This window comes from Tamandua tetradactyla, chromosome 15 (genome assembly GCF_023851605.1).
Source record: "Tamandua tetradactyla isolate mTamTet1 chromosome 15, mTamTet1.pri, whole genome shotgun sequence".
NCBI lineage: Eukaryota > Metazoa > Chordata > Mammalia > Pilosa > Myrmecophagidae > Tamandua > Tamandua tetradactyla.
Genome location: NC_135341.1, coordinates 21030862 through 21607577, shown reverse-complemented (window position 1 = coordinate 21607577; position 576716 = coordinate 21030862). Strand labels below are relative to the sequence as shown.

Sequence of the window (576716 nt, the reverse complement as noted above, 5' to 3'; positions counted from 1 at the left end):
TTTTCTCTACCAATCTTTTGGTTGACCTGTCATCCCTGGAAATCATTCCCAGTTCTTAGACTCCATCAAAATTTTTTAGTGACCAATTTTTCCTCATTTAATCTTTGCATTACCTACAGGTAGTACTTAAAGTTTCAACAATGCAAAAAAATGTAGATAACTTGATCTATCAATTCACATTCCCCACTGTCAAGTCAAAGGACTGAGATCTTCTTTAACCTCTATGATTGAGACATAAAAATCCAGAGAAACCCTAACATCATTTAGATAGGCTACCAACGACTTCAGGGTGAAATGTGGCGTGGTATTCATCTATTTAAAAGTGTAAGTCCAATATTTATATTGTTATTTTACTTATATTTTAAACTTTATTTTATTATGTCATACTTATAATAGTAATGCCTGGTTATGGTAGATGAACTAAATATCCAACTTACACAATACATCCCTATATCATTGCTTTAGCAATTTTGTTTATATCTCTCCAGACACTTTTTCCCATTTAAATATGCATACAAACGATTTGCATTTAGGAACCAACCCCATCAAGGTGGCAGAATGAGACCCTTCAGGGTCCATCCCCTCACAGAAGCTTTGAACAATCAACAAGAAAAGGCAGAAATGATTTCCTAAAAGCTCCACAAAACAATGAAAGGAATGCAGTAATAGGTTAGCACTAAATCAAGAAAAAGGATATTTAAAACTGGTAGGATCTCATATGCCCTAGTTGGTCCTTTCCACATGCCTTCACTGGCTTGGTGTGGAGCCAGTTTGCACTCCCAGGGCACATCCCCAGTCCCAGTTCTAGAGGGAACAGAGTAACCCTTGTGCATATACTGGGAGCATGCATGTCTGGCCCAGTCTACCTGGGGGTGGCCTAAGGGACTCGCTGTCCCACAACTTGCCCTGCATGTAGAAGGTGACTCACTGAACACTGTGGGAGAGCAGTCAGGTTGTGCTGCCTAGGGCAAGGGATTGCTGACTGTAGGACATATTAGTGCAGTGCCCTGAACCAGGAGGAAATTGTTTCCTATGGAAGAGGGGACAGTCATATCAATGCAAATGGGGGAATTGATTCCTAGGGCCACACATATCCATGCCCAAGACTTGAAGCGTGTGCAGAAAGGATCCTTTACTTTGACCTGGAGTTGTTCTCTAAGTTCATTGTATGGCTAAGTCCTGATAGAGAGCACTTGCACAGGTCAGTTTGCAAAGCCTGGGGAACATGTTTTCTTTTTTCTCTTTCTCTTCTTTTTTTTTTTTTATTATTAGCTCCTGACATTGAAAGAAAGCTCTATCATAACATTAGCTGGATATAAACTAAAGGAACATATTGATAAACTTAAGGAACATATGCCTCTGAGTCTAAATTCCAGTGATAATACCTTAAAATGTCAAAATTTCTAGGTTTCCACAAAAAGTTATGAGGCATATAAAGAAACAGGAAGTGATGGCCCAGGCAAAGGAGAAGAATAAAGCATTAGAAGCCATCAAAAAGGAGGATCAGACCTGAGACATGACAGAGACTTTTCAAAAATGGCCCTATATGTATATATATTCAAAGAGCTCAAGGAAAATATTGACAAAGAACTAAAGGAAATAAGGAAAACAATGGTTGAATGCCAAGAGAAGATCAATGTGGAGATGGAAATTATGAGAAGGAATTAAACAGAGCTGAAGACCACAGTAACAGAAATAAAAATTCCCTAGAGGGGTTCAACAGAAGATTGGAGTTATCAAAAGAAAAATCAGTGAATTGAAGATTTAGATCATCCAGTCTGAAGAGCAGAAAGAGGAAAGAATGAAGAAAAGTGAAGAGAGCCTGAGGAGTCTGTGGGACACCATCAAATGTACCGATGTATCAGAAAGAAAGGAGCAAAGAGAAGATTCAAAGAAATCTGAAAACTTCCCAAGTTAAGATGACTTGAATATACACACCCAAGATGTGCAATGAATTCCAGACAGGTTATACTCAAATAGACCCATACCATGATATAATCACACCAGCCAACCACAGTGACAGAATTCTAAAAGCTGCAAGAGAGAAGCAACATGTCACATAAAAGGGAGACTCAATAAGAGTAAGCGCCCATTTCTCAATAGAAACCATGGAGGCAAGAAAGCAGTGTGAAGACACATTTAAATTGCTGAAAGAAAAAAATCGCTAGCCAGTAATTCTGGATTGGGAAAAGTGTCTATCAAAAATGAGGGGAGGAATTAAGTCATTCCCAGATAAGCAAAACTGTGGGACTTTGTCACCACTAGACTGGCCTTACAAGAAATGCTAATGAGAGCCTTGAAAGTTGAAAGGAAATGACACTAGACAATTAAGTGAAGCTACATGAAGAAATAAAGATCTCCAGTAAAGATAATTACATGGATAAATGTAAATACCAGTACTATTGTATTTTTAAAAAACTCTACATTTTACGTTCTACAGGATCTAAAAGGCAAATGCATGAAATGTAAGGATAAACCAGTGCTTTGGACTGATATGTATAAACATGAAATTTGTGACAAGAACTACAAAAATGAGGACAGAGAAATATAGAAACATAGTTAATGTATGCTATTAAAGTTAAGTTAGTATCAAAACAAACGAAACTGAGTTTTGGCAATTAAAAATTGTGTTTGTGGCTATATCTATGGAAATTTTTATCCCAGGAGATAGACTTATGCTTCATTGGATTTGCCAGGGCTCACAAATCTGACTACTTTCCTACCTTTGGTTGGTCAAAATGGACATTTGCAATGAATCATCAAAGATGGTATGTCAAATGGAAGTCAATAAAAAGTGATTTTAATGACAATGAACATCCCTTGCATTGGCTTAGAGATGCTTATAGAGAGTAAAAGTGATTTCACTGATAAAGTGTGTTTTCACTGTTATTTCACATTTTAGAATGCCAACTGAACAGGATGGAAACTTTGTGGTAAAAAATATACATATTAACCAGCTTTTCCATTTACTTTAATATGTCAGATAGCAATGAGTAAAGTGATCTTAGTGGGTTCTCAGTAAATATGGTTATCCACCCACCAGGACCTAGAGACCACAGAGCCCTCACAAAATATTACTGTTACACTGATGTAAACACTTACCCTGAGCCCTGTGTCTTTGCCCATTTCTCATTCTCTAGCTGAGACAAAGGTTTAAGAGTGTGACTAAGGAGTTGTCAGACAACTTCAATACCTGATGACTCATATCCATTCTTGAAAGCCAGAGATGGGTATCATGGCTAATCCAGTCCCACAGTACACTATTTCAGGTTAATCTCTGAGGACAAAGTCGTCTCTGGAGAAGCAGCTGAGACACTGGGTTTTTCAAAATGTCCAAAGGGACTAAGGAGATTTATGGACGAGGAATTGAATCTAGATGGCACCTAAATTCTTGTTAAGTACTATAGTTTTATTATTTGCCATTTTCGCCAGGTCCCACTAGGACACGGATTGGCTTGAGAGCTTACTCTTGGATCAATACTTTGCACTGCAGCATTTTAGTCTATATTGCACAGGTGAAAGGAGGTTCTGAGTGTTTGTTAAGTTCCAGTTGAGGGGGGGAGACCTGGAGAAGGAGGTTGTAATTTGTAGAGCCAGGAAGCCTTCTGCTCTCAGAAATGCTTGACAAAAACTTTGTCTACCTTCACAGAAAGATGTTCTCTATGAGTTATATAATTATGAGAGAATGAATGAAGTACTTATCCAAATTTGCCTTCTGTTTCTCTACAGTTAGGTAGTCCTGCCTTCAGAAAATGCAATGAAAGAAAGCTTCAACTGGATTAGTGTTGCTTTATTTCTTAAACTGGGGGATGAGTATATAGATTTCTTTTTATTATATACTTTGCACTTAAATATTGCACAACATTTTTAAAAAGAAGAATAAAATAACCTGATACATGGCTTTATATAGATGGCTGGTAAATGGTTGATTATTGATGCTACAATAGTTTTCCTTTACACAGAAATTTCCTTTCTGGTGATATACACTCATCATATGATGAGGGTAGGGGAAGTGAAATTTGTGAAGGGAAAGTCATTGGTCCTGGGTTTCACATTCATGACCTACAATACAAAAAAATTCATGGCCTACAATGTAATCATTTGAGATTATATCTAAATAAGTTCATCATGTGGTCACAGACGTACAGCGACAAGATTGCGAGAACAAGAGGCCTGTCTTTCAACCTTGCATTAGTATTTCATTACTGGACCATGTTGCCTTAAGTACACAATGAATTGTCAATTTAAAAAGTGTATATTCATATGCATGCCACTATTTTAAAGATCATGTTTTGCTATTTTTTTGTAGTTCTACGTAATAAGAGCCTCTAAACAACAAAGGAGTCTGGGCCTTTCCCTGATCACAAAGGAGACTTGCTGATGAGCTGCTCCAGAACAGAAAAAGGACAATGAACTTTGAGTACGGAGAAGGCTGCAGTCTCAGATTCACAGCAAACCAGCCATGGAAGTAGGTTCTTAGAGCCTTCCTATCTCTTCTAAAGAATCAAAGCAATGAAACATGTGACTGATGAATTAGGACTCTTTGAAGGCTTTAAGCCTTAGTTATGCATCTTAATAACAGCTAATGTTTTGAGCCCTTCCTGTGTTCCTTAACTTTTTCCCTTTATTATCTCATTTAATAGTCCCAGCAATACTATGTGATAGGACTATGAATGTACTCATTTGCTGATGAGGACATTAATGTTCATTTACTTACATGATTCCTAAACTGTTTGCCAGAAATCAAGCTCTTTTAAAATATTTGGTCAGAAGTAATAGGAGACAATGGAAGATCTCACTGTAGTATAATGCGGAATACTATTTTATAATGTTTCTCTTCTTAAGATTTTTCAAATGTACATGGACTTAGTGATAAACCAATAAGGAGAAAGGAAGGGAAGATATTTCAATCATCTGACAAATATTGTTAAAAGAATTCATTGGGTATGTAATCTCTAACCAAGTGTCATCTTTTTTTAAATGTAATTTGGTTGAAATCTATTCACACACTATACAGTCTATCCAGAGTGTACAATCAGTGGTTCACAGTATCATCACATAATTGTGCATTCAACACCATGATCATTTTTCAAATATTTGCATAACTCCAGAAGAGAAATAAGGAGAAAAAGAGAAAACCCCAGACATCCCATACTCTTTTCCCCACCCTGTTATTGACTACTAGATTTGGGCTCTTCCCAACTTTAAGACTTACAATAGAGATAGTTAACTGAGACAGTATTGTCAGAAATATATGAATCAGTGGAGCAGAACACAACATCCATAAGTAGATTCACAAATATCATTTTTTAAAATTCAAATATCCTTGGGTGGGACGTCATACAAAGGTAACCTGATGGGAATTCAACTCTAACAGGATGGTTTCATATCTGGACTGTAGAATCATGCAGTTCTGTGTATGAATTCAAATATCATAAATAGTGATTGGCATACTAAGAGGATGGATAAAAGAATTCAAGCAATCCTGTGACCCAAAGCACTTGCCCAAGCAATGATTAGATATGTTTAATTTGAATACATCATAATCTCTCAATCACAAGTAACAAAACTCAATTCAAAAATTAAAAAAAATTAAAAGTAAAAAAGAAAAATAAATAAAAAAATAAAAAAAAATTGATTGGTTCCACTTTCGGCATGGTGATCTGAAAGCTGCAAATTATTTCAACAATGTCCAGGTTATCTCTCTCCTTCTCTTGCCTATTCTTTGCTCTTTGCTGGAGCCATTCTTAGATGGACTCTCCAAATGGGGTTGACAACATGGCGACAAGCAGGTCCAGACTTATATCCAGTTTTAAGTTCAGAAATGGAATCCTGTATTTCTTGGTTATTTAAGGTAAACCTGGGATTAGCTCTGATTGAACATATGGAATTGTACTATATAAAGTCCCCATTTCTCAACCAGTCACTTGGGTGAAGAGGATGGGATGTTCCAGGAGCTAGCCTGTGTCCTGCTCCCACCAAAATCACATCATGTCAGCATAGAGGTTTAATTTGGGGCTGATTTCCTAGGGGCGATTGAAGTACTGTTAATAAAGATGGAAACTGATGCATTGTTGGCAGGCAAAAGCAACAGAATTACACACATATACCTTTTCTTTTCAAAGATCTGTGCACTACTGGATACAAATAAGTCTCATTCCGTCACTGGGGAAGAATATATATTCTTCCAAAAGGGAGATTTGCCAATACACATGATGGATGGATCTGTTGCTTTCCAGGTTGTTCTGAGTAGTGCTTTAGCTTCTGATTTGAAAAGTTCCTTCTTGCATAACAATTACACCTGGTACACTCACATGAGAGCACAAGGGGGAGTTTTCTTCATTCGTTCTTAAAAATGCAATTGTTTCTGACAGCTAGTGTCATCTGTGGTGACAGATGTCACTTCTGACTCTCATTCACAGCAGACAGCTTAGCTCAAGGAGACTGCTGGGTTTTGATGGTGGCTTTAACTCTTACTAGAAAATCCAGAGCAGTGAAATGTTTGGGTTTGTGGGATTATTTGGGTAATACATATAGTAGAGCGAGGGCTCCTGCTGCGATCTCATACAGCCCGTGTGCTTCTCCTGTCAGCAGCCATCACATGGGCGTCAATTTGTTCAAATATACTACAGTGTAAACTCCAAGAGGGCAGACATGGGGCCTTGTTTGCTTTGTTCATTGTGGCTAGCACAGTGATAAACATGAGGCAGAAGTAAACATTGAATGGTTGAGCGAATGACTCAATATGGACACTTTTAATGAAATTTAGCACTCATGATTATATTGTAAAAAAATGGAAATGTATATATAAATATACAGAAATAAAACCTGTGATTGGGGTTTTACATTTTTAATCTATTGCTCATTGGGAAACTGAGGTGCAGAATGGTTAAGGAACTTATATAAATCCCAACAGCAAATTAATATCATGGCTGAAATATAAAAACTTTAGCACTATTTTTGAGGCCTCTTATGGAAATTAATCAGCTCTTTCAAATCTCTTCCCTTTTTATAGTGTTTTCCAAATTCATCTATATCTGAGTTCAGTCACTGTAAACTCACAACATAATTACTGTTTTCCAGACAAGTTTGTGTTCTTATTTTGAGTTTGAACCTTACAACAAAGTAGGTACGGTCCCTCAATTTATAGATGAGGGATGGAAGCTCAGCAGGTATTGGGGACATATCCATAACTGAGAACAGCAAGGAATCAAACTGAGTTCTTCCGACCCCAGGTATGATGCTTATCCCCAGTAGGACTTGGTAACTTCTAGTCTAGTGAATATGGGGCATTGATGGCTATCTTTGAACCTCAGTACCTTTTCTTCTATCTAGTTATCCTTGTGCCTGGTATGCCCCTTTCCTGAACTGTGTAGATGCATGACTATTAAACAATAACAATCAGGCACATTTTTTCCACAGTTATGACTGTTGCTGGAACTAAGTCCAGACTTTGCTGTCGTTTTATCTTTCATTCTTTTCAGATACAAGTAAATGAAATGGGATATAAGGGTAAAGATCACCATAAGCACAATTTGCTTTGGGTCTTGAGATTTCTGAGGCACCATTTTTCAACGACTGATATGGCAGACATACAAACTTTGATTTTGATCAGCTCGTCAAAAATAAGGACAAGAAGACAACACATTTTGAGTAAGGGGATCAGATTTCCTTTGGCCACATACCTAACCTGAACTGTTTCTTCTGATGTGTCCATCCTTGTGTGTCTGGTTTGTTAATCAAGGGTCTTAAAAAATTTTCTTAAATAGCATTTTTGGTCTTTAAACTCCCATCTTTATGTTGCACAAATCTCAAATATGTATGCTTTGCAGTTGTTAATCATGAACAGTAGAACACTGATCGTGCTACAGAAAAATAACTATATTGCCTTCATTCTCCCTAATATTTTTCTTCTAATGAGGTCAAAAGAGGTCCCTATGGCCACTTTTATTTTCATTTACACTACTCATTTCCCAGGTGAGCAAATTGGGGTATGGAGAATTTGAGAAAACTGCCAATAGGAGACATTTTAGGTCCAGAGATGTGTACCTGGATTCTTAATCTTCTGCTTTCTACCAGGCTGCTACTTTTGGTTATGCATTTTTGGATACAAGGAACAAAGTCTTAATTAAGACAACTCAAGTAAGGCAAGTGAGCAGTGAACTATTGTAAAGACATTTGTGGGGTTAATAAATAAGATAGGGAATATATCATGTAACCTCTTTAGGAACAAGGGTTTTTGTTTTCATGCAGCACTGTATCCTCAGTGTGAATAAGACCTGCTTGTCAATACAATAAGACCTGCCTATCAATATTTAATACTATTTATAGTTCAACATATAGTCAAATAATAAAAACGATACTATGAACGAAAATATCTACTATTTACTTTGTGTTCACCATGTGCCAATCACTAAGGTAAGATCCTTTTATAGATTAGCTTGCATTCACAACATCCAATGAAGCTAGTACTATCTTTATCCCATTTTACAGATGAGGAAATTATGTTAGTGAATTAAATTAAATTACTAGTTTAAGATTACAAATCTAGTAGGCAGAGGAGATTGAAATGAGAATAAAGGTCTACAGATATGAGAGCCAATGCCCTTATCCACTATGAGAAAAACAAGAACTGTTGCAGACAAGCTGGGTCTAAAAAGAAATTCAATTTGAAAGATACTTAGTATTGTCTTAGAGCTTATTTTGCTCTCTTTGTCATTCTCATGGATCATGTGGTATTCTATCATATATATATATATATATATTTTTTTTTTTTTTTAATAATTTTCTGCTCTTCTCTCATTCTTGACTTGCCTATTTCTTCCTCTTCTCTGAACATATTTTCTACTCCTGGTGGTTTCTACTTCCTTATGGATGCTACTTCTTTGTAATTTGGGGGTGCTATGTCCTCTTGGATCCTAATTATACCTCAAGGGACTTTAGTCTACCTCATGTTGGTATCTTCTTCTATTTAATACTTCAAGCTTCAGTTCCTCTTCCCAATCACTTCATTTAGTTTTGAGTTTTCTAATTTGAATTCTTGAGAATAATAATCCAGTTAGCCTAGCTCATCTTTTTGAGCCCAGGCTATTTTACTAGAAAGTCCACATATTGGCTCTTCTATATCCAGTGTCTAACCCAGGTCCACTCCACCGTGGTTTGGGCAGAACACTCAATATACATGGCACAGAGGCGGTTCCAGGCCTCTCCTGTGGTCATATATTTTACTTCTAGTATGTTATAAACCCCACAGAATATTATTCTTTAAACAGTCAGAACTTGTTTAAAGAATGTATCAAAATGGATACATAAAGGATGTATCCTTTTAATAAAATCCTTTTAATAGAAATGATTTTTTTCATATTTACTTACAAATTTATCCTTTCTGGTGATCTTCTTTCCTTCCTGAAGATGCAGGCTTTCTATCTAGTATTTCTTTTAGCATTCATATAATGCAGGTCTGTTCAAAATGAATTATCTCCACTTTCGTTTTATTTTCCCTTCAGTTTTGAAGGATATTTTCACTGAAAATCATGCTCTAGTTTGACTGTTTTTTTTTTCTTTCAGTATCTTAAAGATGATAATTCATCTTTATTTCACTGGTCTCCATTGTTTCTGACAGGAAATGAACTACAATTCATATAATTTTTCTGTGAACTGTAATGTATCTTTTGACCTTCTGGCTGCTTTAAAACCATTTTCCCTTTTTCTTTTCTTTTTTTTGTAGCTAGACTATGCTATGTCTAGTAATGATTTCATTTTTATTTATCCAGCTTACTAAATCTGTGGATTTAAGTTGCTCATCAGTCTTTAAATATTTCTTCTGACCTAGTCTCTCTCTCTCTCTCTTTTTCTGGGACCCCAATTATACGTATAGTAGACCATTTGATATTGATTCACAGATCACTGATGCTCTGTTATGTGTTTTGCACTCTTTTTCTCTTTGGGTTTCATTTTGGGTCATTTCTATTGGCCTATCTTTAAAGTCACTGATCACTTCATCTGTTGTGTCCAGTCTGCTGTTAAACCCATTAAATGAATTTTCTATTTCTGATATTTATTTTATTTCTAACACTTCAATTTGGTTCTTTTTATAGTTTCTATTTCTCGGCTGAAATTCCCCATTTGTTCACATGTTGCCCATCATTTCCTCTCTATCTTTAACTGTTTATAATTGATATTTTAAACTCCTTGTCCCATACTGGCCATTTGAAACTTGTCTCATCACCTGGGCCATTTCTGAGCCTGTCTCTATTGATTATTTCTTCTCTTGACCATGCATAATATGTCCTTGCTTCTTCATGTGTCAACTTTTTTATGGTAGCCCAAATACTGTGTATAAACATTAAATAAACATTATTTGCCTCCAATAAATGACATGGTTCCTTATTCTGTGAGATTGATTATGTTGTGGGCTGAGTCAATATAATCTACATTTAGCTTTGATGAGGCTTTAGTTAGATTCAGTTCACTTGAAAATTTTCCCTTCAGAAGGACTTCTGATCTGAGCACGGGTGAGCATTCTGGCATCTTTCTCAGCTTTACAGCCTCTCCTAGTATTTTGAGTCTCTGGGCAGTTCTCTTTACTCTCTAACACTCTGTACCATGGGAAATTTATCTTAGCCCATCTGTCTCCCCCTCAGTCTCTGGATAGCCACCGAAGTATAACTCAAAGTCTGAGACCCTTTAGACCAGTCTGCCTTGAATGGTTCCCAGTTGTCAGCATATCAAACTCAAGCACTTAGTGAAAACCTGTGGGAAAGAGTTGGGGAATGAATGCAGAGTTTCTCTGTGGTTGTGGCTCTTTGGGATTCTAATCTCTCAAACCACTTTAAATGTAACCTTTTAAAGCTTGTTAAAGTTTAGTTTAACCTCATCTATGTTTTAACTGCTTCCTTTTCCTCTTGCAGTTCCACCAGGGATGAGACAACTGTTCTCTTCTTTTTAGGGAAGGTCTTATCACTTCCTAGAATTTAGTTCATTAGGTTCCCTTATGTTCCCAGCTCTCCATAACTTATCCAACTTGTTCTTGTTAGGGTGGGAGAGATGATGTGTATCCTAATCAGAAGAAGAAATCCCATCCAAGCTATTTTAAATGAAGTTTTGTTTTTTTTAACTTCTGAAGGTGCTGAAAATTTGTATAAACTGTTAGTGACAAGACAGGGGCTAAAATGTAAAAAAGAACCTTCCTCATAACTCTCCTTTTTGGCTCCCTTTTTTTTTTTTTTTAAAGGAAAGACAGAGAGAAGGAAGGAAGGATAGAAGGAAGGAAGGAAGGAAGAAAGGGAAACATTTTTAAACATTTTCTTGTTTTATTGTATTTTGTTTCTTTGTTTTTGTTACATGGGCTGGGGCCGGGAATCGAACCGAGGTCCTCCGGCATAGCAGGCAAGCACTTTGCCCGCTGAGCCACCGCGGCCCGCCCTTGGCTCCCTTTTTAATAGTTGAATAATGAGCTCAGATAAAAACACAGGGTCCAAAGGCAAATAGAGGGCGATGGAATATGGAATATCAACAGCCTCTTGGGTGTTGGAACCCAGTACTATTGAAGCATATCTTGTTTTTGCTGTTTTATTTTTGTTGTTGTTTTCTGTGATAAGTACTGTTTTGTTTCAGAAAAAAAAAAGTCTTGCTTATATGACAGATGTTGAGGTGGTTACGTTTGCCTTCAGCAAATACATAGGAGGAAAATCTAAACTACATTTTGTGGAGAGTAGGTAGTTGGCCAAATATCAAGCAGTTAGGTCAGAAATGGAAGGCAGTGGTGCTACTGGGTTTCTTCACTAAGGATCTTGTTATTTTGGATCTTTTGCTGCAATGTTGCATATGGAAGACAGAAAAACTACTTTATTTCCTAGAGAATGTGAAGACAGAAACTTGACTGGATCACAGCCTTTCAGTAAGGCTTTTGCTTACTAAAGAGCTTGTGCCCCTCAGTATCCTAGGTCCAAAATAAGTCCCTAATTCCCCTGCCTATTTATTAAACTACCCAGTACATGCAGAAATAAAGAGATTCTGCTAACTTTCAAAGGGGTCAGGCTTCCTAGCACTTTCTCACATCTTTCAGTGTTGTCCTTTTATAGTATGAACATTTACAGCCCCAGAAAGTATATTCAATCATCTAGAAGGGCAAATGAATGACATTAAGTGCAAGGTGAGTTTGCAGCAGAATTGATTATTTCTTCAGCTGATATCAGTGGAAATCTACTGAGTCTCTACTGCATTCATGAAAAACATATCATGTCTGACAAATGTGGCTGGATATTTCTGTACGTTTCCTCTATTGCCTGGTAAGTAGGAGGGAGCGAGGTGAAATTTATCTGAATATTTGTAAAGTGCATGACACTGAATCCACAGAGGGAATGATTTATGAAACTGCCAGTAATTCTTTTCTTGGGAGAGTAGAGGACATCTAGCACAGTGCTTAGGTATATGGGCTTTGGAGTCAGACTTACCTGGCTTTGAATCTTGTCTGTAACATTTATTTGGGCAGATTGCCATGCATCATTTTCCTCAGGATAACAGAGGCATCTATTATCTATCTCTTGTTATTCTTTTGATTAAACAGAGTAATATTTATATAGAATTTTGTGCAGTACCTTGGCATTCAGTGGGTGCTTACTATGATAAAAATTATAATAGATGGAAACTACATGCACTGTAGAAGACTTTAAAACAACCCCAATAAGCAGCTGTGGCAGTAAGCCCCCAAGGACTTTCTCAGGTTGTGCTTGTATACTCATTTTATCCAGCCTGGAAGTCTGATTGCATATGTTCTGCCAGTGAGGTTGACTAGCAGAGAATCAGTTGCTCAAAACCTGTTTGTTCAATTTTTCAATCTATGATTAGATTTAGCAGGAGTGTATTGTTCAATATTCTATTTAGATTTTGCACAGTTCAATATTAAATAGAGTATGGGCCCTGATAGGAAAGGAAGAAGAGAGAAATTCAGCTCCAAATTTCCCTGGGTGTTGGGGTGAAACTATGCTGGAATTCAAAACATTAGTATTGAAAACTGAGAGCTGTAAGTATTTAGGTGCAGAAAATGGGAAACAAGGGCAAAAACATATTACTTCTCGGGGAATCCACATCAAGATCTCATCTACCAAATCTAATATTTCTCCCTGTACTCAGGTGAGAATGCTGCCAGGCATCATTAGTAATGGGTTCTATATAAGGATGCCAAACAGAGCACACAAGCACAACGATCAATCCTTTCTTGGGTTACTTGGCTAATTTTTCCCGCTTCCCATTACCAAAGGGAGAGGGAAGAGGCAGAACAGTGTAGTGGTTAAGACAAAACCAGGAGATTGTTGTCAGATAGCCTGAGATCAAATTCTGACTCTACAGATGCTAAGCCTCTCCTTCCCCAATTGAAAAACTGGGGTTACAGTGCTTACCGCACTGGGCTCTTGTGAAGTTAAAAGAAGGTAAGACTTGTAAAACCTGGTCCTCAATAAATCTTTACTCATCTCATTAATTCAGAACAAGGAACCTTAAGCTTACACATTCTCCCTCTTGAGGCTGAAGATGTATGAAGGTCCAGATGCGGGGTAGGAAATCACATTTTCAATGAAGGTTTTGCCCATTTTATTACTCCCAGACATACACTTATAAAGTCTATTGCTTGGAGTCGTTTACAGAAGGGGGATAGAAAAGACCAATTTGGAGACAGGGTATGAAGTGGTATTTCTGACTATCTTGCTTTCCCGAGTTCAAGCTGTGGATCACATTGTATGTAACAGCTTCAAAACCTGCAAAGTAGCATCCATATGGATGTGAGGAATAAGGCTGTGCCAAACCACTGACAGCTGCCCTGGCTGAGCCAGGCATTGGTCCGTCCAGGCTCCAGTCTTTGAGGCTCATGGTGGAAATTGCCCTGGAGCAAGAGAATCACTCCAGCTGCAGAGGCAGCAAGCCAGCCACAGTGAGCCTATCCTCCTGAGGGGCATCAGGGGCACCAATAGGGAATACAGGGCTGCTCACAGCAAATATTCACATTCAAAGCATCTCTCTCTATGAGCGTTTTTATTGTCCTTCACAACTTCTGTCTAAAGGTAGAGTAAAATTACTTACTCCAATAGGGAAAGTTTGGAAATACTGACTCTTCTATGCTAAATAAAAACTGTTGTATGCCTAGAATGGTGGAATAGAGTCTTGACATTCATATTTACCTTTTTATGAGTGTCTTATTTACCTTTTTAATCTGATGGCCTTAGCACAAAGCCCAAATTAGTCTTTTTAAAAGATTTATTCACCCTCTTATTCATACCCTCTTATCTGTTCATGTGTAAAGACCATGCAATTCATCATGCTTATTATCATATGGAGAAGAATATGGAAGCCCAGAGAAGGGAAGGAACTTACTCTGGGTCACATCCCCACATAGTAATTGGAAAAAAAGTAGAGGTCCTTGATTATAATCATCAGCTAGCCATTATATTACTTAAGTGAAAGATAGATAAATAGACATGTAGGAATAATACTGGACAACTCGTGGAAACGAAGGAAGAACTGAAGACCTCGGTACTGGGAAAGACAGGAATACTTATCCTCATTGGCTGTCAGTGGCAGAACTCATGAGCATCTCTCCAGGATCCTGCCTTTGGATCATTCTGCCTCTGCCACTTCATGTATATGGCTGCCCAAGATCCAAATTCCTAGACTGAGATTCTGATCAGCATCAAGTCAAAACTTGAGTCCTCACCTAAGCTGTGGTCAGGGATGCTAAACTCCATGATGGATGTCCCTGCCATAACCATAGGAAATCAGAGCTGGAACCAAATTACTGAAGGATGCTGAGAAAACAGTCAAACAAAAATATGTTTAAAATTAGTGTATACTGCATGTTTAAAGCAAGATAATTTTTCCAAGTACAAAGACTTTAGCCAACATAACTCAACTTTCTAGAAAGTTCAAAAACAGGTACCTTCTTGGTCTCTGTAGCATAACTTGAAACTGATGGATGATAATCAAGGCTCTTGGGGACCTCCCCCATCTTTCCTTTCTGGGATGTGGTCACATTCCTGTGTTGGAAGTAAAGAAACTTGTTCTAGGACTTAAACTACAAACAGAGAATGACTCAGACATGACAAAGAAGATGCCCAGTGTATATCTCTTACCCTGAATGAGCATTTCAATTAGTTGGAAAATTCTATTTGCAGAATTTTTTAAAAGTATATTAAAATGGATACAGAGTTTTAGTTTACAGTGATGAAAAAGTTTTGGTAATGGATGGTAGTGACAGTAGGCAAAATTGAAAATGCAATTAGTACCCCTGAATTGTACACTTAAAAGTGGTTAATATGGAAAACTGTGGGTTTTTTTTCAATAAGCAAAGCAATGGAAACTGTATTTATCACATCTTGGAGGGTCAGGGTCAGCCTGAAGTATAACTATATCTAGGGAGAAAGCGCAGTGCCCTAGGCATATGAAGGCTGGGATTGAGTCCCCCTGCCATCTGCTAGTTTAGACAGGCTGCATTACCTCCCTTAACCTCAGTTGTCTATCCATGTAATAAGGATGTTGAATGAGATAATTCATAATGAAACAGTAGAACAAGAGAATGTGAGAATGAATAAATATTTTAGAACTTAATAAAACTAAACTCCATTCCACAGAGGAGACTTACTTGAATTCTTTTAAATATAATGAGATGGAAATTTCAAGACATACCAAAATAGACAGGATAGACATCAATGAAATATTTTTAATTACTTTTAATTGCATCTTTGTTCTGTCTCTAAGACAAGGAAAATTATAAATGAGATATTATGAATACTACCTTCTAATCTCTGCTGTTTTGAATGAGCATTTCTGGATGCTCTTTCCCTTTGCCACTCCATCCCCAATCAATAAGTCATTTGGACAAATTGGTGGACACAGGGGATTGGCAGTCCCCCGACCTCTGACTCCCCACCCCACCCCTAACACACACAGATACACACACACAGACACACACACACACTTTTTTTTTACTTCCTAAAAAGCAGAAAATGTAGGCAATGTTGACATGTAATCACAAGATTTCACAATCTTTTATCTCTTTTGAGGCCCATAGGTGCTAGTTCCCCTCTTAATAGAAACATTAAACAGCAAGTGAGCATAATTACTGGACAAAGAATATTCTTAAAGGGATTTTTAAACAATTCCATATTTTCTTTCCTTTTATAATTTAATTCCTTTGGTGGTGACTATAGAGCTTTATAGTCATATTTTGTATATTTTATTCCCACCCCCGACATGGGAAATAGAAAATTAACTATATTGGGATGCCAGAAGGTCTATGGAGGGTCTCCTTGAAAACTCCAGGTAATCTTCTGGAATCTAAAGATAGAGCCTTAATGTTCCCAATTACACCTTGAAAGCATGATAAATAGGCGTAACTTGTAAGTCTTCTAAACAGCCAAATTCTACACAAGTGCTCTTTTTTGGTGAGCTGACAATCAGATTAGGGAGGGGATGAAGCAAATTTAGAAGATAGATTCACTGTGAATACTTTTTACATCTCTAACTGATCTGTAGCATTAAGAAAAATTTCTTTTTTTCCTGGCACTAGCAAGTAAACTCATCAAGAGTTAGCCTAATGATCTAACTCAACTGCCACTCTGATATTATTGGACGCATGGGGTAAATGTCTCTCATTATTGTAAGAGGGAGTTATAGGCTATTTCTCTGTGAGCTATAGACAACCTCATTTCCCTCTTCATTCTTCCAGGCAGCTATGTTGAACATGTAAATCTTCCCTTCCCTGCGATTATTAGTACAGCTGGCCGAAGATGCTCTATTTTAAAGATGCTGATGTAAGGAGATGGGAGCACCAGGAAGGCTGCAGTGGGTCACCCTCCCAGCTGCCAGGATGCTGGTTCAGACAGTAGAAGCAATGGGCCTTTTTTTTTCTTTTTTTACATGGGCAGGCACCGGAATCGAACCCGGGTCCTTTGGCGTGGCAGGCGAGTATTCTTGCCTGCTGAGCCACCGTGGCCTGCCTTTTGAGGGGCAATGCTAGAGTTGTACTTTGCCTTAGTCAAGGTTTGTTTTTCTTATAATTAAAATCTATCCCCTTAATTTAACTGAAATATGAAGAGGGTTACATATAAGGGTGCAGGAATATTTTATGGAACTCACTGTTAGTAACTATATTCAGATCTCTGGAGACACTAGATTGAGGAATTAATCACCTACTCTTCATCTCTCTCCTTCTCTCTCTCTTGGGCCACAGGATCTCCCATTTCCCCTTGTTTCTGCACATCAGCCTCATTTTTCTCTTTGCTGACACTACTGTTGCATATTATTTCTGTGAATATGGGTGTTGATGGTTGCCTCCTGGCTTCTCCTTTCGCATGCCCTTGTATCAAGCGGTAAATGAAGGCTAAACTCTCAAATTTTTGTTTCTCAAGTCCCTTCCCAGAAAAAAGTCTCCGATCAACTCAGTTCGGCTTAGTTTTCTACTCTAGTCCAATGGAAGGATTTCATGGAAGTCCTAAAGTCTAAATATGGATCCCCAAGGAAATACAGCTCTCATGTTGAGAAACCCATTGTGGTGAGTGCTTCATGTACATTTTCTGTGTCTGAATTTACAGAGACTCTGTGATTATCACCGTACACACAAGGAAGCATAGTCTCAAAGAGGTTAAGTACTTTGCCCGGGATCACACATTTGTAAATGACAGAAGTGGAATTTGTACCTAGCTTTCTGCAACTTCAGAATCCATGCCCATATTCCTGAAACTTATCCCCAGATAATTCTGTAGGTCTAGGATGGGACTCAAGAATTTGCATTTCTTAAAGTGCAAAAACAAATTGATTTATTCTAACAAGCTCTAGAGTGAGGCTGATATTGCTGATCCAAGCAGGGGCACTGCTCTAAATGATAGGAAGAAATTAACCTTCTCTTAAATTAACAAATCCATCTGAGTCATAAACATGCCCAAGAAATAACCAGAATAAAATAAATTCTTGTAAGTTCATTTACTTGCTTCATTAATCCCAATGTTTTGTGCAATCTGCTTTGAACACACCTTCTTTTCTAAGAAAGAAAACCTTTCCTGGCTTAGACAACTTCTATTCTGAGGGGCTCTGAGAGGAGTCCTGGATATATACCCAATCTTTGTATGTCACCAGGGAAGTCTTCTACCATACTTTATCCCCTCAGCCCTCGGCTCAAAAATATCACTGTTTTTGTTTCAGATAAATAATTCTTAAAAAAAAAAAAAAAAATTTCACTGGGAGATGGCAAAGATCAGTTTCCTGGTCTGGGATATACAGAACCTCACTCTTCTTACCCCATGTATTTTTAAAAGGTTGTGAATAAACCAACTGCAACTACCCAAAATGTTGTGGATTAATCTCATAATAAAGTGTTAAGTAAAAAAAAAAAAAAAAAAAAAAAAAAAATCAGACACTAAAGAGTAAATACATTATGGTTCTATTTACATAAAAGCAGGGAAAACTCTTCTGTGGGACTAGAAGCCAGTCCTGGACAGGGTAGGGGGGTTCAAGACATGGAACAAGGGGGCACTTCCAAGATGCTGTTGATATTTCTGGTTCTGAATGCCATGGGCATGATCAGTTTGTGTCAATCCATCATCTTGTACACTTGTGATTCAAACACTCTTTTCTCTGTATGTTATTTTCCAATGGAAAGGTTCAGAGGCAAAAGACACAAAAAAAATCACTGTTAGAAAACCATTATATGAAATAAAATTGAGAGCTTTATCACAAATGTGCTAAACTTTGACATCCAGAAAAAAACAAGCCTGAAAGGAAACAACCCAAAATATTAACTGTGGTGGTCTCTGGATAATGAAAAGGTGGTCAATTTTTTATACTTTTCTGTATTGACTAAATTGTCTGAAATGTGTGTGTGTTACATTTATAAATTTTAACCTATGTTTATTTAGAAGTTTTTATTTAAAAACAAATTGATTTCTTTTTAGTAGAAAATAGAAGAAAGAGGACCTAGTTCCACCAAACTCAGAAACAGAAATCTAGGGCCCATAATGCCTATCTTATAAAAATATTAAAACAAAATAGTGGCTGTGGGAATTAAGTGACCTTGGCATTCACCGTCATTGATATATCCCCAGGGCCACTTTCTGCTTCTATTGGAATCTATAAAGCAAAGTTTATGAGGGAAAGGTGTTTAGCAAGTGAGGAAATGATCATTTTATGAGGTTTACAGAACAGGATACCAGTATCTGAGGACTAAGTTAAAAATAGAGTGGTAAATGAGATTTTAGACCAAAGTTCAGAGACGCTAAAAACTCTAGAAAACCCATCTCAGGTTCTCTAGTATTTGCGATATTCATGGTAGTGATAAAATTGAATAAAAAGATAGATGTATCTGTGACCAGAATTTTTAAAGTGTTCTTTTTCATCATACCCCCTTGAAGCTCTAGGAGGGAAAAGCTTTTCAAAGGGCTTATGCATTTTATGTTAAGGATCTCAAAGTTTTTAACTAAAGGAACAATCCAGGAAAGTTACTTGAGAGCCAAAGAGAAAAAAAGAACGATGACATGATCCTCCACTGTGGTTTCTGTATCTTTCCTGGAGTTTCACCAGCTATGTAATCACCAGACACCCAAAGGAGGAGGAGCGGCCATTGGGAAAGCCAGGTGCACTGTATTTTGCTGCATTTTGGAAACAGTTTGTAAAGTTTTCATGGCCATAACTAACCAAACAAACAAACAAAAAAGAGGTAGAGGCAACTCTTCAATTGACAATGAGTTAACCAACAAAACGGATATAACACACACACACACATACACAAAACAATAGATGTGCATAAATATATGTGGGGTGGCAAGTGCACCACTAAGAAAACAGACCCTGGAGCCAGTCTCCTTGAGTTTGAATCCTGGTTTCCCCAATCACTATCAGTATTAAAGTTGGATAAATTACTTAACCTTTCTGAATTTCAGCTTCCTCAGCTATGAAATGTGACTAATTTCATTCCTTCCTCATCAGGTTATTATATAGACTATTAAAAATCACGTGTGCCAATTATTAGTTTATTACCGCTCAGCTCCAAATTCACCCTTCAGTAATGCATGCTGTAGAATAATGGACAGAAGAAGCCTTTGGCAATGAGCACGATGTTAAGCTTTCTCAGAAGAGGGAGTTGGAAGGACACTGGAGGAAGAGTGGTGCTCTCCTGCTGGTTAGGAAACTGCCATGACAGTGAGTGGTGTGGGTGGGAGGACATCTGCTGAGGGTCCATCAGGGTTAGTACCCAACAGCCCAGTCAGCCTGGAGAGCACGTTCCTGCGGCCCTTTTGCCAGGGATGCTACACATTCCAGGCTTCCCATCTATGCCTCCCCAGCTCCTTCAGCAGGCCCACACACCTGGCCACCAGCTGCACCCTACCTGTACCTTGAGGATTGTTTCTGCTTGCCCACCAATTGTATAACAGCTCTGGCTCAGCAAATCCGTGGATTTCTCTACCATCTAGTATACTACAATTACACCTTGTCCAATATAGTCTGAATCCCAGTCTTGGCAAGGGGGCCTCCTTCCAAGTTTGTCCTTCCTTGTTTATTCTCCCCCAGCTCACTTACTGTATAGAATTCTCCCTATGTCTTATAGTTGTTCTTTTATCACGGGAATCTGCAAACTTTTCCTGGAAATCACATAGTGATTTGAAGAGAGAAAGTTCAGGCCCATAAAAAATGCAGCCTGTGGGCCAAATCTGGAAAGTGTACAACTTATAATTACTTAACGACTAAGAATAGTTTTTATATTTTTAAAGAGCTAGAAAAAGAAATAAAGGAGAAAGAGAGAAAAGGGAAGAAGGAAGAGGTGGAAGATAAGTAAAAACAGAGACCATGTGTAACTTGCAAAGCTTAAAATATTTACTACCTCCCCCTTTAAAAGAAAAAAAAAGACCTACCTCAGACCTACCTTCTACTTTCTACTAAAAATACAGATTACCAGCAATCTGTTTTAACAAACCCTCCTCGTGCTTCCGATGCAATCTAAAGTTTGGGAACCCATCATTTAAACCAATCAGAGTAGCCAATCTAGCAGTCACAGTGATTGGTTCTTTAACCTATTGTGCAAATGCCCAAAAGTAATTCAGGATTTGTGTGGGAGCTACCAGAAAAAAGTTCTCTTCGCTTGAGTAGCCTGCTTGAAAGTTCTGCAGCCATTTTGGTGCCACAAGGGAAGCATCTGGAACTGGTAGAGCCTCAGGATTAAACCAACACCTCAGAAAGCAGGATAAAAAGGCAAAGAAAACTCAGATCCTTTGTGACTTCATTTGAGCTGCTGGATCAAACTCACCTGCCTCTGAATTTTCCAGGTGTAGATGTCCTGGTAAATCCACTCTGTAGCAGTGTTTTTCCAATCTTAGCATTGTTGACATTTTAAACCAGACAATTTCTATTTAGGGGTAGGAGTAGGGGCTATCCTGTTTATTATAGGATGTTTGGCAACAGCCCTGCCCTCTACCCACTAGATGCAAGTCACACATCCCAGTTGTGACAACCAGGAATGTTTCTAGACGTTGTCAAGTGTCCTCTTGGGGGCAAAAATCCCCCTCCTCCCCCACTGAGAACCACTGCACTAGCGTTCCAAACACCTTGAGCTGTTTTTGGACATTCGCAACATAATCATTCTGAATGTATACTCTATGCGTATTAGTATATATTACTAAAATGGTTACATTTGAATGGTTTCTCTTAGCCACTGATATCCATCTATTCTAAGAGGATATCATCCTTGAGATATTGCTTTTTGAGAAAACAGGCTTCTTGATTTTTGCATGGAGAATGCTGTAGCATCAATGTCATCTCAAAACCCACCTCCCATGTTCTTCTTAGAACTAGGCATTGTTGCTCATAACCCTATGCTCAAAGATCCTCCTCCCCGTGGATGTTTAACCCTCCTAGAGTGTGGCTGTCTCTGTGTTCTGTGACCCACATAGATATTCAGTTTTCTTCATTTCTATGAAATCACTTTGGGGGGCTCAGTGGACATTCCCATGGAGGATGTGCCCAGACTATGAACCCTACAACCGAAGTCAGTAAAAGGGAGAAATAAGCTATGTGTGCTGCCCTGTATTCAGTCACTGTTGAATAAATCCTGGTAGTTGATTTGGCTCAGGTGACAATGAAACAGTTCAACGGCATTAGAAAATATCTCCACAGCTGGAAGGGTGGGCAAAAATGGAGCCGTGTCAATTGGGTGATTGCCAAGTTTAGCTGGCAATGCTCCCATTTTGTTATCTTGGTAGATTCATCTTCACAGACTTGGAAGAACCTATAGTTTGTTGGATACCTTCTCCATGTTGTCTTGCTATATCTTTAATCCACATCCTTAATGTTAAATATATTGTGTTTATGTAAGCTAATAGAAGTAGAGCTTGACTATTCTATTGTACTCCAAGTAACTAAACAGATACAGAAATGAAGCATATTTTTACCAAAAGAGCAGAGCAACAGACAACGAGTGTGAGAAAAGATGCTGCAAACAACTTAATATTAGAAATCTGTCTCTTAGGGGTTAAACGCTTTTAACTATTTCTGCCAATCAGTCTTCAGCCCAATTTCTTGTTGCTCTCTGTTTTCATCCATTCTTTATGCCAGCAAATTAAAAAGAAAAATCTTCCTAACATTATAAAGAGCACTTCATTTCTCTCCGGTTCAACACCTAAGCTCAGTTTTCGGCTCTCTTTGCACATCCAGAGATTCATTAACATGCTCTGCTAAGACAGCCTTCTTTCCCATGTCTCACCCTTTGTCTCACCTCTATCATGGAGAAAAACAACGTACAGACTGTAGTATGTGCAAAGATGCACCACCTAGTTGCCCCTTCTTGGAGAACTTGCTTCCCATTTGCAGAGGAAGGGTTTAGTAGTCTCCAGCTGTCAGATTTTTCAAGGTTGCCCTCAGCTGCAGAGAGTCCCCACTCCTTGCCTGAGGTCATACCCTTTCTAGGGAAGCCTGTATCTGGTGACTGAACAAGGTAGAGCTATAAAGGTTCACCACTGTGGCAAAGTGAGGCACTCTAATAGGCAAGTCCACTCCAAAGCTTCCCTTCCAGATTGGCCAAGCCTTTGTTAGTCCTCCATTGCAGCTGGCTTGTTCCTCTGCCCAATCCTGGTACCCTTCCTTTTTTTCAGAGGTATTGATCCCTACATCCCAAACTCTGACTCACCTTCTTCCTTCAGAGAACCCAACCTACAACAGACTTATGTTCCCTTAACATGAAATAATCCATGTTTATTGAATACGTTTCAGATTGCCTACTTATGCCAGACACAGAGCTGAGACGCTTTGCACAGCCCAGCTTTTAAGGTCTTATGAAGGATGCAGACAAAAACATACAAGTAAACAAAACAAATAAACAGATGACTATGGACAGGTACATGAACTAGAAGGGCTTCAGTTTGTTGTGGTGTACTGCTTAAAATGTTCTAGACCAGCAGTAAGTTGACTCAGGACAATTTACTCTGGAACTTTGAAGAGAACTTGCTTATAGAATATTGGACAGCCAGTTACCTTTGGACTTTCTGTCGGTTCAGTTTTGGAGACTCAATTGAAAAGACAAGAATGCACAGAAGACTTTTTTGGCTGACAGATGGTAAAAAAAAAGCAAAAATAGTTTGGTCAAGATTTCTGGAGTATCAGAGTTGCTAATCGCAAAGGGATGGAATTGCTTTTCTGCTGACCCAAACAGTGGCAAGGTTTTAGTCAAGGTGATTTAAAGGAGGTAGGAAAGAGAGAGGGATGCTTTGCCCATATTGAAGGGAGAAAATTGGTTATTCTGCCTATTTGCTTTAACTCTGCAATGTTTTGAGCTTCCAAAACACTATCATATTGAGTTGGGCTTTTTGTCACTTGGGAATTGAGCAGGCTTTAGAAAGAACACATGCATATTGGTTGTACATTTTCTCATTAAGTGCTCTCTTTTAAGCTCCCTAGTGGTAAATTAGCCAGGTTTGAAGAGTTATTATTTCATCTGAGCCATCATGGATGCTTTGGGATTATGATGTAACTTAGAAATATTAACCCCCTCATGTGGGGGTCTGGAGTTTTGGAAAAATTTTCCTTAGCTATCCAATGTTTGAAATAAATACAGAAATGATGATAGTTAATTATTGAGCACTCACTATATGCTAAGCATTGTGTCCAATACTTTATAAGTTCCATTTAATTCTTGTAAGTACTTGTGATGTAGATATTATCATCTCCATTTTACAGATAGGGGAACTGAGGTTTGGATGGGTTAAGTAATTTGCCTGGAGACATAGAGCTCACACATGGCAAAGCCAATATCAAACCTCGGTGTACTTGACTTCGAAACCACCACTGCATTCATAACAAAGAATGATCCCATTCACTGGGTGCCACTAAATCAGTTTATGTTAATGTAATTGTTTCTTTTGTTTTTGTAATTGTTTCTTATTCAGCAACTTATGGCAGCTTGTTTATACATTGCTTTCAGTACTGTTCTAATCATCCTCTGTGTCTAGAATGAAAAATGGTCCAGTTCAGTCAGTTTAAATTCAGACTACTAGAAGATTCACATAGTGCATGAAATCTTGCAGTTTCTGGGGAGGGAAAGGAAGACAAAGATAAAAAAGAAAAAAGACACATAATCTTCCTTCAGTGAAGTCAAAGTGCCTCAGGAGATGGTAGTTTCTGTCTTCTTGGGATCTGTGACCCCCCATTACTCATTTCTTTTTTATAAGTTATGGAAGTGGGGCCAAGAAAGGAATGGAGGGACACTCTCAACCAAAACATTATTGAGAGGACCATCCAGGGTTCACTGTGATATTTGGCATAGGACCAAACAAAACTCTCTAAAGTGTTAGAATAGAACCCATGGCCTCTGGCACATTAGTGCTCTGTAGGCAGAGCCGATCTCTTATGTAAGTACACAGTTTAATGGGCACCACTTGGCATATGGGTACAATTGCCAGTTGATGAACCACTTCTTTAAGGGGTCACTGCCATCCACATAACCACAGAAATATGCCCATGGCAGTCAGACTTGAACTGCATAGGCCACAGCTCAATGGGTCAATGCTGACCCAAGCCTAGCCAATCAGATTTTTGCCCCTGTAGTATTGGATTCTCTCACTCTGTCCTGGTGAGTGGCTGGATTAGTAATATGTAAACTTGTGGGTGCAATGGATGGCTGTAAAATTCTATGTATAAGGAGAAAAAAAAATGTCTGTGTCTAGAAAGCAATAATACTTATGTGCAAAGGCTAACAGACATGAGAAATAGAGAAGTCATGAAGGTATTCGAATTCTTTATTCCAGCCTGGTTTCATGGGTTCTAATTATAATTCCCAGGTCATTCCTTGGTTCTTACAATCAAATCCAGCTTCTTGCATAAGCTACCTTGAATTGATTTCTGTCACTTGTCCTGACTGAAGCTGAACTAATACAGAGACCACACTTAACCTTTACTAGAGCTGCCACACACAGTTACACACTACACAACACTAGAGGCTCTAGTCACACCAAGGTTTGTATTATATAACCTCATGTGGTGACCAAGACAGCTTTACTTTCCCTTTAGCTTGACTGCAGTTTAGACTTTCCTGCCTCCATGCCCTGACTCCGTGCCCCTGACCTCCTTCCCGGACCCTGACACTATCCAGGTACCTGAGAGGCTCCTAACCAGGTAGTTCCTGATCTCCCTCTCCCCCCCCTTCCTGCCCCTACAGACTTCAGGTGGCCTAATGACTGCACAGAAAAACTACAAACCCAGTGGTCCTAATTGCAACCTCATTAAATCCCTCACCCATCCCAATGATCAACCTTCCTCGCTATCTTCCAGTGCTTTTCCTCCACCAACTCAGCCCTTAAAAAGCTACAGTCCTTTGTTTTGACGGAGTTAAGTTCTTTCTATCCTCTCTCCCTTTCTCTAGCAGCCACTAAATAAAGTCACCCTTGTCATTTCACATTGGCCAGGGCAGTTTTTTCTTTGATGATGATGATCACTGAATTCTTGAGTGACATATTTCGTAAATATTCAATTCAACTCATCAAATGTTGATTGAGTACCTATCCTATGCAGGAGAGTGCACTAGGTAATAGGAGACAAAGATTAAAAATGGAAATGGACCCTGCTGTCCGCATGGTCACAATCTAGGAAAGCAAACCAACAAAAAACAATCACAAGACAATGTGATATAGATGAGAAAAGACTCAGAAGAATTTCAGAGGCGAGAATAAATAACTCTCTCTAGTGAAGGGTCAGGGAAAGCTTCATAAAGGAGGGGGATGCCCAAGTTTTGAAGGATGAATAGGTGTTGATGACAGTTGAAAGTGTTCCAGGCAGTAGTAATAGCATGTGCAAAAGTGTGAGTAAGTGGAATCGCAGCATGTATTTGCAGAACTATAGATAGTTTGTAGTTGCTGCAGGTGTAAGGAAAGTAAAGTTTGGGGCAGATCTAGACAGGGAGCATGAACCAGAAGCTTTGTGTGAAGGTTAAATAGCTTGTACATTTTGCTGTAGACCATGGCTTCTTACTCTGTAATGCCATATCCACATCACTTGGGATCTTGCTAAAATGCAGATTCTGATTCAGTATGTCTGTTATGGGATCAGAAAGTCTGCATTTCTAACAAGTTCTCAGGTGATGCCAGTGCTGCCACATTTTAATTAACAAGGCTTTAAGCACTGGAGCTTTGGAGGTTACAAAGGGTAAATGGTGTTCCAGAAAGATCACCCTGGCTATAATGGGATGGTCAGATTAGGAACAGGAGAAGACTGAAGACAGCAAACCGGTCAGGAAGTTATTTCTAGATCTGTGTGAGAAATAATGGAGGCAGGAATTAGATGTATAGCATCATCTTGACTGTGCGGTGCGAGGGAGCAGTAAGAAGCATTATTCTTTCACTTATCTGCTTCTGCCTGGATTTGTGCTACATTACAAAGAAGAATTTTAGATTTATGTTCCTAAATAGCACAATATATTTGCTTAGTGTTTATTTTTGTACGTACTGCAGTCTTAAAACCCACTTTAAAATTAGTTTCATTTCGATGTGCAAAATCTCTTTATCGAAGAGTTTATAATCAAGTGGCCCTTTAAGTGGGCTCAAATAGGTTTGTGATGAAATGAATGTTATGCGGGGAAATGGAGGGCATTACCACCTTAACCTGGGATAAACCTTGGCCCTATGCCCACCAGAGGTGAGGTGGAAGCTTGGTTTGCCTAATCACCTGATGGTGATTATTAAAAATACAGACTTTTGTCATCCAACATGCCTTCTCTGGAGCCCAGATAGCTGCATTTTTAACCTGAAGATTCTGATGCAAGTGAAATACCCACAAGAAATTGAGATGTACCAATCTAGTTCTTTTTGGCAAAAACGAACAGCTTTCCTAGAATGAGTTGTCATTATCTGTTACTAATACCACCAAGCACATGGAGCAAACTCCCTCCTATCAGTTTGTATTCTCAGGGAGTTGAGTGACCAGGAAGTTTTTTTATGTCTCTGTACCCAAGATCCTTACTACCTCATCATGCCTGTCAAGACTCTTGCCCCTGGCCAGGTCCACATTGCATAACCATCCTTAATAATACAAAAGTAATATCAAAGTGCATTAACATTCCTTGTTTCATCTGATTCTGTGAAATAGATCGTGAAACCCCTGTTTTCAGATCTAGATGGAAAACCTCAGAGATAGCCTGGGCCTTCCTGGCTAGTGGCAGAAACACTGAAGCAGAATTTTGTAATATCTTCAAAACAAGTAAGGCCCAGAATTAGAGATTTTTCTGAAGGTCAGCCACCCCTCCAGGCATCCACGAGGCACTTCAGCTCCCAACCCCTCCGGTAATATCAGAATCACCCTGGGAGTTTTTGAAATGCTTGATGCCCAGATGGGACTCAGGAAGCAGTAGATTTTAAAGCTCTTCAGGTGAGTCCAAAACATAGCCAAGGTCATGAAGCTTTGATGTGAGCTCTGCCAGAGAAGGATTTCTGTAGTGCTCATGAAACTTAAAGCCTCAAGGATCTTCACTTTCACATGGACCCCTTACATGGACCTGAATCTAAATTCATACCTCAATGGTGCGATTGGTTTTTCTTCAAGGAGGCCCCTTATGTCAATTTGGGTCCCCCGAGAAAGGGACACCAAGGAGCTATTGGATGTGCAAAAGAAATCTTGAGGGGTGGGGATAGGGAATGGGAAGTTAAGGCCTAAAATATACAGGATTCCTATTTGGAATGATAGAAATCTTTGATAATGGATGTGATGATGGTGGCACAATATTGTGAATGTAATTAACAGCACTGAGATGTATATCCAAAGGTGGTTAAAAGGGGAAATGTTAGATTGTATATATGGTAACTGTCATGGTTAGAGACAGGTGTCAACTTGGCCAAGTTGTGGTACCTGTTCATCTGATTGGGCAAGCACTGGCCTGTCTGTTGCAATGAGGACATTTCATAGGATTAGGTCATGATCACATCAGCTACATCCACAGCTGATTCCATTTGTAATCAGCCAAAGGGGAGTGTCTTCTGCAATTAGTGATGCTAAATGCAATCATGGGAAGCCTTTTAAGGAGGACTCAGAGGAGACAGGTTCCATTCCTGCTTTGACTGGTGAGCCTGTCCTGTGGAGTTCATCCAGGCCATCCGAGTCATCAGCTTCACAGCCTGCCCTGTGGATTTTGGACTCTGCGTTCCTACAGCCACATGAGATACTTTCATAAATTTTATATTTGCAAGTGTTCCCTGTTGATTCTGTTTCTCTAGAGAACCCTAACTAATATAGTAACAAAATAAAAATTTAAAAAAATCATGGAGCTAAGTACATAAACAGTCACCCCTACATTAAACCATGGATTTTAATACTCTAATTATAAATATGTTTCATCATAAATTGTAACAAATATTCCACACCAATGCAAGGTGTCGGTGTTAGGTGGTGCATGGGAATCCTTTATGCATGACTGTTTGTAAACCCACAACTTCTCTAACAAAGGAAAAAATATCCACATGGATACTCTGTTCACATGACTTGATTTAATTTTTAATTGTGTACCTTGTCATTGTGTTTAACAATGCTGAGCTATTTAGAAGCAGTAGGTGAATGATAGATCCTTTAAGCTCAGAAAATAAAAAGATATATTGAGGGGTATAGTAGGGAAAGCCTTTAAATGCAGCCCAAGCCTGACAACTGAGAAAGAAGAGCAAGAAGGAAGAACAGAGGGAGAGTTGGACAGGAAGAACTTGAGGCCATAGTGGAGTTAGGAGAAAGTTGTGTCCAGATCAATGAGGAGTCCCTGAACAAAAGTTACTGTTGGGAGACTGCTGTATCAAGCAGAAATCATATGGATTTAAAAGCCCTCTTGTGCTCAGTTATTGGCTGGAGCAGCCAAGGAAAAGCATGACTTCAGCTAAGATGTCACAGAGGATCTGAAGGGGCTGCAGCTGGAGACTGTCAGCAGATCCCCGCAGCAACTTCCCTTGAAGGAAGATATGGTGATACACCTCCATGGCCATCATGTCCCACATCTCCAAAGCTTCATACCCTGAAGCCTAGATCCACCCTTCCTCTCGGTTTGTGGCTGAGTTGGAGAGAGAGGGAATTAATATGACAGCACTAGGGTTAACTCTGAGGATTTCCAGGAAAAAATTGTGGGCCACATGTACTGCATGGGTTTTCTAAACATAATTTACTGAGAAAGCTTGGCTGTAACATTCAAATAATTTCTCTGGAGCAAAAACACTGAGTGAATAAACACCACCAAGGCCATAATCAATCTGCAAGCCTCTAGTCTTCAGGGACCCACCATTAAGGAAAACAGGTGAAACTTGGAGTTATTCATTCCGCCATGCAACTATTTTCATTTTGTACTTCTGTATGTGCCAAGTGCTCTGAGAATTTCCATGGTCAGGATGCAAAATCTGGTTCCTCTTCTCATGGAGCTTATACTTTAGTGAGGGAAGATAGATCAAAATCCAGAGAGGGCATAGATAAATCAGATGATTGCAACTTGTAATAAGTGTTTAAAAAACACAAAAATAAAGTATCATGATAGAGAGTAATGGGGTTGGGACTGTTTTCAAAAGTATTGTCAGGGAGGGGGCATTTAGATAGATACCTGAATTTTGTGATTTGAGGTGAGGTGTGGAGTGGGGAAAAGGAAGTGTTCCAGGCCATGGGGAGCTCTTGGTTTGTTGTAGGTGTTCATTCAAACCCTGTGTGACTGAAGCACATTGAGCAAAGAGAACACTGCCACAAAATGGTTAGGAGGAGATGGAAAGGGGACAGATCACTCAGAGCTTGTGGGCCATGGCAAGGAGCTTCAGTTGATTTTAAAAGCAAAGGAAAGCCATGGCAGGATTTTAAGCGATATGGTGGTGTCAGTGGGAGAGGGGGCAACATAATTTAATTTACGTTTTAAGAAATCCACTTTGGCTGCTGTGTGGAGAGTGGAAAGGAGGGGAGATGGGGGGAAGTAGGGAGATGAGTGAGCAGATTGAATCATAGTTTGAGCTAAAAGGCCCAGAGGGAATGGGGCCACATTAAATGCTTCTAACATCATTTTTCTGTAGAGTAGCGCAGTGACTTCAAGAACACAGCTAAGGCTAAAATCTAATAACACAGCTCATTCCAGAGTGTATTTGAGTGCAGCTTTAATAAATAACATTGTGCTCATATTGTAGATTAAAAATGTTTTCCATCATTATGTTTTAAAACTCATTGTTCTATCTTGATTCTTTTACAAGTATAACTTGAGTTAGGTATTTGTGGTAAATACCATTTCACATTTCAGCATTTGTAGTTGCTTGTGATGTTTCCTTGCTCACAAATAAACAGTAAACGGCTAATGTATTGAGCTCTTACTATGTGCCAGCACTCTGTGAAGATTATATGTGTATGTATATGTACATATATAATATTTCTAGATGAGGAAAATAGGCTTAAACAACTGAGGGCATGCCAAGGTCAATCAGCTTCTCAGTCAGAGTGAGGACCAGAACTCTTGTCTGCCTGATTTCAAAAGCTTGTTTTAAACCTCTAGGATGAAATGCCTGGAGATCATTTTGCATATGTTTCTTTTCTTGAACTACAGAAATGTAAGCCTTCCATGTCAACATGGAAATAGCACCCCTCTTTAAAGAAACCCCTCCTTTTGCCAAATTGGATTCTGTGCACATTAAGAGAAGCCACATTTTCTGGGCATGAGGCATCAGCCTCCCTAAACTGAAATTCATCATCCAAGGATCTGCCTTGCTTATCTTATCACAGACTGGCTGTCTTCTGAAACCTTGATAAAAAAATGGAACCCACTATTCCTTGCAGTCTCCAGTTCCCACTTATGAACTGTGATTTGTTTAGAGTTTATATTATATCCAGAGATATATTTCATGGTTTACTTCACACATGACCCATTTTATCTTCTAAATAAAACCATTTCTCCAGAATGTACATTGTCTCTGTATAGTGCTTTGCAGCTTGCAAGGCACCTTTGCTTCATATCATTTGATCTTGAGGGGAAAAGGAAGCAGAAGTAAAATCTGAGATCTAAGAAGGATATGGTAAGGAGGAGGGCCTGGATACTATGATTTAAGCATTTTACAAATACTAAAAATGAAGAGGATAGAAATAACTCTCCCCATGTCAGGATGACCTTTGGGCCCCCTGGGAAATGGGCTAGCTGGTAAAATGTCCATAGGCACTATTAAGAATGGCATAAATTATGTAAATTCGGGTCTTTTCTATACATAGCTGTTCCTGGCAGTATCACTACATTGATTTCCTGCCATTGTTTCCACTCTTTGCTCGTTTCATTCACAACTGACCTCTTTCAAAGATTCTTTCCTTCCATGCATTAATTTCCATTCTGTTCACAATCAACTTGAATCAAATATTGTAGCAAGCAATTGCAACAGGTGGGCCCCTCACCCATCTTTGCACATTTAAACTACCTTCTCTTCGCAAATTCCTCTGAGCAGTCAGAATTACACATAAATAGGATGCTTGCCCCGAGAATGGGTAAAACTGCACATGGGCAAAATAAGACAAATTCCTGTGAAGAAACCCCTCCCCAAACCGCCCATCCACTTCTGTAAACCCAGCTTCGTACCCTTCCTGATTTAAACCAGCCAATCATTTACCTTGTCTTTAACGTGCCATTCTGTCTACAAAAACTGATGTTAACCTTTTTTGGGGGACTCAGACTTTCAGAGCCTACTCGGCTGAGCCCTAAGGCTATGGATGAACAAAAACCTACTTCCTGAAACTTTGAAGCCTTGGCCCCAGTTTGTTCTGTTTCTGCATAATATTCCGGGAGGCTTGCAGCCTTGTTCCTGTTTCATGCAAGACTATAACTACAGTTATAAAGTGCACTTTAGATAATATAAAGGCCTTGCAATGCTTTGGATTGAGATGGAACACAAATGCAACTAACGATAGTTAGACTAGAAAAGAGCGAATCAAGGCATAAACTCATTGTGCAAACAACAAAAGGGATCTTATAAAGAAGAGAAACCAAGTTTGTTTGGTGGACCCTAAAAGGTGGAATCAAAAGCAATGAGTAATAATCAGTTTACCCATTCCATTTATCCATCCATCCTTCCCTCCATTCAGTCATCCTCAAAAAACTCTGAAAGGAAAACAGAATATCAAGAAAATGAATAAATTGATCCAATTTTAGGGTTCATTAAAGACTTCCCTGAGGAAATGACATTTAAAGTGAGACCTGCCAGGTACCTCTGGAATAGCCAGATAAACAGAGAGGACATGCATTCCAAGCAGAGGGAACAGGAAAGATGGGAAAGAACTTGGCACAGTCAAGGACCTTAAAGGAAGTCAATAGCTCAAGAAGCAAGGGAATAAATAGAAGACAAAATGGAATGTAGCAGGAACCTGACCATAAATCGAAGTCAATAAGACAAATAGATTTTAGCTAGGTGAATAATCAATTCTATCACTCAGATCTGTCCAAAAATGGATTGGGTTGCTAATGAGTAAGGGCATGCAAACAGAAGCTGAGTGACCCTTGTTGAGAAATTTGGTTAAGGAAATGAAGCATGAAGATAATGTGGAAGGAGAGAGAGAGGACTGGATCACATGGTTTGTCAGGTCTCTTCCAATGCTGATTGTTCTATAATTCCATTCCAACAATGTAGTCACTTTAATGTCTCAGAAATTCCAAGCTTGCCTTTCTTTCTAAAGGGAATTTTAGATGCCATAAACCTCAGGTCGCTAGATATTGTAAACAACAAAAAATAAAATGACCAAATGGTAGAGGATGTATTATAGGAGGGAGAGAATTGTAGATGGTGCAATGTGATGCTCATGAGCATGGGCTTGGGGTCAATCAAGTCTGGATTGAAATTCCATTTGCTGAAGATGTGACCTATGTATTATAGTCTAGTGGCTAAGAACATGGGCTCCAGGGACAGGCTGCATGAGTTAGAATTCTAGATCCCCACCTTCCAGTTTTGTGACCTTGGGCCAATCATTTGACCTCTTTGTGCCTCAGTTTCCTGATTGTGAAATGAAAATAATGATGGCACCTATTTCACAGGTTTATTGTCACATGGTCCACATGGAGGAATGTCTTTACTATGCTAACCAAGGAAGTTGGGCATGTAGAAAGCTTTATTTTTCCTTCTGTTTAATTTATTAGCTCACTACTGACTATTCTAGTGGGAGAGTACAATCCCTAGCTTGTAAAGAAGATGAAGGGGTATACTGGGAAGAACTGAAGCTTTGTCTCTCAGTATACTTCCCTCTGTTCAAGGACAACAGTGAACTGATAGAGTGGTGAACAAGCTTTGGGGAGTGTTCCAGACTCATTGCTCATGTCCTAGCGTCTCACTTTGGTCATGGAGGTTCCCAGCCCTCAGCCTCTGGCATCTGATAGCTTTTGAGTGTGGATGCTGGATAAGGGACAGACAGTATTTCCCTCTCATGAAGTCCTGGCCTTGACATTGGTCACTATCCTGATGTTTGCTCCAGGGTTCTTAATGATTCAAGTGTGCCAATATGAGTCAGTCAGGAAGGCCTGAGACGGGCCTCTGAGAGTTCCCACCCTGCCCTCTGACATTGCTCAGGACCAACCCTTCATGCAATGTCCAGTTTGCCCCTTGACACATTTCCCCATCTCCTTCATGTCTTTGCTCAACCATCATGTTCTCATTAAGGATTTCCCTGACCACCCAATTTAAAAATGCAAACCACTACCTGCCTCTATACCCTTTATACTCATAACTACTTTATTTTCTTATTAGCATTTTTTATCACCCGAAATACTGTATGTGTTACATTTACAAATTTGTTTATTGACTGTCTTCCTCTACTAGAATGTGAGTTCCATGGAGTCAGGGATGTTATTTGTTTACTGTTGTATACTCCAGCATAGAATAGTACCTGGCACTGTTAATATTTACTGAATGAAAGAAGGAAAGAATAAATAAATGAAAGTAGCTGCTATAGTGGAATGCCCAGAGCTGCCCTTAAGCTGCTGCAAAATGATGATTGCCCAAGTTCTATCCATAAATTTCTGCAATGTCTGAGAAAGGCAAAGAAAAATAGGACAAAAGAGTAATCAGCTTATAAATCCTTCTTTCTTAGAGAAAGGAAATCAGTCTATCCTCTCTTCATGACTCCCTAAAGCTGAGCTCTGGTCATTTCTTTTTTCCTTCAAGGCTGCTGTGATATTCATTTGACCTGATTTCTCTGGAACAGTGTTGTGAGTGATGATGAGTAGGTTTACCCTTGTCTGCATTTGAAATGATGGCCGAGAATTTCCCTATGGAGAGCCACACCTCCAGCATGGACATTAACCCAATTTTTCAGGTCAGAGTTTAGAGAGTTGCACTGTCAAGGGTGATGTCAGATGCAACCAGTACAAGAATTTTGTGCTAAAAATGAAAATGAAGGGGGAAAAACTGTGTGAGGAAGCATAGTACAGAACAGCAAACCCTTTGTCTGGGTGCTTCTTGTCCTGCGCCAGATTGCAGACATTTTTTTTTCTTCTGCATCATCTAGAGCTCCTGGAAATGACCCATTAAGGATAAAGGAAATTTGGATGCAGTCAGACAGTAGAATCTAAAGGAAATCAGAGGAGCAGCCACAAGGAGGGAGAGAGAGAAGGAGAAAGAGAGAGACATAGAAAGACAGAGAGAAAGAGAGAAAGAGAGAGAGATCACCATGTGATGGAGGATTGTTGGAAAGCTATGGATCCTGAAAGAAGGCAAGCCCTGCTAATACCTTGATGTTGGACTTCTAACCTCCAACACTCCAAGAAATTCCTGTTCTTTAAGCCAAACCACTGTGTGATATTTGTTATAGCAGCCCTGGCAAACTAAGACAACAACCCTGTTTCCTTCCTCTCCTTCCAAAGGTTAAACTTTTTTTCAGATTGTATGTCTAGAAGAATCCAACCAGTGATAGTGACTGCATTACCCTTGTCTGCATTTGAAATGATGGCTGAGAATTTCCCTATGGAGAGCCATACCTCCAGCACGGACGTTAACTCAATTTTTCAGGTCAGAGTTTAGAGAGTTGCACTGTCAAGGGTGATGTCAGATGCAACCAGTACAAGAATTCTGTGCTAGAAATTAAAATGAAGGAGGAAAAACTGTAAATTTTGTGTAAATATGATTAACATGTGGACTTTCCCTGCTTTGCTTCCTGTCTGCTCACAAAAAGGATTCTGGACTTGCTCCCTCAGTTTCTTCTCTTACTTCACCCTCTGCCATAAAACTATAAAAGGAAAAAGCAGTAGAAAAGAAAAACAGATAAGAGGATTTGGAGCATGGCAGGCCTAGTGTTAGGTCACTGCAGACGGCTGAAGAATATGCAGGAAAGAGGTTGTTTTCTCCACATGGATTTCTACAGTGAATGAAAATACAAGTGAATGACTTGATATTTTGAAGTTACTTTTCAATTTCTGGACTGTGTTCTTTGGCCATAACACAACTCTTCATAAGGACGATGTCAACTGTAACTTTAATAGGGTTTACAGTTACAAAAGCCTTCTGAGATATGTGCAATTCCCATTTTACAGATGAAGAAAATGAGGCTCAGCAAGGTAGCATCCTATGTTTCACTTTGCATCTATATGACCCTGAACTATTCACTTAAATTTTTTTGAAACTTGTGACCTACAGACAAATCTTAAATGCCAAAAATGCCACTAAATGTTGAAGTCCATTCTAATTCTAAGATCCCCAATTCTATGTACAATTGATAATTTTAAAAGTATTTTCCCATATTAATTGTGACATGATGATGTGAAGTTAATAAGGTAATAATAAGACTAGTTCCACTACTTTAAGCCATACTTGCATTATATAGTTTGATCATCAGTAGTACTTTGTGACATATGAAGGGTGTCATGGCCCAGGGCCCAACCCCCTCCTAAATGGGAATGAAACCCTAAGCAGTAACAGCCTGTTTAGCCAGGACAAAAGTCAAGAAATAAAACAATCTCCCCAGAAGAAGAATATAATCATGAATGTAAAATGGCACTGGCACTGATTGTATCTTAGTCTTAAACATTAATCATAGTAAAACATCAGGTTTTAAGCCTGTTTAATGATTATACTAGAGGCCTGATGTCCTAATACTATATGAAATATCTTTGGTTCAAAATCATATACATATTTCCCCTTGCACTCCTGCCCTTCTGTGGAGTGCTACTCCTCTGGAACACCACTACCAGAGATGCGCTCCTGTTTGTAAGTGCTATGAAATTTATGTCTGCTTCTGTGCCTGGCATGTTTTTGGTCTTGCAGCAGCACCCACTTGTGCTCTCCATGACTCTAATCTGGGCCCAAACAATTGGTGAGCCAGCCAGGAGACCAAGATACTGCTGGCAACAGTAGGCATAGGTCTAGGGAAGGCTCAGTGGGGAAAATCCTGTGTTGATTTGCATCATCCATGTGGGGAGGGGTGGCTGCCCTTCTGGATGAATGGGAGCCACCACAAGAATATGGGGACACCCTAAGAACTCTGGAGGGGTTGCCAACTGTTTTGCAACAGATAGCAGAGCAACTAAATCTTAGCAAAAACAAAGGAGAATCCCAAGTAGTGAAGCTATAACCTGGCCCATTTTAAGAGCCTTATTTATGGCCACAGAGGGATAACAGGCAGCAAAAACAACAGCCTAGTGTCTAGAGGGGGAATTTAAATTAGGAAGGGACATACAACTTGCCCAAGTGAACATGAAAGATGCCTTAACCAAGCACTTGCATCATGAGGATGATCAATCAGAAACTTTGGCTTATCGATATGCTTGAGCTCGTGGTTAAAAATTACCCCAAGTCCAAGTCTGGAGAATACTAACTAATCTGGGGTAGGACCCAAAAGCTTGGGATGTCATGGATTCTTCATCTGAGGATGAAGAGAAGGAAAAGGAGCCACCCTGGCAGGTATGCTCAGTGCTGCAGCAAAAATTAGAAACAACATAAGATCGATTCTAATAGGGTGAACCTCCAAAATTTACAATCTCCTGAGCAGAAACTCTACATTATGGTGAGAGATTATACTGCTACAGAATTAGGTGATCTTGGGCAGCATTATAGGCAGAAAGCCAGGGAGTCATTATCTGATTGACTTTTATGATTATGGGACACAGGAGCCAAGGGCATAATATTAACTGAGACAGAAATGAGTAAGCTAGCATCTATTGCTACTCACCATCCTGATGCCAGGGCCTATATGCCACCCTAAATCATGAAGAAATGGTATCTTTGTTAGTCTGGCTAGTAGCTGCATGCCAGGCTGCGTGGCCCAGTGAGGACAATATCTCACACACTACTCCCCATTGGTAATCTATGGAAGAAACTGCAAGATGTTTTGGAGGGTCTTGGGATGAAAGCTGCAATATATTCTATAATTTTGCAGGTCCCAACAATAAAACTTTTGTAGCAGGAATGAAACACCATCCTGCACACTGTTCCTAATCATTCTTATGGACCCCTCATGTCTATTTTGTGTCCTCTAGTGGGACAGCCCATTTGAAGAGCTGCTCAAGCCATAGTAGATCTTGGGAAATCCAAGTGGTTCTGGAAAAGAGGAGTGAAAATGGCAGGAATGACTTCCCAAGAATATGATGGCCCTATTTGGGTCTCACATAAACAAATATGGGCTGATCTAATTGCCACAGGTACAGAACTAGAAGCCATAGATAAACCACCAAGTGCTTTTTTAGTTAATTTATGGAGCAAATTACCCAAAGACAAGAGATTTACTAAAATGAATCCCCCAACAGCTGAAGGGGAAGATAAACTAACTAAGAAACCCCCTTCCAAAGCACGAGAACCCTCTGCATCCCCAGATGAGAATTGTAATGCTCCATTTCCTCTCCATAGGGGAGATGTCAAGACCCCCAGGTATGAGCAATAACTAGGGCCCCAGGGATCAGGACCACATGTAGAATTAACTATTTATTGGTTCACTACTAACGAACAGATTTCGTTCGTTATTTCCTGATTGCTCCCATGGTATTTCACAGTCTTCAAATCATATGCAAGAGAACATACAACTTATTGATCAATTATCTGCTGACCCTCTTTCTACTTGGTTTAATTCTCTTATTTAGCCTTGACAGCATTTCTTTGTAGGATTATCTGCCGTATGTGTAGGATTGTTAGTATTCTGTTGTCTTTTATGTTGTTTTCGTGGTATATGGATGCAATGCCTGTCTTATGGCCAAAGCAATCTGTTTTGTGGGGGTCCATTGTCACTGCCCAGTGCCTGCCCCTCCCCCCAAATGTGAATGAAACTCTGAGCACATAACAACCTGCTTTACCAGGACAAAGATTAAGAAAGAAAACAAATCTCCCCAGAGGGAGGAGAATGTAATCACAGATGTAATATGGCACTGATTATATCTTAGTCTTAAACATTAATCTTAATAGAACATCAGATCTTAAGCCCCTTTAATGATTATACTAGAGGCCTGATACTATATAGGAATGTCTTTGTTCTAAGATCATATACATATTGCCCTTTGCACTACTACCCACCTGCAGAGTGCTACCCCTCCGGACAGCTGCCACAGGAGACTCCCTCCTGTTCATAAGTCCGAATAAATCTATGTCTGCTTCTGTGCCTGGTATGTTTTTTGGTCCCCCAACAGTACTCTTCATGAACTTGGTGTGAACCCAAACACAGAGAATGTACTGTTTCCCTAACTTACATTTGGAGAAAGTGAGGTACAGAGAAATTATTGGTCCAGAGATTTTGCTACTTTAGCTACATTTTAGATCCAGGACATAGATTCAGATTTTCTGGCACCTCTTCTGTTGTTTATCCCATATAATTACAGTGATGCCCTTTAGCCTGGAGATCTTGCATTAGTTATCTATTATTGCATAATAAATTTCTCTCTAACTTAGTGGCTTACCATAATGAACATATGTAATTTTACAGTTTCTGAGAAGCAGCAAGAAGCCTAGCTGGACAGTTCTGGTTTCTGGTCTCTCAGGAGGTTGCTGTCAAAATGTTGGCCAGGCCTGTGGTCATGAAGGCTTGACTGGGGCTTGGGGGATCCTCTTCAAGATGCTCCCTCACATGGCTGTTGACCATAGTACTTCATTTCTCATTGGCTATTGACAGGAAGCCTCAAGTGCTCTCCACATGGATCTTTCCATAAGGCTGCTCCAGTGTCCTCACAACATAAAAACTGACTTTCCCCAAAATGAACAACCTAAGAGGAAGAGTGAGGAAGAATCTGCAGTGTCTTTTATGACCTAGTCTCAAATGTCACACACCATCTTTTCTGCTATATTCTATTTGTTGGGAATGACTCACTAAGTCTAGACTTTTTTCAACAGGAGGGGTATTAGGCCCCAGATTTGGAAAGAGGGAGTATCATAGAATTTATGGGCATGTTTTTAAATCATCACAGTCCTGCTTTTTGGTAGCTTCAAAATTCCGTAGTAAGTATAGCAATGTTGCTTCCCCAGGAAATTCAAGTCAGAAGAATGAGCCATGTTGTCAAAACTTTATTGTGTGAGAAGTTTGTTCAGCTGGCACCTTAGAAGGCAGTTTAAATGCTCTTTTTCCTTGCCCAGGGTTGACCTCTAAATAATGCAGATATACCATTATAATACTGCAAATGTTGGGATTTCTGTAGTTTTTGCCTGCACAGGATCCATTCTCCTTTCTTCCAGCTTTCCTTTGGGAAACCCTCATTCATCTCTCAGTCCATGTGAAACTGGTGAATTATGCTTTTTTCTTTCAACTCTAGACATGTCATGTACACAGACCTGGCCAATCAGTGTATGGCAGATTGAGTCATGTCCCCCACAAAAAAACATCTTCATGTCTTAATTTGCATTCCTGTGGGTGTGAACCCTTTTGTGAACAGGGCTTTTAGAAGATGTTATTATTAATTAAGGTGTGGTCCAACCAAATCAGGGTGGGCCTTAATCTGTTTTATTGGAGAGATTATAAAGAAAGTCATGGGAAGGAGCCAGAGGCAGGAAGTCAGTGGAAACCAGAAGAGCAGACACAAGGAGAGAGAGATTGCCATAGATGCAAACTGAGGAAGCCCAAGGATTGCCTGCAAGCCAGCACCAGAATGCTACTGACTTTTGGGAGAAAGCACAGCCTCATTGACACCTTAATTTTGGACTTCTAGCCTCTCAAATTGTGAGCCAATAAATGTCTAATATTATACCTACCCAATATGTGGTATCTGTCATAGCAGTCTGGCAAAATAAGCATATTTCATTACACTGGCCACAGGGTTTGGTTCTGGGACAGACAAAAAAATCACCTGGATTCAATGAGAACCAATCCCCAAATTTTGTTGGAACTATTGAGAATGGTTTTCTAAACAGATTCCTTCATATGGAAAGAGTTTGCCAGAATGAAGCAGCACCAAGGAAAAATAGTGTTAAGAGATGAAGTAAAACAGATTCTTGGTGGCACCATTATCAGCATCTAGATAACTCAGCTGAGATTTAGCTAGCTCTACCCTTGGACTTTTCAAGTAGTAAGTCAATAAAATACTTATTTATTTTAGTTGCATCCAAAGAAGTTCTAATATATTATTTCAAATAATATGTACGTACCAGTTACTGAGTATTTACTATATGCTAAGATGCGCTAAGAGTTTAATATCTCTCATTTATTTCTTAATAAATGACATTTTGAGGAAGATACTATTATTCGCCTTTACAGATAAGGCTAAGTGAAGGTGAGAAACTTGTCATCAGACATTCTTCTTAAGAATAGAGAATTTGGGATTTGAAGCAAGTTCCATGTGAGTAGATAGCCACACCTGGCCCTGTGTCACCTGCCCACCTTTACTGGGGAAAAGTTTTCAAACTGCTGATTCCCAAGCCAATTACTTAAGTAAGTGTGGCAATTATCACCAATGACTTCAGAGCCTGGTTCTGTTCTGAACATTCATACATTGTCTCATTCAATCTTTACATTGACTTTAGGATGGAAATGCTATCATGCTTATTTTATAGATGGGGAAACTGAGGCCAAGAATAGTTAAGCAATTTGTCTAAGTTTACCCAGCTAATGAGTGGCAGAGCTGGGTTTTACTCCCAATATATCTGATCAGAGTCCACACATGACTGCCTTAATTCCAGTGAATACTTAGTAATTAATAGAGTCTAGGGGTATTTTGGAAAGAATACTAGAATCGAACCCAGGGTCTGTTTTTTAAATATGTCCTCTTCTTTTATTAAGGAGACCAATAGGACTTTTTCAGTTGTAAAACAGAAAGGTAGACTGATCACCCTACCTTCCACAGGTTGCAGCAAATGGGAGGAGGAGGGCATTTTTCCTCGACTGAGATAGAAGTGGGAATTGGAGCCTGGGACCTCCTTGCTATCCAATCCCCAGAGAAAAACAGAACTTCAAAATAGGGATTCCCAGCTACCCTAGAAGGGGCTTGCTAACTCAAATGGGATGAGGTTGAAAGGTTGAACTTGGGAAAGTTCTAGGCATTTGATGATGTCCTAAACATCTGTCCCCCATATGCCCTGTATTTAGAAGACATGCTTTAGCGAATCAGCACTTTCAGTCCCGGCAGTTGGTAGCCTTTGTCAATAAACACATCCTAAGAGGTAGAAACCTTTTTCTGGAGAAGCCATGGGTGCTAGACAGAGTGCAGGCTACAGAGTCAGAAGTCTTAGATTTTCATCCTATTTTGCCACTAACTTCTGTGTGACCTTGGGCATGGAACCTCACCACCCTGAGATTTGGTTTCCCTCACTCATAAAATGGAGTGGATCATGAACTCCTTAGAGTATGGCACTGCAGATCAGTGAGTTATCAAGCAACACTGCTTTGCATCCTGAAATGTTCCTAAATAAGGTGAATGCTGCTTTGATGATTTTTTTTGTCATATCTCCTAGAAATCATTATCTTTCTAGCCTAGGTTCTCATTTCTGTGTTTAATTTTGCACTTCTGAAGGATTTCATCCAGAGATTGAAAATTTATAACTAGCTCTGTAACCAAAATAATCTAGCAGGAAATAAATGTAGGGTTGCCACCGAAGGAGCTGGGACAAGAGTGTTTACTCATGTCTCTTAGGGCAGTCTGGCAGTAACTTAAGCCTTTTAGTAACTTAAAACATGATGTTTGATGGATTCAACTCCAGCATTTCTCCCAAGCTACTGTCATCCTCAGAAAGATACAGAGGTGGAGTCTTTGGGTATAAAAGTTGGTGAAAACATCCTCAAAGTTCAATTCCAGTATATGCTTCCAAAGTAATCTAAAGTGCTCTTGGCAGCCTCCTCTAGGCTTTCTGGCATCAGTGTTTGAGGATAAATAAGGCTGGTGTTTCATGTGAGGGTTTTTTGGTGTCGTATTTTTCCATTCTCTCTACAAAAAGAAGCGGTCTAGGAATATGGCAAAAGGGCTGTGATTTGGAATTTCATAAGGGTTAAATTGTGCCAGCAGAACTTATGAGTTGTGTGACCTCTTGCAAGTTACCAGGACAGATTTCTCATTGACAAAATTGGTGTGATAAAGATACCTCCATGAATGCTTAGGAAATTTTTTTTTAAATGAAAATAAAGGGTTTTTCATGGTGCCTGTTTTGTAAATTCTAAGGAAATCGTTGTTTTGTTATTGACTATTTCTGATCTAAAAGAAAGGAAGAGTAAAAGAAATGAAGGACTGAAGAATCAGAGCACCCCAGCGTGCCGAGTGTTCTGAGCGGATGGTGGACACAATGGGATAATCACGGCTGAGTGTGAAACCCAGGACATGGATGGGTCTAGGCAAATACTGACTCTGCTGTTGGCAGATCTTTACAATGTGCCTGGCTCAGTCCTGATGAAAGGCTTGTTCACTCTGCTTGTCTTTCCAGACATCTCAAAACCTGTGTTTAAAGAACAGATGACAAAAAAAAAAAAAGAACAGATGACGAGGTGTTTGTGCACAGTGAGTATTCATTAGCAACATTTGCAGCCCCAGATGCTAGTTTATTGGGGCACCTCTTATTGAAGGACTTTATGATGTTAAGGAGATCCAAGGGTTATATAAGGAGTTCACATAGTTTGGGGACAAGGTGAGGGCTTCAGAGTCACACAGACCTCAATTCAAATCCTGAATTTACCAGGTTCCAGCTGTACCTGTTACTTCAATGGGAGGGAGATAACGCTACCTACTTCCTAGGGTTTGAGGATTAAATGAGATATGCAGGTGAGGAACTTTACAGTGCCCAGAGGTCCTTCTCATGGTAGTTGTTATGTGTTACTTAGGTTCAAAAGGTTTCATTCTAGTCCTGGCTCCACTATACAATATGACCTTAGGGAAAACCTGAAGTTATTCCTTCTATAAGAAGAAGATAATAAAATATGATAAATCTGCTTTACAAGGCTGTTTTAAGCATCAGATGAGACAAAGCTTGGATATAAATGCTTTATGTTTTGAGCCAATTTGAATATAAATTTTTCTGGTCATGTCATAAACTCCTTACACCCCCATCTCTCTCCCCTATTGGCTTGCCTTGGTGCGCGGTAATCCTGCTTTGAGTTGTATAAAGGTGGTGAAATCTTTGGATCTTGAGGATAATGCCCCATAGAGCACAGGGTTGGCAGGTAACAGGAAGGCCAGGAGAAGGATGAAGTAATCCACAATTGATGTCCTCCTGGGTAATAGGCAGAACCAAGTTTATGGATAAATGGCATAAAATCCTAATTATACCTGGAACTAACCAAGGACTGACCTGTATATGCAGGCACTAGGCCTCTCACTTTCCCCAAATGATCCCAGTTTAACTTCCCACTGACCTTGTAAACTGGAAATCATTTTCCTTACTTTCTAGTTGAGAAAATTGAGGCCGAAAGAGGTTAAGTAAATGATCCACAATCACACAGACAGCAAAGAGTAGACTAGGATCTGGGCCAAGATGTGTACCTGGCTCCAAAATCAGTGCTTTTCCCACTCACCCCCACTGCACCCCTGGCGTTCCAGTCCGACGATTTCACGACTCTTCTGGGATCCCAGCTAGGTTGGACACTTATAGGACCAATAGAAGCAATAATACGGTTTAAACCACTAGAGTAGACAATGGAACACGACATACTGAAACTTTTTATCCAGTGGGAGTCTTGTGATTGTCTCAGAATTGCTCATTTACTAGGTTTCATTGATTTGTGGTTGTGTAAACATTGACATACTTGTAATAAAACACTTACCAAGGTATATCCCCGTTAGATATTTTGTATTATATTATACTGTGTTATCTTCTATTGTATTTTGATTTTTGTTATTATCAACAAACCACAACTACCACAATTAAACTACAATTAAATAAATACACTATTAAATTAAAATTTAGAGGACTCATAATAAGCCGGGCACTGGTTAAATGGATTATCCCTTTAAACACGTAAAATGTTCTCCTGAAGTAGATACTATTATCTTTATTTTACAGAAGAAGAAACCAAGTCTTGGAGAGGCTAATTATTAATATGAGAAAAATAAGCTGTATTCTCAAATACCTTTTGCAACCATAGAATTAAACCAAGTTCAGCTGGTTTCTTTGCTGCAGAACATCTCAGAGCATTTAATATGCTAATTGATCCTGTGAATCTCCCAGAAGGAAACACTTAACTCAGTGATTGTCTAATGTATTTGACATGGAATACATTCTTTGTTAGGCATCTCACATTCTTTGGGAAATTCTGCTAGTTTGTCTGCTCTCCCTGGTAAAACAGAGTTCATGACATATCCGCATGTCACTCTCTATCTGATCATCTTAAAAGGCTATGGAGTCTTTTCTCTTTCCCAGAATCTCTTTATATTTGTTGGTTCTGAGAAGAGCGGAAGGAAAGTGAATTGCTTTTTATAGAGAGTTGAATCATTGATAGTTTGTACTTAATGTGTGAGGCAGTGGTTGACTTGTTTCTTTAGGAGATGCAGAGATTAAATCTGAAACGTGGAGGTGAATTAGGCGCTCCATATTGCAATTTGTGAAGGTTCTCATGGGTAAGAATGAAATGGGAAATCTGGGTTTGCAAAGGTTGAGAATGTGAATAGTGATCTGGGAATATTTAAACCTGGAGGAAAGTGGAAGGCAGGTGTGGTTTATTTTATTCATTCTCAATTTACTTTGTATGATAGTTATCAAACATTTCTTGTACCTAGCATTGTGCTAGGGGTGGTGTGGAAAGTAAAAGGAGAGTATTTGTTTCCTCCATTCGAAAACCTTAAGTTTAAAACAGTGGAGATAAGACAATAAGATAGGGGCGGGCCACAGTGGTCCGTAGGCAGAGTGCTCGCCTGTCATCTGTCATGCCAGAGGACCTGGGTTCAATTCCCGGTGCCTGCCCATGTTAAAAAAAAAAAAAAAAAAAAAAAAAACAATAAGATAGGAATAAGATGTATTTTAAAAGAACTATTTTTGGTTTAGATGTCGTTAAGTAAGAATTATTGGATCAAAAATAAATTGCCTACTAGAAATATGAATTCTTGCAAGAATTACTTCAAAGATATGATTTGTGTACAAAGAGTGTTTAAGCCTAGGGTACAGGGAGAAAATTGCTATTGCATGCTATGAGTTATGTTCAAAAGGAAACCATCAGCACTACCACAGCAACAGCAGAGGTAAATAATGGGGGGAGGGCAAGATTTAAGAGGAGGTTTAGATTTCCTGTTTGACAAGGGTGCATTTATTGGTTTTCCCTTCTCTTGGGAACAATGAAATTATCTAAAATTGAGAATGTTGATGGACTGTGGACTTGGGGCACTATAATGATGCCTGATGAATGTAGGTGGCTGAAGGATGCACTGACTGAGAAGTAGATTGGCGGATGATGGTATATACTTAAGAATGAAGGTTGTACTGCCACAAAAAGGAACAAAGTTGTGAGGCAAGCAATGATGTGAATGAACATGTATTGAGACAAATAAGCCAGAAACAAAAAGACAACAATGCTGTAGCCTCCTTTAGAAAATGCTTATAAGAAATCAGGGGCCTAGACTGTAAGCTTTTATAGCAGACACAGCAAGTCCAGAGTGTTGATTATTATTTCTGGATTTCAAGAGGCTGTTTCACATATATAACTTGATATTTAGAGATTAAAACAAAGCCTATCAGGTTGGGATTAAAGTAATTCAGAACACAGGGGTAAGGAAGACAGTATCTAAATTTTAGAAAGCACACATGCTCTTTGAGACCAAAGGAAAAAAGGTTTATTTGACTTGGAACTGAAATTTTCTATAGTGCATAATTTAACTCAACCTATGCGTATAGCTCATTTGAACAACAGAAACATAGGGAGCCCAGAATAAGAAAGAGATCCCTTAATCCTGTATAGATTATTGTAATGACTGAATACATCCTAGAGTACATTAACCAGTTAATCAAAAAGTATTGGCAAAGTCCCTTGAGGGATGGGAGAAAGAATATGGAACTATTAAGGTTTACCATCAGGGGGAAGTGCGATGGTAGCTCAGTGGTAGAATTCTCTCCTACCATGCCAGAGACCTAGGTTCAATTCCCGGTGCCTGCCCATGCAAAAACAAAAGCAAAGAAACACTTTACCATCAGGGAGTCCCCTGATACTGTGTCAAACTTTAGGGGCACCAAAATCAATAGGCTATGTCCTCAATCCTGAGGCTTATCTTTGTGAAGCTTACATAGGTAGTGGAGAAGGTTAGACTACCTGTAGGCATGCCTAAGAGTTACTTCTGGAGGACCTCTTTTGTTGCTCAGATGTGGCCTCAGTCTCTCTAAGCCCAACCCTGCAAGTGAAATCATTGCCTTCCCCCTTACATGGGACATGACATCCAAGGGTGAAAGCCTCCCTGGCGATGTGAGAGATGATTCCTAGGGATGAATCCAGCCCTGGCACCATGGAATCAACAATTCCATCCTAACTGAAAAGGGGGAAAGAAGTGTAACTAATAAAATATCAGTGGCAGAGAGAGTTCAAATAGAGTTGAGAGGCTACTCGAGAGGTTGCTCTTACGCAAGCTTCAGTGAGAAGCCAAACCTCAACCAGGACCATTCCAACCAATCCTAAAGAACATCTAGTGCAATATATAAGATTCCACAAGGGTTCCATGCACTAGAGTAACTTTTAGAACCTACAACCTCCAAATGGGTCCCTGGTCCAGATAAGTCCTGAAACCTAGAGGGCCCACCTTTCCAGAACACCAGATAGTTTCATCTTCCTACCCCATATTACTGATAGACTCTTCCAATATGAAAAATTTAGAATGGCCATAGTCCAAACACCCCTAAAGAGAAGGATGGAAAGATCAAAGGTGATGGTGGAATTATGCAATGAAGATAAGACTTAACAAATGAATATGAATGCTGAGTCATTAAACTGATAGCTCTTTTAGTCTCCAATATATTACAGCAGCTAGAAGTAAAAACCTAAAATTGTAGAATTATAACCCATGTCAAACTCTGAAATATGTTCTACAACTAATTGTGGTGCTGTGCTTTGAAATTTATTGCTTTTTTGTATATATGTTATTTTTCTCAAAAGAAGAAGGGAAAAAAAGTTGATTGTGATAATAAAAAGAATATTTAAGCTTTCTAGCTTCCTATATTCTGGAGCAGCTAGAAGGAAAAATCTGAGAGGATCCTATGGTAGTCCAGGACAAACTCTGGGATCTGTCCTGTAACTACTTGTTGAACAGTGCTTTGAAAACTACTGCTTTCTTATTTCTTTGCTTTGTATGTATGGTATACTATAGAATAAAAAAGTTTTTTAAAAATGAGAAAAAAATTAGTTACCTTTGTTACTTAAAAGCTATTTCCTGGACTTCCAGTTCTAAGATAATTATATAAAATCAATCTCCCCTTTTTGAAAATAGCCCCCAGAATATCAAGGAGAAGGAGAATCAGAAATGCAAACTCTGTCTTGAATTAAATATCCTCAATTAAATTAAATATGTAACTCCAAATCCTTAATAAATAAACAGAGAAGGCAGGTTTAGGAATGATAAATGACAAAAGCAGTATTGTCATTTACTCAGGTGTCAGATTGTCTGAAGGGCCTCATAAAAGCTAAGGAATTGAAATCACCTGGTATTTCAGGTGGTGGCTGAAAATGGAGATTTTTTTTGGGGGGGGGAGATGTATGAGTGATTATACCTACTGTTCCCTAGTGTGCCCTGATCCATTACCCTTCACAGAATAGAAGGAATGGTCCCTGATGGAACTGAACCAAAGAGGCTTCAGATTTGGGACTCAGGGCATAGAAGAGACAGAAAGAGAGGTGGGAATGGAAAATAGAGAACTAAGTGAACGTTCACTTGCCAAAATAAGAGCCACAGCCCTACACCTCTGTCCAATCTAAAACTCTTATAAGTGGGCTCATATTTCTCAGCCTTAGCCCACACATAAGACTGAGAGGATTATGATGATGAATATGCAACTATGTGATGATATTGTGAATTACTGATTATATATGTAGAACGGAATGATCAAAATGGGAATGTTTGCATTTGCTTTGTGTTTTTTGGTATTTAAAAAAATAAAATTAAAAAAAAACTTTTTAAAAAATAATTCGTTAAAACATCATTTTAGATATGTCTTCATTTCCTAGGTTGCTAAGACAAATACTGTGTAATGAGTTGATCTCACAACTGAAATTTAGTTTCAGCTCAGTTTCAGAGGCTAGAAAGCTTGCTTCCTCTTAGGAGTAGTACCATTCTGGCTGGCTGGCATACTTGGATTTCTTGTCACATGAGATCCTCTTTTCTCTTTTGGTTCAAACTCCTCTCTGTGGCTTCCTCTTTATCAGACCTCCAGTGAAAGGATTAAGACCTATTCTGAGTCAGTTGGTCATACCTTAAACAAAAACAACATCTTCAGAAGGTCTTATTTACAGTGGGTTCACACAGGAATGGGGTCAAGAATATGTTTCTTTCTGAAGTACATAACTCCTAAAGGATATATCATTCTTTAATTATTTTGTTTTGGACTATTATTTGTTTTGAATTTTAAGTAATGATATATCTTTGTACATAAATGCCTTTGTAAATAAATGCCTGTATTTCTGAGATAAAGTTGAATGATTGTGGTTCAAAGAACAGAACATAATATTTGAAGCTTATTGTTAAGCTATCCTCCAGAAATAAGCCAATTTATAATACCAAGTGCTTTTGTCTCATCCTTATCAACACAGAATTTTTTTTTTAATTAGGTAAAAAGTGTTTCCGGGTTTTAATATATTTTAAATAACTAATGAAAAGAGTAGTATTTTTCATGCTTTTTGTTTTATTTTCTTTGTACTGTTTATGTCACTTCCTCATTTTCTATTAGTCTATTTTTAAGTACTTATAAAAACCTTTATATATTTGTGGCAAAAAAAAAAAAGATTGAGGGAACTTTCACTCAAAAAACTGAACTTCCTGGGGAGGAGAAAATGAGGCAAAGTGAAGTGACGATGGATTTTGGGCAGAGCTGAAGGGTTGTCCTGGAGGTTATTCTTATGCATTATAGAGATATCCCCTTTTTAGTTTATGGCGTATTGGAGTGGCTGGAGAGAAGTACCAGGACTGTAGAGCTCTGTTCCAGTAGCCTCGTTTCTTGAAGATGGTATAATGATACAGCTTTTACAGTGTGACTGTGTGATTGTGAGAGTCTAGTGTCTGATGCCCCTTTTGACTAGGGTACGGACAGATGAGTAAAAAATGTGGATGGGGAATGGACAAATCATGGGAACAGAGGTTAAAATAAGCTGGGTAGATGGAAATGCTGGTGATCGGTGGGAGGGAGAGTCAACAGTGTAGAGCGTGTCTTTTTTGGTTTTTACTTCTTTTTCTGGAGTGATGCAAATTTTCAAGAAGATGATCATGGAGATGAATGTGCAACTCTGTGATGATACTGTGGGCTGCTGATTGTATACCATGCATGGAATGTTTGTAAGTTTATATGTTATTTTATTAATAAAAGTATTTGAAAAAATTAAAAAAACAAAAACAAAAACTGAACTTCCCCCAATCCCCCTCATAGGATCCGCAGATCCTAATTTTGGGAATCCCAAATAAAATATCCACCAGGCAATGAAATATAAAATGAGCCTCCCAGCTAACAAACTACAATCATGCCCACAGAATTTCCAATTGCCTCATCAGTACCTAGCTCAAAGAATGGACCACCAAATATCACCAAATATTTTAGATAAGCCATTAATTTGTAAGCGAAAGAGCAAAATAAACTAATAAATGGATGTTAGAATAAAAAGAGATAATAGAGAGAGAGAGGAAGGAAACTTAAAAAAATTATCAACAAATGGATAAGGGAAGATAGTGTATCCATGAACAATAGGAGGTGCAAAAAAAAAGGAACAACAAAAATAAACAAAGAGTTCTTGGTAATGAAATCTATAATAGCAGAAAAAAAAAAGGATTGGAATATTTGTACAAGGAAATATGCTCCCCAAAAAGTAAAACAACAACAATGGCGACAAAGAAAAGGGGATGGACAACTGGAGGTAAGAAACAAGGAAACTAGAAGCTCTATCAGGCAGACCATTGGTTAATTAATTAGAATTACAGAGAAAGAGATTTTAGAAAATGGTACAGAGGAAACATTTTGGTTTTGATTCCACAGAAGAAGGCTTTTAGACTTGAATTTGAGTTCAAGTTATTTATTGGGAAGTGATCCCAGAAAATAACAAAAGGGTTTGAGATCAGTGAACCAAGGAAGGAAAAAGAAGATAAAGCAAGTGTTATCAAGCCAATACTATGGTGGGCAACTGGAGCTCAGGTCCACTAGGGGAGGCTGGGAGATAGTGTAGGATACACACACACCTGATCAGAAACAAATGATGAGGAGAATGGAGTACTAATCCACCACTCCTTTTATTTCATTTTTTGAAAGCTACTTCCAGGGATCATTTTCTTTGTTCATGTGTAGGCCAAATGTGCTCCTATAGCCAGAAAAAAAAATCCCTCATTCAGTGACTCCCAGATATTCACAATATGTAGCCTTTTGCATGAAGAGGTCAATGCTGAGGGCAAATCGACAGGAAAACATCAATATCTGTGACAAAAATTATTAAAGAGTAATTAAAGGAAAATTTCAAGGACTTGAGAATATGAGTCTCCAGATTCAGCCTCTAGATATACAATACAATGGAGATAAAATATAAAATAGATTCACACTAAAGTACTTCATTGTGAAATTTCAGAAGGCTGGATATAGAGAAGAGCTCAAAATCCTTCAAGGGGTGGTAAGGGAGACATTTCATGTGAAAAGGATTAGGAATCAAAAAGGCATCAGGGTTCTCAATAACAATATTAAAAGCTAGGAGACAGGCAAGATGGCAACATAGTAAGATGTGAAATTTAATTTGTCCTCCAGACAAGTTAGTAAATAGACAGGAATGGTACAGAACAACTGCTAAAGGAACATCGGTGACTGGACACCCAGCGTACACCCCAGCCTGGACCAACTGGAACAACTGAGACCACTCAGAGAATTGCAAGTCCCCCAAGCTGCGGCAGCCAGGGCCCCTCCCTCATGGATACAGCAGGCTGGTTCCCTGAGGGGAAAGGAAACAGACTTTACTAGCAGCAAGGACTAAACTCAACCAAGCTCAAATCATGTAATTAATAAATTCTGACTACTGAAAATAGGCCCCCAGCATAGAGAAACCTCAAATAAGCACTAAAGGCACTAAGAGTTTTTGCCCCAGCAGAGATGAGGCAGAGCTGACCAAAACAAAACAAAACCAGAGTCTTTTTGAATTGGACAGCACAAAACACTGGAAAAGGGCTGAGCTCCAAGAAAAGGGAGTACATAGAGCATGGAGATAAATAGAGCCATGGATCAACTTAAGCTCTTGATTGATAAACCTGAGAAGGGATCTGGCTTTGAAATGACTCTTTTTTTTTTTTTTTTTTTTGCTTTTTTTCTACACCTTAACAGTTCATTAGAGGGCAGTGTGAAGGTGGCTCAGTGGCAAAATTCTTGCCTGCCATGCCAGAGACCGAGTTCCATTCCCGGTGTCTGCCCATGCAAAAAAAAAAAAAAAAAACAAACACAAAAAACAGTTCATTAGATAGAACTGGAAGCATTCTCAGACTCTAGTACTGCCCCAGGGAAGTGTTGGATTAAGTTTGTCTGAGAGACAAAGTAACTAGTCAGGTGAAAGGAGTTAATTCCCTACAGGGTGCATCTTTCTCAAGAGTAAGGTAGGGCCCAGCTCAAGCGGAATCCCTTCATCGAGGAATTCAGGCCCCAGGGGAAAACTGAAACAATTAAAGCCACCCTGCAATCTCACCTGTATCTCAACCATGTCCCTGACAGGAGGAGTCTACTGAAATTAAAGGCACCACATCATTTTACCCTAGTGGGAAGCTACAAGCAGACAAACACCACATGCAGGCAGATAGGAAAAATGTAAAGTCTGGTGGCTTCATAGGAAAGTCTGACCACCATTCTTTCTATGGCCAGGAAACTCATAGAAAACTGATGCTGCTACTCTTTCCTCCTGTGATGTGGGCCTGTCTGGCCTGAGGTCTATTATATCTGAAGAGACCCTCCTCAAAAAGAAAAAAAAGCCTCCATATAGGCAGGGTAAGAAACAGAAAGACATGAACTGACAAATTCTGATGAGTTAAACAGAACCTATGGTAGAGTCTAGAATAAGTTGAACTGAATGTCAAAGAACAGATAGAGACCAAAACCATCCAGCAACAAAAACCAAAAGAATGAAAACAACTTCCAGAATAAACTAAGAAGGAAATCAAATGTCTAAATATGAGCAAAAATAGCAAGTCATATTAGGAATATCCAAGATATTGGCCCAGTCAAAGGAACAAATCAATACTTCAAATGAGATACAGGAGTTGAAACAACTAATTCAGGATTTTAGAAGAGACATGGAAAAATCTCATCAAAAATCTAATCAGTGAGTTGAGGAGAATGTAAAGAAGACATTGGGTGAACAAAAAAAAAAGAACTCAAAAGTTTGAAAAACTAAGTTCCACAGAACTTATGGAAATGAAAGTCACAATAGAAGAGATAAAAAAAAATGAAAAACTATGTGGATTTCAGGAGGCAGAAAAAGGATTAGTGAACTAGAGGATTGGACATCTGAAGTCCAACACACAAAAGAAAATATAGGGAAAAGAATGGAAAAATATGATCAGGTCTCAGGATGTTGAATGAAAACATGAAATACATGAACATATAAGTTGTGGGTGACCCAGAAGGAAAAGAGAAAGGAAAAGGAGAGAAAGACTAGTGGAGAAAATAATCACTGAAAATTTCCAATCTTTTATAAAAGACATAAAATTGGGCAGGCCACGGTGGCTCAGCAGGTAAGAGTGCTTGCCTGCCATGCCCAAGGAGCCAGGTTTGGTTCCTGGTGCCTGCCCATGAAAAAAAAAAAAAAAAAGACATAAAATTACAATTCCAAGAAGTACAGCTTACCCCCCAAATAGAATAGATCCAAATAGACATACTCCAAGACACTTACTAAACAGACTGTCAGATGTCAAAGAGTAAGAGAGAATTTTGAAAGCATCAAGAGAAAAGCAATCCATCTTGCTTAGCTGGTGACTAAGAGACGGGCTCTGCAAGACATACTAAAGGGAGCACTACAGACAGATAGGAAAAGGCAGGAAAGAGGGGTATAGAGAAAAGTGTAGAAATGAAGAATATCAGTAAAAGTAAAAAGAGAAAAAAAAATTAGATATGACATATAAAATCCAAAAGACAGAATGGTAGAAAAAAGTATTACCTTTACAACAATAACATTAAATGTTAATGGATTAAACTCCCCAATCAGAAAACACATACTGGCAGAATGGATTTAAAAGTAGGACCCATCTATATGCTGTCTAAAGGAAAATCATTCTAGATCCAAGGACAAAAATAGGTTGAAAGTGAAAGGTTGAGAAAATATATTTCATGCAAACAACAATCAGTAAAGAGCAGGAGTAGCTATACTAATGTCTGATAAATTAGACTTCAAATGTGAAACAATTAAAAGAGACAGAGAAGAATACTATGTATTAATAAAAGGAACAATTCAGCAAGAAGACATAAAAGTCATAAGTATTTATGTACTGAACCAGAGTGCTCCAAAGTAAATGAGGCAAGAACTGACACCACTGAAGGGAGAAATAGACACCTCTACCATAATAGTTGGAGACTTCAATTCCCCTCTTATCAGTGGTAGACCATCTAGACAGAACAATAAACAAACAGAGAATTTGAATAATATGGTAAATGAGCAACACTTAACAGACATTTATAGAACATTATACCCCAGAACAGCAGGATATACATTTTTCTCAAGTGCTCATGGATCATTCTCAAAGATAGATCATATGCTGGGTCATAAAGCAAGTCTAAATAAATTTAACAAGATTGAAATCATACAAACCAGTTTCTTGGATAATAATGGAATGAAGTTGGAAATCAATAACAGGCAGAGGGTCAGAAAATTCATGAATATATGGAGGCTAAACAACATACTCTTAATCAATCAGTGAGTCAAAGAAGAAATCACAAGAGAAATCAGTAAATATCCTGAGGCAAATGAAAATGAAAACACAACATATCAAAATTTATGGAATGCAGCAAAGGCAGTGCTAAGAGGGAAACTTATTGCCTTAAATGCCTATACTAAAAAAGAAAGAGGGCGGGCCATAGTAGCTCAGCAGGCATAGTTCTCACTTGCCATGCCGGAGACTGAGGTTCAATTTCCGGTGCCTGCCCATGCAAAAAGAAAAAAAGAAAGAAAGAAAGAGGAAAAATCGAGAAATTAACTGCTCACTTTGAAGAGTTCAAGAACAGCAAACTAATCCCAAAGCAAACAAAAGGAAAGAAATAATGAAGATTAGAGCAGAAATAAATGAAATGGTGACCATGAAAACAATCAAGAAAATCAACAAAACCAGAAGTTGATTCTTTGAGAGAATCAATAAAATCAAGGGACCCTTATATTAGATAGGTTGACAAAAAGAAAGGAGAGAGGATGCAAATAAATAAAACCAGAAATGGAGGAAGAGACATAACCACTGACCCCACAGAAATAAAGGAAGTAATAAGAGGATTCTATAAGCAACTATATGCTAATAAACTAGACAATATAGATGAAATGGAAAACAAAGGCATGAACAACCAACACTGACTTGAGAAGAAATGGATGACCTCAACAAACCAATCACCAGTAACGAGATTGAATCAGTCATCAAGAAGCTCTCCAAAAAGAAAAGTCCAGGACCAGATGGCTTCACATGTGAATTCTACCAAGCATTCAAGAAAGAATTGATACCAATCCTGCTCAAACTCTTCAAAAAACCTGAAGTGGGGGGAAAGCTACGTAACTCATCCCATGAAGCAACATCACCCTAATACCAAAGCCAGACAAAGATACTACAAAAAAAGAAAATTACAGACCAATCTCTCTAATAAATATAGATGCAAAAATCCTCAACAAAATTCTTGCAAATCAAATCCATCAGCACATTAAAAGAATTATACAACATGACCAAGTAGGATTCAACCCAGGTATGCAAGAATGGTTCAACATAAGAAAATCAGTTAATGAAATATACCATATCAATAAATCAAAGCAGAAAAGCCACATGATCATCTCAGTTGATGCCAAAAAGGCATTTGATAATATTCAACATCTTTTCTTGATGAATACATTTCAAAGGATAGGAATAGACGGGAACTTCCTCAACATGATAAAGGGAATATATGAAAAACCCACAGCTAATATCATGCTCAATGGGAAAAAACTGAAAGCTTTCCATCTAAGATCAGGACCAACACAAGGATGTTCACAGTCACCACATTATTCAACATTGTGCTGGAAGTTTTAGCCATAGCAATTAGATAAGAAAAAGAAATACAAGGCATCCAAAATGGAAAGAAAGAAGTAAAACTCTCACTCTTTGCAGATGATATGATACTATATGTTAAAAATCCTTCAAAAATCTTCAGCAAAGCTGCTAGAACTAATAAATGAATACAGCAAAGTGTCAGGGTACAAGATCAACATGAAGAAAAGAAAAAACTCCATTTACAATAGCATCCAAAATAATCAAATACTTAGGAATAAATTTAACTAAGGATACAAAAGACCTATACAAAGAAAACTACAAGAAATTGCTAAAAGAAATCATGGAAGATCTAAATAAATGGAAGAGCACACCATTTCATGGATTGGAAGACTAAGTATAGTTAAGATGTCAATTCTACCCAAATTGATTTATAGATTCAATGCAATACGAATTAAAATCCCAACAACTTACTTTGCAGAAATAGAAAACAATAACGATATTTATTTGGAAGGGAAGGGTGTCCTGAATAGCCAAAAATATCTTGAGAAAGAAAAGTGACGTGGGCGGTCTCACACTACCTGACTTTAAAGCATGTTATGAAGCTACAGCGTGCAAAACAGCACAGTACTGGAATGAAGATAGATATACTGATCAATGGAATCAAATAGAGTATTCAGAGATAGACCCTTTCACCTATAGACAATTGATCTTTGATAAGGCGGTCAAACCAACCCACCTGGGACAGAGCAGCCTCTTCAATAAATGGTGTATGGAGAACTGGATATACATATGCAAAAGAATGAAAGAGGATCCATATCTTACACCCTACACAAAAGTTAACTCAAAATGGATCAAAGGCCTAAACATTAGAGCTAAGACCATAAAACTTCTAGAAGAAAATGTAATGGAAATATCTTATAAATCTTGTAATATGTGGCAATTTTCCAGACCTTACACCTTATGAGCATTGAAAAAAGAAATATATAAATGGGAATACCTCAAAATTAAACACTTTTGCACATCAAAAAACACTGTCAAGAAAGTAAAAGGCAGCCTATGCAATGGGAGACAATATTTGGAAACCACATATCAGATAAGCGTTTAGTATCCAAAATATATAAATAGATTCTTCAACTCAACAACAAAAAGGCAAATGACCCAATTAAAAAATGGGCAAAAGACATTAACAGACACTTCTCAGAAGAGGAAATATAAATGGTTAAAAGGCACATGAAAAGATGCTCAACTTCGCTGGCTATTAGCTAAATGGGAAATCAAAACCACAATGAGATATCTGACACCCACTAGAATGTCCATTATCTCAAAAACAAAAAAATGAAAAGTACTGGAGAGGATGTGGAGAAAAAGGCACACTTATTCAGTGTTAGTGGAAATGTAAAATGGTACAACCACTCTGGAAGGCATTTTAATATCTTGAGTAGAGATATAAATGATAGATACCACTTTATACCAGTACCTCAGGAAGCTAAGTATAGTTTTGACATATGATCCAGCAATCCCATTACTAGGTATATATTCAGAGGACCTGAGGACAAGGACACAGACATATGCACACCAATGTTTATAGAAGCATTATTTATGATTGCCAAGAGATGGAAACAGCCATCCATCAACAGATGAGTGGCTAAACAAGCTGTGGTATATACATATGATGGAATATTATGCAGCTATAAGGCAGAATAAAGTTTTGAAGCATGAAACAATGTGGATGAACCTTGAGGATATTATTCTGAGTGAAATTAGCCAGAAACAAAAGGATGAATACTGCATGATCTCACTAACATGAACTAACATTAATGAGTGAACTTTGAGAATTGAAGTTAAGAATACAGGTTACCAGGAGATAGAAAAAGGGTAGAGATTGGTCAATTGTTGCTAAAGAAATATATATTGTGCAACAGGACTGATTATAAAAATTCAGAAATGGATAGCACAGTACTACCTTATTATAGTGCAATAATATAATACACCGAATGAAGCTGAATGTGACTATGATAGAAGGAGATGGGCCGGGGACATGTATGAAACCAGAAGTAAAGATAGAGGACAAAAACTAACACAGTATAATTTATGAATGTCTGGAGTGGACAATGATGGTGATTAATTGTACAGATAAAAAAATGTTTTCACATGAGGGAGAACAAACGATTGTCAACATTGCAAAGTGTTGAAAATGGATAGTATATATGAAAAAAGTAGAATAAATGCAAGCTAGGGTCTATAGTCAACAATACTATTGCAATACCCTTCCACTGAATGTAACAAAGGCATTAGGCCAAAACTAAATGTAAACAGGTGGGGGACATGGGGGAGGGACATGGAGTCTTTGTGGAAGAAAAGGAAATGTCTTCATATAGATTATAAATGATGGTGGTAAAGGCAGGTCTATACAGTTAGGTTGGATTGTAAGATGTGTGAATAAAATTGTTTAAAAATGAACAGAAACAAGTGCTAGAGAAACTGTGGAGAAAGAGATGTGCCTATTCATGGTAAGGAAATGAGAGAAGCAGCCTCTTGGAGGGCAGTGTGGTGGTTTCATAGGAGGCTAGGGGTGGGGTTGCCACATGATCCTGAAATCCTGTTGCACAGTATATACCTGGAGGAACTGAGTGTGGGGACATGAATGGACATTTGCACACTCGCATTTTTGGTGGCAGTGTTCGAGATTCACAATTAATGGTGGTGGCTTAAGGGTACAACAACTGAGGAATGTAAGGGAAAACCGTGGTATATACATACTGAGCAGCCACAGGAAGGAATGAAGTTGTGAGGCATGCAACTAGTGCATGAACCTTAAGGACTGTATGTTGAATGAAATGTCAGGAACAAAAAGGCAAATATTATCATGCCACAAACATATGAACGAACTATAATATAAAAACTCGGTGAACTGACATCGAGAGCATGGGTTATCAAGTTGAGGCCTATTGTAAAAGGTCCTAGGTTATAAGCTCTTACAGCAGTGACACATATTTAGGAGTTGTAACTTATTTCTAAATTCTGAGAAACTAAGCTGTTGTATATAACTTAGTTGTTCCCAGAAACCTCAGGTATTTATGTGACACCTGAGACTCAAAGTTAGAGCTCTGAAGCTATGAAAGTCAGCAGTACCCCATGTAGAAATGGTTTAAACAGTTGAAACAGATCAGACTTCAAGTAGAGATATGAATGAAGCTGATCTGGATAGAACTAGGGTAGCTCAGAATGCGGGTAAAGGATGATATCATCCATATTTTAAAACTTCAACTTCTGTATAAGACCAAAAGGAGAGATGGTTATTTGTTGCAAAATTTGTATTTTGGGTAATGCGTTAGCTAATTTAACTTACATGGTCAGTTTAGTTGAACTACATAAGTACAGAGATTCTTGAATAGGGCATGAGATTTTTGTTGGTTTGTCCAAGTTAGTTTGATACCCCAATAAATCTCAGAGTTATTTGGACAATGAATAGAGAAGTATTTGCAAAGCCCCCTTGGGGGACTGGGGAGAAAGGAGGAAATATTCAACTTCCACATTTGGAGAATTTCTGATATTCTCACAAGCAGTGGAGACAACCAAATCAATAAGCTGAGCCCTCAATCTTGGAGTTTGCCCCTATGAAATGTATTTCTGCAAAGGACAGGCTAACCTTACTTAAAATTAGGCCTAAGGGTCATCCCCAGAGAACCTCTTGTTGCTCATATGTGGTCTCTCTCTCTAAGCCAACCCAGCAGGTGAAATCACTGCCCTCCCCACTATATGGAACATGACTCCCAGGGGATTAAATCTCACTGGCAATGTGGGGCAGAACTCCTGGGATGAACCAGGACCCAGCATCAAGGGATTGAGAAAACCTTCTTGCCCAAAGGGGAAAGAGAGAAATGAGACATCATAAAGTTTCAGTGGCTGAGAGATTTCAAACACAATCAAGAGTTTATCCTGGAGGTTATTCTTATACATTAAATAGATACCCCTTTTTAGTTTATGGTATATTGGAGTGGCTGGAGGGAAGTACCTGAAACTGCTGAGCTGTGTTCCAGTAGTCTTGATTCTTGAAGACAATTGTATAAAGATAGAGCTTTTATAATGTGATTGTGTGCTTGTGAAAGCCTTGTGTCTGATGCTCCTTTTATCCAGGGTATGGACAGATGAGTAAAAAAATATGGATAAAAATAAAAAAATAATAGCAGGGCAAGATTAAATAAATATGGTAGATGGAAATACTAGTGGTCAATGAGAGGGAAGGGTAAGGGGTATATATATGAGTTTAGAAAAAAAAAAGCTAGGAGACAATGAAAGAGTGGTTTCAAAATTCTGGAGGAAAAATAATTTCCAAACTAGAATTTTATGCCTTCCAAATTACCAATCAAGCATGAAGGTATTTTTCAACCTTTTGTTATCTCAAAATATTTTCCTTAATGCATCTTTTTCCTATGTTCCATCAAAATGCAAAAATATACTAAGATATAAGTGTGGAACCCAGAAAAAGTGGGGATCCACCAAGGTGAAGGGAATTTCCAAAATGGTAGCTAATAGGAGATCCAAGTTCAAGTTATATTAGGGAGAATGTGGTTGGAATTGGAGCAGGAGGACAGTGAACCCAAGGAGAAATGTCTTCAGGGAAATATTGAAATCAAGAGATTACAGGTTTGACATTGGAAAAATTGAGAACTGCTCTAAAAAGTTGTAGGAAATTGTGGAAAGAGTTCATTTATTTATATAGAGCTAAGCAAATAAAAAAGGACTCAATTTTAACTCCAGGTGAAACAAAAGTGATGGGACACTATTTGACTGAGCAGTGAGCAATATTTACATAGTCATGACAATAAAAGCACTGATGTGTAGTTAATAAAAAATATGACATGATTATATTGAAAAAAAAAGAGGTAAGGGAAATGGAGTATAACAAAACTAATATCTTCATATCTCTAAAGAGGAAATCAGTAGACAATGTCTGAATATGAGAATTCAAGAAAAAGTAACGTAGGCATTTTTCTTTAAAAATGTATGGTACTACTTCCGGAGAAGATGGCGGCTTAGTAAGACGCACGGGTCTTAGTTCCTCCTCCAGAAAAGCAACTAAAGAAACAGAAACAATACGAAACAGCTCCCGGAGTCACGACAGAGACCAAAAAGACAGCGTACCCCATTCTGGAACAGCTGAACGGGCAGGGAGAATCTGCTGCGGTGAGATACCCGAGGGGCGCGCGTTTTCCTGGCCGGGGCGGCTGGCGACTGGGGTCCCCTCCACGCACGTGGCTCCCCGGTCTGACTGGGAACGTTGGATAGCGGGGCCCTCCCGTCATGCTTGGCATTTCGGGCCAGCTGGGCAATTAGGACCGGCACTCTCCCAAGCCGCGGCGGCCAGTGACCCCCGCCTCCACGCGCGGTTTCCCGGGCCGACTGCCGTGCAGACAGACGAGCGCCACGAGCGCCACCTACTGGGCAGGAAAAGAAAAACAGAGCCCAGAGATTTCACAGAAAAAGCTTTCAACCAGCTGGGTCCCACACCCAGGGAAATCTGATCAAATGCCCAGACACCAGCAGAAAATAATGGATGACACTCGGAAAATTGAAGATATGGCCCAGTCAAAGGAACAAACCAATAGTTCAAATGAGATACAGGAGCTGAGACAACTAATGCTGAATATACGAACAGAAATGGAAAAACTCTTCAAAAACCAAATCAATAAATTGAGGGAGGACATGAAGAAGACATGGGCTGAACAAAAAGAAGAAATAGAAAATCTGAAAAAACAAATCACAGAACTTATGGGAGTGAAGGACAAAGAAGAAAAAATGGAAAAAACAATGGATACCTACAATGGTAGATCTAAAGAGACAGAAGCTACAATTAGTGAACTGGAGGATGGAACATCTGAATTCCAAAAAGAAACAGAAACTATAGGGAAAAGAATGGAAAAACTTGAGCAGGGGATCAGGGAACTGAATGACAACATGAAGCGCACAAATATGCGTGTTGTGGGTGTCCCAGAAGGAGAAGAGAAGGGAAAAGGAGGAGAAAAACTAATGGAAGAAATTATCACTGAAAATTTCCCAACTCTTATGAAAGACCTAAATTTGCAGATCCAATAAGTGCAGCGCACCCCAAAGAGAAGAGACCCAAATAGGCGTTCTCCAAGACACTTACTAGTTAGAATGTCAGAGGTCAAAGAGAAAGAGAGGATCTTGAAAGCAGCAAGAGAAAAACAATCTGTCTTTTCAAGGGAAAAGGGAAACCCAATAAGACTATGTGTAGATTTCTCAGCAGAAACCATGGAAGCTAGAAGACAGTGGGATGATATATTTAAATTACTAAAAGAGAAAAACTGCCACCCAAGACTCCTATATCCAGCAAAATTGTCCTTCAAAAATGAAGGAGAAATTAAAACATTTATAGACAAAAAGTCACTGAGAGAATTTGTGACCAAGAGACCAGCTCTGCAAGAAATACTAAAGGGAGCACTAGAGTCAGATACGAAAAGACAGAAGAGAGAGGTATGGAGTAAAGTGTAGAAAGAAGGAAAATCAGATATGATATATATAATACAAAAGCCAAAATGGTAGAGGAAAATATTATCCAAACAGTAATAATACTAAAAGTTAATGGACTGAATTTCCCAATCAAGAGACATAGAATGGCAGAATGGATTACGACCCAGCAATACCACTGCTAGGTATCTACTCAAAGGACTTAAGGGCAAAGACACAGACGGACATTTGCACACCAGTGTTTATAGCAGCATTATCTATAATTGCAAAGAGATGGAAGCAGCCAAAATGTTCATCAACAGACGAGTGGCTAAACAATCTGTGGCGTATACCTACGATGGAATATTATGCAGCTTTAAGACAGACTAAACTTATGAAGCATGTAATAACATGGATGGACCTAGAGAACATTATGCTGAGTGAGTCTAGCCAAAAACTAAAGAACAAATACTGTAAGTTCCCACTGATGTGAACCGACATTCGAGAATCAGCTTGGAATATACCATTGGTAATAGAGACCAGCAGGAGTTAGAAACAGGGTAAGATAATGGGTAATTGGAGCTGAAGGGATACAGACTGTGCAACAGGACTAGATACAAAAACTCAAAAATGGACAGCACAATAACACCTAAGTGTAATGTAACTAGGTTGGAACACTGAATGAAGCTGCACCTGAAATATGGTTTTTTGTTTGTTTGTTTGTGTGTTTGTATCTTTTGTTTTTGTTTTTTTCTTTTTCCTTTATATATATATATATATATATATATATATATATATTATTAGTATTATTATTTTAATTCTCTTCTCTATATTAACATTCTATATCTTTTTCTGCTGTTTTGCTGGTTCTTTTCCTAAATCGATGCAAATGTACTAAGAAATGATGATCATACATCTATGTGATGATACTAAGAATTACTGAGTGCATTTGTAGAATGGAATGATTTCTAAATGTTGTCTTAATTTCTTTTCTTTTTTTTGATTAATAAAAAAAATTAAAAAAAAAAATGTATGGTACTAACCATAAAAAATTTAAAGGGAAAGTAGCTGCTTCTGGGGAGATAAGAGATAATGAGAAAACAGTGAATGTGTCTTGGTGGCATTGAACGTGTCTTGATGGTTTTAGGTATATGGTTCTGTCAATAGAAATTTCCAATCTAAGGCATCCAGGGAAAGATATCTTGGTTCAAGAAGGCTGATGAACTTCAGAGTTTCTCTCTCAAGTGAGAGCTTTCTCTCCTGGCTCCCCCTCATGAAACTCCTGGGAGGTGTTTTTCTTCTTCATCTCCAAATGTTGCTGGCTGGTTGTTCTAGTTTGCTAGCTGCCAGAATGCAATATACCAGAAACGGAATGCCTTTTAACAAGAGGAATTTAATAAGTTGCTCGTTTACAGTTCTATGGCTGAGAAAATGTCCCAATGAAACAAGTCTACAGAAAGGTCCAATCTAAGGCATCCAGGGAATGATACCTTGGTTCAAGAAGGCCGATGAAGTTCAGGGTTTCTCTCTCATGTGAGAAGGCACATAGTGAACAGGGTGAGGGCTTCTCTCTCAGCTGGAAGGGCACATGACGAGCACAGTGTCATCTATTAGCTTTCTCTCCTGGCTTCCGGTTTCATGAAGCTCCCCAGGAGGCATTTTCCTTCTTCATCTCCAAAGATCACTGGCTAGTGGACTCTCTGTTTCATGGTGCTGCAGCATTCTCTGCTCTCTCCGAATCTCTTTCATTCTCCAAAATGTATCCTCTTTTATAGGACTCCAGAAACTTATCAAGACCCACCCAAATGGGTGGAGACATGGTGTCACCTAATCCAGTTTAACAACCACTCTTGATTAAATCACACATCTAATTACAGCTTCAAACACAATAGGGATTATTCTGAATGGGATTTTGATTAAAACATGGTTTTCCTAGGGGACATGCATCCTTTCAAACCAGCACACTGGTGGACTCTGCTTCTCGTGGCTATGCCGTTCTGCTCTCCCCAAATCTCTCTCATTCTCTAAAATGTTTCCTGTTGTATAGGATTCCAGTAAACTAATCAAGACCCACCCAAATGGGTGGAGACACATCTCCACCTAATCCAGTTTAGCAATCACTCTTGATTGAGTCACATCTCCAGGGAGATGATCTAATTACAGTTTCAAACACACAGTACCGAATAGGGATTAGAAGAAATGGCTGCCTTTGCAAAACAGGATTAGGATTAAAATATGGCTTTTCTAGGGTACATACATCCTTTCAAACCAGCACAGCAGTGAATAAAAGACTCATGAAAGCTCTGCATACAGAAGTTTGAACATCAGTATCTAAATCTAATCACTAAAGCTAGAACAACAAGACATACTTGAGACAGCACAAGAGAGTATGCCTTCCTCACAAAGATCCAGCATCATTGTAACATGACAAGAATGAACCATGCAGCCATTACTTAGTTTTTGACCCTTACCCCCATTCCTTTACCTATAAAAACCCTACCTCACTTTGAACTGGTTTTAAGAAAATTCCTCCAGTTCCTTGTTGTGCCCTTGCAATACAATCACTTTCTCACTGAGAGACATTTCTCCTTTGTAGCACCGGATCAGGTGGGTCCTCCTATTGGAAAGAGCCGTCCTGGTGGTCTCAATATCTAAGGTTAACTATATTCTGGAATCTCCCCCAGACTTATCTCCCATCATTCCTGGGCTCATGTCATACTCTAGTCATACCAAACTTCTTTGATGTTCCCCTACTTTGCCCCCTTCCCCACCCGCTGACACCCCCTCCCTTGTGTACCAGGCTTTTTAATCACCTTTGTGTTTTATACATTGGGTAGTTCTTACTTATTCTTCAAGATTCAGCTCAATTGTCCTCTCCCCCAGCCTTCTCTGAGTTAGTAGGTTGGCCTCATTATTAATCAGTGCAGTCCTGTGTTACCACTTAAAATATTGTATTGTAATTCTATGTTCCTTTTTCTTTATCTTCCTTTAAATTAGAACTTCCTTAGTCTAGAACTTTGTATCATTTTTCTTTACATCTCCAGTACTCACAGAAAATGCTCAATAAATACATATTGAACTGACCAAGTTAGCTTTTGTCTACATAGAGCAAAGATAAAATGTGATTATCTTGGCGTTTCAGTTATTTATTTGCATAAAAACCACCCCTAAAAATAGTAGCTTAAAACAGGAGCCATTTATCTTCTTATGATTCTGAGATTTGGGCAGGGCTTAGTGGGCACAGCTTGTCACCGCATTATGTGAAGTTGGCTGAGGTCACTCGTGTGGCTTCATTGGGCTGATGATTCAGTTCAAGTTGGAACATTTAAGATGGTTTCACTTATATGTGCAATGCCTCCACTGGGATGGCAGGAATGGCTGGGGCTCACTGGCCTTCTTTCTCCAGGTCATTGCTCACCACTTAGTAGTATCAACTGATCGTTTTACCTTGGGAACTGGATCCCAAAAGGACAAAAACAAAAGCTGCTAAGAATCTTAAGGCTTCGTATCAAAATTAATAGGGTGTCTCCTATCACATTTTATTGGCCCAAAGCAACTCACAGGGCCAACCCAATTTCAAAGGAAGGAGGATAGATTCCATCTCTTGGTGAGAAGTGACATGTGCACATAAGGATGGGAAAAATTGTTGTGGGCCATCTTTGCAGACAATCTACCTCATTTGATACGTCAGTCATTACAGATAGCTAAGCCAGATAATTCCAGTATTACATTTTGAACTGAAATATTTATTTTTTGTGGTTTAATTATCCTTGGATAAATCAGGAAGGGTGAGTTAGGATTAGAGGGAGGAGGGCTTATTTTGCATACATTATTTAATTGCTAAGATAAAAATGAATAAATCAATCAATCACAGTATTTGAATAACTATGCTTAGACATGGTGCGTATGTACTTTTCTACAAATTGTAAAGGGGTAAGTTGCTTTACAGAAGGGACTGACGTAGCTCTATGATAGCAGAAACTTTTCATGAAAATTACTTAGATAGTATTTCAAAAAATATGAATTGTCCTCAGCCAAAATTTAAAATAATATCCATGAGTAAAACAATCCATTTAATGTGGATTGTATCCACATTTTCTGCACATTAATGCTTTAGAAAATATGGAACTTTAACAGAATAATGAATATACCTGCATTTTACATTAATTAAAATTTAGTGTGGCCACAGCTTTTTAATTACTTTCCATCATTAGTGCAGTCAATGAAGCTAGCTTTATTACTCATTATAATGCCTCACTTGTAATAAATCTTCATAAAACCCGAAAAGAGTTTTCAATTCTGAAATTCAGTGACAGGCTTGCACCTAGCTTTTCTTGGAATAGGGTGCGTAGATGAGCTTTACTTGCTTGTTACCTAAAATGACAAATATTGCAAATAAGATCAAACTAAATAGGACTCAGACCTCTTCAGAGCTCTATTTGAAAATTATTTTCCTATATTTCACTGTGTTTTTAATTCTTTGTTAATAGCAATTATTCTTCTAGGAGAAAAGAGTCAAGGCATTGACTGAGACTTAAGAAAACTAAGTTAAGAAAAAGTTTGAAATATTGGACTTACTCTTGGTTCTGCCACTTACTAGATGCCTTTAAGCCTTTTAGGCAGATCCCTTAACTCCCAGCACCTTGTTTTCTTGAGTTCTTTGAAAGGGTGATTTCAGCTTCTCTGCTTTCTTCACAGATGAGAGAAGGACTATGAAAGGGCTTTGCAAATTAAAAGTCTCTAACCAGATGGGAGGAAATGAATTGGTGAAACAAACGAGACAGTAGGAGTTGTAAAGAATCAAAGGTAGGTTTGGACATCCATTCATTTGATATTTATTGAGGGTCTCGTATATATTAGGCACTGTGCTCAGGGCTGGAAATTAATGGTGAGGAGGGCAGGTGAGGTTCCCTCTACTTCGTGACGCTTGTGGCAATGTCAGGGGAGACATGGATTAAACGAGTAAGCAACCAGCTAATATCCCTGAAATAAATGCTATGAAGGAAAGGAACAGGACACTGGGAGTGAGAGAAAAAGAAAGAGCAGACTTGGTAAACCTTTGTGATATGGAAATAAGCTTGATGATGGGATGGGGTCAGACCAGCAGATAAAGGTACATACAATGAGTCATGCAGCCATTACTTAGTTTTTGACCCTTACCCCCATTCCTTTACCTATAAAAACCCTAACTCACTTTGAACTGGTTTTAAGAAAATTCCTCCAGCTCCTTGTTGTGCCCTTGCAATACAATCACTTTCTCACTGAGAGACATTTCTCCTTTGTAGCACCGGATCAGGTGGGTCCTTCTATTGGAAAGAGCCGTCCTGGTGGTCTCAATATCTGAGGTTAACTATATTCTGGAATCTTCCCCAGACTTATCTCCCATCATTCCTGGGCTCATGTCATACTCTAGTCATACCAAACTTCTTTGATGTTCCCCTACTTTGGAAAGTCCAAAGCAAAGAGCAACCCAAGGAAGGCAAGTGTGAGTAGAGAATCATAAGGGAGAAAGAGGGCAGGCATGTGAAATAAGAAACATGCAAGCCATGGGAGGGGGTTGCATTTGATTGTAAGTGCCATGGAAAGTGATGAAAGACTTTTAAGCAGGAGAATGACAAGATCTGATATTGTGCTTTAAAGAAGTGGTCTTCGCTGCTGGATTGTCAGAATCAGGAACTGAAATAGAAAGCTATTGCAGAGATGATGATGGCTTAGATTAGATTAGTAGCAATAGAAGTAGTGGGGATTAGATGGATTCAAGGTATGTTTTGGAAATAGAACTGATAGGATGTGCTGATAGAATAATTATTATTGTTCAGATTCCTTCCTTGAACAACTAGGAGAGTGATTCTGCTACTTACAGAAATGGGAAAGCTGGAATAAGTTTTAAGGAAAATAAAATATACCACTGTAGCATGTTGTATTTGACATTCAACTAGCACTGTTGAGAGGCAGATAGAAGGATGAACCCAGAGCTGGGCTAGAGAAATTTGAGAGTGCTAATGTACAAATCTATGATTGTGAATGCCCACTGATGTAGTTCAGTGAGCAACCAGGAGGCATCACTGTGCTGCTGACCATGGTCAGGCCACGCCTGCAATTGTCTGGAGAAGTGGCATTCTTTTCAGTCCAGAGCCAAGCCTTGTCCATTTTCTCCCAAATATTCCTATCCACGTTGCCAGCTCTATCCAGATATCACTGGCTGAACCAGGCATAGTTTTCAGATAGATGCAGTGCTTATGAGAAGTATTTATGCCCTATTTATCAGAAGGCAAATGGTGGATTTTTTCCTTCCTTCCCCTCTTTGTTAGTATTATTTTTTCAGAAGGCAAGATACTGTGTTGAGAAGTGCTAAAATTGATGGCTGGTTGCACAGGCCTAGGATAAATTCTACTAAACACCCAGCTTAAAGGACAGAGCAGGCTGTACAGATTTCGATTATGTTTCAGCCATTTAATGCTGGGTCAACATTTCTGTGTGGTAAATATTTAGAACTTTCTGTGTTTCTGGTGATAGTATTCCTTCATCTGATCTCATTTTATGATTGAGTTAGAGAATAGTGATTTGTGGAACACTTCATTATTTTCTGTATTTTCTCTTTCCTGATCTGGGTAACACTGGTGCTCTCCTCTTACTTGACCCTGCTGAGGACTTAGATGACCAGTCATAATCCCTGAAAGGAATCTTCTATGAGCCAGTCTGTGTTTGAAGCCAAGCTCCAGCCCTTACAAGCCCTTAAGCCCATTTTATAATATCTCTTGGTCTTACTTTCCCCATCTGTGAAATGGTACTAAGGATCTTGTGCCAAGTACATTGTTGGGGATTTGTGATTGTTATTATCATTAGAGGGAGACCAAAGCACTGAATAGTCTTGGAGTTGCATCCCCAGGTATAAGGAGTTCTGGTGAGGAATACAAAATCATCAGGGTAACAGCCATCACTGAATAATATGATGAGGAAGGATGCTAACCTGGGAGAGTGACATGAAAGAGGTGGTGATATTCAGGAGAGTCTAGCCTGTTTAAAGTTTTATGAAAACTTCTTCCTATGAACAGAACTTGAGTCATTATCTACTCCCAAGAAGAAATTGGGCATCTTGAAATAAGGATTATTTTCCTAAGATCCTACAGTTTGGTCTGCTATCAATTTTACCACGTTACACTAGTGACCACAGGGGGCCTGTGAGGTCATGAGGAGATGAGGATGGGATTAGAGGGAGGGAGAAAGAGAACAGTTCCAGTCCTTGTAGTCTGTGGAAGGAAATGATAGATGAAGAGCTCCTTGAGGACTGTAGCACAGAGCATCTAGAGACAGACAAGACCTGCTGAAAAAGATTGTACATGGCTCTGATAGCAGTCACAGTTAGTCTGGAGTGGTAATTGTTATTTCTGGATTTTGAGAGGCTGTTTTATATATGTATAACCTGGTATTTAGAGATAAGAATGAAGCCAGTCAGGTTGTGATTAAGGAAATTCAGAACACGGGGTAAGGAAGACATTGTTTGTATTTTAGAACTCATCTACTCTTTGAGATCAAAGGAAGAAAGTTTTATTTTGTCCAGAATCTAAATTTTCTGTAGCACATATTCTGACTCAACCTGTCTGGATAGCTCATTTGAACAATTGAAACACAGGAAGCCTTGAATAAGAATGAGGGCCTTTAATCCTGTATCACTTAATGTAATACCTGGATACATCCTAGAATATATTAATCAGATAATCAAAAGTATTGGCAAAGTCCCTTGAGGGTTGAGAGAAAAAATATGGAACTATTAAACTTTACCACCAGGGAAATGCCTGTTACTCTGTCAAACATTAGAGACACCCTAATCAGTAGGCCAAGCCCTTGATCTTGAGGTTTGCTCTTGGGAAGCTTATGTAGGTAATAGAAAAGCTTAGCCTACCTATACGTATGACTAAGAGTTACTTCTGGAGGACCTCTTTTGTTGCTCAGATGTGGCCTCACTCTCTCTAAGCCCAACTCTGCAAGTGAAATCATTGGCCTCCCCACTATGTGAGACATGATATCCAGGGCTGAAAGTCTACCTGGCGATGTGGGAGATGACTCCCAGGAATGAGCCTGGTCCTGGTACTGTGAGATCAACAACTCCAGCCTGACCCAAAGGGGAAAAAGAACTGTAACAAATTCAGGTATCAGTGGTTGAGAGAGTTCAAATAGAGTTGAGAGGTTACTCTGAACCCACTCTTAGGCAAGCTTCAGTTAGATATTCCTACCTATCATAACTTGCCAAACCCCAACCTAAACCATTCCAACCCATTCTAAAGAACAACTAGGACATTATATAAGATTCTCCAAAAGCTCCATGCACTAAGGTAACTTTTTGGAATCCTACAACCTCCAGGTGGGTCCCTGGACCAAATAAGTCCTGAACTCTAGAGGGCCCAGCCACTCCAGAACATCAGCTAGTTCAATCCCTCCACCACTTATTAACAACAGCTCCTTCCAACCTGAAAAAGTTAAAATGGGCATGGTCCAAATGCCCCTAAAGAATGGGAGAAAGTCAAAGGTGATGGTAGAATTATACAGAGAAGATGGGGTTTAATAATGAGTATGACTGCTGAATCATTATATTGTTATTTCTTTTAGTCTCCAGTATTTTAGAGCAGCTAGAAGTCAAAATCTAAAATTGTGGAATTGTAACCCATACCAAACTCTGCAATCTTTGTACAACTAATTGTTGCAATGTGCTCTGAAATTTATTGCTTTTTTGTATATATATTATCTTTTCATGAAAAGGGAAACAAAACAAAACAGAAAAAGGAAAAACCCCAGAGGTGGAGGAACTACATTCTGAGGCTGCGTACACCTGTGCCATGAGTGGGTGGGTGGACACATTTGGTCAGACTGCCAGAGTTCTAACCCTGCCACTCACTACAGTGTGACCTTGAATAAGTGACCCTGGAGTCTTAGTTTCTTTATTTGAAAAAAGTGATTGCATACTTGATAAAGTTGTGTGATGCTAAAATGAAATTAGAGGTGCTTCGAATGTAAGAAGTCCTCAGCTAATTTGTTTTTTTATTTTTGTTTATTATTATATATTATTAATTTTATTATATTTGTTATTTAAAAAAAGACTGTACTCCAGTTTTTAATCATGCCTTATGGTTGCTTAATAATTTTCCATAATAATGCCTTTTATTCATGAGGGATTCTCATTCATTTTTAAAATATTTAACCTACTCCAAATCTGCCCATGTGTCTTGCCACAGCTCTGTGAGATAAATAGGGCAGGGTGGGGAAACTGAGTCTTAGGGAAGTGACACGATTTACTCATCAGTGGCAGGACTAGAAGTCCAGTGCTCTTGCTTTGTTTTTACCCTCAGTGCTATTTCTAGTGCATTTGAAACTAGGGGAAGTAGAATGCAGTAGAGCCTTGGAATTTAAAAGTTGTTTGTGTTTTTGACTAGTTGTGAACAACCTGAAGCTCTGGGATCTTATAGCGTGTGTGTATTTTAATTTAGTTGAAGCACGAATCTGAATTGCTGCAAACACACTGTGTGGGAGTGTGTATACTGAACATCTGTTGCTTTTGCCTGCCTGGCACCTATTCTCCATTCTTTGATAACAGCTCCGTGGGTTTGCCTTGGGGTACTATACCTTGCCCACTGGATACTGCCTTAGTGGACGTGTATCAAGGAAGCCAGCCCTCCCCTGAAGAGGGCCAGACTCTCTCTCCAAGGAATTTGAATATTCAAGTAAGAGACATGAGGACAAATATCAGCCCTGCCATGGTATCTTGAAAATATTGTCAATTCATTCCCATCATCTAGAGTAGGGGTCACCAAACTTTTTCTGTAAAAGGCCAGGTAGTCAATATTTTAAACTTTGTGGGCATTAGTTCTCTGTCTCAACTACTTGACTCTGTGGTCATAGATGATATGTAAAGAAATGGTTGTGGCCACATTCCAATAAAACTTTATTTACAAAAACAGGTGGCTGGTGAATTTGGCCCAGGGGCAATTCTGGCAATCTAGTAACTCAGAGATGCTCAGTTCCTTTTCTTTCCTAAGTCGAGTTTCTCAGCTTTTCTTTTTTATTCTGTGAGTTCCCCCTTTATCCTTCTAAGTAAATTCCCCCTTTTCTATTTACTGTTATCAGAGGTAGTTTTTGGTACTTACCACCGAAGAACTCTAACCAATGTAAACGAATCTCTGGGTCATGTGTGAGCCTAGCTGACTACCCAACATCCACCTGTCAATGAGGTCACATTTCCTACCAGCATATGGAATAAAACTGGGAGAGCAATTTACAATTCAGTGTCTTATGGGAGGTGGTGAGGCCTGGTGATCTAAGCAAAGAGGATGTGAAAAATCTACAAAAAAAAAAAAAAAGATGGTGTTCAATCAGATATTTAGGATAATAGGAATATAGAATTTGGCAGTGGCTCAATTCTATGACTTGAAGTAGCTTTTTGTAATGAAATCTGAAATAGTGGGTTTATGAAATTGTTTTACTAAGTGTTTCAAAAAGATTGGTTATAATATCAAGAGAGCGATTAGAAATGGTTTTTAAAATGTTAAAACATTAAAAAATGTGAAATGTGAAAATGATGTTAGGCTTAGGAAACCTGAGCTTTCCACGTTGATCCTAAATTTCCACATTTTCATATTATGAACCTGAGATTAAGTGAAGATCTCCAGGTACATTCTTCCAGAGTAACACAGTTTCACTTTCCATGGATGCTGTCCCTTTCCTTTCTATCTCCCATTGTTTTAAAAGAAAAGTAAATATTGTTGAACTTCCAATTCAAATCAAATATATAAAATCAGTAAGTCTGTTTACACAGTCTGGCACAAGTGAGAATATCCTGCCCGTGAGATATTTTCCATCTGGCTGAGAGGAGGACCTTTCCCTTCCAGGGACATTAGAGAAGCCCACAGTGGTCAGAGCAACCCAACAGAAACAGAATTGAATGCTCAAGCATTCTCTGATGTTGCTAGGCAGTGGTTTAAGATAAAACTAGCCTTGTCTCAAGAAGCATCTGGATCCTTGTATCCCAGAGATTGAAAGGATCTTAGAACCCAGTTTCTTCATTTTACACAGGAAAAACTGAGACCCAAGGAGATTAAGTCATTTTGTCCAAGGTCCTACCATTGACGAGTGGTGTCCCTGCGACTAGAGGCTGGTGTTCCTTGTGCAATCTCTCCAGTGTTTCCCTAAGCGTGGGGTGCTTACATCTAGGGGTGAGAGAGCTACTTTTAGGAAGTAAATCAACATAAGGTTGAATCATATAGCAAGATCATCTTTCTGATTCTACAGAGAAAGTCTCAGTTTAGTATTAAATTGCCTTTAATCCTTCTCTAGGACTTACAAAATTCCTTTTGAACCAAGAGAATGCAGATCTTCGTCTCAAAATCCCCAGTAGGCAAGAGTGATTAGCAGGACTTTCATAATATTGTTTAGATTTTATTGTGTTCATTTTTAATGATTATTGTTTCCCCATTTACTGACATGTTATAAAGTATCTGTTTAAAATTAATGCATTTAAATTTAAAAAAATCAGTCATTTAAAGAAAAATGATAAACAATAACACATACTGTGCCAGAATGATAAACAATAACACATACTGTTTTGTTATTTACAAAAACAGGTGGCTGGTGAATTTGGCCCAGGGGCAATTCTGGCAACCTAGTATCTCAGAGATGCTCAGGTTCCTTCTCTTTCCTAAGTCGAGTTTTTCAGTTTTTCTTTTTTATTCTGTGAGTTCCCCCTTTTCTATTTACTGTTATCAAAGGTAGTTTCTGTTACTTGCCACCAAAGAACTCTAACCAATTAACTTGCATATATTCACCCGATTAAGCTCACAACCAACCTATGAAGTAGGCACTATTATTGCCCCCATTTTACAGATAAGGAGTCATCACTGCAAGGTTAAGAAACCTGTCCAAGGCCATACAACTCTCAGAAGTGAAGCAGAGATTCAAAGCAGGCCATCTGGTCCACTGTCGTGATCTTGAAAAAAATATATCTATTGTGATGCCAAGAATATGGGGAGCATACTGTCATTGCCAGACACAGTCCTGGTCTAGTGAGAAAGAGTCTACCGAATATAAATTTTATTCTAATAATATTGACCACCTTGTTCAAGGTCTATTATTAATTATTATTTTGTGAGTACCTACAAGGTGCGAGATATAGTTAGCTCGGTGTTTTATATACACATTGATTATTGTAGCAATATACTACCAAATAGGCTTCGCTTTCCTCATTTTCAGAGGAGGACTCCAGTTTGTCCAAGAACACTTCAATAATTAACTGCAGGATAGAAATTCAAACCAATCTCTAGCTCATGCCAAAGCCTATGTCCTATGCTGCTTTCCAAATCCAAGACCCTAGCTTCTTTGATTCTATGCTCCAACTTATTCCCTCTCGTTCCTGTAATCAGAAATAAGTTCATTATTCTTGTTTAACAAAATGCAACCTATTCTAGCCAAGTAGCTCAGCCCCTCAAGATTCCCCATGGCCAAATTAGCCAGGATTTGGATTGGAAATCAGAAAACAAACCCTAGTGCACTGGCTTGAAAATTACAACCTTGCTGTGAAAAATAATGTGAGACACAGACAATAAACAGGGGACTTTGGATGGCAGAGCATGATGATAAATAATTGAACCCAGTGAAAGTAGAATCTAGGTCCAAGTCTACACAGCTATTTATGAAACTGAGAAATGAAATATTGATGTTTGGTAACAGTATGGAGAGCTTTCTGGTTAATTACATTCCCAGTGAAGTCAGAAAAAATACGATACATTTTTTCAAGGAACAAAATCATTTTTAGTCATTCCCTGGAAAATTGTTTAACTCTCTAACTCACCCGCTTTCTCTAAAAGTGAAACAAGATTTCTTTTGACTGTGCAACCCTGAATTTATGATCCTGATCTTTAGTACTTTTATTATGAATTTATTGAGCACTTGCTATGTGCCAGCCAAAGATTCTTCTCAGAGCTCATAGGCTAGTGGAGTGAACCGACGTAGAAACTAGATCTAATGTGAAAACTGCTATAATTAGATCCAATTCCCTTTCCCATCAATCAACTACCTTACATGGCATAATTTTTTTTCATCATACTCATCCGTACTGAAAATTATGTATTTATTTGCCTACTGTCTCTCTCCCAAAGTTGAATGTAAGCACCAATGAAACAACTGTTCTGCTCATTGCCCTGTAAACAGCACCTAGAAATAAACTCAGCATTAAGAGGCATCAATGCCAACCGCAGTGCAATAATCAGGTGAAATGATAAGATTTGTCTGCGGTGGACTGGATGTGGCACTAGAGGGGCAAAGTTTCGTGCAGGGTCTTGGAAGGTCCACAAGAGTTTATCTGTGGAGAATAAAGGCAAGGGCATGGCAGGAAAAGGGAAAAGTAGAAACAGAGGCCAGGATACTAAACAATGAGTGATGAGTCTAGGAAGTGGTGACACCAACAGTGAGTCCAGAGGAGTATCTGCTTGAAACAATATATAGCATGGCAAGGTGATGCCTCTGCAATAACATACGACTAGGAGCCTGTATGTTACTCTCCATACATCTGCTTCCACCTTCCAGACCCTGCCTACTCTTCCTACTTCCATCTTGTTTTCCAAAGTCACTTTCTCAAGAAAGTGTTCGGAGATTTTCACTGAGTTTATTAACTCAGCATGCAGTTCTCTTTGGCACTTTCCATTCTATTCCCTTCAAATACGGATACATTAACTTGCTTTAGCTATCGTTTTGTTATATTAAAAAAAATTAGTTGATTTTCCCAGTTGCAGGGCTAAATTGTACAGCTTTTAACGGTGAAGGTTTTACTAACCTAAGGTAATTACACAGAGTTTGAATGGCTATAGGGAGGTATGGGTAGTCTCCAATATGTAGAAATCCAAAATGTGTCGTTTTTTGGCTTGTACTTTTTCTGTTTTTTGCCTTTTCAGTAGCACTGCTTTTTGAATGAGTGCTAAGCTGTTTATAGTTAAAAACCCTTGGCTGCAATTATCAGAAAACAACAAAAGCTCAAACTACAAAAGAGAGAATTATTGAAAGGACACTGTGTTATCCATGGAACCCCAAAGCAGCTGGGCCTTTCAGATGCCTGAAAACAGAAACTTGAAAGTCAGGCAGTTTTCCGTTTTTCTCTGTTCTCTCCTTTGTTGCTTATCCTCTCTCTCTTTTTCTCTCACCCCTCTGTAGCTGTGCCTATGGCTCTCTGTTCCCTTCTGTCCTCTGTCTCCTTCTCTGTTCCTCTCATTTCCTCCCCTCTCTCTCGGTTCCTCTTTCTGCTGATCTGTCTGTCTCTCATTCTCTTTAACATCTTTCCTTTTCCCTCGTTATTCGTTTCCCTTCACCTGGCTTCATTCACTTTTCCATATGCATGGCAAAGCCCTCCTCATAAGTCTCTAGGTTGTATTTCCTCCACTGAAGGAAACCAGCTCAGAGACTGGCTAATTCCCTAAGTCTCTCTGATTTCAAAGTCCGTAGAAAGAGGATCTGATTGATCCAGTTTGAGCTACATATATCCCTGGCCCAATCAACTGTGAATAGGGATCAGAGTACTTCTCAGAGAAAGGGTATCACTGTGATTTGGGCAGATAAACTAGACGGTGTCTGCTACCTCCAAGGTCAGAGTCTAGGTGAGTATTAATGGACGAGTTAATTCTTTTAAAACTGTTGATCAAGAAAGCTTAATTGAAGAACTATATTAAGAAATTCATCTCTTCATGTGGAATGATTCTTCCTTCAAAAAGTTGATCAAACTTTTTGAAAGCCAGGCCGTTTTGTAGATTTGTCGAGTTCCTGGTTCAACAGTCTTTGACATCATCAAAGGCCAAAGAAGCAGAGTTGTGCAATCCCATGCCATTTCAGGAGAAACAAAAGAGCCCATTTGCTGATAGACAGACGTTGGTAGCAGGCAGTGTATCTTTTTCTTTTAATACAATGTTATTGAGATTATAGTTATAGTCACATACCATATAATCATTCAAAGTGTACAATCAGTGGTTCACAGTATCATCATATAGTTGTGCATTCATCACCACAATGAAATGTTGAACATTTTTATTATTCAAAAAAAATTCATATAACAATAAAAATAAAAGTAAAAATGTGAAAGAGCACCCAAAATATTCCATGCACCTTATCCTCCCCATTACTTATTTATTTATGGCCCTTATTTTTTTGCTCATCTGTCCATATACTGGATTAAGGAAGTGTCAGTCGCAAGGTTTTCACAATCACATGCACACACTGCAAAACTTATATAGCTATGCAATTGTCTTCAAAAATCAAGGCTATTGGATTACAGTCTAACAGTTTCAGGTATTTCCTTCTAGCTATTCCAATACACTAACATTTTAATCTATAAAATGCATAATATTAACCTCCAGAATGACCTTTCAACCGTATTTGAAATCTCTTAGCCACTGAAACTTTTTGTTTCATTTCTCTTCTTTTTGATGATGAAGTTTTTCTCAATTCCCTTTTGCTAGGTCCAGGCTTTCCCTTGGAGTCATGTCCCACACAATGGGGGTGGGGTGGGGGTGGCAGTGAGTTCACCTGCCAAGTTGGCTTGGGCCACATCTGAGCAACAAAAGAGGTCCTCTGAGGATGACTTTTAGGATAATTATGAGTAGGCTTAGTTTCTCCTCCTTCATAAAGCAAGCCCCAAGATTAAATTAGTAGTCCCCAGTGCTTGTGAGAATATCTGTAATTCCTCATGTGGGTAAGTTTAACATTTCCACATTTTCTCCGAGTCCCTCAAGGGAGGTTTGCAAATATTTCTTTACTCTCTGCCCATATTACTCTGGCATGTATCAGGGCATCACACTAACTTGTACAAACCAACAAGAGCTCACTTCCTAGTCAAGTTTCCATGTAATTATAATGTTCAAATAAACTGACCATGCAAGTTAAATTAGAGAGTGTGTTACAGAAAATATAAATTTTGCACCTAATAAACATCTCTTCCTATGGTCTCACATAGAAGTGGAAGTTTTAAAGCACAGTCAATATCATCCTTTACCAATTAGTGATTGTACATGTAGAATGGAATGATTTCTAATTGTTTTGTTAATTCTTTTTTTAATTAATAAAAAATATATATATATCATCCTTTACCCTTAAGTCTGATTTACCTTGGTCCTAACCAGATCTACTTCATTCATATCTGTAATCGAAATCTTGTCTCTTTTTCAACCTTTTAAACAGTTGCTGTATGGGGTAATGCTGACTTTCAGAGCAGAGAACTCTAGCTCTGAGTCAGGAATCATACAGATACCCGAAGTTCCAGGGAATGACCAGGTTATTCAGAAAGGCTCAGCATCTCAGAATATAGAAGAAAACATTAAGCTGTGGAATAGATGTGATGGCTGTGAAGAGCTTACAATTTAGAAACTTTTACAATAAGCCTTCCTCTGATAACCTTTGCTCTAGAATTCAATTCTCAGAGTTTGCATATTATAGTTAGTCCAAATTAATGAGGTATAATAATATTTGTCTTTTTGGATCTGGCTTACTTCACTCTACATACTGTCCTCAAGTTTCAGTCTAGTTTCATGCCTCACACCTTCATTCCTTCTCGCAGCCACTCAATATTTCATTGTATTTATATGTTAGGCAGAACCCCTTCCCCCATGATGTGACCAACCCCTAGCAAATATTCCAAGAAACTTTCCCCATCCATGATTTCCAGGAAACCCACTGAGCCCACTCTTGCCCACACAACAGTCACATGACCCCTCTTGCCCTCCAGCAGCTGCAATCTCTTGATAACCTCTCCTTACCCAACAACCACCCTTCAGCAGTTACAACCCTGCATGACTATGTCTGTGCTGTAAAATTTAAATCCCGCCAATGAAGAGCTATTAACTCCCCACTTAGTCCTCACTTCTAAACCGACCAATGAGAACCTGCCAATTTCCCACACCCAAGCTAGACAATGAAAACCCACCACCTTCCTTTCCCTACTTCCCACCAACCATCCTAAATAATCTGTAACCCTTCCCCTGCTTGCAACTCTTGCCATCGTAGGTTTCAGCTTGCCTACGCTTGGCCACACGACAAAATTCCTTTGAACAGTTCAAGTTTTCGTCTCTTCTCTAAAAAGAAAAAAAAAAACCTATCAGTGTAGACTGGACCACAGTTTGCCCTATGTTCATCAGTCATAGTTCCCTTAGGCCATCTCTATCCATTGCAAATTGTGAATACTGCCACCATAAACAACAGTGTGCAAATGTCCATTCCTGTCCCTGCTTTCAGTTCTTTCAAGCATATACCTAACTATGGAGTTTCAGGATCATATTGAAGTCCTATACTTAGCCTCCAGTGGAACCACCGCATTGCCCTCCAGAGGAGCTCACTGATCTACTTCCCTACCAACGGTGAATAGGAAACAGTATATCCCTCTCTCCAAATTTTCTCAAGCACTTGTGTCTTTCTGTTATTTTTTAAACACTTTTATTCACACACCATATAGTCCATCCTAAGTAAACAATCAATGGTCCATTGTATAATCACTTAGTTATGCATTCCCCTCACAATCTTTATAAGGACATTTCCATTTCTTCTGCAAAGAAAGAGGAAGAGGAAGAAAAAGAAAAATGAAGAATGAAAAATAAGAACGATAAAATAAAAAGGAGAAATGCCACCACCACCAAGAACCTCAAACACCTCCCTAATATCCTTCCCTTATTGACATTTAGCTTTGGTATATTCCCTTTGTTACATTTACTGGAGGCGTGTTGCAAAGCTACTGTTATAAAGGCTAGTTGCATTGATTGTATTTTTTCCATATACCATCCCATTTTCAACACCTCATTGACATTCATTTGTTCTTCCTCATGTAAAAACATTCTTATATTTGTACATTTAATCACCATCATTGTCCACTCTAGGTTTTGCTAAGTTATACAGTCCCAGTCTTTATCTTCTCTCTTTCCTCCTGGTGTCATACATGCCCTTAGCCTCCCTCTTTCAACTGTACTTACACTCAGCTCTGTTCAGTGTACTTACAATATTGTGCTACCATCAGATAGTATTATGCTATATTTCTGGATCTTTACAATCAATCCTGTTGAACATTCTGTACTCCTTCAGCATCAAATGCCCAATATCTATCCTCTTTCTATCTCCTGAAAACCTGTGCTCTCAACTTCAACTCTCGAAGTTCACTCATTAATGTTAGATCATATTAGTGAGACCATACAGTACTTGTCCTCTTGTTTCTGGCTAATTTCACTTAACATAATGTCCTCAAGTTTCATCTATGTTGTTGTACACTTCATGACTTTATTCTATCTTACAGCTGTGTGATATTCCATCATATGTATATACCACAGTTTGTTTATCCACTCATCCACTGATGGACATTAGAGCTGTTTCCATCTCTTGGCAACAAGAGAACGATGCCACTATAAACATCAGTGTGCAAATGTCCACTCGTGTCCCTGGCAGTGTATCTTTGCTGTGTCTTTTTGGCAAGTGACTCCTCTCCTGTTCTCATAAAATGAGAAGGTTAGATGTGTCAATCTAAGTTCCCTTTAGCTCTGACATGCTGTGGTTCTTGGTGGAAGTAAAAGAAGCCCCTCAAGATCTGGGCAGCTTTGGGAAGGAGCAGCCTGACCAATCACTTAGGCTAGCCCAGCCCCCTGAATTCTCCTCAAAGCCATTCCACATGAACTTGGAGATCCTATTTTTATTTTCTGAGTAACCTAAGATTAGATTGACCAACTTTGCTGCTGCTGTCAGATGTCTGGTCTGTAAGAAGAGATTTTTCAGAGTTTCAGCAAAACACTCTCAGCAATCAGGAACTATGGTTACTGTTTTCGTCACTCAAGGTAGAACTCTGAGCCATACTTGGAGCTCTGAGAAGGGCATCTGGGACCTTTTTCCCAGCTGTTAAACCTGTAGGTGCTGCGTACACTATACAGTCTTATCCTATGGGCCATCAGAATGAGAACCTTAGAGGGCGAGTTGTGGACAAAATCTGATGTGATGAGAGGGGGATGAGGGATCAATGGTTTATCTGGAAATGACGAAATTGTTTCATCAGTGAGGGTGTGATTATCAAATCAGATAGGTCTGGAGATTGGGTAGAGTATGGAGAATGTAAAAATAAAGATGGAAAAAGAATGGAGATGCTGTCAGTGAGGAGACATGTCTTTAATTCTTGTCCATCCCTACAAATGATATATTCATTCATTCAACAAATGCTGGAGAAGCAGGAATGCACACATGGTTCATCCTCTAGAAAGGGGAGACAGGCTGGCAAGGACATGAGCATGCGTCTGGGGTGGGTATAGGAATGTCTTTCTTCTCTCCTGATCTTCCTTCAACTTTTAACTTCCATTTAACCCTGGAATCCAAATGGGACTGGTTTGAGAGTGATAATGGTGATGGCTATGGCAGAGAGCTGGTGTGCATTTCTGGATTCAGGGTTCATGGAAGTTTTTAGGGGCTGGACTAAGAAGGTGGTAGATGTAGGAGGTTGAAATTGTGTTCCCCAAAATAATATGTTGCATTCCTCATCCCCAGAACCTATGAACGTGACCCTATTTGGAAACAGAGTGTTTGTAAATGGAATCAAGCTAAAATGAAGTTATACTGGATTAGCGTGGGCCCTAAATCCAATGATAGGTTTCCTTATAAGAGAAAGGAAAGGGAAATTTGGACACAAAGATACATCGGAGACAAATAGGAAGTGAGCCATGTGATGATGGGTGCAGAAATTGGAGTGATGCAGCTACAAGTTAAGGAATGCTAAGGATTGTAGGCAGCCACCAGAACCTAGGAGAGAGATGTGGAACAGATTCTCCTCCAGAGCCTCCAGATGGAACCAACCCTACCAATATCTTAATTCTCACTTCTGGCCTCCTGAACTGTGAGAGAATAAATTTTGTTGTTTTAAGCCAACATTTTATGGTAATTTGTTACAGCAGCCCTAGGAAATTAATACAGTAGGATTGACATAGATGGAAAACAGGTGGAGGAACTAACATAGGCAAAAGTGTAGGATATGCTTGGAAGAGCAAATGGGTAGGTTAAGAACCATTTGTTGCAGTATTATACTCCATATTCTCCTCCCCTTGATTATCCTTTATTTGAATACCAAATCCAAATTTCATATAAATAGATGTTAAAAATGTAAATACTGCAGAGGTATAAAAATATAAAATTGAGATAGTAAGAGACACTCCTCACTACTTTCTACAAATACCCCCAACCCCAACATATCCATCAGGGTTCTCTATTGTAAATAGCTTTAAGCAATTCTGACTGATTTAAGCTGAATTGAAATTTATTAAATGATATTGAAAAGAGCAGATGGTCTCTGGGAGAACCATGCTTGTATGCTAACAGACAGGAACAATGCTCAAAATCAGGCCACAGAACTGACCCTATGAAGAGGCTGTGGTTGCTTTTACTAGGCACAAAAGCAAGAGCTCTACCTGGGTGCTGCAAAACTTCTACTATTGAACATGGCCTCTCCCACTGTTACTGATGCCTCCATGCTGCCATAATTGTCCCACTTTCTCCAATAAGGAGCCAGAACAGTTCTATTTCTGGGTATCAATATTTTCCAATTTGAGTCTGGGACCGCTCATCTGATTAGTAAAGTCTAAGTCACATGCCTGTGTCCCACTGCAAGCAAGGCTTAGAAAGCCAGAATCTGATGTTTTCAGATACTAGTGGGAGAAGACTATAACATGAGTGGGTGACCCCCCAGCCAAGGGAATGTATTTCTGGTACTGGGTTGCACCCCAAAATGACAAATGTTTAGTGTGTTCGTATTTCAGTGGTAACGGCTATTATGTAGTTATTCCCCCAGATTTATTCTATTTATATATATATTTTATAATACCAATTGGATCATACTCACAGAAGACACAAACCTGTCACAATGTGAAGCTCACAGAATGATACCAGCACACGCATGTTTTTCTTGACTTGCATGGTTTTTTTGTTTGCTTTAGGGAATTTGCTGCAAACATTTTTTAAAAAGTAAAATTTTTACATAAAGACTGAAATTTGCTTGTGCAGTAACCCTTTCGTTTTGATCTGGCAACAATTAACTGGAAGCAACTGCTGTGGCTTGAGTTTTCCATGCTCCTTACCCCCACTCTATCATAATCCATGCACTCCACTCAATCATTCACATTTACTACTGCCCTGTAGGCATTTGAGCTGAAACTCTACTACTATTTATACCATTTTGCTACTTGGTGTTTTTATTTAACAATGTACAATTGCTCTTTACAAGTCAATTCATACTATGCTATTAACTGGATTTGGTAACTGTAAAATGTTCTGCTGTGATTCATTAAAGTTACTTTTTTTCTCTTTACTATAAAAGCTATGGGTTTACAGAACAATCGTGCATCAAATACAGGATTCCCAAATGCCACTACACCAGCAACACCTTGCACTAGCGTGGAACATTTGTTACAACTGATGACAGCACATTTTTATAATTGTAAACTATTAATTAAAGTTCATTGTATAACCTTGGGTTCATTGTGTGGTGCACTTCCATGGATTTTTTTTTTAATTCATATTCTGTTACCATATATACAATCTAACATTTCCCCCTTTTAAACATACTCAGATATATATTTAATGCTGTTAATTGCATTCACAGTGTTGTATTATCATCACCACCACCTATTACCAGAGCATTTCCATCATTCCAAATAGGCACATTTTAGGCCTTAACTTTCCATTTCCTAGCCCCATCCTGTCCCCTGGTAACCTGCATTCTAGAGCCTGACTCAGTTTTGCTTATACTAATTGTTTCAAAACAGTGAGATCATGCAATATTTGTCATTATTTCTTTGACTCTTCCTTCTGCGACTTCCATAACACTTATATTGGTGTGCTTGATGGCATCCCATAGTTGTCTTAGGCTATTTTCATCATATATATATTGTTCCTCATCAAGTGTCTCGTCTTCAGGTTCACTGATTCTTTTGTCTGCCATCTCCAATCTGTTCTTGGAATCCTCCTGGACAATTTTTATTTCAGTCATTATGGTCTTCAACTCTATTAGTTCTGTTTAGTTCTTTTCTAAAACTTCTATCACTTTATTTAGACTCTCATAGTGTTCATCCAGTGTTTTCTTCATTTCCTTTAGTTATTACTCTGTACTTTCTTTCATCTCTTTGAGCATTTTAAAGATAATTTTTAAAGGTTTTGTTTGGTAAGTCCACATTCTCCTTCATTGGTCTTTTCTGTACTTTAATCATCTTCCTTTGGATGGGTCATCATTTCCTATTTCTTTATTTATATTGTACTCTTTTGCTGAACACTGTACATTTTATTATTAGTAAATGTTAACTTTAGGATTTAGCCCCAAGATGTCTGTTTCTTGCTTTTGTCATCAGCTGGCAATTATGGATCTTCTTGAGATTCAGCCCTTCTATCGGGAAGGTCTGCCCAAGGCCAACGCAGGGTGCGGGATTTTCTCTGTCTTTCTGGGCTTCTGTCTTGTCCTGGACTGTTGCTTGCCAGTTGTTTCGGAGCCCTCTGCTCACAGGAGGTTATTTTGTTTTGTTTTGTTTTTGTCCCCCCTGTTTCCCAGGGGACAAACCTCCTTCTCCCTGGCATTTGAAGCCAGGAGCCTGAGGAAGCCCTGCATCTTTAAATCCCCACTGCCTCCGCCCCTGCCCGGGACAGGTGGGAACAATGACTGCCCTCAGAACTTGGACCCAGTGATCAGAATTCACTAATCAAAAGCCCTGATCATCATTTCCAGGCCAAGATGGCGGCTTAACAATGTGTGCATTTTAGTTCGTCCTCCAGAACAACTACTAAATAACCAGACACAGTACAGAACAGCTCCTGGGGCCACATCAGTGACCGGACACACAGCGTACCCCAATCTGGATCAGTAGGACTGGCTGCAAGCCCCCCAGAACTGTGAGTTCCCCAAGCCGTGGCGGCCACCCTTCCCCCACAGGCTGCTTCCCAGAGGGGAAAGGAAAGAGACTTTATCAGCAGCAGGGGCTGAGCCCAACCAAATGCCAATTGTGGAATTCACAAAGTCTGACTACCAAAAATAGGCCCCCAGTTTAGGTGAACCTAGTCAAAGCGGAGGTCACTCATTTTTGCCCCAGTGCCAAGTGGGCAGGGCTGACAGAAAAAGGGAAAAAAAAAAAAAAGAAGGAAACAGAGGTTTTTGTGGCTGTGTTTCTACAAAGGCTTGACTGCCTTTGGATACAGTGGCAGGGCTCCTCAGGCTGCAACTGCCCCAGACATAGGCAGAAACAAACTTGTTTGAGGGCTTGTCTGGAGATTGTGCCTTCCCCAGGGGAGGGGTGAAGCCCAACTCAGGTGGAATCCCTCTCTAAAGGAATTCAGACACCAGGGCTTGGTAATTTGAAGCCATTAAAACCAGCCTACAACCTCTCCTCTGTCTCCACAACACCCCCAGCCAAAGTTAAAGGTACCACATCATCTTATGCTGGTGGGACTTGCAGGCAGACAAGCACCACATACTGGGCAGGATAAGAAAAACATAGTCCAGAGACTTCACAGGAAAGTATTTCAATCTGCTGGGTCTCACCCTTGGGGAAAACTGACACAGGTGACTCTTTCCTCCTGATAGGAGGCCAGTTTGGTCTGGGAAAATCCGGCTGCAGTCTATAATACCTAAGTAGACCCTCCTAAGTGTGTGGTGGGGGGGAAGCACCATACAAGCAGGGCAAGAAACAAGAAAACAAGAACTGAAAAATTCTCCTCTGTTAAACAAAACTTAAGCTAGAGGTTCAGATAAAGTTGAATTGAATGTCAAAGAACAGATAGACAACAAATTCATCCAGCAAGAAAACCCTAGGTAAAAGAAGTGCAAGCAATCTCCAGAATAAACTAATTAAGGTAATTAAATGCCTAGACACTAGCAAAAAATAATAAATCACACTAGGAAAATTGAAGCTATGGCCCAGTCAAAGGAACAAACCAACAATCCAAATGACATACAGGAGCTGAAACAATTAATTTAGAATATACGAACAGACATGGAAAATCTCATCAAAAACCAAATCAATGAATTGAGGGAGGATATAAAGAAGGCAAGGAATGAACAAAAAGAAGAAATTGAAACTCTGAAAAAATAAATCATAGAACTTATGAGAATGAAAGGCATGGTAGAAGAGACAAAAACAAAACAAAACAAAAAAACAATGGAAACCTACAATGTTAGATTCCGAGAGGGAGAAAATAGGATAAGTGAACTGGAGGACGGAGCATCTGAAATCTGTCCAGCAAAAGAAAATATGGGGAAAAAATGGAAAAATATGAGCAGGGACTCGGGGAATTGAAAGACAATATGAAGTGCATGAATATACATGTTGTGGGTGTCCCAGAAGGAGAAGAGAAGGGAAAAGGAGGAGAAAAACTAATGGAGGAAATTATCACTGAAAATTTCCCAATTCTTATGAAAGACTTAAAATTACAGATCCAAGAAGTACAGCATACCCCATAGAGAATAGATGAAAAATAGACATACTCCAAGACATTTACTAATCAGAATGTCAGAGGTCAAAGAGAAAGAGAGAATCTTGAAAGCAGCAAGAGAAAAGCAAACCATCATGTACAAGGGAAGCCCAATAAGACTATGTGTAGATCTCTCAGCAGAAACCATGGAGGTGAAAAGATGGTGGGATGATATATTTAAATTATTGAAAGAGAAAAACTGCCAACCAAGAATTCTATATCCAGAAAAACTGTCCTTCAAAAATGAGGGAGAAGTTAAAACATTTTCAGACAAAAAATCACTGAGAGAATTTGTGACCAAGAGACCAGCTCTGCAAGAAATACTAAAGGGAGCACTAGAGACAGATATAAAAAGACAGAAGAGAGAGGTGTGGAGAAGAATGTAGAAAGGAAGACTATGAGTAAAGGTAAAAAGAAGGAAAATTAGATATGACATATAAAATCCAGAAGACAAAATAGTAGAAGAAAGTACTACCCATGCAGTAATAACACTAAATGTTAATGGATTAAACTCCCCAATCAAAAGACATAGACTGGCAGAATGGATTAAAAAACAAGACCCATCTATATACTGTCTCTACTCAAAGGATACGAGAGCAAGGACACAAATGGACATTTGCACACCAATGTTTATAGCAGCATTATTTACAATTATCAAGAGATGGAAACAGCCAAAATGTCCATCAATGGACGGGTGGCTAAACAAACTGTGGCATGTACATACGATGGAATATTATGCAGCTGTAAGACAGAATAAAGTTATGAAGTATGTAACAACATGGATGGACCTTAAGGACATTATGCTGAGTGTGATTAGCCAAAAACAAAAGGACAAACACTGTATGATCTCACTGATATGAACTGACATTAGTGAATAAATTGGAATATTTTGTTGGTAACAGAGACCATCAGGACATAGAAATAGGGTAAGATATTGGGTAACTAGAGCTGAAAGAATACAGATTGTGCAACAGGACTGAATATAAAAATTCAGAAATGGACAGCACAACACTACCTCACTGGAATACAAATATGTTAAAACACTGAATGAAGCTGAATGTGAGAATGATAGAGGGAGGAGGGCTGGGGGCATAAATGAAATCACAAAGAAAGATAGATGATAAAGATTGAGATGATATAATCTAGGAATGCCTAGAGTGTATAATGATAATGACTAAATGTACAAATTTAAAAATGTTTTTTCATGAGGAAGAACAAAGAAATGTCATTACTGCAGGGTGCTGAACATAGATGGTAATTAATATTTTAAAATTTCAACTTATGTGTGAGACTAAATCAAAAAATGTTTATTTGGTACAAAATTTGTATTTTGACTAGTGCATCTCCTAATATAACTTATGTAGATAGTTGGTTGAACAACATAAGTACATGAACCTTGGGTAGGACATTAGATTTTATTGGTTTGTCCAGAGTGATGCGCCGATGAATCCGAGTGATTTGATCAGTGAGTGGAAAAGTATTTGCAAAGTCCCCTTCAGGGAACGGTGCGAACGGAGGAAAATTCAACCTCCCCAAGTTGAATTATTGATATTCTCACAAGCAGTGCAGACAACCAAAGCTATAGGCTGAGCCCCAGTCTTGGGGTTTGCTCACATGAAACTTAACCCCACAAAGGATAGGTCAAGCCTACTTAAAATTAGGCCTAAGAGTCACCCCCAAGAGAACCTCTTTTGTTGCTCAGGTGTGGCCTCTGTCTCCAGCTAATACAACAAGCAAACTCACCATTCCTCCCCTGTCTATGTGGGACATGACTCCCAGGGTGTGGGCCTTCCTGGCAACGTGGGACAGAAATCCTAGAATGAGTGAGACTCAGCATCAAGGGATTGAGAAAACCTTCTCGACCAAAAGGGGGAGAGTGACATGAGACAAAGGGTAAATGGCTGACAGATTCCAAACAGAGTCAAGAGGTTATCCTGGAGGTTATTCTTATGCATTGAGTAGATATCACCTTGTTATCTAAGAGGAAATGGAGAGGCTGGAGGGAACTGCCTGAAAATGTAGAGCTGTGTTCCAGTAGCCATGTTTCTTGATGATGATTGTATAATGATAAAGCTTTCACAGTGTGACTGTGTGATTGTGAAAACCTTGTGTCTGGTGCTCCTTTTATCTACCTTGTCAACAGACAAGTAGAACATATGGAATAAAAATAAATAATAGGGGGAACAAGTGTTGAAATAAATTCAGTTTGAAATGCTAGTGATCAATGAAAGGGAGGAGTAAGGGGTATGGTATGCAAATTTTTTTTCTTTTTCTGTTTTTGTTTTATTTTTCTATTGTCTTTTTATTTCTTTTTCTAAATTAATGCAAATGTTCTAAGAAATGATCATGATGATGAATATGCAACTATGTGATGATATTGTGAATTACTGATTATATATGTAGAACAGAATGAGCATGTATTAAGGATGTTTGCATTTCTTTCTTGTAATTTTTTTTAATTAATAAAAATTATAATAATAATTTTTAAAAAAGCCCTCATCAGTGATTGGTGGTGCCCACCCCTGTTCTTGGGGAAGAGGACTTTTATGTCCCTTCCTATCACCAGCAGCCAGCCAGACCCCATGGTGGCTTGCTGTGAGAGTAGGGCATGGCCACCAGTAGCCACCATGCAGAGAGAACAATTGACAGTTCTTTGCCATAACTTGTCAATCTCTTCCTCCTGCTCTTCCCCTGCTGTACACTATTTTTCTGGCCTCTGGAGTTTCAAAATAGTTGTTTCAGACAGTTCCTGCCTGTTTAGTAGTGGTTTGGTGAAAGGATTAAGTCCTGGAGCTCTCTACTCTGTTATCTTTCCCAGAAGTTCTCCCCTAAACTTATTTTTTGACCTCGTAAGAGATGCCACACTAAGACCTGAGTGTCTAGAGGCCAAGGTTCTAGGTGAGGCTTTCCCATTCACCTGTTCTCTGGCCCTGAACAAAGCACTTCAACTTTCTGGGCCTTAATTTCCCCTTCTATAAGATGGTATATATAATTACTAGGAACTTTTCTGCATTTATCAATTTAGATCAATGTCTGCAATGATAAGTTTTTCAGGTCCCTGTGGCCTTATTCAAAGGAAATTTGCTAGAGAATTGGTTAAATTAATCAAGGTTTTATCATGAAAAATTAGGTAGTCATTAACAATGATATGGTGTGACAATGTTTATTGATGGAAGGATATTCAGAATATTTTAAAAGTTATTTTTAACTTTTAGTTTTGAGAAAACTGTATATTCACATGCAATTGTACAAAATAGTACAGAGATGTCCAGAATACCCTTCACCCAATTTCTCCCGCTGGGAACCTCTTGCATTACTACAGTACAACCTAGAAATTGACATTGATTGACAAAAAAACACAGATCATATTCAGATGTCACCATTTTTACATGCACTTATTTGTGTGTGTATGTATTTAGGTGCAACTTTAACACACGTAAATTTGACCATCACAAGGTATTCATAATATTTTAGTCAAGATACAGAACAGTTTCATCATAAGGTGTTCATAATATTTTAAGTTTTAAAAAAATCAAGTAAGAAAATAGTATAATATGTATTTTATTTTTAACTGGAAAAATAAACTCTGAGAAATTAACTGTGGCTAATTCTGAGTGATGGAATGGTAGTGGATTTAAATGTTCTTATTTGTGTTGTCTGTGTTTTCTCTTTGGATGGGTAGGTCATTTTTAATCAGAAAACTGCAACAACTATTTTTTCTTAAAAGAAGGAGGTATTGCTGTAGAACACTAAATTTCAAACTGTATATACACATCAACATGTATTTTACATTACTTTATTAGTTTATTTAAATACATTTTCCCCAAGGCTAAATAAAAAAGGGATTTTTGTGAATTTCTACCACTCTAAAGACTTCTTAGAGGCCATGGGCTTCTTAGCATTACAAACACTATTCTTCTAAGAAGTGGAGATATTCCTCGGGAGCACTTGAAATACATCTTTTTAAATATTCTATAGTTTTTAAAAGCCTGTGAAGAAACAAAGAAGAGCTGGGCTGGGTCTCCTGAGAGATATGCTGTTCATCTTTGAACACTGGTCCAGGCCCCTTATCCTTTGCTCTGGTTGTCGTGGAGGCCAGCCAGAATTTACAACCTTCCTGTAGCCCTCCTGAGAGTCTGAGAGCTGTGCAGGATGCTCCTTGGCTGTTCTTCTGGCTATTATCCCAAATGACCGTGTCTTAAAGATATGCTCAGACCGTTTCAAAGGCCTTTTCTAGAAGGAGCTGCTAGCACTGCTTTGCAGAAATTCCATCAATCCCTCAGGCTAGTCCTGAGTGCAAATGTTTTTAGCAATGAAGAGGCAGTCGGTGAGCATGGAAGAAGCCCCTGGAGTCAGGAGACAGAAGTTTGGTCCCAGCCCTGCTAGTGTAACCCCTGCTAAGTCACCAAGACAACACTGGTTTCAGTCACTTCCCTTGCCTACCTGGGAAGTAGGATGATCAGTTTTAGAATTGTTGGGCTTCAGTTTCAAACAGACCTTAGTTTAAATCCCTTCTCCAACATGCATGTGGCTTTTGGGCAGACTTCTTTACCTCTGTGACCTTGAGATTTTAAATCCATAAAATAAAATTCATTGTACTTAAGTCATATTACTTTTTTTATTGTTTATTTCACAGCACTTTTATAAGAGAAAATTCTATATAAACAAAATTGTTTATGTCCTTAGTATTTCAGGATAATGCAGTTGCTGGGATTTTTCACAAATTTGAATCTTAAGTTAGTTGGACAGTGTGCTGGTTTGAAAGTGGTGTGTTCCCCAGAAAAGCTATGTCCTTTAATGCTGATTCAAAATTGTAAGGTGGAAACCCTTTTGGATATTTTGATTAGATTATCTCCACAGAGATGTGGTGCTCCCATTGTGGCTATGGCCTATTAGTCAGATGGAGATGTGACTCTACCCATTCAAGGTAGGTCCTGATTAGTTAACTGAAGTCCTTTAAAGGGGGAAACATTTTGAAGAAACCTTTGATGCACAGGCTTGGAGAAGAGTTGCTTCAGAGCTGACAGAGACATGGATGTTTGGAGATGCTTTAAGTGCCAACAGAGAGAGCAGATGCCTAAACATGGGTATAGCTCAGCAGATGACACCATGTCCCTTCCCATGAGATGCTAAGCAAGCCAGAACCTAGAGCTGTGTCCTGGAGAAACTAAGTAAAGGCCCACAGATGCTTAGAGAGGAAACCACTGGCATCAGAGACAGGAAGCAACGAACCAAGAACAAGGACCAGCAGGTGCCAGTCATGTGCCTTCACAGATCAACCTTCCTTGAGCCAAGTTTGGACATATTTATGGCTTTAGAGCTATAAATTTGTAGCTTATCAAATTCCCCTTTTTAAAAGCCATTCTATTTCTTTTTTTTTTTTAATTTTTTAAATTTATTTCATTTTTTTACATGGGCAGGCACTGGGGATTGAACCTGGGTCCTCTGGCATTGCAGGGCCATTTCATTTCTGATATCTTGCATTAGCAAACCAATACAGATGGTCTGACATAAATTAAGCTATATACTATATGCAATAGTCATTTTAGGAGATGTTAAGAGACAATTCAGAGAGAAAAGTTTCACTCAACTGGAAAGGCATATGGAAAACATGGCATCATCTGCTAGCTTCCTCTCCAGGCCTCCTGCTTTGTGAAGCTCCCTGGGAGGTGTTCTCCTTCTTCAGCTCCAAAGTTTGCTGGCTGGTGGACTCTCTGCTTCTTGTACCTATGTCCTTCCCTGCTCTCTCAGAATCTCCAATTTTCTCCAAAATGTTTTCTCTTTTATAGGATTCTAGTAAACTAATCACGACCCACATAGAATGGATGAGACATATCTCTACCTAACCAAGTTTAATACCCACATTGATTGAGTCACATCTCCATGGAGATAACCCAATCAAGTTTCCAACCTATAGTGCTGAATAGGGATTAACAGAAATGGTTGCTCCCACAAGATTGCTTAGGATTAAATCATGGCTTTTCTAGGGCACATAAATCCTTTCAAACCAGCACATTCCACCCTCTGGACCCTCAAAAGGACATGTGTTATCCATATACAAAATACATTCATTCCATGACAATATCAGAAAATTTTAAAGCATTTCAGTAACAATCAAATGCAACACAAGATTAAAACCAGTACAAAGTCTCATCAAAGTTAGTTACAGGTATGGTCTGTCCTCAGGCAAAAGTTCTCCTCTGGCTCTGGACCTATGAAACTCAAACAAGTTATTTGCTGCCAACATACGAAGGAGGAACAGTCATGGGGTACATATACCCATTTCCACAGGGAGGAAGGAACACAGGGGTCACCAGACCCATACAGTTACGAAAACCTTCAGGGCAAACGCCATCAAATTTCAAAGTCTGAGAGTCATTTATCTTCAGGGCCTTAGAAAGTTTTCTTCCTAAGCACCTGATATTGAGGAATGAGAAGTACTTGTGACTGCCCAATTTGGGAACATGCCTTGTTAGTTAAGATGATACAAAAAGGAAATGTAAGATGGTGCAGCCATTTTGAAAAAGCTTAGCAATTCCTCAAAATGTTAAACGTGGAGACTTCCAGAGAAGATGGTGGCTTAGTAAGACATGCGGGTCTTAGTTCCTCCTCCAGAACAGCTACTAAAGAAATAGAAACAGTACAGAACAGCTCCCAGAGCCATGACAGAGAACAGAAACACAGCGTATCCCATTCTGGAACGGCTGAACCGGCTAAGAGAATCCGCTGCGGTGAGGTCCCCAAGAGGCGCGCGCTTCCCCAGGCCATGGTGGCCGGAGCCCCTCCCTCCCTCCCTCCTTCCTGGGCCAGCTGGGAGATTTGGATCGGCGGTCCCTCAAGCTGCAGTGGCCGGCACCCCCCCCCCCCATGCACGGCTTCCCGGGCCGGGTGGGAGATTTGGATCGGCACTCCCCCAAGCCGTGGCGGCCGGCGCCCCCCAACGCGCGGCTTCCCGGGCCGGCTGGGAGATTTGGATTGGCACTCCCCCAAGCCACGTCGGCTGGTGACCCTCCCCCACAGTGAGAGTCTTCCAAAGTTACAGGAGCCACAGCATCTTTTACTGGTGGGACCTGCAGACAGACAAGCACCACGTACTGGACAGGATAAGAAAAACAGAGCCCAGAGACTTCACAGGAAAGTCTTTCAAACTGCTGGGTCCCACACCCAGGGAAATCTGATTAAATGCCCAGATGCCAGCAAAAAATAATGGATCACACCAGGAAAATTGAAGATATGGCCCAGTCAAAGGAACAAACCAATAGCTCAAATGAGATACAGCACCTGAGACAACTAATTCTGAATATACAAACAGAAATGGAAAACCTCTTCAAAAACCAAATCAATAAATTGAGGGAGGACATGAAGAAGACATGGGCTGAACAAAAAGAAGAAATGGAAAGTCTGAAAAAACAAATCACAGAACTTATGGGATTGAAGGACAAAGTAGAAAAGATGGAAAAAACAATGGAAACCTACAATGGTAGATTTCAAGAGACAGAGGCTAGAATTGGTGAATTGGAAGATGGAACATCTGAATTCCAAAAAGAAACAGAAACTATAGGGAAAAGAATGGAAAAATTTGAGCAGGGGCTCAGGGAATTGAATGATAATATGAAGCGCACAAATATACGTGTTGTGGGTGTCCCAGAAGGAGAAGAGAAGGGAAAAGGAGGAGAAAAACTAATGGAAGAAATTATCACTGAAAATTTCCCAACTCTTATGAAAGACCTAAAATTACAGATCCAAGAAGTGCAGCGCACCCCAAAGAGATTAGACCCAAATAGGCGTTCCGCAAGACACTTATTAGTTAGAATGTCAGAGGTCAAAGAGAAAGAGAGGATCTTGAAAGCAGCAAGAGAAAAACAATCCATCACATACAAGGGAAACCCAATAAGACTATGTGTAGATTTCTCAGCAGAAACCATGGAAGCTAGAAGACAGTGGGATGATATATTTAAATTACTAAAAGAGAAAAACTGCCAACCAAGACTTCTATATCCAGCAAAATTGTCCTTCAAAAATGAGGGAGAAATTAAAACATTTTCAGACAAAAAGTCACTGAGAGAATTTGTGACCAAGAGACCAGCTCTGCAAGAAATACTAAAGGGAGCACTAGAGACAGATACGAAAAGACAGAAGAGAGAGGTATGGAGAAGAGTGTAGACAGAAGGAAAATCAGATATGATATATATATAATATATCATATATCATATGATATATTATATATATATATATCATATATGATATATATAATATAGATATATATAATATATCATATATGATATATATATAATATATCATAAAAGGCAAAATGGTAGAGGAAAATATTATCCAAACAGTAATAACTAAATGTTAATGGACTGAATTCCCCAATCAAAAGACATAGACTGGCAGAATGGATTAAAAAACAGGATCCTTCTATATGCTGTCTACAGGAAACACATCTTAGACCCAAAGATAAACATAGGTTGAAAGTGAAAGGTTGGGAAAATATATCTCATGCAAATAACAACCAGAAAAGAGCAGGAGTAGGTATACTAATATCCAACAAATTAGACTTCAAATGTAAAACAGTTAAAAGAGACAAAGAAGGATACTATCTACTAATAAAAGGAACAATTAAACAAGAAGACATAACAATCATAAATATTTATGCACCGAACAAGAATACCCCAAAATACATGAGGAATGCACTGCAATCACTGAAAAGGGAAATAGACACATCTACCATAATAGTTGGAGACTTTAATTCACCACTCTCATCAATGGACAGAACATCTAGACAGAGGATCAATAAAGAAATAGAGAATTTGAATATTACAATAAATGAGCTAGACTTAATAGACATTTATAGGACATTACACCCCACAACAGCAGGATACACCTTTTTCTCAAGTGCTCATGGATCATTCTCAAAGATAGACCATATGCTGGGTCACAAGCAAGTCTTAACAAATTTAAAAAGATTGAAATCATACACAACACTTTCTCGGATCATAAAGGAATGAAGTTGGAAATCAATAATAGGCGGAGTGCCAGAAAATTCACAAATACGTGGAGGCTCAACAACACACTCCTAAACAACGAGTGGGTCAAGGAAGAAATTGCAAGAGAAATTAGTAAATATCTCGAGGCGAATGAAAACAAAAACACAACATATCAAAATCTATGGGACGCAGCAAAGGCAGTGCTAAGAGGGAATTTTATTGCCCTAAATGCCTATATCAGAAAAGAAAAAAAGGCAAAAATTCAGGAATTAACTGTCCACTTGGAAGAACTGGAGAAAGAACAGCAAACTAACCCCAAAGCAAGCAAAAGGAAAGAAATAACAAAGATTAGAGCAGAAATAAATGAAATTGAAAACATGAAAACAATAGAGAAAATCAATAAGACCAGGAGTTGGTTCTATGAGAAAATCAATAAGATTGATGGGGCCTTAGCAAGATTGACAAAAAGAAGAAGAGAGAGGACACAAATAAATAAGATCAGAAATGGAAGAGGAAACATAACCACTGACCTCACAGAAATAAAGGAGGTAATAACAGGATACTATGAACAACTTTACACTAATAAATACAACAATTTAGAGGAAATGGACGGGTTCCTGGAAAGACATGAACAACCAACTTTGACTCAAGAAGAAATAGATGACCTCAACAAACCAATCACAAGTAAAGATTGAATCAGTCATTCAAAAGCTTCCCAAAAAGAAAAGTCCAGGACCAGACGGCTTCACATGTGAATTCTACCAAACATTCCAGAAAGAATTAGTACCAACTCTCCTCAAACTCTTCAAAAAAATTGAAGTGGAGGGAAAGCTACCTAATTCATTCTATGAAGCCAACATCACCGTCATACCAAAATCAGGCAAAGATATTACAAAAAAAGAAAACTACAGACCAATCTCTCTAATGAATATAGATGCAAAAATCCTCAACAAAATTCTAGCAAATAATATCCAACAACACATTAAAAGAATTATACATCATGACCAAGTAGGATTCATCCCAGGTATGCAAGGATGGTTCAACATAAGAAAATCAATTAATGTAATACACCATATCAACAAATCAAAGCAGAAAAATCACATGATCATCTCAATTGATGCAGAGAAGGCATTTGACAAGATTCAGCAACCTTTCCTGTGGAAAACACTTCAAAAGATAGGAATACAAGGGAACTTCCTTAAAATGATAGAGGGAATATATGAAAAACCCACAGCTAATATCATCCTCAATGGGGAAAAATTGAAAACTTTCCCCCTAAGATCAGGAACAAGACAAGGATGTCCATTATCACCACTATTATTCAACATCATGTTGGAGGTTCTAGCCAGAGCAATTAGACAAGAAAAAGAAATACAAGGCATCAAAACTGGAAAGGAAGAAATAAAACTATCACTGTTTGCAGACGATATGGTACTATACGTCGAAAACCCGGAAAACTCCACAACAAAACTGCTAGAGCTAATAAATGAGTACAGCAAAGTAGCAGGTTACAAGATCAACATTCAAAAATCTGTAGCATTTCTATACACTAGCAATGAACAAGCTGAGGGACAAATCAAGAAACAAATTCCATTTACAACTGCAACTAAAAGAATAAAATGCCTAGGAATAAATTTAACTAAAGAGACAAAAACCTATACAAAGAAACTACAAAAAACTGTTAAAAGAAATCACAGAAGACCTAAATAGATGGAAGGGCATACCGTGTTCATGGATTGGAAGACTAAATATAGTTAAGATGTCAATCCTACCTAAATTGATTTACAGATTCAATGCAATACCAATCAAATCCCAACAACTTATTTTTCAGAAATAGAAAAACCAATAAGCAAATTTATCTGGAAGGGCAGGGTGCCCTGAATTGCTAAAAACATCTTGAGGAAAAAAACGAAGCTGGAGGTCTCACGCTGCCAGACTTTAAGGCATATTATGAAGCCATAGTGGTCAAAACAGCATGGTATTGGCATAAAGATAGATATATCGACCAATGGAATCGAATAGAGTGCTCAGATATAGACCCTCTCATCTATGGACATTTGATCTTTGATAAGGCAGTCAAGCCAACTCACCTAGGACAGAACAGTCTCTTCAATAAATGGTGCCTACAGAACTGGATATCCATATGCAAAAGAATGAAGGAGGACCCGTATCTCACACCCTATACAAAAGTTAACTCAAAATGGATCAAAGATCTAAACATTAGGTCTAAGACCTTAAAAGTTAGAGGAAAATGTAGGGAGATATCTTATGAAACTTACAATTGGAGGCGGTTTTATGGACCTTAAACCTAAAGCAAGAGCACTGAAGAAAGAAATAAATAAATGGGAGCTCCTCAAAATTAAACACTTTTGTGCATCAAAGAACTTCATCAAGAAAGTAGAAAGACAGCCTATACAATGGGAAACAATATTTGGAAACGACATATCGGATAAAGGTCTAGTATCCAGAATTTATAAAGAGATTGTTCAACTCAACAACAAAAAGACAGCCAACCCAATTACAAAATGGGAAAAAGACTTGAACAGACACCTCTCAGAAGAGGAAATACAAATGGCCAAAAGGCACATGAAGAGATGCTCAATGTCCCTGGCCATTAGAGAAATGCAAATCAAAACCACAATGAGATATCATCTCACACCCACCAGAATGGCCATTATCAACAAAACAAAAAATGACAAGTGCTAGAGAGGATGCAGAGAAAGAGGCACACTTATCCACTGTTGGTGGGAATGTCAAATGGTGCAACCACTGTGGAAGGCAGTTTGGTGGTTCCTCAAAAAACTGAATATAGAATTGCCATATGACCCAGCAATACCATTGCTAGGTATCTACTCAAAGGACTTAAGGGCAAAGACACAAACGGACATTTGCACACCAATGTTTATAGCAGCATTATTTACAATTGCAAAGAGATGGAAACAGCCAAAATCTCCATCAACAGACGAGTGGCTAAACAAACTGTGGTATATACATACGATGGAATATTATGCAGCTTTAAGACAGAATAAACTTATGAAGCATGTAATAACATGGATGGACCTAGAGAACATTATGCTGAGTGAGACTAGCCAAAAACTAAAGGACAAATACTGTATGGTCCCTCTGATGTGAACCGACATTAGAGAATAAACTTGGAATATGTCATTGGTAACAGAGACCATCAGGATTTAGAAACAGGGTAAGATAATGGGTAATTGGAGCTGAAGGATTACAGACTGTGCAACAGAACTAGATACAAAAACTCAAAAATGGACAGCACAATACTATCTAATTGTAATATAATTATGTTAAAACACTGAATGAAGCTGCATCTGAGCTATAGTTTTTGTTTGTTTGTGTTTTTTGTTTTTTTCCTTTTTTATATATTTTTTATTTTTTATTTTTATTATTATTTTTATTTTTTTCTCTATATTATCATTCTATATCTTTTTCTGTTGTTTTGCTAGTTCTTTTCCTAAATCGATGCAAATGTACTAAGAAATGATGATCACACATCTATGTGATGATATTAAGAATTACTGATTGCATATGTAGAATGGAATGATTTCTAAATGTTGTGTTAGTTAATTTTTTTAATTAATAAAAAAAAGATGAAAAAAAATGTTAAACGTGGAACTACCATATGACCCAACAATTCCATATTACCTACCATTATATCCCAAATAATTAAAAATATGAAAATGAACAAATATTTGTACCCTAATATTCATAACAGCATTATTCCCAACAGCCAAAAGTTGCAAACAACCAAGTGTCCATTGACAGATGAATGTATAAACAAAATGTGATATATCCATACAATGGAATATTTTCAGCCACAAAAAAACAATGAAGTTCTCATACATGCTGCAACATGGAGGAAAACAAAAGTGAAAGAAGTCCGATACAAAAGGACAAATATTATATGATTCCATGTATATGAAATATCTAGAATATGCAAATTCATAGAGACAGAAAGTAGTTTAGAGGGTATCATGGGCTGAGGGGTGGGGGAGTGGGAAGTTACTGCTTAAGGGGTGCAGAATTTGTCTGGGATGATGAAAAGTTTTTGGAGATAGTGGTGACAGCTAAACAACATTGTGAATGTACTTAAAGCCACTGAATTGTATGCTTAAGGTATGTATATGTTTTAAGTTATGTATATTTTACCATAATAAATAAGGGAAAAAATTATGATGCCTAAAGAGAAAAGAAAAACATCAAACATGAGCCCCTAAATAAAACTCTCTTGGAATGGCTCTACTAATGTAAGGTATTGATTTGAAATTGCTTTGTTTCATATATGGAGACCTCTACACAGCATATTCTAGGGTAATGACAATGAGGGCAAACATTTATTGAGCACTTACTGTGTGCCTGACCCTGTGCTTTACATGCAGTATCTCTTTTACTCTTCATATCCAGGAGGTAATTACTAGTATTACTGTCCTTCACAGAGAAGGAAGTAGCAGCTAGAATTTAGTTATTTAATCCTGGGGAGAACTGGTAGTAAGCTATGTGTCTTCTAGTGTAGTTAGCTACATAAGTCACCCAGCACAGCACTTAGAGACTAGCAATAGTTATTTCTAAAGCTAGTTGATAGACCACTTACTTCAATACCATGTGAAAAATAATATAGAAGCTCTATGTGCAAAAGGTTTTGTTAGTCTTTTGATACTGTGGAGATTTAGAGAAGATTTTGTAGATGAGAAGGCATCTGAACTGAGCTTTGAAGAATAAATAGGAATTTCCTATGAAGACAAGGAGGTTTAAGCATGTATAGAAGCAATGAAAATGACAAAAGCAAAGTCAGAAGGGCACAAGAGGGAACTAGAAAGCAGTTCCTTTACTTAAAAATATGTCATTTTCACCCAAGTGTCTAAATTTCTAGCTTTTCTTGGAAAATGGGAATATTTGGTCATATCAATTCCCCTCCAACATGGCAACATCATCTGCGGCTAAAAACCTACTGCCCCCCCTTTAGACAGTTTGCCACAGCACCCATCCTTCCCTATCATTATACTCGGTCAACTTCTTTAATTTAAATTGCTTGTCTATTTCCTGTAGACACATGGATTGGCAATCACAGCTTTGGGCAATGTGGAGTAATTAAAGGTCATCTGCAAATGATTTATTATCTACTTAGTGCCTCCCCCTCTGATTTATTCATCATGACTGTTTTCTTAAAGAATCGGCACTCGAGTGCTAGCTGACAAAATGATAGCCACTCACCACAGGTGGCTAGTGAAATTTAAATTAAATTAAATTAAAAAATTCAGTTCCTTGCAGTCACTAGTCACATTTCAGGTGCTCAGTGGCCACATGTGACTGGTGACAACCATAGAGCTATCACACCCATCACTGCCCACAGTTCTACTGGGCAGCCTCGCCTGTGTGAGCACCCAAGGCTGGCACGCATGAAGCAGTCAGAGGAAAATGCAACATAAAGTACCAAATGATTGGCCCTGATGGTTCTGGAGGGCTGTGGAGGAGAGCACCAAGATCTAAAACAGTGAAGAAGTTTCATGAAAGAGGTAGCTAAGGATGGATAGGATTAGATCGAAGAGAGAAAGGCAATAAGGGATGAATAAAGATGGAAGGGGGATTCTATCTGCTAGGAGTGCTTTTGACTGCAAATTATAGAATAAATAACTCACAGTAGCTTCAATAAGTAGAAGTTTATTTTTCCCACAAAACAAGAAGTCTGGCATTGAATTCAGTGGTCAGGTTCAACATCTCTGACATTCTCTTGGTCTCCTCCTGACTGTTGGAATTTGGCTGCTGGAGGTCCAGCCTTCATGTCCTCAGTACAGGCAGGAAAAAGAGAGGAGAGGGAGACCAGCAGATTGTCCCTAACCGACCAGAACTATATCAATGTCACATCATATGCAGGGAGAAGTGAGGTATTTATAGCCTCTACTAAAGAAAGGAAAGGAACAAAGGGAACTGTTATTAGCAGTTCTCTGAACCCATCTACATTCTGTCAAAGCTGGGCACTGGGAAGATAGGATAGGAGAAAAAGCAACAGGTTGAGACCCAAAGATTTGGATTACTATTATCACAAGTAATTTAGGGGACAAATACAGCCAGTTCTTTATTATACAATACCATGGAATGATGGAATTAAGATTGCTAATCAGTTGACCTTAACATAGGGAAATTATCGTGAATTAGCAGGAGGGTTCATCCTTTCACCTTAATGTGGAGCTTAAAATCAAAACCAGTGAAGAACCTATGCTGACTTTGCTATATAAATCTGGGAGTGGACTGTGTTTGTTTTCTATTGTTTCTGTAAGAAATAACCACAAATTTAGGGGCTTAAAATAATGTAAATGAATTATTTTATAGTTCTGTAGGATAGAAGTCCAAAATGGGTCTCACTGAGCAAAACTCAATATGCTGGCAGGTTGCATTACTTTCTGGAGACTCCAGGGAAGACTCTGTTCCCTGTTCTTCTCCTGCCTCTAAATGTCACCTGATGGCCCCTATCTCCCCCTTCAAAGCCAGCAGTGTTGCATCTCTCTGTGCCTTCCTTCCATAGTCACATCTTCCTCTTACTGACTCCTCTTCAAACTTCCTCTTCCACATTTAAGTACTCATGTGATATCTTGGGCCCACCAGAATAATCCGTATAATCTTCCTATTTCAAGGTCACCTGGTTAGCAACCTTAATTCCATCTGCAACCTTAAATCCCCTTTGCCATCTAACCTATTATTTTTACAGGTTCTAGAAATTAGCAGGGAGGAGTGGTTCTGCCTACAACTCCACAGACATTGGCATAAACTGATTGGAGAGAAATCCAGAAATTCCATGTTTAGGAATAATCTGTGCACATAATGAAATATGTGTGATACATTGGAATTTATTGCACAGATATTTATAATAGCAAAAATTTAGAATGAAAACCAATGACTGTGAAAAAGTTGATGGTCAAACAAATCACACTTCATCCATATGATGGACAATTCTGCAGCCAATTTATGTGTTGATATGAAGTGTCAAAATATATCAGATGAGAAAAGCAGGTTGTAGAAAACTATATGTATTGTCCCATCCATATCAAATTTGTATAAATATAGAAGGGTATGTAATTAGTGAACTATGTACATACACTTGTTATTTCTGGGTACCGTGAATATGGGATGTGAAAACTTTTTACTGGGTATTGGCATATTTATAATTTTCACTTATTATCAGAGAAAAACTTCAGTGCTGTAAAGAAATATTTTATCACACGTGAATTATTCGCCAGTGGGTACCTTTACTGCCAGAAGTCTCCTTCTCCACTTAGAATCCAAACAATCAAATCTAAAAGAAAAACAGGGTGCACTGCCAGGAGGTGTTGTGCATGTGTGTGTACCTGCCTATAAAAATCACATCGAAGTCAATGTGGCTTTTCTGCCAATTTAATTATCTGACTTTTCTGGGTGCTTGGTAATCCTCCATATGCTGCTCTGATTATTAACCTAATACATGGGAGCTCAACGCCCCAAGGGCCTTGGAATTTATTTGCTCCTTTCTCACCTGTAAGATAAATTGTAATTTGAAGTCTCAGGCAGCTTGGCCTTTGGAACTCCAGGTGTCTGTAGACACTGCTTCTCAACAACCAAGCTTGACAAGGGCCTACGAGGTGCCCGCGGTGACGCAGGATATAGGGCAGGCACTATCCCCGAGGTGACTTGTTGAAAGAGCTGTGAAATGAGCAAATTGCTGGAATTCAAGTTAAGCAGAAGGCTGGAATATATTTGCAAAATGAGTGGAGACTAGAGACCAGGCATGTGGGGAGATGGTCACTGTCAGGCCTGAGAAAGCCTGGCGGTCATTTCTGCATGTGATTTATGGAAGATGTTCTTGTATCCTTTCCTTAAACCTCTTTTTTGCATGACATAGTTTGAATATATTTTTCCTTGTGACAGTATATGTCCTAATTATGGTAGCCAACATTCACAGCACTTACTGTAGTGTTTATGGGAATTCTATAAAAGATATCAACATTGATCTCTGCCCCCAAGTTTTCCTAACATGTACACACATACACACACATGCATAAATGCAGCATAATAAACAGAGCTGTGTGGCTTAAAAAATGGTGTGCCGTTCCCAAGAGCAAAGTCTGTACTAATTCATAAAGCCAAATATTAACCTGTAAATTGGTGCTTGAGACATATTTACCAGCTCCCCCTAGAGGGGTATACCATCCTATTAATGATCACTGGTTTCTGCTGTGTGTCTGATGCCTTATAATTTTAATCTATTTGTAATATTATTTCATCTCTATTATATATTAAACAGATTAATCAAATGATAATTTCCTATTACAATTACTTCATCTGCAAGAACATTTTACTTTTATCCTATTGTAAATTTTAGTTCATCAGCATTCGATACTGCATCAATCAATTGTAATTTCAGAAAGAGTACCATGGTCGAATAATTCTTGAATTGCTGCCTTCAAATAAGAGGTGTAAAGTTTAAGGAGGACTGTGATATGTATTGTCTGAGGGTCATAAATATATTTTCACTGTAACACATTGCAGTTGTATCCAAACCTGACCACAGACTGGAATCACCTGTGCAGCCTCTATCAAAATACAGATCCTCAAACTCTCAATCAAACCTAATAAATGTGGATCTCCTATGAGAGGAATCCAGCACTCTGTGTTGCCTAAAAGCACCCTAGAGGATTCTGCTGCAGCCCCTATCTTATGATTCACGGACATATTCTATTTTGTTACAATTATAAGGGAAATTACTCAGGATGAAAATAACTTAAGGCCTTTTTATTGATTTGAAGTGTAGGTACAGTGTATTAATGAAGTCACGCAAGTAGACAAATAAAATGCCATTCTATTTGGAGTCTGTAATAAATACTTACTAGTATTCCCTCTTGTTTAATACCTGTTATTGTATAGTACAGCCAGCAACACAGGCCTTAAATGAATTCTGTTTAGATTATGCCAGATGATTGGAATGTATCCATCTCAGCAACAAAGGAAGAATTAATCATGGAATACCATCCTGGATGGTTTTCTCCATGAGGGCAGCCCCTTTGAAAAGTGGCTTGGCAATATGTATCAAAAGCCTTAAAAATGTTCATCTTTGCACCAGTGATTTCCAAAGCTAGGTATCTCACCCAAGGAAATAATCAGAGCAAATATTTATATTTAAATACTGTGACATCATTTACAATGTCACAAAATGGAAAATAACCAAAATGTATTGCCATAGGGGACTGTTTTAGTAAATGATCACATATACCCATGATGACATTTTATACAGTCATTAAAACTATGTTTATAACAACTACTTAGTGACAAGGGAAAAATGTTATACAATCTAATAAAGAGTTGAGAGCTCTTATAGTTAGGGCATGCTTAAGACTGGAAAATTTTCTAGAAATAAAAAAAGATAAAGGAGGCTGGATTTCATTTATCTACATAGATTGGGAGGATATGAACTAGAAAGGGAAAGCAAAGCTATTAAAGACGACAGGGCAGGGGGAAATGAGGAAGGGAAGGAAGCCAGGTGATACAGGAACTCTAATACAGACCACTTACCGTCCCTTCCCAGTCCCATCAAACACGCGCGTCTAAAGGTCTAGGCTAGTGGTTCTCAACCTTGGCTGCCTGTCAGAGTCACCTTAAATATCCTACTGCCCGGGTTCTCTCAAGCTATTAAATCAAACTCTCTGGCAGATAGGACCGGCATTAAAAAAAAAACTCCCTATGTGTTTTCAATGTAAAAAAAAGCCAAGGTTGAGAAGCTGCTTCAAGTCTGATCCCATGGAGAGCTCACCACTCATGCAGAAAAGGGGGAATAATTAGGTCACATGCCCCAATATTTCTTTTCTCCCTTCATTCTCCTGTACCTTCAGTAGAGCTTTGAAACAGCCTCCAGGACCCTGTAATGAAGAAGTGCTTAAACTTTCATCAAACTTTAGTTCTGGGAAAGATAGGACTGGAGGTTTCCTGGGGCCTCTCCCCTCAGAAGCCCCTCATCAGGGTTGGGCTGTATGACCCAGGTGAAGCCTCTTGAGAGTGTCACCCCAGAGGCAGCTACAGAAATGCTCTGGGGGTTCAGCCCAGGAAGGCACCTGCCATCAGGGCTAGAGCAGCACCGATCAGCCATCTATAAATTCCTTATCACCTTAGGTTTACAAGAATCAGTTTGTAGTCCCAAGGCTGGTGCCAAGGATATGCACAAGTTTGGAATTCAATATTAAGAACTCTTTGTCCTTTGCTTTAACAGAAGAGCTGGATCTTGCCAGGAGGGAAATGGCCCTGGAATCAGTACAAAGAGATATTAGAAAGAAGCTTCAGCAAAAAAAATAAATTAACAAATGAATGGATGATTGAATAAAATTAAAAATGGAGATTTATTGTTCTCATAAATTAGGATTTACAAACTGGCATTCCTGGGCCACATCACACCCAAAATTCTATTATGTTTGGGAGACACAACATTTACAAAAAGATTTGAATTTTAAGGCTGTGATAGATTGAATTATGTACCTCAAAGAAGACATGTTATGACTTAATCTTGATCTGTATGCCAGTGGGTGTGACTCATTTAGAACTAGGACCCTTTTGAAGATGTTATTTTTAGTTAAGGTGGTACAAACTGAAGGCGAGCAGGCCTTTCTCCATATGACCAGGCCATATTAAGAGAGGAAATTCAGACGCAATGAGAAAGGAGTTAGAAGCTGGAAGTCAGCAGAACCAGAATAGCAGACACGAGGAAAGAGAGACTTCCCGCCACCTGACAAGGGGCAGAGATGCAAATCAAGGAACCCCAAAGACTGCCACAAGCCAGCACCAGAACACCACAGACCTCAGAGAGAAAGCACAGCTTTGATCATGTCTGGATTTTAGGACTTGTGGCTTCTAAAATGGTGACCCGATAATTCCTGTTGTGGAAGCCGACCCATTGTGTTGCGTTTGTCGTAGAAGCCTCCAGCTCATCACATCAGGGTCGTCGCTAGTACCCTGAGGCCACTGGGTAGTACTGGAGGGAACACTGGTGTCACGCCCTTGCTCTCAGCAGTCACTGGGTGGTTGATTCGTGACCTCTAAACTCTTTGTTTCTTGGCAATTTTAAATTCTGGTTTCTCTGCAAATGTTGACATGTAACAATAGTGGGTATTGCAAAGCTTCCAGCCAATAGCCTCATTCTTTATCCTCTCCTTGAAGGAGAAATTGTATCACAGGCTTGGCCCAACATGGAAATTACTGGCCAATGTTGCTCTGAGATGCAGCTTTCAAATCTTCAACAACTATCTAACTGACCCAAATAAGGTGTGGGGTCACTGGAGGTGGGACCTACAGATCCACCCAACACCATCCCATCTATTACCAAGGCAATGTGCACTTTTTGGCCCACAGCAACTGGGTGGCAGATTGTGAACAACTGGGAAGCAGGGTAAGAGAAAAGGGCGCAGTGTGGGGCCCCACCAGTGTGTTGAGACCCTGCAAAGGAGAGCAGTCATCTTCCATGTGAAAACTATCCTTTTGAACACAGGCCCACAGTGGAAAGTAATCAACTTCCCCTTGTTTAAGTGAACATGGAAGTTGTAATTGTCACTTTCACTTTGGGAAAGCCCCTAAAAAGGAAACATGAATCTGTTTTCTTGTTTGCTTTTTGTTCAAAAAATAGAATTCAATATAGACGTGGTTTACAGAAAAATCATTGTTTCCCCACTGACCCCAGAGCACTGATTCATACATAAGGAGTTCAACAAATATTAGCTGAATGAATGAGAACTAAATATAACCTGCCCTCAGTCTAGCCTATAAGCTGAAACATCCAGACCTCAAAGGCAGCATCTGAAATATTCCACTGTCTCTACATGCAAAATGTGCTGGGAGTTTGGAGGAGAAAGATTCCTTTTAACTAGGGGAAATCGGAAAGGATTTTTGGAGGAAGAGGTATTTGAGCTGCACCTGGAAGGATAAGGAGACCTGCAACAGAAAGATGTGCAAAACAGCAGGAATAGAAAAGTTTAGAATATTTTGTGTTATGAGTAAGGAGCAATGCAATTGGTACCCCATTAAAAGGAATCCACTTAAAGTGGGGACCAAAATTTCATAGTAAACAGTGGGGGAAGTTTGATTGGAAATTTATGTCAGAAATAAAACAAAAACTTACAAAAAGAAGTGCAAATCTACAAATTGTTCATTATGATTACAGATATCTGCTAAGTCTAATGAATCAAAGATGTGTGTGTGTGTGTGTGTGACACTTCTGACACAACTGTATGGTAACAAGACAGGACCTCTTTCACTTTATATTTGACTTTCACAAATTAGCAATGAAGACTTTCATGCTTGCAAAAATATATTTGAGAGCTCTATTGATTTCTTCTCTATGATTTTAATCAACCTCATAACATGTTGCATCTTTTGTAATAAGTTCACTTTGTATTTATATTGTATTTAGGGTAAATATTGAAGTTTACAGCTTTGACAATTTTTAAGAAACCAAGAGATTGACCCAAAGGGTAGAGATGTAAGAGGCAGTCCCAAATTTTATAAATGCTCTATTCACTAGTAAGCTTTTTCCTGAAGTTTCCTGAAGGGTTGACTTCCTTTTGCAATGTCATCACTGCATGGGCTCTGGTAATAAATACTGAGGTAATAGGTATCCCTTGTAGTTGAGTTTAGCTGGAATATAGGATATATTCATCATAGGAAATAAGGATGGTGTGGCGACTCAGGGCCCAAGCCCCTCCTCCATATTGAGAATAAATTACTGCACATAGCCACCTCCAATGACAGGGACAGAAATTAAAGCATCAGATCTCCTCGGGGGGGGGGGGGGTGATGGTGTTGTTTGTGTGTGTCTCTGTGTGTGTGTGTAAAAATGTATAGATTGTATTGTAGACAAAGCATTTAAACTTCCCTCCCTTGATCACTATTGATAACAAAACTTCAAACCCCTGTGTCACAAGACCCTGCTGAAACTCTGTCCTAAGACTCTTATCCTAAACCCTTATAAACCCTTGCACTCTCCCTGCAGCCTTTTAGGAGCATTAACTTCCATTTTCCACAGCCAGCTGCCACCATGGAAGAGCCTCTCCTGTTCATAAGTATTAATTAAAATTCATGACTAACTTCATACCTGACATGTCCTTTGGTCTTTGGGATGCCCTGACCTAAGCCCTCCAAACAGCTGGGTTGGAACAATTGGTGAGCCAGCCAGGAGACCCAAGAGCCACTGGCCATAAAAGGCATGAATACTGGGACAGGAGACTCCCCAGGTAATCCCTGGATTGCCTGCAACATTGGTGGGAGGGGTGGTTACCCTCCTAGACAAATAGAGAAAACTGAGGGAATATGGGGAGGCCCAGAACTCCCTGGCTGGACTATCAGTACTACTGCTGCAGGCCACAGGACAATTAGGATTTTGTAAGAAAAAGGACAGCCATCAGGTCACCGTGGCCATTGCAAGGCCCCTGTTAGGAGCTGAGCATTCTGCCAAGGAAGAGGCCCTAACTGCTAAAGCTGTAGTTCGTCACCTGAAAGAAGAACATAAGTTAGAAAGGGACTTGTGTATAGTCCAAGTGAATTTGAAGGATGCGTTGAATGAGAGGTTATGAGATGAGAGTTTAGAAATATTGGCATGCCAGTATGCTAGAGTAAGAGGGCATAGACAGTCCAAGGGGCTAGTGAGGCATATCCTGACTTCCCTGGACTGGGACTCTAAACTATGGGATCCTACTGATTTCTTTTCAGATGATGATGAGTCTTAGCCTGATTGGGATGAGGAAAGGAAGCTTGTTCATCCTCTGATTCAATAAAAAGGTTGATACTGAGGGTATCACTGGCACTGTGGCTACCCCAAAACCCCCTCCTTCTCAAAAGATTTTAGTTACACATGTGGGACTTTATCGCCACTAAATTATGTGAAATTGGAATTAATACAAACAAAAGCCTAAAGAAGTCCTGCCAAATTGGCTGCTATGTCCCTGGGACACTGGTGTGGAGGGAATGTTACTTTCAGGAAAAGAAATAAGCAAATTAGCACTCAATTATGCCATTATCACTTTGCTTCAAATTTAACTAATGTTTTCTTTAGTATTCCCTTACACAGGGCAAGTCAGCCTGCTTTCCCCTTCACCTGGGAAAAAAGAAGGAAGGACTTTCACCATGCTTTCACATGCCTATCTACACAGCCTCCTGGAAAAGAATTTGGCTACGTGGAAAAGTCCATTTTACTATATTGATGATGTCATGTTAGCCAGTTACTCTCTTTCATAACTAAAAGAAGCTCATCGTTATCTCACCTTGAGAATCAGGGATGGGCAATTAATTGTGACGAACTGCAATTCCTTGGCTGCCCTGCCAAATTCTTGTTGTATGGTTGGGTAAGAAAAATTATTCCTTCTGCAGTAATTAATAAGGTAAAATGTTTTCCTAGGCCACATATGCCAAAACAGCTAATGGCTTTCTTGGGACTGATGGGGCATTGGAAACCTTTTGTTCCTTACTGAGCCCAAATGTTAAGACCTTTGTATATGCTAGCTACAAACGGCAATACTTGAAAATGGAAGAACTTTTCCAGCAGGCTTTTTTTGAAAGGCAAGCAGTCGTGATAGCACAGATATAAGCACTTGGTGGGGTTGGGGGTGCGGGAGGGGTCAGATCCAGACCTGCCCTGTGAATTGGATGTAGCCAGCACTAATATTGGTTTTGGGTGGGGTCTATAGCAGAGATAACATCTAGATGAATGTCCCTTGGCTTTTAGTCACAATTATGGAAAGGGGCAGAAGTAAAACACAGCTGCCTGGAAAAATGATTGTGCTGCATGTAATGCCTTATTGCAAGCAGAGGGACCATTGCAAAAATGCTCAGTCACCTTAAAAATGGCAATCTCTATTCAGGGGTGGAGAGCTGACATAGCTTCTAAGATACTCTCTGGAAGTACCCAACTGAGCCCACACTGACCAAATGAAAATCCTACCTGCTACAGCACAGCATTTTCAATATCAGCTCCCTGAGTGCAGAAATGCACAAGATTCTCGGACCAGAGCCCTATATAGAAGATTCAACAGTTAAATCTGTTTTGCTGCACCCGAAATAGCTGTTGAAATACCCACCATAGAAGGCACTGGTACCATTCCTGAGTCTGCTTCATGCACCGATGGGTCTGTTAGTGGGCAGCTTCCCACATGGACAGCTTGGCAGCACAATCCAGTACTGACACTATATGGTGGGAGACTGGCACTTTACAAAGCGGTCAATGGGCTGAGTTAAGAGCAGTATGGACAGTAATAGCGCATGAATCAGGACATGCGCTAATTATCTGTACGGACAACTGGGCTCTTTACAAAGGCCTTATGACCAGGAAGCAACCTGGAAGCAGAAACAATGGACAGTCATGAGTTGTCCCCTCTGGGGACAGGAATTGTGGAAAGACATCTGGGATGCCTTCCAGCAATGAAAAGTCCAGCTGCCAATCACACACCAGCAGTCAATGGCTATTACTAGAGAGTGCCCTTCGTGCTACCTGCGTCAATCACATGGGCTACCACACCAGATAAAACACATCAGCCAGTCACAGATCCTGGTGACCTGGTGGCAAATGGATTACATCTGTCCCCTTCCACTGTAAGAGGGGGCAAAGTATACCTTTACTATTGTGGGTATGGCTGCAGGACTCTTGTTAGCTTCCCCAGTGGGGAAGGCGAACCACAGGGCCACCATGGGATGTTTGGAGAAAGTGAGTGCTCTGTATGGAGAACCTACACAGACGGACAGTGATGGGGTCCCCTTTTATTAGGCACAGAGCCAAGTCCTGGGCATGGATCAGGACATCATGTGGACGTTTGGTGGCCCTGTGATCCCACAGGTGCAGGGCTTACTGAAAGAATGAATAATTTGAACAGCTAAAAGATAGTAAGAGGTCCTTGCAATAGTGGACCAAGAAACTTTATCAAGCACTTTTTTAAAATGCTAACTGCAGGACTGATGCAGTCTTTGAGGATACAAATTAAAAAGTCAGCCACTTTGTAGTTTAAAAATATAGTTTAAAACAATAATTAGTTGTCGCCTATGCCTTAGACCATACAAACTGGGGGAAATGAGGTCCTTGGCCTTAATGCTGGTCTATGCAGAGGCACTCATTGGGAATTTTAAGCCAAGGGGAAATAAGAGTCACCCAAAATACTATAATGCAAAACACACACAAAATGCCTGTTAAAATTTTTATCACCAATCCAGGGTCTCCTATTCCCATAGGAACCTTATGTATAATTATGTGGACCCTTCTTATGCCTCAACTAGTGATTAATGGCAAGGTAGAGAACTCCCCAAATTTTCCGGGTGAGAATAGCTGGTATTTAAAATCTCTCCATAATGTTCTTCTGTCTGGTACCTTGATGTATTGTTAAATCAACAGGAATTATCCCTTATTGTTCCCCATAAACATCTTTCTTTTCTCCCATAGCACTCTAGCAAACATCTTCTTATGAGTAGTTCAACAATTGAACCTAATGTTGAGTTTGCACAGACTTGTGTCTTCAGGCATGTATTAGTTAGGGTTCTCTAGAGAAACAGAATGAACAGGAAACACTCGCAAATATAAAATTTATAAAAGTGTCTCATGTAACTGTGGGAACACAGATTCCAAAATCTGCAGGGCAGGATGTGAAGCTGATGATTCCGATGGAAGGTTTGGATGAACTCCAAAGGAGAGGCTCACCAGCCAAAGCAGGAAGACAGCCTGTCTCTTCTGAATCTTCCTTAAAAGGCTTCCAGTGATTAAATTAAGCATCACTCATTGCAGAAGACACTCCCCTTTGGCTGATTACAAATGGAGTCAGCTGTGGATGCAGCTGATGTGATCATGATTTAACTCTACGAAATGTCCTCATCACAACAGACAGGCCAGCACTTGCTCAACCAGACAAACAGGTACCACCACTTGGCCAAGTTGACACATGAACCTGACCATAACAGTCCAACCCTTGTCAACTTGGCAGCTATACATATCACCTTAAACCATACCTATTTTCTAAATAAAAAATGATAAAACACACATTTTTTCTTTCACCTAACAATACTAACTGTCCTGCATATAACTGGAAACATATTAAATCTCTCCAGAATAGGGTGTCAAGTCCTTGGGTAATATTCATCCTTAAATTTGATATCTTACAACTTAAATAGTTCAACAGGAACAAAACAGTATTACAATCCTTGTTTCTGTAACTGATTACATGGTCATAGTTCATATTTATCACTACCTTCTTCCACTACCCATTCCATGTTCCTTTTACCCTCAGCAAGCACTTCAGCTGGCTGTGGCCCTTTGCCTGGTGGGGTGACCCAAACCTTCATTCCTGAAGTTTCAGAGCCATTGGTAGTCCTGCCTTGATTGGGTTGTTGCAATTTTCCATTGATTTTAATCACAGGGCATGGTAATACTAAAAGACACCCTACGGGATCCCCTATATTCCAAGAAAACTCTTCTTTACCTCCATTGTGTAGTTGCAATCCCATTTCCCCCCGATAGTTAGGGTCAATCATCCCAATCAATAATGTAATCCCCTTCTTGGCTTGTTAATCCAGGGGCATGAGCAGCCCAAAGTGACCAGGTGGCAGTCTTAGATTCCAGTTCAATGGAATCATTGTTATTTCTCCTGGTGGAAGCATTCCCCCTTTTGGAACTAAAACCTGTAGACCAGCAGAGCTCATTGTCGCAAGGACAGGAAGCAAAATTTTCCCTAGTGGATCATTAGGGGTAATAGTAAGTGGTACCATTCCCATTTCCACCCCTTGGTTCCTGGACACATGGATCCTAGCTCGGGGAGAAACAGCACCATACAGTGGACACTGATTCAGAGCATATACAGCTTCCTAGAGAACACTACCCCAACCCTTCAAGGCATTGCCACCTAGTTGGCACTGTAATTGAGTTTTCAAAATGCCATTCAACTGTTCTATCAATTCAGCAGCTTCTGGATGATGGGGAACATGGTAAGACCAGAGAATTCCATGAGCATGTGCCCATTCCTGCACTTCATTTGCTGTGAAATATGTTCCTTGATCAGAAGCAATGCTGTGTGGAGTACCATGATGATGGATAAGGCATTCTGTAAGCCCACAGATGATAGTTTTGGCAGAAGCATTGCATGCAGGGAAACCAAACCCATACCCAGAGTATATGTCTATTCTAGTTAGGTCAAATTGCTGCCCCTTCCATGAAGGGAGTGGTTCAATGTAAGCAACCTGCCATCATGTAGCTGGCTGTTCACCTCAGGGAATGGTGCCATATCAGGGGCTGAGTGTGGGTCTCTGCTGCTGGTAGATTGGGCACTCAGTGGTGGCTGTAGCCAAGTCAGCCTTGGTGAATGGAAGTCCATGTTGCTGAGCCCATGTACAACCTCCATCCCTACCACCATGACCACTTTGTTCATGAGCCCATTGGGCAACGATAGGAGTTGCTGGGGAAAGAGGCTGACTGGTAATCACAGAATGGGTCATCTTATCCACTTGATTATTAAAATCTTCCTCTGCTGAAGTCACCCTCTGGTGCACATTCACATGGGACACAAATATGTTCATATTTTTAGCCCACTCAGAAAGGTCTATCCACATACTTCTTCCTCAGACCTCTTTGTCACCAATTTTCCAATTATGGTCTTTCCAAGTCCCTGACCATCCAGCCAAATCATTAGCAACAGCCCATGAGTCAGTATACAAATGCACCTCTGACCAGTTCTCCTTTCAAGCAAAATGAACAAGTAGGTGCACTGCTTGAAGTTCTGCCCACTGGGAGGATTTCCCCTCACCACTGTCCTTCAGGACACCCTAGAGAGGGGTTATAGTGCTGTAGATGTCCACTTTCAGGTGGTACCTGCATATCATGCCGAACCATCTGTAAACCAGGCCCTAGTTTTCTCTTCCTCAGTCAATTCACTGTAAGGAACTCCCCAAGAGGCCATAGCTTTGGTCTGGGAAAGAGAAGGTAATGTGGCAGGAGTGGAGACCATGGGCATTTGGGCCACTTCTTCATGTAACTTACTTATGCCTTCAGGACCTGCTCCGGCCCTATCTCATAGGTACCATTTCCATTTTACAATAGAGGGCTGCTGCACATAGCCAACTTTATGACTTGGTGGGTCCTTAAAAGGCTTCCGGTGATCAGATTAAGCATTACTCATTGCAGAAGACACTTCCCTTGGCTGATTACAAATGGAATAAGCTGTGGATGTAGCTGATGTGATCATGATTTAATTCTATGAAATGTCCTCATCACAACAGACAGGCCAGCAGTTGCTCAACCAGACAAACAGGTACCACCACTTGGCCAAGTTGACACATGAAACTGACCATGACAAGGCACTATCCACCTTTCTTAGACTGTGACCCTGTAAATTGACCTGCGTGGGATACCCCTGCTGGCCTGGCAGAATTCAACACATCAGAAAATCTGAGAAAGAATCTTCTCATTTACAGGATGTTGTACATGGGGACAGCCCTGTGTCCCCACTACCTTGTACCCTACACCCCTAGTAATTGGGAAATGGTTTAATTCCCTTTCTTGGCCATGGCAGCATCTCTTTGTGGGGTTATCTTTATGTGGGGACTCCTAGTGTTCTGTTGCCCTTTAGACTGTTGTGGAATATGGATGCAATGTCTATCCTATGGTCAACGTCATCTGCTGCGTGGGGGTGGACTGTGGGGACCCAGGGCCCAAGCCCCCCATATTGATAATAAGTTACTGCACATAGCCACCTACAATGACTGGGACAGAAGTTAAAGCATCACATAACCTGGTGGGGTGTGTGTGTGTAAGAATGTATAGATGGCATTGTAAACAAAGCATTAAAACTCCCCTTCCTTGATCACTGTTGATAACAAAACTCCAAACCACTGTGCCACTAGACTCTGTTGAAAACTCTGTTCTCACACTCTTTCAACCTTTTCCTAAACCCTTATAAGCTCTTGCCCTCCCCACCCCATCCCCTTTGCAGAGCATTAAATTCCATTTTCCATGGCCAACCACCACCATGGAAGATCCTCTTCTGTTCATAAGTCCTAATTAAAATTTACGGCTAACTTCATGCATGGCATGTCCTTTGGTCTTCAGACTGCCCTAGTCCAAGTCCTCCAAGAGCTGGGATGGAATGGATGGCGAGGTTGATAGGGGCCTTGAACAGCAGGGTGAAAATGTAGGGCTTTTGTCATTTACTTAACAGTCAATGGGGAGCCATTGAAGATTTTTGAGCTTGAGAGTGAAGTAAACAGAACTATCCTTAAGAAAGATTTTTGAGCTTGGGAGTGAAGCAAACAGAGCTATCCTTAAGGAAGATTTGTGTGGCGGTGGTTGGGAGGACACTGTAGTGGAGGTTATAGGTGTATCTATAGTCAGGAGGCTGATGTAATCCATCAACTTTCCTGTTTCCTTCAGGATGTTTGTCTGTGAGGAAGCAAAGTTTTCTCGTTTATCAACACTTTCTGTCCTCCTTTGACTTCCAGTGCAATTGATGATGATGTGCACCCTCATTTATCTCTGTAGAATGGGAGACATTTTTCTGAGCTATTTGCATGTTTTAAGCAGCCCACACAGAGACTAATGTGATTGGCAATTTGGAACATATTGTCTTTATTCAGTTGCAGAATCATGCCTGAGGAAAGAAGGGTTAAGTAAGACCTCTTTTCCTATCTCTGAAAACTTGAAATTAATTTTTCATCATGTGATGTTTCTCTAGAAGTTTAAATAAATGAAAAGACTGGACATATTTTAGGCTAAAGCTCAGCAAAGTTGCTGAGATTAAGAAGAACTGAAGTTATTTTTCAATTCATTTATTTGACACAACTAACTACACACTATCATTTTGATGCATCAGATAATGTAAGTCATGTACTTTTCCCAGAATATTACACAAAAATACTTTTAATATCATTTGTAGTACTTAAAAAATCTGAATACATCCATGTTTTACTTTGTTCTCCCTTTCCCCAGTCCTCAAATACAAACATACACACGCACACAAAACAGAGGATGGGAGGAGGTTAAATGGAGGTTCAATAAAAGAAAATTGATGCCACCCAATTTAGATGTTTGGAAATTTGTCTTTCATTCTCAGTTGAAGGTTTTGAAAATCTTTTCTTAGCCAGCCATCAGTCAGTAAAAACTCTCTATTTCTTAAACAATATTAACAATAACAGATAAGGGAGAACAGGCTAATTGTCTCTTTTATATTTCAAAGGGTGTTGCTAGCAGGTAGAAGTGGCCTCAAGATTATTTGGTCCATCTCTCACTTTCCAAAGTTTCTGAGGCTAGAGATTTTCCAATGATTTTTGTAACTCTTGGCTTCTATCCAGCATGTCTCTCCAACAATCAATCCTGAATCCTAGAAAAAACAGAAAAATCTCAAATTGAAGATGATTATTTTTAATAAAGGTACTTTATCTGAAAGGCTTCATGACTCTTCTTGGCAAGATGAGGATGGCAGAAACACATTTTCTAGCCCCCGTCAGGCAGGCAGTGAATGCATTGAGCTCCTTCCTGTACGCTGGCAGTGCTCTAGCAAAGAACAAGGCAGTGTGGTCCTTGTTCTCAAAAAATGAACTATTGTGAGAGAAGAAACAGGAAAGAAATCAGTGAATACAGTAAATTCCAGCACTGCTAAGTTCAATGTGGAGATTAAGCAGATTCATGGGCTATGGGTACACGAGGCCAGCTCTTCACCCAGGTTGTCAGGATAGGCCACCCCGAGCAGACAACAACTGAGCAGGACCCATACGTGTGCTTTGGGACTTGAATTCTTCTATGAACCCAAAGTTAGATGAGAGCATTGACCTATGTTTATCCTCCCAAGACTAAATCCCCATATCCCAAACTGGCATTTAAGTTCATCCTCACTTTTCACAAAGGCCCTGCTTTTCCACATACATAGAATGAAGAAAATTGAAAGCTTGCAAATAGAATAATTAGTTGCATTTACAATCACTTCATGGAGTGAGAAGTACATATTCAAGTTTTACAGTAAAGATTAAATAAATGGTCAATTTTGTGAGGTTTATTATCCTATTTTATGGGTAAGGGAATGGAAGTCAGAGGTTGAATTAATTATCAAAACTTGCATGCACCATAGGTATAGCAACTTTGGCCACTTAATACAGTGTTTACTGAATGCTCTATAAGAACTCAAATTTTGCTGATATATTAGTTATCTATTGTTGTATATTACTCTAAAATTTAGTCGTTTAAAACAATAAACTCTTATTTCACAGTTTCTGTGGATTAGGAATCTAGGCACAGCCGCTAAGGAGTCTCTTACGAGGCTGTAATCAAGATACCAGCTAGGGGGCTGTCTTGAGAATCCACTAGGGCAGGATCAGTTTCCAAGGCTGCTGGCAGGCCTCAGGCCCTGGCTGGCTGTTGGCCAGAGATATCAGTTCTTTGCCATTTGAACCTCCCTATAGGGCTACTGATAATATGCAACTTGCTTCACCCAGAGCAAGGAATTCAAGAGAGGCTGAAAGAGCAGAAGGAAAACAAGAGAAATGCCAGGGTCTTTGTAATTTAATCATGATGTGACATCCCATCACTTTTGCCATATCTTACTCATTAAAAGTAGAGTCACTGGGTTCAGCCCACACTCAAGGGGAGAGGATTACACAAGAGCACGAGTATAAAGAGGGCTGACTGGGAACCATCTTAGAAGCTGCTATCACAAATGATAATTTTAAAAATGTATGCAAGGCAAAATAAAAAATGAAAAAAAAATGCTTTCATTAGATAGCTATTTAAAAATTCAAGATTGTATTTTGGCATACATGTTTAAATCGAATAGCTCCTCAAAATAGTAATTAGAATTTAAAAATGACTTCATTATTAAAAAGGGAAAAAAATAAAAGAATTGATAATAATGCTAAACTAAAATTGGAAGATTCAAACTAAATGAAACTCAAAATATGCAGATGTCTTTTTTTTTGTATGCTGTATGCCGGGGGTCACATTTCATTCTTTTTCCATATGAGTATTCCCTTATTGCGTCACCATTTTGCTGAATTTTTGTTTATTTGGTTTTTTTGTTTGTTTATTTGCTTATTTGTTTGCTTGTTTGGGAAGTGCATGAGCCGGGAATCGAACCCAGGTCTCCTGCATGCAGGCAAGAATTCTACCACTGAACTACCCTTGTACCCCCAGATGTCTTTTTTATTTTATTATACTCAACATCACCACTTTAGTTCCTGGAAAACAATGTCATCCATCCATCAATGCCAATTTGAATCTTATTGGTTGGTAGTTTTCGTTGCCTTTATTAGTGATACACACAGCAGTCCTCAAGGGTATGTTCTATGATTGGCCTTACTCTATAGCTGAGACACAGGGGAGTGGGCCTACTTGCCCAAGGATAACAGCAAGTAATTGGAAGAGCTACAATTTTAACGTGGAAATCTGACCCCAGAGCCCACACTCTTTAATATTTTGCTGAGATCACAAGAAAAATAAGTTTTTACATTAATCGTAGGTTGCCAGCTCACCTGTGAAGGCACTGTCACAGGTGAGGATGTTGAGACTCAGGACTCGTTTCCACTTCTATTATCCACAAACTATCTAACGTTCCCGGATCATCCACCCATCCGTTGGCCAACATTCATCAAACCATCCATACACCTACCATTTTACTAAGTACTACCTCTAGTCCAAACTACTATGCCCTACATCTGTGCTTCTCAAACTTTAGCCATTAGCCCTCTAGCTTCAATATTTATAGTCATATCTATATATCTACATATAAAGTACATGTCTATTTTTAAAAATATAAATGCTTCCTTTGGCTTTTTTGCTTCATTATCTGTGAAATCAAGGGCTTTATTTTCAGGTTTATTTTTCTCTAAACACTCCTTAAAATGAATATACAACGGTTATTTTTTTTAAGTATTTTACCTAAAAAAAAAATTTTTTAAGTATTTTACCTATTATAGCCATCAAGCCTCAATTTGGCCCTATCCTGAAGTGTTTAGGGAGGAAAGGAAAGAGATGTGCTTCATTGTCTTTATTTACTTCAGGCAAATAGGAAAAAAAATCTGAACTCAAAGATTCACCTTAGCCTGAGGATCTGGAGAGAGGTATCTGGAGAGGTAAAGGAGTAAGTCCCTTCCCCCACCCACTCACCCTCCAGGCCATGTGCAATTGACTGGTTTGAAATGAGATGGCTTTTCTGAACACCTGTGGGGCCACCCTTGTGTCAATATTTCATATTCATTAACTAATGAACAGCTGGAGCCTGGCAAACCTTTTCAGTGAAGGCCTATTTCAGAGCTTGCTAAGTCAATATCCCTCCCTTGACTGGGGCCATAACTAGTAGCTGCATTTGGTCCCTGGTAAACATTAACTTCTAGATGTGGATATTGTAACCTACGCTGACATTGTTTGATACCATTATGGGGCCTCTGAAATATATATGCTTGGACTGGTTCTGTGTATGAAAATAAAGGAAATGTTGGAGACTCAGTTCCATAAAGGCTTTTTAAATAAATTAGGCTTTAATAGCAGCTTTTTTTCAGCTTTCAATTTCAATTGCTTTCAATTTCCCTCTCCTTTTGTCTGCTCTCCACATTCTTTCTCCCCATTCCTTCTTTCCTCCCTCTTTTCCTCCTCTCCTCCTCATTCTTTTTCTCCCCATCTCTTTCTCCTTCCTTCCTTCTCTCCATGTTTTCTTCCCCTTATCCTTCCATCTTCTCTTTTTCTTCATTTCCTACCTTACTCTTTCTTTCTTCCATCTGCTTGGTTCAACAGTTCAATGAAGATTTCTTGAATAACCTACCTATTTATTTCAGTTCTATCATTATTGAGATGACTATTTGGATCAAAATGATACCAAACAAAAGTGGGGGACTATCGGGGTGGTGATTCTTTGCCTGATGCATGAAACATGCAATCTCTGACACTGGAGTTTCAAAGAAACAGTTTATTGTTATATGTGAAGCAGGGGATCAGAGCACCTATGAGCCCAAAAATTTGTCTCCCTGAATCTAAGGAGTTCAGGGATTTTATGGATTCAAGCAAGGGGAGATTTAGGACTAAGGTAAATCAGACTAAAGGGCAAAGGATGATATAGACAGTGTTTTAAAACTTCAACTTCTGTGTGAGACCAAGGGAAGAGTTATTTATTTAATGCAAAATTTATATTTTCTGTAGCACACACTCTAATTTAACTTGTATGGCCAGTTTATTCAGATACCATAATTTTATGCAACCTCAAATAGGGAGTGAGATCTTGTTGGTTTGTACAGATTAGTGTGATGCCTGGATACATCCCAGAGTAATTTGGGCAGGGAATGAAAAAGTATTTGCAAAGCGCCCTCGAGGAATTGAGGGAAAATGTGGAAATATTAAACTTCCCCACCTCGGGAATTCCTGATATTCTTACAAGCAGTGGGGACAACCAATTTCATAGGCTGAGCCCTCAGTCCTCAGATTTGCCCTTTTGAAACTTATTCCTGCAAAGGAGAAGTTAAACCTACTTATAATTATGCCTAAGAGTCATCCCCAGAGAAACTCTCTTATTGCTCAGATGTGGCCTCTCTCTCTAAGCCAACTTAGCAGGTGGACTCACTGTCCTCCCCTCTATGTGGGACATGACTCCCAGGGGTGTAAACCTCCCTGGCAGCATGGGGCATGACTCCCATGGATGAACCTGGACCTACCACGTGGGATTGAAAAAGCCTTCTCGATCAAAAGGGGGGAGGGAGAAATTAGACAAAATGAAGTTTCAGTAGCTGAGAAATTTCAAACAGAGTCGAGACATCATTCTGGAGGTTATTCTTATGCATTATGTAGATATCCCTTTTTAGTTTTTAGTGGACTAGAATAGCTAGATGAAAATATCCAAAACCATTGGGCTAGATTCCAGTAGCCTTAGATTCTTGAAGATGGTTGTATAACTACACAGCTTTTACAGTGTGACCATGTGATTGTGAAAATCTTGTGGCTGATACTCCCTTTATCCATTGTGTGGACAGATGAGTAAAAAACTAAGGACAAAAAATAAGCAATGGTGGGGGTGGGATAAGGGGTATGGGATGTTTTGGGTATTCTTTTTCATTTTTATTTTTATTCTTATATGTCCTTTTTTGGAGTGATGAAAATGTTAAAAAAATTGGTTGTGGTGATGGCTGCACAACTATATGATGATATTGTGAACCACTGATTGTACACTTTAGATGATTATATGGTATGTGAATATATCTCAATAAAATTGCACTTAAAAAAATCGTGGCACATGGTTGCATAGTCACTATGTAAATCACACAAAGACCAAACTAATAATTAATGCTTGTTGAGTTGGAAAGGTAAAATACATTCTGTACATTCTATAAGGTTTGCATTGTTTTTGTAATGTGAAAACAACTTAAATAATATCAAGTATAAACAGGGCTGAGACTAGGCTAAAATGACCATTATAACGGCAGATATAAACAAGGCTGAAACTAATTGAGTTTCAGTAATTTCTATTATTAACTTTTGCTATTCTACAATATTGAAAGAAAAAGCATCTATATGATTCAGTAATCATAATAATTTATTAATTCCTAATTTCTTGGTTACAATCATGCTAGTTAAAAGTGATAGGGACATAGAATCACTTAGTGAATTATTGAGTACCTATATCCTAGGAATGTTGTAGAGTATTAACTAAAATAATGTTAATAAAACATATGTTTGGCACATCAAAATTGCTCCGTAACAGTTTTATTATTTTCTCTTAATCTCTATCCACACTTATTAAATAGAAAAATATACATTTCAAACACTCTCGCAAAATTGTAACAATCAAATTAGATTATTATTTGAGAGTATAACATGCTAAACAGATATTACGTCTTTTTAATCCTTGCTTTTTGGTCTTGGGTTCTGTAGAATAATTTTAGTTGAAAAACTGGTCATTCTTTACTTTCATATGCTTGAGAGAATGCATTCATTATAGCAGTGTGTTGGAGTAGGGGATTGCCATTTCTTAACTATTATTACGGCGCCCCCTTCTGTCCACTGATAAAAGCATTGTAGATTATTTTTATCATCTCTTTAGCTGAAAAGGCTAATGCAATTATTCTGTGTAAGACATGTACGAAGGTGGGATACTGTAGGATCAGCTTGAATAGGCAAGTGGAGCTAAAGGATTCTGTGGGTGGACTGGATTGTCTTTACAGGGATGTCATAACATCCTAACAACCATACCATTCTTTGAAATTTTCTGGCAAATTCTTGGTTTTTTCTATAAAGTCACAATGTTAGCAGGGAAGAAAGGTATTATTATCCCTTCATGACATATGAGAAGGCTGGGACTTATTTTTCCAACTATTTTGGACTCTCCTAAATAAGAATTCTTCCTCATTTATTTTAGCTCTGAATAGATGGACACTTCACTGACATTCCTTAAGACACTTTGATAGGAAGCAACTGGATCCAGCTTGAGCAAAAGAAGGGAAATTATTACCAGGTTACCAGGTCTTAAAGACAAGGGGGCCTCAGGCAGAAACTGGAAGTTGGCACAGCTGATACCCAGACTGACATCTTTCTCTATTTCTCACTCAGCTCCCCTTGCCCAGCTGTTTTCTTCTCCTCTTTTTGCAAGCTAGTTTTTCCTCTACTGCTTCAATATTAGAAGTCTGCACATCACATACCTGTTAACCTCTGGGACCAACACTTCTTTCATCTCCACTGCAAAGTTTCTTGAGAAAGAATCAGATTAATTCTCTTGAACCAAACAACCATGCCTGGAGTCACAGGAAAACACAGGAGAAACAGGGACATTTCTCCAGGGGCACAGCAGCTAGTTTCTGGAAAGAGTTCCTGGGCGGATGACCCAGCAATTAACCCCTGAGTTACCTGAGCAACTGATCAGGAATGACCCAACTGACCGCTGGGACTAAAGTGTACTTTATGACTTGAGGAGAAGCTCATGAAGTCCACTGCCCAGGCCCTCCCATTCCAGGCCAGCTCAAAGGATCAGTGAACCACTCGGGGTGAATGGAGGGTAAGGAGGTCTCTTTAGTCAGTAACTACAGAGCAGAGACCTGGGAACGTAACCCTAAACCTTTCACTAGGGTGACGAACAAGCTCTTATCCAATTCTAAGGTGGTTGAAGCGCTATTGACAACTCTAAAGGGAAGAACTTTTCTATGGGCTTATCATTTTTCTCCAAATGAGAATATATAATTATTATTTTAAAAGAAACACATGTTACTAACTTTCAATCTCAAATCGTATGGAAAAGCAATAGTAAGTAAAACCTGCTCAAATTTCTACCACTCCAAGAGATGACAAATGATAATGCTTGAAGGTATTATCATTCCAACATAATTTTCCACAAGCATATACAATTCTCTGTGGGAATCCAGCATAAATTTGTAATATAGAACTTGAGGTACAAGAAATATCATGTTCCTTTCTTTTATTAAACCAATTCAGTTACCTTAACCAGGTTGGCATGTCATCCCATCCCAAGCAATTCAATGTAATGTGCATGTGTACTCAGAAGAGCTCTATCCTTTTCTCCCTTGGGATCACACATAAATGTGTGGATTTATTTAGCTTAGGACAATGGATAGGATCTCCGGTACTCAGTCCCCCATGGCGCCACTCTTTGTGTTTGGTTTGACGCCACATGTTCTGTGCCAAGCTTGAGGTCGTGGTTCCCAGGGAGTATAAGCTCCGTGCCAGGCCTGGCTCCCGGGACCTGGGCTTCTGCAGGCCCTCTCCAGGGTCTGGACCTGCGTGTGGTACACAGGAGTGGGGTGCAGGCCCCTATGGACCTGCGTGTGGTACACAGGAGTGGGGCGCAGGCCCCTACCGTTCCCAGAACCACCCACCATTCCACATTCTTCCAAACTCCAGGGAATTGACTCTCTTCCTCAGATAGAACCATTCCATATTTCCATATCAGTTACGCCCCCCACCCCCACCTTTGGGTTGATAACTCCAACTTGTCCACAACACTTTTTGTAGGAATTTATTTTTTAATAAAGTTATAAGAACAGGCAATTAACCTCTTTCATCTGACTCTATGTCAACTTATTTCTCTATGGTATGGTCATTTGATAATCTGACATTTCTTAAATGGCCAGTGTAGTAGATACTGTACAAATAATTATTTATATCTATTGTTTTGTGTTAATTACAGCAACCATCTTTGAAAATACAGACACTATGCTAAGCTTTTACTCTTCATTAGCTTTGACTCTGACAATAATTTACAGATGAGAAATTGAACATCAGCCATTTACCGAGGCTAAAGATCTGTACTGCCCAACAGAAATATAATGTGTCATGTTTGCTATTTTAAATTTCTAGCCACATCATAAAGAGCAAAAAGAAGCAAGTGAAATTAATTTCAAAAATACATTTTAATTTGACCTATTACACCCATAAAAATATCATTTCAACATACAAATCACTATAAAAATTATAGAAATATTTACACTATTTCTTATAATGTCTTCAAAATGCAATGTGTATTTTACACTAATAGAGCATCTCAACTGAAGATGAAAACATGCCTCCAAACAATTCTGCCTTTCTCCTATGCCAATGGTATTTTTCAGTCTTTAATTTTATTTGTGTATAGAGTAGGAGAAGGGAGATACTGACCATGGCATTCTAGTGAGGAAAGGAAATATGTAAAAAGTACAGATTAGTACATCGAGATTTAATATTACCTCTCCCACAGGTTGCTTTCTGTTACTTAACACTGAGTCCTAATTAACACACTTTTCATTGGGAGGCCTTGGGGATTCGTCTTTCTCGTACACCTGATCCCTAATTCCAGTCTTGTATTTTTCCTTCGATTTGCTGTGGAAGAGTTCCAGCAGAGGCTGATTTTTTAAAACAGTTTTCTCTGTCAAACACAGGACATTTGAAAGGTGTCAGGCCTAGCAGGGTCCTAGAAATGTGGACAGTTCTGTGACATTGGTTCCTCCTGCCAGTAGTTTTGATTTGTAGAGAAAAAAGAGAAGCCTCAGAGCAGCAAAATGCTCATGAGGCTGAGCATCTGACCTGAATCTCTAATGTGAGAAGCTGGAAGAAGCCATGGGATAGAGACCAGAAGCCCCCATATGGGGCATGTAGGGCAGAGAGAGAATTGGAAAGTGGGACGAAGTGCGGGTCTCAGGTGGGCAGTTGTCACTGCTTTCTGTAGGGCCTGTGGCTGAGTGTCCAGGCCAAGCAGAAGTGATTTAGGACCTTGTCAGCAAACAGGTAATTATGACTCAATATGGCCTCACTTATCGATCTGAGGTTGTCTCAGAGGGCGTTTAGATATTTTAAGCTATGTCTGAGACGCTCTCCTCCTTGCAATATTCTGTTAAGTTCAGAGACATGTTTATTTCTTTTTTGTTTTTATAGAGGTATAATTTACACACAGTAAAATTCACCCTTTTTCATGTACACAGCTATACGTTTTTGTATCCACCATCACAATAAAGGCAGTTGACTGTCCCATCTCCTCCAAACAATCTTTCATGATTCTTTGTGGAGAATCCCTTTCTCTACCAGACCCTGGCAATCCTGATCTGTTTCCTGTCCCTTCAGTTTTGTCTATTCTTGAATGTTACATGAATGGAATCATAGGGTGTAGCCTTTTGACAGTGGCTTCTTCCACTCAGCATAATACTTTTGAGGTCTATCCATGCTGTTGGGTGTATTATTAATTTGTCCCTTCTTTGGTGTATCCCACTGTATACGGTATATGCATTCCACTGTATACAGTATATGTATTCCATTGTACTGATGTGCCACACCTTGTTTATCCATTTACCGACAGAAAGATATTTGAGTTGTTTTCACATTTGGGCAACTATGAATAAATCCACTGTTTACAGTGGTTACAGAAAATCCAGATGCATTCAAATACGAATTTTATCAGTTGCATCATCTCATAATACTTCAGTACTATTTTGGCCTCCCTGATATGTCAAATTACATAGATAGATAGATAGATAGATAGATAGATAGATAGATAGATAGATAGATAGATAGATAGATAGAATATTTAAATAAATGTCTCTTCATAAAAGATAACATTTTACACAGTGTAAAATTATGAAAGTGTTTTCACCTTGTCTAAGATGAGAAGCAGCTATCCATTTTCGGTTTTGCCCAATTCATTGGATTTTCCCCTCAACTGCCATTTCTCAATTGTTTTTTATACAAAGCAACAATATAACAACTATTTCCCTTCGGATTCACTCCATATTACACTGCTCTTATTTACTAAATGCATGTGCTACTCTCGAGAGGGGCTCAGATATTTAATGTTTGTTAAAATCATGATTTACAGCTTCTTGTTAATATACCTATGAAGTTAAGGAAAACCCAGGATCCTCTCTGAAAAAAAAGTACTATAATTTTACCCAAGAAACACTTGGCATAGCTACTGGATTTTGCTTTGAGTTCTTGTCATTTGAAAGAAGTCCAGGATCCTTATTTTTTCTAGATATCTAAAAATAATGGCATTTAAAAGTGCTATTATTTCAGTTTTCGGGTCAACCAGTTGACCAAGATGAAGACTTTCCCATTGGTTCCCTGACTGAGTATCTTAGCTTTGTTCTAAGAAAAACTGGCGATAGAGCTGAAAGGAAAATGCTTTACAAGTCACACATCATGTGTGCGGGTTGAAAAGCATGGACTCCACATAACTGTAGCGTTTCCTGATGGCTAGAAATAGTTCTTTCAGATTTGCACTGTCCTACTGGAACCCACTGTTTTTCCCTGACTGTTTAATGGAGGAGGAGGAGTCATCAGAGACACACATTTTCTTCTTCTTTTGTTTGTTTCTGTACCCAAGCACTGGGTTCCTAGTGTACATTTTGGAGCATTGGAAGGCAGAAGCCCTGTGATTACAGTGAATCAGACTTGACCTTAAGTGCCTGGGGAAAGAAAAAACAACATGGGCAGCTGTAATAATCAATATCATTTGTTGAACATTTGCTACTTGTCAGGTGGTGTGCAAAGCACTTTGCCTCCATTCCAGTATTTATTACAACAACCCCATAAATGAGATACTATTATAATACCTCCTCCTTACAGGTGAGAAAATTGACGCTCACAGAGGTTAAATAGTTGCTCACTTAAGAGGATTCAGCTGATAAGTGGCAGAGCCAGTGATAGAAGTATAGTTTCATTTGTCTCCAAATTCATATGCTAAATATGATATTTAATTGCCTCCCAGGTTTGTTCACTATTATACTTTTTAAGTAATGGGACAGTTGATATGATCTAGATGCTGGAATAAATATTTTATTTCATTTTTATGTCTCATCCATGGACACAGTTTCCACATGATATTATGTGAAGAAAATTGTCTATTCTTGAATTTTTTTCACCAATGCTTTGCTTGTATGGCATTTTACCCACCCCTAGACGTGAGACAGACTCCAGATGACAGATTCTATTAGGTTAAACTTTCTAAAATAACTTTATTTTAGATATATAGCTGACTTTGATTCCTGAAGCTAACTTTGAATATCAAAGTTGAAAAGGGGCCAGAAAGAGGAAGGTGGAGTGTAGAGGCTGAGTGCTTCAATGTGGAGAGCCGCCTCCCGGGTCGGGCCTAGTGGACACGCCGCAGCCTGCCCTAGAGTTCCCCCCGCCCATCGAGTGAGCCAAGATGGCGCCCGCATCCTGCCTCCGCGTATGACGTACGCGCCCGCCAACCCTGTCTACCAATCACCCTTGTATACGTGGCGTTAGCCCATTGGGTTTGGATTTTGTATATAAAGGCGTTACCCGGACGGGGAGAGGAGACGACCTGCAGGGAGCCGTACCTGACGGCCGCATAGAGGTTGCTCCCCCGTGGGGTATTTTAGCCCGCGCGGAACCTGTTACAAAGAATGCAAGCTTAGCTCCAGTAAAAGTCTGTGCTCACAACCGCCGCGTGTTACGGATTCGTGTCTGCCATTCAAGTCGGTTTGTCTGCGTCTGTCTCTCTCTCCTCTGTCCCCTTCGCCGGCCGGGGGCTTGACGCTGAGCGAGAAGTCCCGGACAAGTGGTGGCCCGTACGGGGAACCTTCTTCTGCTGCCTCTCCCCGAGCTGGTGAGGACGTGCTTCTCGGGTTCACGGCGGAACCTCCGCGCCTGATCAACGTGAGAGGGTAAGTGCTTTCTGCTACGTGAGAGTTAAGGGCTGTGGGCGTTCAGGTAGCCCCAGTGAGTCGGGAGAGCTCCCCGATTGGTTAAGGTTCAGTGCCGACTGCAAGCATGGGGCAGTCAGGAAGTTCACCTTTGTTAGCTCCCTTAAAGACCCTTTTAGCGGACGGCTCCTGTGAAAGTGAGCCGCCCACTTGTAAGCCGCCAGAGTCAAGCACTAGTTCAGACACCTCTGACTCAGAGTCAGATGGTGATGAGACCGAGGGTGCAGACGCGCCTCCGCTGATCGATTGGGGGAGGCCCCCTGTCTCGCCCACGCAGCCCTCCGCCCCGCCAGTGGTCACTGTAGGGGCGCGGCAGCTTCCCAGTGATCCCGGCAAGAAACCTTACCGAGAGCTCCCCCTAGTGTCCGAATCCGGTAATTACGCTGGTCCGCCTTTGCGGAACCCGGAACCCCTTGCAGGCGGGCCGGGGGAGGGGCATCTACAGCTGTATCCCCCACCTGAATACTCAGGCCCTCAAGACCCCATATCATCAACAAGTGGAAGGAGGCATTTCTGGAAATGGGTCCCCTCTTTAACCTTTAGACCTTTCAGTATACTAGGTGGGTACCAACCGCTTAAGCCAGAGCCAACCCCAGAAATGTACCCGGTTATCATTAATCCCCAGGGTAACAATCAGTATGAAGCATATGATTACAAAGTATTAAAGGAGTTGAGGCAAGCCGTCCATCAGTATGGCCCCAATGCCCCTTTCACATTGAATTTGGTTGAGAATCTTTCTGCCCTGTGCCATACTCCTGCAGATATATACCAGCTGGCCCGTGCTTGTCTGCCACCGGGCCGATATATAGATTGGAAAGCATGGTTTGAGGAGTTAGCTGAAGAGCAAGCCGCAAAAAACGCGGCGGGGAGACGCGGCGGTTGGAGTGCAGATATGCTACTAGGGAAAGGTGCCCACTCACAAAACCAAACAGGGTTCCCTACAGAAGTCTATGGACAGATCTTTCGTTGCTTCATAGGCGCCTGGAAAAAGTTAGCAGGTCAGGGAGAAGCTCAAGCTTCACTTAGCAGCATACACCAGGGCCCCACTGAACCATTCGTAGACTTTGTAGCCAGGATGCAAACTGCAGCTGAGAGAATTTTCACAGACCCAGGAATAGCAGAGACTGTAGTTAAACAAATGATATTTGAGCAGTGCAATAAAGAGTGCAAAGTAATTCTAGTACAAAATAAGGGAAAGAGCTTGACGGACTGGGTTCGGCTGTGCAGGGACGCTGGCAGCCCGTTAACTAGTGCAGGCCTAGCTGCCATGCTGGCCAGCTCCTTACGAATAAATGCAGTGCAAACCGAAAACCCAGGAGCAAAGCCTAAAGGATGCTACCAATGTGGCCGATCGGGACACATAAAAAGAAATTGCCCTAATAAGGACCAACCAACCACCGCCCAACAATCTAATAAGCCTCATGCGACAGCCAGACTCTGTGGCCGTTGCCATAAGGGACCCCATCGCGCAGAAGACTGTAGATCAGCCTTCGATGCGCAAGGTAAGCGCCTTTCTGGCCGTCCTGAGCAAATTCCAAAAAACGGGCAGAGGGGGTCCGCCTTTCCGGTGGGCCCCCTTACTGGCAGTGTGGCGACGCAGTACCCATCCAGCTCCGCGCCTCCCATGGATCAGCAGGACTGGACCTCTGTGCCACCTCCAGGCTCGTACTGACCCCATCTATGGGAGTCCAATCAGTGAGAACCTCCTTTAAAGGGCCCTTACCGCCAGGTACAGTGGGGCTCCTTTTAGGGAGAGCATCTACAGCCCTGAAGGGACTAACAGTGATACCAGGTATTGTGGACCCAGAGTCCACAGATGACACCCGGATTATGATACAATCTCAGCAAGGCACCTTAGTTATTGAAGAGGGTGATAGGATAGCACAGCTTCTACTCCTACCCAGCTTGCATGCACTCCTTCCAAGCAGAAACAAGCAGAGAAAAGATAAGGGAGTTAGGTTTACTGAAGGAGTTTTTGAGGGCCTTCATATGTCCTTAGAGAATCGACCCATGTTGACTCTTAAAGTGCAAGGCCGACCCTTCTTAGGCCTGCTAGATACCGGGGCTGATCGGTCGATTATAAGACAGCAAGAATGGCCCCCTGCCTGGCCGACGTGCAAGGCGGAAGAAACCATTAGAGGAATAGGCCATGTCTCAGCACCCATGCTGAGTGCCACTGCCCTCCACTGGGCAGATGAAGAGGGACATCAAGGTAATTTTCAACCCTATGTACTAGCCTTGCCCGTGTCCCTATGGGGAAGAGACATTCTAGCCCAGATGGACGTTACTCTGACCAGTAACTGTTCTCCAACTTCTAAGCATCTGTTAAAAGGAATGGGATATGTCCCTGGCAAAGGCTTAGGAGCCTCATTGCAGGGGCGCACAACACCTATACAGGCTGTCTCCAATTCTGATAAACGAGGCCTGGGTTTTTCCTAGGGGCCACTGAGGGGAGATTCCCATCCACACCTATAAGACTAAGGTGGAAAACCGAAACCCCGGTTTGGGTGCCTCAGTGGCCCTTACCAAAGGAAAAACTCTCAGCGTTACACACTCTTGTGTCAGTGGATACTTGTTCTCAAGTTTTATTTGCCTCTGCCGAATCAGGAGAAAGAGTCCACCAAGTAATTGCACACTGCCTTGCCGCTTGGGCAGCTTGGGGTAAGCCGAAAATATTAAAAACAGACAACGGACCCGCTTACACCAGCAAAGCCTTCCAAAGATTTTGTGCAAATATGGAAGTGCAATTAAAACATGGTATCCCCTACAACCCTCAAGGGCAAGGAATCATTGAAAGAGCACACAGGTCTCTTAAAGACTTGCTCAAAAAACAGAAAGGGGGAATAGGCCACGGCCTGTCCCCGAAGGCTCAACTGTCTGTAGCCTTATTTACATATAATTTTTTAAATGAAAATTCACTAGGAATGACACCTGCTCTTCAGCACACTACTCCGAGTCCTCCACATAGAGGTCTAGTCCGTTGGAAGGATGTCCTGTCAGGACAATGGCAAGGCCCTGACCCAGTGCTCAGCTGGGCCAGAGGCTCTGTTTGTGTTTTTCCCCAGGAACCAGGACGTCAACCTGTGTGGGTTTCAGAAAGACTGGTGAGAACCGTGACGTCGCCCGAGGACGCCAAGGAACTGTTGCCCAGAAAATTGATAAGCCTCCAACCAGAGCCACCAGATCCGGTCTCCAACTCTGCTGATGATGGCGACGAACGACAAGATGACAACAGGAGCGCTAGTCACCCTTCTATCGTATAGAAAGGGGACCAGCTTTAAAACCTCCCTACCTTTACTAACCTCTCCCAACAGGTGGATTCAGACCTTCGAGTGCTTGGGGATATCAAGTTGACCCCCGTTGATTTCGACCTTTCCAAACTGGGCGAGACTGTACAAAGTCTATGGAACCGAGTCACCTCATGGTTCTCTTGGCCCAATTTGACTACTTGGATCCTCGTGGCAGTGGGACTATTAGTGGGTTTAGTCACTGTTAAATGTTTGTTAGAACGCTTGCTCCAGACACAGCAGCAATTACGTGTCACTACCATGTTGGCTATGTCGCTCGCCCCTGATGCTCCTGGCAACGACCGTCCCGTTACCCAGTCCTTCCCCTCACTGTATGACCCGTCCTGGCCACTCAGGGCGGGGCGCTCGAAAACAGGATCTGCTGCAAAGCCCATGGCCGTGTCCCGGGTGTAAAAGGCGGCACCAGAAGTCATAATTTTTGTCTAAAGGATGATCTCTACGGCGGAGTCACGGTCCTGGCCAGACTAGACTCCGGCCATTGCACAGAGACACCTAATGACGCTCTCGGCTCTGGTTGCCGCTCTCCTGCCCCCCTACATAACCCATTTGCGAGGCGAAGCACTGCAGGGAGAGTCACGTTGTTTCCAGTTCACGGGCTCTCCAGTCTCTATATGAGGAGGCATTCTGGTTGGTGCCTAGCAAGCCTAGTCCAGACTCCCCAAAGCACCAAAACATGTAGTGGGCCTGAGTGGCCCACGGGAGCTCACTCATCAATGGAGACACTGGGTCAAAATGAATAAAAAAGGGGGAGATGTGGAGAGCCGCCTCCCGGGTCGGGCCTAGTGGACACGCCGCAGCCTGCCCTAGAGTTCCCCCCGCCCATCGAGTGAGCCAAGATGGCGCCCGCATCCTGCCTCCGCGTATGACGTACGCGCCCGCCAACCCTGTCTACCAATCACCCTTGTATACGTGGCGTTAGCCCATTGGGTTTGGATTTTGTATATAAAGGCGTTACCCGGACGGGGAGAGGAGACGACCCGCAGGGAGCCGTACCTGACGGCCGCATAGAGGTTGCTCCCCCGTGGGGTATTTTAGCCCGCACGGAACCTGTTACAAAGAATGCAAGCTTAGCTCCAGTAAAAGTCTGTGCTCACAACCGCCGCGTGTTACGGATTCGTGTCTGCCATTCAAGTCGGTTTGTCTGCGTCTGTCTCTCTCTCCTCTGTCCCCTTCGCCGGCCGGGGGCTTGACGCTGAGCGAGAAGTCCCGGACACTTCAATGTACTGGGAACCATGAAGGACACTATAAAATCTCAGTTGCTTTTAACAATATTTTGTTTAAAAATGATCTCTTCTATTTTACAGAGGAGCAAAGTGTACACTCAGGAAGATGAAAACCTTGTTGAAGGCCACTTAGCAAATAAGTGGTGCGATCGTGATTTAGATCCTTGTCTCTCTTTTTTATTCTTTAGTCTTTCTCTACAACAAACTTCTCCCTGAATTAAAGTATATCGACTGTACCTTGTTTTGAAGTATTTATTGTCAGGGGACTGGGGGCATTTTGAAGGCAGCCCTCTGAGCATTCTGAAAGATGTTTCTGCTTCCTGAGATGAGAATGTTGGGAATTGGATGTGCTTTCAGTTTGACCTAAATGGGATCAGATCAATGCACCATCTCAAGAGAAACAGGTCAGAGCAGGGTATGGACAGATTGTCCAGGCAGCAGCACTCTTGTTTAATCCTGATGAAGTTATACCTGGAAGAATGCATTTTTATGTGTAGATTAGGTTCCAAACTTAGCCAGTAAGGAGAAAATTGCACAGAGTCAATTATCCTTAAAAGTTCCTTAGGAAGGAGAAACGGAAATGAAAAATCACTCCCAAGGGTTTCATCAGCCTATTTATGCTCCAATATAAGCACAGAACATTCTTTCTTCAGTTGAGTACAGGATGAAGAAGCTGGATTTGGTGAAGGGGCCAGGCTACATGAACACTACTTTTGGTTAAATGCCAGAAATATATTCAATCTTGTAGGATGTGCATGAAAAGGAGAAGCACCATATTTATGTCTCCTAGAGTAATCTACACAAATGCCATTTTCCTCTTGCTGTGCCCCATCCGCCTTGTCAGAAAGACTATTCCTTAGGCACAGAATCACGTCTGCTTTGTTACCAACAGACTGCAAAACATGTGTTTGTGTGGGGTAGCAATGATAGAGCAAGTGGAAATCTATATCCATCAGTGTACCAAAAAGTATCTTTAACAACTTAGATGATATAAAAAGCAGAGATAACAAAAGATGACATTCCTTTCTAAAATGTTTGGTTTACTGATTTAGAGTCCTGCCACACAGATACTTGATGGAAGAGAAGGGGAGAGAATAAAAAGGAACAGCCAACGAAGACTCTTCTTCAGGGTCATTTCCTTAACACTTTATTGTTTACAGGAAAAATAAATATATTCTGCCACCAAGAATGGAGAACTGATAACAAATATATAAAATTTTCAAAAGGGACTATTCTTTGGTAACTTAAAGGTAATCATTTATGTAGTATATGGATAACGAGAACATAAAGCTTTCACTATAGTGCATTTTTTTTGCTATTTATAATTTAGCTCTCCCCTTCCACCTTTTTATTGAATTGGTTCATTTCACTCAAAATAAGGTATATGCTGTTGAGATTCTTGAATTACATTACCTTTTTGTGTGTGTGTGTGTGGTCCTCTTTCTATTAGATTTTAATGTCTGGAGTAAAGTAAAGTCAGGACTTTATATAAGCTTTTAAATGCCCCAGCAGATTTTTTCAAAAAAATTTGGAGATGCAAATGAACATCTCTGCTCTTCTTCTGATTGTTTGAGCCCATCAGCTGTGTAGCCTTGATCCAGTCTACTTGACCATCTGGCTGTTGGTTTATTTATGAACAAAAGTGGAATTTTGTACCAGATGACTCCTAAGTTCATTTTCCAGGTACAGCGCTCTCTGTCCTAGTGATAATGGCCAACAATTTGAAGTATGGAGCAATACATTTCAAATCACATTTGAACATGCCGTTTAAAAAAGAATTACAATGTCTTTTGTTCAGAAATATTTTTTCCTTGCTCTGATTGTCGAATTGCTTTAGGGCAGATCTCTCAAATGAGTTTCATATGGGAGAAGAGAAGGGAGGTTGAAGCTTCAAAATGATAATCACTTCAGAGATTATAAGAAGCTATCCTCCGGCAGGCCGTGAACACAGGAAAACCAAAGATTGTAGAACAAAATTTAAACTAAATATTGGGTAGCATTTCATGGTTTCAAAAGTGGGGTGAGTTTGAAAAAATTATTTTTAAAAATCCCTCCAAATTTTCTCAAGTGAATTACTTAGAATGTTATCAGGGGTTCCCACCTATCTCTGTTTTTAATTTGGCCAAAAGTTATTTCATATAGGCAAATACATTTGAGCATTGTGGTTAACCTTTACTGCAAGACTTCCAAGAGACTTCAATATGCTAATGTCTATCAAGACTCACCAAGAAAGGAGAAGCTCCCGCAAGAAACTTAGAATTTCCAAAACTTCCTTGACTGTGGAATGACCTCTAAAATATATTTCTTAGATCTGATTTTCCATGGAACACAGTTCAGAAAAGTGTGTTTCAGTTGCCCAAGAATATTGAGTCCAGAGAGTTTTGATTTCCATAATCTACAGTAGTCAGAAAGAGCAATCTGGTCTAAGTGAGGGGCTGTTTTGTAAGGGCAATGATACGGAATGTTTGTTAACTATAATGTGTGCCAAATTCCAATTCATTTCATGAGAAAAGAACAGGTAAACATTAAAAAAGAAAAAAAAAAAAACTGATCTTCTCACACACTATCCAGACACCTTTGCCTCATTGCTTTAAAAAGTTATTTAGCCTTGATTGTTGAAGACTGTTGAATAAAGATAAAACCTTTACAACGTGGCTGTGTGATTGTGAAAACCTTGTGTCTGATGCTCCTTTTATCCAGGGTATGGACAGATGAGTAAAACAATATGGATAAAAAATAAATAATAGGGGGGATAAGGGGTAAAATAAATTCGGTAGATGGAAATACTAGTGATCAATGAGAGGGAGGGGTAAGGGGTATGGGATGTACAAGCTTTTTCTTTTTCCTTTTTATTTATTTTTCTGGAGTGATGCACATGTTGTAGAAAAAATGATCATGGTGATGAATACACAACTATGTGATGAGCCATTGATTGTACACCATGTATGGAAAGTATTTGTCTGAAAATTTGTCAATAAAAATATTTAAAAAAAAAATTATTTGGCTCCACATTGCTCCTTAGAGAAAGATCCAAACCTTTAACAAGATCTTCTAGGCCCTGTGTGATCTGAACTGCTCTACTCCCTAGCCTGGGAGAGTACCCTCTCCTCTCTGTCAGGAGGCTTCACCAATATTTTGACTTACCTAGATCCTTTTCATTCCATAGCCTTTGAAGATACTTCTTCTGGCTATTCTTCAACTCTTTACTTTATGAACCCACCTCTATTTCTTGATCCTTTTCTGGCCTCTCTGACCAGGTCATTTTTCCATTTTATTCATTTCCTAGCACCCCCAATTTTATCCCATAGTATATACCTCACTTGTAATTTTGCACAAGGTATATTTCTACCATCTTTATGTCTGTCTTTCTCCCAGGTTTGGACTCACTCAGATTTTGTACCTAACAGCATAGTTTCTGGCACAGTTTAATAAAAAAAAAAAGTGTCTTACTATTTTTGCAATAACGTTTTAATAAGCAAATGAATCAATGAATTTGAGAATTTCTCTGAGGGGATTTTCCCCCAAAATGTCACTTCTACCATTTCACATAGTATGAAAAGATATTTGGCCTATTGCTTCAAGTGTGGGAAATAAAGACTCCCTCTATGTGGCATGTTCCTCATTCATGGGGCATGTGTCTCTGAAATCCTGGAGTTTTTGATAAACTCCTGCCACTGTTAAACTTGGTTCTTGCAAAAGAGAAAGAAATGATGATCACACTGCTCTGTCACTGAGTGCAAACTGAATTGTGACGCCCCTTTGTGGGGTGTCCATGTTCTCCCCTTGACAGATGCCTGAAAGAAGACTCTGTATCATTTTCATTCAGTTGATCTCTGGGGATAACAGAGCTCTGTCTGTCTGGGAAACTGGCTTTATATCCATAACCTGTATGAGTAATAGCCAGCTATCTTATACTAGACTGGAAAGATGATAAAATTTGTTATCTATCTCAGTTAGAAAATACTCTTGTATGAAATGAGATATTGCACACTCTGTTCTGGGAATAATGGGCATTTCTGGTCACACATTTCAGAGGCATTTTAGATATAGTGGTGCAAAATCACTGAGAAAATTCGGTTCAGGAATGAGAGTTTAGCAGTTCTCCTGTTGATTGAGAAAATTTACAGGAAAGAAAGGATTCCCCCAGATACAATAAACGACTTATTTTCTTCTGTTTCCCCCTCTACAGAAGACCCTTTTCTCAATTTCTGAGTTCCGGCTTGCTTTTCCCTTCTATTTAATCTAGACTCATCTTTCTCAAACTATGGACCCTTTTATAACTAAATCACCTGGAGACTTTGTAAAAATATTTACTCCTAGAATTTTCCCCAGACTTAATTAGACTTCCTGAGGTAGGGCAGAGAAGTCCTAATTTTTAACAAGATGTGGGGAGATTCAATGTGCCCTAATTTTTGAGAATTACGTATTTAGAATTAGCAATTCAGGGAAAAGTCCAGGGTAAGACTTTTCCAGTGGACATTTATAAACACATCCCACTGGAAAATCATGCAATATTTGGATTTTATTTAATTTTTTTAATCATTTAAATTTTTGCATTGTTTGACATTAAATTTTTTTAATACAACATAGAGTTGTATTTAAATTTCTATTCACAGAAGCATGAAAAGCCATGCCCTGATCAAGATGGTAGAGTGAGAAACTTCAGGACTATATCCTCCCACAATGCTTTGAATGATCAGCAAGAACTAGTGGAAGCAGCTTTCTCAAAGCTCCATAAAACAGTTAGAGGATTGCAGGACCAAATCAAGAAAAAGGCATTTTTAAAAGAGCAGAATCTCATGGTGCCCTGGCTAGGTCCTCCCCAAACGCCTCACTGACTTGGCATGTAGCTATTACCCTCCCAATGCAGGCCCTTTGTCCCATTTCTGGAGGAAGCAGAGTAACTGTTGTGCACATACTGGAATTATATATGCCTGGCCTAGTCTCTCCAGTGGTGGCCTGAGGCACTAAACCAGCACACTCATTGCAGGGTTGTCACTCAAGAACTTACATTGCATGTGAAAGGTAAGGCATGTCCTGGTTGCCTGGGGCAAGGGATTGCTGGCTGCAGGACACACAGTGCAATACCTGGGACCATGAGGAAACTGTTTCCTAGGGAAGAGGGGGCATCCTTATCCATGTAAACAGGAAAATTCCTAGGACCACAGTTGCATGCCCAAAATAAGACATGCACAGAAAGGATAAGGAAGGTCACCATGCTTTGACCTCAAGCTGTTCTTTAAACTTGTATGGATAATCTCTGAAGGAGAGTACTTGTACAGGTCAATTTGCAAAGATTAGGAAAAGTGTTTGTTTGTTTGTTTTTTCCTTCTTTTTATTTTGTTAACTCTTGGCATTCAAAGAAAGCCCTGTCATAATAGTAGCTAGACACAAGGTTAAGGAACAAAGATCCCAGAGTCTAAAGTCCAATGATGACATATTAAAACACCAACTATCCATGTTCTGACAAAAGATTACGAAACATGACATGATGGCCTAGGCAAAGGAGAAGCATTAGAAATCATCAAGGAGGAGGATCAGACCTGGGACACACCAGACAAAGACCTTAAAAAATACTCCCAAATATGCTCAAAAAGCTAAGAGAAAACAAGGACAAAGAATGAAAAAAAAATCAAGAAAACGATAGATGAACACAGAGAATATCAATAAAGAGATAGAAATTGTGAAAAATTAATATGAAGACTACTGTAACAGAAATTTAAAATTTCCTTAAGAAGTTCAGTAACACATTGGAGTTGTCAGAACAAAGAATGAGTGAACTTGAAGATAACACAGTTAAAATTGTCCAGTCTTAAGAGAAGAAAGAAAAAAAGAATGAAGAAAAGTAAATAGAGTCTGAAAAACCTGTGGGACACCACCAAGCATACCAATATATGAACTGTGACTGAAAACTTCACAAATATAATTTTAAAAAACATGAATGTATACATCCAATACCTTCTAAATCCAAATAGACCCTGACCACTACATATTATAGCCAAATTGTTGAATGCCAAGACATAGAGACAGAAAATAGAGTATAGATTGTCAGGGGTGGGGGGCAAGAGGAATGGGGAGTTAATGCATAATGGGTATGGGGTTTCTGTTTGGGGAGATGGGATAGTTTTAGTAATGGAAGGTCATGAGGTTACTACACATTGTGAATGTGATTAATCCCACTGAATGGTGTGCATGGGAGTGGTTGAGATGGGAAAGTTCATGTTGTATATATATTTCCATAATTAAAAGGAAAGTAAGAGTAATTAAAGAGACAACAACAATGAAATGCATATCAATATGTGATATGGACAGGACCTAGCAGGGAGCAAGAAAAGGCTCTACAGGACATTATTGGGACTTGAAAATATTGGAACTTAGACTGTAAGCTTTATATCAGTGTTAAATTACTTGAATTGATAACTGCACTTAAGATAGGCATATAAGAACATCCTTGTTATTAGGAAATGTACATGGTAGTATTAAGTGTTCAAGGAGCATGGTGTATACTACATATATACAGAAAATGGACTGATTAAAATAGACAGATAGATGGATGATAGAATTTAAGTCCATGGTAATTACAAAGAAAATATTGGAGAGTATGCAAGGTCATAGAGACAAATGGCAAATGTGGCAAAATGTTAAAATTGGTTTATCTGGGTATCTTTGGGGGGTATTTAAATGTTCTGACACAATATTAATTCTTCTGTATAGTGTGTTCTGGTCTGACATCTCCAGTCATATCTTAAATGCTAACTCCTTTAAAAGTAGATTTGAAATCAGGAACCAAGGCAGGTGGATTTAACCTTCGACTTGCTCATGACAGCACAGTCACTAAAAGGAAAATGACTCAAAGGAAATATTTGTCACCAAGAAGATTGAACAATTTAATAAGCATTCTTGAGTACTTTTTATGTACCAAGCCATCTTGTTTTAATGGATTTATCTGAAAAAAAGTCCTTTTTAGTCCTTCTAAATAATATCCCAACACAATACCCATAACTCAATATAGTGAATCATAAGGATCCACAAAGAGTAGAACTCTTGAAAGTAAAGTAATTCATCAGAAAAAAAAGCCGAGTTCTTAGAATTGATAAAGAAGTCATCTCCCAGGCTTTCTTAGTTCCAACATCAGCAAATCTCCTGTCTAATTACCGTCCACAGTAATTCAGAAAGAAAATGAAAGACAGAATTTCCATTTGAATCCTAGCATCAAGCATGATGAACTTTAATGAACCTAAAATATTATGAAACCCCAGAGGCCTCTTCCATTGCTCTATCACAGGAAGATGCCCATTGCCCTTAATTATTTGGGTAATGCTCATTTAGGATTTGTTCTCCTGGAAGAGAAGGTGTTGGTTTAAAGACGGTCAAAGGATAAAAGGAGTTTTTTGTTAGTTCTACACACACACACAGAGAGAGAGAGAGAGAGAGAGACTCATAGGGTCAACAACTTCTAGAATATGCATTTGTTTTCATAGTAAAGAGAAGAGGGGTGTCTTAATTAGCCTCCCACCTACAGTGACACCCTTCTTTGAATTAAAATTGCATTAAAATAGAAAACACAATGAAACCCTATTAGTATATAATTGGCCTGAGGTTTAAATTGTTTGGAAAAGAGTAAATGATCTTTCCCTGGAGTTACCATGAGGAAAGATGTGGGTTTCTGATGCTCATCATTAGAATTCCCTGATGCAGCTGTCTAATCCAGCACAGAATGACTTAGCATTTCTCCCTCTGGGGAACATATGGTCTTCTAATGGTGACTTCTTCATTATTTTAAAAGGCTGTCCTACCACATGTCATCTGATTTGTCATCCAGGAAACAAAGTCTGATCTGGTATTTTTAAAAGTACTTTTTCATATAATTCTATGGAAGTGTTCTTAGGATGCCGAGAATTGTTGATTGTTCTAGACAGAACCAGCAAGCATTCCTCAAAAATTGTTCTAGGAGAGATGTTCTGATGAAAAAGAATTCTGAACTCAAATAACTCTGGGCAGTCCTACAAACTCCATATCCCCCTTGGAGGGTCACAATCCATGTTGCACAGACTCTACACTCCATAAGGTCAGGGGACCATGCCCTTCATAGTCACTTCCATGTCCCTGCACTCAGCACGGGGACCGGCATATAGAGGTTAGCAAGAAACATTGTCAATTGACTCACTAGAATTGTAAACTGAGAAATCCCTCAAAAAGGAAATCTGTTTACCTTTGTCTAACCTACTGTTTCTACCAACACTTTGACCACAGAGTTCTTTTCTTATTTCATGTAATACCATCCAACATCTAGAGAACACAATTTGGCAAATGGTGGCATAGATCATTGCCATTCCATTCTCTTCTAAAGTTTACCTTATCCTTTAATAAAAGAAAAAAAAACACTTAAACTCAACCATCATTAAAAAATATACTTCTGGTCTAGAAAACTAAGCATCATTTTCTATTTTAAAAGCCAGGAAAGTGTTAAGAGTGGTAGAAAAAAATCAGAATGGATAAAGCCTTACAGCCCAGAATCAGCCATGTCATATGTTTAAGAATTTGACAATTTTCATGAACAATCCAGGACTTAATACAGGAGCTTTCTTGAGTAATTTGGGAGCCTAGTAGAAAAATAAAATGCAACCATGGACATCTCACAATCCTATAGGCCTCTGCCATCCTTGTGTTACCTCTTCCTTGCTATCTGGGTTTAGCTACCCTGTCTTCCTTTCGTTCTGCCAACATGTTCTGCTCTTTCTCACTTTAGGGTCTTTAAACAAGTTACCCGAAGCACTGTTGTACCTCTCTCCAGTCACTTAATTAATCTTTCTTTAGCCTCCATATTTGGATTCAAGTATAATTTTTCAGGAAAGAATTGCTGAATCTCTGATCTATACACCTTCAGAGCATCCTAACATCCCCACTGTAGCCTTCAGTACCATTTCAATCAAATAAGCAAATAGTTAGAATTAGATAATTAGTTGCTTAATGTCAGTCTCCTGTACAGATTGTAAGCTCCATGAGACCTAGAGAAGTCTTGCTCAGTGTTGCCGAAAGTGGCATGATTGATGGGTGCTTAATAAATATTTATTGCATGAATTTAGATTTTATTTTGCAATTTAAATGCGGGTTTAGAAAATCTCAAAGAATTCATATTAGATAAATTTTTCCCCTAATATGACATTGAGAAGAACAATTAAATAGATATAATTGTGGAAACCATTTGAGTGTTTAAATTAAGAGAGTTAATTTTGCGTAATTAAGATAGAGAATTTTAGTTCACTGAATGAGTACTCATTAATGAAATGATTATTTCCTTTCCTTAGATCTCTCTCTGAGCTTTGCTTAGTAACTATGTTTATTTAATTCAGCTGCAGGGCCTACTAATCAGGTGTTGAGAATCATAAGGCTTATTTTGGTGATCCCCTTCCTTAAGGAGTAGGTAATCTGGCAGAAAGTTGAAAGAGTCCTGTCATGGAAATTAGAACTGATCAGGGCCTACAGGAAATTTTATTCAATCTGAATTTGATTGTGGGCAAAGGCAGTGATACACAGGACCTTTTCTTTTACAAACCTGTTTTTCACTTCATCTTGGGTTCATCAGAGCTTGCAAGTTTGCTCTACATTCTATTTGCTCTGATAAAAATTGATTTGGTTGGTCCAGTTCCCCACAAATCTTTATTTTCCAGTCTTCTCCCCTTCCCTTTTCAGTCATCTACACAATCACCATTGCTGCCGTATGGTGCCCCTGCCCAGAAAACTGAGCAGCAGGAGATTGGCTGGAGAACAGGAATGATGGAGAGAGGAAGGCAAAACCATTTGCAGATGTTGTCAAAAAACAAACAAACAAACAAAAGGTTATGCTGTCCACATTGATTTGCTATAAGCTGTTTCTTTCCCTTCCCTTTCCTTCTCTATCCTTCCTCCTTTTTCTTTCTTTCTCTTTCTCTCTTTCTTTCTTCCTTTCTTTTTCTTTTTTTTTTTACTTACCTCCCTTTCTCCCTCCCTCCCTCCCTTCCTTTCTTTTGATCCTCTTGGTAGATATGTAATGTGTACTTTAACTGGTGACTCTCTTACCAACAATTTGAATATTGTTTTATGGGTTTTCAAATGCTTGTTTACCCAAGATATGATCCTACCAAAATTGAATGCTAAATGGAGGCAATTAACAAACTTATTAATTGGGGTTTCATTACTATTACTCTTGTCAAATCACGTGTTAAAATTGCCTTTGTTCAGCAATACTGTCTTTTTAATGCAAAAATCTTGGCCATTTCAGCAGCCGACCCACCCGCCCTCCTTCTCCCCTCTCTTTCTCCCCTCTTCCCCCTCCTGCTCCGGCTGCTCTCCAACCACCACGGTGCCCTCTTCCCCCGCCTTCACCGGCTCCTCCGCCACCAGCCTCGACAGCCTTGCCGCCCTCACCTTTCCTCCTCCAGAACAGCTACTGGGGGAGTGGAGACAATACAGAGCAGCTCCCGGAGCCACGATGGAGATCAAAGGGACAGCGTACCCCATCCTGGAACGGCTGACTGTCTGGGAGAACCAGCTCCGGTGAGAACACCGAGGGACGCGGGCTTTCCTGGGCGGGACGGCAAGCGGCCGGAGTCCCTCCCTTCCTCCTTCCCAGGCCAGCTGGCAGAATTGGGCAGGCGGTCTCCTCAGGCAGCGGCGGCTGGCGTCCCCACCACGCGAGGCCCCCCGGACCAACTGAAAGAGTTGGGTCAGAAATCCCCAGACTGCAGAGAACGGTAACCAGGGGGTCCCTTCCAAACACGTGACTCCCCGGTCCGCCTGGGAACAGTGCACTCTCCCGGGCTGCGACAGCTGGCGCCCTCCCGCCACGCTTGGCGCCCTGGGCCGACTAGGAAATTTGGTCGGACGCTCTCACGTGCTGCGGTGGCTGGCAACCCTCCCCGCGTTCGGACCCCCAGGCCGGCTGGCACTCTTCCAAGATGCTTCGGCTGCCAAACCTCCCCTGCGACGAGAGTTTTCCAGAGTTAAAGGACCCACAGCAACTTTTACTGGTGGATCCCGTAGACAAACATGTGCCACGAGCGCCACCTACTGGGCAGGATAAGAAAAACAGAACCCAGAGATTTCACAGAAAAATCTTACAACCTGTGGGGTCCAACACTCAGGGAAATCTGACTAAATGCCCAGACGCCAGCAGAAGATAATGGATCACGCTCAGAAAATTGAAAATATGGCCCAGTCAAAGGAACAAACCAATAGTTCAAATGAGATACAGGAGCTGAAACAACTAATGATGAATATACGAACAGAAATGGAAAACCTCTTCAAAAACGAAATCGATAAATTGAGGGAGGACATAAAGAAGACATGGGCTGAACATAAAGAAGAAATAGAAAAACTGAAAAAACAAATCACAGAGCTTATGGAAGTGAAGGATAAAGTAGAAAAGATGGAAAAAACAATGGATACCTACAATGATAGATTTAAAGAGAAAGAAGATAGAATTAATGATTTGGAGGATACAACATCTGAATTCCAAAAAGAAACAGAAACTATCGGGAAAAGAATGGAAAAATTCGAACAGGGTATCAGGGAACTCAAGGACAATATGAACCGCACAAATATACGTGTTGTGGGTGTCCCAGAAGGAGAAGAGAAGGGAAAAGGAGGAGAAAAACTAATGGAAGAAATTATCACTGAAAATTTCCCAACTCTTATGAAGACCTAAAATTACAGATCCAAGAAGTGCAGCGCACCCCAAAGAGATTAGACCCAAATAGGCGTTCCGCAAGACACTTATTAGTTAGAATGTCAGAGGTCAAAGAGAAAGAGAGGATCTTGAAAGCAGCAAGAGAAAAACAATCCATCACATACAAGGGAAACCCAATAAGACTATGTGTAGATTTCTCAGCAGAAACCATGGAAGCTAGAAGACAGTGGGATGATATATTTAAGTTACTAAAAGAGAAAAACTGCCAACCAAGACTCCTATATCCAGCAAAATTGTCCTTCAAAAATGAGGGAGAAATTAAAACATTCTCAGACAAAAAGTCACTGAGAGAATTTGTGACCAAGAGACCAGCTCTGCAAGAAATACTAAACAGAGCACTAGAGTCAGATACAAAAAGACAGAAGAGAAAGGTATGGAGAAGAGTGTAGAAAGAAGGAAAGTCAGACATGATATATATAATACAAAAGACAAAATGGTAGAGGAAAATATTATCCAAACAGTAATAACTCTAAATGTTAATGGACTGAATTCCCCAATCAAAAGACATAGACTGGCAGAATGGATTAAAAAACAGGATCCTTCTATATGCTGCCTACAGGAAACGCATCTTAGACCCAAAGATAAATATAGGTTGAAAGTGAGAAGTTGGGAAAAGATATTTCATGCAAATAACAACCAGAAAAGAGCAGGAGTGGCTATACTAATATCCAACAAATTAGACTTCAAATGTAAAGCAGTTAAAAGAGACAAAGAAGGACACTATATACTAATAAAAGGAACAATTAAACAAGAAGACATAACAATCATAAATATTTATGCACCGAACCAGAATGCCCCAAAATACGTGAGGAATACACTGCAAACACTGAAAAGGGAAATAGACACATATGCCATAATAGTTGGAGACTTCAATTCACCACTCTCATCAATGGACAGAACATCTAGACAGAGGATCAATAAAGAAATAGAGAATCTGAATATTACTATAAATGAGCTAGACTTAACAGACATCTATAGGACATTACATCCCACAACAGCAGGATACACCTTTTTTTCAAGTGCTCATGGATCATTCTCAAAGATAGACCATATGCTGGGTCACAAAGCAAGTCTTAACAAATTTAAAAAGATTGAAATCATACACAACACTTTCTCAGATCATAAAGGAATGAAGTTGGAAATCAATAATAGGCTGAGTGCCAGAAAATTCACAAATACATGGAGGCTCAACAACACACTCTTAAACAACAAGTGGGTCAAAGAAGAAATCGCAAGAGAAATTAGTAAATACCTAGAGGCAAATGAAAAAGAAAACACAACATATCAAAACTTATGGGATGCAGCAAAGGCAGTGCTAACAGGGAAATTTATTGCCCTAAATGCCTTTATCAGAAAAGAAGAAAAGGCAAAAATGCAGGAATTAACTGTCCACTTGGAAGAACTGGAGAAAGAACAGCAAACAAATCCCAAAGCAAGCAAAAGGAAAGAAATAACAAAGATTAGAGCAGAAATAAATGAAATTGAAAACATGAAAACAATAGAGAAAATCAATAAGACCAGAAGTTGGTTCTATGAGAAAATCAATAAGATTGATGGGCCCTTAGCAAGATTGACAAAAAGAAGAAGAGAGAGAATGCAAATAAATAAGATCAGAAATGGAAGAGGAGACATAACTACTGACCTCGCAGAAATAAAGGAGGTAATAACAGGATACTATGAACAACTTTACGCTAATAAATACAACAATTTAGAAGAAATGGACAGGTTCCTGGAAAGACATGAACAACCAACTTTGACTCAAGAAGAAATAGATGACCTCAACAAACCAATCACAAGTAAAGAGATTGAATTAGTCATTCAAAAGCTCCCTAAAAAGAAAAGTCCAGGACCAGATGGCTTCACATGTGAATTCTATCAAACATTCCAGAAGGAAGTAGTACCAACTCTCCTCAAACTCTTCAAAATAATCGAAGTGGAGGGAAAACTACCTAATTCATTCTATGAAGCCAACATCACCCTCATACCAAAACCAGGCAAAGATATTACAAAAAAAGAAAACTACAGGCCAATCTCTCTAATGAATATAGATGCAAAAATCCTCAATAAAATTCTAGCAAATCATATCCAACAACACATTAAAAGAATTATACATCATGACCAAGTAGGATTCATCCCAGGTATGCAAGGATGGTTCAACATAAGAAAATCAATTAATGTAATACACCACATCAACAAATCAAAGCAGAAAAATCACATGATCATCTCGATTGATGCAGAGAAGGCATTTGACAAGATTCAGCATCCTTTCCTGTTGAAAACACTTCAAAAAATAGGAATACAAGGGAACTTCCTTAAAATGATAGAGGGAATATATGAAAAACCCACAGCTAATATCATCCTCAATGGGGAAAAATTGAAAACTTTCCCCCTAAGATCAGGAACAAGACAAGGATGTCCACTATCACCACTATTATTCAACATTGTGTTAGAAGTTCTAGCCAAAGCAATTAGACAAGAAAAAGAAATACAAGGCATCAAAATTGGAAAGGAAGTAAAACTATCACTGTTTGCAGACGATATGATACTATACGTCGAAAATCCAGAAAAATCCACAACAAAACTACTAGAGCTAATAAATGAGTACAGCAAAGTAGCAGGCTACAAGATCAACATTCAAAAATCTGTAGCTTTTCTATACACTAGTAATGAACAAGCTGAGGCGGAAATCAAGAAACGAATCCCATTTACAATCACAACTAAAAGAATAAAATACCTAGGAATAAATTTAACCAAAGAGACAAAAAACCTATATAAAGAAAACTACAAAAAACTGCTAAAAGAAATCACAGAAGACCTAAATAGATGGAAGGGCATACCGTGTTCATGGACTGGAAGACTAAATATAGTTAAGATGTCAATCCTACCTAAACTCATCTACAGATTCAATGCAATACCAATCAAAATCCCAACAACTTATTTTTAAGAATTAGAAAAACCAATAAGCAAATTTATCTGGAAGGGCAGGGTGCCCCGAATTGCTAAAAACATCTTGAGGGAAAAAAACGAAGCTGGAGGTCTTGCACTGCCTGACTTTAAGGCATATTATGAAGCCACAGTGGTCAAAACAGCATGGTATTGGCATAAAGATAGATATATTGACCAATGGAATCGAATAGAGTGCTCAGATACAGACCCTCTCATCTATGGACATTTGATCTTTGATAAGGCAGTCAAGCCAACTCACCTGGGACAGAACAGTCTCTTCAATAAATGGTGCCTAGAGAACTGGATATCCATATGTAAAAGAATGAAAGAAGACCCGCATCTCACACCTTATACAAAAGTTAACTCAAAATGGATCAAAGATCTAAACATTAGGTCTAAGACCATAAAACGTTAGAGGAAAATGTAGGGAGATATCTTATGAATCTTACAACTGGAGGTGGTTTGATGGACCTTAAACCTAAAGCAAGAGCACTGAAGAAAGAAAGAAATAAATGGGAGCTCCTCAAAATTTAACACTTTTGTGCATCAAAGAACTTCATCAAGAAAGTAGAAAGACAGCCTACACAATGGGAGATAATATTTGGAAATGACATATCAGATAAAGGTCTAGTATCCAGAATTTATAAAGAGATTGTTCAACTCAACAACAAAAAGACAGCCAACCCAATTACAAAATGGGAAAAAGACTTGAACAGACACCTACCAGAAGAGGAAATACGGATGGCCAAGAGGCACATGAAGAAATGCTCAATGTCCCTGGCCATTAGAGAAATGCAAATCAAAACCACAATGAGATATCATCTCACACCCACCAGAATGGTCATTATCAACAAAACAGAAAATGACAAGTGCTGGAGAGGATGCGGAGAAAGAGGCACACTTATCCACTGTTGGTGGGAATGTCAGATGGTGCAACCACTGTGGAAGGCAGTTTGGCGGTTCCTCAAAAAGCTGAATATAGAATTGCCATACGACCCAGCAATACCATTGCTAGGTATCTACTCAAAGGACTTAAGGACAAAGACACAAACGGACATTTGCACACCAATGTTTATAGCAGCGTTATTTACAATTGCAAAGAGATGGAAACAGCCAAAATCTCCATCAACAGAAGAGTGGCTAAACAAACTGTGGTATATACATACGATGGAATATTATGCAGCTTTAAGACAAGATAAACTTATGAACCATGTAATAACATGGATGGACCTAGAGAATATTATGCTGAGTGAATCCAGCCAAAAACTAAAGGACAAATACTGTATGGTCCCACTGATGTGAACAGACATTCAAGAATAAACTTGAAATATGTCATTGGTAACAGAGTCCAGCAGGATTTAGAAACAGGGTAAGATAATGGGTAATTGGAGCTGAAGGGATACAGACTGTGCAACAGGACTAGATACAAAAACTCAAAAATGGACAGCACAATAATACCTAATTGTAAAGTAATCATGTTAAAACACTGAATGAAGCTGCATCTGAGCTATAGGGTTTTTTTGTTGTTGTTTTTTACTATCATTACTACTTTTATTTCTTTTCTCTATATTAACATTTTATATCTTTTTCTGTTGTGTTGCTAGTTCCTCTAAACCGATGCAAATGTACTAAGAAACGATGATCATGCATCTATGTGATGATGTTAAGAATTACTGAGTGCATATGTAGAACGGTATGATTTCTAAATGTTGTGTTAATTTCTTTTTCTTTTTTTTCTTTCTTTCCATTAATAAAAAAATAAAAAATAAAATAAATAAATAAATAAATAAATAAATCTTGGCCATTTTAATGCTGAAAGTGATAATCAAGTCAAGGTCAGAGGGAAGTTAACAAATGCAGTGGGGGAAATCCCACCTCACAGAAGAAGACTCCTGCATCCAGACAGTAACATTCTTTGGAGGGATATTAGGCATGGTTTGATTTGTATTTATAACTCTCCCAATTCACACTTAGATTTGGAAGAATCCTGATAAATGACACTATTTCATGACTTTCAGTCTTTTTTTTTTTTTTAAAGCAGGAGAACCTGTTTTTCAGGAACAAAATTAAAACATTAAAATGACCAATTGGAACTGCTTGGACTGACTGGGGTGGAGGACATAAGATCTGCCCACCATCCTTCCCCCTTGCTCCCTCGGTAAATTATAAGGTTAAGCATATTCCATTTTTAAAAGCGCTGGTTTTATTTTATACCAATTAAAGATGAATATCAGCTTTTATAATCAACTTTTTGACAGCTTCATGTGTGCTTCACCAGGACCTTAAATTCAATACGTAACAAAAGGAGCTCTTATTTCCCCAATTCAGACTCTCCCACCCCACCCCACCCCCACCCCCACCCCACCCCACCCCTCCCCCACCCCTCCCCCACCCCCAACTACTAATCTAACTGGATTTGCTTTCATGATTCATGCTGGTGGAAAGGGTTACCGCAACGCCTTCTTTTACTTGGTCTTTTTTTTCCTCCTTTAGAATGATGTGATGGTCCCACAGCAAGGAGACTCAAGGTTACTGTGTTTCACAGAATAGTCCTGTTGGATCCCTTCAAGCCCTCACTCTCCATAGGTTAATCCTGCTGCTATTTTGTTATAAGGTTGTTCTCTTCTTAAGTTTCCATCTGCCTTGGTAGATGACAAGGACTTTAGAGAGCTCAAGCTGTTTTCAATTTTGGTGAAGAAGAAAAATTAGCCTGCCATTTGAGCTTCCCAGGGTCTATAATGAAGCACTGTCAGGTTTTAGAGAGTAGCTTGGATCTTTCTTTAGTTGGGGATTTATAAGAACAGACTCCTTAAAATGTGCTGTGGTTTTAGAATGGCACAGTGGTTAATTTTGAATTTTATTTTATTTGGGGTGGATTTGCCCAAATCCACCCAAAAGCATTTGTTGAATGGTTCAGGATGAGAGGTTATATATGAGTAGCTGCATTTCCATGCTCCCTACTATACTTTATTGAGAGAAACCTTAGATACTTCAATTTTCATGCATCCTTTCTCAGAACTCTTATTGCCTATTAGCATTTTATTTCTCTCTTGTCATTTCCTTTAGATTGGTTGATTTTCCAAAATTAGTTTAAAAATTCTCAAGGGAATGACCATCTCTAATATTTACTGTGGAGCTGAGTACATCCTGGAAATGAAAAATTATAGATGATACACTTGTTGATGACTCTGCCCACTAGTCATTAATATAATCCATGCCAGGGTTAGGCAGTCTGTTTCTCCTTCATTCTCTGCAGAACGTGAGCAATTTATTTCTCCTGTAGATGGGAAGATGGAGTTAAGTACAAGTGTGGTAGCTAACATTTGTTGAGAGACTCCTAGGGGCTAGACATTGGCCAGATGTTTTCTATGTTTTATTTCATCACACCGTCTCTACACTTGTGAAATACCAGAATTGCAATCCTCATTTTACAGATGAGGACACCACTAACATTAGGGAGAAGTCAACATCCAAGGAAGTTAAGTAATAGCTAGTAGGGAACAGACCCAGGATTGGAGTCCATCCCTTCAAAACTCAACAACCATTGCTTTGCTTCTATATTAAGTACCACTCTGGGATCTAATAAAAAACATCTGTAAATCCTTTGCTCTTTGCCTGTTGAGGGAGTAAAACTGACTCTGTATGTACCATCTTCTTGGATAGTGGTTTTTTCACTCTAGTGATACAAAGGGCCAGTGAGGGTCCCGACTGAAAGCCGTGCTGCCCAACATGTGTTAACAGAAAACAAGTTCTTCAGGGAGGTTAAAAGTTATTATGGTCTGTGACCAAGTAAGTTCAGGTATTGCAGGGTAAACAATATTAAGCTGACTTCTTGGAGCTTTTAATTGATTAACTCTTTCTAAAAATATTTATGGAGCACCAGACCCTATGCTAGAGGATAGAATGTAGGCATGATCTCTGCCCTCATGGAACTTACAGTCCGGGGTGGGGACAGAGACGTGTATGTAACAGGTAAATAAATAAAATATTTACCTAAATTATAAATTGTGACAAGTTTTATGAAGGAAATGAGAAGAAAGCAGTGATAGGGACCAATGAGGGAGGAAGCTTGCTTCATACACACACACACACACACACACATATGAATATTCATAAAATATAATGAATATTCACACACACAAATATATATATATATATACATAAATATATAATCAGAAAGAGGTATTGGTATTTTAGCAGATACCTGAATGGTGGGATGGAGATATACAAAGCATGAGTTGAAGCTCTTTCTAGCCAGAGGAGAAAGAATGTGGGAAGGCCATGAGCAGGAAAAGCCTTTGATATGTCCAAGAAACTGAAAATTGACCTGTGTGTTTGGGACAAAAGGAGAAGAGAGTGGCACCGCTGAGTCTGGAGAGGCAGGAATTCATCACATCATACTGGGCTTTATAGAGGAATTGGCTTTTATCTGATTTGGAACAGAAAGTCTTTGAAGGGTTGTACGCAGGCACACAATTTAAAATATATTTTTTAAAAAGCCACCTTGCTGCTCGGGGTGGATGTGAATGTCTAAATTAATGCTCCCCAAGCACAGGACTCCATCCCTTGTGTTCACTGCTGTAATCCAAGTGCTTGGATCGGTAGCTGGCACTGGTAGGTATTCAACAAACACTTGTTGAACGAATGTATAATGTGGAGGGAGCAAGAGTGAAAATAAGAAGTTTTAATAAGACAGACATTGCAGTGGCCTAGGGTAGGGATGACAGAGCATTGGACCACCTTTAAAGTGGAAAAGTCAACAAATTTAAGAACTGTTTTGAAAAGAGCAGTAATAGGACAATATTAGGACTATCTGTTGGATTTGATGCTGGAAGACGCAAAAAGAAAGAACCAAGGATAATTCATTGTAAGTAGTTAACAACTCATAAGCTGTTACCTTATTGTGCCAGTTTGAAGTCTGCCCTTCTACACTCTGCTTTATAATACTGAGGCTGGGACCCAGCAAATCGCCTTTCAGCTTTACCAACTGTTCCCTGTTAAGCCTTCCTAATAGAAGGCACTGAAAGGAGACTGGGAAGCAAGAGGAGGGAAAAGGGCCTTATTCCTTCTTGTTCACTATCTATGGGCTTTTCCTTCCTGCAAGTCACTCTAGCCTGGTTTCTTCACCAATCAGAGTGTTTAAATCCAGTTTGCAGTTTTTCTCATACTCACAGAACCAGCCTCGGTTCCTCTCAGCAACAACAGCCCAGCTGGTACCCCTCCCCAGATGTCTGAGTTTCAGCCTCACTGGCTCCATCCCTTTAAGCTTCTAATTTTGATAAACTCCAACATTTTCTTTTGGGTCCTCCATGCCTGGAGGTGGTGCCTGCTTCTTTCAAGTGCTGCTTCTGAAATAACTTGGTGCTCTTTTGTTTTGTTTTTTTTCAGTTATCTATTTAACAACTTTACACCTAGATAATAATTCTTTATATTAAATTCTCTCTGTTTAAATAACTGGTATTATTTACTAGGGTTCAGGTTTGATCAACAGAACATACAGGAAAGACTGGTGGAGAAACAGGAGGAAAAAAAAGTGAAGAATTTAGGTTTGAATACCTTAATTCTGATATGTTTATGAGAACTACAAGTGGAGATGTCAAGCACACATATGGAGCAATAAGTTTGGTGTTCCAAGGAGAGTTAAACTTGAAGTATAATTTGGGAATGCAAACACTTAGATGGTGTTTAAAATTACAGGCTGAATGATTTCACCTGGGGAAAGAACATAAAGAGAAGAGCAAGGGGCTCTAAGATTGAATAGCTATGAAATAAGCTTATATTCATTAGGAATCAAACAGTTGGTATGGGAAGACATCTAATACACTCTGGGAAACAATGGTCTAATCTTCGAGTGCAAAGAGCAGAAGTGTGCAATCCAGCATACTAGTGCTGAAAACAGAAATGGGAAACCATATATTGGATAAAGCGTCTCCTGTGTTGTACTTTTTTTTTTTTTTTTGTAAATATGTCCCTTTATTTTTATTTTTTTTTTTGAGTTCTTTTTTTTTTTTTATTAATTAAAAAAAGAATTAACAAAACAATTAGAAATCATTCCAACCTACATGTACAATCAGTAATTCTTAATAACATCACATAGTTGCATATTCATCATTTCTTAGTACATTTGCATCGATTTAGAAAAAGAAATAAAAAGACAACAGAATAAGAATTAAAACAATAATAGAAAGAAAAAAAAACAAAAACAAAAAACCTATACCTCACATGCAGCTTCATTCAGTGTTTTAACATAATTGCATTACAATTGGGTAGTATTGTGCTGTCCATTTCTGAGTTTTTATATCCAGTCCCGTTGTACAGTCTGTATCCCTTCATCTCCAATTATCCCTTCTCTTTTTTCTTTTTTTTTTTTAATTAACGGAAAAAAAGAAATTAACCCAACATTTAGAGATCATACCATTCTACACATGCAATCATTAATTCTTAACATCATCACATAGATGCATGATCATCATTTCTTAGTACATTTGCATTGGTTTAGAAGAACTAGCAACATAACCGAAAAAGATATAGAATGTTAATATAGAGAAAAAAATAAAAGTAATAATAGTAAAATCAAAACAAAACAAAACAAAACAAAACAAAAACCTATAGCTCAGATGCAGCTTCATTCAGTGTTTTAACATGATTACTTTACAATTAGGTATTATTGTGCTGTCCATTTTTGAGTTTTTGTATCTAGTCCTGTTGCACAGTCTGTATCCCTTCAGCTTCAATTACCCATTGTCTTACCCTGTTTCTAACTCCTGCTGAACTCTGTTACCAATGACATATTTCAAGTTTATTCTCGAATGACCGTTCACATCAGTGGGACCATACAGTATTTGTCCTTTAGTTTTTGGCTGGATTCACTCAGCATAATATTCTCTAGGTTCATCCATGTTATTACATGGTTCATAAGTTTATCTTGTCTTAAAGCTGCATAATATTCCATCGTATGTATATACCACAGTTTGTTTAGCCACTCTTCTGTTGATGGAGATTTTGGCTGTTTCCATCTCTTTGCAATTGTAAATAATGCTGCTATAAACATTGGTGTGCAAATGTCCGTTTGTGTCTTTGCCCTTAAGTCCTTTGAGTAGATACCTAGCAATGGTATTGCTCGGTCGTATGGCAATTCTATATTCAGCTTTTTGAGGAACCGCCAAACTGCCTTCCACAGTGGTTGCACCCTTTGACATTCCCACCAACAGTGGATAAGTGTGCCTCTTTCTCCGCATCCTCTCCAGCACTTGTCATTTTCTGTTTTGTTGATAATGGCCATTCTGGTGGGTGTGAGATGATATCTCATTGTGGTTTTGATTTGCATTTCTCTAATGGCCAGGGACATTGAGCATCTCTTCATGTGCCTCTTGGCTATCCGTATTTCCTCTTCTGAGAGGTGTCTGTTCAAGTCTTTTTCCCATTTTGTAATTGGGTTGGCTGTCTTTTTGTTGTTGAGATGAACAATCTCTTTATAAATTCTGGATACTAGACCTTTATCTGATATATCATTTCCAAATATTGTCTCCCATTGTGAAGGCTGTCTTTCTACTTTCTTGATGAAGTTCTTTGATGCACAAAAGTGTTTAATTTTGAGGAGTTCCCATTTATTTATTTCCTTCTTCAGTGCTCTTGCTTTAGGTTTAAGGTCCATAAAACCGCCTCCAGTTGTAAGATCCACCTGTGTTGTACTTTTTATGACAAGGTGCTAAGCAGCCAAAAGATATACAGACCTGGCTCAGGAGAAATAGTTCAGCACTGTATTTCTGACTGTCCTACTTCCCCCAGTGGGGGTCAGCAGAGTTCCGTGGTTAAATGCATAGGTTTTTGTTTGCTTGTTTGTTTGGCATAGGCAAGCTCTGGGAATCGAACCCAGGTCTCCAGCATGGCAGACGAGAATTCTACCACTGAGCCACCATTGCCTGCCCAATGCATGGGTTCTTGAATAAGCAAAACCAGGCTTGCATCCTGGCAGGAACACTGTCTAGTTATATAACTTGGGGAAATTTTTGCCTTTCCTGAGCCTCAGTTTTCTCGCTTGTAAAATAGGTACGAGAATTTGTATCACAGAGTGCTCTAGAGACGATTAAATTAAATAATACCTCTCAAGGGTTGAGCACAGGGCCAAGCACATTATTGGTGATCAATAAATTATACTAGAAGTAGTAGTACTCAAATCAGTATTAAACGCATATCTGATACGCCCTTGTGAAAGAGATCATGCCTAATTGTTTCTTGCAAAGTGATGAGCAGAGAGTGGCTACTTCATATAAGTTTCCTATTTAATGCCCCTGCCATTTTAGAGAAGACCCTTTATGCAATATATTCTTCCTGATTGAGAAAACAGCAATGAGCAGCTGTGAGCATGGCCCTGGCTACCTAAGGGAAAAAGGTCAACACATGATGAAGTGTTTTGCAAAGTTTCCAAATGATTCGTGGCTCAGCCAAACCCCAAAAGGAAGGTGACAAATGACAGAAGATAAGAATAGAGTGATACTGTGAAATTTTAGAAAGACTGATCCAGAGGAGGTAAGGATTGGTGCTACACTTGAGTCTTAGTAAAGACTTCTATTTAAAATTTTAAAATGATTTTCAACTTTTACAAAATTTCTCCTGATTTCTGTTCCGTGATTTGTAAGTCATAGTGTCACAGTGAGTGTATACATGTCTTAGAGATCAGTCATATTATTTTTGTCTTGATGATCAAAAGGAATTTCCAAATAATCGTCTGAAAGTTTTTGACGTATTTGTGAAGCCAGGACTCTGTATTAGTCAGGATAGGCTTTGGCTAGGCATAGGCTTTGGTCACAGCACCCCAAATCTCAGTGGTTTTTAAAATATACTTTGTTGATCACTCAACAACTGTGGGAGACCCGGCACTCTCCCAGGCTACTGTCCTCCTGCACTGACTTAGGGATTTTGTGTACTCACTGTCTCATCACCTGGCGTCCACACTCCTCACACAAAGGGAAAAGAGACTACAAAATTGTGCAGGTGGCTTTTTACTGCGTCAGCCTGGAGGGCAAACAGGTCCCTTCTACTCTCATTTCTTGAGCCAGAATTGATCACATCACCCTGCCTAACTGCCTGGCAAGGTAAGGAAGTGTTCTCTTTCGTGGGCCTAAGAAGGAAAGGTGGTCAGGAATGTCTGAGCCCTAGGAACGTCTGCCAGACACCCTAAGATGATTTCAAACACCCACTGTTTCCAGTTCATAAAACATAATCATTTATTGATTGACTGAACATTTATTGAAAAACTACTCTGTGCTGTGCCCTGGTAGTGGTGTTATTTTGATTGCTTAACATTCTGAACTCTTCCCCAGGAGTTTTCCTACCTATGAGCCTTGGTGGGAGTCCTACAAGCCATGGCATCTCATGATAAGTGGTAGCCAGAACCAGTGTTCTCACCACACTAGCACCATGATTTTGGCTGAGGTTCTTACCTCCTTTGTTCCTACCTATTTTCCAAGCCATGTTTTCCAGTCTTCCTGGCCAAGGACCTGACTAGCACAGCTCTAAATAGGTACTGTGCAGAAAGGACTATCCAACTAAAATGACTATCTCCTCTCTATATTGCCATAGAAATGTGTTTTCTCTCACTTATGTTATTTAACTTTTTCTGTTTCCATTGTGGTGTTTTATGTCTACAGTGACTTTTTTCCAGCACACTGTAGATTAGTTCCTTCAGGGCAGAAATTGTGTCTGAATTGCTAATTTTTGCATGCTTCATCATATCTATCCTATGTCTTACCTGTGGCACTCAATATATTTTTGTTGAATGAGCAGATTTTCTTTGCTTCAAAAAATAAGAAAGACATACTCATTGCCCCCAATTGTTCCCAGTCTGCTAGAGAAACTAAACATGGAAATTAGTATGATCCAAAAATGAAAGAAATCAGTCCCCTGATTCTCACACTCCCATTGTAGAAGTAGGGTAGAATATGTGCCTAAATTTACCTGAAAGAGGGAGGTTAGGAAAAGTTTAATAGAAGAGTTAATAGTTAAACTGAGTAATAGTTTGTTAGGCAGAAAAAGATTAAATAAAAGAACAGCTTGAATTTTTAAAAGAAGTCATGAACATTCTTGGCTAGATTAAGAAACTTTGGGTTGTCCAGTGTGGCCTTACCATCAGGTTCAGAGCACTGTGGTAGAGTATATACTGCCTGAGACATATTCAGAGGCAAAACTGAGAAGCTCCTTGAAAATTGTGCCAAGGAATTTGGTTTTTTTCTATAAGCAATGCAGAGCATCAAAGAAATTGAGGAGGGAAGGATGACGTGGTGGCCATGCCTGCTGTGCTTGCCCTTGACCTCAGATAGAGTAAGGAAGTATTGAAAAGCCCTCATTGTGGGTCACTTTGACACCAAACATATCCTTCTCCCATTGTGTAAAAAGATTCCTACTTTTTCCTGATGAGCAGAGTTTATTGCCCCTGCCAGGACAGTGATACCCGTTCTTTTCTATCGGTCCTTTAACATGAGGATTCCAAAGTTCCCGGATGGCAGCCATAACTTTTGTTCAGTAAGACCTTCTCTGTGTCCCTTGGCAAAAGAATCCCACCTTTGGGAACCAGGACCACAAAACATGCAAAAGCCAGAGTGGTGGGGACAGGAGGCACAAATTTCCCAAGTGAGTCACTGGGAGTGATAGAAGCAGGGGGACCCATATATTCTACCTGCTACTGACATAGCACCAACACGTGTTGCTGATTTAAAGCATATGCTCTGCCATCTACAGACCATGTCATTGTTCTGTCAAGCTAGCAGCCTCAGGGTGGTGCAGTATGTGAAGTGACCAATGGGCTATCCAGACTCCATTTACTGATAGTGATGAGATTCTCATAGCCATTTGGCTAGCAAATTATCCAGCTCTAGAAGCCCATCGTAATATCTGTTTTACATATGATTCATGGCACCTACTTTGCAGGTTGAGTTCTCTGAGAAGAAAACACTGAGATAAAAATTAGCATGAAGGGTAGAATTATAAATAAGTTCTTGCAAGAACTACTTCAAAGGTATGATTCATTTACAAAGAATGTTTAAGTCCAGGGTACAGGGAGAAAACTGCTATTGCATGCTATGGGCTATGTTTAACAGGAAAACATCAGCAGTGTCACAGCAGCAGCAGGGGTAAATAATGGGGGGACTGACAAGAGTTAAGTGGAGGTTTAATTTCCTATTTGGTGAGGGTGTGTTTATTGGTTATCTTTCTCTTGGGAACAACGAAATTATTTAAAATTGAGGGTGTTGATGGACTGTGAACTCTGGGCATTATACATGATGCCTAACGAATGCAGGTAGCTGAAGGACTGAGAAGTAGATTGGCAAATGATGGTGTATACATATGATCAAATATTGTGCTGCTACAAAAAGGAACAAAATCATGAGGCATGCGATGATGTGAATAAATCTGTGGGGCATTTGGTGGGCAAAATAAACCAGAAAAGAAAGAACAATTATTGTGTAGTCTCCTTTAGAAAATGCTTATAAGAAAACAGGGGTCTAGATTGTAAGCTCTTATAGCAGACACATTTAGTCCGGAGTGATAATTATTATTTATGGATTTCAATAAGCTGTTTTATATATCTATAACCTGATATTTAGAGATATGAATAAAGCCGATCAGGTCGGGGATTAAGGTAATTCAGAACACAGGGGTAAGAAAGACATTGTCTATATTTTACAACTGCACTTACTCTTTGAGACTAAAGGAAGAAAGGTTAATTTTGTCCGGAATCTAAATTTTCTGTAACACATAATCTACAACCTGTCAATTGAAACCCAGGAAACCCAGAATAGGAATGAGGGCCTTTAATCCTGTATAGCTTAATGTAATGCCTGGATATATCCTAGAATATATTAAGCAGATAATCAAAAAGTATTGGCAAAGTCTCCTGAGAGATGGGAGAAAAAACATTGAACTATTAAATTTACCATCAGGGAATCCCCTGATACTGTGTCAAGCATTAGTGGCACCCAAATCAATAGGCCAAGCCCTTAATCTTGAAGATTACTCTTGGGAAACTTATGTAAGTAGCAGAGAAGCTTAGCTTACCTATAGGTATGCCTAAGAGTTACTTCTGGAGGACCTCTTTTGTTGCTCAGATGTGGCCTTACTCTCTCTAAGCCCAACTCTACAAGTAAAATCATTGCCCTCCCCACTACATGGGACATGACATTCGGGGTGTAAGTCTCCCTGGCAGCGTGAGAAATGACTCCCAGGGATGAGTCCAGCCCTGGCACCATGGAATCAACAATTCCATCCTGACCAAAAGGGGGAAAACTGTAACTAATAACGTATCAGTGGCAGAGAAAGTTCAAATAGGATCAAGAGGCTACTCTGGAGGTCACTCTTAGGCAAGCTTCAGTTACACATTGCTACCTATCATAACTTGCCAAGCCCCAACCAAAACCATTTCAGCAAATCCTAAAGAAAATCTAGGGCAAAAAATAGGATTCTACAAAACTTCCGTGCACTAGGGTAACTTTCCAGAAATTTACAACCTCAAAATGGTTTTAGGTTGTAGGATGGGTCCCTGGACTAGATAAGTCCTGAAACCTAGATGACCCAGCCTCTAGAGAACATCAGCTAGTTCCATCTCCTTACCCCACAATACTGACAGCCCTGTCCAACATGAAAAGGTTAGAATGGCCATAGCTCAAATATCCCTAAAGAATGGGATAGAAAGATCAAAGGTGATGGTGGAGTTATACAGAAAAGGTAGGGTTTAACAAACAAATATAACTGCTGAATCATTAAATTGATATTTCTTTTAGTCACCAGTGTCTTAGAGCAGCTAGAAGTAAAAACCTAAAATCATGGAATTGCAACCTATACCAAACTCTGTTCTACAACTAAATTGTTGTGCTGTGCTTTGAAATTTATTGCTTTTTACTATATATATATATGTTATTTTTCACAAAAAAGAAAATAAAAGTCAATTGTGCTGATGAAAAAGTATTTATTCCTTCCAGTCTCCTATATTCTGGAGCAGCTAGAAGGAAAAATCTGAGATGATGGTATGGTAGCCCATGACAAACTCTGGGATCTGTCCTGTAATTACTTGTTGAAGAGTGCTTTGAAAACTATTGCTTTTTTCTTTCTTTGCTTTGTGTATACGTTATATTGTACAATTAAAAAGTTTAAAAAAATAGTATGTAGGAAGTTTATAGAAGGTGTTTTTATGATCAATATCTTTGAAAAGGAAGGGAAGGGGAGGAATAGAAGCCAGATTGGGAAGAGAGAGTAGTTGGGCTATGACAGTGCCTCACCCAACCTTACAGGTTGTGTGAAATTAGAATAGTGCCTTATAGTTGTCCCAATTTGGGAGAGTTTGGGGCCAGGCTTTTATACCCCAGAGTCTCTTACTCCTCGGGTGTGGGCTGTCCTGGAAAGAGGGTGTTATTTTGGGAACGATGGTCTGTATTCAAGTGAGGCAATTCCCCAAAACAACTGAGAACAAAGAGTTGTCAGTAGGCTGGGGAAACAGATCTTTTAGTTTTGAAGGTAGGTAAGGAATTATTATCTTCAGTTTACATATGAAACTGTTGAGGCTGTAAGCAACCATGCTAAATACTCAACTCATAACTAAAGATAATTAATTGAATTCATTTCTGAATCTGATCATACCAGTTTCACATTTGTGAAACTTTGCTGGTATTACATTTGTGTCCTTTCTCATATAAATAGTCTTTACCCTTTCCTTAGTTTCATTTCTCCTTTATTTATTTTCTCGCCAGTTTACTTATCATATCTTCAAGGTTTCCAGACTCTCCCTAATACCTTTTTTTTTTAACATGAGCAGGCACCGGGAATCGAACCCGGGTCCTCGGGCATGGCAGGCAAGCACTCTTACCTGCTGAGCCACCGTGGCCCACCCTCCCTAATACCTTTTTAAGGGTTAGGGTATTAGCCCATAATATATATATAACTATACAAAATAACAAAGAGGAACCCTTGTATAGAGTAAATCTTCACTTTTCAGTTTTCTGCACTTAAACAAAAATAGACTTAACCCTCTAGCACTACCAAGTGGCTACTCCAGAAATTGCTTGGGAAAAGAAACCAGAGTTTTACTTCATAGTCTGCTAAGACTCGGGTAGAAAATCAGATAATTTGATCACTACCATCTTAAAGAGATACTATTTCATGGGTTTCTCTGAATCCTGGGATCCTCTCAAGATGATATGAAGGAAGGGAGGTGATATTTTTACAATGCTTTGGATCTTTAGTTTAATTTGGTAAAATTATCCCCAAATATCAGATAGTTTCCAACTTAGCCAAGGTCTTACTGCTAATAAGCAGGAAAATTGAGATTTGATTTCTTCCTCTGGACAATTTGTCCAGTATTCTGACAACTATGTTGTGATAAATCACTGTTTTCTATAGATAACGCCGACCGGCAGAATACATGTACTTTTAAGCACAAAGTCAGGCTTATGACCCTTATGATCCAGATTCCAAATCAATTTACAGACATTCCCCAGCAATTAGTAACTTCTACATGACAGGACTTCATCAAATGCTTTTTGAACGTATGGATTTACGAGTGACCTTTCTTTTGCATTCATAGCAGCTGGAGTAAAATTAAATCATGTCCCAAGTCACTCTATCTAATAGGTGTTGATAGTAGGATAGTTAGGGGGAAAAATTCAATACAACCCTTTATCTGGAAAATGCGTAGTATAGTCTTCAATAGCTAGAAAAAAAGTTTATTATGACCACTACATTTAAGCAGCCTTGAGTTATTTTTAAGCCTAAAAGCCCCTGTTAAATTAGTTTGCTGTTGACCTAATCCCAAAAGTTTTACTCTCTGTTCCTAGAGACCTTCCAAGAAACACCATGTAGTCTGATAATCAGCATCTTCCTCTCTTTGAAAAATAAAATCAAAGCTTGAATGAGGGAAGGACCTCTCAGATAACAGGATACAGTGACAAAACGGCTTTTCCTCTTCTATTTTTCTTTCTTCTGCCTTCTTCTGGATCTTCACCATTTCTTTATCTGTTCTGAGGCTGTAAAAGCCCAAATCACCCTTCTCACTCCAAACCGGTCTCGGGAAATATCTCTTCCAGTTCCATACTTATGTAATACATACATATGTAATAAAACTCACCTTCTCACCAACACAAAGAGATTTGTTTCTCTATTTGAGGTGGGATCAGACGGGCCTGACTATTGAAGAACATGTTTTCCGATGGCAGCAGTGTCACCCACATCTGAGAGCCATACAGATGATCATGTACCCAGAGCATTATTTCACTCCTTTTCTTTCACGGGCATGTCTTTGACATAGATGAAGAACTCGAGTAATACTATGAGTATAAGCTTGGATTCAAACAACCAGTCATAGGCTTTCTATATCAGCTAAGTTCATCAAATTGTCACGTTGTTCAATGACAGCCAGTGAGGCTGCAGAAAATATAAGTCTGAACAGTATGGGAACAGCCACAAGACCCTGTAATTATCTCATAGCTTAACTTTTTGAGAAAACCTTTTCAGTAAAGGCAGGAGAGACAGTGATGAGACCTTCGCTATGAAAATGTAATATTCTCTCTTAATTCTGTCCTAATCCAAACAGTGATTACCAAGAGGTCTCACATTGACCATGTTATCATTTATCTTAACCTAAGTGCCTTTATTCTCATTAAAGAAAATTTTCTTGAACCTGCACCTTACAACTCTTTCTCTTATGCCTAAGTCATTTTTTTTTTTAATTCTTCACATCTATTATATCAGAAAACAGTTTAACAGTGAAATCGTTGGCATTTTGGAACCAGAAGATTCTGGATTTGAATTCTGGTACTGCCATTTATAGAATTGTGACCTTGGGCAAGTCACTTAACATCCCTGATTTTTAATGACAAATTAGGGATATTAATGCTTAATTTTCAGAGACATTGAAGGATTGGAGATATGTATGTAAAGTACTAAGCACAGCATCTGTGTGTGCATATATATATATATAGAGAGAGAGAGAGAGAGGATGTGCTAAATAAATGGGAGAAATTCACGTAATTATTACTGTCATTATTATTAATGTAATTTCAGTCTAAGAAGCCTTTGTCTAAAAATCTACTTTTTTGGGAGGGCCGCGGTGGCTCAGCGGGCAAAGTGCTTGCCTGCTATGCCGGAGGACCTCGGTTCGATTCCCGGCCCCAGCCCATGTAACAAAAAACGGAAAAACAAAATACAATAAAACAAGAAAATGTTTAAAGATGTTTCCCTTTCTTCCTTCCTTCCTTCCTTCTCTCTGTCTTTCCTTTAAAAAAAAAAAAAAAAAAAAAAAAAAAAAATCTACTTTTTTGAAATTGGCCTGGTTATGTGAGCTCATCAGGATGAATGTGGCATTCCTATGTGGACCTATTCTAGATGAGGAAAAGACCAAATGTTGGTGACTAAAGTGTATTTTCCCCTTATTACTATCATGTAACAGGGGAATTAATTAGCTTCTACTCATGACCCCTTGGGCCACCCTTCTGTGAAGTGCACAGTTGACGTTTTTCCATGGCGTAGAAAGTTAAACTATGTTCATAGGGAAAACTGGTATTATGAATGATTGCCAAGATTAAATGCATCAATGTAATTGTGCTTTTATTATATGTAATATACAAAATGTACATTCAGGAAAACCATCTGTGCCTTCATTAGAGCTGTCACATGAATTTGGACGGAATTAATCATGACAGCATCCATGTGCTTTTGTACAGTAGTTACACATTGACAGTAAGACATTATTTCACCCTTTAGTGATTAGCAAGTGTATGGATCCTCAGATCCTTTGGGATAACACTAAGGCCTTCTAGGGGCCTGCTGCCCTGAAAGAGAACCTGTGACATGGTCTAATCAGCTCATTTTACAGACAAGGTTACTTCTTCCAGATTAGAGGTATAAATGACTTGTCCAAGGTCATAGGGCTAGCCCCTTCCAGACCAGAAACAGGATCTAAGTGTTAGGAGGCTTTATCATATACTGATTCTGCCATAATGAAGTATATACCCTTATGTATAATACCTTCAAAAGGTTTTCCATATATATTTATCATCAATAATATTGTTTAATACTTTAATTCAAATCAAATTTAGACCTGCTCACTTCTTAAAACTTAGACTTGTCCTAAGAAATAATATCCAGGAAATCACTGGTTTTGTATGCTATTTTTTCCCCTAATACCCATTAAATTAATATGCAACTATTAACACTTTTTAAAAATGTATTCATGTACTACTAGAATCATTTTAGATACCATTAGTGGTACACAAAAAACTATGCAGTGTACAACTCAGCCTATAAATTGCTGCCTCCCTGGAGTAGGAATTTCAATGTTTCTCTTTCTCTCCAGTGTTTTTTTTCATTCCGGTAAGTTTCAATGGGTGCTCACGATAATCTTGTAAATATGGAGCTTTAAACTACTGTGAATTGAGGTATATACCTTGATGCCTCAGAAATGTAATATATATCAGAAATAACACTATTTGTCCCTAACATGAATGTGCATGGCATGTTTGGGTTCTGCTTTTTAATATATTTGTTATTTAGTCTGTCTGTGTCCAGAGATTCTTAAGGAAAGATCCTTGTCTGCTACAGTTAATAGAGCATGAAAATCAGGTCTGGTGTGAATTTTCTCCAGGCATTAACCCTATCTCAGCTTTTAAAGGCTTATTCTCACTAGCTAGAGTGTGGCTAGTAATTAGTTTTTGCTCCCCTCTAAGAATATCTTAACCTTAAAGAAGAGATACACATCTCTTCTTTACCCAGAAGATCTCATTTACTCCTTACAACAACGCTGTGAGGTTGTTGCTATTATTATCTCCATTTTACCGAGGATGAAATTGGTGGTTAAGGAGCTAAAATTAAAAACCAAGCTAGAAGTCTTCACTCAAATCCAGTCAAACTCCCAGGGCCCTCTGTCATACTATGCTCAATCTATTGCAGCTCCCTTCCAGGGCAACACAGAAAGAAATGCATTGTTTAATATTTTAATTCAAATCAAATTTAGACCTGCTCACTTCTTAAAACTTAGACTTGTCCTAAGAAATAATATCCAGGAAATCGCTGGTTTTGTATGTTATTTTTCCCCCTAATACCCATTAAATTGGTATTTATTACAGAGGAATTGGTGCGAATAGTACAGAGGAATTGGTTTCTACGAATAAGCATTCTCTGGGTGCATTTCTTCCTGGTTTCCTACATAACTCCCTTGTTTTTCCATTAAAAAAAAGGAAAATGTTAGATTACTACCTTAATTATTTTCTGAAGTCTTCCATCATAGAAAATCACTTCCATCAAGATAAAAAACTAACATTATAGCTACCTCCTAAAAGGGACCTTACCATTGCTGGGCCTGCCAAACTCAAGGCCTCGGGTCAAAAATGGTCAGCATCCTTCTAAGAAAAGACCATTTGTTTCTCAACCACTCTTGGGTGAAATAATCATGTCAAAAAAGCACATGGCTTCAACCAGACAATAAGCCAATCAGTAAAGCAAATGTCGTGTGTGAGGGAAAAAAAGAGAGAAAGAAGGAAAGTTCAATCCTTTGGTACAGATTTCTTTACCAAAGTCCAGACTGCTTAAAATATAAATTGGCTGTTTGCCTAAGAATTTACACCTGCTTCCCTTATTTTATTAAGAGGAACAAATTAGGCTCACCCTGCTGTTGTTCTGTTTAATCCTGATTCTTTTGTTTTTACTTAAAAGCCATATTTCCACCATTTAAAAACAAAAACTAAACAACAACAAAATCACATGCACAGATTGAAAGCATAGAAATAAGAAAGTTGTTCATTCAAAACTGATAAGAATCCAATGGAAAAAAATTTAAAAAGAGAAATAGGGTACTTCATATGCAGGAGGATACACCAGATTTATAAAGTAATTAAATAGGGTTATTACTTCACACAGCTCTCAGGGGCTATTACAAATGAATATTTCAGATTCTGGCTTTTATTGAAACTACATCTAAAGGAATTAAAATTTGATAATGCAGTCTTCCTTTCACTATCCTTAGCATTTCCCCAAGTTATCTAACCTTTGAATAAGATGGTTTATAGGAAATGATAATGAATTTGCGGTCAGCCCAACTGGGATCTCTTCCCTACCCTGCTACTAAATGTAGAGACCTGAAGCAAGTTACATTCTGTAAAATGGGTTCAAAGTGGGTCAGTTGTCTCGAACATCCTGTAGTTGCATTGTCTAGAATATCAATACATCAGCAATCGAGGAAACAATTTAATCTAAGACAGTCATTTGATTTAAAACAAAGGGGAAAAGTCAGTTTTCCTATTTGGGAATACTGCATTATCAATTTTAATCCCTGTAGGTATAGTTTTTGTTTTAACATTTTCACGCGGAAAAAAAAAGACACATTAAAAGAAAAAGTTTTAAAACCTCTGATACTCAGAAATCATACAATTAAAACAAGTTTTGTTCAAAACGCAAAACTGTGATACGTTACCCTCTAGTGGATGCTAGAACTGCTAACTCCATCTATGAAAAGAAGGTGCATTCAGAGCTTTTGTTCATCGTGAGGAAAAAGGGGAGTTTTGTGTAAATTTTATTTACAGTCCTCTTCAAAGCATGGTGCAAAGGCCCAGGGCATGAAAATTATGTGGTGTGAGAACCTGGCTGACTTTTCAGCCACTGGAGTTTGACAACCACTGATGGAGCCCTCCGGGAGGCGGGGCATGGATGCAAACATTATCATAAACCTATTATGTACTTCAGAAGCAGGTCTCTAAACCTTGTAGAGAGATATAAATTCAATTCTATTTTCCATATAAATTTTAGAATAATTTTGTCTGTGTCTATAAAACACCTTGTTGGGATTTTGATAGGAATGGAATTATACCTTAGATAAATTTAGGAAGAATTAAAATCTTTATTATGTACAATCTTTATTATGTACAATCTTCCAATCCATGAAAACAGTGTGTCTTTCTATGTATTTGATTTTGATTTCTTTCCTCAGCATTTTGTAATTTTTTCAGCATCCTGATCCTGTAAATGTTCTGTTAACTATATACCTAACCATTCTATTTTATTTGGAGTGATTTTACTGGTATCATGTTTTAAATTTTGGTTTCCCCACGTTCATTGTTACCATATGGGAATGTGGTTCATTTTTGCATGTTGATCTTGTATCCTGCAAGCTTGCTAAACTCACTTTTCAGTTCCAAGAGTCTTTTTGTAGATTACTTGGAATTCCATTTGTAGACCATCATGTTTACAAACTAACTGATAGTTGTTTTCCATTCCCATTTGTATGCTTTCTTTTGCTTCCTTTACTCACCTTATTTCAGTGGCTAGAATTTATGATACCATGTAATAAGAGTGATGAGAGTAGATATCCTTTCCTTGTTTCTGAAACTAGGAGGAAAATATTCAATCTTTTTTTAATTTTTTTATTAATTAAAAAAAAGAAATTAACACAGCATTTAGAAATCATTCCATTCTATATATGCAATCAGTAATTCTTAATATCATCACATAGATGTATGATCATCATTTCTTAGTACATTTGCATCGATTTAGGAAAAGAACTAGCAAAACAACAGAAAAAGATATAGAATGTTAATATAGAGAAAAAAATAAAAATAATAATAATAAAAAATAAAAAATATATATATAAAAAAAGGAAAAAGAAAAAAACAAGAGACACAAACAAACAAACAAACAAAAACTATAGCTCAGATGCAGCTTCATAAGGATGTCCATTATCACCACTATTATTCAACATCGTGTTGGAGGTTCTAGCCAGAGCAATTAGACAAGAAAAAGAAATACAAGGCATCAAAATTGGAAAGGAAGAAGTAAAACTATCACTGTTTGCAGACGATATGATACTATACGTCGAAAACCTGGAAAAATCCACAACAAAACTACTAGAGCTAATAAATGAGTACAGCAAAGTAGCAGGTTACAAGATCAACATTCAAAAATCTGTAGCATTTCTATACACAAGCAATGAACAAGCTGAGGGGGAAATCAAGAAATATTCAATCTTTTATAATTAAGTATGATGTTAGATGTAGATGCACATAATCAAGGTAATTCCCCTCTATTCCTAACCTGCTGAGATTTTTATCTGGAATGGGTACTGGATTTGTCAAATGCTTTTTCAATATCAATTGATTTTTCAATATCAAAAGCAATTGTCAAATGCTTTTTCAATATCAATTGATTTTTCAATATCAAAAGCAATTGTCAAATGCTTTTTCAATATCAATTGATAGGATTTTATTCTTTAACTTGTCGGTATGATGATATCATGTATGCTGGAATTTTTTGTGTGTTATTGCCCCACAGGTCCTTGATGTTCTGTTCATTTGTTTTCCAATCTAATTATCTCTGTTGTTCAGATTTAGGTGAATTCTGAATACTATTTCTCCTTCCTCAAGTTCACTGATTCTCTCTGCCGTCAACTCTACTTGCTATTTAGCCCATCCAGTGAATACTTTACAAGCATGGTTGTATTTTTTACTACTGCAATTTCCTTTTTATTTCTTTATTGTTATTTTCTAAGCTTTTCTTTGTTCAAGAAAATTCATAATTGATTGTTGAAGCATTCTTATGACAGCTGCTTTACGTCCTTGTCAGATAATTCCAACATGTGATCTATCTCAGTGTTGCATCAGCTGATTGCCTTCTCTCGTTCAAGTTAAGAGTTTCTCGGTTCTTGGTATGACAGGCGATTTTCAGTTGTATCCTGGACATTTTGTGTGTTAGGTCAGGACAAATGGAGTCCTACTGAAATATTTTATTTAGCAGGCCATCACCTGTTTACATTTAGCACATAAGTCTTCATCTACTTTGGCGGGCTCTGGTTCCTCCGGCAGTTTAATTTTCAGAGACTTTGCAGTGGTCTTTATTACGCTTAGTTTATATACTGTCATTGGGGCTCCATTGTTCCATCCTGATGCTGCCAAGGGGCTTGTGCAGGTTTTCCCCAGGTCAGGCCACTGAGTGTCTCTCAGTAAACGAGCGTGTGGTGGAGTGCCCCTACTGGCACGCTCACTGCCCTGGTGTCTCTGTGAGGGGAAAGAATCTCAGGTGTGCACGCACAAAGAGCCTCCCAGATCAGGCCCGCAGCTGGCACAGCGTTCCTCTGGCCCAGTTCTGCCTGCCTGCCCCAGTGTCTCCAGACAGAGGAAGAGACTGTCAGTCTGGCAGGGAAGGCGAGCATTTCACCACTCATTTTTGGCTGATTTCCCATTGGATCCTCCTGGACAGTGGTGCTGCGCTGACCTGATGTTGTCAGTGCGGTTCCCATTCTTTCCTTCTTCCATGGAGGAAGGAATGACCCTCGCTGGGCTGCCTTCTCCTGGTAGGTCATGGGTTGGGAAACACTCGGTCTGGGTTGAGTGAGGGGATATAACACACCCTGCCAGGGTGGTTGTGCTGGTTTGAAACTGTTATGAACCCCCCAAAAGCCAATTTCTCTTAATCCTAATTCAATCTTGCAAGGCAAAACTACTGTTGGTGGGGGGGGGGGGGGTAGGTCATGTTGATTAGATTATTTCCATGGAAATGTGGCCCTGCCCATTCAAGGTGGGTCATAATTAGTTAACTGGAGACCTTAAAAGAGCTCATGGAGAAAAACAAGCTCAGAGTCAATACAGGGAGCACATGCCTACAGACAGATGTCTGAGATGCTTGCAGACAGACAGAAGCTCAGAGAGGAGGCCACTGGAACGAGGAGTTGAAGGCAATAGCACCCAGGAGCAAAGGGCCAGCAGGTGTCGCCATGTGCCTTCCCATGTGACAGAGAAGCCCCAAATGGAATTGGCTTTCCAGAGTGGAGGTATCCTCTTGCTGATGCCTCAGTTTGGACATTTTCATTTTAGAATTGTAACTTGTAACTTAATAAATCCCTTTTGTAAACGCCAATCCATTTCTGGTATATTGCATTCTGGCCTCACTAGCAAACCAAAAGAGTGGTGTTCCTCAATCCTGAGGTCTGAAACCAGTTCACTACTCTTACCACCTTTAGAGCCTCCTTTGGTTGTCTCTTGCACCATTTCCAGGGTTATGGCTGTGATTTGTAGAGAGGAGCAGAGAGAAATGGGTCTGCGCTACCATAACCGGACCAGATGCTGACCTGAACTATTTTATTTTAAAGAAATAAACCCCATTAAAACATTATTCAAAAAAAATTTTCTGTCCTTCAGTTTCTAACTGCACTAGAGATGGAAACAAGATTTGTCTTCCTAATGAGACCTTCTTTTCTCCCAGCTTTTCTTTTCCCTCACTCATCGGCCCCTCTACCCCTTTTCCTCCCTCATCCTTCTCCCCATCTGCTGGGTTATAATTTTAGGGTGATTTTTAAACATATGAAAAACTAGTGGCAGGGAATGCAGGAACATAAAATAGGATAGATAGCCTTTGTGTTAGCTTAAACACAAAAGAAGCTATAAAATAGAGAGTTTTTAAATTTTCAGAGTTTTGGTAGTGCTCTTTAATTAAAACCGCAATTTCAAGTAAGAGATGTGACGTTCATTCACTTAATTGCAATGACCAATGCAGCTTATATGTTTCAACAATCTTAGAGGTTATTTGTATTTGATATGGATCAAAGCTAAACAGAATAGAGCCCTAAAGGCATAATTTCAGATAGCTAGTAAGTGAGAAAGTTATTTTTTGGCAGTGATTTTTGGAGCGTGGTTGGGAGGTAATTCAGTATAGTTATAACCCGGAGGAGGCAGTATTATCTTTAAAGAATGGATGCTAAAATTATCATTATTTTCTTATGCTATTTTGAATAGTGAAATTTATTTCCAGAACAGTTTTAGGTTATAGAAAAACTGTACCGAAAGTAGAGAGTTCCCATATAACTCCCAAATAGAGTTTCCCCTATTATTAACATCTTGCATAAATGAGGTACAATCGGTGAACCAATATTGATACAATATTAGTAACTAAGGTCCCTAGTTTACATTAGGGTTCATTCTTTGTACATATACTTCCATGGGTTTTGACAAATGTAGAATGTCATGTATCCATCACTACAGAATAGTTCCCCTGCCCTAGAAATGGTCTGTGTTCCACCTACTCATCCCTCTCCCCCATCCCACCCCAACCCATGACAACGACTGAATGTTTTACTATCTCTATGGTTTTGCCTTTTCCTGAATTTCATGTCGTTGGAGTCACACAGTACATAGGTTTTTCAGAGTAGCTTTTTTCAATTAGCAATATATATTTAAGTTTCCTCTATTTTTTTCACTGCTTCTTAACTCATTTATTTTTATTTCTGAATAATGTTTCATAGTATGGATGTACCACAGTTTGTTTATTCATTTACCTATGGAAGGGCCTCTTATTGCTTCCAATTTTGGGTAAATCCCTCAGAGCACAATAGTTGGATCATCTGGACAGTCAAACTGTCTTCCAAAGTGGTTGTACCACTTCGTATTCCCACCATCAATGAGTGAGAGTTTCCTTTGCCCCTCATACTCACCAGCATTTAGTCATGGTGGTGTTTTGGATTTTAGTCACTTTAATAGGTGAGTAGTTGGGATTTTGTTATTTTAATTTGAAATTCCCTAATAATATATGGGGTTGAGCATATTTTCAGATGAGTTTTGCCACCTGTATATCTTTTTTGATGAGGTGTCTGTTTAGCTCTTTTAATTATAATATTTATTTTGAAATTTCCAAAAAAAAAATGGAAGGGGTTAATAAGAATTTTAGGTTTGATCAAAACCAGGATTAAGAACTGTTAAAGAGAATGAAATAATATGTACTTCATTTTCCTATGGGGGCTGACCATTAATTAGTTTTATATTAATTATCTGTTGAATTCAAATTGTGGTATCATTTTATAGTTCTCTTGATAGATGTGGCCTCAGTATGAATCTTTGATGACATTCTCATCTAACACCCTGGTACCCTTGCTTCAAAATCCACCTTCCCTACCTCTTAACTGGGAAAGTGTGATTGGTGTCGCTCACCTATTCAACCATTGTCAGGCAACTGCTTAATGCTTACAATACTTATACGATGGACTTAGGTCCTACATTAGCTTATTAATTTCTCTGTACTCCTATGGGCTCAAAAAATTCAGTTGAATTAGGCTGGGATCATATGTGAGGTGGGACAGGGTTCTGGAACTTTCTTACCCCTTTATTCTTTTCATTCCTTTTATGCCTTGTCATCCACACCCCTCCTGGTTTTGGTTTGCTAGCTTTGTTAGTTGTTTTTTTTTTTTTTTAAGTAAAGTCTACCCTCTAGGAAAAAAAGCTAATGCTTTCTTTCACTATCTGGAAAATGTTAAAGACAGTGTTCCCTGCACTCATGGGAAGGGAAACAACTTTTCCAGTGAACGACAATTTGTGCTCTGGATTTACAGTTCTCTGAAGTACAGAAAGAAATAAAAGGTGAGACAGAGCTTTTGTATGGTGAGATAAAGTAGATGGGGAGGGGTTCCTGAAAGTTTGAGAAATAAGTGAGGCAATTGCTGTCAATGGCCTCACTTCAGGGGCTTGTCCAAGAAGTCATTGCCCCATAACCCAAGGCATGCCCGGTAAGTAAACAGAGAGGAAGAGCCACTGCAAAGGCACTGTTGGAAGACCCATAACCCACAATGTCTTGGAGTCCTTGCCAATCACACACACAGACTTGAAGTACTTCCCATTATCCATAATACAAACTATGGAGAATGTGCCAGTTAGGATTTCAGTCTGCACCAGAAAGAAACTATCTGCCATTCATACTAGCATGCCACCAGCTTTATTTTGTAAGGGTAGTATCTCAGGATGCCATGAGACTGCACTGTTCTCATCCAATGACCCCATGCATGCATGTCCACACATGCCATGTGTTCTAGTTTGAAAGCTGATGGTATGTGGTATACCGGAAACAGCAGTTTTTAAAAGAGGGAATTTATTAAGTTGCAAGTTTATGGTTCTAAAACTAGAAAATGTCCACATTAAGGCAAGGCTATGGAAATTTCCAAATTAAGGCATCCATGGAAAGATCAAGGTATCCTGATGATATTCAGGGTTTCTCTCTCAGCTGGAAAAGCACATAGTGACATCTGCTAACTTTCTCTCAGGAATCTTCAGCAGCTTCCACGGGGCTCTTTCTGTTCTGGTGGCTCTGCTGGTTCTGGTGGCTCTCGTGGCTCTAAAGCTTTTCCCAAATGGTTCCCTCTTAAAGGGTTCCAGTAAGCAAACCCACCTTGAATGAGTGGAGACACATCTCCATGGAAACCATCTAATCAAAAGTTACCACCTCCAAGTGGGTGGGTCACATCTCCATGGAAACAATAAAAAAACATACCACCTAGCAATACTGAACGAGGATTAAAGAACATGACTTTTCTGGTATACACAACAGATTCAAACCAGCACACCATGGGATTTTTGAAAGACCAAAATTCTAAACAAGGCCAATGATGAATATCACTCTTAATTATTTTAGAGATGGTCCAATCTGAAGATGCTAAAAGATCTAGGTTTTGCACAGGCAGTAAGGAGAGGCCATCTATCAAGTATCTTCCAGGATAGAAAACAGAAACAATAGCAATTCCCAAGATAGCTCTAGGGTCCTGATGCAGGTTGGGGTGAGGAAAGGAAAGACGTTTAGGAAATGGGGGAGGAAAACATACCTGAGAATGACTTCCAGATTCTTTCCTAAGGCTTGAATGAACTGAAAGGTGAAAACAGTGCACCATTGAATATTTACCCCATATCTATTCCCTGTTCTTTAAACTAAAAGACTCCTGATATTGTTCAGTTGTGAATCTTGTGCTTCAGGGATGCTTGGTGCCATTACTAACCCCAGGATGCATCTAAATTCATTTTTGCCACTTATGGTAATTCCAATTCCCTTGCCAGTGATTGGCTTGGAAATGGATGACTCTAATCCATGATATTTAAGGGTCACTTCACCAATACTTAGGAAACTCTTCCTTGTTCTTCAAAAGAGAGTCTTAAGGAAGAAATATATTATCTTTCCTCCTTTCCTACATCTGAATAAATATTAAGGATGCAATGTCTTCAACTGCTGCAGATATCTCATAACTATGAAAAGAAAGCTAAGAGATCCACAAAGAATTTGAACTCGAGCAATGATGAGGTTGAGTCGCTAAGCTAACCAACTCCAGAATGGCCTTATTTTTAGGCTTTTGGTTAAATAAAATAATTTTTTAAGCTGATTTTTGTTGGGTTTCTGTTGTCTCTAGCCAAAAGCATGCTAAGTGAATCAATAATCTGAAGAAAAATGAAGAACTATTTTTGCATCACTTCATGGACTCATTGTGGATTAATAAATAGCTAAGAGTAATATTATTTCTTTCTGGTAATAAATTGTAACTATATTCCTGCCCAGAAGTTACTGGACTGTAAGACTACACTCTGTAAGCTAGGTCACTAAGTCCTTTCCAAATATTCGTATAGAACAAAAGATGTTCCCCTGTATTAGTAAACAAAAGAATGTTTCAAAGGTGGAATTTAACACAGAAAATTGATTACATTGGTGATGAGTAGCTAAGGAGCCAAATGACACTCTGAGGCAATCCTGACCTTAGCAAAAACAAGGAAGCCACTACCAACATAGGGCTGGAGTGAGAAAAGCAGGAGGTGATCATATCAGAGATTAGAAGTCAAGGTCACATGGTATGCATGTCTGGTGAGAGCAGAGAATGTGGAGGTAGGGGCTATCCTACAGGAACTGAATCCACAGAGGTGATGCAGCTTCTGCAAGAGATGCCACCTGAAACAGAGCAGGGAGGGAATGGGACATTGGTGGCGGCAGTGATGGTATCTCAGTTTTTTCTTTCTCATGCCCTCCAGGCTCCGCGGAAACCTGGGAAAGGCAATTTCCTGCAGTACAGTACAGGGCATGGAAGAGCCGAGAATGGATCTGAGAACAAATAGGAAGTGAAGGTCACAACTTGCTCCCAGCTAATGGATTTATGACCATCACTGCAATGGCTCTTAGCATGAGGACAGAAATTTTAACTGTCAGTGGCCTGTTTAATGTATGCTCTGTTCTCTAACTGCCTGCTCCCTGAGTTCTACTCAGCTTGTTAGTGAGGGCTGGCTTGAAATTGATATAAGCATTTTTGTGTGTGATTGCCTAAACTGACTCCTCTTTCATGCAAAAGCATTGCTTCTTTCCAATGAAAGTCCTGTTCTACAAATGGGAACTTCATTTAAAACCATTCATCTATTGAGCCTTTTGGAATACAGATGTCCTCTCAAAACTGCTATGCCTAGAAGCTAATAGAGGAGTATAAAAATAGCTTTTGCTGTCTGCATGCCTTTTCTTATTTATATTCTAAGTCGCATCACTTAGGCAGAAACAGAAAGCTCTTCTTACTTGAATTTTATTTGCCCATAGGAAATGTATAGTTCACATGACTGCTTTGCTTCAGAGAGATGATCAGAATACAAATAGCTTGAACTATTAAGACAGGAGTCCAGAAAACCTAGGAAAAGGAGGAGAAATTGAGGTATATTTTAAATATCAGTGGAGAGAGGGACTATGGAAGGATGGTAGAGTAGGAAGCTCCAGGAATCAGACCATCCACAAGAACAGCTATTGAAGAAGCAGGAACTATCTCAAACAACTATTTCAAAACTCTGGAGATTGGTAAAACATGCTACAGCATCCAGGGAGGAGGAAGAGGCTAATAAAATACAGTAAAGATTAGTAAATTACTTTCTACAGCAATGGCTACCAGCACACATCCCCCCTCTTGCAGCAATCCCCTGTTGGACCCAGGCCCTGGCTAGTCTGCCAATGACTGAAAGGAACATAAAAATCTCTTCCCTTCGGTTTACTCGAACACCATAACTACATGGAACCTTGACTAGGGAGTGAGAGCTTGATGATTTGTACAGGTTCGTATGATGCCCCAATACATCCCAGAGTAATCTGGGCAGAGAATAGAAAGTGTTTGCAAAGCCCACTTGAGGGGCTAGGGAAAATGTGGAAATATTAAATTTCCCTACCTGAGGAATTCCTGATATTCTCACAAGCACTGGGGATTACGAGTTTAATAGGCTGAGACCTCAATCTTGGGGCTTGCCCTTATGAAACTTATTCCTGCAAAGAAACAGCTAAGCCTAGTTATAATTACGCCTCAGAGTCACTCCCAGAGAACCTCTTTTGTTGCTCCGATGTGGCCTCTCTAAGCCAACTCCTCAGGTGAACTCACTGCCCCCGGCCACCACGTGGGACATGACTCCCAGGGGAATAAGTCTCCCTGACAACGTGGGACATGACTTCCTGGGGATGGTCCAAGATCTGGCATTGTGGGATTGAGAAAGACTTCTTGACCAAAAGGGGGAAGAGAAATAAAAGAAAATAAAGTCTCCGTGGCTAAGAGATTTCAAATAGAGTTAAGACATTATTCTGGAGGTCATTCTTATGCATTATATTGATATCCCTTTTCAGTTTTTAGTGGATTAGAATAGCTAGAAGGAAATACTGAAACTGTTGAACTGTAATCCAGTAGCTTTGATTCTTGAAGATGATTATATAACTATATAACTTTTACAGTGTGACCATGTGATTATGAAAACTTAGTGGCTGACACAACCTTTATCCAGTGTATTGACAGATGAGTAAGAAAATAAAGACAATAAATAAATAAATAATGGGGGAGAGGGAGGGGGCATGGGATGTTTTTGGTGTTCTTTTTTATTTTTATTTTGGGAGGGAGTAATGAAAATTTTCACAAATTGACTGTGGTTATTAAGGCACAACTATATGGTGATAGTGTGAGCCACTGATTGTACAGTTTGGATGATGATATGTATGTGAATATATCTCAGTAAAATTCCATTGGAAAAAATGAATGAAACAAAGAGAAAGAATTCTGCAATAATAAATTTTAAAAAGAATAGCTTTTTGCAAAATTCATCACAGTTATTAATCTTTTCTTGAAAAATATAAGACAGCAGAGTTTTTTTTACCTGCTTCTAACACTAAAAGAATCCAGACTCCAATCAAAGAACTATTAGAGGAAAGCAACCTTACATAACACGACTAGGATATGCAATCTTATGAGAATGTTAAACTACAAAATAGTCACTGATAACATTAACATAAGTATAGCCATGTTTGCAATGTTTTTCAAATTTTTCTTAAGAAAATATAAAAGCAAGAAAATGGAGGACATTCTAGATTGGAGAGCCTCAGAGACATGGCACCAGCCTCTTTTCTTCCTAGCCCAAAATGTCCGTGAATTCCCTTTTAGCGTATATTTATTTTATATTTAAAATGTCCCTAAAAATTATACTTTACTCCATAATATTTGTAGTTGTCTTAATAAAACAAAAACTGAGGCTTCAAATAAATGGGCAAACCCATGCGTTCCTCCCAACGTGAGCCCTAGAGTGGAGGCCACTATATGCCTATATTAACATCCTACTCACCTTTCAGCCCCAGGGAGACAAGGGTCTCCCAAGACAGTTGGCCCCAGTCAGCACCTCCTTCCCACATCCCCTCCACTTCTTCCTCCCCTCTCCCTCTCTCCTGCCCTGTAGGAGGTATGTGGTGATACTATAATAAAGGAGTCTTTGGACTCAGATCAGAAAACAAGACACGAAATTTCTCAAGAAAAACACAGGTTCTGGAAAATACACTTCAATCAGTTACAAGCATAAAAGGCTCATTATTACAATGAAGCATGTGCATCCCTCTACTTACAACGTAACACCAAAGTTCAAAGATAAAACCATTAATCTTCCATGTCAAAGGCATGACTAACAAGTCATGACTAATCAGTGGCTTCCTGATTGAACATTCCCAGTGCTACTTCCAGTGGCTATTAGTATTGAAAAATCCATTACAATCATTCTTCAAAAGGTTATTTCTCTTTAATACAAAACTGAAGGAAATAACACATTTTCTTTACTATTGGTTGTGTTGCCATTAACAACAAAATTTATTCAGTTATTTAAAAAAAAAAAACTAGTGACAAACATGATATCAAGCCTTTGTTCTGGTAAACAGATTCATTTAATAGAAACCATCTTTCTCAAAATCCCTAATATTAAAATACAACAATCCACTAAAACAAAAATAGATCATGCCTCTGGAAAGGTAAATCAAAGCTGGTTTCCACTTATCTCCCACTGATAAAATGAACCTATAATTGGCAAAACAATAACTTATATGGGAAAAGAAATATGAGTATATAAGCAAATCACATTCTCCTTTAAAAAGTCCTGGAAAATTAAATGCAAAATAAAATGTTTCTTCATCTCCATGAAAAAAAAAATCTTCTTCCCCAGGACAAGGGGTGGGCATGGCTGATCAATGACCATGGCTTTTGATAAGCAACTTCAGATCACTGGGGAACCATGGCACTTTGGAGACGGTATGTGCCCCCTTTGTGGGTCCCTGTCACTGTTTGGACTGGGAAAGACAGACTTGGGAAACCCCTTTCCCATGTTCCCTGCCTCCTAGAATTCCCCCTCCAGGTGAAAGCAGCTTGAGACAATAAAAGGATTATAAGAAACTATAGAGGTGAACAGCTTGGGGCAAAGACATTCTTGCTTTAAGCAGCCAGGAGAGGAAGTCTAGTCTGCTGGGAAATAGAGGGGACATTCAAACTCCTGTGAATAGGGGAACTCCCAAACAACTAACAAAACAACTGAGCCTAGGATAAGACACAGGCCCCAAATGTCACAGAGGAGCTGGCACAAAGCATTTGCCTTGTGTGGACCTGCCTGATAGGAAGGCTGACACCCAAGAAAATCTGTCTTCTCACCATCTGGATAGAACATCAGAAATGGACATCTCAAGGAATAAATCCAGAGTTAACATTTTAAAATATTAAAATGTGTAGTGTACAATGAAAGAGTACAGACAAAAAAAAAAGAAGCAGGAAAGATGGCCCATCCATAGGAAGAGGACTAAATTACAGGAAAAAAATGAAGAAGACCAGAAGATGGATATACAGAACAAAGACTTTAAAAACTGATCTCGGGTGCACAGATAGTTCAGTGGTTAGAATGCCCGCCTTTCATGCAGGAGACCCAGGTTCGATTCCCGGACCATGCACTCAAAAAACAAACAAACAAACAAAAAACTGATCATAAAAATATTCAAGAAGGTGAAGGAAAATACAGAAAAAGAACCAAAGGATATCAGGAAAACATGAATGAGCAACATGAGAATCTTAGTAAAGAGATAGAAATTTTAAAAAGGAACCAAAAAGAACTCCTGGAGTTGAAGAGCATGATACCTGAAATGAAAAATTCCCAGGAGGGTTTCAACAGCTGATTGGAGCTGGCAGGAGAAAGATTCAGTGACCTCAAAGACAAGGCAATAGAAATGAGTCAGGCTGAGGAGAGGAAAGAAAAAAGAATTATAAAAAGCAAAAATAGCCTAAGACACCTCTGGGATACCATCAAGCATATCAATATATGCATTATGAGAGTTCCAGAAGGAGAAGAGAGAAAGGGGCAGAAGTAATAGTCAAGAAAATAATGACAGAGCACTTCCCAAACTTAGCTAAAGATGTGAATGTGCACATCCAAGAATCCCAGAGAATACTAAACAAGATAAACATGAAGAAAAATATACCCTATCATATAATGAGCACATCATAGAATGCAAAGAACAAGGAAGAGTTCTTAAATTTTCAAGAGAAAGCAATGTATTATGTACAAGGCAGTCTCAATTAGATTGAGTGCTGATTTATCAACAACAAGAAACCAATGGATTGAAACACTTAAAGTGCTGAAATAAAACAAATGCCAACCAAGAATTTTATATTTGGTGAGACTTTCTTTAAAATATATATATAAGACTAAGACATTCTCAATTAAACCATAGCTGAGGGAGTCCATCCCCACTAGACCTACTCTATAAGCAATGGTAAAGTGAGTCCTTCAGTCTGAAAGGAAAGGACACTAGATAGTGGTTCAAAACAGTATAAAAAAATAAAGACCTCCTGTACAGGTAACCATTTGGGTAATTACAGTGCCAGTACTACTGTATTTTTTGATATGTAAGTCCACTTCTTACTTCCTTCTGGTGCTAAAATGCAAATACAGAAAAGGTAACGATAAATCCATAGTTTTTGAAATACAATGTACAAAAATATAAGTGGTTACAAGTACCAAAAAAGTGGAGGGATGGAAGGGTATAGGAAAAGCATATGTATCAAATCAAATATGATTGCTATATACTTAGGATGTTAAATTTTAACCCCATGGTAGCCATAAGGAAAATATATGAAAAAAAAGCTAGAAATGAGAAAGCACTCAATATGGTACACCACAAAAAACTAAATAAATATAAAAGAAGAGTTAAGGGACATAAACATATATATGTAATTCTCACCAAGACCAAATAACAAAATGGCAGAAGAAAGTTCTAAATTATCAGTAGTGACTTTAAACGTAAATGGATTAAACTTTCCAGTCAAAAGCAGAGATTGGCAGAATGGATTTTTTTAAAGTATGGCCCAAATATCAATATATTGATATTTCTTTTAGTGTCCAGTACCTTAGAGCAGCTAGAAATAAAAACCTAAAATTGTGAAATTGTAACCCATACCAAACTCTGAAATCTGTTCTACAACCAATTGTTGCAATGTACTTTGAAATTTATTGCTTTTTATACATATATTATTTTTACAATAAAAAAAAGTTTAAAAGAAAGCATGGCTCTCAGTCTCTCTAAACCCACCTCTGCAAGTGATATCATTGCCTCCCCCCCCCCCACCCCATGGGTCATGACTTCCAGGGGTGAAAGTCTCCCTGGCAATATGGGAGATAACTTCCAGGGATGAATCCAGACCTGGCACTGTGGGACAAAAAGGGGGAAAAGAAGTGTAATTAATAAAGTGTCAGTGGCAGAGAGAGTTTAAATAGAGTCAAGAGGCTATCTGGAGGTTGCTCTTATGCCAGCTTCAGGCAGACCTTGCTACATATCATAACCTGTCAATCCCCAACCGGGACCGTTCCAGCCAATCCTAAAGAACACCTAGGGCAACATATAAGATTCCACAAGGGTTCCATGCACTAGAGTAACTTTCCAGAAACCTACAACTTCCAGATGGGTCCCTGGTCCAGATAAGTCCTGAAACCTAGCCCAGCCTCTCCAGAACATCAGAGTTTCATCTCCTACCCAATATTCGTAACAGACCCTTCCAATATCAACAATTTAGAATTGCCACAGCCCAAACAACCCTAAAGAAAGGTATGGAAAGATCAAAGGTGATGATGTAGTTATATATAGAAGATAGGATTTAACAAATGAATATGAATGCTGAATTATTAAACTGGTATCTCTTTTTAGTCTCCAGTATTTTAGAGCAGCTAGAAGTAAAAATCTAAAGTTGTGAAATTTTAACCCATATCAAACTCTGAAGTATGTTCTACAACTAATTGTGGTACTGTGCTTTGAAATTTATAGCTTTTTGGTATATATGTTACTTCTCACAAAAAAAGAAGGAAAAAAAGTCAATTGTGATGATAAAAAAAATATTTAAGCCCTCTAGTCTCCTATATTCTGGAGCAGCTAGAAGGAAAAATCTGAGAGGCTCGTAAGGCAGCCCATGACAAACTCTGGGATCTGTCCTGTAACTACCTGTTGAAGAGTGCTTTGAAAACTATTGTGTTTTTTTTTTAATTTCTTTGCTTTGCATATATATTATACTATACAATAAAAAAGTTTTTTTTTTAAAAAGGCATGACCCAACTACATGCTGTCTGCAAGAGATTTACCTTAGATTCAAAGACACAAGTAGGTTGAAAGTGAAAGAGTGGAAAAAATGTATCATGCAAGTAGTAACCTAAAAGAGCTGGCATAGCTATATTACTACTAGATAAAATACACTTTCAGGCAAAAGCAGTTTCGAGGGACAAAGGCAGTCATTATATACTGATAAGGAGGGAATTCAAAAAGGAGACATAACAATTATAAATATATAGGGACCAAGCATGAGAGCTCCAAAATACCTGAAGCAAATACTGAAAAACTTGGACACAGAAATTGACGGTTCTACATTAATAGCAGGAGATTCCAATACACCACTTTCAATAATGGATAGAGCAGCTAGAAAGAAGATCAATAAGGAAATACAATACTTGAATGATATTCTAAACTCACTAGAGCTAATAGATATATATAGAACGTGTCACCCAAGAGCAGTAGAATGCAGATTGATCTGCAATGCACATGGATCATTCTCTACAAACAGAACATATCTTAGGTCATAAAAAAATCTCAACAGATTAAAAAATTTTGAAATAATACAATGTATCTTCTCTAATCATAAAAGAATGAAACTGGAAATAAATAACAGGAAGAAAAGGAAAATTCACATATATGATAATTTAAAAGCATACTCTTAAACAATCAAGCCGTTAAAGAGGAAATCAGAAGTGAAATTAGAAAATGTATTGCAGTGAATGAAAATGAAAATGCAACATATCAAAAATTATGTGATGCAGAAAAGCCAGTGCCTTAGAACTATAAACTAGTAACTTATTAAATTCCCTTTTTAAAAAGCTGTTCCATTTCTGGTACATTGCTTTCTGGCAGCATTAGCAAACTAATACAATGATAACGGGCATAGATGAAAAACCCACAGCTAACATCCTACATCCTACTTAATGGCCTAAGACTGGAAGTTGTCCCTCTAAGATCCAGAACAAGACAAGGATGCCCAGTCACCACTGTCAGTCAGCACTGTACTGAAAGTTCTTGCCAGATCAAATAGGCAAGAAAAATATAAAGAAAAGAATAAAAACGCATCCAAATTGGAAAGGAAGAAATAAAACTCTCACTATTTGCAGATGCCATGATCCTATATATGGAAAATACACAAGAAAGCTTCTAGAGCTAATAAATGAATTCAGCAAAGTGGCAGAGTACAAGATCATCACCCCAAAATTAGTAGAGTTTCTGTATACAAGCAATGACTAATTGGAAGAAGAAATCAAGAAAAAAATTCCAAATACAATAGCAACTGAAAAATAGAATATTCAGGAATAAATCTAACAAGGTATGTAAAGGATTTGTACGTGAAAAACTACAAAACACTGCTAAAAGAAATATAAAATATCTAAATAAATGGAAGGGCATTCAGTGTTAAAGAACTGGAAGACTAAATATTGTTAAGATGTCAATTCTACCCAAAGCAATTTACAGATTCAACCAATCCAACAGCCTTCTTTGCTGAAATGGAAGAACCAATCATCAAATTTATATGGAAGGGTTAGGAGCCCCTTTGAACAGAATAATGAAGTTGGAGGATGAACAGAAGAATGAAGTTGGAGGACTTACACTTCTCAATTTTAAAATTACAAAGCCACAGTAATCAAAACAGGGACAGACACATACAACAATGAAGCAAATTGATAGTGCAGAAATCAACCCTCACATTAATGGCCAATTGATTTCTGACAAGGGGGCAAAGACCACTCAATTGGGAAAGAATAATCTCTTCAACAAATGGTACTGGGAAAACTGGATCTCCATTTGCAAAGGAAAGGAGGAGGATCCCTACTTCACTTCTTCTACAAAATTCAATTCAAAATGGATCAAAGGCCTAAATATAAGAGACAGAATTCCTAGAAGAAAACATATGGAAACATCTTGTGTTAGGAAATGGTTTATTAGACTTTATACCCAAAGCAAAAGCATCAAAAGAAAAAATAGGTAAATGGCACCTCATCAAAATTAAAAACCTTTGCACCTCAAAGGACTTTATCATGAAAGCAAGATGATAACCTACACAATGGGAGAAAGTATTTGGAAATTCACGTATCCAGTTTAAGACTTAGAGTATATAAAGAAATCCTTCAATTTATATATACATATTTTGTTGTTGTTGTTGTTGTTGTTTTTGTTTTGTTTTTGTTTTGTTTTCCCTGGGCACACACTGAGAATCGTACCCGGGTCTCCTGCATGGCAGGCGAGCACTCTGAGCCACCAGGGCCTGCCCAGAACTCCTTCAATTTAACAACAAAAAGACAACCCAATTTTAAAATGGACAAAAGACTTGAACATACATTTCTCCAAAGAAGATGTACAAATGACCAAGAAGTACATGAAAAGATTATCAGTATCAAAAGCCATAAGGGAAATTCAAATCAAAACCACAATGTGATACAACTCTGCACCCTCCTGAATGACTATTATTAAAAAAAAGAAGATGTGGAAAAATGGGAATACTCATTCATTACTGATATAAAATGGTGCAGCAACTGTGGAAGACAGTTTGGCAGACACTCAAACAGGTATTTGTACACTTATGTCCATAGCAGGATTTACAATTGCCAAAAAATGGAAGAAACCCAACTGCCCATCAACTGATGATGGATAAATACAATACATATATACGTACAATGGAAAATTATTCAGCTGTAAAAATGGAATGAACTCCTGCCACATGCAACAACATAGACGAACCCTGAAGACATCATGTTGAGTGGAATAAGATAAGCACAAAAGGATGAATCTTGTATGATCTCACTGATTTGAAACAATTAGAATAAGCAAATTTATAGAGCTAGAATATAGGTTATTAGGGAACAGGGTAAAGACACGTAATGGGAAATCAAGGCTTAAAATATACAGGGTTCCTATTTGGAAGGTTGGAAATGTTTAGGCAATTTATGGTGGTAATGGTAGCACATCATTGTGAACATAATTAACAACAGTGAAATATATATCTGATATGATTAAAATAGGAAATATTAGATTATATTTATGGTATCAGAATAAAAATGTTTTAAAAATCCATGGAACTACACTAAACAAACAGGGGACCCTAAGTTAAATAGTGGACTTTAAATGATAGTACAATTTTAAAAATGTGCTATCATCTATCGTAACAGACATTCCACACCAGTGCAAGGTATTGATGGTCAGGTGGTATATAGGAATCTTGTATGATTGTTCTGTAGACCCACAAATTCTCTAATTAGGAAAAAAAATTAAAATTCAAAAAACTTGCAAAAAAATTCTAAGGGGGTAAACGTTGGCATGGCTGAAAAGAAATTAAAGGTTTTATTACCTTCTTTAAAAAAATTGTTTTGAATTTATGAACTTCCAGTGTTTATGAATATTCTATTTAATGTCCAGTTCCTACAATTAGTTTATGTTGATTAGTTATTTAAGAAAGCTTTGTGGAGTGTGTGTAGATGAGAGAGAAATTCATAAAGAACAATAGCGCCCTCTTCTGGATGATTTTTTTTTGAGGCTGTAATGAAAATATTCTGACAATCTTCTCCCATTTCCTAACAATGAACACCTGAACATTCATTAAATTTGCCACTGATTAAAGCACAACGTGAGTAATTTAATTATACCATACATTTCAGAAACGCTGGTAAGTGCTGCAGTCAAAAATACTTCCCTGCTAAATGTTACCCACTGGGAATATGTATTTGGCCTATGAAAAGGGAAGCAACTACTTCTACATTTCAAAGAATGACTGTCCCCAATGACTCTTAGGTATACAGAGCAATGAAAGGAGGAAAAGAAAGCAAGGACAGACAGGAGAGAAGACTTCCGTATTTTTCCCCTAGCTGTCAGTCCTTGAAGAAAAATTTTTTCTTGTATACTTTATTAATCAGCCACTGACATAATTAAATATTCTTTTATTAAACTGGATTCCTCTAAAAAATCAGGCACATTTTAACTCTCTTCAGATACTCCCATGGTAGACATCTTATGAGGCTGATCATAGAGATGTGATGACACTTGTTTGATTGGTTCATTCATTCATTCTGTAAATATTTAGTGAGCATCGATTGTGTTCCAGGCACTCTTCTCTGTGCTGAAGATACAGGGGACAGATTCAAGTCCCTGACCTCATGGAGACTGCATTCCTAGCAAGGGAGATAGACAATAAACAACACAGAAGTAAACATAAAATATGTTGGATGATGATCAATCCTATGTAGAAAAATGAGACAGTGAAGTGGATAAGAAATACGGGTGTGCAGAGGGGAGAGGACATTTTATGTAAAGGGGTCAGGAAACGTCCTCACTATAAGGTGACACTTGAGTAGAGATCTGAAGTAAATGAAAGTAAGCTCTGTGGACTTTTAGGAAAAGTGTAATCCGTAGAAGGAACAGCATGTGCAAGCTTTCTGAGGTGGGGCCCTTGATTCACTTTAAATATTTAAAATGTATATATAGGTTCAGTAAGTCACAGTAGTTGAGAAAAGCCTGTTTGATTTTGGAATTTGAAAATTTGGATAAGACCTATATACTAGCTATTGAGAAGGGATTTGAAATCTCTGGGCCTATTTTCTCACCTATAAAATGGGGACTGTGTAATTTACTTCTTCCCGATGTTTCTGTAAAGATTAACTGACATATTGGGGGCAAAGAGTTTAGCAGACTATCTGGTACTGTGTTAAATTCAATAAATGTTAACTAATATAAGGGGAAAATGCTTTTAAGGGACATTTAAATTTCCTGCAACAATAACAAATAATGAGGATCATGAGTGTTGAACTGGAACTCTTTTCTAATACTAATAAAAATTATAACATGGGCAAAAATGTTTCTTTTTCTGAGTGGTGCTGGGAAAGTGGCTTTCCCTCTTAGATTTTGTAAAATGAGGAAATTAAATTTAATCTGGAGTTTTTAGCCTAAGGCTTCCAGGTACTGTGAGTTACCATCCCTGTTTTAAAATCCTTGAACAAAATGCTACATTTACTTCTGATAAAGATAATGAAGGACTTGACTCTCAGATTTGCTTTGAAGTATGGAGCTCAGCACTCTCTAGCTCTGGAGTGTGACAGGACAAGATGCTATTGAGAAAATTCATCCATTTTTCAACTCCTCAAGAGTTGCTTTTCCCAAATTCCCGGCTTCTTGAGAAATTTCCATCATCTAAGTCTAACTGCAACTACTACTGGTCTCTAACACAGGATTAATTCTTCTTCAAAACTTCCCTTCCCAAATCTCACTTCTTCCCCTTCGACCTCTTAAGAAAAAGGCACTTTCTGAGCTCTCTGAGTGAGTCAGCCTGAATAAGGAGAGGTGAAGTGTGAGAAGATGGGGTGGTGGACAGCTCCTGGCCAAGAAGGAGCAGGTGGCGGAGGAAGGGAGCCACCTGGGGCCAGTCCCATTATGGGGAAAATGTGGCCAAAGGATGGAGCAGGGAATCAGGAACCCAGGCTATTCCTCACGTGGCCTCTTTCTCAATGTCTGAAAAATGGTCCAAGAGTTATGCAACACAGGCTGCCTTATCCATACTTGTAACCTCTAAACAGGATTAGACAGAAATACTCAAAGCATTGAAGAGACAACCAACTGCCTAGACAGAAGGACAGATACAGAGAGGACTTTGTATTGATAGCTATTAAGTAGCTGTTCCAGCAAAGCCTTTTCTGAGAAATATCACAATTTGTATTTTAAAATCTCTTTCCTTTTTCCTTTCAGAATATATCAGACCCCCAGAACCTGTTAATGCTGATTCTGACTACATCTACTAGATGTTGACTGTCCTAGTTTTCTAGCTGCCAGAATGCAATATACCAAAAATGGAATGGCTTATAAAAAGGGGAATTTAATAAGTTGCAAGTTAACAGTTTTTTGGCCATGGAAATGTCCCAATTAAAGCAAGTCCTTAGAAATGTCCAATCTAAGGCATCCAGGGAAGGATACCTTGATTCAAGAAGAGGGATGAAGTTCAGGGTTTCTCTCTCAAGTGGAAAGGCACATGGCAAGCACAGTCAGGGTTTCTTTCTCTCTCTCTTTCATCTGGAAAGGCACACGGCAAACATGGCATCCTCTGCTAGCTTCCTCTCCAGCAACCTGGGAGACGTTTTTATCCTTCAACTCCAAAATTCACTGGCTGGTGGACTCTCTGCTTTGTGTTTCTGCAGAGTTCTGAAGCAATCTCCAAAATACTTCTTCTTTTATAAGATTCCAGTAAACTAATCAAGACCCACATAGAATGGATGGAGTTTTGTCTCCATGTGATCAAGTTTAATTCCCACACTTGATTGAGTCACGTCTCTGTGAAAGATAACCTAATCAAGTTTCCAGCCTATAGTACTGAATAGGGATTAGAAGAAACCGCTGCTCTCACAAGATTAATTAGGATTAAAAATTAGGTTTTTCTAGGGTACATAAATCCTTTCAAACCAGCACATTGACTTTGGGCAAGTTTTTCAATCTCTCTCAGCATCAGGCTCCATTATAAACTAGGGGTAGTGGTGATCACCCCAAAGCGTTGCCTGGCAAATAGGACCACAATTCTGATCAAGAAAAAGGCAAAGTTTGATGGAAGTAGCCTAGGACTTACTCAGAATTTAAAATGCTTTTTAGCTGAAAGACAGCATATCAATTCCATTAAGATACAAGGGAGTGTAAAATAGAAAATATAAGAAACGAACACGGAGAAATTTACGGAATGAGAAGTCAGATATTTTAGATGTTATATAATCAAGTTGTTTAAAAAATTAATCCAACAGGTGGCAATCAGTCCTTTTTTGTTCCTCCTAAAATTTTATGTTTTCTTTCTCTTTGGGGAATTGTTACTGGGAACAAATCCACTATGGTGGAAACTTTTTGACTTAGTGATAACATAGCACATGTGAAATAGATGCTGTGCAACACTCGAATTGAGACCAAAATCCATTGTGCTAATTAGTTATTGGAATCTTTGCATAATTATACATACTCAAGGGACATTTACTGACTGTGTTAGCTGTCTCTTCTGGCTCCCTAGTGTGTGAAGATTGATGCGAATGTCATTTTGACAAGAACTAACTCTGTATTTGGAATGTGGAGATGTTATGACATTGTGGAAATATAATCATTAAAGCTTTGTTTTGGTGACTCTGTTTTTCAACCTCATTTTTGTTTTGCTCTTATCCCTATATAATGGTTATTCTGATCAAAGGAAGTAGAGACTAAGAAGTAGGTGCCTTAAATTCTGCATAATCCACTCCTTAAAACTAAATAAATAAATACATAATTTTTTAAATCTAATCCACTTTAGGATTATTTCACATATTATTTTATGTTAAGAAATCAAGATAAGCAAAAGACTAAAATGTCTGTGAGAATATGTTCAATTTCTCTTATAAAGACATGGAAAATCAGAAAACCAGGAGATAGTATTTCTAGTTATCAGGTTGAAAAAAATAAAGATGTGACAAAGCCCTGTGTGGATTAGGCTACTTAGACAAATTTGCTGGTGGTGCAAGCATTTTGTGGTTACCCTTTGCACCTGCAATTCCAATACTAGGGTTTTCATTCTATCAAATTCTTATATAAATCTTCAAGCCATATGGTTAAGGTTGTTTATTGTAACTTGTCACTACAACCACAAAAAAAATGGAAACAATATAAATGGTGACCTATAAAGGATCATAAAAAAAACACATTTATGTGGTGAAATGACAGATAATATTTTTGTAATATTAGTATTTTATTTATTTATTTTTGCTTGAAGTTTTTTTTCAATTAGTGTAGTGCATGTCTTGCTTCAGAAGACAAATGGCACAGCAGAAAGCAAATAACAAATAAGGAGTGAATGTTTGGCTTTTGAATTTCAAAAGCCTAGATGCTGGCATAAACTAAAGATTTGGAAACATGTGCAGTGAATAAAAGAATGCTTATTTATCTGCTCCCAAAGATAAAACTTCTCTGGGTTGGAAGAAGAGAAAGAGTTAGAAGGGAAGCATGAATGTACCAGAAAGGAGCCTCCTATATAAGGCTGAATCCAGGGGTGAGCAGTGATAAGAATTTCAGATAATTTTTCATAGTTTGAGAGAAAAGAAAACTTGCTCTTTTTTAAAGAAGGCTCCTGGAAAATAGTAAAACCCATGATTTTACTAGTATTCTGGCACACTGCTGAAAGAGTAGAGTAGAAATAGCTTTGCTGTATAACTAAAAGATAGGTCTGAGATAGCTTACCAGATTTTCCCCCAATTCTACCATGTCTTAGGAATCCCCTGTATCTCAGAGCAACAGACAAATCAAGGAGGGACCCAAGATCTAAAGGATCTAGAATGGGAGCCAGAGATGATCAGCAGAGAACTTACATGTTTCAGTGACTGAGGACCAAATGGTGTAATTTACATCTCAGTGTATGCCAGCGTGGTAGATGGCAATCAAAGACAAGGTGCCACCTCCCTGCTTCATGATTGTTGTGCAACATGAACCTCCTGGAACACAGATAAATGCCAAGGAAAAGCAGGAAGACTCAGAATCGACAGGGATTAAGTTTCAACCACCCAGGGAAATAGAATAGTGAGCTAAAATTAAGTTGAGTTAAAGAAAAATAAAGGCAATTAAATGTCTTCCATATCTGAGTTAGTGGAATGAGATGGTCTCTCACTTCATATTCCATGGAATTTTATGTACCTATTAAAAATAATGAGGCAAATAAGTATGCTTTAATATGAAAGATCTGTAAGCTCAATTTTACATTTAAAAAAGCAAGGTGAAGAAAAATTTGAATAGTATGTACCATTTGCATAAAAATGTTATAGGTTCTAATTGTTCAAAGAATGTGGAAGAAACAATGACGTCTGATTTCCTCTAGAGATTGAGATTTATCATTTTATGATTTCTTTAAAAGCAAAGCATATTATTTTTATAAAGCATAATAAAATAGCTCTTTTAATCCATATGCCATGTCTTGTGATCTGTTACATTGATTTAGAATAACATTTAGGTAGCATTTACTTCTATAATTTGAGACTAGAGAATGGAATCATGTCTTGCATATATATGGGGTATAGCATAAAAGCCATCCACAAGAATCCACTCGAATTTTCTTTCAGTTACAATGGGAGTTGCAGTGTGCATTTACTAACCTTAAAGAGCCAGCTTTCCCTGGGGAATTCAAACTCAACTTCACCATCAGCTTTGTGGTAGCTTTCAGCTTGTGGCCAGCCCTGCAGAGTTTGGACTTGTCCCTACCATTGCATAAGCCAATTCCACATAATAAAATCTTTTGATATATAAACATAAATATAAAAAATATATTTGCACATTAAAAAGAGCCTTAGAGGAAGGAAAACTTCTCATTATTTCTCTGCAAAAGTGGGCAGGCTAATTTTCTCAGCACAAGCTACAGAAGACTTCCCTAAAAAATGTATTTGCTTTCCAGAGCAACAACAAAGGATCTGAAGAACTAGACAAGGTCATGCACTTCCATGTGCCCTGGCATATGTAACATATGCAGGTAACGGACACTGAGCATATCCCCAGAATTTACACGTGCAGGTATAATGGCTCTCTCCAAAGTCACCTTATAGTCATTCCAAGTCTCTGAAAATATTTAGTAAGTCCTTTATGGAATTGCCTTCAGAGCTTATGGCACATTCTTTTGAATGTCCAAATGAATACCAAATACCCATTTGTTAGTGGACTTAAATTCTGAAAGCAGCCAAAGACCATTTAGAGTCAAGCATGGTGAATGAGGCAGTATTTCGAATCAGATAATAAATGTAAAGTAAGAAATGTAATGTAACTATAAAACAGCTGGATTGTTCTTCAGCCTCTGAAGGAATTTATGTTGCATCCCCCAAAAGAAACTCTTCAACGTTTTAAATGACTGCAACGCCATTTACACGACTGCACTGCCTTCCTTACAGACTGCCTTAAAATAATAATCTCGATGGGTAAATTCTAGTTTCTCTGTTTAAAAAAATAGCCCAAATGACTCATAGTAGCATTCTATAGATCATATTTTCTTTTGAATATGTTTTTAAAAGCTGGGCAATGCTTCATATTAGCGTTTTTCAAACTGTGGGTTGAGAGGGTCATGAAATCAATTTAGTGGTTGCAAACAATACTAAAAAACATAGAAGGAAAAGTGCATCATATGTAGCTGGGGTAAGAATTACTTCATTAAACACTTGTTTAATTTTTCTAGTCATGCATTCATTTATCCAGTAAAAACGTATTGAGCAACCACTATGTGCAATATAGTATTCCAGACCAGGGTTTCTCAACCTCAGCATTACTGAAACGTTGGGCTGGATATTTCTTAATTGTATGTTTTTGGGAGGGGTGGAGGTAGGGGACTGGGAGACTTTCCTGTGAACTATAGGATATTTAGTAGCATCCCTGGTTTCTACCCACCAGAGGTCAGTAGCACCCCCTCTTTAGTTAGTACAACAAAAATGTCTCCAGATATTGCCAAATGTTCCCTAAGGAGTAAAATCACCCGCACAAACATAAAAACCCATCATACTACCCCCATTTCCATGGAGAACCACTGCTAATATAAAATAAATTTCTTATTGCAAGTGTGTATTGCTGTCAAAAAGTTTGCAAATCCCTTTCTTTGAACCATGCCATAGCACACTGTCGCAACTGAGTTACAGGTATGCAAAGACATTGATTCTTCAGTCAGGTAAAGCCTGGAGACAGGACCTTGGGCCAATCACCACTGGCCATGAACCTGTTATGCCCTAGTACTACATGAATACAATTTTTATGTACGCTGTGAAGTGAAAAAGGTTGGATAACACTAATTTACAATAGTTCCTTCTACTTTTTAGATGGGCAAACTGAAGTCCAATTTAATTTAATGATCATTTAGTTTAATGATTCGTTGCGTTTGGGGCAGAGTTGGGTTTAAGAATTCAGGACTTCTGTTCCCAGTATTGGGCTAAACCATTATAATTTTTATATTTTAAAGTCATTTCTGGAGAAAAAAAAAAACAATGAATGTTGCAAAAATGATGGTGCTTTATCCTGAATTGTCCAGATAACGGTTAAGGCAAAATTTACGTGCTAATGTTGTATTGAGGTATACAATTCAAAGGCAGAAAGGGTGGGCTAAGGAAAGTGAGGAAGGAACAGGCAGGAAAGCAAACACAAAATGATTCGTGATGGAACTGGCTACAGCTTCACTAGAAAACACAGCTGGTTGCTTGGTCATGCAAGACCTTTCTTAAGAGACACAGGCAAATACTGATCTTAGGAAAGTGTGATAGAGGATAGAAGGGAGGGGAAAAATGAGGAAGAGGCCTCTTCCATTCTCTCTCTCATTGGTCAAAGTTTGCTCCACAGGGCATTAAATCCCCCTGTACATCCACGTTGTGGTACTTGACCCTTGTGGAAGCTGATAGGGAAGCCAGGTTCCAATCCCACAAAATAGAGTGTCACCTGGGCTCAACAGTGGTGGGAATGGGAGTTGACTCAGGTTGGACCTGTTGTGGTTCTCACTATGAAAAGTATGATGGAGGTCATGCAAAGCTCAGTACTAGCTCCATGGAAGACAGAGGCAGTCAATAATGCATGGAGGCAGTGGCCAAGCATCAGGCGGAGTCAAGTACATGGAGGGAAGTGCAGACACTGGTCTGATACAAATAATATACATTTCCTTGCTGAATTAGAGATCACAGCCACCAGTGATAACATCTACATTGAACTCAAAATCAGGAAATTGGATCTAAGGCATGTTATTCTGTGACAAATCTACTCATTTCCCTGAGTATCCTTTTGTTGATTTACATGAGGAAGCTGGATTAGATCAAGAGAATGGAAACTCAAATGCTTATAGTGGCCAGGCAAGAAATACAAATGGGAAAATTGGGCCAGCTCTGGATGTGCTGGGTGAACATACAATGAATTTGAGTGCATGTGTCCTATCTAAAAAGCTGCAGCTATTTGTGGCAAAGTGGGAATGTGGACTCAGCATTACCTGAAATAAAGAGTTTTTGAGAGGATAAATTGGAAAACTGAATTTCCATAAGAAGTCATCCTATTTTTTAAATGTTTTTTCAGTTTTTTTGAAAGCAATGTATGAGCAAAAGAAAATATGTCATCTCTCATCTAGGTGACCTCTTAGATTCTTTCAGCCCTAACATTTTCTGGGATGTTGAAGTCAAAGTACAATGCCCTTTCCAAGTTTTCTTTTGTTTTGTTTTCCCCAAGAGTTTAAGTGCTTACTGGATGCTGGACCCATGTAGCCCACCACCTATACTATGCTATTTTATCTTTATTCCAACTAAAATTGCTGCATAACAAGCCATTCTAAAGCTTAATGGCTTAAAACTACAGCAATCTTCAGTTAGCTCATGAATTTGAGGAGAATTCTACAGGGAGGATTTGTAACTGTTCCATGTGGCCTCAGTTGAGGCAGCTCGACTGGGCACTAGAATCTACTTCCAAGATGTCTCATTTGTATGGCTGGCAAGTAGGTGCTGTCATCCAGCTGGGAGCTTAGCCATGGCTGAGGGAAACTGGTCTCAGTTCCTTTCCATGTACTTCTTGGGCTCCTTACCATGGTGGCCATGAGATAGGAAGTAGAAGCTATCATTTTCCTTAGGGTTCAGAAACCGACAGTGTATTCTAGTGGTGAAGCAGTCACGGTCCGGATTAAATAGTAGAGACGTTGGCTACACTTCTTAATGGGAGAACTATCAAAGAATTGGGGGTCCATGTTTTAACATCACCACATCTTCAAACCACCATATGAGATAAACTTGCTTTTAATATATCTCAATGTTATGGACAGGGACACTGAAGCAAAGAGATTAAGTAATTCACTCATATACATACAGTTAATACATGTCATCTAAGACCTGAACCAGGGTCTTTCCACCTCCAAAGCCCAGGCGTTTAGTCGTGATGCTGGACTCTCTCTTGTGATTAGCATGCATAAAAACATAGTTCATAATTTTTAGCCTGGATTGGCTACTTGAGGTCAAACGTCCAGAGGGTCCATAAATTGAGAAACATATGGGTAAGGATTTTACCTGATATTGAGTAATTGAAAAGAAAAAGGGGCTCAGTAATTTGTGGGGAAAAAAAAAGATTAGAAGTGATCAATATGATGCTTGGTTTAAGCAAAATGATAGTTGATCAGAAGGTCATTCTTGCTTTATAAACCTTTTTAGAAATAATATTTGATATAGAGGGGTATGTGAAGAAACTCTTTTAGCTTTTAAGGAGAAAAGTGCTCCAAACAAAAAGTAATTTTATTATAAGCCAAACGACTCCTGTCAGCCCGTAGCAGGAGTATGTGTGGTGTTTCTTTTAATTGTTCCTCCAAAACTGAATGCTAAATAGTGTCTATTTTGTACATTTGTGATAGAAATGGTACTTAGACATTCAACATGAAACCCTAGGAGGATAGCAAGTTTCAATTGCTCTCAGACCAAAAACATAAAAATGTTTGAAAATTTTGTACAGTGCAAGGCACATAGCTGGCTTTTTTATTAATCAAAATTTGTTCCTAGAAAGAAGACATTGGAGTCATTCAAAACCATAGAAACAATGTATGTGCTTTAATGGTAGTTTGAGTTCCAAAAACATTAACTTTGAAACATATGGGGGTTTATTGTTAAAAAAATTAAATAAAAAAAAACAACTCTTGTTCCTCACAAATCCCACAACCAATTTAAGGATTATTTTTATTTTCTATTCAGTAATAAAAAATTTTTGCTTCCATAATATTTAATGCACTAGGATGTAGCAAACAGGGCAATTTATTGGCTCAGTAGGTTTTTATAGTCCATGTGGTCTGGAAACACGTCTGCTGCATTCACTATTGCAACCCCGATGCATGGCACATTCATATGGCGATGTTTGAAGATGTGGGGAGTAGACATTTAGTTGCTGAATAAATGCATGAATGCAATGCCTTATTTGTTTCAAGAAATAATATTTAGTCATAGTCCATTTATATCTATGTGCTGGTTTGAAAGGAAGTATGCCCTCTAGAAAAGCCATGTTTTAATCAAAATAACATTTCATAAAGGTAGAATAATCTCTATTCAATACTGTATGTTTGAAACTGTAATCAGATCATCTCCCTGGATGATGTGATTTAGTCAAGGATGGTTGTTAAACTGGATTAGGGGACGACATGTCTCCACCCATTTGGGTGGGTCTTGATTGGTTTACTGGAGTCCTATAAAAGGGGAAATGTTTTGGAGAAAGAGATTCAGAGACAGTAGCACCACGAAGGAGAGTTCATCAGCCAGCGACCTTTGGAGATGAAGAAGGAAAACGCCTCCCGGGGAGCTTCATGAAACAGGAAGCCAGGAGGGAAAGCTAATAGATGACACTGTGCTCGCCATGTGCCCTTCCAGCTGGGAGAGAAGCCCTGACTGTGTTCGCCATGTGCCTTCTTACTTGAGAGAGAAACCCTGAACTTCATCGGCCTTCTTGAACCAAGGTATCTTACCCTGGATGGATGCCTTAAATTGGACATTTCTATAGACTTGTTTTAATTGGGACATTTTCTCGGCCTTAGAACTGTAAACTAGCAACTCATTAAATTCCCGCTGTTAAAAGCCATTCCGTTTCTGATATATTGCATTTTGGCAGCTAGCAAACTAGAACAATTTACTTAATGAATTTAAGTTAGATTCATCAGTATTTATAAATATGCTTTACCTCACTTCCTTTCATTGCTACAGAGCTGCAGTGAACATTAAAGATCATCTCTTTTAAATATTTGTTTTAAATTTTTATTAGAGAAATTATGGGCTTACAGAAAAATTATATAAGCCTTCTAAATATTTTTTACAAATGAAGAAATTGAATCTAGAAACCCATACTCTAGCAAATCTGACCAAACTTCCTGGATGCTACAGAAATCCACATCAGATAAGAAATAGAGACTTCAACTTGCTCACCCACCCAGTGGACAAGGACTTTGCAATACTCATTATTAACGTGAAAGTGAAACATGGTTGTCCTTACCAAACCAACATCTGCCAACATCACCGCAAATGGCCCAGGACATAGAAGAATTTATAACACAAACCAGTTCAATAATAATCTACTTGATTAGAGATATTCAATGTTGACAGCATCAGGTATCTGTTGTATTTATCACTATAGTGTCTTGCATACCTTGGTAGATATTCGATAAACTGTTAATAGGAAGAAGACAAAATTAAACTTGTGTTGTTATAGCATAGCCATGAGTCTCACTTGTTCAACACACAGGCTATGTTTGTGGAGGCTCACCCAGGGCTGGCTTCTCCACTATGCACAGGAGGTACAATGCCGAGGGCCCATGGCACTTTGGGGGGCCCACGATGATGTTTTTATGCCTTTTAAAATCAAAAGGAAAAAAATGAACATAATCCAGCCTGCATTATAGCCATCTTTATAAGAATACAGTTGTAAAAATACAATTTTTAATTTTATTATGGGGAAATGAGCCCATGAAAGCAAAAGTGCTAAGACCCACAAAAAATCATAATGTTTATGAATGTTTAAGAACTGATGTACAGAACAGAGATCAAGATGGCAGAATGAGATAATCTAGCAATCTAGATAATCCAACAAAAAGCTTTAAACAACAAATGAGAACTGGCAAAACCATCTTTCTCAAAGTTCCAAAAAATAGTTAAAAGGGTTTCATTAAGAGGGTGAGTGCCAATCAAGGAAAAGGTCAATTTAAAAATGGTAAGATCTTATGGTGCTCTTGCTGTCTTCTCCCCCAGCCCCTCCCCGGGGCTTGAAATAGAGATGTTGCGCTCCCACTGCAGCTGTAGGGAGCAAAGTTACCCTCATGAATACGCCAGATGCATATATGCCTGTGTTACTCTGACTGCTGTATAAAGGACACACATCACAAGCTCACTGCCCCAGAATTTTCCCTGTGCATTGAGATGCTCATAGAGTTCTACAGAATGCTGTAGGAGAACAGTCAAATTACAGTAGCCCAGGACAAAGGATTGCTAACTATGGGCCATACACTGTGTCCTAGGACTATGGGGAAATGCTGTTTCCTATAGACAGAGACATTCAGATCTGTTTAAACAGGGGAATTCCTGGGGCCATACATCATACTCATGATAAGACACAAGCATAGAAAAGACCAAGGAGGACTCTATGTTTTTGCTTTTGATTGTTTGCTAAACCTATGGTTAGGAAGGCTAAGCTCTGCAGGAAAGCACTCACACAGACTAATCTGCAAGACTGAGGAAGGTATTTTCTTCTTTTTTCTATTTCTCTATATGTTGTTGTTATTTGCATCTTAGCTACTGGCATTCAAGGAAATCTTTGTCATAACACTAGCTGGATATAAGCTTACAGAACAGACATCTCACGTTTAGGTTCCAGGTATATCATTAAAATATCAAAATGTTTAATAGGTTTCAACCAAAGATTATAAAATATACAAAAAGACAGGAAATGATGGCTAAAGTAAAAAGGCAGAATAACACATGAGAAACCATCAATGAGGAAGACCAGATCTTAGATATACAAAGACTTTTAAAAATGGTCGTAAATAAAAACACTATAAGAAAATTGGGGCCTAAATTTTAAGCTCATATAGCAGCACATTTAGTCCAGAGTCACAAGTATTATTTATAGATTCTGAGATGCTGTGCTATATGCATATAATCAGGTATTTCCCTGGAACTTTGGGTACCTGTGTGACACCTAAGACTCAGCTCTGAAGTCACTGCTACAATAGTTCTGAAGTCATTGCTACATACAACAACTGTTAAAGAAGCTGAAAAAGAGATCAGGCTTCAGTTAGAGGTAAGAACAAAGCCGAGCTGGTTAGGACTAAGGTAAATCAGAATATAGGGTAAAGGAAGATTTAGTCTGTATTTTAGAGCTTCACTATACAAGACCAAAGGAAGAGAGGTTCATTTTCTACAAAACCTAAATTTTCCGTGGCACATAATCTAATTCAACCTGCCTGGATAGCTCATCTAAACAACCAAAACATATGGAGCCCAGAATGGGAATGAGGGCTTGTAATTTTGTATAGCTTAATATAATACCGGATACATTCCACATTCCAGAAAATGTTGGGGCAGATAATTAAAAAGTATTGGCAAAGTCCTTTGAGGAAATAGAGGAAAAAAATGGAACTATTAACCTTACCACCTAAGAAACCCCTGATAAAGTCTCTCAAACATTTGGGACTCCCAACTTAATAGACCAAGCCCTTGTTCTTGAGGCTTTCTCTTATAAAACTTATTTCTGTAGTGGAGAAGCTAAGCCTACCTATAATTATGCATAAGAATTACCCCCAGGAAACCTCATTTGTTGCTCAAATGTGTCTTCTCTGTCTCTCTAAGCACAACTCTGCAAGGAAAATCATTACTCTTCCCCCAACATGGGACATGATATCCAGGGGTGAAAGTCTCCCTAGCAATGTGGGACATGACTCCCAGGGATGAGCCTGGCCCTGTCACCATGGGATCAACAAGGCCTTCTTAACCAAAATGGGAAAAGAAATGTAATAAAATAAGGTATCAGTGTTAAGAAAACAGAGTCAAGAAGCTATTCTGCAGGCTAATTTTATGCAAGGTTCAGGTAGATATGGTTAATTGCAATGTTTGCCAAACCACAACCAAGCCTAAAGAACACCTAGGGCCCTATCTGAGATTCTACAGATGTTTCACACCCTAAGTTTACTTTCCAGAAACCTATAACCTCCAGATGGTTCCTCTGAAACCCAGAGGGCCAGACTAGTTCCATTCCTCTATTCTATATTGTTGGCACCCCTTTTTAACATGAAAAAGTTAGAATGGGCCTAGCCCAAATATCTCTAAATATTTGGAGAAGGATCAAAGGAAAGGGAGGGGTTATAATGGAGATGATAGGATTCAACCATGAGTATGACTGTTGAATCATTATATTGATATTTCTTTTAGCTCCAGTGTTTTGGAGCAGCTAGAAGGAAAAACCTGAAATTGTGGAACTGTAACCCATGTCAAATTTAGAAATCTCTTCTATAACTACTTATTAAAATGTACTGCTTTTTTTTGCTATACATGTTATATTTCATAATAAAAATGTAAAAAACAAAAATGTGACCTTATAACCAAAAAAAAAAAATTTTGTCCTAAATATGCTCAAAGAATGAAAGGAAAACAAAGACAAATAACTGAAGAAAATCAGAAAAAATGACAGATGAGCACAAAGAGAATAGCAATAAAGAGATAGAATTCATGAAAAGGAACTCTTCTAGTTTGCTAGCTGCCAGAACACAATATACCAGAAATGGAATGGCTTTTTAAAAGGGGGAATTTAATAAATTGCTAGTTTACAGTTCCAAGGTCAAGAAAATGTTCCAATTAAAGCAAATATAGAAATGTCCAATCTCAGGCATCCAGAGAGAAATAGCTTGGTTCAAGGAGGCCTATGAACTTCAGGGTTTCTCTCTCAACTGGAAAGGCACATGGTGAACATGGTGATGTTTGCTAACTTTCTCTCCAGGCTTCTTGTTTAATGAACTCTCCCAGGGGTATGTTCCCTCTTCATCTCCAAAGGTCTCTCTGGTAGCGTGGGTTCTCTGCTTTGTAATCCTCTTGTTGCTCTCAAAAGGAACTATCTCCAAAATGCTTTCTCTTTTAAAGGATTCCAGTAAACTAATCAAGACCCACGTAAAATGGGTAGAATCACATCTCCCTCTATCAAAAGTTCATACCCACAATTGGGTGAGTCACATCTCCATGGGACCAATCAAAAAACTCCCAGCCAGCAATACTGAATGAGGATTAAAGGATATGGCTTTTTTGGGGTCCACCACAGAATCAAACTGGCACAGAAACCAAACATATGACAAGAACAGAAATAAAAAATTCCCAGAGGAGTTCAACAGCAGACTGGAGGTTGGAGAAGAAAGAATCAATTAATTTGATGACAAAGTCAGTGAGATTATTCAAGCATGTAAAAGAAAGAAAAAAGAATGAAGTAAATTGAACAGAGCCTGAGAGATATGTGGGATACCATCAAGCATACCTTATATGCCTTGTTGGTATTCCACAAGGAGAAGGAGAGAAAGGAACAGAGACAATATACAAATAATGGCTGAAAAGTTCCCAAATATAACAAAATATATGAATATACACATCTAAGACACACAATGAACTCCATACAGGATAAACCCAAATAACCCCCCACTAGGACATAGCATAGCCAAACACTTATATATCAAAGATAGAGAAATCTGAAAGCCACAAAAGAGAAGTAATATGTCATGCACAAGGGAGTCTTAGTAAGATAAAATGCTGATTTTTCATTGGAAACTATGGAGGCAGGATAGCAATGAGACGGCATATTTAAAGTGCCTGCAAAAAAAACTGTCAACGAAGAATTCCATATATGGAAAAAGAATTTTTCAAATATGAGGCAGAATTAATACATTCAACAAAAGCTGAGGGAGTTTGACACCACTAGACCATCCTACAGGAAATGCTAAAGTGAGTTCTTCAAGTTGAAATGAAAAGAAACTGGACAATAGATCAAAGCTACATGATGAAAAAAAGGATCTCTGATAAAGGCAATGATGTAGGTAAATATAAATACCAGTACTATCATGTTTTTTATTTGTAACTCCACTTTTTACTGCCTATAGGATCCAAAATGCTGTGATGCTTATATTAATAGCAGATAAAATATACTTTAAGTCAAATATTTTTAAAAGCTACTGAAAAAAAGGATATCTATTGATGACTGAGACAATTCACAGAAGATATAACAATTCTAGACATATATAAACCTAACAATAGACCCCAAAATATATTAAACAAACATTGACAGAACTCAGGGAGAAATCAATGGTTCTACATTAATAATATGAGACTTCATTACAACACTTTCAATAATGGATAGAACATCTAGCAGATAATCAGTAGGGAAAAAGAGTACTTGAACAATATTATAAACTAACAATATAATAAACCAACCAAGTTCTTGAACAATATTATAAACCAAAAGAATACTTTACCCAACAAGAACAGAATACACAATCTTCTCAACTGCACACAGAACATTCCTCAGGAGAGATCATATGTAAGTTGGAAAGCAAGTCTCAATTAGTTTAAAAAGACTGAAATAATATAGAGGATTTTCTTTAACCACAAGGTAGTAAAGCTAGACATCAATGACAGAGAGAGAACTGTGTAATTCACAAATATGTTGCAATTATTCAACATACTCTTAAAAAAACAATGGGTCAAATCACAAGGGTAATTAGAAAATACCTTGAGACTAATAAAAATGAGAAAACAACATACCTAAACTTATGGGATGCAGCAAAGGCAGGGCTGGCAGGTAAATTTATAGCTCTTAAATGTTTACATTTAAAAAAGAAGACAGATCTCAAATTGGTAACCTAGCCTCACAGCTGGAGGAATGAGAAAAAGAAGAACAAACCAAACTCAAAGCAAGCAGAAGAGGAAAATAATAAGGATTAGAGCAGAGATAAGTGAAATAGAGACTAGAAAAACGATAGAATCAATGAAACAAAAATTGGTTCTGTGAAAAGCCCAACAAAACTGACAAAACTTTAGCTAGAATGATAAAGAGAAAGAATGCAAATTAAAATCAGCAATGAAAGGGGAACATCACTACTGACCTTACAGAAATAAAGTCATTTTGGATCCTATAGGAAGTAAAAAGTAGAGTTACAAATAAAAAACACAGTAATACTGATAGTACTGGTATTTACATTTACCCACTGATCATTATCTTTATCAGAGATCTTCGTTTCATCATGTCACTTTGATCTGTTATCTAGCTTCTCTGATCGATTGTCTAGATTATAAGAGGAAATCATGAACAAGTATATACCAACAAATTAGATAGCCTAGACAAAATGGACAAATACCCTGAAACACACAATTTATCTAAACTGACTCAAGAAGAAATGTAAGATTTTAAAAGACCAATAATAAGTAAAGAAATTGAAACAGTAATTTAAAAATCTCCCAACCAAGATAAATCCAGGATCAGATGTTTCACTGGTATATTTTACCAAACATTCAAAGAAGAGATAACACCAATCCTTCTCAAATTCTTCCAAAAAATTGAAGAAATTAGAACACTTCCAAATTCGTTTTATGAGGACAGCATCTCCCTGATATCAAAGCCACAGAGAGATAGCAGAAGAAAAGAAAATTACAGTCCAATATTCCTTATGAATACAGAAGCAAAAATCCTCAAAAAAAAAAAAAACTAGCAAATCAAGTCCAACTGCTAATTAAAAGATCTATACACTATGAACAAGTAGGATTTATTCCAAGAATGCAAGGGTGGTTCAACATAAGAAAATAGATTAATGTAATATATCATATTAATAGAATGAAAGAAAAAAAAACACACATGATCATCTCAATCGACACAAAAAAGACATTTGGAAAAACCCAGAAAACTTTCTTGATGACAGCATTCAGAAAACTAAAAATAAAAGGGATAATCCTCAATATGATAAAAAGCATATTTGAAAAACTCACAGCCATCATCATACTCAATGGTGAAAGACTGAAAGTTTTCCCTCTAAGATCAGGAATCAGACAAGGATGTCTGCATCACCACTGATATTCGACCTTGCCTCAGAAATGCTAGCCACAGCAATTAGCACAGGAATGGTATAACAGGCATTCAAATTTGAAATGAAGAAGTAGAGCTTTCCCTATTCACAGATGACATGATACCATATTTATAAAATCCAGATGAATCTATAAGAAAGCTACTAGAGCTAATAAATGAAAAGTGATGAGGTACATTATCAGTACACAAAAAACAGTGATGTTTCTATATTCTAGCAAGAGATAAATAGAAAAGGAAATCAAGAACATAATTCCATTTACAATACTAACTAAAAGAATAAAAGATCCAAGAATAAATTTAATCAAAGATGTAATGGACTTGTACACAGAAAACTACAAATCATTACTGAAAGCCAGTAAAGAAGACTGTGTTAGTTAGATTCAGTTGTCAGCTTGGCCAGGTGAGCATACCTAGTTCTGTTGCTGCGGACACAAGCCAATGGTACATGAACCTCATCTGTTGCTAATTACATCTGCAGTCGGCTAGGAGGCGTGTCTGCTGCAATGAGTGACGTTTGACTTAATTGGCTGGTGCTTAAATGAGAGAACGCAATGTAGCACAGCTAAGCAGCTCGGCATTCCTCATCTCAGCACTAGCAGCTCAGCCCAGGCCTTTGGAGATGGAGAAAGAAATCACCCAGGGGAAAGTTGTTGGAACCCAAGGGCCTGGAGAGAAGACCAGCAGAGACCATCCTGTGCCTTCCACATAAGAAAGAACCTCAGTGGAAAGTTAGCTGCCTTTCCTCTGAAGAACCAACAAAATAAATGCCCTTTTATTAAAAGCCAGTCCGTCTCTGGTGTGTTGCATTCTGGCAGCTAGCAAACTAGAACAAAGACCTAAATGAATGGAAAGATATTTTGCACTCATGGATTAGAAGAATTAATACCATTAAGATGTCAATACCATCTAAAGTGATTTAAAGATTTAATGCAATCCCAGTCAAAATTCCAACTGCCCTCTTCACAGAAATGAAAAGATAATAATTGATTTCATATGGAAGGGGCAAGGGACTCCGAATAGCCAAACGTACCTTGAAAAAAAATGAATGGGCCTCTTGCCTCCATAGTGTTAAGTTTGCTTTCACTTTCTAAAATCTGCTCTACAAAGGACAGAAGGGGCCTCATTCCCCCTACCCTATAATGTGTTCATACCAAGACCCTGGGATTGCTTTAAAAAGTGTACTAAGCCACGTTTTATTGTGTGACATGTCTTTCCGAGGACATTTCCTCTTAAGGGGAATATAATTTCTCTGTTACATGTTCCTTTCCTCTAGCCTAATTCTGGCAACTTCCAGGAAAATTCCCTCCCTAGAGTTTCTTTGTTTGTGGCAAATCCTTTCCATTATCTTAGGCAGTAGGTAAGTCCGGCAGTAAATTAAGCCCACCACAGAGCTAAAAAAAAGAAAGGCTTCTTTTTTACTGCTATACTGGTTGGCCATAATATCTCCTGGAGGACAGCCAGTGTTGGCCCACAAATGGACAACCCTATTCTACAGTTAAATTTCTTTTTTAAAAAGAAGGGGAAGTGGCAAGAAAGTGGCAAGAAATTATGTACAGCTTTTTTTTACCTTATATCAGGATAAATCTATAAGGGGCTCTTGCAAATTATGTTATGCCCAGGAGGAACCCTCAAAACTTATGGAAGAATTTAAAAGCCTGGTATGAATCTGTGAATTTACCTGGGGGAATGTGTAAGTCATTCTTTCCTCTTGCTGCACTCCTGAGGAAAAGCACTGAATTTGGACTGAAGCACACGGGCCATGCAGACCAACTTGTGGGCCAGCAGCCTGCCCAATAGGCAGTAGGGAGAGTAGCAGTTTCAAATGCTTACCCACAGAGGAACTATCAGAGGGGTCAGGCAGACTTGAAAGCCAGAGATCACATGGTAACTTGTCTAATGGAAGAAATAAAAAAGTGTACCATCCCTCTGCCTCTCTAAGTTCAACTCTGCAAGTGAAATCATCACCCTTCCACTATGTGAGACATGACATCAGGGGTGAAAGTCTTCCTGGCTACATGGGACATGCCTCCCAGGGATGAGCCTGGCCTTGGCACCATGGACTCAACGATGCCTTCCTGACCAAAAGAGGAAAAAGAATTGTAACAAGAAAGGTAGCAGTGGCTGAGAGAGTTCAGATAGAGTCGAGAGGCTATTCTGGAGGCTACAAGCTTCAGTTAGACATTGCCACTTATCATGATTTGCCAAACCCCAGTCAAAACCATTCCTGCCAACCCTAAAGAACACTTAGGGCTTTATCTGAGATTCTACAAGTCATGCACTATGATTTCTTTCCAGAAACCTACAACCTCCAGATGGTTTCCTAGGCCAGATAAGTCATGAAATCCAGAAAGGCCAGCCTCTCCAGAACATCAACCAGTTCCATCCCCCATCTTATATTATCCACAGCCCCTTCCAACATGAAAAAGTTAGAATGGGCATAGCCCAAATACTCCTAAAGCTTGGGAGAAAGAGCAAAGGAATAGGTAGCATTATAATACAGAAGATAAGATTTAACAAATGTGTATGACTTCTGAATCATTATGTTAATATTTCTTTTAATCTACTGTGTCTTGGAACAGTTAGCAGTAAAAACCTAAAATTGTAGAATGTGGAAATACCAAACTCTGAAATCTGTTCTACAACTAATTGTTGCAGTGTGCTTTGAAATGTATTACTTTTGTTGTATAAATGTTATTTTTCACATTAAAAAATAAGTATACCATCAAACCTGTAAATTATAATATGTTACAGAGCATAACTCAGGAGGATAAGGAACGCCTGCTCTATTTCAGGGAAGGCTGGTGGAGACTATGAAAAAGTATACCCAGAGCCAGTACACCTGACTCCCCAGAGGGGCAAATAATGCTAAGAACCTATTTTCTTAGTCAGTGAGCTCCCAATCTAAGGAAGAAACTCCGGACACTGACCTCTGGGCCACAATCCCCTATGAATGATCTCAAGAACACTGCTCTTTCTGTTTTAATAACCGGGACAGGGTTGTGGAGGAGGAAAAGGTAAGGAGAACCAGGAAAAAGCTCGGCTCATAGCACCTGCCATGAATGGCAAACAGCCATTGGGACCACTCAGGGCAGAAGCCAGCTGGATCTTGCTATAAGTGTAGAAAAATATGGCACTGAAAATACAAGTGTCTTCAGAGACACCGCGAGCTCCTAGGGCCTTGGAAAAGATCGAGTCCTGAAGCTTGATTCTGGGGAATCAAGGCCCTCCTGAAGGCCTTAGTGACCACTCCTGAGCAAGACTGAGGAGGCCTAGGCTGCTAGTGGCTCCCTAGACGTCCCCGAGGAACATCGATTTTGACAAGCTCCAGGTGACCTTCGACATGGCAGGTAAGATAATTTTTTAAATTAATACTAGAGCAACTTATTCTGTTTTTACCTGTTACTCAGGCCCATTATCCCCACGAACCTGTTCCACGGTGGGAGTAAAGAGAAAGTCTAAAGCCAGGACCATCAACCAGTCCATCTTTTGTTGAATTGGCAGTTTATTTTTAAATCACTTTAGTCCTTGGTAGTACCAGACTATCCCACCCATTCTAGAAAGATCATTTTCACACCCTGGGGGCCACCTTAAGACTAATAAACCCAGCTACTGTTTCCCTCCTTGGTTACCCTAAGGCTCCCTACTAAACCAGGCTTCTTGGCATCCCAGAGAAAATCCTTCAGAAAATAAACCTGTCTGCATGGGATGAAAGCATCCCAGAGCTAGTTCATGAATAATCCTGACTGCATGCATGTTTTCAGTCCTAAATCTTAAAAATGCATTTTTGTATCCCTCTTCACCCAAGCTCTCAATAACTATTTGCTGTCAAATGGGAGGGACTTAAAAATAAGATTTCCACCCTACTCACTTAGTACTGCCCCAAAGGTTTCAAAATAATCCCTTTATCTTTAAAATTACCTTAGCAGCAGATCTGACTGGCCTCCAATTGTCTCAAAGTAAAGTCTTACAATATGTAAACTTTGTAAACTAACATATTCCTAATTTAAAAGTAAGCTTTGTAATCATTGCTAACTGAATGAATATGGAAAGCCCCAGAAAGATTTAAGAAAGTGAATTTTGTAGTCATTACTGACTACAAGTCTTGAATGGATATAGAAAGTTGCAGAAAGTTTGAAAAGTGAATTTTGTAGTAATTACTGATTACAAGTCCTGAATGGGTGTGGAAAGTTGTGGAAAATTTTAAAAAGTAAGTTTTGTTTGAGGTCACTGCTGACCTCAAGAAGTTATCATTTCTAAAAATAAATTCTGTCTGTCCTAGTCAATCCTGCTCAATGTTAAACTGCTCTTAATGAAAAGTTATAAAAAGTTTTTCTTAACCATTTGAGTACTCTGTCTAAAAGATAAAAATTTATAGAGGAATAATACCCTTGTTAATGTTTATGTTACCCTTTTCACACTTTATTTCAGAAGACAAATCTCACTCTTAAAGGAAAACTGTCACAAAAAGATTTGTTCACCTTGTAATACTAAAATGCTAAAACAGTTGAATGTATTATCTAAAAAAGGTGTTTAGGAAATATTACAATAATTAAGATAATTTTTTTATCCTCCTGTTAGCTAAATTTCCGTGGTTAAAATGTCATTCATGTATTTAGAAACATTTTCTATTCTAATACTAATCTGAATAATGTTTAAAAAAATTACAAATCACAGTAATAACCAAATTTGCATGTCAATTACACTAAGGCTTCTCTGACAGGTGGTTAAAACCTCATAATCAACAAAAAAGTCACAACTTCATCATAAACATAAAGAACTTTAAAAGAGAAGCAAGGCAGGTATTAAAACTATGTTCTACCTGTTAATTAACCTAACCCTAGAAGATGTGTAAAGATAACACAAGACAAAACTTCTGCTGTGGTTTGACATTAATAAAAACAAAAAAACTGTCAAATGTTTTTATTTCTAAAAGTAAATTTATTTTTAAATGCTCATAAAAAATTAAACCTTAAAGTGTAAGCTCCTACAAAAACCACATTTACTCCTAAGCTTAAACTGTTATTTCTAAATTCTGAAATGCTTTGCTCTTTGTATAACCTAGCAGTTCCCTAGAATTTTAAGTATTTGTGTAACACCCAAGACTCAGAGTTAAAGATCTCCAGCTCTGAAATTCAGCATTACTCCATACAGCGACATGTAAATAATGCTGATCAAGTTAGGACTAACATAAGTATATTATTGTCTATAATCAAAACTTTAACTTCTGTGTGAGACCAAAAAAGAGCTAGAAAATTATAAGCAAAAATTAATAATAACAATGTGTATATATTTGCAAAGGCCCTTTAAAAAAACCCATAGAACTATTAAACTTTCACACCTGAGGAATTCCTTCTAGTCTCTTAAGGAATAAAGGCTCCCAATTTAATAAGCCAAAACCCTGTCCCCGGGGATTTAAGCTCAAAAAGCAAAATTAATTGCCCTCACCTGAGCTCTAGAACTAGGTAAAAGGGAAAAACTGTGCCTTCCTAGTCCTGCCTGCTAAGGCAGCAGTGTAGAAAGAGTGAACTTTCAATTAAACACCCCCAAGAGACACTCAATTTCTTAAATGCCACACTCTTACAAAAAAAAAAGCAAGTAGTAATTCACTGTGCTGGCTATCAAAAACAACAACAAAAAACTAACCTCTCTTGAGGGAATAGCCAGGCTGACATGACGACTTAAGTTGCAGCTGAATCAATCAAGCCACTTCTAAGGCTCATTCCTGCACCCCTTCACTTAGCAGAAGTGCTCACTTATTCCCCAATTAAGCAAAAATGTGTCACCCGGCTAAGATTCACTCTTGGACCATAAAGTTGGCCATTCCCTTCCTTCTTCCCCAGTCTCACTTGGCTAATGTGTCCCCTAAGCCCACTCAGTTCTATCCTCTCCTTGTTATTAATTGGTCATTGCACTTTTAAACTTCTTACCAAGTTTATTTCTTCCAGACTAGAAGTCTTTCACACCAAACCAATGCTGATGCAAGGATTTTCAGCCATTCTAACTACCCTCCTAGAAGCCTTCCCTCTCAACTGAAATAAGATAGCCAGAAATTTCTATGCCCCATGAGGCAGGGCATACACCTCTCTCAGCACCTCTCAAGAGTAAGGGATGAGAACTCTCTAAGGGGGAATTTGAGGCAGGCTAGAACAGGAAGAGAGGGGAGAGGGAAAAGCCGAGAAGGATGCCTTAAGCAAGGATGGTTAATCAAGTTCAGGAGGGCCCATGTCCTGGCACAGAAACCGTACCCCAGGGCCTTCCCACTTACGAGAAACAGCAAGCAACAGCTGATCCATCTGGAACCAAATGACCCTCACCTGAATGAGTCACCTATGGAAACGGGTAGAGCCAACTGACCCAACCAACTGCACTATCCACCACCAGGCCCCACCCTGGAGAAAAGGGAGACTAGAAGGAAAAAACCTACAAGGAAGGGGGAGGGGGAATAAATAAAGCTACTCTATAAAAGCCAATGGCCCCACATTGCCTATGGGCCCTCGCCTCTATCCACTTACAGGAGTGCCCATATGCTCCTTCGCTGCATGTGTACTCAGTTTTCTGCCTACTTGCTCTAAAAAAAAAAAAGAAAGAAAGAAAGAACAAAATTGGAGGACTCACATTTCCTGATTTGAAAACTTATTACAAATCTACAGTAATCAAAACAGTGTGGTACAGGAACAAGGACAGATATATATATATATATAAATGCAGTAGGATCGAAAGCACAGAAATAAACACACACATCTATGGTCAAATGAGTCTGACAAGGGGCCAAGTCTGATCAATGGGGAATGAATAGTCTCTTCAGCCAAAAGGTGCAGGAAAACTGGATATTCACATGGAAAAGAATGAATTCACCCTTACCTCAAATCATATACAAAAATTAACACAAACATATCAATAACCTCAATATAGAACTAAAACTATAAAATTCTTTTTTAAGAAAAATTAGGAAAATGCCTTCAGGACTTTGTTTTAAGAAATGGATTTTTAGACACTACAACAAGAGAAAAGAAAAGATTAGACTTACCAACATTCAAAATGTGTGTGCCTCAAAGAACATTTCCCAGGAAGTGAAAAGACAACCAACAGAATGGAAGAAAATATTTGGAATTGTATGTCTAATAAGGATTTAATACTCATAATATATAAAGAATGCCTACAATTCAATAAAAAGATAACCCAATTTAAAATGGGCAAAGGCTTTGATTAGTTATTTCTCAAAGATATACAAATGGCCAAAAATGCATGAAAGATGTTTAATATCATTAGCTATTATGGAAATCCAAATCAAAGCCATAACAAGACACCACTTCACACTCACTAGAATGGCTATTATTAAAAAAAAAAACAGAAAATAACAAATGCTGGGGAGGATGTGAAGAAATAGGAACTTTAGTAATTGTTGGTGGGAATGTAAAATTGTAAAGCCACTGTGGAAAACAGTTTGATGGTTCATCAAAAAGTTAAACATGGGACTACTATATGACCCAGGAATGCCAAAAAATTTAAAGCAGGGTACTGTACAGATATATGCATGCCTACATGTATGGCAGCATTATTCATGATAACCAAAAGGGGAAGCAATCCATACGTCCATCAGCAGAGAAATGGAAAAGCAAAAGTGGTATATACATACAACATAATATCATTTAGCCCCTAAAAGGAATGATGTTCTGATACATGCTACTACATGGATGAAACTTGAGACATCAAGCTGATATAAATAAGATACAAAGGGACAGCTCTTGTATGTTTTTACTTATATGAAATAGCTAGAATATGGAAATTCATAGAGACAGAAAGTAGGGTACAAGTTACAGGGTGGAATGGGGGGATATGGGGATTTAAAGCAAAATGGGTACAAGCTTTCTGTTTGGGCCGATAGCAAGGTTCTGGTCATGGATAGTGGTGCAGGTAACACAACATTGTGAAAGTGATTGATTCTATTGACTTGCATCTTGGTAGTCACTGAGTGATAAAGTTCATGTTGCACAGATGTTTCCACAATTAAAAGAAGAGAGAAACAAGAGGGACTAAAGAGACAACGACAGTATTTTTTTTATCCTGCAAGATGGCAGCTTAGCAATGTGTGCGTTTTAGTTCATCCTCCAGAACAACTACTAAATAACCAGAAACAGTACAGAACAGCTCCTGGAGCCACGTCAGTGACCAGACACACAGCGTACCCCAGTCTGGACCAGCTGGACCGGCTGCGAGCCTCACCAGAACCATGAGTTCCCCAAGCCGCAGTGGCGGCCAGCACCCCTCCCGCACAGGCTGCTTCCCAGAGGGAAAGGAAAGAGACTTTTACAGCAGCAGGGGCTGAGTCCAACCAAACACCAATTGTGGCATTAACTAACAAATTCTGACTACCCAAAGTAGGCCCCCAGCTCAGGTGAACCTGGTCAAAGCAGAGGTGGCTCATTGGGCTAACAGAAAAAGTAAAAAAAAAAAAGGAAAGAAACAGAGGTTTTTGTGGCTGCATTTCTACAAAGGCTTGACTGCCTCTGAATTCAGCAGCAGGACTTTTCAGGCTGCACCTGCCCCAGACATAGGCAGAAACAAGCTGCTTTCAGGCAGGGCTTGTCTCAAGCCTGTGCCTTCACCAGGGAAGGGGTGAAGCCCAACTCAGGTGGAATCCCTCCCTCAAGGAATTGAGACCCCAGGGCTTAGTAATTTGAAGCCATTAAAACCGGCCTACAACCTCTCCTCTGCATCTACCCCGCCCAGAGCTGGGAGAATCTTCCAAAGTTAAAGGTGCCTCATCATCTTATGCTGGTGTGACCTGCAGGCAGACAAGCACCACATACTGGGCAGGATAAGAAAAACAGAATCCAGAGACTTCAGAGGAAAGTCTTTTAACCTGCTGGGTCTCACCCTCAGGGAAAACTAGTGCAGGAGACTCCTTCCCCCTGATGGGAGGTCAGTTTAGCCTGGCAAAACTCGGCTGGAGTCTATAATATCTATGTAGACCCTCCTAAGGGTGGGGGGGGGGGGAAAGGCACCATAAAAGCAGGGCAAGAAACAAGAAAACAAGAACCAAAAAACTCTCCTCTGTTAAACAAAACCTAAGCTAGAGGTCCAGAAAAAGCTGATTTGAATGTCAAAGAACAGATAGACAACAAATTCATCCAGCAAGAAAACCCTAGGTAAGAGAAGGGAAAGCAATCTCCAGAATAAACTAATTAAGGTAATTAAATGTCTAGATGCCAGCAAAAAATAACAAATCACACCAGGAAAATTGAAGATATGGCCCAGTCAAAGGACAAACCAATAGTCCAAATGAGATACAAGAGCTGAAACAATTAATTCAGAATATATGAACAGACATGGAAAATCTCATCAAAAACCAAATCAATGAATTAGGGAGGATATGAAGAAGGCAAGGAATGAACAAAAGGAAGAAATGGAAAGTCTGAAAAAACAAATCACAGAACTCATGGGAATGAAAGGCACAGTAGAAGAGATGAAAAAAACAATGGAAACCTACAATGGTAGATTTCGAGAGACAGAGGATAGGATTAGTGAACTGGAGGACAGAACATCTGAAATCCGACAAGAAACAGAAAAAATAGGGAAAAATATGAGCAGGGACTCAGGGAATTGAGTGATAATATGAAGCGCATGAATATATGTGTTGTGGGTGTCCCAGAAGGAGAACAGAAAGGAAAAGGAGGAGAAAAACTAATGGAGGAAATTATCACTGAAAATTTCCCAACTCTTACAAAAGATTCAAAATTACAGATCCAAGAAGTGCAGCGTACCCCAAAGAGAATAGATCCAAATAGACGTACTCCAAGACACTTACTAATCAGAATGTCAGAGGTCAAAGAGAAAAAGAGGATCTTGAAAGCAGCAAGAGAAAAGCAGTCCATCACATACAAGGGAAACCCAATAAGACTATGCGCAGATATCTCAGCAGAAACCATGGAGACAAGAAGACAGTGGGATGATACTATATGTCGAAAACCCTGAAAAATCCACAGCAAAACTACTAGCACTAATAAACAAGTACAGCAAAGTGGCAGGCTACAAGATCAACATTCAAAAATCTGTAGTGTTTCTATACATTAGTAATGAACAATCTGAGGGGGAAATCAAGAAACAAATTCCATTTACAATTGCAACCAAAAGAATGAAATATTTAGGAATAAATTTAACTAAAGAGACAAAAGACCTATATAAAGAAAACTACAAGAAATTGTTAAAAGAAATCACAAAAGACCTAAATAGATGGAAAGGCATACCATGTTCATGGATTGGAAGACTAAATATAGTTAAGATGTCAATTCTACCTAAATTGATTTACAGATTTAATGCAATACCAATCAAAATTCCAACAACTTACTTTTCAGAAATAGAAAAACCAATAAGCAAATTTATCTGGAAGGGCAGGGTGCCCCGAATTGCTAAAAACATCTTGAGGAAAAAAAACGAAGCTGGAGGTCTCGCGCTGCCTGACTTTAAGGCATATTATGAAGCCACGGTGGTCAAAAAAGCATGGTATTGGCATAAAGATAGATATATCGACCAATGGAATCGAATAGAGTGCTCAGATATAGACCCTCTCATCTATGGACATTTGATCTTTGATAAGGCAGTCAAGCCAACTCACCTGGGACAGAACAGTCTCTTCAATAAATGGTGCCTAGAGAACTGGATATCCATATGCAAAAGAATGAAAGAAGACCCATGTCTCACACCCTATACAAAAGTTAACTCAAAATGGATCAAAGATCTAAACATTAGGTCTAAGACCATAAAACAGTTAGAGGAAAATGTATGGAAATATCTTACAAATCTTATAATTGGAGGCGGTCTTATAGACCTTACACCCAAAGCAAGAGCACTGAAGAAAGAAAGAAAGAAATGGGAACTCCTCAAAATTTAACACTTTTGCGTATCAAAGAACTTCATCAAGAAAGTAAAAAGACAGCCTACACAATGGGAGACAATATTTGGAAACAACATATCTGATAAAGGTCTAGTATCCAGAATTTATAAAGAGATTGTTCAACTCAACAACAAAAAGACAGCCAATCCAATTACAAAATGGGAAAAAGACTTGAACAGAAGAGGAAATACAAATGGCCAAAAGGCACATGAAGAGATGCTCAACATCCCTGGCCATTAGAGAAATGCAAATCAAAACCACAATGAGATATCATCTCACACCCACCAGAATGGCCATTATCAACAAAACAGAAAATGACAAGTGCTGGAGAGGATGTGGAGAAAGAGGCACACTTATCCACTGTTGGTGGGAATGTCAAACAGTGCAACTGCTGTGGAAGACAGTTTGGCAGTTCCTCAAAAAGTTGAATATAAAATTGCCATATGACCTGGCAATACCATTGCTAGGTATCTACTCAAAGGACATAAGGGCAAAGACACAAACGGACATTTGCACACCAGTGTTTATAGCAGCATTATTTACAATTGCAAAGAGATGGAAACAGCCAAAATGTCCATCAACAGAAGAGTGGCTAAACAAACTGTGGCATATACATATGATGGAATATTATTCATCTTTAAGACAGAATAAAGTTATGAAGTATGTAACAACATGGATGGACCTTGAGAACATTATGCTGAGTGAGACCAGCCAAAAACAAAAGGACAAATATTGTATGGTCTCACTGATATGAACTGACATTAGTGAATAAATTGGAATATTTTGTTGGTAACAGAGACCATCAGGAGATAGAAATAAGGTAAGATATTGGGTAACTGGAGCTGAAGGGATACAGACTGTGCAACAGGACTGAATACAAAAACTCAGAAATGGACAACACAATACTTACTAACTGTAATACAATTATGTTAAAATACTGAATGAAGCTGCATGTAAGAATGATAGAGGGAGGAGGGCTGGGGGCATAAATGAAATTAGAAAGAAAGATAGATGTTAAAGATTGAGATGGTATAATCTAGGAATGTCTAGAGTGTATAATAATAGTGACTAAATGTACAAATTTTAAAAATGATTTTGCATGAGGAAGAACAAAGGAATGTCATTATTGCAGGGTGCTGAAAATAGACGGTAATTAATACTTTAAAATGTCACCTTATGTGTGAGACTAAAGCAAAAAATGTTTATGTGGTACAAAATTCATATTTTGACTAGTGCATTTCCTAATATAACTTATGTAGATAGTTTGATTGAACACCATAAGTACTTGGAAATCAGGTAGGACATGGGATTTTGTTGGTTTGTCCAGAGTGATGCCCCGATGAATCCCTAGTGATTTGATCGGTGAGTGGAAAAGTATTTACAAAGCCCCCTTAGGGGAATGGTGAAAACGGGGAGAAATTCAACTTCCCCAAGTTGAATTCTCAATATTCTCACAAGCAGTGTGGACAACCAAAGCTATAGGCTGAGCCCCCAGTCTTGGGCTTTGTCCATAGGAAACTTAACCCCACAAAGGATAGGTCAAGTCTACTTAAAATTTAGGCCTAAGAGTCACCCCCCAAGAGAGCCTCTTTTGTTGCTCAGATGTGGCCTCTCTCTCCAGCCAACACAAGCATACTCACCACCCTCCCTGTCTATGTGGGATATGACTCCCAGGAGTGTGGACCTTCCTGGCAACATGGGACAGAAATCCTGGAATGAGATGAGACTCAGCATCAAGGGACTGTGAAAACCTTCTCGACCAAAAGGGTGAAGAGTGAAATGAGACAAAGTGTCAAGGGCTGAGAGATTCCAAACAGAGTTGAGAGGTTATCCTGGAGGTTATTCTTATGCATTAAGTAGATATCACCCTGTTATTCAAGATGTAATGGAGAGGCTGGAGGGAACTGCCTGAAAATGTAGAGCTGTGATCCAGTAGCCATGTTTCTTGATGATGACTGAATAATGATATAGCTTTCACAATGTGACTACGTGATTATGAAAACCTTGTGTCTAACGCTCCTTTTCTCTACCATGTCAATAGATGAGTAGAATATATGGAATAAAAATAAATAATGGGGGAACAAATGTTAAAATAAATTTAGTTTGAAATGCTAGTGATAAATGAAAGCGAGGGGTAAGGGGTACCGTATGTATATATTTTTTCTCTGTTATCGTTTTATTTCTTTTTCTGTTGTCTTTTTATTTCCTTTTCTGAATTGATGCAAATGTTCTAAGAAATGATGACTATGCAACTATGTGATGATATTGAGAATTACTGATTATATATGTAGAATGGAATGATATGTTAATGTTTGCTTGTTTGTTCTTAATTTTTTTAATTAATAAATAAATTAATTTTTTAAAAAAAGAGACAATGACAACTAACTGCATGCAACACATGATCCTGGACTAAATTTAATATGGGAGGAGAAAATGCTCAAAAGGAAATTATTGGGACATATGAAAAACATGGAATATAGAATGTAAGCTTTATATCAATGTCAATTTCTTAAACTTCATAACCGTACTTAAGATAAGTGAATATCCTCATTCTTAGTAAAGGTACATGGAAACATTAAGTGCTCAAATAGCATGGTGCACACATAACCTATTCTCAAATGGTTTGCAGACAGACATAGATAGGTAGGTACGTAGGTAGGTAGGTAGGAAGGCAGGGAGGGAGGGAGGAAGAAATGAAGGAAGGAAGAAATGAATGATACGGCAAATGTGGCAAAATGTTGAAAGTTGGCTGATCTGGATATCAGGGTGGGGACTACATTGGAGTTCTTTGTATGGGTTTTGTATTTTTTTGCAAATATGTTGTAAGTTGAAATTGTTTCAAAATTAAAAGTTCATTTAAAAAAGAATTGAATTACAAAGCTACAGAGTGCACTGAACTCATTAAAACCCATATATGAAAATAGAGTGCAATGTGTGTCCCCTCCCATTGGAAAAAGTGAGCTGATGTCATGCTGCCTTCTGAGAAATGCACTGGGCTAGCTAATGGTGGACAAGAGAAAGGGAAGGTAGAAACTTTGTGTAACCTACTCTCTCAGAGTTTGTTGGGAAAGGGATAGATGAGTTTTCCCTGTGGATCACCTGTGGGCCACATGTAAGGGAGCTGTGAAAGTGCCCTTTTGGTTCCTGCTCTAATGGGCTTTCCTGCAATGTCATAGGACCTCAACAGAAGGGAGCCTGAGAGGTCGCCTGGGTTTCTTCACAGCTGCAGGAGACAGTGACCAGCTGAAGCAGGAGTACAGGTGCTCAGGTTAAGGAGGTACAGGTGAGTGGTTTCCCATAGTCAGGGTTGGGAAAGTCTTTCTGAAGAAGGAAAAATCTTCCAGAGTTTTCAACATTAACAGTGCTGATCAAGTAAGGTCTTTCCTAGTCTAGTGACTCCTCTTCTTTCCTCTCAGAAAGCTGCTAGCAAGGGAGAGAGGAGGCGCACGGAAAGAAAAGAAGCAAAACCACACCATACTCCATCATGGATAGGCAGTGTGACAGGGGAATGAGGTATTTAACTTTAAATCAGTTTCATAATTTTGATTGTGACTGGAAATTACACATTTCCAATTTGAGAGTGTGTTAGAAAACCTATAGGACCTTGAAACTTTTTTATTTATTTTTTTAAATACGGAACGCTTCACGAATTTGCGCGTCATCCCTGCGCAGGGGCCATGCCAATCTTATCTGTATCGTTCCAATTTTAGTATATGTGCTGCCGAAGCGAGCACATCCCTTGAAACTTTTTATTAAAAGAATGATCCAAAAAGTTAGATCTGAGATTTCATTCATGGGCTTGGGAGAACTTCCCCCACTGCGTAACTTTAAAGGCGACCAAAGAAGACCAAAGCAAACAAAATAGCAATTTGTTCTCATCAATTCATTAATTTCGGGAAAAATATTCTGAAACATTTAATCATTTCAGAGATGGTTTCACGAGTTTCCCATTAGTTGATATTCATCATTTCATACTGTGGACTAATTGCTTTTCATGTGAATAAGCAAATAGAATGAGAAGACAATTTAATTCATGATTCTACAGGCAAAGTCACAAATGAGCCCCCTGAGGATGGCCTTTATAAAAGAACAAGCTGCAAGTCCACGATAGCATGGCATCCAGACAACCAAAGGAGAGCCGTGGGTGATACTGAGGAAATCATCATTTCTTATTGTGGACTGATGGTCAAATCAATCAATTCATTCTTGAAATGTGGAGTATATGTGTTTGATTGTGATATTATGTAAAACATTTGGAAAAGAGATGGAATATTTTTAAAATTCAGAGAACTTAATCTTGCACTCATTATATAGCAAGGGGGAATTGAATGGAATTGTTTAGCACTCGAAGTGAATGTCCCAAATGTACTCTTTTTGAAATTTTTGGCACTGTGTCAATCCTAGAAATTTCTCTCAATTTCTAAGCAATTTTACTCCGTGAAATGTTTGTGGAAAGGCCTTTCAATAACTTTAACAATAATATAAGAATAATAATAAATGACTAAAATGGCATTTATATATTTAAGTATCCCATGTATATGTATATATTTTCCAATTTATAAGTATAGATTCTAATTTCCTAATGATAGAAGGACACAATTTGATTTGGGATTAGGAAATTAACTAATGCTGGACTTTTCTTACAAAAGCTTGACTAGGAAAAACTGGGGTTGGGAGTTCAAGCTGAAACTAAAATGCATATGATTGCTTTAAGATAAGGAAGGCCCATCTAAGAATTTATGTAATAGTTATTCATTTCTGGCTGATATTTTATTACCAACAACCATTTCTCAGATATAAAGGATCTTAAAATATTTGTTAATGGAAACACTGCCAGATAAGCCTTTTGTAAGGACATTCTTGAGCAAAACCATTCATTTACTGCCCTGCACAGAACTGATAATCCAAACATCACATCTCATCCCATCCCATTCAAACTCAATCTGCTCCACCGTACAAACACTGGCTGCCTAATAGGGGCCAAACACAGAATCTAGTACCGAACAGGCTACAAATATGAGTAATCCATATTTTCTTCTGTAGGGAGATTGTTTATTCATACAACAAATGATTTCTCGGTGCTTTACTATGGTCCAGGTCTTTTATGGGAATTGAAGACACAGGTACCAAAAAAGGAGCTAAAGTTCTGCTTATGTGGAACTTATGCAGCAAGTAGGAAGATAAATATTGCAAAAGTAATCATAAGCCCAGTTGTTATGCAGAAGTACAAGGTGCTATGGGAGTACATGAATAAGGGCACCTAACTTAGTCTGGAGCACTAGATAAGGCTTCTAGGGTGAGAAGTAGAAATTAAATTAAGACAGCTTAAAAAAAATCAAAGGATTATAAGTGCTAAAAGAGATATTTTCAAAGTACAAACAGCAATAATTTAAGAGCAACCAGTTTTGATTGCATATGACTGAGGGAGATGGAAATCAAGAAGTCTTCCCAGAATAGATACCATTTGAGTTGGGCATTGAGTGGCAGTGTATTAGGGTACAGTCTAACAAACATGTAAAAAATCCAAACAAACCCCAAAGCACATTGGCATGAACAAGATACTACCTTGTAACAGACTGATTCTATTATCCTCTAGGCATGACTTTCATCTTTACCTCCAAAGTGGCTGCTTCTGTTCCTTTCATTATACGTGGATCCAAGCCAGCAAGAAGAGAGGCAAAGGCAGCACAGGGGCATAGCCAGACACTTCCCATTGATCAGAATCTAATTCTGTGGTGATGCCTAGCTGCAAGGGAGATTAGAAATTGCGGTCTTTGTCTAAGAAGTCACAATGTGCCTGGCTAAAACTCAGCAATTGATTATTAAAGAAAGAGGAGAGTGACTACAAAGAGACAAGTATCAGTTTTTGCTAAAAATATCATAACTTAAAGAATCTATACACCAAAAAAAATGAACTTCCTTCCACGGAAAAACATGACGTTGAATATATGCACCTCTTTGCACCCATAAATTGTTTGTGAAATTTGATGGGAATGAAGGTAGCTGAAGGCTACCTATTAAAACACATTCTTTAACTCAATCAAGCAATTCCACTTCTGGGGAATTTTGTCAGTATACAATACCTCATGATGTTCATTGCAACATGCAAATAGGTACAATCTCAAAGTTCAACAACATAGAATTGGTTAATTATGGCACATCTAAATGCAATACAAAGCAGCAACTGAAGATAATGGAGATGTGTATTAATGACAGGGAAAAGTAACTATGATATAATGTAAAGTTTTAAAAAGATGGTTGAATAATAATATGTATAGCAGTATTTCATCTGGAAAGAATAGCACAATATGCTGTTAGAAATATAGCTGATATATTTATTTGATGTATATGTATATGTGTGTGTGTCTATACACAGATACACATGCTTAATTATAGGAAATTGGTTACCTCTGGGTAATGGAAGAAGGAGGTGGGGAAAAAGGATTTCTACTTTACACAGTTCAGTATTATTTGGCATTTTACATGTGTTACCCTCATAAGTATTTTTTAAATAAATAGAGCAGAGAGGGGTGCAAGGGTAGTTCAGTGGTAGAATTCTCGCCCACCATGCAGAAGGAGACCCAGGTTCGATTCCTGGCCCATGCACTTTCCAAAAAACAGACAAACAAGAAAAACAAAAAGTTCAACAAATGGTGCTGCAATAAAGGGATACTCACATGGAAAAAAATAATGAAATGTGACCCCCCCCACCATACAGCATACAATAAATAGATAAGCAGAAAGGATACCAAAAAATGCTAGTATGCTCATATTTTCTCCCCGTAAACATAAATACACACTCAGTAAACCAAAAGCCATTACCTTTAATTGATCTTAATATCATTTAAATAGAGATAAAAGTCATGCAGAAGAAAATCACTTTTTTCTCTTGGTTAATTTATAGGTCAGTATAAGTAAAAAATTAATCAATATTCATATTGCTAGATAAAGAATTTCATCAACATGTTCCATTTCTTAATCTACCTTAATCGGTCTCTGACTAAAGAAATAATAGAGCTAAGCAGTGATTAACATTTTCAAAAATCATTTCTCTTTCACTTCATGAGTATTTAATGTCATATAGAACTAAGGTAAAAAAATAAATATTTTAGATGATGATATTTGTTGACCATGGTTTAGAGAAAGGAATTTCTTTCATTCATTCTCGTCCCTTCTCTCCTTTTCTTCCGCCCCTCTTTCCTTCCTTCTGTTTCTGTTTTTTTTTTTTTAACCTGTATTCTATTTATGGCAAAGAATCTACGTAATTGTACCTTTCTTCTGGGTATTATTTGCCAAGCAGGTGGAAAAGTGCAGTGCAATATAATTTAGGAAAATACTAATTTTAGGTATTGGACTTGTATACTCTCCATGTGCAGCATCCTTGCACAGTCTCCGAGCTGTGTGAAAGAACACAGGCAGACAGAGAACATGACAATGGAGTGCCAAAGGGTCCAATTTTTAGTATTCAATATCTGAATGAATTTGAAAGGTTTTCTTCAATTTAAATGTTGTGATTAGGAATGAATAAGTAAATAAGTACTTATAATTGCTGAACAGGGTCAGATTTTCACTTGTCTTTATTCAGAACAGATGCAAAAGCCATTTAGTCATATTGAAGCACAAGGTCTAAAGACCATCTGGAGAATTTAATAAAGTGAAAAGCATGCAGTAAACTTTGGATTACATACCTTTATTAAAGATATGGTAGAGTCCATCTGATTGCTCCTATCTTGATTGCCTGTAAGTTTTTTCATCCATAAATATTTCTGCCCTAATACAAGAATAAAAGTATTAGGGTTTGTAAATGTTGCCAAGTGTATTAATCATGGTTCTCTATAGAAACAGAACCAACAGGAGATGTCTGTAAAAATGAGATTTTATAAATATGTCTCATGCAATTGTGGGGATGCACAAGTCCAAATTCCGGGGGGCAGGCCACAAACTGGCAACTCCGATGAAGGGGGTCAATGAACTCTGCAGGAGAGGCTGGCTAGCTGAAGAAAAAGTGAAAGTTCTCTCTTCTCCATTAAAAAATCTTCAATTGATTGGAGTAAATCTAGTTGATTGGATTCTCTCATTGCAGAAGACATACCTGTAGTTGATCTGTTGATCATAGATTGTAATAAGCCCCAGATGCAATCAAGTGACTGATGATTTAATAAACCAGCCTTCTGGTTTATCAACCAGCCATGAAATGTCCTTGCAGTAACCGTTAGGCCAGTTGGGAACCAACACCTGGCCAAGTTGACACATAAATCTAACCATCACACCAAGTAAAACTCTCTTTAAGAAAATCATAAAAATCTTTGCCAAAGCACTACTTACAATCATCAGAAAAAGAAGATTCATTTTATTTTGTATCATGTTATCCTAGGAAATGTATGTGTATCTGAAAACTCTGAAAAGAATGTTTTAAATGAATCCTCGAGTCTTGTAGTATTCTTTCTAATCTCCAAGGAAAATATCCAAGACCAACAGACAGGCTAGGGGTTTAAGAACAAAGGAAGAAGAGAGAAGAATTGGGGTTGGTGTGGGGGAATAAATGAAGATTTTGAAATGAAGTGGTAAAGGAAACAGAAGGAAATAATTTATAAAAATGTGCTTATTTTGAATAGTGGTTGTGTGAGAACCACTTAGAGTGCCAACATCGACTATCTTCTTACTGCTATTGTAGGTCAAATTTCTTGGCCTTTTAATATATATCTATATTAGCTTATCTGCTGCCAGATACTCTTCTGGGTGCTTTACTTATATTAACTTATTTATTCTTTCTTCCAAACTGGTGGGGGTGTACAGTTTTATCCCCATCTTATAGATAAGGCAGCAGAGTGATCAGAGTTTAAATGACTAGTTCAAGGCCCACACACCTAGAAGTGACAGAAGCAAGATATGATGAACTCAGCCATCTGATCCCAGAGCTTGTGCCACCACCTAGAATGCTAGACCTCTCCCAGGGAAGACTGTTGGCAAGATGCCACCACTCTCTCCTTCACCTCACTCAAAAATTGGAGTGGGTGGGGTGATATTAACTCAAAGCTGTTCTGCTCCACAAGTCTATGAAAACATGGGCATGATCCAAGAACATCAAAAATGATGAGCATTTTGGAAAACACAGCTAATGAGGAGAGACAAAAATTATTAGAATGATTGAGCCTTTTGAGAAAGGGAGGGCTTTTTCCAAATGTGCTCTAGTACATTCAGGAATAGTAGCAGCAGCAGTAGTATTAATAGTAGTAGAAAATGGCACCATCTTTACTTCATTTCTCCAGTGAAATTTTGTTTATGTTTCAGCAGGAAAAATATTTTGCCTAAAGCCTGTGACATTTACAAATTTGCAATTGAAATTGTATATCATCTTTCCCTTCGAAAGTTATGCGAGTAGGAGGGAAATCCTGATTCTGCTATTTACTATCCATAAAACTTAATCCATACGAAGGTGGCCATGGTAGGACAAAGCCAACCCCTGTGGGGGAGGCCATATGTAGACACCCCAATCTGCTGTCCTTGTCTCTGAGTCATCCAGCTCAGCCACCAGAGTGGAGACGTCTAGGGACCTCTAGCTGCACTCATTCAGAGCTCTGAACACCTCTGGGTGACCTCAGCCATTAAACACAGGAAGCAAAAGAATCCCTTCAGCTGAGCTCAGATAGAATTCCTGACCCACAGATCTGTGGGCGCAGTAAAATGGTTGTTTTAAACCAAAAATAAATCGCCTTATTCACGATTTTTAATTTCTTTGAGCCTATGTTTTCTCATCTGTACAATGGGATTAAGTGTATACTTATAATGTTGATGGAGAATTAAACAAATTATGCCGATAAAGGCACTTAGCATTCTATGCAGCATCTACTTAATACTTAATCGATTGTCAGAGTCATAATTATGATCACTGTTACTATCGTTCTTCTGTGGGGTCATTGGTGACTCCTTTGACATTATTTTTGGTCCTCTAATTTGCATGCATACAAGTATGGCCATATTTACACAGTTGTCTTGGTTTCAAATAAAGATAGAAATAGAATTAGCACGTTAGGATTAGCATTTTGTAATGAGAAATCACATTGGCCATCCATGTTTGAATTTTTTATCAGTTATGATTGTTAATTAAGAACGATCCTATACGAAACCGAGGAATTTCCATATGAAGCCTATGAAATCTTATTTTCTGATAAAGTTTTAAACCAAACACACGTCTACATACAGACACACACACACACGCACATGTTCACACATTTTATTGCAGCCTCCCACAATAAGAGATGAGAAAGTTAAGGTCACTTTATTTGACCTTTGGGTTGAGAGTTAATGCCATATTTGTTGTAAAATTTGAGTTCTTGAAAATATGTCCAAACACCTCCTCTCCTGTGTATCAGTAGCCTTTGCAAACTAAACATAAAAACAAATAATTACACAACACATTACTGGCCTTTGCTTTACCACTCACTCTCTCAAGATTTGAACAACTCAGGTGAGCAGCAAGTTAAACATATAATATTTTGACTCCCACTCATTTCTTATTCGCAGTATTTTAGATTTCCGAACATATGGGCAGTGTTTCCTCCTCTGTTAGGTTGCTATGGATAATATTTTAAATTACTTTTTCCTCTTTACCACAAGAGACAAAGGAAGATGAAAGCCAGGTGTCTATTTCATTGAGAACGGGATTTCATTTGCCTGGATAACGCAACCCCTTCTATTGCAGCCCTACTACCTGGGCTTTTGCAGTTTTTGATTCAAGATGAACTCTCTTGGAGGTACAAAATTGTTGGTTTTATGAAACTTGACTTTTGTTTTTATTTGCTTTATTTTAGAAAATATTGAGCTTTAAGAAATTGGGCTTAAGGTATTTCGTACTACAATATAAGCTCTGTGAAGGCAGGAATCTTAAGCCATTTATAGCCCATCACTAGTACGTATGCCATGCTAGCATATCCTAGCACTCCATTCTTACTTCCTGAATAAGTTAGGGTTTTCCAACTTTGGCACTATTGACATTTTCCAGATAACTCTTTGCTGTGGGGGGACCATTCCTCTGGATCATAGGAAATTGAATGGTACCCTGAACACCCCCCCCCCATTAGTGCCAGGTATCCTCCATTCGTAAGAATCACAAATGTCTACAGACGTTGTCAAATGTCCCTGGGGTGGGTGGAAGGGAAGGGGACAAATCCCCCTCTAATGAGAGTCAGTACAGTAAATGAATTTATCCTGCTGTGCCAAAATTAGTGTGCATACCTGTGAGCCCCCGGCCCAAAGGGAAAGAAAATTCAGAAATTTTTTTAGTTCCAAAATCAAGGAAGGACACTAAAATGGGTCCATTTATGCTCCCAACAAAGTCAACACGATCTTTAAGCCATTATGATAGATTTTTTATGGTAACAGGGAAATCATTTTTCATCATCTCAGGGCAGAAGAGAAGGGGGTTACCCTCAGCTTCTGATAGTAATCTTGGGGTGGTATCTGCACCATTCCCCTACCTCTCCCAACCTAGTTCTTCAGGAAACCAAAGTTATTTCCAAGCCTGAATGCAGAGGTTCTAACCCCAAAGTCTACAAAATATTTAACATTGCAAGTGTGATATGGAACTCTGGGTTATTTTGGTGATGCAGCTGTTGGAAGCTCACATATTTCTGGAACGTGAAAAGCATCCTCTGACAATGTACAATTGTTGTCTAAGCTATTACGTCGCCATTTGCCACAATTCTGGCTTCCTTCACATGGTGTTTGGAGAATTGGGGAAAAAATGCTATGATATTAGGAAGGAGGAATGGTGCATGTGAACAGGGACGTAGGAAATAGGCTCAGTAATCATACTTCATCTGTGCCAAGTTTGCAGCTTAAATGATATGCAAATGAGGAATATTTTAAATAAATCACTATCCCTGACTAAAGAGATACAAATGTTTAAATGACCTTGGGCAATTTACTTAGCCTTTCTAAGCCTGGATAAGCTATCCATTGAATAAGTATGTTGAAATGATATATGCAAAGTACTTAGCTCGGTCCCTGGCAGGTAGCAGGCAATCAGTAGATATTATTATGATCATTATTATCATTATTAAAATATGCAGAAGATGTTATAACCCATGATCTAGTTGACTGTGATAGAAGGAGCAAGGATAGTGAGGTCATGTAGACTCAGGTTGGAATCTTGGTTCAGTCACTTACTAGCTATGCAAACTCCTGTATCAATCAGTTTAGGTTTTGTTGTAATGTATAATAAGAGAGCCCAAATCTCAGTAACTCATAACTCAAAATGAATTTCTTGCTCAACTCCAAGTTCATCAAGGTCTGGCTGTAGCTCTGCTCCACACTATCCTCATGCCAAGACCCAGGTTGAAAGAGAAGCCTCTGGGTAGAACATTATATTTTTCACAGTAGAAGAAAACAAAGGAGATGGCAAATTAGGTACTTATTCTTAAAACTTGCACCCAGAAACAAATAGATTAAATCTGCCCACATTTCATTGGTTACAGCAAGTTATAGGGCAACTCCTGGGTTCAAAACGGCAAGCATGTAAAAGGAGGGTGGGCACTGCAGGGAGTGATGGGACAACGATTCTATCTACCATGCCTCTGATGTGGACCTCTAAGTCTTCGTCTTTGCTTCTACAGAAGTCTGAGAGTTGATAAATGAACTAATGCATGCAGAAAGACTATGACGAGTCAGGCTCTGCCCTAGATATTTAAAATATCTACAGAATCTCGAGTCCTCATAACCAGCTAAGGTAGCTATTATTTGCTCCATTTTGGCTTAGTTAAAAAAAATTTAAACAAAAAACCAGAAGGCTTGAAGAGGTTAAGCAATGTCAGCCATGAGATCATACATGCCAACTGCAGGGCACATACTAAGTGCTTGATAATGTTAGTTCTCTCACCCTCCCCTAGTAGTTGGAAAATGCCATATTTTTTAAACAACTGTTTCTAATTGTTTTTGACACTCTCTATATGTAGAAAGAGCAGTAGGAGCAAAACTGGTTGACTGCAGATGGTGCAACTGGAAGCACTTTAGTGATTTACCTACTCCCGAAATTTCTAGTTTTTCTCTAACAAATTCCATGGGCAGGGACATTCCTCACTGGAAGCACTCCTTCTTATCCAATTTTGGTGGACTTCCTACCCCATTTAGACTGTACATTGTTCCTTTCCATCTTTCTCTCCCATTCCTAAATATTATACACACATACACACAACCCCACATACCCACAAACTCCAAACCTTGTTGGCGAACCTTTGTAGTAAACAGATGGACTATCTGTGTTGCTGGGAGACCACTTCATGCATGGAATCCAGTCCAAAGGGAGTGAGAATGAAGGCAACACATGAGCTATATGGTGTAGTGGCTAAGGCTGCTGATTTTTTTTTCCCCCTGGCTCTTTTTTAAATTTGATTTTGGCTTCATTGCCTTCTAGCTGTGGGACTTTGAGCAGAACACCTCCCAGAGCTTCCACTCCTTTATCTCCTAACCAGGAATAATAATGTTACCATTCTCTGGGGATTTTGTGATGGTTTAATGAAGTAATGTTTGTAAAACTCTTAGCACAGTTTCTGACTCATAAAAAGAACTCAGCTGTTTTGTTGCTGTTATTATTTGCTGAAGGTTAGCAGACTAACAGAAAAAAACATTCTTTGCTAGAATAAAGGAAGAGTCTGAGTTAACTGAGCAAAAGAGGTGGGGCGCGGGAGTCAGAGCCCTGTTTATGAATCCAAATTTAATTTTGTGAGGCTTAAATTATAGGTATAATTTAATTGGATAGGCCCGGATTATAGAGGATCTTAGAGAGAGCATGAGTTTTACAGGTACCTACAGTGCAATCTCTGTTTAGTCCCTCAGCAGCTGTTTTTCAGCTAATTCAGGTTGACCACGCCTGTTTTCCACTTTAAAATGAACATAATAATGTGCACCTGGCCGTACACAGTGGTCGTGAAGATTATCTGCCTGGCACATGCACCCATATTCAAGATTAATTTGTCTCCCCCTTTCTCCCTTTCTGTCTTTATCCTCACCCGAATAGGATGGATGTCCCTGCTACGTGCCCTGCAACACCTGTGCTCACCCTCTGACACCACTGTCCACTCCCAACCCTGTTTGCCCCTGGAAGAAAAGGCAGCGCTTATCCCACTCTTTGCTGTTTCCCCAGCACCTGGCACTGCCTGGCCACGTGGAGGACGTTCCATAAACGCTTGAGGAGTGAACAAGTCAACAAATAATTTTCCCTTAGTGTTCAGAAGCCACCAGAACTTATACACCTGTCCCATATACCGTGCGGGTGCTTTTCCTGTATCTGCAACCCCCTTCTTCAGGGGAGCGCTGCCAACCGACCTTGCCAAAGTCCGCTTTCCCCCAGGCGACAGCCCCGAAGTTTCCCGGGAGCCCGAGGGCAACCGGGCGCGCGAGGCTGAGCGTGCACCAATGCCTGCCAGTTCTGCCTCGCCCACCCTCTCGCCCTTCCCTCTGGAGCTCGCGGTTGGCCAATTACAGCCTTTCTCTGGCTGCTTGGGTTTCTCTCCTCCCAGATTGCCTCTCCCCTACCCCAATTCTTCCCTCCCCACCCCTGGCTGGCTGGGTTCGCCTCGCCGGCGCGCTAGGTTTTCCCGAGCCCAGAGCGAGCTAGCGCCGGGGAGCTGGGTGTCGCCGGCCCCCTGCTCTCGCAGCCCTGCTCCTGGGCCCTCACTCCTCGGGCTGTTCCCGAGGGGAGTTCTGGCCCTGAGGACGAAGACGGGTCAATAGAACTACATTTTTTAAAGGGAACGTGTGGGAGAAGAGACGGAGCGAGGAAGAGCTATGGACCCTGTGAGTCAGGTAGGACAGAACTGGGCAAGGCGGCTGATGCTGGGGGACCCTGTGGCTCTGGAGATGCGCCCCCAGCCCCCTTCCTCACGCTTTTTTCTCTCTCTCTCTCTTGTCTTGTTCGTCCGAAGCTGGCCTCAGTGGGCACATTCCGGGCGCTGAAGGAGCCCCTCGCCTTCCTGCGAGCCCTGGAATTGGTGAGTAGCCCTGTATGTGAGGGGAGGGGTGTCGAGGCAGCGAACGAGCAGGTGTGGAGAGGTCGGGTGGGGTGCTCTCTGTTCAGTTGTCCTCAGAGCCGGGGATCCAACCCCCTTACTTCAGTCCTCCCCACTTCCAGAGCCAACATGCCATTCCAGGGTGGCGGAGAAAGGACCCGGGATCCCGCTTGGAGGCGGGAGTGTGCAGGGCTTTTTTGCAGGCGCGTAGACGAAGTGTTATCTCACCTCACCGCTTGCGAATGCGCAGGGGCAGTTGAAAGAAGCGTCCTCGGCAGATGGGGAGGGGAGCTGTAGCTGGGCTGGGGCCCCTCACCTGGGCCTTTGCAGGGGTGAAATGATGAGAGAAGAGACCTAGGACTGAGCAGAGGCGCTGGAAGCATGGGGCCAGGCTCGGAGAGTTGGTGAGCACTGGGGCAGCTCCTCGCGGGGACTGGGATGCTGGAAGCACTTTAGTCAACCGTTCTGCGGAGCTGGAGCGAGGGATACACTGGGAGCACCGTTACAGATGTTGAGGGAGAGAGAACATCCTTCTCTGCTACAGTTTCTCTCCTCTGACCACTCCTGTGAAGCTCTTCCAGTTCTTCCCAGAAGAACCCACCAGGCTTTTTTGCAAAGCTTTCTTCAACGACTGAGATTTAGGCAGTTGTATCATGCTTCTTTTTTATCCCTTTTTAAAAACCGCCCTGACAGGCCTATGCTAACTTGTCTATGGGCAGAGAAATGAGGCATAGAAATGATTATCTCATGGTGCCAGCAGAGCAATGCCAGGGTTGTTGGCTTGAATGATGGTTATTCCGAGTGAAATCTGCAGGTCACACATTCCCTCTTGCTAGGAGCTCTGAAAGACAAATGAACGTATCTGAACAGAAAGTTCAAAGCCCGTCATGTAGCATTAATCACTGGCCCTAACCCCTGGTAGCTGGGAAATTATGTAAGAGCATGTTCTGTGCTTCCAAATCTTAGCTCCTAGGGATTGTGTCACTTTTTTGCTATACAACAATGGCACATGTTTATATGTTTATATGGATGATCTACAGTATAATCACATTTGCCTTATTTGTAAACCTGGATAAAAATGCATGAATGTATTGATTTGACATACATTAAGGTGATATTTGGAAGACTTGAACTAGAGGCTCTGAGCAGGCTTTTCTGTAACTGTTTTCCTTACAGCCAAATTAAATAGAACGAGAAGTACAGTTCAGAAAACTTTCATTTGGTTTTCTCAGAATTCTGCCCACTTTCAGTCATTCAGTCCGTATTTGCTGTCAAAGAGTGGTTTATTGATCAAAATTATAGCTCCATTGCCAAGCCATTTTCTCTCAAAACAAAGTTCAAAGATCTGATATCCTTTTCTGGCATAATCTCTTATTGTTTCACATTATTGCTTACCTGAAATATTAATATATGTTCTCCTCAATCCTGTCGCAGGCATTATTTCTTGTCACTGCACAGCCTCTATGGATATATTTCAAAGTGTGGTCAGCCTGGACCCACTTAAGTGTGGGCACCACCTAAGATTCCCAAACGAAAACACTGAGAGGGTTGGTGCCTATGAATCTCTAATGCGCATTAAAGTTTGAGAACCACCATCCTGAGCTCTGCCAAGTCTCCTCAAACCCAAAAGCATATTTTACCTTAATGCCATTACTATGTTTGTTCACACAGCATGAAATAGCCTCACACCCCAAATCTAGAAAAAAAAAAAAAGTTTGTCTTTTAAACTCAGTTTCAATGTTATTTACTCAGTGCTGACATTGCTCATATTTACTCCTTCCCCTTTCCTCTACCTAAACTTGATTCATCCAATTCTTTGGGATTCCATTACATTTTGTTCATTCTATAAGAATAGAATTTGTTACATTGTGGTATAGTTACGTTTTTCTTGGTGTGTCTGGTTGGGGCGGGTGGGGGGAGACGGAGAGATAAGTAGTATGTTTATAATCTTTCCTCCTTTTCTTCTAGGCCTCTAAGGAGGAAGGGCTTGTACTTGTAAAGCAGTTATCAGACTCTCATTTGGGAACAAAGGCTGAATAATGGACAAAAATAACTTTAAAAATAGACAAATTAAGCTGATCTAAATTTTTTTAAAAGTAAAGGAATGGAGCAGGGAGAAAGAAGTCTAATTGTTTAGAAAGTTTTAACTACTGGAGAAAAAAGGGAAAGAAAATCTATTTTGTATGCATGTGGTGGGGTGGGGAGCCACTCTCAGGTGTCTTTCTCTGTAGAAGAGATTGACAGAGTGAGAGAGGATTTTTAAAAAGGATTTTAAAGTAGTTTTGTGGTATATATATATTTTTAGACATTTTCATGAAACACTGGAGAAATGTTTTAATTCCTTTCTATCATTTTTGTTGTGGTTGGGCTATTTCTTATGTAATTCTATGCTGGGATATTGGGCCACATGGGAAGGCATATTTATATAGTTTGCACTTGTGCAGTGTCTGTATCACTTACTCCTTGAGTTTGGAGATCATATTTTTATCATTGTATCTGTAGCTCCTAGAAGATTTCCTAGCACACCTATTTACTCATGAATGTTACATGCCCTGAACACAGTTCTGTTCTTTAACATTGCCACTAACGAAATTTTTAAGGTTTCAAAACTGGGAGAAAACTATACTAATGTCACTTGGTCCTTGCCATGCTTTGGGCATAAACGTTCCTCAAGTGTTAAAGTTTAACTCAGTTTATATAATTTTTAGTATATGTATAATACAAATAAAGAATTGAATAAGTATGTACGGATTGTTATTCGCATATAGCATATAATGAGGGAATATTGTCATTATCATAATATTATCCAGGTTTCCCCTCTTTAGTCTTTGATATTCTGTAGGTGTATATCTACCTACACATAATAAAATAGAATATTCACTCATTCAAAAAGCGTACATAAGCACACAGGACCTTCCAGGCCTGACCTGTACACTGTGTATTCTATGTTGCCCCAAAGTGACACAGTTCTTGCCCTATGGAGCTTGCAAACAAGTGTGTGAAGGAGAACATCTCATGGAAGCTCACCAAAAGGATTCTTTAGATCAAAGATCAGGTTAGGTATTTGAAAATGATATTTTCAGTGTAGATTTTTTGGATAATGGCCTCAGATAATAGCTCTGTTTTCTTATTTTCTAATATAAAACAAGGGCAAAGAAGCATTTTACTTTGTTGACTTAAAATTGCTATAGAATAGATGAATGCATGTTTTTTAAAACTTCAGTACATACAGATAATAGTTTCATAGAGGAAAAATTGAAGAACAAGTTATATGTTAAATCCCATCAGTAGATCCATTGGGTAGATGAGGTAATGGCCAAGTCCAAGGTTTATATTATTCAATATCCACCTCTCAAGTTAGATTGAGTTTGATCTTATAAGATCATGTCTTTAAACATGCAAATTTATATGGAAATGCGTGCTAGAAGTGGAACAAAGAAATATGTTTTACAAAAACACAATTTTAAAGCCAGGGGGAAATATTAGATTCAAACTGAACAAACATACTGAGCAGCTACCATCCATGAGACCCAGTAAGGCCCCTCTACAGTCAACCCTTTCGTCATCCTGGGATGTGGGAATGGTCAGTCCCATCTTACGATTGAGAAAAATGCAGACCCAGGGAGAAGTTCCAGGTCACATGGCCAGCAAATGGTAGAATTTTATAAATGTGTTTCTTGGGGCCATCCCTTAGTCTATCTTCCAATATAGTAGAGTTCACTTAGCCCAAGAGTCTCCTTTGATAGATGACAAAAATGCAGCTTAAAGGGATTAAATAGTTAAATTGAGTAGTCATTTTTTTGACTGCTCCACTTTTGCTTCCTTTTCCTAACTTTGTCTCTAGACAACTTTCTGGATGTTTTTCTAAGAAATTATAGAAACTTATTAAGTGTGGTTTTTTATGGATATTCATTGGTTCTGGCTGTTAGCTGTATATCCACTTAAAATTAAGAATTCATCTGACACTCAAAGGTAAGAATAAAAATTCATATACCAGGTATTCCAGAATGTTCTTTGAAGCCAGTAGATGCTCTCTTGATTTCAACTGCTGTTTCACTCCCTGTATTAAAATGCATGTGATCATGGTTCACTGTTGAATTATGACTGAATCTGAGTTTTTCTATAATTGCATGACGCATAATTCATTTCTGTGACTGAAGGTGCCGTGATTCTGGGGTTTGGAATATAAATCAAAGTGGTTCTCTGCTTTAATTTATTCCAAATTTATCTACCCTCTCAATTTTGGAATAATCACAGAATGGTGAATGTTGAGTTTTTAGAAAGCGATAATGCTTTTGACCATTCTCTGCAGGGGTAATGGGGTTGACATGATTTTGTATTTAGGGGAAAAATAGATTGACCTTAGAGGTGTACAGTATATAACTGTATAAGAAGCTGTATGAACAGTTCGAAATAGTCAATCTGATTCACAAAGACTGGAGTACTTGACTGCATATTCTATCTGTATCTCCTTTAAGAGTGCGCTCCCTTAGATGGCGAAACATTGGTACTGTTTATTTCTGTGTTCTCCACCAGTGTCTGTCATAGTGCTGGGTAAACAGTAGTTAATCAGCAGAAATTTTCAATTGAGAGTGACAGAGTCCTAAAAATACCCTGGTTTCTAACGTTTCTGGGGAAGCTTTTCAGAGGAATGGAGAGCAGCTTTACAGTTGGTATGGGTAAGGCCTTTAAGCTACAATTCTTCTTTTCTGTATTTATGCTGCAGAAATAAAAGTGTATGTTTGAATATATGTTCAAGGATATTTATTGCAGCATCATTTGTAGAGGGAAGACTGGAAATAATAAGTCTATTAGTAGAAAAATTGTTAAAGTGTGATTCCTTCATATCGTGAAATAGTATCATGCAATTAAAAAGAATGAATTAAATTAATATACATTGACCTGGAATACCAATACATGTGATTGTATTTAATGAAATTATTAAGTGGGAAAAACTGATTTTATTATTTTAATCAGCACGTCAAAACAAATTTATTCAATCAAATTTCTAATCAAATACTCTAAATATAGAGTATTATACTCTGTATTTCTAATATATAGAGTATAATACTGTTTTTGTAAAAAGAAAAAAGTTGCTTTGCATGTGTTGTGAATTTGTATAAGCATAAAGTAAAATATAGATTTATGTCACTGAAATGTTAAAATTGCTTTTTCAGAAGAGTACAATTTGAGATGTGGTGGGGAAGGAAGGGGAGAGACTGAAGGAAAGTCATGGCATACATAAGGAATCATAGGTATATCACTCATCCATAGTGTACACATGAGGAATTCTTCAAAGGAACTCATATTTTAAATTATTTCGTATGAACTGACCATGTGAAATGACATTATCTGTAAAGTCATCTTCCACTTTTGGATTTTATAGCCTTAAGGAAAAAATGCACTTTATTAATGAGTTCTTTCCTTTGGAAGAGCTCAGGGACACAGTAGATTTAAAGTCTGAGTAACAAAAGTAAAAATCAAGACTTAACGGAAAAGCTTTAGCCAATTTCAAAGACTTTCAGGCAAAACCCCAAATTCCTAAGCTCTACTTAAATGCATCAAGGTACTTTTCAGTATCTTTCAGGTCAAAACAGAAATTCAGGGTGTAGCACTGACTGGTGGTACATTCCATTTATTCCATGATGATTAATAAAGTACATTCAGCAAAATTCTTAAACCATCATTTGGAAATGGTGAAAAATACTGAATTTACTACATTTCTCAGACTTTTTCTGGAGTACTAAGTTATGACAGTTCTCTATTCCATTGAGCATTGATTGTTTCCTTCTCATATATTACTTCAGAACTTTGCCAGTAGGCCTTTGATTTCCTTCTTTTCTTTTATATATATATAAATATATATGTGATATATACTTTTTAGTACATCCTTTCCATCCTTTCTTTTCTCCATTATTTACAAGGCTCTGGATTTACAGCTGTATGTGTATTTATGTGTAATGGATTATGGCGAAACAGGACAAGAATTGCTACAGGTGTAAGACATCAAATGGACTTAAACTCCCCCAAGTAATGTTTGCTTGGCTCATATAGTCTCCTAACATAAAGCTGCAGGTACAGATACCATCCCTAGGAAATTAACTGCTTGATCAGCTTGCCTGCTTCCTCTAATTCTATTTCTTTGACATCTACTCCCCTCCGTCCCACTCAGTTTTGCCATACCATTTCTGCTCTAATCCCAGGACTTCATATTTCCATCTGCCTTTCCTTTCTGCTTATCTGCCTTCCCAAAGATAGCCAGCCATAGACATGGTCTCTAAAATGAGTATAGGTCTTCTTGATTTAAATGGAGGTTCTAGCATTTATATAATCTTCACTCCTGAATCTAAATTCTGAGCTGTGTTTCCCAAGCAAACATCATACTGCATACTTGACATGCATGTTGTTGATAACAAAGCATTTCAATATAATATAAATTAATAATAGCTACCATGTTCAACTCTTGAGAGAACTAACAATAGCTACGATTGTCATGCAGGTTTCAGATGAGGCATTATATTAAAATGTTTTCCATACATAATTGTGTTCAATCTGTTTGGCTCCAACTTCCCCATTTTACCATGAAGATCAGAGATGTTTACTCACCCATCCAGGACACACTTGTAGGAAATGGCAAAGTCATTCTTTTAAATGATGCCCTCTTCTGCTTCATCCAATATGGTAAGCACTTGTCATATCTTATCCCTAATCTGCAAACAAACTTTAAAAGGCAGATATTATCCTATTTTACCATTTTTATTTCACCTAATAGGTATATATTCTAGGCTTTTTCTGAAAATGCCAAAGAATGTTTGTATTTAGAAATGAATTAAATAGTCATCAATTGTCATCCAGTATTCAGCTTTAGTTTCTGTTGGTTATTAATTAACCAAAGTAGGTAGGTGCCAATTAAAAAACAGTATTTTTTTCATTTAAAATATGTGAAAAAGTTTGATTATAAAGCCAGTTATTTAATTTAATCTCATTTTATGATACTTTTTCTCTTTTTTTGTTAAAAAAGAACACAATTCTCTTTTTTCTTAAGTGTAAACAAGCCAGGGAATTCTAGCATAAAATTTATTTAAATCATGAGTAGCAATCTTACATAGAGGGTCTGATGTAATTTCAAAGCTGCCTTAATGCGGGTTTAATTATAACTTTCTCGCCTCTCAATTAGTGACAAAAATCATGTGCAATTGGAATATGAATCGATAAATACACTTTTTGGAAAAGAGCAACTCCCCTGCGTGCTAATGGATTCATCGCTTAATGCTTTTCTGGATTTATTAAGCCAATTGGTGCTTGGTTCCAAAAATATAGGAAAGAGAGAAGTGTCTGGAATATTTCTTCTGGAATCAAATCCAGATTTTGTCCTTTACCACCTTGGTGACCTTGGGCAATCTCACTAGACTTCATCTTTCTCATCTATAAAATGGAGATAATGGGCGGGCCACAGTGGCTCAGCAGGTAAGAGTGCTTTCCTGCCATGCCCAAGGACTCAGGTTTGATTCCCAGTGCCTGCCCATGTTAAAAAAAATGGAGATAACGAGAGTTCCTATTCATATGATTGCCATAATGATTAAATGAGATAATCCATGCAAAATTTCTGGCAAAGTGCCTGGGCTCAATAAACAATTATAAAGGTCATGATGATGATGATGATATTGTAGCAGGTGATTCTGGTGACGATGCAAAAGGAGAAAGTAGCAATCCTTCAGAAAATAATTTAGAAAATTATGGTTGACTTCTTTCAAGTTAGAATTTTGGTGAAATAGTGAAGCAAAAGATCTACATTTGTACTTGCTCAGACTTCAGCCCCTCTGTCTCTACACCCTAATGAAGAGGGCTTTTAGGCTATCATGGCTGTTTTTACCATAGATGAGTGACTCTCCAGGGCCTTGCTTCTTGGAATCTTTGCATTTCAAAGAACATCTCAAAGAGAGCAATGCTGAACCTAAAGGAGATCTAATGGAAGAATTGCATGCTCTTGATCCTCGGGATTTTTTATTAAGGCATGAGGAAAGAATTCTCCTGTCTTTCTCAAATTATAATCCATAGACAATTGCTTATCCTTGAAAGGATTACAGCATGTCTAAGTAAATTCCCCAGGGTGTAGGTGATGGTTTTTATAGGGCCAACCAAAGACATTTGCATACCCCACCCTAACACCAGATGCCCCTAGGAGTCTCCCAGCTAGGAATACGGAAGGAACACTGGACTCATGTTAGGGTAGAGGCAACATCCTTAGTTCTCTGATCACAGAGGATTTACACACACACAAACACACACATATCTCTCCCTCTCCCTCTCCCCCTCCCCCTTCTCCCCCCCTCCACCTCCACCTCCCCCCCTCCCCCCACCTCACCTGGGTATAGGAGTAGAAAGAGCATCTTACTTTAGTGGAAAAATAATAGAAAGTCTTTAAGAAATGTATGTGCAGAACCATAACATTCCTTCAAGTCATCATCTTCTGCAGGCATGTGTTTGATCTTGCCAGTGTTTTCATTCTTGTTCATTCTAGGAGTTTCACCTTTCTTTGAGAACCTCAGTTTCTTGATCCAAGTACTGATGACAATACCCCTTGCCTACTATTTTAGTTTGTTAAAGCTGCCAGAATGCAATATACCAAAAACAGAAGGGCTTTTTAAAAGGGAATCTATTAAGTTGCAAATTTAAAGTTCTGAGGCCATAGAAATGTCTAAACTAAGACATCCGGAGAAAGATACCTGAACTCCAAAGAAAGGGCTGATGCCTTCGATGTTTCTTTCTCAGCTGGGAAAGCACATGGTGACTTCTGCTGGTTTTCTCTCTTCATTTCATAAGGCTTCGGGGGGGGGGGGGGCATTTTCCTTCTGCATCTCCAGAGATGTCTGGCTACGTGGGCTCTGTAAGCACTGAAGTTTTTTTCCAAATGATTCTCTTTTAAAGAACTCTAGTAAGCAACCTCACCTTGAATGGGTGAAAGCACATCTTCATAGAAACGATCTAATCGAAAGTTACTACCTAAAACTGGGTGGGTCACATCTCCATGGAGACAGTCAAAAAGATCTCACCCAGCAATACTGAATGGCTTTTCAGGAGTACATGACAGTTTCAAACCAGCACACCTACCTTTCCATAGTGTTGGAAATCTTACGTGAGATCAAACAAGTGAAAGCACTTTGTAAATTACTAAGTGTCCTCCAAAAGGATAAACTAATTGCAATCATGATGACGATCTAACTGGCTCAGGAAACATAAATAATCTCTCTTGTCTAGGAGAGTACAGGGTGGGGCGTGAAGTATATGTGCCTGAGCTCTTCAAGGGGCTGAATCCTCCTTCCCTACTCTCCAGTCTCAGCCCCCGTCTCTTTGGTTTCTTTAGAACCTATGAGAAAAAAGATTCTCTACAGCTTTATGTGATGAATCATGAAAAAGATGGGGGGGGGTCCAACTTTACTCCTGTTAGCTCTCATACTGAAAACCAATTTCTTGCTCTATACATGTTCACATTTTCTTGGATGCTTTTGTAATCTCGGTAGTAATTTCTTTCTAGTCTGCTAGACCTTTGCACTGGCTGCCTCCTCTGCTTGGAACGCTTTCCCTCTCTCCTCTCCCCTAACCTCATTTGACTGGTGAAGTCCTCTTCTTTCTTCAGGTGTCAGCTTAGATGTCACTTGTTCTGGGAGGATGTCCCTGAGTAGGAAGGTCCCACTCAATGAGGTCAGCCTCCTCATGGCCCCTAGAGTTCACCCTGGAATAACGTGTTCACATTCTAGCACCTCGGCCAGACTAAAACTCCATGGGGGCAGGGCTCTTGTTTGTCGTATTCATAGGCATTCTATGCATCTAATACAGTAATTGGAACATAAAAGGGCCAACCCGAGACATTCACAAATCCCCCCAATTCCATGCCGTAGGGGCTTAGTAAGTATTTGTTGGAAGTGAGGGTGAGGGAAAAAGGGAGAATAGGGAGAGAATGCAAGAAATGAATCCTAGAGAACACACTGGATGGAGAGTGCATTCCCCTTCTCCTGATCCCCATTGCAAAGGGGCCTTGGAAGGACTCCAAAAAGACAACTCTTTACCTGTTAGTCCTAGTTACTGGGGAAAGCAATTCACTTCAGGTGTTGAAGAAGAGGGCTTTTGTAGGGATGTCCATGGCACAATAGGGGAGGTGAACTCTTACAGAAATAAAGGTGTAAGGACTGAAACAGGTCCACGCTCAGGTCTTGGGATCCAGGCAGTGTTTAGAATGACAGCAAGAATGTCGCCATTATTGTTTCTTGGCCGCTGTCTTACCTGCTCTCTTTGTGTCTTTCTCCCTTCTGCTTCCCATGCGGTTTCTTCTTTCCATGATTCTAATCTGACATCCTCAGAGAAGGAACGTGACTGGCTCACCTAATGATTGTTTTAGTTTGGGCACAACAATCAGCCCCAGCTATGTCATATGTCTATACTCAAGCCATGGACTGGCCAATGTGTCAGATGCCCACTAATATCACACGTGGCCTGAAGTAAAAGGACCTTGAGATTCAAAACCAGCCCTCTACTCTGTTATTCACCTGAAGCAGTGGGAGGGAGAACCCTTCAAGTCATAGGATTTGTAATCCAGGCACTGTCAGAGGTAAATAGACCAGATATAATAAAAATGATTTTTTTCACCAGTACTTCTTTGATGAAGGTAGTACTAGTTATCGTCTCAAAGAGAATATGTTGCACATTTGAGATTTTAGGATCAGAACTCCTAGAATTCTTTCTGATTTGAGGATTATTTGGTGGATTTGCAACTAAATTTATCTGAGGGGTGTAGTGTTTGTTCCTCGGCCCACGAGGCCCCTTGTACTTTTGCTATCTTGCCCATCAGCTAAAAAGCCTCTTCCTGAAGGAATAAAGGGATTTTGCTGAATGCTGAAATAGGCCATTTGCAAATGAAGATGTATTGCCTCAAAGCTGAATGCACTTAATGTGACTGTGTGACTGTGAAAACCTTGTATCTGATGCTCCTTTTATCTACGGTATGGACAGATGAGTAAAACATATGGATTAAAAACAAATAAATAATAGGGGGAACGAATGTTAAATTGAGTAGATTGAAATACTAATGATCACTGAAAGGGAACAAAAAATAGGGGAATAAAGGTTTAACTATATTGGATAGATGGAAATACTAGCAGTCAGTGAGAGGGAGGGGTAAGGGGTATGGCATGTGTGAGTTTTTTCTTTTTATTTCTTTTTCTGAAGTGATGCAAATGTTCTAAGAAATGATCATGGTAATGAAGACACAACTATGTGATGATATTGTGATTCATTGATTATACACCAAGAATGGGTTGTTCATATGTTCATAATGTTTGTGTTTGTATGTTGTTATGTTTTGTCCATTAAAAATAAAACTGAATGCACTTTACCCTTGGTCATATATTGGTAAGCTAATTCAGCTCTCACTTTTAATGTTAGAAGACTACATTAATTACTACATTTATTTTTTGTGTGTATTACTGTGGTTGGAAATTGAAAAGCACAAACATTGTGGGGTTTTTTTGCTTTTAACTTAAGATCACTGTCCAAATTAAATTTTTGTACCAAATGTTTATTTACAGAAGAGTCATTGGCTTGCCTGGTGGCATAGGTGCTGTTTGCATGAGAAGGGGAGGGGAGGAATTGGTTGACAAGAACCGCTGTGATAAAAACTGGAAGGCGGCCTGGGGCTTGCAGAAGCATGGGCTGTGCAGTCAGCTCTTCGTTCCAGCCAGGGCGCAGGGCTCGTTAAGCAAATTGCACAGTCCTGATCCTCAGGGTCCACAGCCATAATAACCACATCTTTGGGTTGCTGTAAGGATTAATTATGATAATGTTTGTAACATCCCCAGGATAGTGTCTTGTCCATATTAAGGTTTCCTAGCTGTAAATGAGGAAAGGGTTGTTAAAGATGATATCCATAGATACAATTATGCATTCATAAAATCTCTACCACAGTTTGGACATGAAGTTTGCTCAATATTGTCATTGTTATATTGCTTTTTGCTTCTATTATTATCTTCTCATTTGGGAGAAAATTGATTGTGCGATTATCTTAAGTATATACAAGTAGTGTTAATACTAATACCTAGAGACAATCACTTTACTGAAAGCTAAACTTAGATTTTTTCACTTCATATCATAATTACCTTATGAAAGACTAGTCAACAGTCCTTTGCTACAGATATGGAAATTGTAGCCTGGAGAAATCAAACTATTTGCTCTAGTTCATGTAGCTAGTATGTAACAGAGCCATGGTTGAGCTTAGGCAATTGGATGCCAGACTCCATGCACTCATCATTTTCTGCAGTGCTTCTTGTTATATTAATTACTCCTTACCCTAGGTCTTGGAGTTAAATGGCTTCTTAAATGGAAACAGCAGGGATGATATATAATTTCCTCTTAAAATCATGTCTTCTCATTCCTAATTCAGTTCACTTTCTACTATCTCAGGCTGCTGAAGCACAAAGCAAAATTCAAATAGAGATGTCAGAACCTTCTCAGGGATCCTCTAAATTCTCTTTTTATTACTTCATATAATTTTACTGACCTTGAGTATCTTTTCTAACAAAATTTTCATTCACTGATCCATTGTGTAAAGAAATGCAAGTCTAGGAATGTGCATTTGAAACATATCTATAAATAGATCTGTAGAGATCAGGAAGGACCTGATTATTTAACAAGATCATAAACACTTAAATTCCTTTTGGATGCCTGGTAAGTTATTTAAGACATTCAGTTTCCATCAGGGATGCGGGAGAAGCAAATAAAATTTTGTCGGCTCACTGTGTGAGTGTATGTATGTATGTATGTGTAGCTGTCCTTGGGTTTGTATTTGTTTTTTAATTTGATAGATTCATTTGCCAAATAAGTAGATATATCCCCTGTGGTTTTAACAGGAAGGGCTCACTCATCCATCTGGTCTACCATGAGACTGCCTGCCTGTGCTTTCATGCCCTGACTTCACCTGGTAGTTTTGCCTTCACCTGACAGATAGTTAGATTCCTGCCTGGATTCTTCTTGAAACTGAAATCGAGAAGAACTGAGAAAGTAGAAGGTTAAAATGAATTAAGGAATTACACCAGGAAATTATTAGGCATCAACCCCTGCTCTGAAGGAAGATGGAAAATCCTGGGAGACATTTGCTGGAAGGACTGGGTGAGAAATGGATCATGCCTGTGATTTAGAGCATGCTGGCTTTGGAACCATAGACATTTGGGCACCTACCAACCTTGGGTATGTTCTTGGGCAAATCCACCTCACGGAGTCTCAAATTCCTCAGAGATTTCACCTATATCAAAGATGTGTTTAAATGATAAAAAAATGAATCAGTGTCTGATAAATCTTGGACAAATCCCTTTCTCTCTTCTGTTCTCAGTTTCATAAACTATAAAATGATGGTAATATTATCTACAAAACAGAATTGTGGAATACAATGAGCTAAATAAGTTCCTACCAGAAGGCTCAGTAAATGTTGGTGCTCCCTGAATCTAGAAAACTAAATCTCAAGAATCTAGGGAATCTTTCCTAGAAGAGTAAAACCTTATGTGCTACCTTTAATATTCATCTACAGCTGAAGACTATTTTCATTTGTTTGGGGAAAGAGAGAAGGTATGTTTTCACTTTTCATAATCATCTACTAGAGTTTATTTAAGAACTTTTTGTCGGAGGCACAGATGATTTTTATGAAGCAGTCGAAAGCAAAGCATGATTTTTATATGAACAACAAAATCACCCTCATTATTATTTGAAACTTAATTTAAAAGATGTGCTTTTTGGTTAATAAAAAAAAAGAAAGAATTTGTGTGAAAATGTTAATGACAGTGAACTCTAGCTATTCTGAGAGAAAGGCTATGGTTACCAACAACAGTAGGTAAATTCAAAACGTAAACATTGTAGTTTCTGTATTTTTAAAATTTAGATTATTAAATGCTCTTTTTAAAAGGTCTAGCTTTATTCACTATATTCCAACCATTTGCTAATAGGAAGAATATTTAGGTTTGACTATCAGCATTATTACCGACAAGCTGTGTGACCTTGAACACATTACTTAACCTCTCTGGGCGTTTCACATTTATAAAATGGAGATAATGCTAACTAGCACACAGGGCTATTGTTTTCATTAAATGAGGTAACATTTGCACATAGAGTGATGACACATAAAATGTATTTATATTTAATAGATGCTTATTTCCTTGTTCCCCCCCACACACACACCAATATTTTTTACTTTAAATAGAAAAGAATATACCGGAAAATTCAGGCTTTTATTTCTCTAGATGGTCTCTTTGTCTCCTCTCTCTCTCTCCTTCCTTCCCTACCTTTCCTCATTCTCACTCTCTTTCTGTCTGAACTGCACACATGCGAGTGCAGACACACATGCATTCTTTGTACTAGGGGTCATGAAGAGCAAGTCCACTTAACCCAAATGAATTTCAGAGGGACAGCAAATTTAGGCAGGTCGTGTTGACAAGGAAAGAATTATTAGACTGGCATGTCAAGTGCTAGATCAATATCCCCGACACATTGGAGCCCCAGGCTGTCTGTAGGATTTGGCAAGGTGACTACAAATTTGTGAAGCTATTTTCTGGAGGGACTAATATATTTATTTATTTTAGAAAAGACAAAACCCCCATAAATAGTGGGAGTTTACTATAATGGCTGTAATTTAAGAGAGCTTGCTGTGTACCAGACTACCATGCCAGTGCTACAAAGTTATATGCATGGTTTTATTCAAATCTTACAATGACCCTTTGAGGTACACTCATCCAAAGTTACACAGCTGGTGAGTGAGAAAGGCAAGGATTTCCCACCTGTATTACCCCAAAGTCTCTGGTCTCAGCCTCCACAACCTCCTTCCTTTTGAGGCCATGCTGACAAACATACCAAGCATATTTGTATTTGAGGGTGAGTTTTTGGTCATGCTATTTAGTACCATTTTTATAAGTAATATGTGCTTTATCATAAAAAATGACAATAAAATAAGCAAAAATTATAAATTAAAAATTATCCAATGTCCTTTTACTGGGAGATAACTAACACTGATATTTTGATATATTGATGATTTGATATGTAATTCTTTTATATGTGCACGTACTTTCTTGCAAAATTGGGTTTTTAGAATATAAACTATTTTTGTCACCTGCTTGGTTCTCATTATACTGTGCATGATATTTCTATGCCACTGCACCTTTCTCCATAATTTCAGTGGCTGCCTATTATTATATTATATGTCTGTCCTATAAATTATTTATCTAACTCCCTAATTTTGGTAGTTTTCAAATGTATATTACAATATTTTTCAAAACCTACAAGAAATGCCTCCCAGAAGATAATGGTGACTGTACCCCTATGTCTTACCTAGATAAGTTTCTAGAGGCAGCACTGCTGACTCAAAAGTTTTTTATCTTTTTACGGTAATTGAAACAATTGCCAAATTACCCTCCAAAGAAGTGGTTCCACAATGGGTGGCACCAGTTAAATGTTTTTCCAATTTAATCTGTGAAAATGAAATCTTTATTGAGTTTGTACTTCTTTAGTTTTGTAATGAGTTTGCACTGCTACAAAGCCGAGGCTGCCAAACTCCTGATGCCGTCACACAGCCTGTTGATATAAGCTGCTGCGTTAATCTTTCTACATCATTGTATTATTCCACTGTTTGGAAATTATTTAGATTGCTGTTCCTGACTTGGGTAGAAAGGTAAATACTGAGTCTCCCTTCCTCTGGATCAGTATATAAGACTAGATTTGTGTAAATTTTAGTATGCCAAAGATAATTACTATTGTTATAAATCTTGACTGAATCATCATAATTTTACCACTCCATTTGCATTTTATTTCTATATATATATTAAATTTATTTAACACAAGCAGCTTCTTATTATATTACTTTAAATGACATTCATATGTCTTGGTCCATATTCATTGCCTCCTGAAATGTGAAGCTCATATATATGTATAGAGAGAGAGAGAGAGAGCTTCCATACTTCTGGAATGGACTTAAGACATTTAAAACTTTAATAATTCTCTTGAGGGAAAGGAAGAGTGGATGGAGTGTTGTTGGATTATCTAAAGAATCCTGAGGCATATTTGGCTTTTGATTATAAAACACTCTATCAAGAAAATAAAATCAGCAACCATCTGGTGCCAAGGGCATTTCCTCTCTTTCTCCTGACTATGCTTGGTATTAACAGAGATAAATTAGGGATGTCACTCTGCCTCTGTCTCACAAATTGCTATTTTGGGCTACCTTTGCCTCTTAGTGAATTAAAATAAGAGCTGTGAACATTCGTTTAGAGGTACTGTGCTCTAGGTTCTTTGCTAAGTGTATTCTTCATTTTATGCATTTAATTCTAAGGATTTTATTAGAATGTATGCATCATATCCTCCCCCACCCTCTTATGAGCCAAGGAATCTGAGGCTTAGAACAATAACTAATGTTTGTTTGTACAGTTGATAATGGCAGTACTGAGACTGGAACTAGGTCTACTGGGCTTAGAAACCCTATGTGCCTCACCCTAGCAGTTGTTAGGAAAAGAATCCCGACTCACTCCCAGGGATCTGATCTCTGTATGACAAAGCATCTTAGCCATCAGGACTGCCATCCGTGATCATCATGCAACCAAAACTGACCCCAAGAGACACAGTGCCTGACCGTTCAGCCAAACAACTGGTACTTGGCAGGGAAAAAATCAACTGAGATGGTGGTTTGGCCGAGCCTATTTATTATTTGTTTCAATAAGCTGGTGAATTCTGTCAAAATGATCTGGCCTGTGGTATACAGATATATACTGATGCCTAGAGTGGACAGTGATGGTGATTAAATGTACAAATATAAGAACGTTTTTACATGAGGGAAAACGAATATCAACATTGCAGAGTGTTGAAAATGGGATGGTGTGCAGGAAAAAATAGAATCAATGCAATCTGGAGCAGCAGCAGCATTGTAATATGCCTTCACTGAATGTTACAAAGGCAATATGCCAAACTAAAGGTCAATAAGGGGATATGGTGGGGGGGAGAGGGGTGTGGGATTTTTTGTGGAAGAAAAGGAAATGTCCTCATATAAACTGTGATGATGAAGGCATGGCTTTGTGAATATACTGGGAACCACGGAGTTTTTACTTAGGTTGGATTGTGTGATGTTAGAATAAAACTCTTTAAAAATGAATAGAGAGAGGGTGATGCAAAGGTGGCTCAGCGGCAGAATTCTTACCTGCCATGCCGGACACCCGGGTTCGATTCCCAGAGCCTGACCATGCCAAAAAATAATAAGAAGAATAAGAATAGAGAGAGACAAGTGCTGGAGAAAATGTGGAGAGAAAAATGTACTTGTTCAGTTCCTTACTGTTGGTAAGGAAGCAGAGTGGTGCAACCCCTTTGGAGGGCAGTGTGGTGGTTCTGCAGGAGTCTAGGTGTATAATTGGAGCCACTGAGAGTAGGGATGCAAATGGGTGTTTATGGTGGCAGTGCTCACAATTTGCATTGGATGGAGGTGGCCTGAGGATACACTGACTAAGGAATGGAAGGGGAAATGGTGTATACATACGATAGACTACTGAGCAGCTGCAAGAAGGAATGAAGTTGTGAGGCATGCAACTAGGTGAATGAACCTAAGAACAGCATACTGAATGAAATAAGTCAGAAACAAAATGACAAATATTTTCATACCTCACTCATATTGACTAACTATGCTATATAAACTCGGATAATTGAAATTAGGGGCATAGGTTATCAGGTTTAGGCCTATTGTAAAGGTTCCTAGATTGTAAGCTCTTAGGACAGACACATCTATTCTGGAGTTGTAATTTTTATTTCTAAATTCTGAAATGCTGTTATTTGTTTATAACCTGGTCATTCCCTGGAACTTCCAGTATTTGTGTGATATCTGAGACTCAGAGGTATAGCTCTAAAGCTATGAAAGTCAGCATTACCCTATAGAGTAACTATTTAAAAAGTTGAGAAAGTGATCAGACTTCAACTAGAGATATGAATGGAGTTGATCTGGATAGGACTAAGGTAAATCAGAATACAGAGTAAAGGATGATATGGTCTAGATTTTATAACTTCAACTTCTGTGTGAGAACAAAGGAAGACAGTTTATTCGGTGCAAAGTTAATTTTTTAGTAGTACAATATCTAATTTAACTTGTCAGTTTGTTCACATACCATAATTACATGTAATCTTGAATAGGGCATGAGATCTTGTTGGTTTATACAGGTTAGTGTGATACCCCAATATACCTCAGAGTAATTTTGGCAGAAAATAAAAAAGTGTTTTCAAAGTACCATTGAGGGACTGGGGAGAAAGAAGAAAATAGTAAACTTCTCCACCTGGGGAATTCCTGATATTCTTGTAAGCATTGGGGATTGCCAATTTAATAAGCTGAGCACTTGATCTTGGGGTTCACCCCTATGAAACTTATTCCTGCAAAGGAGAAGCTAAGCCTACTTATAATTATGCCTAAGAGTCAACCCCAGAGAACCTCTTTTGTTGCTCAGATGTGGTTTCTCTCTCTAAGGCAACTCAGCAGGTGAAACCATTGCACTTCCCTCCAGTGTGGGACATGACTCCCAGGGATATAATCTCCCTGACAATGTGGGACAGAACTCCCAGAGATTCCCCATGATTCAGCGTCATGGAATTGAGAATGCCTTCTTGGCCATAATGGGGAAGAGAGAAATGAGACAAAATAAAATTTCAATAGCTGAGAGATTTCAAATATAGTCAAGAGGTTATTCTACAGGTTATTCTTATGTATTATATGATATTTCTTCTTTTTTTTTTCAGTGTATTAGAATAGCTAGAAGGAAATACCTAAACTGTTGAGCTGTGTTCCAGTAACCTTGATTCTTGAAGATGATTTTTTGACTATATAGCTTTTATAGTATGACCATGTGATTGTGAAAACCTTGTGTCTGATGCTTCCTTTATCCAGGGTATGGACAGATGAGTAAAAAATTAGGACAAAAAAGTAAATAATAAGGTGGGTAAGGGGTAAAAAAAAAAAATGGGTAGATTGTAATACTAGTTGTCGATGAAAGGGAGGGTAAGGGGTAAGGAATGTATGGGGTTTTTCTTTTTTTCTTTTGTTTCTTTTTCTGGAGTGATGCAAATACTATTAAAAAATGATCATGGTGATGAATATACAACTATGCGATGATATTGTGAGCCATTGATTGTGCACTTTGGATGGACTATATGGTATGTGAAGATAGCTCAATAAAAATATTTTTAAAGCAACAAAAACAAACAAAAAATTATCTGTCCTGAGCAAGCCAAGCAAATATCTTGTTTTCTTTGCAGTTTGAAGCCAAATCTTTCTTTCAAAATTTTTTCTTATGAGTACACTTGGAAAAGCAAAAAACGAAAGGATAGTTTTTATTTTATTTGAATTGATAGTTTTTATTTGTATAAATTACAACCACGGTTGTCTCTGCAAGTGATGGAAAATTCTTAGAGCCATGGGATTGGATGTTCCCTACCTTTTCTATTTCAACAAATGCTCTCACATCCTTCACCTACCCCTCTCCATCTATACTTGTGAAAATGCAAAACCTTTGAGCATGTAAAATTTTTCTTGTATTATTTTGTTTGGGGAGACATTTAGTTTCCTCCCCCATGTTGGTTTCCTGGCCTTGAAGATGGCATTTGTGCCCAAGGACGCTGCCTGAGTACAGGGAGTGACTACAATGCAAAGCCAGGTGTGCTGGGTCCAGACAGGTAGAGTGTGAGGAGGTAGGCCACTGAAAGAGGAAGTACTAGTGATGAGATGTGACACCTTGGAGTGTTTATTTCTGCCTACAGGAGGAGCTGCTGCTTGCTCCAGCCAGTTGTTATTGAGCAGCAACAGAGGCCTGATGGGACCAGGTGCTTCCACTTTTCTTCAGAAACAGGAATAAGGATTTTGGTGTTCATCTTGGGAGGTTTTTGTGTTAGAAGTGTTTTTAGTTTTTCACACATTGTAAGGGCCCACCTTTGCAGAATAAGCAAAGCATGGCTGAATTCTGGATATGGCCCACAGTCTCCAGCTTCATCCTGCTGCGTTACAGCATCCTAGCTCTCAGGGAAATTTGTCTCATATCCCCAGGGACCTAGCTCAGTTTCCATGCACAGGAGGTCCTCGGCAGCCATTTGTCCGATGGATGAATGAGAAATTTGGTGTTTGGGAGATGAACTTAGCTTGATTTTTGAAAAGATGCCTTCCTTCTGATAAAGTACCTTTCTTGTCACTAGACATCTGGAAAGCATAAAAACATAGGGCTCTATCTTCAGTCAAGGCCTTCAATGGAAATGGAGGCCGTGGCTCATACCGGTGATGTGGAGTAAGTTAGAACCCAGCTCCAGGTACCAGTTAATACAATGAGAAAAATTGAATTTCTTATCAACCAGTGTAATCTCAAGTAATTAATTCTAGTTTTTAAAAAAGCAACTTGGTGTAAAGAATCAATGAATAAATGAATACTAAGGTGGGAGAGAGGGGAGGAATCCTGAACATCTAGAGTAGCACTACCCAATAAAACATGCTACAATAATAGAATTTTCTCTTTCTGCCCCACCCAATAGAGTTGACATAAACCATATGTGGCTGTTGAGCACTTGAAATGCAGCTAAAGTGACTAAGGAACTGAATTTTTTATTTACCTATTTTTAATTAATTTAAGTTTAAATAACTAGTGGTTACCATATTGAACAATGCAACTAGAGAGAATTACCTCATCCATCTGACTTGCAGGGGTAATATGCTAACTTTCAGCAAACGACTTAGATTGGACTGTCCACCATGTGGTAAAAAATATTCATTGTAGAGTTTCCCTGTTCTTTAGAACATTCAGTTTTACAGCTTTGAAGTTGATGACTGTCAAGAATGAATAAAATGACTCAAACAGTTTCTGCCTTCCTCATTTATTTGTTCAATACACACCACACGGTGTTGGTGACAAAGAATTTTTCAAGGCAACTACTAGAAATTTATTAGACCCTGAATTTTCAAAAATTTACCATATTTTTAATTTACATTTTCATTGTATACATGGAGGAAAAAATAAAGATAAAACAACCTTTCCTATTTGCCCCTGGTATGAGGAAACATGTTACTTGTCAAAATTAGCATTAATTTGTTAGCACAGGAATACCCCATAATAAAAGATTTTATTTTTTAATGATGATATGCACTTCATTTGGGAAGCACCCACAAAAAGCAACAAACATTGCTCGATATTATGTGGTACAGAGAAATTCGTTTCCTCAAGGTTTAGTTAGCAACAAATCATATTGAGACATTTATTCTATGATTAGCAAAGTAGTCTGGTAATGTTTTGACAGTGGCCACATGAGCAGCGCCATTAGCATGCAAATGCATAGTCAAGGGGAGTAAGAGAGTGTAATCAGATTAAAGAGAGCAACCTCAATACGATGTGTCAGAATTGTGCTGCCAGCCATATGAACGAGACCTGGGAATGTGCAGTTCTTTGTGTATTCTCCATGTTTCAGACACTCATAGGTATTATGGAATTTTAGACATGGTCATGTGTCCTAGTTAAGCAGTACCTTAGTCTGGGTTCCCCTGAGAGCAAAACCTAAGTCAAAAGCCTGTATTTTATAATTTATTGGGAAGTGATCTTAGAAAGCAAGAGTGAGGAATCGAGAAGTGAAATGGGAAAGGAGGCAAAACCAATACAAAGGTGTTGTCATAGGTTGAATTCTGTACTCCGATTTAGGTATGTTCTTAATCTTAATCCGTGTCCCTCTGGGTGTGAACCCATTGTAAATAGGGTTGGCATACCTATTTGCAATACCTGAAGATGTATTTTTTTTCATTAAGGAGCAGCCCAACTGAGTGAGGGTGGGTCTGAATCTGGATTACTGGAGGCTTTCTAAAGAGGAGGAGGAAGGACTTTGAAGTCAGCAGGAATCCAGAAGAGAACATCAGTAAAGAGACCCAAAGATTGCCAGCAAGCCAGTACCAGAATGTAACAGACTTAGTGAAGAAAGCATTGGCTTACTGTTCCTCAATTCTGGACTTCTCCTACCCTCAAAACTATGATGCAATAAATTCCCTTTGATTAAGCCAACCCATTGTGTGGTATTTGTCATAGCAGCCTGGCAAACTAAGATTGGTGCCATATGCGTTGTTCACTATTATGGGAGATGGGTGCTGAAAATGCAGGAGATGGGTGCTGAAAATGTGGGAGATGGGTGCTGAAAATGCAGGAGATGGGTGCTGAAAATGTGGGAGATGGGTGCTGAAGCTCATGGGGCCTCCTGAGCGGCTTTATGCAATGCATCTCAGATCTGTAGCACAAATGAGGTGTCTCTGTGAGCGGTGATAGTCATTTATATGTTGGGAATACTAATCTTCAGACTATCTCCTGTACATCAGGATGAGGCTTTTCCATATTTTGAATGCAGTATCATTGAATTCATTAATCATTAGAGGCGCTTGGTATTAAAATCAGCTGGAAATGATGAGTGTCCTTGATTGCACAATCAGGATATGTTTTTAACTTGTGGTGCTCAAGAATGATTTGGATAGGTTTTTGATAACTGTTCTAAGTGGCCCTGCCGGTTTCAGAAGAGCTCTTCACAGACTGGTGGTGGTACAGATATGGGGAGGGGGAATAGGAAGTGACTATGGCTTGCCTCCAAATGATGCCTTGCAAATTGTCCTTTGGCTATTGACATTTTATAAAATGTTTCTCAGATCCCTTTTTCCAAATGCTACTTATGCTATGAGTTATTTGTGTGAATTCTGGAAGACACATTTTATCCATCACTGTTGGAGATTGAATCATGCCCCCCCCCCCCCAAAGTCATGTTCAGGTCCAACCTCTGGTCCTGTGGGTGTGGACCCATTTGAAAATAGGACCTTTGAAAATATTACTTCGGTTACGGTGTGGCCTGACTGAATTGGGTTGGGCTTTAATCTGGATTGCTTGAGTCCTTTATAAGCAGAATGAAATTCAGACAGAGAGAGGCCAGGGGGACAACCAGAAACTGGAAATCAACAGAACTTGGAAGAGAAAGGAGAAGATACCACCATGAACATTGCCATGCAATAGAAAAAAGCCAAGAAACCCAAAAGATTGTCAGCCATCCAGAAGATATTGACCCAGATAATGAAGCAAGCCTTCTAGCCTCTGAAACTGTGAGCCAACGAATTCCTCTTGTTAAGCCAATCCATTGTATGGTATTCGTTTTAGCAGCCAGGAAACTAAAACACCGTCTATCTGTCTGTCTGTCTATCTGTCTAGCTATCATTTTAAGTATGGTAGTGTCTTCATGGACCTGTTGGCCTAAATGCTTTTGTAATTAAAAAAATAAAGTGGCATGGCTTTGGTATTCACCAGCTTGATATCGAACTTTAGGTATGCTTTAAGGATGAAATAATAGTGGTTTACTCTGTTGATGCCCTGCCCAGGTCCCCTTTCCCAAGCTTGCGTGCCACCCCATAACTATTGTGGGGTTGGCAGCCATAATATTGGCTACCAACATGCCAGAGCTGCCCAATCTCTAGAAACTTGCCTTTGGTTGAATAATCTCATACAGGAGTTTATGTCCTGCTCCAGGGGCTAGCACCAGCCTTACAATTACTTCACTACTGGGATACAGAAGGCCAGCTCCCTTGCCTCAAGTAGGGTCACATCTGTGGGACCTGGTAGGATCAGGCTGAAGCTAGACTCCAGATGAATCCATATTCTTACTTAGCTTCTTCTCGTGATCCATCCATCTTCCCTTACTGCCTTTTCCTGGAGATCATTCCCCCACTAAATTAGGAGCACTCAAATCCCTGTCTCAGACTCTGCTACCAGAAACCTGACCAAAAATAGGAATGCTACTGTAGTTTAGAGTCTTTTTAACAAAAGCGTATTGGCGAATGTTTCCAATTCCTTGACTGAGAGAAAGCTGTGGCATGTTGGGAATAGTTCTATTAAATGTAATGAAGTATGATTTAGTGAAAAGAGCTCTGGATTTGAAAATCCAAGTTTGAGTGTTGGTTCCACTACTTTTGTCATGGGACCTCAAACAAGTCACTTTATGAGCCTCAGACATATCAGTAAAATGGGAATGCTAATACTTCTGATGACAGGCAGTCCCAGGAGTTCTTGAAGAAATTGAAACGTCAACCAAGGGCTGGCAGCATGATGGTTCTGGACTCCGATGCAGGAAAGAATTCAAGGACTAGTCAGTGTGTACCGTCAAATAGTTTAATAAGCTCAATGCCACAGAGCCCTGGGAATTCTTAGCTAGATGCAGGAGAGCCCTGGGAGTACTAGGCTGGGTACCACAGAGCTCCGGGAATTCTCTGCTGGATGCTAGAGAGCCCCAGAAATTCACAGAGAAGTTGAGACATCGACCAGGCACACAAAACCACGAAGGTTCTTGACTCAGATGTAGGAAAGAACTTGACGATTAGTCACAGTGTGTACCACCAAAGAATCCCAAGACTAGCCAGTGTGTATAACTCAGAACTTTAATGTGTAGTGAAAGTACTCAGAAGGGGAAGGAAGCCTTCAGAGGTCAGGATCCTTGCATTATAAGGACTTGGGGGGGCTTTCCCCAACTAGCTATGCCAATATGGATTTGATGAGCTGCACTTTTCATTGGTTCTTTTCAGGTACCGACCTGAGTGAGGGCTAGGTTTGTGAGTGGGCTGGGGTTAGGTGTGTGAGCACCAAAAGGAACTTTTTGTTATGGGTTTTAGGGTCACTTCCCCCTCCCTCCTTCCCTGTTCAACCTGCCTCACTTCCTTCATCATCTCTTACAAATCTGCTGTTTTGTAGACATGGTCTTTCTTTTTCACAGTATTGCTGTGTTAAATTGGAGATATAAATCTGTTAGTTAATATTTTGAACTATCATTAGGTATATACAATATATGTTTTGGATTATCTTTAAATAGCACAATACCCAGTATAATGTAGGTACTTAGAAAGTGTTGTGAATTTTGAGCAGTTATTTTGAAATACATATATGTAAAAACACATGCTTGTTAACTGTTGGCTAAAGTAAAAGTCAATTTATACCATAGGACATCACCTAGACAAGGCTCCATTACAAGGATGTAGTTATTTTTAAAAGTTGGCTCAGTAAGGAAGAAATGAATAGAGGGCATTCTTTGCAATCTCACGTTGAGTTTGATGCACATACGAACACTATTTTGAGATATTTATTTTGTACCAAGGTATATAAACAAAATGTCCTACAATATTCCTTCACCAAAGTAAATGATTTTCTGTCATGAGGTTATAGTATGAATCCTCTGTAAATGGCATAGTGTAATTTATACGTGTCTTCCAAATTTATTGTAGCAAGCTTGTGCTTAAGTATATAAGACTTGATTAAGTGAGTTGAACTGTTTTAGTACCATCTCTGTAGAAGCTTGGAAGCAATTAACAGGTGGATGCTTATGGCACTAATTTGTATCATTAACTGACCTTTCTGTATTTGCATGGTTCCCATTGTGTCTCCTCCAGCCCAAAAGATTCAAGGACTTACCTATTGTCTAATGAATTAATTTCACTCTTACTATTGAATTTCCAAAAGCCTCCCTGGGATGTATGTCCCATGATGGCAATGACCTTGTCTGTCTGCTATTCCAGCACATACAACTGAGCCTGGTTCAAGATGGGCACTCACATGTTTCTAGAACTAATGGATGTATGAATAAATGAGTCATTTTCTCACCTAAAATGCCACTCCTCCTCAACAGCCTTTCTTTTGCATTTTAAAATTTTTTCTACTCTATTGAAACTTTACCAGTGCTTCTAGGACCATCTCAACTTCCCAGATTATTTCTTTACTTATTTGAATTTTCATAAAATAAATTTCTCTCCCTACTTTGGTAGAGTCATGATTTCTTTGTCCGCACTCACAAATTGGTGTTTCCCAACATAACTAAGCTTTTAGTAGAAAACTATTCCCATTCTCTATAAAACAAATAACTGGGAAGGAAATGACTTTTTAGAGCATTCTCTTCATGCCTGGCAGTATATAAGAGATTTTATGTCTACTAGATCATGTTGTTGCTGGACAAAGGTCATAGATTCTTTTACCTAATGTGTTCAATAACCAATTCCTGAGACACCCCTAATGTGTTCAATAACCAATTCCTGAGACACCAGGGTTTCAAAGAGAGAAAGAGTTTATTACTAGGAGTGTAGTAGGAGAGCAGATGGCCCATCAGCCCAAAATCTGCTTCCCCAAACTGCAGTAATTCTGATAATTTTATTAGAGAAAAAAATGGGCAGGGCTTAGATAATGAGCACAGTGGCCCCAGATGATGTAATTAGAAGTGATCTAATTATTTCATATGTGCAGACTGATTACATGCTTAGAAAACGTATGTAGGAAAATAGCAGAATGAGGTATAAATGATTTGTAGGTTAAAGTCTAAGCTACTGCGCATGTCAGCAGGGCCCATTTGGTTAGATCCTGTCTCAGTTCTCAAGATAACTTTGAACTTGGGGTGGGTTATCTAGGCTGACCCAAGACCCTTCATTAATAAACCCTAGGGGCTGTCTTTAGTGATTACAAGCTCTAAAATTGAAAAACTGGATAACTGGGGACAAATGAAGGTCAGTCACAAAGTTTTAACAATCACAGGGGCAGGAGATAAGGGCTATACAGTCATCAGAGATCAAAGCAGCTGGGTTGCAATTTAGAGATTTCAGGTATTTTCCTCTATCAACTCCAATATATCGGAAAGCAAAAAAGAATGTGTACATAATGATTCAGTAATCAAAAACATCCCTAAATCCTGATTTCTTGGTTACAGTGTCTGTGAGATTGCAATTATTTTATAGATTATGAAACTGAGTTTTAGAAATACTGTTTTTGTGGAGTAAATTGTTACAATGGTGCAGCATGAGAAGACAGGTCCATGGCACAGCAGAGACTTTCAGCAAATGATCCCTTTATCGCACAGAATGAAGAATCCAGAAAGGCCAAATCTCCTTGTCATTTGCATAGCTCAGAATCCAAACGAGCAGAGGAAGAAATCCCATCTCAGCCAGTCTCCTTGGGTGGCTGAGAACTGCTCCCAGTCAGGTTAGCTTCAGTAGATAACAGCTTCGCATGCCCCACTTGGAGTTGGAGAAGGAAGAGAAGTCTATACTCTTTTAAGTGTGGTTTTTAGCCACCTTGTGGCTAAGGGGCCCTGCCACTGAATTCCTGTTCTGATAAGTATCTGGGAGTGCTTGTTCCAGGTTTCTGGGTTTAAGGTCTGGCCAGGCCTTTTCATTAGATTTAACATCCCCCCCCCATGTTGTGAATGGCACATAATAGGAAAGGAGGTGGGAGTAGCAGAAGGTTGGAGGATGGATGCTTAGTATGTGTTTATGATTTCCCCAGAGAAGGAGGTGGGGCTGGGTGAAGGCTGAGCCATGACCGCTTAGCAGGTGTCTGTGATTTCCCTAACAATGTTGTCCAGAGCCACCTGGCTAATAAATTAGAGATCCAGGATTCATATCTTTGTGACTCCAAATTTAGTATGCTCTTCTCTACAGCATTTCATTTCTATGGTCCTCAAATAATTTAGGAATATATTATTTTTCAATAAAAGAGAAAAAAATTTTTTTAAAAATTTATGTATTTATTTTCATTATTTATTTTCATTATTGTATTTGAATACAAATCATATTGACTACACTGAATAAGTATGCATTATTTATTATGTTTCCTTTTAATATTTTTAAAATTTTTTAAATGTTTTCTGGATACAAATTAGCAATATGCATAATCAAAAAGTCATTTTCAAAAAGTCTATTCGAAAAGGTGAAGATCATTTGTGATAATTGACAAACCTTCATGTAGAAATACCAGCTTTGAAAATATCCCACTCTGTAATTCTGAACTCGGAAAAATATCTGATAATAAAGTGCTGTACAATCTTATCACTTCTAAACATCACTGCTATTTCCATAGCGCCTGTTTGTAAAGATCCCTTTCAGACAGGGTAGTTGTGATTATTAGATTCAGTTGTCAACTTGGCCAGGTGAAGGTACCTAGTTCTATTGCTGTGGACATGAGCCAATGGTACGTGATTCTCATCTGTTACTGATTTACATCTGGGTCAGCTAAGAGGCATGCCTGCTGCAATGAATGACGTTTGACTTAATTGACTGGTCCTTAAATGAAAGAGCGCAACGCAGCACAGCCCAAGCAGCTCAGCATACCTCATCTCAGCACTCGCAGCTCAGCCCAGGCCTTTGGAGATGCAGAAAGGAATCACCCTGGGGAAAGCTGTTGGAATCCAGAGGCCTGGAGAGAAGGCCCGCAGAGATTACCCTGTGCCTTCCCAAGTAAGAAAGAACCTCAGATAAAAGTTAGCTGCCTTTCCTCAGAAGAACTAACAAAATAAATCCCCTTTTATTAAAAACCAATCCATCTCTGGTGTGTTGTATGCCGGCAGCTAGCAAACTAGAACAGTAGTATAGAGGGAAGGACCTGAATCTGCTTTGCAGAAGACCTAAATCTGGTTCCTACCTCTGCTACTGAGCTGTTGAGATCCTGGGCAAACTACTTCCCAGGCCTGAGCATCAGTTTCGTCTATAAAATGAGCACATTCATGCCTGCTTAGTCCACTTCCCAGGTTTTGGAGATCTAATAGTGCAATGTGTGTGAGCATGCTTAGAAGTTCTAACTCATCAAATGCACTGAAGGTGATATGGGGTCAATCAGACTCATGCTCAAGTTTGAGCTCATTACTTTTGTTGTGGGCAAGTTTTTAATCTCATCTGTGAAATTGGGAAAAAATGCTTACCTCATAAATTTATCGTGATCATGAAATTTTAAAACATTTGTAAAATATTTAGGATAAGCCTGACTCTCAGGCAGCACTCAGCAAAGGAAAGTTCTTCCTACTATGAGAGTTATGAGAAGCACCAAATGCAGACTTTAGTTTCTTCTATTCCTTTCTGTTTTTCCTTTTGAAATTCATTATCATTTTGTTTTGTTTTGTATTAAATTCATTATCATTTATTTCTCATAATCTCTCAGACTCTATCAGCAATTTGTGGTGAGATTTTTTAACAAGCCACTTCACTGATTTTCTCCCATTAAAGCAGAGTGGTCCTTTTGAATTTTACCAAGAGAGAGCTGGGTCATTCAGAAACATTGGCCATCATGATCCACTGTGGTATTAAAAACCACAGGGTTCATGGCCTCATTGCAGTACTGTGTCTTTATTTTATTTTTGCTTGGGCAGGCACTGGGAATCGAACCCGGGTCTCTGGCATGGCAGGTGAGAGCTCTGCCTGCTGAGCCACCGTGGCCCACCTGGTACTGTGTTTTTAATGAAACATTTGCAGTGGGTTATTTTGGACAATTGAGGACCAAAAAACCATACTATCTCCAAAGGCTGTAGAATTAATACCCTCTGGCAGGTAGAAGTGAGGATGGATGAGGGAACTGTCTCTTTCCCTGGTTGGCACAATGACAGTAGAATGAATACAAATTTTCCCGGTTTTATAGAAAAAGTACTTGGTAATGAATCAAATGGCATGGATTCTTGCAACCACTTGGATTTTGTTTTTTAATTGAACAGGTTATATAACTTAAGTCTCAGTTTCCTCCTTTAAGAAAGGAATGTGAATGATTAAACCAGCACTGCTCATTTGCTCAATGATAAAAATTCCCTGGAGTGCTTGTTTTAAGCCAGAAATGACAAGCCCTCTCTCTGGGAAAGATCCATTAGGTCTTAAAACCAGTGGGAGAGGGGACATGGGAGAAGGGGAGTTTTAATAAGACTTACAAGGGTTTCTTATCTTCAGGTATGTTTGGAAAACACCTTCTAGGGTCTTGAGATGTCCCCACCCCCAGTTTTCAGAATCCAACTTTACAGAGGCACATCATTTGAATTTTTCAAGCAGTGCTTAGGGATTTCCTTACCTCCTTTTACTATTCTAGAGCTATTCAAATTAGTATTCATTCCCCAGTTAGTGGTTTAACATTTAAATGGCAAATTCTCTGGAAGAAATAACCTTTGGATTAATTTTATGTTGGGTTGCAAATGACTACTAGCTGTTACTTTTCTGCAAGTGGTTCTATTACAGGGGAAAATATTTGATAACTAAAGAGAGAGAGAAAGGCATCACTGAATGGAAAAAGAGATTCCTAAACCAGTCCAAAAAAAGTAAGACCCTAATCACCTTGAGAACCAAGTGAGTAAGAAAAAAAGAGTATGTATGCAAAAGAAATTTAAATTACTGGACAATTGGATGTAGCTTTCCTCTTTTTTTTAACAATGTCTGAATTGTTGTGAACAAATTTACGACTAGGCCAGGAAAGTGTCATAACCTAGAAGGAATTGATCCTTTAAATTAAAGGGCATGCTATAACCTTTCATTTCTTATGAAAAGATTTGTCTTTCTCTTCCAGGTTCTGAGTTGAAATTTTATGATATAAAAATATCACAAGTGAGAATATCAATGACTCATGCAAAATACTCAATGTTTCTTTCTCTTGAGACTATAAGTATTACATTATTTCCTTTAAAAAAAATCAAGTGTCTCCCTGGAAGAAAAGGAGAGAATTATAATAAAGAGTGGCCTTTCTGGAAGTTAAATTTATATTATTTAACTTTATTAATTTATTTAATATTAAAATTAAATGTATAAATTGTATTGTTAAGTGATTAGATAAATCAGTGTCTTCATAAATAAACACTTAATATAATAAGTTGTATTTAATGCATTTTGTGAAGGAAACTAGTGTAGTGGTTTAAAGTTTTAGCACAAGTTAGGATAGGGCCTCTGTTTCATGGTTCTTGTGACCCTGCCAGGAGTTGCATATAGAACAATGGGAAAGTTACCTTCTTTCTGAGCCTCCATTTCCAAATCTAAATAGTGAGCGCCACTTAGGAAGGATATTATGTGGAGAATAGCCTCCAGTGACCCCCATCTCCTGCTATTTATACCCTTGTGTAGTCCCCTCTCACATTTTACCAGAGGGAGTTGGTCAGCCGAATGGAGACTCCCATGAGGCAGGAAACTAAAGCCTCTGGCAAACGGTTAGCGAGACTGAGGCCTGCTAACAATCATGTAAGTGAGCTTGAACTTGGATTCTTCAACCCCAAGGGAGCCTGGAGATGACAGTAGCCCCCGCCAGCAGTTTAGCTGCAACCTCCTGAGAGACCCTGAGCCAGAACCACTCAGCTAAACTGTTTTTGGATTCTTGGCTCTTAGAAATTGTCTGAGATGATAAATATTTGGTTTTTTGGTGCATCGGTGGGGAATTGAACCCAATCTCCTGCATGGCAGGCAAGTATTCTACCACTGAACCACCCATGCACTTAGAAGTTTTTGTTCTAAGTATCTAAGTTTTGGGCTAATTTGTTACACAGCAGTTCATAATTAATATACATTATATTAAAGAAAAAGTTCATTCTTCATATTCTAAACAATTGAAGGTTTGTTGAATATTTAAGTGATGAAGTTTATCAGGTTTGCCTTTTGGGGGCTTTTTCTTCTCTTCTGCAACCCATGTATTTTTTTGCCAGTTTTCGAACCGTCTAATCATGAATAATCACTTGATGAACTTGTTTAAAAAAACAGATATCTGGGTCCTACTACCAGAAATCTGATTTAGCAAATCAGGGATAGAGTGCAGACATTTTTATTTTTGACAGGTATCTTAGAGTTTGAGATGCAGGTATCCACACAACACCCCTCAGAAACTCTGCCCTTCGCAAACTGAGCTATTAGATACTCTCAGGACCAGTTCCAACTCTTCTTGCCTTGACAGCTCATCCCAATTTGCCCTATACTTTTCCAGTTTTTAACTCTGAAAGTCCTGTAGCACAGGAAATCCCTCAGTCCTGGGAACACTGGGATGGTGGTCATTCTAGCATCTCCACATTCTAGCCTTTGCCACCTCAATGCCCCACTCACCCCAATCTCTGCTTCTCCACTTCTAATGTCTGAAGCACCCTTGAAGGTGGTTCAGATGCCATTCCTTCATCCATGACAACTTTTCAGATTCTCATCATTATGCTAAGAGCCTTTATGCAAGATTCTCAAAGCACCTTGTCTTTTACAGTATCTTATTAGAGTAACATTTGTAACTTCCTTATCCCTTCTAAGTCCCTAGGGGGCAAGGACGGCTGTTTTAAGCCTTAATTGTCTCATAATTGAATGCCAGTCTCTTTGATTTGAAGTGTCAATTCAAGTTCAGGTGCCAGCTTACTGCAACCCTGAGGAACAAGCCTTTGGGGGAAGGAAGAAAGCATCTGTCTTTAAGTTCTCAATACGCTCCCTTTCAGCATGCGTGAATAGAAAGAAATCTTGTACTCCTTGCTCTGGAAACATTAAAGAGGGTAACTTCACTAAAGCTGGTGACTTCCTTTCTGACAGCTGACAGTTCCTCACTGCAGAGTAGGCTGACAGGTTTCTAGGGACTTTCACCTTACCTCTATCAGATTTACCAGTGATGAAAAACAATGCAAAATTTGTTTGTAGATGGCCCATTAAAATTTGCCCAAAAGTTCATTGTAATAATAAAGATCAAAGTAGCAGGGAACCCAATATGCTTAATTATGACTTCAAAATGCAAAATTAGTCAAAGCTCTCTCTCCCTCCTCTCTGAAAAGGATTAAGTTTTCTTTGCCCAATTTCAGATAGATTCCATGCAAATGAAAGGCTTTGCACTTAGAGAGACATGTGATTTTAATCACAGGGCTGACAGCAGTTTGGTTTAGACTCGAGAAAGGCAAATGCATTCAGTTGTTCTAGGGAAGAGAGGGAAGGAGAGTTTTTTCCAAATTTCATCATTAAAAAAATATATATATATCCTAGGACCATATATACCACCTAACATTTCCCTTTTTAAACCACATTCAAATATATAATTCAGTGCTGATAATCACATTCACAAGTTTGTGCTACCATCACCACCATCCGTCATTTTTATTACGCTTATTCTTCTAAATTTTAAAGTTTATATTCTTCATGGTGAAGGCAAAGGGAGGACATTTCTGGGGTAATAATATTTGTTATACATGGGATACTTCGTCTGTGTTAGGCCTTGTGCTAAGTGATTTACATTTGTTATCCAACTTAATTTTTAAAATAATCAAAGAAGGAGATGTTATTATTTTTTTCCTTTTTCCAGTGAAGAAGTGGAAGCTCAAACAGGTTGACTTACCCAGGGTCGCATACAAGTTAAATGAATGAGCCAGAGTTCAAACCCAGAAAACCTGATTTCAGGTCCCAAGTTCTTCATTACTGTAATATGTTCCCCACCGTCTTTAATAAGAGGCTTCTATTCAATCCCTAGTTCCTCTTGAAAAATCACTTTAAAAAATGATTACTAATATATTAACAAAGTGCCAAGTTTACTGTAATTCTTTGTTCCTTAATAGATGTTTGTTTCCCCAGCAGAAGTATTCCCCAAAAGTGGTGTACTAATATGTTAATAGTCTGGCATTGACTGACATTATAACTTCAGAAATGTTTTTATCCTCCTCTCTCTTTGCCCTTTAATTAGCAGCTTCTTCAGCCTCCAGCTGACAGTTTTACAGTCTCTCCTTTTCCTGCCATCCCCTAGACTGAGACTTTCTGTCAAATAGTTTTTTGTTTGTTTAAGTTGAAGGAGCTCTTCATGAAAATCTTTTCTAATGCAATCAGCCTTTAATTTACAAGTTCTGTAAATTTTGATTTTCATATATTAAGTTTTCTTAAAAGACGTCACACATTGAGATGAAGTGAGAAAACCTGTGTTAATGAGAATCCTAGGAGGAAGCTGATTTAGAAAGTTCACTTACAGAAAAAAATAAACGTTGATTCTGGTCTCATTGCAGTCAGTGATCTGATCTCATACCTGAGAGGGACAGAATTCATAGCTTTTAATCTTGCTGGCTTTAGGAAAAAATAATGAATAAGGAATTTTACCAACGTAAAGGACTTTGAAGGATAAAATGAAAAGGAGGATTATCTTCAGTACTGTTAGAAAATATTAAAGTATAGGAAAAAAAAAAAAGAGTTCTGACTATGCATTAAATGCAAGAAATAGTAGAACCAAATCCTTCATTTTGCTTTGACATTTAAGTTGACAGATAAGGAGGAACGTGACTATTTTTTGTTAGTTTGTTTTATTAATATTAAAACTTTTCATTATGCTCTCATTTCGTTGTGGTCTGCAAGACATCTTGGAGGAGGGATATATCTAATTAATGTTGATATCCTCAGCATAGAAAATGTCAAGCATATCATTGATATTCAATGAATATTTCCTTAAGCAAATTTTATTTAATTATATATATATTATTTTTAACAACTTTTTTGAGGTATCATTGATGTATAATAAGCCATGTAGTTATCATTTCAAATGATCTTCATTGCTGTGCATAGATCCAAATTTCAGTCTGATATCGTTTTCCTTCTGTGTAAAGAACCTTCTTTAACAGTCCCTATAGTGCATGTCTGCTGGTAATGAATTATTTCAGCATTTCTGTCTGAAAAAATCGTTGTATCACATTCATTTTTTTTCATTGTATCACATTCATTTTTTTAAATGAACAGTCACTAGGGTGGGCCACGGTGGCTCAGCAGCAGAGTTCTCACCTGCCATGCCAGCGACATGGATTCGATTCCCGGTGCCTGCCCATGCGGAAAAAAAAGATCAATCACCAGATAGGATTTATTTCAGAATTCAAAGAGAATGTAATAAACGGTTTAAAAAATATTTATTTAATAGGAGAAATTTTCGGTGTACAGAAGAATCATGTAAAAGATACAGCATTCGGTGGGTAACAGTGGCTCAGTGGCACAATTCTCCCTTGCCATGCCGGAGACCCGGGTTCGATTCCTGAAGCCTGCCCATGCCAAAACAAACAAACAAATAAATAAATACAGCATTCCCATACACTTCTCCCACATTAATGTAATTTTGCATTAGTGTGGAACCTTTGATACAGTTGAGGAAAGAATATTATAATTTTACCACCAACTATATGCCATAATTTACTTCAGGGTCTATTTTTTCTCCATATACCACCCTACTATTAATACCTTGCATTGATGTGGTACATTTGTTATAATTCATGAAAGAACATTTTTATAATTGTGCTGTTAACTACAATCCATTGTTTATAATACAGTTCAGTGTATTGTACAGTCCTCTGTTTTATCTTTTAATTTTTTTCTAGTAGCATATGTGTGACTTAAAATTTCTCCTTTTAACCATATTCTCATTAATACTTCAGTGCTGTTAATTATATTCAGAATGCAGTACTGCCATCACCACCCATCCATTACCCAAACTTTACAATCAACCACAATAGAAATTCTGTACAGATTAGGAATTAACTCCCCATTCCCTAACCTCAGCCCAGAATCGATAATCTAGATTCTAGATTCTAACTCTGTGTTTGCTTATTCTAATTATTATTTCATGTTAGTGACATCATACAATGTTTGTCCTTTTTCTGTCTGGTTTATTTCACTCAACATAATGTCTTCAAGGTTTATCCCTCTTGTTCCATGAACCAAAACATTCGTTTTTAATGCTGAAGAATATTCCATTGGATGTTTTTCTACCACATTTTGTTTGTCCATGTATTGTTGGTAGATACTTTGCTTCTGTCTTTTGGCAATTGTGAAAAATGTTGCTATGAATATCGATGTGCAAATATCTGAGTTCCTGTTTTCAGTTCTTTGGGGTGTATACCTACTAAAGGGATTGCTAGGTCCATATGGTAATTCTTTACTTAGCTTTCTGAGGAAGTACCAAACTTCTCCCACAGCAGTTGCACCATTTTACATTCTCATCAGTAATGAACAAGTGTTCCTATTTCTACATATCCTAACACTTGCAATTTTCTGTTTATTTAAATATTATCCATTCTAGTCAATGTGAAATGGTGTCTCATAGTGGTTTTGATTGGTATCATCATAATAGCTAATGATGTTGTCATCTTTTTATGTGTTTTTCAGCCATTTATATACCATCTTTGGAGAAATGTCAGTTCAGGTCTTTTGCCCATTTTTAAAATTGTTTTTTTATTGCTGAATTGTAGAATTTCTTTATATTTTTTGCATATCAAACCCTTATCAGATATGTGGTTTCCAAATATTTTCTTCTATCCTGTGGGTTGTCTTCTCACTTTCATGACAAAGTTCTTTGATGCACAAAAGTTTTTTTTTTTTTTATTTTGATGAAGTCCCATTTACCTATATTTTCTTTCGTTCCTTTTGCTTTGAGTGTAAAGTATAAGAAACCGTTGCCTAACATAAGATGTTTCCCTATGTTTTCTTCTAGACATTCTGGCTGTTATATTTTACATCTTTGATCCATTTTGAATTAATTTTTATACAGGATGTGAGACAGGGCACCATTCATTGAGGAGACTATTCTTTCCTGATTGAGTAGACTTGGGATCCTTGTCAGAATCAATTGATTGTAGATATGAGGGTCTATTTCTGAACTTTCAGTTCAATTCCGTTGGCATGTATGTCCATATTTGTGTCAGTACCATGCTGTTTTGACTACTGTAACTTTAAAGTCAGGACATGTGAATCCTCCAACTTCATTCTTTTTCAAAATAATTTTGGTTATTTGGGGTCCCTGACTTTTCCAAATAAATTGGACAATTGGCCTTCCCAATTCTGCAAAGTAGGTATTGCATTGAATCTGTAATCATTTGGGGTAGAATTGGCATCTTCACAATAGTTCCAATTGTGAAGCATTGGAATCCCTTCTATTTATTTGGGTCTGCTTTGATTTCTTTTAGCAAAGTTTTGTAGTTTTCCATGTACAAGTCCTTTACATCCTTGGTTAAATTTATTCCTAGATATTTGGTTCTCTCAGTTACTATTGTAAATGGACTTGTTTTCTTGACTTCCTCCTTGGAGTTCACATTACAAGTTTTTAGAAACATTACTGATTTTTTTTTTTTGCATGTTGATCTTATATCCCACCACTTTGCTGAAATTGTTTATTAGTTCTAGGAGCTTTGTTGTGGATTTTCCAGGATTTTCTGAATATAGGACCATGTCATCTGCAAATAGAGAAAGTTTTACTTCATCCTTTATGATTTGGATACCTTTTATTTCTTTTCTTGCCTAATTGCTCTGGCTAGAAGTTCCAGTACAATATTGAATAACAGTGGTAACAGTCGGCTTCTTTTTCTTATTCCAGATTTTAGAGGGAAAGCTTTCAGTCTTTCACCATTGATTATGATGTCATCGTAGATTTTTCAATTGTGTCTTTATCATGTTGGAGAAATTTCCTTCTATTTCTAGTTTTCTAATTGTTTTAATCAAGAAAGGATGCTGGATTTTGTCATAGGGTTTTTCTGCATCAATCAAAATAATCGTGTTTTTTCCCTTTATTTCGTTAATGTTTTGTACTACATTGATTGTTTTATGTTGAACCACCCTTGCATACCTGGGATAAAACACACCTGATCATGTGTTTTATTCTTTCACTGTGCTGTTAGATTTGATGTGCAAATATTTTGTTGATGATTTTTGCATTTATAGCCACAAGAGAAATTGGACTGTAATTTTCTTTTCTTGCAATATCTTTATCTGGCTTTGGTATTAGGGTGATGTTGGCTTCATAGAATGAGTTAGGTAGGGTTCCTCATCTTCAATCTCTGGAGGAGTTTGAGTGGGATTGGTATTAAATCTTCCTGGAATCTTCGGTATAATTTCCCTGAGAAGCCATCTGATGCTGAGTTTTTCTTTGTCGGGAGGTTTTTGATGACTGATTCAATCCCTTTGCTTGTAATTGGTATATTGAGATCTTCTATTTTTTTCTAGAGTCAGTTTATGTGTTTCTAGGAATTTATCCATTTCATCTAAATTATCTAATTTGTAAATATACAGTTTTAATAGTTTCCTCTTTGATTTTTTTATTTCTGTGGGGTCGGTAATAATGCCCTTCGTCTCATTTCTGATTTTATGTACTTCCATCTTCTCTCTTTTTAAATTTGTCAGTCTAGTAAAAGGTTTTTCAATCTTATTGACTTTTTCAGAAAACTAACTTTTGGTTTTGTTAATACTCTTTTGTTTTTTGTTTGGTCTCCATTTTCTTTATTACTGCTTGATCTCTGTTATTTCTTTGATTTTATTAATGCTCTCTATTGTTTTTTGTTCTCCATTTCATTGATTTCTGCTCAAATCTTTGTTATTTCTTTCCTTCTGCTTGCTTTGGGTTTACTTTGCTATTCTTTTTCTAGTTCCTTCAGGGTTGCAGTTAGGTCTTTGATTTTAGCTCTTTCTTCTTTTTAAATATAAGCATTTAGGGCTCTAAATCTTCCTCTCAGCACTGTCTTTAGTGCATCCCATAAGTTTAGATATGTAGTGTTTTTGTTTTCATTTGTCTCGAGATATTTACTGATTTCCATTTTAATTTCTTCTTAGACCTACTCATTGTTTAAGAGTCTGTTTTTAACTTCCATATACTTGTGCATTTTCCAGTTTTTTGCCTGTTATTGATTTCCAGCTTTATTCCATTATGGTCAGAGAAGATGCTTTGTATAATTTCAATCCTTATAAATTTATTGAGGCTTGTTTAGTGACACTGCATGTAGTCTATCTGCCTGAACAATCCATGTGTGCTTGAGAAGGATGTGAATCCTGCTGTTTTGGAGTGCAATGTTCTATATAAATCTGTTAAGTCGAGTTCATTAATCATATTATTCAAGTTCTCTGTTTCCTTATCAATCTTCTGTGTAAATGTTTATATATTGATGGTAGTGGTATATTAAGTCTCCAACTATTATTGTAGATCTGTCTGTTTCTCCCTTCAGTTTTGCCAGTGTTTGCCTCCTGTATTTTGGGACACTGTGATTAGGTGCAAAAATATTTAAGATTGTTATTTCCTCTTGGTGGGTTGCTCCTTTTGTTGGTATATTGTGTCCTTCCTTGTCTCTAATGATGTTTGCATTTAAAGTCTATTTTGTCTGGTATTAGTATAGCGCCCCCAGCTTTGTTTTGGTTATGACTTGTATGAAACATCTTTTTCCATCCTTTCACTTTCAACCTATTTGTATCTTCATCTAAGATGAGTCTCTTGTAAACAGCATATGGGTGGATCATATTTTTTAATCTGTTCTGCCAAAATGGGTCTTTTGATTGGGAAGTTTAATCCACTAATATTCAGAGTTATTACTGTAAAGACAATTCTAGATTCAACCATTTGTCTTTTGGTTTTTATTTATCAGAACGATTTTTCTCTCTTTTTATCCTTTAAGTTATCCTCTTTAATTCTGTACTTCTCCAGTGTCTGTTTTTTTCAGCCAACAGAACTCCCTTTAGTATTTCTTGCATAGTAAGTCTGTTATTAACAAATTCTCTCAACATGTGTTTATCTGTTAAAATTGTAAACTCTCACTCACTTTGTGTGTGCGTGTGTGTGTGTGCATGGTCTGGGAATCAAACCTAGGTCTCCTGCATGAAAGGCAAGCATTCTACCTCTGAACCACCCGTGCACCCAACTCTCCCTCACTTTTGAGGGACAGCTTTTCTGGATAAGTTTTTCTTGGCTGGCAATTTTTCTCTTTCAGAATCTTTTTTTTTTTTAACTTTTTTTATTAATTAAAAAAAATTAACAAACAAAACATTTAGAAATCATTCCATTCTACATATATAATCAGTAATTCTTAATATCATCACATAGTGCATAGTCATCATTTCTTAGTACATTTGCATCGATTTAGAAAAAGAAATAAAAAGACAACAGAAAAAGAAATAAAATGATAATAGAGAAAAAAAACTATACGTACCATACCCCTTACCCCTCGCTTTCATTTACCACTATTTCAAACTGAATTTATTTTAACATTTGTTCCCCTATTATTTATTTTTATTCCATATGTTCTACTCTTCTGTTGATATAATAGCTAAAAGGAGCATCAGACATAAGGTTTTCACATTCACAGAGTCTCATTGTGAAAGCTATATCATTGTTCAATCATCATCAAGAAACATGGCTACTGGAACACAGCACTACATTTTCAGGCAATTCCCTCCAGCCTCTCTACTACATCTTGAACATCTTTCAGAATCTTAAATACATATACCATTGTCTTCTTCCCTCTATGCTTCCTGATGAGTAGTCATTGCTTAGTCTTATGTGACTTCCCCTGTATGTAATAAATCACTTTTCTCTTGCTGCTCTCAGAACTCTCCCCTTCTCTTTAGCATTTGACGTTCTGATTAGTATGTGTCGTGGGGTGGGTCTATTTGGATTTATTCTATTTGGAGTTCTTGGGCTTTTTTATTTGCATATTTATGTCTTTTATAAGGGTTGGGAGGTTTCTCCCAATTATCTCCTCAAATTATCTTCCAAGCCCTTCACTCTTCTCTTTTCCTCCTGGGACACTGATGAGTCTTATATTTGTGTGCTTAGTGTTGTCCATGATTTCCCTAAGACCCAATTCAAATTTTTGTCTTTTTCATCATTTATTCCCTTGTGCATTCAAATTCAAGTTGCTTTGTCCTCTAGTTTTCTTATTCTTTCTTTTGCCTCTTCAAATCCGCTGCTCTGTCTCTAGTATATTTTTAATTTGATCTAGATTATCTTTAATATCTGTAAGATCTATTCTTTTTCTACTTATTATTTCAAATTCTTCTTTATGCTCTTCTAGTGTCTTCTTGATATCTTTTCTCTCTTTGGCCATTGCAATGAAGTTATTTATAAGATTTGTTTGAATATCTTTTATTAGTTGTTCCAAATTCTGTTTCCCCTCTGGTGTTTTAATATGGGCATTTGGCTTGACCATATCTTCTTGCTTCTTCATGTGTTTTGTGATTTTTTGCTGGTTTCTGGCCATTTGGTTATCTTGATAAGGTTACTTTGAAAGTTAATTTCCCTCACTCATCTAAGATTTTGTAGTTGCTTGGGTTCGCCTTGAATGTCTCCTTTAGCACTTCATTTATTAGTAAGTCCCAGCCAAACAGGGTTGGAACTGCACACAGGAAGGCAACCCCTTTCTGAAGTCTGTTAGAGGCTGGGTAGAAAAGCAGCTTGTCCGATTGTACTTTCCCGGTCTTTCAAGAAGATGGTTGTTCTAGTTTGCAAGCTGCCAGAATGTGATATACCAGAAACAGAATGAGGTTTAAAAAGGGGAATTTATTAAGTTGCAAGTTTACATGTTCTAAGACTGTGAAGATGTCCAAATTAAAGCAAGGCTATAGAAATGTCCAATCTAAGGCATCCAGGGAAAAATATCTTAGTTCAGGAAGGCCGATGAAGTTCAGGGTTTCTATCTCAGCTGGAAAGGCACTTGACAAAATCTGCTAGCTTTCTCTCCAGGCTTCTTCCATGACTTGCCTGGGGCTCTGTTCATTCTGTTGGCTCTACTGGTTCTGGTGGCTCTTCTAGCTCTCAAGCTTTTTCCAAAATGGTTCCCTCTTAAAGGGCTCCTATAAGCAACCCCACCTTGAATGGGTGGAGACACATCCCCATGGAAACCATCTAATCAAAAGTTACCACCCACAATTGGGTGGACCACATCTCTATGAAAACAAAAAAGCTCCCACCCAGCAATATTGAATGAGGATTAAAGGGCTTGGCTTTTCTGGAGTACACAACAGATTCAAAATGGCACAGTAGTGCTCTTAGGCCACCTCTTCCCCACACCCCCACCTCTCCCCAACTGTGTTAGCCAGCTGGATCAGGACCCAGCCAGGCATCAATCCAGTAAAGGCCAACAGGCCTCCGTGCATGCTGGAAGCCACCAGCTCCAGGGATAGGGGGTGGGCAGTGTGCACCTTGGTGGAGACCTTGCTTTGAGGCACAGTGGGTCTGGTAAGTATGAGACTCCTGTGTGGAGACCCAGAGGGTGGGACTGGGCAGCAACCCAACATCAACAATCCCAGCCAGCAACCAACCCAGGAGTACTCTGCTTTTTTCTGGCCAGCAAGACACAGGCTGGTATGTACCATGGGCCTCAAGGGTAAGGGAAGGGCACCTAGCATTGCAATGCAGCTCCCTCACCACTGCGTCTCTGCTTATGTATGCAGTGAACACCCCTGACCTCTGTGGGGACCCAGTGTCTCTCTTGGGACCAGTTGTTAGATTGGCTGTCCTCTGCATCCCCCCTCTCCTCAAAGGAAGGGCTTCCCAGTCTCCCCTAAAACCAGGTACATGCAGTGGCCTGCCTCAGTGATGGGGGCTGGGCACCGGCCACCACAGTGGCATATCTGTGTGGATAAAATGAGTCTGTTGGCTCCTGGGTTACCAAGTGGGAACTCTAGGCTTTGGGACAGTGTGTTGACTCCCCTAGTTGGCAGCCAAAGTAGGGGTGTCATAGTTTCTCTGCCTTTTCATCTAGCTCTTCCCAATATAATGCAGAAGTCCTTCTCTGGTCACCTGAACCCTGGAACTGCTCTCCCCCTCACTTTCTGCCTTTTCCCCAGTGGTTCCATGGTGGAAGAGCTCTGTCGCTCATTCTACCATCTTCCATGCTCTGTTTGTTTTTGTGCAGAATTTTCTCCTTACCTCCTGCTATTTAATTCTCTCCCATACTCAATGTCCCCCTTTCCTTACAACTTTCAGTTCTGAGACCCCTTGTGTCTTAATGCAGTTCAGTTTTTCCCCCATCTTTCTTTTTAAAATTTTCTGAGGCTTTTCTGTCTCCAGTTTCTTCCCTGTTAGGGTGCTCTGCCAGGGACCCAGATGGGGTCAATCCAGAAAAATCCATTTTGAGTTTAAGTGGTTCTGCCAACAGATATTGATTGAGTGTGCACACCTCTTGCCAAGAGTTCTGCTGTGGTGTGTCTTTTTAAAATTTCCCTCCTGGGACCCCGCTTGTATGTAGCACTCCTCAGTGACTTTAGCTCTGCTCTGGTTCTCTGTGGGTTTGGCCCCTGTGCCCGGATATGTGTGGGGTTCTGACTTGCTGCTGTGAGTGGCTGTATGGTTGAGATAAGCATCGGGGGAACTTGGGGCACTCTGTCTTTATGTGTTCTAGTTTGCTACCTGTCAGAATGCAATATACCAGAAACAGATGGCTTTTAAAAAGGGGAATTTAATAAGTTGCTAATTTACAGTTCTAAGGCTGAGAAAATGTCCCAATTAAAACAAGTCTATAGAAATGTCCAATTTAAGGCATCTAGGGAAAGATACCTTGGTTTAAGAAGGCCGATGAAGTTCAGGGTTTCTCTCTCAAGTGGAAAGGCACATGGTGAACATGGTCAGGGTTCCTCTCTCATCTGGAAGGGCACATGGCAAACACGGCGTCATCTGCTAGCTTCTTCTCCTGGCTTCCTGTTTCATGAAGCTCCCTGGGAGGCATTTTCCTTCTTCATCTAAGGGTCGCTGGCTGGTGGACTCTGTTTCTCGTGGCGATGTCGTTCTGTTCTGCTTTCTCTGACTCTCTCATTCTCCAAAATGTTTCCTCTTTTATAGGGCTTCAGAAACTAATCAGGACCCACCCGAATGGGTGGAGACATGTCATCACCTAATCCAGTTTAACAACCACTCTCGATTACATCACATCTCCAGGGAGATGATCTAATTACAGTTTCAAACATACACTGCTGAATAGGGATTAGAAGAAACAGCTGCCTTTACAAAATGGGATTAGGATTAATACATGGCTTTTCTAGGGTACATACATCATTTCAAACCAGCACATTGTACATCTCCCAAACTGTGTGTCTGGGGCAAAGGCAGATCTGGATTGGCAGGCCAGAAAAGAAACCCCCTACCAGATCTTGGAGATTTCCTCTTTTTCTTCATTTCAGCATTTGTGGAACCTCTGTTCAGTGTTTATCATCTTCCAGAGTTGTTGGAGCAAGTAGAATTTGTCCTTTTATGATAATGAAGGGTAACTTTTCCAGGGGATGTCCTGTGCCCCATTTTCATTTTTGAAAGACATTTTTACTGGGTAGAATTCTTGGTTATGAGGGTATTTTTCTCTCAATATTTTAAAGATATTCCTCCACTGTCTTAATACGTACATAGTTTTTGATGAGAATTCTTCTATAATCTTTATCTTTGTTTCTCTGTACATAATGAATCGTTTTTCTCTGGCTGAGTTTAAGGTTTTCTCTTCATCGTATGTTTTGAGCAATCTGATTATGATGTACTTTAGTGTTGTTTCCTTCATGTTTATTGTGTGTAGAGGTTCATTGAGCTCCTTGGATCAGAATTTGTAGTTGTCATCAAATTTGAAATATTTTCAACCATTATTCTTCCACCACCTTTTTAGCCCTCATCCCTCCAACCGTTCTCTCCTTTGGGGACCCCAATTTATCATATTCGGCCTCTTGAAGTGATCCCACGGAACACTGATGCTCTGTCATTATTTTAATTCTTTTTTCCATCTGTGTTCCATTTTGGACAGTTTTTATTGCTATGTTTTCAAATTCACTAGTTTTTACCTCTGTAATTTTAACCTGCCATTAATGCTATCAAGTTTATTTCACATTTCAGGCTTTGTATTATATTGTTCATTCTGAGAAGTTCAATTTGGGTCTTTTTTTGTTTGTTTTAATTTTACATACCTCTATTCAACTGTTTGAATATCTGGAATAGTTATAACTGTTTTAATGTCCATCACTGTTAATTCTAATATTTGTGTTGCTTTTGGGTCAGGTTTAACCGATTGATGTTTCTCTTTGATTTTGGTTGTATTTTCCTGCTTCTTTGCAAATAAAACAAATACGACCACCTTCTCTTGGCTTGTGTTCATTCATGCACATTTAATTTTACACATTTGATTTTTTTAAAAGTTTTATAGCCCTTGGTTGGATATCAGTTATTGTAAATTTTACCTTTTTTGGTTGATGTTTTTATATGTCTAGAATAAATACAGTAGCTTTATTCTGAGAAATCAGTTATTTGGAAGCAGTTTGATTCTTTTGGGTTTTGCCTTTAAAATTCCCCCAACTCCAGTGGAAAAGAATGTCTGCTGTTGTTTCAAGGTCTTAGCAAAAGATTCAGCTGCCCGTTTGACTCTGATGGACTCATGTGCCTATTGCTGATCCAATCCTGAGGCCAGTGTGCAGTACTTGTTGGCTTAGACTAATCCTAATGTCCAGCCCTGGATCCAGGAGCAAAACCATGCATGGACCACATGACATGAAAGGAGGGAATGCTGGCTTCTCAAATGTAAATCAGAAAGAAGGGCACACATATGCTCAGAGCATGGGAGTATTTCACTCTGTATGCCTTGGTTAAAAACGCTCATGCCAGTGTCTTAGAGGATTATTGATGAACTCTGCCTTCAGTACCTCCAGCTAGGTGAAGGTTATCTAGAATACACACTGATGTCATTTAATGCAGATGTTCTTACCATCTTCTTTTTAAAAACTCAAATGTGTAAAATTAAATGTGCATGAATGAACACAAGCCAAGAGAAGGTGGTCGTATTTGTTTCATTTGCATTATGTTTAAAAATCTCTTAGCTTTTTTGTGTTTTTAATTAATTCTATTCTTACCTTAACATCTCATTATACAAAAAAAATGTGATACAGTTTTATTTTATGAATCTCAATTGTCGGTTTGATAAATTTGTTGTGCCCCTGACAGTCACCACCTGACAGTGGGGATAATGGTGGTAAAGAAATCACCTGACTGACTTCTCCATGGAAATGCTATCTATAAGACAAAAGTAGATACTATAGGTAATGCAATCTTGACTTAAAGTTGCAATTGTATATGTGTATATGCATGTGTATGTGGACACACACGTTTATTTGCATATACATATATATACACATATATACCTTGAAGTATAGTCATCATACAGGATATATTCTCATTTTTAAAGTACCTTCAACAGCCATCATTTTAAAGATTGTCATCTAAGCATTATTTTAAAATTAATATTCAATCTGAACTCCACATGGCATTGAGAAAAGAAAATTGGATAGGAATTAGGACATAACCTTTCTCAGCAGTTAAATCTTCATTAGACTTGCAAAAATGAATTTCCCCTTTCTGGACCCCAGTTTCTTTATCTATAAATGGAAAAGATAAGACAAGACATTCTCTTCCAACTCTTAGAATTCTCTAATTCTCTAAATCTCCCCATTGGTAATATGATAAATTCCAGTGCTGTGCAAATATAAAAATAAGAATGAAATATCATAATAAAAAAGTTCAAGTAATGCAGAAAAATTATATATAAAAAATTGATAAACCCAGAAGTAACTACTCTAAGACATGTTGCTGAACTTTCTTCTAGACAGCTCTCTATGCCTATGTGCCCAAATGTTACCAGGCAAAGACCATGAATTCTTTTGCCTGGCATACTCAGTAGCCAATTCCTGACACATCAGGGTTTAAAAGGAGAAACAGTTTATTACTAGGCGCATAGTAGGAGAGCAAATGGCCTATTGGCCCAAAATCTGTCTCCCTGAACTACAATAATTCTGACAGTTTTATTAGAGAAAAAGATGGTCAGGGTTTAGGATAATGAGCACAGTGGCCCCACATAATGTAATTGGATGCGATCTAATTATTGAGCATGCACAGACTGATTACATGCTTAGTCACAGGTAAGAAAATGGCAGAATGTTGCAACGAGGCTTAGTTGACTTGTAGGTTAAAGTCGAAGCTACTGTGCATGTCAGGTGGGCCCATTTTGGTTAGATCCAGTCTTGGTTATCAAGATAATTTTGGACTTGGAGTGGGTTAGTTCTGGGCTGTCCCAAGACCCTTCATTAATAAACACTAGGGTCTGACTTTAGTAATTACAAAAGTCTAAATTTAACTGGGTATAAGTGAAGGTTAGTCATAAGGTTTTTACAATCATAGGGACAGAAGATAAAGGTTTTACAGTCATTATCAAAGATCAAGACAGCTGAATTACAATTTAGAGATTTCATGAATTTCCCTCTGTCTATTCCAATATAGCAGAAAGCAAAAAGGAATATTTGTATAATGATTCAGCAATCAAAATCATCCCTTAAATCATGATTTCTTAGTTACTCAAAGATATATGCACATGATTTTAAATAATTAGGAATCATTGTATTGCTGTTTTGTAACCTACTGGGTAAAGACTTATTTTCTATTATTAAAACTATAAATTTATAGCCTCCTACCAGCTGGGATGTAGGTACTGGCCAGCAATCTCTCTGTCATTTTAGTCAGCTCTTTTACTGCTATTCTTGAGAGAGGCTATTTCAAATTGTCCCTCATTTCCTTAATCTACAGCCACATCCATCCTCCCTTCCCTGTGAGCAGATGCACTTCCAGAGGAAAGAGAAGGCAGCTCCTCGACTTCCTGAGGCCAGACCAGTTTTCGTGATTTACCTGCTTTCCTGACATGATGTCTGTGTTCTGGATCCCTGCCTCCCTCTCCCACTGTGGCATGGCTCCATCCAGCTCTTTTGTATTGAGCTCACCAAAGCTCTCTGACTCTAGCCCACTAGCCTCACCCCAGTTCTTTGAACAGACCAATATCTTTCCTGCCTCAGGGTTTGTTCTAGTTTGCTAGCTGCCAGAATGCAATATACCAGAAATGAATGGCTTTTAAAAAGGGGGATTTAATAAGCTACTAGCATGCAGTTCTAAGGCCAAGAAAATGTCCCAAATGAACAAGTCTACAGAAATGTGCAATCAAAGGCATCCAGGGAAAGACATTTTGGTTCAAGAAGGCTGATGAAGTTCAGGTTTCTCTTATGTGAGAAGTCAGGAAGACTTCAGGGCTTCTCTCTCATATGGAAGGGCACATGGCAAACACGGTGTCATCTGCTAGCTTCTTCTCCTGGCTTCCTGTTTCATAAAGCTTCCTGGGAGGCATTTTCCTTCTTCATCTCCAAAGGACATTGGCTGGTGGACTCTCTGCTTCATGGCTGTGTCATTCTGCTCTGCTCTCTCTAAATCTCTTATTCTCCAAATGTTTCCTCTTTTATAGGACTTCAGAAACTAATCAAGACCCACCCAAATGGTGGAGACATGTTGTCACCTAATCCAGTTTAACAACCACTCTCAATTACATCACATCTCCAGAGAGATGATCTAATCACAGTTTCAAACATACAATGCTGAATAGGGATTAGAAGAAACAGCTGCCTTTACAAAATGGGATTAGGATTAAAACATGGCTTTTCTAGAGGGCATAAATCCTTTCAAACCAGCACAGGGTTCTTGCTTTTGTTCATGTTCCTCAAATGCTGTTTCCTCCATGCTTCCCAGGGCTGGCTCCTTCTAATCTTCCATATCTTTGTTTGAATATCCTCTGAGGGGCTTCTCTAACAGTCTCCATAGATGTTTCTTCACCTTGTTAGATTTTTCTTCAGCACCGCATTTATTTTTTCATACCATTTATCACAACAGGTTGTAGATGATTCTTTGTTCCTTCATTTGTTGTCTCTCTTCCTTGTACACTTGAAAACTTTCTAAGAGCAGAAATTGTTTTAATCACCAATGTATACTCAGTGCCTAGTAGTAGCTCACCAAATGCTGTTACTATTTGTTGAGTGAATGAATGAATAAATGAATGAACAAATATCTTTCTAGCTTGGATGGTCATTTCAGTTGAAGAAAAGCTGACCAGATGTTTTATCTGGGCCAACCTTTTAAATATCTATGAATTAGGGGATGCAAGAGTACTTCAGTGGTAGAATATCCACCTGCCATGTGGGAGGGAGACCCAAGTTCGATTCCCGGCCTGTGCACTTCCCAAAAAACAAACAAAAAAGCAAAGAAAGAAAGAAAAAACAAAGATTCAACAGATGGTACTGCATTAATGGGATAGTCACACGGGAAAAGAATGAAATGTGTCCCCTGCCATACAGCATACCAAAAAAAAAAAATATCTATGAATTAAACTTTGTGGTTTTGTCTCAAGGACTTCACAATTCTAATCTGGTTCTTCTTGCACCGCATGCACTGAATTCTCATAGCCAGACAAACCATCAGTTTCAAGTTCATATGATCATTTTAAATGAATTTATTTCTTTCCTTTATTTATGGTGAGTAGAAAAGTAATATTCAAGAATTCCCTTATGGAAAGGTCCTTATCTCAAGGACCCAATATAATACTGGAAAGTCATGGCACCAGAATAAAGCTCCATAGACTCAAGACTTGTCACAGTCTGATATACATGAACATAAATTTATTTTTCACAGGAATTTGAATTTGGGGTTTAGAAAAATTTAAACTTGTAAGGCATGGTATTCCTGTCATCACAACTGAGGAGTTATTATTTCTATTCTATTAAGGTCAATAATGCATTTGAAAAACCCTTAATATTAACCAAATTCAGTGTTTGCCAAATAAATACTATTGCATAATTCATCCACTGAATAAGGAAGAAGTATGTCTGTTTGTAATTTATATTTTATACAACAGTCTAACTAGCACATGGTAATGTAGTCATGACTATCAGTCACCAATGGGGTATTGTCAAGAATTCAGCTGAAAAATTATAAAAAAGGTAAATGGTTAAGTCATCTATGTCGGGTTAAGTCATCTATGTCGGTTGTTACAGAAATTTAGCCTTTACTGAAATAATTGTACTCATAGCAAGCAAATGAGCAGTTCTTTATTTAAATAAATGCTTTTTTTTTTTCAGATTACCAAAATGATACGTTTGTTAAAATTTGGAAAATGCATAAAAATAAAAAGTAGAAAATAAATGTCGCCCATAACTACGGCACCCAAAGATAATGAATGTTGTATAAAATATCAATTACTAGCAAAGACACTTCTTCCTTTTTCAGTGGCTGAATTATGTGTCAGTATTTATTTGGTAAACACCAAATTTGATTAATAATCATTGTTTTTCAGATGCATTTTTCCTTATTGTCCTTTTGAAAACACACTCTGCATATAGGTTCTATATAATTAGAATTTTGCTATAAAGACTGTTTTATTATCTTCTCTTTTCCCACAATATACTGTGAAAACTTTCCTATATTGAGAATTTTTCTAAAACATGTTTTTTTATTAATTGCATAGTTCTATGGCATAGTCCTGTATCATAGTTTATTTAATCAATCCCTAAGTATAAAGAAGTTACGTTGTTTCCCGTTTTTGCTATCTTATAAATATGCTATAGAGAACATCTTTGGAGATACATCTTTATGTGCATTTTAAAATTATTATTTCCTGATTGTAAATTCTTAAAGTGGAGTTGCATGTCAGTGAGAAGTCGACAAAACTAGACTTTGTTCTTTTAAAAGAATGTCAAAGAAGAAAAAGAATAACTGGATGGCCACATATCTTTTTAAAACATTCCTATTCCGTCTAGTAGATATTTACAGACTAAGCTGAGGGGAAACAGCATTCAGTTTTCTAGTGAGCTTTGTAATAAAGGCATACCTTGTTCGTAGTAAAATAACTCAGTATAGAGAACTTTGAGATCCAATAACTTATTCTATAGTATTCCAATGGACCAGGAAGGTAGGGACCAGGAAGGCAACTCTTTCTTGTGTCTGCAGAATTTAGGGAATTTCCTAGCACACCGCAGTAACTTAGGAGATATTTAGTGAATGAATGAACTGTTATTAAATGACTGGTGTTACAGAACTTTTAGACCCTAACAGATCATCCATACATTTCAGGAGCTGTGCGTCCTAATTTGTTGACTGACTTTCTGCATGGGAACAGCACCATTTTGAGAAGCAGATGAAAATTTTAATCTTAGTTTTGATATTTACTATTGGACTTCTGGTTCTCAGTCTCCCCTTTCATTAAATGAGACTGTAGTACTCAGTTTTTCTGAAATTCCTGCAGTTTCAAAGAAATTATAATCCAAAATATGTTCTCTTTCCTCCTCCTTTCATTACATTAATCTTTTAATCTTGAAAACCAAAAGCATTGGCAATGCTAGAAAACATGTATTTCAGAATAATTGGGGAGAACCAAGAGCATTGCTTGAATAAACATTATAGATGTGGATTGGATTTTAACCCATGACTACCCAATTTTGAAGTTTTTACCCCCAAGATATTACTTTCAAATACATAGGAAAAACATCTCATGTATTTTGGCATTTACTTTTAGAAAATATCAATATTTTATTGGATTATTTTTTGTCAAAATATGATTTCATGGGGCTTAGTCCACTTCTGACCTTTAAATTCAATAGCACTTGTTGTTTAGTATAAAAATAAATCGTTTTTAATTATAGAAAATGTGGATGTTGCAGAAAAGTCCAAAGAGGAAAATATGTTTTATTCTTTCCCCAATCATGCTCTGTTGAGATTATGGGAATCAAATATTTTCAAAAGAATCCATTTCTGTTCCTTAAAGAGTATTTAATGTGATCACTGTCTGAAAGGTTATTTCGGCCAAGTTATGTATGAGCACAGAAGAAGGAGTAATTAAGTTCGAGTCCCTGAAGGATGAGTAGTAAATGTGTCAGTATTCCCTGAGAGCTGCCCCTTGTGAAAGGGGACCGTGTTTCATTTTTCTCTGTAGTCCGAATGCCCTCTTAATTGCTTAGCACATAGTAGATATTTATTCTTCAATAACAGAGAAGGACAAAACTCTCCCTACTTGCTTTTAGGGAGAAGAGTCTAAATTTCTAGCCTCATGTATATATACAGAAGTTCTCTGTGTGTTTATAAATAACTCTCCACGTGAATAGCTAGTCTGAACACAAGGAAAATTCCTTGGAATAAAATCAGCCCATCCATTCCTTGTACCCCGCATTGGAAAGCTCTTGGTGGGTGTCAGTTAGAAAGTAGCCAGCTCAGCCTGGCTGGGAGAGAATTAGCAGTTGTCAGCTCTGAGGAGATTGAAACTGTGGCTGTTTCTCTTTGCTGTTTACAGCCCTTCCTGTCACCAAGGGAGCCCAGTGTTTTTACCAAGCCAATTAGGTTTGTTACAACAGCCAGTGAGAAAGGGAGTATTTTGCAATGTCCCTGCTTGGCAAAAATGTTAGGAAAGTGAGAGACCCTACACTGTGGTTGGAGCAATATGCAGCATTTCTCTGCCTCTAATGCTGAGAGGAGTCATATAGGGCTTTCATAATATTGCCACGATCGTTCATTGTGAGTATACTATTTATAAAATTCAAAATAGATGCTGGAGATATCAACACACATAAACAGAGAAAGTGAGCTCCCTCTTCCCAGTGGCACATATGGACTGGGTACTGTGCTGGGCAGTTGACTGTCTCAAACTCATTGATTTCCCATAAGTTTTTCAGATAATTAATATCATTTCCACTTTACAGATGCAGACACTAAGGCTCAGAGAGGTGAGGTAGTCTTCTGAGGTCATAGTTTTTGGCCTGATACCAAAAATCTGTGCTGGACCCCTAGTCTCTACTGCCTCCACAAATATAATTTCATTTAAAAGTAGTTCATATATATAGAGGCTTTTATGCAGAGATATTTAGGTCTTTTACCCTCACAGGTGGACCTGTCTTCATTTTACAAATGAAAGAACTCAAGTGCCAAGAGACAAAGTCACTTGGCCAGGACCACTCAGCTTTCTAATGTTAGTTTAGTTGTGCCTGGGCCCAAAAACCATTCCTGTCACCCTCAATCCCATTAGAACCTTATTTATGAGATGAATGTAGACCAGTGAAAAAAGATTTAGAAGTCCCCTTCTAAGACTTACATGCTCATTAAGAGGCATTTTCTGGAAGAGACTACAGAATCAACCAGGGAACAGCCTCCTGGATATCTGTGCCATACAGCATTCCTTGCATATATGAATCCCCTTTAGGCACAGGGCGAGGCTTTTCATTGGAAATTGCCCAGGTAGGCCAAGATGGAAGAGGAAGACAAGACTTTAAGCCCCAAGGAGGCCTCTTTTTCAAGAACCAGGAAAGGTTCTCAGCAGAAAGACTTGATTGAGCACATCAGTAGAATTAAAAGTAGTAGGGCTCTGACTGTGACATTTGTCAGGGATCAGCTACTGACATTTGCTTCTGGCCTAACTGAAAGCTTCTGAAGCATCAACAATGTTTTCTCTTAATGGCAAAATACTCAAAACTGGTCCCAGAGGGGGAAAAAAAAGGCTCAGATGTAATCCTGGAAATGGATCCATGCTCACTTTTCAATGGACAGTCCAGCTTCCCTCTCTATTTCATAGCTTCAGTTTCCAAACTTGTGGGTCCTTTGGTAGAAGAGGAACTGGATGAAACTTAGTTGGTTACATGAGCATTTACTGAGTTCCTTACTATGGAGGTGATCCAAAGAAGAGATAGACTGAGTCCCTGTCCTCAAACTTAATAATTAATGACCTCAGACATATGCAGGCTAGAATGTCTTCACACTATTGGAAAGGTACTTCTGTATACTCCTAGAATAATTTATTTCTGAGAAATTGTTTCCTGCCAAGACATCAGGGAAGACTTCCTGAAAGATGGAACATTTGAGTATTTGAGCTGGCTTTAAGCGTTATAGGGTTTGGAAAGTTGCAAATAGGTAAGGTGTGTATGTAGTCCTGGAATAGGAAGAAAAAATGCAAAAGCAAAAGATGCAAATAAAACAGTGCTCAAAGAATAGGGCTCATTATATTAAAGTAAGCTTCAAGAGGACAGGAAATAATGCCTAGCTTTACCTGAGCATTTTCTTCGTTCCAATGGTTATGCTAAATTTTTCACAGGCATTCTCTAATTTAATATACACAACATCTCTATGAGGCAGGTATCATTATCTCCATTTTATTAAGACGCACAGTGAGGCCTGGATCCATTAATAACTTAATAACTTCCTCAAGTCTCTCAACAGTGGCAGAGTCAGAATTTAATCCCAATGTTTAACCAGTTACACTATTCTACATCAAAGTAGTCCATTGAGCCTGGAGCATTAGCCAATAGTGGGAAATAAAGCTAAAAAATTGATGATTATTGTAACTATTACCCACTCCAATGAATATTTTCATTGCAAAAGTACTAGGCAAATTGCTTTCATCTAACTTAATTCCTACAACACTTGTAGATATTATTCTTCTAATTTTAAGATGAGGAAACTGAGAGAGTAGATAAGTTGATAAAAGGATATTAAGTGGTAGAACTGAACTTTGAATTAGTATGGTGACCTCAGTCTGAACCTCTAACCATTACTTTATATTGCTTTCTAAGCCTGGGACCCAATAAAAAAAAAAAAAAAAAAAAAAAAAAACCTTGAATGCCAAGCCAGAACGTTGGCATTTATCCTATAGCCAGCAGGAATATTAAGGGTTTATGAGCTGGTGGGTGACGTGTCTTGATCTGGGCTCTAGGAGAATTTATCTGGAATTGGTATTGATTTATTGCAAAGTTGAAAATAGGATCAAAGAGAACAGTTCTAAGACTGCTGCAATAGCCTGTATAAGACATCCTGTTCAGGTGAGATGTGCAATCCAGGTAAGTAGTCCTGAAAACCAGATATTGATATGATGAGAGAAAGAAAATATATGGTATTAGGTTTATGAGTTATGAGTACACTATGGTGCTTTGAAATCTAGATCCCTTTCTAGAGGGGGAGGCTATCTGTAGTGGAATCTGCTGGCCAGGCAGCAAGTTGAGCTAGCTATTTAGTATGGAGAGAACCTGGAACTGTGATTACTTAACACTGGGCTGCAGCTGCAGACACCAGAATTAGCCTGGCCAGATGGTGATGGGTGACTGGCTGTACTCCATGGACCTCAAGAGAGAGCACAACAAATATCACAAGTGAGAGGCACGTGGTTTTCCATGAACACATCAGACAACTTGCTTTGTGAGTTCCTGATTCTCACAAAGCATTTTCCTCTCATACTGCTTTAGTTATATTAGCTTAAATTGATAATGAAGAATGCTTTATGAAAGCTAGATTTCTTTGGGGATTAGGCCATTGATGGGTTACTTATATGCCCATATCTAAAAAGTCCTCTCAGCATGTTAGAAGCTGAAAAGTTCTCTGTTACAGTACAGTATTAGTCGAAACTATTTATAGCCTGGCAGAAGAGCCATCACAAATAAATTCTCAGCTGACAAGAGACAGGATGCTAATTAGATCTTCCAGATACTGATAATGACCATTTACTTGTACCAGGCATTTTCCCACATGTAATGTTATGAATTCTCAGCATCCCACTCTCGGGATATACAAGAAACATATTCTTAATAATTTTCCTTAATATAGTAATTTGGCTTTGATCCCATACTTTACCTTTCCTTGTGACCAGAATGACGTCTATATACTTCCAAGAAATGTCCAATTTAGAAATTCCTTTATTTTTACTTAAGGCTTAGAATTCATGCCCAGAGATATCCCTTTCCAATTTATTTCTCTTTTCCACCCAAGGAGGATGCTAAGCCCAGGAAATCTTACTTGGGTACCAACCTAGTAACAACAGGGATGGGTGGCCACTTTTCTGTCTGCACCTATCTGGGCCCTCTGCTGGCTTCCTACGCTCGATATAAATTCATCTAAGAACTTGACACACCTCCAAATTGGCACTACCCAGTCTACCAGTTTGGGTCCTATTAAATTCCTGGCTCAGGTAATCCAGGAAGGGGAATTTCAATCCTCCTCTCATTCATAGCGGGATCTGTCCACACAGCTGACGTGACACATACCTCCTTGTCCCCACTTCAGGCGCCTCGGCAGGCCCAATGTCTGTCTGTCTCAGCTAACTTTTACTTCCCACTCAAGACTCATGTGATGTTTTGGATAGTCCTCTGTATAACACTCCAGGGCTCTGGGAGACTTGGGGTTATAAAAAGTCATTCACTTTGTCTCCAAACCCTGGGCGCCTGAGACAAAACCAGAAGCTAAGAAATTGTCATTTTTATTCATTGGTCCATTTCTGAGGAATCCCACTCCCAGGGCGAATGGTGACCCCATGTCTGTCCACCTAAATGTGGGTAAGATGGAGGAGAATAAAAGAAGAAATTAGTAAATACTTCTAACTAGGATTCTGCTATACATATGTCATTTCATTGAATCTTCACAGCACCTCTTGACAGTAGCAATGATTCAGTGAGAGAAATGAGTTTTAGAAATGTCAAATGATATGTTAAAGATCCACTGAAGCCAATGGCGACCCAGGGATTTGACTACATCTGTTTGACCACAGGGCGTTGCTCTATAGGTAGCAGAAGCTGAAGCAGGCTTAGAGAACCTCACTCAGAATTTGCTTCTTGGCTTACATATTTGGAGCTGGTTGTGAATCAAAATTCCTTATAATTGATCTATTTATTCTTCCATTAGTAGCTATGAAGGGCAATCATTAAGCCATGTCTGCCTCGTGAAGTTCTCCTTCATACTAAATACAATTATACCACGATTCCAATGGGCAGCCCCATTTTTTATGGATTAAAAGGAATTCCAGGGGGCCACTGGCTGGATTCCCACTTGGTTTCTTACAGAAACCTAGGCCAGTCTTGTCCTGGAGACAATAACCTATCACGATAAGACTAGAAAGCTGGAGGCCTCAGTTCTGGTCCTCAGTCTTTTACCTTCTCTTAGCCATGCCCTGAAGTCAGTCTCTTCACCATCATATTTTGATTTCACCATCTGGTAAGTAGCATCAAGAAAGGGAGTTACAGTTGAACTAACTTTGAAGGCTTCAAAAGAACATTGAAGTTGCTGACAAAAATTTGATTCAGTAGCTCATAGAAGTAATTGGAAAACTGTTTGTATTCTTTCTAATTAAGTTTATGCTGAGCTAGTTTAGGCACTATAATGAGGACATGTCTTGGCTTTAAATGACCATCAGATTCATTTCCCTGCTCTTAAATTTTACCAGGAAAGTCAATAGTAGTGTTTCCTCAATAAATGAGGAGATTAAATTAATTATAGAAATTAGATGAATGACTGACATTTTATTTTTAGATTTTTGTTTTAGTTTTTCCATTGACTAGATAGATATTTATTAATTACTATCCATGTTAAAGCTGCAATCCTTAGTGCACACTGGAAAGAAAAATATGATCTCTGGCTATGAAGAACACATAAGTTAGAATGAAGATAATAATACGCACTAAAAAAGGAAACGTGCCCCCACCAGAATGACTAAAATGAAAAGGATAATGCCAGTGATATCAAGAGTACAAAACCACCACAACTTATGTACACTGCTGGTGGGAGTATAAATTGATACAATTTTGGACAACTGCTTAGTAATACCTACTGAGGTGAATATATGTATATGTTCACATTGAAGATAATATATAATATGTGTAATATATAATTATGTATATATATAACATGCAAATGTTTGAATATATATATCTACAATGTATGTATGTATACATATGCCTGAGCCATTCCACTCTTAACATATATGTTTCTCAAAAGACACGAATATGTATATTCTTATCAGACTATTTATAAAATCAAAATGCCTTTCAATAGTAGAATGGATAAATCCACTATGGTGTATTTATACAACAGACTGCTATGTTGCAGTGAGACTAAACACACTGTGAGTTCACCCAACATGGATGGATTTCACAAAAAAATATGTTGAACAAGAGAAACCAGATTCAAAAAAGAATATAATGTATAAGTCCATTTATTTAAAAGTAGATTTAAAAAATAACTATGGTACTAGGAATCAGGATAGTAGTTAAGCTTTGGTGGAAAGAAGGTAAGAAGGGATATTTGAGTTCTGATAATGGTGTTTTTTTGTCTAGTTGTTGAGTCAATAGGTAGTTTCATTCTGACAACTCTGTCTTCCAATTTTCTGTACATATATCTAATCTCAAAATACTCACTTTAAAAATGGCAATATGTGAAAGGATCAGGAGAGGCACAGATGGAAAAAACAGGACAAACTAGATATTGTTAACAAATTAATTGGGCATAAATTGCAAAATAATATTCAAGTGAAAGATGCCACGTGTTGAATCTACAATAGAATTTAGTGTCTCCTCATATCTGTCACAAGGCCAGCTGTATCATCCAGGATGCCCAATGCTAAAAATAAAGCACATATACACATACACACATTTACTGGATAACCTCAGAAAAACTATGATATAAGCACAAGAAGAGTTCCTTCTCCCTTTTACCTTTATCCCTTGGTTTTAGAAGCTCAGAGTCATTATCTCATCTCCCTCTTGGGGCTGTCCAGAATCTTTTCTTCAGGCTGCACATTTCACTACAATTAGGTGACCTCTTTGGCATTATGAGCCTGAGTCGGCCCATTTCATACCAAATGGAACTGGTCTATATTTAAAAGAAGGAAATCATAATGTACCAGCATGATCCTGGAGTTTAATCACTGGGTTGAGAGCTCCAGGCCTCCAGTTCCCCTAACATGCTTGTTCTCCCTGGCTTTGACTCACAATCATGTGTTTTTACAATGGACAAGGGAATGAGCATAAAAGCAAAATTGCTGGTGACTAAGAATAGTAGCCAGCAGTCTGGGGAGAATGCAGTGCTCCAGGGCTTAGCAGGAAAACCCTGGATGCCTCCGTCCTGTGGTCATGTGAAATAAGCAATGGGTCACAGGACTGATATGACCTTCAAAAACTCGATGGATGCAGCACTGAGCTCCCCAGAGCTGGTCTCTGAATCCGCTATGATTAAATGGACTTGACACATTTGTTGGTGGTTTTTGTTTAAACACGAGTATTATACGGCTTAGCAGTAGTGGTGATTTTAGTTTTTTCTATCTTTTATTTATTTATAATGTCCATGAGAGACCAGGACCTAGTTTCTTAAGTTTATTTCCACATCTCCAGCTTCTATGGCCGTAGCAACTACGCAATATATACTTTTTATTTGAATGATTTAATAACTGTCTATAAGTTACAGACAAACTGAAATGTCTTTCATTTCTCCCAGTTCTGAAAATAGGGGCAGTCCTCAGTTCCCAGAGAGTGCACAAAGCATTAATTATTATCAGTGAGCCCAGAAAAGCATATGCCTTCACAAGGAAACAGTGAAGGACTTGGACTCTTCGGCAGACTGGCTCCAGAGCTCTCAATTCACCACCAGAGATTATTTAAATATTATAAATAATAGCCGACAATAATTGAGAGCATACTTTGTGTCAGTCACTATGCTGCTCACTTAACCTACATTGTAATTTAATTATCACAATAACCCAATGAAGTGGCTACTCTTCTTAGCCCCATTTTACAGGTGAGAAAACTGAGGTACCGAGAGGTAAGTAACTTGCCCAAAGTAGCACAATTGTTTTTTGGGGTTTGAATCAGGATTTCAACCATGCCTCACAAGGCAGTCCTTTTACCTACCTGCTCGCCCTCCTGTACCCAAGTCCTCATAGCGTAGTGATTATTGATGGATAAAATGGAACAGTTTATTCTTAATCCATATAATTTCCTGAAAAATTAAATCTCCACGATGTAATGTGATTTACTTCTTGAGGCTCGTGCTCCCTGTTGCCCTAGGACTGTCCTGGTTTACACTCAGTCTGGAGTAATTGCTAGTGCCCCCTTTTCAATCACTAAAGTGTCTTTGTTTGGACAATAAATCCTTTGGTCACCCTATGAATGTATTTAACTTTGCTGAAAATGTCCAAACTTTATGAAGTAAAACCAGGGTGTCTACCATAGATCAAGGGTAAGACTGATTTATTCATCTGACCCAAGACTTTCAGCGTCAAGGCCAGGCTGCTGCTTGATTAGAAATGAGCTATCAGGGCACCTCTGGGTTTTACCCACAAATGTGGTCCTTGCCTGGCTGAGCAGCTACCTCGGTTGCCTGCCCCTCATTGGGGGAGGGAAGGAAGTGTCACAGCATGGCCTTCTGGAGTCAGACGGCATGCAGGAGTTCCCAGGGCTGTGGGTATCCCTACAGATATTTTAACATCAACTTGGGCTTGGGTATGAGGGCATCCTCTGATCTGGTGTGTGTAAACTTAGTTGTGCCTGGTGTTATCAGGAAGTACAGTGACCTTTTCTGGGCTGAGGAGTGCTCCTTAGCACTCAGGAACCATTTGCTCCATGAAAAAGCAGTACTGTGGCCAAATTAGTTCTGTGCTACTTGACGTCATTCTCTAGATCCTTAGGGAACACTCTTTTGGAACGTATGATTTCAAGGACAGGAATTGTATGGAAGTTAAAATTCTGGGTGGAATATTCAGGACTCTTCCAGTCGTGACTATCAAAATGTTAACTCAAACTGGCTTGGGCAAAAAAAACAAAACCCTTAAAATCTAGGTTCAGGTATGTTTGGGCAAAAAAACAAAACTCTTAAAATCTAGGTTCACGTATGTTTTTACTTGCTTCCATTATGGCTGGATCGAGGAATTCAAATCATGTCATTGGGATCAATCCTTCTACCTCCGTCTTTCGGGTCTTCTTTCCTCTTCTATCTGTAGAGAGAGCATCTCTACATGACAGCCACACTGATCACAATCAGGTGCAAATTTAGGCAACTTTCTCAAAACCTCAGAGAGGGACTCTTCTAGTTTGCTAGCTGCCAGAATGCAATATACCAGAAACAGAATGGCTTTTAAAAAGGGGAATTTAATAAGTTGCTCATTTACAGTTCTAAGGCTGAGAAAATGTCCCAATTAAAACAAGTCTATAGAAATGTCCACTCTAAGGCATCCAGGGAAAGATAAAGATACCTTGGTTCAAGAAGGCTGATGAAGTTCAGGACTTCTCTCTCAAGTGAGAAGGTACATGGCGAACACAGTCAGGGCTTCTCTCTCAACTGGAAGGGCACATGACAAACACGGTGTCATCTGCTAGCTTTCTCTCCTAGCTTCCGGTTTCATGAAGCTCCCCAGGAGACGTTTTCCTTCTTCATCTCCAAAGCTCTGGCTTGTGGACTCTCTGCTTTGTGGTGCTGCAGCATTCTCTGCTCTCTCTGAATCTCTCATTCTCTAAAGCATTTCCTCTTTTTAGGACTCCAATAAACCAATCAAGACCTACCCAAATGGGTGGAGACATGCCATCACCTAATCCAGCTTAACAACCACTCTTGACTAAATCACATCATCCAGGGAGATGATACAGTATTGAATAGGGATTATTCTACTTTTATGAAATGAGATTTTGATTAAAACATGGCTTTTCTAGGGGGCATACTTCCTTTCAAACCAGCAAATTCCGCCCTCTGGCCCCTAAAAAAGACATATTTTTCCCATATACAAAATACATTAATTTCATAACAATATCAGAAATCCTTAAACCATTTCAGAAGCAATACAAATGAAATACAAAGTTCGAAACAGTACAAACTCCTATCAAAGTTAGTTACAGGCATGTTCTGTTCTAAGGCAAAGTTCTCTGGCTCTGGACCTTTGAAAACTTATAACAAGTTATTTGCTGCCAACATACAAAGGAGGACCAGTCATGGGATACATATACACATTTCCATAGGGAAGAAGGAACACAGGGGTTACCAGACCCACACAGTTTCGAAAACCCGCAGGGCAAAGTCCATTCGATTTCAAAGTCTGAGGATCATTTATCCTTAGGGCTTCTGAAAGCGGTAGTCCCACCCTTTCCAAGGGCCTAAGCAGAGCTCTGCCTCTCTTCGAATGCAACCTTGGGGCACACTGGGGAGACCACCTTTTTCTAGGCTCCACCCTTTCCAAGCATCGGGGCTGCACCTGGGCTCTCTGCCATCTCCAGGGCACACACTCAACCCCACCATGTGGTGGCAGCCAGGCTTTCCCCAAACCCCAAGGAATGTGCTTCACCCTCTCCAAGGCCTGAGGCGACATGACTCTTCCACTGCAATGAGGTGGAAAGCCCATCCTCTGCCTTTGGGGCAAACTCACCCTCTCCTCGGGCTTAGGTGGGTCCACTCTCCTGGTTTGAGGCTTCTTGACTTCAGACCTCAGTCTCCATGGCTTTGTCTCTGAAGTTATTTTTCCTCCAATATGTCCCTTCTCTGAACCCCCCAGTCCAGACTGGCATCATCTTTGTTTATACAGGGTGTTTATACAGGTTTATACAGCACTCTCGTTGGCTTTCTATGCAGTAACCTCGGATCATGCCCATCAGACATAAGGAGTTTCCACAGATCCTTCCTGTATAACTCCATGTTCAATCCTGGCTTTCTCTGAAATGGCTGACTGGTTCCACATCTGGCCAAATCCTCACATGGAGCACTATTCTCTGGGGTCTCCCTTCCTGGAAGCCCAGAATTTTCCAGGACATCAATTTGTGATTTCTTTGTACACCAGAATTCAGTTTTCAGCTTATCTCTCTCCTGTTGCATTTCACTATAAGCTGTGAGGAGAAACCAGGTTGCACTTTCCACATTTCATTTGGAGATCTCTTCTGCTAAATATCTAAGTTCATGGCTTTTAAAATCTGTTTTCCAGCCAAAACCACTAGTCAATTTTGCCAGATTATCTGTCATTTTAAAACAAGGATCACCTTCCTTCCAGTTTGCAATAACATGTGCCTCTTTTCTGTCTAAGAGCTCGTCAGAGATATCTTTAGAGCCCACACTTTACCAACAGTCTCTTCAAAGCATTTTAGGCCTTCTCTATCAGGCTCTTCACAACTCCTCCCAAACTTCCCCCTTATCCATTTAAAAAGCCATTCCAACATGTTTGGTATTTGCAAACCACAGCAGCAGCACCCCACTCTCCAGTACCAAAATCTGTTCTAGTTTGCTAGCTGCCAGAATGCAATATACCAGAAACAGAATGGCTTTTAAAAAGGGGAATTTAATAAGTTGCTCATTTACAGTTCTAAGGCCGAGAAAATGTCCCAATTAAAACAAGTCTATAGAAATGTCCACTCTAAGGCATCCAGGGAAAGATAAAGATACCTTGGTTCAAGGCTGATGAAGTTCAGGACTTCTCTCTCAAGTGAGAAGGTACATGGCGAACACAGTCAGGGCTTCTCTCTCAACTGGAAGGGCACACGGCAAACACGGCGTCATCTGCTAGCTTTCTCTCCTAGCTTCCAGTTTCATGAAGCTCCCCGGGAGGCATTTTCCTTCTTCATCTCCAAAGCTCTGGCTTGTGGACTCTCTGCTTCGTGGTGCTGCAGCATTCTGTACTCTCTCTGAATCTCTCAGTCTCCAAAACATTTCCTCTTTTTAGGACTCCAATAAACCAATCAAGACCCACCCAAATGGGTGGAGACATGCCATCACCTAATCCAGTTTAACAATCACTCTTGACTAAATCACATCATCCAGGGAAATGATCTGATTACAGTTTCAAACATACAGTATTGAAGAGGGATTATTCTACCTTTATGAAATGAGATTTTGATTAAAACATCCCTTTTCTAGGGGGCATACTTCCTTTCAAACCAGCACAGGGACCTTTCTCTCCAGTCTACATTATTGTCCTTAAACAAGGGTTCTAACCAGACTAAGGATAAGATATTTACCCCTGGGACAGGAAGTTCTGAGCACTTATAAAGTGCTTTCTGTGTGCCTTTAATAGTTTAATTCTTTACATGTATTAATACCTTTAATATCCTCATGATCCCTCTGAAAGAAGTATTATTATTATCCCCACTTTACAAATCAAGAAACTTAGAGAGATTAACTTGTTCAAACTCATGTAACTAACTAATGAGCTGCTGTTTGAACCCAAAGAGTCTAGCTATGCTCTTAACCTCTCCACTGTACCACAGAGTCATGTAACTGATAGCCCCTCCAGATGGGGAAAAAACAATTCTTTAAATAAAACTTCTCATCAGATAAAAAAAATAATAACAGTAATAGAGCTCCACTAAATCTGCTCTCTAGTTCTAGATCAAACTTGGACTAATCACTGGCCTCTGATTCTTCAACAAGGAAGTTGGCCTGGGTGGGGTTCACTAAATATTCAACACACACGTCACTGTGTGTGCTTGTAGCAGACATTGTTAATCAGTCATCACATCATTCCTTCCCTAAGTCTAGATGAAGCCTCAGGATCCTTCTTAACACAGCAATTCAGGCAACCATACTAATTGATCAGAGTTCACAGGTGAAAATGAAACCTTTTGCCATTTGAGGATTAAAAGATCTCTAAAGATATCTCCAGGGGTAATATTTCAGGATCTTGCTAAGACATACAAAATAAAACAGTTTTTTAGACAAAGTATAATTGCATGAGTTTATTAGATGCCCAAGAGCAAGTACAGTTGTAAGACTTCTTCAAGAATTCTCTCCTCTATGCTCCAATTCATCCTTCTGTACTGTTTGGTTATTCTCTCCTTTTCCTCCTCCTCCTCCACTAATAGCAACAATAGAAACAGTGATAATACACCACAAATCTCTCTCCTCACCTGCTCACATATGTTTATACCAACTCTCCAAAGCCAATTCCATGAGGGCCACTGAAACAGTTCAGTAGGTTATGAAGACCTGAGGCTCAAATATGAACCCATGCAAATTTTTTATCTGGTGAGCTTGAAAAAATTCTTTATAGGAAATGAATCTGCTCTCACCAGCCCTGGGTACCACACTCTCCTGCTTGCCCTATGGGGAAATTGAAACTCAGTCGTTAAGAGACTTCTAAGGTCACAACACTAGGAAGTAATAGAATTGAGTATTGACCTCAGTCTCCTAGCAAGAAATATCTACTGAGCTTTTGTGCATCAGAAGCTGAGAGTTTGGAAGAGACATAAGCAGTGTATCTATCCTGGTATGTACATTGCAGTTGGCAAGACAGGACAAATATAAAACATTTTTAGATAGAAAGCAGTTGCCCCATGAATTCACAAGTTACCTTTGGCAGGTGGGCAACTTTTGAGGGTCATGCTTCCATTTTCTCTAGGATGTGTTCCCTTTCAACACATGCCTAGCTTATCAACCTAGAATTAAAAGTTTCAAAATAAGCTAGGGAGGAAGTGTGAGTTTTGTGATTGGACATCATGAGATCTCATGCTTCTTCCTACCTCAGAAAGCTCAGGCTTGAGGTTTCCTGGGGTTGACTTTCTCTTCCTTACCCCTCTTTAAACAGTAACTCTGAATCATCCTTTACATTCAGCTCCAACCTCCCTTCTACAAGAAACAGTTCCCTGATTGCTCCCTCCCTGGGCTAGCCTTCAGGCTGGTTCTCCTGTGCTTGCAGGGTTCCACAGCCCACCCATGCTACACCAGTAACAGAGCCCTTCATTCCAGTGTCTCACACTGGAATGTAGACTCCATGAGGATCAAAACGTATCTATCCCTTCTGTTGCATCCCCAGCCCTTAGTTTAGTACTTTGCGCAGAGTTCCTGTTCAATGTATATACTAGAAGATGGAAGGGAGGCAAGGAGAAAGAGAGGAAAAGGGGAAGAGAAGTGAGAAAGCATGAATAAGTCTTAACCTTAATAATAATTAGGAAAATGAGACCAACTAACATTTATTGACTCTTTGTGATGACTCAGATTTCTTATTCTTATTTGATCTTCACCATGACCTTGGGAATATATGTTTAATCATCCCTATTTTATACATGAGAGACCGAAGCTTGGGAAGGTTCGGTGGCTTGCCCCAGGTCACACAGCTGGTAGGTGATACATCAAGGATTTGAACTCAGTCTGTCTGGCTTCAAAGTTCTTTCCACAGTCTACACTTCCCAAGACATGTTGGGCTGCACAATCCTGTTGTAGGGGTCTGCCCTGTGCATTGAAGGATGTTTAACAGAACCCCCTGGCTTATACCCACCAGATGCCAGTAGCACCCTCTCCCTCAGTATGATAACCAAAAATGTCTCCAGACATTGCCAAATGTTCCTTGGACTGCAAAATCATCCGTGGTTGAGAACCACTGCCTTAGAGAACTAAGCCACAGCCTACAAACGCATATTGAAACTCATCCCATCTGAAAAACAGGTTTTTTCTAATCCTTGAGTTTGTTTTAGCCTTCTTTTGCTGAATTCAAATTAAGACAACTTTCTAATCAGATGCACTCTTCCTTGGTTATACTCAATCTCTGGTTAGACTTTTCAGAAACATGATAATTAGTGACTTCCAGCTAGGCCACACTGTGCCTCCCACCAAGCCTGGTGTGGTCTCCAAATGATCCATTCACTCAAACTTTGAATCTGAAAAGCAAAGAGAATAGCCTTGATTTCAAGGGAAGGCAAGCAGCAAAATTGATGTCTCAGACTTAGAAGGGGAATTTCTTCTTTGACATCAGGTTTTTCCCTAGCAGTCACCAGCCCAAAGACAGTTATAGAATTAAATCTCCAATTAAATTTTGTCTTTTTGATCAGATTCATTTTTTCTCCATTTTTATTAAGGCAGGAAGTAGCTTCTGCGCCTATTATTAAATGGAAAGGGGCGTTTTAAAAGCTGAAACATTTTACTGAGATTTTCTAAACAAACTATGCTAAGAATAAAAAGATGGTCTAGAGTAATAAAGAAATTGGTGACACCTGGTGGCGGACTGCATAATGCTTGTTAGAGTTAAAACAGGGTCATTCTTCCATTTTTTTAGAATAATCTGTGCTATTTCAGTTAAGTACCATAAAGTATTTTTGGCTCACAGCTGTTTTAATGAGCAGGGCAGGAGTGTATAATTGCATATGGTTTAGCCGTGGAATTCAGAACAGCTAATACATTTTTTTTCAGGGTGTAAAAGTCTTGTTGCAGGCAGGAGAAGGGAACAGAGGCAAATCCATATGCTTATAGGACCTCCATTAAGAATTGGCTTTGGCTCAAGACTTAAAATAAGAAATTACCCTTGGGTGGCTTTTACAGTGTGGCCCACCTGGAGAGGGTAAGTCTGGGATGTGAGCTGCTACGAGGGAGATATCTGGTGAGGTGGGATGTGAATGCTGCTTGCCTCGTGTGGCAAAGGAGTTAGCCAAGAGAGACAGGTGCATATAATAACAGCCATTGTTATAGCTGCCTTCTGCTAGTCCCTCTGTTTAAGTTCAGCCTGAAATTTGCAACAGTTGTCTCAATCGTGGGGGGTGGGGAGGGGATGGGGAGTGTAGATTATGGTGGCTAGGGACAACATGGCCAGTCGTGGGCATTCGGAATGCAAGCCAGCTGCCTCAGAGGAAAATGTTTCCCTTGCTTTTCAAAGCCTGTCACTCATATTTTGGTTCTTGGGCAGACTGACAACTGATATTTCCCTACTTCTTGCTGATGAGGTTTTCTTTTAACTTTCCTGTAGCTGTTGAAATGAGTTCTGTGAGGATGTTTGTCAACTCTGCTTCTGAAAAATGGCTTAACTCAAAAACAGGAAATGAACCCCTAATATATGCCTTATGTTCTCTAAGCTCTGGGATACAAAGATAACCAAGGAACAGTCTCCGGGGTATGAAGTCCAGGGGAGGGACAATATGTGATATAAGTGTTGGTCTTGGTGCTGTGGAGATACAGTGCACAATAGGGTAGGGCCAGAAGATCCCACCAAACCTGAATGTCCAGGAGATTTCCATTTACCTTGGTGTATTAGTCAGGGTTCTTGAGAGAAACAGAATCAGCAGGAAATATCTGTAGATATAAAGTTTATCAAAGTGTCTCATATAACTGTAGGAACATAGAGTCCAAAATCCATAGGGCAGGCCATGAAGCTGATGACTCCGATGGAGGGTCTGGATGAACGCTGCAGGAGGGGCTCACCAGCCGAAGCAGGAAGAGAGCCTGTCTCTTCTGAATCCTCCTTAAAAGGCTTCCAGTGATTCGATTAAGCATCACTCATTGCAGAAGACACTCCCCTTGGCTGATTACAAATGGAATCAGCTGTGGATGCAGCTGACATGATCATGATTTAATTCTATGAAATGTCTTCATAGCAACAGACAGGCCAGCACTTACCCAACCAGACAAACGGGTATCACTACCTGACCAAGTTGACACATGAACCTGACCATGACAGTCCACCCCTTGTCAACTTGGCAGCTGTATACATCACCTTAAACCACACCTAATTTCTAAATAGAAAACAATAAAAGACACATTTTTTTCCTCACCTAACAATGCTCAACTGTCTTGCATATAACTGGAAACACATTAAATCTCCCCAGAATAGGATACAACTACATGGGTAATATTCATTCTTAAACTTGCTATCTTACAACTTTAATACAATAACAGGAATAAAGCAGCATTACCGTCCTTATTTCTGTAACTGATCACATGGTCATAGTTCATATTGATCACTACCTTCTTCCACTACCCATTCCATGTTCCCTTTACCCTCAGCAAGCACTTCAGCTGGCCATGGTTCTTTGCCTGGTGGGGTGATCCAAACTTTCATTCCTGAAGTTTCAGAGCCATTGGTAGTCCTGCCTGAACCATCTGCAAACCAGGCCCAAGTTTTCTCTTACTCAGTCAAGTCACTGTAAGGAATTCCCCAAGAGGCCATAGTTCTGGTCTGGGAATGAGAAGATAATATGGCAGGAGTGGAGACTATGGGCATTTGGGCCACTTCTTCATATAAATTACTTGTGCCTTCAGGACCTGCTCTGGCCCTACCTCATATATACCATTTTCACTTTATGAGTGCTGCTGCGCATGCCCAACTTTATGGCTTGGTAGGTCAGACAACACCCAGCTCATGATAGGCAACTTAGGTCTCATGGTAACTTGGTGGCCCATGGTTAAGCGTTCAGTCTCTACTAAGGCCCAGTAGCAGGCCAAAAGCTGTTTCTCAAAAGGAAATATCTGCAGCAAATGGTAAGGCTTTGCTCCAAAATCCTAAGGGTCTGCCTTGTGATTCTCCTATAGGGGACTGCCAAAGGCTCCAAACAGTATCTCTGTTTGCCACCGACACTTCCAACACCATAGAATCTGCTGGATCATATGGTCCAAGTGGCAGAGCAGCTTGTACGGCAGTCTGGACCTGTTGCAGAGTTTCCTCTTGTTCAGGTCCCCACTCAAAATTAGCAGCTTTTCTGGCCGCTCGATAAATGGGCCAGAGTAGCACACCCAAATGAGGACTATGTTGTCGCCCAAATCCAAAAAGACCAACTAGGCATTATGCTTCTTTTTTGGTCATAGGCAGGGCCAGATGCAGCAACTTATCCTTTAGCTTAGAAGGGATATCTCGACATGCCCCATACCACTGGACACCTAGAAATTTCAGTGAGGTGGAAGTCCCCTCTATTTTTGTTGGATTTTTCTCCCATCATCTGATTCACAAATGCCCTACCAATAAGTCTAGAGGAGTTGCTACTTTTTGCTCACTGTCCAATCAACATGATATCATCAATATAATGAACCAATGTGATGTCTTGTGGGAGGAAGAAATGATCAGGGTTCCTGAGAACAAGATTATGACATAGGGCTAATTATGACAGGGATATATGACATATATCCCTGAGGTAGGATGGTGAAAGTATATTGCTGAGCTTGCCAGCTGAAAGCAAACTGTTTCTGGTGGTACTTACTAACATCTATTGAGAAAAAAAGCATTTTTCAGATCAATAGCTGCATACCAGGTACCAGGGGATGTATTAATTTGCTCTAGCAATAATGCCACATCCCGAACAGCAACTGCAATTGGAGTTACCACCTGGTTGAGCTTACGATAATCAACTTTCATCCTCCAAGACCCATCTGTTTTCTGCACGGGCCAAATAGGTGAATTGAATGGGGGATGTGGTGGGAATCATCATCCCTGCATCCTTCAAGATCTTAAGAGTGGCAGTAATTCCCCTCCAGGAATCCGGTATTGCTTCTGATTTACTATTTTGCTAGATAGAGGGCAGTTTTAGTGGCTTCCACTTGACCTTTCCCACCATAATAGCCCTCACTCCATGAGATAGAGAGCCAATGTGGGGATTCTGCCAGTTGCTCGGTATGTCTATTCCAGTTATGCATTCTAGAACTGGGGAAATAACTATGGAATGTGTCTGGGGGCCCACTGGACCCACTGTGAGATGGACCTGAGCTAAAACTACATCAATCACCTGACCTCCATAAACTCCGACTCTGCCCTGGTGGACCAGAGTGCATTTTGGGTCCCCTGGAATTAATGTCACTTCTGAACCGTGTCTAATAATCCCCAAAACATCTGATCATTTCCTTTTCCCCAATGCACAGTTACCCTGGTAAAAGGCACTCAGTCTCCTTGGGGAAGGTTTGGAGGAAGATAAACAGTATAAATTTGTGATAGTATAGCAGGGTTCTTTCCCAAAGGGAAAGAAACTTCCCCTCTTTCAAGGGGCTTTGGGTCTGTAAACTGTCTGAAGTCTGGAAATCAGTTAAGGGGCCATGACTCTCTGTTTTTGTAATTCAAGTTAGACTTTTGTCCACTTGACCTAGAACTCTTTTGTTTATACAGCTCAAACAAGAATTTAGTAGACTGCCCATCTATTTTACTTATAGGTACCCCATGATTTACTAGCCAATGCCACAGGTCTTTGCAAGACAGATTATTTTGATTCCTGATTTGAGTCTGCTGTCTATTGTGTAGCCACATCCACCTTACCTTTGGCAATTAAGTGCTGCCACCTGGCTTCTGCCAACTTGGGATCCAGTCATTTCCATTGTATTTAAGGATTCTAGCTCAGTGACAGCAGTTCCCACAGAAAATATCTAACCTACAGAAAAGTGCAACTACAGAGCTCTTCAGGGATGATGGCACTAGTCTTACAAATTTATTTCTCACTGTTCTGGTAAAAGGTGCATCCTCTGGACATTCCTGGGGTGTAAGAGCAGGCTTTGCATGATAAATCCACTCTAACATTGCAGTCTCTCTAAGACCCTGAATCCCCTCATCTACATTATGCCAGGGCAGTTCTGGCATTTCAATCTCAGGTAATGTCGGCCACCTTTTGATCCGTGTTTCAACCAACCATCCAAACAAACTGGCAATGCTTTTTCTAACCCCTTGAGCTATAACATTGAATGCAGAATATTTGCTTAGTGGGCCCATATCAATAAATTCAGCCTGATCCAGCCTTATATTCCTCCCACCATTATCCCACACCCTTAAAATTCATTGCCACACATATTCCCCTGATTTCTGTCTATATAAATTGGAAAACTCACACAGTTATTTTGGAATATAACGTGTGATACTTTGTACCTCACCTTTAGGGGCCTGTTGGGACTTTAGTCTAGTTATAGGTCTGGAAGAAATGAGGGGTGGTGGGGTTGGGTCATGAAAAGAATTAGAAGCCATTTGCTTCAGGGTATTCATTTGCAGTTTCATCTGGTGAAACAGGATTAATCATTCTAGGGCTAACCCCTTCAGGTGGAGGTTGGGTGGCCAACTTCTCAGGGCAAGCTGGAGGTGGGGTGGCTATGTCCTCAGGGAAGACTATTACAGGGTTATCTAGAGAAGACTCAGCATGGTCTAGGGTTTCAACCTGTCCACCAACATCATTATCAATCCATATGTTGCCATCCCATTTTTCAGGGTCCCACTCCTTTCCGATCAATGCCCTCACTTTAACAGCAGACACCATACAACAGTGAGATTTCAGTTTATGTTGTAAATTTGCTACTCTAATAATAAGATTGTGAGTCTGATTTTCAGAGATCTCAAGTCTACAGCTATAGGAAATAAGATTTTCCCTCAGGACACTCATAGAAATGTTTACATCTGTCAGACAGCGCTTAAGCTTCTCATTTGAAGCCTTAAGCCCATCCCTTTCACTCTTTAATGTATACAGTGTATCTAACAACAACCAACCAACATCTCTATACCTCCTATTTCCACAAAGCTCTGTAAATGTGTGAAAAACATTATCCCCCAGAGCCTGGCTTCATACAAGCGAAGCATTAGAAGAATTGAATGGTGATATTTTGACTATCTCTTTTGCCACCTCACCCCCATGGATTGGCACTATCATTCTGATTATGGGAATCAGAGTCCTTAGTGCCTTTGAGTTCAGTGAGAGTAGAAAACCAATCGTAAAAACCCATTCTTAAGATTCTGTTTCTTAAGAACCAGTCCTGGGGCCAAGCTTTATTAGTCAAGGTTCTCTAGAGAAACAGAATCAGCAGGAAATATCTGTAGATAAAAAATTTATAAAAGTGTCTCATGTAACTGTGGGAATGTAGAGTCCAAAATCTGTAGGGCAGGCTGTGAAGCTGACAATTCTGATGGAGGGTCTGGATGAATTCCACAGGAGAAGCTCGTCAGCTAAAGCAGGAAGAGAGACTGTCTCTTCTGAATCCTCTTAAAAAGGCTTCCAGTGATTAGATTAAGCATTGCTCATTGCAGAAGACACTCTCCTTGGCTGATTACAAATGGAATCAGCTGTGGATGCAGCTGATGTGATCATGATTTAATTCTATGAAATGTCTTCATAGCAACAGATAGGCTAGCACTTGCCCAACCAGACAAACGGGTATCACCACCTGGCCAAGTTGACATGTGAACATAACCATGACATCTGGGCTTGGTTTAAATAGTGTCTTAGTAATGTCCATGCCTTTGGGAAATTGTCAGTCTGAGAGCTTCTTAACTAAGACATCTTGACACCCAAAGTTTCCTCAGCCCTCCTTAGCTTGTACGTTTTGTCTGGACCATTTCTCTCTATACCCATTGTCTGTTTTGCTGGCCTGTCTTCTAGTCATCTTTAGAGGTCATGTTCCTGACCACACTCAAGTCCCCAATAGCTTCTTTTCTTATGCTTCATTTGGTAACTAATAAAAATATTTGAAATAACCTTAATGTCTGTCCACTGGAATCTGGTCAATGATACCATGCAAAAATAAAAACAATGGCATAGAAAATTATATTGGGAATTATCTTGAAAAAAATATCTATAATATTTAGTTAAAGCCAAAAATTAAATTATAAAACAGTATATATATTATTTCCTAGAGACCACAACTGTGAGTTGCTGTTTCAGGATGAAACTAGGAATTGCTCTAGAGTACTGCAACACGTTGGGGTGGGGTGGGGTAGAGAAAATGCACAGTAATATCTTCAACACTACATGTTCTGGTTTGCTAGCTGCCGGAATGCAATATACCAGAAACAGAATGGCTTTTAAAAAGGGGAATTTAGTAAGTTGCTAGTTTACAGTTCTATGGCTGAGAAAATGTCCCAATTACAACAAAACTATAGAAATGTCTAATCAAAGGCATCCAGGGAAAGAAACCTTGGTTCAAGAAGGCCAGTGAAGTTCAGGGTTTCTCTCTCAAATGAAAAGGCACATGGCGAACACAGTCAGAGTTTCTCTCTCAGCTGGAAAGGCACAGTAGTTACTTCTTGCTGATGTGGTGCAGGTGTCATTTATTCAACACATATCTATTGAGTACCTACTGCATTCCAGGCAGTATGATGGGGATTCAGCAGGGAACAAGTCAGGCAAGCCTCCTGCTCACGTGGTGTTTGCATGGTAGTGGGAGAAGATGGTAAGAAAATTAACAAATTATGTACTGTATCTACTTTTTTATTTATTGAAATTGTTATTGAGTTAACTGGAGTCACATGTAGTTGTAAGAAATAATACAGAGAGCTCCCATGTACCCTTTACCAGTTTCCCTAATGGTAGTATCTTATAAAACTTTAGTACAAATCCCAGTCAGAATAGTGACATTGATAAATCTGCCAATTTTATTTAGGTTTCCCTGGTTTTACCTGTACTTATTAGTGTGTTTAGTACTATACAATAGTATCACTTGTGTAAGATAGTGTGTCTATCACCAAAATTGAGAGACTAAACAGTTCCATCACCATAAAGGCCCCTTGTGCTGCCCTTTTATAATGATATCCCCCTTTCTCCTGCCAGCCCCCACCCCTGTCCCCCAATTACTAATTACTAATCTGTCCTCCACTTCTATAATTTTGTGATTTCAAGAATATTGTATAAATAGAATCATATAGAATGTAAACTTTGGGGATTGGCCTTTTATCATTCAGCATAATTCCTTTGAGATTCATCCAAGTTATTGTATCAATAGTCATTCCTTTTACTGCTGAGCAGTACCCCTAGTGTGAACACACCACAGTTTCTCCATCACCTACTGAAGGACATCAAGGCTGTTTCAGTCTATAGCTCTTACAGTAAAGCTGCCATGAACATTCATGTGGAGGGTTTATGTGAGCATAAATTTTATTTCGCCGAAATAAATGTCCAAGAGTAAAATTGCTGGGTCATATATAATTGCATATGTACTTTTATAAGAAATGGTCAAACTGTTTGCCCAAATGGCTTCTCTGCTTTGCATTCTCACCCACAATGTATGCGTATTGAGTTTCTCCACATCTTTTCCAGCATAGTTGTCACTATTTGGGGTTTTTTCCCAGTCATTTTGTTAGGTATATAGAGAGATTTCATAGTGATTTGAATTTGCATTTCCCTAATAACAAATGATGTTGCTTTTTTTTTCATGTGCTTATATGCTATCTGTAAATCTTTGGTGAAATATCCATTCATATCTTTTGCCCATTTTCTAATTAGATTGTTTGATTTTTAATGGTGAGTTTTGAAAATTCTTTATATAATCTAGATACTAGTCTTTTGTTGTCTGTGTGGTTTGCAAACATTTTTGCCTTCTGTAGTTGTCTTTTCATCCTCTTCACACCTCTTCATATTCTGCTTTGCAGAGCAAAGGTTTTTAATTGTGATGTGATCCAGTTTGTATGTTTTTCCTTTTATGGATTATAATTTTGGTGTCAAATCTAATAAATCTTTATCTAGCTCTAGATCTTGAAAATTTTCTCCTATGTTTTTTTCTACAAGTTTTACAATTTTACATTTAAGTCCATGTTTCATTTTGAGTTAACTTTTTGATAAGGCATGAGGCTTAATTCGATTCATTTTTTTGCCTATGGATGGCTAATTGTTTCACCACCATTTGTTGAAAATCTGTTCTCATAAAATGAGTTGGTAAATGTTCCCACCTCTTTTATTTTCTGGATAAAATTATATAAAATTTGTGGTGATTGTTATTTAACTGTTTGGTTGAGTTTTTCAGTAAAGCCATTTGAGACTGGAGACTTCTTCATCAGGAGCTTTTTAATTATAAATTCCATTTTCCTTAATAATTATAGGGCTATTGACATTGTCTATTTCATCTTGACTGAATTTTGGTAGTTTGTTGTTTTTAGAGAATTGGTGCATTTCTTAACTATAGAATTCATTATTATAAAATTGTTCATAATAGTTCTTTATGATTCTTTTGCATGCATCTTAAAATAGTGATAAATGCTATGAGTAAAATAAAAACAAGGTGATGTGGTAGAAAGTGGCTGGGAGACCACTTTAGAGTGGGTGATAGGAAAAGCTTCTCAGAGGAGATGATGTATGAACTAAGAGCTGAAGGAGACAGTCATGAGAAAAATTAGAGAAAGAGCATTCTAAACAGAGGGAGAAGTTAGTGGAAAGGCCTGGAGAAAGGGGCAAGCTTGGCATGTTTGAGGAAGCAAAAAAGGCTAGAGTAGAAAGAGGAATAAGAAGAGTGGTTGAAACTGAAGCTGGAGAGGGTGCAGGGACCAGAGAATGGTCCTTGGGCCTGGGAAGGAGCTTGGATATTATTGTAAGCAGTGGGGCTGCCCTCCCACAGCCCTGCTCTGGACCCTCCACATTATCCCTGGTTGGCTACAGAGATAGTCTGCAAACTACTGTAACCACAGGTCCACGACTGGTTCCCAGCACATGTGAGACACTGGATCTACTCAGTGAATAAGTGGACTGAATCCTAGCTCACCTCCCGTCCTCCAGCCTTTTTCTACTTTAGTCTGCCACTGGACTGCCTTTCCCTAAAATACTAACTTAGTCTGTACTCCCTTGCTCAGAAATCACAGTGGCTCTCCGGTCAAATGCAACACCTCAGTTGGCTTTCAGCCTCCTTCATTCAAGCCATCATTGGATGGCTTAAACCAAGAAAGAACCACTCCTGGATTTATATTTATAAAAGATTATTGTGTGTTTACCTATGTTCATAGCAGCCTTATTTGCTATAATTAAAAGATAGACACAACCCAAATGTCCATTATGGTGGTTTGGAGCTATATGTACCTCAGAAAACATGTTCTTAAACTTAACACATTCCTGTGGGTGTAAACCCATTTTAGTAACTAGGGCCTTTTGATAAGATTACTTCAGTCAAGGTATGGCCCACCTCAGTCAAGATGCGTCTTAATCCTATTATTGGAATCCTTTAGAAGCAGGATGAAATTCAGACAGAAGGAAAGTCACAGAGGGAACAGATACATGCTAAAATTCAGCAGAACCCATAAGAGAAGGGAGAGTCCAGGTGCATTGCCATGTGACCAAGGACCAAGGACCAAGGATCTCTGGCAATCAGCCCCACGACTCCAGGCTTCAGGAAGAGAGCGTCACCTTGACGAAGTCTTGGCGACTAACCTTTGTTTAGTCTCAAAATATTGAGCTAATAAATTCCCATTTTTTAAGCTGACTTATTGAATGATATTTGCTTGAGTAGCTAAGGAAACTAAAGCATCCTTCAACAGAAGAATAGATAAACAAAATGTGGTATATCCATAGAATAGAATGTTATTCAACCATAAAAAAGGAATAAAGTTGTGATACATGCTACATCATAGATGGGCCTTGAAAACATTATGCTGAATAAATAAGCTAGACACAAAAGGAAAATTATTGTATGATTCCACCTGTTTGAAGTATATAGAATAAGCAAATTCATAGAGACACAAAGTAGATTAGAGATTAGCAGGGGGAAGAGGAAAGAGGGAATGAAGAGTTCTTTCTTAATGGGTGCAGAGTTTCTGTTTGAGGATGTTTTGGTTTGCTAAAGCTGCTGGGATGCAATATACCAGACATGGAAAGGCTTTTGAAAAAGGAATGTATTAAGTTGAAAGTTTACAGTTCTAAGGCTATAAAAATGTCCCAACTAAGGCATCCATGGAAAGATACTTTGAGTCAAGAAGAGCCAGTGGATCCAGACACCTCTGTCAACTGGAAAGGCACATGGCTGGCATGTGCTGGGGTCTTTGGCTTCTGGTTTTCAAACAGCTTCCCGCAGGGCTTTTACTTTCCGTGTCTCCGGACATCTGGATCTCATGTTGGCTCTGTTCCTCTTAAAGGACCCCAGTAAGTGACCCAGCCTGAATAGGTGGAGACACATCTCCATTAAAACCATCTAATCTAAAGGTCCCAACCATAACTGGGTGAGTCACATCTCCATGGAAGCAACTTAATCAAAAAGATCCCACCCAGTAATATTGAGTGAGGATTAAAGAACATGGCTTTTCTGGGGTACACACCAGTTTCAAACCAGCATAGGTGAGATGGAAAAGTTGTGATAATGATGGGGGGGGTGGCACACGATAAATGGTAATTTATATTATCTGTACGTTACCATAATGAATGAAAATAAGATCACTGTGGCTGCTGTGTGGAGGATGGATGGTAGAACAGTGAAGAATCAGGAGGACTCTTATGGCACACTTGCGGTCCTCTCTGGGGGATGCTGGTAGCTTGGGTCCAAGTGGCAGTGGGGCAGAGGGAGAGAACTTGGCAGAGCCATGACATGTCCTGGAGGTTCTGCTTCTGGTCCTATTTTCCAAACTAGACCAAAGTCCTATTAAGAACTGAGAACCCCCATTCTTTTTTGTTGGGCTCCTGGTACCATCACTTTTTTCCCAGACCGTCTATGTTGCTGAAGTTTAAATGATGTTCAGACTATCCAAAAACCACCCTACCTCTATTTTGGCTTTTCTTCTATGTTATAAATTTCCCTAGACATTGTTTTGTGAGCACTGTTGATTCGCTGCCCAACTTTAGAGGATTTTTGGAAAAGGCTTCGGCCATTAGTTTTGTCAAAGGTTTAGGCCATTGTTCAAAGTGTAGAGAGGTAACAAGGGTACAATTTAATGTGCTACAGATGTCTGGGATGGTGACTCAGGCTTCTGGCAGAAACCCAAGGCAGGAAACCTTGCTGTTGCAATTCGTTTTCTCTCTGTCTATGCCGGATACGGCTGGAGCTGTAATTGCAGCATTTATAGTGATGTAAATGCAGCCAAACCCCAAGTGAAACCGTGCAGATGTACATCATTAGGAGAGCTCTCAGCTTCTTTCTATGCTGTTCAGAGGCGATTCATTTGTAATCAGTTTCAGACTCTGAGGATGGAGAGAATGTTCTCTCGTATTATCTAGCTCAGTTTAAACTCTGCCTTCTGAACTTTTAATAAAAGGTGATAACCAAACCTTTTGTGTTCAACAGAAGGTACTTGTAATAAAAATCCTGGTATCAATAAAAAAAGAAGAAAAAGAAAAGAAAAAAGACCAAAGGATCAACATCCCTTTACAACTGTCAAACACCATTTTTACTTTAACCCAATCGTCCATCTAGCTACTTTCTCCTTACATATTTTATGAATTGTAGGAAGGTGGGCACTTGAGTACAGATGTCAGAAAGCCTTGGGCACAAGTTTCAGAAGTGCAGCTTTTCCCTAATGCAAAGGTCAAAAAAAGTTTTTGGCCTACTTAAATGTATTAATTTTTAGGGATGTAGACAAAAGAGTTAAACGTCTACTTCTAATATTTAATTTAATTCTTTAATGCATTAGAATCCCACCTGGAAACAGATAAACACTCAAACGAGGAGGATTTCTTACAAAGGGATTATTAATAAAAGTGTAGGGTGGGTGTAGGCAAGCCACAAGGTTGGTACAGTAAGCTGAAGTTAGAAGCAGCAGAGGATGCTGGGAGGAGGCACCCGGAGGAACCTGGAAGGAGGGGGCTGCTACAGAAGGAGTGTCGGCCACCAGTAAGGGTGACCTTGCAGGGAGTGAGCCTGGGGAAGCAGAACCCTGACCGCACTCTACCCTTTCCCCCCATTCTCTGATCTGCTTGGCTCCCAGTGGCTGAATCCAACCCAAACCAGAACCCAAGGGAGCCCATTGGTGTGGTCCATTGAGGTCACCCTCTGGAGAAGGCGAGATAGCTAAAGATGGAAAGTGAATCTACAGAGACAAATTCGTATAATAAATGATATATGCTAAAGTAGTATATCAAATTTTGAAATATTGCCTTTGCTTAGCATCTGGTGAAACTATTTTATTTGAGCTCTTTTTGTATCATCAATTTTGTTTTCCTTATTAGAACCACTTATTAGACCCAGAAATCGAACCTGGGTCTCCAGCATGGCAGACAAGAATTCTGCCTGTGGAGCCACTGTGGGCCGCCCTAGAACCACTTCTAAGTTATCTGGCACAGTTTATCTGGCAAATGGGGAATTCAGAGTATATCATGACGGAGGAAGAACGAAAAGGCCTATTGCTAAAGCTGTGTGTGCATGTGTGTGTGTGTGTGTGTGAAAAGGAGGGAGAGAGACTGCATCATGATGCAAACATCCGAAAGGGAGTTGACAAGAGTATAAAGCAAAGTAAGTGCATGAAGCAGGCTGGCTGTTCTGTCATCAGTGTACTTAATTTTTTAAATAGAGACGTTTAAAAAGTCTTTCTATCATCCCATTACTGCAATTGTCACCCAAGGCACAAACAAATGTTCATACATCATTTGACAATTTTCGTTCTCTCGTAGATAGGTAGGTGTATATACTTCACTGTATAACATCTTATGGTTTTACTTTTAAAAATTATTTTTAAAGATTATTTATATTTGTAATATTTGCAAATGAGAAGTACTCAATAAAATGTACTTAATAATCATCTTTGCAAATAAAAGTACTCAATAAAAATGTACTTAATTTTGTACATGCTTCATGGTACTTTTTATGAAGTACCATGAAGCATGTGCAAAATTTCTTTGCCTCTCTTTTTACCAATCCTATTAGTTTAAACAACAAAAAATAGCATTGATTGAGGTAGCCTCAGAATTGTTTTTGTCTTCCCCAAATGGCACATTATCACATCATTTGAAAGTCTGTATAATAGCACGAATATTAAACTATTCCTTTCTATTATTTCAGGGATAATTTTTGTGGGGGGAAATATTTTTTGTTTAGGTGTGTATTATGCTAAAAATATAGACCTCAGTTTCCTCATCTGTAGAATAAGAATAATACTAGTTCGTACCTCACAGAATTATTAAGAAAAATTAATTAAGATAATGTAATGAGCACCATTTGGGGACATAATAGCTATTTGACTTTATTTGGTGTTGACTACTTACAACGTTTCTAATTGGGCCTAAATATTCTGTTTTGTTAAAGAACTATCTTCTTAACTGATGAGTACTCTTTTCTTATTCAGACTAGCCTATAATAGAGTAATGGTGTTATTCAGCAATAGTGAAATAAAAATGTAGTGATTGAAAGGCATTTTTGTCTGGTTGCTATGACTAAATTCCAGTATTTCCAGTTTGAATTTCATCAGGAAGCAGGCTAACTTCTGAACCATTAGAGACTGTTTATGACGGCTTATTTATCTTTTGCCTGAATTCTACACTTAACCTTTTCCTTTTGTAAGCACAATCTTGCTGAATCTATTCAGATCTTTTTTTGTTGGTCCAAGGACTAAAGGAGTGTCTGCATCATTTTGAACATCGATTTTTTTTTTTTGTCCAGTAGATGGCGAGAGTGTAGAAGTTTCCGCTGTACCTTTTCCCGAGTACCAAACAGTGCCAATTAGTCTTCATATCGATTTTTGGTTTTGGTTTCATTTTGCTTTCTTTTCCTTTTTTTCTTTCTTATGAAGGTAAAACACAAAAATTTAGATAACTCACTGAGTTTGTCCAATTACATCTAAGTTACTCAAAGCTTGAATGTAAGCTGTCTTAATACTCTGGCATTACATTTCTAAAACCCAGGTCTTTTGTACTCAGTTTATATTAAAACTGATGAAAGCCTAGCATGCCATGATTTTACTTTTTAGTGTCCTGTCCACCACAGCTTAGGAAAGGCATCTCAGTCATTGGAAGATACCTTCTGCATTTATAATTATACTTAGTATGTGGATAAATCCTTTTTTCTTTCTCTCTCACACACACCTACACACACAAATACACATATACAATTATTAACTTCTGAGTAATGGGGGAAACTTTTTCTTGTATATACAATATATGTTGAAACAATAAGTCATAGAGACCCAGACAACCACAAATCCTTGCTTCTCACATCTGCTAGGTCCTTTACAAGGCCTGTGCTGGGGATGGGGGAAAGGAATGAGGGAGCTCCAACTTGTTCATGTAGTTTCTTGACAAGTGGGAACTTCAGAGTATATCATGATGGAGGGAGAACGAAAAGGCCTATTATTGCTAAAGCTGTGTGTGCATGTGTGTGTGTGAAAGGAGGGAGAGAGACTGCATCATGATGCAGAAGCATCCCAAAGGAAGTTGACAGGAGTGTAAAGTAAGTGCATGAAGCAGGCTGGCTGTTCTGTCATCAGTGTGCTAAATGGAAATGACACTTGCACTCAGTGTCGACACCCCTCCCAGAAGTGTGCATGTGTGTGCATGAGAGATAGACATCATGCCAGTAACGTGACTCTGCCCCAGAGGCCATCAGTTAGTGAATTTTTTTTACCTCTTGTTAAGATGCAGCTCCTTCATTGTCACTTCTTTTAAATCCACCCCCTCATTTTACCTATAGGGAATTTATGCCACAAAGCGGTTGCCTTTAGGCCACATCCTCACTCTCTTAAGCTATGCCTCCTTTGAGATATACTGCTACCTTCCTGTATATTTCTCCTATACATAATCCTATTTGTTGCCTAGACTGTCCTAAACTGACCAGTTACCTTGATCTTTTTTGGTCTTATAAGAAGAAATGTGTTCCATGTCTCAAGACCAGAATTCTGAGTTATCTGCCCAGTTGATCTTCGTGAATTTAACCCTGAGAACAGATAAGAACCATGATCACTGCTCATTTATTTGTTGCAGGTCTTGCTCTTTTCATCTGCTTACTTCATCTGGTTTCAGAGGTAACAGGATACCGTGCCTAATGTGTTTGACAGTTTTAGTTCAAGTTGCACTATTCCAAGATTCCGGTAGAGGGCATGTGTGCCTCTCAAATCGTCTGAGTGTGCTGGAGGAAACCATTCCAGTAGGCTTTCCCCTGGTACTGGAAGAAGCAAGAATTCTTGGTTGTTTTCCTTATTTTGCTCTAAGAAAATTTAGACCCGGTTTTCCTTCGTTGAAGGAATTTAAAGTAGAAATGATAGGTATTTTGTTTTGTTTTGTTTTATCCTTCCAGGCATCTAAAGTCAAATTGAGGGGGGCAATGGGGGGACTACAGTAAGGAAGATGTTATCTGAGAAGACACATTTCTAAAAGTAAATGTGGCATTTGGATTTATTAATCCCAGATGGTTTTTAGACATTTTTAAATATAGTGCTCAATGAGTATCTAGTATTCATTCATTCATTCATTTATTCAACATTACTCAATAAGAATCTACTATGTGAAAAAGTCCGACAGGTCACCTGTGGAACTGAATTTCTAAGTTTGAAAAGTAAAACAAGTGAACAAACAAACAAATGTTGGCTTATTGATTTAGATAGTAATAACTTCTAGGATGTAATGATAGACAGTTGGGCTTTGAGGGTCAATGAGGGACAGCTAATATGAAATGTACTCTCTCTGAAAGTGGCATTGGAGCTGACCTGAGAGAGGGGAAGGGGCCAGCCAGGTTAAGGCTTATGGGAGGGAGTTCCAGGTAGAGGGGACAGCAGGCATGAAGGTCTTGGGGTGAAAACAGACCAGCTACCAGTAAAGAAGTGTGGTGGGCTGAGGGGCGAGAGGGAATGAGATATGATGAAAGAGGCAGCCAGGGGCATGGTTATCAAGACCGGTAGGCTTTGCAAGGATCTCCTGTTTTTGTCTCATAAAATTATAAAATTTTAATGTTGGAAGGGATGTTGGAAACCATCACCATCCAGAGGATCTCAAAGCAAAAGAATCTCTTGAGGAGCTAAAGATGCAAAATCAGCTGGAAGTTCTAGTTTAGGGTGAGGCTTACTATCTGCATCTTCAAGTTGATGATTCAGATGCAGGTTGTCTATGGTTTACATTTTGGGAAAATATTGATTTATGATTTAGGGTTCTATGGTTGCAAAAAACAGAAGTCAACTCCAGCTAACTTAACTGATTATTAATTTGTTGAAAAGTAATTAGGAAGCTAATAGAAGCAAAGGGAAAGCTTAACAACAAAAAACAATTCCAGATCCAGGTTTCTAGATTTACAGAAAATAATGGAGCCTCTTTTCAAGGCCCAGCAATCTAGAGATCAACTCCCTGACTCCTGGGGTAGATCATTCACTCATTCCTCAACGCATCATTTCTGGGCATGTGAGAAGTGTCAGGTAGTGTGAGGCAGCACAGAGATTAAGAAGAGAGGACTGATGGATTCATTGTGCCTTTATTAAAAATATATATATCATCCTTTCTCTAAATCCATTTATTTGTTTATTGAGGAAACATTTATTAGGCACCCACTGTGTACAACATATGCTGTATACAAATAGAGGTGCACAAAACCTCTGCATCCTCAGGAAACTGGTAGGAAAAGTTTATGAATGGAAAGTTACAGGAATTCAGAGGATTAAGAGTCTGCTGTTAACCCACAGGAGTGGGATGGGTCATCCTTAATCATTCCCCATGGCTAGGGAGCCTGTCTACAGTTAGAGATGCTGTCGGCCACCTGCTGAAATGGAACCTCTGACTTTGGTTTTACACCTGCTGTGTTCGAAGCAGCACACTCTAGCTTATTCAGCATCCGTGAGAGATTATAAAGGCTTTGCCCACGCAGCCCTGAAGTGGAGATTTGGTAATTAGCCGGGTAGTTAGATCACAATGTAGACAGATCAGCTGGATGATTCAGGGTCTCAGCAGTCACAGTCCTTCCTGACTCCAAGGATGACTCCAGTCCCTCTTGCCTAAGCTCCACTTTAAGTGAACCATCCCCACTACTTATAAAACTGCAAGTTTTACACCACTCTGAGCAGCTAATGCTTCCAGCTGAATGAGTAAGGCAGGCTACTTAATCTGGGGGTGGTGATGTGATAACAATCTATGTATCTTCTTAGCTTGAAGTTATCTCATTTTTTGTGGGTGGGGTTTTAATACCAAAAAAAAAATCGTTCAAATCCTTGTTTTTTCAATTGTATGCTCCTTGTGCTTTGTATACATTTAGAAAGACAAACTGACACTTCAAATGTGAAGTTTGGTTTTTTATATAAGACCGTGTGTTAAAAGGTAAGAACACAGATTCTGGAGCCAGACTATGTGAGTTCAAATCCCGGCTCTGACATTTGTTAACAGTGAGACCCCATGCAAGTTGCTGGACCTCACTATGCATCAGTTTCCCCTTCTGTAAAATGAGGACTAATAATGGTAAGTATCTTATGAATGCATTAGCTATTTTCACAAAAAGTGCTGCTTAATAAGGACTCCCGAAAACTCACAAATTTAAACAATAATCATTTGCTGCTGTTATAATACCTATGAGTGAACTGAGAGTCAGTGGATCCAAGCTGGGCTGGGCTGTGATGTCTCTTCAGGTTGGAGTTTGTTCCACATGCCCCTCACCCTCCTTGGGCTAGCAGACCAGTGCGGATGCTCTTCTCATGGTGATAGCAAAGGCACAACAAAGGGCAAGCACGTGAGACCTGGTAAGACCCAGGCTCAGAATTGGCACACCATCATTTCTGTCTCATTAACCAAAGCAAGTCCCATGACCAAACCAAAGTCAAATGGCAGAGAAATATACCCTGCCTGTTTAGTGAAAGAAAGAAACAAACAAACAAAAAATCACATGGCAAAGTGTTGGGGATTGAGCCATTTCAATCCTGCAAAAGACAGGATTGTCTTTTGACAATGTTCAAGTCTTACTTCCCGTTCGGGTGGGTGTGAACCCATTTGTAAGTAGGACTTTAGAAGATGTTATCATAAACAAGGTGTAGACTCATTTGTGAATAGGATCATCAAAGACCCTGTTTAGATGAAGCCAGATTGAATCAGGGTGAGCTTATCCCACATGACTGGAGTCCTTATAAGGCAGAGGAAATTCTGACACAGTCAGTGGAAGCCAGAAGTAGGAGAAGCCAGAAAGAGAGAGAGATGACCACGTGATGGAGGAAGGCTGCCCAGAACACTGCAGACTTTGTAGAGAGCAGACCTTACTGACACTTTGATTTTGAATTTCTAGCCTACAAGAGTGTGAGCCAATAAATTCCTGTTACTGAAGCCCACCAGTGTGTGGTATTTGTCATAGCAAATCTGGCAAAACTGAGATACAAAGGGAGGAGATACAGGGAGCAGTACAGAATCAAGACAACTAATGCCATGTACCACACAGGGTTATTGTGAGAGTTGAATATATTAATGTATGCAGCAGTGCCTAAGAAAGGTGCCTAGCATATAGTAAACATTCTATCATTGTGTTGCTATTATTATCATTATTCTTTTTCAAATGTCTTCTCAGTCTAGAAAATGTTGCAGGAGCAATCATTAGCATTAGCACCTTGAGACAGAATGGAGCCTACTTTATAAGCCACTAACATGAATGTTTATAATAACCACCATCAATATTTGTTGAGTGCTTTCATAGCCATTATCTAATTTGTTTCTCACAACAAAGCTGGGGAGCTGGGATGACTTTGCCACTTTGCAGATGAGGAAATAGAAACTCACACATGCAGAGTGACTCACCCAAAGCCACGAGGCAATAGATCCTGGGACTTCACCCAATGTTTGTCATATCCTGCTGCAGGTAGACCAGCATCTACTGTGAGCTCCAGCTCCTGCCTCCCAGTTCTTTTGAAGTTCAGTCCTAGGATTACTGCCACTGGCAGTGGCTTTCCTGCTGGTTGTCCCACATCTTCACTTGCCCTACTTCCCCATCCATTCAGCCCTTGTCAGTTAGTGCAATATCGAACATACCACTCACTTGTATAAAACCCAGAATAGCTCACAAATGCTTTCAGAAATCTGAAAAGTTCTTGACATGTCCTACAAGACTGTGATGCTCCAGGCATGCTCTCCCTTCCAGTCTGCATCACACACACACTTCCCCTTTCACCTGTTTCTCCATATTTTGGCCTCCCCTGCACCCACTCATGCCCATCTCTGACAGAGAGACTTTGTAAATACTCTTCCTCATGCCTGGCCCCTCTTTTCCTCTTCCCCCCACCTTTCTGCATTGTGAACTTTGACTCATCCACCATGTCTAAGCTGGAAGGTGACTTCCTCAGGAAACGTTGCCCTGACCTCCCTGAAGGTCAGTCCCTCGTGGCAGATGTCTCTTTGCACTGTCCACCGATTGTAACACTGCAGTGCTCTTTGTATTCCTAGCAGGTAGCACAGTGCCCAGTGTGAAAATGTGGTTGGAGCTTGTTTAACCAAATGAGACTGAGATTACAAGGCAGCAAGAGTGGGTTAATTACCCTGGACTATTTGAGTAACTTCTTTGCTGTTCTTTGGAGGTCTTTGAGGATTCCAGTGATAACATGGCATTTATCTTACTCCATTCTTTACAGACATGATCTTATCCATCTGCACAATAACCCTGTTAGGGTTCAGTTATCATGATCTTTACTACTGATGAGGGAATACAGCTCAGAGGGGCAGGCTAAGGTCATCCAAGGTCAGTACGTGGTGGTGTCTCCCTGAATCTCCAGACTGGGCCAGTGCCCTCCTTGGCACTCCCAAGGAGTCCATCACATTTGTCGTCATCATCATTGCTCTCTGCATGTGGTCTCACTCACCTTTCCAGCTTCCATGTCTATGTTCCTGGCACATTCTAGTTACTCACCTGATGTCTATTAATATGAGATATATTTGCCTTGTTACAAACCCACAAGCAGCTTTAGAAATTTTCCTGACAGACCAATCTAAATAAGAAACGCAATGAAATCATAGATGTGAGCAAAGGTAGAATCAAGTGTTATAATGTAGAGGTTAAGCAGGCAGGCTCTAGAGCCAAAATATATCTGAGTTCCAAATCTCGCCTCTCTCTCCTATCCATGTGAATTTGGGTGAGATATTTAACCTCTCTGTTCCTCTGATTCTCCATCCTAAAAATGAGAATACTAATAGTATCTCTATGACTACACAGGGTTGTTGTGACATTAAAATCAGTAGACATTGGAAAAAATGTTTAGAAACAGTGCTTTTACATTAAAAGTGCTCTACAAATGTTAGCTAGCATTTTTGCAAATCTTTGTGACTTGGTCCAAAAGCTCAGCATTAGTGTCCTAGTTTGTCATGTCTTTGGAATTGGTTTTCCTGACTTTGGCAGAGTCCCAGAACACATGCCCTGCACTGTCCCTGTCTGCCTGGGGCTGAGTTGCCCCACATGCTCCCTGGCCCCCTGGTGAGGGTGTTTCTTAGGGACCCAAACATCCCTTCTGCTTTACATTGCCTCTGACCAACCTCTCAGGAGTCTCCATTTGTACTCTGGAACCTGGCCTCTTTTTCTGAACTTGTCTACTCTATTTAAGAGTCTTTAATGTTGGGCGGGCCGCGGTGGTTCAGCGGGCAAGAGTGCTTGCCTGCCATGCCGGAGGACCCCGGTTCGATTCCCGGCCCCAGCCCATGTAAAAAACAAACAAACAAACAAAATATAATAAAACAAGAAAATGTTTAAAAATGTTTCCCTTTCTTCCTTCCATCCTTCCTTCTTTCTCTGTCTTTCCTTCCCTTCCTCCCTCTCTCTTTAAAAAAAAAAAAAAAAAGAGTCTTTAATGTCCAGACACCAGGCTGGTTTTTTACTTGTAATGACGCTATTTTTCTTCCCTTAGCATTCTTGGCTAACCATGGGGCTTTTGTTTCTCTCTCCCCATGTAGCTTTTCTCCATCTCACCAGATTTTTTTAAAAACCAGATAAAGCATTTCCCCACTGATCTCCTTCTCACCCAAAAGCCCATGTTCCCTTTTAGCCACCCACCAACTCACTGGAGCACCGTTCCCTACCTGTCAGCCTCTCATTTGTAGAGCACAGGGGGCGGGGGGAGGGGGCTCATAGGCTCCAAGACTGAGGTTGTTTAAGAATGTGTAAGAATCACTTGGGAACTTCCTAAAATGCAGTTCCTAGGCCTTTCTCCCTGAGATTCTGATCACTAACTCTAGAATGGGGACAGGAATCTGCATTTTTATTAGCATTTTAGGAGATTATGGTTAAATTAAGCTTGTTAAACTTCAGATGTGACTAAATTTATTGGCTCAGCCTGACATCTTCACTCACTTCCCCAACCTCCTTATTCCAGGGAAGGAGCACCATTTCACTGCAGTCATACAGTAAAAGAAGTTTTCACCTAAGGCACAAGATCTTTCTCTAACAAAGTAATTAGAATTAAGGTTTGAGGGGAGATTCATTTTCATAAAACCTCTGCTGTGACAACTTCACTGGGGTGGAGGGAACCAGAGTCAATGGGAGCTTCTTGAGAGTGGGGACTTGGCGCTACTCATCTTAACATTTAGGAAATAATCAGCAAATGGTTACTGAATAATGTATTGGTTTTGTATGGCTGCTGTAACAAATCGCCGCAAATTTAGTAGCTTAAACAGCGCATTTATTATCTTTAAGTTCTGAGAGATCAGAAATCCTAATATCAGGGATCTCTAGGGCAGCATTCCTTCTGGAGGTTCTAGGGGAGACTTTGGTTCCTTGCCCTTCCAGCATTTAGAGGCCACCCACAGCCTTGACTCCTGGCTCCTTCTTTGCATCACTCCAACCTCTGCTTCCATCATCACATCTCCCTCTATAGCTCTGACCCTTCTTCGTCCCTCTTTTAAGGATTCTTGTGATTATATTGGGCCCACCCAGATAATCCAGGATGATCTCTCCATCTAAAGATCCCTAATTTAATCACGTTTGTAAAGCCTCTTTTGCCATATAATATAAAAATTCACAGGTTTCAGGGTTTAGGATATGCACATCTTTGGAGAGCCATTATTCTGTCTACCACTAATAATAAATTGGAAAGTAAGACCCTGGGAATGAGAACAGTGTTCAATCACAGGGACTGTAAGATTAATTACAAATAAGATTTAATGGGTACTATCATGTGTTATGCACCATTCTAGACTTTTTACATGTATTATCCCATTTAATCCTTAAAAATCGAACACCAGGGATCTTCTGTTATTATCCCCATCTTCTAGATGAGGGATCCAAATCCTGGTTGGGTTAAAGAATTCTCCTAACCTGAAATAGCTAGTTTGTGGCTGAGCTAACTAACGTGTTAGTTAGTTATTTGGGTGTCAAATAACCCAGGTCATTTGACACCCAAAACCATTAAACATAAGTCCTTTCCCAGGTCTCTAAAATAAAATTTCCTTTAACTATTTAACATTCTTCCATTAATTTTCAATGACACTAGTCATTTTTAAAGCCTTCTAATTTTTTAATAAATTCAAATAATTTTAATGCATTTATTCATTTATTAAGTTTCTACTGTGCACAGGTGCTACACTAGGCCCTGGGGAGTACATGAGGGAGCAGGAGAAGGGCCTCCTTCTCTGGGAAATAAGCTAATAGGAGATTGATCTTAACCAAGGAATCTTCAGACATATTTTCAACTTCATGTAGATAAATCTGATCAGATTTTCCAAACAAGACATTTTATCAGCCTCTGAGAATTTGGATAAGAATTAAATTTTTATACCTGGACATAGGTAGAAGCTTTCTACCTCCTTATCAACCTAAGCACTCAACTGTTAGGAGAACTCAACCAAGAGTTGAGTTGTATGCACATTGCAACAGAGACTCGATATGAAATTAGCTTTGCTGCTATAAAAGAAAAAACTTCCTGTTGCTGTGAGATGCCTCCTGAAATTTCACAATAGCTAACTGCTGGCTCTCCCAGGGAGATGCCCTTTTCTACTTGAAGTTTATGCCTCTCTCCTGACTTTCCTCACCACAGTGAGGTCACTTTGAACAGCACCCTGTGACCCCAGGCCTTTGAAAACTTCTTACCAAGGAGACAAGACAGGCAGGAGCTCTATAATTTCCTGACTTCAGAGAGGTGGTATCTTAAAAACAGACCTGGCTTCAAGTTCACCTCTGCTTCTTATCATCTTTTTTATTTTAGTCAAATTTCTTAATCTCTGTAAGCCTCAGTCTCCACATTTGTAGAATCGGAATAATAATACGTATCACGGTCTTTAATTGCCAGCAACAGAAACTTACTTAGGCAAATTTAAGGGGGTAAAAGGTGGGAAATTTGTTGGAAAGTTATGGAAATAGCTCACAGATTCAATGACAATCTACAGAACCAGACTCTGGGAATATATATATAGTGGGAATTACTAACTAGTCTCTTCAGATTATTTATTTTTTAATTTTTAATTTTTTAATTGTTTGCATGGGCAGGTACTAGGAATCGAACCTGGGTCTCTGGCATGGCAGGCCACTGAGCCATCATTGCACCACCCTCCCATCAGATTCTCAAATATATATCCCAGCCCCTTCCCTACCCCGAAATCCAAATTCATGTATCTAATTTTCTCATGACATCTCCACCTAGTTGTTATAATAGGCATCTTAGACTTAATCATCTCTCCATACACCAGCAGTCCCTATCTTTATAAATGTACTCCCTTTCACCCAGTTACTCTGGCCAAAAGTCTGGGATCTATCTTTGTTCCCTTTTCCTTACATCCATACCCTATCAACAAATTCTTTCAGTTGTACTTTTGACCCATATCCTGCTTCTGACTACGTCTCACCTCCCACACATCACCCATAGACCAAGAAGCCCCCTTGTCCTAACTTGACCACTGTGATAAACTTTCCTCCTTTATCACTGCTTCAGTTCTTGCCCCTACCCCTATTATGTCCTCCATCCAACTTCCAACTTAATTATTTTAAAAACGAAAACAAAACATGGCAATTGTCCTCAAACCCTCTATTGACTTTCCATTACATTAAATCAATGTCTTGATCTTGGGCTACAAACACTACACTGTCTGGATACTAGCTACATGTCAAAACTCACAATTTAGCATTATCCTCCTTGCTTTCCACACTAGCCTCCTTGATATTTCTTGAATGGATAAGGACACCCATCTTAATGTCTTGGTTTAAAATGCTGTTCCCCTGATTTTTGCATGCGTAACTCCCTTACTTTGTTCATGTCTCTGACCAGACTTACCCTTTGGAGAAGGCATTGCTGACTGTCCCATGTAAAGGAGGCCTCCTACCTCTACTGTATACTCTAACCCCTTACCTGTTTCTTCATAGCAATTATTGCACATGATACATGTGTGTGTTTGTGTTTATTGTATATTCACTCAGTAGAATGTAAATTCCATGATGGCAGAAGCTATGTCTATCTGGTACACTGCTGAAATGCCAGAAGTTTTCTGGCACATAATGGAAAATCAATAAATATTAGAATAAATTAATGAGTGCCTCCACTGGGGTATAGAGTTCCAACCATATTCCATCCTCTTCTACTCCACTCAAGTTTCGAATCTCCAATACAGTTCCTACATGTCCATCCTGTGGTCAGCCTCTGTCCCCTGTTATAATCACACTCACAAAGCAGTGTGCCACTAAGGAATTGTGGTTCCATGAAGGTCGGTTGGAGTGGTCTTATCAGGAGAAGGCAGAAAGAATAACAGACAGGGAAGAAGATGTTCTGTTCTTAGCACCTCCTCAAAGGATTATTGTTATTGTGAAGGTTATCTGAAATATTGCATGTACACCCTGAATCTTAGTACATATGGATGGTAGCTATGGTTACAGTTATGCTTATTAGAGGGTGCTAATTAGCTTTAAACTTTAGCTCTATCTTACAATATGCATACATATATGAGTATTCACAAACGTAATACACAGACATCGTAAAATAAGAAATCAGCGCCTTTACAGGGTATGTGTATGTGAAGCAGAGCCACGTGAGAGACATATAACATGGGTGGAGAGTAAACTGTTTGCTGTTTTAAAACCAGTAAGATTTGAGAGTTGTTTGTTACTGCGATGCAGCTGAGCCTATCCTGGCCTAAACAGAGAACTTTAATTATCTTTTGCTCACATCAGCTGAGCAGCCACCAAGTAATTGGCTCCATGTCCAAAAGCAAGTTTCCTAAGATGAATAGTACAGGACTCTCTCTATTCTGCTTCATGAATGGGTTCATTTTTAAAAAATTTAGGAGCCTACCATGTTAACAAACCTGATGCTGAGCCCTGGGAAAACAATAGAGAACGAGTGAACTTGCCTTTACCCTCAAGGACCTCAGTCTGGTAGGACATGCATTGGGGCAATGACACAAAAATCACTTTATATATCACCGCGGTGATGGGTGCCACAGGGAAAATGTATTGGATGCTGAGAGGGGAAGAGGGCAGCCTGATTTAGCTGTGTTAAATAGGAGATGTCAGGAAAGGCTTCTGTGAGGAGGTGACATTCATGCTGAGTCCCAAAGGATGATCAGAGATTCTGCAGCCTCTACCAGAGATGTTAGTGTAATGCTCCTACTTTCTGAAATCTGTCCCTTTCAGTCCCTTGATTCCAAAATTACTCTCTACCTTCAGCTTCTTACTAGACAGGTAATAAGACAAAATTCAGTGGAAGAGCAAAACCATTATTGGAATGATTCCCAAGGAAAAAGACCACCAATAGAAACAGCTCCCCTAATATGGAGACTGGATAGTAGTAAGTCTAACACATTAATTTCTATGATAGTAATATATAATAAATAATCTGCCTAGTAGAAAATACAACTTTTGTTTCTTATGGCTTACAGAGTGTTTTCTTGTATGCATAACTATTGGAGGCAGCATTTTCCCTGTGGTTAATACTTGTCTTACTGCTATCTGATGGAGCAATTTTGTAAATTTACTTTTCATAGGTATCTATGTTTCAGTAGAAAATTTCAGCCCTTTAACCTTTAGATATTTAACCATTTTCTCCTAGGAACTATTTGAGAAATATTAATAATATTAATAATACCTCATGTTTGGGAGTTTCTGAGATTTTTTCTAAGGTAAGTAACTAAATGGGGAAGAAAATTCAATTCTCCAGATAGCTTGGTTTAGCAGCAGATGAGGCGCATTCATGATATAGCAGCTGGAATTTGTGGGCTTGGCTTTCAGCTTTGACACTGACTCTGTGATCTTAAGCAGGTCACTAAACCTCTCTGAGCCTCATTCCCTTATCTATAAGGTAGGGTGATACTTCATGGGGTGTGTTATAGGGATTGGGAGTTCCTCTGAATTCACACGATCATTTACTTATTCACTTAAATATATTTGAAGCCCCCTCAATGACAAATACTGTCTAGTATCTGAGACAGTATTTACTGCTGCATATACTCTGACATATACTAAGAATAAGGCCTGAATAAGATAGTCTTTGACTTTATGGAATGTCCTGACAAGCAGTTAACAGTGAAAATATTATAAGGCTCACGTAATAATATTTCTTCCTTCCAGCCTCTTTTTATAACACCCTCCACAGACTCATTGCCTGCTTCAGTTAGGAAAACTGGGTGTGAGAATCAGGAAGAGTATTAAATAATATACTATTGCCACTACTATTCCCAAAGATGTAGAGCCCTTGACTGGGAAGGATTAGAAAAAATAATTTGGACTAACAATAATATTGGAGCTAGCATCAGCCCCTATTTTCCATTTTCTCTGTCAACAGCAGTAATCATTGGTCTGGATAGGTAAAACGCAAAACAGATAGCGATATTGAAGCTACATTTAGGTGAGGTGTCAGAAATCTAAAATGAGTCCATTTTGTCTTAGATGAACGGCCCATTTGTACAGGGTATGGAGAGAGCTTCCCAATCTGATTAGCTAGTGGGATGCTTTAAAAAGTGAGCTGAAGGAATAGAAGGGAAGTGGAAAGTGCAAATCATAGCTTCAAAACTGTGAATTCAATCCAATGTCACACTCTAGGACAGGCCATAAAATAGACAGATGGCTGTTTTAGTTTCTTATGCTGCTAGAATGCAATCTGCCAGAAATGGAATGGCTTTTATAAAGGGAATTTATTAAGCTGCAAGTTTATAGTTCTGAGGCCATAGAAATGTCCAAACTAAGGTATCCAGATAAAGATATCTTAATTCCAAAGAAAGAAACCAGTGATGTTTGAGGTTTCTCTCTCAGCTGGGAGGGCACATGGTGATGTCTGCTAGTTTTCTCTCCTCATTTTATAAGGCTTCCCTGGGGACATTTTCCTTCTGCATCTCCAAAGATCTCTCTGGCTGTGTGGGCTTTGCTTTTTCCAAAATGGTTGCCTCTTAAAGGGCTCCAATAAGCAACCCCTCCCTGAATGGGTGGAGACACGTCTCCATGGAAACTATCTAATCAAAAGTTACCACCACAATTGGGTGGGTCACATCTCCATGGAAACAACAAAAAAGATCCCACCCAGCAATATTGAATGAGGATTAAAGAACATGGCTTTTCTGGGGTATACGACAGTTTCAAACCAACACCACAGTATGTGGCCAACTAGAGTAAAGGGAGAAGACTCACTACAAGCATCAGTTTCACTGCCTGTTTTTAAAAAAACTAGTTAGATCAGGAAAACATCTTAAACAGATATGTCTGTAAGGCATTTTGGAAAGTTACTCAAGAAATCCTGATAGGCAAAATGGAGAAAAATAAGTTTGAGGAGGATGGAGTCAACTGAATTCTTAATTGATTGAACCAAATCAAACATAAATGGTTAATTATGACTTAACATCAACCAGGGTTCAGATGGCCTCTGTCTTTGGTCCTGACACATTCATTTTACCAGTGACTTGGAATAAGACATTAAGGAGCTGTCCCTAAACATTCAAGTCACCTGGGGAGCTCAGGAAAAATAGATATGTTTGGATCTACCACAGGCAATTATGATTCAGTAGGTGTGAGATGGGGCCTGGGATGCTTTATTTTAAGGAAATTATGCTCATCAGATTTGCAAATGACACCAGTTGCAGAGAAATGGATATGTGATGTGGCTGAATCGTATCTCAAGTGGCCTGAATAAACTGAAACAGGGGCCAAGTTTAATGAAATAATGTTTTTGGTAGGGATAAATTCACAGATTTACTTTGGAAGGTCTGAAAACCATCTCTCCAGGTACAAAGTAAGGGGAGTGGTAGCTTAAGATTCGTAATTACAGAAATATTTAAAGGAGGTTAACTGAGGGCAAAGTAAGCATGTGCCAGCAGAGGGCTGTGGCTTCCAACAGTTAATATGAGTTGTAGCAGCGGATATTGGCAAAGAGGTAAGAGTTTAATTGTATAACATATAGGTCACCTTGCAGATTCCACCTATGACACCGTATCTTTCAGGGTTATGTTCAACAACCAGAATGTCAAAGAAATATGGAATTGAGAGTTAAAAGTACCTAGGAGATAATCTAGTCCAGAGATGTCCAGTCAGGCTCCATGAAACCCCGTGGTTCACAGAAAGTCTTCCTGACTGAGAGAGGAGAGAATTGGGGTCAGGGGATGGGAAGAAGTGGAGCTCAGCACTCCTACCCCTAAGGAAGCTTTGATCCAAGCTTCTCTACTATTACTTATTTTAAAGTGTCTACATAGAGATTCATTTGGGAAATTTTGTTTTTAATTTGGACGATTAAAACTTAACATGGGAAATGAAGCTAAGAATTACTGATAGTGTGTCCATCTTACAATTTACTGTCAAATCTATCACCTGTGTATATTTCCTCAAAAAGATGCAGAAATAGGAAGTAAACATATACAGTGTTCTTTTCATTAATTTGATGGAAAACGTTATCCAGGCAAAAAGAGCATGTGCAAGTTGTATGTGTGTACATATATTCAGAAAACCATTCTTTTATTATATTTTCTATTCAGCTGAAAAGCAATGTAAACATTTTGCCCCCTTGGTACCACTTAAGAGTGATGAGTCTATTCATAGAAATACACCTCATATTCTGATTATTTTTCACATAAACATAGTGGGTAAATGATCGTGGGAAGCTTTTGATGTTCCGCCCCCTGGTTTCCTTTGTTGCGGGAATGGCTGCTTGCTTTTTTTTTTTTTTTTTTTTTTTGGCTGCTTGCTATCTTAAATGATACTGAACATTGTGCAATCATAAATATTTGCATTTAGTAATTATATCAGTAAAAGCTTTGGAAGACTGGATTATGCTGAATCCATTTTATTTTCTGCAAAAGAGGCAGAATCTTAATTAGCTTTACTTCTGGTACTCATTAACCCATATTTAATCTGTGATTATGCACTGCATTCAAATAGAATCTAAATCTTTTCAAGCCTTTCTTGGGACAAAACTGAGGTGTTTTGATGCCTTATAGATTTCTTTTCCTTCTAAAATACTACTTTTCTCAGGGGGCAGGAAGAGGAGAAAAGGAATATTTATGATCATAGATAAATTTAGAGAATCTATGTCACTACAATTATAGGGCTACAAGGAATAACTTCAATATGCTATCAAAGGAAAAAGGCCAAGTAAGGTTTAAACCAAGGAAGTAAAGCCACTGTCAGACACCTGGATCCCAGCTCCAAGTAAAGGGTGTACACTTTTATAGATTACAGTGTTGCCTGGTAATTCATTCATCAGTATTTATTGAGCAAGCCAATACACAATAGTGCATTTTTAAATTTTTCTCTATATGCAATTTGCTCATGTTATCAAAGCAAAGGGAATGTAAGACAGTTCCTTCTTGCTAGCAGCTCTTTAGTTTAGGAAATAGATGTGAACACTTCATTTAGCACACTTATATAATGGAGCATTACAATCTATATCAAAGAATCAGTACCATTGTTGAGAACTTACTCTTACTGGTGGCATACTTTGCAGACATTATCACAGTAAAACCTTATAAAATCCCATTTTGAAAATAGAAACACTCAAGAAACAGAGTGGTTGAGAAACTTCCCCTAGGTCGCACAGCTAATACATAGCGTGAGAATGAAATGAGCTACTGAATAGTAAGTGATAATCATAGTGTCTGGCATAACAAGTGCTTTGTAAACATTAGCTAGTAGATCTAGTTGTGGTGGTGGCAGTAGTAGTAGTGTATGCACATATCCTTCATAATAACCCCCTGAATACTTGTCAATTTTTAATTCTACTATTCTAATTGAAGATTCATTCTCAGAGAGGATAGTTGACTTAACCTAGGGATGCCAAGCATTTAAGTGACAAAGCAGGACTTCAAATCTACACTTTTGTTATAGCTTCCCTAGCTCTGGAGTTTGGACTCCAGTGAAATGAACTCAGTGAAATGTTTCTGAAAGGGAGTGACAGTGATAAAATGGTATTTAAAGGCTAGTGTAGCAGTATTTGGAAAAGACTGGATGGTGGGAGTCAAGTAAGGTGGCAATTAGAGGCATGGAATCAGTCTGTAGGCTATTACATCAATCCAAGTGTGATGTAATTGATATGATGGGCAACAAGATTTTGGTTTGAAAGCAAAGACTTTTAGAAAAGAAGAGATAGGCTGAGAGATATTTAGAAGAGAGAGTGTGGAATTAGTGATGGGCCATGGGGTATAAAAGAAAGAGTTCTTCTAGATCCAGAGTAATTGCAAGGTTAAAAACTGTTTTATTTACTTAGTCTCTGCATTACTAGCAGTGTCTGGTTCCCAGCAGGGGCTCAGTAAATATTTGTATAATAAATTAATGAATAACTAGAGATAACTCCAGGCTTTGAGTCTGGGTGTCCTGCACTAAAGCAAAGGGCGAAAGCAGGAAAGGACATTAGCTTGAGGCAAAAATGAATGTGATTTTGTATTCATTCAGTTTGAGGTAAGAATGTTGAAGGTGAAGAACCAAGAGTTGGATGCAAGAGACCCAAGTTCCAAAGCAGTTCAGGTCTGGAAACAGTCACTTCAGGACTACCTGTGTAAGAGGTTATAGGGGAATTAGTTAGAAGGACAGAGTTTCTTAAGGAAAGTGATAACAGAGCAGACCAGCAGAGTGAGCCTGGACCTCCAAGAATACCCTGAGATGAGGAGCAAAAATAGGAGAGGCCAGGAAGGGATACTGTTCTAGTCTGCTAGCTGCCAGAAAGCAATATACCAGAAACAGAATGGCTTTTAAAAAGGGGGATTTAATGAGTTGCTAGTTTACAGTTCTAAGGCCAGGAAAATGTCCCAATTAAAACAAGTCTATAGAAATGTCCAATCTAAGGCATCCAGGGAAAGATACCTTGGTTCAAGAAGGCCAATGAAGTTCAGGGTTTCTCTCTCAAATGAGAAGGCACATGGCAGACACAGTCAGGGCTTCTCTCTCAGCTAGAAGGGCACATGGCGAACACAGCATCATCTGCTAGCTTTCTCTCCTGGCTTCCGGTTTCGTGAAGCTCCCCGGGAGGCGTTTTCCTTCTTCATCTCCAAAGGTCGCTGGCTGATGGACTCTCTGCTTCGTGGTGCTGCAGCATTCTCTGCTCTCTCTGAATCTCCCATTCTCCAAAACATTTCCTCTTTTTCAGGACTCCAATAAACCAATCAAGACCCACCCAAATGGGTGGAGACATGTCATCACCTAATCCATCTTAACAACCACTCTTGACTAAATCACATCATCCAGGCAGATGATCTGATTACAGTTTCAAACATACAGTATTGAATAGGGATTATTCTGCCTTCATGAAATGGGATTTTGATTAAAACATGGCTTTTCTAGGGGACATACATCCTTTCAAACCAGCACAGATACCAAAAAGGAGCTCTATCAAGTGTAAAGTCAAGGTCACTAAGGAAGAAGCATGTTTCCAAAAGGAGGCATTAGTAAGTGTCTAGTGCTTCATACTGAACCAGGAGAAATAGAATGAAGAATAGTCCTTGAATTTGGCCAAAGGAGCTTATTGACAAGTTTGGAAAGAGTTATTTTATTTATATGCTGTAGCTTCAAGTCAGATTGCAAACACTTGATGAGACAATTGTAGGTAAAAAAAAAAAAAAAAAAAAAAAAACGAAGACCATCTGTTGATAGATGTTCAAACATGACCCTAGACAGAGGGTTCCTCAGAGTTGGGAAGTACGTCTTATGTGAAGATGCTGTTATTTTCAAGATTAGGGAAAAGAAATCATCCAAGCTTATGGGCTGCAAAGTGGGGGTGGGGATAAGGGTGGGAAGAGGATTCACCAATAGAGGGAGAAAATAAATGTTTATATGAAAACGATAAAGTCAGTTAAGAAGTTAAAATAATGAAATGCTTACTGCCAGACAACCCAACCCCAGTGACATTTTGTTATCTTTATTTTCCTCAAAAATGTTCAATATTTGTCTCTCTATTCACTGAACAAAATCAAATACTTGTCCTGGAATTTTATGATGGTAATTAAAATCCAGTCCTTTGGAATTTGGAGACTAGGTGTTCAAGATCCGTGGAATCTAATTTTTTTTTCCACTTGTCTGACTTATGTCATAGTTGTTATTTAATACATTTCTACTAAGTGGTGTGAAGGTAAAGAAGAGAGGGGTTGTTACTCTCCAGGCCTTCCATGTTGGTAACTTTATTTGATGATATTTGGTATAATCAATCTAATTCCATATTTTCCTTATCTTATTTAAAAACATTTTTTAACATCTTTCCTGTTGCCGTATGGATTCTGGGATTTATTAGGGCTAGAGAATACTAGGAAGAATTTCCTTCCACACCTATGGAATGCAGAGATTCAGAAACTCCAAGTCATTTTTTTTGTCTTTTGACCATTTTATTGAAAGGATTTTGGATGAACCCCTCAAATTAGCTAACTTGCATCTTAATATCTAATGCAAGGAATAAACTTTTTAAAAAGTTTATGTGGCTCTGAACCTGTGGATTATCCACATTGTTTTTGATGTTTGAAAGTGCAAATAATCAGGAAGTAGCTAAACAGGAAGAGATATGTAAATGAGTGATAAATCTGCAAATGTCCATAAACAGATGTGTTAATCCCCCTTTATCCTCTAAAAGCTTTCTGGAGTTCTCTGTCGTATAGGAGAAACTTCATCCAAATCTAGCCCAAGATGGAAACAATGATATTTTAAAAGACATGGCAAGATTTCGTTTAGAAAACCAGCCCCTTGAGAGCATTCTAAAAAGATTGACTCTGCCTCTAACTGGGATTTCTTTAATCCTTTGATAGTCATTTAGGTGAGTTTTTTAAAAACATATTGACAAGCTGTCTAGTGTGCCAATAAAGAATTATTGGATACTTTCTTTCAAAAGAACTTCATAATCCCTCTTCTATGGAAGTCTGAAGAGTGGAATTTATCCTTATCCAGAAAATTATACTGGAACTTACCTGTGGTAATTTCACACTCTGGTGTTTAAAATGTGCCAAATTATCATGGCCTTTTGTATATGATTTCTGGGCAAAGCTAGAATTTTTAGGGCCACGGCAAAAATTTCAAGATGGAACTTTTAGCGCTTTGTGGGATTCAAAATAAGCATATTTCCTACTCTCCAGTAGTTTAGAAATTGTTTGGATATTATTTAGGCCTACTGTGGAAAGTAAGGAGAAGTTCTATGTTTTTCCTAACAGTTTGAACTTTGTATTAATGAGTGAGAACCTTGTCAACATTTAGAATGTTGATTTGGAGAAAGTATCTTATACAAACATAGTACAACCAGAAGCTCAAAAAATATCCTCTAAGCCCCAATGTTTTAATTAGATCAAAGCAGCTTTCGACTTAGTCTTTAAGTCTTTCAAATACTTTTTTTTGTATTTTGATTATAATTTGTGAAAATGAAATACCTCACCATCAGTTTTGCTGAGGCCTTAGGTTTACAGTTGAATTCTATTCCACACAGCTTCCTGAAATGATATTTAAAATCAGTCTAGTGATTTCAGTTAGTCCCAATTTACAAAATACTATCTGTATGACAGTACCTCCAAAATTCCTATCTCCAGTCTGGACCTGTCCTCTATACTCCAGACTTGAGCATGCAGCGGTCTGCCAGACCAGTCCACTTGAACGTCTAGAAATTAACATGTCCAAAAAAGGAACTCTTGATCTCCACTCTAAAACCTGCTCCACCAGGCATTTTTCCCCCTCAGGGAGTGGCACCACCAACCACCCAACTAACAAGTCCAAAACCTAGGAATCCATAGTGGTTTCTCGCCTTTCCTCTCCCCTTCCATTCCAATTCACTAAGTGCTGTCAAAACCAATTTTTTTTTTTTTACCTATCTCAAACATGTCTGCTTTGCTCCATTTTCATGACTCCCACCCTAGTCAGTCCAAGCCATCATTGTCTCTCAAGAGGAGACCTGCCACAGTATCCCAACATGTAGCCTTGCCCCTCTAAAATCCATTCTCCACATAATTGCAAGAAAGTTCTTGTTATAATTTTAACCAGTTCACATCACTCCCTTTCTCCTCATTCAGGCTTTAGCTCAGATGCCAAATTATCATTCATCTTGCTTGATCACCTTATCTAAAGGAGCAACATATATTACCTTCTCTCTCTAGCACTTCACTCCCTGTCCTTTTTTTTTTTTTAATTCATGGCACAAGTTACCGTCTGAAATTATTTCTTTAATTGCTTGTTTTTTGACTATCTCTTCCACTGCAATGTAAGATTTACAAAACAAGGACCATATATATAATGTTCTTATTGTATTCCTAATGCATAAAACAGCTCCTGATAAATAGTAAATGGTTAAATGAGGAATCATGTCAGTTTTGTGTTCTCATCATAGTTTTTCACTAAATTTCACTCAGACTAATCTCTCTTATTATCAAGCATGGTAGATTAAATTAAGTACCCCAATGGAGACATGTTCTTAATTCACGTCCCTGTGGGTATGAACCCATTATAATTAGGACTTTTAGAGAGTGCTATTTTTAGTTAGGGTGTGAACTGGACTGGGTGGGTCTTAATCTGGATTATTAGAGGCCTTATAAAGAGAAAGCCATGGGGAGGAGGCTGGAAGCTGGAAATCAGTCGAACCAGAAAGAGAAAAGAGGACATCACCACATGAGGCAAGGCAGTGATACAAGCCAAGGGACCCCAAGTATCACCAGGAACCAGCATCAGAATGTTGTATACTTTGGGGAGAAAGCATCACCTAGGTGATGCCTCAATTTTAGAATTCCCCTAGCCTCCAAACCATGAACCAATAAATTCCTATTGTTTAAACCAAACCCACTCTGTGGTATCAGCAGCCAAGAAAACTAAGATGCCAGGTACGACTGATTCAGTGGTATAGCAGTTGAAGTGATGGTTTTGATATTTAAATTGTCAACTAAATCTTAAAGGAAAATCTAAAACGAAAATGATGTTGATAGAGTCTGATGTCAGATAATAGAGATAGTGTTTAGGAAACACATCTGATGTTAAATGAGTTGAACATTTATTTAACCAACAGCACAAAAAATAAATATTCAATTTACTTAAAAGCAGCAAGAAAAGAAAGTTTTCTATCAAAATCGTACCAACGAGATGTGGTATTTTATTACCAGCTTTTTCATCAGTGGTTCTCAAGTTTCCTGAGACTTAACTAGAATAAAGTTTACAATTCTAGATTAATAAAGCTTCTTGCTCCTCAATTAGAAGTCACTTTCAGGTAAGAAAAGAAGCATCTTTTTAACCAGTATAATTATCTGGGTTAAGTGAAACTGACAAGACAGGAAACCTACAACAAATTGCTTGGGGACAATAGTGGAGTTAGGGAAGGTGATGCCAATCTATCATCTTTAAGGAAATCACTTACTTTGTGATAAAGTCTTCATTTTAATATACTATACAATAAAAGGTAAAAAAAAAAAAAATTTACAGAGAATTAAACAACAAGGATGAAACAAACCGAGTGAGATTCATTTTAGATGCTTTAAAAACCTGCCTCATGAAGACACAGTGCTCCAGAAAATTAGAGTCTGTGTTATTAAACAAAAACATTAATTACATGGTTTTACACTTAGCAGAGCACTGTAGAGTTATTATATAGAATGTCTATGTTTCTTGATTTTTTTCCTTCCTGCCAAGTTAAATCGCTAATAAAACAAGTATAATTAAAATTAGAGCAATATAAGAAACTTCAATTGTCAGAAAACATGGGCACAAAATATTTTTATCACTAGGATATGAAATAGATTATTTTCACTAAAACATGCATTTGTATGGGTTCAGAAAGTAAAAAATGAAAATTAAGGTCTTGATTCTTTAGAGTTAATCTATGGATCTATATTGCGTTTATTCTAAGAGCATAAAATTAACACTTTGGAATGAAGAATTGTACAATAAAGTGGATTTTTTTCTATGAGAATAAATCCATATGTGTTTTTAGTATATAAATTACAACTATCTAATATATTAGTATTGTAACTGCATGGATGCTTTCAGTTTATCTGATATAGTGTTTCACGATGTGACTTAAGTGGTCCAAGGTCACAGCATTAATAACATTAAATCATTCAGTTCACATTATTTTTCTCTTTAAAACTCTTTATTATGGAATTTTGCAAGAATACACAACATTGGAGAGAATAGAATAACAAACCACCATATGCTAATCATCTATTTGAGGTTTAGGTTGAGGTTCATGTTTTTTCTATAGATATCTAATTGCTCTGACACCATTGGTTAAAAAGTGTATTCTTCCTCCATTGAACTGTTTTTGTACTTTTGTCAAATTTCAGTTGATCATATCTGTTTGGGTCTACATTTGGGTTTTCTATTTCATTGATTGATGTAGCTATCTCTCCACCAATATTATAATACAGTCTTTTATTGTAGCTATATAATAAGTCTTGAAAACAGGTAGACTGATTCCTCCCATTTTATCCTTCCTTTTCAAAATGGTTTGCAAATCTAGTTCATTTGTCTTTCCATATACAAACTTTCTCGGAATTTCATAGGAATTGCATTAAACCTATAGACCAATATGGGGAAAAATGATATCTTCACTATGTTGTGTTTTCCAATCCATGAGCACAATGTGTCTCTCCATTAACTTAGATTCTTTCCTCTGTATTTTGTAGTTTTCAGTGCAAAGGACCCATATAGGCTTTGATTGATAAAACCTAAGCATTTATTTTCACAGCAACTGTAAATAAAACTGTATTTTAAATTTTCAGACCATGTATTCATTGCTAGTATATGGAAATACAAATGAATTTTGTATGTTGACCTTGTATCCTGCAATCATGCTGAACTCACTTATTGGTTCTTGGAATTTTCTTGTAGAATCCTTGATATTTTCTTAATAGAAAATAATTTCAAGTGCAAATAGAGACATTTGTATTTCTTCTTTTCTGATCTGTGTGTCTTTTATTTCCTTTTCTTTCTTCATTGCACTGGCTAGGACTTCCAGTAGTGTATAGCATAAGAGTGGTGATAGTGGGTATCCTTGCCTTGTTCTTTATCATAAGAGAAAGCAATTCAGACTTTCACCATTAAGTATAATGTTACTTGCAGTTTTTTGTGGAAGTTCTTTATCAAGTTGAGGAAGTGGCCCTCTAATCCTATTTTTCTCAAAGCTTTACCATGAATGGGGTTTGAATTTTGTCAAATACTTTTATTGCATCAATTGACATGATCGTGTGATATTTCTTGTTTAGCTTCTTAATATGGTGGATTGCCTTAATTGATTTTCTAATAATTGAAACAGCCTTGCATCCCTGGAATAAATCTTACTTGCTTATGGGATATAATTCATATTATTTACTACTGGAACATTTACTAATATTTTGTCAAGGATTTTTGAGTCTACATTCATGAGGAATATTAGTCTGTAATTTTGGGGTTTTTTTGACTGTCTTTTTCTGGTTTTGGTATCAGGGTAATATTAGCTTTATAAAATTAATTGGGAGGTGTTCCTTCCTTTTCTATTTTCTGGTAAAGATTGTGTAGAATTTGTATTAATTATTCTTTAAGCATTTGGTAGAATTCCCCAGTGAAACCATCTCAGCCTGGAAATTCTTTGGGGCAAGCTATTTAATTATGAATTTAATTTCCTTAATGGTTATAAAACTATTCAAATGATCTATTTCACATTCACTGAGTTGTGGTAGTTTGTGCTTTTTAAGAAATTGGTCCTTTTCACCTTTGTTGTCAAATTTATATGTGTGTAGTTCACAGTATACTCTCCTATCCTTCTGGTGTTGGCAGAGTCTGTAATGATAGACCCTGCTTGTTCCTAATGCTAGTAATGTGTCTCTTCTTTCTTTCTTTTCTTTGTCATCTTGGTAGACATGTAATTTTATCTTTTCAAAGCAATAGATTTTTGTTTCATTAATTTTCTTTATTATTTTCTGATGTTGTTTTTTTTTTTTTATTTTCTTCCTTCCGTTTGCTTTGGGTTTATTTTGCTCTTCTTTTTCTGGTTCTTGAGGTATGAGAAGTTAGATTATTGATTTGAGATTTTTAATCTTTTCTAAAGTAAGCATTTAGTTCTATTAATTTTCCTCTCAACACTGCTATTTCTGTGTTCCCATATTTTTTATTTTGTATTTTTCATTTTCATTCAATTCATTTTCTTTTCTCTTGAAACCTCCTTTTTCATAACCGCCCCCTTCTTTTACTCAGAGGTTAGCAAGTGTTTTAGAGGTATAAAAGACATGCTAGCAATAAACTGAGATGTCTTCCTTAATGAAATAAGAAATATTGGGAAACAATTGAAAAGGAAGTCATTCTGATGGTATGATTCAATGTTATTTAGTATTGTGTGTCACATAAAATCACCTCTCATTTTAATTATGTGTCCTACAATTTCAGAAACAGTGACTTCAATTCTTTGAAATTCAAATTACTAATTTATAGTATTGCTTATAACGACTAGAATGCAGAATTTTTGTGGAAATCTATTGGGGGAATGGACAAGAAATCGTTCAGTAAAATGCGAAGTTCTCTTTCTCCTCTCCGCTCTTGACTGAAGAAGCATACTCATAGCTTGGCTGTAACTTAACTAGCACCTCTAGCTCTTCTCCCTGCTACCGCTAATTTAACATTTTTCAAAATCATCTAGAAAATGTTTTAAAATAATGTAGTGGCTAAGGACTGGGGATATGTGGTTAGACATAAATGAGGCCAGTAGAGGAAAAATCCTCCATTGCATGCTTTGGGAATACATACGATTTGCCTTTTACTCTTTCAATGATGGAGTCAGTCAATATATTTCAAGCAGATATACCATATGTAGGGCACTCTGTAGAGAATAAAACAGATATAGTTCCTAACCTCATGGAGCTAAATGTCAAAGCCAAGAGACTCAAGACCAAGTGTTAGCCCTGTGAAGACCTTGCTGGGTGGGTGCTCAGTTGTATTTTGTTGGTAGGCAGATGTCCATTCACCTTTACTTCATCTAGGCCAACTCTCACTGTGCCCCTGTAATGCATCAGGTACTGCCGTCAGTATTAATTACAGCACACAGCTAACGCATACAGAGTGCCTACTACAAATGAGGCTCTGTGATGATGGCTTTACACACTGCTCACCAATTAAAGTAATCGATTCCTACTTTACAGATGGGAAATGGAGGCACAGTGGGAACAGTGTACCCCAACCTAGACTTTTCTTAATCTTAATCCACATTCTTATAGGTGTGAACCATTGTAAATGGGACCTCTCAAAGATGTTATTTTTAGTTAAGGTATGTCCCTAGTGAATGGGGGTGGGCCTTTAATCCATATTACTGAAGGCTTCATAAGGAGGAGAAATCGGAAGCCAGAAGTCAGAGAAGGCCACAGGGATGGACTTCCAGGAAGAAGCTGGAAGTCAGCAGAAATTGGAAGGCAGACATAAAGGAAAGAGAGGTAACCATGGATGGGAGGCAGAGATATAAGCCAAAAATCTCCAAGAATTTTCAGTGGCTAGTACCAGAAGCTATGGTCTCTGGGAGAAAGCAAGCTGTGTAGATGTCTTGATTTTGCACTTCTAGCTTCAGAAACTTGAGCCAATAAATTCCTATTGTTTTGTTCAAGTCTTTGTATGGTATCTGATAGCAGCTCTGGTGATCTAAAATGGCATGGTGGAGTGAGATTTGAATCTGTTCCTCATTACTCCAAAGCCTGTTCCTTAACAACTAGGATTTATGGCCTCACTCCAGAAATAAATAAAAGAAATAAATTTCTCCTACCGTGTAAGGAGTCCATGTGTTCCAATGCTGCCTGCCATCTTAGAAAGCATCGGGCAGCCTCGAGTTGTGGAGTAATGACAAGGTGTCTGCCTTCCTTGTTAACAAGCTTTGTTTGAGTCGTTTAGATGGCATTCTTAATGTTCTTGAAACCTGCTTTGTGTTTGTTTAATTATAATATAGTCTGGCACTTTGACATTTAATTTTCTTGTTTGGTTGTAATTATCTTCTATGGGAGTAAGAGCAGAGTTAAATTATATTTACTTCCTTTCTTCCTTTCTTTTTACTTTTTATTTTTTTCTTAACATGCAAATTGACCGTGACTCACTGTATTCCAATGAGCATCAGTTCTGTGTGTGTGACCTCAGATTGGCCTCAGGGGATGTGGCTCTGTCCCTCATGGGGGCCAACCTGGTGGGAGTGGATGCTGGTCATTGCCTGGCAGAGTAGAACGCATGTTGTCCTGCTAGTGGTCAGCACATCAGGCTGTGCCAGGGAGTAGGCTGTCCCCTTAATGCACTGCCAGTGTGCTGCAGGCCAGCAGAGAGCATCACTAAGCCAGCAAGGACCCTGCTAAGGGGCAGCTGCTGTTCTTCTCAGATAATTAAGATTTTTCAAAACAAATGGCTGTAGGCCCTCAAGACTCAGGTTATATTTGGCCTGGAAGTCCTCTTAAGAAAACTGTCATCTCTTTAAATTGGGACTATCCTTTAATAGATTGTGCAATGCTTCAAAGAGCATGACAAATGTCTCCCACCCACACAGAGCTTTTATGCTTGCATAATGATCTGATTTGATCCCCACAGCAGTCCTTTAAGAAAGTGTTTCTGTACTTTAATTATCAGTACAGCACCTTTGCAACGTTCACATCCATGTACTACTACCTTATATCCAAGTATATGACATTTCTTCTCTAAATAACTATTTATTTAAATAAATGTAAAATTTATCATACATTTATGTTAGAACTCCACAGTCTTTAGAGGAGGGGAGCACAAATCTGTTATTGTTTCACAGATGAACTTTACATCTCTTAATATTTAGAATTTTCTGCTTATTAAGTTCAAATTAATCAGTCTGTTTTGCCCACCTCTTTCAATACTTTAGTTCACTACTTTATAAAGAGAACTTTAGCATCTTTATGGTCCTAGGTGATTGGAATAATTTGAATACTCCTCCTTTATGTCTTCCTCATCCCTCTAGCCAACCAAAGAATCCTATTTGCTAGGCCAGTTTCAGAGTTTGGATGATGGGTAGAGAAAAGCAAAGTGTGAGAAAAGATGAAAACACATAAGCAGGAAGCAAAGTTGGACCACACAGCAAAGAGCTGGGACAGAATGAGGAGTTGGGAAAATAGGAAAAATGTCTATATTGTGCTGGGGCTATTGAGAATGTTTGAGGGTTTAATTAAGAGGTTCTGAAGTAGCTCTGGGGTATGAGAGAATCAGGGAAGGGAAAAGGCATTTGGGACACTTGCTGTGGGTCCCAGGCTGGGTTCCCATGAAGCAGGTACTGAATCAGTCTAGTTCAGGAGGTTTATCAGGAAGTGCTGGTGTCAATTCTTGAGGGGAGGAAGGGAAGGAAATCAGACTGGGCAAAGGGAGAAGATGAGCTGTAGTGTCCTCACAATAAAGACCTCAAGCATCCCGTAAGAAATTCTGAATATGGGATGATCCTTTAAAGGTATCCCATGTTCTGATAAGGGGGCTGCACCTTTGTATCCCATCATCAGTCATTGAATGCAGGTTGCCCCAGGAAGAGGGCAGGACTTTGGGTAAGGCAGCTTTCTTCAGCTGAGGCAACCTGAAAAAGCTGACAACCAAGGGCATGAGCAGAAGCTGGGTTAATATGGCCCTTATTCCTGATGGGGTATCTGGATGAGATATTACAGCATCCACCATACTATGGGTTATGAACTGACCTCCAGTTAATATTATTACTCATGAGCCCAAGAAAATTTTGGAGTTACTTTTTAAACTACATGTGTATGTTTTTAAGGGCAGCTGAGCATTTAAAATCTGACTGTGCAAAGACTGAGATCCCAGGAATTATTAGGTCTACATGCAGAAATTTAATAATTTCAAAGTCTATTTATTGGTAGCTGTTCATACAAAGCAAATTACCATAAATATAAAAAGTGGAAAGTAAAAGTACCATTTATTATATTTTAAGAAAACATATTTAATTAAACCTCTAAAATTAGATCTTACTGCCCTTTGCATGTGGAGATTTAGAATCTTGGCTACATCTGGGCTTTTATTTTCATCAGACTATAAACAGCAAGAGTAATAGAAGTGGTCCTTTTGGAGTTGCTGTCAGGGAAATTAGGAATAACAGAATATTCACTATTGATCCCTCCCTTGTGCACTGTGCATTGTGAAACCCGTGTTAAAATGGACAGAGTGTGAATTTAGCCTCCATTTTTAGATAAGTATTTTTGTTCCAAATAACCAAAACCTACCTTAAGTGGAAAAAGGAGGGGGAGAGGAGAATTGCTAGGGTCAACATGACTGGGATACAGTCCAAACATGTTATCATGTATGTTTCTCTGGGTTGTCTTTATTTTTAGGCAGACTCTGGAAAAGATGGCTGTGGGCAGCCCTGGGTTTACATCATCCCAGTTTAACTACTGAGCAGAAAGGCAGCTTCTTCTACCAGTAGTTCCCAACAATGCTGGGAGCCTGAGGTTCTTTGGCTCTGATTGGCTCACTTGGATCATGTACCAATTCCTGAGCCAATCACTGGCCAGGTGTCCATTCTGAAGCCAGGACGTCTCATCAGCCCCTCGGGGATGGTGTGGGTTGAAAGTGGGGAAAAGGTGATTCCCTAAAGCAAAAGCAGGATGCTGTCACCATAAAAGAGGATAAATGAATGCCAGTCAGACAAAACACCTGACACCTACTATCCACTTAGGCCAAAGCAAAAATTTTGTGTCTGCCACTTTTTTTGGCAAGTCTCTTATATCTGCTTTCCCTCATTGTCCTCATATATAAAATGGTGCTGATAAATCTGACTTTGCAGGATTGTTGTAAGGATTGTTGTTGGTGTGTACATGAAAGCTCTTAGGTATATAGGAGGTGCTCACTAATTAAGAGCTATCGTGACCATTAATAGCGAGCACACAGGAGTTCAATCTCACTTTCAATTAGGAACCTTTTGGATGAAATACTTCTGATTTCCATTTTTTTCATAGGATATTTAATATTCCTCTCCATGAAGAGAAAAACCTGATATCTCAGCACTTCCTACCCTGCAAACAAATTGGAAACGGGGAAATGGCTCTCCCTCTGAAGATCAGGATAAATAAATGTATTTTACAGTCTAATTTTGAATCTTAATCAAAAGATTGAGCTGAAGTAGACAGTATTCCAGTCAGGTCTTTCTTTTGAGGGTGCATTTAGCAAATCGGAGTAGCAAGAATACCCCCTCTAAATGTCACCCTGATGGCGGTTAAATACATCAAAGACAGAAAACACATGAAAGGATGAATGGAGCTGTTTGATGAATGTGGAGCAGAGTTTGGACTCCTGAAATTGAAGTGTGATGGGTTTTGATGTGAGCAACTGCCGGGTTAGAGATAAATGAGATTGTATACCTAAAAGAAAGGGATCTGGACTGACCCTTAAAAAAGAATATGGTGTCATCACAGTTCCTTCCTTGGGACAGGTGCCTCATTTGTCTTTGTGGGAATACAATGCCAAGCACCATGTGAGAGGCAATAGGACACATGTTCTTGAAACACAGGAGTCTTATGGCCAGAGAGGCCAGAGAGTGCATCTTGTGTGAATTTAGGCAAATGTTTTGATGTCCTAGATGTCAGGTTCCTCATTCCATCAAATATTCCCACTCTGGTTCCAGATTGATTTTTTTTTTTCACTCTCTTGAAAATGCACTCCTTCCCAAGGCCTTCTCCAAAGTTGCTCCTTCTGCCTTTACTACTCATCTCTACCTTGTCCTGGCTATTCAGCCAAGACCCCTTCCTTCTTGGAAATGTTTTCTGCTCTCCCACATTTCATCATGCTCCTGTCGTTTGCTATAGTTCTCCAGAGCCTTCAGCTGTCTCTATAGTGTTTCCTCTTAGACTGTAAGCCCCACGATGCCAGGAATCATATCTTATATGCTCCCAGTTGTATGTCCAATACCAATGATAGGACCTAGTCTTAGTAAGTTCTCAACAACTATTTGTTGAATGAATGAATCATTAAAATGGATACTAGATTTCACCACAACCCAACATTTCCTAATAATAAGCTTTTGGTCCTGTTCATGGAAGAAGACATTCAAGAATGGTTCTTCCTAGAATTATCTTCCTCTCTATTTAGTGCTCTAGGCAGTCTTGAGAAAGAATGGCTTAATAGAGCTTCTGTCTCTCACTTATCCTCTCCAACCCATCCTTGGATAAGTCAGTAAAACTTGCACCAGTTTGTCCTTTGTGACTCTCAGTTTAAACAGGCATTTATTTTTACTTCCTGAGGACATTTGTATTTGTTAGTCAAGCTAGTAATAGGCATTCACTGAATCTCTACTTTGTGCCCCTCCTGGCTGGAGGAATCTGACCTCTACCTTTGTCCAAATCCAGACAATCATTTTTCTGAAAGACAATAATATCAGCAGCACCATCAAAGTCCACTGTCATTTATTAGCACTTAATAGGTGCCACATACTATTCTAAGAGCATTAGTAATAATGCTAGCACTCATGAGAGTTTATGTGCCAGACACATGTATATAATACGTAGATATTAACTTACTTAATTCTCACAGCAACCCTATAATATGGCCGCAATTATGACCTTTCAGGCAGATGAGAAAACTGAGGCAAAGAAAGATGAAATAGCTCGTTCACCAACACACAGGCAGATAGTGGTAGGGCTGAGGTATGAACCCAGAATCTGCTTTCTTAATTTCTATGCTAATCACATTTTACAAATGAAGAAAATGAAAAGCGTATAGAGGTAATTTTACTTACCCAAAGGTCACATGGTTAGTAAATAGCAGAGGCAAATTCTATTTCAGGTGTGCCTGATGCTAGAGCTTCAGTTGTTAATGACATGCTCACTGGCCCTGCCAAAGCTATGCAGCCTCTTCTCACATTAGGATGAATGGAGCCATCTAAATATGAGCTCATATTCCAAGTAGTCTGCTACGCTGTTAGTATTAACGACTTTATTGTCTAACTGAAATGCACAATCAATAATTAATATTTGTGAAGTGATAAATTGTGAAGTGATAAAATGGAGAAGACATAGGTGTCAGTCTCAGAAATTGTACCATGCATCCCTTTTTCAAGTCTAGCATTAGTATATTCATCATGGGAAATTAGATTGCCTGATTCCAGGCAGTCAGATTTGAGTTTTCAGAGACAATACTGATCTCAGGTTTCAGAGACAAAAAGTTAAATACATTCTTAGGTTACACCATTTTACACAAACTCTCCAAATTGCCATTTTCTGTCTCACACCTTTGCCCAAGCAGAGGGATTATCATATACACAAAGGGACCCTTAAAGTAAGGCTACTCACGGTCCTTGAGGAAATGGCATTGTGTGTATCTCATGTCTGTTATACAATCTTAGGAATCTTTTCTCTTTGTCATCCTCTTGGGCATCATCTGGGGAGTAGAGATGCATTCTCATAAAGCTGTTTTGAGAATCCAGTGAGATAATGTATGGGGAAAGTACTTCGAAAACTGCAGAGTGCTGAACAAATGGAAAGCGTTATTATCCTTATCGCCCTAGGAATTCAGTTATGCTCCAGCTGCTTGATGGTTCAGCCATAACATCCAGCTCAAGGAGACTCTGACTTCTTTTCTGGAAGGTATTGATGAGATAGGCATCCATTTTCATATTGGGAATTCTGTCACTCAGTAAGCAACATTTTCATTTTCTTTTTAATAACCAAAGTAACTTATGATCGGATTATTCTTGGGAAAAAGTACCAAAATATCATAGGTAAATCTCCAGCTTATCTTGACATACATCTCAATTCCCATTTGCCCCTTTCTTCAAAGGTAAGCACTGTAGGGAGTATATTGTGTATTCATCCTTACATTTTTATACTTTACCATATACTTCATTTGCCACATGGCCCATGAAAACATGTCCCATGTGTGGTTGGGAGTCTTTCACATAAATTATATCATTGTTCTGAAACTTAGGCTCTATTATTAACCACTGCAAAAATGTGTCTTGCATGCTTATTTATTTATTACATATAGATCTGAATTGCTTGTTTGAAGAGTTGCATGCTATTGCACAGAATCAAATACAACAAAATTTATTTTACTCCTTTATTACTCAAACTTGTCTCCTTGTCCACATACCTGAGGATTATTCTAGGATAAATACTAAGTGAAATTAGTGGATCACAAGTGTGCAGGCTCACTCTTAGTAGGTGCTGATAACATTGATTACCAAAATACCTGCACATTTTATATTAACTCCTTTTAGAGTGTTAGAGAGTGCCTGTTTCCTCATAAAACTATTAGCAAACTTCTTCATATTTGCTAATTAACCAATAATAAGGGGCATTCTCATCATCAGTGAAAACACTTGTCTGTTCATATCCCTTGTTCATTTGTCTACTGCATAGTTTCTTTTTCTTATTGATTTTTAAGAATTCTTTGTATATCATGGCTCTAATTTTTTTTATCTGTTTTATGTATTGCACATATTTTCTTAACAGGTATGATTTTAGCATTATCTTAAGTAAAAATAGAATTTTGGCACTACAATAGAGTGGAGATACCTCTTCTACATCCTTCATGTCCCAGATCAGGTCAGGCCCCTTGTTATACCCTTTCCTAATACTCATAAACCACATAATAATATGGTTTTCCTTTACTGCATCGAGTATAATACTAATTTTTATTTACCTGATCATTAATTTTTTATCTACTTCTCCTATCAACTTGCAATCTCACAAGGGTAGGATTTAGTTATCGTACCCACTACTTTATTCCCAGATCATAGCACTAACACACAGTCGGGATGAAATAATATTTGCTCAGTAATTGAATGGGCTTTGAAATAAGACAGGCCTGAATTCAAATCTTATTCTTCCCCTTTCCCAGCTGTGTGACCTTGAACAAGTCTCTTACCCACTCTTAGCCTAAGGTTCCTTACCTATGCCACATTTTTAAATTCTATTTTCTGTTTGCTCTTTTTGTTTGGTTGGTTGGTTAGTGTGATTTTGGTGTCTAATTTTAACCCTATCTGTTCTCATCTAGAATTTGTGTGAATTAAATCTGGTTTTGACTCTGTCCAAAGGATATTACTAGAAAAACTACAAATCCCCACTCACAATGAGATCTGTTGGTTTGGTCCCTAAAGGCAGTATCAAATGAAATTGTAAGTGTACTTAACTTTTTGGGTTTTACTTTCTTAACAATTGCGTCTGTGTTGTTTTTTGTTTGTTTGTTTGTTTGTTTGTTTTTTGCTTCAACATAGCAGTATCTTACCTTTCAAACAAATCACCCCCAATCTTTCTATGGCAGAGGAACCATTCTGCTTTTTTCTAAAGAGAAAATGCTCCCAAGTTTCCTTCTGCAGGAAAGTATGTAAAATTGCTATAGACCACACTGGTAAGATATAATTAATAGTGTCTCATTCTGTTCAGAGTCATTTCTCCAGAATTTTAACTCTGAGAGGTTAGGAATACGTTCAAAGAAGTATAAGTGCCTTATGTAACCATTCTTAAAAAAATAAGAAAAGAAAAAATTACCAAAAGTAAATATTTACCTTAAACCAATACAGATCAAGGTTGCTTTTATGGGGCAAAATATATCTAATAATAATATCCAGTATAAATAAACACATCCATCAAGACTTATTTATTAAGCATCTACTACTCTCTATCCACCAAATGAAAAGCAGTACAGTATTGAGACCCACATGTGGTAGGTACTAATAGGTTTAAATATTTTAAAAACAGCCTTGCTTTAGTGCCTGGCAACCAATTATCAAATAACTCTGATGCCTGCAGAGACAGAACATACTTTTTGCTAGTTTCTGTCTACAGTTTCCATGTGGGGAGAGAGGTGTTGGATGGCCAGGAACACATCCTTCGGTGTCTAAACCATAGGATTACTGGAGATAATGCTACCAAAGGCAATATGAAATTTGCTTCTTGCCTCTATTAGATTAATTCCTTATAATAAATTTCCAAAAGTAGATATAAGCCTTTTTATGACTCTTGCTATCTAAATTTATCCTAGTGGTTTTTTCCAAAAAGTTTACACACATTTTCATTGCTGCTGGCAAAATATGTGCAGTAATAATAACAATAGTAACACAAATGCTGGCTTCTATTTATTGTTTGCTGTGTGTCAAGTACTGGCCTAAACACTTCACACGTTGTCTTATATCTGAACCTCACAACAACCCTGTGAGGTAGGTACCATGTTTATGGTTGTTTTCAGATGGAAGTGGTAAGATTGAGAAATCAGAGAGGTTGAATAAGTTACTTAAGGTCACACAGCTAATGAGCATTGTCTCCTCATTACATGTGAAGTAATATAATAACTAGCAATAACAGATAACAAGCATTAAATGTTTAATATAAACTAAATATTGTACTGAGATACATCATCTCTTGTAACGTATGCTGCTTTATCACTATCTGCATTGGATGTTGTATGTTAAATTTTTTTGCTCTTTTTTCTTATGATTAGATGAAAAATCATCTCTTAGGATTTAAAAAACTATTCGTTTTTGATAACCGTGAAAATGAGAAATATTCTATTTTATAGCATCAACTATTAAAATCCTAGAAGTATAGTGAATGTATCTAAAGCCCAGATCTCTTGTTTTAGTTAATCTCTCAGTGCCTCAATTTCTTCATTAGGATTAAATGAGTAAAAACATGTAAAGCGGGCGGGCCGCGGTGGCTCAGCGGGCAAGAGTGCTTGCCTGCCATGCCGGAGGACCTCGGTTCGATTCCCGGCCCCAGCCCATGTAACAAACAAACAAACAAACAAAATATAATAAAAAATAAGAAAATGTTTAAAGATGTTTCCCTTTCTTCCTCCCTTCCTTCCTTCCATCCTTCCTTCCTTCTCTGTCAAAAAAAAAAAAAAAAAAAAAACATGTAAAGCATTCAGAATAGTGCCCAGTCCATAGCAAGTAGTTATGCTGTCATCTGATAATAACTAGATAGGCATAACCAACAATAGTTAAACTCTTCCCCATACAGGCATACCTACCTCCTTGGGGCAATTACACCTACACATAGGAGAGTCCCTTGTATGGCATCAACTCCACAATTAATTAATTCTGGAGTTGGTATGCCTTCTCCATGAAATAAATCTCTAGCTGCTGTTGAATCAGCGATGCATCCCTATCACAAGGCTTCCAAAGATCTTTCTTCTAGGGAATGTTGTTAGCCTAAAATAAAACTTTGAGAATACTTTTTTCTGATGAAACAAGTTTTTCAGAACTGAAACCTGAGGATGGAAATTATAAAGCCAACTAACTCTATGAGCAAGTCAATATCCCAAGTCTAAGAGGAGAGAGGGAAGGAGAAATTTTCAGTCACCCCTTTCTGAGACATTCTAAATCAGTATCCCTATCAGAAACAGTACTAGTTCATCTGTTGCCTCATTTTCGGCCAACATCTTCAGTTCCCAGACTGACAACATCCTTCTTCTTAGCACGTCAAGAACTCTCCTAGGTAAAACTTGCTGTCATGTCTTCAGTTTGAAAGGATGTGTGATGAAGGGACAAGTCCTCCCTCCAGCTCAGAGACCAGCAGTGCTCCAAATTTGACAGTGAGATAAACAGTAACATTTGAATATTTCACACTTGCTTTTTATTTAAAATTTATTTTTATTTCCTGTGAGACTCCTCTGCCTATGACTTCAGGCGTCTCTAGTACTAGATTATGGGGGGAACAGCTGAAACCTTATAGACACTGATTTTGTTCTAGGAAACTTTAAGGGTCACACACATTTTCAGTGCTGCTGGCAAAATATGTGCAGTAATAATGACAACAGTAACAAAATAGTAGCTTCTGTTTATTGAGGTCTTGTGTGCCAGGCACTGTGCATGACACTTAACACACATTATCTTATCTGAACCTCACAACAGCCCTAAAGGAGAGAAAGTATGCTTTGGGGCCACAAGGAACTGTATTAGCTACTATTTACTGATACCTGGAGTCAAAAACCTAACCTCTCTCCAGAACCACAGAGATGGAAAATGACAGAGTTGATCCAAATGGGTAGTTTTCAAACTTTTTTAATGCAAGGGAACCCTTAAGAACTCTCACTTGGGACTCTGGTATATAAAACAAATAGAAATTGAGCTGCTCTGGTTAAAATAAAACTGAAGGGGCCTAGAGTGCTATCTCCTCATCTGTTTCACTTATTCTTTCCCTTCCGTTTTCCTCTCCAATCTCTCACCTAACCTCCTCTTACTCTCAGCTTCTGAAGCACCTTTGAGAAACTCTTGGGCCTAGAGGACCATGGTTTACAAACCACAGTGTGCCTGTTGTGAATTCATCATGTACCCCACAAAATCCGTGTTTTAATCCTGATCCAATCTTGTGGGAGCAGCTGTTTCTTTTAATCCTGATTCAATACCGTAGGATGGAAACTTTTGTTCAATTATCTCCATGGAGATGTGACACGCCCAATTGTGAGTGCAACCTATTGATTAGATGGAGATGTGACTCTGCCCGTCCTGGAGAAGCTAAGCAAAGCCCCACAGATGCCAAATGAGGGGCTCCCACAGAAAGCAGAGGCTGAAAGCAGCAAAGCCCAGGAGCAAGGGACCCGAGATGCCAGCCATGTGCTTTCCCAGCTGACAGAGGTATTCTGGATGGCATCAGCCTTTCTCAAGTGAAGGTAACCTCTTGTTGGTGCCTTAGTTTGGACATTTTCTCAGCACTAGAACTGTAAACTTGTAACTTATTAAATTCCCTTTTGAAAAGCCATTCTGTTTCTGGTATATTGCATTCCAGCAGCTTAGCAAACTAATGTGCGGTATTTAGTAACCCCTAAGATCCTACTAGCTCCAAAGTTCTGTAATATCAGAAGCTAGGTTAATACAAGGCCACCTAGCATGGTATACGAGAAAGACTATCAGCTTTGGAATTAGGCACACTTAATTTCAATCCATGTTCAGCCTTTAACTATCTGCGTTTTAGCATGGAGTTTCAGTCCATGCTCAGCTATTAATTAACTGCGGTTTTTTTCTCTATAAAAACCATTTGCTCATGTGAAACATTGAGTTAGCATCCTCAAAAAATATGAGATTGGCTCATGAACAACATTCATGTAATATTAATTTTCTTCTGTGTCTCAAGAATTGCCTTTGAAAAAAAATAAAAAGTGGCACTGAGACTGGCATTCAAATAGCATCAGTAAATACATTGTTTTGGGGTATATAATATTAAAAAATGCAATCTCCAATTGTCTCTTGTAGATGGATGCAGGAAGGAGGAGATAGTCATTTTTCAAGGGAGTGGAGGGAGGAAAGGGGATGAAAATTTTCTTAGACAAACCAGGGATATGAAATGAGCAAGTGACCAGCTTCCTTTTGGGAACATGACTCATCCCAAGTTTTTTTGTTTTCTTGGTCTTCTATAGAAGAAGTCATCACCCCCTTCAAGAAAGACTTTCCAGTACAAAAGTGGCTGCATATACCATGGAGAAGTATCTTAGTGACATTTAATTTTAAATTTTTAGTGCTTAAAAATTTTGTTTTAGATTTGAGTTGGTAGTAAACTAAATAAAATCTTAAGCTTCCTTAACAAAAGCATTCTTTATTCTCAGATACTTCAGACCTGTATAGAGAACTATATTTGAATTTGACCACTTTAGAGTATACTTTCATGGAAATATATCCAGGTGAGAACAAATAAATTGATAAAGGACTCAAATCCACATACCATGAAAAAATGGTTGAAGGTACTGGTGATGTTTAACTGGGTGAAGAGGGTAAAATCTAAGTTATAACTGGCTTTAGATATCTGTGCTGGTTTCAAAAGATGTATGTCCCCTAGAAAAGCCATGTTTTAATCTAAATCCCATTTCATAAAGGCAGAATAATCCCTATTCAATACTGTATGTTTGAAACTGTAATCAGATCATCTCCCTGGAGATGCGATTTAATCAAGAGTGATTGTTAAACAGGATTAGGTGATGACATGTCTCCACCCATTTGGGTGGGTCTTGATAAGTTTCTAGAGTCCTATAAAAGAGGGAACATTTTGGAGAATGAGGAGATTCAGAGAGAGCAGAGCAGAACGACATAGCCACAAGAAACAGAGTCCACCAGTCCACGACCCTTGGAGATGAAGAAGGAAAATGTCTCCTGGGGAGCTTCATGAAACAGGAAGCCAGGAGAAGAAGCTAGCAGATGATGCCATGTTCGCCATGTGCCCTTCCAGATGAGAGAGGAACCCTGACTTTGTTCACGATGTGCCTCTCCAGATGAGAGAGAAACTCGGACTGTGTTTGCCATGTGCCTTCTCATTGAGAGAGAAACCCTGAACTTCATCAGACTTCTTGAACCGTGGTATCTTTACCTGGATGCCTTTGATTGGACATTTCTATAGACTTGTAATTGGGACATTTTCTTGGCCTTAGAACTGTAAACTAGAAACTTATTCAATTCTCTTTAAAAGCCATTCTGTTTCTGATATGTTGAACAGTAGAACAGTATCTAAAGAAAAGCTGTATCAGTTAGGATTTTCTTGATGCAAGCAACAGAACTGACTCTGACTTAAACAGAAGGACATTTATTGGAAAGGTACCTCAAGCTCACAAGCTTAATAGGCAGAAATGATAGCACTTTTTTGGATTAGGAGGCAAGAATGCATGCCTACTCTCATAAAAGGAAAAGCTTTATCAGGACCTACAAATGGGATGAATGAATTTCAAATGTTGGAGGAGAAGATTTCTCCGACTTTGCTACCATACACTTCAAGATTCAGATCCTTGAAAGAGTATATCTGAGTAGGTCATCTTAGGCCAGATGCCTGCTGCATTGAAGGTTAAGAAGCCTCTGACTTTGGTAGATTACTGTGCCAACTCTTCATCCTCTTCTCCCAAGTAACAAAATTATGCATCAACAGTGTTTGCCGTGTGACTTTTCAGTTCCTCCCATTAAAGCATATTTTCTTGCATTTTGATTTTTTTATTCAGCTATGTAACTTGTTCTAGACTTTTGAATGAAATAGAAACGAAAGTCTGTCCATTCCTAACTTAGGCCTTAAAAAGGCTCATATATCTCTGCTTGTTCTTTTGTACCTCTGTCATTTCCATGAAAATAAAATGCCCAAACCAGCCTTATGTTCAATGGAAATGAGAGTCATATGAAGTACAGCCACATAGCTGAACCCAATCTACATCTATAACCAACCCTCAACCAATTCTATAGATGAATAAGCAACCTCCGCAGAACCACCGCAGCTTCACCTGTAGATGTGAAAGGAAAAAATGCTAATATTTTTATGCCAATAAAAGTTTGTGGATCTTACACAGCAATAGCTAACCAAGGCATGACATTTTCTGCTTTTGATTTTCATGGTGAGATACAGTGTATTAGTTATCTATTATTGCCCAAATTACCCCCAGTCTTAAAGCTTAAAACAGTAATAAGTGTTTGTTACCTCACAGAATTTCTGTGAGTCAGGAATGTAGCAGGAGCTTAGCTGGGAAGACCTCACAGCATTAGGCTATAGTCAACAGATAGCGAGGTTACAGTCCCCTGATGGTCTGGATGACCCACTTCCAACTTAACTTATTCACAAGGATGGCAGAGCAGAACTGTCTGTGGGCAGAATCCCTCATTTCCTTGCCACGTGGACTTTTCCATAAGGCTTCTGTGTTTCCTCACAACATGGCAGTTGGTTTTCCCTAAAACAAGAGATCCCTAAGAGAGAAAGAGAGAGAGAGATCAAAGAGGAAGCCCAATGCTGTTTCTGAGATAGTCTAGGAAGTCATTCACCATCACCATTGTAACATTCTGTTCGTTTGGAGAGAGTCACTAAGTGATATCCACACTGAAAGGAAGAGGAATTTGGCAATTAGTCTCCACCATTCAAATGCAGGAGTGTCAAAGAGTTTATAGAAATATTTTAAACCAACACAGGCAGTGACTTGATATATTGATCATTGAGTTGAAAAAAGTGGAGGAGAGGTCATTCCTCAAAATAAAATAAGATGTTGTAGGAAGAAGAAGTAAAAAAAAGAGCAATACAAAATTTAAGATAAGTAAGCACAAATGGGGGAAATGTCCACTTGAAATGTGATGTAAAGTGGGCTTAGATTCACTTGGTACAACCAAAGAAGATGGTGAATGTAAGAGCTATAGCAAGACAGAGTGGCTTGATAAATGGGATGGATGATCCTCTGAGAGTGTCCAGAGGGAAAGCAAAATTGGCAGTAGAGCAACCAATTGCAGAGGTAAAGGTAAGGAACTAGATACAATGCACACAAAAATGATTTAATTATGATGCTGAGAAGAGGCCCCATTGAAAGAGAGAAAGAGAGAGGGGTTATAAAACCTATAGTGCTTCAAGACCAATAATGCAGGTGGTGAAAGAAAGAGAGATAGAAGGGTGGCATTCATGCACTCATAAAAGTGTTACAAGAAAATCTATGAGGGGAGTTATAAGTGAAATGGCAAAGCAAACACCTGAGGAGATAATTGGATTTTTTCTTACAAAGGGGCTGCAGGTGTGCATTCAGTAATTGGCCAGATGCAAATGATGCTTGATGATAACCATTCATTAAGAGAGTGTGATTGTTGTTATGGTCAATTGGAAGTAAGAAGGAAAGGATGATGATGGTCATTATGTTTATCTCCAAGTAGAATCATATTGAGATGAGGCAAGGAAAGTGGTATTTGCTTCAGGTGCCAACCATCAGTGATTAGGCCCCACTGCCTCTTACCATATTGTAGGTGAACTGACCTGAAGATAAAGAGCAAAGGGATAAAGACAAAATGCAGTTAAGTGCCATCATCTGTGCACTGACTTACCTGGTGGTCAAAGTTTTAAATAGAATCGACTGTGAACTTTTTAGAAAATCAAACATGCAGCCCAGAGTAGAAAACAAACTGTAGAGCCAGGTTACTGACTGAAGAAAAGACATAGCTATTCTATCAAGAAGGTAATGGCAAATACCTGGCATTGAGCCTGTGTTCATGGTGGACATCACTAGTTGATTGCATTCATTTTTGCAGAGCCTGAATGTGGCTTTTGGAGTCCTTATCAAAATGGTGCCTTATCAAAATGGTGCTCTAAGCAGCCATCATGAATCCATCAGAGCTCGAGTACAAAGTGAATCCGATCTGCCATCCTTGGGTTCAGCCTGAGAGTTGAGGAATTCTTGGCCACTAGGAGATGAAGAAAACAGTGTTCTTGGCCAGACAGACATCTAGAGAACAAAGCGTTCACCAGTCTGGTCATCCTCAGAGATACACAATGCTCCTTTGAGACAAAGTGGTCCCTGCTGTTCATCCTTAACTTCATATCTTCAAGTTTGTATACTATAAATGAAGAATACTCTTGCAAAGGAAGGCACTCCTGCTGTCTTAGTAAAAGATGGAGTCAGATGCAGGGAGGGGTTTGAAGAAGACTGCTCTCTGGTTCAGTCACTATTGACATTTTGGACCAGATAATTCTTTGTCATGGGGAGTTGTCTTCTGCAATGTAGAATGGTCAACAGCACCCTGGTTATGGTGATTTGGAACTGCATGTACCCCAGAAAATCATTCACATTCCTGTGGATGTGAACTCTTTGTAAGTAGGATCTTTTTTTTTTTCATGGGCAGGCTCCGGGAAATAAGTAGGATCTTTTGATGAGTTTACTTCAGTTAAGGTATGTCCCAGGGTGGGTCTTGTTCCTCTTATAAGAGTCTTTTATAAGAGAATGAAATTTAGATGAAGAGAGAGAAAGCCTTGGATGCAAGAAACTGAAAGCAATGAAATGCGAAGAGAAGGGAGAAAGCAGCAGAGACTGCCATATATCTTGCCATGTGACAGAGGAATACAGGATTGCTGGCAGCGGGTCTTCTGGAAGAAGGGATTACCTAATGATGTCTTGATTTGGACAATTTTTTCAGCTTAAAAACTGTAAACTTGTAAGCCAATTAATTCCCATTGAAAGTCAACGTATGACATGGTAACTGCTATGAGTAGCTTACTAAACTAAAACACTAGGCTTCTACTCACTAGATGCCAGTAGCTCCCTCTCTCCAATCACAGTAAAAAAATATCTCTTAACCTTGTTAAATGTCCCTCAGGGGAAGGAGGCCACCCTTGGTTGATAACATCAGAGGGCAGAAATCCAGTATGAATTCCAGTCCCCATCTCAAAAACAGTAAGATTTTTATAACCTAGGGTCCATGTTGATAAGAACCATGAAGGATTTTGGAAATATTGTCCCTTCTCCATTTTATCTGTAATAACCCTTCTTTGTGTTAAAATCTTAAAGGAAAAGTTCTAGCCTGTTTGTGACTGTGGGCATAGATGAGGAGATTGCTTTCCATTTTGATAACTCTGTGATCAAATAAGTGGTTAGGAGTGTGGATTGTGGCATCCACAATCCCTCTTGAAGGGGAGGGAGACAAGTTGAGCCATAAGCTTAGGTCAAGCCTTTTCTAATTGTTCCCTGTGCCTGGAGTTCTCTTTTCTCAGATTTATGTGTGGCCACATATAGGGCTCAGCTCGAATGTCACTGTTTCAGAAACACTACCAACCTAAGGTACTGCATCCTCTTAGTATTCCTAATCCCATTATACTATTATATTATCTTCATAGTATTTATTCTCTGAATTTTTCTTAGTTTGATAGTTTACTAACGTGTTTCCAGACATTCACCTGAATATGAGTCTGACTGGGGCAGCAACTTTATCATTTTCATTCATTGCTGCATTCTGAGAGTAGCAGCTCAAGAAATATTTGTTGCACAAATGAATAAACCATGGTGCATTTGAATCAACCAATACAAGTATGATGGGCAATACAATGCAGAAGTCAAAGGACTATCAGAACACACAGCATGGAGACCTAAACTGACCTGGAATGTAAAGAAAGACTCTTAAGAAAAAAATGGCCTTAATATGAGACCAGAGAACCCTTGGCTAGAAGAGACTGTAACAGTAAACATTTATTTCTTGATATATTTTCTTAATATATGCAGGACACCAATATGAGTGTTATAATCCATTTAATTCTCACAATAGCCCAATGAGGTGGGTACATTTGATACTTTTCCCATTTAACAAATGAGTGAACATGGGTACCCAGAGGCTAATTCGCTTTAGGTCATACTGCTTGTTACACCGAGAGCTGAGATATGAAATTTGGCATTCTAGTGTCAGAGCCTATAGCTCTCACCATCACATTAATGGAGGAAGACAAAAGAATAGAATGTTTTCTGCCCCAGAGGTGAGAGAGAACATGATGTTAAGAAGCATGATGTGGAGAGAACAAGAAGAGGGTGGCAAGAAATGAAGTAAACAAGATGGAAAGGAGCCACATCAATAGGCAGGTCATAAAAAGAGTATGCATTGGCAATTTTGGGAGTGTCCTTGACTTACCGCAACTCCTACAGAGACCATCAGTAATCCTGCATGGTATTGCATAAGTTTAATTTCTTAGGACCAAGTCCAGTTTCTCAGTGGGTAATATTTAGAATGGTATTCGCCTTTCCTTCCTCCAACCACCATTTACAGGGAGAACCAAAGGGAAAAAAAATTGAGCCCAGGTGTTTATTATCCTGGTTTGCTTTATTTTTTGAAGAAAAGACAACAGAGTATTAGTTCTTATCCTGGAATAGATGGTTTGTCCAGCTGTAGATGCTGTAGAAAGGAAGCTGAATGTTAATTAGATGTCAACATTAATTATGGTGATTATGTTTTTTGAATAGCTATTGGGAATAGCTGGATCCACATCTAGAATGTGATGTGAATGACATCTTAATAGTTTTTAAAAGAAAGAGAAAGCTAAGCTTGTTACTAAGGAAATTACATTGAATAGAATTATAGTAAAATAGATCTCTTAACAAAGAACTGTAACAATGATAATATTCCCACATGAAGTATGTAGTGTTTATTGAGGAAAATCATGAAAAAATTTTTGAGACAGCATCCCTTATTTAAAATAATGCCTGATTATTTTAAATCTTTGCCTTAAAATTTTACTGGAATGTTTTAGGCTATGAGTATATTTTTAATTTACATTAGAACTGGGTCAGACACAGTTTTTATAAAACTATCATTTCAAGGATGTTTTAATTACATGCTTTTTATCTACTACAAGGAAGCTGTCCCTGCAATAACCTGTATGATCATTCATTTCAAAGACAATTTTATTGGATTAATTTATTTAAAAAAATAATTTTTATATTGAAGGATCTTTCCTTTTATTAAAAAAAGTTACTTGGTTCTTTTTAAATAAAGCATCTGCCTCATGTATTTAACATATTTCATATAAATCTCGTGAATGAAGCAAGATTAATTTACTCTCTCAAGCCAGAATTTAAAATTATATTGAAGTGAAAAGCATTGCACTAACTCTTTGTAATCAGAGATTACAAGCCAGCAATATAGGTGAACATACATTGATTTAATTATTCATTCAACAGCTATATGTTGAGCACCTACCCCGTGTCAGATATCGCGAGAATCGAGTGAGTGCAGTAATCCATATTCTTATGTTATTTTCTTAAAGAAAAGGACATGGTTCATCAGTGTTAGTGGGTCTTGACCTTAGCCACTCAGCTAAGGGGATTCCTCTTCTTTTCTCCCCCAGTTGAGAAATATGGTTGATATGCAGTGACATACCAGACAGGTTCGTTCCTGTCCATAACCATCTAATGGGGGGTTGAAGAATTCAATGGGCAGTGAGTTCACAATGTGAAGAGTGGTCAAATACAGAAATAAATGAAGCTATGAAAACACATGGAAAGCATGCAACACAAGTTAGGGAAACCTTCTCAGAAGAAATGTTTCTAAGACATAAGCAAGAAAATGATGGAAAGCTTTGTGCAGTAGAGTTTGGAGCTGGGCAATATTATAAACAGGTCTCAGAGTAACAGAAAGTGATTTTTGTCTTCATACTGTTGCGAAGTTCCTTGATAGCATAAATATGTTCTATTAACATAAATGCCCCAAATTGAATTCCACTAGAATTAGAAGTCAGGAACAGAGCATAAGTTCCAGTGTAGAAACTTTTAATGCTGGTAGAAGTGAATTGGTGCCCTTTGGAGTGACGGTCCATATTAAATAATCAAGACTTCAAGGAATGTTAGCTCTCCTTTGAACTCTCTTGGAGTAAATGGCAGCTTGGATTCATCTTGCCCCTGTCGTACTACCAGGACCTTATTATTGAAGGATTGAAATTATCTAACAGGTACTTTTGGTACTTTGCTACCTGTTAGATAAATAATGGCAGTAATGAGCCATTGCAGCATAGCTAGGAGTGACTTGAGGGGAATAAGGCTATGAAATCACTTGGATTTCATGTGGAGTCATTTTGATACTCTGTGATTATGTCATTAATACAGAGCCTGATTTATAGAAAACTCGCAAAAAAATGTTTGAATGAATGAGAAAAATTATGGACAACTTATTCTTGTAGAATAAGGGAATAGTGTAGCATAGTAGTAAAGCTGTAAATGTTGAGCTCGGACTGAGTTCTAATCATCTTAACTACAGGTTTGACTTTTAGCTCTCTCAACTTCAATTTTCTCATCTATAAAGTAGAGCTCATACTGTTGTAAAATATTCCATTTAATGTGCTTAATGTGGCCTTACACATAGTAAATGTTCAGTAAGTATTAGCTTTTACTTATTTATCAACATTAATAGCCTGCAAGTGAAATGCCTTACTGTATAACCTTCTATTATTTCCCAGAGGTACTTTTACTGAAGAAAAAAAGGAATGCCCCATGTAGAAATCATTTGAGAGGTAGACTTAGGGGTGCAATCTACTCTTGTGGATCAAATGGTAGAGTGAGTAGAAAGGATACTCTGATGTTAGACTGTAATCCAGGGTGAACATCTCCATTGCCCTACCCAAGTATAGATGCTAGAACTTTCACTTCAACATCACCATGGATTTCAACACCTGTCTTTCAGAAGGTTAGAGTACCTGGGGCCATTTGAAGGAGTGATTTTGCCCAATTGTGTTGGGGCTCCACAAATATACTAGATATATTTAGGAGATCTTTCTGTTGAATGATTCACAGGTATATTGAGAAAGCTAGTAACATGGCTTTTCAGTATGGTGACACACAGTACTCTCATAAATGGCAATGAAACTCTACAAGCTTTGGCTTGGCAGCCCCTTGGCTGCCTACCAAGCAATTTCATGCTAACTCTGCCCTCCGCTTCTCTTCAGATCTCTCTTCCCTGACCCCATCAACCTCCCTCAGCCTTTGAACCCTCCTACTCTCTTCCTCTCATAACCTACCCTACCCGGCCAGGTGACTCTTGCCTTGTCTTCCTATAGATGAGTCATTCTGTAACTTTCTTTCTTCTTTTTCCAGTATATGTCATAGCATAAACCCTGTGTCCCTCATTCATTCCCCAGGGCCTTCCATTTTGATTCTCAAAAGTCCTTTCTTTTCTCAGCAAAACACTTCATATATCAAAATTCATGGCTTTCAAATCTATTGTTTCTGATGTAGGATTCAAGAACAAATTTTAGAATTCAGAAAAGCTAGAGCAATATTTTTCATTCTCTTATATTCCTGCTATAATAACACTAGTTTTCCTTGAGGCAGTGTGAAGCCTCTGTTTGGCAGGAGGAAGGATCATAATCAAGGACAGGAAGAAAAACCCAAAGATTGATGCTTTAAGATCATATCTTGTTATACAACATCCAAGCACCTTGAGTCCACTGTCTGCTCTCAGCAAATTGACTCATGTCTTTGGCTTCTTGCCGACACTGACCCCTGGGCTCTGCTGCCTTGCTCTATAAAATGTAGAATGCAAGCTGTGGTGGTAAAGTTCCCCTGAAATTCATTCTTTCCTCATATCACAATACTCCTTATTTTCCAAAGTTGAAATATTGTTCCCTAGATATTTATTGTTTACTATACGTGTCTCATTTAATCTTCATAACAGCCCCATGAAATATGTGCTTCTAATATACTCCTCTAATTCTCCTGTTTTTAGTTTCACCTCTGACTGGTATTCCTCATCTTGCTCATTGGAAGGCAGAGATGATGTGATGTTTTCCTCTATTATTTTCCTCTCAGCTTCTCGCTCCAATTCTTCTATTTCCTGTAGGCGTTTTTCCAATAACTCAGCCTGCCTCTTCTGTTTCTTTTTCAGTTTTTTCTTTTTGTTTTTAGATATTTTTCCTATAGGTTTCTGCTGTGGCGCCGTACTCACTGCAGACCCAGATGGAGGAGGAGCACCTGCTTTCTGCCACTCAGTGGCCTCTGCTGCCATCCTTCTCACATACGCATCGTCCACACACATCAGGATGTTTTCAGGCTTTATGTCGGTGTGAATGATCTTACATTTACTGTGTAGATAATCTCAACCTTGAAGAACCTGTCCTTATTTTACAGCTAAGGAAACTAAGATTCAGAAAACTTGAGACCATCACTGCAAGTTTTGATCACATCTATCCAGCTCTCCTTCTGAGCACTGCTCTATCTCCTTGCAGTTAGATAAAAGTAGATAGCCTGCTTTGAAAAATGAAATAAGAGTAGAAGTGGCACGTGTCATTTCTGAGTGGAAGCACTAAGAACCGATGCATAATTCGCCACACTTTTTTTTCCCTCAGCCCCAGCCATGTTTCAATTAGTGGAAGTTCCGCTAGCTTGCATCCTGGAATGAGGTAACATGGAACAGAATCCCATTCATCCCTTGATGGACAGTTAGCAATGTGCAAAAACAGAAAACTTTGTTGTTTTAAACATTGTTTAACCTAGCTCATCTGACTGATACAGAGGTCATCATTAATTTTATCATTTGTCCATTTATTCATTTAACAAATAAATATTAAGTATCTACTTTGCTCTAAGTCTGAGCTAGATACTACAAATAAAGTCATGATACTTGACTTTCTAGCCTCTGGTAACTAGCCCCATTAGTCCATGTGCTTAAATGATGGAATCAGAATTTAAACTCAGCCCATTGGATTCCAGAGTTTGTTGTATTCTAAATGCTATATTCTACTATGTCAAATGAAGATTTTTATAATATTTTACGATTGGTTTTAAAAATGTTCCAAGTTCTAGGTCTGGTCTGACTCAGACAGCATAGACAAAATCCCTTATGAGTTGTCAGTTCAGTTTGATAAGCAGAGGTTTACTACTAATAGGCTGACGTTTACTACCAAAGACAGATCAAACCCAAATACCAAAAATTTTGCTGTTATTTATGTTTTCTGACTGTCTGGCATCTTTTACATGCCCTTTTATGTTTGGGGAATTTTCTACTTGATGGGTCCTACCGTCTCAAAGTGGGAACCTGATGGGTCCTACCTCCGCAAAGTGGGAACCTGAAAACTCACTTCTGGTCTTTTTATTTGCAGCTAGGTTGCAGACATGACCATTTTTCACCAATTAGATTCACCCTAGCTAGACTTCAGAAATTAGCAATACAAAGAAAAAAGCTTAATATGGAATGCATTTGTCTGGTGAGGGGCAGCAAAGGTCCCTGGTTTGAGGAGGTTGGTGGTGGCAGGTTTGAGTCCCTGGCATATGAGTAACATCAGTGTTGGTACTGTGGCATTTACAGTAGCCCATTCAGTAGTGCCAGTAGTATCTTCTCAGCAGGTTGGTTTGGGAACATGACTAGGTGCATTATTTCTAGAAATTTGGAATTAAGCTCAGTTCTCTAAACCTTCCAATAATTCTGAGAGATACTCACCGTCCTTTAATGTACCTTTTTTCTGCTTAGTCAGCCATAATCAAATTCTGCTTCTTACAAATAAGAATTCTGACTGATGCAATGTGGAAGCTGAGTCAGAGGCAGTTTGTGCCTGATCTTGGGGAAAGAGAATAGCAAGTGGCTAATCTAAAGGGCTGGTGGGGACAATAAAGTTGGAGAAAATCTGAGATTGAAGGTGGTAAGAGTTAAAAAGGAGTTGAGTTTCATATCCACCTTGAACAAACTGGTGTCGGCATCATCCTTGTGCAGTCCCATCTCCTCTTAAATCTGTTCATTCAGTCATTCACAAATATTTATAAAGCATATATTGCATGTCTGGCCCCAGGCTAGGCAATGGGGTGTTAATGATGGATAAATCAAGCTTAATCCTAGCCCTCATGCTGCTGAAAATTGCATGTGATTGGAAGATGATCATAATCAAATGATCACATTAGTGGACAAATATATAATTATAAATTACAGTGAGCACAATAAAAGAAAGCTACCTCATATTCTAAGTCATATAACAGGAGGAGTTGACCAAATGCAGGAGATCAAGGAAACCTTCCTAAGGGAGTTATTCTGCAGCTGAGATCTGAAGGGTAAAGAAAAGTAGTGGGTAGGGAGAGAGCGAAAGAACATACCAGGAGGTGTTTGCAAAGACCCTGGAAACAGAACACAGCACATTTGAACTACTGTAAGGCTGGGAAGACTGAACTGCAGAAAAAAGGTGAAAATGTAATAACATAAGACTGTGTGGTGGTACAGGGAAGAGGTGAAGGAGAGGAGCAGATCATGGAGTCTTGAAGCTCTATTAAGGATTTTGGTCTTTTTCCTAAAGTCAATAGGAGACTATTGAAGAGTTTTAAGCAATGTGATAACACCATCAGATTCGCCTTCTGAAATGCCATTCTACTATGGTAAGGACAGGGGATGGGCAGGGGAGTAGAATAAATACGAGGAAGCAAATTAGGAGGCTATAGCAATAATCTAGGCAAGGTGGGTATTAGATCACAGTAGTGTCTGCAGGAGACATAGAGAGGAGTAGAAGGATTTGAGAGATATTTAAGAAGGAAAATCAATGGACTTCACAATGAATTAGATAAGGACTGTGTAGTGACTTCAGCTTTTCAGAGTTGGGCCACTTATTCAAGAATCAGTGGAAATGCATCAGGTTGGCCAGCAAAAGTATAGAGATAATGTCTTTTGTTTTGTATATGTTGAGATTGGGGTGTTTTTGCAATATTCAAGAGAAGATGTTAAGTGGGTAGCTGACGATGATGGTCTGGGGCTGCGTGTACAGGATTGGATTGGTGATGTCTCTTTCTCAAACTCAAAAGCAGGATCTTCTGAAAGTAGGATCTCAACAAATCCAGACTGAAAAACTCAAGTTTGATTCATTCATCCATTCATTTAGTGCAGTTTTATTGGACATATATCTTGCACTAGCCACTGGTGATACAGAGTCAAAAAAGGGATACTGATTCTGAGGAACTTACAGCTATCTGAGAAGTGGAAATGTCAATATGCAAACAAATAAAATGTAAGTAATGGAATTATGTATGAGAGTCTTCTAAAAAGACAGATTTTAACTATTTTTATAGTTGGGTCTTCCTACATTATTTTCTTTCATCAGAGCAGTTGTAGGTCTACAGAAAAATCATGCAAAAAGTACCTTTTTCCTATATACCTGCCCCCAGCCCACCCACAGTTTTCCCTACTAACACTTTGCATTAGTTGTTACCTTTGTTAAAACTGATGAAACAATATTATTATGATTATATATTTAAAAAATAGATTTTATAGGGTAGATTTTAAGGTTCAGGTGCAGGAATGGGGTGTGTCCTAATAAAAGGAGGAAGTATTCAAAGGCTCAGAGGCGTGGAAAAGTACCCTGTTCTTAGGAAATCACCAATATTAAATATGGCCAAAGCAAGAGAGTTGGGGCCTGGAGGTGGTATGAAGTAAGCTTAGAGATTTAGACAGAAAGAAGAAATCAGCAATCTATATACAGTTTGAGCTTTAACCTGAAAATTGCCAGGGATCACTGAAGCATTTCATACAATGGAAGATTGGAACCAGATTTGTGTTTTATATAGATTACTCTGCCGGAGCCATGATAGATGACATTTGTAAGAGAGCTGGGAAGTATCACTCAACATCCAAACTTGCTATCTACCTTTTTAGTAGGTAGACTTTATATTTATTAGTGCCTTCAGCGTTCCAAGTGTTCATGTTATTATCTTATCTCATTTGTGGCACAGAAATTGGAAAATGCTACAAATCAGTGACTATTATACTTTATGCTTTTCATGGTTAAATTAGATAATGATCATAAAATGGCATTGGCTTGCTCACTTGTTAGACGCCGTAAAATAGCCTTCTCATTAAATAGCCATTTTCCTGTCACAAAGCAAATTTAGAACAAGGTACAATGTGTCTTTAAACTCTCTTTAATTGACGCACGTTATCTTCCATCTTATGTCATGACTCACCATGTTTTGAATATGGGTGACCTGAACTTATAATGTCTCTTACCTTTTTGACAGAGTAGACCCAATGGCCCAGAGGCCAGCAGTCAAGGAGAATGTTAAGGTAAAAGGTTTTCATTTTGTGTGTGTCTTAATTTAAATAATGATGAGTAATTGAGAAAGAATTCTAAGAAGGAGTCCCTGAGGCTTATGCAATGATTTATTTGGTCCACAAATAAAGCAAGACGAGAAATTAAGTTTTGCTGGTTAGATTAAAGTTATTTTATATTCTTTCATTAATGTGGGTGATGAGGACAAAAATAAAGAAAGAGACCCTTGGAACAAATAGGCCCTCAAATACCATTTCAGTAGAGAACAGCTATGCTAAGCTAAAATTTCAAATCCCAATACTATGGATGCTTTTCAAATCACTACGAGGTATTGTTCCATCGTCTGTTGTTACTTGTACAGTTGTTGGCAGCCACTACAGATTGTGATTGCTGCTTAGGGAAGAGAAACTAGTAAGAAGACTCCCCCACCAACTGTGTTTTCCATTTAGCCCAGATGCTAAAAACCTCCACTGCCCTAGAAGAAAAAGGGGGAAATTGAGCATCAGCAAAAGAAACAATCTTTTAAAAGTGAGGGGCTGCAATATCATCAAGTAAGATGACTTTCTTCATTGATTTCCTTAGTAAGGACTGGAGATGAGAATAAGAATGTCCACGAGAAAAAACTTCCATATCACTGCAGTAAAAGTAAAGACCTTTGGTTGTTTCTTTTTAGGCCGTGGCTTAGTATCTTGATAGACAACCTCTGTTATGAAGTCAATATTGTGAATAAAATAATGATTCTTATGTGGGAAGAAAAGCAAAGAAAGGATTACAGTGGTTTAATGGCAGCTTTCTTCTAGCTAGATATCTGAAAACATAAGAAATGGTTGACAGTAATTAATTCCGTGTTTTTTTATTCTTAACATACAATGTTAAATTTCTATTTTAAAAAAACCCCACATACAATAGAGAAACAACAGATGAATTCCTTGCTCTTTGGAGAATTATTAGACTGTGAATATTTCATCTCAGCCTGGGTTCTAAGTCTATTCAATTTGAAGAAATGTAAAAAGGGGACTTTGAGCAACAAATGGGCAAAGCTCCTTCTTGACATGGAAACAATGATAGTGAAATATCAATAGTGCTGCTTCAAAACCCTGTTCCTTTTATCACTGCAATTCAGAAATATTGTGAACATTCAAATCATCATTAAAATTTTCAAAACCAGTCCCACTAATGAAAAGACTAGGAGATTTATCCATTAAATATTTTGAATCACTCAAGATAAATCAACCAGCTACAGACTTTATTTTTCTTCAAGTTAAAAGAAAATTTATTTGAGGGTAGACAATATGTGAGTCTGATAATCAGCTATATAAACTGCAGCCTTTTCAGCTTACATAGACCCAACCAATACATTTACACACATGATGAAGATAGTGGGTCAGAATTTTCATGCTCAAGTCTTCCCCTCATGTATATAGGCATAGTTTTTGAAGCTTACCACTTTGTAACTTGTAGTATGGTGGTCTTTGTACTTTCCTTCTATCTCTAAGCAGTGCAGTTTCCTAAATTAGTCATGTAGCAGGCTTGTACTGGCTCGCAAGAGCCAATTGCTGAATTTTCAAGGATTTTGAGAGCAGTCATTAAACATAGATGTTATTAAAAATTAAATTATATAACTTATAATTGAATAAGTAATATTAAAACCAAGAATAACAAATTCTCAAAACTCATCACTTTCTAATTATTTTACTACATTTTACAGTTATCTTTGGTCTTAAGATTATTTACGTCTATTTTATCTGTGTGGTAAAAATAAATATAATAGTGTGTTCCTGCAGATCTCTTCCCAGCATTGAGTTCAATGTAGTTTGAAATTTGTCATAGTGGGAGTATTTACATCATAGAAATGGGCAAACACTACGAAATAATTTGATGTGTTGTTTTTTTAAATCTCTAGACATCCCAGAGATTGGCAATATCGCCTGAAGACTAAATCCTGTCCCAGCAAGCTAAGAATGCTTTTTAACATTTTTAAATGGTTGCAAAAACAAACACCAAAAAAAAAAGTAATAGAGACCATATGTGGCAAAATTAAAATAAATAGCTAGCGGGGGTGCAAGGATAGTTCAGTCGTAGAATTCTCACCTGCCATGTAGAAAACCCAGGTTCGATTCCCAGCCCATGCACCTCCCCCCACCAAAAAAAAATAATAATAACTCAACAAATGGTGCAGCAATAACAGGATACTTACATGGAAAAAAAATGAATGTGACCCCCATCATACAGCATACAAAAAATTAAAAAATGATGGGCTGGTAATAAATATTGGGCATTGTGGGATATAAGATCTTTGCCACAACTACTCAGTTCCACAATGGAAACCCAGAAGTAGGCATAGATAATATGTAAACAAATGGACATGACTGTGTTCCAATAAAACTTTATTTACAAATAAATATTTGTATTAGGCCTAATTTGGCTCACAGAGGGATGGTAGTTTGACAACCTTGGGTGTAAGTTTTAAATAGGAAGAGCTAAGTCTATATTCCTTCAGTGTCCTAATTAACAAATAATAACTCTAATAAAATACTTTAGATCTAGGTAGTGCCCTTGTTTCAGTTTGCTAATGCTGCTGGAATGCAATATACCAGAAATGGTTGGCATTTATAAAGGGGATTTATTAAGTTACAAGTTGCAAGTCTAAGGCAGTAAAAATTTCACATTAAAGCACTAGCAAGAGTTAACTTCTCAGAGGAAAGTTTCTCTGTCACATGGGAAGGCATATGTAACTTCTGCTGGTCCTCTTGGGTTCATTTCAAAATGGCTCTCTCAGCTCCTATGGGTCCTTCTAGGTTCTGCTGGTGGCTTTCCTTCTGTATCTCCAAACATCTGTGAATGGTTTCGTCTTTCTGCTCTCTGTGTGGGCTCTTATAAGGACTCCAGTAAACTAATCAAGACCCACCTTAAATGAGGGGGGGGTCACATCTCCATCTAATCAAAAGGTCACACCCACAATTGAGTGGGTCACATCTCCAAAGAAACAACCAAATCAAAAATCCCACCCTGACAATAGGTCTGCCCCCACAAAATTGGATTAGGATTAAAAGAACATGGCATTTCTCAGGTACACAACATTTTCAAACCAACACAGCCCTTATGAAATTAAAAGAAGCAATGACATTTTCCTACAGCAAATGAATTACATTTCAGTTCCATTAAATGGAAGATTCCACCTCTGAAGTTTCTTTGACCAATCATGTGATGAAAGTGATGAAATGGAGCTTTGTGGTTTTTAAGCCCTTTAAAATCACCTAATTCACTAAGTCACACAGATAATCCTCAAAAAAAATTTTTACAAACTAGACATATCTACAATTCAACCCACTGATTTCTATTAAAAATGATCAAAAGTCATATATTTGGGATAAATCACTTAACTTTTCTAAGATTCCTTTGTGTTTAATCATTAAATATTACATTTCACGTGGCTATTTATAATAAAAGGGTTGTCATTATATCATTTTTCTCTCTTTTTATATGAATGTGTTTATGTGCAGGCACATCGACAGACCCTTGACCAAAATACAGACCCATGTAGTAAGGACGCATAAGGAGGGTGCATGTGTAGTTTATTGGTAGAATTCTTGCTTGCCATGGGGAAGACCCGGGCTTGATTCCTAGCCCATGCATTCAAAAAAAAAATTCAACAAATGGTGCTGCAATAATGGAATTTTGACATGAAAAGAATAAAATGTCACCCCTACTGCACAGTATACAAAGAAAAAAAGTGCTTAATGAACAAATGTTTTCTCTATGCTCAAGTTTTCCTTTCCTTCCAATATGTCCATATTTGGTCACATGGCCCAGATGGTATGCCCAAGAATTAATAGGATATATAGTTTAATAGAGCCTTAACAGTATGTATGCATTTTTAATTTCCTCTTGGGAAGCAACATTTTATGTAACTGTACACGCTCACTGCTTTGTGTAGAATTTCTCTAATGCATCCTCAAAATGAATAGTATCTCAATAGTATATCACCTGCCAAATAAACCCTTATTTATTTGAGGCCTTGTGGGAAGGGTCCTAACCTGTCCCTCAAATGTTTTGCAAATTAGACAGTATAATAATGGTAAACCTGCTGGATATGGACTCAGTCCACCAGAGTTCCAGGCCTCGCCTGGCCTTTAGCTTGCTTTGTGAACCTGGGCTAGTTGCTTCCCAGCCTAAGCCTCAAAATTGCTATAACCATCAAAAAGGAAAATGGACTAGACAAACTCAGATATCCCTTCTAGCTCATACCCTGTGGCACCAGATACTTAGAAAGTATGTCCCAGACACAGTGCTGCTGCTCTTCCCAACCTCACAGGTTATAGGTGCATGGCCTTAGGGAGAGAAGCCAGCCCAGAGACTTTGGTGACAGGCGTGCCTCAGAGGTTGAAATTGGAAGTTCTCATCTTATGCCTTATCAGATCTAAGTCCTGCTTTGTTTGGCCCACAGAAAATTTCCCATACAAATTTGATTGTCAGCTTTTCTTGAAAAATGGAAAGATCTAGCAACCTTGTTAACATCCCCCTCTCCCCTCTGAAATTTTCCTGTTGCAAAGTTTTCTAGAGCTGAATAGCAGCTTCTCCCATTAAGTGGGTCAGGGCAATTCTAGACTATCCATATGTTGAATACTAATTATAGTATTTTATTTCCATGAAAGGATGTGAAACCTCCATGCAAAGGATGTCATGATCACACTGAGGTCCACTTTCTAAACACAGATGGAAAAGAAAATATATCATTTTAAATATCCTCTCATAAACAGTACTAGGAGTAGGTTCATTTTACTTGTTGAAACTCATCCATTTGGTGAGATTCCAAATTCTAATTTTCATAAGGAAATAGTTATGATGGTTTGCACAAAATTTTAAGACCAACTCTACCTAGGAATAAATCTAACAAAGGAAGTACAAGATCTTTATGGAAAAAATTGCATAATGTTATTAAGTCATATAAAAGAAGACAAGAAAAATGATTAGATATAATATGCTCATGAAGGAGGACTCAGTATTGTAAAGATGTAAATTTCCCCAATTAATCTATAAATTCAAAGCAATTCTATTAAAAAGTGTATCAGAATATTTCTGGAATCTTGGCAAATTTACTCTCAACTTTATCTAAAAGAGAAAAATCCAGGAATGGACAAGATAATTCTGGAAGAGAGGAAAAAAAGAAGGTGAAATATAATAGCACATATGACATTTATTGCAAGGATATTTATATATCCTTTATATATAAATTTATATATCCTTTAATATAATATTAAATTATAATTTAATATCATAATTAAAACATGATATTGGTTTGGTAATTATTGACTATGTCAGTAGATCAGAATAGGGCATGAACAAATCTATCTATGCATATATGAGAATTGTTGTTCCACTTTGAAATCAGTGGAGTATGGATGAACTATTTGATATATAGAGTTGAGAAAATCGGTTTTATTTATCGAAAAAGTAATAATATTGCTACTTGCCTCATACAAAAATAAGCTCCAAAAAGGATTAAAGACCTAAATGTGAAAAACCAAACTCTATAACAATTTAAAAAAAAAAAAAAAAAAAGAAAAGATCTTTATGATCTCACATCTGGGAGGAGTTTCTTAAAATCAGTAACATAATTAAACATTTTTACAAAAGATAAATAATTAAATTATATTAAAATTTAATTTATATGACAGAATATCATAAGGTTAAAAGGAGAGTATCTGGGAAAAGACATTATCAACAGGCAAAGGATTCATATTCAAAGTATATAAAGAACATCTATGAATCAGTGAAAAAAATACAAATAGGCAATAGAAAAATGAGCAAATGATACTGAGGTAATTCACAAGAGAGGAAAGGCAAGTAGGCAATAACATATGAAAAGATAATCTTACTAGTAATTAGGAAAATCCAAAATAATAGAAATGAAGATATATGTTTACACAAAAATTTGCAGTTTTATTTGTAAAGCAAAAAAAAAAAAAACTGGAAACTTTTCAAATGTTCATTCAGGCAAATGGATAGACAAAATGTGGTATATCCATACTCTGGATTAAAAGGAACTAAGTTCTGATGTAGACAAAAACATGGATGAATCTCAAATTTCTTAATGCTAAGTGTTAAAAGCCAGAGAAGAAAGAGTATATAATGTATGATTCCATTTATTTTAAAAATCCAGAAAATGCAAACTATTCTATAGTGAAAGAAAGCAGGTGAGTGGTCACCTGATGTATTAGTTTTCTATTGCTGTATGATTAATTACCGCAAATTTAGAGCTTAAAGCAATGCGAATTTATTAACCCTGTTTCCATGGCACAAGTTAGCTTGTTCCACCACTCAGGTTCACCAGGCAGAAATCAAGATGGCTGCCAGAGCCTGGGTCTTATCTAAACCTTGAGTCCTCTTCTGCCCTCACTGATAGTTAGCAGAATTCAGTCTCCAAAGCCAAGGCATTTTGGTTCTTCAGGGCCAATGGCAGAGGGTTTCTGCTTTATCAAAACTTTGTGACTTCTGTCTCTGACCTCTAGAACCTCTTTTAAAGGTCCCACCTGATTAGGTATGGCATGGCCAGGAAAATCTTCCTTTGATGAACTTAAAATCAAATGATTAGGGGCCTTAATTACATTTTCAAAATCCCCCTACCCGTATCATAACATAATCACAAGAGTGATAGCCCATCAGATTCACAAGTCCATCCACACTCAAGGTGAGGTGGTTATGCAAGGTGTGTACACCAGGAGGTGGGGATCCTGGAGCCCATCCTAGAATTCTGCCCATCACGCCTGGAACTGGAGCTCGAGGGAGAGATGGATTGCAAAGAAGTCATGGGAATATTCAGTATCTTCACTTTGTTGTTGGTTTCACAGGTATATACACCTAACAAAACAACTGGATTATACACTTTAAATGTATGCAGTTTATTGTAGAGTATATAATTGTACTTCAATAAAATAAAATTAGTAAATTGTATTATATTCATCCATCAAATTGGCAAATTATTAAAAGACTAAAAAATATCTAGTGTAAGAAATGTTCTGGAACAACAAAAACACATACACTGCTTGGACAAGGAGGTAAACTGGAGGGAAACCTGGTCTTATCTAGAGAGGTAGAATATGGCCATACTCTAATGATCTGTCGAGTCCATTGCTGGATATTTGTTGTAGAGAAACTCACCCATCTGTGCAAAGAATAAACACAAGGATATCCATTGTACATCGGTTCAATAGCAAAAATTGAAAATAACTTAGATATCCATCATCAGAAAAATGGATAAGCATGGCATATTCATAAAATGGAACACCATACAAGAGTTACTATCTAGAGCTAGATTTTCATGTAGAAGGTTAGATTTCAAAAATCTCATGTCTAAAGAAAGCAAGTTGAGGAATGATTGTTCAGTATGATAACATTTGTATAAGTGTAAAGTATTACTGCATACTATTTATTGACAAATATATTCAGTAAATGTATGTAGATACATGGATGGGGAGGCTATATACCAAATTGGTGAACTGGAGAAGAAAAGGAATGAAACTGGGGAAGGATATAAAGGGAACCTCAGTTTCATCATTTCTGTTTTTGCTTTTAAAAACTGTGACGTATCACTTTTCCGCCTTTTGGCTAAGATCAAGTGTAGTATCTGTTCTTATCAGTTTAGTATCTGATAGGTCCTCTATCCGAGGACAATATATTAAATAGGAGCTTGTTCCGTCCACTCCACACATCGACCTGGTATTGCAGTACTTCCAGGAACAGTACACCCCCCTCGGGGGAATAATGAATGTATAAAAAGCTAGAAAAAAAATTTTTTGAAGTAAATATGACAAGATTTTAAGGTTTGTTCATTCTAAGTGGCGGGTGTGAGTGAAGTTTTTATTTTAACATTTTTTATTGTGAAATACAACATATATGCAGAAAACTGATAATTTTCAAAGTACAGTTTTACAAGTGCTTATAGAGCAAATTTCAACAATATGGGTTATAGTTCTACAATTTCACGTATTTCCTACTCACTGTTTTAAAACACTACAGACTAACAAGAAATATCAATACGGTGATTCAGTAGTCACAATAATTTGTTAAATCCTATGTTTCTCTGTTACACCCCCTCCCTCTCATTTGATCTTCTCCCAGACTTCAGGGGTATTTGGGCAATGACAGTTCTAACATCTTCATATTGAAAAGGGGTGTCAACATTATGGGGTACGCGGATGTAACTACCCCATAATTATATTCTTGTAGATACTGGTTTCAGGATTAATCTGGCGTATGAATAATCTGGAAGATGAGTGAAGTTTTGATTTGTTTTATTTTTAAAGCATGATCCTATCTATCCATGGGGAAAAGGTAAGACAAACCCAAACTGAAGGACATTCTTCCGGTCCCTGACCAGCACTTCTCAAGGTCGTCAAAACAAGGAAGGTCAGAGTCTAGAGGAGCCTAAGAAAACGTGAGAACTAAATGCAATGTGGTGGGATGAGATCCTAAAACAATTAAAGGACATTTTGTAATAAGTAAGGAAATCTGAATCAACTATGAACTTTCATTAGCAATAATATATCGATGTTGGCTCATTTGTTGTGACAAATATACCATAGTAATGCTGATAATGGGTGCTGGGAACGCAGAAACTCTCCAATATTCTGGCAACTTTTCCATAACTCAAAAACTATTCTACAATAAAAAGTTGATTAAAAAAAAATCACCAGGGTGGGCCAAGTTGGCTCAGCAGGCAGAGTTCTTTCCTGCCATGCCAGGGACCCGGGTTCCATTCCCGGTGTCTGCCCATGCAAAGAAAAAAAATCACCGGTAGCCCCAGGGAAGCAGCTGTGGCAGGGTGTAACAGTGCTGATCTGAAGGCAACAGATCTGTGCTGAAATCCTGGCTCTACCACCACTGGCTTTGTCACCTTTGATAAAGCTATAACTACCTCCAGTTTCCAGTTTCTCTTTTGCAAAATGTGGACAATCCCCAGTTTTTAGAATCATCGAAATATTAAATGAGACAACATAAAGAGCATCTTGCCAGTCTTCAGGAAGGACGTGCAGCCTTGATGATGCCTTCATTTGGACTTTTCTCTTAGCCTCAAAACTGTGAGCTAATAGCATCAAGGGATTGAGAAAACCTTCTCCACCAAAAGGGGGAAGAGTGAAATGAGACAAAGTGTCAATGGCTGAGAGATTCCAAACAGAGTCGAGAGGTTATTCTGGAGGTTATTCTTATGCATTGAATAGATATCACCTTTTTAGTTAAGGTGTAATGGAGAGGCTGGAGGGAACTGCCTGAAAATGTACAGCTGTGTTCCAGTAGCCATGTTTCTTAATGATGATTGTATAATGATACAGCTTTCCCAATGTGACTGTGAAAACCTTGTGTCTGAGGCTCCTTTTATCTACCTTGTCCACAAACAAGTAGAACATGTGGAATAAAAATAAATAATAGGGGGAACAAATGCTAAAATAAATATAGTTTGAAATGCCAGTGATCAACGAAAGCGAGGGGTAAGGGGTGTGGTAGGTATAATCTTTTTTTTTTCTTTTCAGTTTTCATTTTATTTCTTTTTCTATTGTCTTTTTATTTCTTTTTCTGAATTGATGCAAATGTTCTAAGAAATGAATATGCAACTAAGTGATGATATTGTGAATTACTGATTATGTATGTTACTGTTTTATTTGGTTTGTTAATTTTAATTAATAAATAAATTAAAAAACAAACAAAAAAACTCTGAGCTAATAAATTCCCATTGTTTGAACCATTCCTTTGCATGGTATTTGCTTGAGTAATCTAGGAAATTAAAGCAGCAAATAATGGTGCACAGGATGAAATTCATCTTCCTCCTTCAGCCGAATTAAAGAGAGGGCCATAGAGAAAGCAAGACCCTTACGGTAAGTTTCTAACACAATGACCCTTTCTACTGGTGTATATGGCCTATGACAATCACATTAGCTCCATCCTCTAAGGAAATAGGAATGGAGAAAAGGGCAGATTCTTCCTACCTCTGTTCACCGTTCATCTATAAAATGAAATATTGTGCTATTTTGGAAAAATCATGTTTTCAGAAAGTACTATGTAAAATGGGAAAAATCGTTGGGAGAGGAGTGCAGAATAAGACAGGGTTAAATCCTATTTATAGAGTAATCCTCATTTTGAAAAAAAAAAGTGGGCAGATATTCATTTGCCTAGAGAAAGATAGGAAGGCATAGTCTTTATCAAAAGGGTGGTTGTCTCAACCGTGGGATTCAGTTAACTTGATTCTTTATGCCTTTTGTATTTTCCAAATAATAATACACATTATTTAAAGGAGATCAGAAGGAGATAAGGTTGAGATGGGTACATTCACTATTATGGTTATACATGCTATAAATCTTTAAAAGCAAGCCCTGTTCTGAAGGTCACCTAGAGGTGTAGCAGAGGATTCCTCATGCACATAGATGCCAAAGGGCGCTCCTCTGCCAGGAACAGTATCAGAGCTTCCATTTTTGAGCTGTTCTTATCAGCCAGGCACACTTCCATTCTCTTGGCAGAGAGTATTTTATCTAGTCCTTACAGCAACCTCATGAAGACCCTAGTTACGACAAGTTGAGGCTCTGGGATTAGCCTGTCTAGGTTCATTCAGGCTTTTACACTTATTACCTGTGTGGCCTTAGGCAAGTTACTTAACTTCTCTGAGCCTCAGTAGGCACATCTGTAACATAGGGAAAATATTAGCACCTATGTCATAGAGTTATTATTAGTACTAAATGAAATAATGGAAATAGAGTGCTTTTTGCCAAAATCATTTGGCATACAGTGTTTGTTATAATTATCCCCATGACATATATAAAGACGTTAAGACTTAAAGAAGCTGACTTTTTTCCCAAGGTCACATGCTATAAGTCGGAAGCATTCACTCTTTTTCTTTTAATCACTATACCAGAAATTGCTTTCATTGCTAAAGAACATATAGTTTAAGACTTTAAGATTGACTAAGGCTAGATTTTTTTCTTTTGGTCTCAGTAAATAATGTAAGTTGCTTCAGGCTTGAATTCAACTTCAAAATAAATTTAAAATCATTTTTAAATAACTCTAAATTTCAAGCTTTTTAGGCCTATCAAAGTAAATATGTTTATTGGGAATATCCATTTTAATGGCAATGTTTCTCAAAGAAATCTCATAACAAAGGGGTGTCTTCCCAAACTTCGAACTCAGAAGAAAAAAAAAGTCTCGTGACATTTTTTTGAACAGATGAGTTATATAAAGTGGCAAGTTCTTTATGTAAAAAAAAAAAAATGTATTACAAAGCCCCAAGGAGACAATAAAAAGTAAAAGAGTCTGTTACCTTGATTTTATTTACTGCCTCTTTTGAAAGCTAACATTGAACTGTATATTGATATGTAAGATAAACCATTTCTTGGAGTATTTCAGCTGCCTGAAAGTCAGTTACTTTGGTTACAGTTCAGAGGATGGGTTTACACAGAGGTATAAAAGATATATTTCACATAAATCATTTTATCAGCATATAAAGTATATATCAGCTAGGCTGAGGTAGAAGCTGGCCTTGGAAAGAAAAGTAAGTACTTATAACAAGGGTCTCAGCAGATTTGTGTTCCTTGATGAATTCAGGATAATTCTCCTAGTGGTTAATCCACATGGAATATTGGCTTAGAAATCAGGACTGCATATCAGCCCAAGCTCAGCTCTTGACTCCCTGAGGAGCTTTGAGAGTTTTATTTAATCCTTCTTATTCTTGGCCTCCCATTTGTAAAGTGAGGAAGGGGTAGATAATAATGCAATGGTTTCCTAAACTGGCTGTGCATCAGAATCTCCTGGGGGAAATCTAGAAACATACAGATTCTTGGTCCCAATTCCTGTTGTACTGAATTCGAATTTCTGGATATGTGGCTTGAGAATCAGTGTTTTTTAGCTGGTTCGTATAAAGCTCTCTTAGTGCTTATCTGGTGTTTGGAAAACAGCAGAGTGATGATTTCTGATTTCCAAGGTCTAGCCCAATTCTGTTGAGGAAAATTATTGTTTAGTGTCTCCCACCTTTAGAAATGGAAGCTGACTAAATCCATAATTACCTCTAAGCACTGTTTTCTTCGGCTCTTTTTTTGTTTGTCTATGCTTATTTATATTTAACTTCATTCTGAAAATTATTGGTAGCACATATAGACCACATGGCATATTTTTAGAATGCAGTGTAGCCCTATTTGTCCTTGTCTTTGAGCCAACAATTTCATATTTGGAAATTAAGACATAAGTTTCACCATTATTTTTTATTTAAATGATTTCCTCCATTAATTAATCAGCTACAATATATCAGACACTGTACTATTTGCCATATATTATCTTGAATATTCACAACAAAACTCAAAGGGAAGTATTATTATTCCCATGTCACAGATGAGAAAGCTGAGGTTCATTGAGGCTAATTTGGCTAATGCCACAAAATTCTTTAGAAGAGCCAGGATTTGAGATCATTAATAGGAGATCAATTACCTGTGCTCACTGCACTGCATTATTGTCTCTCCTAAGTAACTATGGATGGCTTAAATATCCAACACTAGAGGGAACATTAAAAAAAATATTATTGTATAGCCACTGCGTGACAAATTGGATAGACATTAAAAAACATGATTTGTAACAACATGATTACCACTATGTCAGCTATATTCATACATATTATATTAGCTGTTGCTCTGTAACAGACCACATAAAACTCAGTGCTTATCATTCATTGGTCTATGGGTCAACAGATAGTTCAGCTTATCACCACCAGGCTTGGCTGTTTTGAGCTGGGCTTGCTCATGTGCCTGTAGACAACTGTTGGGTCAATATGCTGACTGGTCTAGGATGGTCTCATGCACGTGTTTAGGAGTTGGCTGGCTGTTGGCTGGGGCTGTGGGAATGACTAGACCATGCGTCTTTTCAGTGTCATCTAGCAAGTTAGTCCAGGATTATTCACATGATAGCTTGGAAAATTTCCAAGAGAGAGCGCGGAAGCTGTAAGGCAGCCCCAGGCCTAGACTTAGGACAGCACAACTTTACTTTCACCACATTCTATTGGCCAGAGCTAGTTAGGAGGTGGGCCCAGATTCAAGGAGTGCTGGAATAGATTCCATCTCTTACATAAGAAGATCTGCAAAGTCACATTGCAACGAATATGTTACAGGAAAATAGGTTCATTTTTTTTTTTGCAATTAGTATGCCACAATATTAACAAGAACTGGAAGGCATATAAAAAATGCAAAGAGCTGATATATTAGTAAGGGCTGTGGGTGGTTTTTTTCTTTTCTCTTCATATCTTTATTGTTTCATGGTTATAACATTGTTGGTGTAATAAACAACAATTGAGAGCAAAAAGCTGTAAGGCAAGCCATAGTGAGAATATCTTTATTGTTTCATGTAGATAGTTATAACACTGTTGGTGCAATAAACAACAATTGAGAGCAAAAAGCTGCAAGGCAAGCCACAGTGAGAATAAGATCAACAACTTCATTATTCACTATCTTAAGAGGACTGTATCAATAAATTGCATATCCTAAGCCAATATAGCCTTCTGCTCTGTAGTGCGTGGTGGTGGGTAAAATGGCAAGAATCTCAAATAGCCAGAGCTAAGTAGATCTCTGAGATGCATCTGATAGCCTTGGGTCTCAAGTAGAATTTAGCCTTGACATAAGCAATTATTCTTAGCACTTTGGCAACTCTGCATATTACCAGGGCTATCACCATCTCAGGGCTGTAACACTTTAGCAAAATCCTAGGGAACAATTTTTTCATAGCAGTCGTGATTTCCAGCAGTTGAAGTTTTGCCCATTTAAGAACCAAATTTTATTTCTTTGTTAAAAGATTGTGACTATTTTGAATAGAAATTGTTCTTTAAAAGCGTTGTTCATGTCCTTGTGTTTTAAAATAGAGTTGATAGAAAACATTTGAACAGTTCTTGAAAATATTGTTCTTTGTCATAAAGTAATGGCAGTCTCTGAGTCCATGGAGCAAGGCAGTGTTTCTTTGCCCTTATGCAAAATATTCTGAGAATGCTGTGCTTTTAAGATCTCACGCATCCCCTCATATGGTTTCTGTGCTTTCTCTTGCTCCCACAAGACTCTAAGTGTGCCTGTCTCAAACAGACTATTCCATATTACTTAGTTTCTTCTAATATGCTGCCATCATCAGAAAACCCCAACCTTGATAGGATTATTTGAAAAGAGTAATTATGCTCTGAGTAAGAGTCGGAGGGGGGGAGCTCTACTAGAAGTAAGGATCATGACCTTTAGTGTACAGAACTTAGGTAACGTTTCTTTTGGCCAATTATTTCCTGGTTCTTTCCTATATTTGGAGATGGGCAACAGCCAGATTTTTGAGAATTCAAAGCCTCGACAAATTATTGGGGAGTGGGGGAGGCGTGAGTACAGATGTGAGTGACCTGAGTAAAGAAAGTATATTATAGCTGAACTACTGTGCTCACGGCATTGAGCATTCCATGCCCTTACTGGTTATGGTTAGGTTTTTAAATTATAATGGACTTCTCAAAGCGTTAATTTTTTTTGGTTTTTTTGTTGTTATTGTTGATTTTTTTTACAATTTATTTTAGGGATGGGGGAAATTTGTTCACTCCCACACATTCATTAGTTCACTCCCACACTGAGGGTGCATACACATATATTTACACACATACTTGTGTGTACATTCTACATATTCCCACACAAATATTTAGAAACCCTGGCACCATAGAATAGATTCTTGTTTAAAAACCAGAACTATAATCATGTAGTTGTGAAATGTTATGGCAAATACTATAACTGAGACAGGTTAGCCACTATGGAAACTCAGAAAATGGGGGCAGAAACGGACACTCCAGATCTCCGAGTCCCTGTAAAATGTGGATGATAATATCCAATTCAGACTAAATTGTGAGGATTTATTAAGACACTGGGTATGGCCGTCTATACTCAAAAAAGTTAAGTATATAAAAGACATGGGAGCAATATGGACTGAAAGAATTGTGAGATTTGGTATCTGAGAGAACTGGATCCAAATTTTGATTTTACCACTTACTAATCATGTGTGCTTGGCTAGACTTTAGCTTAGCCTCAATTTTATTTTCTGGAAAATGGGACTAATTCCTGTCTTGTACTGTTATTGGGAGAATAAAATATAAGAGAATAAATAAAATATCTCACATGGTGCCTGGTAAAGAGAAAGTGCTCCAAAACCATCAACTTCTTTTCCCTTTTCCTCTTCACTGAGGCAGTAACAGGAGAGCAGGGATCTGAAGGGTGAGTAGAAGTTCACAAACCAAATTACAAATTCCCACCATGGAAAGAGCCTTTTCAACAAAGGCTCAATGTGGAGAATTGCTTCTGAAAATGCAGAATGATTGTGAAGCTGCTGCCCCTGCCCAGCAGAGCCAACAATGATTCCCTATTTCTTTACTGTCTCCAGTAATGTTAGCTTGCTAACCTAGTAAATTTGTAGACTCATCTGCACAACCTCACTAAAAAAATTTATTTGAGCCCTCATTTCAGTCAAGCAGTGATGTGGCGTTTAGTATGATATGAAGATCAGAGAGAAAGACACTAGGAATCAATAACATTGAATGAACTAACTGGATTTTGAAATTGTACAAAGAAGAAGAAAATATCCTTTCCACAGCCGTGGCCCCAGGGTCTGAAGTTAAATCATATGGAACTAATAAGAAGCTTGAAATCTCTTTATGTAGAAGAGGTATAGCCACCTATTCAATAGGCATATATTAAGCATCTACCATTGGCAAAATATTGGTTTCAGAGGGGGCAGCAAACAAGAAGGTGGCTAATTATGACAGAATGAAATAGAGGCTGTAAGTGAGAAGAAAATAAAAGGGTTGGCAGTGGCACTTGACATCATCTTTTAAGGGCAAGCAGAGTTGTAGTAGGCTGAGAAGTGAAGACATTCCATGTGGAGGGAATGTCATAAGCAAAGGTGCAGAGGCAGGAAAGTACATAACTGGAAAAAGAAGCCTTGACACTGTACATAAATCATCAAGTTCATTAAAATCGAAACAAACAAAATCAAAGAAAAAAAGCTTTTGGGAGAAGTAGAGCCAGAACCCACATAATCTTTCCTTGGAACCCTCATAAAAAGTCTGTTTCCTTCTTCCCTTTTTTACCTCCCCTGCTTGTGACTTAGGCTTTTCAAACGTACTTGGAGGCTTTTATAGCAATCACTCCCAAGGCCAAGCCCATCTCTTCACAGCACTCACTGCTCTAGAACAGGCCTTCAGCCTCCTCCAGCAGGTACCTGAGTGTCTCTGCCTGAGGGCTTTAAGCTGTCAAATGGGGTAAGCAAGAAAGGCAGGTGATTTAATAGTTGTGGGAGCCAATAAAGGGAAGGGAGTTGGAGGACAAATGCACTAGCTTCCTGCATTTCCTGTATAAAAGCCTTGAAATGCATTCTACACTGTCTCCCAGAGCTCCCCGGCGAGATCAAACCCCAATTGCCCACAGTAGTAACCTGCTCATTAATGCATTCTTTATTGCCTTCCTTCTCTTCCCTCCCTCAATTTCCCACTCCCTTTCCTGGAATCAACTTCCAAAGAAACTACTTGCATTTTTATCTTTGTCTCAGGAGGAAACTTGGGGGTGGGGGTGGAGGGGCAGAGTTGGTGAGAGAGTGGCATCCTAAGACAGATTGCTTTAAGCCTGCTGGGCAGCCGAGTGGGTGAACCGACATGGAACAGGTTGGGTATGGTTTGAGGGAAGAGGGCAGAATCTAGGCAGATTATAGGAAATGACTGAAGGATTGCTTCTGTTGGTCTTTGGGCTTTGATTTTTATTTAGCTGTATTTAAGGAGAATTGAATTAGCTAATTCATATGAAATGCTCAAATAAAAGGGGGGGGGGTCCTGCTACATAAATATCAACCATTGTCGCTCTTATTATTTTTCTGTTAGCTCTTCCCCTTGTCTGTGTGAGTAGAGTGCGCTCACTGGAAGAGGAAGACCAAAGACATGGTTGAGAGTGAGCAGGACAGGCGAGCATGAGGCTCATTGAGTAGCCTCTCAACCCCATGGCCAAGATTCAAGCAGGCAACCTTTCCCCCTTCAGATGAGACACCTCTCTTTTCAGAGCCTTTGTCGAGGCTCCCCTCACAAGAGGGGGCTCCCCTTTTGTGACAAGCTGTGGTGCCCCTGCTGATATAACTTGATCCAAGAACCAGCCTCTGCACCCAGCAGTTTCCCTGAAACCCACGCCCTGCCAAATTTCACATTGGAAAGAGGCAGCAGAGAGAGTTGGTAAATTATAGATTTCTAAACTCCCCACCTTCCTGGCTTCTGATTCAAGAAATCTGGGTTTGGAACTGGCAATCCACATTTTTTATAATCTGCCCAGGTGATTACGATGTGTAGCGAGGTTGGAGAACAATGGTGCACTTGGCTTTCTTCTCCAAAATCTATATCACAGGATATTGTGGCATCATAACAGAAAAGGTGGGAATTGTATATATATACATATATATATATTTTTTTTCCCCTGAACAGATTTTAAGGCTTCTTATATTACAACTAATGTCAGAACAAGCAGGGAGCTTCTGTCTCACATTTCACAGAGATGAGGGGAAAAGTTTGCTTTTAGTATTGCGATAAGTGACATTCTGGAAATATCAGAATGTCCTGTTCTTCAGATCTACTCTTAATTTGTGTCATTTAAAGACTTGTGAATGGTTTAAGAAGGAGCTAACATTTTAAGGAAGACATTGGTAAAACATTCTATGTTAAAAATAGACACACAGCTGAAGAAGAGAACTGGTTTTACTCTGTGTACGTGCACATGGCATTTGAACTGTTCTAAACAGGGTTGCAGTAATAATCAACTATCAAATGGAGAATAATTTCAGTTTATGTTTAGGGAGCAAGACACAGGTGCAGAAGCTAACAGTAACTCTATAGAATTGTACATTTCAGTTCTCAAAGTACTTTAACACGCACTGTCTCATTTTAGCTCTACAGTCGCCCTGTGACATAGGTGGACTGTAGCATATATCCTTGTAGCCCTGAATTCAAGGGTTTGGGGGAAAATGTAAATTAAGAATGCAAGAGGCACATATCACATAAGAGACATTTTTTGTTAGTAAAATTGAAGGAGATTTTATTGCCTGAATGAAATACCTGTATTCAGGAATCTAGAAACACCTCCTGTGTCAGTCTTAATCACTGAGCAAAAGAGAGAAGTTTTTACAAAGATTCTATGAAGAAGAACTCAAGTTAAAATAATGTCTTAATGTCATTACTGCAGGGTGGTGAAAATAGATGGTATTTAATATTTTTTAATTTTACCTTATGTGTGAGACTAAAGCAAAAAATGTTTATTTGATACAAAATTTATATTTTGACTAGTGCATTTCCTAATATAACTGTTCTAGTTTGCTAGCTGCTGGAATGCAATATACCAGAAACAGAATGGCTTTTAAAATGGGGAATTTAATGAGTTGCTAGTTTACAGATCTAAGGCCAAGAAAATGTCCCAATTAAAACAAGTCTATAGAAATGTCCAATCAAAGGCATCTAGGGAAAGATACCTTGGTTCAAGAAGGCTGATGAAGTTCAGGGTTTCTCTCTCAAGTGAGAAGGCACATGGTGAACACAGTCAGAGCTTCTCTCTCAGCTGGAAGGGCACATGGTGAACACAGCATCATCTGCTAGCTTTCTCTCCTGGCTTCCTATTTCATGAAGCTCCCTGGGAGGTGTCTTCCTTCTTCATCTCCAAAGGTCGCTGGCTGGTGGACTCTCTGCTTTGTAGTGTTGCTCTCTCTGAATGTCTCTTTTATAGGACATCAGAAACTAATCAAGACCCACCCAAATGGGTGGAGACATGTCATCCCCTAATCCAGTTTAACAACCACTCTTGACTAAATCACATCGTCCAGGGAGATAATCTCATTACAGTTTCAAACATACAGTATTGAATAGAGATTATTCTACCTTTATGAAATTGGATTTATATTAAAACATGGCTTTTCTTAGGGGGCATACTTCCTTTCAAACCAGCATATAACTTATATAGACAGCTTAACTGAACACCATAAGTATGTGGAACTTTGAGTAGGACATGAGATTTTGTTGGTCTGTCCAGAGTGATGCCCGGATAAATCCCAGAGTGATTTGAACAGTGAATAAAAAAGTATTTGCAAAGTCCCCTTTGGGGAATGATGAGAATGGGGGAAAATTCAACTTCCCCAAGTTGAATCCTTGATAGTCTCACAAGCAGTGTGGACAATCAAAGCTATAGGCTGAGCCCCCAATCTTGGGGTTTGTTCATATGAAACTTAACCCCACAAAGGATAGGCCAAGCCTACTTAAAATTAGGCCTAAGAGTCGCCCCCAAGAGAATCTCTTTTGTTGCTCAGATGTGGCCTCTCTCTCCAGCCAACACAACAAGCAAACTCACCATCCTCCCCTTGTCTACGTGGGACATGACTCCCAGGGGTATGGACCTTCCTGGCAACGTGGGACAGAAATCCTAGAATGAGCTGAGACTCAGCATCAAGGGATTGAGAAAACCGTCTCGACCAAAAGGGGGAAGAGGGAAATGAGACAAATTAAGTGTCAATGGCTGAGAGATTCCAAACAGAGTCGAGAGGTTATCCTGGAGGTTGTTCTTACGCATTAAGTAGATATCACCTTGTTATTCAAGTTGTAATGGAAAGGCTGGAGGGAACTGCCTGAAAATGTGGAGCTGTGTTCCAGTCGCCATGTATCTTGAAGATGATTGTATAATGATATAACTTTCACAATGTGACTGCGTGATTGTGAAAACCTTGTGTCTGAGGCTCCTTTTATCTACCTTGTCAACAGATGAGTAGAACATATGGAATAACGATGAATAATAGGGGGAAAAAATAAAATAGTGTCCTAGGCGTCCTCCTACCAGTTCATTCCCTTCCTGCACAGTATCATAGCCACCTACACACCTAAGACTGGGTTTGGGATGGTAGCTGGGGGGAGAGTGTGGAGAGTGACTTTAGTTGGAATCATAATCAAGTAGGCCACACATAGGCTTTTTGGAGCTCCACGGTAAAACTCAGATGCTATAAGTTCCAGGTTTTGTAAAATGCATGAGCGAAACAGAATGTCACCCTCTTGCCTACCTAGGCTGTGTTTTATTAAAAGCTGTAATTGGGTCTTGATTCTAGAGACATGTTTGCTTAACCAAGAGATTCTAACTCAATTTGCTGGGAAAGAAAGGAAAATAGCAAAGCCTTTTTGCAAGCATTTGATTCTCAAATATATCTTGCCGAAGTGTTAACAGTCAAAGAGAATGCACTTATACCATCAAAAGTATCACCAGGCTTCTGTATGTTATTTAAATTATAATTCACCATTATCATTTCCATTTCACAGGCAAAGAGACCAAAGCTTAGAAAGGTACTGTCTACAAGTGTACGCAGTTGGATATGATACCTCCTTCCTCCTTCCTTTCATGGGAAATTATCAGTGAAAAAATCATGTGATTCTTGATCTCATTTACTGTTCATTTCTCAGTGTTCTGGGCAAGATTATTGAAAGTGGTCTCCATGTTTTTCTTTTCTCACTCTTATTATAGTACTAACATGATTCATATAAAAACTGGACCTCAGGGAGTCTTTCTGATAGAAAGTCTTAATCCTTAAGCACAGCAACAACTATTCATCTTCTGGTTCCACACCAGGCTTTCAAAAATATATGTCAGGAACCTCCAAACTTGTAAGCCATCAATTTGCTGATAAAGCTCTTCCTATTGTAAACAAACAAACAAAAAAAGGTAGAGAACAAGAGGTATGTCTTTGCTATTTCTGACTAAAATTATGAATGTGGGCCTAAGAAAGGTCATTTTTCTCTCTTCATCACAAGTGACTTAGTAAAGACTTACTTAGTACCCATATGTGCAAAGCAATATTGGCTGCTATGAAAGTTAGCAGGAAATATCAATCTACTCTCCAGCGGTCTATGCTGGGATGGTGGGACCAATTTTAATTATCTTCACCAGAAAAGTAGATGTAATCACCAGAAAGTGTGCCCTTGAAAATATAGCATCACTTTTGCTTCCCAGTAAAAGTTCTAAAACGATGGTCAGAGAGGCAGTGTTCAGCTGCCTACCTTGTATACGCAAAGCCTGCACACATTAATAAGGCTGGGTAGTGTGGAGATTTACAATCAACTGGGCTTTGGAGTCAGACAGTTCAGCTCCTAATGCTAACTCTTACTCCCTGGGTAGACTTGGGCATATTACTTAATTGCCCTAAACCTCAGCTTCCTTATTTATAAAATGAAGATAATAATAGATTCTAGTTCATAGGATTTGAATGATAATCAAATGAGATAATGCATGAACAATGCTTAGGGTAATACCCAAGAATAAATATTAGCATCATTGCTGGTATTGGACAGGACCACTGCAGGAGATCACAATTGTCAACTTGCTCTGTTAATGGAAACCTTTTGTTCAAATATAGTCATAAAGTAGAAAACAGTGGCATGGGCTGGTTGAAGCACGGAAGGTGTGTGGAGCCCTGGTCTCCTTATCTGCCCCTTGCACCATCTTCTCCCCTCTACTGTGTGCCATGGACATATCCGTGGGATTTCTGGTGTTCAGTTTAAAGGCTATGATGTAACTATATTGTGAGTTAGGATGATTTGGGCATTTGAATCCGCATCTCCTTCTCTATAAACTATATTCTAGGACTTATAAGAATTCCACCAAAATATTCAATGGTCACGTTTTAAATTTTGTAGATTGTAAGGTTAGGCCAATATGTTCACATGCTTACCTTTATAATTAAGAAATACATCATAGTGATTCAGCATTATTTATCACTCATTCAACAAATATGCATTGACCATTATTTATACACCAAGCCCTGGTAAGTTCCTGGCATATGTAGAAAACTCAGAAAGATTCCAAGTCCCTTTTGAGCAGGGACCATGTCTTTTTCACTACTGTAGCCACAGATTTTATATGTTCTTGGCATACAGCACACACTCCATAAATACCCATTAATCTGGAACTTTTAGGCTAATGAATGAGTGCCCCTTCTCTTTAGTTGATTAACAAAGCACTTATGGATTGGAGATTATTCTGCCTTATTGGGGACATGAGCCCCCAAGTAGACTTCAGTAAAACCTGAGTCTCTCCAAGGTCAAAGTCTTTCTGGGATACTGAGAGAGTTTCTAAAGGGATTTGAATTCCTCTTACCTGAAATATTTCATTAGAGCAGGAATGAAAGCAGAAGGGTAACCACCACTTTAAGAACTGGAGTCATTGCCTGAGGTCCAGGAGCCCAAGGATGGACATCAGGGAATCCACAAACTGCCCCCCACCAACGTCAGAAAGAAGTAACTTTCCATGGACACGTAACCGCAATATAGGCTGAGGGGATCCACCAGTGTACCTTGCATATTCAGAAATGCCAATATTCAAAAACATTTTCAACAGATATTTATTTGCCTTAAGCCATATGACCTAGTGTCTTTCTATACTCCTTGACACTCACATGAAGGAAAAACTACTAAATCTTTTTTAATAGGGCATGGATTTTTCTTTCCTTTCCCCAAACAACCAGCTCTTCCCTGTAGAGAAGGAATGAAAGATCACATGCATTATCTCTGTGAAGCAAACAGAAGCTGGCAAAGATATCATTACCAAGATTATAACTATCATCAGTATTGCTTCATTTTGAATGCTTGCTGTTTTAGTTTGTAAACTGCCAGAATGCAGTATAACAGAAAAGAAACGACTTTTAAAAAGGGAATTTATTAAGTTGCAAGTTTACAGTTCTAAGACATCCAGAGAAAGATACTATAACTCCAAAGAAAGGGCCAATAAAGTTCGGAGTTTCTCTCTCATCTGGGATGGCACATGGTGAGGTCTGTGAGCTTTCTCTCCTCATTTCATAAGCCTTCCCCAGGGGCATTTCCTTCTGCATCTCCAGTGCTCTCTGGCTGTGTGGGCTCTGTTGGCTCTGAGATTTTTCCAAAATGGTTCCCTCTTAAAGGACTCCGCTAGCTAACTTGAATGGGTAGAGACACATCTCCATGGAAATCATCAAATCAAAAGTTACCACCCACAATTGGGTAGGTCACATTTCCCTTGAAACAACTAAAAAGATCCCATCCAGCAATACTGAACGGGGATTAAATAACATGGCTTTCCTGGGGTAAACAGCAGATTTAGACTGGCACACTTATATATATACTTAGCACTTTGTATGCATTATCTTACATGTACCTAATTTTATAGGTGAGGGCATGTGGCAAAACTCCTTAAGTTGTAAGGGGCAGAACTGGAACTCAAATCCACCTGTTTGTATGCCAGGTTCCATGTGGGAAACGGCTGGCACACTCTAATTGAATAACTGAGGGGAGTTTAATGATGGGATGTATTAAAAAGGGGTTGCCAGGGATGGTGCAGGTGAATGCCTTGAGAATAGTGACAGAGAAACAGTCACCACTACCCCAGGCCTGAAGAGTAAAACAGAGAGAGGGAAAGGGAAAGAAGGAGAAAATGTATGGAGAAGGCAACTTCGCAGTATCTGTGGCCTTTGCTAGAGGGACATAGCCAAAATAGGGACCCAGCAGGAGGGAACAAGGAGAATAAATACCCTGATCAGTCTCCTGTTGCCCTCTAGTTTCTTGATATTATTCCCATTGGCAGCATCTCCCATTGGGAAGCCTCAGGGAAAGAAAACACTTCAATATGTTGATGTCCATTTAGGTTTGCCAGCTGGGACACCGAGTCCACAGGAAAGTGGATCTAGAGGGACATACAGAAGACATCCAGTAATTACATGTCAGATTAAAGGGGAATACACTTAACTACACATGTTCTGACCCCCAATTATTCTATCAGTTCCTCATTCAGCAAACAGTTGCTGGGGATAAAGATGAACAAAATATCACCCTGCCCTTGAAGAACTTAGCCTTATATCTAGAGGATGTGCTTGCACATTTTTTACCTGTTTGTTAAACTACCATTTTGACTCTTTTTCCCTCCCAAATGTGGCTGCATTTCAACTCAAGTATCCTAACTTTCCTCAAATCTTGTTTAGCTATAATTCTTAGCTTCTCTTAGTTCCACAAACTTCTCTACATTCAGCCTCAGGATGGAGTTATTTTAGCCAGCCGTGAACTCTTTTGAGAAAAATTAATGATCTAATAAATGTTCTAATGCTATTGATATTATTTTATCTCATTAGGCATTTGGAAAGGAAAAAAGGCATTGGAGGTAAACACTTTCACTTAAGAGGGACTTAAAAGACAAGACACCGAGAAAGTTCTTCTGTGACTCTATATACCTGCCCACATCAGAATAAATTTCAAATTACATTTCATCATGCTAGAAGCTGTACTCAGAATAAAGAAGGCACCATTAAAGATTGCAAAATTGTTCCATAAGTGGATTGAATATAAGTGCTCTCATTGCTATAGCTTGAAACATATGAAATTGTTCTTGGAGCAAAATGGAATACCTTAGCTCACTCCCTTGTCATTTATTAGTATGGCCAAAATAGTAACTATTGTCTTTGATTGCCTCCCTTCCCTCACAACAATGGGTTGATCTGCAGGACTCTGGAATTTTCCTCTCAGTGTTTGCTAAATGCTTAGAAAGCTAAGCCTCCCACAATTCATCCGAAGCAGACAGACCTGAAAAGATCCCTTATACGAGACCAGATGTTTAGAAATGGAAGCTGTAAGGCAAGGGAACAGTTGCCTTTACAGGAGGTATATCCACAGAAGGGAAGACAAACTTCTCAGTTCAGAGGAAAAAAAAAAGCTGAGTTCCTTCTTCATTTGAAGTTGTCTGAAGGCTATGCTTAGTTGAAAGATCAGAGTTGAAGACCTGACCATATTGAGAATTAGCATTGCTAATGAGGTTTTCAGAGAAATCACAGATAATTTTAGTCTGCTTAAACCGCTCTATAAATACCCAAGTCAGAAAACACTGTACTTCTATTTTTAATAGCATAATAATGGATAAATGTTATCTTTAAGACAGTAGAAACAATGCTAATATTATCGTTCAAACAAGAGCCATCAAATACTGACACATTGCTTTATTTTTATCTGTTTCAATGGCATTCTAGCAAATGGTTGCAAACTGACAAATGGAAAGGTGAGAGGAGTCAGTGATTGGCTGACAGGACCATTTGACATGCACTCTAAATCACGTATCCAAATACTAGCTGCTCTATGTGTGCCTAAGCAAACTAGTCCTGGACCCCAAGCCTCTAATAAACACCAGATCAATATGGTTTATAAAAGGAGTTCTCCACCATTTTGGCATGGCCAAGACTTAAATCAATGTGATGCTGAAATCTGCAGTCTCTCAAGAATGTTCCCTGAATGTCTGTATCCACTAATATAGATGGATCAATCACCCTTGTTCATCTGCCCTGTATTATGAGGATGGGCTCCTTTGATAAACATAGGTTCTTTTACCTTTGCCTCAAACCTAACTTGTTCTTGACTGATTGATTCATTCATTCATATATTCATCAAATATCTATTGAGCACCTATTATGGGTCAGGTACTATCCTAAACACTAAGGACACTATTTTGATAGGGTTACCTCCTAGAGAAGGGAGATAACAAAAAATTAAACAAACAAATAAATAAACAAGAACATAAGAGGCAATGATAAGTGCAAAACACACACACACAGAAACAGGATAATGTGAAAGAGTGACAGGGGAAAGAAGTTTTTTTAAGATTGGGTCATCATCAGGGAAGAAGGACCCTCCAAAGAGCTGACAGGAGAAATTAGAATGGAATGACAATGACAGAGCAGGCAAAGAACTGAGAGAAGAATGTCAACAGAAAGTGCAAAGTCATAGGCGGCCAGCGTGACTTAAAAGTAGGAAGGGAGGGTTGAAATGAGAAAAAAATCAAAAAGGTAAGTGAACGCCAAACCACATGAGACTTTGAAGAGCTAGGATAGACTGGTGTTTTATTTTAAGGCCACTGGGCAGCTATTGAAATATTTTTCTCCGATGAGTGATATGGCCTACTTTATATTTTAATCATCTCATGCTGGGTACTATAGGACAAGGAGTTATAAGGATAATAGTGGGAGCAGGGAGACAAGCTGGGAGTTCAATGCAGTGGTCAGTCAGGTGAGAGATGATAGTGCTAAGGTGGTAGCAGGGGAGACACACAGAATGTTAATGCTTTATCTGGAACAAAAGATGAGGGAGGAAAACCTAACCCAACCAGCATATTAGAACTTGCTATATATCTTAGAACTTTATATAGTCAAAGTTGACCCAGAAAGCCATTTAGAGCTCATTCAGTGGAAACCCTTCAATTGAAACATGAGAATAACTGAAGCATGGAAAAATTAAGGCACATACCCTCAGTCATAGATTACACCACTAGCAAACACAAGATTGAGCCTCACAATCTTCTTCTGGGGTATTGAGTAAGTTACCCAAGCCTTGGACCTGGTCTGCTTGGTAGACCCTTGGTATAAACCAGGGGTTCCCTGTGCATATAGCGTGACTTTGTGTAGTGTACAGAGCTGTGGAGTGACTGCAGGAGTCAATGTATCCATTTGTGAATTAGTCATTCTTGTCTAAGCGACATGGTGTTGGCATTTAGAGCAGAATGGTTAAGAGATGAGGTCCTGGCATGAGATTAGATTCAAATCTTGGCTTTACCAATTATTAACTAGTGCCTTTAGATAAGTTACTTAACTCTTTGGGCCTTGATTTTCTCATCTGTAAAATGGAATAAAAATTGTAACTCCTCAAAGTTTTGTAAAGTCCAAGTAAGGTAATATATTAAAAACCACTTAGAATGGACCCTGGAGTAATTGAAGACTTAGTAAGTACCAGAAGGCTAATGCATAAACAACAAGCACACCCATGGGAGGGGAGAAAGGGAGCTGCAGGATGGTGATCGCAGTTTGCAGTAATATAGATTCAAAAGCATCGTTGCAACCATTTTCCATTTGTTTCCCACACCCGCCCACAAACAGTTCTATGACGTGTTATTAAGCCCATTTTACAGAGGGCAAATCAAGGCATAGAGGCCTTCAGGGGCCTCCCCAAGTCACATAGCTAGTAAATAGAGAGCTAGCATGATGGATCTCAGGTCATCTGATTCCTCTCCATGTTTTATTTTGTTTGTTTAGTTCCCCATCCTTCTCTACCTGCCCCCCACCCCCACCCTGCCACGGAGAGATGTTGCTGAGTATATCGGGGAAAGGAGAAAGGGAGTAAGAGAAATGGTGGTGTGATCTGTGTCTTTGTGTACTACAGTGCGGTGGTGGTTGCAGAGGTATACGTGAGTGTGAGGAATGTGATTGCATGTGTGTGGGGGCGGGGAGGTGGGAGAGAGAGACCAGCCCAAGGAAAAACTCAGGACAGATTCTAAGTTAATAACCACCTATAAACAGCATGGCCACCCAAGTTGAGTATCAGCTGGGCCATATATCATTTGGGTTTTCACCATAGGCACAAAAGATAAAGCAGAGATCCCCTGGGGCAATCTAAGGCCCGTTGTTACTGTACTTAGTGGGGCCTGAAGTGGGGAAAGTGAAGAATACAGTTTTCTTCACTTTCCTGCAGGTCAAATATTGGGAAAAATTGTCCTCAGGAAAACAATACTGCAGTGGGTGGGTGGGGTGGGGGGATCTAACCTGTGGACAGCCTTTCGTGAATTCAGTGCCAACTGAAACAAACTAAGTTGCAGGTGTGCAAGGGTAGTTCAGTGGTAGAATTCTCACCTGCCATGCAGGAGACCCGGGTTCGATTCCTGGCCCATACACTTCCCAAACAAACAATTGAAAAAACAAACAATGAAAATTCAGCAAATGGTGCTGCAATAAGGGATTACTCACATGGAAAAAGAATGAAATGTGATTCCAGCCATACAGCATAATAAATAAACACACAAAATTGCTCCAGATAGCCCTGATTTTGCCCCCTTAAACTAGTTAGTCAAGCTCAACTCCTTCCTGGCAGAGGCCCATTTGTTGACAAAGCCAATCCAGGTGACATTTAAACCTCTGAAACATTTTCAGTTTTGAGGTTTTCTAATAGTAAAGCTTTAAGGAACACTCCTGTAATGAATGAGTTGTAATTTGTCCCGTCTATAGTTGCCAGAATCCATAACGCCTGTCTTCCAGTATTGTTACCTTAATTATTTATGGGCAGTGTATGAATTTCTCAGATAGGAATCGTGTATCACATCCTGGCATCTCCATAAAAATGAGGACAATTTTTTTAGCAGAATATGAAATTTATCTAATCTATGCAAACATATGAATAAGGATTTCGTAAAATCATCACTTTCCACCTGCACCCCCTACACACAAAATCCTGCCTACTTTTTATTTCCCAGCTTGTTTTAAGTACCGTGTTTGAAAGAGGAGGGGGCTCGTGGAGAGACAATGCTCTCTTGATGCCGCCTGCCCGTGAAAAGCTGTTCTGCACTTACAGTTGTGAGAAAAGATCCAAATGGGAGAGCAGACGATGCTGGGAACTCTCTCCCTACAAAGCCAGCTCCGAGAGGGAAGTATCAGATTCCTGTACTTCAGCTGTGGGCTGTCACCATCTAACAATATGAGCATTTTGCCTTGTCTCTGCAAATAAGGCAGAAGCTGCTACCTGATTGGTATAACATCTCACTTTCCCTCTGCATTGATTTCCTTGTTCTCCTCCTTTGCTTCATAAAAAGAGGGACAAGTGGCTGGTGCTGTGGACACAGAAGCTTTATTTTTAGTATGAGACAACCTCTATTTTCTTTCAGGAGAGGGAAGTTGGATTATCAATTCTTTTGTAAATGTGTATGGTGATATTTGCTCCGGTAAGTTTCTATCTTGCTTTACAACTGTAGGGTTTTGTGTGTGCATGTGTGTGTGTGTATAGGTTGGGCTGTACTATCACTTTTGTTTCCAAATATCATTTTTTAAATTTTCAGTGATAGTAACATTTTTCTTTTTTTACTTTGCTTTCTTCTATTCTTATGTTTTAACTGAAGAGGTTGTGTTGCATGATAGTGTAATGCTTACCTTAGCTGTTGAAGTACATGCCAGGTTTCTTTTAACATAGTAAGGAAACTGTTTAAGCAAGCTTATATTTGACTTTATAAAAATGAAACGTCGTTCTATCGCACCCTCTTTTGGTGTGTCTATTGTCTAAGTACGTTCATTGTGCTACAAACTGCTCATCATTTTAATTAAAGTTTTCTTCGTGTCAGAGAATTTTTTTAAACTCCATCAATAACTACCAAATATTCTGTACTGCACTGAATGGAGTGTGGTGATTTCATAAGGTCTTATGCTAAGGGAGAATGAATGAGCTGACTCTCCTCTAAAATCAGATACAAGAACCTTTTTTTAAAAAAAAAAAACTATATTTATGAAGAGTATTCAGATGTTTAATGTAATTCTCTAGCGAGTGATCTCTCTGTTCCGTGAAAAGCTGTAATCACAAGCGACTGTTGCTTCTCCTCTTTCTTTGCACTGTTTGTGCCACCATCTGTCAGATGCCCAGCCCCAGCTCTCATGTTTCTCTATATGAAGCCGATCAAGAGAAAAGTTGCTGTTATTAAATTCAAACCAGTGCGAAAGGACTGTTTAGCCACCCTGCTAGTAATGTTTTTAAAATGCATTACCTGGTAACTGCTTTTCTTTCAGAGAGTAAAATGATCTGAATTCTTTGTTGTTAATTTGCACGTCTGGGAAAAAGGCTATTAATATAATTATCCTAGCCAGAGATGATAAAATAATTAAGTAATTGCTCTAATGGAAACAAACTAATAGTTTAATCTTCTTTTTTAGTTACACAATCACGAATAAATCTGCATTGTCTTTCTGTAGGTGAACCAAGCTAGGGAATATATTATACTGAAAGTTAAAGGCACAGTTTAATGAGAAGCAAGAGGAAGTCTGACTATATATTTTCAGAGATTTTGAAAGTAAAGTTGGGAATCTCATGTATGCCTAGACCTCGAAAGCATAGACTCTCTTTTCAGAATAGCAATTTTTCAGATCCTAAAGTGGTCTTGGGGCAGCTCATGGAAATAGTAATGAATTTCTGCAAATGCAATGAATTTCTGCAAATGCACTGTAGACTCATGTCTACTCCTTTTCGGGTATTCACCCCTTCACATGCCCCTTGCATGGTGGAATCTAACCACTTATTCTGACAAGCAGAGTGAATGTTGATTAATCTAGCTCGGCCTCAAAAATAAACAAATTCACCAAACCCTGAACTTATATTGCCTCATTAGTGATCACAATAAGCATGTTCCGAACAGCCTTAGGATGTCATAAACTCTGCCGGAACTGAGTGCTCCTCAACAGACCGTAGGTTTTTTAACAAAGCTTAATAATAATAAAATTTTTTAAAAAAACAGCACTTTTATCATCGTACTTTGGGCTCTCAAGAATTACTGAGAAGTGAGCTCAACAGCCATGAGCATCCCTCCCCGGACACATACCCGAACCCCAGCGGCGCACCGTTTTCTGTTATCATTCTCTTTTCACGGCTGTTGAAACAGGTTATATATTAAGTCATTAGCTGTAAATGAAGTTTATCATCATCTTAAGTTATTCGATAATGTAAAGTAATGCAGATGTGATGGGACGACATCCTGCTGGTTAAGGCACCCATATCTTTTCCTCCAGGTTGCTTAGAGGTTGCAAGAATGTTAAGGCTCCCAGCTCCCTCGAACCCAGTGGCGTGGAAAGAACAACAGGGCATAGGAATAACTGAGAGGCCAGGATCCTTAGTTTAAATTAGGGCTGGTGTGCACGGTCTTCCAAAATATCACTTCTAAAAGTATTTCAGGAGTATTTACTTCTGACAAGTTCAGATTGCCATAGCCAGAAAAACTGCCGTGATCTAGTGTGAGAAATAAAAATCAATGCCATGTTGGGGAAAATTATAAAGGGAATTTTTTTTTCTTATTTCATAATGAAATCATTTATTCTTTTTAGCAAACGAAGAATTGTAATTTCTTCTGAATTTTTAACTCCTTTAACAAAATTCTCTTTGAATGCAAGAGCAGTTTCCATTTAGTAAGTACGTACTGTGGGCCTCACTGAGCATTTTATATGGCTTGTCTCCTTTAATCTTCATGACCACTCCATGAGGTAGATGACATCACCTCCCATTTTACAGATGAGAAAATGGAGGCATGGGACGAGTATGTAACTTGCTGGAGGTAAAACAGTGATGTGATGAGACTCGGGACCAGGAAGTTTCATTCTGGAGCATGTTCATCACCCCTCTTCTCTGTCAGACATTTTGCTTCATGGGTTCAATTTACAAAAAACTCCTTGACTGGAGTGGTTTACAGGGGCTTCCAGTTAAACATCCATTTGGGTTATTATTTTTTCCCCTCTGACACCACATAAACTGCTTCCTCTCAGACTGTGCCTTTATGATTCCACACTAATTACGTGTTTGAAATTGGAGAACCTGTGTTTTATTTCCACCCAACTTGTGTAGTTACAAAGATGCAGAGATAACAAAAATGAGCCAATCTGAGGAGAGATATATGCAGAGGTGGCTAAATTAAAGCAGACTTTTAATGGAGTGAAAAAAAAACATATCTATCCCTTTAACTTTCAGTCTTTTGAACATAAAGTCAAAATAAAGATGCAGTGATAGCTCAGAAATATCAATATTTCAAAGTATCTGGTTTGCCTTTGATGCAAAATATAAAAAGCAATTCCATCTGAATTGATGTATTTGTGGAGAACTTTATAGAATTCTCATCTTCCTTTTACTCACCCCTGCATGATTTTATTTCCATTCTTTTACTAACTGGAAAGAGCTGAGGTGGCATTTCAGGTAGAATATTGCAAACTGTCTATACTGTCTGGGTAATTAAAATGAACACAGCTGGCCAATAACATGCATAGATACATGATAAGTTAGAAATCCAGAGTCCGCAAATATATTATTTTGCACCCAAACACTGAACACCCCTTTTTAAGCCCATTAAGTCAATAAAATTCAGATAAATCTTACAGGGGGGAAATGCAACTGATATAGGATCAGTATGTTTGAAATTTCTCGTCAAGTGGCAGCATTTGGAGTGGAGACATGGGGTGAGTCTGTGGCACGCTGCATTTTCTTCCCTCCCCTGAAAGAGAAGACTATGAGTGATGAAAATGTTGCTAGAAGATAGAGCCTAAGTTGGATACCCTTGCTATATTTTACTGAGAAAACAAGATGGATCTTAAAAACAAACCAACCATGGTGCATGGGTGGTTCAGTGGTAGAATACTCACCATCCATGCAGGAGACCCGGGTTTGCATCCAAAAAAAAAACAACAACAAACAAACCAAAACCACAAATTAGGAACACTAAGAATCAAGGTTTTTTTTATTTCCTGTTTTTTTAGTGTAATTTTATTAAGATATCTCTATACAATATACAATCCATCCGAAGTATTCAGTCAATGGTTCACAATATCATCAAATAGTTGTGTATTCACCACCATGTTCATTTCTAGAACATATGCACTACCCCAGAAAAAGAAATAAAAAGAGAAAAGAAAAATCCCAAATATCCCATACCCCTTATTCCTCCCCCTTATTGACAGTGTGCCCAATTTTAAGGCTTACAATAAAGGTAGGTTAACTAAAACTGTAATATTGAAGAGTCAAGTTTTGATGCATTAACGTAATATTGACTTGGTATGATCAGCTGTGTCTATTAAGCAATAGCTTTAGAGATAACCCTGGTGTAGATACCCAGTTAATTTAAAAGAGTCCAGAGTTTAAAACACAATAAAATGTGCTTCCAAAATGATAGTCATTTTTGTCAGAAGCAAGGTTGGTAACTCATTGATTCTGCATTACCTCTTTCTCTTGCTCTTAAAAAAATAATAATTGAGTGTTTAGCCGGGAAGTTTTGTACTAGAGCCAATACTGATAAAGAAATTTAAATCAATCTGTTTTTTCCAATAGCATCTACAAGAGTTCTAAATATACTAAGAGCCATGAAATGAGCACTTTTCCTTTGAATGATCTTATGGCAGTCAGTCACAGCGCTCATCAAATATCAGCTATCCCTCTAATCTTAGAGCCAATTTTATAAATTGTATCATATTTCAGTCTCCATCTAGAAAATGCTACTTACTCTAGAGAGAACTGACCAAATCCCAAATAAATAGCAATAGATGTTTTATTTCATCTGTTCTAGTTTGCTAGCTGCCGGAATGTAATATACCAGAAACAGAATGACTTTTAAAAAGGGAATTTAATAGGCTGCTAGTTTGCAGTTCTAAGGCTGAGAAAATGTCCCAGTTAAAGCAAGTCTATAGAAATGTCCAATCTGAGGCATCCAGGAAAAGATACCTTGATTCAAATAGGCTGATGAAGTTCAGGGTTTCTCTCTCAAGTGGCAGGGCACATGGCGAACACAGTCAGAGTTTCTGTTTCATCTGGAAAGGCACATGGTAAACACAGTCAGGGTTTCTCTCTCATCTGGAAGGGGCATGGCAAACACAGTGTCATCTGCTAGCTTCTTCTCCTGGCTTCCTGTTTCATGAAGCTCCCCAGGAGGCATTTTCCTTCTTCATCTCCAAAGGTAGCTGGCTAGTGGACTCTGCTTCTCGTGGCTATGTCGTTCTGCTCTACTCTCTTTGAATCTCTTTCATTCTCTAAAATGTTCCCTCTTTTATAGGACTCCAGAAATTTATCAAGACCCACCCAAATGAGTGGAGACATGTCGTCACCTAATCCAGATTAACAACCACTCTTGAATAAATCACATCTCCAGGGAGATGATCTGATTACAAACATACAGTATTGAATAGGGATTATTCTACCTTTATGAAATGGGATAAAAAAAAAACACAGCTTTTCTAGGGTCCGTACATCCTTTCAAACCTTATTTCCCCCTGTCCTTTCTTTGGCTATGGACATGTGTTCTTAAACATGTTGATCATTAAATGCTAAAAAATGATCCATTAGATGTGGAGAAAGCAGTTGGTGTAACAACATGATGAGTGTTGGGCTAGTCTTGAATTAGTCAGCAAACATTCTAAGCTGGTGTAAAACAGAGCTGATGGTCTTGTTATACACACATATAAGAAATTGGGATCAGTGACTATTTGAGCCTGAAACTAACACATGAAATATGAAATCCTCTAGAATACACTCTTGGTCATGGGTATGAATTTAAATGCTTAAAAATTAAGGGTGAGTTGAAAATGGAAATACCTCAGTCTCTACTCTGCAGACTAATGGATCTGCATAATTAATATATTTGACAGTGATTTTTTTTTAACATAGATTCAAGCCAAAAGTACTGATGGAAAATTGTTCAGATGCAACTCCAAGCACATTTCATTACAGTTTCTGGAAATCTTATTCCCAACACAGAGTGAGCACTTCTCTGTGAAGCTTTGGGTTGACCAATATAAGGAGATAATCATATTATTATTATAGACTTTTGTGGGTTGATGTTTTGGGCATAAAAGTTTCCTATTGGTTGTTCCTATGTTTCCTCTTTAGCCCTGCTTACGGGATCGCTAAATCTTCCAAATTACCACACATTATCTCAGTGTAGACTTTCTGGCAAATATTTTAGGCTTATTTTATTTCTGGTAAAATGTGGCTTTAGGAACGTTTGAGTCCAATATAAATTAGAACTGCAAGGACTTCTTAAATTACCATATTGACATCTATCTCTCAATGATGAGCCCATATATCTTTATCTGGTTTTGCATTTCTAAAAGGGAAGAAAATGGATACAATTTTTCCAAACCTATGGCATTCAAAGTGTCTTTATGTGAAATTGAATGGTTGAGGCAAAACAAATTTTTTTTAATTGGGGGCAGATTTAAGGAAAGGGTTGGAATGTTATCTTTGCCAGGTGTGCTTTCATTCAGCAGATATTTACAGATACATATTATACACCAGTGACAAACACATAGACATAATATCTGTACTCCCAGAATGAAATTCCTTCATTTCCCATTTCTCACCTGAAGTTGATTCCCATTTCATGACCCAAGGTGTGTTTTCTTAAAAGCAAATTGAGGGCTGTGCGACAGTGGCTCAGTGAGAGAATTCTAGCCTCCTATGTCGGAGACCCGGAGAACAGAACTAGAACTGTTCGAGAAGACATTTGCAGGAAAAAAAAAGTATTTTAGGTCCTATCTGTTCAAGGACCTAAAGGAACAAGGGTGAATCCACTTATTCACTGATGTGATTAGTGCTGGCTGTAAATGAAGTGGTTTTGGAGGAGGTGGGGTAGAGCTGGAAGAAATCTAGCAGTGCTGTGTCTTATAAAGGTTATTTATCACTCCCAGCATTCTCAGATTCTATAGACCAATCTCATTCTTATCTGGTGCTGGGAGGAGAAAGAAAGGGGAGGGACTTTTACAGGACAGAAAAGTAAAGAAGATATAAGAGAAAATGGAGAAGATGCTCAAAGGAACTTCAATTTTTACTGACAACCTGAATCAGATTTAATTTGCATTACTGGTTCTCTGCAGGCATTCAGTCATTCATCCATTTCTTCAACAGGTAGATACTGGGTGTGCTCTTTACGCCAGGTACTATGGTAGATACTAGAGTCCGGGAATAAGCAAGATATACTAGTTTACTTCATGGAACTTCCAATAGACCACGGTTTCTCAATCTTAGCACTTCAGACATTTTGGGCCAGACAGTCCTGTGTTGGGGTGGTGGTCATAGGGCTTTCTTATGCATTATAAGATGTTTAGCAGCATCCCTGGCCTCTACACACTACAAGTCAACAGCGTACCCCCTTTGCCCTGCCCCTCCACTTGTGACAATCAAAAATGTCTCCAGACATTGCCCAGTTACTCTGGTTGAGAACCACTGCAAGAAACTTGGTAGTTATCACCAGCTTTGACTGGATCTTTCCACAGTCTTTCTACTTTTTCCCTTTTCTTTTCTTTTTTTTTTTTTTAATCCTTGTCTCATAGTATCCTAATTTTTCCTTTTAAGATACTCTGCTGCATTGTTTACCCTCAGAGTTTTTAAGTTTCTTTAACCGAATATGCTGCAGGACTTGCCTAACAAAGACAAGTAAGCCATCTCTAAGTTGTTTTCTTTTACTGTTATTATTGCTTACCTCTGTGTAATATTTACCCACTTTCACTTGGCTTACATGATCTCATTTGATCCCAGCAATCTGCAAATGAGGCAATATAAAACATTATAGGGCAAGCCGTGGTGGCTCAGCAGGCAGAGTTCTCACCTGCCATGCCAGAGACTCGGATTCGATTCCTGGTGCCTGCCCATGTAAAAAAAAAAAAAGAAAGAAAATATTATATACTCTTAACAGATGAATAAGTGGGCATTTAGAATGTTTGCATATATGCCCAAATTCTTGCAGCTAAAATGGATAGAAACTGATGCACCTTCACATTTTCTAGCTATACTAAAGCCCAGTATCTTTCTTCAAAATTACAATATTTAGTGAAAAAAAAAGATAGGTATGTTTAAGCCACACCTTTACTCTTTGAGGCTATTTTGAACAATAAAGGAAGCTTAGTGACGGATGGAGGCCAAGGCACTGGAGGGCAATGGGTTTGGCTTTCTTACTCAGCACTTATTAGCTGGATGGACTTCGACAGCACTTATACTCTCAGAACTTCCTCAGAAGTTCAGAGAATATAGAGTGATGCAAAAGCCACATGGAGCCCTAGAGATCAGTCTAGTGGAATGGATAGAGCATAGGTTTTGAAGTCAGATAAACCTGATATATAAGTCAGTGTCCCAGCAAGAAACAGGTAATGCTTCAAATTTTCTGACTTCTTGCCGATGACTGAAAAACATTCAAATTTCTTTAAGTTAGAAAATTGAAACCCTCAGAGGCAAGGTGAGTTGTCCAAGGGCTTATGGCAAATTAGGTATAGAAAGAAGACAACAGCAGAGCTCCTTGTCCTTCCAGCTCAGTGAGCTACAGAACCACTTCAGATGAAGAAGGCCAATTTATGGAATTTGGCAAATACCAACAATATATATATATAATATATATATATATATATAGTTATAAGCAGATGTTTAAGTGCCTGTGATAGGTCACTGGCTATTGAATGGGAAATACGCAAACATCCTTAAGGTTAGTTTAAACAAATCCTGTGGCTGACAGGGTGACACGAGAATTAAGACAAGACACAGATTTCTGAAAATGGGAGCAGAAGACTCTTGAACTTCTAGAGCCAAGAGCCCTTTGCTAGTTTTGCTCCAGCTATTTATCAGTGGTTATTTCAAAAGGCAGGAGGAGGTAACATTAGGTTAATCTTTAATGTTAATTACAATTACACCAATATGTAAAATACAAGAAAATGCAAAACCTTTTAAGCTAAATTGTTTATCTGTGAAATCTCTTCAAAGAATAGCACATTCCAGCCCCCAGCCCTTTTACCCCTCAAAGCTTCCTTGTGGGAGATGAGCCACCTGCAATGTTCCACAAGAGCTATGTGACCCAGTGTTCCGGGTCACAGTCTCAAGGTTTAGCCTGAAGGTCAAAAGGTCTGTTTCCCACAAAATCCCAGCCTCATTAGGGACCACAGAGTCACAGAACTCCTTGATGGATCTTAGAAGGGAGGTAGACATAGAACACATTAAAGGCTTTAGTGGTTGGCAATGGCACTTATCACACATGCTCCTGAGTTTAGATAGACAGGACTTGGGACTCACAGTGTCCTAGGGCCCATATCCTTTATCATCTGATGAGTTGATAAAATGTATTCATCACTACTGAGATCCTTGGCACATTTGCCAAGATAAAAGGCCTTCTAAGTGGATACTGCTGGCAGAATGCACCATTGAAAAAATTGTCTTCTGTCTTTGTAGCACACAACTTAGAATGAGATGAAATAGGCCCCAAACCTGTCTCTAGCACCTATAAGTATTCAGGGCTTTAGACAATCTGTCTGCCCTTTTTGGGCCTTATCTCTTCATCTGTAAAATGGAAATAATGAACCCACTCCCCAAAGTTATGGAGAGAGTTAGTATCATGGATGATATGGGGAACGCCTAGGCAACAGTCTCATAATTTCCTTCCCTCTACAGTCAAAATCTATTCGGTTATCAGTTTTCATTCCATGCTCTTAATGAGTGCAGGAGTCTTGTGGAAATGGTTTCCCCAGTCTACCAGGAAAATGACTACACTTATGGGATGGGTCTAAAGTAGCCTGGAAATGCTTTGGTGGGTAATTCCATCTCAAGGGGAGACTTATGTCCAAATTATAAATTTCAGAGCATCATTACTAAAAAATAACTATAATAAAAACCTAATTCAATATGGATAAAGCCATTCCCTATGACATAAACTAATCTTAGGGAATGCTTCCCCACCCCATTTTTCTTTCTACTTCCTTGCAACCCTTTCACCCCCGTCAGTCCTGGCACACCCCACTAGTTGTAGCCCTGGGAGGGCACTGAAGCGACCTCATACCTCAGCCCATCATATTCTAATACTGAGTGTCCTTAACCCTCTCCTCCCACCACAAGATCTCAGAAGCTCCTCAGGGGAATTGACAAATCATGATTCTCTCCTCCTTCCAGACTGAAGCCCAGGGAAAGCCTCTCACTGCCATCCTGGGTTCCTCATTATCCCTTGCTATAGGAAATTCAAAGGTTTCTCATTTCTCATATCTTATTTACCTCAAAGTATCTCCTGACATATCTGATCACAAAACTCAGTTAGCTCATATTTTTACAAGACCATTATCTGCTGGCAGCCCTCTCACAGACTCTGTCCCCTCAGCTCACCTCTTCTCTCACATTTAAAATCTCCTCACTTCCTGAGACATTTGTAAGACACACCCCCTCCAAACCTCTCTCCAGACCCATTCCCTAATATATATATTTTTCTCCCTCTTCTAAGAGAGTGATTCTCAAACTTTTTCTCTGCTGATCTCTTCAGGAAGGCAAGCCTGTTTTCTCATTCATTCATGGTTCATGTATTCATCCTTTTATGTATTCTACTGGTATTTACTGAGCAGCAGCTATGTGCCAGGCACTGTGTTAAGCATTTGGGATACAGAGGTAACTAAAACAGATATAGCCCCTTCTTTCATAAGAGCCTAATGGGGGCAGGGGTGAATTAAATGATCTAATGGGAGGGGGATGTGAATCCATTTAAATAATCCCTGAAAGTGACTTAATTATCAGTGTAGTAAGTGCTAAAATAAAAGCTAAGCCACCTCGTATACTAATTATGTGACAGACAGAGCTCCAAGTGTTTTATGCATATTAATTAAATCCTCATAACAATCCTATGAGGGATTTTAAAAAGGAAAAGATTGAAGCCCATAAAATCCTGAAAGGCATGGAGTCCCTTAATCCAGGAATATTAGAATGGGGATCACACCGCAGGCTCACACAAGATGCTCAGAGTCCACATACCGGGTACCATATACTGTGCTTCACACCTCATGCAGACTTGGGCTTGGATCATGTGATCACCAGGACAGCACCATGAGGGACCATTATGGTTATTTAAAGGATGAGGAAAATGAGTCACTTATCCAGGATCACTCATATTGTAAGTAGTGGTTCTGAGACTGTGGCCTAGCGAGCCTGACCCCACAGCTCGGCTCTTAACCACTACGTTAACCTGTTAAATCTAGTTCATCTAGTTCATATCCTAGGAAGTGCCCATAGGATGGGGAGGTAAAAAATGTTTGCATTAGTTAGGGTTCTCTAGAGAAACAGAATCAACAGGGAACACTCTCAAATATAAAATTTATGAAAGTATCTCACTTGACCGTGGGAATGCAGAATCCAAAATCCGCAGGGCAGGCTGTGAAGCCGATGACTCCGATGGAGGGTCTGGATGAACTCCGCAGGAGAGGCTGGCCGGCCGAACCAGGAAGAGAGCCTGTCTCTTCTGAATCCTCCTTAATAGGCTTCCCGTGATTAGATTAAGCATCACTCATTGCAGAAGACACTCCCCTTTGGCTGATTACAAATGGAATCAGCTGTGGATGTAGCTGACGTGATCATGATCTAATTCTATGAAATGTTCTCATCGCAACAGACAGGCCAGCACTTGCCCAAACAGACAAACAGGTACCACAACTTGGCCAAGTTGAAACATGAACCTGACCATGACAACGTTCTAATGTGCATCTGAATAAGAACCACAATGATCCCTCCAGGAGTAAAGTGGGACTTTCTGTGAGTGTTGAATCCTTAACCTTGAAGCATTTTTCAAGGAAGACAGTAAGCTTCTTCCTAACTCCCTACTAAGAGTGGCCTGAGGACCAGAAGATCAGCATCACCTGGGAGTTTGTTAGAAAGCAGAAACTTGGATTCCACCCCAGACCTAGAGACTATGAGAACCTACATTTTAATGTGCTCCCTAGGTGATTCATATGCACAGTTGAGTTTGAAAAGCATAGATCTAGAACAAGTTAAAAGACTGGGCTTCCAGCCCTGATAATGATGTTAATTGGAACAGTTTGACCTCTCCAGATTTTATTTGCTCTGCCTCTTCAGTGGGTATTCTCAGTCCTCACAGATGGAGCCAAGACACTCATGCAGGAGAGCTCTGGGCTATTGGGAAGGAAGAGTTTGAGGAAGCTAGGAGTCTCACTTCAACATGCAGAATCAGTTTCTCACAGTGTGCCCCATGATGGAGTGTGACTCCATCAGAATCACCTGTGGAATTTGTTTAAAATGATGTTTAAATTAAAAGCCGACTTCTCAGGACAGCAATAAATGCCAATATATAGTGTAATATTATGTTGAGTATATACACAATATATTGCAGTAATGTTCTCAAAGCATTAAGAAAAAATGACTGTCAGTTAGAGTTGAATTACCCCTCCTAAGTTATTTATCTGCAACAAGGATGTAATAAAGATATTATCAGACAAACATTAAGTTACATTTCATTTTGAGACTTAATGAAGCCCATTTTAGAAGGAACTGCCACATGGAATGTGTACTATGGATTCAGCCAAATTTGGGGTTCAAATTCTGGCTCCTGTTCCTCCCTAACTGTGTGAATTTTAATAAAATGATTTACGTTTCTGAGCCTGTTTTCTCATCTGTAAAATGAGGATAAGAATTCTAACCACTGGAGAAAGAGTTTGTTATGAGGTTATCAATAATATATGTAAATTTGTAGCACATAATACTACATTAAATAAATCATCGCTATTATTAATGGCTATTGAACAGAATGAAATGTCACAAAATCTTTTATCTCAGATTATCTATGAAATAATCATGAAACATTGCTGCAAGCAGAAATTTGCTTTGAATACTTTTTGAAGTGATATTTAAGTTGAAGTGATATTTAATTTCATTTCATTTATAGGTCCTGTCATTTCATTCATTTATTCATTCAACAAATGTGTATTAAGATTCTATTAAGTGCTAGAAATTTCTCATGCACTGGGAATGAGCATGTTATATTCTAATGGGAGGAGTAGGGAATAATAAAGGAGCAATTAAATAATTGAAAATATCAGATGGTGACAGAGACTATGGAGAAATATAAATCAGGTAAAGGGGATAAGCTCTTCTTTTAAATACATATTTCTATCAATTAAATCAAGCAATAAATTTATCAGAGGGTTCCTACTGTAAAGTTTCATACTAAGTTTTGGGGTTTTCTCTATAGGTTTTCTTAAAATGAAGAGACAAGCTATTTGGAAAAACTTAAATTAGTTCCAAGATTGATGACCAACTGATACCATCTCTTCTGTTTTCCCATAGAATGAGTGACTCACACAGGGTCATGGTAGTTAAGACTTGAAAAAGCCTTTGTCATTCGATGTGATCCTCACAATAACCCCATGAAACAGATTGATTATTGCATCTCAGATTTTGCCTCAAGTGAGAGAAATGATAGCTTAGAAAGATCATTTTCAGTTGACCAGGATATTAACACTGGTAAGCGGTGTTTCTAAAACTCAAACTCAGGTCTTCCATATCCAAATGCACTTGGAATTTACCACAAGACCTCTACTTATTTGATAATCTCTAAAAGCCCTGTCATAAACAAAAAAGGGTCCGGGCACTAGGGTAGGCAATAGCTCTGTGTAATGTTTATGGTTCTGCATTATAGGACTTGTGAGACTGTTTTTTATTTAAGCTACTCCCATTTTGCAAATATGATAATGTTGAGGATTAAAATGGGATAAATGATATGAAAGCAACCAGAATTTATGAGGCATAGAATATCAGCTTCAAGACAATTATAGATTCAAAAACACCCCCCGCCCCCAAAACTCTTTGTTAGGCTATTAAGGAATTTTCCAAACTCGACTTCATTAATTTTTAGAATGGGCTTATTTTAAACATTTTATTCCAGATAAGCACCCTCTTAATAGTTTCTGATTTAAATTTAGGAACAATTTTCTTCCGATTGGTTCAAAAAGGAATTACATCCCAGTGAATTCTATCAGCTAAGTGTCCAATAAGTACCTTGGACATGTAACATCCCTTCTTCTCATTCTTTCACTAGCCTACAAACAATGCTCTAATCTAATAATTGGAATATTAAAGGCAGTATGTTAAGAAAGAAAAAACAGATCAGAACTGGATCCAATTATTATGTTAACTCTTCCAGCACAATTAGAACATAGCTGGTTTCTGATTGAGCAGTATCCACCCCTGGACTCTAGAATGGCCACATTTAATTTTCTGGAATTATTAGCTTCTGGTTAAAATTCACATTGCATTGTTCAAAATCTGTTCAGAATTATTTCCATAATAAAATAAAATTTCCTACTATCATAATTGGCCTTGCCTTTGCTCCATGCTATACGTGTGCACGCACAGAGCACCACATTGTTTTTCCCCAACTACTTCTGGAAGGAAATTCAGGAAACAGTAGGAAACACCCCAGAATGTTTGGCCATCCTTTATGGCATTATGAGCAGCTAAAGAGGTAGGACCAACAGGGTAGATGTTCATCCAGAAACTGCTCAATTCAAGTATAATTTATGATTGTCAGTTAAAAAGAAATTAGTTCATAAATAATACAGCATAATTGAAGGGCAGCCTTCCCTGTAATCATAACTTTAAGACAGTAACACCCTGAAAGCATCTTTCTTTAGTCTCACTCTTTCAGGTTCTCAAAGCTAAGAGCTGTTGCTTCGCATGGCAAGCCGTGGTGTCTGCCATATGCAGAAAAGCTGAAGCTAGAAATAGGAGCCTAGCAGGAGTAGAGGGATCTGATGGAATTAGAGAATAATATTTTGTGATCAGAAAACACAATAGAAGCTCTTTAAAAGCTTCCACTCCAAAAAAAAACACCCACTGTTTTTAGTCCCTCTATAAAACAAAACAACAACAAAACCAACTTTCTAATACCCACAGCATGTTGAATACTTGTGGAAGGCTGGCACAGCCAAGCTCTACTGAATCCACCACTTGAGTTGTATGTTTACTAGAGCATAAGTTTATTAAACTTCAAAAAATATGCCCTCATTTTCCTTGCTATTATTTTGACTTTATATATAGCTTTGTGTCTGTGTGTGTGTTGTGTGTGTGTATTTCTTCACATGTTCTCAGTGTCATTTATCCTGTTCCCATTCAGTTGTCATTCCAAAATAGACCTTGAATATCAAGACCCTGCTCCTTCTGCTTTTACTCCCCAATGTCTAAGACATGGTGCTTGGTATAGGGAAAACACTCACCAAATGTTTCTTGAATGAATAAATGCCAACATTTGAATTCTCTCAGACAGCAGGAGCATTCTGTTTTATCAGTACCTTTAAGCTTCCTCAGGAAAACTTGCCAGGTGAAGATAAAACATCTTATGAAATTGGTCAATAGGATAAGGGAATGGGGTGGGAAAAGTTAGAATAATAACTTATATTCTTTGAGACTTTATTGTGGGCCAGGCATAGTACAGAATATGTTTAATACATAGACTCACAAAAGCCCTGTATTTCAGGGGATAACATGCTCATTTTACAAAGAAGGAAACTGAAGGCTTGAGAGATTTAGAAATTTATTCAAGGACTTACAGCTACAAGGGGATGGTATAAGCTTTGCCTCCAGGCCTGCTTGAATTCAAAGCCCCTACTCTTAACCACTGTACATATTATTTGAAGAGTTTCAGATCTGATTCATGTTCATATCTCTTTCCCTGGGGTCTTGCCCTCATCCCTCCTCCTCACTACAGCCAGGTACTCTTTGTTTCTGCCCTGGAATCTCTTTTCTCAAATCCATCAGGGGACCCCTCTCAGCCTTTTCTTGGAGTGGAACACTCCATCCTAAACAAGAACCAAATCAAATACACCAATGAAACTTTTATTTTTATTTTCTACCAGAATCAGTGGTCCCATGGTAGCCCATCTTTTTGCTGAGGGGCCCCTCAAGCAATGTGTTCCCCTGGACCCTTGCTTATTTCTCCCTATAAGGAGTCATCACCCTCCAAACTTAGAATGCTTTCTCTAGCTTACCTCTGAGAACCTCTCCAGGAGTAATCTGAGGCTGATACAAGCTCACAGCCCTCTTGATTTTTCCAGAATAAGAATTAGCTTCCTGGTGAGCTCCTCAGTGCTTTCTCTTTGAGTAAACTCAGACCTCTTGAGGGTAGTTTGCAATTCCAATCAGCTATGTTTTTAATTCTAGTAACTTATTCTGCTAAATTCAGATTTTTATTTAGAATGATCCTTATTATTATTATTATTATTATTATTATTATTATTATTATTATCTCTTTCTCTTAAGACTTTAACAGCTCATTGTTTTACCTTCGGGACTTTAGGACACCTACATCTCACCAATGGGCACAATAGGAAAGGCAGAGAAGATTCATTTTAATGAGCTCTTCAGTGATGTTTCCTGTATCTGCTACAATAAATTAGGTCAAAAGATTGAAGAGAGCTTCAATTGCTTAACATCTAATAAACTATTTCTATTATCTGTAAAACTGGAAGAAGGGAAAAGAACCTGTAGAATAAGAAAGTAATTAAACTGTATTTAATAAAGGGTCAGAGGACTGAGTGAAGCAAATTCTAATGTGTTTGACTTAAGAAAAAAGAAAGAGAGCCTCTGAAGGTCTACAAGTCCAACATAGCTCAAACTATATCATGGACACATTGAATATTTAGTCATCCCTGGTCCAGGAATGGGAAGACTCCACTGCTTGGATAGGTCTAATACCTTACAAGCAAAAGATTACATAATTAACTTACTCCTGCTGCCAAAGCATCAGCAGGAGTAAGTTAATAGGTATAGACATGATGACTCTGATATTGACTTATTTCTCTAAATGATTGAATTTTCTAATCCACTTCTTATGAATCACTCTCTCTTCTCAAGACCTCAATTAATTTTCTTCTTAACCTTCTCCTTCTAATCCTAGTTATATGTGCACCATTTTTGAAAATCTGGGAATTTCGGGTATTAAAACTTTATTTGCTTTCTATAGATGATAAGATAATTGAATTGTTGAATTAATAAAATCTAGTAAATCTAACAAAATCAATTGTTCCTTGAATTTATATGGCTAACTTTGATAGCACTGTCCTCTGCTTTTCTCTTTTGTGATGCTCTCCCTTAGAATTTAAGTATCGGTTAGCTTTTGCTGCATAACAGACAGCCCCAAAACTTAATGGCTTAAAAACAAAACTGTTTATATACCTCATGATTCTGTAGGCCAGAAATTTGGGCGGGGGGGGGTGCTCATTTGGATGGTACTTCTACCAGACTTACTCATGTGTCTGTGGTCACTTGCTAGTTAATAAGGTGGCTGTTTCTGGGGGGTAGCTAGCTGTCATCAGGGATAACTGGGCCAGTATTTCTCATTATCTAGCAGGCTAACATGGTCTTTTTCACATAGGGTTCCAAGATAGTAAGCATGGAAGTTACAAGGCTTCCTTAAGTCCAGAATTGAAAATCACAGAATGTCACTTTCATCACATTCTGTTGGTCAAAGCAAGTTTCAAGGGCAGCTCAGATTTAAGGGCTGGAAAATAGGTTAAACTTCTTGAAGAGAGTAGCTTCAAAGTATACTGACTGTTTTTACTACCTATCCATTACTCAGCGGTCATCTCTATGTACATGTCCCTTAAATATCAAATCCAATCTTCCTACCTCACTTTCAGAACATGTTCATTTTGTTATCTCAATTTCACCTAAGACCTCTTCAAAACAGGCCTAACCATTGTTTCCCTTCTGTAATGCCCCATTTCTGTCAATGAAACTGTCATTTTCCCAGGATCTTAACAGAAAGCCATGTACTTATCTCAGACTCTCTTTTCCCCCTTTTCTTTTTAGGCAAGATTCTAGCAAACCCTGTGAGAACCCTTCTGAAGTGTCTTTCATTACCTTCTCTCCCACTGCTCAGATTTCTCCTTGATCTCCTTGACTCCAATTTTCCTTCCATCCAAACAGCCACCACATTTCCTCCCAACTAATTTTACAGGTTTTCCTTCTTCTACTTTGAAATCTTTCATGGCTACCTATGAAGAACTGCACAAAGTTCATTCTTCTCTGCCAGACATCACTTTTTGATTTGGCCCCAACTTCCCTGTCCAAATTTACTTACTATCCATCCATTTGGATTTTCATACTTCAGTGAAATGAGGTACTTCACTGGTCCCAAACACTCTATAGTTGCTTTTCTTTCTTTATTATTTTACACTATGCTTTTCTCCATCCTTTTGCCTTTTAATATCAAACCCAGCCTACCGAACTCAAACCAAATTCTCCTTTCTCAACAGAGCCAAAATTGAAGAGCTGCAATGATTTCTTAATGTTCTTATATATTTAGTTGCATTGTATATATTTTGCCATGTAATTATGTTTATTCTTAAATGTTTCCAGTATTCATGTGCAGTGGTGTTGCCTGCTCCAGCTAAATTTGACCACTTGGGGAGTAAAGCAACATATTGCATCTTTCTTTTATGTTCACTAGATCTCATAAGACAGGGGATGAGCAAATAGATATTCAATGCAAATTTATTGAATTGAATCTCTAATTTCATTTAATCACCTCTATTATGAAGATTTTTTTCTCTCATTTGGAGAAACAGAAAGGCTATGTGATTTACCAACTTCACATATTCTAATTTTTATGGGGACAGGATAGAAACATGGGTCCCAAACAGTGGGACAGATGCAGTGTTCGTTACATAAACTCAACAGCCTCTCGTTCCTGACACAATGACTTCTACTAAGCCAGGCTGTCTTAGTTTGTTAGGATGGCTGTGACAGATACCACAAACTGGCTGACTTAACAGCAGGAACTTATTGTCTCACAGTTTTGGAAGCTAGAAGTACAAAATCAAGGTCTCAATTGACTACTTTCTCCTGGAACCTGTAGCATTCTGGTGCTGGTTTTGTGGCAATCACTGTGTTCCTTGACTTGCATCTCTGCCTCTATCACATGGTAATCTGCTTCATTCTCTGGATTCTAAACTTCTGACTTCTTCTGACTGACTGTATCTGAATTTCCTCTTCCATATAAAACTCTAGTCACATGGATTAAGGCTCACCCTGGTTCAATTTGGCCTCATCTACATAGGGTCTTCAAAGATCCTGTTCACCAGTGAGTCCACACCTTAACTAATAATTACATCTTCAAACCTCCTATTTATAAATGGAGGAGCACAGACTAAGACTTAAACTTGCCTGTATGGGGGACATGATTTAATCCACAATACAAGATATATAAGCTGCTGTATTCCCTCATGCAACAAAATCATCCTTGAAATCTCTCTCACCCACCACATCCAATTTAGCACAAAATCCCATCCATTTTTGCCTCCAAAAATGTCTCTCAATCCATCTACTTCTCTCCATTTCCACTCTTACCTCCATGTCTTCTTCAGACTATTATATCCTCCCATAAAAGTTCTCACTGTTTTTCACTCTCCTGCTCACTCACATCTTCCTCCAAGCCATTTGCCACATAGTGGCCAGAGTGATCATTCAGGTCTTCTCATCTGACTTCCCTGCTTAAAGCCCTCCAATAAATCCCCATTGCTATTAGGTCAAAGATGAAAATTTTTATCCAGGTCCCTGATATCCTGTACCATGGAGCCTCCTTCTCCACATCATCTCTTCCCATGTCCCTCTACCTAACTGCTTCACCCAGCTCTGTTCCTCAAGTACACTGTGTTCCATCCTCCTACAGAGACTTTACATACATTATTTCCACTTCCCAGAACACTCTTCCCACCCTAACTGCCCTTCACCTGCTTTTCCTTATCCTCCAGTCAATTCAAATTATTTTGGTGGTTATTTATTAATGTTCCCTATCAAACTATAAACTTCTCGTAGGCAGGAAGCATATTTGCTTTTGCTCTTCAATGCACTGAATGCATATGAAACAGTCAATGAATAATAAATATTTGAATAAGAGGATGAATGAATGAATGAGGGAATGAATAGATGGATGAATGTCTGTGTTTCAGGCCCTGTGCTGGGCTTTTGAAACATAAAGCACTGTTTCTGCCATCAGAAACTTGCACTCTAGTTAAAAGAGACAGATGTGTAAATTATTAAGTGTACTGGGTCCAGTAGAAATGTAAGGACAGAGGGATCAGTTTTATGTTGGGGTGGAGAGAATTACAATATTGCTATTGTAACAAGTTACCACCTTCTTACTGGCTTAAAACAGCATAAATTTATTATCCTATCCTTCTGGATTTCAGAAGTCCTAAAATCAAGCTGTCCACCAGGGTGCCTTCCTTATGGAGGCTCTAGGGGAGAATCCATTTCCTTGCCTTTTCCAGATTCTAGAGACCGCCTGCATTCCTTGACTCATGGATCCTTCCATCTTAAAAATGATCAATGTAGCATCTTTATTTCCCTGCCCAACCCCACCCCACCCCCCGCTGATCTTCACTCTTCTGCCTTCCTATTCCTTCTTTTAAGGATCTCTGTGATTAAAGGATCCACAAATGGATAATCCAGGATAATCTTCTCAATCAAGTTCCTTAATTTAATCACATCTGCAAAATCCCTTTTGTCATATAAGGTAACATATTTGTGGGTTTCAGAGATTAGGACATGGACATCTTTAGGGGGATCATTGGAGAAAATGGCACAGAAACTGTCTTGAAACACAAAGATGGGGAAGGCACTCTAGGCAAAGACAACAAAATAGGTGAGGGCTTGTAAGCAAAGTATGGCCAGGTTTGTTTAGAGAAGTTGTAAGCAATTTGCTATGGCTGAAGCACTGAAGTGAAGTGGAGAGGAAATGAGAAATGAGGCTTGAGAGGAAAGCAGGGGCCTGAAAACAGAAGGTCTTACATGCTAAGCTCAGGAAGTTTGACTTTCTCTGGTAGGCAGCAGGGGGCCATTGAATGGTGGTAAGGGGAAAGAGCAGATGACATGGTCAGACTTGTATTCTGAAAAGACAATCCTTGCAGCAGTGTGAAACCTAGATTTCCTAGGGCAAGACTGGAGGCAGATACAGCTGAGAAAAGTCCATACCAGCACTCTTGGAAGTAATGATAGTGGTCCAGGTCAAGGCAGTAGAAGGTAAATAAAGAAGGGGCATAGCTAAGAGCAATATTAAGAAATGCCGACCAACAAAGCTAGGTGACTGTTTGAGTGAATAAGATGTGGGCAAAGGAGGAATGCAGGATGACTTTCAGGTGTTTGATTTTGATGAAGTATTGGAAGGATGGTCCATGGGCTGAAATAGGACATATCTCAAATCAACCTGTTCCCATGGACTTCTAGGAGATACCCAAAAAGTAATACAGCTTTTAGATGCTCAAAAAGCACTGTGTCTTAATGCCATACAAGGGCAAAAATTCTCACAGAACTTGGTAAATGGGTTTGTTGTTTCATTTCCAATGTTCCACTGAACTTGCAGCATTAAGAAATAAGAACACTCTGATAACCATAATCATTAAAGATGTCTGATTCCTATGAAACAACTCTACATTACCCAGCTCTTTCTACTTCTCCCTGGCATTTGTCTCTCCCAGGGAACAAAAACACATCAACCAATAAAAAGCCAAATGTAACAGCTTCCTCCTTTTACTTGGGAAGTCTGACATTTTCTTACACCTTTGTTCTGGTTTTTGGACTTGTGTCAAGTCACTCGTTTCTAATTCTCTCTCCACAAACCACTGGTTCTGTCAAGAATTTGGATCTCATCCCAGCATCAGCCAAAAATGATGAAGATGCTAAGTGGGATCAAAAGGCCCCTTCATTTTCTCACCAGAAAGCAAGTTCTGCTTGTCTTTGAATGATCCTTCGAAGGTATGGAGGATGAGTTTCAAAAGCAGGAGAGCGCCTCCAGGTTTGACTAAGAGCTCAAGGCAGATGGTCTAGGGTTGAACTTCTGGCTTTACCATGTATTCATTGTATGTTAGAGAAGTCACAAAATTATAAAGCTCAGTTTCCCCAACTATAGAACAGGGTAATGGTGATCTTGCAGCTTGTTGGCAAAGTCATTTGAAACCATGCATGTAAGACACTTTACACCAGGTCTGGCACATAGTAAATGCTCCTCAAAGGGTAGTCACTCTTTTGATTATAGTATATTATTATTATTAATAATTACTATAGAGTGACTCATAAATAAAAGATTCCATGTGATGACTCCAAATTCCTTACAAGAACCTACCTGATCTTGCCTCAAGCTTCATCTATTCGCCTCATCTCATTCTTCTTCTTTCTTATCCATTGCAACTGCAACAGCTTCTAAGCTCTTAAAGCCCTTCTTAGATTCATCTGCTTGCGATTCTCCTTTCATCCATTTCCAACTCCTCCCAAAGCTAGCTCCTTCTGAGTCTTCAGGACAGGACTGGGTGGGCCATGGTGGCTCAGCAGGCAAGAATGCTTGCCTGCCATGCCAGAGGACCCAGGTTCGATTCCCAGTGCCTGCCCATGAAAAAAAAAAAAGACAGGACCTCTGTGCACCTTCTTCAAAACCTTCCATGCCCTCCTTCTCTAAAAAGGCCTCCACTCTTATTCTTTATCACTATACTCATTCATTACCTTAATTTTCTTTATCAGAATTTTATATTTGTATATTTATTCATTTATTGCTGTTACTCCTGCCAGACTCTAAGCTCCAAGGGAGCAGCAAAATACATGTTTTAGTCACACACACACACATATATATATATACATATACACACACACCCCCAGTACCTACACAATGCTGACAATTAGTAGGCAATTCATAGATATTTACATTTAGGGGATATATACATATATATATATATATATATTTTAACCTTATTAGGAAAGTCCACATCCCTCTAACAAAAGTTCGCATCAGATAAAAGACATCCCAGGAACAGTCATATCAGATAAAACCTTGAATTCAGTGGTGTGAATTTATTTTCATTAATCTGAACTTGAGGTCACTGAGTTATACTTCAGTCCTGAAGGGCAGGGTACCACTTCCTGAAATCACTGATAACAGAGGCCATTATAGGTGCCTTTCCTAAATGGCACATAGATATAAAATGAACTGACATTATCTCTTCAAATGATGGTAAAGTCTCTTAGGACCAGGAAGAGATGGAAACATTAGACTGGAAAATTGTTCTTTGCATACCTCAGGGTAAATTCAATAAAACATGCATTTCCAACCAACTCAACAAAGGAAATCGAAACACCATAAGGTTTTGATGCTCTCAAATTGGCCTCTTGGGCATCACTCTTGGTTTCCTGTAAGGCAGAGTGTATTGGTATGCTGCATCCAGACCCAGGGCCATCAGGGAAATGAATGGAAGTTGGGCTCTTCCTTTGCTCCTCTGGTCTGAAGACACACGAGTCCAGCTGCTACAGAGTGCCTCAGAGACTTGATTATTTCATTAGAAATCAATTCAGTATCACGTATTATTGAGGTCTTGCCTATGGGTTTCCCAGAAGGATTCTTCCTCTTTCATCTGTAGTTGAAGGAAGAAGCAAGATGAAGACACTGACTTTTTGCTTTACTATAGGACATTTTATAGTTTACCTTTCAGTGAAGTGATTTTCGTTCCGATTAACTCCCTTCTAAAGAAGCCGCCTGACTCAGAAAATTTAAGTCTCCAGATTTTCATGTTAGAGTTTTGGTGCCCATAGGGATAACACCAAAGAGATTAAATAGTGACATAGGTCTAAAGGAAGTGATTTATTGTTATCTGTGGAATCAGAAATGTAAGCGGAAGATTAGACTTGAAGAGTGCCTTGGGGATAGTAGCTGCCCAATAAACAAGTGGTGAAGAAATGTGAGGAACAGGTCTTAGATGAAGGCATGGGTGGGTCATTACCAGCTGTTACACCTAAATTGGACAATGGTTCTTAGCCTGAGGCCCTTAGACCTCTGGGTGTGGTTTATTAAAGGGTCTAAAAGGGGCTCTGAATATACTGAGTCTGTGTGGCAATTTTTAAATATACATGTAGGGTGGAATTTTTCTATGGAGCGACTTTAGTATAGACTTTTATACTAAAAGTCTAAAACTTTCAGTAGTTTCCCAAAGGGTAAACTGAGATAAAATACCAGTCTAATCCTATCAGGGCTTCCCAAGATGACCACTATAAAATTTTCCTTAAAACAAGTTCACTTCATTCTAAACTTCCAAGATGACCTCACACTGAAATGTTATTATTCAATGAGTATGTCTCTTGTTTATCTATTTTGCCATATTGTTTTTCTGCCTCCTTTTCCTTAAGTCTTTAAATTTTATATGGATGCTATTCTGGTACCATCTAATTCTATATTTGTTTATTTCTAGACTCTTACTTGAACCACCTCTGGTGGACTCCCCTAAGTACTTTGATATAAAGATGTGTGTTCTGCCCCTTGGAGCGAGGGAAGGGATATTTTCCCATTCATTCAAATAAACATCATATGTCCACTGTGAGCTAATCATTGTGCTTAAACCTGATGACAGTTCAGACAGGTTGGTCTCTACCATTATCAATGAACTTTCCCTCAAATATTTTGTCCTACTTTTTAGCTTACTTTGGATGTCTGTCTGACTAGGTCATGGGGATTTACTCTGTGTGTACTTGTCCTCGTTGAGGAGATCATTTAATTTACAGTCATGATGAGAGCACTCTCATATTATGGGAGATGCAGAGATACTAGGATATGACCCCTGCCCTCAAAGGACTTCCAATCAAGCAAGGAAAATAATTTAATGGCATCTGTGCTTCCTTGTAATTCTTAATTCTGTCATTTTGGTTGATTTCTTTCTACCTCTTCAGAAGTTATTCTACTTTTTTCTCCTTGTTCCTTAAATTCCTAATCCCCTCTTTCACCTGCATTCATTCCTTGATCCCATTTCTTAGTTGACTAGGAATAAGACCATTTCACAAACGATTGTTCAACTTTCCTTCTCTCGAACTCAATGTAACTCCTTGGATCCCCATCCGTTACCTTCTCCCTGTCTCTTAGAGGAACAATTACCCTCATATTCATTTAAAACATGTTTATTGAGCAATTATTATTTGAAAGGCACTTTGGACTTATGCTGCTGCTATTCCCCTACCATCCGATTTTTTTCAGTGCATATAAGTCTCTTCTTTTAGAATTATGTCACTATTTTTACGTAATTATCTTTGATTCCCATAAATAATACAAGTGACTCTCTATGATAGTATTTTAACCTTGCAAGATGTTTTTTTTTTTAATGATGCAATTTAAATTTGGAAGCCAGAAGCTAAAGTTTTTAGAAAAGGCGACTTTGCCTTTTAGTTACAAAGTCACTAGATGGCTCCATATTTGCAGTCTCTTCTAAAATGCTGGAAGTGATAGGACAATATTTATGTCTATGCTTCTCATTATGTCTATGGTCTATAAAAACTCCACTTAACATTAGTCCTCAGAAACTAAAACTAATATATTAAAGATTATTTAATTTGATAATTTAATTACCCCTTAAATGTAATCAATAAGAAGACATTATTGAAAGATGGTGGGGTCTTTTGCCTATTATCTAGGAAATAATATTCCTTACATGGAATGTATAATTCCTTAGGCTATGATGATCTGTCATCCCATTAAAACATAATGAGAAAAGGCTGTTCTTTCTTCATGAGGTAGAGCTAAATGGGTTCTTAGACAATCAATAGAAGATGATTAAGAAAGAAAATTTTTGTTATAAAAAAGAGAATATATTTTCTTCTAAGTCCTGCAGTATTGTAATAATATAACAGAATGAAATCCTTCCTTTTTAAAAAATGATCCTCTCTGCATTTTTAAGATTATTTTTTAATAATTTTTAAAAACACATATCACATGAAAAAACTATACTGAATTTTGTCAATATGTATATTATATAGATTGCTTTGTAGAATGAGTCCAATTTTTAAGAAAATTAATAATGGAAAATTTCAAGCATAGATATATAAAGGGACATAGAATAATATAATAAACTCCCACTTCCTCATTGTCAAGCTCCAACGGTTATTAGCTATTAACCAGTATCATTTCTTGTATATTCCCATGCTTATCCTCTCCCTAGACAGCATATAATTTCTTCCATCAAAAAATAGGTATATAAAAGGCAAGACATCTTTAAAACAAAAATACTACAATACCACATTTTAAAAATTAGCAATAATTCTTCAATATCACCAAATAGCCACAAATTTTCAAATGTCTCATTTAATCACATAATTTCAGTTTTTACAGTTTGTTTGAATTGTCATTTTAAAAATCTACATATTGCTATTGGTTGATATGTCTCTTAAGACTTCTTAAAATCTGTCAGATCCTCTCTCTCTCTCTCTCTCTCTCTCACTCTCACTGTCTCTCCTTCCCACGTTTTTTTTCATACATTTTGGTAGTTGTTGTTGCTATTCTTGTTCTTGTTGAATAAATAAGGTGTTTTCCCCTGGAGAGTTTCCAGGGTCTTGCTGATTTTATCCTTGTGATGGCATTTCACATGTTCCTCATTTTCTGTATTTTTTGCAAATTGGCAGTTGGGCGTAGAGACGTAATCAGATTCAGGGTTTGTTTTTCTGTTTGTTTTGTCAAGAATATTTCAAAACTGGTGTGGTGCTCTTCCCTCAGCGTTACATACTATCAGGTTGTTTCTTTGTGATGTCAGCCATCAGCTGATTTATTAATTCATTAGGGACGGAAAATGATGCTATTCTAATTCTATCATTCCTTCTTCAGTATTAGCTGGAATTTCTATAAAGGGAAACTTTCACTTGTTGACTTTTTGGTCACTTACAATTAGTGTTCATAAAGAAAAGGCAAGATGATTTGATTATTTCATTTTATTTACCAGTTTTCAAAATAATGAGCTTGTTCATTAGCATGCTCTAATAGTGACCAATTAAATTCTTGTTGTCTGTTTATGTTAGTGGAAATCAGGGATTTAAACTGTTATTTTCTATCTGTGATTGTGGGTGAGTCCCTCAGTCCCTCTCAGCAACAGTTTACCTAGCTCTGCTGTAGGTAACAACCTCATGAAGTTGTGAGATTTTGATGAAATGATGCCTGTTATTCCCCTAGTTCATTGTTTGATGTGAATAGCTCAAAAAGTCGCATCAGTTGTTATTATGATTATAATTGTATTCAGAAAACATTACTTTAGAACAGGGTTGACTGCTCCACTACAACTACTACAAACTCTAGTATTTTAAATATCTTTCTGTATGAATGATTAATCATATGCTACCGTTTAACCTATTTTAGATTTGCTTCTTTTCCATTTCATAATCAAAATAATAGATTGTAGCAGGTGCCAAAGAGATGATCTGATGTCCATACATCATGTTTTAGAGGTCCAGACACTGAGTTCTAGGTTAAGAATCAAAATGATCAAAACCATTCCACAGATGTCTTGAACTGAAGTATGAGCAGCATAGAGAATGTAATTTGTAAGTAAGCTGTTAAAAAAAAAATAGAATATGGAAAGGCCTTTAAATCCTATAAACGGTTATTTACATGTTTCAAAATCCTTCTGGCATTAACTGTTCTATAACTAATTTTGTAGGTAACTGGGTGGTTGTCTCTAAGATCAAGAGCTTGACTTTTATGCCTATTTGTGCTCACTGTTGTAGTTGGTGAGCTCTAGGTATTATTTAACAAGGCACAAGAAATATATATTAAAAAATACGCCTACTATTCTGATAATGGTGTCCTGTTCTTGTCTTTTACTAAGGTAAAGCTGCATTTAAAACAAATATGGAGTAGGGGAGCAGATGAGAGAAATGTGTTGTTGTAGACCCCTGTTGTTCAATGAAGAGATAATGATTTAATTTAGCCAGCTCGTTCTGGATCTATTTCCTGCACGCCTGAAATAATCCTATGTTATTCTAAATTGCTTTATGAACATAAGCTAGTTCTAGTTAATAATACCATTAAATGTTAAAGACTGAATCCAATAAGAGTAGAATCTCAGCTTGAATTTTATATTCTATTCAGGGAACACCAAATAAACATTTCTGTAACCTACCCTAAAAAAAAATGTTTAAAGGGGGATTCGAAAGTTGTTCCTTAGTTCAGTTTACAAAATATCTAATCATTCTAACAGTAACAGGAAAACATGGCTTCTAGCAAGGAAGATTTCATGGCAGCATATTCAGTGAATATTTGAATCACAAAACAGTCACTGTATGCCATGAGCTTACCTTGGCCTGATTTTCCTGCCAAGGAGTTAAATATCCAACAGCAATGGTTTTCTTCAGGGTTCTAAGAGATGGTTGTGATAGATAAGAAAATTTAGGAAGTCCATATCACAAATTTACCCAGGAAAAATGTCATGTTCCAAAACAGTATGGTAGTTAAGAAATTCAAAAACTCTCCCTAATCACGTGTCAGGAAGTAATGTCAATTCTAAGTGAGAAAATCTGTTGAATTTTTGTTTATATTATTCCATTATGACAGATATGAGAGAATTGAGTTGAATACTTAGAAAAAAATTATACTCATTTTAACTGATGAAAGATTAGTTGTACTTTTTACTCCACTAATGGCTGGTGCTAAATTTGAACCATATGTTCCCTTGGCATATTTTGAAATATTTTAAATTTAATTCTAAGAGAGTGACTTTGCCAAAATATTTGATTTAAGAAGCAGGTCAAAAAAATTTATTCCATTTATGTTCTCTGTCAATGTAAAGAATTTGTAAATACTATTGAAGATAATTCCAAATGGAATGGGTTTTCTATGACTCTGTTTTTTCATTCAAAGAAAAATTAAAAGCACAACCATCTAACGACAGACCTGAATTTACATTGCCCAAGTAACCCAAGGTTGTCTAAATTTGCAATTTTAAGAAAACCTTTTTTCAGTTTCAGAAGAAACACGTGCTTATTGAAAGAAATTAAAATAATACAAATGCATCTAAAAAATAAGGTACTAAAAAAATAAAATTCAATTACAAATAAAAAATGAGGTACTGCCTCTAATTTCCACTCCTTAATTGTAAAAACTGATAATACTTCAGTGCCTAATCTCTAGATCTTTTCAAGTTCTGTTTTAAAGTGTCTATGAATAAAACAAAAACTAAAATTAATAAACAATAAAAAATAAAATATCTGTGTATGTGTGTGTATATAAACATTTCCTTTACAAATATGCAGTATGGCATCTGTCTTACCTTTTCTTTTCCTTTTTTCCCCTTTACAAAAGATTTGGACATCTTTCTATACTGCCATTCCTTCATTTTGACCATTGCAGAATATCCACTAATTGAATACCTTATAATTTTTTTAATTACTCTATTTTTTATAGGCACGAAGATTGCTTCCAATATACTTTTACTATTTTAACCATGCATTTTATTTTAAAGATTTCTGTCAGGTAGGCTTTATGTGAGAAAATAAAATTGAAGCAGAATTTAAATTTCATTTTATGGAATTTAACTCATTTAATTCAATGGATTTAAATTTAACCAATTGCATACAAGGCACAGGACTTTCTAGGTACTGACTAGGGAAAAGGAAATGACCAGATGCCAAATGGGTTGACCAGGCTGACTTGCTCTATAAAATGCCTTGGATGATTGGTTTTCGCCAACTCCCTCTCTCCCATTAGTTCCTGTGGCAGATAGACTGGCTCACCCAACAACCATTCAATAATTGTTTCCTTGCAGACTTCTCCTGCAGAGCCCAGAAAAGTAAATTCTCACCTCTTAGACTCCTGTGCAGCTGAGAGTAGCCTTGGACATAGTAGCCATTTTGTGACCATGAGGCAAAACTCATAAGAACCAAACTGATGTTAGCCCAGACATAGTCAATACCAGCAGCCACCTAGCACTGGACTTCTTGAAAGTATGAAAAATAAACATCTGTTTGTTTAAGTCCTATAGGTCTGGTGCCTGAAGCACAGTCAAATATTTTACTAACTGGTGCAGTTCCCTGGGTTTATCTGGCCATAGATCTTGAGAAAATGAAAATTAGGTCTGCTTTTGCCATGTAAGTAATTTGAAGTTTTCCTTCTGTAAGGCCTGGTATAAATTCCTCAGGTGATGGTGTGAAGTACCAATTAAATAAGGCTGCTTTTGCCTGAGAAGATTTCACACAAATCACAAAGTAGCTAGAAGAGCACAGTATCCAATTTTTAACAGGTAGCATGAAATGGAGTGCAGCATAGAAGATATTAGAACTGTTTAATAACAAAAGTAGTATATACAATGGACAGAAAAAATATATAGCTCTATATGAAAATTCTTTTGGCAATGGTTTTTGGTAACTTCAAATAAGATATAATTATACTGTTTCCCAGGGACAACTTGCAATTTTTATCTTCACATGAAAAGCCCATCAGAGGTTTTACAAGGTTCAAAAAAGTCTTCTGGGTCAGTGTTACATCCATTGCAACAATCATAAACTGAAAGCCAAGAATGTGCTGGGTCAATTTCCTTGGAAAATCCAATTTTCAGCAGGAAATGAAAAACTAAAAGACAGAAGAATTTGATGAAGATGATTAGAAATGGAACATTAAGTTTTTGAGGTGTTTGTCTGTCTACTGAGGTTCTCCTGTGTAGTGAGTAGGATGTGAGGGAAGTCACAGTTAATCAAAAGCTCATTCTGCACTAGAAAATATCCTGACAGTAGGCATTCCTCACTTTCCAAGGGCCACTAGGGAAGTAATCAACTCCTATAAACAGCTGTATTTCCAGAAATGCTCTTCGGGGGTGCTGAGGACAAATGGCTTATCAGCCCAAGACAACTCAGAAAAGGAGAACGGACAAGAGGGTCCATTCTGAGGGGGCAGAAGGGAAAGGTTGGGCCTTTTTAATCCATAAACTGTTGAATGATTGAGCTGTATGAAAGTGATAAACCAACCACCCCCACTGTGGGTGGCTGACAGTTAGGAGGAGGGACTTGTCAAGAGTAATTGGCATAATCTATTCACGTCAAGCTTTTCAAATGTTCCTATCATGCCAGACTCCATCTCCCCTCCTCCTAATGGCCTGTGATGCTGCAGAGTGAAGGCTTGTGTTGCTGAGGCAAAATACATGAGCTGCCACTAGCATCAAGCGGATGATCACAATTTGTCTTCTAGATGCTTCATTTTGTCTCTACTTGGTTTTCTGAGCTTTGACATGACAGAGAAAGCCCTAACAAGCCCATAATTGAGATTTCTGGATTAGTCTTTCCATAGATTTCATACTCCTGAGAGAATTGGGGGAAAAAAAGAAGAAAATTTTAGAGAAAGGCAGATCTGGGACCAAACTATGATTCCTTCACTTACCAGTAAGCCATGTGACCTTGGACATGCTGTTTAACATCAGTTTCCTCACTTACAAAATGAAGGACTATATATTTTTATCACAATTTTTTGTGTTTTTTTTGTTTTGTTTTGTTTTTTGAGAGAGAGGATTAAATAAACAATATAGATAATGTACTTAGTAAAGAGACTGGTACATAGATCCAAATGTAGTTGTTTTCTTAGTACTATTATCATCATCACTCTTCACTACATTATTTATTGTTTAATTCAATGCCAAAATACGTTTTTTCCAAGCAATTCATCCTCTCATCTTCTCTTGGCCACCCATTCATATATTCATTCACTTAATAAAATTTACGGGCCACATGCAAAGATTTGGCACAATGAATGATACAAAGATGACAGAGGCATGGTCCTGTTGGCAAATAATTTGCAAACTTTCTGGGAAAGTAAGTATTGAAAACCCTCAGTTATCACCCATCATATACCCTGGTTCTTTCACATTGATAAGGTATTTCTGTATAAGGACAGATAGTAAATATATTTGGTTTTGGAGTCCTTCTAATCTCTGTCACTTAAGACCTTAAGTCCTTCTAATCTCTGTTAAGTACTTAACTCTGTTCTTGTAACATGAAAGCAACCAGGGACAGTATGTAAACAAGTAGGTAGGGGGAGGTTCTTGCCCTAGGAGTGCATCAGGGAAAATCCCTTGGTAGCAGCAGTTATACAGGATTCCAGCTAATCCAAGTTCAGGGATATTATGTTGGTTGTTTTGTATTGGCTATGGTGGGAGTATTCATACCAGGGAAATTGTCAAATGCTATAAATAAGATCTGTAATCCCCTGGTAATCTGGTAGTCAGCATACACAGTCTCCCAATCTTTCTCCTCCTGGTCTTCCATACTCGCACTTACTCCTGAGTCATCCATCACTCTTTGTGTCTGGGGCTGGGTATCTGGCATTGGGAGAAGTCCCCTGCCTGACTTCTCTGCAGACTGCAGACCCCAAGAGGGCCATTAATCAATCTGATTTTCTGTCCTCCTCCAACCTATTGCTTTCAACTATGGTTTACAAATTAACCAGAAGGATTAATAGCAGCTCTCATTGATAATCCTTGTGTAGTTTAATTAGTTCCAAGGAGGAAGCTCCTTGTCCTCTTTCAGGGGGAAACCTTTAGTATCATTAATGTGCAAAGACATCATGTCTGCCTTGGGTGATTTTGGTTTATGGATGCTTATTAAGCCAGAAAATGTGAAGCAATTCTCCTCTCTTTCACCTGAATGTGTTTCTCATCAGGCTGCACGTGAGAGAAATCTCTGTTGGCTAATTTTGTCCATTTAGAGAGTAATATTTTTTGTTTTTAGGAGCAGAGCTGTAGATCATCCAAGATAGTAGTGAAATGAGAGTTCATTGCGGGAGATTTATTTGGGTCTCCTGAACTCAACGGAAGTGAGTAATTGGGCCAGGAGTTATGATATTGATTATCCTAGAATTTGCTAGAGAGTAGGGTGTCTGCTTTGTTTGAGAAGAATCGGAAACTTGAAGAAAGAGCAACGCAGAGGTTTTTAAATTTCACTTGACTTGGTAAATGGACTTTTTATCCCAAGGTTAAGTGCCTAGAAGGGTGAGCTAGTACATTTGCATTACCAGAAAAAAAGGCACAGTATTGCTCAGGATGAATGCACAGAGTCCAGAGTTTGGAGAATATAACACATATGTGTGCACGTGCGTGTCCAGGCACACACACACACACACATACACCACATCTTTGCATCTCTCCCCAACTTGCTTGCATTCATTACCAATTCTGCATCAGATGGAGATATTTCTCTCCAGTCCTTCTATCTTTCTTTGCACTGCCATACACACCATCTCCTCAGGACTTTCTCCCTCTTTATCCTTCCTGAACACATTCCCACTCCTCATTCCATCCTGGCTGCATAAAAGGAAGTTATCGCATGTTTCTGATCTTCCAAAGGGCAAGCTGTCTGTCTTAGGGATGGTCTGAAGTCTCTCAGGTTTGAGTATCTACAATACACACACATTCCTCTTGTTAATATTAGTGGCCTCTGAAACCTTCAAGAGCATCCTGAGTTATAAAGCTGAAGAAGGTTCTCCCTCTTTACACTGTCTTAACTAAGATACTTTACCCTATCAGGGGTGAGAAGAAGAAGAAAAGAAGAGGGAAGTGAGGACAAAACACCTATCCTACCTTGCTTCTGAACTTGCAGGTGTGTCCATGAGAAACATGGAGAAACTTGGGCCACTGAAGCCCATTGAACATTTCTGGGCAAAGCAGATTAGACCATTGACAATCACACGTTCCATGTAACAAAAAAAGATTCTTCCTGCAATTCTAGCACTAATTACAACACCGACTCAGGGGGTTTGGAAACCAGGATCCTAGTTCAACTCTACTCGTAGCTGAACTGGGTCAAGTGAATTTTCCTCTCTAGTTTTCAATTTCCTTACTAGAGTAGCAATAGAGGAGGAGGAGGAAAAGGAGGATACTTTAATGATTATTGAGGGCTAGGAGCCTGATGCTTTATATGTGTTCTCTCAGTGAATAAGCACAACAATCGTGAAAGGAAAATACTATTATTCTCAGCCTCTTTCACCTTCCAGACCCTTGATATCACTGAACGTATCAAGCCTTTCCTCCCTGAAGGCTTTCGTATAAGCTGTTTCCTCCATCCAGGGTACTCTGCCCCACTTTGCGTTTGGCCTCCTCTTATTCATCCTTAAGGTCTTAGTTTAGATGTGACATTCTGAGGCCTAACTCGCTGTCTAGCAAAGCTTTCTTTCAGACGACTTAGCTCAGTTTGTCATTATTTTGTATGCTGCTTTGGGTTCCATCTCCCCCATCCAGGCATTGAGCCCCATGGGAGCGGGGATTTCTCTGCCTTTGCCTTTTTTTCTGACTTTTTTACATTGCTGTCCTCAATAGCTGGCACAGAGTAGGTTCACCAGTAATCATCTGCTGAATTGACCAGTGAGTTATTCCTGATTCAGTAGATGTGGGGACTGAGGCTTAAAGAAGTTAAGTAACTTGCTCAAGGTCACGCAACTAGGAACTGGACACAGACTCAGGTCTGCCTGATTCCAGAAATGCTTGCTCCACTGCCTAAGGTGGTGTGGTCTGGAGAATACTCAGAGGGGAATCTGCAGGAGGACTTCTAAGTTTCTTCCCACTCGACATTTCTCTTCACCAGGAAGAGAATTTGAAGCCCCTACCCCTAAAGAGCCTTCGGCCCCCTCTCTGTGATGTGTCTTGGTATATTCTACTTGCAGGACCATGTCCCTGGCTGATATTCCCTGGAGGATTTGACTTCTCTCTCTCTCTCTCTCTCTCTCTCTCTCTCTTTCACACACACACACACACACACACACACACACACACGCACACTCACACACCAATATGAAATCATCCATCCCTGTAATTATTCATTCACTCAGCAGGATCTAACTCTTTCCGTGTTACATAGTTGTTATCTGTTTAATCCTTCCAAACCCATGTGAATTGGATATCAGTCACGCAGTATGATTTCCCTTTAGGCTGTGAGGACTTTGGGGAGGGGAGAAACTTCACCAGAAAGTCCATGGCCATCATATTTAAGTCTAGTACAATGTCTGGTGTTTTCAGAGCTCAATAGAAATGTTTTTTTTTAATGGTGGTGTATGTTTTGATTCCCAGTGCCTGCCTATGCCAAAAAAAAAAAAATAGTGGTGTATGTGGTTTTAATAGTCTGACACTTTCTTTCTATGCATCTAACATCTTGAACTACTTAAGTACATAATGATCATTCTATCTTAGGTCCATTTCAAGGTAATATTAAAAATACCTCACTGTATACAAAGCACTTTATTATAAGACAAAAAGTCAAGGGTAATTTCTTTATAGTATTAAGCATTGAAATTAACACGATGTATTTAATAACTTGCTACGTTTTAATATGACAAGGAACTTTTTAATCGCAACTGTTTGAAGCCACTGTGCTATTCAACCACATCTTTGATATAGGAATGTTAAGCATCTCACACACACACATACACACACTTCACAACATTATTGACAAAAGGAAATATGATCACATACACTGAGTGCTGGGCACACTACTTAGACCATAGCAGGTACCTTAAAATGGCCACAATGGACCACCCCTCTTTTCTTGTAAACGTACAGGTGATGATCACTCACTCGGGATTCTTGCCTAAAGAAGTACACATACATAGCCTCTGTATGAATTGGGAGAGGGTAGTACCTAACTACATGCCCCATCTTATTTACTTCTCTCAACCATTCAGGGAGATATAGGGATATCTCTGTTTTACAGATGAGGAAACTTGGGGAGGGGGAGAGATCTGTCCATAGCCACGGCTCAGGCCTTTGTACTCCGTCACATAATTTTTTCTTCTAAAAGTAGGCTTACCAAAGAACCTATCTTGAGATGGCACAAAATACTGAAACATCCATGAATATATGATGAAACCTAAATTTTAGCATTGGGCAGTTAAAATCACCTCCTCCCTATTCCTATAAATACATGTTGCTGGCAGGAAGAGAGCATTTGTTTTAAGAAGTGAGCAAATTCTTGCCACAGGCATAAAGACCAGGTCCCCTTCAGCCCTGGAGTTCTGAGCATCGTCCCCACATTGCTGAGTGGGTTAGAGTAGCTTCTAAATGCCTCTTCAAGTTACATCAGTAAGGGAAAGTAAGAAGAGAAGCAAACAAAGCAATATATATATTCCAGAAAAAAACAGTATATATGTGTGTGTGTGTATGTATATATATATATATATATATATATATATATATACTGCATCAGATGAATATCAGTTCTGTGGCTGATGGTCATGCAGATATAGCTGGGGATTAAATCTGAATTTACAATTTTGTAGCCTGGAACATCTTACCAAGGGGCATATCCACATCTATTTATAGTGATATTATATAACATTTATCAAGTGCTTACTCTATGCCAAGAGCTGTTCTAAATGCTTCACACATATTAGCACATTAACACATTTTGCACTGATTACCACTACTATATCTTTTGGTCATATCATTTCCATTTTAAAATATGGATTTAAAAAAAGTTATTTTAAAATGCCACATGCAAAAAAGAAATGTTCCACAAAATATTTATTTTCTTCTGAAGGTTTTACAATGCATTATTGTTGATCAGTTTTTTCTGTTAAGCTTAAATGTCCTATTGAGGCAGTCTGAGACCCTTCTTCCATTCCTGATTAAGACTATAATAGCAGGGTTATAGATAGTCATATAACCTTTTGGGCTTTCTGGACATGGTAACCTTGCCAGTTCCAGTGTCTTTTTGCCCATTGCCTTGATGACACCATAACAACTGTCTATCTCATATCATGAACAGCAAAACGACCCAGAGGAGTGATTGTCTACACCATTTTACTGATGAGGAAACCATGGTGTAGGAAATTAAGTAACTATCCCAAGGTTATGTTCCAGAATCCACATGCTTAACCTCTACACAGTCACTCTTCCCACTATTCAAAGTGAGCTAGAGATCCTAATAGGAATTCCCAGGTGCTGTTTAATTCCAAAATTAAAATAAATAGAGTATTGCAACATGCCTTAGTATTCAATGCAATTGATTGCCTTTCTTTAGAAATGAGCAGGAAATTCTTTTGAATTTAACCAAACTATGGAGTAGTCAAAGTTTGGCATTTGATAAACTTCCCATTTCAGACCATCCCTCTTTCCTAAATATCTATTCCTTCTTGAAAAATTCTCTTGAGTTCTTGCTTCTAAATTTCAGTGCCTGGTTCCCAGGGTAGACTATGATATTAACTGGTAACTCATCTTTTAATAGTTGACTTAGAAATGGCAACCTGCACAGAGATGTAATCACTAGTGGAGGTTTGAGGCTGAGCACCTCTCAGATACTCCCCTTCTCTTCCTCAACCCACTTAGCTCTAGAATTCTCTGGCTATGCCTTTTAAAAAGCCTATCTTCCTTATTCCAAACAAATGTTTATTGCAAAACACACAGGTAAACAAAAAGAATAAAGCAAGGACACCTCCCACTTGTAGACCCCTATTGTTAACCCTTGGTGTCTTACCTTCCAGATCCCTTGACTATGAAATTACCTCTATACCTTCTGAAGCATGACAGCTCTTCACACACTTGAACACAAATTGTTTTGTCCTTGTGTTTAACTTTTCTATGTCTATAATTCCTCTCGCTTGACTGTTCTTTCAGGCACCACTTCCCCACTCTCCACCGCCACCCTGGCCTTTGTCCTCTAGACTAATCTAAACAAAGCGCTCCCAGATCCCCCTTTGCTGCTTTTCTGAAGGTCCATAACCTCCCTCAATCTAGACTTGACATTCCTGTTGGCACATTTTATTAGATCAACAGCCTACTAACAGCTGTCTTCGCTTTGGTTTCTTTATTCTTCGCAGCTTTTTGCAATCTTTGCATTTGCAACATGCGGTGGCTATTCCGGAGGCCTGCGACTGGGTGTGGACTGTGTCAACAAGACGGAAAGTAACCTCAGCATTGATGTGGCATTTGCCTACCCATTCAGGTAGGGAATGATGACTTATGCTTGCCTACCTCACACAGAACAGACTTTGTTCCTTCTGTACTTTCTCTAGAAAATACAGTTTCCCTGGGACTCCTGGATAAAGAGAAAGAATTCTATCTGAGCCCACAAAACCCTCAAACAAGTAAAATGCCCACCCACCACCGCACCACAGGAGGGTTTAAGAGTTGTATTGTCAAACCAGAATTGACTCACCCCTAAGGAAATGAGACAAGTAACCCATTTGGGGGACTTCAGTCGGAGGCCTCAGTAATTCCTTCCTCTCCACCCACATTTCCAATCTCAAGATTTCCCATATTCTCTGTAGAATTACGCAACCTCTAATTTCATATTGACTGTGTAATCTGGCTAATAATGTGTTTAGCTGATATTATTTCCATGTGCTGGGCACTGTTTTTTTTTTTTTCTGTTTAATCCCATTTAATTATCACAACAACCTGTGAGGTAAGTGATATTCATCATTTATAAACTGAGGCACAAATACATTTACCCAGATTCCCTTGGCCAAGAAGTGGTAGACTCAGAGTTTGAGCCTACTTGGCTTAAGCCCAGAGCTCATGATCCCTATTGCTATACTTAAATTGATTGAAATAATGCTTTCAATCACTTTATAAATTCAATATGAAGGATAATGCCTTATCTGTGTCTGTGCCCAGTCTGTAAAATGATGACTAGATGCCTGCCAGAGCTTATCCCAAATCTGATTGCTTATGATTGTGATCCACATTTCCAAAGTGTATTCATTGAATTCAATTATAAAATAATTTATTACTGTAAAACTCTTAAATACTTTGCCCAGAATAACTGGTGTGATTTTTTAAAAAACAATTTTCAACTTGATATTTGCCATATTATTAATATAATCTCTTGTTCACTTCAATTTAACAAAGATTTACTGAGTATTCACCTTGTGCCAGACACTGTGCTGGCTCTGGCATTATAGAGAAAATTCAAAATTAGTCCCTACCATTTTTTTAAAGAGACAAATATAATCTTTCTCATGGAGTCCTTGATAATTATATTACCAAATGAAAAAGGAGGGAGAAATGATGGTGGAAGGGAGGGATGGAAGAAATAATTATATGATCAAATAAATTCGGGAAATGCTTAGCACCATTGCCCTTCTAATAGAAATTTTTAATTGCCAAAGGAGACACAATGTTCCCCAAATATGTTTGACCACAGAAATCATCTTATCATTGAGTATCTCGGGTGATTTGTACATCATGGAACACATCTTTAATATATTGGTGGTCTAGTGAGCTTTACCCAGTCCTAAAACAAAAGTATTCCAGTTCATAGATGATGAAACATGGGGAAGTCATATTTTTACTAAAATTAATTCAGTTCAGTGTACTGAAGGATTTCTTAGAGTAGAACTGAAAAAAGTTGCAAATACCCCTGTTCAAGCAGATACTCTCCTAACTAATGGGAGAATTGAAAGCTTAGAAATAGTCATCATTTAATCTCTGTAATCTGGTAAGAGATGCTTCCTGTGCTGGCAGAAGTGGAGGTAAGGGGTGCTTGACACTTCTGTAAGATCTGGGTGGACTCTTTGTCTTCTAGAGGAGAATGGTCATGCCAATTTGTGCTCACTGATCAACATGTATCTAGGAAAGGAGATAAGAATTGCCAATGCCTGGGTTGCAGGGTAGGTGGGGATTTGTAGTAACATCATCCATGAATTTAGTAAGGTCTACATTGCCTTCTAGAATGATTTTCCACCAAGAGATGTGGTAGGAGTAAGTGACTTGAAGATCAATCTCAAGATTTGACGATCAACAGGTTGCTAAACATTGATCTTTTGGAGCACTGGGCTGTCCCTCATATTGTAAGAGAGTAATCAAGAGAATTGTCTGGAGCAAAAACCAGTGCCTGGGTTGATTCCAATTTTGTTTTATTTCATACTAGCTGACTATATTAAATAATGTCTTTGACCCAACATATCCCCTAGTCCTTCACCATTCCTACTTATATTTCCTACTGGAAGCCCTTTCTCTAGCCACTGGAACTTGTTTGTCAGTGTGCAGGGCAGGCCACAAATGCTGGGGAGTTAAGTCCCCTGGGGTAGCCCTCACCCAATAACAAATGGGAGTTGGAGGATAAATGTCCTAATTTCCTCAGACCAGTGTGCTAATTCTAAGGCATGCCATCTCCTAGAGTTACCCAAAAGGATTGAGCATCAGTTTCCCACATGGAACCTGATCATAAACTTCCTTTCATTACATTCCTTACCTTTTTGTCTCTCTTGCTTACTGCCCTAACGGTGTTTGCAGATATGAACTTTCCAAACACAACTATACCCAAACCTTGGTCTCTAAGTCTGCTTTTGGGAAATCCAACCTAAGATGCTGGTAATTCTCAAGAGAATTACCCTCATTAAAGATGATGGATGGAGGGAGGGAGGAAGGAAAGGAGGGGTGGATGTTTGGATAATGGTAGATCATTACTTCCTCTCACTCTAAATCAGGTTATATAATATTGCTTATGCAAAAACAGTTTGGTCAGAAATGAATACCTTCAGTTCAGAACATCCCTACTTGTAGGATGAGTTCAGGGCTCATATTGAATTTCAGAACTCAGCTGATTCTGAAATTCAAATATAAATTCAAAGAAGCTAGAAAAGTGAAACTTTTGAAAAAGAACAGTTGGAAAGTTAACAGTATTTAATGTCAAGATTTATTATAAAGCTATATTCACCAAGGCACTGTGGTATAGGCAAAAAGATAAATAAATATGTCAATTAAATAGAATAGATAGTCCAGAAATAAACTCACTCACATTTCTGAACAACTAATTTCCCATAAAAATGCAAAGACAATTCAGTGTAGAAAGAATAGTATTTTTTTAAGCAAATGGTGCTGGATGAACTGGATATCTTAGGCAAAAGAAAGAACTTCAATTCATTTATGACATCATATAAAACAATTAACTCAAAGTGGATTGTAGTTCTAAATGTAAAGTCTAAAACTATAAAACTTCTGGAACACACATAAAATAAAATATTGTAACCTTGGGTTAGGCAAAAAGTTCTTAGGTATAACACCAAATGCATAATACATAAAAGAAAAATATAATAAATTGAGCTTCATCAAAATTAAAGACTTCTGCTCTTTGAAAGACAGTATATAGTGAAAGAAAGACAACCCAAATGCTGGAAGAAAATATTTTCAAGTCGTATATCTGATGAAGTTTGTATTCAAAATATATGCTGAAATTTTATCAAAACTAATGAGAAACAACTCAATTTTTAAAAATAAGCAAGATATGTGAACAAAGAAGATATACGAATATCAAATATGCAATTAAAGGAATGCTCAATACCATTAGTAAAAAGGGAAATGCAAAGTTAAACCACTATGAGATACTTTTATATGCCTATTAGGAAAAAAAAAGAAAAGAAAAGAAAGAAAGCCACAGTTGTTTTCTCCACCATGGTATTTTAGCATATATGGTAGGTATTTTCTTAATGCCAGTCACATTAGCAAGTACTTCAACCTCAATTTCAGATTTTCTAAAAATCAGATGATCGCTCAGGCTTTGAAAGTGCTCTGTGATGTCTCCAAAATGAATTTTGGATAAGACATAATCTATATTTTAAGTAGGTGCATCCCAAATATATTCTCCAGGTTTGGTGATTAGCCGTGTACCTTTCTCAAAGAGTAGCCAGACAACAAAAACCAAATCGTATTTGTAGAGCCATTGCATCCGAATATTAAAATATTTATTTCTAAATGGTGAAATTATGAATGAATCAAATATAATTTATGCTTGTCCATGTTTTTTCAGATTATCTACAATAAAATTTTATTACTTTTACACCCTCAATGTACTGATGCAACAAAGACTCTAGAGACAGACTGCCTGGGCTTGAATCTGCACTTGGCTATTACTGGCTGGGTGATATTGGGAAAACTGCCTATGGTTTCTGTTCTTTAGCTGTGAAACAGAGACAATGTCACCTACTTCATGAGATTGTTGTATTAAATGAGTCATAGATGAAATGCTTAAAACTGGCATAACTTCAGCATGTTGTCTCTTAGTGTATTGTTTTTTACTTTCATAATCAAGAAATGATAATTAGAAATAAACTAAAGAGCTGAAAAAGATAATTATTCTAGTTCATTAGCAAAAATTATCCTTCAGACAACAAAATCAATTTATTTTACCTAGAATGAATGCTTCCCCAACCCTTGCTCACACTTTGTGCAAACCTCAAATAGTGTGTACACATTTAAGTACCTCACATTTAATAACTTGCTTTTAGCTCACTTTTGGGGGTTGCTATAGAGGGTCTTATTGTAAGACCTGTATTTTTTTTCTCACTAAACTGGTGGGAGAATGAAATCCTTTTGAAATGACAGCCTGAGAGCTCTTGTGGCACCCAGAGTCACCCTTGGGAGGGTGTGTGGCATCAGTGGGGTGGGAGAAGGAGACTCTGAACCTGATCCTTGTGATCCTTAAAACAGAGACTTCAAAGAGGGGGTCTTTGTATTGACAGCAGCATGAGCTGAGGCTGCTCAGCTGGGCACTGACTGAATAAGCAACATTAGCCCTTCTCCTGCTTTGGACTCTAGCCACTTGCTCTGTGATTCTCCTCCTACTGTTTGGAACATGGGGACAGGTAAAAGTAGATGCCAGGGAAGCTGTGGTGTTTCATGCATTTTCTACTAAAGCTAGCTCTGTCCAGCGGCGGGGAGGGGGGGGGGGTGCTTTTTTTGTGTGTGCCGTAAGGGCCAATTTGGGGGAAAAAATGTTAAGGGCTGTGATGTTTTTAATATCTTGTGTTCTGGAAATGCTGCATTTGCAATTACATGCAAGCATCTGTTTATTGTTTCTCATTGCCGAAGGGTTTCACCTTTTTTTTGGCTAAAATTTCAGAAACTTTATGTTTACAGTATCTCATTTTAATGTTGTCATAAAATAAACTTTGTGTATCATAAGACTTGGTGGTTCTACAGGGCAGAGAATTTGGAAAATTTGGAATCGGTATAGCCAAAGAGAGAGTTCATGAACTCCTGGTTTCAAATCCAAGGAGCACCACTTACTAGATGGGCAAGTTATAAACTTCCTGGGCCTCAGTTTCCTTACTGTAAAAAAGGAAATAATAAAAGTTCCTTCCTCAAGTTGTGGTTGTGACCATTCAATTATACACAAATTAGTTGTGTAACAGAGTCTGGCATACATAAAGTGTTCAATGAATTGTATCATTGATGTTGCTGATATTATTATTAATAGAGTCTAGTGCAAGGAACTGGCATCAGAGTCCAGCAATGTTAGAAGATCCCTAACATGAAAAGAGGAGCTACTATTTGTAGGGAATGTCTATGGGGATCACAGAAATTGTGGTAGGATGGCTACTGGCATGGAGGGGGTTAATTGGAAAAATCAATGAATGACAAATTATTCTACACCACACTCAAGGCACTGTTTCCCTCTACACCTGCATAATTGTTAGATTTGAGCACTTCTGGTACAGCATCTCCCAAAAAGGGAGTGGTGGGTGGATGGGAACTGGAGAGAATGAGTGTTCTCCCAGAAGCACATCCTGAGACAAGGATTTGAGGGCAAGTAGTTTATTTGGGAGGTGATCCCTGGAAGCACCAGTAAGGAATGGAGAAGTGAGACAGAAAGGAAGAATGCCAATAGCTTCGGTTATTGGGTGGGTTACCAATGTGGACAACTGGGACAACTGAAACTTACAGGAAACCATGGAGAACATACCTCAGAGACTCATCCACCAACTCCTACATGATTGATCAAAGCCACTCTTGGGGGCATTAACTCCCTGGCACTTATGCAGACCAAGCATTAGCTTGGAGCTTGAAAAGACCCCAGGCTGAGACTCACCAGTGTTTCCATTAGGAAGCTCTCTTTGTATACAGAATTGGTGAGTACCTGAGAGATATGGGTGGGCACCCAGTTAGGTATAATACAATGGGGGACATGCTTTAATCATCTTTCCTAGATCTGAGAATGACCTCATGTATCATTTATTCATTCTTTCAATATAAATTTATTGAGCACCTAAGTGTACAGGAAGCTGAACAATAGGCACATACTGGTTGGCAAATTAGACGTGGCTCCTGTAAGGATGGAAGAAAATAAAGAAGTAAGCAAGAAATATAAGATATAGATAAATATATGAGGACATATATATGAGGAGGTGGTCTTTTTAGAATACAGGATAGGGGCTTCTGGCAGAAGCTGGGACCATGAAGAAAGGAGATATACAGTAGAGAAAGGAACCAAGGAAGAGAGGCTGCCCTGCTAGAGATACTGCCCGAAATAGCAAAATAAAGAGAGTAAAAAATATCCTGGCTTCTCCCTTCCCACCCTCGGAGTTGGTAAAGAAACCAGGCCTCTGAGATGCAGCAGTGCAGGAGAGGAGCAGAGCAAAGACCAGGCAATGACCAGCACAGAGCCCTTCTCTGCACCTGTTTCCTCACTTGCAAAATAAGACAGCTGGATGGAAATCTTCTTAACAGAGAATTAGATCTCCAATTCTATGAAGTGGCAATACATCAATTTTCTTTCCAGGGCAACAGTAGCACCTGACTTTGTCTAGGAACTCTGTTAGTGACCCAGCTGCTGCTGCTTCAGAGAGAGCAGAAGGAGATGTAAAAATTCAATGCAATTACTTCATACAAGTCCCGTTCTTTCAGCTTCATGGGGCTTGCTCTGATACTTGTCCAATTTAGGTAAAATCCAAACAGACTTTTAAAGACCAGAATTGGGGTGTTTATTGAAAATGATTGTAGGTTATATAATCAAGGCTGTTGTTTCTGTAGAGCTCCCATAGGGAGGTGACAAGCGGCAGAGATTAAATCAGTGTATGCTGAGTGGGCCTTTTATGTAGTTTTCCATTTCGCAGTGTGTAATTTTCAGAGCAGGCATGGGGGATTGTGGTGGGTGGAACCTCACTACCTAAGAGAAGCTTTACACCCTAGAAGAATGGAAACATTGCTTTCTTCAAAGTTATGAAACAAAGTTGTAGTTCTTCTTTACATCTGTTTTTTTTTTTCCTAGAAAAGAGGAGAGAGAGAGAGAGAGAGAAATGTTGAGTTGTTTAGAAAAGGACAAAGAAACTCAGCTACAGTGACAGCCCAGTAATGTCAGAAGGAAATATCCCACTCTTGCATCTATATGTTATGACATATTCCTTGAAAAGGTTAGGTGCCCCCTCCATCGTTCCATTAACCTCCATCTCTGCTTCCATCTCTTCCACAACCAGAGTAATGTTAGAACATTCTTTGCCTCCCCTGCAGCTCTCAAGCAGTTGGCCCAATGTCACACAAGGTACTTTATTAGGTCACACTGGTGTCAATTGAGTGGTGGAGACCTGTGCTCCCTCTCCTTCCTGTGCTCTCTGTCCTTTCTACCTTTTCCTGAGAAAATGGCATCTTGTGAGCCATGAGATGAATTGGCTTATGTAGGGGTCATGAGGTCCAATAAGGAAGAGGCAAGTGCTCAGGCTGACTCACCTGCCAAATGCTCAGATAGCCAGAACTGAAAGGTACAAGCATCAGGGCCTGTGGCATCAAGTGAAAACTATAAGTTTGACATTTGCATTCCTCATTGCCCGCCCAGGTTTCACCTGTGGGAATTCAGAGGCACTGGACTTGAATCAGCACGTTAGATTCTCTTTCAATGTGAGGTTCATGAACCAGCTACTGTATCTATATCGTGTAGAAGGTTTGTTAAAAATGGAGATGTCAAGATTCTACCAAAGACCTACCAAATCAGCATCACTGCTGGTGAGGTCTGGGAATTGGCATTTTAACAAGATTAAATGATTCCTAGAAGGATGGAAATTTGAGAACTGCTGACCTATAGGGAAATAGGTAGAGCTTTAATTTGCTATAGTCTAAATTTTGTGTTTTAACAGTAATGGACATTTAAAAAATATATTTGGGATTGAACTTTGATTTAAGTAAACACTTGCCTTCATTTATTATATTTAACACTGTAAACAAAAAGATAAGTATTGTGAATAAGCATAAGGATGTTTCTATTTTCTATTCTCAAATTTTCTGTAGTAGGTATATATTTCTCTTATAATAAAAAACAATGAACTTGCCATAAAAGTGAATGGTCATGGGCAGGCCACGGTGGCTCAGCAGGCAGAGTTCTCGCCTGCCATACCAGAGACCCAGGTTCAATTCCCAGTGCCTGCCTATGCAAAAAATAATAATAATAATTAATTTTTTTTTAAAAGTAAATGGTCATTTAAATTTGGTAGTAATGGGAAAACTATAGCAGTTTTACTTCCCCCAACATGTGCCTTTGAGTATGTTATCCTTCAAAAAAGGCTAAGGGCTTCTTGCCTTTCTTTCCTAGGCCAAGTGGAAATGAGGCTAGAGATCGGCAGCAGGGTGAATATACTTTTATTTCTATATGTATGTATATACCATTATATGTATAATGATTAGCATATTTTAGTGTGGTCATCACAACAAAACTGTAAAGAAGGCAGAACCACATTATTTTTATTTCCCTTTTGGCAGATCAGTACACAGAGACCTAAAGCTTTATTCAAGGTCATGCAGTTAAGAAGTGTCATATCTGGAAGCCTACCCAAAACTCCTGATGCTGTTTTAGTTTGCTAAAGCTGATGAAATGCAATGGGGATTTATTAACATAAAAGTTTACAGTTCTGAGGCCATGAAAATATCCAAATCAAGGTATCAACAAATGATGATTTCTCCCCAAAGACTGGCTATTGGCAATCCTCTGCATTTATGTCACATGACCAGGCACATGGTGATATCTGTTGGTCTCTCCCTTCTCTCCTGGCTTTCATTGTTTCCAGCCTCTAGCTTCATGGTTTCCTCTCTATTTCTGTGGTTTCTCTCTGTTTTCTGTAGGTCTTCTCTGAGCTCCTCTGGCTTTTCTCTCTGAGTTTCTTATAAAGGTCTCCAGTAAGAGGATGAAGACCCAACTTAAATGAAATGGGTCACATCTCAACTTAAGATCCTAACTCACCAAGAGAGTCTACTTACAATAGGTCCACACCCACTATAGGTTTATACCCACAGGAATGGATTAGCTTTAAGTACATGATTTTTTCTGGAGAACATGATAGCTTCAAACGGTCACAGACTCCCATGGGTATCTCAGTGGAATTGTTTACTTCCTCCCCAAACTCTCTTCCAGAAACATGGGGTGATGATGATGATGATGAAGGCAACAGTAATCATCAGCAACATTGTCACCATCTGATGAAAAGAATGACATTAGTCATTTGACCATATATCAGGAGCTATGCAAAGCACATCATACCTTTTATACCATTTAGTCCTAACCATATCCTTATGAGATAGCTACCTGAACTCTACTTGATGGATGAGAAAACTAAGGCTCATGTGGTTCAGTGACTTGCCCCAGTCACACAGCTAATCACTGGCCAGGCCAGACTTTGAATATCTAGGTCTAGTGTACTCCGAAGACCATGAATTTAGCCACCACATCTAAAGAGCAGCAGTGATGCCCTTGAATTTACAAACCCCCACAACTATGGAGAGGTCTTTCCTCAATCCTAGATTTATAGCCTGTTCCCACAAGCAGGCAAGCTGGACAGGCCAAGGAGGATTTGGGGAATGGTCCTCAGGGGCATGGTGTTCTTTGGGACTCAGAATTACTGGCATTTATTTTCCAGTTGATTTACTGAATTTAGGAATCAACTGCAAAGAAAAAAACAACTCCAGGCTGGAGTTAAAATTATTACTTTTTCATTTTTGCAGCCAGCCAGCATTTGCAGTAAATGAGCTGTTGCTGATAGTTTGTAGAACTTCTTCTCATTTTGAAAGATTCTATACTGAAATAGCAGCTGTCACTTGGAAGCTGAGTGTTAAGGAATCATACAAATGACAGGGTTTTCTAAGAATGGGATTATTAGTGCCATGGCTGATTCACATTTCCCTGGGAAAGGGGTGGATTGTGGAGGGCAGCAGCAGCTGAGGACTTGAGAGGACCTAATACTAATCAGGGAACTTGGCCACTTTGATTACAGTGAAGGAAAATTAGTTATCTTGCTTCTTAAGCTTAGCATTGAGTTATCAGAAATAAGTGGACAGTGCAGAGAGCCACTTTTCCTAAGTGTATAGTTGGGGCTTCTTCTGAGGTATACTTGATTAGCTCTCAGCATCTTTAGAAATTAGCTGTGAGTTATGCCCCATAACCTCTAGCTACATGTTTTATTTTAGTATAATTACCAGAGGTTTCATATTTCACCCATTCCTCCACCACCTTACACATCATCATCTAAAACACAGTTACAATTTCTGTGGCTTATAACCACATTTTAAAATATCATTTTTTAAATAAAGAAAAGCAATATATTTTTTTATGTTTTAAAAAGCCTATCTTGGTTAGAATGCCTGCCTTTCATGTGGGAGACCCACGTTCGATTCCTGGACCATGCACCACCGCCTCCCCCAAAAAAGCCTGTCTTTCAGAAATGGATGAAATAGAATATTCGAATTCTCCCTTCATGTAATTACTCAAAGATACTCACTACCAAGAGTTTTGTTATGTATCATTTGAGATTTTTTTTCCATAAACTCATTTTTGATGCAAACTGATTTTGGTGTAAGTACTATTTTGCAAATTAAAGTTTATTTTAAAAGAGCAATTATAGGCGCGGCGCCCACGCCCCGCAGCAGCCGACCCGCCCGCCCTCCTTCTCCCCTCTCTTTCTCCGCCGGCCCGCCGCGCGGCGCCCACGCCCCACAGCAGCCGACCGCCCGCCCTCCTTCTCCCCTCTCTTTCTCCTCCTGCTCCAGCCGCTCTCCAACCACCACGGTGCCCTCTTCCCCCGCCTTCACCGGCTCCTCCACCACCAGCCTCTACAGCCTTGCCGCCCTCACCTTTCCTCCTCCAGAACAGCTACTGGGGGAGTGGAGATAATACAGAGCAGCTCCTGGAGCCACGAGGGAGAGCAAAGGGACGGCGTACCCCATCCTGGAACGGCTGACTATCTGGGAGAACCAGCTCCGGTGAGATCACCAAGGGGCACGGGCTTTCCTGGGTGGGACGGCAAGCGACTGGAGTCCCTCCCTTCCACCTTCCCACGCCAGCTGATAGAATTGGACAGGCGGTCCCCTTAGGCCACGGCGGCTGGTGCCCCCACCACATGAGGCCCCCCGGAACAACTGAGATAGTTGGGTCGGAAACCCCCAGACTGCGGAGAACAGTGACCGGGGGATCCCTTCCAAACACGTGACTCCCCCGTCGGCTGGGAATAGTGCACTCTCCTGGGCTGCGACAGCTGGCGCCCTCCCGCCACGCTTGGTGCCCCGGGCCGACTAGCTAATTCGGCCGGACGCTCTCCCGTGCTGCGGCGGCCGGCGACCCTCCCCGCATTCGGAACCCCAGGCCGGCTGGCATTCTTCCAAGACGCTTCGGCGGCCGAACCTCCCCTACGGCGAGAATTTTCCAGAGTTAAAGGACCCACAGCAACTTTCACTGGTGGAACCCGTAGACAAACGTGTGCCACGAGCGCCACCTACTGGGCAGGATAAGAAAAACAGAACCCAGAGATTGCACAGAAAAATCTTTCAACCTGTGGGGTCGAACACCCAGGGAAATCTGACTAAATGCCCAGACGCCAGCAGAAGATAACGGATCACGCTCAGAAAATTGAACATATGGCCCAGTCAAACGAAGAAACCAATAGTTCAAATGAGATACAGGAGCTGAAACAACTAATGCTGAATATACGAACAGAAATGGAAAACCTCTTCAAAAACGAAATCGATAAATTGAGGGAGGACATGAAGAAGACATGGGCTGAACATAAAGAAGAAATAGAAAAACTGAAAAAACAAATCACAGAACTTATGGAAGTGAAAGATAAAGTAGAAAAGATGGAAAAAACAATGGATACCTACAACGACAGATTTAAAGAAACAGAAGATAGAATTAGTGATTTGGAGGATGAAACATCTGAATTCCAAAAAGAAACAGAAACTATCCAGAAAAGAATGGAAAAATTTGAACAAGGTATCAGGGAACTCAAGGACAATGTGAACCGTACAAATATACGTGTAGTGGGTATCCCAGAAGGAGAAGAGAAGGGAAAAGGAGGAGAAAAACTAATGGAAGAAATTATCACTGAAAATTTCCCAACTCTTATGAAAGACCTAAAATTACAGATCCAAGAAGTGCAGCGCACCCCAAAGAGATTAGACACAAATAGGCGTTCCCCAAGACACTTACTAGTTAGAATGTCAGAGGTCAAAGAGAAAGAGAGGATCTTGAAAGCAGCGAGAGAAAAACAATCCGTCACATACAAGGGAAACCCAATAAGACTATGTGTAGATTTCTCAGCAGAAACCATGGAAGCTAGAAGACAGTGGGATGATATATTTAAGTTACTAAAAGAGAAAAACTGCCAGCCAAGACTCCTATATCCAGCAAAATTGTCCTTCAAAAATGAGGGAGAAATTAAAACATTCTCAGACAAAAAGTCACTGAGAGAATTTGTGACCAAGAGACCAGCTCTGCAAGAAATACTAAAGGAAGCACTAGAGTCAGAACCGAAAAGACAGAAGAGAGAGACATGGAGAAAAGTGTAGAAAGAAGGAAAGTCAGATATGATATATATAATACAAAAGGCAAAATGGTAGAGGAAAATATTATTCAAACAGTAATAACTCTAAATGTCAATGGACTGAATTCCCCAATTAAAAGACATAGACTGGCAGAATGGATTAAAAAATAGGATCCTTCTATATGCTGTCTACAGGAAACACATCTTAGACCCAAAGATAAATATAGGTTGAAAGTGAAAGGTTGGGAAAAGATATTTCATGCAAATAACAACCAGAAAAGAGCAGGAGTGGCTATACTAATATCCAACAAGTTAGACTTCAAATGTAAAACAGTTAAAAGAGACAAAGAAGGACACTATATACTACTAAAAGGAACAATTAAGCAAGAAGACATAACAATCATAAATATTTACGCACCGAACCAGAATGCCCCAAAATACGTGAGGAATACACTGCAAACACTGAAAAGGGAAATAGACACATATACCATAATAGTTGGAGACTTCAATTCACCACTCTCATCAATGGACAGAACATCTACACAGAGGATCAATAAAGAAATAGAGAACCTGAATATTACTATAAATGAGCTTGACTTAACAGACATTTATAGGACATTACATCCCACAACAGCAGGATACACCTTTTTTTCAAGTGCTCATGGATCATTCTCAAAGATAGACCATATGCTGGGTCACAAAGCAAGTCTTAACAAATTTTAAAATATTGAAATCATACACAACACTTTCTCGGATCATAAAGGAATGAAGTTGGAAATCAATAATAGGCAGAGTGCCAGAAAATTCATAAATACATGGAGGCTCAACAACACACTCTTAAACAACAAGTGGGTCAAAGAAGAAATTGCGAGAGAAATTAGTAAATACCTAGAGGCAAATGAAAATGAAGACACAACATATCAAAACTTATGGGACGCAGCAAAGGCAGTGCTAAGAGGGAAATTTATTGCCCTAAATGCCTTTATCAGAAAAGAAGAAAAGGCAAAAATGCAGGAATTAACTGTCCACTTGGAAGAACTGGAGAAAGAACAGCAAACTAATCCCAAAGCAAGCAAAAGGAAAGAAATAACAAAGATTAGAGCAGAAATAAATGAAATTGAAAACATGAAAAGAGCAATTATAAGCATCTTTCCATTCCAGCAGTTATGTATGGATCTACTGCATATATTACATCATCACTATACCATAATTTATTGTATAGCTATACTATAATTTATTAATCCAGTCACCTATTGATGTATATTTAGGTTGTTTCAGGTTTTCACTATTACAAAAAATTCAACAATGAGCATAGTTTTGCATCTTAACTCATAAAGCAAGTTCGTACAAGTAGGATTGCTGGGGCAAAACGTATGCACACCTTTAATTTTTATAGTTTTTGTCATATTCCTCTCCAGAAAGCAGTTGGCATAGCTACCAGGTTATGAAGAGGTCTGTTTCTCCACTTTCTTCCCAATAAGGAATACTATAACTTTAAATCACTGCAAATATGAGTTTTTTAAAAAGCAATTTCTCATTTTATTTGTACTTACTTGATTATCACTGAGAATGAATATCTTGCTATATGGTTGTTAGACATCTTTACTCCTGACAAAAATTTTGGGCAATTATTCATTTTTCTTTTTATCTAATAGCTGTAACACTTACCTTATCCCTTGCCTCCCATACCAATTGCTTTATTAATTTAACATTCCCCAATGCAATCTTATAAGATTTATCAATTGATACAACAAACTTTCAGTACTGTTGCAGACACTGTGCTTTGGCAATGAGGGGGATTTAAAAAATGGAGAGATTAGGTTCTTTTTCATGGAGTTTAATCTTTTTTTAAGAATAGTTTGACATTAATGAAATTAAGACACAGAAGTTGCATGCCTCACCCTAGGACCCACAGCAAATCCTTGGTTATACAGAAATTTGTACCAATGGCCTGACATCCTTGCCCAATATAACTATCTCACAAAGTCACAGTGCATATAATTAGAATCAAGGCCCTGATAATCTTTACTAATGACAAGGAGATATATAACAAATTGCCTAACTAAATAAATTAACGTTTATTCAATGTGATAGAACTCTTTGAGAATTCATCTATCGAATTGATTTATATCATGTTGCTCATCTTAACAACCCTTATTAACTGCAGGCATTGGAGAGAGTCTGCCCAATAGTGGTTGTAAAGAGAACTCATTTTTCAATTCTTGTTCCCTCAAAGATACATAAGTATCATGAAAGAATTTGTCTTCAGGGTTAATTTTCAAGACTTTGTTCTTATTTGTCTCTAGCTCTAGTTTATGGCTAGTCCAAATGAGAAGGAACTAGTTATCTGACATTTTAGCAAGTCACCTCTAGCAGTGTCAAGAGAGAATGAATGCCAGGGGTAATATACCATCAAGAATTATTTTTTTGTCAATTTAAGCCACCATCTTTGTCTGTCATGAACTTCATTTCCAAACCTGAAATTACCATTCTGATTACTCTGTTCTTTAAAGCTGGGATTTTGGTTCCTCTGCAGAGTGAATATTCCCCAAAGAAAGATATAGTTTGTTTCCTTTATGCAGATACAAATTAAAGCTTAAATATCCTGTATTGGAACAAACAGTGCCATAGAAGAAAATGAATGTAAATGCCTTACGTTGTGCAAGACTAAGTGAAAATGTCATGTGAATTACTCTCTAGTTCAGACTCTTCACTAGTGCCCAGATGACTATTTCTTCAGTCTTGAAAATCACTTCAATTTTCAACTAAATGCCTGTAGCCAATAGTCATTGTGTCATTAGCATATTTTATAATGTTTTCTAGAAGAGAAGTATAGAAAGTAGGGAAATGTAATAAAGTGTACACTCAGCTGTTCTTTCAGAGTCTTACTGTACATCATCAGGAGTCCTTGAACTTTTGAGCCTTTGTCCATTCAAGCCATTCAGTCATTAAATACATACAAAGTGTGTCACCAGAGGAATGAAGGATGCTTGCCCTAGCCGCAGGTCCAGCCCAGAGGCAGCAGTGTTTAGATCCATGGGGCCCTGCCTGTCCTAGTTGATTGGCTTATAGGCTGATAGGTGGACACCAGTTTGTTAGATGGTCAACAATCTCCAAATGGTTGTTGGCTCAAAGAGAGACTCATTTATTCATTTAGTACAATTTTTAAATATTCACAATAAGGACAAAAATAAATAAATGATGGGAGAGAGGATAAGGGCCAAAAAAAGAAAAAATGGGTAAATTGCAATACTAGTGGCCAATGAGAGCAGTAAGAGGTATGGGATATATGGGTTTTTTGTTTTTTCTTTTAATTTCTTTTTCTGGAGTGATGCAGATGTTCTAAAAATGATCATGGTGATGAATGTACAACAATGTGATGATATTGTGAGCCATTGATTGTATTCTTTGGATGGACATTATGGTGCAAGAAGATACCTCAAAAAAATATTTTTAAATATATATGTCCACTGTGTGCCAGGCAGCCGTTCTTGGTGCTGGGCATCCTATGGAGAACAAGACAGATGAAGTCCTTCTCATGGGACTTAACATTGTAGTAAGGGAAGGAACAGAGCAAATAAACAAGTAAACAAGCAAAAGACCAACATCATGTCAAATAACAACAGGCACATTGATAAAATTTAAACAGAGTGATGTGATAGAGAATAACTGGAGAGGGTGTGGTAAATCAGATTATGTCATTCCCCTGGTTTTAAACAGGATTCCCATTGCACCTAGTATAAAAGTCAAGTGACTTATATGATAGAAGCTCTGAGGCTCTATCTGACCTGGCATGGCCTGCCTCATTGCATCCTTATGAAGGGACGTTCAAGCTGAGACCTGAATGAGGAGAAGGATGAACCAGGTCAAGATCAGAAGAAGAGATTCTGTGCAGAATGAACAGCAAGTACAAAGGCAGTAAGGGGGCTGGCACTGTAATGAAATAGAAAGAAGAGTCACGTAGCAAGAACAAGTGGGTAAGGTGAAAGATTGGGGTGCAATGAGGCAGGCGGAGCCAAGTCAGATAGAGCCTCAGAGGTTCTATCATGTAAGTCACTTGAGTTTTATACTAGGTGCAATGGGAATCCTCTGTTTAAAACCAGGGGAATGACATAATCTGATTTACATAATTTAATGATTATCTTAGTTGTTGTGTGAAAGATTCTTTTTTTCAGGGCACATGGAGACCAGTTCCAAGGTTAGGACAGTTGATCTAGGCAAGAGATGATGATGGCTTAAATCAGAATTTCTGTGGTTTAGAGGGAGAAAACTGGAGAGGCATAGGATCTATCTAACAGATAGTCCATAAAACTGACCGATAGAAAGAATGTTTTGAAGAAGGTGAGGCAAAGAAGGAATCAAGATTTGGAGACAAAGAACTGGGAGAATGGTGGTAGGTTGGTGGGACATGTTTAAATTGTACTTTGGACATGAAAATTTGAGATACTTCTTAGACTTAACAAAAAATTTTTTTCAGTAAATAAATGAATGACCTGTTGAAGAAAGCTGAGCTAGACCAATTGAATTCCCTATTTGGGGAATTTGAACTAAGAAGCTGGAGGGAGAGAGGAAAGGAAGGAAGAAGGGAAGAAGGGAGCAGCAGAAGATCACTAATGAGATAGAGTCAAGGCCCATGACACTATGAAGAGCTTTATAGGAGCCAAAATTATAAGGAAGCAGAGACTCTGAGTCAACAAAGGAAGAAGAGTGTTAGACAGAGAGAAGCAAAAATACCTCAAGAAACCAGCAGGGTACGTGTCCGTGAGGGATATGGGAGGTGAGTTGTTCATCCCCGAGAGCTGACTCATTCTTCCCTTCTATTTCCTGTCCATAAGCATCCTCCCCCAGCATGCTCCTTTCTTGATGTAATGTGAGTGGGTCTCTCTTTTTAAAGAAGTATCCAAATTGAAATAAATACCTAGGCACACCGATGACCACAAAGATGAGTAAGATAAAATCATCATACTCAAGAAGTTCAGGTTTAGTGAAGCAGAAAAGACATTATTAAAAAGAACTGTTGTATAAAGTCCAAATGAAATGCTAAGGGTGTTAAAACAATATTTGCCCATTGGGATCATGTGTTCTTTTTTAATCAAACAAAAAATTAAAAACATGCGATTTGTCCTTTGGAATCTGCATTAGGTAATAGAAAGTTTCCTGTTAGGTAATATGCAGCATTATTGAAGGTAGTTTCCCAAATTTTGGTCATGATATTAACCATATCCACCATATCATATCATCTGTACTATTACTTGCTTAATAGTTTCATTAGATTAAACTCACTTTGGTAACTTAATTACATGCCTCCTCCTCAGCAATAATAACCTTGAAATAACGCCTTGTTGCACTGTTCATATTTTTTTCTAATATCCATAAAAATAAACACAGATTGTGAAATAAAGAGCAGTCTTCCTTGCCCCCCAAATCATCTCACAACCACCAGGGCTTCATCTGCCAGATTCTTGGAAACATGGACCAAGTGAAAAGAGTGAGAATTATATAACTCAGAGAGTTATAATTCTCATTTTGGATTTGACTCCTTCACCTAGCAGCTATGGGATCCTGGTGAGCCTATCTCTTTTCCCCCTCAGCAATAAAATGAGTATAATACCTGACCTACCCATCTTACAAGGTGATTATGAGGATCAGATAAGATAAAGAATGCCAAAATGTGTTGCAAAAAAAAAGGTGCCCTGTAAATGACTGTGTTTATTATGAGTGCAGTTGTGGACTTTAGTCATCATTTATGTGTGTTCCTAATGGGAGCAACACTGGGGAAATGCTGGTATGTGGAAGGCAAAAAGAATGTCCTCCTCTCTAAGCTGTGTTCCCAGAATCCATCACCACCTTCCAATCTTCTCTAAACTTGTCTTCACTTATTATCAGAGCCACGCAATCTAGACAATATTCATTCACGGATTTGTGAGGTTGCCAATTATTTCTTAAAAACAGGTAAGTGTCATCTTCCCAAGTTTATTAGGTAGTGCACTGGAGAAGGTACCTTCTTTTGACAACTGAAGTAATTATAAAATAGACTACATACTATGGTATATAGAGTTGTGTGAGCAAGGAGTTAGGGCCACTTACAGGCTAGCGTCTTTGTACAACGTAATTAACCTCTCTGAATCTATTACTTAATTTGAAAAATGGAACAAATAGTGCTTATTTTGTAAGCTTTTTGTGATATTTAATGAAATAATGATAGCTAATTGCTTAACATAGTGCCTGGCCCACAGCAAGCCCTAAATAAATTTTAGCCATTTTTTTCTGCATGTGGGATGAGAATTACTGTCCACATTGGTGGCATATCTGTACTGGGAGTTTGTGATTCTAAATATCAAAGCTCCAACCTCAGAGGGTTGTTACACATGTAAACAGTGCCTGGCATTTTTACAAGATGAGGATCACCTGCTTTTGTATTCTCAGTGTTTATTTTTATATTGTTTATTATTGTGCTGTTATTAGTATTGGATAAAGTGAGGTGTGATGACTGTAAGAATTCTCAGTTGTAGATAATTCTGCCTTGAATCAGAGTTTATTTTCTGGGTTGTTGTCTAGGTTCTGTTGTCCTAAATACTGTGAGACTGTAGCACAAATTTAGGGAATGATAGACACTCAAAAGGTACTACTTGATGAACTGGAGAGATTAGCATCCAATTTGTGTTGGGCAACTAATGCTCCTTCTTGATCAGAATTCAGACCTCAGCTATGACACACTGAGCCCTATGTGATTTCTGAGCTCTGGAAATGTAACTAGTGGGATATGCTGTGAGTGTAAAGTACACATGAGATTTCAAAGACAGCACAAAAAAAAGAATATAAAAATATCATTTGAGTAAAGAAAAAAAAAGAAGGATAGGGAATAAGTAAATAATAGGGGGAGATGGGGTTAAAATCAGGTAGATTGAAACGTTGTGGGTCGATGGAAGGGAGGGGTAGGGGGTATGGGATGTATGAGTTCTTTTTTTTTCTTTTTATTTCTTTTTCTGGAGTGATGCAAATGTCCTAAAAATGATCATGGTGAAGAATACACAACTATGTGATGATATTATGAGCCACTGATTGTATAATATGGTTATACTATATGTGGATATTTCTCAAAAAATATATTTAAAATTTTTTTGATCATTAGTGTTTAATTAATTACACATTGACATGGTAATGTTTTGGATGTATTGGTTTAAATAGATATATTATTAAAATTAATTTCATTTGTTCCTTTTCACTTTTTTAATGTGGCTATTAGAAAATTTAAAATTACACATGTGGCTTCCATTACATTTCAGTTGGGCAGCAATGATCCAAACTATTACCTAAATACTGTTTCATCTCATAATTTTACAATATCAAATGCCCCTTTTGATCTGAAAACAATGGCAAAGTTCCTTTCAGAATTTTAATCTCAGCTATGTTTGTGCTATCTTTTGTTCATTGACACCACTTTCCAAACTTAATGTTCTGTAGCAAGCCACAATTTTAATGGAGTAGAGTTTGGTCATCTATTTCAGTTGTATTAGTTTATATCTTATTCTATTAAAATATTTTATTGTGAAGGTGCAAGGGTAGTTCAGTGGTAGAATTCTCACCTGCCATGTGGGAGACCCGGGTTCCCAGCCCATGTACTTCCCCAAACCAAAAACAAAAACAAACAAACAAAAAGTCAACAAATGGTGGAAAAAGAATGAAATGTGAACCCCTCCATACAGCATACAAAAAGAAAATCTCATTGTAAACATAAAAGTTTTAAGACAATTGTTTCCACTGAATTAAAGAGTGTAGAAAGGGAATGTCCCCCACCCCAAACTAACAAAACAACAAATAATCTTACAATAAAATAATCTAACAGATGATAAGTGGCTGAAATTATGTGATGTCTGAAAATAATCATGGATTGTTTAGATATCAACAGTATTTTGATTAATTTATGTGATCCAAATACTGCTTTCAGAAATGCCATTATATCCAGCAATAATGTAGATTGTAGATGATTACTGTGTCCTGAACAATATTCCATAGTAATTTGTGAAACCAGTGGACTAAGAATCTTATACGAGAACATTTCTAAATCTCCGTCATGTAGATAGTATGTATAATAGGATGACCTTCTAATGAGCTATTTTATTTTCACTGTTGAAACTATTTTATAAACTCATGTGTTGGTAATGTTTTAAACTTTTGTATGCATGCATGTGTTTGACCATGTGTAGGTCTGGGTATCCAGGCTTTGGGGAGGGTTTTAAAATAAAAATCCCGGGTAAGCTAAAGTTAGATCAAAACTGCTTTACTTTATGAATATCTTGAAAACAACGTTCCAAAATCTTTCTGAAGCTCCCCAAATAACTTTCTATAAAGAAATATTAAGAACTAACCAATAAGTAACACGCTTTAGATTAGGATTGGTCATTCACAAAAACGCAACAAACAAAACATCTTTTTCTTTGATCTCCTCACCTCCACCTTCCTCCTTTACTTTGCAGGGTTTTAAAACCTTCCCATCTCCAAATTTACAAATGATTTGCTTTTCCTAAGTTCATCTGCATATCTGTCATCTTTCTCATGGAGTGCAATGGGTTCTACATTCTACAGCTAGCCCACTAAATCTCCAAGTAAAGCTAAAATGTATACATTTACCAACAACAGGGATGAAACATGATAAATTAAAAGCAACTGCAATGAAACTGACTGTAATTTTTAATATTTTTCTTGAAGATCTATACTTGAAGAAAAGCAATTTTTAATTAGTGACTGAAAAGAAGTTTTAAGAACACCCAAGGCCTGCAGAGTTTAATAGCAAAAGTTCTCCATAGCACCTCATAATATTTCCAAATATTGGCTGTCTTCTCCCTGGAAGCAGTAACATCACCCACTGCTCTTACTCGATAGTCATGATGAGGCTCCTTTGTGGCTCACGTAGAGAGAAGGGTGAGGGAAGGGATAGAAAGAGAACTGGATAAAGTAGAGAGTTGTGAAATGATTGAGAAAGAGGTGAAAAATAGGAAAGGGAGACTATTAGAGTTTGTAGGTCTGTGCATGAAAGACAATACCTGAACGGGGGATGGAAGGAAGAAGAGAGAATGTGTGTACAAATAAATCTGCTTCCATTTATTGAACTTCACTACATGCCAGGACTGTGCCAGGTGCTTTACACATTTCATTTTCCCAATTAAAGGCAATATTGGTCCCATTTATAAGTGAGAGAACTGAAGCTCAGAATGGTTAAGTATAAGGTTGAACTATATGAAATTGCCATTTGTATGGATCATGGCAGTTTCATATGGATCTACCTAACAGCTTGCCAAGGACACAGACGAGTAAGTTTTGGAATGAGGATTCAAATGAAACTATAGCTGGCTCCAAAACACTAATTCCTTCCCCACTCCATACTGCTGCTTCTATACAGCAATACCGGAGGGAAGAGGAAACGTGTTGCGGAAGAAATTTGCATCAGGCAGGACCCATGTTGGCCACAGCGGTGGCCCCACCAGGCAAAGAAGGATTGATTGCCTTTCAGAGCAAGACTGAGAATAGGGGACAGAGCAGAACTGATCATTTGAATGCAGAGTTATGTCTTCTGTTTGTAACTTGGAAGATATCTACATTATTTTTAATAGTCTATATGTATTTCTAAAAAGTTAATCAATATAGTGAAGGCCTTTTCTACAATAGAATGCTTACCTTGTAATGTGGTTCAAGTACAGTGTAAACATTTTAATTTCCCCTCACCCTACCAAAGCATGATTTTATTTGTTACCAGTAACTAGCATCTTCATGCAAATTGCTCCATTCCAATGGGCTGTAAAGATCAGTAAACAATATTCTAACAGTTAGATGAGTGCAATCAATGATATTGATGCCTTGTGAAGGGCCTTCTTTGCAGACTTTTTAATTGATTTTTATATTTTCATGTTCCCCAAGATTTCATCCCCGGAATGAAACCTCTACCCATCAATAAATGTGTCTCCATCTGTTATTGTGAGCTTACTTGTCATTCTTTCTGGATATTGAAACAACACAAAGATTATTCCTGTACACATTATTGCCACTCAGACTTAAAAAGGTCCTGCTTCCCCCTTTTTTCCTTTTTTACCTTCCTCTTCTTGATTCAGCCTTATAGAGAAATCCACTAGAGGAACTGCTGATTGGACATGCCCCTTAGCTGCCTGAAAAAGCATTAGGAAAGGCCTGAGGTGGTTGGTGGGGAAGACTTGCTTCTTTCCACATTTGCAATTCCAACTTCTTACCAGTGCACTCAAGTGAATTTTTATTAATTGCATGCTACAATATTTCCCTGATGTTCTTTCTCAAATATTTTGAGAGAAACTGGTTTGCCCCACCAGGAGGATGAGTTAGGCCAGTGATCCCCAAGTTGGGTTTTGAGGAGCATTAGTCCTGTGCAATGCTCTTCAAAGAAAGAATTCAAATACTGTTTAAAAATACTATTTTCTGTTCCCCTTCCATGAAGACTCACAATGTGCATTGATATAGTAAAGGTTCTGAGAAGTCCTGCGGTAGAGAAATGTTTATTTTTGTTTAAGCTAGCATTTCCGTACACACACACACACCTTTTTTAATATAGCATCTATTAAGATCACTTAACTAGCCTTCCATAGAAAACTCTTTGGGAAATGCTGGGTTGGATAACGGCAAATTTTCATTCTAACTGCAAAAGAAGAGCTATACCCCTTAATAGGATCATTTAAAAATAAAATTCAAAACTTCATTGTTCCCTGAAACACACAATCTTTCTAATGCATGAGCTTGTCTCTGACAGGTGAACCAAGTGATGTTTTATGGGTTAACACATTCAAGTTCATTATGTCCATTCACCAGTCAACTGAACACTAACTATGATTAGACAATGAGGCCTGACTTAGACAATGGCAGTGCTGAGAGAGATGGATAAAAGTCTGAGCTCTGGAGCCTGATGTGAAGAGCGTCAATCAAGTGGAAATGGAGTGGGGGTTGGGGGTGGGAAATGGTCAGAAATGCCTCCTAGAGTTTTACCTTGAGCGGTTAAGTAACTAGCAGATTATAAAGTAGAGTTAGATCTTAATCATGTTCTCTTTGCCTTGGTTATAGATAGACATCCATGAGTATGTGGCCAGACAAAATTTACTAATCAGTGGAGTTCAGTCTTGTGTCCCAGCACCTGACCCACCAGAAAGCACTAGGCATTACCTGCCTTGCTTGGTCCTTTCTCCTATTTTCTGAAGAGAGAACATAAAGAACCTGAGTAGTAACTGAGATGGTAGAGACAAAACAATATGGATGAGCTTGAGATCTTCTGATGCAATCAAGTAAATGTCTCTGAAGAATAAGAGAGAAATGGATATGTCATTATGAGTTGCTGTTCTGGTACCATTTAATAGTGGAGAGAATCATGTGTGATGATTGGGATTCCTGGTAAGCCAGGCTCCTTTAAATACGACAGACTCTGGGGACTGGGCTATGAAAGTCCTGGCTTTATACATGTTGAAAAAAAAAATACATATATATATATGCACCTTTTTGAGACATTTCCAAGGAGGATGCAAATTCAAATAGGGGCCATTCAGGTAACATAAATGATGAAGCAAGCTAGTTCTAAAAGTACCACATGCAAGGCAATAATAGATAGCCACTGCCACTCAGCTCGATGAAGAACTGATCTCAGAAACAATGGGGTCTCCACCAATCACTGCTAAAACAGTACCCAAAATGTTGAAGAGAAACTGGGCATGTGCATGGATTTCAAAGCATCTCCCCCAAGGTATTTATAAATTACAAGGGGAAAAATAGTTAACTTCACTGGGAGAGAAACCCAGCAGATACCCCCTTAACCAAATGATCAGGGTTCATATCACCAGAAATAAGACACCATGATATCATGTACCCCTTGCTATGGTGCACCAAAAATCACAAAATTGCCCCAGTAGCTACAGTGCAGAACCTCAATCTAATAATGAGAAAGTATCAGACAAACCCAAATTGAAAGACTGTGAAGTAACTGACTGAACACATCAAAAGTGCCAAAGCCATAAAAACAAGGGAAAACTAAAAACAGTCATAGATTGAAGGAGACAAAGGAAATATGACAACTAAAAGCAATGTGGACTTCTGAATCAGATCTGGGAACCAAAAAAGGTCATTAAGGATAAAACTGGTAAAATTCAAATTACATCCATAGTTTAGTTTAAATTATTATAAGATGCTAACATAAGGGAAAGCTGGGAGAAGGGTATACATAAACTCTCTACTATTTTTGCAACTTTTCTGAAAGCCTAAAATTAGTTTAAACTAAAAAGTTTTAAAAGATAAAGATAGATAAAGAAAATGAAAAGAAATGATGGAATCAAGCAACTCTGACATAATATTGATTTATAGAAATATAATGTTAGCCATGAATGTGAGCTACAAATATAATTTTCAATTTTCTAGTAGCCAAATAAAGTAAAAAGAAACAGGTGAAATTAATCTTAATAAATTTTCTTTAACATACTAGGTCTAAATTAGCATTTCAACATGTAATCAGTATAAAAATTATTAATGAGATCTTTTACATTCATTTTTTTTGCACTAAGTCTTAAAAATAAGTAGCCTCAATTTACACTAGCTATTTTCCAAGTGCTCAGTAGCCATATGTGACTGGTGGCTACTATATTGGACAGCACAGCTCCATCACCATCAAGACACAGTCTCTCTATATCTTTCATGTTTTTCTTATGAAGGATTCATTCTTACCTACTAAAGATGCCACCCCTCATTCATTCATTCACATATGAGCATTTATATGTTCCAGGCATTGTTCTATGAACAAGACTGACAAAAATTCCTTACTTCTTAGAGCTCCTATTCTCAAGAGGGAATGATTGACATAAACAGTAGCTATAGTAAACAAATAAATTATATAGCATGTTAGACATGGTAAGAGCTATGGGAGTTGGAAGCAGAGAGCAGGATAAGGTGACTCAGCCATGCTGGGGATGGAATTGCAATCTCAGATACTGTCGTCTCACTGAGAAACTGGCATCGGAGCAAAGACTTGAAGGTGGCGATACACAGCTCCCTAATTCACTGACAGAGAGAAAAATGGCTTCCTCCCAGCTCTAATTAGAAAAATTCTGAGCAAGAAATCTGACCCAGTGGGTTTGGGGCATGTGACCTTGTCCTGAGCAATCACCTTGGCCTGAAGAGTGGATTAAAATGATTCACTCACCCTGGACCACTCATCAACCAAATCACAGATGAAAGGTGGCAGCTATCATTTGAGGGAGAGGGTAGAAGAAGCACTCCTCATCCTCTCCATCCCTCAAGAGGGAATTGCTATTCCCAGAAGAAAGGAGATTGCTAGATCATATAATAAAATATCCATTCATAACTGTTTTGGAAGAAAATTCCTGTTTCTTGTCTTCTGCTGGATAAATTCCATGGTTATTCAGTTAACTTTATAGACTTTTAACAGGTAGCAAAGTATATGGAAAGAACTAAGAACTTCCCCCCAGATGGGCCTGTATTGGAGTTCAAATCTTCCAAGATCAGCTGTGTAGCCTCAAAATAAACTGCATATCTTTTAGCCTCAGTTGACATATTTGTAAAATGAGGGTAGTTGTTCTAGGGTATAAGATTCAAATTAAAAGAGACAATGTGAGAGTAAAGACGTATACATAAAACTCTTCTTTTAGGCTGAAAAACATTTTATATTTAAAAATAAGTCCCTCATGTGGAAGTTTTTATATTCCCTTAACATGTGGCTGCCTTTTTCTGGAAAATTTTTCCAGCTTCTCCAAATATTCCTTATTTTTGCCCATAAAGATAATACAGGGTACTCACCCTGATTTGGAGGTGCTGACTAAGCCTATTTTCATCTAAAAACAAAAACGTATTCCCAGCTAACAGAATCTCAGCTCCTCTGTTATGATACTAAAGAAAATTTTTCCGTTTATAAATAAATGCTAATAAAAATGAAAAGCAATTTTTAAGTTCTGCTTGAATTGATATTCCCAAGAAAGTTAATTTTGGGGGGCAGAAGGCAAAAAGACTATAATATTTTGAAAACTCTGAATCAAAAACTTATTATCATATCTGTGAAAACATCTTTTCTAGAAAATATTTTTATTAAAAAATTACAAGTTTTTTTTTTAAATCACTACTGCATTATAAAGCAGTTTTCATATGCACTCACTCATTTAAGTTTTACTACTACTATGTGAAATTGGATTTCTACCTTCCCTCCTTACTCCCTTTCAATCTTTTTTCCTTCTTTTGTTTTTCCTTCCTTATGCCAACGATGTGTAAAAACTGTTCTATTCACTGTAAGCACAGCAATAAAAAAGTTCTCGCTCTCTTGGGGCTGAAATCTATGAGAGGACTTGATGGTAGGGTTGGTGGCAATGGATGGTGAGGAACAAAAACAGGGGAGGGGACAAAAATTAATTTAAAAGTTATGTGATAAAAAGTGGCTGAGCATAATGGTGGGAGGGTTCTTTTATAGAAGAGGAAATTTCTGTTCCAACTAGCAGGATAAATTTATTGTAAGGTAGCAGAACTAGCAGAGGCAGGACCTAAACTCAAACAAACCCTATGGCAACATCTGGTTCTTTCTATTCTTCAGTTTCACAGACACTTCTGAAATGGAGAGAACAGTGGGAAACTAAAAACAATCCTTTTCATTTGCACGTCTGATATTTAAAAGGGCCAAGTTCAACTCAGCCATAAACAACTACACTTGACTGTCATTTTCAATGTCTGGTTCAAAGCAGGCAATAGCATCCTGAATCACCAGCTCTTCTACTAAACAAAGCAGAAATATGAATGAGCTACCTTGTAAGAAACAACGATATTTCGGCAGGAAATAGTGGATTTCAAAATTATGCAGCCCACAGCAGTTTCTCAAGATAAGTTCAGAAAAGTTTGATCAATAAAATTTGACTCCTTATTTCCCTGAAATCTGAATAATTATCTGCACCCTGGTGAATTTTACAAATTAAAAAAAAATGATTACTCCTCTTTAGACGGTGGTAAATTTTGTTTATTCTCCTTTTAACGTGGTATGCAGTTCTTTGTGTGTGTGTGAATGTGTGTGCGTGTGTTTTAAACCTCTGATCAGTAATAGTTACTCATCTAACTACTTCTCAGTCTCAATTCTTTATGCTCTGGGCTACAAGAAAAGAATGGAGGAAATCTTGCACCTCTGCTTTTCAAACTCTGTTGTATGTTAAACGAACTAAAAGGCAGAAGGTATAGCAGAGAATGTGTGGATTTTTTGTTATTGGTGTTCTGCAAGTGTGGTCTCTTGCAAGTGTGGGTGCTTGGTGGAAAGTAGATTCCTGGGCTCATGAGAGCTGGACCCAGATCTCCTGATTCTGGATCGTTGTTAGTAGAGCCTGGGAATCTGGGTGGTGAATAATGTTCCTGAGTGATTCTTATGCCCTTCGGGTACTGAGAACCCCGGACAGTGCCCTGGACCAGAAAGGCCTGGTTTGACATCCCCATGCTCCTGTCCACTGGCCAGGGGGCTCAGAGGCCTTTCTGAGTAAGTGATGAAGCACTGCGTGTTGGTGGCATCTCTGCCTATCAGCCCTTGTGTAACAACCAGAAGACAAGGTATGTAGTTGGATCCAACTTTCTGCAACCCACTGTGCCTAGTCCAGCAGCTGAATTCATCAGAGCTCGTAATGGTGGCATTTTAACAAACTCTTCAGTTCCCATTTTTTAATGCAGTTGAAGTCCGAGGCTGCTTTTGTGTCTTTGTTTTGCAAAGGAGAGCACAGGCATTGTTTCTGGCCCTTTTCTTTTAACTTGGATCCTTCTAATGCTCTTATTTATAGTCCAAGGAGATAAGAAAGAGAACTAGGACAAACTTGGGCTGTTAAGGCCCACCCTGAGGATCTGAACAGGGAGACGTCAGGCCGACAAGATGAGCCAGCAGGTTCTTTGTTTGTCTTTCTGAGCATGGGCCTTTTATCATCTGTGGGCCCATCTAAATAGCTTTTCTTAAAGGATGAAGTGTGTTATCAAGGCCTAAGTAACACCTTGTAATTATCGGCTCTCCAGTGGACTCATGCACTATTTAAAAGCACCAAATGAAAGAGAAACTTACATTTCTGCTTCTTAGGCTAAACCTCTGAGCATGGAAGAAACTTGCTTATGTTGTACTCTCTTATGTTTGCTTAATCTTTAAAATTACAAAAGTAATGTATGCCTATTGTGCAATATTCAAACATTATAAATATATTAAGTCCAAAATGAAGGTACCCCACACCACCTACCCCAATTCCATTTCCTGTTATTTGGGGCAATATAGGAATAAAGAATCAAACCAATGTTAACAAGAATTAGATTGACCAAGAACTGTAGGTTCCCAAATTAGCATTTTTTTATTTTAGCTTTTCCTCTGAGGTCCTCATGAATATTACCTTGCAGTCTTAGGATGCCTGAGACTTGCTCTTTTGAAAGCCTCTGATGTGCTTGTTTTCTCAGTGCATTTAAATTGGATCATGGGGCAGGAGCTTAGCTGCCCTCTAACGCTTCCCCCAAGAACGTCTGTGATGTATGTTTAATGCTTTCCCTGTGTTGCAGAGATAAATGTCAGTAATTCTGAGTGGCAGGCCCAATGATTAAGGTTTTTTGAATTATGTGAGTCCCAGGGTCAGCAGAATTATTCTACATTCAAATATTTACAAAACAGTACTGAATGGATTAATGATGTGAGGTTTTAGAAGCTATGTGGTCTTATTCAATTATCCAGCAGCTTTCCCTTCTTTTTTTTTTTTCTTTCTCTCTGTCTCCTGTCATAATTTTTGCTTTCAGCCCTCAGGGTCTTTGCACTAAATTTCCCATTTGGTTACTGCCCCTCAGTTGTTTTAATCTCCTCAGTGAATAACACCCTCCTCATAGCTACTTAGATTAAATCTCCCTCTCTCATCATTGTCCTCCTTGTTTCCTTAAGATGCTAGTACTGACTCTGTGCTAAATGGGATTGTTATAATTATCATCTTGAAGCCCAACGTCACCATCATCAGCTTCTATTCTCTTATTCTTTCCTCTCTCCTAGTTGGCCGTGTATAAATAATGAAAAAAAACTTTCCTTAGATGGAGAAATTGAAATACACCTCAATTCTTTTCCCCAAGTTACCTGTTAGTGGAAATTAAGGCATATCTATGTGCATTTTTGCCCGGGAAAAGGTTAAAACTTGACAATGCATATTGTGAATGCTGAAGGTCTTTGGGTTTTTTTTTTTAATTTAAGTAACCTCTGTTTTTAACCAAACTAACCAAGAATTTGGATAATACAAAAAAGTACATAGATGAAAATATGTGTCACCTGTATTGCCACCTTCCAAATTGTGCATGGAATGGTAGTTCATAGTAATCTTGTTTTCACAGGGGAAAGAGGGTCAACCTGAGCACAAAGATTTCAGGCCTGCATCTTAGACTTAATGTACTGTGGCTATCTAAACTAAATTTTCTTCACATCATCATGGCCACAGGGCACCCTGTTACACAGATGGGCCGTAGTTTATTTAACCAGTCCCCTATGGGTAGACAATTCATTGGTTTCTAATAAACAAGTAGTTGGTTTCTAGTGTAAAAAAAATACTATAATCAATGTCCTTTATGCATAGCCATGACTTTTTAAAGTACTATCTTCAAAAAAAAAATTCTAAAGTTAGATTTACTGGTTCAAAGGATATGAAACTTTAGTAAGCATTGGGTGTTCAGAAAAGACACCCTGAAGGTTGAATGGAATCCTGCTGCCCATCTTGGTTTTAATTAGAAAAAGACACTCCATATCAAGGAGGCTTCCCATGTTTGCTCAACTGGAATAACTAGCCTAGGATCATCCCTCTTTCTGGCTGGATATGCTTTGGAAACGCCTTGGATTCTCAAAGTGATTGTAATGAATATCGATACTTTGAGCTTCACTGTGGCTGGTCATCAAAGTCCTGTATCCCAAGAGCATCAGTTGTAACAGGAGCAAGTTCATATTGAAGGAAATGTCTTGCAAAACAATACCCTGGATTTATTCCAAATCAGGAGGGGAAATCTAAAGATGGGAAAAAGAAAAGTAATTCTTATTAATGAATGCCAGCATTGTGTCCTCTCAAAAATCTTGTGAGATAGATAAGGTCTCACCTTCATTTTATAGTTGAGCAAATTAAGTTACAAGGTAGCCAAGATTTAAACCCACATCTACCTGACTACGAAGACCAGTTTCTTTCCTTCTTTTTTTGACTCAGGTATGCAATATACCTTCTCAGAACACAGTTCTAAAGCCAAACAGTATCTGCATCCAACTTAGCTATAATTCTCTTCTGTCAGTCTTTTCTTTCTCTATTAATACCAATTTGGAGTGCATTTGCCTTTTCTAGTATTAGAAAGCAATTTTTCCCTTGCTTTACATATAGTTCATGTTTTCGTTAGAATCCTTGATGTATTAGTTTTCTTCTCTCCTTTTACTTACAAATTCAATATATATTCATGAAGCCTTTCAATAGTGTTGTATATGGGATGTCATTTAACCTGCCTCACAGTCTGTAATATATAAAAGCAAGAACTGCTTGCTCACAGAAATTAACATTCTCACTCAAAGGGAACATAACCTGTTGCCCTCAGAGTGATCTATCTACATCTGGAATTGGCTCAGTCCTTAAGGAGAATTCAGAAATTTCCAGACCTGGATGCATTTACAAATGAAATAGTGGACTGAGGAAGGTTATGTCCACAACTGAGTACTCTAGAAAAGACAGGGACAATATAGAATACAGGTTATAATATAGACATACTGCTTTCGAGTCACCCTTAATTCTAATATAGAAAGAGGAACAAATAATTACAGTGCATTGTGCTAAGTGCATCCAGGAACATTTACCGGAAGGAATGACTTCATGAGATGCAAGGGAGGGGGCAGCAAAGGCTGATTTCACAAGAGCTGCAGTAGCCTCAGGGGGTGTTGGAATCTTGGGAGATTTTATGGTCCATGAGGCATATCCTATATCAAAGTCACAGATCAAAGATAGCTCGAAGAATCACCCAATCCTCTCACACAAAATCCATCTCCCTCATCTATATGTGAGATTGGGGGAGGGAGCTGGTATAAGTGAATGGAAACTTATCAGGAGATATACCTCACTCTGTGTTTGATAAGTTTTATGTCATCCGTCACATTCTATAAAATCTGTGATACCCCAGGTCAAATCTTAAAATCCCTGATTTCTTGATTCTAAATATCCACTGGAGGAAACCTTTCCCACCTACAGCTTTGTTCGAGGAGGGCTCTAATTGTACCTCAGGCCAAGTGGCCTGCTTCTTCAGCAAAAGGATTCTAATTCTGACAAAAAGAAAGGGAAAATGCTAAAGAAATAACCTGGCCTTTCGAAGCTAGAGTGAGCATGGAAGCAAAACTTGAGATTTCACCCACTTCCAAGCCCGCTGCTAGCACTGAGCAAGGAAAAAAGAATACCCAGAAAAATCAGACATGGAACCAGCCTTCAGAATGACACAGAGAGTAGGGAGGGATAACAGGCTGAGAAAGAACTGTACCACTAATAAAGTAAGCTACCCTCCATCAGAAAGGTGAAGATACTGGGCTCTGGTAGATTAGAGATGGGAGAGATTGCTTCCAGCTGGAATGATCATGGAAGACTTCCTGAAGGTGGTGTCCTTCCTGGAAGGACATAGAAAATCTGGACTATGGTATAGTAAGGGAGAAAGAGTGAAAGGCTCTCCAGCTATGCAGAATATGGCTGAAAAGCAGTGTATGATTAAACAGACATTTCAAAGATTTGTTTTTATAAGGAAAGATTATCCCATGCACTGACGAAATAAATAGGGAATAAATAAAATTAACATCTCTGACCTCACTTCTTAACATTCTCCTCTGATTCAATTTCCTACAATACACCTAAATTTTAATACTGCCTCAGAACCTTTGTGCTTGCCTTTGCCTCTGATTTGGACACTTCTAAGATCTTTGCTTGACTGTCCTGTTGTTTTTCACATCTCTGTTCAAATAGCCCCTCTCAAGGGGTCTTTCCCAGGCATCACTATTGAGGTTGCCCTCCCGTAACACCCCATCTGTGCCACCCTCCTACACACACACATACTCCTGCTCACCAGTCACTTACTAGGACACCATCCCTGTTTGATTGCTTGGTTTTCATAGCACTTAACATGTGCTGTGCCTGGTTTGTAATGGGCTCAATGCTTGTTTGTCAAAAGCCTGAACTAAGGCAGCTTCAGGGACAGGATCTTAGGCTCTAAAATTAATCCTGGTGTTAATTCTGACACCACCAGAATTACATGTTTTCCCCATGTAATTGTGAAAACAAGGGAGCCATTCAACCTTTCTTAACCTCATTCACTCATCTCTACATAGGATAGAATAATAACAATGACCTTACAAGATTGCTGAAAGAATTGAAGGAGACAAAATCTATAAAGTGCTGAGCACTTAATAAGTGCTCAATAAATGTGATCTCTCCTTTTATTTCCTGGGCCCTCTACTTTTGTTAGCCAGGTTGACGCTGCTCAAAGTCATGTCCCTAACCTGTGTACCCAATCTGTAGCCATCTTTCAGCCTTCCTTATCCCTGAATCAGGCCCCAGTGACTTTGTGCTCTCTGGCCTTCTTTTGGTTGGCATCGTTCACTTTGCCACTGAATCACACATCACAAATTATTGTCCACCTGCATTGTAGGGGGTTATTTGGTTTGTACAATTGCACTGCAATGTTCCCTTTTACTCCCGCTTTGACTTAGCCTGATGCTGAGCAGTAACACATCCAATTAATATATAATGAATCAAATACCACTGTATTTATCCCAAAATAGTGAGTGCTTTTAGATAACATTTTTTAGTTCAAGCAGTGAAATTTAAGAATTATAGAAAAGTTAGGGAAACTCTGATAAGCAAAAAGGAAAATTATGCTACCTATAATGCCACCACCCAGAGATAGAGATAGCTACTTCCAACATTTTCTTACACCATTTTGAGTATTTTGTTTACCTTTTTGGGTAAATAAAGCTCATGTGTGTATATATCATAAATATATATATTTGTGTATATATATCATAAATATATATATTTGTGCATATATATTTATACACAAAACTGGAATCATATGGTATGTTCTATTAACCTGCTTTTTTCATAGACTGTATCACAAACATCTTTCCCAGTAAGTATCCTTCTGCCACTTGATTTTAATATATGATCTGGCAGAGGGGGCATATAAGCCATAAATTCCTTAGGCCCTTTCCCCTATTATTAGACACTAGGTCATTTTGGTCTTTTAACATAATGAACAATATGGCAATGATACATCAAGGGGCATAACTGAGGTCCTCGGAATGGAAGTCCTGGGCTTGGGGTTGTCGAATGGCCCCCAGGGCAGCCTGCACTCCCGCAGCCCCTCTCTCCCCCAGGCACACACACCTCAGGCACATCCTCCCAGTCTTCACCAGCACCATCATCGGCAGTTCCGTGGGCACAGAGCAGCCCCATGGCTGCTGAGAGGCAAAGCTAGAATTTGAATCCAAGTCTTGTCTGATGGCAAAGCCTGCCCCCTTCTGCCCTGCTTGGGTGGCCTGCCCCTGGCTTGTAAAGTCACAAGGTCCTGGAGAATGAGAGCTGGCCTTGAAATGCCAGTTCTGCCTCTTTGGGGCCCAATTTTTTAGTGGTTAAAGGCCGAATATTTGCACATATATGTCCATTTGTATGGGAGTCTGTCAATACTGTCAGTTAAAGGGGAAACAAACAAGCAAATGAAGTGAGGAGAAGAAAGGATATGTGCCAGTGTTCTGCTTGAAAAGAAGGTGATGCCTAGTAGAACTTCACCAGCTCCTGCTGTACCCACTCCCTCCCTCAGGTTTCTATGGCTACTGGACCCCTTTTAAGGCTCTGCTTCTTACAGCAGGTTCCAGCACCACCTCTCAGAATCAATTGGGCACCCCCAGCTTTAAAATGCAGATTCTGGGGACCACTGAAAAGGATGGTTTCTTGGGAAATATAATCAATGACCTCAGCAAGTGATCACAAATTTTGAGGACCACTGTTTAAAATCCAATCCCCGGAAAGTATCAGAATATTTCTGGATCCCAACTCTATCCTGGCATGCAAGAGCTTGCTAACATTTATGACTGTGTGCTGTGAGCCAGGCACTGTTCTAAACAATTTCACAAATATTAGGTCATTGGATATACATGGCAGTCCAGTTACATAGTTACTGATATCCCTCCATTTTAAGGAAACTAAGTGCAAGTTACACAAAGTAGCAAGTGGTAGAGCTAGGTTTGAACACAAGCAGCCTGGTCCTTAACCACTTACTTAGGTAAAGCATTTTCTTGAATCCCTGAGGAAGTGCTCCTGCAGGCAACATGCTGGAGGCAACATGCAGGAAACCTACCTTGGACTGGAGCTATGCTCTCCACTGTATGGTCAAGGACCCTGCTGGAAACACAGGGCAAATTCAAATTGGGTAATTTGAGGATAATCTAATAAGGGGTTTGTCAACAGATGTGTGAACTATGTGTAGGGAAATCTCAAGAATTTCCCTACTGGTATCTGCTGTAGCTCCTTTATTATCCTAGGGCCTCTTACTGGTGTTTTCACTTGGCCAAGGGCAACCAGAAGCCAGAGACAAGAGTGCCCATGAGGGCTGTCCAACCCAGGCAGCATGTGGGGGTACAGGGCAGAGTGGATCTGGAGGATAAAGGACATGTTTCCTAAGCTCTTTAAGTTTTACTATCCACATATTTGACTTGGGATACCTACACTCATTGGTTTGAGGAATAAAGTAAATGAGATGAGACTTGTACGTGCTTAGCATAGAGCAGGGCCATAGTGAGGGAGCCATAACATTAGTTACTATTGTCCTTGTAGTTGCTGTTATCATTTGCTCTCAAAAAGGGTTTATGTGGAAATGTAAACCATACTTTCTTATTCCAGTTTCATCACTTCCTAGACCTCACTTTATCTGAGGAATTCACTTCTCCTCTCTGAGCCTCAATTTCAGAATAGCATGTATTATAAAAAAAAAAAAAAATCAAAAGGCCTTATGATGGGGGTACTGCCTTAGATTATGAGGTCGGTAAAGGCAGCTCTGAAGAAATGGTGTTAAACTGAGACCTGAATGATGAGAAGGTGCCAGCCATGCAAAAATCAGGGGGGTGGGATTTGTTTCAAAAAGCAAAGACAGCACGTGTGAGGTCCCTAAGGAAGAAATGGTACAGACCATTCAGGGATCCGCAAGGAAGTTCCTGAGTGTGAATGGAACATAATGAGGGAGGGTGAGTGGTCAGGGGTAAAGTCTGAGAGGTAGGCAGGGGTAGATCACATAGGGGCCCTGTGGGTCACAGTAAGGAGTTTGGATTTCACTCTAAGGAGGGTGGAATTCCCTTGGAGGGATTTAGAAGAGGAGTGACAGCATTTGATCTGTGTTTTAAAAGAGCACTCTAGCTGTAGTGCGCAAAATGGAGTATGGGAGAGCAAGAGTGGGCAGTTAAGAGTCCAGAAAGCAACAGCATTGGTTTGGAGTCAGGTTGCAACAGAGAACTAGAAGTGTGCAAGACTCTTTTCCATTTTGGAGGTCAGATGACAATGGCAAATTGTGAAACAAGAGTAACCTGAGGGCTCCTACATGTATGCCCTGGAGCAGTGCTGCTCTCTGAGAGAAATCCATCCCTCTGACTGAGCTGGAAGCTTCACGGTAGAGTAACTCAGAATAGAAAAGAGGAATTGTGCTAGATGCCTTCTTTGACTTTCCAAGGCCTTCTTGCTTTGTGCACTGAGGCTTTTATATCTGGCTTTCTGTTGCCTTTAGCTAATGAGAACACAGGCAAGACATAAAAGGGAAGCGGAGAGCAAGTTAAAGTATTAGTCCTGTGGTCCTCCATGCAGGGTCACTGTGGAGTGACCCAAAGAGAGGCCACAGCTGCTGTCTCTCCCCCTCCACCACCACCACACCACCCCCTGCCAGTACTAGGAACCCCTCCCTCTTTTCCCCTATTCACCAGGGCTGGTAACTGCCAGAACCCAGACCCCTGTGTCAGTGACACCCCCAGTGGGCCAGATCTACCTGATACTCAACATGACCCGTCTTCCTCAGGAGCGCTGTGATGGGAGCCACTAAATCTTCCCCGGAGATTCAGCAGAGCAGGGGCTGTTTCACCTATGTCCCTACCGCCAGACAAAAAGAAGTCTTTTGACTAAGATTTTTTCTCTTTTTGGGGAGTGGGTGCGTGAGGGTGCAGCTGGTGGGGGAAGACAGGGTTAAAGGGAGGGGCTTAGAATTTAAATGTGTTGCCCTTGCTGAAATTGATGTTAGAACAGAGTCTCTACCGTGCTTCTAGGTGCTTTAGGTGCCTATTGAGGGGACAATAGTTAGGTGGACAGCCACGTAAGAAGATGTGAACCAGGAATCTGCCCTCCACTCACTGTGTGAATCAGGGCAAGTCATTTTACAGTGGACTGCAGTTTCCCCATCTGTAAAATGGGAAGTCTTTTCTAGACTGTTTTTCCCACATATCAGTTCATCATGTACCACATCACAAATTTTGGTTTAGCCACATACGCATCACCTTCCTGATATCTACTTCATTGCTATAAATGAAGTTAAATCAATTCAATGTTAAAGGAAACTTCCAATCACTACCATGAGTGGAAAGCCAGTACTATTCGCCCACAATAGAAGAGAACAACAAAAAAATCTAAAATTATACCAAAAAAAAGGTAGCAGAATATCACAATCTCACAAACTACATTTTAAGAAATGCTATACTGATGATCTATAAATTAAAAGATTAAGAATATAGCTCATCTACAGTGCACATACTATTTAATATCCTCTGTTCAGGGTTTTTCAGGAAGGCTGCTAAGGAGGAAATTGGATTGGATCAGGTATGTGTGTGTGTGCGTGTGTTGCCAGCTCATCTCCCCCCCCACACACACACTATAGCCTTATTCATGACAGTGTAAATTTGGAAACAAAATAAATGGTTAAGTAATTTGTGACATGCAACATTGTGTAACTTGTAGAGCATGCAGACAGTAGAGTAACTCGGACAACATATCCTTACGTATTAAATTTAAAAGATAAAATTTACATGAGTAAATTGAATTTTAGTTTTAATTTTGATTTATATTAAAAGGGTGAATTGTATGGTATGTTAATCATATCTCAATTTAAGAGAAAGATGCAATTTTGTATTTCTGCTTCTGTATCAGCTAAGATCAACAGGGAACAGATGGCCCATTCAAACTGTGTAACTGAAGCGAGTTAATGATGAATGGACTGTGTACAAAGATGTGGGCAGGATTGAGGGAAACCAACCAGAGATAGTGAAGCACCCCAGGCCTAGCAGCTGCTAGGGAGCCATTATCAACCATAGGTCTGAAGGGGCAAAGGGGTGGAGTAGTTACTAGTTCTCGGTGAGAACAGTAGATGTAGCAGAGGAAGAGCCAACAGGAGCTTAGAGGAACACAGCCACTGCCAACAGAGCAAGGAGGGAGCAAGGGGCATAAAAATTCCCACCTTTCCTGCCCTCAGATATCACATGGCTGCCTTCCACTGGCTGAACCCAACAGGAAGCCTAAGGACAAGCAAGCCAAGTTGATGCTGTCCTTGAGGTCAGCCTCTGGAGGCACAGAACAGAATGGAGAATGGAAAGTAGATCCGGAAGGACAAAGTAGATTATCCAGTAGGTATGGGATCATATAACAAATTTGAAGACTGTTTAAGCATATGGGGGTTAGTTTTCTCAGAGCTTAAGAAACCTGGGGAAAAAAAAAAGAAAGAAAAACAACGAAATCTGGAAAGTCAGTTTCTGAAGATAAAAAGTAGAGGTAACTAGACAGCAAGTGGGGTAGATAGAGGAGTCAAAAAAGGTTTCAATACATACTGAAACAAGGATGAAGGCCAAAAGTGGGAACATTTTAATTTTCGGTCAAGCATTGCCAGCTCAGATTTAATTAGATGTTTCATTCATGCTGACTGAAGCTATGCTATGCAGGAGGAGGAAGGGGGAATAAAGTAGCATCTGAGGCTTTAAAGTCAGAAATTTGGAGCTCTTCCACATTCCAGTCCTAGGACTGTGTCTATGTGACCAGAGGTGGGTTTGGTAAAGTGAATACAGACGGGCCATTGTGTGGCCTGGGAATATCTGGTAGAAGTAGGCAAGGAGGACCAAACAGAGGTGCCCCCTCACACCCTAAGGAATTGGTTATCTCACCTTCATTTGGTTTCTATTCCATGCCTACCCAGGTATCTACCTCAAATACCAGTCTTCATGTGATCTTAGAAAATCAAAACTCTTGATTTCCCCCTTCTGCAAAAATGGAAGCAAAAATGCTTACTTCCCTTGTGACTTCCCTTGGAGCAGTGTTCTCAACCTTTAATCACGTTAGAATCACCTGGGGAGCTTTTAAAACCACAAATGTCCAGGCTTTGCACCATACCAATTAAGTCAGAATCTCTGCACAGGTCCCCAGATGGTTCTAATATGCAGCCCAGATTGAGAACCAATGCTTTAGAATAGGGAGTGGGAGGGCATTCACCTTCCCTGATGATATTTCCCTTCCCTGCTTGGTCCTGCAAGATCAGGATGGATGGGAGGTGGGGTGGGGGTGCATAGAACAGGGTTCAGCAAATTTAAAGCAAAGAGACATTGAACTTGGGAGGCAGAAGCAATTATGTTTCTGTCATTCCACAAATGGTTACAAGATATGCACTATTGCCAGGCACTGTCCAAGAGGGGTTCCCAGCTTAACAAACCAGACAGACAGAATGACTGGCATTGATCTCTTCAGGTTCCCTGAAATTCCACCATCTTTTAAAGGCAACTTGTTTGACTGCAAGTTTGATTATAAGCCAAGGAGAAAGTTCTAATTAGAAGGCAAAAAGAGACTTTCCAGGGAGCTTTCCTTAATGAATGACATTATTTCCCAGAGTGCAACATCATGCAGCTAAAATTGCCCATCTCTGTTAGAATAAAACTCAGAGGGATTGTCCTAGTCCAGAAGGCCGGATGTGCTCTCGCTCTTGCTTCTCTGACTGCTTTTCCTAGCACCTCTCATCATCAGTGCACTCCGTATGTACCCACCTCCTTACGGGTGGGTACATATCTCAGTACACCTGAGATATATCAAAGGTGAATCTCTTTCAGGGCTGTGATACCTGCTGTTCCCTGGGCCCATAAGCCTTTGCCCCCAAATGGTCCCATAGTTGGTTCTTTCAAGTCTCTGCTCAAATTTCACCTCCTCAGAGAAGCCTTCCCTGACCTCTTTCCCTAAATTGTACCCTAATCATTTTCCATGACTGCTCCCTGCTTCATTTTATTTCATAACACCTATATGTGCTTATTGTTTGGCTTACATTTTCTGTTTTTTTTTGGGTTTGTTTTCCTTAATAGAACAGAAGCCCCAACAGATCCTGTCCTTGTTTGCCACCATAACCCCAGTACCTAGCCCAGTATTTGGCACATAGATGCTCAATAAGTATTTGTTGAATGGATGAATAAATATAATAACATTGTTTTTTTGATTATATTCGTGTATATGCTTGTCTTCAATTAAGGCAAGTGATACTAGATTTCTGTTTACAGATGAGATAAATGGTTTGCTTATTAAATGAGTCAGTGTAAGAAAAAGGGAAATGAATTGAAAGAAAACTATTATGCAAATAGAAGCATAAGTGGTTCACAAATATGAAAAAAAATCATGAGTGATAAGAGAATGACTGAAGTTTGAAGATGGTAGTCCATCTAGTCATCTAAACCAGGTCGTAGAATGATAAACTTTGCCAACTCCCAATCGCAATTTTTTTTGCATATATTTAGATAGAAAACAACTGGCATTTATTGAGCCTCAGCTGTGCTTAGTGCTGGGTGGGGGTAAATATTTAAAATCCTGTCCCCTCTTCAAACGGCTCATGGGGTAAACCTCAGACAGCCATAGTCTGTTAGTCTATGTAATTTTGTTGTCTCCACTGCTCGTGAGATTATCAGGAATTCTCCAAATGGAAAATTTCAATACTTCCTCCTTTTTCCACAGTTTCCCAAGGGAACTTTGCAAATACTTCTTCATTCACTGCCCAAATTACTCTAGGATCTATCAGGGCATCACACTAACCTGGACAAACTAACAAAGTTTCACGCCCTATTCAAGATTCCATGTACTTATAGCGTTCAACTAAACTGACCACACAAGTTAAATTTGACATAAAATGACTTGACAATAGTCATCAAGATAGTAGAAATCAAAGTGTGAAAAATGCTATTAAAAAGGTCCAAACATACCTGAGACTCAGAATTAGAGCTCTGAAGCTATGAAAGTCAGCAGTACCCCATACAGGAACTGTTTAAAAACTTGAAAAAGGGATCTGACTTCGAGTAGAGACACAAATGAAGCTGATCTGGATAGGACTAAAGTAAATCAGAATATATGGTAAAGGATGATATGGCCCATATTTTTAAACTTCAACTTCTGTGTGAGACCAAAGGGAGAAATGTTTATTTGGTGTAAAATTTATATTTTGCATAGTGCATCTCCTAATTTAACTTGTGTGGTCAGTTTAGTTGAACGCTATAAGTACATGGAATCTTGAATAGGGCGTGAAACTTTGTTAGTTTGTCCAGGTTAGTGTGATGCCCTGATAGATCCTAGAGTAATTTGGGCAGTGAATGAAGAAGTATTTGCAAAGTCCCCTTGGGAAACTGTGGAAAAAGGAGGAAGTATTGAAATTTTCCATTTGGAGAATTCCTGATAATCTCACGAGCAGTGGAGACAACAAAATTACATAGGCTGAGACCTCGATCTTGGGGTTTGCCCCTGTAGGACTTATTCCTGCAAAGCATAGGCTGGTCCTATTTAAAAATTGGTCCTAAAAGTCACCCCCAGAGGACCTCTTTTGTTACTCAGATGTGGCCTCTTTCTGTAAGCCAACACAGTAGGTGAACTCACTGCCCTGCCCACCTCCACCCCACACATGGGACATGACTCCCAGGGGTGTAAGTCTCCCTGACAACGTGGGACAGAAATCCTGGGATGAACCGGAACCCTGCATCTAGGGTGTGAAAGAGGCTTCTTGACAGAAAGAGGGAGGGAGAAATGAGACAAAGTAAAGTTGCAGTGACTGAGAGATTTCAGAGTTGAGAGGTTATCCTGGAGTTTATTCTTAACGTATAATATAGATATCTCTTTGGTTTATATTGGAGTGGCTAGAGCAAAGTACCTGAAACTGTTGAGCTGTGTTCCAGTAGCCTTGATTCTTGAAGATGATTGTATAACAATATGGCTTTTACAGTATGACTGTGTGATTGTGAAAACCTTATGATGCTCCTTTTATCTAGAGTATGGACGGATGAGTAGAAAGTATGAATGGATAATGAACAAATAATAGGGGGGACAAAGGTAAAATAAATTGGGTAGCTGGAAATACTAGCGGTCATGAGAGGAAGGGTAAGGAGTTTGGCGTGTGTGAGTTTTTTCTTTTTTCTTTTTTTTTTTTCTGGAGTGATATAAATGTTCTGAAAAATGATCATGGTGATGAATAGACAACTATGTGATGATATTGTGAGCTGTTGATTGTACACCATGTATGGAATGTTTATATGACAAAATATGAATATATAAAATCAAAACAAAATGGTTCCAAACAGGCCAGGAAACTGCAGCATTAGTTCCCCCCAGAGGCAATCAGGAAACCCTTCACCAAAGAGAAGTCACTTAAGTAGGACTTTGAAGAATGGGAAAGGTTTCAATAGGCAGAAATGGGAGCCAAGGCATTACAGACAGAGAGGACAATTGGAGCAAAACCAGGCAGTGTAAAGCAGCAAATAATTTTAGGAAATGAGATCATAGGACACTATGAGGAAAAATATATATGGACTTTCCTATCTGCCTGCCTTCACCTCTCTTTGTAGTGTCATCTAAAAGGCATTTCTGATGCTAGTGTCCATGTCCACATAGAGGAGCTTCAGGGAAGCATCTCTGCTTCCAAATAACCAACCACACATCTCCCTTTCCTTTAAATAAGGAAAATATGGAAACCACCCAGGGAGCATTCCCATTGTAAGCACACAGACAGCAGTCAATCACTCCCTGGAAAAAGGCAGCCTGTCCTGGGCGAGACAGAGCGAAGCAAGCAATTGCTTGCCAGGAATTGCTTCCTTTCCATCAGCGCCAGGAATCCTTTAATGAAATCTTTCATCTGGAGGGAGAAAAGTATCCTTGGAATGTAGTTTCCCTGATACCCAAGTGCTTAAGCTTCCCTGCCACTCCCCTCTGCTCTCCGAGCCAAGCAGCCCTGGAGATGCGTAATGTCCTTTGTACAGCCTTATCCTGCTACTTGGCATTTCCCATGTCCCTGTGAGTTAAGCTCATGACTTTGGTGTGCACATTTTAAAAGTTAGTATCATTTAATCTGCTTCAGATTTAATGTCCTACTTAATTTTATCAGAGGTCTTGGCCTTAAATCACAGCATGGAATGAAAGATTCTAGGGAGGACATTATGGTATTAAATAATGCATAGAAAAATGAGCCTCTCTTCTCAGTGGTTCCGAAGCTCACCCTGTTCCTAGCTCCCTTCCCTCATGCCAATTACTGATTTTGAAAAAACTCTCCTTTGGAGAGTTATTACAGGAGAGAAAGGATTTCTTTTTCTCTTTCTCTGAATTGGAAAAAAAAAAGTCAAAAACCCAATCCTTGGAGTAAGTCTCCACCTTGATCTCTCTTCCTCATTAACATCTTATTTTAAATCAAAGTGTATTTTGCCAAATGTTAATGGCTGTTATGCAACCTCAATTGGGGTCAGATGAACTCTAGGGAAAAGGGAGTTAAACAGGTATATGTACTGAGGGCATGCCCAAGACTTCAATAGATGGCTCTGCGCTGTTAAAATTCAAGACGGGCATGGAGTATGAAGCATTTATCAAATTTATTTTTCCATGGAACCATTTTTTGATGTAATATCTTGAGGGACATGGGGTCACCAACTAGTAAAAAGAGTCCTATGTCTGGAACAGGTATTATGTCCCCCTACAATTGCAACTTCTGGGGTAGTTACTGTTGTTGCCTAAAAAAGTATTAGGTTTGTAACATTAGCCTATTGCATAAGTAAGCCTTTATTCACACTAGCTGCTCTTCCAGTTTTTATGTGAAAAGTGATCTCTGGCTTGCACATGTAGGAAAATAAAGGCCATAATTCTATTTCTTTATATATCTTCATTGAAAACATTCATTCTTACAACAAGAATCTGCCAACCAATATAGAAGGATAGCTTTATATTTTTATTTACTGATGCTTTATCTTATTTTGCAAGAGTGGACTAGCCAACACAGGTCAAGTCTCCTTCCCCCACCCCCACCCCCACATACACAAGAACTCCTCACCCTATTATGACCAGAGTCTTCATCAGGAAGAGGCTGGCCAGGGTTTGGAGTGACTCTCTTCCCGTTGGAGCTGAAATATTTGATTTCTACCTCATTTGCACTTCGGGATATCTGGGAGTATCAATTATTACTCCTCCCCTCTAAGAATTGGAGAAATAACTGATACCCAAATTGAAATCCAAATATCAGCTTTGTTAATGATAAACTTGGACTGAAGAGCACATGGGCCTCCTGGCCACAGCTAAACTCCACCAAACTGACCTGCCCAGGATGGTTCCTGAGCACTTTTTTTTTTTTTTTTTTGTATGCTGTATGGCGGGGCCAGGATGGTAAATAGGAGATTTGAACACAAGTTTGTTGGATTCCAGTGCCTGTACATTTAATCATGACATTATTCTGCTACCTCCATACACACATGTATACATCAATAGAAAGACTTCTAAAATGTTCATCAAACTAAATGAAATTCAGAATATTTGTGATTTCTTCAGGCTCTGTGCTACAGAGACCAAAAGACCCTTGAACTTGAAAAGTCGGGAGAGATATGCAAATTCCAATTGGAATCTAATTGCAATCCATAGGAGTTGAAGCCTTGCCAAACAGGAAGAATATAAAAGAGAATTCAAAGTAGAATACATAGTAGATGAATTTGTTGAAATAATTGCAGAAGGGCTAGGTAAGGATTTAAAAACTTTGGGAATTTGGTTTGGGCAACCAACCTTATTTCTGGGACATGAACCAGGAGACCCTTATGGGTACACAACCTTTCTTTTTTAAGCTTCAGCATAGCAGTCTGGGCGTGAGAAAAGTGAACCCTGCAGGTCCAGCCACCAGACCCAGCACATTAGGGTGAGGAGTTTGCAGAACTTTGTAGGGGGTCTCCAGTCTACCATGGGTGGACTCATTTCTGGGAACAGCTAATAGGTCCTACAGCTGGAAGAAAGCAGAAACTGCAGCCAAATTGAGGGGTGGGTCCCTGGCATCTCTAAGGATCTGCATTTGTCCAGCACAGTCTTGGTAGAGTTTTAAGCAAATGAGCTCACATTCATTGGGTGTAAACAATCCCTTGTGCCCTATCAAATAGACCCCAGAAGTGGTCTTTCTGCAGTGAGCACTGGGAACAGTTGAAGGGCTTTTGGTCTGGAGACCCTCAGCCTTCTCTGCCTTCTCTACTGTCACCCCTTCCCAACTACACTGAGGATCTTTAGGACATTCTTTAGGACATAGGGGCTATTGAACAGAGCTGAAATTCAGGACACAAATGTTGGGGAAATGAGGGGAGGATTAAGATTCCCAGTAAAACCTTCTCCCCTTTTTCTCCCTAGTTCTATAGGAATATTATGTCTTTCCCAAAGAGCTTCTAGAAATGTGAGCCCTACCAGGTTCCTCCCTAATGTGTCCCTACAGCAGGGTTCAATGAAATAATCACTTACAATGTCTTTCTCCTCAGCCTCTATAAGAATAGTGGCCTTCCTTTCTTTCTTTGCCTTTTACTCTTGCCCAGTGGAAAACAAATGAAAACACTGTCCAAAAGGTGAATTTTGTAGGTTGGTGGAAAGGAGTATTGGACTACTTATTTGAAAAAATTAAATGATCCTCTTGTAGAAAACTGAAACTTTATAAAAATAAGTGGCTTTCCCCTTTTCAATTATATGCTCTCTGGCTAGATAAAGGAATTCATTGTCACTTAAGTACACAGCATTTTGTGTTCTAAATAACCCTGCTTCCTAATGTCTTAAAGGTTACCAGCCTGAAAGGAATGTTTTACGCCAAGCCCCTGCAAGCATTGCCATGAGCAATAATAAGTTTTCAAGCTCACTCTGTTAGACTGATTGTCCATCCCAGATTAATTCAGATCATTCTTTATCTGCTAAAATGAGGAAGAAAGTTAGCCACACCATGTGGGCAGAGGAAGGGAAGATGTGGAAATGTGAAATGCATATCTATTTTCTAGGCAGCTGTGAACAAGTTGCCAGCTTCTGTCCTTGCTGCGCTCTCTGTTTGGATAAAAGAGGTGCAAGCAGCACATCAAAGCTGGTAGTCAATTTTAAATCCTTAGATTTAAAGACTGCCAAGAAACACTTAGGTCCCAATTCAGGCAGTGGTCAGCTGTCATTAAGTCTCACTGATGTCCAGAAGATGCAAACATCAGGCCTCAGAGACATTTGGCAGAGACCAACAATGTTTGACATCCTTATTTTCTCAAGCCAGTCCTAAGCAATTTGGTTCATTGCCCAAGAAGGCATAAGCCTTGGAACCTGTAATATTCCATGCTAAGGGAAACTATCCTCTGCAGGTCAGACTTAATTTTGCAAACTCCATTTCCTCGAGTTAATTGGTCATTTGGCACTTACAGGAGGATTAGTTGGCTTGAAGTTTCATCTCCTCCCCTAAAATCTTCCCCAGTTCTCCCAGCCATAGCACTTTATCTATACCTCAGTTGTAGCACTTAAAACAGTCTCTCTGGCATTACCATTATTTTGTGTGTTTTATCTGCCTTACTAGACTCCAGCTTCTCTAAGGAACAAGACTCTGTCCTAAAACTTTGTAAAATAACATCTATTCAGGGTTTGCTGTGTGCTCAAAAGACATTTATTAAAAAGCTAAAGGCTGGAAATGAAAGACAAATTTAGTGGTTTTCTCTAACTTTATCAAATGCCACTGTCTCCTATTATGCAAGGTCTCGATCAATTCCTTCATAAGATAATTCTGGAACACTTAAGAAATTCTGGACTTTAAAAGGAATGAGAAAATTTCAGGGGAATTTAGAGGTGAGCCTTTTAGAAGATTAAAAAAGCCTACAAACAAATACATGTATAAAACCCACTCTAAAATATACCAATCTTTTCAACAAACCTGAATTATCACAGCCATTCGGACCCATTAAATCTTTATGTAGGTGGGATTCTGGAATAGTTATATATAGATTTCAGATGGAAATATGAACTTCAAATGAATTTTTCCAGGAATGAAGGAACCAAATCTGTTGAGTACTGAATCCTGCTAATCATTTTTCTCCTTTTATAAAACCCTTCCTCTTTCTTCCCTCTCACTCCCCTAATATACTTTGGTTCATGTTCCTTAGCTCAAAATACAGACTATGAATATTTGCATTGGTTGGCCATGTGAAATTTATTTTACAAGATTTAGGAGTCCAGGGAAGCTAAACATGGAAATGCAAGGTAAAAAAATATTTTCAGAAAAGAATGCATTTGGATCATGCAACATATCCAGTTAGAATCAAAATAAAAAGCTAGAAAAGTGGTGTATAAGGTAGCAGCAAAGAGAAAATAGAGGGGAGGAGCCATGGACTTTTCCAAACTTTGAGATTTCTGCAGCTGATGCTTTTTCAAAATAAAGGGTCTCTGTCTTTTTGTCTTTATGAAACTAGATGTTTCAGTCACTTGTAAAGAAGTTAGCTTAAAATCAATCTACATGTGAGCCATGTGCTTTCCCTGTTACCTGCTATGTGCCAGGCACTGTGCTAGGTGCTAGGGATGCAATAAAGATCTAGAGTCTCCCCTCCTTCTCTTCCCCTTTCCCTCCCCTTCCCCTCCCCTTCTTCTCCCTTCCCCCTCCCCCTCTCCCTCCCCTTCTCCCTCCCCCTCTCCCTCCCTTTCCTTCTCTCTCCACATGTGTGGTAGTTTGGAGCTGTTATATACTGCAGAAAAGGCCATGTTCTTTTAATCTATTCCTGTGGGTGAGAACTATTATGGGTGCGACCTTTTGGTTAGGTTATTTCAATAGAGATATGACCCAGCCCATAAAAGATGGGTCTTAATCCTTTACTGGAGTCCTTTATAAGAGGATAAAAAAACAGAAAAAGCCCCCAGAGTTGCTGAGAGAGGAAGCCACTGAAGCCAGAAGCTGAAAGAAATTAAACCTAGGAGAGAAGAACCAGCAGTTGCCAGCCATGTGCTTTCCCACAGAACAGAGGTGTCCCAGGTGCAAGCGGCCTTTCTTCAGAGAAGGTATCATGCTGTTGGTGCCTTAGTTTAGACATTTTCACAGCCTCAGAACTGTAAATTTGTAAGCTAATAAATCCCCATTGTAAAAGCCACCTATTTTTGGTAGATTGCATTCTGGCAACTTTGGCAAACCAAAACATGTTTTCCTCTTTTCTGGCCTCATTATCCTGGAATAGAATCTTATATGCCTGCCTAGATCTTTAAGCCTTGTGATGAAACTTGATATTTGATCACATCCAGATCTCACATGCAAACCTGAAAATCAAAGAACCGTTCAGAAGAACAATAGGTGTCAAGTAAGCTAAAATAAGAGATGTCAACTCCATGTAGGATACTAAGATGAATAATACTTGCTCCCATGTTGCAAATGTCCCTAACTTTAGGCTTCAGTTTGACTTCCCTCCAGGGCTGAGATGAAGAATGGAGAGGTAATCATTACTGTGGGTAATCATCACAATGGTTCTCCTAACTTTGACCTCTCTTTTCCTACCTCCCAGCCTGAGAAACTTTGAAATGTAAAATTATCAAAGACAACCAGCTGGATAGAAAATGACTAACTAGTGGTATCTACAGTTGGGAAACAAAAGTCATTTGATCAATATTTGCCAAGAACACGGAGGTATTGTTGGCACACTCTTTGGCTGATAACAGTAAAAACTTTTGCTTAGCATGGTGGCTCACATATAATACGTACTCAATAAATATTTATTGAATGAAAGGAAAGCCTGTGTAAAATGATGAATCAAGCCATACATGCCCATATTACCTGAATTGCAAAAAACTGAGCCTAAGAAAAATGAAATAATTGGGGGAAAATCAAAAAGCATTATCCAGAGCAGCAGTTCTCAAATGTTAAGTCCCAGAACTTTTTTATTCTTAAAAATTATTGAAGCCACCAAGAGCTTTTTACTTATGTGGTTATTTCACATAAGTCTATGAAGATTTACCATGTTACAAATCAAAACTGAGAAACTTAAAAAACACAGAAACCTACAAGCATACATTAGCCATCAGAACAATAACAGCATCTTATTACCATATAGCTTCTGGAAAACTCCACTCTACACTCAAGAGAAAATGAAAGTGAAAATGACAAATAACATCTTAGTATAATTATGAAAATAGTTTTGATCTTGTGGAGGCCCTGGAAGTTTTAAGGTCTCCAAACCACACTTTGAGAATCTCTGATCTAGAGTTGTCAGAAAGAATTAAGTATTTCTGGATTCTGAACAAAATAATTGAATATTAAATTATTTGCAAGACATTTGTAGCCTCTCACATGGATTAGACCTCGGTTTTTATTTATCAGGGAAGGAAGATGGATTTAACTTCTGTTGTCTTCTGTCTTAAACATCCTGTGAAGCAAGAAGAAAAATACTAATAGAAGGTAGCCCTTGACCTATAAAGAATGTTTCCTTGAGACATTTTCAAGTTTAAATACAATTTTCCCTCTTAAAGAATTTTTGCCCCTTCTATGAATAGGTGATATGTGTCACTGACCTCATTTTAAAAATCCCAAGTCTTTCCAATAAAATCCTTGCCAGGCATTGTACAAAAATATCTTTCACTGAAGAAGTGTGCCAAGTGGGGAGACTTATCTGGGGAGAGAAGTTCAGGATATGGGCTTGAATAAGCGGGAAGCAATTGAGCTGGCCATAATGGAAGATTGCTTGAGACCACAAACATTTAAACTTTAGAATGGGTGAAAGAGTGAAGCCGTCTCATTCCTTCTCATGGGTAGATGGAAAGACAAAGCATCTCATTCTCAACAATTAGGTGGTCAAGGGAGGCCTCTTGGCGGTAGGGACATTTGGACTGAGAACTGCATGAAGAAATAAACTGGACATGAACCATACATGAGATAGTTCAAAGGCCCCAAGAAGGGTGAAATTCATGTTCTAGGAAGAGAAGGAAGGAAGTGGGTATGATGATATCAAAGAAACGGGCAAAATTCAGGTGCGTTAGGTCCTTCTGGGCCATGTTAAGGGTTCAGATATGGCTCTGATACAAGGGAAAGCCATTGGAGGAAGGTTTTATGTAGGAAAGTGACATGTTCTGATTTAAAAATATGTGGTTATTGTGCAGAAAATGGATTCTTACATGGCATGTTGCAAATGCAACTGGGAAATTGCATGATTAATCCCCTGGTGACTGGCAAAGCATTAGAAACATGGGTGGCATTTTATCTACTGTCAATAAAGGGCACTTTTTCTATCCTGAACTGATAAATGTGTTGAACAAACTGTTTCTAGTTAAGTGAAATGAACAATGTTTCCTTGTTTCTTAGACATTATTTTGAAAAAAGATTTTTGTATTTATGTTAATATTAATAATCAAAAGAATTGGAAATTCACAATTCCATAGTCTCTTGACAGGGCAATAGCTTTTTGGTGATTTAAAGGAAATTGCATTTTGTTCTATATGTATAAGTGATTACTGTTTATTTCATTATAATCTGGAAAATATATTGAATTTCCTAGCAAGCAAGAGCTCTGCCAGGTTCCCTAGTTTATGCCTTCAATGAGGCCTGCTATTATGTGAAGAATGAAATGACTCCAACCAAAAACAGAAGATGACCAAATACTGCTTTTAGGTGGCTTTTTGACAGAGCAATGTATTAATAGGACATTCCAAGTTTCCAGATCTTTGAAATCTGCTTTTTGAAAGCATTTGAGATTTTTAAAATCAACTTTAGTAGATTTGAACCTTGAATTTTGAGTTTTTGAAACTTTGCAAGTCACGTAATAATACTAACTATAGTTGCTAATTATATGTATAAGCACGACGATCAGTGCAACGTATTCTATTTTCTCATTTGAAGCTCATAAAAACCCCTATATGGTTTAGGTGCTTTTGTTTCTTGCATTTTGCATATCAGAAAGCTGAGGCTCAGAAAGACTTGTCTGAGGTCACATAGCTAGTGATTGATGGAGCTGCTTTATTTTGACTTTCAAATAAGCAAACAGTAAGTTCAAATGTAGTATTTCATTGGGCATGAAATATAGATAAATATAAGGCAGGCTAGGGCTGGGTTGTGTTGGAAATAGCATCTCATTGATTGCACTAAAATCCAAATATTCTTCTCCATGTTACCCCTAGGCCTGAGAGCCAGTGAGGTACCTGGGGAAGGGTTGTCACTGGCTTTATCCATGCTGGACAAAATGTGGGCTCATGATATAGTCTGAGTGAAAACCTTAGAACCCAGCTCTTATTTCCATTTTCAATACTGGGTCACCAAAATGATCAAGTTTAGTGAATCTTAATCTTTTCCGGAGGTAGGAAACCTATTGAGAATCTGTAAATGAATACACACACACACACACACACACACACACATGATATATATACATTTGAGATTCTTCACCATAGACCTCCAAGAACATTTAAACCTCTCATTTTAGATTTGATAATACTGAGTGCTTAGCTAAATCCAAAAATCTAAGTCCCCTCACTTTTAATAGTTCTAGTTCTGAGATCTAAAATCTGAGAACTATTCCATTTGAAAGAACTGGCACTCTTCTAAAGTTTGTCTTTCTATTTTGGGGGTATTAATGTCTTTTCTTTTATGAAATGTTGATAATAAGTAATTAATCTTCTTAATTTTATTTTTGTTTTGAATGTCCTCACCTGGCTAAGTAAAAAAAAAAAAAAAAAGTACTAATTTTCTGCTGGGCCCAATACACTTCTGGAAATTGTACTGACCCAAGAAATCTAAAGCTCTGGAATTACTGCTCCTAATGACATGCCTCTCTATGTCCTCGCAGATGCCACCCCAAACAGGTGGCTTTACCCTTGAATCTGATGTTTCAGAGAAATGAAAGTACTCTAACAGGACCTGATTCCTTCCACAAATTCATCGCAAAGGGAAAAAGGGAGGTAGAGTCTGTAGGTTCAAAGAGCTCTAAGGGACGTATCAACCAGATACATTGTATGGCTTCTTTGGATTCTGATTACTATAAACCAGCTTGAAAAAATAGAAGACAGTAAGGGAAATTTGAACCCTGAGTAGATAATATGGTGATATTTTTTAGGTGTGAATTATAGTATTGTAGTTCTGGGTTGTTTTTCTTAGTTCCAGTCTTTGAGAAATACATGCTGAAATATTGCAAATGAAATTGTATGATGTCTGGAATTTGTTTCAAAATAATCCAGTGACCAAGATGTGGGAGGCTGGAAGAGGAGGTTGAGATGGAAAAAGACTGGTCATGAGTCGTTGATTGTTGATGGTGGCGAGCAGATACATGGAATTCATGGTTTGTGTAGGTTTGACATTTTCTCACTAAAAAGCTTTTTAAGTAGAAACAACAGAGCAAAAAAGAAATAGAAGGGAAAACTTTCACATACTGTTTGTGGGAGTGCAAATTACTACAGCCTTTTAGCAGGAGCTTTTGACAATACAACTCAAAAACCATAAAAACTATACATGCCACTTAACCCAGCAATTCTAATTCTGGAAAATTATAGAAAGTTTTCATAGAAGTGCCCAGAGATGTAAGTTGAAAGCATGGTTTTAACAATGAAAGATGAAACTATCAAAATGCCCATCAGTGGAGGACCATTTAGAAAATTACTGTGCAACCTATACTGTTTCACTAAACAGAACATCCTGTACAATAGGATAATTTATACATCCAGTTAATATGTCGTATGACTGTTAAAAAGAATAAAGTAGATCTTAGTTAAAAAAATAAGACATTCGTTAGTTATATTATTAAATAAAATAAAGAACCTGTTTCATGTCTTTTTTAATTGTTATTAACGGAGATGGCATTATGAGAGACCTTTCATTTTCCTTCTTTAAATATTTCTATATTGATTGCATAAATAGCATATTTTGAAAAAAATTAATGAATCAAATCAATTTGATTTGATGTAAATTTCAAACAAAAGTTTAGCTCAGAAAGATTTCTACTAGCCTCCCCCATGTTACCAGTTAGTTTTTGAAAGTCATAAGTATTTATTTTCATCAAATCCTTTAAATTGTTTACTCATGAACATTTCTATAATAAATAAATAAAATGGATGGATAATCAGGTATCAGCTGGACAGACATTCAAGGTTAAAAAATATTTCTGGAAATGTTTTCATTTTGTAATTCACTTGAGTAGAGTACCACAGTTCAGGGAAGATAAACAAGAGGAAAAAGGGATTTGCTGTGAAATATCTGAATGATGGCCTCATTATCTATTTTAATTTGACAACATAGAGGCAGTCTGAGCTCTCTGTGGCTCAAAATCCTATTTGAAGAACTAAAATTAATAAATCACAGCTTAGTAAGCACAGCAATGCCTCTTTCCAAATCATTATACAGGTTTTATAGAGTTTTCCTCTTCTCTTAGTTCCTTTCATTCCATGCCTTGCCTTGGTCTCCACTGACCCATTCCTTTTTAATCACCTTGGAGTCTACCTTTTCATGTTGACTTGTTGGGGGTAGTGATGGGTGAAATTCGAGAAGATCCTTCTTAACAGTACAATGTACTTTGAATAAATTGGATAACTATATTTCTGGCATATCCAGATGGGGTGGGGATGTGGGACAGTAATTTTCCAGCCTTGTCCCCATGTGTATGAGCACAATTAATTGTATAGAAAAGAGGATTGTTTGTAATAACCTTGATTGCATTTTCCAATCTGTAGCTCAATTCCCTCTGCTTTGACATTTATTCTTACCCTCTAAAAAATAATCTTCTCTTAATGATAATATTTAAGTAGTAGAAAGTTCCTCCTATGGAGACAATAAACGTTGACACATTTAATACATAACCAAATCAGGGAGAAAATGCCCCAATTGTGTTTAAGCATAAAAGTACAGCATTTTGTCTTTCACTTAGTTTTTCTTTCTTTAAAAGAAAATAATTTTAATAAATGCACGCTGTTCTTGCAAGCCTTGGGGAGGAAGCTGTTTTAGATTCAACCAAGGTTAGAAAAGAACTGTCTGGAAAAATGATTCTGGCTGCCTAAATAATGCCATTTATCTGAAGATAAGAAAGCTGGAGGTCATCTTTTGGGTCTGACAGGAGGGAAAGTAAGGGCCATCTCAGTGTCCACTTATCTTCCTGGAAACAAACAGCATCATTAGAATCTCTGAGGTGCTTCTAGAAGAGTGTGTACTGGAGTTTTTCATATTTCCACTTGCTTTGATGTTGGATTGAGCTTAGTTGTTACCATTTTTGTAAACAGACATTCCAAATGTCCATCAACCTCCAGTCAGAATCTTGCATTTCAGAAAAACTCACTCCATTCTCCTTTGCACAGTTGAAGACTTCAAACTTATTTCCAACTTCAGCAACCTGAGTCCAGTTGCCAGAGCCTTCTCTATTTTCTCAATCCCCTGAATACCTTTGTCTTTTCAATTCCAAATAGATCTTAGAGGTGAGGCTCTGTGAAGACACACTGTCTCCTCAGATTTTGACCATAGTAGGAAACTTGTCTTGTGAGATGCTGGTGGCATGAAGGAAAATCTTGCTCTGATCAATGTGTGAGTCTTTAGACCCAGTTTGAAATCACCTACAAACCAGCAAAGCAGTGAAACAAATTGTCATGGAACCCCTACATTCATCCCCAAGCCACTCTCCTGTTGAAATATGACTGAAGGCAGCAAGTAGAAGAGTTAACCACAAGAAGGCCATCAGAAAAGCTAGCAGTGATGCAAGATGTCACTAAATATGTGATTGAGAAAAACGATTAATAGCATTATTTGTATTTTTCCATAGGAGAAGTTGAGTAAAAACTCTGGGGTCAGATAGATTCCATTTCCAAGTCCCTTACTTCAGTGAGTCACTTAACCACACTGAACCTCAGTTCATCACTTTTAAAAATTAAGTGAGATAGTAAGTTAATAAGTAAAAGCACTAGGTATGTGTGGGACCTACTAACATGCGCTCGATAAATGTCAATCAGTGGATAGCAGCCAAGAATAGTAGAAGTGAAATCACCATCATCATCCTAAATAACATCTCCTAGCATCATGCTTCGGGTACAATAAGAAAACCAAGGGAAGTGACACGCACACCAGGCGTGGGGAGTGCTTATCCTTTGCAACCTCCTAGGTAATCTTCATCTCTTACTCCCCATAAGTCATCGTCTTCCCATCTTAGTTCACTAACAGCTGGCACAGAGGGCTCAATAAATACCTATTGATGTTGAAAATGGATGGTATACAGGAAAAAGTACAATAATGCAAGCTAGGGTCTATAGTCAGCTGTAACATCGTAACATGCTTCCACTGAATGTAACAAAGGCATTATGCCAAAATTAATGTCAACAAGTGGGAAGTATGGGGAGAGGTATGGATTCTTTGTCGAAGAAAAGGAAATGTCTTTATATAGATTATAGTGGCAAAGGCATGTCTATTTACTTAGGTTGGATTGTATAATGTGCGAATCAAACTGTTAAAAAATGAACAGAGTGAAACTAGTGCTAGAGAAAATGTGGAGAAAGAGATGTAGCTATTCACTATTGGGAGGAAAGCTGAGAGGTTCAGCAACTCCAGAGGACAGTGTGGTGGTTCCGCAAGAGGCTGGGGGTGGGGTTGCTAAGTGATCCTGCAACCCCATTGCTCAGTATATACCTGGAGGAACTGAGAGTTGGGACAGAAAGAGACATTTGGACACTGGTGTTTATAGTGACAGTGTTCCTAATTCACAATGGATGGAGATGGCCTGAGGGTACAACAACCGAGGGAAGGAAGTGGGGAACTGTGATATATACATACAAAGAAATATTGAGCAGCTCCAAGAAGGAATGAAGTTGTGAAGCATGCAACTAGGTGAATGAACTTTAAGGACAGTATGTTGGATGAAATGGCAGAAACAAAAAGACAAATATTATCATACCTCACTCATATGGACTAACTATAACGTACAAACTCAGAGAATTGACGTTGAAAGCATGGGTTATCAGGTTGGAGCGTATTATAAAGGGCCCTATATTGTAAGCTCTTACAGCAGTCACATATATTCAGGAGTTTTGTTATTTCTAAAATCTGAGATTTTGAGCTATTTGAATACAACCTGGTTGTTCCCTGAAACTTCAGGTATGTATGGGACACCCTGAGACTCTGAGTTAGAGCCCTGAAGCTATGAAAGTCAGCATTGCACGATACAGCAACTGTTTAAAAAGTTGAAAGAGTAATCAGAATTTGATTCGAGATATGAATGAAGCTGATTTGGATAGAACTAAGGTAAATCAGAGTACAGGGTAAAGAATGATATGGTCTGTATTTTAAAACTTCAACTTCAGTGTGAGACCAAAGAAAAAGATGTTAATTTGGTGCAAAATTTATATTTTGTTTAGTGCATTATCTAATTTAACTTGTAGAATCAGTTTATTTGAACACCATAATTATATGAAATCTTGAATAGGGCATGAGATCCTGTTGGTTTGTACAGGTTAGTGTGAGGCTGCGATATATCCCAGAGTAATTTGAGCAGAGAATGAAAAAGCATTTGCAAAGTCCCTTTGGGAGGACTGGGGAGAAAGGATGAAATATTCAACTTCACCACCTGGGGAATTCCTGATACTCTCACAAGCAATGGGGACAACCAATTCAATAGGCTGAGGCCTCAATCTTGGAGTTCGCCCCTATGAAAACTATTCCTGCAGAAAAGCTAAGCCTAATTATAATTATGCCCAAGAGTCACCTCCGGAGAACCTCATTTGTTCCTCAGATGTGGCCTCTGTCTCCAAGCCAACTCAGAAGGTGAACTCACTGCCTTACCCCCGACATAGGACATGACACCCAAGGGTATAAATCTCCCTGGCAATGTGGGACAGGACTCCAGGGATGAGCCAGGACCTGGCATACTGAGGTTGAGAAAGCCTTCTTGGGTATATTGAAATACTAGTGGTCAATGAGAAAGAGGGATGTATGAGTTTTTCTTTGTTTTTTCTTTTTATTTCTTTTCTGGAGTGATGCAAATATTCTAAAAATGATCATGGTAATAAATATACAACTATGTGATGATATTGTGAGCCATAAATAAATAAATACCTATTGTATGAATGAGAGACTTGAACATCATAAAGAATTCAGTGGCATGGAAAACTTATAAGTTGGCTCATGAATAAGAAAACTTAGAACTGGAAATCAGAAAACCTGGGGTTTAGGACTGCCTCTTCTCCTTGTCAACTAAATGATCTCTCAAGGTCACTGAGTTCCAACTTCATCTGTTAAATGGTGAAGGTGGCTGCCAAGAAAAACATGGGATGTTGTGTTTTGTAAACTGTCAGAATTTTATAGTGATGTGTCTTGTGAAATATATAAGCTGAGCAAGGGGAGTGCACATGTGTGTGTATGTGTATCAATGCACACACAAAAACACTTGCACATATGCTCATACAGTTAACAAAAGAAAAGTCAATCTAAAAGTGTTTATAAACTAGCAAATGCCAATATTTTATATTTAGAAGAGAAAAGGAAAAAAAAGGAGCAAGAGGATTAAAATCTGTCACCTGCTAAAAGGATTGAAGCAGGAGCTATAGATAATAATCAAGTTAAGAGAAAACATGCTCAGCACCTCAATTTGCCAGTTGCCCTCTGATCTTCCCTCAGCTATCAGAAATTCAGCAGCGGCATCAAGGGTGATGGGCTGAATTTGCTCATCACCCTTGATGCTTCCCACATTTGTGCCCGGACCAGGTCACAGCCCTTGTCATCACCGTCTCACACTCATCCACCCCCAGTATATTCTTAGGAATTTTGGTCCTATTTTCTTCTACACATGGTAAAAGATAGTTAATAATTTCAAAAGTCTTAGTACCAGACACACATAATGGTGTGTGCTCCTGAGAGATGAATCTGTGCTGTACTTTGCCAAATGTCTCGCTTTCTATAAAGAATCACACAGTAATGATCACAATTTCAGTACCTGATGTACTCAGGTTCATTCATCTTCCACTTGCTTTGAGGGCAAATATTAGAATAATTCATGACAGAATTTAGAAACTAGGAAACAGTTAATGACTTTCTATTGATTGGTCTACAGAGATTCACCACCCTCCTTCTTGGGCACCTTGTACAATGCCTAATTCATATACTTACTTCAAGGTATTAGCAGAACAAAAATTGGCTTAGAATCCTGCTCAGTATAAACTCTTTGTTTAGGTCTACCATTAGATTAGATGCGAAGAGAAAACCTTAGATTGGGCCATTTTTATACAAGCATTCACTGTGAGATCCAATGGTGCTTTAACTTTTATTTCTCTATTAGAAGGGTTGTAGGTTCACAGAGAAATCATGCACGAAATATAGAGTTCCCATACACCACACTAGTATTAGCACTTTGCATTAGTGTGGTAAATTTGTACAATTCATGAAAGAACTTCTTTCACAATTGTGAAATGTGTAGTACTTTCTAGTATAGACTCCTCCAAACCTTATTGACTCATCTCTGCAGTCCACTGACCATAGGCTCTCAGGCAAGCTCACTACCCACTTCAAGTATTGATTTTCTCATCATTTATGAACTGGTGAAAGTAATAGCACCTACCTAAAAAAAGTTATGAGCATTACATTAGATACAGGGAAGTAAAGAACTTGGCACAATGCCTGGATTTTAAAAAATATTGGCAATTATCATAACATATTTTTATTAATAAAGCAACACCAAATTGCCTTTCTCCAATTCCCTGAAGGAATGGTTACATTTAATATTTTTCTAGCACCTACAAAAAACTAAAACTTTAGTTCAATTGACGCAGCAGTGAAATGTTTTGAAGACACTGTTTAAGTATGAATAGGGGAGGGTAAACAAATAGAGACTTTTCATTGATAGACACAAAGCTAGTAAAAGCCAATGAAATTCAGTTACCCCTTGATTGACTCAAGCCAGCCCAGGAGGAAATTATATATATGGACTCAGCAAATTAGATTTAGTACCTTTATGCAGCCTCAGCAATTGCTTCCTGACTAGTTTCTCACAAAAACAGAGGTGACTGATGATACACCAATTGATATGCTCTATCTATACAGAACAGCTTCTCTTCTTGTTTAGGTTCTAAATGAATGATATTTGCTTCCAGAATTATTACAGCTGCTAAACACATGCTGACTAGAAAATATGTAAATGTTTCTAAAACTATCTGTAAATATATCTTACAATATGTAAGCATAAAAGAAACTTTCCATTAGCTATATATATAGGTTTCATAATACATACCATCATTTCATATAACATTCAAGATACTTAATATGAATTGTCATGCTCAGACTGTTAGGAACTGGCATGCCTTTCCTTCCCAAATTATCCCCTGCCCCCTGCCATGGAATAGGCACTGGGTCTGAGCTCCACTCCCCCCTGCCCTCCACCACACACACATAAAGAATTCAGACACTGTTTCATTAGGTGACAGAGCTGATGTGTTAGAAGCAGTGGCTGATCCACAGGTGCATCCTGGTGCTGAGAAAATGAGCGTATGCATCTCTAAATAGGTGCAGCAGGTGACGTGATCTTTCCTGCTGTTTCTATTGTACATATTGTTTACTACAAGAAAATCTTCCCAGTTTGAGGGGAGCCCATGGCTGTATCTCCATCTCACCTTTCCCCACTCATCCCCTTTCTTGTTATGCTGTTTCATATGCCATAGCTCATTTTCTCCTAGTGTTACCAAGTGGATATATATGGCATAATTATTTTTTAATCTATTTCAATTTCAGTATTCCCACAGAATACACTATTGACAAATATTTTAATATCTCTGGCTCATCTGTGTAAGTGACGCTCAGTATTCACAAGCAAAATCAAATGGACGTTGTGAACAGTGCTCTCCTAAGTCAAGCAGTAGATAACAAAGGATACATTTTTGAGAAACAAGGAACTTTGGGAGACTGGAATTTCCTGCTTTGGCAGTTCAACTAGACCATACCTCTAGAGATTTTTATTCAGTAGATCTGAAATCCTGCCCTGTAATATATATTTTTATCAAGGTCCCTAGGTACTACTAGTCCATGGGCTCCACTTTGAGAAAACATTAATCCTTGTTAATGTTCATATAATTTAACATAAATAGATTAATATAGAGGTTTAAAAATCAGGCTCTGGAGTCTGATGCTGATTTAAATCCCTGGCCTGGCATTGATTGACTAGCTTAGGGCAAATTACATCATCTTTCTAAGCCTCAGTTTCTTCATCAATAATATAAGTTTGTTATGGACATTTACTAATGCATATAAAACACTTAATAGAATGCCTAGCACACAGGGAATGTTCCAGTATGTTAGTTGTTATTAGCATTGTTATTTTATCATCATTATTATCTAAATTGCAATAGGATATGCAAAATGAATCTGTTTTAAAGGAATCCAGTTCTACTTAGTAAGTAAATTACTTCCTGAGCATAAGTAGGGAATTTACCAGGTTTGTCAATAGTTTTATAATCATTGCTACTTTTGTAATTTTCAAGTGATAGTTCATTGACATAAATAGGCCTTATTCATATCTATTTCCTAGGGCCTTATCTTCAAGGGATACCAGTCATTTCAAGAAGAGGAATTTGGCTCCTGTATTAAATTACATTTTACCACTCAGTTCTAGTTCACATCATGAGCTACTATACTGGATATAACACATCTTTCCTAGGCATCATTTACTGAGCAGAAAGTATTTCCCAAATGCCTCATTTTTCTCTATCAGGTAACATATTGAGCTTCACTGCTGCCCTGATAGAAACTTATTCTTTAAGATAAAAGTTCCAAAATCTCAATAAAATTAGGATCTATCAATCATCTTTAGAATCAGGAAAATCCATTCATTTAATCGAGAAATAGATACTGAGTCCCTAACAAGTGTGAGATATTTCTGATACACAGAGGAGAAATCCAAGATCCCCATATCATGGAGAGCTTTGCTGAGGGGCAATAAAGAAAGAGAAAAACAAGCCACCAAATACATCCCCCAGACAAGTTTGACTGGTGCTGCGAATGACATTCAACAGAGTGATGTTATAGATGTCTAAGGAAAAGGAGCTACTTTAGATTAATGGTCAAGGAAAGGATCTCCCAAGAGATGAGGTCTGAGCTGGCTCCTGTATGCCAAGAAGAAGGCAGCCACGGGAAGGGTCAGCGGGCAGAGTGGTCTACAAAGAGGGAACAGCCAGAGAAAAGACCCTAAGACAGGACTGTGTGTGGCATAACTGAGAATCAGAAAGCAAGCCAATGTAGCTGAAGCTGGTTGAGAGAGGGGTAGGGGAAAAGGCTGGAGCCAGAGCCTGGGAGCACATGATGTAAGGCCTGTTCAGCTGTGGTAAAGTACTGAGGTTTTATTCCCAGCTCCACGGGAAAGCACCAGAGAATTTAATAAGAGAGATGCTGCAGTCTAATTTATCATTACTTCAAGTTCCCCTTGTCCTCCCCTCCTCCCTTCTCTCCAAGGTGACTAGCAATTATTAAACCCAACTGAAAGATGTTTAACTGCAATATTTATTCCACCTCCAGTTATCCAGTTATCCAGTTTCTTTAATGAACGTGTCACATAAGCCTGCCATAAAACTCCCATTTTGCTTTAGAAGACTTAAATACATGGTGTCTAGTTTTCTTTCAATAGCATTTTACAGAGTGTCTTCTTAACTCTGGCCATTTCAGGTTGCACCAGGTGACTTTCGAGGTGCCCACCTGCGTGGGAAAGGGACGGCAGAAGGTGGCCCTGACTGGCGACTTCTCGTCTTCCGCAGAATTCTTCGTCACTGTTGCTGTCTTTGCCTTCCTCTATTCCTTGGCTGCCACTGTCGTTTACATTTTCTTCCAGAATAAGTATCGGGAAAACAACCGTGGTCCACTCATTGTAAGTAGTGTTCTTTTTGAAATAACTTTTTCTGTCCCTTCTAGTTTTTTTCGTAATGCTTGAAAAGATTTGGACTTACATGAGCCCTAGGGGCAGGCTGTTTAAAGGAAATCTTCCAAATTTTTTGAATCTACAACAAAAGCATAACACTTTTCATTGCCTCCTGCCCTTGTGTTGGAAAAGGATCAACAAGACTTGCCGAAAATCCTCTGAAATAAATGGCTGGAAATCAAGGGGAAAATAGTGAGGATTGCTGAAGATTTGTTTAACTCAGCATTATGGAGTTAGTTAACCATTTTTCTCGCTGGTTACTTAGGCAATGTGATTTGTGCTTATTTGAAACGTATTATTATCTTAGTATATGACAGGCTGGGAATAGAACTGTTCAGTTTAAAGATTACGTTCTCCATTCTACATCTCCCTCTCTGCCCCCAACTTTTTCTTTTTCCTTATACAGTGTTTGAATGTGCAACCAATGTAGACCAACATATGGCAACAGGGTTACACATACATCTAGGGGTACACAAAAACTCTTCTACGGAGTAAAGGGACATAGATAATTTTAAGAAAATAAAATTTAAGTTCATGAACCTTCACATTTATATTGCCTAAAATGTATCTTCCTGCTTATGTCCTGCATCTGAAAATATCTTGCTGTCTTCTGTCTTAATCAGCTACTGCCATTTTGTAAAAGAAAAGCATACCCAATCTTACTATATAGTATATTGCCCCAGAATGCAAAACTCCTAGGGCACTAAACAAAAGAATGATTTGCAGTATCGGTGTTGGTGAAACAAGAAATGATTCTAATGCCTGGGTATGTACCCTTTTGCACATAAGGAGGATTCCAGTTTTTTGCTATCAATAAAATTGGAAGTCCTAATCTACTTGTCAGCTCATAGAATACTAAAAACTAAGTTCTGATGACAGATCTCTATGTGATATGGGGTACAAGAAATGTAAAGAAATGAATGACATTGCTGTAACAAAATCTGTCCATTCCCATCTGCTCATTTATGTGAACAAGTCTTCTCAGCACTTACATCTATAAAATAAAAAATAAGAATGGGGGCGGGCCATGGTGGCTCAGCAGGCAAGAATGCTCACCTGCCATGCCAGAGGACCCGGGTTCGATTCCCAGCGCCTGCCCATGTTAAATAATAATAATAATAATAAAAATAAGAATGGAATTCCTATTCTAGAAATAAATAAATGTATGTCCAAAATAAACAAACTAAGTAACATAAATTTCCAATAAAAATTTTACTTTTTCTTATCAATAATTATTAAAATATATAATAATATAGTCTCGAGCAAGGGCTACGTATACACATAAACACTCTCACAGAATTCTAAAGTCCAAGGAAATATCGTAATATCTTGACTCCCAAGCAGAAGAAGTAGACACAGCTAGTTTGTCTATAAAGTGGGAAAGATCTATTTTGTTATATAAAACCAAATTCTAATTATAAATCTTGTGACGGCATGCCACTTCATTCCTTTGTAAATAGTCTTTCCCATCAAGAGGATATAATGAAATCCTGAATTGTATAATACACTGGGTAAGTTTGTTTTACTATGTAAGAATTCGAGAGTTTTGCCACGCAAAGGAGGACTCCAAGAGACGTTCTCTCATGCAACACGCAAGGGGTTTATTTACCACACATGCGTGGGGCTCACTGAACACGCAGGAACAGAGAGCCCCGAGCCTGGGTTTGGGAAGCCTTTTAAGGGCCAGGATAAGGGGGTGGGGTTTGAGGGTTGAACATGAGTTACAGGTTCTGCTTTATGCAGGAAGTAGATAACGAACATTTTGCAAGAAGCAGATAACAAACATTTTTCGCGCATGAGTCTTGGGAGCTGCTTTATGCAAGAAGCAGCTGTCTCGTTGTGCAAAACTCCCTTACTCAACCTTCTCAGTTGCATTCTTAGATAAACTTCCTCCGGCAGTTACAACCTTGCATAACCAAGGCAGCAGATAACCTTGCATAACCAAGGCAGCAGATAACCTTGCATAACAAAGGCAGCAGATAACCGCCTCTGGGAAGTCCCGGGTTGTTTTTCTTAGCCTGATGGGGCCCATAACTCTTTTCTTTACAATTCTTAACTCACACCAAATGCATAGCAGTGAATGTAAAATGACACAAATGCTTTTGCTGGATATTTCTATCATTCAGAAGCTAAAATATATGTAAATAGCTAAATTAAGCAGGAAAAATTAGCTACTGTTAAGCTTTATAAAATCCTTCTTTACAACTACATTGAGGAGTTGGGTGTGTGTGTGATAATTCTGGTAATAAAAAAGGATAGGCTCTTGGATGAAACTTGAGATATTAAAAAACTGATGTGCTCATTACTTAGCAGAGTAAAGTTAATTTGAAAATGAGCTTGAGTCATAACAGTCAGGGAGGCAGATGAATGTAGAGGACCGGCGGTTAATGACAGATCTTATCAATTCAAACCCCACCATGATGAGTACATGATCGGGGGAATAAGGATGGGCTATTAACCCAATTGCGAAGAGCAGGTTTAAGCAAATTCACAGTGTGAACAAGATCTCCAGAGAGTGGCTCATACATAAGAAAATGTATCATTTGTTCATATGTTAACAGTAATGGTATGAGTTTTAAACCAATCCCATTTATTCAGAAGGATGCCTGCTGATCACTACTTGGGTAATTTTGTTCTTGTAACCACCTATTCTTTTGTTTTCTCTTGTCTTGTTTTTAACAATACACTCACACATTATAAAATTTAAAAATAAAAAAATTTTTAATTTTATAATTTGGGATACTCCAAGTCAAATGAACTTTTAGTCTGAAACAACAAAGTTACTGTATTATGCTGATGTAAACTAATTTAACCAGTTCAAAGAAGTCAGATTTCCTTCTAAGCTTGTTCACATGCCCCAAATTAACAAATTTCCATCTTGCTTTATAGTTTTCTAGGGTATGACATTATAGATCAGGCACAAAAAAATCAATCTGTAGAAAAGTAATTGATGATGATAATGATATTGACCGATATTGACTGAGCCTCTACCATGTGTCAGGCTGGTTTAATACAACAATCCTAGTTTACATTGTTATTCACATTTATAGATGATGAGAGAGAGACTTGGAAAGATTACCGAGGTCTTCCAAGTCACACTGCTAAAGGCCCAGAGTTTGAATCCAGGTCTCTGCAAATCCAGGGCCCAAATTCATAATTCCATGCGAGAAGGTTCAAGATCTTCATAAGCAATGTGCTACAAAGTTAGACGGGTGGAATGGGTATGACAAGTTGGTTTATATGCTTGGGCAGCTATTATATTGTTTTATTCTTGTTGCTAACAGGGCGGCGTGAGAATTAAGACAGACACCGATTTCTGAAAATGGGAGCAGGGGATTCTTGAACTTCTAGAGCCAAGAGCCCTTTGCTAGTTTTGCTCCAGCTATTTATTAGTGGTTATTTCAAAAGGCAGGAGGAAGTAACATCAAGTTAATCTTCAATGTTAATTACAATTACACCAATATGTAAAATACAAGAAAATGCAAAACCTTTTAAGCTAAGTTGTTTATCTGTGAAATCTCTTCAAAGAATAGCACATTCCAGCCCCCAGCCCTTTTATCCTTCAGAGCTTCCATGTAGGAGATGAGCCACCTGCTGTGTTCCGCCAGGGCGACGTGACCCAGTATGCCCGGTCACCATCTCAAGGTTTAGCCTGAAGGTCAAAAGGTCTATTTCCCACAATTCTGGAAATGGAGAAGCCAAACCCCATAACCGTTTAACTACTCTGCCCATTTGATATTGTAGAGGGCTTTTTATTTGCCTTCAAGATCCATTTGGAGTTATGGAACTGCCATGAATCTAGAACAACTAGAGTTCTGCTTGTACTGCAGTTTATCACTGTTGTACATAGAAGATGCCAATGATACAAAGCAAGCTTAGGACTTTTTTTAAGCATTAAAAAAAAAAAATCCAGGATCAACGTAGATTATAAAGCAGAGACTACTAGGGCTGATTACTATATTTTGGCAAGCAGCAGTGAACAGTTTCAGACAGATTGGGACTAAATTTGTCAATGGCTACTTTTAAAATATCTTTTTCTACTGAGTATGCTTGACAAGATTACCTACCTTTAAATAAAATGAGAATCTGAATGGCTTTAGAAGTAAAGTAATTGTTAATGATGCTGAATGACACAGTGGGAAGAAAATCAGGCCAAAGGAATTAGCTAGCTACTGTACATTACTATAGTAAGTGCCTTTTTATAATAAATATCAGTTTTCAGAAGTAGAAATGGCCACCTGAGGGTATGTGATTGTGGAACTGAAATGTCACATCTGGTTATATCATTTTCTCATGCTCCTTAGAGTATAGTTTTAAAGCCAAGGAAATATAACAAATATCCTGACATCTAGGCAGAAAAAGTTGACCATAGCTAGTTTGTCTGTAAAATGGGAAAGAACTACTAGATTTCTATGACAGGATGTTCTGAGCCATTTTCAGATCAAATAGTCACACTTTGAGGCTTTTTTTTTTTCATTAAAAAATAACTTTTCTTACAAAGCTCATAGAGTACTCTGAGAAAGAGTATATAAATACCATCCCATATTTTGGTGAATCCTTGTTGCAAGTGGTTTAAAGTGAATACTCTAGGAGCTAAGGAGAACCTTTTCATAGAAAAGGAAGGGGTTAATTGCTCAAACTCCCCTTTTCCATTAGTTGACCAAAGGCTGTTTATGGGACTAGAAGTATTACCCGTGGCAGGCAGGCAATATTAAAGCTCACATTTGTTCTATGCCCAACGCATACTGGAGTTTTTTCACCCCATCTGGCCTTAAAACAATCCTGGGAAAGAAGTAAAACAGTTAGAATTAGTCCCATATTCAACTTAATTCCTCTTTATTGACCGTGTCCCACATATTGGACATTGGAAAAAGATATTAGAAATCTCTCTCTCTCTTCTCTCTCTCTTCTCTCTCTCTCTCTCTTTCTCTCTCTCTCTCTCTCTCTCTCTCTCTCATCACGTCAGATCCACTTCATGTCTAACTTTATCTGATTTTAATAGGTAATAAATATTTTTCAATGAGCCATAAAATATGAATGAATTAAAAGCATCCAATCTGATGAGGAAAAATAATTTAATAATAATAATAATAATTTGATAATAGTAATTCCTACAAATAACCTGCTAGAGCTATGTAAAAAGACTTTGATAACTAAAGAAGGAAGCATAACTCTGCCTAGGAGTGAGGGAACCCCCTCCCGGGTGTCAGTGGCGTGGACTCATTTTAAAGACAACTCCAGAGCATCCGGAGGCTGGTGAGTAGGATGAATGGAGGAGATCATTTTTGCAGTTCTACCCCAGATGCAGTGCATTTCACACTCAAAATAATAACATCATTTCATGCCCCCAAAGTAAGTATCTTTTTAGTCATAGTTACACCTGTCAGGATCAGGCACTCTGGCTTATGATGTGTGTGTGTTTTCCACCGCCCTGTCTCTTTGTAACAAGAAGTGTTGACAGTACTAAAAAGTATGGAACTAGCCTAACCTAAATCAATCCAAACCACTGTAAATTTTGCATCAACAAATACATTTTTCGAAAATTGGCATGGAACATTTTCCCAACACACCATCTACATGTTTTATCAGATTTTACTTCACAGCTCTTTTCCAGCTTATTTGTGACAAGTGAATTCTTAATTACAGTTTAAATGAGGGTTAATTCCCATCTTATTTGGTGCCATGTTTCTCCAATTAACTAGTTAAACAAAGGAATGAACTGTTGTCAGGTCACCTTAATAAAGGCATTGAATTGCATAGAAAATTAGTGTGCTTCTTCAGTGTCCACAGCTCTTTTCTTCCTGGGCTGTGCCTTCAGAAGCTAATGGAAAATATTTGTCCATACACAATCCATTGCTATTACACTGTCTTATTCCAGGGAACTCCTAATTCAGTTAGAAAATCAGGACATAGCAGACATTTGGCAAAGCCCCAAATGTGTCTTTACTGTGTGTTTATTTTCTTTTTTTATTTTTCATTTAAAGTAAAATGAAATGAAAACGTGTCTACTCTGTAGCCCTAAGTGCCAGCACTCAGAGGAAATGTTTTTCTGTAATAGACCAATGGTTTTTAACTGGTGGAGATGGGAAGTGGTGGGGAATTTTATACCATCTCCCCCTCTTCCCAGGGACATTTAGCAATGTCTGGAGACATTTTTTATTGTCACACCTGGGGGGCTATTACTAGGATGTAGTGCGTAGAAGCCAGGGATGCTGCTAAACATCTACAGTGCACAGGACAGCCTCCCCCTCAACCAACAAAGAGTTATTCAGCTCACAATGTCAATAGTGCCGAGGTTGAAAACATTGATTTACAGCAACAGCCAGCACCTATTGAGGACCTACAATGTGCCAGACGTTGCACCAGACACTTTCCATGCCTTCTCCTTAAATCTAAGATAACGGTTTGAGTTTAATATTACAGTTCCCATTATCGAAGTGCAAAAACTGAACGTGAGAAAGTGTAAGGAATTTGCTCTAGGCTGCTTATCCCAGGGGCAATATGGCTCCATCTAACCTCAGCTCAGAAGTTGCTTCATCTCTCTTTGAACAACGAACTGTCCCTCATGCGTACATTTGTCTTGGTCCATGAACCTCACTGCATGCTACACCCACTATCCTCTTGTAGTATACACACACACAGACACACACACACAGGGCTCCCCAATTAAACATCTCTGCTTTGTAGCCTCTTTCTCCAAAGGTCCGCCTTCTGATTGACCTGAGTAGAGAGGAAAGTGGAGCTAACCATATTTCCATGAGCAATTTTAAATGTTACCTCTGAAAAGAATCTTGTATCTTCCCAGAAGACTATGGGAGCTTTAGTATTGCTCCTGACTGCATCCCTAATTCTTGAATTGGAGCCAACTGAATATTTCCAAGCAACTCGTGACACTAGTTTACCCTCACGAGTACCACTATTGGTTCTGATGAGACTCCCAAAATGGTATAGAGTTCAGAAGGGACAGGGCAAAGATACTTCCTTATTCAATTAAGAGCTCTCCACAAAACTTTTTTTTATAATTTGATTTTTATTTTTTTGTGCTTATACTACACTCAGACACATTTTTTTAATCAAACAAAAACACATGTGCTGTTTCCTTTTTGATGGCAAGACAAAGCTCTTTCTTAGCTACAAGAGGAATGGCTGTGGTTGTTTAGTCCCCAGTGGCCCCAGCCCTGTGCTAGGTACCAGGATCACAGAGCAGAATAAGACCCTGTTCTTGGACGCAAGCCACTTGCTTTCACTCTTTTTACCCTTGAGGACAAAAATCTATCTTGGGGAGACATAGGAGGCTGGGGTTAAGAATTCAGGCTCTGGAGCCAGATTGCCCATACTCACATCTCAGCACTACCACCTACCATTTGTGTGACCTTGGGCAGGCTTATTGAACTTCTTTGTGCTCAAGTTTCTCAACCTGCCAAGTGAGACAATAGTTTCTAATTAATGGATTGGTGGTCAGATCAAATGCGCTATCACACATAGAGCAGTTTCAACAGTACCAGGCACACAGCAAGCCCTCACTCATATAAGATAATGAATATCGGCATCATTATTACCTACCCTGGGGTCCACACTGTGTTTCAGTGTAGCTGGTGTCTATTAAATCTCAGTGCACTGGCTGGCTGAAAAATAAGTGAATGAGGTGAAACTCCGCTTACTTCCTCCTCGCAAGAGATGCTTTGAAAGACTTCTTGTTGCACTGATAACCTCGCCTGCTCTTTCATATTATTTTGTATTCATTGAGCCTCCAAACGCGTCATAAGCTTCTGACAGACAAATGCAGTCAGCCTGAGATGGAGTTTCACACTGCCCCTCATTGCTCTATCCCTTCTCTTAGGCCATCTCACTCCTACCCCCACATTCAGACCTTGTGCACTAGGGAAAAAGCAGAACTTCATTAAACTAACCAGGCTCCAGAGGACAGAAACTTGAATTCCTTATCAACTGGCAAGACTGAAAATAGAAGGGGAGTATGAAGAGCACAATTGTGTAACAGGAAGGAACTTGGAAATTTTGATTGTTTGGGGGCATCCAGCTGAGAAACTGAGCTCAGACTTTCACTCTCTTCCTATTATTTTTGAAGTTGGTGGAATCTTCCCCACCCCCCTTTAAGAAGGCAAAATTACCCTGCTATTTGCTAAGTTTATTTCTCTGATTCTAGAACAAGTGTATGCTCACACATGCTGCTTTGGATTCTCTGAGGCTCCCAGTAGCTTGAGGTCTTGCTCTAATACCCATAGTTCATTACACTTTCAAACAATTGGCACAAAGTCCAGAGCTTGGATTTTTTGTTTTTTGCAGCCCTCTTAGCCCTTTCTCACAGCTGGGCATCTTCATTTTCATTGCTTGTTAGCAGGACTCCAATCAAAGCCACAGACACACAAGGAAGTGCTTCAAAGCTGTCCCTGGGAACATATAGGAAATGATTCAAGGTAAGATGGGCTTGGATCCCTTGTGAGGGACGTGATTACTGAAAATACCTGAGAGCATGATTTTATCTTAACTGAACCACCTTTCTGAGAACTGCAACTTCCAAATCCTCCTCCATGTTCTGTGTTGTTCTTAGATATTCTAGAAAACATCTAACAGATTCATATGCTGTCTTAAGAAATAAGCAGCTAATGCTGAGTGGCATGGACTTTTATTTGTGGCTTAGTAGATCCACTAGCCAATTGACTAGCCACAACTATGGACAGAGAATTAAGTCGATTTTTGAAAATTCAGAAATTACAAGAGCCAAAATAAAAAGTGAAATTATTATAGTGGGAAAAGAACATGGAAAAATTACAATTGAGACGAGGGCAAAGTGGATTTAGCTGCCATTTATTTTTGAGCAATTTCCACAGGCCAGGAATCACATTTGTATTTAATTCTCCAAAGACCTTTAGACAGGATTATTATTCTCACTGTCAAAGAAAAAACTTGCACCAGACAATGTGAAACAGGCAAGGATGACTTTATTCATAGCCACCCTGATGAGGGGAGGGAGTTGGGTACTACTCTGATAAAACAAGTGACAGCAAGCTTTGTTAAGCTGGGAGTAGGTTGGGGCAGAGAAGAGCATGTGAGTCTGGTTGCTGGTGACAACTTTGCCCACAATATGGAAGGAATCTGAAAATAAAACTGAGCAGAGATAAGCAGTTCCTGGAGATGGGGAGAAAGACAAATAGAGAAAGAGAGATACTTAAAAACTTTGAGCCCTTGATTCAGCTGTAATCATATCACAAAATTAAGCCAGAAACTCTCCTGACTTTCCAATTATGTGAGCTAATGCTTCTCCTTTTCTGCTTATAGTTTGCTTGTGATTTCTGCTCTTGCCAAATGAGCAAATCTTGACATATACATAACTTCTGCCTCTTCTGTCAAGAAGTTGTATCTGTACATCAAAAGATTATTATGAAGATTAAATAGCAAATCCCTGGCACTAAGCTTAGAAGCTATACATATAGTAGATGCTTAATAACAGTATGTTCATTTAAGCATAGGACCAAGAAAGCATAAAGCAGAATGACTTTTATATTAATTATTATTAACTTTAGTTGTTTCTATTTGTAATCGCTGCATAATATTCCACTATGTTGAGATATCATAAATTATTCAACCAATCTCCTACTGTTGGATAAGTAGCATGCTTCTGATTTTTTTTGTTTCTCATAATCAATGCTATGATGATAAGCCTTGCATTTAAATCTTTACACTCATTTTAAATAGTTTCTTTAGAATAAAAACCCAGAAAGTGATTGTCTTCCTGATATTTTTAAGCAAATGTTTTGCATTTTAAGTTCATATAAAACATATCTGTAGCAAATTACTTCTGATCTGAATGAAAAAATTTGGATTCCAAATTTTGACTCTACCCAGACACTGAGATCATATATGATTAGAACAGAGATCTTCTCAAGATGATCTACAAAGAGAATTTTCTTTCCAGGGAAACTAAAAAAAAAAAAAAACAAGAAAAAAGTTGTTTTAAGAAGGTTGCTACTGAAACGTTTGCTTTGAAACTTGAAACACTAAGGGGATATCAGAAATTCAATTCAAGTCGTGTTTAAGTATGCAGAAGCTCAGACTTTAATTACAAGGGAGAACTCCCCAAGAAAGGAATTAATCTACATGGCAGTAGAAGCTTAGACTCAACGCTGGGCTCTGCATGCCCTTAGTTTGGGCAGTATCCTTTTTCCCTGAGGCTCATCTGGCCAAAGACAGAAGGAAAAAAACAATAAGAATTCCATGTGTTAACTTTTTTTTTAATAATGGAGTGCTTTATAATTTTCACCCTGGGGTGACTAAAATGCATGCTATTTTGGATATGGCAAATCCAGCAGATGGTCAGGGAGCAACTAGAGCGGTAGGGGTCTTTATCCAGCCCTGCCTGCAGCAGTTGGCCTCAGGAGAGCTTCTGCCTAAATATGGTGGCTCCTTTCAAACCTCCAATTAAGCTATCTCCCACAGCCCTACTTCACTTTTTCACTGGTTCTATAAATTGGTGATTCAGAACAGCAAAAAATCCAGGCTTCCAGCTATATGGGATCAGTGTCCCTTTTTAGAAGATCCAGCTCCGGGTGAGCTCGTTCTGGGCATTATAAATCCTCACACCTTAAGGGTTGGCCCAGCGATAGGGAAAGGGATAAATAATTTGATCCATATTAGGAGGAAAATCAGGAGATTTTCCTGAAAGTGGTATCCTTGCCTCCTGACTTCATTCTGCCAGTCCAGCTCTCCAAAGTGTCTGGGCTCATGCATTGGCCGTTTCTGGCTTATCCAAATAAAAATTCACTCCTCACTCCAGGATTTGAAGCCATCCTAACCTGTGACCCTTTAGCTATGCTTCAGAGTCATCTTCCACCATTCCCTACAGTCCATGTTTTAGCCAAACTGGTCTACTTACCATTTCCTAAACACATTCTATCCACCCGTGTTTCTCATGTTTATGGAGCCTCTACCTGCCACTTGGAAGGTCCTCCTCCCCTCCCCCCTTTCAGACTATCAAAATTTTACTCCTCCTCAAAGGCCCATCTCAAATGCCATCCCTTTCAGGAAGTGTCTCTTCTCCACCCACATCTTCATGCCCAAAGATAGGAGTTTGCCCTCCTGTAAACCTGCATGGCTCCTAGTAATTCCATTACTGCCTGTACCTTAGTTAAATGTGATTTGTCTGATTCTCCTTAGTAGACACTAATGTTTGATGGGCAAGGACTATGTCTAACAAAGCTGTAGTTCTCTAAAAGCAGTAGGTATTAAAAATGAAATAAATGACCTTCCAAGCTGGTCATCAAGGTTAAGTCTGAGTTATAATCATCCATTCAGCACACATTTATTGAGTTCCTGCTGTGTGCCAGGAACTCTGGTTGGCAGTGAATACATAGGCAAATGCATATCCTAAAAGAAACACAGAAAAGGCTCCCAAAATTATAGAATATGCATTGTCTTGGTCTATAGATGTTGAAGTTGTCCATTGGGACTGCTTGTACTTTAAAGGTAAAATTTTGAAAATCCCAATAAGCATCAATGTTACTAAAACAATGCCTCATCTCAGAAAAAAAACCGAGCTTACTATTTCAAAATGCTGGAGTCTAAACTGTCTCAAATCCTCCCTACACCCTGCAGATTACAATGTTCAGTGACTCTGCCCAACCAAAGGGTCCTCAGATCTCTCAGTTGTGTATACTTTGTTATGATTAATTGTTATGTAACAGGGAAATGGAACCAAAATATAAATACTAGATCCCTACAGTCTTTGTTCTTCTCTGAGAAGGTGAAATTTGACTTTCACTCATAATTTATTATTTTAAAAAGATATTTATAACTGTTCATCAAAATAAATTCAAATTTTATAAACTTTTGAAACATTCTTTCAGCCCCTGGTTACTATCATTTAACTCTTTTTTGGTTATTGGAGATCACTTGGAATATATGTAGTCAGAAAATAATTGTTCTTGCATAGGAGTCATCCTTTTAAAGACTCAGGGATGAATTTCCCCTAAAGAGAAGTAGAGAAACTGGTAATAATCTATTTTCAAAATTCTGATAGTTTCCAAATACATATTAAAGAAGATGAACCTATTTTCCTACCTGTCTAAGAAAATAAAGCTAATTCACAAGACTTTATACTCTTGCTTAGATAAGGTAATTTGATGACAAACTATATATGAAAAGCTTCCTGGAATGAGTGGCAGTTAAGTCATCTTATTTCCCTAAAACGAGTGAAATCTTCCCGGATGGAGCTGACTAGATAAGGTGAGCTGTTGTTGTCTCCTCCCACATCTACGATCTTATGACAATGCCACATTTTTGGTTTTCTGCTGGAAAGTCAGTTTCCTATGCTGGAAAATGAGCTCTTTGAAGGCTGGATGGTTTTATCTTTGAAAGACCAGCACAGAGCAGGCACTCACTAGGTACATATTAGAGGATTGAACCCCAAGCTCCAATTTGTGTGCACATGGCTCTTTTTTTTTTTAACATGGGCAGACACCAGGAATTGAACCCGGGTCTCTGGCATGGCAGGAGAGAATTCTGCCACTGAGCCACCGTCACACTGCCCTGCACATGGCTCTTTAACTGGAATTCAGACCTCCATACCCACTTCACTTTCAGTTTAAGCCCATCACATATTTATCTGAGTGCTTTTCTTGCTACCATATGTCCTAGGTTGGCAAAACAACTGGCACTTTCTATTGTCACTCAACTCAAAACCTTTCCAGTTGATTCTTCCTACCTATTGAACTAAATTTCTCTAACTGGCCTTTATTTTCATAAAAATTTCACTTCTAACTATGCTTTTCTCTGTGCCCTCATTTCGCATGAGATTATTCAAAGTATTCTCTCCTGTCTTAAGCATTGTTCTTGCAACAGAGATTGACACCTGCTGACTTTGAGTAAAGCAGTATGCTAGGTATAGTAACCTAAACCCGAGTCTCTCCATTTTCTGCTGCCCTCTCATTTAATAGTTTATCACTCTGAAACAGAAATACTTTCTTTCCCCAAAGCTCTTGAATTACAGAAGGAGGTCAGAAATTAAATGCTATTTCATCATTCTTATTTTGAAATACAAAATCCTTGTTAGTTTGTGAAGGTGGAAAATAGGAATCCATTCTCCCCACCTAAATTTGAACAACAGCTAAGTAAAAGAGAAGGGCTAAATTTAAATTAGAAAGTCTATATTAAATCAGCTCAAATCAAAGACGATTTCATTCCAGGTACTGTGTGCATTGAAAAGGTGTAATTATGAGAACTTGATATATTCTGCTGCCTTATGCACATTCACTTTATGAACTTAGACCTCCAGAAGCCTCCTAGGACTGCTTCCTCATTTTTTAATAGGTATTGAGAATGACGCATTCCCTGAAAGAATGAAAGGAGGAGAGGATTTATTTTTAAGCCTAGCAGCAAGGTTAAAACAAAACAGCAGCTACTGGCTAGGCTTTGTGTGTGCTTTAAGAATGCTGTAAATAAAATGAACCTTAAGCATCAGCACAGAAATGGGAGTTTGGCACTTAGTGGGGACAACTGATCCATTAAGAAAAAAATAATCTTATGATTAATTGTAACTTTTAAGTAACATCAATGGGTCTCTGGGAAGTTGCTGTGAATATTTATCTTGGAAAAGGAAGGGACTTTAGAGAATTAACAGTAGATTCCGTAACCCAAAGCCCAGAGCTGCTAGCCAGGTCACACTTCAGTCAGTGGAGCTCCATAGTGGGCAACATAAAGTGAGCCAGGTAAGGGAAGAGCTGGGAACAAGCTCAGACCAAGCAGGTAACTCATTACCTATTCATTTCTTCATGGCTGCCAATCTCAAAGCTCTGTGCTGTGAAGATTCACAACACTCAAGAAGCCATCAGGACTATTGAGAGGCTGGCTTTCACATGCCACTTCTGCCAACCCTGTAAGTAAAAAATTAATGCTGTGCACCCCACATTTTCGTGCATCTTTTAATGTCATAAAACTGCACACAATTAAGCAGGTCAAGAAATCACAGTGAAATTTGTGGGCAGCTTAGAAATCACTACTTTCTACACTCTCTGTTCTACCAATGGAGGCCCAGAGAAGTTGTCACTAACCTAGGTCACATGCCTTATTTATGGGCATCTCCAATATGGCTCAGCACATGCAAGTCCATGAAGCAAGGCCAGCTTGCAGATCAGGTTTGGCTTGTCAGTCAGCTCTGCTTCCCCGTTATTCTAACTCAGACTGGTTCAAGGCAGAAAAATGTGTGAAAGGGATATGTGGGTCATGATGTGAATTTTCTGGTCATCCTTTACATCAAAACAATAGCCAACTTGGGGACAGGATGTCTCCACCAAAGTTGGGACAGATTTATCTACCTTTTGCAAGTTTCCTCCATGGAGCAATTACTTCCCAAGATACACTAGGCTTCAAGCTACCAAGTGGGTGCATCAGTGGGTAAATCTATTAGTTGAATGTCAGCCTTCCCCCACTAAATATCTGGGCTCTTTTCTCTCCCTGCTGTGGGTGATGGAATCTAAAATATTTATGTGGCTTTATAATGAGTATTTAGCATTTTCATGCACCTGGTATTTGCCAAATGCTTGGCAATCAGTGTTTATTAACAGGAAAATAACTCCCAGACAATATGCTGGGTGATATTTGGGGAGCATGTCCCTTTGGAGGCACAGAGAGAGTATTTCTTAGATTAATGTTGGGGCCACTGACACAGAGTAAAATTCAGTTGCCAAGTTTTGCCTATTGCACCATATTTAACTTCCCCCTAGTTTTCTAGGCTTGATCTCAAGAATCCTGAAGGGCAATGCGGTCATTGTGCATTTCACTCACTCATCAAGCACTTACTAAGTTTCCGCGAGGTTTATGATGGATTAAGAAGACTCTGCCTATGTCTGGATTGGGTACTTCTCCTATGGCACCCTGTGTCTAGGAACATAACCAGCGGTTCTCAGTTCAGGTGGTATGTCATTTGGCAATGTCTGGAGACAGTTTCGTTTGTTCCTACTCTGTGGGTTGCTCCTGCATCTGGGGATTAGAGACCAAGGCAGATAAACATCCTGCCATGCACAGGACAGCCCCCTACAAAATGTGAATGGTGTCAATAGTGCCAAGATGGAGGAACCCTGTTGTAACCTTTATCTTTCTGGTTTATAACTGTTAGGTTACACAACAGCCAACCCCAACATATTGTAAGGTGCAGAGACCATTCCTTATTCTTCATTATATCCCAATACCTAACACATATAATACAGAAGTCAGTATATAATGTTGAATGAATACACGAAGTACCACATCTCTTAAGAAACCCAAAATTTCAAGGATGAAGATAGAGAGGTAGTAGGCGTTTGAGGATAAAATGTGGCTGGTCTTCAAAGTCATAGATAAGAACTATTTTGTGGGACCTTATAATTTATCATCCACACTCATGTACATTAGAAAGTAAAAGTGAGCACTTTGAAAATGCAGGACAACAGGTGAATCTCTGCAACAGACCTATCCCATGGAAATCAGGTCACGAGGTCAGCCTAGCAATAGCCTGTACGTTTCTCAGCACCACCACAAGCATGAGGCAGATACTGGATTTACAGAAGATTTCATGGAGAGCTGCAGAAGTGTATACTGAACAACACACAACAAAGATTTAACAAAAATAAACAAAACCTCATTAGATGGCTTGATCTTCTTTTCACGGCCCCATTTCATGCCCACAATCTGCGTGCTCTATTGCAAGCAACTTCTTCCCACCCTCCCTCCTACACCAGCCTCTCCAGCCCTCCACAGTTTCTCTCTCCCATGATCTCCTGCTCCTTTTTCTTATCACTACGATTTAGCCCTCTCTCAGCTTTCATCCCTGCCCTCACTATCCCTTGTTTAGGAACCAGCAAGAGATTTTAAATGAAAATAACTTTTCCCAAATATGGTTTTTAGAGCCCCAAGCTATGGTGTGGGTTTCTACAATGCTGTGATTATGCACAGAAGGTAGGTTACCCCTACCTGGGATCATGGGGAAAAGCTTTTCGAGGAAATAATGCTCTAAAAGACTATGTTTTCAGTTTTCTCAGAGGAAATGTAATCAAGTTCATGACAACCCATCCAAACATCTGGGTCTCATGTTTTCTGCATGAATAGAAAGAGTTTCTTCACCGGGAAACATACTTTGTTGGTGAAAGCCACAAAAATTTTATGTGGAAAATTGTTAAGGAGGGAAGAAAATAATGATAGTATGCTTTATGACTTCTCCAAGCCTTTGGAAGAAAGACATTGAGACATCAATTTAACTTTCTATTTTCCTTTTCTACTCAACTCCATTTCAGTAAAAAACAATTGTTTATAATCTTCAGTACAGTTATTGTAAAAACAAATAACTACTTCTTCATTGTTTTTTTTTTATGAGTAAATACTGGAGACAAAAAGCTTACTCTCTTTAACTTTAGGTAAAATAAGTTCCTTTATTCTATAATCCCATCTAAGACAACCATTGCTGAAGGGAACTGTCCAACTGAGATTTAGCAATATATTTCACCTCTTTTTAGGCTAGATTTATAAACATTCTCATCAACACAATGTTACTGGACATAGCCATGGATTCTTTTGCCTGACATGTTCAATAACCAATTCCTGAGACACTGGGGTTTCAAAGAGTTTATTACTAGGTGTTTAGTAGAAGCAGATGGCCTAGCAACCCAAAATCTGTCTCCCTGAGTTTAGGGGTTCAAGGTGTTTAAGGATTTTAGCAAGGGGAGATGTGGTCATTTCAAATCCCAAGTTCAAAGCAGAAAAGGAGACAGGGTTATCATTATCTTTTCAATAGAAGAACATAAGTTGAAAGAAGGGGAGGCAGAGCTATCAGTTTAGTACGAAAGGATGTAAGCCAAAAGAAAGGGAAACAAGTTATCTTTCAAGAACAAGTCTAGCTGACACAATTTACAAATGTCCGGGGCTGAAGCTAATTAATGGCTGACTTCAAATTCTTCATTAGCATTAGAGCCTTTGCCTCATATTCTGAGCCACTGCTTGTACACTATGTATGCACTGTGTGTGTGTGTGTGAAGATTTGTCAATAAAAATATTTAAAAAGAAGGTCTGCCCAAAGGGAGTGTAGTATGCAGAGTTTTCCCCATTTCTCAGGGCCTCTGTCTTGTCCTGGGATTTTGCTATATAATGATTCAGTATTCAAAATCATTCCTTAAATCCTGATTTCTCAATTACAATAGAGTCTATTAAGTACCAGAAACATTTTTCATCCTGAAAGACCCATTTGATGTCAAACACATTCACGTACAAAGTTGTAAAATCCCTTACATCTTCACCGGGGAGATGGATACCACTGATATTGTTGTAATTTAGAAATTAGGATTTAAGGGATGATTTTGATTACTGAATCACAGTCCTTTTTGCTTCCTGGTATACTGGAATAGACAGAGGGAAATTCCTGAAATGTCTAAATTGTAATCCATCTGACTTGATCTCTGATAATGATTGTATAGCCCTTCTCTTCCGCCCCTGTGATTGTAAAAACCTTGTGACTAACTACCATTTGTACCCAGTTATCCAGTCTTTCAACTTTAGAGTACTGTGATCACTAAAGACAGACCCTAGTGCTTATTAATGAAGAGTCTTGGGTCTGCCCAGAACTAACCCACCCAAAGTCCAAAGTTATCTTGATAACCGAGACTGAATCTAACCAAAGTGGGCCCACCTGACATACACAGTAGCTTAGACTTTAATCTAAAGTCAACTATACCTCATTCTGTCATTTTCTTTCATACATTCTGTGACTAAGCATGTCATCCATCTGCACATGCTCAGTAATCAGAGTACCTCTAATTACATCAGTTGAGGCCGCTGTGCTCATTATCCTAAACCATCTTTTCTCTAATAAAACTATCTGAATTATTGCACTTCGAGGAGACAGATTTTGGGCTGCTAGGCCATCTGTCTCCTACTATGCATCTAGTAATAAATTCTTTCTTTTTGAAACACTGATGTCTCAGGAATTAGTTACTGGGCGTGTCAGGCAAGAGAATCCATGGCATTTGTCTGGTAACACTATTCTATGTGGCTTTCTGTAAGTACATGAACAAACAACAGATGGTCATCTGTATAAGGGTAAGGGAATTGGTGCTAATCTTAGAAAGTTCTTAGCCACTTCCCTCACCCAAAGTTAGGAAGGGAATCCTCAGATGGAATGGCTTTCCAACTTTAAAGAAACAGCTGTCTGATTCTTATTCACGCCATCATTCTGCTAACTACATGTCAAGACAGACCACAGTATTGCATGCATAGAATCATGTTATCTAAATCGTCATCCCAATCATTGGTAAGCACGTTGACCAGAACTAATGTGGGTAGGAAACTTGTGGATCCCTTGAGGATCCATTTCCCCATTAGTCACACCCCTAAACACCACTATTTTTTAGTTACATTCAGAGAATTGAATTGGTTGAATCAGTTTTTAATCTTTGGTCTAAATGTTCAGGTGGCACGTCCTATTTAGACTCAGTGATGAAGGGTCTAACTGTAAGGTGTAGTGATACAAAGACTGGGCAAATCTGGGCTTGTTGGCAATTTGCAAAACAGATTGCTATGCAAATACAGTTCTCACACACACAGTTGTAAGGTAAACTGTGAAAATGGGAAGCGGCAGGTGGCTGGGTAAACGTAATGCTTAAGTGCTGTCTGCATGTTTACATTTAGCTCTTAGAGACTGAAATCTGCCTAACTGAATTAAACAAACAGTTATTGAGAAATCATTGTGTACAAAATACTATGCTAGGCTCCAAGGCCAGAGAAATTTTTTTAGAGGAAGAGGAGGAGGAGATCGAATGTGAGAACAAAGGTTGGGCTTTAATGGGCAAAATACAGGTTTAGGCAGAGAAATACTGAATCTCATGTGGAGAGAAGAGCAGGACTGATAGATCAGCAGCAGAGGAGGGCAGAAGGAATATATGCATATGTAAGGGTGTGGGTGTGGGTGTGGGTGTGGGTGTGAGGGTGAATGTGCATGTGTGAGTGCATGTGTGCAAAGGCCTGTGAGAGAGAGAGCATGAATGAATGTTGTGTGAGGGCAAGTGTACTTAAGGGTGGAGAAGTTGGAAGGAGATGAGGCTATAAATTTGGGATGGGCCTAGTTTTGAAAGATTTTAAAAGGCAGAATGAACACACTTATTTTGCAATTGGAAGTTTTGAGTATGTGAAGGCTGTGAACAAATCTGTGCTTTAAAAAGCTTATGCTACCAATTAAATAATAAGCTGATATAATAGAAGTGGGGAGATGTTTAGGAGGGGATTACAGTTGTCTGAAGAGAAAACAGTAAAATTTAATTATAACGTCAAGTATTTCTTGAGCACTTGCTACTTCACAGCTACGGTACCAAGGGCTTTACAGGTATTATCTCATTTAAAGCTCACAGAAATCCTGCATAGGAGGGTTTACCACCATAAAGGAGGCCCAAGGTACATAACAAGCCAGAAATCAAATCAGATCTGTCTGATCCAGAGCCTGGGGCCTTGCACAATCCAAAGGATGCAGTAAGAGTGGGGTAAGGAAGAAGTTTAGGAAAGCCCCCAGAGTTTCCAAAAGTGGTATGAGATTATGTTATCAGCAAAGCGGATATGCTTAGATGGAGGAGTAGGTTTAGGGAGGGAAAACATTGGTTCTTTTTCAGACATGTTAAATTGTGAGAGTGAGTAGGACATCCACATATGGAGATAGCAGAGAGATAGGTGGATTTGAAATTCAGATGAGTCATGAGAATATGAAACAGAGAGGAAGAGAGAGAAAAGCTATGACTCGAAGTGATAATCGGGAAAAAGGATTCTCAAAGAAGACCATCAAGAATTCAAGCTGGTAGTACTGACCAAACATATCCAGTGTAAAAGATTTTTTTTTAAAAAGGGGAATTTAACAAGTTGCAAGTTTACAGTTCTGAGGCTATGAAAATGTCCCAATGAAGGCTAGTCTATAATAATGTCCAAATTAAGGCACCAACAAGAGGTTACCTTCACTCAAGAACGGCCGATTATGTTCAGGGCTTCTCTCTTAACTGGAAAGGCACATGGAGAACATAGTGATGTCTGCTAGTGTTCTCTCCAGGTTTCTTGTTTCATGAAGCTTTCCCAAGGGGGTTTCTTTCTTCTTCTCCAAAGGCCCTTGGCTGAGTGGGCTCTCCTGGGTCTCAAGGCTCTGAAGCTTCTTCCAAAAAAAATGCTTCTTCTTTTTAAGGGTTCCAGTAAACTAATCAAGACCCACGTGGAATGGGTGGAGTCACATTTCCCTCTAATCAAAAATTAATACCCACAATTGGGCAAGTCACATCTCCCTGGAGATAATCTAATCAAGTTTCCAAACTACATTACTGAATAGGGATTAAAAGAAACAGCTGCTTCCACAAAATAGATTAGGATTAATCCATCCAGGGTACATAATCCTTTCTAATCGGCACAGTGTATATCTGAGGGAATTGAGAAAACATGTCCACATAAAAACTTGCATGATTATTCACAGTAGCATTATTTATAACAACCAAAAGGTATAAACAACTCAAATGTCCATCCACTGATGAATGCACAAGTAAATGTGGTATATGTATACAATGGAATATTATTTACCATAAAAAGAAATGAAGTTCTGTTGCAAACTACAACATGGATAAACCTTGGAAACATTAAGCTAAATGAAAGAAGTCAGTCACAAAGACTACATATTTTATGAGTTCATGACTCCATTTATGTGAAATGTCCAGACCAGGCAAATCCATACAGAAAAAAAAAGGTTGTCTAGGGCTGAGTTGTTGAGGAGGAGTGGTGGTGGTGGAGGGACAGAAAAAGGACTGACTGCTAATGGGTATCAGGTTTCTTTTGGGGATGACGAAAATGTTCTAAAATTAGTTGTGGTAATGGCAATGGTTGCACAAGTCTGTGAATATACTAAAAATCATTGAATTATATACTTAAAGTATATTAATTTTATGGTATATGAATTAAACCTCAACAAACTTATTTTTTAAAGAGTGTGATTTGTACCTTGGGATTACTAATACACATATACATATATATATAGGCTATAAACCAACAATAACTCATTAGAATATTGATTGATTGATTTAAAAATATGGAGTGCCTAAAAAGCAGGAGGAATACATTGAACATAAAAAATATGATAAAAATAATAAAAGAAACAATGAGTTTCATAAGAGAATGAGTTAAATTAATCCAGGCAAATCTAAAGTAGAAGAAAGGGTATAATGTGCTGTGAAGCCAGAGAGACCTCAGGTCGAATCTTAGCTCTATCAGTTAATAACTGGGTAACCCTAAACTGGACACTTAACCTCCCTTAGCCAAGGACTGCCCTGGCTCAGCTAATTGCTACCTACATAGTAAATACAGTTAGATTGCTTCAACCTTTTTCTACTCTAGAATATTTGGTTCATTTATGATATCTTTTTGCAAGATTTTAGATTTAAAAATTGGAAAAGGATTTTTATATATTTCATTAAACTGTATGTCTTTTTAAATGGCAGAAAAAGAAAGAACACTTAGCCATACCTGGTTAGGCCACGGTGGGGGAAAAAATCAACAACTAGAAAAGAATAAGATGTAAAGTTAAATTCATAAACTGTATTTCTTATATCTATTATCAGTGTTGTGATAAAAAATAAAAATGTTGTGAAAAAATTTTCTATCCTAACCTGTATAAATAAGGTGAATTGTGAATTTGTATTTCCCCAAGTATGCTTGAATTTAATAACTTCTACATTTTTTTGTCAAGCAATTTCATTTTAGATTCATAAAGCAACACACCAACAATCACGGATCCTCAATTTGCTAACTGTTGAGCAGAGGTCAAGAAAGCAGTACTTTGGAGTTAGAGCTGTTCAAAACCCAGGTCTACCTTTTATTTGCCATGTAATGTGACTTTGATGAGTTACCTTATCTTGATTAACCTCAGTTGCTGCAAATTGGCTACAAAAGGAAGAATAGCTATTAATAGCTATTCTTTCTTTTGTCCTGATATATGAACCTCAATTATTTCATGCATCATGAAGACTAAGTTAATTTCCAACTTTCCTTGGGTTGGCCTTAACCATTGAGATTTATGAGGAAATTGCTGAATGGGGCTTCCAAGAAAGATTTTCTCATAGAGTAGAGTCACTAGGCAATCAATTTGGGCCCTTACCTTCCCACCCCCTTTGTTTATTGTGTAGACATGATACCTGGAATAGCAGCACCCATATTGTGCACAAGAAAGCACATTACACACTAAGATGGAAAGGATTTCTTACAAAACCAGGGCACTAACATCATCCCTGGACACTATACCTCTGAACCTTTTTTTTTTTTCACTTGGGCAGTCACTGGGAATCGACCCCACCTCTGAACTTTTGATAAAAGGAAAAACTTTAAATTTCATTTGCATAAGCCCTGGTTTTCCAGGTTTTCTATCACTTGTCACAGAGCACATTCTGATAGTCTTCTGGTATTATCTGAAGACAATAATTGTACCAAGCTCGGTGTTTTTGCTCAGCAAATTGAAAAGTGCTAGGAATGTTAACTAATAACATTATTAGCAGTAATTCTATCAAAAGCCTTAACAGACATTCTTGGGATCCCTAATGTCTGGGGCAAGAAAGAATGGGTGAGGGACAGAGATTTTCATTTCTATAACTATTTAATTTTATAAAATCTAATTGGCTTCTAGCTGTACCTTCATTCAGTTATGGAAGGCTTCTACCTTGGAGCTGCTGCTATTTTCTTATGGTCTCAAAGAAGTCAATAAGTAATTGATAAATTTTCTGTCACTGTAGGCAATTAATAGGAATTACACAGCATTTTTTACCTCAGTTTTCCTGTATCCGAGGAGCAAAAAGATGATTTAACAAACTTACTGGTGCATATTGATTCAATGCCTATCCCTAGACCATTTCTATTTAATACTTTTTTGAAGTCGCTGAAAAAAAACCTCAGGACTGTCAAATGAAATCTAGTTCTGTGGAGTTTTTATCTGTTACACTGCTTTGCAAATATTTTTGGTATCAATAATGTACCTTCAAGTTGGGAGAAGTGGATATTCTCTCTTAATGTTTCACATAAAATAGCACGAGGCCTTTGTAGGGTTTACTTGTTGTCCAGCAAGAAATTGTAGGAGCTTCCTAGTATCTGTGTGCACCTCAGCCATTTGTTCTGGGTTTCTATCTTGACAGGCATTTTCAGAGGCTAATGGACGATTTCCAAGGCCTTTAAAATGAGTTGTAACACACAATAATTCTGTTTCTATTTTCAAGTTCAGCTCTCCATTTAGGTTTGCTCCAGTAATAAGGTTATTGTTGATGTTTTTCGTTTTCTCCATAACACTCTTCATAGTCCTCAACACTGGTAAATAAATACGAACATCACAGTCTGGGGTTGTAGGTTCCTGTAAATCCTTCCACAGTTTCCTGGGAATAACCTTTATAGGGATGGCATGTGTCACAATGTGATTAGTGCTTGAAACATAACAGTTCTGGAGACTGCAAGGCAAGAAAAGTGTTCATTGGTCAGCTCGATTTTCAAAGTTCTGGCATCCCGGGAGGTTTTCAAGGGACGAGACAGGTTTTCCGATGTCAGCTTTGAATAAATATCACAGTTTTCCGCTGAGACGCCTTCCATTTGAAATTCACTGAAGAAGCTCTCCTGTTCCAGCTCACATCACATGCTCACCCGTCCATTAACCACCCTGTCTGAAAGGATGAAGTCCAGCTCATCCGGACTAAGGCGGAGGGCAGAGGTTTTGGCAAGCTTAGACATCATGCTCGGGATGCGCCCGAAGTGGTTCGGACAGCACGGTGCACTAGGGTGGCTCGAAACCTCACGGCCACACTCGCGCCTGCGCCGTGGCAGCCTCTGGGGATGGCAGACGCGCGTCCCGCCCTACACGTCCCGGCCGGAAATGCGGCCGCGCTGCTTGGTTCCGCCAGCCTGGAGCGCCCGCGGGACCCTCATAAGGGATTTGCGGCTCGTACTTCATCCTTGCACCAGTTAAGACTTAACATTGTACAGACGTTTCCTCCCCACGTTAATAAGTGAGCAGCGCTTCTGGGCTTCTGAGTTCAGGCCGGGCCACGGAGGGTCCTTTGTCCCAGGTCCTGGACGCATCCACGTCGGCCCCTCCATGGCGCGAGTGCCAGATGCTTGGCCTTCCAAAGATTTTTTAATTAATGAGAATTTTTTCCTCTAGCCATCCATAGCCGAAAAAAAAAAAAAGGATTTAGAAATACTTTGGAACTTTATGTTATTGTTTTAACTGAGTAAATGAAACCCCATGTCTGTATCCAAATGAAATAACCTTTTAGGAGCCTGAGCTACACACACTCCCTGAGGCTATTATTGCCTCTTATTTAAAATAGAACCACAATCTCCCACTCATCTCCCTTCCTTCCATCAAATCCATTTTCTCTTTGGTCAGTATATGTACGTTTGTTGTCATGTTCTGTAAAGGGTCTCTAACCCTAAGAAGATGAAAAACCACTAATCAATACAATTAAGACCTTCATATTTCTAGATTGATAAGCCCACCAGGCTCACTCTTATCTCAAGTCCTGACTCCTTTTCTTCCCTCTGCCATGAAGGCTTCTCCCCAGTTAGGCAGCCATGTGGCTGGCTGTCTTATATTCTGCAGGTCTTTACTCAAAACCTACCTTCTTAATAAGGCTTCTCTAGTCACCCTATCCAGAATTTCACCACCTCCTCAACAAATCCCGTTCATATCCTTCCCTCCATTATTTTTTCTCCCAAATATTTGCCACTATCCAAGCACTACACATACTTTATTGATTTATCTTGGTCATTGTTTCTTCCATGAGGAAGCACATGCTGCAAGGGCGGGAGATTTTATCTGTTTTGAGAAGAGCACTTGGTGCATGGTGGTGAAAAATTAATGAAAGAGCAAAGGTGCTCACTGATTGTTTCTTTGGGTGTTTTTTTCTTGTCCTGGGTTATCAGGCGAATGTCCCCAGTTCTCAACCGAAGTGTGCAGATCCAGCATAAGTCATTTCAAATTCCTTTTTTGGTTGGTTCCTCATATCTATCTACAAAAGAAACAGTCATCTATCATTTTCACAGAAGGACACTTCGGTGCTTCTCCTTAGTTTTGAACATCAAGCATTTGGGGAAAAGGGCTGTTCCATATTAAAGGTATTAAAAATGAATTATGGGGGGGAAGATGACAGAGAAGGAAGCTCCAGGACCCAGCCCTCCTACTAAAACAACTATTAAACAGCCAGGAACTGTCTGAAACAATTATTTTGAAACTCCAGAGGCCAGAAAAATACTGTACACCGTTCAGGGAAGAGTGGGCGGAAGAGGCAGATAAATTATGGTAAAGAACTGTAAATTACCCACTCTGCATGTTGGCTCCCAGCGCCCATCCTCCACTGTTGCAGCAGGCCTCCATGGGATCCAGCCCCTGGCTAGCTGCTGGTGACAGAAGACAAAATTCCTTCTTGTAAGAGAATGGGGTGGGCACAGCTGAGCCATAGCTTTTGATGAGCAAATTCAGATCTCTGAGGGCTATTGTTCTTACCTGTCCCGGACCAGGGCTGATGCAGCCATTATTTCAAACCTACCCAGACTCAGTTTTGGGGGGAGGGTAGGGGGTAGAGAGACAATTAACTGAAGAGTTGCACTTGCTGGGCTTCGGGGACCTGTCAGAGAAGCTTTTGGAGCCCTTCCTGATCCCCTCTCCAGGGTACTTTGAAGCTGCTCTGCACTCCCTACATGGGTCCTCCTAGCCCTGTTTTGGTGGGGAAAGACTGACTTGAGGAAAATCCTTTTAGGGTGACCCTCCACCCAAAATTTGTCCTCCAGGTAAAAGCAACATGTTTTAGAAGAGCTAAGAACTATAAAGGCTGGCAGTCTGGGACAAAGGCCTGTGAATATCAAATAAGTAGGAAAGGAAGGTCTGTCCGTTGGGAAATGGAGGGGACAACCAAACACCTGTAAACAGGGGACTCCAAAACAACCAACAAGCAAAGTCCCAGGACAAGGCAGAGGCCCTGAGAGACAGGGAAACTCTGTACACTACACTCCCTTTGGACAGACCTTCTTTTTAAATATTTTTATTGACAAATCTTCACACACATACAATCCATACATAGTGTACAATCAGTGGCGCATAATATGATCGCATAGTTGTGTATTCATCACCGTGAGCATTTTCAGAACATTTACATCACTCCAGAAAACGAAATAAAAAGAAAAAAGAAAAAACGCATATATCCCATATCCCTTACCCCCCCCATGACCACTATTGTTTTCATCTACCTAATTTATTTTACCCCTTATCCCCACTATTATTTATTTATTTATTGTCCATATTTTTTTTACTCATCTCTCCATACCCTGGATAAAAGGAGCGTCAGACACAAGGTTTTCACAATCACAGTCACATTGTACAAGCTGTATAGTTACACAATCACCTTTAAGAATCAAGGCTATTGGAACACAGCTTAAAAGTTTTAGGTACTTCCCTCTACCCACTCCAATACACCACAAACTAAAAAGGGATATCTATATAATGCATAAGAATAACCTCCAGGATAACCTCTCAACTCAATTTGAAATCTCTCAGCCACTGAGACTTTATTTTGTCTCATTTCTCTCTTCCCCCTTTTGGTCAAGAAGGCTTTCTCAATCCCTTGATGCCAGGCCCCAGCAAATCCTGCGAGTGCTGTCCCACGTAGCCAGGGAGATTTATACCCCTGGGAGTCATGTCTCACGTAGTGGCTACAGCAGTTAGTTCACCTGCCAAGCTGTCTTAGGGAGAGAGGCCACATCTGAGCAACGAAAGAGGTTCTCTGGGGGTGATGATTAGGCATAATTATAAGTAGGCTTAGCCTATCTTTTGCAGGAATAAGTTTCATAGGGGTTGAACCCCAAGATTGAGGGCTTAGCCTATTGATATGGTTGTTCCCACTGCTTGCAAGAATGTCAGAAATTCTCCAAATGGGAAAGTTGAATATTTCCTCCTTTCTCCCTGGTTCCCCAAGGGGACTTTACAAATACTTCATTCACTGCCAGTTACTGTGGGATATATCAGGGCATCACACTACCTTGTCAAACCAACAATATCTCACACCCTATTCAAGATTCCATGTACTTATTGTGTCCAACTAAACTGACTATGTAAGTTAAACTTGTTAATGCGCTACCCAAAATGTAAGTTTCCCAGCAAATAAACATCTCTCCCCTTGGTCTCACACAAACGTTGAAGTTTTAAAATATGCATGATATTGTCTTTTCCCATGTATTCACATCTACCCCAGTCCTATCCAGATCAGTTTCATTCATGTCTCTAATCAAAGTCTGACCCCTTTTTCAACTTTTTTAACAGCTCTTGTATGGGATACTGCTGACTTTCATAGCTTCAGAGCTCTAACTCTGAGTCCCAGGTGTCACATAAGTACCTGAAGTTCCTGGGAATAGCAGGTTATATATAAACAGCTCAGTATCTCAGGATTAAGAAGTGACTATTACAACTTCTAAATATATTTAACTGCTGTAAGAGTTTACCATCTAGGAACCTTTGCAATAGGCCCCACCCTAACAACCCATGCTCTCAACTTCAATTCACTGAATTTTTATATTATAGTTAGTCCATATGAGTGAGGCATGATAATATTTGTCATTTTGTTCCTGACATTTCATTCAACATACAGTCCTTAAGTTTCATTCACCTAGTTGCATGCCTCTCAACTTCATTCCTTCTTGCAGCTGCTCAGTAGCCCATTTGTATGTATACAACACAGTACCCCTTTCCATTCCTCAGTCTTTGTAACCTTAGGCTACCTCCATTCATTGTGGATCACGAACACTGTCGCCAGAAACACCAGTGTGCGAATGTCCATTCATGTCCCCACACTCACTTCCTCCAAGTATATACTGAGCGATGGGGTTGCAGGATCACGTAGAAACCCCACCCCTAGCCTTCTGTGGAACCACCATACTGCCCTCCAAGAGCTGCACCTCTCAGCTTCCCTACCCACAGTGACTAGGCACATCTTTCACCACATTTTCTCTAGCACTTGTTTCTCTTTGTTCATTCTTAAACAGTTTGATTCACACATCCTAAATCCAACCTAAGTAAATAGACATGCCTTCACCACCATAATCTACATGACGACATTTCCTTTTTTTCCACAAAGAATCCATACCCCTCTCCTATGCACACCCCCCACACACACATACACCTGCTGACATTTAGTTTTGGCATAATGCTTTTGTTACATTCAGTGGAAGCATATTACAATGTTACTGTTGACTATAGACCCTAGCTTGCATTGATTGTACATTTTTCCTTTATACCATCCATTTTCAATACCTTGCAATGTTAACATTCATTTGTTCTACCCAATGCAAAAATGGTTTTTTTCACTTGTACATTTAATCACCAACATTGTCCACTCTAGGCATTCCTAAGTTATACCATTTCAGTCTTTATCTTCTATCTTTCCTTCTGGTTTCATTTGTGCCCCCAGCCCTTCTCCCTCAATCATACTCACATTCAGCTTCATTCAATGTACTTAAATTATTGTGCTACAGTGAGGTAGTATTGTGCTATCCATTTCTAAATTTTTATATTCAGTCCTATAGCAGAATCTGTATACCTTCAGCACCAAATGCCCAACCTCTACCCTGTTTCTATCTCCTGATAACCTGTGTTCTTAACTTCAACTCTCAAAGTTCACTCATTAATGTTAGTTCATAGTAATGAGGCTGTACAGTATTTGTCCTTTTGTTTCTGGCTAATTTCACTGAGCATAAGGTCCTCAAGTTTTATCCACGTTGTTACATGCTCCATGACTTTATTCTGTCTTACAACTGCATAATATTCCATTGTATGTATATACCACAGCTTGTTTAGTCACTCATCTGTTGATGGACATTTGGGCTGTTGCTGTCTCTTGACAGTCATAAAGAATGCAGCTATAAACATCACTATGCAAATGTCCATTTGTGCCTTTGCCTTCAGTTCCTCTGAATATATACCTAGCAATGGGATTGCTGGATCATATGCAATTCTATACTTAGCTTCCTGAGGAACCACCAAACTGCCTTCCAGAGCAGTTGCAGCATTTTACATTCCTACCAACAGTGGATAAGTGTGGGCAGACCTTCCTGATAGGAGGGTTGAAGCTCAAGAAAATCTTTGTCTTATAAACAGCTGATTGCCAAACCAAGAAACAGACATCCTAAGGAATAAACCCCAGAGTTAACATTTTAAAATATTAAAATGTACAGAGTACAACAAAGTCTTACAAGACAGGGCGGGCCACGGTGGCTCAGCAGGCAAGAATGCTTGCCTGCCATGCCAGAGGACCTGGGTTCGATTCCCGGTGCCTGCCCATGTAAAAAAAAAAAAAAAAAAAAAAAAAAAATCTTACAAGACAAAGAAACAGGAAACAATGGCCCATCCAAATGAAGAGGATAAAAATACAAAAAACACCAATGAAAAAGACCAAACTGCAGACATACCAAATGAAGATGTAAAAAAAAAAATCATCTTAAAGATGCTCAAGGAGGTGAAGGGAAGTACAAAGAAAGAAACAAAGAATATCAGGAAATCAATGAATGAACAATACAAGAGTCTAAGTAAAGAAAGAGAAATTTTAAAAAGGAATCAAACTAAACTACTAGAGTTGAAAACCAACAATAACTAAAATGAAAAATGCCCAGGAGAGTTTCAAGAGCAGATTGGTGTTCAAATCTGTGAACTTGAAGACAAGACCCTTGAAATGAGTCCGACTGAGGAGAAGAAAGAAAAAAGAAAAATTAAAAGTGAAAACAGCCTAAGACTCCTCTGGTATATGCATTCTGGGAGTCCCAGAAGGAGAAAAAAGAGAGAAAGGGACAGAAGGACTATTCAAAAAAAGAACGACAGAGAACTTCCCAAACTTAACTTAAGACATGAATATGCACATCAAGGAAGCCCAGAGAACACCAAACTGGATAAACACGAAGAAGACTATACTCTTTGATATATTGATCACATGATCAAATTCAAAGGACAAGGAGAGGGTTCTGAAAGCTTCAAGAGTAAAGCAACGTGTTATGTACAAGGGAGTTTCAATTAAATTGAGTGCCAATTTCTCATCAGAAATCATGGCAGCAAGAAGACAGTGGGTTGAAATATTTAAAATGCTGAAAGAAAACAATTGCCAGCCAAGAATTTTACATCCGTTGAGGCTCTCTTTCAAAAATGAGGGAGAGATTAAGACATTCTCAGGTGACCAAAAGCTAAGGGAGTTCATCACCATTAGACCTGCCCTGCAGGCAATGCTAAAGGGAATTTTGCAGACAGAAAGGAGAGGACACTACACAGTGGCTCAAAGCAGCATGAAGAAATAAAGACCTGTGGTAAAGGGAACCATTTGCATAATTATAAATGGCAGTATTATTGTGTTGTATTGTATTAGTTGGCATATAACTCCACCGCTTACTTCCTATAGGTGCTAAGGTGCAAAAGAATAAAAAGGATTGGCAAAGCTATATTTCTGGACAAATAAACAAAGATTAGTGGCAACAAGTATAAAAAAAATGGTGGGGGACAGAGGGGTATAGGAAAAGAATATGTGCCTGCTATTGAAGTTAAGTTGGTATCTAACCAAATATGATTGTTATATAGTTAGGATATTAAATTTTAACCACATACTAAACACAAGAAAAATATATCCAAATGGAAGCAAAAAGGCACTCAATATGGTACACACAAAAGAGAAAAAAAAAAAAAACAAAAAAACAGGTTTTACAGAAGCAAGGGACAAAAAGAGATGTAAGACTTACAAAGTTAAGTAGCAAAATGGCAGAAGAAAACCCTGTATTATCAGTAGTGGCATTAAAATGCAAATGGATCAAACTCCCCAGTCAAAAGGCAGAAATTGTCAGAATGGATGAAAAAGCATGACACAATCAAATGCTGCCTGCAAGAGGCTCACCTGAAAGTCAATGATACAAGTAGGTTGAGGGTGAAAGGATGGAAAAAATATATATCATGCAAGTAGTAACAGAAAGAGAGCTGGGGTGGCTACAGTAAATTCAGATAAGATAAACTTTAAGTCAAAAACAGTTATGAGGGACAAAAATGGTCATTATATACTGACAAAGGGGAAAGTTCAGAAGGAAAATGTGACAATTATAAATATATATATGAACCTAACAGTAGAGTCCCAAACTATATGAAGCAAATAATGACAGATTTGAAGTGAGAAACTGAGTAGGAGACTTTAACACACACTCTCAATAGTGAATAGTACATCTAGTCAGATCAATAAGGAAGTACAAAATTCATACGATACATTAAAACAACTAGAAGTAACAGACATACATGGAACACTGCACCCAATAAGAACAGAATACACATTCTTCTCAAATGTACATGGTTAATTTTCCAGGATAGACCATATGTTGAGTCACAAAACAAGTCTCAATAAATTCAAAAATATTGAAATCAAGCAGTGTATATTCTGACTACAATGGAATGGATCTATTAACTAATAATAGAGTGAGAAAGGGATAATTCACAAATATGTGAAATTAAATAGCATACACTTAAATAACCAATGGGTTAAAGAGAAAATCAGAAGCAAAATTAGGAAGTGTCTTGAGGAAAATAAAAATGAAGGTACAACATACCAAAACTTATGGGATGCTGTGAAGGCTGCTGAGAGGGAAATTTATAATTCTAAGTGCTTACATTAAAAAAGAAGACAGTCTTCACATATGAACGACTGTATGACAATCAGATAATCTAGATGAACTGGACAAATTCCTAGAGAAACACAAACTACGTGCATTGACTCAAGAAGAAATAGAAGATCTCAACAAACCAATTATTAATAAAGATATTGAATTAGTAATCAAAAACCTCCCAAAAAAGAAAAACCCAAGACCAGATGGTTTCACAGGGGAATTCTACCAAACATTCCAAGAAGACAACTGCAATTCTGCACAAACTCTTCCAAAAGAATTGAACAGGCATGAACACTCCCTAACTCATTCCTCAAGGTCAGCATCAACCTCATAGCAAAGCCAGAGGAAGTTACCACAAGAAAAGAAAACTACAGACCAATATTTCTTATGAATAGAGATGCAACCCCCCCCCCAAAATACTAGCAAACCAAATCCAGCATGTTAAAAGAATGATACACCATAATCAAGTGAGTTTTAACCCTAGTATGCAAGTTTGGTTCAACATAAGGAAATCAATTAATGTAATATTCCACATTAACAGCATGAAGGAAAAAACCCACATGATCATCTCAATTAAAGGCATTTGACAAATTACACCACCGTTTCTTGATAAAAACACTTAGAACACCAGGAATGAAAGGGAACTTCCTCAGTATGAGAAAGGGCATATATGAAAAGCCCACAGCTAACATCTTTCTGTGGTGAAAGACTGAAAGCTTTCCCTCTAAGGTCAGGGATAAGGCAAGGATGCCCACTGTTACTACTGCTATTCAATATGGTACTGGAAGTTCTTTCCAGACAGACAAGACAAAAAGAAAAAAAGGCATTCAAATCATAAAGGAAGAAGTAAAACTTTCCCTGCTTGCAGATGATATGATCCTATATACAGAACATATAGATTTTAAGTAAAAAACAGTTAAAAATTCACAACAGGGTTCCTAGAGGTAATAAATGAATTCAGCAAGGTGGCAGGGTAAAAGATCAACACTCAAAAATCAGTAATGTTTTTATATACAAACAATGAATAATTGAAAGAAGAAATAAAAAAAATTCCATTCACAATAGTAACTAAAGGAATGAAAAATCTAGGAATAAATCTAACAGTTTTCTTGTACACAGAAAACTACAAAACATTGCTACAAAGGAGACCTAAATAAGTGGAAGGATATTCCATGTTTATGGATGGGAAGACTAGATATCATTAGGATACCAACACTACCAAAGTTATTTATAGCTTCAATACTCTCCCAATCAAAATTCCAACAACCTTCTTTAAAGAAATAAAAAAGCCAGTCGTCAAACCCTGGATAGAAAAAGCCATCTTGAGAAAGAAAAACAAATTTGGAGGTCTCACACTTCCTGACTTTAAAACTTATTACAAAGCCACAGTAATCAAAATAGCATGGTACTGGCACAAGGACAAACATAATAGATAAATAGAATTGAATTGAGAGCTCAAAAATCAGCTTTCACATTTATGGCCAATTGATTTTTGATATTGTAACATTCAGTCAATCGGGAAAGAAGAGTGTTCAACAAATGGTGCCAGGAAAACTGGATCTCCATTTGCAAAAAAAAAAAAAGAAAAAAAGGAGAACTCCTACCACATCCCATATACAAAAATCAACTCAAAATGTATCAAAGACCTTAATATAAGAGTGAGAATAATCAAACTCCTTGAAGAGAACATAGGGAAGCATCTTCAGAACCTCATGTTAGGCAGTGTTGTCTTAGCTGCCTGAGACCCAAAGCACAAGCAAAAAAACAAAAACAAACCAAAAAAATAGGTAAATGGGACCTCATCAAAATTAAAACCTTTTGTTCTTTGAAGCATTTTATCATGAAAGTAAAACAACAATCTCCACAATGGGAGAAAATATTTGGAAGCCACATATCTGATAAAGGATTAATATTCAGAATATATATATATATAATTAAAAAAACCTTCAACTTAGCAACAAAAAGACAAACAACACAATTTAAAAATGAAGCAAAAGACTTGAACATACATTTCACCAAAGAAGATATACAAATGACCAGAAAGTACATGAAAAGATGCTCAACATCATTAGTCATCAGGGAAATGGTGAAGGTAGCGCAACATTGTGAACACAATTAACAGCACTGAAATATATATCTGAATGTAATTAAAAGATGAAATGTTAGATTTAATATATATGGTAACAGAATAGATGTTTTTTTAAAAATCCATAGAACTATGCTATACAGTGAACCCAAAGTTAAACCATGAACTTTAATTAATAATACAACTATAAAAATATGCTATCATCAATTATAACAAATATTCCACACCAATACAAGGTGAAATGGTTTCTTAGAACCCTGTATTTTAAGCATGATTGTTCTGTAAACCCACAGCTTCTGTAATAAAAAATATCTAAAAAATGAATTATGAATTTTCATTTGAAGTTTTCTCATCAATGTTATAAATAGCTGTTATATGACTCAATTGCACTAGGAGCTCTTTCATGGCTAAGGTGAAACTAATCCTTGGAACCACTTTATATTAAGAAACAAAGTTTGTGAATTTTAGAAAAAGGAATCTTTCTATTTCATTAATGTTCTTATAAGCGAAGTTCACCAAAACTTCAGAACAGGACTCAAAGTTTTAAGAAAGTCTTGCTTGTCTTGCAGAAAATATATGCATATTGATAAAATGCAGGCGCTTTAGCAAACACAGTAGTATCTGGGAAAGACTGCATTTCCTTGCCAAAATGCATGGAATTAAGTGCCCTGGAGCAGCTAAAAATACAGGTCAGAAAACTACTTTAATAACTGTTCTTTGATTGTAGCAGTACAAATCTGAAGTCAGACACGGCCTGTGGGAAGTTAAAGTGGCAGTGTGGATCTTGGAATAAGGATGAAAGAAATACCAACTGAAGTCAGGCTGGCAATGCAGTACAAATGTTCTCAAAGGAAGAAAATTCAGCTGGCCAACTGCTGCTTTGTTTCCAAGAAGCTTAAGCATTAACTTAATGCATATTTCAGCCCTTATTAACGTGGTGTCAAAACTAGTTCAACTTCTTTACCACTCAGTTGGTCCTGAAAGCTAATGTGTTTCTCACTCTAGTCAAATAGGTTGGCATCCAACATACACAGTCTCATTTCCAGAAATGCTTCCTCTGTCACCAGTGATCTGCTTTAGGAATTCATTCTTGAAAATTAAGTCTTGTTGTTAAACAGCTGTAGCCTGTGTCTAGAACATCTAGAAACAATAATACTAAAAGTTAATATCTATCGATTGTTTACCATATGTCAAGCATGTAATGAATGTTTCATATGTTATATCTCATTTAATTCTCACAACGGTTTTATGAGCTAGGTCATAGTATTGTGTCCCCCATTTTATAGATGGGAAAACTGAGGTTAAGAGGGTTTAGGGATATTGGCTAAAGTCATAAAATGTATGTGATGAATTTAGAACTGACATCAGAAACTGTAGCAATTACCACTTATGCCACACTGCTCCTATAAAGCAAGAAACCAAAGAGATGATAAAAATGAGAAAGAACTGATCCCCAAGGCATATTTCTACCATGGTCCTGAGTATGATCAGGAAAGCTATGTACTAAACCAGACTTAGCTAGTCTCTATCCAAAATTGACATTTCATAAATTGTTTCAAGATAGAATTAGGATGAAAATCGTTATTTTGAAATCTTTGGTGGAGAGAGAGAACGGGGTGTCACTAAACCAAGTCAAACCAACAGCATAGTGGGCTGCATTGTATGTGCATTCCACATATGAACATGCAATTATATCTATTTTTCAAAAAATAAATAAATAAAACAAAACACTACACATGCATGAAAGCTAGAAGGAAAAAAATTTTTTTTCAGCTGCACACCATATGTTTGCCATGGCGTCAAGAAGCAAAGCACATGGATCTATGGTCCTCTCAGCCCCCTGGGGGCACTATTCATAGTGAACTGAAGCAATCCCAGCGTTCAAAGATATGTATTTTTTATACAATATGACACCGAAGCACAAACAGCAACTTTAGACCTACACAAAACCCAGGATGCTCTTCACTGTGGGAGATTTCAAAGGTTTATCAAAGATGGTTTCACCTCTCAGTGGCTTTTGCATTACACACTTTAGAACCAATCTCCACTCATGCAAGATTTAACTTTCCCACATTTTCAATATATTATACACTTTTATTTTTTTTTACAAGTACTGATTTCTTTTCAACTTAAGCTAAACACCATTACTTTAACAAGCGCAATAGTTTGGCTTCCAAATTCTCTCAAAATCATCAAAACAAAGTGCAGTCGCTTCTTGTTCTCTATGGAGATTCTGTTCTTAAAATTACCACACACACTGAGTAAGCAAATACTGAACCATTGTTCTTAGGGGAAATACCAGGTTAGGTTCCTGCAAGCCTATGATCATAACATTTTCATCAGCTGATCGATACATAATCTCATTTCATATGTGTTTTTGTTTAAAGATACCTTATATGTATTGTTGATTCATTAACATTGAACCCATAACCAACAGCACCTTAACTCGTGTCTGAACAAAGCGAATCTAACACACCTATTTTCTCTGTAAAAAGGAAACAGCCTTCTTGTACTTAGGAACACTAGATAGCACTTCAGTATGACACTTGCAGGGCATTTTATACAGTAAACATAGACAAAAAGCGCAGAAATGCAAAAAACGTGGCCCTAAATATACTACAAAAGGGACATTTGTTTACAATATGAGAGCTACAGCGAAAAGAGCATTGCCTTTTGTGACCTCAGTTGGGAACATGAGCGTCAAGTGGCTCCATGTTTTTGCTGTCTGAGCACGTCCACAGATGATCATGAAGGTTCCACAAGTGTTGATTTGGGGTTTAATGAGTAGCCTAAATTCGTAAATACAGAATCATGAATAATGAGAATCAACTGTATTTGCAAAATGTTTGTTTCCCATATATTTTCCAATAGGTTCAATACTATCTGCCTTGGGGCTTAAACTGAATCAGGCTGGTTCCTGATATGTGGAACCAAGCCATATTACATACTACAGAACAGGGTGTAGCTTTCCTTGTGCACTGGAAAAACACTCTTTTTGGCTTCATGTTAGTAACAATGAAAAAGATAAAAAATGGAATGAGATTATCGGCCCTACTGATCAGCGACAGGTCTGCAAACTGGTACAACTTTACTGCGTCTTCAGCTACTTTCTGCAAATTTGCATGGAATCAGAGTCCTCTTTGTGTCTAAGAATATCTTATGTACAATCTTCACTCTTTTAATACCCAAGTTTTTCCTCTCATCAACAGGCTGTAATATGGCACATAATGAAACTCATTATAACAGATTTTAATATACCATCGGTCAAATGGTGCCCCTATAGCTTAACTACTCACAGCCGGATTCTAAGAATATGCAGTTTAGCTAAGTGCATATCATTAGACTTTTGTGCGATAATGTTAGTCCTAATCCCTTGACACTCACTCAGCTCCACAGGTTTCATTAAGCAACCAGTTATAGGGAAAAAGTAGAAACAGCAGCATGTTCTTATTTCTTCTTTATTTGAAGAAGAAATTTTTACTCTCTCTGCTTTTATCTATTAGATATAACACTGGACTAAGTCTATAGGGTGCACTCTCAGTAAGGCACAATCTTAGCAAAGTTTTAATGGCTGGGGGCCCAGGCTCAGGAGTCAGACTGAGTTTGTATCCTGGTTCCACCACTTCCTAGCTGACCCTGGGCCATTTATGTAAACTTTCTGTGCCTCGGTGTCCTTGCTGGTTAAGTGATAATAATAGCACCTACCCTATCACTCAGTGAGAATGAGAATTAAATGAGGTTAATTCACATAAGCACTTAGCATAGTGCCTGCTATTTAGAAATCATTTAATAGGTATTAGAAGAGAGAAAGTAAGAAAAGAGTTATCTTAAAATTATTTGGCAAGTTGAGATGTACCTATGTGGAAGTGAGACAGAATAGATATGTATGCAAAATAGTGCAGTAAAGTTCTTTGAGTGAGGGGCCATGGAGAGTAGTGGATGCTGGAATAGACTGGGCAGTTTTTATGGAGGAAGGGTCCTCATAGGCCGGGACCTTGCTTCTCAAAGTGAAGCAAGCAATGCTTGAAATGCTTGGAAACTTCTAAGAAAGGGAGAATCTCAGACGCCACTCCAGACCTATTGAATCAGAATCTGCATTTTAACGAGATGCCCGGAAGATTCATGGTACTTAAAGCTGAGAAGGACACTTCATCTCAAAACATTCAGGCCTGCCATTGTCTCCCATCACACACATAAGTACTTACAAAACAGTAATGTTGGGCAGAGGGAGACCATACAAAAATTCCTAGTGGGGGTGGGTGGGTGTGCTAAATGTTAAATACCAACAGTTACATATTGGAAATAATAGAACTCTCAAAAATGACTAGAATCAGCTAAATAAAGCATGAGATGTAAGTTATGATTCAACTAATATTTATGCCTAGGCAGGATAAAAATCACAAATATTTAGTTCATTCAGACTGAAAAAGAAAACATATGATCTCTCTTTTGGAGGGTTGGGAAGAAATCCCCAGCAGCCTCAGGTTTATGAAAAGCACACATGGCCCTAGCGTGCAAAGACATTTGGGCTGCATGGCATCAACCCCCACCAATCCCACAATGTTCTGGTGAGTTACACTCCACCATACCTCATTGCAGGGAAACACACACACACACACACACCCCAGCCTCGTCCACACTTCTCCATTTTCTCCTGTCTGTCTGCTTTCTCCTCCTTAGGCACCTGCTCAAATCTTACCTGCCAGAGACACTGAATCTTTGCTTAGAAATAAACTTACAGGAGATGAGAAAGAACAGAAGGAAAGAACCGACAAGGAAAATAGTAATAGCTATCCTTTTGAGGTGCCTGCTTGCGCAAGATATTGGGCCACACACTATTCATGCTTTCATTATCTCATTTTAATTCTTTTAGTAACTCCCTAAGACAGGTTATTAATTCTCTATTGTTTTATTTGAGTAAATGAAGGCCCATATAGGTCAAGTAATTTGCCAAAGGCTATGTGGCTAAGAAGTCGCACAACTGAGACTCGAATCCAGGTCTGTCTTCTCTCCAGCTGACAGGGTAAAGACAACATCTGTGAATCCGATAGCCATCTTCTTGAGGAATGGCTTCTTATTTGTAATTCAAATGTAATATTTTTCCTCACTTTCACGTTGTATGATGGGGGTGGGGGGAAGTGGCAAAGGAATATTTTGAAAGCAGACTGAATTTGAGCTGTGGATGGTGAGGCACAGGATAATTTCCTCCTTGGTATTTTAGAAGTTCTTCATTTTAACCAACTGTCGAAGGTTGACAGATGGGTTGATATATGACAGAATAATGGGTCTTTAATTCCAGAAAGGCATAAGGAAGGCTTAAAAAATAGCAACTCTTTTCATGAACCTGTGTTAATGCAGCTTGCTCACTTGCAGAAGAAAAAAATGTTGAAAGGAGGAAAGTGTGAAATATAATCGTAATCATTTCCCTAAACAGAAAGTTTCTCACCATTGCCAAAGGTCAAATCCAGTAATATATGCCTATTCTGAAATCGCACCAGAGTTTTGAAATTCAGTTATTTGAAAGGGTATGCAGAGAGGAAATAGGGAGGGTGGAGTGGGGGTATACATTTAAAAATGAACAAACAACAAAATTTTCTTCATCCCCAATGAAGAGGTATTTAATTCTCTTTTAATTTAAAAGAGGTATTTAAATTCTCTTTTATTTTGAAGGCATCCAGTGTTATTAGTTCCTTATATCTTTGCGGTGATTTAGAAAACATGCTGATTTTTGAAATGCTGATTTTTGAAATCCAAATGATTTTCCTTTAAGCATCTCTGCCAAGTGTGAAATCTCTTTCCTTTCTTCATGCATTCAGTGGATGGTTATGAGAACCTAGTACATGCCCAGACATTTGACTAGGCACTAGGGCCACAGATGGTTAAGACAGTTGTGTCCCCAAGGGAACTTACAGTCCAGTGAATTTGACCAACATGTATACAGAATTTAATGCACATTATGTGCTTTCTGACAATTTAGCAATGCGATCAAGGTTGATCCTATCAGGACTCACTCTTCTAGGCAGCACTTCCTCAAATGACCTCATATGTCTTTACAAAATTATCAGAGTTCTTTGCCAACATTGCAACAAGATGAAATACACACACACACACACACATATACACATATGCACAAATATACCTGATTATTGCCAAAAAGATTTGAAGCTTTTCCTACAAAGAACTCTTGGCTCAACTCTTGTGCCTGAGTGGACAAAGTTTTAGGCACACAGATTTAAATTCAGCAGAGTGTTCATTATTTTTCAAAAGAATGTCAGAATCAGATTGGAAAAAAAATCAAGTCATTACAGCTGAATTTACAGTCAAATAAAAATCAATGACCATGACCAATTCAGACCACATCACTTGAAGATTTCATCATCATCATCATCGAAGCCATTAATGCAATAATTAAAACGTTCCAGTTGCTAACCACTTTTAGTTCATTTTAATCCTCTCAACCACCCTATAAGGCAGGCTCTCCTATTTCATTTTACAGATGTGGATACTGACACCCAGAGAATTTGAAAATCCATAATCAGGTTAGCTTTTATCACATTATTTCCAGCCATGCATATCAACTCTTCCACGTTCTACCTGGAGGATACTAGCCGTGTAGAATAGGAAGTAAATAATAGGATTATGTTTTATAATTAGTATGTGACAGCCAGAATTTTTCTTGCAGTCCCTTCCCACTCTGATATTATACAATTTGGAGAAAGAAGATATACAGTTTTCCCAATTTCAGGTAAGATGATGATGGCAAAAGAACACAGAGCAGTGTTCAGAGGGAAGCTAATTAGATCAGAAGGAAGCATCTGAAATGCTTGCCAGCATTCTGAGTCAAAATTTCTTGGTGTAGCTTATTAGAAATCAGATCTCAAAGAACACATCCATTTTCAATATAGGTTAAGTGGGGGGTGACAAGAAAAGTTAGGCAAATTAAGAAACTAATTTGTCTTAGCTGATATTTAACACCCATGTCTCTATTCTCTGCCACTATATGGAGACAAAAAGATAATTGTGTGTGTCTCTCACAAACATACACACATGTACAAATGCACACACATACAAATGATGGGCTAGTTTGCAGGAAGAGGGCACATTATGGCCCAGGGTACATGTGAGAGCTGAAGTTCAAATCTGGCTGCTTCTGGCTCCAAGCCTCTCACCAAGTCTCCCATATGCTACATTTCCTCCAGATGTTTCATCTACACGCTGACAACTGGCGTTTTCTAAATATGTTGAAAATGTCCAGATGTTTTGTGTCAAGTAAACAAAACTGGTGACTAATTGCCTAAATCTTAGCATTTTCATGTGACTGGTTCAACAGCAGCCCCCAAATATTTTGGAAATGCTAAAAAAAGTACATAAAAATAAAAAAGATTGATGTGGAAGTCAATAAACATCCCCAAATTTCCAGATTCACCCTTGACTAATTTTTCAAATGTGTGGGGTTTTTTGTTTTTCTTTTTTTGTTTTTTGCCAGTTATTTTAAGGATATCCAAACAAGTCTCAGCAGTTGCCTCACCTCTGGTATAGGATCTTGGGCTTGTTACTTGTTTCTGTGCTTATTGATAGATGTGTCAAAACTGGTAACCAATTATTTGGGAAGGGCATAGTTTTTTGTGTAACCTAGCAACTTGCCTGGAAACACTTAACAACAGTGGTTGCTTCCCTGGGCTAGCAAATTTAGGGTGCTAGGGTCCAGAGAGGCAAGAATTCTGTTCTGCCAAAATTTATAGGTAAACAAATCTAACCCAGACCTCTGTGCACCTGGGGCCCACCTTGTTTATTGTTTAGCTTTCTAAGAGGGAGAGGGTTTCAGGTGCACAAGGGCAGAGAGCTAATAACCTCAGCCAACATGTGGGCACCAAGACTTCCAAGAAACAAGCAAACTTCTCCTCCTCACTCTGAAATCTCCTCTTGCTAGCACCATAGCCTGATAATTGTTCTTGCTCCTGACCTACCTAATATCAACATGCCTCTTTTTAAGGCATGGATTTAGTAGACAGTAAAGAGAAGCCCAAAGCTCTCTTCGGAAGCCAATTCATAGCCCTTCCAGATAAGCCACTTTGTGGTGTATTTATTTTTCAGCATAAGTCTGCATTGAGAACTACCTAAGGGACAAACCTAGAAGGATCATAGATCCAATGATCTGTGCAGCTTTCCCTATCCCCTGAGGCTGTTTAGTACTCCCACACATTTTTTTGTTGTCAGAACACCATGTCCTATTCCTGCAAAGCTATTTTCACCACTTGCAATTACATGTACTTTTGTGACTATTTGACTAATGTCTCTCTCTCTCCTTCCCCAGATTAAATACTGGTACCTTGTCTGTTTTTATTAACTATGGTATCCCCAACACCTGACACCCAGTAGGTTTTCAATAAAGATTTGTACAGTGAATAAACCCACCTTATTTATTTGACTACCAAAATCCACTGAATAATGCCAAATACATTTTTCTATACTGTTGTATGGTTGGCTATTATATGTGGTGATATTTTCCTGTATCCAGACTAAGGAAAGAGTGTGGCATAATGAAGAGTGAACTTTGAGTCAGCCAAATCTATATTTATATAATGTGTTGAGGACTTACTATGTGTCAGGTACTGAGCTAAGCATTTTATTGTATTAATTAATCTCTCCTTGACAAAATCCCTGTGAAAATATGCATTAATATTGCCCCTTATTTACAGATAAAGAAACTGAGGCTTTATAGGTTCCCACAGCCAGTTAGTAAGAGCTGAGATCTGAAGACAAAGCTTCCTGATTGCAAAGATTGTTTAACTGCTATGTAATACTTTCTTCTCTAAAAATCTTTATATAATAATAGCTGCTTCATAACTTCTTGATGGAGATTTAATGGAATGATGCAAGTAAAGGGCTTAGCACAATGCTTAGTACATAGTAAGCACTGAGTCAATAGTAGCTATTTGCAGTAATACTACTATTATTACTACAAATTTATTTTGAACAATTATTGATTTAGCAATATTACCATTACCTTATTTTTAAAGAGTTATGCTGTGGTTTTGAGGGGTGTTTTTAACCTGATTCACAACACCACTGTGCAAAGTTAGTGAGGGATGTGTATCCATTCTGAGATTGTCAGATAGCTGAAAGTGCCTCCCTTTTGCACTAAGATCATGAAATCAATTGTCTCTGACCAAACTCAAGGGAGAGATGAAGGGGATCTTTAAAATATCTCCCTTGATAGATGAACACATATTCTGGAGCAAAACTCCTTAGGTCCAAATCTTGGCTCTGCAATAGGTTCAAATCTTGGCTCTGCATCTTTTGAACTGGGGTTAAGTATCTTATCCTATTGACAGGGTTGTTGGGAGATTAAACAAGCAAATAATAAGCATCATTATCATCATTGTTTTGAAGGGTTACAAAATCCACTCCTTAGAATTGCTTACCTCCAAAATTTAAACAACAACAACAATAATAATAGTTGGATGGATTTAAAAGTTTCGTCTAGCTACAAATGGCATTAATAAAATAGTCAACCTGATATTTGTCTCTCAATTCCTCTGTAGGTCTGTTGGCTGAGCTCAGAGGGGTGTTAGAAAAAAGTACTGAGGTGGCATGTGAAATAGAGCCAATCTGGATTTTTCAAACAAGTGCTATGCAAATGAAGCATCTGGTACCCAGGTCCCTGGGCTTATTGACTGCAGGGTAGGAAGTTTTCCCCCCTAAGCACAATAACTCACATCTAAAGCTCTGTGGAAATGATCATTTGGCTATAATTAAAGAGACCCCTCTGACCTTAAATTTCTCTTCCCTAATGAGGATGAACCAACTTGATGAATTGGCCACCCTTACCCCAAGCCAATTTGCCTGGCCTCCAAGTCTTGACTTCCCATGGGGACTAGCAGCTCACCCAACAGGCTTAAGCCATTTCATGAGGGTATTTGTCATTAAAGATTCTGAAATCTAAGGGATTAATGGAATTTGTCCAAGCACACTCAATGTCAGAGGAAAAGAGGATTTGCCTGCTGGGCTTGAAAACTCCAAACTCACTTTATTTACCCCTGGACATTGGTTTTCAGTTTCTTTATCTGTAAAATGAGAATAAAAGTAATACCTGCCTCATAGAGGTGTTGTGAAGCACAGTACCTAGTACGGCAGTACCTCATACAGGATAAATGATTGATGGTGGTAGATCGTCAGCACGTTCTATTCCTTTCCTTCCTCTTTCTCCTTCTTTTCCTGCCCTTGGACACTGATTCTCCCTCTTCCTCCACTTTCTCCTTCTCTTCCCTACTTCTTCTTTCCCCTCCTCATTCCTCATCCCACCTACTCCTTCTCCTTCCTTCCCTTCCCTTTCTTTTTCTCCTAGCACCTGGGCCACAAATTATTTAATATTGTCCCTTAAATTAAGTCATTTTTAACTTAAATAAAACATATATTTGAAGAAAGCCTTGTACCACTATTGGATATAGAAATCCAGCATTATTTGACATAATAAAAATATAAACATAGAAATGAATCAATGGAAAATAAACAGTGTTATTAAATTCCAGCTGGGTACAACCACTTGCCTGAAGGCTCTGAGCCTGGGGCAAGTTTCCTTTGATAAAAAAGAGAGACTAACTCTTGTTAAATAGGTGTTAGAGACAGATTAGCACCCAACTGAGACATTCTTCTTTACAACTCAGTTTGAAAGAGAATTGCAGAAGAAAATGCCTTTTCTCCCTATGTTGCTCAATGTTATTTAATGCTAAACTGCCATCTGAAGTAGGCAATCCAAACTTCAGAAACCCATTATACCCAGAAAACCTGGGCACAATGGAAAAACCAATCAGGAAACAGGGAGCCAGATGCTCTGAATTCAAATCCATTACTTGTGACAACTTAGATGCATTATCTAACTTCTCTGAGCCTAGTTTCCTCATCTGTAAAACGGATATGATTACCTTCACCCTCACACAATTGTTGATGATCAAATGAAAATGTGACCAATCTGGGGCAGTGTGTTGAAAATTGTAGGCACTTTACCAAAGTCAGATGTCATTATTATTGTTACTTCCAGCAAAATAATGAAACAAACCCATGAGTAGACAGAAAGTCATTCCATTCACCCAGTGCTTAGGTATTGTTGCTTCTATGACAAGTCCAAAGTTCTGCCTTCAACTAAGCTACTATCTTGCTATTTGGCTTCTGTGTTCCCTGATTCACAGCTTCACTCTAGAATTTCTGAAAGCCACATTATCAAAGTGAATCCACTTACATTGAGGGTGAGGGTGACTTTTGGAACTGCTCAGTTCCTAATGTAGGCTCCAGGTGTAGGGGTCAGGAACAGAAAAAACAGGAAAGCAAGACAGATAATAAAGTCACTGGAGCTGAATTATTAGGAAGATTTGCCAGTAGATGGAAATGAAAGAATTACCAACATCCAGTGGAGCTGTGGTATGCCATTATCAGAGAGAACTGGAGACTGCTTTACCTGGTTCTGAGATGATAGTTTTCTATCACCAGGAATGACTCCCTCTGATATGCCCCAGAGTAATCCAGGTTCAGCATCTTTATTATATTACGTAGCATACTAGTATGCTATTTAATGAGTTTTGGAAAAAGCAACTTAAAAGAAGTAGAAACAAACCACCCAACCAACATTAAGCCTCAGCAGATGGAGCTATTTCTTGGATCACTGACCAGACCCTTAAAACATAGAAACACGATCAGATTGCATGCTGAAGTTCTTCAAGTACATATTGAGATCAAGAGTTCAGAGCACATTTGGGGAAGCATTTAATCAACCATGGGCAAATCTGAATACTCTCTTGGCCACAGTTTCTTCATCTGTGTTGTACGGGTAATAATAATGGCTCCCCTGACCACTTCTCAGGGTTTTACAGGGACCACATAGAACACAAATATGAAAGCACCTTGGAAAGATTAATGCACCTTCTAAATGGCAACTTCTTCACGCTACAAGAATAAATTACATGAGTGAAGCTGGCAGAATATATCTTTCAAAGGGGTAGTATATGCACTCTTATAACCTAGCAGAAAATGTTACAAATTTATGTCTTGAATTTCATTCATGCATAATGTGTCTCAGTTAGACTCACAAGAGGTAGTATGTGTAAACAACTGGATTCTTCTCTGCACCATCAGAAGGAAGATATTTTCCAAGTGGGGGGTTACCTCTCCTAATATGGAAGATGAATTTAGGTAGACTATTAACATGGCCTTAAATAACACGAATGAGAGAGTTATTCCATATTCAGTTTAATTTCAGGCCTTCTGATGGAGGCATACTAGTATTTCCATAATATCCCTTTAACACTTATTAATCTCCCTGTTTAAGAAAGACCCTAGGCTTCAAAGCCTTAGATAAGCATCTCCAACTGGAATTAAAGATATTTTGCTTTGACTGTATAGCATTTATATTTGTACTTTTCTCCCATCTGGGGCAAGTTATATTGGTTTAGCATTTATACATAACCTAATTTATGTAAAAAGGATGATTTGATTTAAATATAATATTAAATAGCGCAGGAGGTATGTGGATAAAATAAAAATTAAGTAGTACAAAAGCTGGAGGATGTTAGTTAAGGTAAGTAGCCACATAAATTACATAAAGGAGAATATCCCCCCAGCCCCCATTTTTGGAAATCTAATATGCTGCAGTAGTCAAGCAAAGTATTGAACCTGTCTAAGTTCCAGTTTCCTCGGAAGAAAAATGGAGCTAATGTAACCACTATATCGTAAAGTCAGTGAAATCTGTAAGTGCTTAGCAAAGGGCCTGCCACAGAGGAAGTGCTCAGTAAATGGTGGCAGCAGCAGCCATGCTCCTAAGGCAAACACTCATCCAGGCTAGCTTCTGATGTATTCTCTGCTCTTCCCACCACTTCTGTGCCCAGGAGGTGACCTGCATGGACCACGTCAGCAGGCTGCCTATCCTCTAGTTTCAGGTTGGGGTTTGACCAATGGGAGCCTCTGCAAGAGATTGGAGGATGAGAATACAGTCAGGTCAGGTATTTGCTCCCAAGTCACCCTCCCTGCAAAGTAGCCTCAGACTCAGACTTAGGCCTGAAGCCAAATGAATTTAAAAATTCAATCCAATATATTCTTTGGCTAGAAATTGTGACATAGTTTCCTTGTCCTCACACTGCTTAATTATAGAAAACCTGGCTTGAGGCTATTTTCTGAAACACTTTGATGCAAAACTCTCAATTCTAATGGCATTTGTCTGATCTAATTATAAATCCTGATGCTGTTAAGAACAAATAGGGCCACCTGAAGAAGTTCTGTCTGGGAGAGCCCATCAGTATCGTCAATCAGTGCCTTGATCACATCCCCACATTGTTTTCATTTAGTCTAATTATAAAAAGTTTATATGTTTAAAAATATACAAGCTTATACAAACAACCTAAAAATCATTTAATCCTATCAAGACCACTTGTTGAATTCTTGTCTAATGTTATATATCTTAATTTTTTTTTTTACAAAATTGGGATCATTTTGTGGAGTCATTCATTCATTCATTCATTCTCTCACCTAATAAACATTGATGGCATCGCCTCTGCCAAAACCCAGCGATGAGTAAGGTAGACAAAGTCACTTTCCTTGTTGAACTGACTCTTTATTGGGAGAAATAGGCAAACAAGCATGTTTTCAAATTATGAAAAGTGCTATACAAAGAAGAATAAGGGAATACGTTTTAGAAGGAAGCCTCTTGGGGAAGAGACCATTAACAGGGACGTGAACAAGGAGATAAAGCAAGTGATGTCACTATGGGGGTTGGGACTACAGTCTGGGCAGAGGGAACAGCAAATATGCAAAGGCCCTGAGGCAGGAATGTGCCTGACATGTAGACAGAGGTTTCTATCCTGCTATTTCTAACAGAAACATTTCCTCTTATGTTCATTCATTCAAGATGTATTTATTGAGTGTCTACTATGTGTCAAGCAATTCTGTGTGCTGGGCAGGCAGCAATGATAATGGACAAAACTTGACACGTGAAGCATTTTCATTCTAATTAGAGGAGACAGAGACAATAAACAAGTAAATATATTGTGCTGGTTGGAAACTGTTATGTACCCCAGAAAAGCCATGTTTTAGTTTTGATCCAACCTTGTAGAGCCAGACCTATTGTTTAGGGTGGAAACCTTTGATTAGATTGTCTCCATGGAGATTGACACACCCAGTTGTGAGTATGGCCTTTTGATTAGATGGAGATGTGACTCTACCCATTCAAGGTACGTCTTGATTAGTTTACCAGAGTCCTTTAAGAGGGAAACATTTTGGAGGAACCTCAGATGCAGAGGCTTGGAGAACACTTGCTTCAGAGCCAACAGAGCTGCAACAGAGCTGCTCGGTTGGAGAGCCAACAGAGAGAGCAAATACCTAGGCAGGGACATTTGGAGCCCAGTACACATCACTATGTGCCTTCCCATGAGATGCTAAGCAAGCCAGAACCCAAAGTTGTATCCCAAGTGTGAAAACCCCACAGGAAACAGAGACTAAAAGCAATCGAGACCAGGAGTAAGGGACCAGTAGATGCCAGCCATGTGCCTTCCCTGCTGACAGAGGTGTTCCGAATAGCGTCACCCTTTCTTGAGTGAAGGTAACTTTTTGTTGGTGCCTTAATTTGGACATTTGCATGACCTTATAACTCTAAACTTGTAATATAATAAATTCCCTTTATAAAAGCCGTTCCATTTCTAGTGTATTTCATTCTGGCAGCTTTAGCAATCCAATATATATATAATATACCAATTGGTATAAGTGAGACTGATCAAAATAAAAGGGGAAAAAAAGAATAGAGAATTTAGGTGGTAAGATGGGGATTGCTGCTTCCGGGGACGGTACCCTGAGGCATTCAAAATGGTCCAGCTTTTGACATACCGTCGTAGGCTGTCCTACAATACTGCTTCTAATAAAACTTTTGTCCCGGACCCCTGGGAATAGAATTGTTTACCTTTATACCAAAAAAGTTGGGAAAGCACCAAAATCTGCATGTGGGGTGTGCCTAGGCCAACTTCGGGGTGTTCGTGCTGTGAGGCCTAAGGTTCTTATGCGGTTATCTAAGACCAAAAAGCACGTCAGCAGAGCCTATGGTGGTTCCATGTGTGCTAAATGTGTCCGTGACAGGATCAAATGTACTTTCCTGATTGAGGAACAGAAAATCGTTGTGAAAGTGTTGAAGGCACAAGCACAGAGTCAAAAAGCTAAATAAAAAATGTGAAGCTTTTCTGAATAATAAAAATCAAAGACTTAAAAAAAGAAAAAAGAAGATGGGGATTGCTAGTTACATCTGGTAGACAAGGAGACATACAGATTGATGAAATGTGAGCAGAGACTGTGAAGGAAGAGAGGAAGTAAGCCATGTGGATATTCCAGGGAGAGGTTCTGAGCTGTACATATACTTGGTGGGTTTGAGCAACAGCCAGGAGGCCAGGTGGCAGGAGCAGTGGTGAGGGGAGAATGGGCCAGGAGTCAGAGTTGGAGAAGTAATAAGATCAGCCAGATCGTGATCCTTATGGACCTCTGTATGGCCTTTTCTTTTACTCTCAGGAAGGTCAGAACCATGAGCAGCTTTTGAGCAGATGAATATATCCTTGGGATCCAACTCTCTGGCCCCTGTGCTGGGAATAGATAAATATCAATAAATAATGTCTACAGCATTATTTTTTTCTTTTTCTTTTATTTTTTTTATTAGAGAAGTTGTGGGGTTACATAACAATCATGCATAAAACACAGGATTCCCATGTGCCACTTCACCACCAACACCTTGCATTGTGGAACTTTTGTTACAATTGATAAAAGCACATTTTAAAAATTGCTCTATTACTTATGGTCCATAGATTAACTTAGGGTTCACTGTTTGTGTAGTGCAGCTCCATGGATTTAAAAAAATATTTTATTCTACTACCATGTATACAATCTAATATTTCCCCCTTTTAATACATATTTCACTGGTGTCAATTATATTCACAATGTTGTGCTACCATCAGCACCATTCATTACCAAAATATTTCCATCATTCCAGATAGGAACCCTGTGCATTGTAAGCCTTAACTTCCCATTCCCTACCCCCAACACATCCCCCAAATCTAGAATCTGTATTGTACATTCTGCCACTATGAGTTTGTATATTCTAATGATTTCATATCAGTGAACTCACACAATATTTGTCCTTTTGTGTTTGGCTTATTTCACTTAACATGATGTCTTCAAGTTTCACCCATGTTGTCACATGTCTCAGAAACATTTCAAACCCATGAGAATGGTTACTATTAAAAAATGGAAAATTATAAGTGTTGGAGAGAACGCAGAGAAATAGGAACACTCATTCATACCTGGTAGCAATGTAAAATGATGCAGCTACTGTGGAAGACAATTTTGTGGTTCCTCAGAAAGTTAAGTATAGAATTACCATATGATTTGGCAATCCCACTACTAGGTAAATACCCCAAAGAATTGAAAGCAGGAACTCAAACAGATATTTGCACATGAATGCTCATAGCAACATTGTTCACAATTGCCAAAAAATGGAAGCAACCCAAGTGGCTGTCAAACAATGAATGGATAAACAAAATGTGGTATACATAGCATTATTTTTAATATGTTTGCACCATAATTTCCTTCTTGTCAGACATATAGCTGCTTTCCAATTTTTCTATTTTAAAATGCTACCATTTACAGCCTTGTTCAAAATCTCCATCTTTCTACTGCCATACTTATAAATTAGGGCAGACATATGAGCACATAAGTTCCTGCTCCAAAGCATAATACTAATTATATTATTGTTGTTGCTGTTATTGTTATTAAAATTTACAGTGTATTAGCCATTCGGTTTACCAGGCATCATGCTAAGCCTTTTATTTATATTTATCTTATTTTATCCTCGCATCCATCCGATGAGACAGATACAGTTGTAATCCCATTTTACATAGAGGTGAACTGAGTCTTCAAGCAGTACAGCAAGTTGACCAAGGTCACACAGCTAGAAAATGGTAGAGTCAAACCCAGGTCTGTCTGGGCTTTTAATTCAGATAAGAGATACACTAGTACTATATATTGATTCCTTCTTTATGCAGTAGTATTATGGGTATAAGATTGGGTCAGCTTTCTAAAATACCATATTCACTCCAAGGATATAGATCCTTGACTTCAAATGTAAGGTTTGTTTCTGGAAAAGTGTTCCTCAGTAGTTTTTATATTTAAATTCAGAAGGACCTCAAATCCTTTTTTTTTTCTTTCACTTTTATAGTGTATTTGTTTTAAATGAGAAGACCAGCATTCCTTAAAGTAGATGTGACAGACAGTATAGACAAGTCAGTCTCACAGGTGCCTCCTGGAGGTAGATGGCTAGGGTCAGTAATCCACCTCCTACACTTACTAACTCATGACATTGAGCAATTTATTTAACCTCTTCATGCCTCAGATTCCTCACCTATTAGATGTGGACAAGATTATTATCTATTTCACAGTGCTGTTGTCAGGATTAAATGAGTTGGTACATATAAACTTAGAACAACATCTGGCACATAAGAAGTGCTCAAAATATGTTAGATATTTATTATTTTAACAAATACATCTAGAAGTTTTGACATGATCTTCTTCAATTTCCAAATGAAAGGTCTTTACATGACTGTCCTTTTTTTTTAAGGTGTTCCCCATTCTAATGGCCTTTTAACAAACCTATTTCCAGTTATGATAATGACTATAAATAATGGCAGTATCCCATAGATACAGGATATCTATGGTACCTACCAACTATGTAATAGTAAAAGAACAGAGTCCATATTTTGAATTTTTAAAGTCACCATGAAACCTAGCTCAGTATCTGGTGCATTACTCAGAAAAGTACTATTCTGAATATGAATACAAGAATGAAAGAAATAAGGTATCTGATTCAACAGGATCAGAAAGTTGTGATTTAACATAGTGCACCTGACTGTCTTAGATTGCCTGAGCTGCTATCACAAATACCACATGATGGGTTGGCTTAAACAACTGGAATTTATTGTCTCATGATTTTGGAAGCTAAAAGGCTTGCTTTCTTCCAGAATCAACATTCTTATACTGGCCACTGGCGATCCTTGGGGTTCCTTGGCTTTCCCTTCACCTGACAAGGCCTTTTCCTTTCTTCCTGATCTGATTTCTCCTGATTTCTGGCATCTGGCTTTTTATAAGACCTTCAACAATCCAGATTCAGACCTATCCATATTCAGTTGGGTCACAACTAAAAATAGCATCTTCAAGAGATCCTATTTACAATGGGTTCACATCCTCAAAAATGCAGATGAAGATTAAGAACATTTTTAAATTGGGGCACATTATCCAATCTATCACACTGGCTTATTATTTTTTACTGTTCCTACTATTTCTAATTCAAATCCAATCACTGACAGGCTTAAGTTTTTTATTCCAAATATTCTTATTAATGTTGAAATAGTTATAGGTATTATATTTGTTTACTTGATTGTTTATACCTCTACTTATCCCATCAAGGACTAGGATGTAAGCCATTTTAGGCTTACAAGGTTATATGAATTTCAAGGTACAATTAATAAAAACGAGAAGGTAAGAAGAAGGGAAAACAAAGATGGGGCTATAAAAAAACTTAGGAATATGGTTAAAATAGCCATGCTGTAAAAATCCTCTGAATGGGTAACAAGATGGTACTAGTCGACATGCAGAGGTAAACTGGTGAGTTACAGAATTTATAATGCCACTAGATGAAAAGAAGACCAATTGCCCCGAAGATTCAGCCATTTAATAATGAGACCCTCCAGAAATTTCTTCACAAAGGTCACACCTAACAAATGTCATTTGCAATAGCATCTTTAGAGTATAAGAGTTCTCTCCGCGGAGCTCATGAGATCTTGATGAAAAGTAATTCAGCCACACCATGGGGGTAGGCTAACTAGGGCAAGTCAGGTGTGCCATGCTCCTGGGGAGGAAAGAAATACATGCCAAGTTTTCTACTTGAGCTTATTACTTAGAATAAGAGGGAATCATGTTTCTGTTGGGTTGGTTTATAGAGTTTGTTATTTTCCTTTCTAGATTAGTATTTTTACTATTTTAGATGAGCAGCACCAGACATTTTTACAGTAGTCAAATAAATGCAGTAAACTCCTAAAATTGTTCGACTGTCTCAGAACCTGGTCGACTCATGTCTTAGACTCCTCTGAGTCATGAGAGAGGCTATGAGAAGTTGCGTCCCATCATCACAAGGTTAGAGATGCTTCTCTAAAATATTCAGCCTCCTCTCACACATTTAGATCGTATTTGATATTAATAAAGAAGCTTCTTCTCCCCTACCCGCTGCCCCCCCCCCCCACACACACACACACACACATACAATGCAGGTAGTTTTCAGAATCAAACACACCTGTATTGAATCTTGGTTCTGGTACTTGCCAGTATTTTACCTCACCTCTCTCTCTGGGCCTCAATCTCCTCATCTCTAAAAAGGACATTAAAAATACTAAGAGGATTATTATAGGGATAACTTTATATAAAACCTTTGGTCCATAGGAGGGACTCAAAGCATTGTAGCTGTTATTGTCTCCCACTTACCAGTCAGAGGCATACACTAGATAACATGCAGGTTTGTTAAAGGAACAAATGAATGGATAATGAATGAATGCATCTTGCCATTCAGTAGTCTTCAACAATCTGCAAATCTCTCTAAACATGAAATGATGCTAGCATGACGGTTAAGAGCATGGGCTCAGTGGTTGGGCTTCCTGGGTTGAATCCTGACTTCACCGCTGGTTACCTGTGGAATCTCAGTCAAGGCATTTACGATTGTCTGCCTTAGTTTTCTCATGGGCAAATAAGATGATAACCGTCACTTCCTTATGGGATTGTTGTACAAACAACGAGATGATGGTTATAAAATATTTAGTTAGCATCATGCTGGGACACAATCAGCACTCAATGAGCATTACTATTGTGTTTTACTTTCCGGAAATATATCCATATTATACCACAAAACTTTTTTTATTTGTTTTTCAACATATTTATCCTGGGTCCAATGTTATAGAATCTCAGAATTTTCCAAAAGGCCAACCAAATATTTGTATAAACTAACAGATTTGTTTCTACAATTTACATTTTTTCAATCTTTCTGCTTGGTTTCTATAGGACTTCATCGTCACAGTGGTCTTTTCGTTCCTGTGGTTAGTAGGTTCATCAGCTTGGGCAAAAGGACTGTCTGATGTCAAAGTCGCCACAGATCCCAAGGAAGTATTGTTACTGATGTCAGCTTGCAAGCAGCCATCCAACAAGTGTGTGGCCGTGCACAGCCCTGTTATGTCTAGCTTGAACACATCTGTGGTAAGTGTGTTTTCATCTATGCTTTACCTCCCAAATCTTTGTTGGCAGTCAGATGGATAAGAAGAACATTGCAGAGTTCCCCTTGGACATTTCTGCCTCTGAAACTAGGCCAATCAAAAAGGTAATATTTTATTCAAAAGGCAAGATGATCCTTTGGACTTCAAGTTTTCTGTTGTCAGAATCCACAGACTTTAATGCTGCCAATTATAGAGTTCTTAATAAGGACCCAGCAGGTAGTAGCAGTCACTGCTTAGATGACAGTCAAGGCAAAATTCTAAGCCAGCAGCAGATATAAAATCTGAACTTTATGGTTGAAACCTGCCAGAAGTTAAAAGGAATATTGGATGGCACAGAGGTTTCCTGAGAAGAAAACATTGTTCAAACCACACATACTTAGAATAATCCAATTGATTGTCTGGAGAAAAATATGCAGGCTAGTAGGGTGCAAAAGGAAATCCATAATATAAAAAGTACCTCTAATAGTTATGGTAATTTTTTAAATCTTCTCCATGCTTCTGGTTTAGTTGCTGAATAACTTTGGGAAAGCTGAACTGTATTTTTTGAACAAAGTCAAATATTATCATCAAGTATATGGCTCTTACAAGAAGACAGAAAATCTGACAGTTAACAGGGATGCTAAATTGGATTCTTATTTTACAAACGTAAGAACTTGTGTTATTCCAAAGAAAGACGCTGCATCTGAGAAAGACATAAGCTATAATAATAGCAAAAAGCAGCAGTTATCAAAGAATAGAAAGCTTGATAGTGTTTGCTGAAGGAACAACATTCTGTAGAGCCACTAAAAAAAATTATCTTTGCTTCAAAGTTAACTTATATTTCTACAGCTTTCTAAAATTCAATCTGGGAAGTCATTTAAGAAAGGGAAAGGGGCTACTAAACTGCTCCTGGTGATTTGACTGTGAATCTTGCTTTGGTGAGGTAGGAATTATATATTAGGTTCTCACAATCATTTTCATTTATTACTGACCACACTTGTAGAGGAAGACTTTGAGGTGTACATTCACATATATTCCATTCCTTCTATAGTTTGCTTATAGGCAAACTATAACCTTGTTGTAATCCTTATCTCAAAATCTAAAAGAACAAACACAAAATTGCTTGATGTGTCTATTAGTTTAAAATTTAGCCTCCTAATAAATTATGGCATACTGCATCATCTTTTAATAATCCTACTTCTGATGTCTCTGATAAATTTTAGACAAAACAATTATGAAGGAGAAACAATGCAATTGTCTCTGAAAAACAAGAAGAGGAATACATTGAAGCCAAATTATGTGATGTGTGTGAAGGAACACAGGTCCGATGCTGTTAAAGTTATGAATCCGTGTCATTATAGAGACCTAGTTTCCAGTGACAGAAAATTCAACTCATACTCTAAAGTCTGTTATTTACATCCTACCTCTAGTACCAATTTCTCTGTGTGTTAAAATATTTGGGCTGCAAGTAATAGAAACTGACTCTAATTTCATCATGAAAGAAAAGAATGTCAAGTAACTCATCAAATTAATGGTTTGTGAAGAAACAGGCTTTAAAAAGGGCAGGATCTAGGGAAAGACCAGGGTTCTAGATGACAGATACCAAAGAATGGTCTCTTCAAATTGCTTTTTAGTGTGACGTTTTTTCCAACCTTGTATCACTCTGCTCACAACTCAGAGTTGCATTGACTCAAGCCACTTACTGCAACTTGGCTCTGCCAAGGAAATCAAATTTCTATTACCAAAAGCTGGGGAAAATGATATTAATCAACCAAAATTCAGTCATCTATTCTATTACCATCTTGTTTGGCTCCAAATCACATTGACCTATATGATAATAATAAATAATAAATTATTATTGGAAGGGAATTAGGAACAAAACTGAAGGGTAGAACCCAGGACCAGAAACTGAGAAATTGTCAGGAGATTGGGTTGCTCAAATCTTCGATCCCTCATTTCTTTCTCTTTTGGCTTGTCTGTTACATTATTCTCTCTTTTCCCTGTACACACATTACAGACTACCAACCTGCAGTTTCTGCATTTCTATTTCTTCTTAAAGAAACAGCTTGGACTGAACTAAAATCACTTGGGCTCAATTCCAAATTTCTGGTAGACAGAATCTAATTAGTCCATCTCAGGCTAGGTGTCCACTTCCGTCTCATCGCTTATGGCTCAGTTAAGGGGGTGGCCGGGGGAGTAAATCGTGTGGTAGAAAAATGAGTCATACTTTACTGAGCAAGTGTAGGTTTTAGAGAAGGAGCCAGACACATGGCACTCTAAGTGGCCTCTACAAGTAAACGGTTCGAGCAATAATTATGATATTTTCTACCCGAACAAATTTGCTTTCTCCAAAGCCCTTTGGCATCTATAATTTCACAATAACACTAAAAGGTAAGCAAGCTATGCAGATAGTTCACAAACTCAAGGGCTTACGGAAGGTTTCAGAAGTAGTTACAGCAGTGCCAGAATGACAGCCAAGCTCTCCAAATGCTGTTGCCACTCAAAATGGTTATGGGCACACTCTTGGAGCCAGCCTGCAAGGGCTTGAAACCTGCCTCCACTGCTCAATAACTGAGTGCACTGAGACAAATTAAAGAACCTCTCTAAATCTTAGTTTTATCATCTGTGAAATGGAAATAATTCTAGAACAGACCTCAAAAGACTGTTGAAAGGTTTCAGTGAAATAATCCATGAAAAATACTTAGCATGGTGTCTGGCATATGGTAAATGCTCAGTGAGTGTCAATTTGCAGCTGCTACTTAAATGTCTTCATTTTCTTAAATGCCACATAGTGTCTGAACCCAAAGTGCATGCGTGTGTATTGGGTGGGGGTGGGGGGATTTTCTCATTCTCTCAGTTTTTCTTTCTGTCTGCACCCCCAAGTAAATTTGTTACATCTTTTTAAATAATCTCTCATTTTTTTCCCATGCCATGTACTGTGTCTTTCGATCTCTCTTTCTCCTGCCCCCATGTATGAATGTGAATCAAAATCTTCACCCCAATTTCAGTTGTAGCAAAATGGCAAGAAAAGATTCAAGTGCCCATGTACCCCTAAAATATGCCAGCCCCACGAAGGTACATCTGTAACCACCATGAAGTGGGAATTCGTGCCGCTTAAATTTGCCTATGGGAATGCTTTGTTTATGTTCTCTCTTTTAAATTGCATTTCCCTGAGTTCTAAGTAATTCTGGAACATTCCTTTTTCAAAACTAAGTCATAGCAGGTTAAAGGGAGAGATTCAGGGATAGGAGATAGATAAATTTAGAAACCTGGACAGAGCCACCCCTTCATATTTGGAAAGATTCTTTGATAATTTTTCTACTCATACATTGACATATGCTTAAAAACATACAATTCAACCAAGAATTTCCCTTTGATGGAAAGTATCCCTGCTATTGTACACAGGATTAGAAGGTTCTATTTGCAAATAAATTTTGCCTGTGATTGCCCAATTCATTTGATTAAGCAGCTATTACACGGTAAGTGCCTTATTTTATCTCTTGTATCTCCCTTAGCAAGTAGCCAAGAGCATTGCACAACAGCACCACATGGGTTCTCAAATATGATTAAGCAAAGGAAAGAAAAGAGAATAGAAGAGGAAGATGAAGGAGTGGTGGGAGAGAAAGAAGGTCTAGATAAATTCTTCCATTAGATTAACTGGGGACCTAGGTACTTCGTTTTAGCTTTTGACATCTCAAGAAAATGGTCTCACTGTCAAAGCCCCCTTTCAATCTATGCTGCAGCAGAAGAGTCAACTGAATACAAGTCATGGAGCTATTTTAGAAAATGATTCAGAACCCAGCAACTACTCATTGAGAACTTACTACGCATCTGGCATTATCTAACTGCTTTATATACATCATCTTTAATCCTTATGACAATCCCTCAAGGAAGCATTTACAATTCTCATTCTTTACAGGAAAAATAAATGCGGTCCAGAGGCTAAATGCAAGAAAGTACAGAGCCCAAGGAATTTGGTACCAAAGCCCATGGGGATTACTCCAAACTGACATTAAGTCAGACTGCTCTGATCCATCTTCTACGAAAATATTGAAATGCTTTGGTAAATAGCCCCCCGTTCCAAGTCCCCTTGAGTGCCACAACCCCTAGAACTACCAGCCCCTCACTTGGGCACCCTAAACTGTTCCACCCACCACCAACCAAAGGATTAATTTTAGTACCACAAGGGACTTCAGCACCCTACTTCAGAGCAATGGCCACTGTCTAAGTCCGTTTTGATTGCTGTGTATCATTTGGAATGGCTACTAAATACACATTTATGTCTTCCCAGCTTTGTAGAATGCTACTGTATTTGGTCAACTCTCAAGCCTGCAGAAATGAACCTGGGTGATGGGGACTCCTGTTAAAGGCCTTTTGCAGCAAAAAATAATTCCGCTTCCATTTTAGGCCCTGGGGAGGTAGCACCCACTCCACTGACTCACCAATACCTTTCTGGAGACTAAGAGGAATTTCCATAGTTAAGTCTCACATCCAGTTCTTGAGAAAATATTTCAATCCTTCCTGAAAGCTGTACTTCATTCATAGTCTGATTTCAGCACCTAACACTTTTGAATGTGAGCAGGTATAGAGTAAAACTACTCAAAAAATTGACCTCTATATTCTCTATCTATGACCCCTCTCAGTCATCGACATGTTCCTTTCACATGTTTTACCTTATTTTATTTATTTATTTATTTGTTCATTCATTCATTATTATTTTTTCACCTCATCTGCATACCACTTGTATACATGATTACTTCAAACTTTTTTTAAAATTGACTCACCTTATTTATAGCTCAACAATAAATGGAAAAGCAGTATTTTTTTACCATAAGTAGCAGGTAACCTTAAAAATTAATTATTACAGTATCTGACAAACTTATCAGGAGTATCTCAGTTGGGGAGATAATGACGTGGCTGAGGTAAGGGCTAAGGCTATGAAATCAGAAAAGAGTTTGAATCCCAGATCCACAATTTACTAAGTCCTGTGGCCTTAGACAAGATGTTTATGCTTGCTGAACCTCAGTTTCCATATCATTAATATGGGCATATTCATGGCTCCTTCCTCTTAAACTAATTGTTGGTACTAAGTAAATCAATACACACATGCACACGCACACACACACACAAACCTTTTGTGCAGTGCCTGACATCTAGCAAGCATTCAATAAAGGCCAGATGTTCTAAATGAAGTAATAGCTCCAATTGGAAAATGTGTGAACATTGAAGTGGAAAGTGATATTTTATATTGTGAAGAGTTTTTCTGAAATTGAGATTTTTCTTGGGCGTCTGTCCAGTCTATCAACTCATTTCCTTTGATTCTCCTTCAGGTGTTTGGATTCTTGAACTTTATTCTCTGGGCTGGAAACATATGGTTTGTTTTCAAGGAGACCGGCTGGCATTCCTCAGGGCAGAGATACCTGTCAGATCCGATGGAGAAGCACTCCAGCAGCTATAGCCAAGGTGGTTACAATCAAGACAGCTATGGGTCAAGCGGTGGGTATAGCCAGCAGGCGAGTTTGGGGCCATCCTCTGACGAGTTTGGGCAACAGCCCAGTGGCCCCGCTTCCTTTACCAATCAGATATAATAGCCTAGTGTTTGCATTCTTCTGGAGATAGACTCACCACCACCTTTCAGTTTCAGTGGCAGAATTTTTTAAGAGTTTAAATCAATTATTAATGCAGAGTGTTGAATGCAAATCAGAGAGCTGTGGTCCTCATTAAAGCAGGAAGTCCTGGGTGGTGATGAACGGTACTTAGAGATGAGATAACACGAGGAGATATATTATTCAGCACAGAGAGCTAATTGGAGAGTACTTGTTATATACACAGATACTTTTATGGTCGTTTTGTATGTGTGTTGAGATAGTAGAAGCATTTTGTAGCTTAAAGTCTCTAGAATGTAATATGCATAAAGTAAGTTAAATAGCACTGAGTTTTCCTATGCATTTTGATGCAAAAGATGTTTTAATTATTTCCCTAAGACAATTTGGTGTATCAAAATGTGCATGTATTATTTTCAAATTGTAGGCCCTCTAGGACTGTGAATCTCTAGGTATTTATTTCAGTTACTCAGCTTTGTTTTGTTTTTTACTTGACCAATGAATGTTTGTATGATTTAGTGCATGCATAAGTATTTTCTCACAAAATGAACATTTGAACTGTACTTACAAAAATTTTCCAGTTTGCACCATGAATTTGTTAAATGGACGTTTAAAGAAATGTATTCACTACTTTGTATACTTTGCAAATTTGTCTCTCCAGTTATATCCAAACTGTGATTGCATTGTAACTAAGTTGTTTTTTTCCTATTAATAGATACTCAGTGTTATGTATGGTAACTACCCAATATTTATTCTATTTGTTAACTAAATATTTACATTCTTGTAACTTTCTATAGTATTTTGTGGCTCTCATCAGGTAGATAATGAAGAATAAGGCCCAATAGCTGTATCGTCTTTATGGTGTATTATTTTCTTAGAATAACAGAGATGCAGATATCAGATACCATATACAAGAAGCTGTGGAGCTGAAGTATTAATTTATAAAGGATATTCTGTAGAAACTACATTCCCAGCTAAGCTTCTAAACCTTATTTATTTATAAAGTTAAATGCCTAACAATCCAATTATTAAAAATCCCCAAATCACTGCTCAATTCACTAATTACGAATTCTGATTTGTGTTGTTACCCATACATTTAAAATGGCTTCCATGTGCCGCCCTCAGAGGATTCTCATGAGATATTCCCCAGAACGCGTTCATTATCAAGAAGATGCCAATCTTCATCTCTTTATTTTAACTCAATTGAAACACCAGGACCCCAAAATGAGGGTAAGATGAACTTCTGTATTTCCAGATTAAAGTTGTTACTGAAGTTTAAACTCATTGTGTCATCTGTGATGTGTGAAGCACTTTAGCATCAAATAGTTTTGTGTCTTAAATGATATCTGTAACCAGTTTCTGGATCCCGTTGGATAAATCTGTATTGTGATATCTATTTGACCTTAATAAAGTTATTGCATACACTGCTGGCTGGATAATGGAGAATTACCACAACAGAACAGGACTGGCTTTGGCAATGAAAGAACAAGTAAATGTGCAGTGCTTCCACTCTTTCTCACCTCCTCCTTGTTTCATGATCCTGGCTTATTCATTCATTGCACTTTCTAGGACCTCACATGCACCGATCGCTGAACAAGCCACTGGAGATATGATAGTGAGCAAAAGCAAAAGCAGCCTCTGCCTCAGGAAGCTGATGCTCTATTAGGGGAGACAGACATTAAAATAAATATGCTGCAGCTATTATGTGTGCAACAAAGAAAGGCACATGATTCCACAAGAACATTTATCAGAGAAATTTGAGCTCCAGGAGGGCTTCCCTGTGGAAACAACAATTGAGCTTAAGGTATGAAGACTGCATAGGCTTCACTAGGAAAACAGTGGGAGGGAAAAGTATTCTAGGTACAGAACAACCTTGCAAATCTCTCTTACTGGTAGAAGGCACAGTGGTTATGGAGTGTGGGCAGACTGCAAATGACCAAAGGGGCCCTGGTAGGAGATGTGGTTGCTTTGCTGATAAAACCCTGCTTTGAGGAAGGAATAAGGAATTCTGACTTTTTCCTAAAGAAGCTAAGGAAAAGTGTTGGAAGATGGAATGGAAAGAGATTAGCATTTTGAGAGGATCTCAATGAGGGCAGGGTAGAGAGTAGATTGGAGGAGAGCAAAAGTGAAGAGTATCCCTGGGATAAGGAAATAAGCCTTCCACTATTAGGGGAGGGGCTGGGGGGGCAGGGAACTGGCCTGAGGTCTACTCCCACCCTCCTCCCACCCCCATTCTCAGGTCAGTGGCTGATTTTGACTATTTGCCCCAGCATTGTTCAAGAGGAGAGCGTGGTCTCTATTTCATAAGCTGCCTTGAACTATCCGAAGGAGAAAAGTCCCCCAAACAAGCAGTTATTTTTACCAGCTTTAGCAAATACAAAGTACATTCCTGGCTCTGATGAATGGAAGGCACTCTCTGCCCTGGTGGAGACAGAGCCATGCTTCCACAGTCCACTGCAGATGCACAAAATAAAGATCAGCTAGAACTTGATGGTGATTTTCACTAAACTGGTGATGATCCTTCTGCTTTCAAGAAAAGAGGTATAGATCATCCTTTTAAAAATATATTTTTTTTTACTGAAACATCTTCACACACCATACAGTCCATCCAAAGTATACAATCAGTGGCTCACAATATCATCACAGTGTTGTGTACCCATTATCAACATGATTTTTAGAATAGTTGCATAAGTCCAGAAAAGGACATTAAAAAAAAGAAAAATGTCATACATCCCATACACCTTACCCCTACCTCTCATTGACCACTACTATTTCCATCTATCCAATTTTTTTTTTACTTATTATTTATCTATTTTTGTCCTCATTTTTTTACTCATCTGTCCATACCCTGGGAGTATCAGACACAAGGTTTTCACAATCATACAGTCACATTGTACTGTAAAAATTATGTCATTATACAATCATCTTCAAGAATCAAGGCTACTGGAACACAGTACTACAGTTTCAGGTACTTCCCTCCAGCCACTCCAATACACCATACACTAAGAAGGGATATCTTATATATCTATATAAGAATAACCTCCAGGATAACCTCTCGACTCTGAAATCTCTCAGCCACTGAAACTTTATTTTGTCTCATTTCTGTCTCCCCCCTTTTGGTCAAGAAGTCCTTCTCAATCCAATGATGTCAGGTCCCAGTTTATCCTGGGATTTCTGTCCCACGTTACCAGGGAGATTTACACCCCCGGAAGTCATATCCCACAGAAGGGGGAGGGCAGTGAGTTTGCCTGCCAAGTTGGCTTAGGAAAAGAGGCCACATGTAGGATATGATCTTTTAAAAGATCAGTGTAGCAGGAGAGTCTCAGTCTGGATGTCCAATAGACTTAATCTGGAATCACAGCTTCACACTCACTCTGCTTTCAAGATGTGCCTTAACTTTCCTGAGATTTTTTCTCTTGGAGGAGGTAAAGCATACAAGTAAAAAGGGTGGGCTCTGAGGCCCAATTGCCTAGGTCAGAATCTTTTCCCTGCCATTTTACTTGGCAGCTCTTCTCTCTCTTCCTCAATGCTTTCTCTAAAACCTAGACCTTTTCTGAAGCCACTACCTTAAGGCAAAGGCAGCCTGGAAATGTGGGGGAGTCAAAACTCTAGGACAACTTTCAACATTGGGGGATGAGGGAAGGTGGATAAATGCCACTGGCAACATACCTTCTCATTCAGTCTCTCATCTCTATAATGGGTAATAGTAACAGCTGCCCCATAAGATTGATATCAGGATGAAAAGGATATTCTGTGTAAAGGAATTAGAATAGTTTCTGACACTACACTGTCTGAGTTTTGTTCCCCCTGAAAGCAAAGCCTGAGGCAAGAACTTGGGAGAAGAATGTTTGGGAGGTGATTCCAAGAAGCTGGAGGGAGGGAGCAGGTAAAGCCAGGAAGGGAAGAAGGAAAGGCCAATAAAAGGGTTCATTTGTGATGTTGCTGGTGAAGGCAGCAGGAGCTCAGTTCCACCAGGAACTCTGAGTAGTGTTCAAAATGCCTTCTGCAGTTGTCCATCCTAGGGACAGGAGCTGGAGTATTTATCTAGCAAACGTCAACCCCCACTGATTGAGAGTTGCCTATGGGAGTGGTAATTGTCCCATGTTTCCAGTAGGAACTATAGGCTGAGCACACTCCTACAGCTTCAGAGAAATAAGCCTTGATTCCTAATATCTAGCAGGCAGTGGGCTGAGGTGGGCAGAAGGGGAGTTGATATGAGTTTTGCCCCTCCCCCTCCCCCTATTCCTGGGAACAGTGGCCTGAAGGAAGGATAAAAGAGGAGCTCTGGAAAGTACATGTGTGAGGGGATCACTCAATGAGTCAAACTACTCTTCACAACTGTGGCTGAAATCAGAGGGTGGTCAAGAGAAAGTGACCTAGGCCATCAAAATTGTCTGCTTTGGTGATCAGTGAATGTTGGCTACTATCATTTACTCTGTAAAATGGGGCTGCAGATAATTCCTACCACACAGGGTAGTGACAGAATTGACCTGGTATGGAAAAGCTTGGTAAACTGTACAGCATTCTGCAAATGTTCATTGGGTATTGAATTTTGAGGACCAAATCTACTCCACACTTATGTGAGCCTGAGTTTCTACAATTCAAACTTCTGATTGTACTGAGGTGAGCAAAATGCAGGTCCTGGCATCTTAGAGCATAAAGTCACACTTGGAAGACTTAAAATAATAAACAAGGAGACAAACCAAATGTGTGCAAATACATTTTTAATTGGGCTATGAAGGAAAGAAACTCGGTACTCAGTGGAGAGGGAAGGTCTACTTGGAATACAGTCAGTGAAGGCCCTCTATTCAGGAGATGACATTTGGGCTAAGACATGAACACGTGAAGAAAGGGAAGGAGTCAATCATGGGGAGAACATTTCCGATGGAGTAAAGACCACATCCAAGGATTTAAGATGGAAACCACCTTTAAAGGACTGGCAAGATAAAAGCTAGTGAAGCTGAGACATGTAAGGGGAAAACCAGGAGATGGTGCTGCAGAGTTTGGAAGTGTAGGATCATGGCAGGCCTAGTAGGACATGGAAATGCTTTATTCTATATGACATGAGAGGCACTTAAGTGGGATAATGATGTGGTCCAATTTTTACTTTGAAAAGATTCCTGTTTTTTATTGTGCTACAGTTATATAACATGTCATCATTAGGGGAAGCTGGATGAAGAGTTCATGGAACTCTATGTATTATTTTTGCAACTTCCTGTAAATGGAGATGCTTAGAATGGATTGATTAAGTCATAAATTCATTCAACAGCTATGTATTAAAAATATACCATGTGTCAAGCACTGTACTGGATGATGCAGACACATATTTGAAGATAGACAATGGAGTTGACAGATCGGTAACTGGCAGAGAACATATTCAGATAAAGAAATAAGATAAATTCAAATAGTTATAAATGTCAAGAAGATAAACAAAACAGGATGGCATGAAGAAAGCAGTAGAGTTGTAGGACAATGGGCACAGAATGAGATGTCAGAAGCCCTGGCATAAGAGCATGAATTAAGTTGGGGGCTCCATCAGTCTTAAACAACAGCTTAGGCTGGTTCTTGGATCCTAAATACTGGTGTGGGGAAATCTTAAATAGGGACAGAGAGTAATAAATCTTTACTTATGTAGAGCATTTTGTGCTCTTTAAAGGTCATAACACATAGTTTCATTTAATCCTTTCAACAGCCCAGTGAAAAAGTAGATGCCAATATCCCCATCTGAAAGTGAGAGTCTTAAATTGGGTTTTCCCACAAACAGCCCCTGATGCAAGGATTCAAGTGCAGGGAGAGGTTTAGGTAAATGAACAAAGGAAGAGAAAGAAGCCAAAAGATCATGCATTCTAGAGATTGTTACTGCTAAGGGCAATTAGGGCTCAATCCCATTAGAGAGCAGGAGTCGGTGTAGAACACCTTGCAGTTATTCCAACCAAGGTCAGAGCTGTGGTGTTTATCCACCAACTCCTCTCACTCATCGATGTGGGCCACTCCTGGAAGGTGGTAATTCTCCAACACTTCCAGACTACCAAGTAAGCTTTCCAGCAACACTGCAGGTGCTCGTAGTTGGGGGTCATTAGGATGCCGTGCACGACAACAGTGAGTTCTGGGGGGACATGGGTGGACCACTCTTGGCCCCAAGAGTGATTACCCAACTGTCACTAAGGTTTGGTGAAATCAAATGACTTGACCAGGAAAAAGAGACTGGAACTTAAGCCCTTTACTTTTCAGCTCTAAGAGATTTTTTCCCCATCAACACCAGTCTACCCAACACATAAATATGACTTTAACTCCAATATGCCCAGTGATTTAATCTAGGTGTCCTCAGACAACAATATTTAATAACAATACAGTAATAGCTAATAGTTATTGAGCACTTGCAATGTGTTGACTACTGAGCTAAGCACCTTTCATTTAACCTCAGTGGCACTAAGCGATAGGAGATAGCATTATTCTTACATGACAGTTTAGGACACCAAAGTTCAGAGAAGTTGGATAATGGCAAAGAACTTGTGAGCACCTTCACTAATAAAGATAGTTTTTAATGGCTACTATCTAATGAGCATCTACTCTGCAAAGAGAACTATGCTACACACTTTATATCCATTTTCCTATGTAATGCTCACAGAAAATGTAAGATAAAATGTCATTTTATTCCCATTGAGCGAATAAGAAAACTGAGGTTTGTAAAGATTAGGTGATCTGCCCAAAGTCAGTGAGCTGAAAGCAGACAGAGCCCAAATTCAAATCCAGGTCTCTCTGCATCCTAAATCCCTCACGCTAAACCCCTTTGCCAGACCTTGATGGTGTTACTCCACCCTTCGATTAAAGCCAGATGTGCTTTTTTTTCCATAACCAATAAATCCTTATTTATTCACTTTATTTTCCCAAGGAAGAGTCAGCAATGTTTTACAAGATGATAGCAGAAGATAAAGGAATACTCAGTTGTGGTTTGCTAGCTGCTGGAATGCAACATACCAGAAATGGATTGGCTTTTAATAAAAGGGGATTTATTTTGTTAGTTCTTCAGAGGAAAGGCAGCTAACTCTCATCTGAGGTTCTTTCTTATGTGGGAAGGCACAGGGTGATCTCTGCTGGCCTTCTCTCCAGGCCTCTGGGTTCCAACAACTTTCCCCAGGGTGATTCCTTTCTGCATCTCCAAAGACCTGGGCTGAGCTGTGAGTGCTAAGGTGACGTATGGCGAGTTGCTTGGGCTGTGCTACATTGCGCTCTCTCATTTACGCACCAGCCAATTAAGTCAAACATCCTTCATTGCAGCAGGCACACCTCCTAGCCGACTGCAGATGTAATGAGCAACAGATGAGGTCCACGTACCATTGGCTCATGTCCGCAGCAACAAAACTAGGTGCCTTCACCTGGCCAAGTTGACAACTGAATCTAACTACCACACCAGTACAACAATATCAACCATCAAATACCTCAGTGATGGGGTCATCAAAGCCCAAGGTGGCTTAGACTCCTGCCATGCAGGAATGAGAGGAAGGAATTAGGGAGAGAAAAGACAGGTGCATGCTCTCCTTCCCTCTCTTCTTCCTCATAAATTCAAGATTTCACGCAAATCTTTGATTGCCAGCAGTAAACTGGACTTATATTCTTCCATCTTCTCTTAAACAACTTTGTGGCCACTTTGACTTCAGTTTTTTCTGAGTGACTTGGGTATATATTCATCTTCTCTTGCTTGGTCTTCCACCACCATTTTCGACGTGGAAGCCCCTCCCCAACCCCGCTGCTTTCCACTACCCTAGGATTGGAGATTAAGTAGGTTTGGTCCTTCCAAATACAATAGCATTTGGCATGAATCATGTCAAAGAATGGTCTTGACTCAGAAAATTGGGAATGAGGGATGTAATGTTCCTAGATTCTTCAGGAATTTTTGCATAAATTTTTCAGGAGTTGTGGAGACAGTCCAAGAATTAAATGTGTTTTGGGGGCTGGAAAGGAGGAATTGGAGAGGGGGGTAAGTTAGGAGTCAAGTTTTAGAGACAGAAGTTCTAGTCCAAAATGGGAAATAGGGGAAGGGGAACACAAAAGAAAGGGTGGTTCAAAAGCCTCACTTCGAGAAGAGGCACCCCGAAGCATATGTTTCAGATCCTTTTACCTGGTGTAAAATCTTCTGTCAAAAATGCTTTGGCTGGGTGGGCCACGGTGGCTCAGCAGGCAAGGATGCTTGCCTGCCATGCCAGAGGACCCGGGTTCGATTCCCGGTGCCTGCCCATGTAAAAAAAAAAAAAAAAAAAAGAAAGAAAAATGCTTTGGCTATTTTTATTTCAATACAATAAACAGTAATTGTAAACAATTAAAATCCCCAAAAGAATAAGGAGAAAGACCAATACAAACCAGGCCACCTAGCAGTCAACAAATTAGCAATGCGTGTAGTTCTACAGAGCCCAGACAAATACAATAACTAGAGGGGAGCAGCATTTGGGGAACAGAAGAATCCAGGCTCAAATACACATCACCCAATGTGCTCTGTTACATTAGCCCCATTTCAATCCTGTGAGGTAGGTTTGCAGTGACCTCATAGCATGTAAATGAAACCCCTTTCTCTTTAGCTGCCATGACACCAAAATCACCACTGCTGCAGGGCAGAACAGTGGCTCCAGGCATCACAGTGAAGCCTTCACTTATGGTCTCTCTGGAAGCCAAGCAGGAAAATTCCTGAATTTTGAAAGGTTAAGGATTTTAATCTTTGCTTCATCCATCCATCCCTGGGCACACACACATACACACACACATACACATGCACCATCGTTCACAGTGGCTTAGCCTAATCCAAGGATGGATCTGGTATGTCACACAAGTCCCATGCCCTAGGATTAAGAGGTTTAGAAAAGGAATCACTTATTCCTTTGGAAAAAGAATTACTTATTGCATGTATAGATAACTCTCACCTAACCTTGGCTTCCTCTCTTTGCCTTTAACCTGGCCTGGCCTTTCCCAACCTCTGTACCACCCTCTTCTTTAGACTAATTTCCAATCTTCCAGTAGATGGAGATCAAGCCATGGGGTGACCCAATTAAAACCTAGTGTCTCATGAAACACTTTCAAGGCAGAGGAATTTGAAGAGGACACTATGGCAGAAAAGCCAGCTTTAATTGGCAAAAATGCGATAGTTCAATAGGCTATAGAATCCAAATAGTTGTCCTTTGTGGTAATAAAGCAACAACAAAAGAGCATTCCTGCTATGCAGACTTGGAGCTGCTGCAAACTTATCCCTGAGACTGCTCATGTGCCTAAGACCACAGTGCAGGAATGAGGGCCTTCAATTAAAATATACAAAACCACAAATGAGACTATTTAAATGAAGAAAAACAGTTAGAATTCACAAGATATGTTTTTCACACCTTGGAGAAAGTGGGATTCAAGATGCAATTATCCAAGGGGGCAAATAGATGAAGTCATTTTGGCCCAGAATGGGTAGGAGTGATCCTTAGGAGCAGTAGGTCTGCAGCTGCCCCACCACCCACCCTCTCTTACCTATCATCAAGACCCACTGCTTGGGACAGTATCCAACACCATGTTCCAGTATCCAACAACCCTGGGTTATGAGGAGATAAGACATGGAAAAATTTTGCCCTACCCTTGAGGGATTCCCTCTCACAGAAGGTAGTGGCTCCTGGGTTGGGTCCATCAATCTGCTCTCATGCTTAATCTTTTTCACTCTGGCATTGGAAATATTATTATATAACCTTCTTTAAAGTAAAAACAATTTCCCTGTCCAGGACACATTCCAACAGCTAGAGATTCTGGGGGTGGTATCTCTGATAAAGTTCTAGGGGGTATTTCTCCCAAAAGCCCTTACTACTGTTTGGTTAGATTATGGTTGGTGTTCCTTTGCCTCCCTCTTTTCTCCACCAAGAGGAAAGAGGAGGTGATGCTGTGGCCCCCAGCCTGAGACATATGGCAGATCCAATTCACTGAATAGGAACTGCTAAACGTCCAGCAGTTAAGAATGATTTCTTAACATGCTTGACTTGAAATTTGAGGTTTGCTGGGTTTTAGGACTTAGCTGAAATACTCTTCAGAACCTGTTCACAGCAAGTCTTTCCAAGAATGGCCCTGGGTCCTCCCGTCCCCACCAGAAACCACCTTCATGAATAATGTACACCGGATATAAAAAGGCCACAAGACGAGTATAGAGTGAACGGTAGTTATTTCCCTGGTAGTTCTGTGTTTCTGTGGAAAATATTTTACACTTAGTTGAGTATTTCCTGGTTTATTGAACAAAACACTTGAGGGAAGTTGTAATAAGTTGAATCGATTTCCTGGTGGCTGAGAACGAGTGTGATTGTGAGTCTGGTACTTTATTCATATTTTGATTGCTTGACCTCTTGTAGCATAAGAAGGTATAATTGGCTTGTGCTATGAAAATTAGTCTCGCTGGCTCATATGAAATTAAAGTTATCTCCCTACTTACTGGAAACAATCTCATGTGACATATTACCTCTTCTCATGCTACCTCGATGAACATAAAAAAAGCAAAATACAAACTGAAAGCATTTTTTACTTAAAATATTTTCCCTTCGTTTTGGTGAAACTGACATTTTCCCAGGATATTTTCTCACCTGGTCTTTTCAGACAGTTGAGTGTGTTCTGATTGATCTCTACTGCCATGTTATTTCTAGAACTGGATCCATTCTATGGCATACACATTCTCCTGGCCATTACCGTCCTTTTTCTAAACCCGCTGTTAATCTTGATCTCTCAAAACTCCTGGGCCTCCTATTAGAATCTCGCAGTTGGTAATGATATATGTTTCCACATAACTTAGCAGCATGGTGCCACATTCACTCACAAGGAATGCATTTCTCAGCACAGCTCTGCGTCCAGTGAGACCTGAGATCTGCATCTCCATCTCGACCTCAGAGAGCTAGATTTTTGTCTTTGAGCATCGGTAGACGTTGTCATTCATTTTATCGACTTAACTGGATAATGTAAATTCCTAGGAGGAGGGTGTAAATATCAGCTTGGAGTCCATCCTAGTTTGCTAGCTGCCGGAATACAATACGCCAGAAATGGAATGGCTTCTAAAAAGGGGAATTTAATAAGTTGCTAGTTAACAGTTCTAAGACCGAGAAAATGTCCCAATTAAAACAAGTCCATGCAAATGTCAGAGCTAAGACATCCAGGGAAAGCTACCTTGGTTCAAGAAGGCCTATGAAGTTCAGGGTTTCTCTCTCAAGTGGAAAGGCACATGGCAAACATGGCATCTGCTAACTTCTTCTCCAGGCTTCCTGCTTTATGAAACTGCTTGGGAGGCATTTTCCTTCCTCATCTCCAAAAGTCTCTGGCTGGGGGACTCTCTGCTTTGTGGTTCTACAGCGTTCTGTTGTCCTCCTCTTCTCTCTCAGTATCTCCAAAAGTCACTGGCTGGTGGGCTCTGTGGTTCTCTGGGCTCCATGGTTCTGCTCAGCTCTGCTGTGACTTTCTCGACATCCTCAAAAGGCATTCTCATAAAAAATGTCTCCTTTTTTATAGGATCCCAGTAAACTCATACAGACTCACACAGAATGGGTGGAGACATGTCTCCACCTAATCAAGTTTAATGCCCACACTTGATTGGGTCACATCTTCATGGAGATAAGCTGATTAAAGTTTCCAACATACAGTACTGAATAGGGATTAGAAGAAACTGTTGCTCCCACAAGGTTGATTAGTATTAAAACATGCCTTTTCTAGGGGACATTAACTTTTTCAAACCAGCCCAGAGTCAAATAGACCCAGATTCAAATCCTAGTTGTACCTTTGAAATCAGGTTGTGTGATATTGGGATGGTGCCTTAACATCTCGGAGCCTCAAGTTCCTCATTTATAAAATGAAGAATAATGATATCTACCTATATTAGTTTTCTATGGCTGCCACAACAAATTGCCATAAACTTAGCAGTTTAAACAAGGCAAATTTATTATTTTACGTTTCTGTAGACGTCCAACACAGTTTTGTTGGGCTAAAATCAAAACAATGGCAGAATTATATTATATCAGCTCAGTAGCTGATAATGATAATTAAGATCAGTGGTTGTTCCAGTCAAGCGTACTAACATTTCCTATAGCCCTGATGTGGGGCAGCTGATGGCTGCTCGTGATCATTTATTGAGATAACAACTCGAATAACACTCCCAGTCAGTTCTATGGAGGCAATGTTGGTGGAGGGCCAGGCCAGCAAATTCCCTGATAAAGAACTCTAGAATAAGGTATCAGTGGCTGAGAGAGTTCAAATAGAGCTGAGACGCTACTGTGATGCAAGCTTCAGGTAGACATTGCTATTTACAATAGTTTGCCAAACCCCAACCAAAACCATTCCTGCCAACCCTAAAGAACACCTAGGGCTCTATCTGAGATTCTACAAAGGCTCCATATACTATGATTACTTTCCAGAAACTTACAACCTCCAGATGGGTTCCTAGTCCAGATAAATCCTGAAACCCAGAGGGCCCAGCCTCTCCAGCACATCAACTAGCTCCATTCCCCTATACCACATTATTGACAGCCCCTTCCAACATGAAAAAGTTAGAATGGGCACAGCCCAAACACCCCTAAAGAATGGAAGAAAGATCAAAGGAGAAGGTAGAATTATAACAGAAAAGGTCAGGTTTAACAACCGAGTACGACTGCTGAATCATTATATTTATATTTCTTTTAGTCTCCAGTGTCTTAGAACAGCTAGAAGGAAAAATCTTAATATTGTAGAACTGTAACCCACACCAAACTTTGAAATCTGTTCTATAACTAATTGTCGCAGTGTGCTTTGAAATTTATTACTTTATTGTATATATATTTTCCACAATAAAAAAATTTAAAAAAAGAGAGAGAGAAAAAAGAACTCTAGAAAATTAAAAGGCACTGTTTACAGGTAGGATCCTTGAGGTGACAGATGCCCATCCAGCCCGGCATATGGCTGAAGAAATGGCAAGGTAAAAATGACGCAATTCTCACCGTCACTGCTCTTATCATCCAATGGGAGAGAGTGCAGACAGCCCTGAAATTGCATTGCATATCCACTTGTTTCCTTGTCCTCTATGTCTCTCCCACTCAGATACACAGCCCAGCAGGGACCTAATTGGTTTGTGTACCCCTGAACAGGGCCTGGAGTACATTAGATACTCGATAAATATTTGTTGAATAAACACATGATACATTATACAAACTATTATATTATAGGTTGTCCATAAAATACACAAAGTATTATAATATAGATAATATAGCATATGGACCTAGCCAGAGTGAAGAGTCTTAATCCTCATTTGGAAAGTTTCCAAATAGTTGACCATATGCCATGCAGCTTAAAGGGCTTCCTCTACTAAGAACCTGCAAACTTTGCCCCTCTCTGACTCGTTTCCAGGGTACTCTTTTACATTACCCTGTTTTCAATCTGAGGTTTCCCCAGGTCATATTGCAGGCTTCCCCTGAAGTTCACACCTGGTAAGGATCATTCATTTGTATCCACCCACCCCCTATGCACCCCACCCCCAATAAGTAATAAGCAAGCTAATTCCAGATACTGATATGCTGTAGAGAATATAAGGAAGGGTGGTGGAATAGAAAATGACTTCAGGGGTGAGGGTTTACACAGAAGCTACAAATGATCGCACAAGGCTGAGTCCAAGTGCTAGGGTCATCTCTGAACATAGAAAGAGCACTCTCCATAAGAAATACATTTTGAATGTGCCCCAGTACACACGGAGAACTAAACTCAAAGTGTCACAAAGCAAGACTTACCTTTACCACATGGGATGCAATATATTTTCTATATTGTTCAGTTTTGTTCCATTTCATTGCATTTCTTTATTTTTTTTTAAGTGCTGGTCCCTACCCTCTCCACTGATCCACATACACTATGATCTGACTCAGAATAGGCCCAGCTCTCCGGGGAATACACAACAGAGTTTTGATACCAGATCAGTGGTGTGGTTTAATGAAGAAGAGCAAATCTGAGAACCTACAAGAAAGTTCTCTTCCTGGTGCTGACCAGTTCTCTCTGCCATCGCTCCCTTTGTCCCAGGATGCACTGTTGCATCCAGCAGAGTCTTCACTTGTTGGGAAACAAGGAATCAACGGAGAGTGGGTTTGTGTTTTATTGTAATGAACTTGCAGGTGTTTTCTGGGTTCCAGAAGGCAGGGGTTGAAGAACTCACTAGAAGCATATTTCTTTCTTCCAATTTAGAGTTGTTTGTGGGGAAAAGAGAATCCCAGAAAGCCTCTCGTGTGGAGGAGGGAAGAAGAAGCTGTCAACTGAGCCACTGACTCCAGGTGACAGAGCTTCCCCCAGATGTAAGAAACAGCTGCTCTCCTCCAATCACGACTCCCCCGGGGACCCAGAGGCTTCATTAGCACTCCTGGACCACAGCCAGCCGGGACAAATGAGGGAGCGCGGCAGGTGCTCCCTTGTGGGGCCTCTCCTGCCTTCACGGGACTATTTGTTTTGACAACTCAGAGGCCTTTCTTTATTTTATTTTATTTTGGTAAAAATTAATAGAATCTTTGAGACCTTCCACTTCTGACCCTCTAAGACTGCACCCAGAGAAACAACCATTCTCAATTTCTTATAGTTCCTTCCAGAGACGGTCCATGAAGATAAAAGCATATGTATATATATTGCATGAATTCTCAGTGGGGGAGATATTGCCCACAAGGGAGTGAAAATCAATTCTGCAATATTAAAATTGCAGGAGGGAGCAATTAGAAAATTAAAATGTCTAAAAAGTTGACTTAGCAAGAAGTGATAATGAAATAGAGGTTGAGGAGCCCTGATAGGATTCCACTTCTTAATATACATAAATAGTACCACACTGCCCTGGTATATACTGTTCTAGGAGGCAGCATGTGGCAGGATGGTGAGCTTGGTGTTGAATTTCAAGGCGTGGTTTGCATCCTGGCTCTACCACTTATTCATGGTGGGAAGTTGACCAAGTTACTTAATGTCACTGTGCTTTAGTTTCTCAATTGTAAAAAAGGGTTATAATACTAGCTACCTCATAGGGTGACCATGAATATTAATGAGTTACTACCCGTAAAGCACTTAGAAGAGTGCCTGGCATATGGAAGTTATTCTATAGGTCCTTGCTGCATCTTGCTGTTTGCACTTAATTATGTACCTTAGAAATTGTTCCAGATTCCCTTTACTGGCTGCATAATACTCCCTTGTATAGAAGCAGCATGATTAATTTAGATCAAGTGTCAGGAAACTACTGCTCAAGAGCCAAGTCCAGTCAGTCACATGTTTTGGTAAATAAAGTTTCACGTTTATGGGCACACAGACACAGCCATTCATTTATGTATTGTCCATGGTTTCTTTCTCAGTAAAATGGCAGAGTTGGTTAGTTGCAACAGAATCTATGTGGCCCACACTGTGTAAAATATTTATTAGCTGGCCCCTTACAGAAGAAGCTTGCCACCCTGATTTAGTCAATCCTCTGTGAAAGGGCACAAATGCTGTTGGGTCAATCTGGTGCTACAAGAAATACCACAGCAACAAAGGCCCTTGAACATGTGTTTTGAGCACATTAGCAAATATATCTAAAAGATAAATTCCTGTAAGTGTTTTCTTGGGTCAAAAGATATGTGCATTCTTCATTTTGATAGATATTGCTAATCCCTTCCCTAGAGCTCATACTAATTTACATTCCCATCAGCAGAGTGCAGGAGTGCTCATTACTTCCTACCACCACTACCAAATTAGCTCATCTAATTTTTTGTTTTTGCCAGTCTGAGAGGTGAAGAAAAATCACAGCCTTGTGGCTTAAATGCTTTTATTTTATAGTGAGATTAGGTATGGGTTTTTTTGGGTTTGTTTTTATTTTATTTGCATGGGCAGGCACCAGGAATCGAATGTGTTTATATTTTTAATGAATGCCTTTCTTTAAAAGTAATCCAAAACTAGATGGAAGATACTGTGTTGAGGGCTTTATCTTTGCAGTAACTCATGTGAGCTAGGTAGCACCATCCCTGTTTTGCAGAGAAGTTAAGTAAACATGCCAAAGGTCAGTGGCCTGGGTGTACTGTGCTTAAGATAACTGATCGTGAACCAGACTCACTGTGTTTGAATCCCAACTCTCAACAATTATTAGCTGGGTGACTTTGAGAAGGTAATTGAACCCTTTTATGCCTCAGTATCCTTTTCTGTTTAATGAGAATAACATAGTATTCACCTCATAGTATGATACGGGGAAATAAAGTAGAATTTTATTGTATACATGCTGTCAGTTTTAAGTGGTAAAGCCACAGTTCAAATCCAGATTGCGCTGACTGGAACAGAAACTCTTAAACACTTAAGTTATTTTCCTTAGTGACAAGTGTGTTATTAGTAAACATTTTATCATGTGATGAATGTAAACATCATGTGATGAATGTTATGCCTTTCCTCATTCTTGAAAAATTTTAAGAAGAGCACCAATGCTTTCCATTACTGAGAATAAATATGGATAGAATTGAGGCCCCAAGCCTGAGCATGTCTTGACTTGCTTAGTCAAACTGTTTGGAAGTTCTGGAACATGAAACCATTCAGGGTAAGCACTGACAAGGAAACATGAAAGCTATTTCATCCTTTGAATCTTTCAGATCATCTCCATCTGAAGTAGCACAGACTCTGCCGAATTGGCTTTTGGAAAGAGATGCATAGACTAGATTTCAAAATATTTTGTATCTACACTTAAATATACTACCTCAGTTCATTTTTTAATGGAGCCAGCTCTCCTTGGAGAACGCCATCTCAACTGATTAAATAATCGTTCAGCCAGTGTTTATTGAGCACCTACTATGTGCCTGATATCCAAAATACAGCAATGAACAAAGTTGACACATTCTTCATCTGTAGGAACTTTAAAGTCTAGTGCAGCTATCCCATAGACATTTCTATAATGATAAAAATGTTCTATATCTGCATTGTCCAAAATGGTAACCACTAGCCATATGTGGCTATTAAGCACCTGAAATGTAAGGAACCAGATTGTTAAATATTAGGTCATTTAAATTGAAGTTTAAGTAGCCACGCATGACTAGTAACTACCATTTTGGGCTCTGCAGCTCTAGTGAGCCAATCTAGATTTTTGTGCACATTTTCAAAGGAATTAAAGAGAATACAGCTGAGTATACAGTAGGTATTCACTTAACACATGGAAATGAACTGATGTGCTCTGGTGCCCCTGGAATTGTTACCTAGTAACCCGGTAGCTTAGTTGAATTTAACTAGGCTATAACTAGGTCAAAACAGCCCCTTCATCTATAGTACAAAGGTGCCAATTATCAACCCAGGGTCTCATCTAGCTCACAAAAGTGTTTCACTTGGCCCACATGAGGTTTTAGAATTATTTTAATTAATAGGTCAGTATTTTAAATTCAAGAGACTTTACATTTGAGACTTCCTCGGAAAACTCAGAAGTCCAAACATTTTCCCCGGCAGCAGTTGGCTGGAGCTGTGCAGCATATGATCCCGATAGAAGGCCCTGCACTCTCCAGTTAAGCAAAGTTCCCACCATTCCTAATTTGCTTCCCTTCGTGCATTTACCTACTGATTCCCTGTGCCTGCCCCAGTAGCCATGTGCGTTTGCAATCCCTTGTCTAGGCCTTTGGGCCGTCTCCAGCCATTTCCCAGGGACTTTCCCAGATGCATGCATGGGCTCATGCTTGTGCATGTACGTGCATGCACACACACACACACACACACACACACACACACACACACCACTTACAGTTTATCCATGTGCCTTATGCCAGTGATATAAGTTTTCTGTGCCTTTGCACAGGCATTCCTGGGATGCCTTTGCCTGGTTAATCCCCGCACTTCTCTTGAGAGCCATCTGACCTCCTCCACAAAGCCACATGAATTTCCCCAGGCAGAGCAAGCTGCTTGTCCTTTTGAATAAACCATACATTATCCAAACAATGCTCTCATCATTTATTTCCCTCTCTTTTTTGCTTTGGAGAAACAATTTCTTGAAAGGAGAGAATAGTCTGTTATTCAACTAGCATCCCTAGAACCTCGCACAGGGCCTGCTGAATGAGATCTGATTCCAACCTCCAGCCAAGGCCTCCTACATGGATCAGGAGAAACTGTCTACAGGCCTATTCTGCTGCCTCCTGGGTATCTCCGTGAAAGTCCAGGAGGTCCTTTCACCCCCACTTGCCTACGCTGCTCCTCCCCATCTCTCAGCAAGCCTGTTGCCCTCCTGTTTTCTCTATCCCTAGAAATGACCAAGCACTTCTAACAATTCTACGGTTGCCCAAGCCTACGGTTACCAAGACTGGAGATCATTGAAGTCCCTCCCTCTTCCTCATCCTGCAGGGTCTACCTCCTCAATATTCACAAATCTGTCTCCCCCACTCCCCCAGCATTCCTGGTATGACTGCTTCATTTCAGTTCCTTATCACACACATCCATTATTTCAAGCCTCCGCCTGAATCCCCACCATTCTGCTGCCTCCTGGGTATCTCCATGCAGGTGGTGATCTGCTCACTACCCTGATCCACGCTCCACTTTCTACATACCTAAGACATTTCCACAACTCCCTATTGCCCTCAGGATAATTCCCAACTTTCTGAGCCTGGCAGAGAAAGTCTATTCACTCAGCCACCCTTCTTCCGCCCCACTAGCCTCCTTTCCATGCCTCAAAACTTTTCACAGGCTGTTCCTTCTGCCTGGACTGCTCTTCCCCAGAACTTCACACGCCTGACTCTTTCATGGTTTAGGACTCAGCTCAAAGATCATCAGAGAGGCTTCTCTGATCCCTGCCTAAACTTTTCACCCCATGCTACCCTCTGACTCTGTGTCATAGTCCTTTATTAAAATCAGTTATGTTCATGTTGTTTATTGTCTTTCTCCCCCATTAAAATGCAAGCATCATGACAGGGAGGACCTGATCTGCATCCCCAAGCGGCTGGCACAGTGTCTGGGTCACAGTCGGCCCTCAACCTGAGTTGTTTCCTGAATGCCAAATGATGAATGGCTCGTGAATGAATGGATGAACGAATGGCTAAAAGAAAGAATGGATGAATGAATGAATGGATGAATACATACAAAATATTGGGGCCCTGTTCTAACTCATGCACCCTGAGGAAGTGGTCCCAAAATGTGTTCCAGTATCTCCCCTCAATAATAACACAGATTCTAAATTGCATAATTGCAAAGAAGAAATCCCAGAGGATATAAAGAGATGGAAATCCCTGCTCGTCGGCGTGAGGAACATTGCTCTCCTGTGGCCCCACTGGATGCCTGGCTTTGTCATTTTGGATTTATGTTTTCATTTATTCTGTGGCTTGTCTCCTAAAGGACTCAAGACATTTTCACTTCTGTATGGAAACCATGCATGAAATTTTCTTGATCAAAAAAAAAAATGGGACTTTTTAATGAAAGTTGTTTATACCTGGAGAGAGAAAGGAACTGGGGGACATGGGGGTACAGGAGTAGAAAGGAAATTTTTCACTGCATGCCTTGTAATATGTTTTACATTTAAAGCATATAAATATGTGATTTGTTTAAAAGATATGTTGGTTGTTCAAGAGTTTGGATATATGTAGCTAAGTGCTTTCAGATGGCTTTGACAGCAAGTCCTTTCTCCACAAAAGCTACCCTTTCAGGAAAAGGCAAGTGAGCTTTCCTGGTCAGGATGAGCAATTCCTTCGGTCTTTCAGTCAAACCTCTTTAAACGTATTTTGTTGAGCTGAACATTCTCGCCTGATTTCCTCCCTCTGTGGACATTAAAAGCCTAAATTAACAACCCATGAATTAACCAAAGTGATTCCAGACCCTCTTAGTGAGTGGTGGAGGGCTAACAATAACAAAGCCTAAAATCTTGTTTAATTTTCTGTGATAATTGATGGGATAATGAGCATTGATTATATTTATATGGGTGTGTGGCCTGCGTCATTACAATTACATGGCATGTTTTATTCATAAAGAGGCTCCAAAATGCTCTGGTAATCATCAGAACCAGTTTCTCCCTCTCAAAACAGCATTAGAAAGGTCTGCATAATGATAGTCACCAATGGAAAATTAAAGGTTCCTCTCCCCACCCCGTACATTGTAAGATAATTAGACCCCAGATCAATAAAATGTTCATCATCTTTATTTAGAAATTTAATTTCCAGTACATCAGACAGGCAGTCAAATGCTTTAGGCCATCTGCTGGCAAACTACTGCAGAGAGGGCAGGGGAGGTGCATGCCGTAGCCTTAGTCTTTCCCGGTGGTTTTACCAATGCCCAACCAGAGAGAGCAAAGGGGCCTGGAAAGTGGACCATCTGCACTGAGTTGACAGGCTTGGGCCCAACTGGGTGCTGGCTTCTGCGTAACAAACCCCCAAAAGATGTTTCATTAAAAACCAATACCAATATGTTGCATAAACCATGTAACATGGAATGGTCAAGTCAGATTTCCGTGAAGCCTAATTCTCTGCCCATGTGTGGAGCTGTGTTGGCTGTGAGTGCAGGGGCTTCACAGTGAGATCACTACATAAAAATGAGACTGTCCCAATACAAACCATCACAACAGGGCAATAGCACTGACGTGCAGGCAGGGGTCAGCAGAATGTGGATATAAAACTTGAGAGAGACAGAGAGGTAGGAAGGAAGGAATCAGGACCTGACCACATGGTGTGTGAAGACAACTGGGATGGTGGTGGGAATATAGTGTTCCATAAATGTGGCTATTGTTACTGGCAAAGAAGCATGACATAAAGGAAATTATAAGAAAATGAATTCCCTAACTTCATGAAGGAAGGAAGAGCATAATAAGCAAAACTCTGGACAAATATGATAGACTTTCTTTTCTTCTTGAGTCTTCTAAATTATATTTGATGGTCAAAGCAAAACACAACACTATCTGATGTGGTTATAAATGTATATAGTTGGAAATATTTAGGAAATATATAAGACAATTCTTACATGATAAATGCAGAAAGGTAAAAGAACATAAAGTGAGGTAAGCTTGTGATGCTTCACTCAAAATGGCAAAATGACTCCACCAGTAGACTGTAATAAATTATACATATATAATGTAATACAAAGAGCAGACATTTGAAAGTGTGGTAGTTAGATTCAAAGTTGTCAGCTTGGCTAGGAGAAGGCACCTAGTTCTGTTGCTGTGGACATGAGCAAATGGTATGTGAACCTCATCTGTTGCTCATTACATCTGCAGTTGGCTAAGAGGCGTGCCTGCTGTAATGAATGATGCTTGATTTAATTGGCTGGTGCTTAAATGAATGGAGCTCAACGTAGCACAGCCCAAGCAGCTCAGCGCACCTCATCTCAGCACTTGCAGCTCAGTGCAGGCCTTTGGAGATGCAGAAAGAAATCACCCTGGGGAAAGTTGTTGGAACCCAGAGGCCTGGAGAGAAGGCCAGCAGAGACCACCCTGTGCCTTCCCACATAAGAAAGAACCTCAGTGGAAAGTTAGCTGCCTTTCCTCTGAAGAACTAACAAAATAAATCCCCTTTTATTAAAAGCTAATCCATCTCTGGTGTGTTGCATTCCAGCAACTAGCAAACTAGAACAGAAAGCTATATGAGAAGATATAATTAAAAGAGAGAAATTGGCAAAGTAGACTACAAAACACGACCCAACTACATGCAGTCTGTAAGAAACGCACTTCAAAAAGAATGACACAAGTATTTTGAAAGTAAATAGGTGGGAAACATTAATCAAAAGAAAGCAGAAGTGGATAATATGGTCCATGTTTTAAAATGTCAACTTCTATGTGAGACTAAAGGAGGGGATGTTTATTTGGTGTAAAATTTATATTTTGGATAGCACGTTATCTAATTTAACTTATATGATCAGTTTATTTGAACACCATAGTTACATGGAATCTTGAAAAAGATGCGAGAGCCTGTTGGTTTGTACAGGTGAGTGTGATTGCCGCAACATATCCCAGAGTAATTTGGGCAGAAAAAAAATTTTTTTAATTTATTTATTAATTTAAAAAAATTAACAACAAATGAACAAAAGCATCAACATATGATCATTCCATTCTATATATATAATCAGTAATTCACAGTATCATCACATAGCTGCATATTCATCATTTCTTAGAACATTTGCATCAATTCAGAAAAAGAAAAATACAACAGAAAAAGAAATAAAATGAAAACAGAAAAAAATAAGATTATACTTACCATACCCCTTACCCCTCACTTTCATTGATCACTAACATTTCAAACTAAAGCTATTTTAACATTTGTTCCCCTTATTATTTATTTTTATTCCATATGTTCTACTCGTCTGTTGACAAGGTAGATAAAAGGAGCCTCAGACACAAGGTTTTCACAATCACACAGTCGCATTGTGAAAGCTATATCATTATACAATCATCCTCAAGAAACATGGCTACTGGAACCCAGCTCTACATTTTCAGGCAGTTCCCTCCAGCCTCTCCATTACATCTTGAATAACAAGGTGATATCTACTTAATGCGTAAGAATAACCTCCAGGATAACCTCTCAACTCTGTTTGAAATCTCTCAGCCCTTGATACTTTGTCTCATTTCACTTTTCCCCCTTTTGGTCAAGAAGGTTTTCTCAATCCATTGATGCTGAGTCTCAGCTCATTCTAGGATTTCTGTCCCACATTGCCAGGAAGGTCCACATTCCTGGGAGTCATATCCCATGTAGGAGGAGGGTGGTGAGTTTGCTTGTTGCGTTGGCTGGAGAAAGAGGCCACATCTGAGCAGCAAAAGAGGCTCTCTTGGGGGTGACTCTTAGGTCTAAATTTTAAGTAGGCTTGACCTATCCTTTGTGGGGTTAAGTTTCATATGAACAAACCCCAAGACTGGGGGGCTCAGCCTATAGCTTTGGTTGTCCACACTGCTTGTGAGAATATCAAGAATTCAACTTGTGGAATGGGCAGGAAAATTTTTTTTAAAAGTATTTGCAAAGTCCCCTTTGGGGACTGGGGAAAAAGGAAAAAATATTAAACTTCTTCATCTGGGGAATTCCTGATATTCTTGCAAGCAGTGGGGGCAACCAATCCAATAGGCTGAGCCCTCGATCTTGGGGTTTGCCCCAATGAAACTTATTGCTACAAAAAAGAAGCTAAGCCTACATGCCTAAGAGTCAGCCTTGAGAACCTCTCTCTCTAAGCCAAATCGGCAGGTGAACTCACTGCTCTCCCCTGTACGTGGGACATGACTTCCAGAAGTGTAAATCTCCCTGGCAACGTGGGATAGGACTCCCGAGATGTGCTGGGACCTGGCATCATGAGATTGAGAAAGCCTTCTTGACCAAAAAGGGGAAGAGAAAAATGAGACAAAGTTTCAGTCACTGAGAGATTTCAACCAGAGTTGGAGGTTATCCTGGAGGTTATTCATAGGCATTATATAGATATCCCTTTTTAGTTTATGGTGCATTGTAGTGGCTGGAGGGAAGTGCCTGAAACTGTTGAGCTGTGTTCCTGTAGCCTTGATTCTTGAAGATATCTTTTACAATGTGACCATGTGATTGTGAAAACCTTGTGTCTGTAGCTCCTTTTATCCAGGGTATGGACGATGAGTTAAAAAATAAGGATTAAAAAAAAATAAAAAAACAATGGGGGGGTAAAGGGTAAAAATTGGGTAGACTGAAATACTAGTAGTCAATGAGAGGAAGGGGTAACGGGTATGGAATGTATGAATTTTTTCTTTTTACATCTTGTTCTAGAGTGATGCAAATGTTTTAAAAATGATCATGGTGATGAATACACAACAATGCGATGATATCATGAGCCACTAATTGTACACCATGTATGGATTGTATGTGTGTGAAGATTTCTCAATAAAACAGTTTTTAAAAATTAAAAAAAAGAAAGCAGAAATGGCGATAGTAACAGCAAATAAAATACACTTCAGAAAAAAAAAAGAATTGACAGAGAAGGACATTATATAATGATAGAGGAGTCAATTTACAAGAATTTTAAATGTGTATGCACCAAATAACAGAGCTATAAAATATGTTAAGAAAAAACTGATAGAAATGAAAGGAGAAATAGACAAATCCGCAATGATACGTGAAGAGCTCAACAGCTCTCAATAATCAATAGACAACAATTCTAGCCTCCAGAAGTATAAAAGAATACATTCCTATTTTTTTAAGGCACCCAGTTTACGGTACTTTGTAGCCCTAGAAAGCTAATACAAATAACATCCTTCCTGATAAAACAAACCTTAACAAATTTTTAAAAATTGACATCATACAGTGTATGTTCTCTAGTCACTGTGGAATAAAACTAGAAATCAATAACAAAGTGCTAACAGGAAGATTCCCCAAACACTTGGAAACTAAACAACACACTTTTGAATAATCTAAGGGTCAACAAGGATCTCTTAGGGAATCAAAAAATACATTGGACTGAATGAAAATTAGAATACAATGTAACAAAATTTGTGAGACACAGCTAATGCCGTTCAGATGGGGAAATTTATAATACATTTTAGAAAATTCTCAAGTCAATAATATAAGCTTCCACCTCAGGCACCTAGAAAACGAGAGCAAAATAAACTTAAAGCCAGCAGAGCAAATCAAAACTGAAGCCAGTAAAAGGAAGGGAGTAATAAAGATGAGCAGAATCAATGAGATTGAAAACAGAAAAACAGAGAAAATCCATGAAACAAAGAGCTGTTTCTTAGAAAACTTCCACAATATTGAAAAATCTCTAGCAAGACTGACAAAGATGAAAGGAGAAAAGATACTAATAATCAATGTTAGCAATAAAACAAGGGCTATCACATCAGACCCTGAAGACATCAAAAGGATAATAAAATGTGTACTATAAACAACTCTAATGAATTTAACAACAGATGGAATAAATCAATTCTACGAAAAACTCAAACTGCCACAATTCAATCAACATGAAATAGATAATTTGAAAAGCTGTATAAAATAATTAAGGAAATTAAATTAGTTATTTAAAAAATCCCCAAAAAAAACTCTCCAGGCCCAGTTGGTTCCCCTGGGGAATTCTACCAAATGTTTAAAGAATTCTACAAATCTACACCAATTCTACACAATTTCTTCCAGAAAATAGAAGAGAGGAGAACACTTCCCAATTTAATTAATGAAGCTAATGTTATCCTGATACCAATTCCAGACAAAGGCAGTACAAAAAAAGAAAACTACATGAATATAGAAGGAAAAAATCCCTAAGACAACATTATCAAGTCGAATTTATCCCAGAGAAGTGAAAATTTATGTTCACACAAAAACCTGTTCATGATGAATGTTTATAGTAGCTTTATGCGTAATAGACAAAAACTAGCAACAGCTCAGATGTCCTTCAGTGGGCGAATAATTAAACAAATAGTGGCGCATCTATACCATGGAATCCCATCCAGTGATAAAAATGAACAAATACACAATAGCCCGCACATATCGCCAGAGAATTAAGCTGAGTGAAAAAAACCAATCCCAAAAGGTGACAAACTGTAAAAGTCCATTTGTACAACACTCTAGAAATGAAGAAAGTATTGCCATGAGGAACACATAAGTGGTTGCCAGATGTTAAAGAAGTGTGTGGAACTATAAAAGGTCAACATGAGAGATTTTCCTCTTGGTTCTAACCATGTCCATATCGGGTTGCGATATTGTACTCCAGTTTTATAAGATGTTACCATTGTGCAAACTGGGAAAGGACGTGTGAATATATAATTATCATAAAATAAAATGTTTAACTTGAAAAATTATATAGCACGTTTGCTGAAAAATAAATAGCAGCAGCAACAGTAGTTACAAGAACATTTATTATCATACATTTCATACCTCCCTGCCCTACTCTGTTTTGTTTTCCTCTTTAGCATTCATCACCTTCAACGCACCAAATATTTTACTCATTTATGTTGTTTATTATGTGTCTCCCTAGCAGATTGCATGCTCTAATTCACTGTTGTATACCCATTGCTTTAAGTAGTGTCTGACATGTAATAAGTGCTCAATAAATATCGCCTAGTGAATGAATGACAGGTTAATATTTCTGTGTGTTCCAGGGTCTTCAGCTGTAGAGTTGAGATAATGAGACAAATATTCCACATTATTATGAGGTTTAAATGAGATAACGTTATTTAGAAACACAACTAGCACCATATCTACAATACATCAGAGGCTCAATAAGTGACAGAAGGTGGTCTGGGGATGGGGTGTAGATGGAGAGGGAAGGTGAGGGAAGGATTACAAAGGGGCATGAGGAATTGGCAGGGGGTGGGGAGATGGCACATCCATTTTCTACATTGTGGAGCTGCTGTCACAGGTGCGTATCTGTCGAAATTCATAAAATTCTATCTTTAAATATGGCATTTATTTTATGTCAGTAAAGCTATTTTTAAAAAAAAGAAATAGAAAGGTGGGGCAATGGTAGCTCCGTGGTAGAATTTTCGTCTGCCAAGCAGAAGACCCGAGTTGGATCCTGGTCTCCTTTTACACCAGAGAAAAGAACAGAACTGGCTACACAGTATCAGAATTAGATTAGGCTTCAAAAAAAAAAAAATCAATACAAATCATCCCAATGCCTGGAGCACAACCTTGTAGTTTATTCAACTGAGTTTATGGCAACAAAAATTGAAAAATAACTTAGCAAACTAAATTATTCCTACTGCACTCTCATTGGAAAGGAAAGGCACATCTTTAGTAATAGAATTGAGGGTATATGTAGTTGGAGAAATAAGTTCCTCTGACTAAGGAGTAGACTAAAGGGTACAATCTTGCTTTGTAGAAAAAAAGACAAAAACAGGATTGACTTACTAGGGGAGTAGTGAGAAGG

General features: G+C 38.7%; 1 protein-coding gene, 2 long non-coding RNA genes, 1 other non-coding gene and 3 pseudogenes across 15 annotated transcripts; 5 read left to right on the top strand and 2 right to left on the bottom strand.

The window, feature by feature from the left end:
• Window positions 1-29412: 29412 nt before the first annotated feature.
• LOC143657882 (uncharacterized) lies at window positions 29413-35247 on the top strand. Its single transcript, XR_013163007.1, has 3 exons — window positions 29413-29779; window positions 34635-34785; window positions 34978-35247. It is a non-coding gene; the product is annotated as an uncharacterized LOC143657882 (long non-coding RNA).
• A 183990-nt stretch (window positions 35248-219237) lies between these two features.
• LOC143658108 (U6 spliceosomal RNA) lies at window positions 219238-219344 on the bottom strand. Its single transcript, XR_013163132.1, has one exon. It is a non-coding gene; the product is annotated as a U6 spliceosomal RNA (small nuclear RNA).
• Window positions 219345-230161: 10817 nt separating this feature from the next.
• Window positions 230162-551403, top strand: SYNPR (synaptoporin). 12 transcript variants are annotated; one of them, XM_077128798.1, is made up of 6 exons: window positions 230162-230412; window positions 230532-230597; window positions 428445-428569; window positions 490053-490251; window positions 544196-544387; window positions 549714-551086. In XM_077128798.1, exons 1-6 carry the CDS (start codon window positions 230395-230397, stop codon window positions 549969-549971), a joined length of 858 nt encoding a protein of 285 aa, XP_076984913.1. In that variant the 5' UTR covers window positions 230162-230394; the 3' UTR covers window positions 549972-551086. The 12 variants fall into 12 exon arrangements, 3 of the variants coding, with proteins under 3 accessions (XP_076984913.1, XP_076984915.1, XP_076984914.1); XM_077128800.1 differs by lacking the exons at window positions 230162-230412; window positions 230532-230597; window positions 428445-428569 and adding exons at window positions 435928-436049; window positions 436928-436986; window positions 551112-551403 and having other exon boundaries at window positions 549714-549879; XM_077128799.1 differs by lacking the exons at window positions 230162-230412; window positions 230532-230597; window positions 428445-428569 and adding exons at window positions 435928-436103; window positions 436928-436986; window positions 551112-551403 and having other exon boundaries at window positions 549714-549879.
• On the top strand, window positions 331928-344426 carry LOC143657881 (uncharacterized). Its single transcript, XR_013163006.1, has 3 exons — window positions 331928-332190; window positions 342813-342891; window positions 344303-344426. It is a non-coding gene; the product is annotated as an uncharacterized LOC143657881 (long non-coding RNA).
• On the top strand, window positions 370088-370252 carry LOC143658181 (U2 spliceosomal RNA; annotated as a pseudogene).
• On the bottom strand, window positions 513260-514131 carry LOC143656971 (checkpoint protein HUS1 pseudogene; annotated as a pseudogene).
• LOC143656973 (large ribosomal subunit protein eL34 pseudogene) lies at window positions 538904-539273 on the top strand (annotated as a pseudogene).
• Window positions 551404-576716: the final 25313 nt, after the last annotated feature.

Coding starts and splice junctions, on each gene's coding strand:
- SYNPR (XM_077128798.1), top strand. Junction 230,598..428,444: donor TCCTGCGAGCCCTGGAATTG/GTGAGTAGCCCT, acceptor TATTCTTCGCAG/CTTTTTGCAATCTTTGCATT. Junction 428,570..490,052: donor GCATTTGCCTACCCATTCAG/GTAGGGAATGAT, acceptor TGGCCATTTCAG/GTTGCACCAGGTGACTTTCG.